General features: G+C 38.1%; 2 protein-coding genes and 1 long non-coding RNA gene across 10 annotated transcripts; 1 reads left to right on the top strand and 2 right to left on the bottom strand.

Annotated features, from left to right (window-relative positions):
- Window positions 1–14,832: 14,832 nt before the first annotated feature.
- LOC131048035 (uncharacterized) lies at window positions 14,833–312,995 on the bottom strand. Of its 6 annotated transcripts, none has more exons than XM_057981864.2 (18): window positions 312,524–312,993; window positions 312,016–312,052; window positions 281,562–281,855; window positions 253,181–253,258; window positions 208,971–209,191; window positions 206,164–206,256; window positions 122,876–122,959; window positions 122,604–122,720; window positions 105,406–105,511; window positions 105,218–105,289; window positions 104,735–104,788; window positions 104,473–104,530; window positions 104,212–104,288; window positions 92,646–92,716; window positions 88,597–88,657; window positions 50,674–50,733; window positions 15,272–15,334; window positions 14,833–15,102 (listed from the first exon to the last, which is right to left on the bottom strand). In XM_057981864.2, the coding sequence occupies exons 2-18, from the start codon at window positions 312,034–312,036 to the stop codon at window positions 14,980–14,982; spliced, it is 1,653 nt and encodes a 550-aa protein (XP_057837847.2). In that variant the 5' UTR covers window positions 312,037–312,052; window positions 312,524–312,993; the 3' UTR covers window positions 14,833–14,979. The 6 variants fall into 6 exon arrangements, with proteins under 6 accessions (XP_057837847.2, XP_057837848.2, XP_059063077.1 ...); XM_057981865.2 differs by having other exon boundaries at window positions 281,562–281,872; XM_059207094.1 differs by lacking the exon at window positions 312,016–312,052 and having other exon boundaries at window positions 281,562–281,851; window positions 312,524–312,995.
- A 173,219-nt stretch (window positions 312,996–486,214) lies between these two features.
- LOC131048065 (uncharacterized) lies at window positions 486,215–531,300 on the top strand. 3 transcript variants are annotated; one of them, XR_009358137.1, is made up of 4 exons: window positions 486,215–486,534; window positions 517,367–517,499; window positions 517,590–517,707; window positions 530,644–531,300. It is a non-coding gene; the product is annotated as an uncharacterized LOC131048065 (long non-coding RNA). The 3 variants fall into 3 exon arrangements; XR_009106351.2 differs by having other exon boundaries at window positions 517,590–517,715; window positions 530,644–531,299; XR_009358138.1 differs by having other exon boundaries at window positions 517,367–517,474; window positions 517,590–517,715; window positions 530,644–531,299.
- LOC131048064 (protein PALE CRESS, chloroplastic-like) lies at window positions 526,845–569,398 on the bottom strand. The gene is made up of 5 exons (XM_057981914.2): window positions 569,049–569,398; window positions 568,864–568,958; window positions 566,467–566,661; window positions 531,715–531,801; window positions 526,845–527,242 (listed from the first exon to the last, which is right to left on the bottom strand). The coding sequence occupies exons 1-5, from the start codon at window positions 569,116–569,118 to the stop codon at window positions 527,204–527,206; spliced, it is 486 nt and encodes a 161-aa protein (XP_057837897.1). The 5' UTR covers window positions 569,119–569,398; the 3' UTR covers window positions 526,845–527,203.
- Window positions 569,399–576,716: the final 7,318 nt, after the last annotated feature.

The following is a 576,716-nucleotide window of genomic DNA, read 5'->3' on the forward strand; positions in this document are numbered from 1 at the left end:
TTGTTCTTATTTCACCTTCAAATTTCATGTGGATCTCACCTACAAGTGGAAAGAAAGTTGTTGAAAGATGAAATTCGCAGCGTAAGGTTACTCGAAAATGTGATTGATTCCCCCTTTCATTGAAGAAACTCATCCAATTTATAGACAAATTGGAGAGAGGACAAGATTAGCATGAAGAGATTTGAAAGGAATTTCAAATCAAGAATGGCAAAATTATGACAAATGTATGACAATTTCTATGCAAGGTGTATGACAAATTATGACAAATTATGACAAGATTGAAATGCCATTCCCATGACAAAAGGGAAGAGAGAAAATAGCCTCCATGATTGCAACAAATGGAAGCATAAACATAGGAGAAAATGAGGGAATGAAATTAGGGGAAATATTAGAAAAAAATTAAAGAAAATAGGAGAAATAGAAATTAGGAATTAGGAGAAATTAGCAAATTAGAAAATTGAGGAAAAAGATGAAATATAAATTAGGTGAATTATTTAATAGGTTTTCATCCATTAATTAATTCATGAAAGAGACCTAGGACTAAATAAATAGATTTATTTAACCCACAAAGAAGAAGAAAAGGATTAAATGACTAAATCATAAAACCCTAGAAATAAGAGGACAAGGAATTAGGTCAAGACAACAAGAAATTAATGTAGGTTCGATCATGATTATGATTGACAAAGGACCAATGTCGATAAATGATTGAGATTGGTTGACAAAAATCAATGACAAATTGACCAAGATTGTCAAGGAGATCAAATTGATAGACGCCAATTGATGAGGAACAATGACTAATCGATCCAAATTGACATGATTGAAAAGGACAAGGATCGATGACAAATCGATCGCAAAATGACAAGATTGACAAGTTGATAATCACAAATGATTACTAACAAGTTAAAGATGATTGAAAGATTGACAAGAGGATAAAACCCTAATTCTATCATCGATTAGGATTGACGATGTCCAAAATGATGATAAATGAGCACGCACCATGATGCGACAAGATAAGATCAACCAAAATCATGACTGAAGATTGCTATCGACAAGACCTAATTCGAAAGCGAGAAAAATGAGGAATGCAGAAGAAGGACTCGATGCTCGCAAATGATAAAGACCAGGTGCGCAACATAGAAGAAATGTTAATGCGATGCAAGAACCCTAAAATAAGGCAATGCACAAATGTTAAAGTATGACTCCACAAGCGTTGACCATTTTTAGATGTCTACATTTTGCCCCTCTTTGAGACAATGCAATTCTAAGCGTTGTTTCAAAGAACAATAATGAAAATGCCCCAGACAATAACAATGACATATGCATGCCCCCTCAAGGAATTGGCCAGAAAAAAATCCAGAAAAGAGGCCAAGTGATTGATAAGAATGACAAAAGACGATAGGTTCGAACGGATCAAAAATCAAAGGTCGGATGCACAAAGGACAAGCAGTGGAAGGCGCAAAAGACCACGACCATCATAAGATGGAGAGCATGCACATCCATCTAGGTACTGACAAAGATCTATATAGGAGACAAGGAGAAGGAAAAGAGTTCATTTGCACTGGCCAAAGTGGAGGAGTTGCTGCTCAGGAAAAAGGACCCTTGCAGAGAGATGGTGAACATTCCAATGGCAAATCACCTTTGAGAACGTGTACACACCTACAGATGACCGAATGATGCGGGAACAGTGGTATGTAGCTCAAAAACCCATATGTTCAATTTCATGAATTTTGCTTGATTGCGGGACATTGTGGGGCCCACAGGGGAGGGAAAAATGCAGATCTGCACCTATGTGGGCGCATTCTGCACCTGTGTAGAGATGTTCTGCGCCTGTGTAAGGTACACAAGCACAACTTGATGTTGCACAAGCGCAAGACAATGTGCACAAGCGCAATTGTGCACTTATGACCGAACTAGACTGAACGGACTGCCAAGACTGATGGAAGAAATGTTAGTAAGAATAAATTAGACAGAGGACAGTTAGAGATGAAGGAAAATTTGCTTTCACAAATGCACATAAGTAGGTGAGAACCTTTATTTATTGTAGCAAAGTGGATGCAAAGCATCATGGCATTGAAGGCCAGAGCTGGAATGCAACCCCTTTTGCAAAAGACAAACACATTGCACACAAGGAATGAGTGAAGCATCCTAGGGTGCGTACATAAAGGGTCGAGGTATGTGCGGCATTCACAAAGCGAATGTACTTATCACAGACACCCAATGATATAGTTCCCCTAGTTTGTGACAAACATTCCACAAACAGCAAACACAACAAAAAAAAGGAAAAGGACCATGAACCATCCCGATCACTCTAAATCACTCAGTGACATCATCGAGCAACATAAGAACATGATCAATGCCAAAGATAAATTAGTAAAAAGATAAGACGCACAAATTCAACCAAGTCAAACAAACAGTCTGATCATCATTGTCAAAAGTGGAAAACAAGAATGATCATGCTGTCTGGTTTCAGGGAATACGATAACCTGTCGAAGACAGGACACAGTCTGGTTTCGAGTATACCACACCCTGTATAAGACCCATGATAATGTTGACAAGCACCAATGGTAATGTTGATGCTATTTTGATTGATGTGACAATTGTGATCAGGTTGAATGCTTGCTTGGTCAAACAGTTTATCTGTTAATGCGTGATTTCATTAAAGCACAATGTTTGATTGATTGTCATTGGATGTATGCTCAGTGATCTGTCTATGCACAAAGGGGACCATTTATTGACAAAATGCAAAATGCCAAAGAAATTGTTTTTGGATTTTGATGTTTTTCACTTTGTAGGAATTTCGAGTTTTTTTACAATTATTTTTGTTCGTTTTTCAAGACTTTATTTGACTTTTTATGGATTTTTTCAGGACATTTTTTGAATGTTTTTTTTTATATTATTTTAGGACATTTTTCAATGTTTTTGGATTATTTCAGGACATTTTTCAATTTTTTTAGGATTTTTTTTTTTTTGTTAGGACTTTATTTGATTTTTATGATTTTGCCCCCAGTGTCTAGCAAGGCAAGGAATATGACAGGTGAATAAATAGGCTTTCTGAAATGTTGGTGGATAGAGGGAAGACAAAGGCCTTTTATCATGGAGACAATACGGATGCAATTTTCAAGGGCTATTGTGTGATGGGACAAGAGACTGGATATGACAATGTAAAGCAGTGACATGGCATGAGGGACATGTCAAGAGGTTTTTGAAACCATGTTTAAATTTTGCTTCCTTATGTCAAATCAAGATCAAGGAATGAAAAAGAGTGTATGGATAGTGATAAGATATGGATAGGATAAGCAAGACCAAGAATGGATAAGGGACATGGACTGAAGGTCAGGATTGGCTAAGGGATAGTGGCAGAAAGTTGCAATAAGCCAGGGAATATGGATGAAAGGTTGTAATAATCAAATGGATAAATACCAAAAGCTATGATAGACTAAAAGCTGCAAACAAGATGCATGACGCTCATGACGATCCTCAGCCTTGTCAAGATCAAAGGTGGAAAGGGAAACTGGACATGAGGGACAATAGGATATGAAGGGTAATGACAGGGGTTCGATAGGATAATGGAACAATGAAGGACAAAAGGATATGATAGGATAAAACCTGTCCCCAAGTACGGTATGCAAGAAGTTCATAGATTACGCATGACGCCTGTTTGCCAGGTTTTCATCACAGTACTTGCCCAAGGCACCTGTTTGCTAGGTTTTTACCAGTGGACGAATTATTTTTGCTTTACTTTTTTCTTGTCTTTTTTTTTTTTCTCACTTTTTTTTTTTGTATTTAGACTTTTTCAATAGAAGATGGACACACGATAGGGGATGGAAGAAGGACTCAAGCGTCTTTTTGTTTGGATAGTAGCCTTGAAAAAAAATGGACCATGACCTTTAAAAGTATGCTCAAAGACGTTGGTAGGATAAGGACATGGAAAATAAGATGAAACTAAGGCGAGGATTCATGCAAAGGATTGGACCAGAGGGATGGAAGGATGGAAAATATGCATTGGATAATGGATAGGGTATGGGAAGAATTGGGCTTCACTGGATGGAAATGAAGGCAAGATCAACATTGGAACAACCTTGATGAGTGGTGGATTGATGGAGGAAAAATGGATCTCAGATTGTGAGATTTGGATGGAGGAATAGCTTGGGATTTTGGGACATAAGGGCCCAAAATGGATGAAGAAGGTGATGGAGGAACAAATTTGAGAGGGTTGGATGGAGGAATAACAACTTTGGATGCCAAGTTGGATGTTTCTTTAGGCTTTTGTGCTTCAAGGAGCCGCTTAGGGATCCACATGGTTTTTGATTTTTCATGCTTTTGTGGTTCCTTGGAGTGCATTGCCAACACAAGGGATTTAGGAACCCATATAGATTTTAACTTTTGTTTTTGAGCAATGGGCCTTTGTGACCTTTTGGATTTTTCCTTTGCTTTATAGATCAAATTTTTTTTTGTTTTGACATGTTGATTATATTGGACATGTTGATCCTTGAATACATGTGGATTTCTAGACTTATGACTTTTATACTTGGCATCCAAATTGCTTGGAGGGGGAAAGGAATGCATGGATGGATAGGAATGAAGTGGAGGTCTTTTGCATGGATGAAAGTTACTCAAATATGTGTTCCTTTGTTGACCTTGCATACAGGATGCAGGGATATTATAAGGACCTAAGATGGATGGAAGGGGTAAAGGGGAAGGGATATGTTTGGATTTTGAAGGGATGTTGGATTTAGTAGGGGTACCCACATCTTGAGGAATTTCACTGAGGCCATGACCCTTAATATTTTCTTTAACATGAAGGGATTCTTTCTTATGGAGATCTACTCCTTTGCCTTTATGAATATCTTGACTTGTAGGATACTCTTTTCTTTGGGAAGAAGACGCGAGTCCATTATGAGGTGGATATGATATGAGAGAAATAATGAGATCTTGAAGTGGATCGGATTGCACCAAAGTGGAAGAACCCATTATGCATGTCGAGGGTTCATGAACATCTTGCACTGACACGTTAGAATCATGAGGGGGATTAGGATCATGAGGGGGACTAGGATTGTGTAGTGGACATGGTTCAATGATAGGCTCTTCAAGAGATGGAATGGGAGAAATAATGGGATCATCAAAAGAAATGCGATCTTGGAGTGTATATGGAGCATTAAGACAAGGAGATGGAGGAACAAAAGGATCTTTTGGAGGATTTAAAGGAATAATTTGATCTTGACAAGGAGGAAGATCATTGGAATCCTCTTTAAAGGTGCTTTGCTCTTGACTTTTAATGGGATCATCGGAAAGGATGGAAGGGATATCTTGATCTTTCTTAGGAAGTGGAATGTCCATGGGATTTGAAAGGACATTGTGTTCTTGGATAGAATTGACAAGAATAAGTGAATCATTGCGAGTGTCTGGGGAAATGGGATCTTGGTCAACAATTGGATGGGATAATAAGGTTTCAAGATCTTGATCTTGATCTATTTCAAGACACATTTCTTCATGCTCTAAATTATCCTCTTGACATGGGGTTGGACTTTGGATATGCATGGGGGATTTTGGCAAGGGATTAATGCTTTGGCATGAAGGGGATGGAATTTGAATGGGACTCTCTAAAAGAGAAGCATTTGATGGCATTAAATCTTGCATTTCCAAATAGTACAAGGGATTTGTATAAATGAATTGATTAGCATATATTTCTGTGGCAAACAATCCTTGGGAGGATGCATTATTTGATGCATCATTTGGAGGCGATGGTGTAAATTGCTCTTGTGAAACTTCAAAATATGATGGAATGGGAGGGGAAGTGGAGGCAAATTGAGGGTCAAATTCTTGATGGATGGATGAGCCATTGCTAGACATTGGTGTATGATTTTGATCATCCTCAGGAAAATCACTTAGGACTCTCTTTAAGATTTGTCTAATAAGGCCACCTTTCTTTGGAGACGCATTTGAATCCTTGCGAGGTTTTGACATGATTGGATTTATATTTTTAACTTTCTTGGCAAGAATTTGGTCTTGGTTTGATGTCATGTTTTGATATTGGACTTGGTTCAATTGTTCTGACATGTTTGAAACTTGGGTTGGTGTGTGTTGCAACCTTTGTTTTTGAATGTTTGGTTGTAGTTGTTGACATTGATATTCCACCATTGGTTGAACCATTTGTTGACATTGTATAGTTGGTTGGACATATTGTTGAAATTGGACCATTGGTTGTATATGTTGGACCATTGGTTGTGTCTGTTGGAAATGTTCGAACTGTTGAACAATTGGTTGTGATGGTTCAAAATGTGATTGATAGTAAACACCTTCTTGTTCTTGTTGTGGAGGCACATAATGTTGTTGTCTCTTTTCTTGAAATTGTTTCATCGTCTCTATTTGTGTGAGGAGAGATGGTATGTTTGATTGGTCAATAAGAGATCTTACATCAATTGGCTCAAAGTTTGGGTTTGGACCTTGAAATTTTTTAAATGTTTTGGACATTTGGGATCTAATCTTCTCACTGTTTTTCACCTTTTGTTCAATGATCTTTGTTTCTTGAGCTAGTTTCTCCTCTAGTTTTTGTATTTGGAGACTTGTTTCATCATAAAAAGTTTGAGTTTGAATTTCATGCTGCAGGTTCAGTTGATTCCAGTCAAAAGGTGCATTTTCCCTTGGCGTTGGTGGAACACTCCCATATCCCGGTTTCATGGGTACAAACACTGGCTCATATAATGGAGGTGGTCCAAGTTGAACCATTCCATATTGTGGTAATGATGTGTTTGACGAACCTTCAATTTGTAATGTTTGACTAGGTTGAAACTGTGAGTTTGATACAATGTCAATGGGTTGATATGTTGGTTCACCCATCTTCTTAGATTTTGACCTTGTTTCAACAGGTATGTCACTATGCAAATGCAATATTTTTGGGATTTTTTTTTTTGATTTTAAAAGGATGATGTATGATATGCAACTAAATGCAACCTAAATAGATGAAAATGCAATCTATGGTAAGAATGCAACCTATGTTTTTGTTGTTTTTCAAGGTTTGGACAAACTTTTTGGAATGCAAACCTAAAGACTCATCCTTGGGAAGTTGAAATGAAGCCAAGACCTTAAAGGACAAAGAACCAAATGACAATAGGACAAATTGATAATGTCTCACCTATATGCTTGGATACTAAGCTAGGTTTGACAAAAATGATATTAATGAAAGGACAAACTTTAGACAAGGTCAAGACTCCCTAACAACAACTTAGGGTATCATCCAAAGTTTTGATTTTTCAAGTTTGACAAACCAAATTTTTGAGACTAAATGCAAGAAGGCAATGATTATGACAATGACTTAGGATATGACATGAAAATGATCTAAGGATATGATATGACAAGATGAAGCCAAGACAAGATGACAATACAATGATAAGGATATGCGAAGACCAATGACTTGGAATATGCAAAATGCAACCTAGGCAAGACCTAATTTTAGCATGACAAGGATAATGCACAGATGTCACCTAAATGGAAATCTAGCTTGGATATGACAATGAAATGCAAACTTAGGGAAATGATTTTGAACCTAAGTGCAAAATGAGGACGCTTGCAATGAAAAGGACTAAAATGAAGGGAGATGACAATATGCCCTAGGACCTAAGTTGGACTATGCAAAACCTAGCCTAAAGTGACATGAATTTTGAAACAAAGATATTCAATGTTTTGACAAGCCATGTTCAAATGTTGGATGAATACTTGGATAAATTTGGACTTTTGTTTGGATTTTGTTTTGAATTGAAGGTTGTTGATTTTGAAAACCCAAGTTGATTATGAACACTTTTGAAAGTTTGTTTTTGATTTAACTTTTGACAATCACGGAAGACAAAATGTTTGTTTGACTTTGACTCAAGACAATCAAGCACATTCACAACAAATCCTATGGATGGCAAGGGCAATATCTGTTGAATCCTCTAACCATAAAATACAACACTCAGTCGGATAGCTAGACGCTTGGTAGCACTGGCTTCCCCTTACAGTGCACTCACTTCTCGGGCATACCAAGCTTCGAGTTCAAGGGGCATCACTTCCCAAGAACTTGCTATCTCTAACTGAGGAGTACATGAGAGGTGTCTTCGGCATGCGTGTATCACAACGCCTGAGCCAACAGATAGAAGGATTTTGGCATCTAAAAACAAGAGATTCTAGTAAGGGCATCTGTTCGGGTGGGTATTGATCCGACAAATAAATCGTCGCAATACCATTCCAGCACCTGTTGTCTACAACTTTCATTGCATCCATAGTTATTTAGAGTGGTTCGGAAGAGCTTGGCTTTAGCCCGTCACCACTTTGGGTCGTTCCCTCTCACCAATGCCTGTGTGAAGTGCCAGGCAAATTGGGAGGCAGGCCCAGTTCTAAGGGTTAAAACATGCAATCAAATTAAAAATAGACAAAGCATGCATGGTGTTCATTGACCTTTAAGAAATGAAATGTGCAACTACTTTAAAAATCGCAAGCAAGCTGTTTTAATGATAGCCTTTGACCGTGTCCTGCATAAGATTCGTTAGTAGTTACATTTTTAGTCTTCGTCACACGTAACGCCAAGATGCTGCACAGAGAATTAGTACCAAAGAAAAACCAGAATGCAAGAAACAGAATGAAAACAAACAAATTTGCAAGGAAAAACAACTGATTTCACCTCTGTTTCTGGCCTTGCACAGGCACAGAATGCCTCAACACAGGCGCGGAACCAATCAACACAGGCGCAGAAAACTCAAACACAGGCGCAAAAAACTCAAACACAGGCACAGAAAAACTCAAACACAGGTGCAAAAAACATCAACACAGGTGCAGAAGTGTCCAGAAAGCTCTGAGTCACCCTGTTTCTTGAGTTTTTCACCTGCAAACAACTCAAAAGCACTCAAAACATGGTTAAGGGGTTAGTTCACGTCAGGTTGACCAGAAATGTAGACCAGGAAAATGAAAATTATCAAAACAATAGCAATTGGGACAACCACAAAACCTAAAGCTGCTATGAAAGCAATCCTAAATCCAATCAATGAAGACATAAAGACAAGATATTCAAATCAAATGAAATCGAACCAAACCGACGCAGATATCTCCTTCATGTGACTCCATTGTTCTTCTTTCACCTTCAAATTTGATGTGGATCTCATCTATAAGTGCAAAATGCAAGTGGAAAGCAAGTTGTTGAGAGATGAAATTCGCAGCGTAAGGTTACTCGAAAATGTGATTGATTCCCCCTTTCATTGAAGAAACTCATCCAATTTATAGACAAATTGGAGAGAGGACAAGATTAGCATGAAGAGATTTGAAAGGAATTTCAAATCAAGAATGGCAAAATTATGACAAATGTATGACAATTTCTATGCAAGGTGTATGACAAATTATGACAAATTATGACAAGATTGAAATGCCATTCCCATGACAAAAGGGAAGAGAGAAAATAGCCTCCATGATTGCAACAAATGGAAGCATAAACATAGGAGAAAATGAGGGAATGAAATTAGGGGAAATATTAGAAAAAAATTAAAGAAAATAGGAGAAATAGAAATTAGGAATTAGGATAAATTAGCAAATTAGAAAATTGAGGAAAAAGATGAAATAGAAATTAGGTGAATTAATTAATAGGTTTTCATCCATTAATTAATTCATGAAAGAGACCTAGGACTAAATAAATAGATTTATTTAACCCACAAAGAAGAAGAAAAGGATTAAATGACTAAATCATAAAACCCTAGAAATAAGAGGACAAGGAATTAGGTCAAGACAACAAGAAATTAATGTAGGTTCGATCATGATTATGATTGACAAAGGACCAATGTCGATAAATGATTGAGATTGGTTGACAAAAATCAATGACAAATTGACCAAGATTGTCAAGGAGATCAAATTGATAGACGCCAATTGATGAGGAACAATGACTAATCGATCCAAATTGACATGATTGAAAAGGACAAGGATCGATGACAAATCGATCGCAAAATGACAAGATTGACAAGTTGATAATCACAAATGATTACTAACAAGTTAAAGATGATTGAAAGATTGACAAGAGGATAAAACCCTAATTCTATCATCGATTAGGATTGACGATGTCCAAAATGATGATAAATGAGCACGCACCATGATGCGACAAGATAAGATCAACCAAAATCATGACTGAAGATTGCTATCGACAAGACCTAATTCGAAAGCGAGAAAAATGAGGAATGCAGAAGAAGGACTCGATGCTCGCAAATGATAAAGACCAAGTGCGCAACATAGAAGAAATGTTAATGTGACGCAAGAACCCTAAAATAAGGCAATGCGCAAATGTTAAAGTATGACTCCACAAGCGTTGACCATTTTTAGATGTCTACACCAATAACTTTCACAACTAATATAGAAAGGTAAGGGAAGATTGGATCACCTTGTCCTAAAACCTTTTGACTACTAAAACATCCCATTGGAATACGATTAACCAAGATAGAGAACTTTGGCATAAAGAAACATTCTTTGATTGAATGGAGAATTCTTCCCTTGAATCCAAACTTATGAAGGAAAGCATACATAAAAGACCATGAAACTCTATCATGGGCTTTCAATATATTTCATTTAAGGGCCATACCAGACTTCATGTTCTTGTCCATAGAAAGGATAATCTCATTAGTGGCAAAGCCAACATCTAAGATTTACCTCCTCAAAATAAAACCTTTTTGGTGTTGGGAGATAAGGAGATGTAAGAAAGGTTAATCCTAAAGATGACAAGCTTAGAGAAAATCTTATATGCTAATTCGTAGACATATTTGTCTAAAAACATAAAAAGCTAACATATCTAGTTGTCATATGAAGAAAATTAAAATTGTGCCATGAAGATTTTGGGATATGGATTTGAGATCATATATAGGAAAGGAAAGAAGAATGTTCTAGCTAATGCTTTACTTAAGAGGGATGAATCCACATACCACTACTAAATGACATTTTCATATTGTAGGTAGATTGGGTAAATATGTCTCGAGAAGAGTGAGACAAGGATATGGATACTTAAACACTCATTAAGAAAATCCAACAATATTCAAGTATGTCAAAAAAGTTTACATGGAAAGGAAATACTTTATGGCACAAGGATATGTTGTACCTGTGTAAGAAATAAAACCTTAGGTTTAAGATTTTGGAAAAACTATATTCTTCTCAAATAGGTGGGAACTTCAGATTCTTTAAGAGTTTCATATACTCAAACAAGATTTCTTTTGGGATGAGATCACAAGGTATGTTAAAAAAATGTAACAAAGTGTAAGATATACCAACAAAACGAATGAGAGACAATTATGACTCTAGAGCTTTAATAGCCATCATCTATTCCAAGGTATAGGTAGAATGATACATCCATTAATTCAATCACTAAATTTCTCGATTCAAAAGGAAAAATAACTTCATGGTTGTTAACCGACTCACTAATTATGCACATTTTTGTGCTTTGTTACACTAATTCATAGCAACAACTTTAATGGATACTATTAAAAAACTACATGACTCCAAAATTCATTATAAGTGATTCTGATCCTATATTTAGAAATATATTTAGATTGAATTATTGTCATATTTGGGAACCTCAAATTGCTCATAAATTATCATATCTTAAGTTAGACAAATTGAGGTGGTCAACAAATAGTTCATGGGTTATCTTTGATGTTTTGTTTCAAAGAAATAAGAGATAGGTGCAATGAATACCACTAGAATAGTGGTAAAACAACACTTCTTTTCATATGTATCTAAACTCTCCATTTTTTGCACTATATGGGTACTATTCACCATCAATCACCTCTTCGTTATAGGTACACCAAAATGTCTAAATAGTTCAATAACACTCCAACATCAACAAAAGGTATTTTCTTATCTTAGGGAGAACTCGACAATGCCACAAAATAGAATGAAGCAACAAACAAATAAAAATTACAATGAAAATGAATTTAAAGGAGATTCGGTCTTTGTGTGATTACAACCATATAATCACGTCACTAATATTAAAAAAAAGAAGGATGACAAGCTTGCACTAAAGCATTATAGGCCTTATAAGGTTTTGCAAAGTATTGGTAGCGTAACATACAAATTAGAGTTACCTATGTCAACACAAATACATCCAATCTTTCATGTTTCATACTTGAAGAAGGTTATCAAACAAAGAATTGCAATCCAAACTAAGTTACTAGAGCTTGATGAGGCATCAAAATGATTTTGGAACTAGAGGGAATCCTTAAAAGATGCATTGAGAGGTTGTAGATGTGGGAATTATAGAGTAATTAATCAAATAGAAAAATTCTCCAATCAACATTGCTCCATGGAGAAATAAAGATTTTGTGCAAAAGCATCAATAATTGATCTCAACCTAGTAATTGTATTGGGATATGTGTAGTTAACTTGTAGCTAACATAACCCTTAATTAAGTTATACAATCTTTTTTATATATTACAAATTGTAGTAGATTGTCACTTATTATTGCAACATCTCAACATGTGAATACTATTGGAACGTGTTTGTCATTGTGCCAAAAGATCGATTTGTTAACATCTGATACAAATGCCTAAGATAAACGAATCCATGAGAGGCGATTAGTCCATGTCTCAAATCCATAGGGGGACTCTAGTGATTAGCAAGGTACTTTTTTTGTGTTGGGTAAACTTTTTAACATGATTGGTGACGTTGGCACAACACACCCTCCAATACCACATGAAATGCTTTTGATCCAAAGCTGAGTTGGTGAGGTCACACACAAGGGACCTCATCCCCATTTAACAGGGTCGAGGCTCAAACCTATGAGCTCATTGGATCAATTAAGGCACAAGCCTGTGATTACAATGGCCCAATGGGAGTTTGAACCTTGTTGGACACAACAACACTACCACCACCTAACCAATACACTATGGGAAGAACCCTAACCATAACAAGGTACTTATTAGTGCTTCAAAGAATTGATTTTCTTCTTTCCACAACTTTGAGTTTTCTATAAAGTTTTCTATTATTGTAAATAAGATTACACAACCTAAAGTAAACTTTGATATAATATTAGAAATCCATAATTATAAGTTTTCATCAAGATAATTATTAAACATACTATGGACCTCATCCCATTTAACAAGGTTGAGGTTCAAACCTGTGAGCACATTGGATCAGTGAAGGCACAAGACTGTGATCACAATGGACCAACAAGAGTTTGAACCTTGATGGACACAACGACACCACCACTTAACCAACATACTATGGGAAGAACCCCAACCATAACAAGGTACTTATTAGTGCTTCAAAAAACTGATTTTCTTCTTTCCATAGCTTTGAATTTTCTATAAAGTTTTATATTCTTGTAAATAAGATTACACAACCTAAAGTAAACTTTGATATGATATTAGAAATCTATAATTATAAGTTTTCATCAAGATAATTATTAAACATACTATATAGAAGAAATGAAATATGCAAAAATAAATAAACTATTACATAATACATAAGAAATATATGAAGAAAACCATAGAATCAAGAACATAAAAAACAATTTTTTTTTGTTGTTGAGAAAAATCATATTATTTGATATACAAACTACATGTAATTTAACTCTCCCATCTCTCCTCCCCTCCTTCCGAATACAATGCCTCAATACCTCTGGTAAATGATAGTATTAAATTCCAATAATATATTTTCTACAAATGAGATTTCTTTAAATATACTTAGATGGATGCAATGATCCATTGTAATTTGGTGCAATCTTTTCATTAAGATACATGATCTTTAATAATATTTATTAATCTTATTAAGACAATTTATAAATAAATATGATCCAATATCATGTCTTAACATAAAATTATAATTATAATTAAAATATTTTTTATATATAAATAATTTAAATAAAATATAAGTCAATAAATAAGTGAAAAGAAATCATGCCCTCAAGAATCTTGTTAAATTTAAAAATATTAAAAATAACATATTAAATTGTAATTAATTACTATTGTGTTTGGGCGGGTTACTTTATTCATGGCGGAGAATTTGTGTTTTTGAAAAAAAAGGTCACAAGTTCAAATCCCATAGGAGGGTTAGGTATGAATGCCTCATTTGTAGCACAGTCAGTTGTTTCCTGCAAGGAGTACAAGGTAGTCTCATATTGCTATAAGCCATCTCTAGACCCATATATAGATTGCCCGACATCGTGGACTATAAAAGAATCTTTCTATCTTTCTTTCTTTCTATGGAGATTTGTTGGGAAGAAATAAATAGTACCAACTCTCACCATCGTTCGGAAGTCGGTTGAAAATAACTTCTCATTTGGTTTATTACCATGCTTAACTTGATAGAAGGGATTTACTCTTTTCCTTTAACATGGTGCCCCACATTTACAATCCAGTGGATAATTACTATATGCATTCTTCACTGTATTTATGACAATGCAATTTTATTTTTTCGTAAATGTTGATTTTTTTAAATTTTCAAATGAGTTCAGTTGTTGGTCAATTTCTACAAAATCTTTCAAAATTAGTGTCCCACTTACATTTCATGTTAATTTCTTATAGAGAGCCAAGATTCTTATTGTCACTCATCAACTACAACTTGAAATGAAACATGAGAAGAAAGAGTGTATATTATAGTAAAATCAGAAAAACACTTTAAATCCCACCAGGTCATCAATTATATTACTCTCAAAAAATTAAACTTGATGCAACACTATAATCTCTTGAACACCAACTTTGAATAATTTTCATCCATATCTTGTTACTTTATTGTGGTTATATGATGATGTATAGTGACAATGAATATGATTGATCTTCACATATTTATACATTAACGACAGCCCAACATGAACAGAACAATTAATACTAACCAATTGGCTAAATTGAAAGACATTGAACTTGAGAATGAATCGCTGGAACCTTTCATCGTTTTGAATCAGATTGGGAAAAGTATTTAAAAAGTTTTAATAAGAGATAGAATTAATGCAAATGGTATTGGTGTTTTGAATCCTTTGTCATGTCATTTTCAAAATCCCAAAACATCAAACTCATGGGGCATAAAATCTTCACTTGTTCGATAGCATCTATCGGGAGAATAATAGGCCAAATTTGACACCTGGCTTGTGTAAAGACACGCGAACCTTTCAACCTGAAAATGGAATCATTTAAAGAATAAACAATTAACAAGTTTGCTACTTCTACACTGTGCCTCTGGGTTTGTGCGATTCAGATGTAAGAATCATTTTAATTGTACAACTGTTCATCAAAAAAATTGGTTTATAAAAGAATTGAGTAAAATGCAGTTTTCCACATTATACCTGATGTGCGAAACGAGAGTTCTGGTAGCCAGTCTTCATAAGTTGACCCCATATTTTATGGAACTGTAAAATGTTGGATAAATATTAGTTGATAGGAAAGGGAAATGAAAATAATCTGTTTTAAATTTAGAAGGAAGAAAATAAACATCATTCTAAACATTTTCCACATCAGGTGCAGACACTGGAAAACAAATATAAAAACTAGATAGTTAATAGGCATAGAATAATTTTCTTGCTCTGCTATATAAAAACTAGATAGTTAATAGGCTAGAATAATTTTCTTGCTCTGCTGAATTGGAAGTCAGCTATATGTTAGATTAAGTCGTAAAACATAAAGTACGTATGTGTCCTTCACTTCGAGTTTGTTGGCAGCAGTAGTCAAGTTGTTTTTAATCTCTTTAGTTATCTGTCTTTCATCTACAGTTTGTTGTCAATCTTCAGCAGTTACTTGTCAGTCTGTTTAGCACAAACTCTTAAGTTATATGTATTTCATCTACAGTTTGATGTCAATCTTCAGCAGTTAGTTGTCAGACTGTTTAGCAGATTTGCAAGGACGTAGTTTGTATTCACTGATGTATAAATATGTATCATTTGATCAATAAGATATGGCATTGAGTTCTTATTCTCTGTGTTTATATTTTTGCTGTTCAATTTTTCGGTAGTATGATCTCTCTCTATTAATATCATGTTGCCAAGTGAATAAAACGCATGTCATTAATAAGGCTTGAAATTGTTTTTCTGGTTATCAAAAAGAGGCACACAGGGGGCGGTGAATCAGTTTATTAAATAATTTTTAACAATTCACTTTATTTCAAAATTTTATTCAACAACATATGCAAGTAACACAAAGAACACCAATTTTCTTGTGGAAACCCAAAATGGAAGAAAAACCAAAGTAGATGAATACTAATAGATTTCTTTTACAATGTTTGTAAAGACACCAACCCCTAGATTGATTTCTGAGCACCAACCCACAGGAAGCACCAACTCCCTTACTGATTTGTGAACACCAACCCACAAGAAGCACCAACTCCCTTACTTCGTAAACACCAACTTACAAGAGGCACCAACCCCTTCAATTGAAGCACCAACTCCACTGGATGAAGGACCGACTTCCTAAAAATGAGGCACCAACCTTAATACAAACTTCTGATTTAAAATCAGTCACCAAACTGGTTAAAATTTTTACTTCGGAATGAGCAATAATACTGCCCTTAAACTGATATAGTAATCACAGCATGTTGCCACACATATGCCTCATAAACTTTTCTAGATTCTTCCTAGCATATATGTTCCGTCTTCACAAATTCTGCCTTGTATTTCATACAAGTATTTTCCTTGATCTCTGCAAGACCTTATCTTCTATATCAGCATAATTTCTCTTTCCAACATCTGCACAGTCTATCTGAAAATAATTTCAGAATTATTACACATCACACATCATACACTTTTCTTAATCTGAATATATATCCTTTCTTTACACGAAGAGTTATATATTTTCACCTTACCCATACCTGAAAGGTTGTGTCTAATAGTTATCAAGTTTATGAATATGTTACCATTAACTATGCTTCACCAACCGATTCATAACTATCGATTATGTTTATGGATTAAAAGTCCATAAAAAAAACGACTTTCAACACGTATTTAGTAAATGATCTTTTGATACGTATTAACATTGAATGCGTGGACTCCACATTAGTATTTGCTATCTATTAAAAATGATTAGTAGACTGTCTCATGTTTGTCTTATATGTGGCAGCCACCTTTGGGAATCTCTGACTTCTTTAAATTTTTATTGCCTTATTACTAGCCTTGCTGTCATTGATTTGTATGGTACAACAATACCTTAATACTTTTAATAATCATATGCCTTACAATTGCTGGCAATATTTAATTTTTGTCTTATTCACTTTCTGGGTCCCACGTTTTGTCTTATTCTCTGACCTTTTGTCTTTATCTGCATTTTAAAGAGACGCTGCCTTTTGTTAACGCAATCACTTACCTATATCCTACGTATGAGTTTATGATGTGCTGTGTAATATATACGATTTCTAATTGCCCAGATTACTATATCTTCAATGCGTACCATTTATTCTTAAGATTACTGTATATTCATAGTATATCTGATCACTGTATCTTCAATATATCTGATTATTGTATCTTCATGATATATCTGATCACTGTACCTTCAATATATCTGATTGCTGTATAATCAGACTGACTTTATCACTGCATTTATTTGTGCAGTATACACAGTATACTGAGTTTATAGCTTCATAAATATATTCTCTGCTAACTCTTTTAAACTCAAGGTTACCGGGTTCGCCTCTGGGCCCCCCTGGTACGGGTCCTGGTCCGATCAGGTCTGTGGTACGGGTCCGGTTCGAACTGGGTTCGACCAGGGTTCGAAAAACCCAGAGTGGGTTCAACCCCATCGCAGTCGAACTCGGGCGGTTGGGCGGCCCGTAAAGTCAAAAAATAATGCAAATTTAATTTTTTTTCAAATCCGCCTTGTAAAAAGTGAAAGTTATAACCTAAAATTGACTTCTAAAACATTTTATTGACTCATTTCACCTCATTTGTGTTGCAAACAAAAGTTTTATGAGAGCAGGTTGAAGAAAGGGTGAACAAAAGTTGGCTTCCAAGATCAAAGAGGAGTTGAAGACTGATTTTTGAAGCTTCAACAAGTGTTGTAGCATCATTTCCATACATTTTCAAGCTTCCATTGGAAGCAAGAGGTAAGTTTTTAAACATTTTCTTCCAACTATTTTTGTTTCACAAATTGTCAAACATGAAACTTGAATTTTTTTTCATTATTTAGTTTTTGTTTTTGAATATGTTTATATTATTTCTTGCCATAGGAACTAGAATGGCATCTACATCTTCCTCCATTGGCAATGAACAAATAATTGCAAAACAAAGAAATGATCCAAATTCTCCCTTATGGAAATATGTGGTCATATAAAACAACTTCTAGGAGGTGGGGGATTCCGTTGGAAATCCCATGGATGTGATATTGAATGTAATAGTTCATATTATCGGGTGGTAGGCCATTTGTGTGGAATAAAAGGAAGAGGCATCAAAAAATGCCCTGGAAAAAATGGTAAACCTATATCAGATGAGACAATGATGAAATATATTAAGGAGCATGAGGCGGCAGAAGAGAGGGAAGCCCGTAAATTGAACCAAACCGCATCAAAGAAAACAAAGGGAATGCAAGGCCCTTCTAATCCCAGTATTGTAGTAGAAGACCACCCCTTCTTTGCCACAAATGAACCTCAAAGTGAACCACCCTTGACATGTAAAAGAACAAAGGGGCCTTTAGAAACCGCATTCCAAAATGAGAGTAGAGACAATGCTGACGAAGATATAGTAAGGTGCATTTATGCAAATGGGTTGTCATTCAATGTTGTTCGCTCCCCATATTGGAAGCAAATGATAAAAAGTGTTAATGAGACTCCAAGAGGGTATAAGGGTCCCGGTTATGAGAAGGTACGTGGAACATTATTGGAGAAAGAGGTGAAGAGGGTTGAAGATGCATTGAAACCCATAAGGGATTCATGGGTTGAGACAGGTGTAACAATTGTTTCAGATGGGTGGAAAGATGCTAAAAACCGTCCCTTGATCAATGTCATAGCGGTGTCCCCTAAAGGGGCAATGTTTTTGAGAGCTATGGATTGTGAGGGCCAAATAAAAGATGGCCAATTTATTGCAGAAATTCTCATCTCTGCCATTGAGTCTGTGGGACCTCGCAATGTTGTCCAAGTCATAACGGACAATGCAAAAAATTGTAGAGCTGCTAGTTTGTTGGTTGGGCAACGCTATGATCACATCTTTTGGACACCTTGTGCGGTACATTCACTCAATCTTATGCTACAAAGGATTGGGCAAAAAATAAAATGGATCAGAGATGTGTATGCAGAGGCTGAGGACATCCAGATGTTCATCACAAACCACCACATGTCTCAAGGGTAAGTGAAATAGTAGTTTAATTTTACATTTTCTGATTTTTTTGAATTTTCAATGTTCATAATATCATTGTGTAAGCTATATTGTGTATTCTTCTTTAAAGTTTGGCTTTATTTTTCAACCATTTGGCATTAATTTGTGTTATAAGTTGCTGAGACCCGTTTTGCACCAAACACAATCGTCTTAAGACGACTTGTGAAAGTTAAGAGTGGCACTATGCAATATGGTGATCAATGCCAATTGGACTGTATGGAAGCAAAGTAGCACTGAGAGGGCAGAAAAAATTAGGGATAGAATATTGAATGAGAAATGGTGGGATCTTGTTACATATCTCCTAAGTATCACTGAGCCCATCATGAGCATGATTCGCTATACAGACATGGATAGGCCTTGCATAGGTGAGATTTATGATGGCATTGACTCAATGCTTGAAAAAATAAAGGCCACTATAAATGAAAAAGAGAATGATCCTCAGGAGAAATTCTTCAAAACACTGGAAGTAATTATTGTAGAGAGGTAGAATAAGATGACCACTCATTTGCACCTTCTTGCCTATGCCTTGACACCTAAGTACTATAGCAATCAGTTTCTTGATAAACTAGGAATAATTCCACCATGGAGAGATCTAGAAGTATCTGATGGGTACAAGGCAGCATTTCTTAGACTATATCCCGATGATGATTTGCGAGATGTTGTTACAAATGAGTTCATAGAATTCGCAAATGGGAATGGTCTAAGTGTTGATGCACTTCATCATAGATCCAAGAAGGATACTCATAGCTGGTGGTACTTCCATGGCACATGCTTCCAACACTTACAACCTCTTGCTATAAAAGTTTTATCACAAGTAAGTTTAATTAATTAAAATTTTAAATTTACAAGTTTTAGTTTATTTATAGTTTACTGTCTTCATAGGTTGCTAGTTCATCTGCTTCAGAAAAAAATTGGAGCACATACTCTTTCATCCACTCAGTAAAGCGCAATAGGCTGCTATCAAAAAGAGCGGAGAATTTAGTATATGTGCATTCCAACCTACGTCTTCTTTCACACAAACAACATGACTACACACAAGGGGAAACAAAGATGTGGGATATAGAGCCAGAGCATACTGATTTAGATGCTTCTGCTTCTCAGCTTCTTGCATTGACACTTGATGACTCGAAAATTGAGCCAACTTATAGTGCAAGTGCAAGTGGCATTGGCTCATCTAATGTCAATGTCAATGAGGAGGAGGAGGAGGAGGAGGATGAATTAGATGATCCATTTGATGATTAAACTTTAAGTTTATATTGTTGAAAGTTGAAACAATGATACTTGAATATTTTGTCATTTTGATATTAAACTTGATGTATATGATGCTATTATGGTATGATCATGATGCTATGATTACAAGTTTATGTTTGTTTTGTTGTTTATATGATGCTATGTGACATGCAAATTTTATATATATATATATATATATAAAATTTACATGTTTTTGTACTAACGAACCCAAACCCCTTTTCAAAATTTTGCCGTACTGGCGTATCGGGTTCTTCGAACCCGAGCCCGAACCGGTAACTTAAGGTAAATATACACAATGATTGTTGCATTGTGAAGATCTACTGTAACTGTATGATCATTGCACTATAAAATATCTATCAGATTTAGGACAATATGATCATCTACTATTTGTTCATCAATCTTCATTAACAAATTCCTTTTTCATCAATGACAATTTTTCCATGAGGGGGAGAGATAGAATACAAAGGCCAACCTAGACGTGGTGGGAAGCCAAAAACTAAGATCTAATTCTGGCTTGTACTGTTTGTTGTGCCTTGAACACTCTCCCCATCGTCGACAGGGACCCTCTTTTTGTTGTTCACCTCGTCGAGACCCTGAGTAGGAATTTTGTTAGGCTGGCAGAGTAGGACGCTGGAGGAAGAGAGAGTATGACCCTAGGGTGCCACAAGATAGGAGAAACGATGTTCGGGCTATGATTTCATGATTTCACAAGGTCCAAGACAAGGGAAGCAACCAATGCTTGTGAAGAAACCAGAGGACCATTGAAGTGAGTTTGGACCATTTTAGGACAAAATAGTGCAAAATTGAAACTACTGGAATGTGTAAGCAAAAAAACAAACAAAATCTCCATTCACCAAATTTCCAAACACCAACGAAGGAGGAGTCCGTTTTGTTTCAAAAATTTGAAAGGCTTAGGCGGGAAGAGTCATCGTTTTAAAAGTCTTTGCCAATTCGCCAAACTTTCTTCTTCATTTAGCGAAAAGTAAACATCAAAACTTTAAAAAAAGGAGTGTTTCTTTTTGCACTTTAGCCCGAATCTACCGAAATTTTTCCTTAAAATGGCGAGATGTTAAATTAAATGTGAAATGGAAGAGGGGGGTTTGATAGGTTTGTGAGCTTCAAAAAGGAAAAGCGGTTTTTTACAAATTCGCTTTGAATCACCGAACTTTTCCCTTAGTGGCCAAATGATCAGTTAAGTGAATGAAAAAGGGGGGAGAGGGGGAGGGGGTTAATAAAATTCACATGTTTCGATCATAAAATTAGGCGTGAGAAAAACATTTTACATTTCAACCTCAAAAGGCCAAAAAAGGGCCTGAAGTTATGCCCAACAAATCAAGTAAACAATAAACTTCAGCAGTTCAATCATAAAGTGTTTTTTTTAATTTTATTTTCCTTCCAAATCGCCTTTTTTGCAAATTTGCCTTCTTTCGCCGAATTTATCCCTTAAACGACTATGCCTTTTTAACATAAAGCAATGAAGCGTTTTTTCGCATATTGCCTTGGAATCACCAAAAATTTTCTTTAAAATTGCTAAGCGCTTAGATAAAGATGGTGGGGGTTTGAAAAGTTCGCACCATAACAAAGGATGCGTTTTTTTAATACTTTTTCTCTCTATTTGCCGAAATTTTTCCTTTGTTTGGCTAGGCATTAAGTGACACAAGAAAGGGGGGTTCGATCAAAGATTGTTTACTTCAAAATATAGAATGCCTTTTGCAAATTTCGCCTTCAAATCGCCTAAGTTTTCCCTTAGGAAGATGAAGAGAAACTATAAAGGACTCCTTGGGCATTTCATATTGAAATCACCGAATTTGCACCAAGAAAATAGAGCCCCCGAAACAATTTAAAGAAAAAGAGTGATCACATTAAAGTCGCACTTTTCGATTTTCCCCCAATCGCCAAAAAAATGCATGTGAAAGGAGGCAACGTCAAAAGCAAAATCAGAAGTGAAGTTGCAACACTTGGAGAGGGAAGTGAAATTTTATCCCACCGCCTAATCCCTGATTTTTGTCCCCTTAGAGGCTAAGCAAAGTTCGCGCATTTCAAAAGGAAAGGGGAAGCGTTTTCATTCTTGCATTCATTTCTTCATTTGCCAAGACTCCCAAACCCTAGAACATGAGCAAAATATGTTTGAGGATTTTTTTTTTATTTCACTGAAGAATGCATTAGGGAAGAAAATCACGGATTGCATCTTGTTGTGCGAAATAAACCCTCTAGTCGCCGGATTTAGACCGAGTAAGTTCACAAGGCCACAAGGGCACTAGCTAGGAGGAGACATACTCAAATCGTCAAGCAATTTTGGACAAAGCATCTGCAGCAAGCAAGTCATTTCAATTGTTCTCAGGTATGCATTTATTACCAAATTCTTTGCAAATGAAAAGTATTAGATTTTGGAATAGTATTAAACTGCCGCATCCAAAATGCTAGGGATAACTGAAGTCTCATTTGAAAAACAACCCAGGATCAAAACGCTAGGCTGCGCAAACATAACCAAAACCCATAATCAAACTTTGAAAACCCTGCCTGGGAAACTATCGGGATTTACAGCCGAGATTGAAAATTTAAAGCATCACTCAAAGAGACCCTAAAAATGCAGAGAAACCTCCCCACGTTTTGGTAAACGAGCCTGAAATACAGAGTGCATTAAGATTAACAAATTCAAAATTGCAAAATACACCAAGGCCAATGAAGTTCAAACTTAAAATTGTGCCAAAACTAAGATTCTCAACCATGCAACAAATCTAAAAATTGGAACAGCAAGTTACAACTTCTTAAAAAATTTCGCCATTATGTTGTTATATCATTGTTATGCTGATAATTTTATTGCTAACGCTATTGCTGGGCACCGCTAACCTCATTTTCGCGTTAAAGACCGCCTCGTAATTCGCATCCTGGTGTGCAGGGTAGATACCTCCCAAGGTGGTTGAATCCTCTAAGGCACCTAAAGTACCAAGGTCATCCCAAATGTCTAAGACCGAGAACCCCTACAAGTTGGAGAAAATGAAATATGAATATTAGGGGTTGACGCAGGATTCTAAGATCCAGAGCCAATGGGAGAATGTGGGTGATACGGATTTTGGTCATATTGATATCTACCAATTCAAAGAGAGTATATGCCGCAAACACCCACTGGAGAGCAAAGAATATGGTGGAGAGTGGAATTGCACAGGTCACTGGAATCCCACAAGCCATCCATAATTATGAGCTCGTGGTAGAAAGCTCGAAACACTACAAGCTTGATAGTAGGGTGGTGTTGGTGAATGGGGTAGTGATGGCGGATATTAATCCTGAGGCCATTGGAGAAGCTTTTGACATCCCAGTCCATGAGGAGGCAATTGTGGTAACAATGGAAGAGGCTCAAGCCGTGTACGATCAGAATCCTAATAAATGCAAAGGAAAAATGAATGATGGTTGGTTTAAAGAAAAGAGACCCCTTAGCACCAGGATCCTTAAGAAAGTCTACCGGAGTGAGTTCAATGAGGAATACGGAGACGTGGTTACTCTACTAAGCCGGGTCATGGGGCTCCCCCACTCCAATATGTTTGAGGAGTGGATGTTTTACTACCCAAAAGAGGTCTTTGTAGTGAAAGTCAAGTTCGTTTGGGCTCAAATCATCAGTGACAACATCCATACACAGCTAACTCAACTTGCAGAGAAGAGGTACTTCACCATGTCCTCTTATATGGTGTATATGTTCACACAACATCCTAGATTGTCGGGATTAATTCGCTTGGGTGACATTGGAAATGGGCCTAATCAGATAAAAATATATGACTGCTACCCTCAGCTACATTTCTACAACATAAGTCAGAGGGAGAAAAACAACATAGCCTATGCAATGGGCCAGTATGAGAGCATGAACGACGCCTTCACCATGCGCATGGTTAGTACAATGCAAGAAGGACTGCAACAAAGGTTATCCAAATATGCCATTGCACTAAAATGGAAGTATGTGACATGGTTTATTCAATTTCCCCGATTCTCTTACTTGAGAATCTCAGGCTTTGAAGACACTCCCTACTGACTCCCCGAGTACCCCAGTGATAAGATGGTGCTCCTAGAAGTTGCCAAGCAGGCGCATGCAGCTGGGCAAGTCCTTAGAGACAAGAAAATGTCCGAAGTCACATTCCCAAAGACAATAGGGGACAATGACGTATACTTCAAAACCCCTGCACAGGTTGAGCAATCTATTGAAGAGCTGACATCTTATTGCCTACAAGAGCATTCCTCCAAAAAGAACTTTGATCCTACATTAGGACGTAAAGCTTATGGTCGCCACTATAAGCATAAAATGAACATAGAGGATTATTGGGTTAGCTGCGCAGATAATTTTAAGGTTCGTAGGAGAGAGTACTCTAGGCTCAATTTGCATCAAATTAGGACCTTTGAGTATGCTCGAGTCCTAGATCAACTAGTTGATTATGGGGATTGCTTACACCATCAAGCCTATGAAGCCATAAAAGATCGTCCACCTTCAATCAACTGGTCTTAGGATCCGGTCACCGACTTGGGAATCATAATGGAAGGTCCCAAGAGACATATTGATGCCTGGCTACATCAGTGTATTCAAGAGCTAACTCGTAATGGCATACAGTTCACCTATAACCTAATGGGAGGCCTTGAATCTCCCTCATCAAGGGAGGACTAAGCATCAAGTGCTGCACAAGTGGAAAAAGGAGAAAGGAAGCCTGAAAAGAAAAGGAAAAAGGCAAAGACCAATAAGGGGTCAAGGGCATCAAAAAGGTTTGAAAAGAGCAAAAGCCAGTCGCCTGAAGCTCACGCTCGAAAGAAATTAATAGTAAGGAGACCATTTGCTGTCACTTCACTAGAAGATATCAATACATCAGAGGACGTGGCTGAGGTAGAGCGCCAATCCACCCCTCTCATGCAGCAAATTGATTCGACTATCGCTGAAACAGCGGATCAACAAGGGCCTCATGTACAAGAGTTGGGGATGCAGATAATTGATCTAGATGGGCCCGAGAATTAGATTGAAGAAGGAGAAATCTGTCCCAAAGAAGAAGATAACGAGGATGTTGAACATGAAGAGCAAGAGAAAGAAGGTGATAGAGAGAATGAGAAAGCTGCTGAAAAGAATGAGGGTAAGGATAAAGATAAAAAGGAGGACGAGGACGAAGACCTCCCTAGAAATGAAATAGAATAGGAGCTTGAGATCCCTCAACAGTCGCTGAGTGAAGTTGGAGAGAACTCAGTTGTAAGGAAAGAACAGGATGCAGAGGGAAGTCAGCCCTTATCCTTGACTGATCAACCAAGGATAGAAAGTTAATCAGCTACAACTTCAGGAGAGTAGATTAGGGAGTTAGTTGTCACTTTAGGACAATCCATCCCTCCTACATGGTTACAAGCCTGATCCTAAAAGAAAGCCACAGTGAGGCCACCTATAAGCCTGGAAGACCTAATCTCTTGAATAGGAGAGCCTCAGGTTAAAGGGAAAAAGAAACCAAGGACATATTCCAAGGTGACTAAAGATGCTCAAAGGAATCGAACAATGCACATTGTTGCTCCACCCAAAGGCAAATCACCCGAGATCACACTTGCTGATTACAATGTTATGTCAATCCCAATGGGAAAGGCCACCAAGAAGTAGGAGGTGGAAGAATTCAGAGAGTCGGTGGAGACAATGTTGAGCTAGTTGGAAAGGATGACCGCAAAGAGGGCTATGTATAAGGCTTGGGCTAAGCAAGCCGAGAACTATATGGATCATCTACTAAAACCACTGCAACACACTAATGAGGCATATGTTCCCCTATGGCATTAGCACAAAGGACAACTGCACAATTTGAAAGTGTGAGAGACACTGCCAAAGCAACAAGGGAATGGATCGAGAACGTAACGAAGATAGGAAACCAGGTAATTAATGATTTGGTTTACTATGGGCAGGATGCAAGGAGAACCTTCAAAATGGTCAAGGCCCTCAAGAGCAACATTGAGGCGGTACGAAAATCAATTAATATGCTACTTCCCATCATGAAGACACTATTCTAGACTCACTCCTTGATCCCAATAGAATAGTAGATCTTTGAGCCTCATGATTTCGGCGCCTTTGAGGGCTGGTTTCGGGCTCTAATATTGAAAAGTGAATCATGGGCCTCATTGATGACGGATGGGAGGATAGTGAAGCAATCTTGCTTCGTGTTGGGAGTAATTGCGCATATCTCTTGAAGAAGTCAGTTGGTGAATGGAGACCAGCTATAGAATGTAACGAATTCAAAATGCACTAGAAAAGCCAATTGAAGAAGGATGGAGCTCCATATAATTTTAATTCATGGCCTTTCTTGTTTATTTGCAATATTTATGTTTATATACATCTGGAGTTATTATTTTTATATTTTGATTGATGTATCTCTTATTCTCTCATAATGGTTTTATTTAATAGTTTTGAAGTATTTAATGGTTTCTTTTATTAATTATCTCTATTTTGCCTTCTTTAACTTTTCTTCTTAGATTTCTTAGTAGTGAGTTAGCATATAGGTATTATTTTATTATCTATTGGTGTTTATTGTATTTTTGTTTTTTATTATTTTCATTTATCATCTTTGTTCTTCTTGCTTTCTCCTTTGTCTCTCCTTCCATTCTTTCATCTCTCTTTTTGTTAAGTCCCATGTTTGCAACTTACTATCTTACATCTTCTTAGAACTCTCTTTCATCTTGATGATAGATCACGGAGTGTGATTCAAAACATTGATGCTAAAAAAATTATACACAATCTAATTCAAAAAAAAAATGAATATTCGCATGGATTGTGGAAATCTGATAGCATTAAGCTTCATAGATGTTGTCTGCACTACCAAATTCATTTATAATAGCATTACAAAAAGATATTTTTGGATGCAAAGTCTGTAATTGACAGAGAGACTCTAAAACTTCTAAAGCTTCTAAAGCTTTATCATTCAAAATTTCAAACAATCTGAAGTCACAACCATTTAAGTAAGAGAATTGTACATGCATCTATTAGGAAAAATCTCTAGACTCTCCATTCTCTCAAACAACTTCAGAGCCTTGTCTTGAACTTTTGAAATTCCATAGGCCTTGATCATGACATTAATCTCCAGCATACTCATTGTCCTCCCTCTCTCTTGACTGCAATTAAAATCCTTTTCAGCTTCTAACCAACATCCTGGTTCTGTAATGTCCTCATTTTTCCAGTGATCACTCAAGAGTCCTAGTTTCACTTGCTAGCCATCTACGCAGGTGAAATCAGTGGATGGGAGATGATATTACCACCAAGGAGGGATATACTTAGTCATTTTTGTGACTTGGGTGGTTTTATATCTTAGGCACTTTATAATAATTCATTATAGAGTTACATTTTCTATAATTAGAAAATCTTATTAACTAACTTTATAAAAGTGCATTATATAAGTTATAAACTTGTAAGTTACTTTATGCCAAAATAGTAACTTTCATAAAAGTAACTTTATAAAGTTAACTTATTTTTCCCCCCTTGGCTCGATTTCCTAGGCAAGATAAATTATTAAAAGTGGCCATGTTATGTTTATGAGCTTCCCCAAGTTTGTACGTCCAAATTGAAGGAAAAAAGATTCCATTGGAATCTTAAAAGATGCCAACAAAAGTTTGATTTAGGGCTAAGAGGAATAAAAGAGCCTTGTACGTACAATTTGGGTATTGGAGTTTATTATTTTTTAGAAGCATTTTGCAATTGCAAGTCTGCAATGTCTATTGTAGGTGTCTGAACTGAATTTGGAGACGTAAACCTTCAAATTTGGGTGAGGACGAAATCCCCCTCATATTTAAGCTATCGATTTGCTAAGAATGTTCATATTTTGCCAATAAGGGCCAAAATTCAGAGTTGGTTAGCAGCTACAGCAGGGTTATAGTATGATTTTCAGATCTGAGCAATTGTTGAAGCTTTTTCAGAGATTTTATTGCAAATGGAAGTAGCCATTCATTCCCTAGCTGAATCGTACCACCTAGGACAGCCTGGGGTTTCAATAAAATAAATTAAGGGGTTTTGCATCAGGGTTTATATACAAATTTCATTGTTATCAGCAAATAAGAAGATTCCCCATAGTTATTTGGTGAAAACAATTCATACTGTAGCTACAGTAGCAAATCAATGGGTAGAAGACACCTAATTGGAGTTTCTCCTGGGGGAAATTCAGGAAATGCATTGGAATGGGGATTTCTTCACTAAATTGTTTTTGATAATTATCCAGTAGGTGAATAAAGCTCTTAGGAGTCATTGTTTGCAGCTGGAGGTGGTTCATTTAGTCATTTCACTTGTTTAGGCCAATAAGTCACCCTCTATTCCCAGCACTGGACTCCTGGTAGGCCATTATTGGCTTGGGTTGTTGAAAATAATCATTTATATTCATTTGTTCTTTGCTGATAAATAAAATCAGAGGTCTGAAATTCATTTCCAGTCTATTACTTTATGTGTTGTTATTGTTATTCATTTCTGCATTGTCAAATCCCAAGGCATAAACTTTAAAAAACTCAAAAACACATAAAATTCCTTCAAAACCTAAAGGCATTAATACGCTGGTCAAAGATTAATATTGAAACAAACAAATCAGAATTGAGCCATCTCCTAGTCAGCATCTTTCAGGTTCTCCATATGCATCCATGTAGGTGGCATAGCCAGTCTACTTTTGGATTTCAGCCTTTGGATCTAGAATTTCTTTCCTGTAACATCCCAGTTATTTTGTTTTTGTTTTTTAGGCCAACAATAGTCATCAACAAACAGATAACCTGTTAAGGTTAGAAAGCATAAACTGAAACATGCTGGAAAAGTAACCCTTCCACTTTCTGATAACCAAGTGCCCAATGTGGGAAGGTGAGAGCATATGGTGTTGAGGGGATCGTTAGCTTCAAATAACTGGAAACAATATAATGCTTGGGCGGCAAGCCAGCCCCTTCCGCTTATCCAGCGGGAATGCAAGAAACTTGGCGGTGAACCAGCCAAGAGAAACACACAAAGGCACGAATCACTCAACCGCAATAATTCAGCGGGAGGACTGAAATTACATAACAATCTCAACTCAACCGCTTATGCAGCGGGAGGACCATTACACTCAGACATCACTCGACCACTTATGCAGTGGGAGGACTGAATTACAATTACTTGAAAATAGGCGGCAAGCCAACCTCTTCCACTTTTCAGCGGGGTGAGAATTACAAATCAGAATCGGTTAGTAGTACTACTACTTAACCTTACAATAATAAAGATGATGTGAGAAGAGAGTAATGCTGAATATCCAAATAAGCACATGAAATTCTGCTAACATCAAATCTGCAGGCTGGAATTGCAAAACTAGCAGCCTAAGGAATCACCAAAATGCTTACAACTCTCTCAATACTTATCCAAAACAGCCAAAATCAGTCCCAAACCCACACTAGACTAGCTACGATGACAACCAACCAAAGACAAGCTATCATAACTCCCTTATTAATTTGGCACACATCCCAATGCACTTCAAAATCCCACGCCTAGCTAAGGAATTTCGATTTTGTCTAATAAATTCAAATCTCAACCAAAGATGCCACAAACTTACAGTGTAAATCGCCAATGCTAGGAAGGATGAATGAGCCAATACCCATAACGATCAGTCACTCCAGCAGAGAGGTATGATCAAAATTGCACTTCACCCACAAGCAAACCAGCAAATTCCAAAATCGCTCCAAACACCAAAAAGGACTAAGATACACACTGAGAATATGGTAGATTACAGCACACAGCTAGGTACTATGTTTCAAGTACGAAACCGGGAAGCACTAGGGAGCCGCACTCCGAAGCCTCAAAGTTCTGACGCCAATCCGGTAGCATAACAATGCAAGTTTTCAAGATCCAAGAATGGGAGCCCAAGGCTTTTATTTATAACCTCGCATCACCAAATTCAAATGCAAATGCTTCAAATTCATCTTTCCCCATTTGCATTTCATTACATCTCACGTGGACCCCAAGGATGGAGCCATTCCTCAAGTCAAACCTCACGCCAAATAGCAAGGACCACGATTTTCACTTAGCAAACACTTGAGATGAAATAAAATAATATCTCCATTAATTTGACGTCCCCTTCTAGAAATAAAATTTGCCTAGCACTTGGAGATATTATGCACTATTTCCAAAGCCAATAAATCAGTCGTAAACAAATCAAATTAATTAAATATTAAACCTTAGGATAAGGAAATAATATTCAATAATGTCACTTATGACTCCAATACTGATTATTGTCAAAACCAGGATGAAGCTGAGCCAGGAAGACCACTGAACTGTTGCAGGATCAGGACCCTATCCACTGCCAAAAATAGAAATATGTCATACTACCACTTACTAAAAATAGTAAGTCATGAACTACTGCTCTGAAAAGCATGATCTTCGCGCCCAGTGGCAGAGCATGGAGAGCTCAGTAGGACAGTATCACCAAAATGGCCAACCCCCGACTTACTAAAAATAGTAAGTTCTCGCCTCATCAATGCTTGACCCTCATTTTTTCATTCCACCTAGCCTACGGGTCTCAGGAATAGGCTAATGGACCACTGGAAGGACATCAACGAGAAGGGGACATTACATTTCCCCTCATCATTTTTCTACTCAATCTTCATGCCCAATGTTGTCGGGTAATTATGTCATATTGTAATTAGAATGTTACGTGTGTTAAGGGTCGGTGGTTACGTGACAGTTGTCGGCAGTTGGCACCGGACAACCTGTACCGACACCTATATATATGTACTATGTTTTGAATGTACTGGTATTGTGGAATCAATGAATACTGACATATGAGTTCTTCTCACTTGCATCCTTGTGTACTGCTACCTTTTCTATATTCCTGTATTGTTATGCATTGAATGCACACACACCCCTCAGGGGTAAAACATCTGGCGCCGTTGCCGAATTAAACCTAGAATGACGGGAGCGTACTACATGGCATGACGATAATGGGACAACCAGTGAACGCGGGGACAAGTAGCAATCCCGAGAAAGAGCCGAAGGAGTTGTTCGAAGGAGAGAGGGTACTGACAAAGGACTTCACCTGCAAACAAGCATCAATTGAAACTTACGTAAGAAGGGAACCCACCGCGGAGGACGTTCCTGAGAGCACCATGTGGAGTGCCCTTGGCATAAGTCCAGCGGTGAACTGGTTGATTAATAACTTGCCTAGCCTGTTGGCACAAGCATTTCTTGCCCTACAAACTCGTCGAGAGGAAACCTACCGTGAGAACCGTCGACAATAGATTTTACAACAATTCCAAGAAAGGAGTCGACGAGAGGAGGACCCTGATGTAGGCTGCCGAAGAACCTTTCAGTCCACGGAACGTAGGAATTGATGCCCGTAACATTGAACAAAGATTGAAATCGTGTACCGAAGGAACAAGAGGAAGACGGACAGGAAGCAACAACGAGGGCACTAAGATTGGAACAACAAGCCGAACGTCGGCGACGATTGAAGAAACTTGCTGAAGAAGGAAGCGAAAATGGCAATGATGGCTCGGGTGGTGAGGGCCAAGTTTCTGTGCTAATAGAAACCACTAGAAAGCGGTTGGGGGACCTTTCCCTCACGTTGGAAGAGATTGGTGACGGGAGTACGGTAGAGCTGTACACGCCATTCAGAGGTACCGAGACCAGGAGAGAAGATGGGACCGAGACTGAGAACAGAGGGGTGGGAGATACTGGTGCAACCGAAGGGGTCGGGAGGACACAAGGGCACGATACTAGAAGCAATCTGTTCGTTTCAGACTCATCACATCCTGGTGGTCACAATAACCTGGTGGGACCCAACCTACCAAATCTGAGCGGAGCACCGTCTGGAGGATCAGTTCCTGGAGGTTCAGTGTCTAGAGGATCAGTTCCAGGAGGGTCAAGTTTCGGAGGGTAGATTGGGTCGCAACCAAGGAGCGTGATGGCGAGCAGGCAAAAGTTGCCTAAGTTCAATGGAGACGAGAAAGAAGACCCTATATGACATTGTCGTATGTGTGAAACAATTTGGTCGGCCAATGGAGTGACCGACAAGGCTGAATGGGTGGTGTAGTTCCCCGCCACCCTACACGAGGTAGCCATCGACTGGTACTCCGATACAGACAAGATGAAGGTAGGAACTTGGGATGAGTTGTAGAAAGCCTTCGAGACGAAGTTTCAACTCCTTCGGGACGACAATGAAATCATCACCGAAATCTCGTGCACAAAGCACGGGAAGAACGAGACAGTACGAGCATACAACCGGAGACTCAAAGAATTGCTCGGAAAGATGGATAATCAACCTGTTGATGGATTGAAAAAGCGTTGGTTTGTGGAAGGATTGAGATCCTCTCTCAGAAAGAAGATGAAGATTGTCCCTCCTACCTTGTACGAGGACGCATATAACCGAGCCATGGACCTTGAGAGTGAAGGCAAGACCTCGAAGAAGAAGAAGGAATAATCATCGGGTGACGATGGTTCTTCTGAGAGCAATAGTGACGAGTAATTGAGCAAGAAAGTTCACGCTCTACAAAAGGACATGCATAGGATGATGAAAGAATTCAAAGCAATGAAGGGAAGCTGCAGTAAGAATGAAGGGAACTTATGGTGCGTAGATTGCAAAGAGGAAGGCCACACTAAGGGTGCGTGTTCGAAGAAAGCTTTCTATGACATTTGTCAAGTACTGGGACACTCCACCAAGGAGTGCCCGTACAATATGAAAACAAGAAGTGCCCAAGTGCTTCTGACCCAGGAGCAACCTTCCACAGCAGTAGCTGCTAACCCACAGGAATCGGCCAATACCACAACATCTTCTAGTGGGGACAAAAACAATAGACGAGGAGGAAAGAATAACAACAATAGCATCCGCAGAGTGCAGTATGATGCAAAAGGTCGTCCGATGATCCAGTATCTAGCCTATAATGAATGGGGACACTATGCCTGTGATTGTCCCAAAGGAGACACCTCTCAGCATATGTGTCAGTGGTGCGGGCCAGGAGATCACGACGACGGGAGTTACCCGAAGTCTAGAGTAAATTTGTTAGCCATTGAAAAGTCCAATGAAAGGGAGACGCTCGCCATCACTAGAGCACAAACAAAGAAGGCTACTTATCCTAACCCCTGTACTAAGAAGGAACGAGTACAGGCAACCAAGGTTGATATTGAGTGGGAAATGAGGAAGGAGCCCCAAGAAACCCCGACAAGTATATCGGTTGAATCCGAACAAAACATCCTCCGACAAGTGTTGCAGACTGAGGTACCCGTCAAACTCCAAGACCTCCTCAACACCATGTTGAGATTAAGAGAAGCCATCACTAATGTCGTAGAAGTGTCGATCTGTACAACAACACTTCACACAGAGGTGTCGGTCAACCCCTCGACTGACCCCATGTTGGCGGTGACCAGCGGGAGACACCCAGCAGTGGTAGAAATGGGGATATTGGGTACGATCCTCACGGACACCATCATAGACGAAGGGTCCGGGGTGAATGTACTCCCCGAGGAGACGTGGCGGAAATTGGGCAAGCCGACACTATGGCCGCCGACTTTCAACCTGGTGGGTGCCAACTAGCACGGTATCAAACCCATCGGGACACTCATGGCTCAATAGGTGACGATTGACACTCAGCCCTTCGTTCTAGACTTTGTGGTGATTCTCTTGAAGAAAAGAGGCTATGACGCAATCTTAGGAAGAGGCTGGGTGATTAAAGCCAGAGTAAATCACAACTGGAAGCGGAACATGCTGTCCATGGAGAAGGGGGGTCGAAATTTCATCATCAACCTCGGAACACAGTTGGTGAGTGAAGAAATGGCATCTTCTTCAGATTCTGACTCCAATGGGGATTCCGGGGTAGATGAGAACAAAAGGAAGCTTAACGACAAAGGCATTTTGGAATTAGAAGACTGCTCTGAGGATGAGGGAGGCTCGTTGAATGGGCTATTCCACTGGCAAATGGAAGATTATGAAGTATTCCATCCTGCATGCCACATGCTGTAAATTGAAGAAAAGCCAAGCAAGAAGGATGAGTTCTCACCATAATACAGGGAGTATAAGGAGGGAGACGCCAGAGTAAATGATGTTCCAGCGTACGAGTTCTCAAAGGACAAACCAATGCAGTATGAAGACCACACCGTGAAGGAGACGAACTTAGGAGATGCTGCCACCCCTCGAAATATGTGGTTGGGAGACTATTGGAGCCCGATGCTGAAGGCTGCAGCATTCAAAATTTTCATGGAATACAAGGATGTGTTCGCTTGGTCCTACAAAGATCTAAAAGGAGTCCCGCCCGAACTATGTGTCCATCGAATACCATTGGTCCCTGGAGCCCAACCGGTACGAAAGAGGCCGTACCGCACAAATAAAAACTATGCGGCCAAGGTTAACGAAGAAATTGAGCAGATGCTAGAGGCCAACATCATATTTCGGGTGGAGACAAGTGAGTGGGTCTCGCCGATTGTGATCTCGCTGGATAAGGAGGCCAACCAGATCCGCATCTATGTGGATTTTCGGTGCCTCAACGCAGTCACCATCAAGGATCCGTTCCCTATACCTTTCACAGACAGCATCCTGGAGGAGGTGGCTAGCCATGAAATGTACTCATTTCTAGACGACTTCTCTGGATACAATCAAATTTCGAGAGCTGAGGAGGACAAGTTAAAGATCACATTTGTGGTGAAGGATGGAGTATATGCGTACAACCGAATGCCATTCGGTTTGTGCAATGCTTTGGCAACATTTCAGAGGATAGTCCTACACATCTTTGACAAAATGTCTGTGGGAAACCTTAAGGCCTTCTTGGATGACTGGTCTATTTTTAGTAGCGAAGACACTCACTTGGTAGCACTGTGGGAATGTATAGAGAGATGCCAGAGGGCCAGGCTTGCCTTGAATCCGAAGAAATGTAGATTTACGGTGCCACAAGGGAAGTTGTTGGGCCACATTGTTTGTAAAGATGGATTAAAAACTGACCCGAATAAGGTACGAGTAATTGTGGAGATGGAGTCGCCCATTGATGTGACAGGAGTCAAGCCTTCCGGGATGGGTACTACCAACTCAGGCGTACCCAACATAGTGCCTCTGCAGTAGAGATAGAGCGGGTGGCGGCCATCACAGCTCAGGAGGAGTTAGTCACTTGCCTACATACGATGGAGATGGAGTTGGCACAACAGAGGGCCCGAGCGACCAGCCTAGAGTTGGGTCATGCCAAGACAAAATTGGCCCAAGAGACGGCGGGGCGTGCACAGGAGGTGGCAGAATGGGCAGCCCTTGAGACCCGTCTCACATCTGCCTTAGAGGAGTTGGACGAGAAGCAGAAGGAGCTTATGGAAGTAGTTTTTATGGTGAAGAGATTCAGGGAGGGGCAATTGGTAGCTGAGCGAGATCTCCAACATCGGACACAACAGATTCACCAGCTGAGGGAGCAGTTGGCAGCACCACCACCACCGGCCCCTTCTTCATCAGGGACGCCCTCTGTACCCCCTCAGCTTAGTTCAACACTATTATAATTACACTTAGTTCAAGGGCTTGTAGCTTTTGTGCATATGTTTTGCCTCGAGACACTCACAAGGTTATGTCCCTAGTTCAACAAAGGTATATATATCAAAGTTCCAAAACTTGGACTTGGCAAGCTGATTTTGGACTTGGACTCGGACTTGACACAAACTCAACAAATTGAAAAACCCAAGAAAATTTAGAGATTTTGAGGATTTAAACTTGTTTCATGCACCCTTTAATAAATAAACATTAAGAAATAATAACCTCATCAAATAGCCCCCAAGGTGTAGACCGGTCGGTCGAGTTGGTGGGTAGCCAGGCGACGGACGCAGGTTTGAGCCTCGTCCCGTACCCAAGCGGGTTTACCTAGCCACGCACATGGTGGGGCCCATGTTGGTCATCACACGACCTAGAGGATTAGTCTCGCCTTACCTGGACTGACTTGGTAACAAGGTCGTAGGCTAAGTAGCGGGGACACCTCTGAGTTACCAAAAAAAAAAAAAACCTCATCAAATAGAAGCTATTTTGATCACATATACAAGTATACATCAATAAAATAACCATAAATGCAAATTTTAGCTGAAGGAAATAACACATATAGATATACAAATATTTTAGCTTTTTTATTTATTTTCAATGCTTTTGAAGAATTTTAAACAAAAGTATAGAAGTATGGCAGGCTAGAAATGGCATAAAACTGAAATGACAAGAAAGTAAAGAGCACTGCAATTATATTATGAATCAGGTAACTACTACAAAGGAATCTGTTACTAATTTCATACCTGGGGGTCCTCAGCTTATTTAACTTAAGAAAACCTGGAGTTTGCTAACCAAAACTGTGAAACTGACAAAACAAGGCGTACAAGTCCAGAATGAAATTTCTTCAAGCCAGAATAGAGATGGAATGGCCCGAGGATGCTAGGCATCCAAAGTGAAGATGTTAGAAGGCAAAAAGGAGAGGCGTTTCAGCACTCCTATTCACATGCACCTTTCCAGGTCCACACGTGCCAAGATGAAAGTTTATGGCCAGCCAAGGAGAATGCACGGTCTGCCTCCCAGATGTCTGTAACTACTGAATGAAGGCGTTTCACCCAAATGCAACCTTCTTTATTTGGAAATCTGCAAATAACTGAATAAATAAAGCTCTAATGAAGCACAATAAGACTCCAGAATGAAGCCCTCACAGTTGCAATGATTCAGCTAGTCTTCCACAGCCTCAAGGTCGCAGATCCACAAAGAATTCTCGTTCTTCAATGGTGTAAACCTCTAAAACCCTTGTCTCAGATAAAACCACAAAGAAGCCAAAAGCAATGTCAAATAATCAATAATACCATGAGATCGACTTGCTTTTGCCTCATATACCCAAAAAGCACGACTTTTGCCCTTTTAAATATATTTAAATGTATTTAAAATACTTTCAATAATTTTAATTCAAATTGGGCGTACTTTTTGACTTGAGTGATTTAAAAAATCACTTTATAATATTTTAAGTGGCTTTTAATTTTAATAAAGTCACTTTATGACTTTATAATATTCATATAAGTTAATTAAATATCTTAACTACTAAAATATTAATATCTCCCTCAATATTCAGTCTTTTGACGTGTCATTTGAAGCTAGGGTCAACACTATATAACCCCCATGTGTCCAAGTGCCCTGACCAAAAATAGCACCACTGCTAGATTGACTTACTATAAATAGTAAGTCCCTCAACTGAGCCCACACATTGACTGCAAAGACCTAGAATTGAACCCAAGACTGAACTGAAGCAGTGGAACTACCACTGAGACTCTCTATCCAAACACTAAGTTACTAGATTCTTCTGTGCAACTATTGGGTCTTGGTTTGGTTCGCCCAAAATTCTAGTTCGTTGGAAATTTGCCAAAAATTTGCCTAGGGTTCGTATTTTGCCCTGTAGATTCTATCAGCAGGACCCAGGGAAAATTTTGACGCTTTTCCAGATAATTTTGACCCCAACAGTAAAACCCAAGGAGAATTTGGGCAATTTGACCCATTTTTTAATTTTTTTTTTTCTTTTTGATTCTTTTGTCTTGCAAATTCAAAAGTGTATATTTTTCAAAGGGAAAAGAATAGTGATATCACTCACCCTATACAAGGTGCATGGATAACAAATTTGATTTAGATTTTGAACTGTTTATAATTTAAATCTATTATAGTTGTGTTTCATGTGTGTTTAATTCATTACAAACAGCTATTCACTGTCATGTCATTTTCTCTTCAAACTAGGTGTCTGGCTATGTAAGCTCTAATGGGTTAGGGGAATTAAAAGAAAGCCTAGGGTTATTACATTGCTATTAGAGACAACAAACCTGCCAGCCTTTTGAGTGTGTGTTGTGTATGCAGCTAAGCAAGGGCCTTGGAAAGAAGCTAGAAGATGAGTCATGATAGTTAGGGTCTGGAATTGAATGTAGGGCTAAGAAGATGTTGGATTGGGATGAGGATTGGAGAGCCTTCATACAAACTTTTTTGTCATAGAGCAAGAGATTCTTGGACATATGCAAGAAAGCTTGGTTGAACAAGGAATAAAAGTTTTAATGAGATATCCATTAGAAATTACAATATCACATGTTATAAATGCAACAAATTTGGTCATAGGGCAAGAGATTGTAAAACTCATGCAAGAAACTATGGATGGATCAAGAATAGAAGTACTTATGGGTTTTTAAGAAGAAACTACAATTCCTTTACTCCTTTTGTGGATTATAATGTCATATGCCAAATGTAATAACTATGGACATATAACACCACATTGTCGCTAAGTTACCAGATTTTTCTGTGCAACTGCTGGGTCCTGGTTCAGTTTGTCCAAAATTTTGGTTTGTTGGAAATTTGCCCAAAATTCACCCAAGGTTCATATTTTCCCTTGTGGGTTCGATCAACAAGACCCAAGGAGAATTTTGACGCTTTTCCAGAGAATTTTGACCCCAACAGCAGAACTCGAGGAGAATTTGGGCGATTTGACCCATTTTTAAATTTTTTTTAAAGTTTTCTTTTTGATTCTTCTGTCTTGCAAATTCAAGAGTGTATTTTTCAAAGGGAAAAGAATAGCGATATCACTCACCCTATACTAGGTGCTGGATAACAAATTTTATTCAGATTTTGAACTGTTTATAATTTAAATCTATTATAGTTGTATTTCATGTGTGTTTAATTCATTACAAACAGCTATTCACTGTGATGTCATTTTCTCTTCAAACTGGGTGTGTGGCTATGTAAGCTCTAATGGGTTAGGGCAATTAAAAGAAAGCCTAGGGTTATTACATTTCGACTAGAGACAACAAACCTGCCAGCCTTTTGAGTGTGTTGTGTATACAACTAAGCATGGGCCTTCCCCCCACCCACCCAACTATTGCCTCCCACCCGAAAGAAGCTAGAAGATGAGTCACGATAGTTAGGGTCTAGAATTGAAGGTAGGGATAAGATGTTGGATTGGTGTAATGTCCCCATTTTTTCTAGCCTCTTATGAAGTTTTAGCCTTTTGGCTAAGTGGAGAAATAAGGAGAAATTAATTAATTAATTTCTTATAAAGTCATGAAATAAATTAAAAATTAAAAGGGTGACTTTATATTTAATTAATTAGTGACTTAAAATTAAATAATTAATTGATTAAAATGAAATAATATTATTTCTAGAATCCTCTAGAAGTTTATGAGACGTATGGAGAAAAAAGATAAATAGAGGTTGAGCCTCATTGTATGATCATTGGAGATTTGGATTATGGATTCGATGAACTGACTGATGCTTTGCATTAGTTGAATCTCTGAGGATGCAAACCTTCAGCAGATTGATAGAAGGGCTGGACGAAACCCTAGTTCTTCATCTTGGGAGTGGATTCGTGATGGAATCTACATCAGCGCTTAATTTGTGAAGTCTTCTTTCGAAGACAAATTTGCAGGCTGAGAGGAAGATATTCCAGTCTTCCTATTTGATCTTAATTTGTGGCCAAGGGCCAACTTTGTTTAGGTTCGATTTTTGAGAAGGGGTTGAAGATTGTGTAAATGTTTGAGGATTTCATTGATCGTTTCAAGAAGCTGTTAGCACCTGCTCATATCTGAGATTTAATTGCAGGCATCTTCAGACTGCCATCAATTAGGAAAAAATCACAATCTTGGAAAATACATCAACTATTGGTTATTTTGACATCCAAGTGTGCATCGATTGTTAAAGGAAGCAAGGCGAACTCTCTAGGAGCATATTGAAGGGGATATAATCAGAGTTCGGCATTCTTTCAGATCTGAGACAAATTGGGTTTCTCCATCAAAACCCACGATTCCATATTTATTCCATCATTGGAGCATCAATCACACAAAGGAGGGCAGCACTAATGTTGGCAATAAAGGGTGATTCCCTTGGGGGTATTTTGAAGGGGGTTTAAGGAAGGAATCAGATCCAAATTCAATTCTGAAGATAAATTGATCAGACTGCTGGGACACATGAAATTGCTCCTAGGCGTCCATATTGGTATCGAATTTGGCTCTTGTCACTAGCATCTTGATTTCATAGAGTGAGCGATTATTCTTGGTGAGAAGGGGAAGAATTAGAAGCTGTCAAATTGTTAATTTTGAGACCTCCACTGCAGCAGCAGGGGCTATTTTGGTAAAGGCTTCATTTTGGCACAAAGGAGGCACAAAGACCATCGATATTGCTTGTTTTTTCATCTACACAGCAGGGCACTACATTCAGGTTCTCTTTGGCCTTTGTTACAATGAGTTTTTACTAATATATATGTGAATTCTTGCTGCTATTAATACTCAGAAAATTCTGAGTCATGTTCGTTTGTAAACCAATGTTGGCTATGGTTTTGACATTGTAAGCAGTCTATTGTAAGGAGGAATAAGGTCTGAAATTAAGTTTGAAACATATTGTAATAGACCTGGTTATTAAATTGCAAGTCTGAAGTATGTATGGAATATGTTAGACGAAATGTCAATGATCTAGCAAAGTCTGATTTGAATTATTTTCCTTGTGTATTTTGATGATTGAATTTATCTTGTTCATTTGCTTTAAGGAATTGTGCATTTCAGCGTGTTTGCCAACTGTTTGACAATATCCCTTGAGCCCAAAATCCATTATTTACCATCAGCAAGGGATATTACAATTGGGATGATGATTGGAGAGTGTAATGGGCACCCCCTGTTCGGCACTAAATTTATGTCCTTTTTACTTAGTGTAATTTTGTCAAACAGTTGGCTTGCAAGCTAACTACTGGATTTTTTGGTTCTTGATTTGCAATAGGATAAATTGGATAAACTGATATTTATTGTAAAGCTTTCAAAGTTTATTCAATATAAAAACAACCAGACATATCAAATACCAAAACAAGAAGATTAATGCTGATGGTATTTATTTAATTCCAACTCCAAGCATACAAATCAGTTCTGAAGAATATTACAGACCATATGATAATAAAAAAATTCAAACCTGAACTCCACAAGTATAGAACCTGCTGAAAACACTGTTCACACACTGTAGCTGCACTATTCACGACACTGTTCACATTACTGTTCACGACACTGTTCACGGCACTGTTCATGGCACTGTTCACAGCAACTCATATATCTTCACCTTCAAACTGCTCCAAAATCTTCTTAAATCTGCCCTGTGAAAATCTAATGAACCCAGTGTGTTTCCTAGATGAAAACACCATTAATCCTCCTGACTGTGTCTTTCAACAGCGAAGAGAATGCTAGCAAAGAGGGATTTCGTCCTCCAAGCCCAATAATCAGATCTCTACGAAATCCAACAGCATAACATTAATCTCATCCAAGCATACCCCAAAAGAGAGCTCGCAACCTCAATTTATATCTTCTTCCTGGATGCAAACACTTCATTTCCTCAATGTGGGATAATACATTTTAGAATAAAATATTATTTCCCACAATGTACACATTAAAGGGAACTTTTAATATTTTAAACATTACTTTATATTCCCAACCTTATAATATAACGATAAAGTTAAATATTTAATTTAACTTTACACTTTATCGTTAAATATTAAAATATTGTTGATAATCCCTTTAAATCATTGTCGCCTTCAAATATTTTTTACTGATAATTATGCCAACCAGGGAAACACTAAAAATTTCAAGTCACTGCTTGGAGACTAACTTACTATAAATAGTAAGTGTTTAGAAACCCTGTCAGAGCAGCACCGATTGGCCTGAAACTGAAAACACCTAGGCCAAAACACCTCAGGATCCCACCAATGTCCTTGTTAGCCTTCGGGACCGTGTCAGAATAGGCTAACGACACCCCATATCATGTTGCGCTAAAAAGGGGACATTACAGTCCGCCCCCCTGAAATTGCTTGTCCTCAAGCAAATTCGGTCCTGAATGTTGCAATACCTGCTCATTCTCCCATGTAGCATCCTCATCTGGCAGGTCTCTCCATTTCACCAACTATTCCTTAACGATTCTGTTCCTGAGTGTCCTTTCCCTGACATCCAGAATAGCCGCAGGGATCAACACTAGTCTCCCTTCCTCGTCTAACGGAGGTAAATCTGCTGAAGGCACCACACCCTGACCAATGGTTTTCTTAAGCCTCGACACATGGAACACATTGTGCACACGGCTACCCTCTGGAAGCTCTATCTCGTAGGCAACCTCACCTACCCTGCGAATGACTCTATAGGGGCCATAAAACCGGGGTCTCACCTTCTTTGCTCCGCTCTTCTTGAGCGATGACTGTCTATATGGCTGTAACCTCAAATACACCATGTCACCAACCTCAAAACTGCACACCACCCTGTGTTGATCAGCATACAACTTTTGCTGATTTTGTGCCTGCTGTATATTCTCCTTGAGCGCCCTCAGGATGTCCTGACTATCCTGCAATGAATCTCGGGCTTTGGGTACTCTGCTATCCCCCAAGACTATGTCAACAAAGCTCGGCGCCTTGTAGCCATAAAGTGCCATGAAGGGTGTCATCCTGATAGACATATGATATGTTGTGTTGTAACAATATTCCCCCATGTGTAACCATCTCACCCAGGCCCTCTATTGTGCAGTCACATAATTTCGCAGATAACCCTCAACCCACTTATTCACAATCTCTGTCTGACCATCGGTCTGTGGATGATAGCTAGTGTTGGGTGTGAGCTCCGTACCACACAACCGAAAGAGCTCCTGCCAAAAAACACTCAAAAATCTGCTATCCCGATCACTCACTATAAACTTGGGCAACCCATGCAATCTGAATATCTCCTTGTAAAAGAGGTCTACCACCTGCGCTGTTGTGTAAGTAGATGGTATAGCGAAGAAATGGGCAAACTTTGTCAAGCGGTCTACCACAACATATATACAATCTCGCCCTTGCACTCTAGGTAGTTCGGTGATGAAGTCCATGGATATGCTTTCCCACTTCCTATCTGGAATGGGCAAAGGCTGAAGCAACCCTGCAGGGAAAGTGTGCTCTCCCTTATTCTGTTGACATACTGCACACTCCTTCACATATCTCTGCACATCATCCTTAAGTCCCCTCCAAGTAAACCTTTCACGGATCTGCCTATAAGTTTTGAAGATCCCAGGATGTCCAGCTGTAGGCGCATCATGGAATGCCCTTAAAATTTCCCCCTTGAACAGTGATGTAGGAATCAAATAAATCCTATCCTGAAATCTGATCAACCCATCCAACACCATATACCTATCATCCTGTATGGTACCTGCAACTATCCCAGAAGCCCAAGTATCCCCTGCATACTCTGCTATAATCCGATCTCTCCAATCCCCTGAAATCTCAACTAGAGCGCAAACATGCGGTCTCCTGGATAAAGCATCGGCCACCACATTCTTCTTCCCTTTGACAAACTCTATGTCAAAATCATAAGCCTGCAATTTAGTGATCCATTTTTGTTGCCTGTCATTAAGATCACGCTGGCTCATGAAATATTTTATGCTATTGTGATCAGTTTTGATCACAAACCGTCCACCTACTAAGTATGATCGGAATTTGGCCAATGCATGCATTATGGCCAACATCTCCCGGTCATAGACAGAATAACTCCTCTCAACTCCCTGGAGCTTCCTACTCTCGAATGCAATGGAATGCTTCTCCTGCATCAATACTGCTCCAATCCCATCACCCGATGCATCACAATGAAGCTCAAAAGGCTTCGTGAAATATGGTAGAGCTAGAACTGGACATGAAGACATTACTTGCTTGAAATGCTCAAAACACCTCTGTGTTGCCCCTGTCCACACGAAGGCCCCCTTCTTGGTGAGATCTGTCAAAGGCACCGCCGTCTGTGAAAAACCCTTAACAAACCTTATGTAAAATCCACAAAGACCAAAGAATCCCTTAAGCTGTGTGAGGTTCGTAGGAGTAGGCCAATCAACTATAGCTCTAATCTTTTCAGGGTCTACTCGAACTCCATCCGCACTAATAATATGCCCAAGGTATAGTAATTCTGTCATACCAAACTCACACTTAGACTCCTTGGCATACAAAGACTCTCTCTCTAGGATAGATAATACCTCCTCCAAATGCTGTGAATGTTCCTCCCAGGTCTTACTGAAGACCAAGATGTCATCAAAGAAGATCAAGACAAATCTCCTCAACTGCTCCCTGAATACCTGGTTCATACAACTCTGAAATGTAGCGGGTGCATTGGTTAGTCCAAATGGCATAACCATAAACTCGAAGTGGCCATAGTGACATCGGAAGGCTGTTTTCTCAATGTCCTCTGCTCTCATCCTGATCTGATGGTATCCAGATCGCAAATCAATTTTGGTGAAGAAGCATGCCCCATGCAACTCATCAATCAGCTCATCAATCCTAGGAATGGGATACCTGTTTTTAATTGTTTTCTTATTCAGTGCCCTGTAATCGATGCACATGCGCATCGTCCCATCCTTCTTCTTCACCAGTACTACTGCTGAAGCAAATGGGCTTTTGCTAGGCCTAATGTGCCCCATCTCCAACAACTCCTTAATTGCCTTCTCTATCTCATCCTTGTGTTTCTTAGGATGACGATAAGGAGTGATCATCACTGGTTTGGCTCCCTCCTCGAGCTCAATAACATGCTCTGCACCCCTGTCAGGAGGAACCCCATGAGGAATATCACTAAATACTTTGGCATGTCTGTCAAGAATCTCCTGTATATCTGGTGGATGACTCTTCACCCGAGGCTCCGGTGAAGTTGGCATAACTAAGCACTCTGTTGCCCACTCTATGTCATTATGTCGAAAAAGTCTCTCCATTCTCCTCAAAGAGACTACCCTGCAACTCCCATCTGAAAGTCCCCTGAGAACAACAGTCCTACTCTCATGCTGAAACCTCATTTCCAACTTCGCTAGGTTGAAAGTGAACTCAACCAGTGATGCCATCCATGTCATACCGAGGATGACGTCGTAATCTCCCATGTCCACAACATAGAAATCATCCTCCAACTCATAGCCATCTCCAAATCTAATGTGAAGATTTGAAACCTTCTGAGTACATAATAGCTTTTGGCCATTAGCCACCATGACCCTGAAACCATCATGCTCCTTTGTTTGTAAACCTCTCCTGGCTACCAATTGTGTATCTATAAAGTTATGTGTAGCCCCAGTGTCAATGAGAGATATCACTTTCTGCCCCTGAATAGTACCCCTGACCTTAAATGTGATTGCCTTTTGGGCCCCTGTCAAGCGTGCCAACGATCTATCATCCTTAGGAATGCTACTCTCCTCTATCGTGGTACCCTCATCTGAGTCGGAGTGCTGATCCTCCCCCTCTGACTCTGACTCCTCTACTGAAAAATACTCCATTTGATTTGCCTTAGCCTTGAGAGGGCATTTATGAGATAAGTCCCAAGGCTCTCTACACTGGAAGCACAGTTTCTTCTTTCAAAGTTCATTCAAGGTTTCACTGTCTAGTCCTTTTGATCCTTCTTTGGGTTTGTTATACTCTTTCTGAAATGGTTTTTTGTCTTTGTCCTTGCGGTAGGAAGAATCTGTTGAATGGTATTTTCCTTTGTATACCGAAGGGGCTAAATCTCGTGCCTTTTTAGTTGCTTCTGCTAAGGTGAGTGGATCATGTCCCTTCACCCAACCACGTAATGGATCAGCAAGCCCATCACAAAATAACACCACCAATCTCCTAGGAGAGATATCAGTAACAAGTACAGACAAACGCTGAAACTCGGCGATGTAAGCATCCACAGAACCTGACTGTTTTAACTGTGCTAGCTCCTTGAAATGTAACTCAGGATCCCTAGTGTCAAATCTCTCAATCAATATTTCTGTGAATTCCTCATAGGAGGTAATTTGATTATGCCCCAGAGTCACCATGCCATGATGCCACCATTCATGCGCAACACCGTCCAAATGCATAGCCGCATACTTGATAGCCTCCTCCTCAAGCATAGGATTAAGCTGCAAGTATGTATCTACCTTCTGCACCCAAGCTCGTGCGGTCATCTTCCCTGAAGCATCATAATAAGGCAAGGAAAGTTTTCCAACTTTCTTTCTCAGCTCAAAATTCTGATTCCTCCCTCCTGCTCTAGGCATATGTCTCATCCTCAAGTCCATATAATCTCTGAGGGAAATATCTGCCTGAAACTCGGGTCCACTGGCCTCCCAGTCCCTCCTGAACTGACCCTGTAACTCAGTAATCTGCGGTTCGTTCACTGGTTGAACCGGATCCCTAGGTGGGAAGGTGGGTAGAAGAGGTTTCAAGCTCGCTGTTCGAGCTGGGCGTGCAACATGTCTAAAGTTATCCGCCTCATTCCCATTGTTGCCATGTCCATTATTACCATTAATGTTATTCTCAGGGCCATTGTTGTTGCCTCGGCCTCCATTATTATCATCGCCCCTATTGTTATCGTTTCCCCCATTGTTATTGTTTCCATTGTTGGCATCACCTAAATTAATATTGACGCCCATCTGTCTAGCCATAAGCTGCAACATCATGTCCATTCGCCTATTCTGCTCCTGCTGCATACGCTGCCCTTGCTCTAATGTACCCAGTAACTGTCTGAACATTACCTCTCCGTGATCTGGACCGGTATTCCTATCATCTCGGTCACCCATACTGCTGTCCTGATCAAAGAATATCTCCTCTATGTCTGTATGACTGGATTCTATGTCCACCTGCACGGATGAACTAGACTGCTCGCTCTGTGAGTTCAAATTTCTATTTTGTCTTGCTTTGGTATGGCGGAAGTTATAAGGCCCCTGTTGCATGCTTAAACATACATGCTTAGCATGTTTTTAATTCATTAATTTCTGATTTTAGTGTTTTGATATTTTGTCAAATACTTTTCCCTCTATCCAGCTGTTCCAAAGTCTCTGTAAGACCTCCACAGGATGGCAGGACTTATAGCTCTGATACCACTGTAATGGGCACCCCTTGTTCGGCACTGAATTTATGTCCTTTTTACTTAGTGTAATTTTGTCAAACAGTTGGCTTGCAAGCTGACTACTGGATTTTTTGGTTCTTGATTTGCAATAGGATAAATTGGATAAACTGATATTTATTGTAAAGCCTTCAAAGTTTATTCAATATAAAAACAACCAGACATATCAAATACCAAAACAAGAAGATTAATGCTGATGGTATTTATTTAATTCCAACTCCAAGCATACAAATCAGTTCTGAAGAATATTACAGACCATATGATAATAAACAAATTCAAACCTCAACTCCACAAGTATAGAACCTGCTGAAAACACTGTTCACACACTGTAGCTGCACTATTCACGACACTGTTCACATTACTGTTCACGACACTGTTCACGTCACTGTTCACGCACTGTTCACCTCACTGTTCACGTTACTATTCACGGCACTGTTCACCGCACTGTTCACAGCAACTCATATATCTTCACTATCACCTTCAAACTGCTCCAAAATCTTCTTAAATCTGCCCTGTGAAAATCTAATGAACCCGGTGTGTTTCCTAGATGAAAACACCATTAATCCTCCTGACTGTGTCTTTCAACAGCGAAGAGAATGCTAGCAAAGAGGGATTCCGTCCTCCAAGCCCAATAATCAGATCTCTACGAAATCCAATAGCATAACATTAATCTCATCCAAGCATACCCCAAAAGAGAGCTCGCAACCTCAATTTATATCTTCTTCCTGGATGCAAACACTTCATTTCCTCAATGTGGGATAATACATTTTAGAATAAAATATTATTTCCCACAATGTACACATTAAAGGGAACTTTTAATATTTTAAACATTACTTTATATTCCCAACCTTATAATATAACGATAAAGTTAAATATTTAATTTAACTTTACACTTTATCGTTAAATATTAAAATATTGTTGATAATCCCTTTAAATCATTGTCGCCTTCAAATATTTTTTACTGATAATTATGCCAACCAGGGAAACACTAAAAATTAAAAGTCACTGCTTGGAGACTAACTTACTATAAATAGTAAGTGTCTAGAAACCCTGTCAGAGCAGCACCGATTGGCCTGAAACTGAAAACACCTAGGCCAAAACACCTCAGGATTCCACCAATGTCCTTGTTAGCCTTCGGGACCGTGTCAGAATAGGCTAACGACACCCCATATCATGTTGCGCTAAAAAGGGGACATTACAGAGAGCCTTCATACAAATACAACAATTAGCACATAGCTAGGAACAAATGGCAAAACAACAAGAGCAAACAACATAAATACTTCTTCAAATGTTGTAAAACATGAACAATTCTAACAATTCCAACAAATCTATACAAAATAATGGAGTAGAAGGTAGTAACTCAAATAAAATTGTGGACCTACATAGCCAATATTCTTTCCTAGAGTTGAGTTGATACAAGAAGACGAAGAGTTGAACCCAATAGAAAATGATTTCAATGCTTGCATAGATTTATATTCAAAATTTGATCTAGATTTAGATGTCAAATCCCATTTGTATATATTTGCTGCTACATATATGTATATATTTTTTTTTTAATTATTTTTATATGTTTTTGTACGAACGAACCCAAAGCGAACCCGAACCCACCCCCCCCAAAAAATGAGCGAATTTGTGAACCGGAATCTCGAACCAGAATCCGATTCCAAACCGGGACCGGCAACTTAGTCCAAACATATTAGCCTACGAGAGTCCAAGAAATAGGCTAACCCATCAGCAACTAATACTGACTAGAGTGGGGACATTACAAATATTGTCAAATATATACAAAACTCATGGACTATAAAATCCATGGCATCAAAACAAATATCAAAACTAAAACTATGAGTTTATGACTTAGAGGAAGTTGCATTACTCATCCCAACATCACAACAAGTCATACTGGCGTCTAAGATTGGTCCTCGATGATGATGTAGCCATGATATGCAAGTGAGGAATTTATTATTATTATTTTTGAAGACTTCATGATTGCATGTTTTGTTGACAAGCTCATTAACAAAGAGGAGTGGTTAAATGAAAAATAAATGGTTATGTTCTATTTTGACTTTAGCTAGGATACTAATAGATGGGATTCTTCTATGAGTTGTCTATGCAAGGCATGATTGATACATTTTGCATTATGAAAATGGCATTTCTTGCCAACTATGACTTAACTTGCATTCAATAGTACAAGGAATGTAGCATGCCAACTTTTCCTATGGTGGTTCTTGTAGACTAAACAAGTTGTCTAATGTATGAAACAAGATAATCCTTAATTGTGGCTTTGACTGTGAATATGCAAAAATTTGCAGCAAGCGGTATGTATTTTGTAGACTTTTATGACCATGATTCATCATTGGCCTTTTACTTGCTTAGACTTATAGTTATAGTTTGATGGGAGTTTGGGGGCAACACCAAAACAAAGTTTAGGGGTAGCATCCCTTGCATGGGTCTGGGTGCAATGCACCTACTAGGGTCGAGAGGCAGTGCCCCTTGCAAGGGCCAAGGAAAGTGCCCCTAGCACGCTCCCTATTGCTTCACCAAGCCCAAATGAAGACCTTAAACCCATAGATCTTCATGGTGCACACCATTTTCATATTTTTAAAAATCTTATATGGGCATTTTATAAATCAAACAAGCATTGAAATTTTGTAAGTTCTTTAAAAATATAAGTTAAAATGGCTGCATCTTAGGCTTGGGATTCACCAAAATTTGGTGAGTCTGAAGAGTCTAGCAGACTTGACAATTGAGTCTACCAAACTCGGCGAGGGTGCCTCACCTCAAACTCGTGGAGTCTAGGCGAGTTTTGTTTCTCCAATATATATGAGCAACCTAGCATGCTTAATCAATGTGAAGTAACAAGGGGCATATAAAACCTACAAAGGTCTGATATATTTCAAGTGACATCCAATCTTCCACGAAATTATCTCCTTTGGTGTTAAACAATTCCTTGAACATATTAATGTACTCAGGCAACATGAAATAAAGTAGCACATTGATAACAAAACAATGCCCAATTTCAAATAATGTTTCTATTGTAATGTCTTCAAGTGGCATTTTTAATCTAGTGCTTATATGGCAACACATATTTATAAACTATGCAATAAGCATATCTTAAAGAACTTTCACTCAAATTCTGGAAGAAAATGTAATGCTACTTAAAACATTCTATGCAGAATTTGCATAGGTTTTTGGTATTATATCAAGAATTAAAATAGAAAATATAAAACTAGACTTTTAGGATCCTCATTAATCGAAGAATAATGCATGAGTTGCTGGCACTATGCCACATACTCCTCTCAACAATTACCCCTAACAAGCACAGAACTTAACAAATATAGCTTGAAATTTGGTTAGAGAATACCTTTTGGTGACATTCTCTTTGTGCATGTCTATGATGTTCACGAACTTTCTCCATGGCCAACTGTAAAGAGACAAATACAAATGATATCACACAGGACTTCAATATAAAAAAGGATGCCGTTTGATGTCTTTTAGGCCAAAATGGTTTGTTGGACCTATCAAAGTATGGTTAGGTTGTTTTGAATTTTTAATGAAATACACCAATATACATCAGATCTTTGTGCAGATTGTTACTTAATTTTTCTGGATACACCAATATACATCAGATCTTTATGCAGATTCTTACTTAATTTTTCTGGATAACAAAGTTCCATGTAATCTGAATTTTAAATAAAATAAAATAATCTTGAATTTCAATATGACAAATTGATTTACAATGGTAAAGATAATAACATATTCCTTTGATTTCTAAAATGATTTATAGAATGCTAGACATGAAAATACAAATAAGCCTCAATGCCCATAATTTGACAAAACTAGCACTATAGAAAAGATTGTGTACTTTTATGAGAGTCAAAGATTCAAAATTATTGAACTGTAGTTTAGTTAAGTGATTCAATGTTGGTGACTCTTTACTCCCAAGGGCCTCCAAGGCCAATTAAAGGCCTCTCCTCAGTTGTAGTGAGACAATTATGCAAGATTAATTCATTACTACCAAGCACAGCTGTTTTCCTGCTCTTATTAAGGTGCAAGTGTTCCTATTGCATGAGGATACTCCTATCTCTAATTCTAAAAATGGTGCAAAAGCATTTTTTAGTTGGTGGTAACAGGTAATATTACAAATAAATAAAGAATCAAAAGAACACCTAATTACAATAGAAATGAGCTAGGGTAAAAATAACCCTAAACGCAGAAAACATAACTAAAAAACATAATTACAGGTTATAAATCCTAGCTGCACAAAAGAAGATACCATGAATCTTGCTACTCATCTCCTATCTCAAAGAAATACATATATGGGCAAATCGAGAGACTTTAGATGACCCTAAAATATTAAATGTCAATATGTTCAAATAAATTACATTGGTTTTGTATTGTAGTTATTTGTCCATCTAGTTTGTAGCTTTTTATGCATCTTAGCTATTTTTAAATTTATTTTTTGAATCCTATGTTGTCTATGCATAGAGTAGTTATTTCTTTAAAATATTATGTGCACTAACTTATCGGTTTCTTCTTTTCGCCAATACGAAGGTACTATTGTTGTGTTTAGAATCAACTACTTTTGTTCTTAGCTTAAAATCTATAATCTATAACATATCACTGTAATATCCCTTGGCTAATCTGACCCTGTTTCGCTTATTTGAACCCCAAGGAATATTGTCAAACACTTGGCATACAATGTTTGAAGCCGCTGTAGTGAATTCTTTATTTGTCTTCTTTGGGTTTGTAAGCTGCAAATGAAGTTATGGAAAGCTTCTAACAATGCAAAGTTGTTATAGAAATGATATACTAGCTGTTTTAGACCTTTACACACACATGTAATGACTGAAATTAACTAGTACAGCTAGTTGACATTAAGACAAACACTTGTCATGCATCCCAATGTATACCTACAGCCATTAGGCATTTAAGCAAACAATTGGCATGAAAGCTAAGTGGCTGATCAATGTTGAATGTTACCATGAATGTGGAATATGAAAATTATATCTCCATTAAACATATGCAACCTCCAAGTATTTCATGATATAATCATAATAGAAAATGATGCAATGAAGTAATGATTTTCTAATACAATGACCATAGATAGAAAACCTGGAATTTCAATGGCTGCCTTGATATATTGGTTTGATTCTCCTCATATGCAAATCCCTTGTCAAATATATATAGCTGTTCAACCTTTCTAAATCCCCTTCTTTAGAACTCAAACTACTGTAGCGCACTGTTCACGGCACTGTAGCGCACTGTTCATGGCATTGTTCATGCGCACTGTTCACGGCACTGTAGCACAAAGTTCATGCGCACTATTCGCGGCACTGTAGCGCACTGTAGTCTCTTTCAATCTGCAAACAAACTCTGAAATAAACCCTCCAATCAGCTCAATATTGACTTCTGAATGAAGCCAACTCTCACAAGCATAATCAGATGATATTGCACACACTTTATATGCTGTTACAATGAAGAAGCCACGCTCTCCAATGCCGACAAGCCTTGAATCCTGCAAAAACCCTTGGTATTCTACACTTCAATGCTCCAGAGAAACTTCAATCAAAAACTCCAATCACATAATGAAGTTCGATTCCTTTTGCACACTTATATTTCCTCAAGAAGTTCAAACTTCTTACAAATGCTCTTAGTTAACATTAAAATGTTCTTAGTTAACATTAAAATGTTATAATATTTCATTGGCATCAATAATGTAATTAAACCTTGGGTTTATGTGCTCATAAATTATTAATAAACTTGGCCCCCTTATCATGATAAATAGACCCTCATTTAAGTGCTTTAGAATATAAAGTCATTTTATAACTTAATAATATAATCTCCAAATAATTAATGTTTAATTGAGCCAATTAAACATTAATATCTCCATGAATACTTTGTATTTTCAAACGTCGTCTGAACTGGGAGCTAACATGAGGAGACTGCATATGACCATACCCCCTTTACTAAAAATAGCAGGGGTCCATCTCTAACATCCCAAGACTTACTAAAAATAGGAAGTAGAGCAAATGATGCCAAACGAAGACCAAACTAAAGCACTCTGAACACTGGAGATGATACCAATCCTCAAAAGACCCTCTATCCAACACATTAGCCTACGAGGGTCAGGATAATAGGCTAATCTCACAAAATCCAAGTCTGCTAAAATGGGGACATTACAGTCCGCCCCTCCTGAAATTGCTTGTCCCCAAGCGATATCGACTGCAAAGAAACTCCTCCACCTGGATCCCAAATGAAGACCTGTGTACTGTCCTTGGTATTACCAACCAACTCCTGCAATGCCCACACCAAGGGCACAACTAACAAGACTTGCCAAACTAAATCAACCTCAACAGCAGGTGTCACAAGAACATGAACATCAAGTGGAAGCATCTCTGAAAACTGACAATGTTTGCTTCCCAAAACTGCGCAAGATAAGTTGCCAAACATATCATCTAACACATGCACAATTGAACTATGCATCTGAGACAAATCATGTAAATGAGAACCTAAAATGAGACTACCAACATGTTGTGCGAATCGCACACCCATCCCCGTCTTGGACAGGGACCCCCAGTTTGTGCCTTTCTGTCCTGATCCTGAAATTTGGCTAAGTCTGGAATTCCCTGATCCTGAAATTTGGCTAACTCTGAAAACTGAGGAAACCTCCAAAAACTAGAATTTGCAATATAACTCCTGGAGGGCCGAAACCACTCTCAAACATCCTGAAAGTATATATGGAATATAACTTAAAGTATAAGAAACTTATACTTAAATGTTATATTCCATTAAATGATCCTCCGGGGAGATCTGGGCAAACTTGCCCAAGTGCCCAAGCTCGCACTTCTTGAGGAAACGTTTAAAATCGCCCAAAATGCCCAATTTCGGACCCTGGGGCCAAAATGTGAAAAAGTTCAAAAGTTGCGAAAATGCCCCAGAGGTCCGAAAATTACTTAAGTTGTCCAATTTCGGACCCTGGGCCAAAAAGTGAAAAAGTTGATAAAACAGGCAGGAGGTCCGAAAAAGTGAAATGTTGCAAACGTGCCTTCAGGTCCGAATTTCACTTAAAGCACCAATTTCGGACCCTAGGGCCGAAATTCGAAGTTTCTTCTAAATTTCCAAACGCGTTTTTAGGTTCGAAAAGTGAAAACGCGATTTTGCGAAATATGTTACAAGGTCCGAAAACCACTTAAGCGCCCTCATTTTCGGACCCTTGGAGGTAAATGGAAAGTGCGTCGAGTTTAGGAAACACAAAAAAAAAAACGCGTTTTAGATCCGAAATTTACCAAAAGTGCTTCAAGCCCCGAAAATCGTTTAAAGTGTCCATTTTCGGACCATGGGGCGAAATCGAAAAAAAGGTATAAAGGTGCGAAATCCTACAAAGCTCCTCCAGATCCGAAGTTTGCCTTGGACACCCATTTTCGGACCCCAGCCCCGAAATTTTAAAACTCAGAAATTTGTAAAACGCCTTCAAACTCCAATTTTGTAAACATGTTTAGGTCCGAAGTTCACTTATTTTGCAAAAGGTGGTTTAGCTCCGAAAATGAGAGTTCACCAAAAACGTGAAGTCCCATTTTCGGACCCTAGGGGCGAAATGTTTGGAAATCGCGATTTGCGAAATATATGTAAGCTCCGAAATTTGCAAGAGGATGGCAAGGTCCGAAATTCGCCTTAAGTCCTCAGACTTCGGACCCATGAGCCAAAAGTGAAAGGTTTTGAAAATTCAAAAGTTCAAATGCTCCAAATTTGCAAAAACGCCAAAGGGTCCGAAATTTTTTGCAAATTTCAAAAGGTGCCCTCCGTTCTCCGAAATTTACCAGAAAAGCATGAGAGTTAGAGTTTTAAAATTTGCAGAAGTTCTCCAAACCTCCAGAATCGCGCCATAAACCCATTTAAAACGTCCAAGACTCCAAAGGTAAAATACGCAGAAATAAAAAACCAAGGATCAGATTTCACAATCGAAGAGAAAGAGAAGTATTTTCAAGATACATCCCGCAAAGAGCTTCTCAAGCCAGATGTCGTAACTAAATTTAATGTTTGTTAAAATTAAATTATTTAATTTTTTCAAATTAATTTAATGAAATGAAGTTGGTTGATCGCAGGACGTCATCGAAGAACCAAGAGAAAGACCTGAAAATGCAAATCAAAGAAGGATCGCAATTCAAGGCCAGGCGTTGAAGATTGAAAAAGAAAGATACAGGAGCGCAAGAGCAACCGAGCATTGGGACCCGTGCCGTTGAACATAGATGAAGTCCACTGGCAAAATTGGAGGCAAAAAGCAAAAGAACACTCTGAATGCTGCAAGTTTATGCATTCTCAAAGAAGCACACAGCTGGATTTAAGTCCAGAAATTCAGTTTTAAGGCTGAAATTGCTTTATTGTAAAACTGCCTATGGGTCCCGTGCAAGATATTTTTGTGGATAACTATTCCCAACCACCAAGAAGATTGGATAGACCTGAATTAAAGCCAAATAGTGGCAGGTAGTTGAAATAGTTGCTGGTTGGATAATTGAGAATTAATTAGGCATGGGTCAAGGCTGCCAGCTTCTGGAAGACAGATCAGGGCCCTTGGATGCAGTCCATCCTGGCCTCTGATTCAAAATTGTAATATCTATAAAAGGCAGAGGCCTTTCTTCTGTAAAGGGTTAGATTGTTAGATGGTTAGATTGTTAGAGATTGAGAGATTGTTAGAAAGGGTTAGAAATTGCTAGATAGTTAGATTTTAGAGTTAGAATAGGTTAGATCTTAGCAGTAGCATAGAGATGCTGCAGAAATTGTTGTAATAGGCAGTTGAGATCAATATATGAACATTGATTTGGTGTTTATTGTCTTGTTTTCATCCTGTTTGCATGGTTTCCTTCAGCATTTTAGATAGATCTTTATGTTTTGGGTGTGCAGGTATTTGATAGATTCGGGCTCATACCACTGAGGATATGCTGATTGTGTATCCTTTTGTGTGGTTAACTTGAGCCTTCGATTGTGCTTAGTTCAATTGCAGGTGTCCGTCCGAGCTGTGCCAGAATTGGGTGCTTAGCCGTGCGTCTCCAATCTGAAAATCTTCCAAGTTCCTTTGAAGATTGCACCGTTCCTGCAAGGTTGTGAGCCATTCTGGCCAAGCAGGAATTGGTTATGTTGAATCCGTCTACCCGCATACCCGTGTTGTTAGTTTTAGATCTCCTAACCCTTTCCTTTTGCTCTTTATTGCATAATTCGAGAATCACAGCAGACTAGCTTGTTGCCAGTTAAACGTAAGTCCCCCTTGTGTTTCTAGCATAAACACATCAAGCCACTGAGAGATCCCGCAGTCAAGACCTGACAAAAGAAACCTTGAGGTAGTCTCCTTTGATCAAACTTAGAAAACAGCATTAGAGACTTCCTTATCTCAAGAGAGAGTAGGATAATCAGTCGGCTATTCTATTCTGCGTTGGCCGTATGAAGTTTGCAGCAATGCGATTTCAGACACGTCAACACAACGATGCACACCATGTACATGCAATGAAACCTACTAGGGAACATTAACCGGAACGCGGATGCACACAAAGGATCCCTCAACATACTCGCTAGTGTCCCACATAGTATACCTGGATTCCAAATCCAGGGTAGAAATCTGCCATGTAAACCTCCCTCAGACTTTCGCTGCTCAACACTGATCGCCACTTCACCATGCGAGATGTGGTGAAGGCAACCCATGAGACCTATCCAAACTGCAACACTAACTCTGTCATCACCTGGATCCCAATGCAATCTATACACACATCCATCTGTACTGTGAAGATAGGAGTACCTGGAAACATCTACTATGCAACATCTCTCCACAACCTCTGCTAAACCCTCATGGATGTGATATCCAACTAAACCATCATGCCCATTGTCACCATAGTCTCTCTGAAGCCATGTATCCAAAGATAGCCTCTGTGTCATAGGAGTAACAATCTCCACCGGATACACATCAACATGATGGGAAACTGAACACTGCTCGAGCAAGTAGCCACCAACAATCAACTGAGTCGGGTACTTGCAACTGCTAGTTCCATCTACTGAAAATGGTAACTCTCCATCCCACAATGGATGGTATAATCCTGAAGCCAATCCACATCGATGCATCATCAAGTCCTCCACATGTGGATCAAAAGAAAAGTGATGAGCACTTCTCACTGTGTAGTTGCGATCGGTCAAGGGCTCATCTCTAACAATACTGGAATCATGAGATGGCTCCAATCTTTGACCCCGAACAGTTGATTGGGTAGGGGCTCTGCTAACCCTCTCTGCAAACCCAATCATAAAATCTCTATTAGGAAGCATTGTAGTCAGAGTATCAATAATTACTCCCACACCACGCCTGATGGCGAGAGAACCTCGGATGAGAGTATCCTTGGTAGCTCCAAACGGACCCTCTCAAAACTCAGGACTCTCAAGAAGGTACTCAATAAATGAATCTGTGCAATAAAAACAATATAAGGCTAAGTCAACCTTATCCTCTAAGACCTGCAGTTGATCACTCTGACTCTGAGAAACAACAAGCTGGCATCCAAAATCAGCTGCATGGGATGAAGTAACAGATTTGCTTCCAGGAGAGGAAAACAAATCTACATGAGAGCCATACTCCCAACCAGATGACACTATGCGAGTTCCATGTGAAGTGGATGGAGTAACGTCGTGTACTAACACACAACTCTCTGGAGAGTCCACCATTGCCACACAAGAGCTATCAACAATCTGACCTATATCATCTGTCATAGCACTAACCTCAGGAGAACCTGATGCAACAAGTGGTTCTCTGCTGCTCTCAACCCAAATACTTATCCCAGCTAAGTCACTTGTACCTGCATCAGTGACGGATGTAACCACATCCTCAACACACCCATCACTACAATCCGTGGGTGTAAACTCATCACCAAGTGATGCTATAGGAAACTCAAGTGTATCCACAGATGGTGAAGATTGTGCTAAACTCAATGCCACGGTAAGTTCCTCAACCTGTGACTGTGACTCACGAAGGGCTGATTGAGTGCTCTCCAACGAGTCCATAGTCACCACAAGCTCATGGGTGAGCTCATCAACCTCCTCCTCCTTTCCCTTCAGTGCATCGTAGCAAGTGCAATCCCACTCGAGAAGATAATCCCTATCAGCAAGTAACTGCAAGTAATTCTGTTTCATTATCCCAATAGCTGCTCGGAGTGCATGGAACTCTGCTAGGGAAAGGCTACTATCACCGTGCTCATATGTCTCAGGAGTACTCCAACCAAAGGTCGCCAACATTTGTCGAGCGACATCAAAATGCTCCAAAGCTGTAGCAATCATATCATCATTAACCTTCAACTACCCAGCCAGATGATGATACCCCTGTTACTCATTCTTTCCACCCAAATCTGCACTATGGTATGAAACTGAATCAACATCACTCACCTCGTGATCAACAACATCATGCGTGCAATCAATTGTGCACACATCAATATCTAAAGTATTATTGCTATGTACCTCGTAGGATGGCTCAACTGGCAAGGTAGAAGAAGTTGTTATGACAATATCTTCACACACTTCCACTTCCAATGTAAATACATGGCCATCCAACTTATGATTCTGGGATCCTATGCCAAAGCATGAATCTTCAAACTTGTTTTCTAAGGTCTGATCTGAAAAATCAGACTCTAAATGACATGAATCCACATCACACATTACCCCATTAGTACCCAAATCTCGAGTACCTTCATGCGGCAACTTAATAGAGGCATCTTGCACATGTGTAGTCACTGCTCTCTCATGCTGATGCAAAATTTCATCACTGCTGTCATGTAGATCAGAACTCTTGTGAGCCAAAATTCCCATGCAATCCTCATTCTTGACACTAGTATCACGAGTGCCAATACTCAAGGTCACTCCCACAACACTTTCTGAACTTTCCATGACTTTCAAATCATCATTACGCTCAAGTGCAAGGCTGCTATCATGAAAATCAGACTTGTTATCATGACTGTTAACAACTTCTTGAGTGCCAATAATCACCAAATTCTCTTCAAGTTTCACCTTTTTATCCTTAAAAATAGATGTCATATACCGAACAATTCTATCAAGTTTTGCAGGGTGTGAAATCAATTCATCCAGCTTCTTCTGGTTTTGTTTTAACTTTTCCAGTGAGGAATACACTTGCTTCATATTCTGATCCCACTGATTCTGGGTACTTGAAGTAACCATGATTAACTAGCTGAATCAATCTACCCAACAGGTTGGTAGGAAACCGCTCTGATACCACTGTAATATCCCTTGGCTAATCTGACCCTGTTTCGCTTATTTGAACCCCAAGAAATATTGTCAAACACTTGGCATACAATGTTTGAAGCCGCTGTAGTGAATTCTTTATTTGTCTTATTTGGGTTTGTAGGCTGCAAATGAAGTCATGGAAAGCTTCTAACAATGAAAAGTTGTTATAGAAATGATATACTAGCTGTTTTAAACCTTTACACACACATGTAATGACTGAAATTAACTAGTACAGCTAGTTGACATTAAGACAAACACTTGTCATGCATCCCAATGTATACCTACAGCCATTAGGCATTTAAGCAAACAATTGGCATGAAAGCTAAGTGGCTGATCAATGTTGAATGTTACCATGAATGTGGAATATGCAAATTATATCTCCATTAAACATATGCAACCTCCAAGTATTTCATGATATAATCATAATAGAAAATGATGCAATGAAGTAATGATTTTCTAATACAATGACCATAGATAGAAAACCTGGAATTTCAATGGCTGCCTTGATATAATGGTTTGATTCTCCTCATATGCAAATCCCTTGTCAAATATATATAGCTGTTCAACCTTTCTAAATCCCCTTCTATAGAACTCAAACTACTGTAGCGCACTGTAGTCTCTTTCAATCTGCAAACAAACTCTGAAATAAACCCTCCAATCAGCTCAATATTGACTTCTGAATGAAGCCAACTCTCACAAGCATAATCAAATGATATTGCACACCCTCTATATGCTGTTACAATGAAAAAGCCACGCTCTCCAATGCCGACAAGCCTTGAATCCTGCAGAAACCCTTGGTATTCTACACTTCAATGCTCCAGAGAAACTTCAATCAAAAACTCCAATCACATAATGAAGTTCGATTCCTTTTGCACACTTATATTTCCTCAAGAAGTTCAAACTTCTTCAAAAAGCTCTTAATTAACATTAAAATGTTATAATATTTCATTGGCATCAATAATGTAATTAAACCTTGGGTTATGTGCTCATAAATTATTAATAAACTTGGCCCCCTTATCATGATAAATAGACCCTCATTTAAGTGCTTTATAATATAAAGTCATTTTATAACTTAATAATATAATCTCCAAATAATTAATGTTTAATTGAGCCAATTAAACATTAATATCTCCATGAATACTTTGTATTTTCAAACGTCGTCTGAACTGGGAGCTAACATGAGGAGACTGCATATGACCATACCCCCTTTACTAAAAATAGTAGGGGTCCATCTCTAACATCCCAAGACTTACTAAAAATAGGAAGTAGAGCAAATGATGTCCGAATGATGCCAAACGAAGACCAAACTGAAGCACTCTGAACACTGGAGATGATACCAATCCTCAAAAGACCCTCTATCCAACACATTAGCCTACGAGGGTCAGGATAATAGGCTAATCTCACAAAATCCAAGTCTGCTAAAATGGGGACATTACAATCACCTATGATAAAAGTGCTTTCCTAGTCTTATGGTCATACCTAAGGTCAAGAAGGAGGGCAAAAATTTATTCAATTTATTTCATTTTGCAAGGACTTCAAAAAGATATCGTGCATTGTGTTAGTAATTGTATATTTTGTCAATATTCTAGCAACTGGAATTAGTTTAATTTCCAAGGAGACTCCCATTATAATTTGAAAAGAGTTTTTACTCACATATTCTTCCAGTTTGAGTTGTATTGCAAAAGACAAACGAAACACTAACAAAGGGTAATAAGTTGTTCCACATTCAAAAATATGGAAAATCACTCCCTTAAAATGTAGTATAGAGTTTGGCAATTGGAAATAACATTGGAATGAAGCGTGCAATTACAAGTAAAGAGTATATAACAACAATAAGAATGAAGAATAGCCACAATATGACCTATGTTGGTGCAAATTTATTTTCTTGCATTTAGTTTATTTATTTTATTGCATATTTTCTTATAAGATATGATAAATTTGCTTCGGTGGGTATCTTGTAGGGTGGGTTTCACATGTGAATTGTACTTCCTTGGTAGAGATGTTGTGCACATATGTGGCTACATCTTCCTTGTCCCCACATTAGTTGCACATTAACATCTTTGGCTGGTGTATCCTACATATATCTATCTATTCTTCTCAGTTTTGTACACATTAATTATGCTTTATGCATTCTATTGACCTATTGATCTATTTATGCTTGTCTTTAATCTCTTGTCTTGGGTGGATTTCATGGCCAAATCTTACATGGTACCAAAACATGACGGTTTCTATAAGCTTGTCTTCTTCTCCATACTAAGTAATCTCTTCTCTTGCATCCTTGGATAATCTGGATAATTAGAAAAGTTAAGAAGAAAGATCAAATCTAGGGGGTTCCATTTGTGGCTTTATATTGCAAGTTGCTTTGGTTGATTCTTGGAGTAAATGTGATAAGAACCACACATATGATAATGGAAATAATATATTGCATAAGATAGATCTCACACAACACAAGAGATGTATGTGGGCCAATATGCCCTTATATCCAATATATGCAAAAATAGTAAACCCTTAAGGTACGGTAACACCATACAATATTCCTTAAGGAAGAAGCCACTCCATGCTATATCTCTAGGAGATCCAAAATACAATATCCTACTTCACACATTTCTCCTACAATGCTAATCACCATTCTTTATATATACCTCTTCCTAATAACACTATAGAAGAGTAAATCCTAATGAAGGCCTACTCAACTCTTGATATAATTAATTGCGTAAACTATTCACATGACCCAATATAACTAACTAAGGGATGTGTGCCACATGTAGACATCTTGATGCAAGGGCATTCGGGCAAATCAGCAATCAACATCACCCAAAAACATTTTCAGGTTTGGTTTTCAGTTTTGGTGTGTTTAGGGTTTTGGTTGGCATCTCTCTTTCAGCTTTGTAGAGTAGCTCTATGACATCAATGCCTAAACCACTTAAATTTCTATGATCTTAGTACTTGGATCAAAGGAAGACATTGATTCTTGGGGTCATGAGATATGCACAAAATGATTGTCAAGGTTGAAATGTTGTCTCATGAACTGCAATGACAGGAAATCTTTTAGGCAAATGCAATTGGCTGATGTAAAGCCAGTCTCTGCAACCATTACCAACATCCTCATGGCCTCTAACAGGGTACGGATATCCATTGAATCATAATGAAAAACGGCCCCTCATGTAGTAGTTGTTAGTGCCTTGGTAGTCATGTGGAAGCAAACAATAGGCACATGGATGCAGTTTCATAACCGCAACAAACATAATGCAAATTTTATGTTTAAAACATCAAACCTATTGATTTTCCAACATGAAGCAAAGTAAAGGGCAACAATTGAATGGAACAAAGTTTTCTGTTTTAATTAAAGCTTGCTCTCAGAACCTTTCGCATTCTCAAAGGCCATTGTTCAACACCCATTATGCAATAAAGACCTCGAGGAGATGAAATGAAACACCACATGAAAAATCGAATGGACATCCGATCCTATTGCAAGAAGGGAATTGGTAAAGGCATCAAGAATGTGAATAAATGGAGCAATGACAAATTGTGAAATGTGATAAAGGGAAGAAAAAAGGCAGTGTCGTGGGTAGTGGCCAAGAAGAAAAGAGGCATTGATGGGGGAAGCATTGGCCCAATATGGAAAGTGGGTTCGGCTAGAAAAGAGAGGAGAAAGTGGGTGTACATGCGCGAAAAAAATGAGCCAGCGTGGTCAAAGAGAGTGAAATGAGGCTGTGTAAGGTTTGGAAAGAGGAAAAACAGAAGCATGTTGCGTGAGCAAATAAAGAAGAGACCTTGCGTGGGAATGTTGAAGTGAATGTGCATAGAGAGAAAAGAGATGTGTGTGGGATTAAGTTTCAGAGTTAACGTGTAGAGAGCGTGGAGGGACAGGTGATTTTGTGCTGAAAATAATGAAATGTTATGCAGAGTGAGAGACCATTGAGAAGCCAAAAATGCAAATTTTGTGTTTGCAGATTTGATGAGAATAAACTTATATTTCATTGTTGCAATATAAGTATCAGTTTGGAAGCAGAGAGTCTTTGCATTTGTTTAATGTTTTGTGTGTTGAAGTTGAAGGCAAGAGGGAGTACCTCTTGCATCACATCTCCATCCACCTAAATACCTTAAAATATCATATCCCTAGTTACATAGAAAAATGTAGGCTCACCATTGAGTGTATGGTGTTTGAGAAAGCTAGTTTTACTTTTGTTGCATCCAAATTGGACATTGAAGGCTAGATCTACAAAAGTTTGTATTTGGGAGGAGCATGCTAGATCTAGTGGATAGTTGTACAATGGGAGCTTTTTGAGTCAAATCTGACTATGTCATTTCATTCAAAAGGCCCAAGAGCTTATAGATCAATTGTCATTTCACTTAAATAAAATCACTTTTCTTGGGGCCATCGAAAATAATTTCCTCCTCGATTATACAAATCATTTGACAGAGAATATTGCTTGCAAATTCAGTATATTTTGTAGAATCTTCGCATATTCCTTACATTGCTCGTATGATATGTTGTTCTCATTTTTGAATTTTCAAAAATGGGACAACCCCTACAAATTTTTGCTTAAAATGTGTGTTTTTGTCTCCAAGGCACGTTTTACGAGATGCAAAACTCACATTTGTTAGTATCAAATTATCAGGGGGTGTCTTTGCCATCGTTGTTCAGGTTTTGGTGAGTTTTGGCCTTCATTTTTCTAACTTTCTATGCAATTTCGAGTTTCAGAGCAGTAACTACAAATTGGAGATTTTACTCTAAGGCAAGATTCTTGCTTCTTTCTGAACTGGACTAATCTTCGGTTCATCCTTGATCCATGTTTCAAATTTAATCCCATTCTGAATTCGTTTGTTTGGTCTTTCCTCTAGAATTGGGTTTTGATCTTTGAAATGCAAGTGGGAAATTTTCCTTCTTTTGCAAGTAAAAGAGACTTTTGCTTTCAAAGTAATAGGAACTTTTTCAAACAGTTACAAGTGAAATCTTTTAAAGATGTGTAACTTGTAACTTCTTGTTTCTTTTCCATTCCTATTATTTGTCTTTTAAGTTACTTTGTAGGGACTTTTTTATCATATTACAAGTGAATTTAAAATTACAAGTTTATAAGAACTTGTAATTACCCTTTAAAGTTCCTACTCTTTCCTTTATTTTTCTTTGTTTTGTAAGTTTTAAAACTTGTAAACCCGATTACAAGTCTTTTGGTGAGTTTTATTTATTTTTCTTAAAAGTAACTTATAAAGTGATTTTAAAAGCCCTACTACAAGTTATTTGTAAAAAGTAACTTGTAATGAGTCATGAAAAACCTGATTTGCTTCAAGTAAACAATTACAAGTCATTTTAAACTTGTAAAGAGTCTTTCCAAACCCGAAATCAGTTTTGCAACTGATTTTTACTTGCTCTTGCTCATATGAACCCCGATTGGAGAGATTTTTGGCATGAAGAACACTTGGCAAATCTGCAACTTCAATGAATCCTTGTTTCTCGCCCTATTCACGCCACGTTTTGGCAGATTTTTAGTTGGTTTTCTCCTCTTCTTTCATGGCCACATGTGTATAGGAGGCGCTTTGGTTTGCGTTTTTATCTTCTCTTCATGTTTTAAGGAAGAGCTGAGTCTTTGTTGCTAAGTTACAGGGGCAGATTTTCTAAAGACATGGTACAGATTTTTGTTACTGTTTATTGATGCATTTCTTTCTTTGCCCAAACGCTTAGGGTTTGCTGAAAACGTTTTCTATCCATAAGTAAAAGCACGTAAAATGATTTTCCAAAGAAACTTTTGTATCTTCCCTCCATGGTTGGATCTCCAAAAGGCGGCTGCAAGTTTCTTTTATTCCAAAGTCAAAGTTCTTCATCTCCATTGTTTCACTCCCATGAATGATTTGCAAAGTTTTTTCCATTGCATTACAAGTAAAATTTGCCTCTCATATGAATCATGGCCATGACTATCAGAGATGTCTATGTGCATTCCCAATAAGACAAACTTGTGTTCTTCCCTTCAAGTAAATTTGCATTTTACTTGTAACCGGGATTTTGAAACCCGATTGCAAGTAGTGAAATTTGACAAGTCTATGCTTTTCCCATCAAGAAAATGCTTGCTTTCGGGTTTGTATGGCCTTTCACCATGTCAAAGTTAGCCTCATATGAATAATTGCATTTGCAATCAGCCTTCCAAAACCCAAAATTGGTCCAAAATGCACTAAAAAACACTTGAAAATGAATCTCTAGGATCCAATTACAAGTGCAAACTTGTATTTTCCCATTACACATATGAAGTTGCATGTGCGTTCTCCACAATTGCAAGTCAATGCTCTTGTTTTTCTACACATGTAATGCAGTCTTCAAAACCCGAAATTGAGCTTTGGCCCCACTTTTGCAGTCCCTTTGTCTCACCCATGTCAGTCTTGTTTGCACACACAGCCTACCAAATCAATAAATTAAGGCATGGGCCTTATTCTGCAAGCAAACTCCAAGATTGGAGGATGATACAAAGAAAGAACAACAACATGACAGAGCCACACAAGGAGATGGATAAGTGATATGAATGATTGAGAGCATAGAATGCTTTCAAGACAAAGATAGGCTTCTTACTTCAGCTTTGCAAAGAACTTCCCTCCTGAAAAGCCAATACTACTCAAGCAAGAAGATAAGATTGAAGTTCGTTGGCCAAGGATAACAAAGATCATTAAGGATGCAAATTCCCGTTCCGGTTCGAGATGTCTTCACCAATGTTGAATACTTCAAGTTCGAGCATCCTGAAGCAGCATGAAGACCTTTTGGACAGAGGATGATGTAGTTAGAGTTGTGTCTTCGGACACATGGAATAGTTTGAATTGTGTTTTTGCAATTTTGTTTTGACAAGTTACATGTAAAAACAAGTTTTGTAATTGCAAGTGTCACTTTCACTTGCATCTTTGTAAAATGTAATTACATGTAAAGCAACTACAAGTTGAGTTAAATTAAGACTGTAGTTGGAATAAGTCATGGTGGTTGAGAGAATTTCTCAAGTTAGTTGGGATCCTCCCACCTTTTTCTCTAGCCTCCTCTCCTATAAATACTAGAGAGGGTCTATTGTAATATTTATCTTTTCATAATGCAACAAGACTCTGTCAGTTTGTATGTACACTCTAAGACTTTGAGCTTAGTTGTAAATTAGATTGCAATCAATTAAAAGAGGCAAATTGCAAACTTTGTGTTGATTCAAGGTGTTATGTGACGACATTTTCTAGAGATTGATTGTGAGTTTTAGGTGTTATACAAGAGGGATTCAAGTTCAATCTTGCAGACTTTGAGCTACTTATTGCATTTGGAATTTTAGATTGGTTTTTAGATTTGACACTGCAGACTTTGAGCTTGCTTGTCACGTTTGAAACTATTGTAGGATGCCCAAGCAAAGGGGGTAACTTGCAGACTTTGTGCTGCTTTTATTTTTTATGTTTGTGCATTAGAGGTGCATCATGTAGCTAGACTTTGAGCCACTACATACTGTGCTTGGTTACCAAAAAATCATCTAAAAAGGTTGATAGGAGAGTAGATAGTTGAAGACTTTGAGCTTTCTTGGACTTTGTGCCTTTATGGAAACTTTGCTTCTTTATTTAGTTTACTTCATTAATCATTTGTGCTTTCAGTTGTGATTCTTTTCTTAAACAAGAGAAAAGAATAAGTGTCTTTTCTGAAAAAAGAGAACAAGACAGAGTTTCACCCAGATTTAGGATAGATTTAGAGTTAGAGTTAATTTTTTTATTGTTGAAGTAGAAAGCAAAGGGGGAGCCTTCCCTAAATTAGGAGAGTTTTATACTCACACTCTGTGGCTGAAACCACAATTTTGCACATCTTCCCAGGTGTACAAAATTTTCAACCAACATGATATACTATAGCAAATATTAAGTTTTTTTTTAACTATGCAAAATATTATGTTTTCTTAAGTAATTTAGGGTGCCCATAGGCCACCAATGGTGTGCCACATGACTCAAGTCCCTACCATTGGCCCATGACCACTAGGTGATACCCACAATGCTTGTAAATTGCCCAAGAATGATTTAGCTACCATTGACAAGCTCACACCACCAATTGACAACAAACTACTACAAAACACTATTTAAACACCCACTAAACCACCTTATCACCTAGTAAGTTGTTTCCCATTTATAGATAGGCAGTTTTGACTTTTAGAAAGTTGTTTTTCTTGTATTGGCAATTTCAAAGAAATAGATGGCAATTTTAAGATCTAAAAATAATATTTTGACAACTCGAGGAAGATTCTATCACCAAAAATTGCCAGCATCATCACTTTGGTGTCTAAAGTCTAAGTTACCAGGTTCACCCTCCTGGCCCCCTAGTCCCGATCCGGTCTGGTCCTGGTTCGAGGTATTGGTTAGGTCCGTCTGTGGTCTAGAAAGGGTCTGTGTTCCATAGGAGTGGTTCGTGTCAGGACGGACCCTGGCGGGCCCAGGTCAAACCCGAGCGAACCCAAGTCGAACTCGGGCGACCGACGACCAAAAAACGATTTAATTTTTTTTCAACATCCACCACTTATAAAATGAAAATAAAACCCTCAAAGTGAGTTTTATAACATAAATTTGGCTCATTTCTCCTCATTTGTGTTGCAAACAAAAGTTTTTTGCTAGCAGGTTGAAGAAAGGGTGAACAAAGTTTGGTTTCCAAAATCAAATAGGAGTTGAAGACTGATTTTTGAAGCTTCAACAAGTGTTGCAGCATCATTTCCACACATTTGCAACCTCCCATTGGCAGAAAGAGGTAGGTTTTTAAACATTTTTTCAACTATTTTTGTTTCAATAATTGTCAAACATGAAACATTAATTGTTTTTCATTATTTGGTTTTTGTTTTGAATTTGTTCATATTATTTCTTGCCATAGGAACTAGAATGGCATCTACCTCTTCCTCCATTGGCACAAATGAACAATCAAAAGAAAGAAATGATCCAAATTCTCCCCTATGGAAGTATGTTGACATTATAAGACCACTTCCAAGAGGTGGGGGATTCCATTGGAGATGCCAAGGATGTGGTAAATAACGTAATAGTTCATATTTTCAGGTGGTAGGCCATTTGTGTGGAATACTAAGAAGAGGCTTCAAAAAATGCCCTGGAAAAGAGATTAAACCTATACCGAATGAGACGGTGATGAAATTTATTAGAGAGTATGAGGCAGCAGAAGAGAGGGAAGCCCACAGATTGAATCAAACCGCACAAAAAACAAACAAAGGGAATGCATCCCCCATCTAACCCCAATGTTGTAGTAGAAAACCACCCCTTCTTTTCCACAACTGAACCTCAAAGTGAAGCACCCTTGACACGCAAAAGAATAAAGGGGCCTTTAGAAACCGCATTTCAAAATGAGAGTCGAGACATTGCCGGCCAAGATGTAGCAAGGTGCATATATGCAAATGGGTTGGCTTTCAATGTTGTTCGCTCCCCATATTGGAAGCAAATTTTGAGAAGTCTTAATGAAGCTCCAAGAAGGTATAAAGGCCCAGGTTATGAGAAGGTACGTGGAACCTTATTGGAAAAAGAGGTGAAGGGGGTTGAAGATGCATTGAAACCCATAAGGGATTCATGGGCTGAGACAGGTGTATCAATTGTTTTAGATGGGTGGAAAGATTCTGAAAATCGTCCCTTGATCAATGTCATAGCGGTGTCCCCTAAAGGGGCAATGTTTTTGAAAATTGCGGATTGTGAGGGCCAAGTAAAAGATGGCCAATTTATTGCAGATATTCTAATCTCCGCCATTGAGTCAATGGGACCCCACATTGTTGTCCAAGTCATAATGGACAATGCAAAAAATTATAGAACTGCTGGTTTGTTGGTTGAGGAACATGATGATCACATCTTTTGGACACCTTGTGCGGTCCATTCACTCAATCTTATGCTACAAAACATTGGGAATAAAATTAAATGAATCAAAGATGTGTCTGTAGAGGCTGAGGGCATCCAGATGTTCGTCACAAATCACCACATGTCTCAAGGGATTTTTAGATCCTTTTCGAATTTGGAGCTATTCAAGGTAAGTGAAATAGTAATTTAATTTTACATTTTCTGATTTTTTAAATTTTCAATGTTCATAATATCATTGTGTAAGCTACATTGTGTATTCTTCTTTAAAGTTTGGTTTTATTTTTTAATCATTTTGGCATTAGTTTGTGTTATAGGTTGCTGAGACCCGTTTTGCATCAAACACAATCGTCTTGAGACAACTTCTGAAAGTTAAAGCAGCACTTTGCAATATGGTGATCGACACAAATTGGACTATATGTAAGTAGAGTAGCAGTGAGGGCAGCAAAAATTAGGGAACGGATATTGAATGAGTCATGGTGGGATCTTGTGACATATCTCCTTAGTTTCACCGAGCCTGTTATGAGCATGATTCGCTATACTGACATGGATAGGCCTTGCATTGGTGATATTTATGATGGCATTGACTCAATGCTTGAAAAAATGAAGTGCATCATAAATGCAAGAGAGAATGACCTCGAGGAGAAATTCTTCAAAGAAGTGGAAGCAATTGTTGTAGAAAGGTGGAATAAGATGACCACTCCTTTGCATCTTCTTGCCTATGCCTTGACACCAAAGTACTATAGCAATCAATTTCTCGATAAATTAGGAAGGATTCCACCATGGAGAGATCTAGAAGTATCTGATGGGTACAAAGCAGCATTCCTTAGACTCTATCCTGATGATGATTTGCGAGATATTGTTACAAACGAGTTCATACAATTTGCAAATGGAAATGGTCTAAGTGTTGATGCTCTTCGTCATAGATCCAAGAAGGATGCTCATAGTTGGTAGTACTTCCATGGCACATGCTTCCAAAACTTACAACCTCTTGCTGTCAAAGTTTTATCACAACTTTATTTATAATTTGCTTTGTCTTCATAGGTTGCTAGTTCATCTGCTTCAGAAAGAAATTGGAGCACATACTCTTTCATCCACTCAGTAAAGCGCAATAGGTTGCTATCAAAAAGAGCGGAGAATTTTGTATATGTGCATTCCAACCTACATCTTCTTTCACACAAGCAACATGACTACAACCAAGGGGAAGCAAAGATGTGGGATATAGAGCCAGAACATACTGATTTGGATGCTTCCGCTTCTCAGCTTGTTGCATTTGATGACTCGGATAGTGAGAAAACTTATAGTGCGAGTGCAAGTGCAAGTGGCATGGCATTGGTTCATCTAATGTCAATGTCAATGATGAGGAGAATTAGGATGATAAATTAGAGTATTCATTTGATGATTAAACTTTAAATTGTTGAAAGTTGAAACAATGATGTGTTCTACTTCTTATCGATTGGCACCGATAGTTGCTTGTTTTTCGTGGAAGATCTTATTTTTGGTTTCCAAGCTGGTTCATGTGCTTAATCCCAGATTTTCAATTGATTTGGGTTCTTTCCGATCAGTTATCGCTTTTAGCTGATTGTTTCTGGGTTCTGGGACAGTTCTTGTGCTTACCGGTTGGTTTTCCTTCCTTACCGGCGCTATTCTTGGCGTGTTGATCTATTTTGGGTCTTGTCCGATGTTCTTTGGCGTGTGACCGACCTTCCTGCTGAACCGCACTTTGTGGTTGTTATTTTCTAGAAAGATTTCTTTAATTCTTAAAGCCGACCTAGTTACACGTTTCATTTTCCTGCATTGGTAAATGTAATCTTATGAGGCCAACCCGGATATGTTCCAGTGGGTATAAATATGATATTATGCAATCATTTGTAGGGGGCAGAGAAAGTAGAATTGAGAATAAGGATGGAGATTCTCATTTTGTGATCCGGTTGATTCTCAGAGTCCCGGTTGGATTGTATCTGGCTGATAGCCTGCATGTAACCGATTAACTACCGGATGTTCTTTGATGATTATATGATGATAACCAGATGGTTGTCGGAAGTTCTAAAGCAATAATATGATCTGTTTATGTGATCTTATTATGTATTCTTGTTGCTTTTGTTGTGTTACTCTTGCTGCATAAGCCAGTTGATTCTCTTTGTGGGTTTTACCGTTTATTGCTACATCGCGTGGTATCAGAGCTAGTTATGGATTGGCGGGTGGAAGAATTGTTTGTGAACATTGAGGCATTCCTTTGGGTGGACAGATCGCCGATTGGATGCAGGTTGCGCATGTGTTCAACAGATCGCCGAGGAGAGGCAATTGAAACTGGTAGTCAGATCGTCGAGTTGAGGCAATTCACCGAGTGGAAGAGGAGATGCCACCTAAAAGGACAAACCCCCGGAGCGTAGAGCAGATGATGGAAGACTTCAAGAATGAAGTGAGGAACGAAATCCAAAACGCTTTGGCTGGTTTGCGGAGAAACCCTGAATTTGAGGATGAATATGAAGAAACCGGAGAAAAGCTTGAAGAAGCTGAAGGACTGGAAGATGAAAGAGAGAAAAGATTCCTAAGAGTAGTGGTGCAAGCGAGCAAAGTTCATAAAGTTGAACTTTCCAACTTTTCCGGAACATTGAACCCGAAGGATTTGATCGATTGGATCGGAGAGTTGGAGGATTACTTTGAGTTTCAGGATGTCAAGAACCCGCAGAGACTCTGGTTGGCACAGACTAAGTTGAAAGGTGTTGTGCAAATCGCACACCCATCACCGTCTTGGATAGGGACCCCCCAGTTTGTGCCTTTCTGTCCTTGCAGAAGAGGAAGGGGATATGAAGGGTCAAGTGTCGCTAAAACCAAATTCGGCCTCTAGGGCCATATTGCGAACTTAAAACTCCCCAATTCTCGTAAAATCGTCTAAATGTGAAGAAAGAGTTAAGGCCTGCAATGACGTTGAAATGCCGATTTTCGCCAAGGGATACAAAGGAGATAAAGAATGCAAAGTGCCAAGGTTGACAAACTCGCCCAAGTGCCAAAACTCGCACTTTTTGGAAAAAAAATCAAAAGTTGGCAAAAAATGCCCCAAATGGCCAAATTTGGACCTTTTAGCCAAAATATTAAAAAGTGAAAGTTGGCAAAACTGCCCAAAGGGCCGAATTTGGACCTTTAAGTGAAAATCTGAAAAGTGAAAAGTTGGCAAAAATGCCCCAAATGGCCAAATTCGGACCTTTTAGACAAAATGTTAAAAAGTGAAAGTCGGCAAAAGTGCCCAAAGGGCCGAATTTGGACCTTTAAGTGAATCCGAAAAGTGAAAAGTTGGCAAAAATGCCCCAAATGGCCAAATTCGGACCTTTTAGCCAAAATGTTAAAAAGTGAAAGTTGGCAAAAGTGCCCAAAAGGCCGAATTTGGACCTTTAAGTGAAAATCTGAAAAATGAAAAGTTGGCAAAAATGCCCCAAATGGCCAAATTCGGATCTTTTAAACAAAATGTTAAAAAGTGAAAGTTGGCAAAACTGCCCAAAGGGCCGAATTTCGACCTTTAAGTGAAAATCTGAAAAGTGAAAAGTTGGCAAAAATGCCCCAAATGGCCAAATTCAGACCTTTTAGCCAAAAGGTTAAAAAGTGAAAGTTGGCAAAAGTGCCCAAAGGGCTGAATTTGGACCTTTAAGTGAAAACCTGAAAAGTGAAAAGTCGGCAAAAATGCCCCAAATGGCCAAATTCGGACCTTCTAGCCAAAATGTTAAAAAGTGAAAGTTGGCAAAACACTCCAAAATCCCAAAGTTTGCAAAAGTGCCCAAAATCCCGAAATTCACCATTAAGGGGTGAAAATGTCAAAGTTTTTAAACCTTGGGAAATTTTCAAATGACCCTTCGGGCGTTAAATTTAAATATTTGTTAAATTAAATTAATTAATTTTTCAAATTGATTTATTGAAATGAAATTGATCGTTCGCAGGTCGGAGGACGTCATTAGAGAACCAGGAGAAAGACCTAAAACGCAAATCGAAGAAGGATCGCAATCAAGGCTATGCGTTGAAGACTGGAAAAGAAAAAAGATGTGGGAATGCGCTGCAATAGCGCAAGAGCAACCAAACATTGGGAACCGTGCCACTAAACAAAGATGAAGTCCACCACCGGGACCAAAGACCAAAGAACACTCTGAATGCTACAAGTTTATGCCTTCTCAAGAAAAAGCACACAGCTAGATTTAATTCCAGGAATTCAATTTCTAAAAAGCTGAAATTGTTTTATTGTAAAACTGCTTGTAGGTCCCACTCAGATATTTTGAAAGAAAGGGGAAACAAGTCAGTTGTGGACAGTTATGTCCAACTACCGGATAGACTCAAATTGAAGCCAAATAGTGGTAGGTAGTTGAAATTGTGGTTGAATGGATGAGTGAGAATTTAATGGGCATGGGTTAAGGCTGCTAGTTTCTGGAAGGCAGATCAGGACCCTTGGATGCAGTCCATCCTGGCCTCTAATTCAAAATTGTAAAACTATAAAAGGCAGAGGCCTTTCTTTTGTAAAGGGTTAGATAGTTAGAGATTTTTGTTAAATAGTTAGACTCTGGTGAGAGAGTTAGATTTTAGAGTTAGAATAGGTTAGATTTTAAGCAGTAGCATAGAGATGCTGTAGAAATTGTTGTAATAGGCAGCTGAAATCAATATATAAACATTGATTTGGTGTTTATTGTATTGTTTTCATCCTGTTTGCATGATTTCTCTCAGCATTTTAGATAGATCTTTCTGTTTTGGGTGTGCAGGTATTTGATAGATTCAAGCTCATACCATTGAGGATATACTGATTGTGTATCCTTTTGTATGGTTAACCTGAGCCTTTAATTGTGCTTAGTTCAGTTGCAGGTGTCCGTCTGAGCTGCGCCAGAATTGGGTGCTTAGCCGTGCGTCTCCAGTCTGAAAATCTTCCAAGTCCCTTTGAAGATTGCACCATTCCTGCAAGGTTGTGAGCTATTCTGGCCAAGCAGGAATTGGTTATGTTGAATCCGTCTACCCGCATACCCGTGTTGTTAGTTTTAGATCTCCTAACCCTTTCCTTTTGCTCTTTATTACGTAATTCGAGAATCACAGCAGACCAGCTTGTTGCAAGTCCTAAGTCCCTTTGTGTTTCCAACGAAACACATCAAGCCACTGAGTAATCCCGCAGTCAAGACCTGACAAACGAAACCTTGAGGTTGTCCCCTTTGATCAAACAAAAAAACAACATTAGGGATTTCCTTAGGATAGGATACTCAGCGAGTTTATTCTATTCTGCGTTGGCCGGATGAAGTCGCAAGTTCAACGATTTTAGACACGTCAACAAAATTGGCGCTAGAAGGAGGGCCGGTATGATGAAATGTGTAGACAGCTAATTCAAGATCATATCAATCCATATTTGTGAGGAGTAACCTTATAGCTTTTTTACCCTCCTCTGCGCGCAACAGAATTGGCACTAGGGGGGCGTTTGTCAGGATCCAGGCAGCAAGTTGAGTCTAATCGACCTTTTAAATGCTATATTCGGGATATGCAAGATCCCTATTAAACCAGAAAAGCCTAAAAATCAGAAAACCTGAAAATACCAAAAATATTTTTGAGTCAGTATGTTGAGTCAGTCGTTTCATAAAGACTGTCTGCAGTCCGAAATTTTTCAAATCCAGCAAGAGCTAAGTTTGCAGTTCTATACAAGGCAGTTGTCCGAATTTGCATCTTCAGCTCACTGTAGAATTCACGACACCACAACGCACTTGAACTGAATTGCTTGATATTCTTTTGGGATGTCCCCAAACCAGAGGCGATCGTACAGCCGAATATCCGTAGTCCTCCATCCAGCAGCGAGGAGTTTACATGATTTAAGAATTTGATTGAGAACCAACTTGGTCTCGGAGAGGAATTACGCTTGGAGAGCGTGTTGTCACCTTGGTGGTGCAGAATTCACCACACCCCACATTCAAAGTTCACCTGCTCGCTATGCATGGAGGCAGTCAGTCAAGTCAAAGCCCAGTTTGGACTGTCGGAAGATCTTGGGGAGAGCATCACCAGCAAAGTGTGGAGTGCCTACCTTGCTATAGATGAGTATAGACGAACGCAAAATCAATGCAGCGCCGCACTCCCCGATGATGAAAGGATGGAGTTGCCAATTGGTAAACAAGATGAACCGGTCAATCAGACCAAGGCAGCAAATGAATTTATTATCCCTGCAACTGATGAGGATAGTGTTCAGAAGGACGATCAAGTGAGCTTTGTGGATCAGCCACAAGTTGAAGAACAGTTTGCAGTAGCCTCACCAATGGACGATGCAGTCCAAGAGTCCATCGAGGATGTTTTTGAGGGCCAATCAATCAAAGAGTCCCTGCTATTTGAGGACATACTGATACAAGTGCATAAGGCGGCATTGTTCATACAGCCCAAGGATTCACTGACAGATGATGCGCCTCTCTTTCCTGAGTTCGAGTTCGGTTTCAAGACTAATTTTCAGCCTACGCAACCTAATGTGGAATGTGATGCTGATTTGCATACACCAAACGCTATCGAGATGCTGCACCAGCAATGGCGACCTCCTGATACAGCTGCTGAAGCCTTCCCGCCGCACAACCCACCGTGCAAAACTCTGCATGACTCAGAAACCTGCCAGGTTGTTTCTTTCCCTCATGCTATTAATTCTGAAAATTTTCCGTTTAATTTTGAATATTCTGGAAAAACAACCTGTAAATGGATTAACCACGAACCTAATGAACTCCCTCAATTAATAATTCTACCCGACGTCTTAGTTAAACCTGAGAGTGGCCAACTGAAAATTTTCTTTTCAGAATACAAAGACAAACCAGCCAAACTGAGAACTATTCCCACTGCCCTGTTACTGCTGCATATACTGAAAAATCACCCCGGGTCGGGAACGCATGCATATAGTCCACCTTTTGTACAATCGGTCTCTTCTTGTACATAGTTAGTTTAGGTTTTTGTTCATTTTCTGTTTTTTTAGCTTAGATTTCTTGTTTTCTGCTTTAGTTTAGTTTGCTTTCCGTAGTGTAGGTGTCCTTTCGGAAGGGGTTGTCTCCCTGTTAGTTTTTGAAGGGGTTTGTTTGCTTTTCCCAGCTCTTGTGTACGAAGTTGGAAAAAAATTTCCGGCTCATTTCTTGGATGCCGACTTTGGTAGAGCACCTAATTGACGGTTGCCCCCGTAGTCAGTCCATTTTGGTTTAAGGCTTAGTCAGTCTAAAAATTTAGTTGCTTACTGCGTCTTGTCGCCAACGTTGTGATCACTGCACTTTTAAACGCTTAAAAACGCTTAAGTCTGTTGTTTTATCAAAGGGAGGTCACTGCAAGTGAAAAAAATTCTGAAGCTATGCTTCATCGACCACTGTAACGCTCAATCCCACGTAGGCTTCACTGCTTACCAGCCAAGGTGAAAAAGTGAAAATAAAAGAGAAAAATCAAAAGAAAAGAAATTTAAAAGCAAAGAAATATCAAGTTGCTTGGCTTGGGGAATGCAGACACCTCTGCCGATTTTCAACAAGAAAATTTATCGAAAACAAAGCAATCTCTGTGAGCTTACAGGTGATAAATCCGTCACGGCTATAGATGCTTGCTGGCAGCGGGGCTCTATCTAGGTTGCTTTTGGAGTTAAAGTCGCTCTACCTAACTTGCATTAACTAAACAATGATATCTCAACCTTCTTTAGGCTTGAATGAACTTCACTGCACACACTCGATTTCTCAAGGCTGGTGACTTGATTCAGTTTGCAACCTCATTTTTACTTTGAATCTGTCTTCTGTCATTTGGGTTGTTTTGTGGGGTATATACCAGAGATTCTCGGGTTCGATCCGGATAGTCATCCTTGAAATGTTCAGGAACATTTCCCAGCCGAGTCGCCATTTGTTGTGCGAATTGCACACCCATCCCCGTCTTGGAAAGGGACCCCCCAGTTTGTGCCTTTCTGTCCTTGCGAAAGAGGAAGGGGATATGAAGGGTCAAGTGCCGCTAAAACCAAATTCAGCCTCTAGGGCCATATTGCGAACTTAAAACTCCCCAATTCTCGCAAAATCGCCTAAATGTGAAGAAAGAGTTAAGGCTTGCAATGACGTTGAAATGCCGATTTTCGCCAAGGGATATAAAGGAGATAAAGAATGCAAAGTGCCAAGGTTGACAAACTCGCCCAAGTGCCAAAACTCGCACTTTTTGGAAAAAAAATCAAAAGTTGGCAAAAATGCCCCAAATGGCCAAATTCGGACCTTTTAGCCAAAATGGTAAAAAGTGAAAGTTGGCAAAAGTGCCCAAAGGGCCGAATTTGGACCTTTAAGTGAAAATCTGAAAAAGTGAAAAGTTGGCAAAAATGCCTCAAATGGCCAAATTCGGACCTTTTAGCCAAAATGTTAAAAAGTGAAAGTTGGCAAAAGTGCCCAAAGGGCCGAATTTGGACCTTTAAGTGAAAATCTGAAAAGTGAAAAGTTGGCAAAAATGCCCCAAATGGCCAAATTCCGAACTTTTAGCCAAAATGTTAAAAAGTGAAAGTTGGCAAAAGTGCCCAAAGGGTCGAATTTGGACCTTTAAGTGAAAACCTGAAAAAGTGAAAAGTTGGCAAAAATACCCCAAATGGCCAAATTCGGACCTTTTAGCCAAAATGTTAAAAAGTGAAAGTTGGCAAAACACTCCAAAATCCCAAAGTTTGCAAAAGTGCCCAAAATCCCGAAATTCACCATTAAGGGGTGAAAATGTCAAAGTTTTTAAAACTTTCCGAATGCCCCTCTTGCTCGAAATTGACAGGAACAACTAAATTCGTGGGAGTAAAAGCGTTAAAACTTGGGAAATTTTCAAATGACCCTCCAGGCGTTAAATTTAAATATTTGTTAAATTAAATTAATTAATTTTTCAAATTATTTATTGAAATGAAATTGATCGTTCGCAAGTCGAAAGACGTCATTAGAGAACTAGGAGAAAGACCTGAAACGCAAATCGAAGAAGGATCGCAATCAAGGCCAGGCGCTGAAGACTGGAAAAGAAAAAAGATGTGGGAACGCGCTGCAAGAGCGTGATAGCAACCAAACATTGGGAACCGTACCACTGAACAAAGATGAAGTCCAACACCGGGACCAAAGACCAAAGAACACTCTGAATGCTGCAAGTTTATGCCTTCTCGAAAAAAAGCACACAGCTGGATTTAATTCCAGGAATTCAATTTCTAAAAGCTGAAATTTTTTTATTATAAAATTGCTTGTAGGTTCCACTCAAATATTTTGAAAGAAAGGGGAAACAAGTCAGTTGTGGACAGTTATGTCCAACTACCGGATAGACTCAAACTGAAGCCAAATAGTGGCAGGTAGTTGAAATTGTGGTTGAATGGATGAGTGAGAATTTAATGGGCATGGGTTAAGGCTGCTAGTTTCTGGAAGGCAGATCAGGACCCTTGGATGCAGTCCATCCTAGCCTCTGATTCAAAATTGTAAAACTATAAAAGGTAGAGGCCTTTCTTTTGTAAAGGGTTAGATAGTTAGAGATTTTTGTTAAATAGTTAGACTTTGGTGAGAGAGTTAGATTTTAGAGTTAGAATAGGTTAGATTTTAAGCAGTAGCATAGAGATGCTGCAGAAATTGTTGTAATAGGCAGCTGAAATCAATATATAAACATTGATTTGGTGTTTATTGTCTTGTTTTCATCCTGTTTGCATGATTTCTCTCAGCATTTTAGATAGATCTTTCTGTTTTGGGTGTGCAGGTATTTGATAGATTCAGGCTCATACCATTGAGGATATACTGATTGTGTATCCTTTTGTATGGTTAACCTGAGCCTTTAATTGTGCTTAGTTCAGTTGCAGGTGTCCGTCTGAGCTGCGCCAGAATTGGGTGCTTAGCCGTGTGTCTCCAGTCTGAAAATCTTCCAAGTCCCTTTGAAGATTGCACCATTCCTGCAAGGTTGTGAGCTATTCTGGCCAAGCAGGAATTGGTTATGTTGAATCCGTCTACCCGCATACCTGTGTTGTTAGTTTTAGATCTCCTAACCCTTTCCTTTTGCTCTTTATTACGTAATTCGAGAATCACAGCAGACCAGCTTGTTGCAAGTCCTAAGTCCCTTTGTGTTTCCAACGAAACACATCAAACCACTGAGTAATCCCGCAGTCAAGACCTGACAAACGAAACCTTGAGGTTGTCCCCTTTGATCAAACAAAAAAATAGCATTAGGGATTTCCTTATCTCAAGAGAGGATAGGATACTCAGCGAGTTTATTCTATTCTGCATTGGTCGGATGAAGTCGCAAGTTCAGCGATTTTAGACACATCAACAAAAGGGCATACTGCCTTATGGTGGAAAGAATTGCCGAAAGACGGAGTGGAGAATGGTGAATTGAAGATCACCTGGTGGAGACAGATGGTTGCAAGATTGAAGGCCAAGTTCATACCAGGAGACTATGAATTGGAGTTGTTTAAGAAGTTGCAAAACCTGAAACAAAGAAACATGACTGTGAAGGAATATACTGAGGAATTCTAAAAGGTGGTGATTAGATCTGGACATAGAGACATGGACAGAAAAGGTGGCGAGGTACATAAATGGACTTGCTTTTAACATTCAGGATGAAATGAGTATGTTGAGGGTTTCCATAGTTGAGGAAGCTTACCAGCATGCTTTGAAGGCTGAGGAGAAGATGAGAAGAAGACAACCAAATAGAGGGAAGGAGAAATTCAAAGGTCAGATGAGTGACAGTATGAAGAAACCGGTTGAGGAAAATGAATCAAAACCTAAGTGGAGTAAAGAATCGGAACAAAAAACATAGAGGAAAGGTAGTAGCAGTACCAATAGAGAATTTCCTAGCAAATGTTACAAGTGTGGAGAAAACGAACATAGATTCTATGAATGTAAGTAGGGAATGGCAAGAAGCTGTGTGGCAAATGAGGAACCAAAGGGAGAAGATACCGGATCTAACTGTGCACCAGAGCAAGGAGAATCCCTTATGTTCAGAAGAAAGGATACCAAATCTATTCAGAGGAAGAGTCTTTTCCAAACTGTGTGTAAATCAGGTGGTAAGTGTTGCAAGGTTATTGTAGATAGTGGAAGTACTGACAATTTGGTATCTGAGGAGATGGTTGTGAAGCTTGGATTGAAGAGGCTTGAGCATCCTTGTCCTTATGAGGTGATTTGGTTACAAGATGATCAAAAGATAGAGATAAAGGAGCAGTGTTTGGTGAATTTCAATATTGGGCCTTTCAGGGATGAGGTTTTGTGTGATGTTGTATCTATGAGTGCTTGTCATGTCTTGTTGGGAAAACCTTGGCAATTTGATATAGGAGCTATTTATGACTGTAGAAGAAACCTAGTCACTATTGAGAAGGATGGGCAGAAGTTCACATTGATTTCTTTGAAGGAGAAAGAGGAGGTGAAGAATCTGAGTCCTGAGAAAAGTTGCAGTACTGAGAAACCGGTGGCAAAGGTTATACCAGAAGGTTTGAAGAAAGATTTGATAGAATCGGTTGCAGAGGTTATACTGAAGGTTGACATGAGTTTGCAAAAGGATTTGATAGATGAGCCTGATGGATAGATAGAACCGGATGAAGCCTTGGGGCAGAAACAAATCAGAATTGCAGAAGAAAGAGAGTAGTAAACAGAGACAATGTGCAGATCTAAAGCAAAGGAAGAGAAACAAAGAGGGTCAAAGGTTAGAGAAGTCGGTTGAGGCACCAGAGGAGCTAAAGCAAAGGTTGGCAGATAAGGAAGATGTTTGGATCAAAAATGAGCATGGGGTTTTTAATCCGAACCCTTTTAGATGTTCATGAGTTGCCTCTCATGGAATATCTTTTTCTACCTGGGTTGTTGTTGGCCCACTTGTGGTCCGCCCAATTGAAAATTTTTAAGTCGGGCCCCTCTAGTTGTGTATCATGTCTCCATAGACTTTTTCCCTTTAAAGTTCTGTGTTAAATTCCAGTTAAGTGAAAAAGAATGTCTTTAAAACTTTCTGAACCATTTAACCCCCTTGAACCAGTTCAATTGGGTTCATTCAGTTCAATCAGGTTCATTTAGTTCAATCAGGTTCATAATGGTTCAAAGTAGTTCACCAGGTTCAAACAGTTCACCAGGTTCAATGAGGTTCACCAAGTTCAAACAGTTCAGTCAGGTACGAAGATGCAAGTTCAACAGTCCAGTTCAAAAATGTGGCAGTGCATTTTAGATTTTGCATCAAAAATTTCAACCAAATTAAAAAAGGTTCAAAATGGTTCAAGAAGGTTCAACTATTTTTTAGAACTTCAACAAATTTTAATGATCAATGTTTTGAAGGCACAGGTTCAATCTCAGAGGTTCAAAGTTGTAAACTCAGGCTCTCAGTTCACAGGCTTTCAAAGAAATCAAAAGATTGGGCCTGACTTGAAATTCTCAAACTCCAAACATCAGTGACTCCTTGCATTCACAAGATATATTGAGAATGAAATCATTTGTAGTATCCAAGTAACTTGTTCTCTGATTAGATTTGGTTGGTGACTTACTGTTTACTACCATTGGTTGTGTGCTGCCTGTGAGAGAAGTTACCGTCGAGCTCATGAAGGATAAGATTGTTGAGTTTTCCAAATCTGCATGGAAATAGTTGCTTCCCTGTATGTCAACCCATATGAATGGATTCAACAATATCCATTAGACGTTCATATCCACATGATTGAATATGAGCCCATTGTTAAAGAAAGTTATGGTGCAGAGTGTTTGAGAGCAAAAGATGTGAAAGTCACTGAGAACATTATTTTGGCAAGTCTAATTTTATGACAGGCATATAGACCCTCACACAGTAGCAAATATCTTTTGACTTAGACATCATTTTTGAAATCGCTCCGGTCAAGAATGCAGCAAACTAGGTTTCGGCCAACATATTCAAAATTGAGAAAGATCCAACGGTGGAAAAAAAGGTTACGGTCCCCGCACCGAGACATACTTTGACTGTCATAAACTTTTTTTAGTTCGCCCAACATAAAGAGTTTTTCATTTTGGGTTGATACAGAGTGTTATGACAAAGTGCCACATGTCTAGATATTGTTACACATGTCATTTATTTTCTAATCTACATCATTGTAAACTTTTAAATCAAAGTTTATAAAGATTGGAAATGAAAAAAAAAAAAAGAAAAAAAAAGCATTGGGAATGAATGAAGAATTAAAAATATTTTCAAGAATCAGTTATCTTCAAAACTGAAAAGTTATGCTAACCGAAAGCAGCGGGGCACAAAACATTATTTATGGGAAGATTTTCAAAGGAAAAGGGTTCCAATCTTTGTTGGGAAGTCTGTGTGCTGCTAACAGAGAAGAGGTTATTTCTGAGTTTTTAATTGTAGCAGGGAGCATGTTTTCTTTTCATACAATTGTAATGTACAGAACTTGAATCTTTAAACTCATTTTGATATTGAAGGAATGGAGAAGGCATTCAAGAGTCTTTGAATTCTTTATTGCTGTCTTCAGATTTTATTGAGCTTTGTTTCATTAATATTATTTTTCGGTACCATTCTTGTCATGACAAGATGTAGATGTGATTAAGTCTGGAATTTTGTTTTCAAATTGAGTTACCTCTTGGGAAGGATATGTGCTCCTACCTCTTTAGTTATTTTCTATGGATGTTGGCAATATGAATTGTGTTTTCTTTTTTCTGCATTCACTTTATTTAGTATTCAGTCCTCTTCACATTTCCTTCATGGTTATGAGTAGGTGTTAATGCCTTTAGTTGCTTTCCAGTTAAAAGCAAATGTGTGGTTTAAAACCAATTAATTTATTGAACATATGACCAGGGAGCTGTACCCTGTAAAATTCAGAGGAAGATTATCAATCCCATGATAATCGATCCAATTGTTAGTGCTTTTTGTTTTTCATTCTGGGCATTGGGAGTTAATTTGCATATTCATTTTTGAAGGACAAATCTGTTCACTAACAGTTGTCTAATGCAAGAGCATCCCCAATCGATGAGCAATCTTGCATCAACCAAAAATATTTCCTTTCAGTTTTGTTCTTGTCTAGTTCTTTGTGCAGTTTTTTGTGTTCTTACCGGTTGACACCGGTAGTTGCTTGTTTTTCGTGGAAGATCTTATTTTCGGTTTCCAGGCTGGTTCGTGTGCTTAATTCCAGATTTTCAGTTCATTTGGGTTCTTTTCCGATCAGTTATCACTTCCAACTGACTGTTTCTAGGTTCCGAGACAATTCTTGTGCTTATCAGTTGGTTTTCCTTCATTACCGGCGCGATTCTTGGCGTGTGGATCTATTTTGGGTCTTGTTCAATGTTCTTTGGCGTGTGGCCGACCTTCCTGCTGAACCGCACTTCGTGGTTGTTATTTTCCGGAAAGATTTCTTTAATTCTTAGGACCGACCTAGTTACACGTTTCATTTTACTGCATTGGTAAATGTAAATCTTATGAGGCCGACCCGGATATGTTTTGTTGGGTATAAATATGATATTATGTAATCATTTGTAGGGGGCAGAGAAAGTAGAATTGAGAATAAGGATGGAGATTCGCATTTTGTGATCCGATTGATTCTCAGAGTCCTAGTTGGATTGTATCTGGCTGATAGCCTACATGTAACCAGTTAACTACCGAATGTTCTTTGATGATTATATGATGATAACCGGATAGTTTCCGGAAGTTCTAAAGCAATAATATGATCCGTTTATGTGATCTTGTTATGTTTTCTTGCTGCTTTCGTTGTGTTAGTCTTGTTGCATAAGCCGGTTGATTCTCTTTGAGGGTTTTACCGGTTATGGCTGCATCATTATCCTATCCATAGCAAGGCACAAAAGAACAAAAGGATTCAAATAGCAAAGATAAGAAACAAAAAAATAGAGACAAGGATAATGAACAAAGAAAAGAACAAAAGACTGCATCATTCTATGAGAGCTCCTCTTTGAAAGGTGATAATGTCATGTCCCCTTTTTTACAAATAATGCCATGGAGAAGACCTTTATCCTATTCTCATTTCTCATAGGCTAAAGGGTAAAGCAAGGGAAACAAATTTTAATATTATTTTAAGTTGGGAAAAGTAATTTTTAATTAAGGGGCAACTTAATTAATATTATTGATATACAACTTAATTAAATCTTAATTGGAGGGAAATTTAATCTAAGGCCCAAAGTGGAGAAGTATAAAAAGAGGGTGCCTAGTCTCATTTGGCATTTTTCATTGTGAGCTTTGGCATTTGAGTTTTGGCATCCAAAGATGAAAACCCTCGGTATGTTTGGGGTTTGAGAGGATAAAAACCTTTCTGAATTCCACATTTGGGATCAAGGATGAAAACCCTTTTGGGTGATTCCACCTAGGGATCATAATTGTGTTGATTCGTCGAGGATTTGAAGACATTTTTCAGCTTATAACAGTGTCGCTAGAATGTTTGTTGCTGATGTCATACAAGATTCCATCAATAGGGCAATTTGGTTTCCAAACAAATGTTGCTATTTTGTTGACACATCATTTTGGGAGGTTTCCACAACAATTGCAGATTTTTTATGAGCAGATTTGCTTGATTATTTATTGGATCTAAGGAGTTTATATGACAAACCCCGGCTGTTGGTTCATCAATCTTTGGAGGTTTTGGATCAGATTTGACATTGTAGGTTTCCAGCCCTGGCCACAAAGAATTTGTAGCTGTGCCAACATCATAAGCCTAATTTTCAGTCATACAACTTGAGCGCCACCTTTGGGAGAGAAATCTATCATTTCCAATCTTCTGATTGTCATATCAGCCAATGATTTGCATCATTCCAGCCCTTCTACACCATCAACAAGCTAAACATCATTATCAACCTTGTTTCAAGCCGTACCTCATTACTTGCAGGTTGAACTAGTCATATTTGCTGATCCTGGAAGCTGAAGAGGTCTGCAACAGTCAATAAGGGAGTTGTGCTATCATTTTGGGATTGCAATTTGCATTTCTTTATCCATATTTGAGGTCCCAGGTTTGGAGAAGATCCTCCAGAATTTTATTTGGCTGTTTGAAGGTCTATAGCATCTGCAAAAACTTCAATTTGCTGCTCTACCGAGCTATACAGGTCTAAAATTTGTATTATATCATCTATACCACCTAGCCATACCATTCAAGAGAATCTCTACTTAAAATTGTCATTTTCAAATCTATAATTTGTCTCAAAACATGTTCCCAGCCTTGTTATAATTTCCAGCAGTTGCATATTAATATAATTAGATTTTTGAGGGTTTCTATATTCATACATGGTACAAATTTGAGTATTTTGTGTGAACTAGGATTTTTACCAACAGTCAACATTGATAAATAATTAGTTCAGATTTGATATATGACATTTTGAGGGTTTGTGTTCAAGTGTTTTCAATTATTTTTCTTCAAGTTTATTTTGCTGTTCTAGGTTATTTTTATTTCCAGATCACAAAAAATGAAAAAAATCACAAAAATAATAAAAAGAGGACAATTACAGATAAGACTAAAAAAGAAAGGATCAAATCTGCCTTTTGCAAAAGGCTTGGGCATGATGACCACAAGCATATGAAGAAACAAGTTGATCACTTGTCACCTCTTCTTGAGGAATTGCATCAAGGTTCCTGATTCAGCCAAGCTAGGTTTATCAACAAAGGGGTCTTCTAAGGCACATGATTACAGCCAAGGAAAAGGAAGGGAAATCCCAAACTATCGTAGCAATTGTATCTCCACCGTCCACATGGATACTTGATTCAAATGCTTTGCACCATATGGCTTCTTCTCAAAATGATTTCACTTCCTTGGAGCCATGTTCTACATCAATTATATTGACAAGTGATGACACTCATCTTGAGGTTTGTGGCAGAAGGTTTATTAATGTGAGTGATGGGACATTCCAAAATGTTCTTTGCTTACCATCATTATCAACTAATCTCCTATTAGTTTACCAAATCACTCTCATTAAAATTTGTGGTTTTAAAATTTTTTGGCCCTGCTGAGTTAGGCAAGATTTAAATTTAAACCTGAAAATCAGAATAGCAGCTAAACTCCATAATAAGTAAATTTTTTTATTTTTAAAATAAGCAGCCATTGCCTGCTTGACTGGGATCTGGGTCCGGTTCACACCCTATCCATTACATCTGCAACTCCCAATAGGATGATTGTGTTCACCACCCAGTTTGTCCGGGAAGAACTTGTGCAAACCCAGGATGAGGTTCACACCCTATCCATTACATCTGCAACTCCCAATAGGATGATTGTGTTCACCACCCAGTTTGTCCGGGAAGAACTTGTGCAAACCCAGGATGAACCCAGCCGAACCAACTTGAACCCAATGCAAATCCAGATGCCCAGCAATGGTTTTTTAAAATCTTTTTTTGCATTTTTTAATATTTTTTGTGACTTTGACTAGCCCTCCTCAACCCTAAAAATGACCTCTAAAACACTTAAAACACCAAAACAACTCCATTTTTTTTTATTTCTTTTGCAAACAGCAAATATCATTCGAAGAGGCTGAGCATAGATTTTTTCTTGTTGGATCAATATAGGGCATTGAAGATTGATCCTATATTTACATATTTGTTTATATACCATTTTTGTATGGTTTGTTTATGGCACGTCATTATAAAGAGAATATATACTTAGATAGATATTTTCTGTGATGTTCTTACCAATGGAAACAATATAGTTTTCTGTAATAGGAAATGTAACAGTCAAAAATATGATCAATATACAGTTTTGTAAAGGGAATGGTTCTGAGGACACCTTAAGACTCAGATTTCTACATCCTCTCTTTCTGCTATAAAAATATTCCACTTTGGGAAGACTACAGATTTCCTGTATTTTGTATTTTTTAGCATCTGTACAATGGAACCATCTCTCTTTATTCATATAATCTTCAAAATATATTTAAAGATAAATTTACTTTGAAAATTTATAAATAAAATTTGAAAGGTTGTGACTCTTGAAGAATACCCTACAACTCTAATGAATAATCTTTAAATATCAATCCAGTACAATCGGTAAGAATCATTTTCTCTAGTACCCCCTTCTATCTTTCATTAAGTCCTTGACTGTTGAAATTCCATATTTTATCTCTGTCAAGCATGCAGACATGTAAAGTTCCACAGATATTTTGTTTACTACGTGGTTATAGCATGTCCAACTTCAAATTTGTAGTCATAATCACAAGGGTAAACGGACTTACACTTTTTGCCACATAAGAAAAATTAACTGGGCCATTCTTGTGGACCAAGTTGTGGGAAGTCCTTGAAGTGCGAAAAGGCATGTCTTTTAAAACTTAAGGTTATTACTTTATTCCATTGATGGAGTTACTAAAAGTATTTTATGCCTTGTATAGAAAAAATTAGCTAAGATGCAAAATCAGGGTCACTAGAGACACCTTTGCAGGCTATCATCCCCAAAACAGGGAAATGCTGGTATGGTGTGGAAATCGTGTTCACTGTAACTTACCTAGAACTTAAACTATTAAAACATTCCTTTTATTGCTATCCCAAAGAAAAGTAAAGGGGGATTTGACCCTACAACATTAATTTGTATTAACATAATCACTTAATTTCAACCCGTTAATAGAAAATAGCTTTAGCAGAGTAGCTTATAATTGTCAATATTGTTCCAAATGAACAGTTTCATTTTAATGTTTATATTCTTCATTTTATTAAGAATATTGGAACAAGGATTCTAATTGCCATCCCCAGTACCATTGAAAATGAGGGTAAATGAAGATAGAAATCATTGGACCATATCACTTTACCAACAATTTTCTACAATAACTTAAATAAAATATAATATACATTACAGAGTAAAAAATTCTGAATAAATAAAAAGGACATTCTTTTCCAAGTTGTGAATATAATGGGATACATTCAGGCCTCATGGATACCACTTACATTGAGCTCGTCTCTGTGAGTACTAACTGACTGGTCATTTGTTTTACCATTTCAATTTAATCTATGACAGGAACTGCATGGAATTTCCTGTAATATAGGAGAAGTGCCTGAACTTTGAAGAACCAATGTTTATTTCAAAATCATCAACTATGACTTATGACTCCGCCTAAGCAAGAGTCAATTGAAATTAGATATTGGGATCAAGACATAACTGGTAATGAAACAAAGGCTACACTGTAAACATGGAAATTTTCTATCAACCAAAGGATATTTTCTTCAGGGTTTCATGAAACATAAGATGCATACTTAACACACTTGATAGAAATAAGGACATAGTACTACAGGATTTTTGACTTCAGAGAAGATTTTCGTTCGCATATTCATATGATAAAATTCGTTTATTTAAGATATTGATAATGAACATGTATATAACAACCTGTAGCTCCTTGATTTTACAAGAACTTTGATACTGTCTTTCTTCACTATTCTCCTCAAATCTGCAATGGAAGAATACATATATATTATTCAACTAATATCTAGCATCAATACTAAAATAAGATATCCTACAGAATCTTCCATTTTCATCACTATAAGTCACAATTGAAAAGCCACAAATAGCCTTTCAAGGATTCACACAAAAAATTGTTTACTTCTTCCTAGATAAATGAAATGTTCAAACCTTGGCCTGCAGATTAGATTAGCACGGGACACTTTGGATAGACATATCTTCTAATACTATATCACTGGCATTTTTTATTTTTACATCAACAGATGACAAGAAATGGCAACTAATGAATAAAGAAAACGGAAAAAGTGAGGTAAGAATGAGCAGGAACTGTGATATCTCGAGAGAAATAACAATTCTAGGTGTAATGCCCCGCCGTTATTAAGATAATCAGCTTATTGGATTAATTGTGTGAGTTAAGTGAATTGTGAAATTTAAGTAATCTCGTTGGGAAACTCTTTAGTTGTTAGTTGATGTCTTCCGCTATGTAATCTGAATCTTTGATATCTTGTTGTATCTTAATGTTGTGTTACTTTAAAAAAAAATAAAAATTATTGCACTCCATTTGTATGTTTTAGCTTTATCCCTTCGGGGTTTCCTGGCGGGGCATTACACTAGGTAGAAAAATAACAAAACAAAATGATGTATTCCAGACACAGGATTCAATGGGACTTATGAATTCAGATTATTTGAGGTCAGCTAAATTTTTTAGTCTTCTCTTGTCCCGCTTCTGCGAGGATTTACTACTTCTAGATAACCCTTATTATGTGGTCATTTTAAACTATAGCTACAAGGAGAGAACTAGGACTGGGACTGGGACTAGTACAAAAGATCAGGACAGGTACTGGTATGCCATTTTTTCAGAAAACGGGAAAGGGATACTTACAGTGTAATAGCCTCAACCAATTTTTAAAACCAATTTTTTGCAAATTTCTCAAGTTTTAATGCATAGGCATTTCACCAAGCAGTTTGCAATAGGCTGGTCTGAATTTGTTTGAGACTTGTTTTGAATGTTTTATGAATTAGCATCATCATTATCATCTTCCCAAGCTCCTACTAATATTCATAACAAGAAACTTCATGGCAGAAAATGTCCATAAAGAAGTTATATAAATTCTTTTGCTTGCTGTTACAGAATTATATTCACAGGTTTTAAAAATGCTAACCCTTGACCCCACTAGGGGCACTACCCCCAAAACCCTTCTCCAGTTTTAAAAATCGTTTTGGGCCATGTTGGAGGGAAAAGCAACATTATTTTATTCTTTTAAATTTTTCCCAATTAAACCCAAAGTAATCGAATTAATTTATACTCCTAGTTTTCTAAGTCAATCCCTACCCTAAGTAATGCTCCCATGGTTGTAGCAACACTTGAAGACTTGTTTGAGGTATATGTGCGTGACTCCACAAAGAGCCACCAATGTGGAGCTAAGCAATACAAGCTCCTTTCTACCATAGTTCATAACTCCGTATTCTGAGTTTTGTATTTTGATCCCATGGATATCATAATCCATGAGTTTTGCACACCTAAAACACTTGACAATATTTATATATTTAAAATTGTTATTTCCTTTAGCAAAAATCTACTTTTATACATGTGATCAATGTATACATATGGATGTGACCAAAATAACTTCTATTTGATTAATTTATTGTGTCTTTAAATTTTATTTATTTAAAGGCTGCATTGATTAAAGCTTTATATTCTTAAAAATCTATATATTTCATAGTTTTTTCAATTTTCTAAGTCTTGGCCTAGTCTAAGTCTAGGTCAAAAATCAGATTCCCAAGGGCGAGTCAAGTTTGAGTCTTGTAACTATGGTTTATAACTTTATAGCATTTGCATATAAGAGGTCAATCATTATTGATCAAAGAAGCAAACATCGGGAAAAAATCGTGATCAGTCGGGATTAATTGGCAATCGGGAAGGTTCCCGATTTTTTCCCCCAAAAAATCGCAAAAAATTGGTTAACGTTTTTTTTCAGGTTTTTCAACGTTTTTTTCCCAATAAGTCGCAAAAAATTCACAGGAATAATCCGGAAAAAATCGCAAATAAGGAAAACCGGCCGCGAAACCCTAAAAAGTGATAAAAGGATGTGATAATGTGTAAAAAAATTCCGGCAACATGGGGTTGCAGGTCAACATTTTTATCCGGTGTCTAAGGGTCTATAGAATTTGTCAATCGCTCAATCCATCACGTTAGTCGCTCAAAAAAATCTACTCAGGAATGCACAGGGAAGTAAGGAAGGCATACGACAAAAAAAAATTCAATTTATTTACAATGAAAATTATAGTTTCCATAAAAGTCCAGTTTAGATTTTAATTAAATTCATGAAAATTATAGTTTAGATTTATAAACGATATCGGTGAGAATTATAGTTTCCGTTATTATCTAATCCCAACTTTTTTTTAGTGATATTAATTAATTTTTTAGTTAATATTTATAATTTTATTATGTAATATACCTACCAAGATTTTAATATTAAAATGAATATAAATTACAATATTTTTAAAATAGTTAAATAAAATTATTCAAATTAAAAATTAAAATAAAAAAATATAATATAGTTAACTATTAATGATAAATAATAGTTAAATATTTTCTATATTTAAGTTTGACTTACAAAATTAAAATAAAATATATTATAATTTAGCGTGATTTTATAATTGAATTGAATATAAATTTCAATATTTTTAAGATAGTTAAATAAAGTCATCCATACATTTAAATTTAAAATTAAAAGAAATAAAATATAATATAATTAACATTTAACAATAAATAATAGTTAAATATTTCAATATTTAAATCTGAATATAATATTAAAATAAATATATTAAATATGATTAAAAAATATTCATATATATAAATTATAACTCTTAACTATTAATCATTGCTAATATATTTTTTAATTATATTTTATATATTAACAACAATTAATAGTTAAGAATATATATTAAATATAATTAAAAAATAACAATAAATAATAATTAAATATTTTAATATTTAAATATAAATATAAAATTAAAATATAATATATTAAATACAATTGAAAAAAAATGCATATACATAAAAATATAACTCTTAACTATTAATCATTGCTAGTATGTATATATATATAAGTCTTACAAAATAGCCTATACCTGTATCCATTTTCATCCAACTTTGCAATTCATGTGTTGAAGTTTATTTTTTTGTTTGTTTACAATATCTCTATGCTATGGAAATGTCCTTAAATATTAAATAAAGCAGTTTTTATTGTTTTTTTTTCAATTTTTTACATTTTTTTGTAAATCCGATTTTTTCTCGACTTTTTCTGATGTTTTCAAAAAATCTTATTCTTTTGATTTGCCGATTAATTCCCCAAACGATTAATGCTTCTTTGATTGATACACTTATTTGACAATGCCTAAATTTTTAATTAGAAAGCAATATCTTTTGTTGGAGTCATGGAAGAACTTACAAGTGCAACAATCTAACTAGCAAGACCAAAAACCTTCCACAAGAGAAACTCAATAGAATGATGACAATAGAATAAGATAAGTTTTCTATATAGGCAAGGATAAAATACTAGTTGTAAACCCTATGAAAAACTAGAATCATCACAAGTGTCTTAATCCTATGAAATGAGACACAAAAAGTAAATGACCTAAGTAAGATTAACTAGTTGTGAATAGGTTCTAAAGTGGAAACTAGCTAGATAATATACCCTATTCACCCCAAAAAGAACAGTAATCATAAGGTTATTTAGCTAGATGTTAGCAAAAAAATGTCACTTTGGAGGAAATATGGGTACCATTTTATAATCATGGAATTTTCCAATCTAACAAATTCAATACAAGCACAAAATCGTTTATCATAATAAACATGATACAAGATACCAAACAAAGCACAAAATCAAAAGGTTCCTAATTTTAGATAAATAAAAGGAACTTGTATAAAAAAAATTGGCATAAATTTATACAATAAAATAAAATAAGCATACTTTAGAGTCCACTTGAGGTGCTGTATTTCATCTTCAATACGATCCCGTTCTTGGCGTAGCAACCGAAATTCCTGCATAAGTAACTTCTATTTCATTATTATAATAAGAAATAAATAACCATTTTCATAGAAGTCTACCATTATCATAAGCAATAAATGCCCATATGATCATAGTAGTCCAACAATTTTTTTTTTGATAAATCTATAATGAATGGCCAGTTAATTCATATTTCTTGTTGAAGAAAAACATTTCAATCAAACACTTGTATTTATAAGTATACAGAAAAACAGTATGCATCTAAAAAGAACGCCTACAACAACATTCCCAAACCTTCAACACAAACAGAGATTTTCACCAAATTTTAAGGGAAAATATTATCCAAAAAGAAATATCGAAAGATATTGAAAAATAAAATCAATCAATTCTAGGCCATCAAATAGATTTGTTAGTATTATTATTGGTATCCCTATGAAATTTCGTCTACTGTCAAAAATATTGACAGTAACAATGCCTTTTTTTGTCATATTTCCAATGTCAAGTGAGTTAGCTTTCTTGTCAAATAACCAATACATTAGGTATTGGTCTATTTTTACCAAACGTCAATGTTTGCAGATTGCCCATGGATGAATATTTCCAAATGTACAAAATCAAGTTTTCAATATTAAGGTCAATAGAGGTCTGATTCTAGATAAAGGCAAAGGTGGCAAAACTCATATGAAACTTCACCCAAGAAGAAATTATGACTGAGGGAAGAGGAACAAATTTTGGTGGCCAAGCCAAGTTGATAGGGTACCAAGGGTAACAAAAAATATACCAAATTATGCCAAGGAAGAAATTCGATTGAGTAAAACCATAGTTACTAGACTCACTAGGAATCGCCTAAACTCGACAAGCCAAAACTGGGAATTGTTTTTTGATGATTTTTGGACAAATCTTGATTTTCAAATTTTATTGATAGCACACCTAGGGCTTCTGGGCAATTTTCAAAATTGATCATACTAAGTTTGCTCCCATTCTTGGCAATTTTTTAACAAAATCATCGATACCTAGGGATTTTTTACCTAGGATTTTTGTTGTGACAGCAAGGTTTTATTTTTTTGTGATCTCGTATTGTGGGAGGGATGGTTTCATTACCTGATGTGCGTATAGCACACACGCCCCGTCATTGATAGGGACCGGTTGACGTGTATTTTGTACACAATCATACACAGAATAAAATACCCAAAGGCATCTTATCCTCTCTTGAATAAAGTCGCTAACTGCTGAAGATTCGCAAAAGGATCAGTTAGGATGACTCCAATGTTCTTTTTGGTAGGGTCTCTACGTGTGGATAAGCTCCAGTGGTATGATGTGATTTGCTGGAATCACAAGGGGACTTACATTTGATGATTGAACTTCTGATCTGCTTTGCTGGAACACAGGCTCTTACTAGCTTAGATTTGAAAAAATGGAAAAAGGATAAGGACGAAGAGAGGATCTAATCCTAATACTAAGAATGTAGGAGCAATGATTGATCTTTGATGAAACTCTAACTAGGTCTTGTTTTGACATCGCAGGACCATCTCCACAAGGCTAATGCGATCTTCGAAGGGAAGCTTTATGATGTTCAAATCATCACTGCAGGCATAAACACCATCAGGTTGATGCATATCAATGAAGAAGCGACAATTGAAGTTAAGCTTAAGCTGAATAATTCCAGTTGACTACGCAAGGCAAGTCTGCAATCAACAAACTGCTAGTAGTATGGATGTACGAATTCCACCATCAATCAAGCACATTTCTTCCACTCATCTAATAACATGAAATCAAATACGAGAAGTATAAAGACCATGCAAATTGTCGAATCGACCCATAAATTTCACCATTTCTTCAATGAAGTTACAAGTCTTTTACAACAACCTCTTGGCAACAATCTTTGCCTTCTCTCTCTACTCTACTCTAATTGCTATTCTATCAACTATATTCTAACTCTTCCAACTATCTTCTAACTCTCTAGCTATTGCTAATTAGCCTTTACAAATGAAATGTCAGGGCTTATATAGTGCCCTCAATACAATTCGATGGCTTAGATCAATTCGAGATCAATGGCCAAGATTCAACAATGAAAACCCTAATTAGGGTTTGTTACAACCATTACATAACATTTAATGCTTGACCAATGATAAAATTGTATTGCTTGGACACATGTCCTCTTTAGAAAATTCCACCAATGGATAGCTGGGGTAGGTACATCGGAGTTTGTGCCACCTTCCATGAGTTAGGTACATTGAATCTGGACGTGCTGAGGTGGACCACAATGACTGGAGGAGTGATGACTGGGATGCCACCTCATCTGACACTTGTAGCTTGCTAGATATTCAATTTGATGTCGTTGAGAGGCTATCTTTAATTAACTCTTGTTCTAACTCCTTTTGTCCTTGATGTGCAGGACGATTGATGTACCTTGCCTTGGAATACTGGATTGGAGAAGTCGCCCTTGATGACGTCAGTCCAAAGAAGGTCGTCCTTGTCGATGCTAGGCTGGAGAAGGTCGCCCTTGTCCTTGCTAGGCTGGATCGAAGAAGGTCGTCCTTGTCCTTGCTTGATCGTCCTTGATCCGGCTTGATTTTCCTTAAGGAGAGTCTTCCGACTTGTAGATCTTTCGAGCTTGGGAGTCGCCATCTTGGTACCTACACAACATTTCACAATTAATAATATATCTTGCAATCTAAAAATTAAACTTTAAAAAAAAGATTCAAGATTTTAATTAGGAAACTTCATGATAAATCTTGAGTTATCATTTCCTAATTAACCATGTAATACTTAGATTTTTCCCAAAAATGCTTAAAAAAATCAAACCTTGAATAAGGGTGTCAAGATGATTTTGCCATACCTCTTCTTGAGAAATAACTCTAAAAAATAGATGAATTTTGGCTAGGCAAAGTGTAGATCAAAGCTCTCCCTTGGATAAAATTGCGCCTCCATTAGCTAGCTTCTTCAAGATCTGGAAATTCGCCTTCAAATGTAGCAAGAAATTCGCCTCTCCCATAGCCTTCAATATGAATTTCGCCCTTCTTAGTCTCCACTCCTGGTAGAAATTGGCTCCTTCAAATTGCTCTTCCAATCGCACTTGAAATGATGAGTGAATGATGATTTGAAAATGAAATAACTCACCCCTCCTTTATAGGCGCTCACCCTCTCATTTACCTCTAGGCCGACTTTGTAAAAATAAGGCAATTAAAACAAATTTCAAATAAAAATCAAGGCCGACTTTTATAAAATATAATCCAAGCGCACCAATTTTATTAAAATTAATAATTAATTAAAATGCCTTCGTGATTAATTTTTTTGAAAAAGGCAAAATTTAATTAATAAATGTTTCATGCGCTATTTTTAAATACCAATTTAATTAAATCATTCACATTTTTATCGAATTTGGCATTTTAATGTAATTCGAAAATATTGGCGCCTAAGCATGGGAGGAATAAGGGACACTAACCATATCGCTCTGGTCCCTGGGAGAGGGACAGGAGCGATTTTGCATTTTGCTCTTGATTTTCTCACCTTTTACATTCAAAATCACTTCCTCTACGTTGAAACTGGCATCTTCATTGGGAATCTCGAGCTTGATCGATTCAATGTTGTAGATGGATGCCTCTTAAGACCATTATCGCCCTGGTCCCTTGGTGAGGGACAGGAGCGAACTTGCTTTTTCTTCCTTGGTCTTTCGCCTCTTTAATCACCAATTTATATCACAAGGCAAGTAATGACTTTGTTCTTTCATTCCACGCATACTTACTTGTCTTTTACAAGGCAAATTTGATATTTGAATGTTCATCGCCCTGGTCCCTTGGTGAGGGACAGGAGCGAACTTTGAATCCTAGCTCAAATTTGTCATTTTTTAACCTCAACTCCTTGTTCATCACCTTTCTAATGACGTTTTCAATCTTGTGTAACTTTGATTTGATGTAGTTTTTGAAAGAAATGACCAGTCTAATGAATATCGCCCTGGTCCTTGACTGAAGGACAGGAGCGAACTTTGGTTTATGGTGCAAATCTTCCATCATATTGATATCAAATTGTCTTCAAGGCGTAAAATGATGTCCTTTGTTCCTTCTTGAACGTATGAAATGGGAGTGACATTCAACATTTAAGCACATTTAGACATTTTGCTCTGGTCCTCGACTGGAGGACAGGAGTGAACTTCCATTTATAAGCCCATTCGTGCTTTGCCAATCTTCAAACTTGTCTTCAACGGACTTGTCATGCTCCCTTTCACTTATCTTTGACATGAAATTCGTTTCGACTTGGCGAGAAATTTGTCTAAGGAAGAAATCGCTCTGGTCCCCTGGAGAGGGACAGGAGCGCCTAGGACAATATGGCCTTCACTTGGCGTCTTGCAATCTTCAAATTATCTTCAATGGATTCATTATGCCCCTTTTGCTTGCCCCAAACTTAAAACTTACTTGATCTTCGCCCAAAACCTGTCTTATAAGGAAAATCGCTCTGGTCCCTGAGAGAGGGACGGGAGCTATCACTTAAATTCGCCCTAGTCCCTTGGTGAGGGACAGGAGCGATTTTGCTTCTAGGGTCAATTTTCCTCATGATTGCGCTTTCAAGTTATATTCAACTGATAAAATGTATCTCCTTTGATCTTCTCAATTCGCGAAATCGTTCAAATCTTTCAAGGACAAGGCAATTTTGGATTTCAAGCTCCGGTCCTTCAGTGAGGGACAGGAGCGATTTTTGTCCTCCAGGCCCAAATGCTTCACTTTTCACCATGAAATGTCTTTGCTAGGGAAGATATCATCCTGCTTCATGCTATGAATAAAAGTTAATGTCCAAAAAAAGGTCTAAAATTGTATATATAAAGAAAAGCGCTTTGGTCCTTCAGTGAGGGACAGGAGCGAATTTGACCTTCTAGGCAAAAACTTCATCATTTCATTGTTTTTGATCAAGTCTGGATGCTCTATCATGCTCATTTCGTCCTCCATCATGCTTTTGATGTCTCAATTTGTCCAAACAAGGTCAGGAATGACTCCACTAAGCCTTTTCGCTCTGGACCCTTGGTGAGGGACAGGAGCGCTTCGCCTTGGTCCTCCTGAGAGGGACAGGAGCGAAATTCGCTCTGGATCCTCAGTGAAGGACAGGAGCGAAATTTGACTTTTCGAACTCTCTATCAGGACAATTTTAATGGAATATAACATTTAAGTATAAGTGACATTTCCTTCTATGTTTCTTCTTTCTTATACTTTAAGTTATACTCCATATATACTTTCAGGATGTTTGAGAGTGGTTTCAGGCCTCCAGGAGTTATATTGCAAAATCTAGTTTTTGGAGGTTTTTCAGTTTCCAGACTTAGTCAAATTCAAGATCAGGACATTCCGGACTTAGCCAAATTTGCTATCTTATTGATCTCCCCGACAACACTCAAAATGCAAAGGCTAACTAACAAAACCCTAAAAGACCAAAAAACAAACCCTAAAAAGCAAAAAAGCAAGGGTCCCCATTTGCAATGGGGCGATGTGTGAAAACGTCACAACAGGACCCCCCGTGTTGTGTCTGTATGCTCGATAGGAGAGAAGAAGGCCTATGGTGATGCAAGGTTCGACCAAACCAGTTCTTCTATAATGTCTTCAAAATCGCCCTCACAAGCCGAAAGGAAAGGAAATCGCAAAAGTTCACCAAATCCCCAATCTGCCCGAACACTCACAAAATATCCTTTCAGGCCGAAAAATGAGGCTAAGTGTAAATCACGTCAAAGTTTGCACAAGGGCCCTCTAGCCCGAAAATCGCATAACTCACGAAAAGGCTTTTATGTCAGTTGTGGACAGTTATGTCCAACTACTGGATAGACTCAAATTGAATCTAATTAGTTGCAAGTAGTTGAGATAGTGGTTGGATAGATGACTGGGAGTTTAATAGGCGTGGGTTAAAGCTGCCAGCTTCTGGAAGGCAAATCAGGACCCTTGGATGTAGTCCATCCTAGCCTCTGATCCATATTGTAAAATCTATAAAAGGCAGGATGCCTCTCATTGTAAAGGGTTAGATGGTTAGAATTTTCTAGTTAGATTTTAGAAGTTAGAAGGTTAAATTTTAGGAATAGCATAGAGATGTTGCAGAAATTGTTGTAACAGGCAGCTGAAATCAATATATAGACATTGATTCGGTGTTTATCATGTTGTTTTCATTCTGTTTGCATGGTTTCTTTCAGCTAGTTAAGTTTAGAGTGCAGGGATTTTAATGGTGAAGTGTGGAGGGGTATTTGATGCATTTCTGGTTCATACCATTGGGGGTCTGTTGATTGTAGGTCACCGTGTGGGCTAGTCTGAACCCGAACTGTGCTTAGTTCAATTGCAGGTGTTCGTCTTAGGCTGCGCCAAAATTGGGTGCCTAAAACGAGTATATCCAGCCTGAAAATCCTTCATCCCTTGGAGCTTGCACCGTTTTTGTCTAGTTGTGAGGGTATCTCTGGCGAAACAAGAATTGGTTTATCGAAATCTGTCTACCTGCTACATCAGTTGTTATCATCCTTGTCCTTAGGCTTCCTGAACCCTTCCCTTTTCATTTTATTTTGCAGCTCGAAAATCGCAGCAGACCAGCTTGTTGCAAAATATAAGTCCCCTTGTGCTCCCAGCAAATCACATCAAACACTGAGTAATCCTGCAGTCAAGACCTGACAACCGGAACCTTGAGGTCATCCCCCATTGATCAATTTAAAACAACATTAGGGATTTCCTTATCTCAAGAGAGGATAGGATACTAAGCATTCTATTCTGCGTTGGCCAGATGGAGTCGTAGTTCCGCGATTTTAGCCACGTCAACATTACCCAACATACCCAACATGTTGAAAAGCACATAATACTTCACTAGAAAAAAATATGACACATGGAAACAACACATGCTCACAATCTTCGAGTACAATTGCCTTGATAAGATCGCCTTTGGTACTAAAACTTGACCAACAATTGCAAGTAAAGACTAGGACAAGTTTGATTTTGATGAGTGTAATCATGAAGTTGTCATGCTAATCAAGTTATCAGTAATAGATGAATTTTTTTGAGATTCCATCAAGCAAAACCTCAAGGGAGATTTGGAAGCACTTGCGATATGTGCACAAGATGTCAAATAAAGGTAAGGTTTTCTTTCTTAGGAATATGCTTTTCTCCATCATTATGGATGAGAACATGTTCTAGCATGAACATTTGATGAAGATTAAGGACATTCATGATCACTTGGCAGTTATTGGTCATGATATGGAAGAAGAAGAGATATTGGTAATTACACTCAAGAGCTTGCCACAGACATATGAGCATTTCATAGAAACACTCAATCTCTCATCTACCAATGTTGACCTAAAGTTGAATGATTTATGCAACACCCTCTTGCAACAAGACAAGTGGAATAGGCCTTTGCAACCAAAGACAAAGGCAAAGGCAAGTAGCCTCAATAGAAAAGTCAAGGGAATTGTGATGATACTTTAAAGAATATGAAAAATATTACATGTCACTATTGTTTGATAAATGTCAATGAGTGAAGTACAAAAACTTGGTAGAATTTGTAAGGTACTTTACAATGCATTAGCCAATTTTTTGCTATATAAATAGCAATCTACTCTCACCTCAACTAGTTCAATGAGAGTAATGTGACTATTCTCAAAATTCTCTTGCAATTGTCTCTTATTTCTCTATTTACGATTCTCTCTTTGTTCCACTATTTTGATCTTTGATCGTTTGTTGATTGGAGATGTATTTGATCTACACCCAACACCAGATCTTGGTTTGGTTTTGTTGACGTGGCTAAAGTCGTATCGCTACAACTCTATCCGGCCAACGCATAATAGAATTTACTCGCTGAGTATCCTATCCTCTCTCGAAATAAAGAAATCCCTAATGCTGTTTAGTTGATCAAAGGGGACAACCTCAAGGTTCCAAATGTCAGGTCATGATTCAAGGATAGCTCAACAATTGATGTGTTTTGTTGGGAGCACAAGGGGCCTTACATTTTGCAACAAGTTGGTCTACTGCGATTCTGAGACTACAAAATAAAAGCAAAAGAGAAGGGATAGGAGACCTAAAATTAACTAGATTGATATGTGGGTAGACGGAGTCGACATAACCAATTCCTACTTGGCCAGAATAACTCACAACCTCACAAGAACAGTGCAATCTTCAAGGCGACTTAGAAGATTTTCAGACTGCAGGTGCATGCCTAAGCACCCAATTCTGGTGTAGCTCAAACGAACACCTGCAATTGAACTAAACACAATTTTAAAGGCTCTGACTAACCATACACAAGGATACACAATCAGTAGATCCCCAATGGTGTGAACCCTAATCCATGAAATACCTGCACACCAAAAGGATCTATCTAATCTGCTGAATGTAATGTCCCTAATTTTAATAAAGTGACTTAATTAAGTTAAAATGCCCCCCCTAAGTTAAAATGCCCCCCTTATAGCAATTTCAGGCGAATGTAATGTCCCTAATTTTAATAAAGTGACTTAATTAAGTTAATTAATTAAGTGGTCCTAAATTTTAAATAATATCATAAGGACTTATTTAATTAATTAATTAAATTATTAAATAAAGGGGCCCAAATTAATAAAATAATAAACTATTGTCGGTTTGCTTGTAACCCTTCAGGAAACTTCCCGAAGCTCTTTATAAGGCCGAGTTTGCCATAGTTGTAAAAATGGTATGGTGAATTTGATGTTTTCTTTGTATTTGCGAATTCCAATTGGAGTTCCGTTCTATTGCAATTTCGGAGGTGCAAGAACCTCCCTGTTCTGTAATTGCAATTTCAGTGGTTAGCAGCCACCCTAGTCTGCCGTTGGAGATATCATTTCTGATATTTCACTTTGTACTTCATTGTCGGATCTATCTCTACCGTGTGGAAATATAATTACATATATTTAGTTCTTGGCCATTGCATGTTGTTGGTGTATACTCTGTGTTGATAATTCATTCTCGTACCTACAATAATCTTATCAACGGAGGTGATATCTACGATTGGTAATCCTGCCGAGAGTGAAACCCACCAAAGGTGTAGTACGACGAGAGTGTAATCCTGCCAAGAGTGAAACCCGCCAAAGGTTAGTACGCTGAGAGTGTAATCCTAGTGAGAGTGAAACCCACCGAAGTTATAGTACGCCGAGAGTGTAATCCTGCCGAGAGTGAAACCCACCGAAGGTGTAGTACGCCGAGAGTGTAATTCTACAGAGAGTGAAACCCGCCAAAGGTGTAGTACGCCGAGAGTGTAATCTTGCCCAAGAGTGAAACCCGCCAAAGGTGTAGTACGCCAAGAGTACAATCCTACCGAGAGTGAAACCCGCCGTAGGTGTACTACGCCGAATGTGTAATCATGCTGAGAGTGAAAACCTGCCAAAGGTGAAATTCAGGTACCATGCAGTTGGGTACATTACAGCGAATTAGTGATTTTGAGAGATTTTAATTCAAAACATCTCCCTTTTGCAATTTCGGCCATTCAAGCCCTTTTGCGAGATTTTGCTTAAGTCAAAAAGGGACATTTTAAAATTTCGGCCTTTTGGGCCAAAATGCAAGACTCTTGCCCTTTGCGAGAAACTCGGGAATTTCAGAGAAAATGATTCCAGCTAAATGGAAACCCTTCCACGATTTGTTTTGAATGATTTCGGCTCAAATGAAGACCTTGGCGCAAATTTGACTGTTTCACCCTATGCGAGATTTTGAACTTCCATTGTTTTTCGGTTTGCAAGATATTAGTCTTTGAATGACTTTCGGCAATTAAAGGACTTTGTGCAATTTGGCTTCTATTTCTTACCCTTTTCGGCCTCTAAGTAAATTTTGAGAGCCTTGTCTTACATTTCGGCCTTAGAGGCCGATTTGAAAGTCTTTTAAGTTGCCAACCTCTAAAGTTTAAAATGTGAACTTGATGTCTTTCCCCTTTTTCGGCTTATGAGACCATTTCAGTGCGATTTAGTCATTTTAAGTTTTCCGCCTATTTGAGTCGAAATGGGCGACTTATTTTTTATGATTTTCGGTTCATTGGGCCGAATTTAAGCGACTTTAACTCTTTATTATTTTTGGCCCAAAAGACCCCTTTTGCACAATTAAAAAGTTGTTGAAGCTTTTCGGCTAGATGACTTATCATGCGAATTTAGTCTTTTGTTTAGTTTCGGCTTACGAGGTCAAAATGCGACTTTAGTCCCTCTCTATCCGCTTTTCCATTATCGGCTCAAGAGGTGATATTGCAAACTTTGGTTCTTCTTCTTTACATTTTCGGCCCTATAGCTTCAGAACTGCGTGGGCATTCTAAGGGTTTGTCGGCCTTTTGAGAGATTCTTATTAGCCTAGTTTTTCGCTAAAAATGTGCGACTCCGCACGACTTTGCCCCTTTCGGCTTCTTTGGTCATTTTGTGCGCTTTGGCCTTTGTTTCATCCTTTCGTCTTATATGGGTCAAGATGGCGCGATTTTGGTTTTAGTTCACTGTCTAAGTTTTCAACCTATTGAGCCCTTTTGCGCAACTTTTTGTTTTGAATATTTTCAGCTCAAAGTTCATCAAAATGTCAAACTTCGCTTTTAACGTTAGAATTGCGTGTTTATGGAATTCGGCCATTTTGATAGAAATGTGCGAACTAGGGTATATTCGCCCTTCCTGTAAGTGAAATCGGGATTAGAAGCAAAATAGTGCGATGTTTCCATCTCAACTTGGCTCGGCTTCAGGTCGACATTTGCAAAGGGAATTACGAAGGCGACTAGGAGGAATTGTGGAGATGTTGACTCATTTAGCCGAATTTCACCCATCTGACTCAACCTTACATTATTCATTGTGCTTCCCAGCCATATAAGATGCGAATTTTGGGATATTTTGGTACTTGGCAAGTGCGAGGTGAGAATGAAACAAATGAATTTCACTTGTCTTGAATATGTCGGGTTTGAGGCTCAAATAGCACGCGACACTCACTAAACCTTACTCTAATAGACTTCGGCTTTGATAGGCATTTTGAACGCAAAACCCATTACTCCTCTCTCTCTCTCTCTAGCAGAAAGTCAACAAAAAAACAATGGGGTCCCCTGAAGCAAAGCAGGGTGTGCATAACGCACAACAGGTTCTTGCTTCTCACAAAATCTAACATGTTCAACAAAAAATCAACGACCACCTTAGATGTTAGATCACTTCAACTCACTTGGTGAAGTAATTACTTGACCTCTCCATAATTTGACCTATAAAATCAATGACCCATTGCTAGAAGGATCTTCAACTAACATTGACACAAAGGGAAAGGCACCTACAAATATTAATTTACTTAAGAATATTTGGTAGGGATCACAATTCCCTAATTTCATACTATTAGAATAGGTCCCAACATAGCATATATGCTTCAATAATACCTTGTTATTGGAATATTTAGACAGAGATGGATTGCTGGAAGGAGATTTGAATGATGAAAATATGAAAGAAGAATGAAAGCACAAGGAGTATGCATGAAACCAATTCTATAATATAATATTCCTATTAATTATAAGTTTGCAAATTCTGGCAAGATAGAACTCCCAAAAAGTAAATATATATTTTGCATTGAAGAAAATATGACGACCATTGCACCTTACGAATACCCTTTGTCTCAAAGAGCAGCTCCAATTCTCTTTCAAGCTCTGGCACTACAAGCATTGTTCTCCAACCTGTTTCAAAAAAACTTATTTTAATAAAACTCAATTCTTCATGTAGCTCGAAATATTTTTTGTCAAACAGTGAAATGGATGCACACTATGAAAGCGAAATTCTTTACCTCAAGTCTAAGTATCTTGAATGCAGCACATTCCTCAATTTAAAAGCATCAAATGGAGAGGCATAAAGAATGCATACCAAGCTGCTTCTTGCTGCGCAGTATGTCTCCATAAATGTGGTCTCCAACATATAAAACCTGAAGCATTTGGATATGCATTTACAGCAATATATTCAATGAGTATGATACATCAAAGCAAAAATAATGCCTTGAGAAGGCGTTAATTCATGTTTGATCTCAAAGAAATAAACCTACCATTTCGGTTTTCATCCTAGATATGGAGTTATCTTAAAATTGAGAGACAAAAATCTAGGAATGTGAAGAGGCAACAGCTAGACACACCTGAGAACTGGCTTCAATTGAAAGAAGTTGATGAAGATGACCAACATTACCTCCCTAAAGACATCCCTTTAATAAATTAGTACATATAAGTTACTAAAATTCTCAGAATTAACATGTAGGGAGCTCATGTCTTGAACTAACATATACTATAGCCAGCAATAGTTTCCAATTGATTATTATTTTTCTGTTCTTTTACATAAGAGTAACAAGAGCATTTTTAAACAAATGGTGCTATTATAGAATAAGTTGTTAATATGCACATCAGTTGGGTCCATCAATAACTGATTCACAAAAAATTCAGATACAGTCGATCCAAAATCAACAAAACCCCCATGCATAATATCTTAACATGTGCCTTTGCAGCTCAAATTCACTCTCTAAGAACCTATGTGTAGTGCAGACATCTGCATCTCTTATCTCTCTCTGCACTCTCATGTATTCTATATTTGCCAATACATGTGTTTGCAATACCAAAAGAATTACCTGAAATACCCTGCATCCCTGCTTTACCCCCTTTTCAGACAGTGATCTTCGGCTTAACCCAGTTCCTCCAATCTTAAGAAGACAGAAACAATAATCTGAGAAAACATAAATAAAACAGGATATGTTCTAATACAAGTATAAAATTACAAATAACACTAACAAATGAAAAATGACTGCAATCATCAAACCTGTGGAAGAGGAGTGCCATTATCTGTGTTCTGTAGCATTCCTGTTCGGATATCCACTTCAAACAGTGGAGAATTATTCCCATCCATAAAGAAGCTAGGCTTTGCACTGCAACAAAGAGAAAAATGCATGCTTCAGCAACTAAACTAGAGAATGAGTAGCCTAGCAAATTGTGATCACTAAAACCTCAGAAAACTTAAGCCTTCAAGAAAATCTCTGATCTAAATGAAAAAATAGGATCAAGAGAATCTCCAAAGAATACTTGGATGAGAATGGTTACAGTTTTTGCTGCATTTTCAGTTTTCTAGACCACTGAAGAAAAAAAGAGTTCAAAAGTTCCAGCTTGTATTCACCAATATGTTCTCATGCTCTCACTAGATAATTATGTTTTTTAGTTGCTAAAATTCCTAATTGCTGTGTTAAGAAGTGTGCTACATCATGTCATGAATCCCAGACTAAAAAAAATTCTTCTAATTGGCTATACAGCTGCAACCATATAGAATACACAATCCCACGTGAAATCTGTGTCCAAACCCTGCAGCCGACTACTGATAGAAAATTTTGCATGTTACAAAATTGTTTCTTCCATTTTTGAAACTCAATTGAGGCAGTATACATTATTTGAGATCAAGTAGACTAGTTTCTCTCATATTTCATTTTTGCATGACCCATTCCTATTGTTGAAGGGCATATGCTCTGGTAAAACCATGCAAATTCAGCTGGAGGGACACTGAAACTCTAAATCAGAGGTTGTCTGATATCCAAAGAAATAATAATTGCTGCGCCAGAGAGTCACATGGATGAACTTGAACAGTTAATCAGACAGGTGAATATAGCAGAGCCCCGAGTATAAAACCTTTAAAGACATGTTAATGTGTTTTTGAGTGACTTTTATAGTGTGGTGCTTCATGTCAATCTTATAGAATCATCATTCTTGTATTTAACTTTATTTCATGCCTCTCTATAGGAGCCATCATCAAGGTAAAGAAAGAAACCTATGCTTGAGCAAAAGAGAAGAGTAAATCTGTAATTATGCTCATGGCAACGACTAAGGTAGGACATTGGCCCATGTCCAAGGATATTTGGGTTGATATTCCTTGGTAGGAAAGGTGGAGGATGAAGAGCATTTTATTTTTAGATGTCTCATTTACTATGAGATCTGTGTTAGGTTTTCTTGTTTACATAGAGATTCAATAGTTTCCTTGTCCACCTTATGTTATGTTGACACGAGGTGCTTTTTGGAGGTTATTACTTTCTATATAGGACATTATAGGGGACCTCTAGGTTACTGGGACGATTATATTCATCTTTTATCCTATCCCAAACATTTGTTGTGTTAACTTACTGTCCTTTGAATGCAGCTTATCCACAACTAAGCAGTGATACTTATCTCAGAATTTTAGCCCTGTGTTGCTATAGGGTTTCCCAGTCCTTCCCTCACATATCAAGGATTGTGGATCTATTTTTACTAGGGGTTGTGGACCTTCCAGTTCTTCTATCCAACAAGGTGGGCCATGATGTCAAGCACGAATTACTGTTTTCCTCTCCAGTCAGAGGGACTTGCAATCATTGGTAGTTAGGGGGCATTCCAAGGAAGTCTGTTATTTATTTTAGCATATCAACTTGTCTCTTCTGAGACAACACAATATGAAACTGTATGTGAGGATTGTTGATATGTGTTTTGTGACACTCACCAACACATAATAATGTACCAAGTATTCTATCCTCTCTTGAACAAGGAAACTGTTGTCATTTTATGACACCCTTGGTCCATCTGTGAGAACCGATCAGAGATATGTTCCATGGACCAGTGCGGCCCCAGTTGATCAAGGAGAGAAGAATCATAAGGTGTGAAGTGTTGCCTTGTCTGGAGGAAGTTCCTCCCTTGGCCCTCTCTTTCTCCTTTTCTTGGAACTCCAGAACCCCGAGGTTCCGAAGTTCTTTGCCCTTGTCTTCTTCCTTCTTCCTGCTCCGGAACTTCGGAACCCTGAGGTTCCAAAGTTCTTTGCCTTAGCCGCTTTCTTTCCTTTTGCCCGGAACTCCGAAACCCCGAGGTTCCGAGGTTCCTTGTCCCTTTCCTCCTTCCCTCTTCGGAACTCCGGAACCCTGAGGTTCTGAAGTTCCTAGCCTTCCTTTCCTTTGCCTCTTCTCTTAAGTTTCTCCTTTGCCCAGAACTCCGGAACCCCGAGGTTCCGAAGTTCCTCTCCTTTTTACCCTTTCTTCTATCCTTGCCCGGAACTTCGGAACCCCAAGGTTCTGAAGTTCCTCTCCTCTTTGCCCTTTCTTCTATCCTTGCCCGGAACTCTGGAACCCCGAGGTTACGAAGTTCCCTTTGTGTAGTTCCCCGGAACTCCGAAACCCCGAGGTTTCGAAGTTCCCTTCCCTTGCCTTGCCTGGAACTCTAGAACCCCGAGGTTCCGAAGTTCCCTCCTAGCCCTTCTTTCTTCTTCCCGAAACTTCAGAACCCCAAGGTTCCGAAGTTCTTTCCCCTTTTGCTTCTCTCTCTAGTCCCTCCGGAACTCCGGAACCCCGAGGTTCCAAAAGCCTTTCATTTTCTTCTTTTGTCTATCCCGGAATTCCGAAACCCGAGGTTCCGAAGTTCTTCTCTTGTCTTCCTCACTTTGGGAGTCCGAACTTCCGAAGTCTCCGGGCTTCCTTCTGACAGGCGACACTTCCGGATGGCGTGATCGACACTTAAGGCTTTAAATGCTCCGACAGTTTTGGTGACTTATGCACTTTTTTTTGTGGAGCCACAGGGGTGCATTTAATGTTTTTGGCAAGATTTCCATCAAGAGAGGTACGGGGCCATGCTTGGTGACTTGTGTCATGACTGCATACTCTGACTTTGGAAGGTCAGTCAATCCACCTTCTCAAGGATTGCCCTTTGTGGATATGACTAGGTTGCTTGCATGTACAAGTCAAGTGCATGCACTTCCCTGCACTTCCAGACTGACATGCAGGGATCATGATCACCATTGTAACCCATTTTTCTATATAAGGCTGTTAAGCCTCATTGTAAAGGGTTCTCTTGCTGCTGCCTGGAGTTTTCTTATGCTCTCCTCTTCTCTTGAAGACTTGTAATCTTTGCATTTCTGCAACTGTAAGATTGGTGTTTGGCCTTATGACTAATTGAAGAACACTATTCTTGTCTTCTTTCAACCTATGTATGTTGTGTATGCTTTCTTACCTTCATCATAGGCGCCATGTTGTGGCTCTTTCTCTTCATATATGTTGTGTTAACTGGTTTTCTGAGTGTGACTTGTGGGAATCCTTCTCCCCTCTTCGCATTCAGTGGATTCTCACCTTCATCTATGCATTGGGGTTACTCATATAATTGAAAGTTGTGCATCTTTAGGGTGTTTCAATTAATTACTTTGTCATTTAGGTAGGGAGAGGAACTATCTCTTCTTGGTGCATCACCTTCCTTGTTTCAAGCAATTTCTCTCTTCTCTTTTCCTCTACAAGTTGTTAGGGTAGGCTCAGGAGTTAGCTTTGAAGTGTTGAGTTGGTTCAACACCTGCACCTAGATAGAGAAGGAAGTCGGCCTTCTCTGGAGATTCAACCCCTTGCGCAAGGTCCCACACTTCGGGGTTGTTTCCATGTTTCACAAGGTTGCTGAGTTGATAGCTCAGCAAGGGTGCAATTTTGTGATAACAAAAACCTCAAACGCTAAACAATGTGATCAAATAAGGCAACCCCAAGGTTTAAAAATGTGAACGATGCGACTTTATGATGGATAGACTCAGTGAAAATATGTAATTTGTTGATATCACAAAGGGACTTACACAATTGTTTAGGGACTTATCGATTCTTTTCCTTTGAAAACGTATGATTTTGCAAAAGAGTTCTCCAATTAATTCTATGAAAGATCTTTTGAAACAAAATGCAAAAAGGATGAGGGTTTAGGAATCTAATCTACTTCTAACAATGCAAGAAACTATTGATGACTTAGTGAAACGAAACCAAGATTTGCTTCACCATGAGTAAACAACTACACAAAGATGATGCAATCTTCAAGGGGTATGCAAATGATTTTCAAATCACTTATACACATCAACACCATAGGCATGCAAATCAATGAGCATAAAGCAATTGAAGTTCAGACTAACCATGCACTGCAACTTGCAAACAACAAATTACAAATGGTATGAACATATAGGTTTCACCATGAATCAACAACAATATCTTCCATTCAACTACGCAACTTGATGTAAATAAATCTTAAACCAATTGAGAAGTAGGAAACCATGCTAACATCCCAAAACAACACAAGTTCTCACCAAGCTTCAATGAGTTTGCATTTATTCTAGCAGTATTTCGACAGCAATTTCACAAAAGTTTCTTGCTACAAATTAAATGAGCAAGCCTTATATAGGGCTTTTAATTACAAATGAAGGACCCAAACTGATTCTAAATCAATGGCCAAGATAAATCAAAGAAACCCTAAGGTGAGGTAGTTACAACTACCACCTAATCTACTAACTTTTATTAAATATAGACCAATGAAAAATAAAGTATCGTCCTTGGCACAAATTGTGAGCAAGAGAAAATAGGAAAATTCAATGCCACCTAGGACTATAACAAACTATCTTCTAGGAATGTGTACCCCTTATCTCTTTCATTGATAGCAAATTCAACGAATCTAGACATAATGATGTCAAGCTCATCCATTGGTAGACTTGGTGTGGCCTCCACCTTCTACTCTATGATCGACAAGTCAATTGTACATGTGGCAAATAATTTCTCCCATTCCGATCGTTGGTCTTGAACACTATTCATGAAAGTCATGAATGAAGAAGCATCCTCCAAATGATCCTCTAAAATGGAACTTGTGGCCTTGGAGAACACAACTTTCATTTGATCTTTCAATTAACCCACATACATGTCTAGATCATCATTCACTTCTTTTCCAAGCATTACCTCCGCAACAAGAAATGGTGATAGGCTAGAGGTGTTTCCATCACTCTAATTCTATAAAGTGAACATGACACAATGTACAACTTTAAATAATGTTTTAAGAATTGTTTTCAGCCAATTGCACTTTGCTATCATTGCCGACATTTTTGCCCTTTTGGAGTGACATCGCCATTGAGAAAGCATGACTTGACTTGACTATTTTAAATTGCACTTTATAACCATCATTAACAGCTAAATTGCACCTTTAGTGTGGCCATGCCAAAAGTGCAATTTGCACTTGGATGCTTTTCCTATTTTCCTTTGTCACACTTTTCATCCATCATTGTCATTTGAGTCACTCTTTTGGAATGGATAATCCATTAGAAAGATGTGACATCTCTACCATTACTATTAGAATGCTTTCCTTATTAGAGTCATCACTCACATTTTCTTGTTTGGATAGAGTGTTCAAAAGACTTCAAAAACCATTACACCCCATTGTCCTTTCCTTTTGGCCTTGCTTGATAAATTCATAGTTTGTCATTTCTCGTCCATGAATGATTTGTGAATGCAATTAGTAGACAACCTAGGCCAAAACCTAATAATTTTTTTGATAGGGAGGATAACTTAGCTAACATTGACAATGTTACCAAGAATGACATGAAAAATGAATCTCATAGGGGTACCAATTTTGGTAGTAATAGTAGCTCTTTTTGGGCATCATGGACATACTTAGGCCAAAGGAGAACTTCAAAATCTCTAAAGAAATCAGTACTATACAAAATCTTGATCCATTCGCCAAAAACTCCCATCAATTGGAGGTCCGAATTCCTTTTTCTTTTGATTTTTTCTTCTCTTTAGAATGCATGTATTATGTATTATTGACCTCTTTAGCAAACGTCATAAAAGTTTCTTGACGCATATCTCATTAAGAATACTAGCTCTTGGATTTTCACATTTCTCAACAATGAATTAAGACTTGAGAGTTGGATCAAGCTATATCTTCTTTCCCTTCTCTAGAATCATTGTCGAAGAAAAATCAAGTTAAATCTACCCACCCAAGTATTTGAAAAAACCCTCTAAAGCATTCCATGGATAGATAGAATATCAAATACTAATATTGTCATCATGAATCTCTTTCTTAGATAACCTACTAAGGCCACTTGTGTCTCTCTCAATTGGCCTACCAATGATTCTAACTTGGATTCCAATGAGTAATATTTTCCTACAATTTTTGTAAATGAGAAACCCAAAGCATCCATGACATTTGAGGGATCCTTAAGTGCTCCTCATCACCTTATAGGGAAAGAGGTGCTCAATCGTTCCATCAAAGAGTACATTTACTAATGGTACATTCAAGTTACTTGAATCTCCCTTCTAAATTCCCTTAGCCCCAAACTGACTTTATATGCTGACCATTTCTTAGAAACTCTTGATGGGACCACTGTTCAGCCCATCTATCTTCAATGTCATTGGTCTCATGGTTTGAGGATTCCTTTTGATCAATTTTGGGTGCATTTCCATCCACTTCATGTTGTGATGGATAACCATACTTTACAGAGCAAAATATTTTGCCATTTTTGTTCTCTTTTGAGGATTCCTCTTGGTCAACTTTTGGGTGTATTTCCATCCAGTTCATGTTGTGATAGATCGCCATATTTTACAAAGCTAAACATTTTGCCACATTTGTTCTGTTTGGGAGGCAGTGCTTCAGGATATTTTATTTTCCAATTCTGGTCTACTATGATATTGTCATGTCCCCTTTCTAGAGTGGACGTCAGAGACGGAGGAGTTGGCCTATCATTGGAGTCTTGTACGCTGACAGTGGTGGATAGAGACTCAGTGAGGATATTCAGTGTTTGGGATTTGGTGTTCTGGTAGTAGTAGACCAGTTTGGAGCATTTCCTTAATTTTAGGAGGCAGTTCCTACATTTGTGGAGGCTATTCCTACTATTTAGGAGGTTATGACAGTATCCAGGGTTGGGTTTCCATGAGACTATTCCTTGGTTTCAGTTTCAGAAGATTTGGGTATGTTTCCTAGTTTCTAGGAGCATCCCTAGATTTTAGGGATAAGATTGCCAGTGGATCCATGATTTCCGACTTCAGTCACAGACAAGTGGCAGGTTCTGTTTTAGGCTTTTGGAGTCATTTGAGCCTTTTGCAACAATTTGGGTTATATTTTTAATATATTTAAATATTTCCTAAGTTAGCGTTTAATTAATTAAATAAGGCTATGTTTATAGCCATTTTGGAGTAATAAGGGGTTTTTGGCTTCATCTGGATGCATATGCCCATGTGTTATAGCTCGTTGGAAAGGTCTTGAGCTTTTCTAAATGTTTCCCATTTGTCAGGGACCCTTTTGATGAACAAAATTCTTTTATATTAAAAAAGTGGCGTTTTCTCTATACTTGGCGACTAAAAATGAGAAATAAGACTCTATAAGCCTAAGCGCACTTTTCATACACTTTTAGGGTTCGAGCTAGAGGGGAGGAGTTATAAGGAGATGGTAACCTAATTATCATCTATCTTTTACACATTTTCATCTTTGATTTGGAGAATTTACTCTGGAGAGCGATTCAGCATCTGGGACGAAAACCCCAGGGTCTTGCCTGTCTGGGACGTAGCCCCCAGCACAGTGGTTATTGGTTCTAGCATTCAATTTCAGTGCCTTGGAGTTGGTACGACATCTTTCTGGAGGATTCAATGGATAGAGTTAGGGTTAAGCGTGGAGGTTGGGATTTCCAGCTTGGCATCACCTAACAGATGTACGGTTGTACCTTGCAGCCATTTCTCTTCCCACGTGGAGCTATGTAAGAGCGTTGGACATTTGCAACAACTTCATTCTTGATTGCAATATTCACTCTTTATCCAGGTTGGAATCATTGTTATTGTAATCTTCCTAGAATTGTTTGGAATCACTATCTGGATAATTATTTGATTTAAATAATCAGAAATCTGCTTGATACGATTCTGATTTGGCTGTGTATGAACATTTATTTCCAGTACTCTTTTCATGTACTTGTTCCTCAATTATTATTTGCTGAAAAACTATCAAAACACAAAAATAAACAAACCTTCTGCAACTTCTGTCTATTCTCTAAAACCATTAAAGGAAACACAGGAAAATATAGTTTATTAATTTAAAAACTACAGCAGATCAGCAAAGGGATCCATCAGGGATCTTTCAGATATCCATGGGAGTTACTATCGTTTATACAAAAATTCTAGTGGTTCTCTATCCACTTTCTTCCACTATCTTGATCCAAGGTTCTTGGTCTTTGCCTTTGTGAGGTCACCAAGTTTAGGCATACATCTCCGTGTCATGAATCAGTGATACCCCAGATCTACCAAATTGAATATTTCCTTCTTTCAAACTGTTACAGATGTTGGTGGCATTAAGCACCCTTTAGATACTCTTGATTCAAATATGGATGGAGCAAATAAAGAGGCATTGGTCATCCTTGTAATTTGCTAAGGCTGTAATTTCCCAAACTAAATTTTCAATGTGCATGCAAGGATTCTAGCACTTTCTCATCGCTGAGATCCCAAAATGGGTAGGATGTGAGTATATGGTAGCTAGAATGCTAATCAAATAAATTACATTCACTGGTGGCAAGCCACATAGTTACAATACATGTAATGACAGATTATGAAAGATTGTCAAATGGGTTTGGCAGCTATGCCAGTCAAACTCACTGATCTTAACAAAATGTGTAATGTTCCGGACTTGTACGGTGCAGATCAACCGTACGGTGGAAGGGGACACCCGTGCGGTGACTGGGTGGATGTACGGTGGGAGAGGAAGACCATACTGTAGGGGATGGAGAGCACGACGTACGATGTAAATGTCGTACGATGGAGTGACGGGAGGCATACAGTATAATAGTCGTACGGTGATGTCAAGCGGCCGTACGGTGGTGAGGAGGGTGTACGGAGTGGCCACATGAGGTTGTACGGTGGTGAGGGAGGTGTACGGTGGGGCCAAAGAAGGTTGTATGGTGGTGAGAAGGGGAGGGGTGGTAGTACGGTGTGTGGCTGTGAAGACGCAGAGGTACGGTGAGCTTTAGCGGTTGTGTGGTGACCTTCCGGAGTAATGGATTCTGAATATTAGGAGTCCTCCTTATGCATGTAAACCAGATTAACAGAGACACAGAGAACGTAAACAATGATAAAATTCAAGATTTACCAGATCCGAAACGAGTACAATGACAGAATAGCGTGAGAGGTGAACCTCATCGAAACTGTAAATACCAAATAGGGACGGTCTTTCACCTCCGAAATGGTGGATAACAGAACTCCAACAGGTATTCGCACAATAGAGAAAAGATACCAAAAATTCGCATACCTACAACAATGAATAACATGGCCATATATATGGGCTCCGGGAAACTTCCTGAAGGGTTACAAATGGGCCGACACGACCAACCAAAACTTGTCTAATCTAATTAAATAAAAGGGCCCGAAAGATTTGTTATTAAATTTGGGGCCTTACAACAAAATAACTAGATTTATTATTTAATTATATCGGGGACATCACAGTCCTCCCGGGCCAAAAAATACTTGCCCTCAAGCAATTGCAAACTTGGATGTTCAAGAATTTGCTCGCCTTCCCAGGTGGCATCCTCAATGGGTAGATTCTTCTAGCATATAAGGAACTCTCTGACTGTGCATGTTCTCAACCTCTTTTCTCTAACATTGACGATCTTCGCCGACTCCAGAATTAGTTTCCCTTCTTCGTCGATGGGTGGCAGATCCCTGGACACTGTGACGCGCTGCCCGATGGCCTTCTTCAAACATGATACGTGAAAACATTGTGAATCCGACTCCCCTCCGGAAGCTCCAATTTGTAGGCAACTTCACCCTGTAAGAACCCACACTTGGTGGACTCTAACCAACAACAATTTTCTGCCTTTGTTTGATTTTTCAATGTTTTCAATGTTTGGATTTTGCTTGAGTTTTCAATGATGTTTCACCAAGGAATAAAGAAAGTGCAAATAACATATGCTGCAAACTAGAGTATGGAAATGAGAGCTACAGCCATAAGCATTTTATCGAACATTTGCCATGCAATTCCTATTATGAAATGTTGACTTTCAGCTAGGGACATTAAGACAAACAGTTATCTTGCAAACTGAAATAAATACTACAAATATATCATATGCAACTCCTTTTTATTGATGTCCCAATTACCACAGATATGAAAGGGCCAAGACTCTTGGCTGACAGCTAAATATGATATGAAACAAAATACCCAGGTTTGAGTACAATGGCAGCATACAACCAACTTCGAATGTCTATTAAATACTGAAATTAAATGCAAGAGAACCTGATCCAATGAAGCGCCTACATTGTGGGTAATGTAGCAACTCAAATACCATGTAAATTGTGAAGCAACATGTGTGGCTGCTGCTGCTATAGTAAGGCCTCCAACAATTATAAATTCTGCCCAAATTCCAATGTCATGGCAGCAGCAACTAATCTGGAAATGAGCAGCAATTAAAACCCTTGAAGAACCCTTGAGTAGACTCAACTAAGATGCAATATACTGTAGCGATTTTACTATTCACGTATCACTGTAGCGTTTCACTATTCACGAGTTACTGTTCATGCGCACTGTTCACGGCACTGTTCACCGCACTGTAGCGGTGGATGAAATAACTTGCAATCTGCTCTTAAAACCTTGAATAACTTGTTGATAATCTCTCCCAACAAGAATGATATAACTCCATGTGCCAAAGAAGGATGATTCACAACCAACTATAAATGTTCTTCAACAATAAACTTCAAACCCTTGTAGAAAACTTCACCAATTTGCACAAATGAAAGAACTGAAGTATTCTTTCCCACAACTGCAATAATTCAGATGTTATTTCACACCTTCAAAATTGCTATCAATAGGAAGTTTTCGTTTCCTATGATCAAAGAAGAAAATTGCGAAAGCCCTAGGCTCCACAATAAAAATCAATCAAAATACTATTCATCAACTGGATGCCGAGAATGAACTCTTGCCTTTCCTTTTATTCTTTCCTTAAGAGAGCTCAAACACCTTCCTGGCCAATGTGGGATAAAAGATTTATTCCCACATTAAATTATTCACTTAACGCACTTTATTATATTAAAGTGACTTTATTATTATAAAGTTACTTTAGAACTTTATAATAATATTAAAATATTAAATAAATCACTTAAGTCACTTAAACTTTAATATCTCTTGATGTACTTGTCTGATTGCTAAACCGTCTGAACCAGGAGTTGACTCTCCCTGTTCTCCATGTGATTGGATGCCTGTCTAAAAATAGAAACCCTGAATAGTGACTTACTATAAATAGTAAGTATGTGGAACTGAGTCTAGAAATAGCTGCAAAGGCCCAATCAAGGTTGACACTGCCAATAAGCTCTGCTCAGGTGTCTTTCTATTAATAGGAACCTTGACTCTCCCAAAATAGTAACTTACTATAAATAGTAAGTGTGCCAATCTGAGTCCAAAAAAACCTGTGCAAAGGCCAAAACCTGAATCCAGCTGAAGAGTAATGTCTCTAATCACCAAGTAACTGCCACACGAGGCCCTCTATCAATAATTATTAGCCTACGAGGGTCAAATGATAGGATAATTCTTACAAACTCTGATGCTCGCAAAATGGGGACATTACACACCCACTCTCCGAACCACCCTGTAGGGTCCATAGAAATGTGGCTTCAGCTTCTCCTTACCACTTGTCTTCAAGGAGGATTGTCTATATGGTTGAAGTCGGAGGTAAACCAGATCACCAACCTCAAAATTCCACTCAATCCGATGTCGGTTCGTATACATCTTTTGCTGGTTCTAAGCCCTCTGTAGGTTGTCTTTGAGAGACGTCAGGATGTCTAAACTCTCCTTAATCCAATCTTTGGCCATCGGTGCACGACTGTCTCCCAATGCCAAGTCAACAAATGAAGACGGTTCATAACCGTACAGTGCTTTGAAAGGTGGCATGCCTATCGACATGTGATAAGTGGTATTGTAGCAATGTTCACCCAAATGTAACCAGCGAACCCAAGCCTTTTATTGTGCTCAGACATAGTTCCTGAGATAACCCTCCAACCTTTTGTTCACAATCTCGGTCTGTCCGTCTATCTGCGGATGGGAGCTCGTGTTGGGCGACAGCTCGGTTCTGGCCAACCAAAATAACTCCATCCAAAAGGTACTCAAAAAATGGCTATCCCTGTCACTGACTATGTTTCGCGGTAAACCATGTAGGCGGAACACCTCAAGGAAGAACAACTCGGCTACATGGACTGCTCGATCTCCTGTGGGGATGGCAAAAAAATGTGCATACTTGGTCAATCGGTCAACTATGACAAAAATGCAATCCTTTCCTTGCATTCTGGGGAGTCCCGTAATGAAATCCATCGAGATGCTATCCCATTTCTGATTGAGAATTGGCAGTGGTTGCAGCAGTCCGGCGGGTAGGTTATGCTCAGATTTGTTCTGCTGACAGGTGAAGCATTCCCGTACATACTGCAGGACGTCGTCCTTAAGCCCCTTCTAGGAAAACCTTTCACGGATCTGTCTATAGGTTTTCAAGTATCCCAAGTGTCCAGCCAAGGGAGAGTCGTGCAATTCCTTCAGAACCTTTTCCTTCATCTCGGATTCGGGTACCAAATAAATTTTGTCCTTGTAATAAATGATGACCCCAATATAATTAAATAATAAATCTAGTTATTTTGTTGTAAGGCCCCAAACTTAATAACAAATCTTTCGGGCCCTTTTATTTAATTAGATTAGACAAGTTTTGGTTGGTCGTGTCAGCTCGTTTGTAACCCTTCGGGAAGTTTCCCGGAGCCCATATATATGGCCGTGTTAGTCATTGTTGTAGGTATTTGGTATCTTTTCTCTATTGTGCGAATTCCTGTTGGATTTCTCTTATCCGCCATTTCGGAGGTGAAAGACCCTCCCTATTTGGTATTTACAATTTCGGTGAGGTTCACCTCTCACCCTATTCTGTCATTGTACTCGTTCCGGACCTGGCAAATCTTGAATTTTATCATTGTTTACTTTCTCTGCGTCTCTGTTAATCTGGTTTACATGCATAAGGAGTACTAATATTCAGAATCCATTACTCCGGAAGGTCACCATACAACCGCTGAAGCTCACCGTACCTCTGCATCTTCACAGCCACACACCGTACTACCACCCCTCCCCTTCTCACCACCGTACAACCTTCTTTGGCCCCACCATACACCTCCCTCACCACCGTATGGCCTCCTGTGGCCACACCGTACACCCTCCTCACCACCGTATGACCCTTTGGGCTCCACCGTACGGCCGCTTGACATCACCATAGGGCTATTACACCGTATGTCTCCCCTCACTCCACCGTACGACATTTACACCGTACACCGTTCTCTCCATCCCCTACCATGCGGTCTTCCTCTCCCACCGTACGTCCACCCAGTCACCGCACGGGTGTCCCCTTCCACCGTACAGTTGATCTGCACCGTACAGGTCCGGAACATTACAAAATGCTGATGCCTTGTGCCGTTATCACTCAGAAACGGAAACACACAACAATGAGAAAATATATCATTCAATAACAAGCAATTGGAAGCCTAAATTCAAGGCACCTAAGAGACATAACAGTTGCAGAGTGGAACAGTAGACAATTTTGCTGATTTAGGACTAACATGAAAGTGGTATGACCTAGGTAAACAAGTTGAATCAGCAGTCCAAATGATTGCAATAATCAGAAATAAGCTCCAACAATATTATTTGCACATGTAGTGACCAGGAATGAGGATTTATCCACTCAAATGCAGGTAGAAACTCAATAAATAACCCAAGATCGATACTACTTGGACAGGTTTGGCAGACTTCAAACCTTTCAAAATTACCTGCAATCTCAAACACTTTTCAAAGGAATGATAACCTTGTGGTAGCTATACGTCCTCCAATAATGGTAGGTACAACAGCGATACGCAAATACTGCATAATGATTCCTGCAGCAGCTGCAATTAGCTTCAACTATGCTACATCCATTAAGGAATGGTGCAGCAGTTCTAAAATCACCCAGCTAGTTGATATGGTTGGAAAAACTTGGAATAGCAATGACGATGTTGTGAAGAATAATATGCTTGAAACCAATAATGATAATCAATGTTAGAGACACAGAAATATGGAAGAATAGCACCACTTTATCTGATACTTCCAATATGTCAAAATACAAGATTTAATTTACAAACCTTCCTCTAACAAATACAAAATCTGAAAATCCCACAAACCAACAGAAATATGCAAAACTGTAGCGCAGCACTGTACCAATATAGATCAACATAGTAGTCGTACAAATCAACATAGCAACCATACAAATCACTGTAGCAAACTTGTCAATCTAAAAATCTTCAATAATACTCATGAAACTTGAACTTCTTCAAAAGCTTCAGCACAATAGCAATCCCTGCATACAATTGTTCAAATGGATGAAAGGATTTTTGTCAGCAAATCCAAAGAAAACTCTAATGGTTTTTATCCTCCAAATTTCAATGCAAAAAGGGTTTTTATCCTTAGGAAAAAGTGACAAAACGATGAAAATGGAAGTTCAATCTCAGATGGGGGTTTGATCACAATACCATGAATCCTTCTTCTCTCCCAAACCTCTCTTTTTATACGCTCTTTGTGGAAATATAATATAATTTTCTTTTCCCTTTTCACTCCACAACTTAATTTTCAAATGCCTAGAAAAACATGTTAAATAAACATTACTTTTGGCCCTCAGCCCTAACAACACTTTAACTTTTTAATAATAAAATAAATTGCATTTTATGAAAATAGCACAAAGTTACTTTTTCAAAAACTTAAATTATGAAATTATTTTCCTTGCAACACCCCAATAGCCTATGGAAAATTAAAATAGTAACCTAAGAGTCTTCTAATGACCTATGCTTGGAAGAGGGATGACAAAGGCAAAGGATATTTAGCATACCAATGATTACAACATATGCTAATGACTCTGGCTCTATCTGTTCTCGACATCAAGGAGCCTCTCACTCCCCTCTTCCACATTACGAATCTCAGGGTTAAACTGACTACCATTTGTTTCTTACTACCAACATTTCTTTGGCTTTGAATGTAAGGAGAGGTTCTATGTGAAATCAACTCTCATAAGATTGTCCAATTTGTCCCTCTTATCCCTGTACTTTTCCCATCAAACATTCTCAAACTTTGCATTGGTACTTCTACAACAATCGATAATTATATTGTTAGCTCATTCCATGCATCCTTGAACGGTAATACCTAAGGATTTTGGTTCCCCTCCTTGGTGATCTTCATTTATTCCTAATGCTTTTCAAGGGTTCCCCCTATTATAATTGTGTACTAGTTTGGGGGTTACTCGTTTTAGATCAACATCATGTGTATATCTTCTCTTTTTAACAAATAAGTCCTATTTAAATTTTTATTAAACTGAAAAGATGATAGTACATAATTCATAAAAAAGACAAGTGGTATAAAGGCACACCCTCATATTCTAGGCACGACAAAGTCCAAAACAAATAACACTAAGCAACTAAAGAAATCCCAATAGAGGTAAGATCTTTATCATTAGACTTTCCCCAAACATCTCTAGGGACAGAGTCATCAATAGGCTCTAGACCAATGAGAACTCCCTCCTCTTTAGGAGTGTATTCCAAAGCAAGTTGAGTACATATTGGGGAGATAGCCAAATCCAAGTGTGGAACCTTGCCTAAATCAGGTCATCCAATTGTGTACCACACCCATGTGAGGAAGCAAAGGGTAGTTGAGAAGGTTGAGACTGTCCTCTACAAGAAACATTTTTCTAGTACCTAGAAGCTAAGAATTGTAGGATGGAGAGCCTCTCTCACATCCAAGAAATTGGTTGTGACCATGTCTACACTCTCAAGGGAAGGGAGGTGAAAAAGTACTCTAGCAATAGTGTTGAGAGTATTTCCCTAGAGGTCAAAAAACTCCTAGAGATGAGCAACTTCAAGTGCAACATTATGAGCTTGCACTTTAATCTACATAAGAACACTAGAACAAATCATAGTTAAGTATAAATAGAAAAATGCTTGTCTATAAAACAACCTGAAAAAAGAGTTGCATTTCTATCTTTCCAAATTCTTTAGAGAATTTCCACCCTGAAAGTCTGCCAGATTTGGGTATACTTGGAAGGGAGACAAGGTCAATCTTCCAATAGAACCGTATGCCAAAAAAACAAAGTGGGCCTTAAAGGCATGAAAAAATTATGGATCCAAAGCCACACTTCTTGAGCTCTAGGAAAAAACCAGAAAAGGTGTTTGATATTTTCAAGTTGCCTCCAAAGGGACGAGGACTGAAAATCCTGAAAGGGGCCAAGCAAGCACCAAAAGGAAGACCTTGATAGAGAATACATCAGGCAAAGTGAGCCAGCTTAGGCTCAAGTATAATTGACCAAACACACTGGAAACAACACTTCCATGAACCAATAAAGGACTGGAAAGGGTATCCACATACATCTTTTTTGGTTTTTCTCACTTTTTTGTTTTTACTTCATGTCTACAATTCCTTTTCTCCTAGCCCTTTGCTATTGTACGTCTACATTCCAATCCACTTAATCTATCTTCGGTCATTCATGGATATTAATATAATATCTTTCTAATGTTTGATTTCCCTACACAGAAATAGGCTTCTCAAATGCCAATTGTGGGGGTGTGCAAGTTTAAAGACCATCTAAAACTCATCAAAACTGTCATGTCAATGAACCATCGTCTAATCTTCTCTACATCCTTAGAAGGCTTTGTCTTTGTCCCCTAAATCACTTTCCATTGTCCCTTACTTGGAAGTCATAGAAGCCTTCCATGACAAATAGCTGTGAGGCACAATGAATGCATGGAGAGAATAGTAAAATGCTTATAAAGAACAAAAACTAAAACAGTGAAAGAAATCAAATTGTAACACAGATGTTGCAAGAGAAAGAGAATGGAACAAAAATATGTTCCTTACCGCCCACAAATATTATTGAACACTTCAAAGTCAATATCAAATCCCCCATAAGATATCGTTACACAAAGTACAATTAACCCTTTAAGGACAAAACCAGTACACAGTACTCCTAATTTTATTGTGTAGACAGAAAGAGAACAGACAATTAATCAGATTGAGAAAACAGCAGCCTCTAACTACTCCGGATGAAGTTGTGGCAACATTAATTCTAATGTTTTCCTTATTTCTAAAAACACTAAATGAACTCCTTATCACTGTCACTTACTATCTTCTCACATATATAGACTCAAATAGAATGCCTTGTACTTGGCAAACATGGAAAGAGAGAACCTGCCAGTAATGACTACATCAAAATAGTCTAGCCACTCATCATCACGAGGTGTAGTTCCATTCACTCCACACTTTCCACAAAGATAATTCATAACCACATGTGTATAATCCCACAGGCTGCAAAACAGAGAAAGTAACCAAAAGCATGAAAATAGGAAGAAATAGCAAAACTAAAGCAGATTGAAACTATATAATAAATTGATAGAATTAAATGTTTATCAATATTGAGCATTAGTTATATAGATATTTATTAAGAAGCAATATTATGTTACCTGTTTGTAACTAGGAAGGTCATACATCCAGAATTTCGAAGCATTTTTAACATTGGTAATATCATGCGGTCTTCATAAATAAACCTAAGAGTTAAGAAAATTCTTAAATCAGTAAAGCAATACTGCACAGGAATAAGTGCACACCTCATATATAAAAAGACATTATGATAGATGTAAAAATTATTTTCCTTTAGTAGTGATAGATATTAACAAAACTATTTACTTAGTTAGAAACTTAGAATTTATGTGGATACTCTTAATGTCTGAATCAATTCCCATAAAAAAACAAGCTTTATTAAATTGAGGATGTTATACGAAGAAATCAATGAATGCAATAAATACTCTTCATCCTCAACATCAATCATGTTCTTTTTTAATTAGCAATTTAGCAAAGATAAACATATTATTGTCCTAAAAAGGGTACTTACAAATAATATGTTTCCTTTGTAATGAACAAGTCTATTATTTATTTACAAAAACAATTAATCATAGACCTTGATTTTGTCAATGTAATATTTACTTCACCTTGGATATGTCTCTATCCTAAGTGTGATATTGTACCTATTTAATAAGTTTAGTTAGAATATTGAGAACATTTGACTATTCTCACCTAGGTAGCTAATAATAACATATATGCCTTGATTTGAGGTACACAAGTGCCATCTCAACCTTATCAATCCTTGAAAGATGTTAGTCAAATGCCACCTCTATTTACTCAAAACTACCTGTGTCTCAGTTAGACTAAGTTAACTCATTTCCTAATTATAAGTAATTGAGAATCAAACTCATACCTCTTTAAAATATCATCTCTATGATTCATGGATCCAAGAGCTCTATATATTTGAATGTCACTCTTTGCAATTATCGTCCTTCATATTGAATATAAAAATTCTTTAATTCATTTCCTAGTTTTGTGATTAGCTTATAGTCATGTGTATATGACAAATTTGAACATGGTATTTAAAGCCATGATGTTAATGTTGATCAGTTTGTCATTGATGTCATTGGCCTGTTGTTGTGATTGTAAGTTTTTCTTGAAGTTTTGGTTGAGCTGGGTGTATGTGTACTTCAGCTGCTTACCGAGCTTGTGCTGCTAGTCTGATTGAGCAGTCTGTTTGCCTGTCTACATCAGATGCCAAGTCAACTGTTTTGCCAAATCAGAGTTACTTCCATGTCATCATTTATTTTCAAGATTGTCTTCTTTCTTTATACATTATTTGGGAGATTTATCTGGCTTTCTCTTGTTGATGAATAGCTTCGGTCGATATCCTTCAGGGCCAACAATATAACTAATTCGCCTAATTGGCCTATCGGCCTTATACCAATTAAATGGTATCGTTCGATATTAAAATTAAGTAAGAAAAACACGATTTATATATATCAAAATGTAATCATTCCTTGTGTGCCGATTTATATAAATCCCGCCAACCTTTAAGAGACGTGATTAATGTAACTGATGCTTAACCAATATAACCGATGCATAATTATAACGTGTTGGTTGGAAGCCAACCCTTCGAGGAGTTGCGTTGGTTAAAGTCACATCCAATCGGGTATATATATGAAGCTTTGTATCCCTCTCAAAGCATATCGAAGAACACACTCACATATTAGTCCGTGGACATTCTGCAGACATTCGTTTTCTTCAGCAGTTCGTTGTTGTACAGCAGATACAAGACTATCTACAGCAGGTTGAGCATCAACAAAGGAATTCCGATTCCTCATTGCAGATCGTATATTTTCTATAAGAGATCGTATATTCTCTATATTGAATTATTGACATATATATATATATATGTAAATGATGTTCAATTTACATTCAATATGCAATTTATATTCTATTATCTAATTTGGTATTATTACTTTCTTATTGTATATATCTAACTATCTTCTTGCTTGCGGCAGATGAGAGGAACATTTAATATTTTCTATGTCCCATCTCAAGAATGCCACTTACTATAAGTATAAGACAAATGAGGCACGGTCAAGCAATGCCTTGATCGGTCATGACCGATCAAGACATTACTTGATCGTGCCTTTTTGTTTATACTAACAAACAGCATGTTACGTAAATGCCAATCGGTGTGGAGTATTGTTGACGTGTATTTTATACACCATCATACACAGAATAAAATACCAATAGGCATCTTATCCTCTCTTGAGAAAATAGTCTCTAACTGCTGAAGATTCGCGTAAAGGATCAGTTAGGAAGACTCCAAGGTTCTGTTAGTAGGGTCTCTACGTGTGGACAAGCTTCCAGCAGTATGATGTGATTTGCTGTTTCCTTCAAGGGGTCTTACGCATTCCGAAAGTTCAAAGATTTTACTAAAACTAAAGAAACTTTTCAAAAATAACAAAAGAGTAGGGTTTTCAAGAAGTCTAATCTAATTTAACCCTAACAATGACTTCGTATGGACAAGACTTGGTAAGGTTCAACCAACTTCAATTTAGCCATAAGATAACAACTCAATTGAAATTGATGCGATCTTCTAAGGTAACAAAATGATATTCAATGCATCAAAGATCAAAGATACTACCACGAAGGTACATATCCAAGATACAATAATGATTGAAGATTAAGGGATTCAAGGTATTCTCCAGTCGACCACGCAAGGCGTTCCTACAATCAGCAAGAAGCTAGTGGTTTGGATTACGAATCCTACCAAAGATCAAGTCTCACACTATGTCCTTCAAATTAACACACTACTTTGATTGAGTATGATTCAAGTAAATTAAACAACCATGAAGATAACCAAGAAAGTTGCAACAAAACACCATAACTTCAATATTTCATTGATTTCCAAATCATCATGTACAACAATTGCTTCAATTTCTCTCTTCAAACTCAATCTTGCTACAAAAATAAAATTGCTTCTAACTTCTAATCTCTTAGCTATCTCTCTTCTCTATTACATCAACTATTGACTATTAACTATTACCAAATGAAATGAAAAATGGGGGTATAAATAGCATCCCCAATTACAATGAAAGGTCTAGATCGAAAGTAGATCAACGGTCAAGATCATGACACCTAAACCCTAATTAGGGTTTGTTACAAATGGCCTCCTTTTTACTGAACAATATTAAATACATAGCCAAATATTGAATTTGGCACAAAAATCTAGGAGACATAAACCAATGACAAATAAGATGCCATGTCATCTATAACAACCTTTCATCTAGAATCTTATTCCCTTTCCAATGTTCTTTTTTGGCATATGCAATGAATCTTGTCACGATTCCTTCGATTTCTGCAATTGGAATCTCGGGAAGATTCTTCATACTCTCTTCCAAGTGGATGACCTGATCGACTGCATCTAGAAGAGCTGCGTCCCAAGTAGATTCAAGTTCCTTTGTTCTTTCAATCAAGAGCATGGTGGCAAACATCTGATCATATTGCTCATCTGTAACATTTGCGTCCTTGCAAAAGATGGCCTTGATTCTATCCTCTAGTTCTTGCATATCCACATCTGTCTCGACCTCGATCCTTCTGCCAAGAATGGTACGAAGCACCTCAAATACTCTGTCCTGGATCAGATTAATCACCTCCTCAACTTGGCCACATCTAACACTGATGTCCTCGAAGAAAACACTCTTCATATGGAGTAAGGTTGACCACTGAAACAAACTGTGAGATTCCCCATCCAAGATCTTCTCTTGCGCTAAAACTTTCCTTGATGTGTGTCTAATTACCTTCAAGACAAGAATGATGACATCTTTGGTATGGGCAAATGCAGCTACTATTATCATCAAATTGTGGATTATCTCAAGAACTTGGATAGCTTGATGAATAATCTTCATCATCCTTGTTACAAATTCTATGGCCACTGTATGAGATTTATCCATCCAATTACTTGTACGTTGGACCATGTTCCTGAATCTTTCTGCCTCATTGATGGATTGAAGTGGAAGTGCTTGCACTGGTGATCTAGCTGGATCCTGACGTCCCAAAGGTTCATTGATGTGACTGAAATATGCCCTCCATGCACCGACCTCTCTCTCAAGCTTTCTATTCTTCTCCATTTCTTCTCTAAGCTTGTCCTTCAATGCCTCAAATGAGTCGGTAGCATCGTCTAAAGTCTGCTCTGCTGTGGATGGTCCTAGCTCAAACGTCTGTATATCATATTCCTCTGCTAGGATCTCGCCTTCATATTTGTCTGCTGCCGGTGTAGCTATCTGCAGTTTTCTGGATCCAGTCTCATCTCGAATCATCTTGGACATCTTGGTAGCCTTTCTCTTCTCTGTTACTTCGTGTGAACGTCCAACAAGGCTCTCTAAATCAATTGCACTGTCCTCGTCCTCTACTACGATCACCTTAGTTAATCTTTCCTTCAACCAATCTGGGATAATCGATCTTGTTTCTTGAACTTGAATCTCTTTATGCACTATTTCTTCTTGTCTGGGAGGAGATGATATTTCATTGTCTTCTTTATCTTCATCTAAATCATAATCTTGGAGAGATCCATTTGGTGAACCATGCTGTGCCTGTCCTTCTTCCTGCCTGTCATTCTGTACCATAGACTCCATGGATTCTTCCACTTGAATTGTTCTCTTCTCAAGTCTAGAAGAAGTACCGGATGATCGATCCCTGTTGGCCTCTTGTTTCTTCTTGGAAGATTCTCTCTTTCCAGGTCTCTCTTTCCTTTTCGAACCTCTTGAATGGAGATTGCCCTCACTGGCACATCGAAGGTTACCTTCACCTGAATGTCTAGGATTAGGATTGCCTTCACTCACACTAGCTCCATCTTCGACTGGTTTCTCTTCCAACGTGAAAGTCATAGCTATGCCTTGTTCTCTCAACTTTTGATGTTGTATGTCAACCCATCTGCGAGTACAAGACAAGATTGGTGCCATCAAAGTATCTAAATCCACGACCTCGGGCTCATTCCAATCTAACCTTATTGTTTTGCTTTCTCGATCATAGGAAGACTGGATATGTCTGCCACTGTCCTGAGCTTGATCGGCCACTCTATAAATCCTGCATTTCCTGATGAAATCCAAAGGCAATCTAGAATGCATTTTCCGTTTCACTTCAAGATCATCTAAGAGATTCATCATAAAATCTTCTATTTGGTACTCATGCCTAAACTTTTTGCCGACTGTCTCCTCTAAATGTCCATGTGGATCAAAGCTTTCTCTCAAAGCAAAAGATGAAAAAGAATACAAGGCTAACTCCTTCTCTGCGTCATCCATGGCTAAAGCATTAGGACATACCTCAACTGAATTGCCCAAAATGATAGGTACTGGAACTCCATTCTGATGTCTGTGTCTGAATGCCTTCGCATATGCTGCCAACTGTCTTGTTACTTCAAGGAACACAATTCTGTCTGTCGGATATCTCGGCAACATGTATGGTGGTAAAGGACATCCATGCACCCTAATATAAGTGAACTTGGGAAACTGAATGAACCAAGCACCCTACCTCTTTATGAATTCCTGTGCATCCTGAGATAATCTGTTGTGAATCCCACCTTGCAACGCCCTTGTGATGTTCATCGTGAAGGCAACTGTCTTGTTACTTCAAGGAACACAATTCTGTCTGTCGGATATCTCGGCAACATGTATGGTGGTAAAGGACATCCATGCACCCTAATATAAGTGAACTTGGGAAACTGAATGAACCAAGCACCCTACCTCTTTATGAATTCCTGTGCATCCTGAGATAATCTGTTGTGAATCCCACCTTGCAACGCCCTTGTGATGTTCATCGTGAAGGTATCATTAACTAACTTGTAGTTACTTCCTGGCGGATGATGCAAGTAGGCATAGGAATCACAAGCTCTGACCTCGCCGAGTCCTCTTCCAATCACTCCTCTGTGAGGTAGTCCTGCGTACTCAACACTCCTAATCAAGGCATAGATGACATATGAACTCATGTAGAAAGACTTAGTAGCCTTGAGTCTTCTCGACTGTACGTCCAAGCAATGGCTAATCATCCTAGCCCAATGTATGGTACCTTTCCCTTGAACAATCACCTGGATGAAGTAAAACATCCACTTCTCAAAATAGAAGGCGTGAGGGGCTCCTGTAACTCGGTTGAGCATGGTAATCAAATCTCTATACTCCTCCTGGAAATCAATCCTGTGTGGTGTGTTCGGGACCTTGCTCAGACGGGGACGACTCTTGAGTAACCAGTTCTTATTGATTATGCTTAGACAAGCATCTGGATCATCTTCGTACATTGACCTGGCTCCTTCTATGCTCTTGTATATCATGTCCCTGTGCTCTGGAAGATGGAAAGCTTCACTTATAGCTTCCTCTGAAAGGTACGCCAAAGTGTTTCCCTCATTGGACACGATCGTTCTGGACTGTGGATCATAGTGACGAGCACACTCGATCATCAACTCATGGCACTGAACAGCTGGAGGAAAGCCGGCCGCCTTAATGATGCCACTCTCTATTATTCTCCGAGCGACAGGTGATGGCTTGCCAATGTAAGGGACATCTCGAAACTTTTTCGTGCTGAAGTTACCCAAGTTAGTATCTCCAATGTTGCTCCACTTCGACACGATCTTGGTCTCCACTTCTTCGGTCTTCTGATCTTCTTTCATGAGAGCTAAACGACTGGTGGATGCTCCCGCCTTCGGGATTGCCATACCTACACAACATTTCATAATGAGAAGCTAGATTTTGCAATAAATAACATAGATTAGAGAATAAATTTTAGGAAACTTCATGATAAGTCTTTGAGTTATCATTTCCTAAAATAAAACGATTGAGCTAGGAATTCAAAATTCAAAATTCAAAATCTAGGCTATGACGATCAACTAATAAAACAATAAAATCAAATCGCCATACCTCAGTAGAGAGCTAACTCTAGAATGCAAAAAGAACAAAATCGCCTAGGCAAAATTGACGTATAGATATTCTTCAACGTGATCTCTACTTCGAAATATCAACTTCGCCACCTTTTGAGTTGTCTTTGACGTGATCTTCAAGCCTTGGCAAATTCACTCAAATGAAAACTTTAAGTTCACACCACCTTGCTTTGAAACAAAATTCGCTCCACCTTAGATATCAATTCGCACTTCTTCCTTTGATCGCATATGAGATGAAAATGATAATGTGAAAATAATGATTTTCACCTCTCCCTTTATAGGCGCTCACCTCTTACCACCATATAGGCCGACTTTGGTAAAATAAAGCAATTTTTAAACGATTTTTTAATAAGTAATAAAGGCCGACCTCCATATCTTAGCGCTCTTTTGATTTTTTAATTAATAATTAATTAAATGCCTTTGTTTTTAAATTATCAAATTCGATTTTTTAAAGGCAAAATAATTAATAAATGTTAAGCGCAACATTTAAATGCTAATTTATTGAATTTCAAAAATTATCGATTTAGCATTTAAAATAAATTCAAAAATATTTGCTTGAGCGCCAAAATTTGAAAATGAAATAAACATACCTCATCGCCCTGGTCCCTGACTGAGGGACAGGAGCGATCCATCAATTTGGTCTTGATCTTTGCATTTTTGACGTCCAAAGTCTTCATTTCCACGTTCAAATTGACATTTTAGCTGGGTCCTTCGAGTTTGATTGACTCGTTTGTGCGAAGGAATGTCTTTAAATGTGATATCGCCCTGGTCCCTTGGAGAGGGACAGGAGCGATCCTTATAATTTCTCCTTAATCTTTGTGACTTCGAACTTTAATCTTTGTTGTGATGGACAAACAATGCTATTCTTTCGTTCCCCTTTCGTTCCACTTGAATTCTACAAGGCGTTTAGACATAGAAAGGATCATCGCCCTTGTCCCTTGGAGAGGGACAGGAGCGATAAGGAAGCTCTAGCCAAAATGTGTGATCTTTCAACCTTGATTCTTCGTTCATTGCCTTTTGAAGGACGTCCTTGATCTCACGTGCACTTGCCTTGACATGCATTTAAAGGATCATGAGCGTTTTAATGAAATCGCCTTGGTCCTTGTCCAAAGGACAGGAGCGATATGAGTTCCTTGCACAAATTGGTAACACTTTGACGTTCAAAACTCTTGCATATCATCTTCAAAAGACACCTTATACCTTGTGTGACCCCGAAAAACCCTGACTTGGCATGAACTTGAAGGAAAATGAAGGATCCCATACAAATCGCCCTGGTCCCTTGGAGAGGGACAGGAGCGATATAGCTTCTGTGTTCAATTTGAGGATCTTTTAACGTTTGAAGTCTTTGTATATCACCTTCTAATCATGCCTTGGACCTCATACGACCTTGCAAAACCTTGACCTTACGTGATTTTTGAGAGATTTGGCCAATATAATAGACAACGCTCTGGTCCCTTCCTGAGGGACAGGAGCGAACTTCAAGGTTTTGGACTTGTCTTTGCTTTCTTCAACTTGCAATTGTCTTCATCGGGTAAAACGTGATCCCTTGATCTTCCTTAATCACTTGACACTTGCTTAACTTTTGAAATCTATGCCTTTATGGAAATATCGCTCTGGTCCCTTCCTGAGGGACAAGAGCGAATTAGATGTCTTGGTGAGGTTCCTTCAATATTGGCAACTTTGGATACTTCGTGCTTGATTGAAATGTCTTGAAATGTCCTTGCCACCTTGTTCTCCATCTTGGAATGTCTTGAACTTGAATAAGAAGCAATATACTCATTACATCGCCCTGGTCCCTTGGAGAGGGACAGGAGCGATCTTGCTCTTGTAGGCTTCACTTTACTTCATATCCTTCAAAAATTATATTCAACGGATTCGCAATGTTCCATTCCATTCATCTATGCCTTGGGATCCATCCAAACTGGGCAAGAAAATCATCTAAAACAAAAATCGCTCTGGTCCCTTCCTGAGGGACAGGAGCGAACTTAGGACATTTGGGACCCTTGTTGACGTTTCAAAATCTTCAATTTGTCTTCAACGGGTTCAACTCATCGTCTTTCTTGCCTTCAAACTTATAACTTGCTTGATCTTCGCTTAGTACATGTCCTATGAAGAATATCGCTCTGGTCCCTGGGAGAGGGACGGGAGCTACAATGTACTTCGCCTTGGTCCCTGACTGAGGGACAGGAGCGATTTTGGCATTCTGGACCATTTTTCTTCATGTTTGCACTTCAAGTTATATTCATTTGATAAAACATATCTCCTTGGACCTTTTCGAATCATCAAGTCATCAAAATCCTGCAAGGACAAAGCAATATTCGATTTGTAGCTCCGGTCCTTCACTGAGGGACAGGAGCGATTTTGCTCCTATAGGCCAAAATAACATGATTTTACACATTTTATCACTTCACAAGGCGAAAACAAATCATTTACAATGCCCGGGATCAAAAATCAAAAAACTCAAAATTTGGTCACAATTGGTCAATTGGTCAAAATTCACATTCCATCATCAACACTTAGACAAATTTAAGCTCTGCATTCAACATTCCAATTGAAAATAGACCATTCTGGCGAATTCATTTCATTCAAAATTGCATCCTACGAAAGGAAGCTCAAAAAGCTCTCAAAACCGACTGGATTCTGGTCTGAAAAGACGGTAACTAAAACCCTAAGGCTTGACCCTAAATCCAGACAACTGACTGACTAACAAAACCCTAAAAGGCAAAGCGAAAGGCGAGCGAAAAACGAGCAAAAAGAGGGGGTCCCCATTTCAAATGGGGCGATGTGTGAAATGGTCACAACAAGTATGACCGAAGATTATCGGTGTTTACCAAGCGCTAACACCCGATAGTATATCGGTGACTGTCAATGCTAACAGCCGATAGTTATCGATGTGTAAACCTTGACAACCGATAACTATCGGTGTAGACTAACACACCGATATCTATCGGTGACTAACATAATACCACCCAATATGCATTCCGATATACATTACATGCACCCCGATATAATATGCAATCCGATAATATATTAATCGGTGTCATCATTAATTATGTTTAATCGATATTCATCTAAATAGAAGATTCATTAGATAGATGAACATGAGGAAGATACATAGTATGATTAATCAATAGTTTGTCCATATGCAAATATAGAATGGCTATCAAGGATGAATTAATTGCTTGATGGTTTTATCATAGTTATCGATATGATAAATGATTGAATGAGAGACTTCATTTATCTCTCATTCAATCATTTATCTTCCGAAGCTATTATGCATTAACAATATATAACTTCAAGAGTGAAGCAAATTCTTTGTAAGGTCTCTTGACATAATTAAGATAATAAAGTCATATTTCATTGCTGGGTTTTTCACCTTCAAGAGGAAGGTTTTCCCAAGGTAATATCCGTGCATTTGTGTGAATTATTGTGTTACCTAATCTGATCTAAAAAACTTAACAAGGTATTAGAGCCACGATGAAAGAAGATCGTGATCAGATTCTATACAACATCTAAGTATTCTCTCCTCTCTCTCCATCGAGCAATATCTCTAAGTCTCGAAAATGGTGAATGGTCTTAAAGTCGAAGATAGGCTTGAAGGCGCATCTAACTTCACCTCATGGAAGTTTAGAGTGCTCATTGCACTTGAAGAAAATGATCTTCTTCAATTCATAGAGGAGAAGGATCTATCCGAACCTGAAGATCAAGAGGTGAAACTGCAATTCAAGAAGAATGCAATCAAGGCAAAGAACATATTAATCGACTCCGTGAGGGATCACTTGGTGCCTCTCATCTCTAAGATGACAACTGCAAGAGATATGTTCAAAACCTTGGAGGGTTTATATGAGATTAACAACGTAAGTAGGGCTCTTGCCTTCACACAGTGTTGACGTGTCTGAAATCGCATTGCTACAAACTCTATACGGCCAACGCAGAATAGAATGAACTCGCTAAGTATCCTATCCTCTCTTGAGATAAGGAAATCCCTAATGCTATTTCTTACGTTTGATCAAAGGGGACAACCTCAAGGTTTCGTTTGTCAGGTCTTGACTACAAGATTACTCAGTGGTTTGATTTGTTTTTGCTAGAAACACAAGGGGACTTACGGTGAAATAGGCAATTGCTGAATGAGTTCCCTAGAACTTTAATAGTCTTGCTTATCAAACGGTTTAAGTTGGGTTGATACTGTTCTCAACAGGACTGCGGATTCTCTTGGTAAAAAAAGGGAAAAAAGAGGGATAGAGAGAGAGAGAGAGAGAGAGATACAGAAAATATAAATTTTAACTAAGATAGCAGATTCAATAAACAGACAAACACCTCCAAATAACTAGATTAAGCATTACCAGCCATTTAAGCACAATACTTGCATCAATCTAGTGCGATCTTCAAGAGAAAATTGAATTTTCATGCTATTAAACACAACATCAGAACTTTGACATTCATTCAGTGAGCATTCAATAACCGAACTAAGCATATGAAAGGTTCAGATTAACCATGCAGAAGGAAAGACAATCAGCCATTCCCTAATGGTATGAACAGCGAGGATTCTATCAGATGTTCACTTAGAAAATGCTATATAAAGGAAAGAAACATAACTGAAAATTCTAGATTAATGAAAAAGGAGACCATGCACTCACAAGGAAACTTGAAACAGTCTTAACTTTGCATTAAATCCTGTAAATTTTGCCAGAGCTTCAACAACAATCCAAGAACTTACAAAATGAGGGAAAACCAGTCTCTTAAATAGGCTTCAAAAATGGATGAATGGCCAAGATTTAATCTAAACAAATGGCCCAGATTCATCCTTACAAAAGAGTACCCATACTCATAAATGGAGGGTAAATATCAGCAACAACCCCAAAAAGAGCAATAACTACCCAAAAAAGGATAATTATAACTTATCCAAAATAATCCAAAAAGGTGCATACACAAAGTTTTACATTTAGTTGACTTGGAAGTCAAACATGACCCTTTGGCCAAAAAGTGCACTTTTCAAGATTTAAAAGGAAAAGAGCACTTTTAAGAAAGCAATTTTTCTTTCCCAGTTTCATATCCTTTTACCAAGAATTGATCCTCTCCATGCAAATATTCTTGCCAAAGGTCTCGACTTGCTGCACGTTCCTTGCGAACATACCTCTAGAACCTGATACATAATTGGAACAGCAAACCGAACTGAGGCATAGGGGGATGATGAATTTTATACTGCATGCTCTCCAAATAATGATCTATGTGTTTCAAACCATCCTGCGAGCTGGACCAATCAGCCTCAAAACTCAAGATATCAGAGTGTAATTTACTAGAAAAATCTAGGTCCTCTGTAAAGTAGGCGACCTTGTCTATTTTTAATCTATCCTCCCAGTCTAGATGGATTACGGGATCGGACAGACTATTTTGCCAACCCAAAACAATGGATCGGAGGATTACTCCACCGAGGTCCCTTGTGTTCCTCAGAATTTCATCGCATGTCTCTAGCTCTTTGTTAATGGTGGCCTTTGTGTCATTCTTCATGCTGGTAGTCCAGTACCATTCTTTAAAAATGTTGACGTCGTGGGCGTCCAAGATGTCAGACAATGTAGAAATTTGCAGATGGGTCCAGAAGAGAGCCGTCATGAGAGGGAGAGTTGTAGTAACGGCTTCATGAATTATGAGGCATTCCCGCTTCATCTCATACAATTTGACCAAAACGGTTTCTCGGTGGTGGGCCATTTTCTTTACATCCTTAATGATTAGCTCTCCCTTCTCCTTGAAACTTCAAATCCATTCCCTGACGGCCTTTGCAGTATCCCGCACTCCTTCAAATTTTGTCGTGGTTCTCTGTGCCAAGGCTGCCGAGGGAATGTGGGATTTGGAAGCATTGTGTAATGGTCTCAGGAGTTGATCGATGTATCCCTCGGCTTGCTCAGCACGAGCTCGATACATATCCTTCTCAGTTGTTATTTCTTCAAGTTGCCTGAGTATGTTATGCACTGAATCCTTGAATTCCTCCTTTTCTTGTTCCTTAGTGGCTCGTCCGATGGGGACAGTCGTGATGCTATAATCTGCCAATGTAATCTGATCTACTGGCTTGTCTACAGGCGGGGTGGCGATGTGAAGAGTACAGTTCCTTTGCTCATCTTTGGTCATCCTAGAATATGCCTTGGGCTTTTTCTTCCCCTTGGCTTTAGCTTGATCTATACGTGAGAAATGTCTTCCAAGTCTATGGGTGGCTTTGTGGCGGCCTTGCGCTGAGCTCGGGTAATTAACCATTCTTGAGGTACAGCCTAGGATGATGCTATGATTAAGTTTTCACTCTGTTCTTTGATGTTTTCAGCCGCCTCATCACAAATTTGCAGCTGCTCGGTTACGGGAGGAGTGGAGGAGGTGTCCAGTTCCTTGCTTGCAGTAGAGTTTTCTCCCACTTCACTGAACAATTGTCTGGTGCCTTCGCGTGATGGTTTCTCTTCAGTCTTTCCGAGCTCGCGGGTCTCCTCTGTTCTTTGCTCTCCTTCAACAGTAGAGTCATCTTTGGTAGTATCATCGAGCGGCAATTCATGGCGGCTCTGTTGGGTGGGTTCATGCACTTCAATCCCCTGGATGTATGGAATTTCTCCTTCCTCAATTTGGTTACCCGGCTCGGCTGATTCAATAGCTCTTAGCTCGACGTCTAGCATGTCGGCTGCGGGAGGGTCATCAACTCCAAATGCATCAATGTCACTCTGGGAAGGCAGAGCAAGTATATAATCTAGTTCTACTACATCGTCGGACGAACTAGGGTCCTTTGATGATGAAGTGACCTCTGGTCTCCTAATGGGAATCTTCTCCCTTCTTGTTCTCTTGGATGTCCGAGTTCCTCTGCTGGCTTTAGCCTTCTTCCTTTTCTCGGGCTTTTCAATTTCTTCCCTAGGTGCAATAGAAGTTCCCTCATCTTCGGAGGATTGAGAATCAAGGCTACCCATTAAGTGGTAAGTGAACTGGACTCCTTCATCAATTAGTCGCTCAATCTGCTGATGCAACCATTGGTCTGTATATCTTCCTGGGGCTGCCATGACTGCTTCAAAATCAGTGATTGGGTCTTGCGACCAATCAACGCCTAGTAAAAGATGCCTTACTGCCTCAAATTCCCGGACCTGCAAACAATTTCCTGAATCTGTGAGTTGATCTGGGACCCGACGCTATTCATAGAGTCGCATTTGCTGCACACTCAACCTTGAATATTCACGCCTCCGGACCTCATAGTCATCAGAGCAGTTTTTCCAATAATCTTCAACTGATTCCTTTGCTCTATACCGCCTGCCCTAGGCTCTCTTTGCCAGATTGTCGTGATCGAAGCATTTCCTTGGAAAATGCTCCTGTAGGCCATAGGAGGCCAAACTCTGCTAAGGATTCCTCCGCTTGGGATGGGTTCTTTAGATGGACATCTTGGTTGCCTATAATCATGGGGAATGCGAATCCAGCCTGCTTGCTGTCTCTGAGTAAGCGGCCGACCGGACGTGACTGCCTTGCAACCTCCATAAGAACTATCTTGTCAGTTGGGTACCATGGAAGCCGAAGAGGAGCACCATCAAAGCCAGCTATCCGGATATAGGAGAACCTTGGGAACTAGATGAACCAGGCTCCGTACCTTTGTACTAGAATGGTAGCTTGCTTTGAGAGCCTTATGTGTAATCCTCCCTGCATAAGCCTGACCAAGCGCATTCTGAAGGCGTCGTTGACGCGCTCATACTGGCCAACTGCATAAGACAGGCAGTTCTTTTCCCTCTGAGCTACATCCTGATAGTGAAGTTGTGGGTAACAATCATATACTTTTACTTGATCAGGTCCATTCCGAATTTCACCTTTCATTATTAAACCTGGTAGTGGCTAGTTCCTGGCGAACATATAGACCAAATAGGAGGTCATAGTAAGTACTTCTTTGTCTCGAGTTCAATTAGCTGAGTGTGGATGTTGTCGCTTATAATCTGGGCCCAGTCAAACTTGGACTTCCCAGCGAAGACTTGCTCTGTGAAATAAAACATCCACTCTTCAAAGTAGTTGGATTTGGGACGTCCCATAACCCTGCTGAGCAATGTGACCATGTCCCCATGCTCATTGTGAAAGTCACTTCTTGGGGTCTTTTTCCCAATTCTGACGCTTGGAGGTCTTCTCTCCTTGTACCACTCTTCATTGATCAGTGTTCTGCATCTGGCAGGATTCATATCATACGCCCCCTACGCTTCATCTATAGTCGTGGCCGTGGGATTGTTTGGGAAGGGAATGTCGAATGCGTCGCCAATGGCTTCAGGAGTGAAATTAGCGAGGACCATGTCCTCGAGGAGCACCAATCTAGAATCTAGTTGGTAATGTCGGGCAACCTCCACTACTAACTCATAGTTTTGCACTACTGGGGGAAATTCCGCTGCTCGGGAGATGCCACTTTCCATCATCTGTCTAGGCCTGCCGTAGGCATTAGGGAAGAAGACTCGGCTCCTGAAATCTTGGATATCGATATGGCCTAGGTCAGTATCACCGACGTTGTCCCAGACAATCTGAACTTTTGACTCCCTCAATCCCCCTCTTTGATACTGGTACTTCATCCTTTCGACTCGGTGAGGGATATCTGATTTGGATGCTCATGATGTCTCGGCTGTAGCAAGCGTCTTTGATGATTCTACCGCTGATTTAGGCATTTATCCTGCACAACCGGATGCAGATTACGAGGCGATAAAAGGAAGTAAAGCAGGTTAGACACAAGACATACCAGCATACCAGGATTAATTCAAAAATTGAATTGAAAGAACAACATGATATTGGTAGCTAAAAGCTTGATTGATTTAAACATAAGTATTCATGAAGCTTTCGACTGCAGATTTATACTTAGGCATTTTCAGGATCAATTTTCAAAAAATAGACAAAGCTTGAGAAATTTTCCTAAGTTTGAAAATGCAATTCCTGGTTAAATCTTAGGAGTAAATTTTGATTTCGATTGCTTTGCATGACGCCTTATAAACGGAAAGATGCGATTCTCAAGATTTAAGCATTTTAATCAATTTTCCTGCACACACATCTATCCAATTTACAAATACTTCAAACGATTGAGAGAGGTAAAGCACACTTACTTGGTGAAAATGAATGGCGAGAAATTGCACGATTTGCCTTGCAAGAACGGATGGGAGAGTTCTGCAATTTTTTGAATTTCAACGGTCAACTTTTCTAATTCAAATTTTCGCGCCTATAGTTTTAAAAGAATTTGCAATCTTTTATACAGACTTAGCAATTTACCTTGGGCGATTTTAGTGATTTTGACCTGGGTAACCTAGTTGAAACGTGATTCTGAAAAGGGGCTGCGGATGGCAAACTTTGGTGAATTAAAGAGTTTGAAAACCATTTAAAACTTTAAACCTTCTTTTGTATTTACCCTAAACCGCGATTTTCGGCATTCTAAGGCGTTTTGTCCATTTTCCTTTCACGCACTTTCACCCTACAATGTGATTTTCGTCGATTTTGACCAGTTTGCCAATTTTTAAAACTTTGACAATTTTCGCCCTTTTGGCAAATTTCGAGGTTTGGAGAGGTTTCTCAAACTTTATACTTAAACACCCTTTGCCAAATTTCGGCATTGTAGAGCATTTCGCAAGGTTTTTAGCTTTTCGCACTTTCTTGGTTTATCGCCTAAGTTCGGCATATATTGTGGTTTTGCAAGCCCCTTTTTTTGAAAAAAACTTTGCGATTTTCCTCCAAATTGCGAACTTTGGGGTTTGGAGGGGATTTTAAACTTAAAACATTTCGCATTTTATCTCTAAATCGCAAACTTCGGGCCTTCCAAGGAGTTTGCAAACTGAAAAGAAAACTTTCAACTTACCCCAAAGCTCCGAATTTCGGCAATTGGGGACACTTTGTCAACTTCCCAATCTTTCGCATTTTTACTCCTTACGCGATTTTCGGTGCTTTGGGATTTTTTGCTAAGTTCGGACTTTTTACGCCCTTTGTCAATTTTGGCAATTTCAAGTGCTTTGAAAATTTCGCAATTTTAATTGTTATTGGAGAACTTCGAACCTTTTTAGTTATTTGCAAACTTCCTTCATTTTGGCATTTCGGCCTAAAGGTCTGAATTTCGGCCCTTTGTGCCATTTCGCAAATGTTTCTAACTTTCTTTCATTTCGGCCTTAAGGTCCGAATTTCAGCCCTTTTGGCCATTTTGCAAAGTTTTCACCTTTTTGATATTTCGCCTGAAAGTCCGAAATTTCGGCCCTTTTGGCCATTTCGTCAACTTTTTCACTTTTCCTCTCATTTAGGCCTTAAGGTTCGAATTTCAGCCCTTCTGGCCATTTTGTCAACTTTTCACTTTGAGGCACTTTAAAGATTTCGCCCTTCTTTTACCTTTCAGCTGGCGAAAATCGCCATTCATACAAATCCCATGAATTTGTAAAAACAAACATCATGTAATCTCTCCCATCATTCTTATGCAAAAAAAAATCAGCAACTTTGGGTCCTCATCCGACCTTCAAACACGCTGTCCTTTTACTTGGCGGACTTCGCCAGTGTCCATCATCCCACGCCTATTCAAGGCGATTTCACAAGATTGAACAATCTCTTGGAATTCGTGCCCGAGGGTTCGACTGACCATACAGATCACCGACTCCTTTGCTCAATATTATTATCTCACGGACCGATCACGCGCTCGCTCAAAAGGACGCGAGAGGCTCTGCACGGAACTCAACAAGGCGAAGACGGAAAGGCCCAAAAAAGGAAGGGGGACCCTGTCAGCGATAGGGAGCGTGTGCAACGCACAACAGACAACAACTCCACCAAGTGAAGATGGCAAAAGGAGATTCAGTCATCACCTACTTCATGAAAATTTCAGAATTGAGAGATCAACTATGCACAATTGGGGATCAAGTGATAGATAAGGACCTTGTTATGCTAGCCTTGAATGGTCTGCCTCATTCATGGGAGCCATTTATCCAAAGCATAAGTGGAAGGTCAAAATTACCTAAGTTTGATTGACTCCGTGCAGATTGTATTCAAGAAGAATCAAGATTGACTGCCAGAGGAATCGTCAAGAGTTCTCAAAATGAAGATACACATGTTCTTGCCACTCAATCTACCAAGAAACAAAAGTATTGGAAGAAGGGCAACTTCAAAAAGAATAGAGATTTCAAATCAGACTCTGCACTTGATTCTAGGAAGAGGAAGAAAGATCTCTCTCGCATCCAGTGCTTTAGGTGTGACAAGTTTGGTCACTTTGCAAAGGATTGTTTGACAAGACCTAATCATCAAGGAGCAAACGTCAATGAAGTCTCATCTCAGAAGGAGAATGAAGATAACTCCAATGGTTTTCTTTTCATATCAGCATTATCAAGCAATGTTCCTACAAACAGTGATACATGGTTAATTGACAGTGGAGCCTCTCGACATATCACCGGTCATCGGGAACACCTTTTTGATCTAGTGGAGAAAGAGTCACATCTTCAAGTCATTATTGGGGATGATGCTCACTATGCTGTAAGAGGAGTTGGTACTACATCTCTAAAACTTGAATCTGGAGTTTCTCTACACCTAAGTGATGTATTGTTCGTACCAGGGATCACGAGGAACCTGGTGTCTATTTCAGCCTCGAAGGATAAGGGATATCAAATTAAATTTTCTGAAGGAAGAGTTCTTGCTTGGCCTAAGAACTCCAACATCAAGATTGCTCGTGTGATCGAGAATCGACATGAGAGTTTATACAAACTCTCGACTCCCAATTCAAGCTCTTATTCATGATTCTTCCAGTTCCAGCGAACTCTGGCACATAAGACTTGGACATCTTCACTTCAAGGCTCTTCCATCTTTGGAGAAGATGGTAAAAGGTATTCCTAAACTTATTCATGTAAATGACGGTACTTGTAAAGGTTGTGCTATGGGTAAAAATATTAAAAGTCCTTTTCATAGCAGTGAAAGTAGGTCTAAAGAAATACTAGATCTTGTACATTCAGATTTATGTGGTCCAATGTCAATTCCATCCCTAAGTGGATGTTTGTATTATGTAAATTTTATAAATGACTACTCTAGGAAGACTTGGATTTATTTTTTAAGGTCTAAAGAGTCTGATGAAGTCCTAGGTAGGTTTAAAGAGTTTAAAGCTCTTGTAGAAAACATCTTTGGAAAGAAAATCAAAATTCTAAGGTCTGATAATGGAGGTGAATACACCTCGGGTAGCTTTTGCGATTTTTGTATTGAGGCAGGGATCAAGAGGGAGTTTTGTGTTCCTTACAATCCTCAACAAAATGGGGTTGCTGAAAGGAAGAACAAATCTATAGTTGAAGCTACAAAATCTATGATTCATGATCAAGACCTTCAGATTTTCCTATGGGAAGAAGCCTCTAGAACAACAGTGTATGTTCAGAATAGATGTCCCCATCGGATATTACAAAATATGACTCCTGAAGAAGCCTTCTCAGGTATCAAGCTTGATGTCAGCCACCTGAGAATATTTGGTTGTCCTATGTATGTTCATATTCCCAAGGGCAAAAGAACCAAGTTGGAGTCTTCTGGCAAGAGAGGAATATTTGTAGGCTACAGTGAAACCTCCAAAGCCTACCGTATTTACATTCCTGGACAGAAGCAAATAGAGGTTAGCAGGGACGTCACATTTGAGGAAGATGTTGCATTCAGGAAATCAAAGGGCTCATGCATGGAGATAGATGATGAGACTCCTCAAGACATGGATGTTGATCATGCTCCTGAGATTCAGAGGGAGACTACAGAACCTGATGTAAGTAATGATCCAATTGAACCCTTGGATCCCACTGATGGGCCCAAAGATATTGTTGTCTCGAAAAAGAGACCTCTTTGGGCACGAAACACTATGCCGAAAGCAGAACAATTTGCCGCTCCTAGAGGAACATTCAGAGAAAGCAAAAGACCACAAAGATTTTCTGGTTATGTTGCATTAATGTGTAATCTTATTGAGTCTGAACCTTCTAGTGTAGAGGAAGCAACAAAACAACAAGTTTGGAAAGATGCAATGGATGAGGAGTATCAATCCATTCTCAAGAATGATGTGCGGGATATTGTGCCTAGACCAAAAGGGAAGTTTGTTATATCTTCCAAGTGGTTGTACAAGATAAAACATGCAGTTGATGGCAGCATTGAAAAGTACAAGGCTAGATTTGTGGCTTGTGGCTTCTCTCAACAAGAGGGAATAGACTACGAAGAAACATTTGCCTCTGTTGCTCGCTATACTTCCATTAGAACCATCATTGTCATTGCAGCAGCTAAGGGATGGAAGTTGCATCAGATGGATGTGAAGACTGCCTTTCTCAATGGTGTGATTGAAGAAGAAGTCTACATCGAGCAACCTGAGGGGTTCGTGATTCATGGGAAAGAGTCTCATGTGTGTAAATTGACGAATGCCCTATATGGTCTTACACAGGCTCCTCGAGTTGGTATGAAAGAATTGACAGATACTTAGTGGGTTTGGGTTTCTGCAAAAATGATGCTGATCCAAACCTTTACTTCAAGGTATTCAATGGTGATATGTTGATCTTGGTACTTTATGTTGATGACCTATTTGTTACCGGAGAAGATCATCTCTTTGATAGATGTAAGGAGTTGACTTCAGAATTTGAGATGAAGGACTTAGGACTTATGCACTTCTTTCTAGGGTTGGAGGTGTGGCAGAGGCCCAATGGGATTATCCTAAGTCAAGGTAAATACGCCATTGATATCTTCAAGAGATTTGGAATGACAGATTGTAAATCCATGTTCACACCTATGGAAACTAACTTGAAGAAATTAATGGAAGTTGCAACTAGTTCAGATCTTGTGGACCCTACTATGTACAAGCAATTGTTTGGGTCCCTGATGTATCTAGTTAATACTAGACCAAATATTTGTTATGCAGTAAGTGCACTTAGTCAGTTCATGAGTGAACCAAGACAGATACATCTAGTTGCAGCCAAGCATATCTTGAGATACTTGCATGGCACAATTGGATATGGCTTGAAATACTCTTCCAATATGGATCTAACCCTTGAAGGATATTCTAATTCTGATTGGGCAAGGAGTGTTATTGATCAGAAGAGCACTTCTGGTTGTTGCTTCAGCTTGGGATCTGCTATGATTTCCTGGTGTAGCAGGAAGCAGTCTTCAGTAGCTCTGAGCACTGCAGAGGCAGAATACATTGCAACATGTGTAGCAACCCGCGAAGCAGTGTGGCTTCATAAGCTCCTTGCAGGATTGTTTGGCCAATCATCGGAGCCTACCATCATACATTGTGATAACCAAAGTTATGTGAAGCTTTCAGTCAATCCAGTATTTCATGACAAAACGAAGCATGTAGAGATTCAGTATCACTATATCAGAGATATGGTGCAAAGGAATGGTGTTCAGTTGAGATACATTTGTACTAAGGAATAGACGGTTGACATTTTCACCGAGCCTCTTGCGAAAGTGAAATTTGTGCATTTTCGACACAAGCTTGGAATTGTGGAAAATGAAGTTCTTGCTGAGAGGGAGTCTCAGCATCAGTAATTACCTGATATGTATTATAATGCATTCTTCTCTGAGAGAGAAGTTTGAGGTGCAAGCCCTTGTTATGCATTCTTCTTTGTGAGAGAAGTTTGAGGTATCAGCCCTTGTTATGCATTCTTCTCTGTGAGAGAAGTTTGAGCTATCAACCCTTGTTGTGCATTCTTCTCTGTGAGAAAAGTTTGAGGTTCCAACCTGTTGACGTATCTAAAGTTGCAGAATAGAATGATCTCGCTGACTATCCTATCCTCTCTTGTATAAGGAAGCCCTAAAGTTGCTTTAGTTGATCAATGGGGACGACCTCAAGGTTCCAAATGTCAATTCTTGACTGCGGGATAGCTCAACGGTTGATGTGTTTTACTGGGAGCACAAGGGGACTTACGTTTTGCAACAAGCTGGTCTGATGCGATTCTCGAACTGGGAAATAAAAGCAAAAGAGAAGGGTTCAGGAAGCCTAAGGACAAGGATGATAAGAGTTGATGCAGCGGGTAGACAAATTTCGATAAACCAGTTCTTGTTTTGCCAGAGACACCCTCACAACTACACAAAAACGGTGCAAGCTCCAAGGGATGAAGGATTTTCAGACCGGAGACACTCGTTTTAGGCACCCAATTCTAGCGCAGCCTAAGACAAACCCCTGCAGTTGAACTAAGCACAGTTTGGGTTCAGACTAACCATGCACGGTGACCTACAATCAGCAGACCCCCAATGGTATGAACCAGAAATGCATCAAATACCCCTCTACACTTCACTATTAAAATCCCTGCACTCTAAAATTAACTAGCTGAAAGAAACCATGCAAACAAAATGAAAACAAAGACAATAAACACCATATTCAATGTTCATATATTTGCTTCAGCTGCCATTACAACAATTTTTGCATCATCTCTATGCTATTCCTAAAATCTAACCTATTCCATCTCTAAAATCCCACTACAAAACTCTAACACTTTACAATAAGAGGCATCTTGCCTTTTATAGATTTTACATGTCGAATCGGTTACCAGGATTGACTGCATCCAAGGGTCCTGATTTATCCCACAAAATAAGGCTGCCCATACCCACTTAATTCTTAGTTATCCTCTCAACCACTATCTCAACTGCCTACCACTATTTGGCTTTAATTTAGGTCTATCTAGTAGTTGAAAATAGATGACCACAACTGACCTGTTCCCCACTTTGTTTCAAAATATCTTGAGCAGGACCCACAATAAGTTTTACATTAAACAATTTGAGTTTCCAAAACTGAACTTCTGGAATTAAATCCAGCTGTGTATTTCTTGAGAATGCATACTTGTTGCATTTTGTGTTCTTTGTCTTTGATCTCAGTGGTGGACTTCAACTTGTGGTTCAGCGACACGCTTCCCAATGCCTGGTTCCGATCTCGCGCTCTGCATCTTCTTCTCCATCTTCCAGCCCTTGGCTTTGATCTTGTGTTGTATCTTCGCTTCCTGGCTTTGTTCGCGATCAAGGCTCCTTGACGTTTCAGGTTGACGCCTTAGCCTTTCTCAACGTCGTCGATCGTGATCCTACAAGCAATCAATTTTACCTTTAATCAATCAATTTGAAAAATTAATTAAATTAATTTGACAAATATTAAATTTTATGCGATGTCAGGCTACGTCTCGGTGAAGTTTGGGCTTGAGAATCTCTTTGTGAGATGTGTCTTTTAAATGCTTGTCGTGAAATTCAGGCCTTGACGAAGAATGCAAGACTTACATTTCTCTTTAAAATTTTAAATGAAACCTGACAATTTTAGTAAAAATGAATGATTTTGGTTTATATGAAGATTTTGTGCGAATTAGTTTCATTCACTCTTAAAAAACTTTAGATTCATTTGCTTCAAAAACGCCGAACTTGCTTCCTAAACACCAAAAAGTCATAGCACCACAACTTGGATATGTATGAAGTATACATGATCATGTCTATTTTGGTATTTTCGGCCTATCACAAGAAAAAGTGCAATTTTAACTCATATTGAATGCCCTTTGCAAGAATTTCGGGCGAGAGGATTAAAATGCAAATTTTGACCTCCTTGGTGTTTTTCAGCCAAATGAGCCCTTTGGTGATCTTGCGAACCTTGCACTTCGGCACTTTAAGCCAATTTGTGAACTGTCTCATCTTTCGGCCTTTCAGGCCAATTTTAGAGATTGAACTTCTTAGGCAAATAAGAAGACTGCATGTTTTAAATTCTACAAGCCCCTTTCGGGTAATTGATTTACTTTGTGAGTTTGTGGGAATTTTTGGCCTAAATGTCAATTTCGCAAGTTTTACTCACTCTCAGCCCATAGGGGTTTAATCACGTGATTTTCTCCTTTCTGTGTTTAAACTTTAAAAGCCGAACTATGCACTTCGGGTTTCATGAATAAATGGCGTGATTTACTATTTTGCCAAGTTAAACTTCTAACTTAACAAGTTCGGCCAAATGAGGTGATTTGTGCGATTTATTCATTTTGTCAAACTCTAGCATCCTCCATGAAATCACGCGATTTGGTCCTGTTATCAATCAAGCCTGCACCCTCTGCTAAAGCTGTGAACTTCAGCTGCCTATTGAAACATGGGAATACTTCGAGGTTGTGGGTAACCTAAAGACTGAAGTGGACCTCAAGAGTAAGCTGGTTCTTTTCAAAATCTTCACCTAAACTAACAATTTATTCAATGAAAAGAGTGAGGAGGACATATGAAACTAAAATCTAACCCTAAGGTGATGCACCAAAGTGATATGATGAAAAAACTTAAAAGTAAGAAAGAGTGATACACAATATGACAGTAATAAAACTCTCTTTCACAACCTAGAAAAAGATAACCTTTGCATCAGTAATTTATAAGGAGGCTAGATAACCACAGTTCTAGGAGGAAAGAAAAACTTTCACAATCCAAAACTAATAACTACTAACAAATAGCTTATAACATGCAAATGATTATTCCCCTGCATAAAGGCATCAAAATGAAAAGATACAGCTCCAAGGACAAGAAAACTCACAAGAAAACTCACAAGAAAACTGCACTAAACAATAAGGACCCACAAGAACAGAAGAAAATGGGAAGAAAAGAACTAATTATTGCTGCAAAAGGTACCACCAATCTGTACTATTCCTGAAAATGTGTTACAAAATCATTCATTTTTTGCAGAGAAAACTCTTAAAAATTACAGTCTGCCCAGAAAAATGAACAAGAACCCTTACAATGAAGAAGGAAGGAAGTATATATGCTTTCCAAAAAGCAGATAATGAATAATATAGTCCACCTCCTCTTGGGCGAGCAGAAACAAAAAACCACCTTTAAAAGACCTGAAACAAGTCTGAAAGGGAGAAAACTGGGCCAAAAGTCAGGCCAACCCATGCTGCAACCATAAAAGCTCTTTAAAAGCAACATAAATGGCCCCAAAATATCACTGACAAGCCTGCAAGCCTTCATTAATGTGAAAAATATCTTGACTTTACCAATAAATGAAAAAAAAAGATTTGATAAAGTGATTTATAAAACACCACTTAATAAATACCTTTTTAATCATTTTTACAATTTCAAGTCAAAAATAACTTCTCACAAAAAACATTTAATAAAGTGATAAGCTACTTACAGTTTAATAAACACAAAAATTTAATAAATATAAATAAGAAAAATATTTATTAAAATGCTTTAATAAATCTACACCTTAATAAATATTTTTATTATTTAATTTTATTAAAAATTCCCACATTATCTTTAAAGAGGAAAAAATTTAATAAAGCAAATAATAATTTCACTTTATTAAATATTCTTCTATTTCATTTTTTTAATACCCTCTAGCCATGCTTCAAAGATAAAAAATAGATTTAATACTTATTAAGTGATTATATATTATCACTTGATAAATATTTTACATGACTTATTAAGTGACAATATATAATCACTTAATAAGTATTAAAATCTTTATGCATTTTGAGGGATAGAAAATATCAACCTCATAGCAATTCCACCGTAGATATTTTGAGAAAATAAATAAAAATGAAAATGAAGGCAACATGCCTTAAGCTATTTCGATGATACTTCGAGGGAAAGGCAACCCTAAATTTTCATTTTTCCTCTCATTCGATATCTTTCTCTCCTTATGCGATACTCCTCCTCCTTTGTTGCTTGGCGTGAAGCTAGGGTTTGATGGAAAAAGGACATTCTGGTTTTATTGTTGGCCGCCATGGGTTTTTTGCTGCAAGTTCGAGCTGCTGGAAAAGATTTTTGCGAGCTGGGAACTGAAACATACGAACCTCTTTATATTCCTTTGGCATTCGATGTCTTCATTTCTTGCTATAGCGTGATTTTTGGACGCTGGGCGCCATGGGGTTGTCGTGGCCTGATTTATGCATACTCCTTACTGAAATAATAAGTTGGGCATGATTTTGTTCTATTTCTGGACGATTTTCTGAGTGTTGGGCGGATTTCTGGGGATATTTCACATATTTACCTCTAAATTCGGCTACTTCAGGTTTGCTACTTCACTATATTACAAACAAAATTCGATTTTCTGCATTTTACTGGAAAATGACTGTTGGAAACTTCCTGCTTAAGGCTATAAATGCATTTTCATGGATGCATCCTTGTCGTTGTATATCTCCTGCAAGTCGTGGGTTTTATTCTTCTGCATATCTCTATCTGATAGTATAAACTGGGCATTTTACTTGGAAAATGACTGCTGTGTTGGGTGTTGCCATGAGAGCTATGCCACATTCTGAGGTTTTTTTTTTTTAATTCCGGACAATTTACAGATTTCCAGGTGCTTATTTCCCCTTAATTTTGAAAGTCGATTCTCTTCCTTTAACTCTGTAAAAAATAAAAATAAAAAGACGACTTTCTGGGCATAGCTCCTTTTTAAAAAAAAAAATGATCTTCTGACAGGGTTTTCCATAAAAAGTTGATTTTCCTCCACTTCACCATTAAATCTGCTCTTTAATGGCTTGGACTGCGTAAAGTTGCATATCTTGATTTGAATGTTGTTGCAAATTAATCTGGGTTTGTAACTGAAAATTGGTTGATTTCTGAAAGTTGATTCTTAGAAAAAAATATCCTTCGCGACTGAAAGATATTTCAATTTTCTGCATGCCATAATTCTGAAGTAATATTCTGGAAAATTTGATACGAGTTTAAAGTTGAAACCTTGCACCTTCTTTTTTTCCCTTTGTTGAAGAAACCATCATGGCTTTGCATTTTAGACAAAATTTTACATTACTATTTTGAATCAGCCTGCTGTGCATTTCTTTTTCCAAGTTTTAACCAGAGAAGGGTTCATTATAACTCATATTTGATGCTTGCTAACTGGGCCCTCTCATCTCATGCCATTAAATAAATTTGCCAATCTAATGGATAAAATCTCAAGATTCTTACAATCCCTCCTACTCCAGAAAGCATATTTGATGCTTCACCAACCCGCTGTTCCAGAAGTACATATACCAGTTCAAAAGAGGCAAGAAACCCTCTGGTTGTCTCTTCCAAGGACCAAATCCAAAGTCAGAAACAACTTGACCAGTTGACCTCCACTATGTGTTCACTATAAGCATAGGCCTCTTTTCAGAATCCTTAGCAAGTGATTTAATCCATTTCAGTGAATCCGATATGGGAAACACTAAAGCAGCCATTGAACTAATTGTAGGATACAAAACAGCCATGGGATCCATCTCATTTTCAAATCCTCTAAAGGGTCCTGGTAGTATTATGGCACTTCCTTCTGTCACTTGTAAACCTTGAAGAATTGATGTCACAACTCTGAAGCAAGCATTGAGTTCCTCTCTTATACCACATGGATAATCTCCTGGTTCAGTGTCAAGAAAGTTGAGTTATCGTTGATTTGCTGTGAATGCCTGGTTTTATTTGCATCTGCCCATTTGGTCTTAACTGCTCAAATAATTTACCTCATTGCCTTTACCCTTTGGTCTATAAGCTGAGTGAAGGGCTGCAATCTCTTAGCTCTTATGTTGTGCTGCAACCTGATCATCGTTTTCAAAAAAAAAAAATAATGCCTTAGGACTGCACTCCATATGCTACCTGGACCAGGACTCCACCTCATGACTCTTGCTAGTGCATGACCGTCTCAACTTAATTGGACTGTTACACTCATTTTAGTGTCTTATTTTATACTGGAACTCCTTTGTTTCTGCTGCCTTTAACTTCATTCATGCATAGGGCTGCTATATACGAGAATGACAGAGTATTTACAATGATTAGAGCTTAATGCAAAAACAACATCCTCAGGGCTTAGATCTCTAAGGCATCTTTTTTGTTTTGATGTTTGAAGAGTTCGTCTTACATAGGAGTTATTACCATCATAAAACTCCCCTTACTGCTGTCAACTGCCATAATGCTTCTAGCCTTTTAAAATACAAAACCACTCATATTGCTGTTCATACCTGTTTTGATTCTTGTTTGCATCATCTTCTGAGAGATGACTGCGTGCCTTTATTGAATTTATATGAGCTGGGCTCAACCCTTGTGGGAGTCTCATTTACCCCCACTCATTTGTGAAGTTTATGACCAGCAAGCTGTCCTTTTCCTAATCCTGCACATGAAGCAAACATGTTAGCAATAATATGCATATGTATAGTGATCTTCTTTCGATCTGATATTTGTTCTTCCTGAGATCTTCTACGATGTTGACTATATGCACCTGATGCATGTAGGGACTATATATACATGCATGCGTTAGTACACATGTTAGAAAAGTAATCAGCCATTGCTTAGAACAAATTGTTCTAACCCATTGCATATTTAACTCCTTTGCAGATACCGGAAGGAAGGCAGATGCAGACAAGGACGAAGTAGCAAGACGAAGGCAACATCAAGGCTACTCCAACCGTTCCAATCATTCAGGTAATGACTGGTTCCATTCTCAACATGCTCTCTTTATTTTTGTACTCATGTATACATGTCTATGTATTTCCTTCCTGCACCTGATGTATGTAGCTAGTCTCACGACTCTTTGTGTGGGACGCATGTTTGAATATCAATAAAATACTTCCCTTTTTTTTGATGAGATGACTCTCTCTCTTTTGCTGTTACAAACTAGAAGTATTTAAAATATAATCTTTAGTTCATTTTTTCTAGTGCAGTTGGAATGCAATATAGCAGAAGTAATACATACTTGTTTCATTTTGTAAAAACAAGCATATCTCAAAATATTTTTCAACTAGAAGTGAAAAATAGGTAACAGGTCCCTTTGAAGTTTTCAGGCAAATGAGCCCGTTTTGCGTGAACTTGGTTGCCCTTCCTCTATCTTTCAGCTTTAAAACCGACTTTGTGAACTTGCACGATTTTGGTCTATTTTTCAATTTCGGCTAAGAAACCGGTTTTGGAAGCTTAAGTCATTTTCGCCCTACAAGGCCTTTTTGCGCGAATTTGGCTTCCTCCCATTTTCGGCCCATGAAGTCTTTTTGGGCGATTTTCCCTAATGGCCTGGTTTTCGGCCTAAAGGCCTCTTTTGCAAACTTTAAACGTTTTACTCCTTTGTACCAAAATCCAATAAAGGGCCGAGTTTGGTCTTAACCCATCTTTTGAGACGAAAATCGCGATTCTACCCTTGAGGCCTTTTTTGGCCTATGAATTTATTTGGTGCGATTTAGGAGTTTAAAGTTTGGGCCTAGAAGGTGAATTTGAGAGCCTTTTATCACTTTCGGCTCAGGAGGAGATTTTGGCAAACTTAGACCCCTTTGGTTTTCATTTTCGGGCAACTGAGTTGAAATGCGAACTTGCCCCTTGGTGTTTCGTCGGGCAAAAGAGACTTTTGCACAATTGTAAATTGTTTATCGTTTTTGGCTAAATGGGGAGGGGGGGGGGGGGTCATATTGCGAGATTTAGACTTGCTTCTTTATTTTCGGCATGTTAGGCCGATCTTTAGTTTTAGCCTTGCATTATGGGTCTAAAGGCCGAAATTGAGAGTTTTGTTTGATATTCCCAGCTTTTAGGCCAATTTTGGGGCCTATGAAACTCGGGATTGATGGGGCTTCTGAACATTTTGCTTTGGTCTCTTGAGTCGAACATTGGGAAGACCCTGGAGGCACCGAAAGGATTGGATTTGCCTCGGGCTTCCTCTACTGCGAAGATCTCAGAGATGGGGCTCCCCCGTTTGAATAAAACGGGGTGTGTGTGAGCACAACACAGCCCTTGTCCCACTATCTGCGAGTAGGCATGGTGGATCCACCCTCTGCGAGTAGGTATGGTGGATGTCAAGACTTTGCACTTATGCATATTTACTCTCTAAGAGTAGCCATGATGAATGTCACTATGTGACTTAATTATCAAGAAGGATTCCTCCCTAGCTAGGAGGGAGTGTTGATGAATAGCTTCAGTCGATATCCTTCAAGGCCGAGGATATAACTAATTCGCCTAATTGGCCTATCGGCCTTAGACCAATTAAATGGTATCGTTCAATATTAAAATCAAGTAGGCAAAACACGATTTATATATATCAAAATGTAATTATTCCTTATGTGTCAATTTATATAAATCCCGCCAACCTTTAAGAGACATGATTAATGTAACCGATGCTTAATCAATATAACCGATTCATAATTATAACGTGTTGGTTGGAAGCCGACCCTTGGAGGAGTTGTGTTGGTTAAAGTCACATCCAATTGGGTATATATATGAAGCTTTGTATCCCTCTCAAAGAATATCGAAGAACACACTCACATAACAGTCCGTGGACATTTTGCAGACATTCGTTTTCTTCAGCAGTTCGTTGTTGTTGTACAACAGATACAAGACTATCTACAGCAGGTTGAGCATCAACAAAAGAATTTCGATCCCTCATTACAGATCGTATGTTTTCTATAAGAGATCGTATATTCTCTATATTGAATTATTGACATATATATATATATAGCTTCAAGAGTGAAGCAAATTCTTTGTAAAGTCTCTTGACATAATTAAGATAATAAAGTCATATTTTATTGCTGGGTTTTTCACCTTCAAGAGGAAGGTTTTCCCAGTGTAATATCTGTGCATCTGTGTGAATTATTGTGTTACCTAATCTGATCTTAAACTTAACATCTCTTCTATGTTTTTATTAGGCTCTTTATTTTTTCTGGAAAGATTGATTTTGTCAGATGAATTTAAGTTGTTTTTTGCCAAAGGGTTAAATCGTGGTGGTGTTCTTTTTGTGACAGCTACCTATCTTCATCGGGCTTATTTTTTATGAATACGTTTTTTTTATATTCGTAATCTTCTTGTGCTCGTTTTTTTGTGTTGCTGCCTTCTGTGTGAACGTTTGGAAGTATTGGTGTCGCTTTTTAAAAGACTGTCATAGCATCCCCCAAAAAAAAAATCGAAAAAAGGGGGTGTTACATTTGAGATGTGAAGTTTTTCGCAGCGACTAAGTGTTGCATATCAGTTTTGAAAGTTTTTTTTTTTTGAGAGATGTTTGTATTATAAAGTGATGATGTTCAAGTGTGTAAGCTGTCTATGAGTGTGTTAGCCCAAAAAAACGAATAACTCAGTTTGAATATATTTTCTTGAAGCTTCTTTGAATTAGCGTGCTGCTTTAGCATTTGGAACAATGTTTGAGTGTTAAAAGATTTTGGTATGAAAAGCTGTCAAAATATTGATGGTATACATTGAAGATAAAAGAGATTTTTGAGCAGTGTTATTGATAGATAGTGATTATGAATGAATGCACGGAGTTGAATCGAATTTCTATTTTATTGCACTGGTTTTTAATTTCATTATGAAGTTTATAAAGGAACATAAGCTGTTTTTCACTATGGTGGAAGATTGAGTATTAGATATTCTAGTGTGTTGCTTCCAGGTTGTGAAGAAAGTTTTTATAGTCAGATAACATGTGCAGAAGTGTAAAAAGTCTATTTTGATCTTTAAAAATCAGAAAGGTTGGAGCCTTTGGGTTTCTTTATGAGTTGGTGCTCATTTAAGGTTGGTGCCTTTCTTTTTGAGTTGGTTCTCATAACGTGAGTTGTAGCTCACTTTTGTAAAAAGGTTGGTGCCCAATTTCATTTATGATAGTTAGTCTGTGTCATGGTTTATTACCCAAATGGGTTTTCCATGTGATAAATATTGTGTCATCTTTGTGATTTGTGTTCAGCTCTCTCATTTGGTAAACTTAGTTTAAATTTATCAAGATACTGATTCACCGGTTGCCTGGACCTATTTTGGTGATCTACGGGAACCCCTTCCGTAGCTTGCGGAGCCTTGGGCGTTGATTTTGATGTTCCTTGGCGTGAGGCCGACCTTTTCCCGCGATCTACACTTCATCTTTTGGATTTTCCAGAGGAATCTCTTGGCGGAGGCCGACCTTGTTGATTTTACACGTTAGGTCTTGTTTTTCGGGTTTTGATCCCTTTTTGGGCCGACTGGATCCCCTTGAATCGTATATATAATTGTAATTGTGCATCAGAATGTAACAATCGAACAATCAAGTAGCCAGACTGAGCGTAGAAGATAGGTCTTAGGATTGAAGGTCCCAGTTGTGACCTATTATGTACTTTGAGCATGTTTTAGCAGGCCTATGAGCCGGTGATGCTGTAACCCGGTTGTTCCGGTTGGTTGTAATCAATTTTCATGTTATAATAGAATCTGTTCTGCATTGCCTCCATCATATCTTTGTGTTTCCGTTGTGTTTGCTCTTGCTGACTGGTCTGGATTGATCTCTTTAAGGTCCCTCCTAACCTGTGACTGCTTCAAGGGTTGTGACCTATTCTGTACTTTGAGCATCTTTTAGCAGGCCTGTGAGTCGGTGATGCTGTAACCCGGTTGTTACCGGTTGGCTGTAATCAATTTTCATGTTATAATACAATCGATTCTGCATTGCCTCCAACATATCTTTGTGTTTCCGTTGTGTTTCCGTTGTGTTTACTCTTGCTGACCGGTCCGGATTGATCTCTTTGAGGTCCCCCCTAACCGGTGACTGCTTCAAGTGGTATCAGAGCGAACTTTTTGTTCTAGAGGTTGCATGTCCTGAGATTTTTTGTTGTAGGGTGGTGGATTGTGGATCCGACCTACAGTTGCAGAGGACTGGCGTAAACGATGGCACGATGAGGAACTAGAAATGGTGGACCGCATGGGAATGCCGACCCTATTGTGATGGAAATGTTGCAAGGGATAGCAGCCCAGTTGGAAGTCGTGGAGATAACCCAAAGAAGAGGCTGACATATTGAAGATGTAAGTGAAGATGAAGGAGAAGAAACCCGGCAGAACAAGTAAACCCACCGGCGGTTGATCCGGATGAGGAAAGGTTTTTGTGGGTTTTGAGTAGGGTGAATACTAAACCTCATTTTACCCCACCGGAGTATGAAGGAAAGTCGGATTCAAATGAATTGATGGATTGGATCTCGGAGATGGAGAAATACTTTGATTTTGAAAACACTGCAGAACAAAGGAAGGCTATATATGCCCGTACCCGGTTGAAAGGTCAGCATCTCTTTGGTGGGAACATTTGCAAGTTGATAGACAAAGAAGAGGTAAAGAGAAAATCAAGACATGGGATCAAATGATTGCTAAGTTGAAATCAAAATTTATGCCAGCTGAATATCAAGTGAATCTGTTCCGGAAATTACAGAATTTGAGACAGAAGGAATCTAGTGTGAAGGAATACACCGAAGCATTTTACAAGTTGAACATCAGATTCGGACATGTTGATGATGAAGTTGAACAAGTTGCAAGATATTTGAATGGATTGCGGGTGTCTATACAAGATGAACTCAGTTTGATGAAATTAGAGAGTGTTGAAGAGGCTTACCAGTATGCCCTAAAGGCAGAAGAGAAGCTAAACAAAAGACATGACCAAAGGCAGAGAGGCAGAGGTGGAAGGTTTAGCGGAGGAAGACTTCAAGGACGAAGAGAATATACCGAAGGTAGAGGAACCTGTATAGATTAGAACAAGGACAAGGAAGTGAACAAAGAAGGTAATTCATACCAGAAAGGTGATAGAAATTTCTACCGGAGGAGAGAACCGGATGGCTACCGGAATGAGAATTTTGGAAGACAAGACAAGAGAACATTTAGAGGAACTTACTATAAGTGTGGAGGAGAAGGACATCGTTCTTTCGAGTATAAGAAGATAGAGATATTTGGCCAACGCAGAATAGAATGATCTCACCGAGCATCGTATCCTCTCTTGAGATAAGGAAATCCCTAATGCTGTTTTTTGATTGATCAAAGAGGATAACCTCAAGGTTTTGATTGTCAGGTCTTGACTGCGGGATTACTCAGTGGTTTGAGGTGTTTTGCTGGAAACACAAAGGGGACTTACGGTGAGATGGACAATTTTCGGACGAGTTCCCTAAAATTCTAACAGTCTTGTTATCAATTGATTTCAGTTGGATTGATACTAATTCAGCAGGACTGTGGGGTTTCTTGGTTTAAAAAAAGGGGAAAAAGAGGGATGTGGAGAAGAGATACAAAAAATCTAATTACTTAACTAAGATAGCATTTTCAAGAAAAACAGACAGACACCTCCAATTAACCAGATTTAACACTTATCAACTATTTAAGCACAATGTTTGTAAGAATCTAGTGCAATCTTCAAGGGAAAATAAGTTTTCATGCTATTAAACATAAATTCAGAATTTTATCATTCATTCATTAACTGTCTAATAACAAAACTAAGCATATGAGAGGGTTCAGATTAACCATGCAAAGGGAATGACAGTCAGTCAGTCCTTAATGGTATTGTTAGTGAACAGATTGTCCTCTTACTTAATTTCTCTTAATTTACTCTATGCCCAATGTTACGAAGAGAACAGAATCTTTCACTACAGTTGAGAAAGTATTAGTTTCATTTTAACTTCCTCTCTGAATTCTTCTAAAGGTACAGCTCCCTTATCTGATTTACAATGAATTCTTTTTTTTTTTTATACGATTACACTTTTTCCTGAAAGTGCGTAAGGTTCTCTCAACTACTCCTAGGTAGTGAGGTAATTACAAAATACAGATCACAGATAGAAAAATTCACATATATATAATCAACAAAATCTATTTCAAAGAATGGATTTTCTGCTAGATTTTCCACATATATCAAGACAGGAAATAGATGAACTTACAATTAACCAACAGCAATAAGGAAATTTCAAATCGCTGAATTATCTCCACAAAGTGATAATAATTCAACACTAAGAACGCAAAGTTTCAAAGCATAACTCAAAATCTTTCATATATGTATATCCAACTTCAATGCACAAAGTCTTTGGAAACTAAAACATGCATATACTATCCTTTATCACTGTTCTTCGAAAAATCTATATATAAAAAAAAAAACTATATTTAACTTCCTATTCTTTCCTATTCTATATGCCCTCCAAAAAATTCCCCCGCAACAGTTTAATGCCCCAGCATTTATAGTTATTTTTGAAATCCCGAAGGGCCTCCCGTAAAACTCAGCCCTATCGGGTTAATACAAGAAACCGTTATAAAACTTAAAAGCAGTTATCAAAAAGATAGAACGCCAGCAGGTGACGATTCAATTTCCGCTATATTCGCCGGTTTCTTCTTCATTTCCAACGGTCTGACGTACCAGCTTCCAGCTCTGGAAAGAAGACATGAATTCTTGCGTGGCCTGTGAGTGCGGATTCTTTAAACTCATCAGCCGGGCTCTACATGCATCCTTCTGCCACCTGTATTCCTTCATTTTTAGGCTCTGACATGGCATCAGCTTCTCATTGAGGCGCAGCATGGATTCTATACCTGCCAATGAAGTGAAATCATCGACCTTGGGCGTTTCTTTGTCCCTAATCCGCTCGACTGCTTCGGTGAAACTTTTAGTTAACACTTCAATGTCCATGTTGCCTTCATCCAATTGTAGGATGCCTGTGGGGTTGACAGTCTTCATATCCTTAACCAGTTCTTTATGTATGTCTGTGATTTGATTCTTGATGCCCTGGACTTCTTTGATGGCTTCTTGGTAGATGGACTCCTTCCAGCTCATATTACTTTTCAGGATAAATAAGGTGCACGGGTCCACGGCCTTCATGGAGTTTTCACCTAAGAATTTGAGAACTCCAAACTTTTCAACCTCAATTACCCGGGAAACTATGGTTTGACACCGTGACAATTCTGTCTCCCATACTGGTATCAAAGTTTGAATCTCTTCGAGCAATGCTTCACCCTCGGAATAGATACTAGTAATTTCTGAAATAAACTTATTCCCTTGCTCTAATATGTTATTTACCCAACTAACCACAGCGTCAGACAGTAATTTTCCCCTCTGCGTCTGTTTCATCAATTGCTGGCTTTCGGCAGAATTTGGGTCGAATGGCTGAGGCAGCTGGATTATTGAGTTAGGCCCTAAATTAGTCAGCGAATTGATGTATGTGGCCATCGTCACCACCATTGCTTTCAGTTCTTTCTTCTCCTTAGAATCTTTTTCTGATTGAGTGAGCATGTGGTCAGCAGAAAACTTAAAGAAATTATTGCCAGTATTCCTGTTAAGGGTACCTAGTTCAATAGAAGTGACTTTGAATCCTTCCTCATCAATTTCCCCTGACTCCCTTTTCTGCTTATAAGTAGCCACTTCCGCTATGATTTTCCCCGTCACCGGATCCTTAGTGAGACAAGCATCCGTTTTCATTTTCTTTGCTTTAGACCCTCTAGCCGCGTACCTAGTGACAATGTCCTTTACTGGCGAGGCCACTGGTTGTAAACTCCGTTTCTTATTGATTGAATTTGACAACCATAAAGGAACAGTGGGAGTGGTTGATACCATCTGAGTATCTTTAGTCGAAGTCAAGAACTTGGGTTGATCTACCTTTGGTGTTTCAATGAATTGTACTTCATCGTCTGCTTCATCTCGAAAAGGAGACTTGTCACTTGAATCCCGCTCTGGTGATGTCATTTTCTGCTTCTGGGAACTAGGCTGCTTCAAAGCTTTGTTCCTGGAATGGGATCTCGTTCTAGGAGCCGTGACTTGGGAAGGGAACTTTATTTTCTTATCTGAGGCCAATGTATCACCTGCAACATGAGAAAGTGGAATGTCAGATTGAAGCGGTTCCGAGAGAGAAATCACCTTAGTAGAAGACTCAGTGATGTTTCCAGTCTTTTTCCTCTGCAGCCAATCATCCGTATAAGTTAATATGGATCTGGCTCTCCAATTAATATCATCATCTTCCTCCTTGCTCCAATCAACTGTCAAGAATTTTGTTTCATTTGATTCTTCCCATTCGGGTTCAACTAGACATGAACCATCCTCAACGATCCCTTGTGTTTTAAACTTCAAATTGAAAGAATTAATTTGCTGCAGGGTGAGTCTAGAATGGTCCTTTTTCAGGACTTCTTCTTCATTTTCACAATCTTCCCATAAATCTTCTAGCTGTGGAGCAACTGTTGAGTTGATTTCAAGGCCGAGGGTTAGAGCTGCATATCCTTTACTGTCGAAGTTTCTCCTGCTGCGGTAGAAACCAAAATTGAATCCCAGCAAATTGCTTCCGATGATGGAAGCGTCATTCATGTTATTACACACCAGAGAGTGCAGCTTGATAGGGAAGACCGTTTCCCATTTATCCTGAGGGAGGTTATCCTTAATAACAGCAGAAAGTTGCCTGCACAATTCGGCTAAAATGAAACAATCAAGGGCATATCGAGGTAACCTCACAGGTTCTTCCTCAAACCCTCCGATTCTCAAATATGTGAACCTGGGGAACTGAATAAAAGAACTCCCATAATGTTGAACCAGCTTTAGCGATTCAGAAGAGAGTCGTGGCATCTGAACACCTTCTAGAGCCAAATAAATGTTTTCAAACAATATATCATGCACTTTACGGAAATCCTCCAGGACTCTGTCTTTTTGCAACAACGGGCAATATTGGAAAATGGTCATTTCTTCATTCCATACCTCATGTGGAAGAGCGGCGAGATCACAGGTGCAGGCAATACAATAAGTCAAATATGAGGCCATACGGAAATCTTCTCTAGATTCTTTGGCGCGTTTGAGCTGGCTTCTCAGGGAAGTGGCAATAATCTCCGCCCAATCTATCCATTGTTCACCTTTTAAGATAATTTCAATGTACCTATACATCCATTCTTCGAACAAACATACATCAGCTGAACCTTTCACCCTGTGTAATAATACCACCAGGTCGTGTATGTGGGGTTTCATGTGGCTTCTAGTAATGACCTTGGGAAGTCTAGACCCACCTCCATAGTTAACCTTGGTCCATTTCCTGGCAAGAGTGTTTCGGTACACACTAGGGTTTTCCCGATACTCAGCTTCAGCTTGAATGGGTGAGAAAGCGGCAAAGGTACTTGTTGTTAATTTCAAAACAAAAGAAATGGTTTCTCTGGAGACAGAAAGTATGACATTACCATTTTTGCTTACTATGCTCTTGCTTCTTACATCATAATGGTCAATGCAGAGTTGTAAGAGTTCAGGGTGTACGAAGGCAGGGGGAAACGCAGCGGCTTCAATTAACCCGCTCGTTAATATTTCCATACATCCCTTAACCTCTTCCGTATTCGCAAGAAAACTTGCTTGAAGATTTTCCACATTTACCCCTTCTAAATTGATATCACAAATCACTGGTCTTTTACATTCAAGGCTAGAAACATTACCGAGAAAATGCATAACCGACTTCATTCTTAACTTAAACAAGCAAGACTTCTTTCAGACAAACCTTTGAAAATAACAGTTTTGCAGAACAGAACAAAGGTTACCAAACTCTCACCTGTTTTCCAATGAAAAGCAAATAATCTCCTCTAGCTTCCCTAACAGCTCCTTTTCTCCGAAATCAGACCCCCTCTCCTTTATCCTTTTTCTTTGTTTTCGGATAACTTACCAGGCAACTGAATGAAAATTTATCACAGGGGAATTTTATACATGAGAAGATCAGATAATGATGGTTTATCGGCTCACATCAGGATTGACATGCTCGAGGCGTTGATGCATAAATGCCTCGATTAATGATTTACCCTTCCGCATGAGTTAATAATAATTTATTTCGTGCGATATCCAGTCTTGCATGAAACGAAGGTTTACTCACACTCATTACAATGATGCCCTTTTCCTTGAAAAAGAAATAAAATCTTTTGATTTGACATGCCGACGGGACCATTGATTGCTCTGAGAGAAAGGCGGCGCAACGTACTCCAAAAATAAACTCCTGACGTCGGTACTTGCCAAAAACTGCTTTGAATAGGTTTGAACCAAGCTTCAAAACGGTTCAAAGTGTTTCAAAAAGGACCACCGCGATAAAGATACTTCCTGCCAAAGAAAGAGTGTTAGTATGAAAAATTTGGTCGAATTACTTTGAACTACTTCGAACCGAGGTTCGAAATGATTCGAAGCGATTCAAAGGGAGGGGAGCAATGACCGTGGAAACTTGCGACCTTGACCAACTTTATTCAAAAGACGATAGATACTTAGATGGTAAAGAAGAGACCTCGAATAAGATAGGTGGAATTTTTAAAGGGGGGACCTTTGAAATAATATGGCGACTCTAAACACAACTAACAGGTATGAACAACGAGGATTCTATCAGATGTTTATCCTAAAATGCTATTGAAAAATAAATGACATGACAAAATAATTTAAATGGTGAAGAAGGAGACCATGCACTCACAAATGAAATGAAAACAACATTAATTTTCCATTAATCCTGTGTAAATTTCGCCAAAGCTTCAACAACAATCCTTGAACTTCTTACAAAAATGAGGGAAAACCAGTCCCTGTAAATAGATTTCCCAAAATAGATGAATGGCCAAGATCTAAACTAAACAAGTGGCCCAGATTCATCTGTACAAAAAGGTACTCATACCCATAAATGGAAGGTAAATATCAGCAACCACCCAAAGGGGAGCAATAACTACCTAAAAATGGTAATTTAAAAACCTATCCATAACAATTCAAAAAGTGCACATGCAAAAAATTTAAAGTTTACAGTTGACTTGGCAGTCAAATATGAACTTTGGCCAAAAAGTGTTTTTTTCAAATTTGAAAGAAAAAAGGCACTTACAAAAGCATTTTTTCCTTTACTAAAAATTCATCTTCGCCATGCAAATACTCTTTCGAAAGGTCCCGACCTACTACACGTTCTTCACGGGCATACTCTTGGAACCTAATGCACAATTGGAACAGCACCGTGAACTGAGGCATAGGGGGATGACGTATTTTATACTGCATGCCTTCCAGATGACAATCTACATGTTTTAAACCATCCTGCCAGTTGGACCGATTAACCTCAAAGCGCAAAATGTTTGAATGTAATTTACCGGCAAAATTCAGGTCCTCAGTGGAGTAGGCAATCTTATTTGTTCTCAATCTTTCCTCCCAGTCCGGTTGCACTACGTCATCAGACAGATCATTCTTCCAACCGAAAACCATTGATCGAAGGATTATCTTGCCGAGTTCCTCTATGTTCCTCAAAATTTGGTCGCATTCCGCCTGTTCTTTGTCAATGGTTTCTCTTGTCTCCCTCTTCATAGTAATGGTCTAGTACCATTCTTTAAAAATGTTGATGTCGTGGGGATCCAGGATGGCAGGCAATGTAGGAATCTGTGCTTGGGTCCAGAAAAGGGCTCTTACGAGAGGAAAAGTTGTAGCGACTACCTCATGAACTTTGAGGCACTCCCACTTTACCTCGAGGAGCTTGACTAAAATGGTCTCTCAGTAGTGGGCCATTTCCTTTACCTCTCCAATGATTTGTTCTCCCCTCTCTTTAATGCTTCGCATCCATTCCTTGACGGCCTTGGCGGTATCTCGTACTCCCTCAAATTCTATGGTGGTCCTTTGCACCAATGTTGTAGGGGGAATATGGGACTCGGGGGCATTATGCAATGGTCTTAGTAGTTGATCAATGTACCCCTCTGCCTGCTCAGCACGAACCCGATACATGTCCTTCTTAGCAGTTATTTCTTCGAGTTGTCTAAGCATGTTTTGCACAGAGTCCTTGAACTCTTCCCTTTCCTGTTCCTTGGTGGCTCGTTCGATTGGGACGGTTGTGATACTATAATCAGCTAGTGTAACTTGATCTGTTTGCTTATCGGCAAGCGGGGTGGCGATATGGAGGGTACAGTTCCTTTGTTCATCTTTGGTTATCTGGGAATATGCTTTAGGCTTTTCTTCCCCTTGGACTTGGCTTCGTCTATGCGCGAGAAAATGTCCTCCAAGTCGATGGGTGGCTTGGTGGCTGCCTTTCACTGAGCTCGAGCAACTAACCAATCTTGAGGTATGGTTTGGGCTGATGCTATGGTTAAATTTGCACTTTGCTCTTTCATGTTTTCAGCTGGCTCATCGCATATTTGTAGCTGCTCTGTTACAAGAGGAGTGGAGGAAGTGTCAAGTCCCTTGCTTGCACCTGAATTCTCTCCTACTTCGTTGAACAACTGTCTGGTGTTTTCATGTGATGGTTGTTCTTCAGTCCTTTCAGGCTCGCGGGTCTCATCTGTCCTTTGCTCTCCTTCAACAATGGAGTCAGCCTTGGTAGTACTATGCAGTTGTAATTCATGGCGACTCCCCTGGGTGGGTTCATGCACCTCAACCCCCTGAGTAGACGGAATCTCTCCTTCCTCTACCCGATTCTTAGGTTCGGCAGCCTCAATGGGCCTCACCTCTGTATTTAGCATGTCAGGTGCAGGAGGATCATTAGTTCCAAATGCGTCAACATCGCTTTGGGAAGGGGGAGCGGGTATATAATCTAGTTCTATTACATCATCAGATGAACTAGGGTCTTTTGATGATGAAGTGACCTCCGGTCTCCTAATAGGGATCTTCTCCCTTCTTGTTCTTTTAGATGTCCGAGTCCCTTGCTGGCTTTAGCCTTCTTCCTTTTTTCAGGCTTTTCAACCTCTTCCTTTGGTGCACTCGAGGTTCCCTCATCTTCGGAGGACTGAGAATCAAGACTACCCATCATTTGGTAGGTGAATTGGACTCCCTCATGAATCAACCGCTCAATTCGTTGGTGTAACCACTGATCAGTGTACCTTCCTGGGGCTACCATGACTGCCTCAAAATCAGTGTGCCTCAAAATCAGTGATTGGATCTTGTGACCAATCGATGCCTGGCAAGACATGTCTTACTGCCTCAAATTCTCGAACGTGTAAGCGATTTCTTGAATCTGTTAACTGATCTGGGACCCGACGGTATTCATAGAGTCACATTTGCTGCACACTCAGCCTTGAATATTCGCGCCGTCGGACCTCGTAGTCATCAGAGCAGTTCTTCCAGTAATCTTCAACTGACTCCTTTGCTCTATATCGCCTACCGTAGGCTCTCTTTGCCAGATTGTCGTGATCAAAGCATTTCCTTGGGAAATGTTCCTGTAGGCCGTAAGAGGCTATCTCTGCAAGGGATTCTTCTGCATGGGCTGGATTCTTCAGATGGACATCAAGGTTACCTATAATCATAGGGAAGACAAATCCAGATTGCCTCTTGTCTCTGAGTAAATTGTTCGCCGAACGTGCCTGCCTTGCAACTTCCAAAAGAACTATTTTGTCGGTTGGGTATCGCGGAAGTCGGAAAGGAGCGCCTTCAAAGCCAGCTATTCGGATGTAGGAGAATCTTGGGAACTAGATGAACCAGGCGTCGTACCTCTATATCAGATTGGTAGCCTGCTCTGAAAGCCTTATGTGTAGTCCTCCTTGCATCAGCCTGACCAAGCGCACTGTGAAGGCATCATTGACACGCATATACTGGCCAACTGCATAGGCAGGGCTATTCTTTTCCCTTTGAGCTGTATCCTTATAATGTAATTGTGGGTAGCAATCATATACCTTCACCTAATTGGGCTCATTCCCAATTTCACCTTTCATGATTAAACCTGGGAGAGGCTGGTTTCTGGTGAACATATAGATTAGATAGGACGTCATGGTAAAGTACTTTTTCGCCTCAAGTTCGATCAACTGGGTATGGATGTTGTCACTTAAGATCTGGGCCCAGTCGAACTTGGATTTCCCAGCGAAGACCTGTTCTGTGAAGTAAAACATCCAGTCTTCAAAGTAGTTAGATTGGGGGAGTCCCATAACCCTGCTGAGAAATGTGACCATATCTCTATGCTCATTTGATCAGTGATGGTCAATTGTAAATGTTGACATTAATATTTTTGAACTGAAACATTGATATGGTGATGTATTTAGGCATTTTTCTATGTTATTTGCCATTTGGACTAAAACATTAATATATATGGTGATGTATTTTGCTATGTTACTTTACTATTAGTCTATTAGCATAGTTGACACTTGACAATGGTGTATAATGAACTTATTTGCTGCTGCATATATCTATATATTTTTTATTTTTTATTTTTATATGTTTTTGTACGGACAAACCCAAAGCGAACGCGAACCCACCCCAAAAAATTTTTGAAAGAATTTGCGAACCAGAATCCAAATCCGAACCGGGACCAGCAACTTAGATTTTTATTTTGTCTGAATCAGGCAACCTAAAGTTGCCAATTAGAGGAAAGGTTTGCCTTATGGTTTGCAAGAATCTTTTGTAGGAAGTGAGCTTCTCACAAAAAACCATGCCTTGCATTCAAAAGGGCCAGAAACCTACAAATTGACATTAAAATTGTCAAATTTGGAGCAATCAAAAAATATGAAAAGAATTAGCCCAAGTAACCATACAGCCTACCTACACAAGTCTGACACAAGGACTTTTTTAATTTTAAAGAAAAAAAAATATTTCCCACAATTGGCTTTTTTGATATTTTAAGTGTTATTTTAAAAAGGAAAAATTTTGTGTACAATGTAGGTTACTCCATACCATATCATACAACTCTATCATTGGCAAGGCTATCAAGGGTGAGCTCCAACCCATAAACTCCCACTAGATTTCGAACTCCCCAACTAGCAGCAACCTAAGAACTCATTGGCAGTTTTAAATGATTTCAGCAGCCCATAGTGCCATCCACAGCATGCCATAGGGCCGCTTCAATCCCAATCTTACACCCCAATGCCAACTCCAGCTCTACTTCTCTATCGTTGAAAACCACCACTCCATCGTTCAAGAAGCACCACCAGTGCACCATTCACCAGCCAACCACTAATGGCACCATCCGAATCTAGTGCCCTATTGCCACCTCTATTAGTGGCACCACCACGGTAGAGATACCCCTCTCAATGAGTTTTTCAATATTCAAGAACAACTTCACAAGGCCATATCTTTGTCATACAAAGATTTTTTTTTGTCCATTATTTTTTGAAATGGACCAGAATTTCATGAACTTTACAATAGTATTATTCATTTCGACTCATGACTCCTAGATTTTTAAAAATGTCAGTTTTCTCTCAGAATTTGTTGGGCAATAACAATTTTGGAACTTCTAGGCCTTGTAACTTTCACAAATAGACTCAGATTTGAATCATTTTTTAATGGATATTTTTTCACACACTAAACATTGGTGCAAGCTATTTATTTTTGTGCTTATATTTGATTGCACTGTTAGCTTTTTGGTTCACATTGGACAATGTAAAACTTTGGAAATCAACTTCAACTTTGTAAATGCACTAATTTATAATGTATTAAATGTGGAAACTTGCTAAGAGCTGGATATATTGTTGCCATTGATGTCAAAGGTAGTTGACATTAATGTTAACAAAATAAGTTCTAAGTGCATATGTCTTTGCTTGATATTCACTTAGGAGAAATTATAATGTGATGATGTTGAATCACTATGGATATTCATGTATATGCAACTTTGTGCATATAAGGCTACACTTCAAGAAATCTGAAGATAAGATAATAGTTGTTGAGATGCAGCATTGTAATCAGAAATGAAAGTTTCTGCAATTGTGAAATCTAATGGGAGTCAACACCTCAGATAGTAACCTCTCACAATGTGAAATATCTATGACAAATCATTGCTGGGTGAGCAGATATGTAGGACTAGATTTAGTCATTGGCATTTTTGTAAAGGCAGTGAAACATATAGAGGAATGGAAAAGTACATAATATAAAGAAGGATTCAAGATGTAGCGTGTAGACCAAATAATGCACAGCAATGAAATACAATTGTAATATATTTTAACAAGCAGTGGTTAGAAGTCTAAAGGGCAACAATAGCAGTGATCAATTATCACAGGATGGTTAACTATTACAAGATATATACACAGGAGCAATCAAAAAGGGACGATGTAGTTCAATCTAATATGAACAACAAAGGTGGCATAAAAGACAAAATTTCCTTTGTCTTATTCAAAGAAAACACAAAACCTTATTTTGTCTTATTCAAAGACAAAGGCAACGATTCATTTTAAGGCTTATGATTATTAATACTAACAAAAGGAAATGATTATTAGAGAGCAGCGATTAGTTAGAAGAATAAAGATTATTTTAAACTAAAAGGTATGTCTTCTTGAATAAAGACATCACTTTACAAAGGGATATCTCCCTCCATAGAAATATGAAGATATAAATAGAGAACGAAAATGAAGGAGAAGTGAGTGGCGTAAAAAAACAATAGAGTGAGCGAAATATTAAAGATATATAATTCTGATTTATAAATATGAAGAATATTGCACACTGATGAAGGGTCACCTCTCTTGGTGAAGAGGTATGCTCGAGATGTTGGAGTAGTATAAAGGGAGATAAGTGAGAGAGTTGTGATTGAACAAAAGCAAATAGATCAAGCATACACACCAGATCTAAAGAGAGCAATATATGAGAAGATTATTTCAGATTTGATGAGAAGAATATGAGTTTATTGCAGATTTTGCGAAGGACACTGTGATAATTATGAGCAGATTTATGAAGACTTTACAAGCAGATTTATGTAGACTCTATGAACATAATTGTGAAGACTTTATAAGGTAGATTGAGCAGAATTATGAGCAAAATTATAACAGACTTATGTAGAATGTTGGAGCAGATTTGTGATGATATTTAGAGCAGATTTATAACAGAATCTAAAGCAATGTTGTGAAGGGAATATGCAGATTTGAAGCGAAGTATAAGGAAATTACGCAATAATACTCGAGAGAGTTGAGTATAATTAAGCAGGATATTTGAAAGAAGATATTGAGAGGAAGGAATATATTGTGCATCACTCAAGAAAAGATCTTTGAGAGGAAAGATATGTGCAATAGATTTGATGAGGACTTTGTCATCCATTAGAGAGAACATTCACAAGAAGATAATGGAATAAGTAGAATCTATATGAATATCATTTAAATAGATGTGGAGCAATAAGCATGTTATAAAATTGTCCATCATCAGTTAAAGAAGCGCCATTCAATGTGAAACCTAGTTCTGATTTAGAAGTTGGTGCTTCCCAAAGGAGAGATTAGTGTCTCTCACTAAGTTGGTGCTTGGCTGTGGGGGTTGGTGCCTACAAACTAAGTGTATTGGTGTCTCCTATGGGTTGGTGCCTAAAAGTTGTAACAATATTTTATATATGAGCAATATATTAGCATAATATCTTAATTATTTGTTATTAATGGTCAATTATGTAATTTACTGTAAGTATTACTTAGTTTCTATTTCACGATTGTTTCTTTTTAGAAACATCGGTTTTGTAATTCTTTAAATGATCTATCAATCATTTTGTAATTCTTTAAATGATCTATCAATCATTCATTTAATTCATTCAATATTTTACCAATTACTTGCGTAATATCATATCAAAGCAGGAAACAAAATTATTTTGTTTATCAAAAAAATTAGAAAGGAAATTTTAAAGAAATTTGAAAAACAATTGTTTTGTTACAAAATTTTCTTCTGTCTTTGCTTTTGGGCCGAATTTTTGCAGGGTCATATTTTTCAAACCCACATTTTTTTTTCGCGATCTTTTTGTGTGGCCTGTGATTCTATGTCGCGTTCTTCTTCCAACGGCAACTTTCCCAATCGACAGGACTCTTTTCTGCCATCTCCGCGCGAAGGTTGTTTAAATCCACGATGGATCTTTTGCTATGGCCTGCAAATCGCGACTGGTGGCGGCACGTTTATTCTACAACTCACGATTTTTTTCTGGCATCAAATTTTTTTGTCAGCAACTTGCGATTTTTTGCAATTTCATTTCCAGCGGCCCTTTTCTTCTTCCACGACACGATTTCGCATTTTGCCTCCTCAACGACCTGCGCGACAAGGGTTTTCAGACATTCACAGGATTATTTCTTGGTGGGATTATTTTTTCCTCGATCGTAGACTTATGTTTTGCCTACAAATTTCAGCTTCTATGCATTTTGTGGCACCTGGTTTTTTGCTTCTTTCAATCTGAGATGAATTTCACTCGACCTAGGGTTCTATTTATTCTACCAACAAGGTTTTTGCAAAAAAACACTCAGATTTTTGCCGGAATTAATTTTCAACAGCAAATTCCTTGTGGGTTTTTCCCATATTTTTCTGTGTCTTCATTGAAATTTTTTGGGTCAGTCGAAATTTTTTACCTCGGGATTCATGCCAACCATACTCCTCAAAGTTAGTACCTGAATCTGCCTCTGTTCCTGCATTGGGATCCATACCTCAAATTCCGTAATCACTTTTTGCCTTTTCAGAATCTCTCGTTTTTCATGCCTCAAAAAGTGTGCAAAAAGGCGTCATTGACCAACATCATGTTGGATGGCAGTCAGCGATTCAATGACAAAAAATATAACACATGAAAGCAGTGGATAATGACCATCTTCAAATATCGATGCCTTGATGATCTCGTTTTGGGTAAAGAGACTTGTCCGACTACAGTTGGACAAGATCAAGATAAGTTTGACGAGCGCAACCGGGAAGCGTTCATGCTTATCAAGCTTTCAGTTACTGATCATCAGCTGCCGCAAGTGCCATTCAATAAGACAGTTGTAGAGATCTGGACCATTTTGAAGGATCTCCATGAGACATCAGATAAGAGTCTTGCGTTCTTCCTGAAGAACCAATTATTTTCTATCATGATGGATGAGTGTATGTCCTTACAAGAGCATCTAACAAAGATTAAGGACATTCGAGATTAGCTGGAAGCAATCGGTCAAAAAATGGAAGAAGCCGATATGGTAGTAATCACCCTAAAGAGTCTGCCTAAATCATATGAGCACTTCATAGAAACTCTCAACATTACTTCAACGAATGTTGATTTGAAATTTCCAAAGTTGTGCACCAAACTTCTGCTGCAGGACTTTTGGGAACAATAGTTTGGTAGCAGTGCCACTTCGTCCTCCACCGAGCAAGCTTTCGCAGCCAAATCCTTTCACAAGGATAAAGGCAAGTCTCAGTCATCTCAACCAAAAGGCCCTAGTCAGTCTCAAGATAGATCAAAGAAGAAGAAAGTGCAGTGTAACTATTGTCACAAATATGGCCACTTAATAAAAGATTGTTGGAATCGGATAGTTTCCGAACAACGGAAGTAGGGAGGGTCTCAGCATAAAGCCAATGTCGCAGAGCACTCCAAGCAGAAAGAATCTGCATTCTATGCTTTCATGGAAAAGCATCCTACAAATCATGTGAAATCTTCTTGGTACATAGACTCTAGTGCCTCTAGACATTTCACTCATCAGCGTCATTGGTTTACAAACTTCTCTCCTTTCATTGATTTAGTCATTTTTGAGGAGGTGAAGAGTATACTATTGTCGGCAAGGGCAATGTTCAGATATAGTCTAGAGGGAGGAATCTCATATTCCTCAATGTATACTACGTTCCTGGCATGGAACTGAACCTTCTCTCAATGAGCCAGATTATGTGGCACTCTCCTCAGCTTGATGTGATATTCGGTTCCCAAAAGTGTTTGATTGTTGACCGTGCGACTCACACTACTGTGGCTATTGGCATCGAGGATCATGGTATATACAGACTTGTGGATACGGGTGATTCTCTTGAGCATGCCTTTGCAGCTAAATCATCTTCTATTAGCAGTCACTAGCATCAGTGGTATGGTCACTTGAACATTCATTACCTTGCTCAACTTGTTCAGGAGGACCTTGTCCTTGGCTTACCTAAAATTCCGACTCAGATTCACCGAGTTTGGGGAGCTTGTCAGGCTAGGAAGCAGCAGAGGACACCATTCAAGGATGGTGACTCATGGCGAACCTCAAAGGTATTGCAATTGGTTCACACTGATGTATGTGGTCCAATGAATACACCTTTTGTTATTGGTTCAAGGTATTTCTTGCTTTTTGTCGATGATTTCAAACGTAAAATGTGGGTGTACTTTCTTAGACAGAAATCAGACGCGTTCCTGTATTTCAAAAGTTTAAAGCCTCAGTAGAAAAAGAGTCAGGCTGTCCCATAGTCACTCTTAGGTCTAGAAAATGGGGAGGAGTTTTGTCCTACTTCTTTCTCCAACTTCTGTGATACACACGACATCAAACACCAGTTAACCACACCTTACACTCCTCAACAGAACGACATTGTAGAACGTCGCAACCACACTATCATTGAATTGGCTAGGGCAATGCTAGAATATAGGAACGTTCCTAAAAATATTGGGCAAAAGCAGTATACACTGTAGTCTGTCTCCTTAATCGATCTCCCACACAAGTTGTTAAGGGGAAGACTTCTACGGAAGCCTGGACTAATCGCAAACCCGAGATCAGTCATCTAAAAGTCTTTGGCTCTTTGGCATATGTATGATTTCCAGATGCCAGGCGCTCTGTTGACGTGTTTTTTAGGACTATGTCTAACACAGAATAAAGTTTACCAATGGTCACTCTATTCTCTCTTGATCAAAGTTATATCATGTGCTAAGATTGCGAAAAATTTCAAACGGCTAACTCTAAGGTTCCTTTAAGCTTGGACGTGACTCAGTCAATTGATGAGTTTGCTGATAACCCAACGGGCCTTACGCATTCACTTGAAGAGGATAACGAATTTGTGCAAGTTCAAGGATTTGATACAAATGATTTAGCTTTGAACACAATGTTTTTGCGGGACTTTTTGATTTGGAAAATACTGAAAGTAAGGTGAGGGTTTAAGAAACTACACTAAGACTAACTTAATCCTAAGAACAAGGAGACTGGATTACTCATGCAAAATCAAAGCACACTTCGGTTCGCCAGCAAAGCACAACTACGCGAAAGTGGTGCAATCTTCAGAGGATGTGTAGAGGTTTTTCAAATCACCAATGGAGACCATCAATTCAAACAATCTTCATTGATTTAGCTTTGAACACAATGTTTTTGCGGGACTTTTTGATTTGGAAAATACTGAAAGTAAGTAAGGTGAGGGTTTAAGAAACTACACTAAGACTAACTTAATCCTAAGAACAAGGAGACTGGATTACTCATGCAAAATCAAAGCACACTTCGGTTCGCCAGCAAAGCACAACTACGCGAAAGTGGTGCAATCTTCAGAGGATGTGTAGAGGTTTTTCAAATCACCAATGGAGACCATCAATTCAAACAATCTTCATTGATAAGCGAAGTTAAGCATACACATATAATGGAGGCTCGGGCTAACTTTGCAAAGTATGCAACAATCAACTGCACACAAAAAGTATGAGCTCAGACTCTGCGACAAGTAATCCTATCAGATCCAGTTCTTCTAACAACATAAAGCAAATCTACTTTAAATGAAGAGAGCGAGAGCATGCAAGCTTTGAAACAACACAGGAACACACGAACAATCGAACAATGTATTAAGTGTTTGCTTCAAAACTCTAAGCAACAATCTCTGAAAAACAATCTCTCCTCCCTTACAAATAAGGGGGGTCACCCCTTTATATAGGCCTTGAGCCATGAGAACATGCAAACCCTAATTAGGATTTCAACCTAGAAGATTCTCCACTCAAGATGTAATAAGGTGGGAATCAACAATTCATGCCCACTAAGCCCATATACAATAAATTCAAACAATCCCAAAATGGCATCCATTTGTGCATTAAATGCACCCCATTACATCAAATTTGCCCAAAATACCATGAATATTCCTCATGCAAACATAAATGCCCATCATTCTCCATGCGACGGCTACATGCAGCAAGAATCTGTCATAAAATCATTAATGTGACAACTACATGCAAAAAGATTCTTCATGCATTCAACATGCAATGATCACGCCGCCACTAAGTCAAAATATTCCAGCAATAAATGCGCCACCACGACTCAGTCAAAAGATTCTTGTCCAAGAATGGACGGCCATTATCCCGCTCATTAATTGCATACGTGATGAACTTAGTGATGACGGCTTCCAGCTCTCCTACGGAAACACTTGGCATGCTTTCAATGTTGAACACCATCAAGGTGATTTCTTCCTCGCTCTTGGAAAAGAAGTTTTCCCACTCCACCATCATCTCCTATGTTTTCTTCATTGTGTTGGAGAATGAAGAAACATTTGCAAAATGTTCCTTGGAAAATGAACCTACGAAGAAGAATTCATGCAGTTGGGATTTCAGGGAGTTCAGTGTCACTCCATCTTCACTCAGCTTCTTTGTGAACAATGCTTCAATCCCACTGATAATTTCTTCTTGCACCCTTCTAATTGAGTCTTTTAAAGTTAAACACTCCATGCTAAACTTTTCAAAGGTATTCCTTCTGGAGCAAACAGCACAAAACCATTGGCAAAAGTTACAAATCTCATTCTCCTGAATTACTTTCCCATCAATCAGTGTTTGCTTTGGAATCTTCATTAGAGCCCTGAGTCGCGGAATGGTTAAGTCCCGATAGATGTGAACGTCCTACCATAGACCTTCCACTACCTCAAATCTATTTAGAAGGGCAATAAATATGGAATGAAGACAAGCTAAGTCTTCAATGAACTTTCCAGCTGCATTAAAGACGTCTTCCACCCATTCCCTGGAACTTTGGGTCGTTTCTCTGATTACTTTTGTGTCATCAATGACTTCCTTCGGGAGAGGAGGAGGAATGAAAGAGGGATTTGCTTCTCTATGCAGCTACATGAGACTTCTAATGTATTCGCATGAGGCCCTATTTTCTTCCTTAGGCCTTTTACATTTTGCCTTTGCTTTCTGCATCTTTTATTTCATGACCAAAGAAGACCCCTTGAAGTCTTCTATTACCTACTCAGTAGAAACATTACCTAGATCAACTTGTCTGATTACATAATCTTCCGGCCTAATCTCATTCCTCTCTTTATCTACTGCAGGCTCAACTATATGCAAGGTTCGGGATCCAGATTCCTCCCTCACAACCTTGGAGAATTTCCGAGGAGCCTTCTTCTCTGCAGATTGATCCATTCTTTTTAACAACTCTTCTAACTCCCATGTTGGATCAATTTATTTTTCCAGCTCCCTTCTTAATCTATCCATCAACCAATCAGGAGTGGGAATGGAGTGACTATGAATTTCCATCTGCTCATGCTCCTGTGATATTTCATCCATCTCCCTAAGGATGGCTTCTATGAACTATCCTAGCGGGTTTCCTCTTGATGAGGAGGAATTTCCTGTCTCTGATCTCCTGGCTGATTGGGTCTATGTGAAGCATTGATGCTAAGAATATCCTACGCTGGACCACTGTCAAGAAGATTGCCTTGAGGTAGATTTACTGGATTCTCCTATGTAATTATTTCTACCTCCTATAAACTAGAAGAGTTGGTTGGTGATTGCATCCTTTCCACCCTTGCTCTTTTTTGTGGTGGTTCATCTTGTTGAACTTCTTACTGAACTTCCTGATGGACCTCTTGATGGACCTCTTGCTGGATTTCCCGCTGAACATCCTTCTTCCTTGTCGTCCTTTTTCTCTTTCGAGCATCTTTCCCTTTGTTGAACTAAACTCTGTCCTGTCGAACTTCTTCTTCAGTCCAGGCTTATGAAGATCCTTCAGTAGCCTTGCTATGGGAATCCAGATTTCCCATTAATTGAAAACTAAGGCAAGCATTTCCTTCCGTCAACCTTCTTATATGCCGATCAACCAAATGTTTAGTAAATTTCATAACTGGTCTGGCCAAAATATCCAGATCATCAATTTCAAGCTATTACCAATCTGGAAGCTGAATGGGTTGATCCTTCACTTTTTCGAATTCAGGTTGCACCAAGTCCAAATCTTCCTTCACTTGATCTAGCACCTCCATTACTTCACCTATTTTGATTGTTTGCAAAGGCAGCTTGGAAAACATCTTCCTTCTGACATCAAAATCGTCCCTTGCATCTTCCCAGTAGTCTTCTAGGTGAAACTTATGTAAAATTTTACTCCAGCAACCTTTCTAATCTTATGATATGGATCATAGTGAGATCTGGTGGTGTAATATGCCAAGCGGTAAAATGCCAATTCTTTAGTTGCCTTCTCAGCTGCTGCCAAGTTCGGGCACACTTCCATATAGTCCTTGAGGACGATTGGGAATTCAATAGACAACTTCTTTTTCTTCTTCTCAATTTGATCATAAGTTGTCAACTGCCTCATAAGTTCTAACAATATCAGTTTGTCAAATGGATATCGTGGCAGTTTATATGGCTGGAAAGCGAAACCCTATGTCCTGATATATGTGAATTTTGAAAATTGCAGAAACATGGCCCCAAATTGTTGTACTAAAGCCCTGGCTTGTGGCGACACTCTCGTGTGGAGCTCATTCTGCATGAATCTGGTCAGGTACATAGTGAAAGCGTCATTCGCCAGCTTGAAAGATTAGTATTGTAGAGGTGCAACTGAGGATAATTCTCACGAACTTTTAGCAGTGCCGGCCCGCAGCCCATAACTCCCTTTCCAGGCAGACCATCAAAGCCTCCCATCCTCGCAAGCATGTAAATTACATAGGAGCTCATGTAGAAGGACTGGGACTTCTTTTCTTTCAAATCCTTCAGCTGTTCATGGACATAGTGGTTGATTAACCTAGCCCAGTCAACTAACCCATTGGAATTCATAACCTCATCAATGTAGAAAAACATCCATGGCTCAAAGTTAATGGTATGTGGACACCCCATTATCCTGCTTAGCATCATTATCAGGTCCACATATTCCTGTTTGAATTTGAAGATAGTGAGTGTCTTTGGCATTTTGGAGATGTGTGGTCTAGGCCTCAACAACCAATGCTTGTTGATAGTCTCCGCACATCAATCGGGACCTACATCATATATTGTCTTGGCTCCATTCATGGTCTGGTAAGTCATCGAATAGTGTGAAGGAATTCCAAATGCTTCACCAATTGATTTCGGAGTCAAAGTGGCTAACAACTTGCCACTTGATGTTGAAATTGTTCTTTCCGGATTGTAGTGTTTTGCACATTCTAGAGTCAAGTTTGGACATTGAATAGAAGGAGGAAATCCTGTTGCAGCAACAATTCCACTTCTGACCATCTTGGCAGCTGTGGGAGATGGACTATGCCTTGCTGTTCCGAACATCCTGATCCTGAAAGCAGCCAAGTTAAATGTTCTTAAATTCGTATCACTTATCTCCTTCCATCTGGACACCATCTTGGATTCCTGAAGGAATCCCTTCAGTTTTGCTTTTATCTATACTTGCCTGGTGATAGTAGCCGCCTTGCTTGATTCGACCATCCTAGAAAAGCTCCTTGAAAATTATGAAAAATTCTCTAAGTATAACTTTCTTCACCTCTTCTCCAACTCTTCTTTCTTGAAACTCGCACGTGAGAAATGAAATGTATCTTCATGCTTATATAGAGTTTCTCTTACATGCTGCTAAGTTAGGAGGAATTAAATTTGGCAATTGCATTTATTATGTGTCATACTTTCCCATTCACCACATCATGCAAATGGAATTTCCCTTGTAGTTGAGTTCAAATTTGGAAATTTCTCTTAATGCATGAAGTCATGCATCATACTTAGAATATTCCTTGCCAACTCACCAACTTCCATTTTTTCAAATTTTGAAGGGATTTTGGAAGATTCTTCAAGATTAACCTAACCCATCCACTTGGCTCGACTTTTCTTGCTCTAGAGGGAATTTTGAATTCTAACAAGATTTGGTGCATAAAAATGGAAATTTTTAAATATTTTCCTGAGGGGATTTCTTTCTTTTCCTTTCCATTCCTAACCCTCATTTTCCCTTTTGCCTTGGAGAGTTCTATCCTTGGGCGTAGAATTCATTTTTGATGGAGGAATTTCAAATTTCAATCATTTTCCATGGGCATGTGGATTTGGCGCCCTAATCTCTCCATGGGTGCAATTTGCATGGAAGGAAGGAATTTGATTAATTTTGAATTTTTCCATGCACTCACCATTCTAGCGCCCCTCTAGGCCTTTGGGCGCTAAATCCACTCAAAGAAGGCTTTTTCATTGTTTTCATTTTTTATGGCGCTATTCTCTACTAGGCGTGGAAGTTTGAACTTTCTCCATTCTCCTTGACGACCTTAATTTGGCGCCTTTCCAACTCCTAGGGCGGAATTTTGTGCTTGTCAAGGATTTTGAATATCTTCAATTTTTCCATGCTACCCCCTATTTGGTGCCCTGTAACTTTCTTGGGTGGGATTTTACCTAAGGCATGGATTTTCATATTTCGGAGTTTTCCTGGACTTACTTCATTTAGCGCCCTTCCAAGACTTTGTGCGGATTTTAACATATGCTAATGATTTCAGTAATTTTTCATTCTTTCATGGGATAAGCATTTTAGCGCCCACCTGACTACCTTGGGCGGATTTTTGACTTGGTTGAGGATTCATTGTATTTCTTGATTTCCATAAGCACCTCAATCTAGCGCCCTAAGACTTTCTTGGGGGGATTTTTGACTTATGATTGAAATTTGATGCATTTTAGGTTTTCCATGATGATTGTCATTTGGCGTCCTCTTGGTCACAAGGGCGCTAATTTCACTTTGGCAAGGATTTTCAACTATTTCAATTCTTCCTTAGCTTCCTCCATTTAGCGCCCAACTGCACACTTAGGCGCTAACACCACATGGTGAAGGATTTTCATTGCTTCTCAGACTTAGCCAACTTTGATCTTCTTTGGACTCAAGTGCTATTTCAGGAATAGAGGTGAATTTCTAGACTTAGATGATTCCTTGAGCTTTCCATTCCTGGATTGATTTCCATATTTAGCCATTTTGATCCAGCTTGTCTTCTTTTAACTTTCCAGATTTGTACAAATCTTCAAGAATGCTTAGTCTTCAGCGTCTGCCTAAATGGTCCTGTTAAAAATGAACTTTCCAAGAATAGAAACGACCCCAGACATATTTTGAAGTATCCATTAGTGGGAAACGGCTATAGAAGCTAAACACCATAGTCTTCTGAAGAATAACACTTGGGTCCTCTCTGATGTTCCACCAAGGAAGAAGCCCATTAGCTAAAAATGGTTGTATAAAGTTAAGTACAAAGCTGACGGAACCCTTAACAAGTACAAACCTCATCTTGTTGCTAGGGGGTTCTCACAAAAGGAAGGCATTGATTATGAGGAGACTTTTGCTCCTTCGGCCAAGATGAGTACCATTCGGCTTGTCCTTGCCTTAGCAGCTCAGTTTGGTTGGAAAGTCCACCAGATGGATGTTAAGAGTGCATTCCTCAACGATGAGTTGCAGGAAGAGGTCTACATGATGCAACCTCCAGGGTTTAAGGTTGTTGGAAAATAACATCAGGTTTGTAGATTGGTGAAAGCAATCTATGGCCCGAAACACGCTCCTCGGGCTTGGTACATAAAGATTGATAAGTACCTCACAGATAATGGCTTTCAAAGGACTCCATCTGATTCTAATCTGTATGTCAAAAACACTAATGACCTGATTATCACTCGTAGTTTGGCAACTTTGATCGATCGGATCAAACAGAGTTTGTGCCAGTCCTTTGAAATGACACGCTTGGAACTTTTGCACTATTGCTTAGGTGTTGAAGTTTGGCAGACTGAAGGTAGTATCTTCATCTCTCAGTCAAAGTATGCCTGCAGTCTGTTGGACAAGTTTCGGATGCAAGATTGCTAACCTGCATCCACACCTATGGAGAAACAGCTAAAGTTGACAGCCAAATCAAACTCGCTTGTGCTGAACAAATCAGCAGTCAAGCAACTGGTAGGCAGTCTCATCTACCTTACTACTACTACTCCTGATCTCAATTTTGCAATGAGCTACATTTCACACTTCATGACAGCCCCCAAGGTTGATCATTGGGTAGCAGCGAAGCGTGTGCTGCGTTATGTTAAGGACACTTTTGATTTTGGTCTTCTGTACAGCAGAAGTCACGATTCTAGGATCATTGTTTTTACAAACTCGGATTGGGCAAGTTTCGTTGATGATAGAAAATCAACTTTTGGGTATCTTTTCAGTTTGGGACCTGGTGCAATCACATGGACTAGCAAGAAGCAGCAGGCAGTGGTTCTTTCCTCGACAAAAGATGAGTATTGAGGAACAGTTAAGGCAGCTTGTGAGGCAGTTTGGCTTTGAAGGATGCTTTCAGACATTCAAATGTCTCAAGCAGATCCTACTCCTCTCTACTGTGACAATCAAGGGGTGCTCAAACTGACAAAGAATCCGGTCTTCCACGAGAGAACCAAGCATGTTGAACTTACTTCATTCGGAAGCTGGTTGAAGAGGACCCAGTTCAATTGTTGTATGTTCCGATGGCGGATTAGACAGCAGATATCATTACCAAGTCTCTGAGCCCGAACAAGTTTGTAAAATTTAGGGGGCAACTTGGTGTAGTTTTGATAGATTGACCATTAAGGGAGGGTATTAGCATAATATCTTAATTATTTGTTATTAATGTCATTTACGTAATTTATCGTAAATATTAGTTGGTTTCTATTTCACAAATGTTTCTTTATAGAAACATCGGTTTTGTAATTCTTTAAATGATCTTTCGATCATTCATTTAATTCATTCAATATTTTACCAATTACTTGTGTAATACAATATTGTATCGTGGTTATCTCCAGTAAGGGTTCCATGTAAATATCATGTGTCATTGTCTTCTTCTCATGTGCATAATTATTGAAGTTGAGCAAATGATGTTATTGTGATTGATAAAGTGTAAAATCGGTAAAAGCTTGCAATATTTTGATTCATCTCCCCCCCTCCCCCTCTTAGTATATTTGTGTGCTCTTCAATTAGTATCAAAGCAGGTTCCTTCAGAGATAACCTAACCGCTAAAAGGTAGAATTTGGAAGCACGCATGGGAAAAAGAAAAGGGATTAAGGGAAAAGGAAATACCAAGCAGAATGTTGATGACAAAGAACCAAATGCAAGTGATAACAAAAAGGAATGAAATAGAGATGACATGACAAATGGAATGCACATGCCAATAGAATCAAAAGATGATATCCTTGAAAAAGAAGAAGACTCTAAGTAAAACAGAAGAAGAAAATAATGAAGATGAAGGAGAAATAAATCTTAAGGAAAAAAATAGTAGATCTAGAGGAAGAACTTGTTGCCCTCGATGAAACCAAAAGACTCAAAAAGCAAAATTCAAAACTAAAAATTCAAATTCAAGAAAATGACATATCAAAGACAAAGTTACATGAAGAATCAAAAAAGATGATAGTGGATATAAAGATTCAACTTGAAGAAGCTAAAAGAATTGAAGAGGAGGTAAGAATACAATTGAAGGAAAAAGAAGAAGATTGTGAGAGGCGTGAGTCAAAGAATGTTTCCTTGAGAAAGGAACTAGAAAATTGTTGTGCATTGCACACGCCCCCTGTCGCCGACAGGGTCCCCCTTTCCAGTTTTGAGTTTTTTGATCGTCATCCCGAGAATCGAATCAAAGTTTCTCGTGTCTCCTCGAGCGAGTTCGTGATCAGTCCGTAAGCTGATCAACGTTGGAGTAATGAACCAATGAGCCCTTTTGACTGATCTGGCTTTCGGGCGTAAATACCGAGAGTTTGTTCCAAAATTTCAAAACTTAACGCAATGCGAGCATCTTTTCGGACTCCAGGTCCGAACTTGGCGAAAGTCAAGATGAGCCGTTAAGTTTAAAACGTTGTGCGCTCCCCCCCCTTTTGGATGTAAGCGTCCGAAGGTGAAAATTCAAAATTTGAAAGCATAAGGTGGCAATCGCATTCCGGACCCTAGGTCCGAAATTTCCAAAAAATTAAAGTTTCAAAACATAACACTGCCCAACAACGTTTTCGGACCTTAGGTCCGAATTTTAGTGAAGGTTAAGTTTAAAACACAGTGCAATAGCATACTTCGGACCCCCGCGTCCGAATATCGACCAAGGGCGAGGTAAGTTTTAAAAAACAAAAACGCACATCATACATACTTCGGACCCTAAGCTCCGAAAAGGGCGAAGTAAGTTTTAAAAAAACAAAAACGCACATCATACATACTTCGGACCCTAAGCTCCGAAAAGGGCGAAGTAAGTTTTGAAAAACAAAAACGCACATCATACATACTTCGGACCCTAAGCTCCGAAAAGGGCGAAGTAAGTTTTGAAAAACAAAAACGCACATCATACATACTTCGGACCCTAAGCTCCGAAAAGGGCGAAGTAAGTTTTAAAAAACAAAAACGCACATCATACATACTTCGGACCCTAAGCTCCGAAAAGGGCGAAGTAAGTTTTAAAAAACAAAAACGCACATCATACATACTTCGGACCCTAAGCTCCGAAAAGGGCGAAGTAAGTTTTAAAAAACAAAAACGCACATCATACATACTTCGGACCCTAAGCTCCGAAAAGGGCAAAGTAAGTTTTAAAAAACAAAAACGCACATCATACATACTTCGGACCCTAAGCTCCGAAAAGGGCGAAGTAAGTTTTAAAAAAAAAAAAAAAACATATCAAATAACATACTTCGGACCCTAGGCTCCGAAAAGGGACAAAGTTAAAGTTTTTTTTTAAAGCAACATAAGCAGCGTTTTCGGACCCCCGCGTCCGAATGAAAAGGGCGAAGTGTAAGTTTTAAAACACATCAAATAACACACTTCGGACCCTAAGCTCCGAAAAGGAAAGTGTGGTGTTTCAAAAACAACATCGAGACGCACTTCGAACCCCCGTGTCCGAATGACCAAGGGCGAAGTAAGTTTTTAAAGGCATTTCTCCAGCATCGAAATGCATACTTCGGGCCCTAAGCTCCGAATGAAAAGGGCGAACTGAGGTTTTAAAAACGCAGCGCATGGCACACTTCGGACCCCCGCGTCCGAATGAAAAAGGCGAAGTGTAAGTTTTAAAACATATCAAATAACATTCTTCGGACCCTAAGCTCCGAAAGGAAAAGTGTGGTGTTTCAAAAGCAACATCGAGACGCACTTCGGACCCCTGCGTCCGAATAACAAAGACAGTATAAGCTTCTAAAACAACATCGAGACGCACTTCGGCCCCCCGCGTTCGAGCTTCAACATCATCGGGCAAACAGCGTTTTCGGACCCTAAGCGTCCGAAATTCCAAGGTGAAAGTTTAAAAACGAAGTCCAAAAGCAAGCAAAACATTAAACGCAGAAGGCACAGTGTGTAACGGGGAGGTCAGGACGAGCACACCCGCGAAGGTTAGATTCGAAAACCTCTAATTCAAAATTCGAAAGGAACTCTTAAATCCGAAAGCAAGGAGGTAAGACACTGCATCATCCTCCCATCGACCATTTAAAATTCAGGTTGCTAGACACAGAACCATGTGAAATTAATAAATCCTCTTTCATCTTCCAAACTGCGAAAATTTAAACAGGAAGGATAACCGTTGGGATTCAAATTTTGCAGGGTCATCCGCTCGCCCCCCCCCCCCCCCCCCCCGCAAGGTCGAGCAATCACCCATCATTCGCTCCGATCAGGTAAGTACGCCTTATCGCGTACGGTCATTTAAAATGTGTGGATCAAATACGCAAATACGCAAAATTTGAAATGCTTAGAGTCTGCATCTCCATCATTCGAGCATCCAAAATTTAGGACTTATTCCCGGAGTTTGGCCGAAAACTGCATCTCTTTTCAAAATTCTCATGTTTTGCCTTTGTTAAAATTAATCCAAAAAAATTCGAGAGTAAGAATGCTTAGTCATAAATCTTCAGGAATATGATGCTGTAGAAGTTAATCAGATTGTTAGCCCAGAGTGATATTTAAACTAATCTCGGTCTGTTGAAACACTTCTGTTATTATCCAACCCGCATCGTCATTCTCGTGTCACCTTGTAATCCGTGTCTGGCTGTGCAGGATAAATGCCTAAATCAGCGGCAGAATCATCAAAAACACCCGCTGCAACAGAAACCTCACGAGCATCCAAATCAGACATCCCACGGAAAGTTGAAAGAATGAAGTATCAGTATCAGAGGGGAGGGCTAAGAGAGTCAAAGGTCCAGAGTATCTGGGACAACATTGGTGACACCGACCTTGGCCACATTGATATTCAGGATTTCAGGGATCGGGTCTTCTCATCCAATGCATATGGCAGACCTAGGCAAATGCTGGAAAGTGGCATCGCCCAAGCAGCAGGTTTTCCTCCAGCAATCCAGAACTATGAATTAGTAGTGGAAGCTGCTCGGCATTACGAGCCAAAGTCCAGATTAGTGCTTCTGGAAGATATCACTATTGCCGACTTCTCCCCTGAGGCTATCGGCGATGCATTTGATATCCCCTTTCCAAATAATCCCATAGCTACAACAATGGACGAGGCACAGGGGGCATATGATATGAACCCAGCTCGATGCAGGGCACTAATTAACGAAGAATGGTTCAAAGAAAAAAGGCCTTCAAGCACCAGGATTGTGAAAAAGACCCCCAGAAGTGACTTTCATAATGAACATGGCGATATGGTCACCTTACTTAGCCGAGTCATGGGACTCCCTAAGTCCAACTACTTTGAAGAATGGATGTTCTATTTTACAGAACAGGTCTTTGCCGGAAAGTCTAAGTTTGACTGGGCTCAGATCATAAGTGATAACATCCACGCTCAGCTGATTGAGCTAGAGACAAAGAAGTATTTCACCATGACCTCCTATTTGGTCTATATGTTCGCAAAGAACCAGCCACTGCCAGGATTAATAATGAAAGGTGAGATCGGGAATGGGCCTGGTCAGGTAAAGGTTTATGATTGCTACCCGCAGCTGCACTACCAGGATATAGCTCAAAGGGAAAAGAGCAGCCCGGCTTACGCGGTTGGACAGTACGAACGTGTCAACGACGCCTTCACAATGCGTCTAGTCAGGCTAATGCAGGGAGGGTTACACATAAGGCTCTCGGAGCAAGCTACCATTTCAGTGCAGAGGTATGGGGCCTGGTTTATTCAGTTCCCAAGATTCTCCTACATCCGAATTGCTGGCTTTGAAGGTGCCCCCCTTCGACTTCCGCGGTACCCAACCGATAAAGTAGTCCTCATGGAAGTGGCAAGGCAATCACGCCCTGCCGGCATATTATTACGAGAAAGCAAGCAGGCTGGATTCGCATTTCCAATGATAATAGGCAACCATGATGTCCAATTGAGAACTCCCACCCTAGCAGAAGAGTCCCTTGCAGAGCTAGCCTCTTATGGCCTACAGGAACATTTCCCAAGAAAATGTTTTGATCATGACAATTTGGCAAAGAGAGCTTACGGTAGGCGCTACAGAGCAAAGGAGTCAATTGAAGATTACTGGAAAAATTGCTCCGATGACTACGAAGTCAGGCGACGGGAATATTCTAGATTGAGTGTGCAGCAAATGCGACTCTTTGAGTACCGTCGGGTCCCGGATCAGCTCACAGACTCGGGGAACTGTCTCCAAGTCCGGGAATTCGAAGCAGTGAGGCATCTCTTGCCAGGCGTTGATTGGTCTCAAGACCCAATCACGGATTTCGAAGCAGTCATGGCAGCCCCGGCAAGATACACAGATCAATGGTTACAACACCAGATCGAGAGGCTAGTCCATGAAGGGGTCCAGTTTACTTACCATCTGATGGGCAATTTCGACTCTCAGTCTTCCGAAGATGAAAGGACATCAGCTGAAAAACCAGAGAAAAGGAAGAAAACTAAGGCTTGCAGAGGGACTCGGACGTCCAAGAGAACAAGGAGGGAGAAGATTCCCATAAGAAGGCCAGAGACCACTTCATCTTCAGACCCCAGTTCGCCCGATGATGCCATAGATTTGGATTGCATACCTGCTCCGCCTTCCCAGAGCGACATAGAGGCATTCCAAGCCAATGATCCTCCTGCTCCAGATATGCCGGACACCGAGCAAAAGGGCCCCAATCCGACTAAGCCGGGTGACCAGATAGAGGAAGGAGAAATCCCATCCACCCAGGGGATCGTAGTGCATGAACCTACCCAGCAGAGCCGCCATGAATTACTACTCCTCCATGCAGTCAAGGACGACTCAACTGTCGAAGGGGAACAAAGAACAGACGAGATCCATGAGCTCGAGGGAACCAAGGAGCCACCATCACAGGAAGATGTCAAACAATTATTCAGTGAGATAGGGGAGAACTCAGATGCAAACAAAGAGCTTCCTCCTTCTTCCACCCCTCCGATGGCAGGACAGCTGTTAATTTGTGATCAGCCAGTTGGAAGTATGGGAGCACAAGGTGCTAACTTAACCCTATCCTCAACCCAGACGGTGCCTCAAGAGTGGCTGATCGCCAGAGCTCAGCGCAGGGCCGCCACCAAGGCGCCCATCGACCTTGAAGACATCTTCTCACGAATGGATCAAACAAAAGCAAAAGGGAAGAAGAAACCGAGAACATACTCTAAGATAACCAAGGATGGGCAAAGGAACCGCACTCTTCATATTGCTACCCCGCCCGTAAACAAGCTAGCAGATCAAATAACCCTGGCAGATTATAGCATTACGACTGTCCCCATCGGACGAGCTACAAAAGAGCAAGAAAAGGAGGAATTTAAGGACTCGGTGCAAAACATACTCAGACAGCTCGAGGAAATCACGGCTGAAAAGGACATGTATCGGGCTCGTGCTGAACAAGCCGAGGGATACATCGATAAGCTCCTACGGCCACTACACAACCCCTCTGAATCCCATATTCCCCCAATGGCATTGGCGCAAAGGACCACAACTGAATTTGAAGGAATCCGGGATACCGCAAAGGCCGTTAAGGAATGGGTGCAAGACATCAAGAAAAAGGGAGAACAGATCCTCAAAGAAGTAAAGGAAATGGCTCTCCATCGAGAGCTCACTCTCGTCAGGTTGTTGGAAGTAAAGAGAGAATCCCTTCACATGCATGAAGTAGCGGCCTCTACCCTTCCACTCCTAAGAGCTCTTTTCTGGACACATACACAAATTCCCACACTGCCTGACATCTTGAATCCCCATAGCATCAGTGTTCTCAAGGAATGGTATTGGACCGTCACCATGAAGAACGACGCCCAGGAAATTATTGACAAAGAAAATGACGCGTGTGAGGCGATTCTGGGGAACATGCAAGAACTAGGCAAGACCATCCTCCGATCAATGGTTTCGGGGTGGATAAATGACCTGTCCGACAGTGTAATCCGGCCGGATTGGGAGGGAAGATTGGGAGCAGATAAGGCTTCTTATTCCATTGAAGACTTGAGTTTTGCTGGTCAGTTCCATTCAGACATATTATGCTTCGAGCGTAATCGCTCCAGCTGGAAGGACGGTTTAAGGCACGTGGACCAGTATCTCGAAGGCATGCAATACAAAATTCGCCACCCTCCCATGCCACCTTTTAATCCCCTCTTCCAATTATGCATCAAGTTTCAGGAATATGTCCGCGAGGAACGAGCAGCAGGTCGTGATTTATGGCGAGAATACCTGCATGGCGAAGACCAATTTCTGCAAAAGGAATGTGAAACCAGGATAGAGAAAGTAGTTTCTCAAAAATGCTTTTTTCCCTCCAAGTCTTAAAAGTGCACTTTTGTCCCAAAAGGGTGACAGTTGACTTTTGGTCAACATATTGTAAAGTTTTTTTTGTGCACCTCCCCTTTTTGGATTATTTCAAAGTTGTAATTATCCTTTGGTAGTTATTGCTCCTTTTGGAGTAGTTGTAGATATTTATCTCCCTATTTATGAGTGTGGGTCCCTCTTTTGTAAGGATGAATCTGGGCCACTTGTTTAGATTAGATCTTGGCCATTCATCCATTTTTGGAAACCTATTTAAGGGGACTGGTTTTCCCTCATTTGGGAGGAAGTTCTTGAATTGTTGCGAAAGCTCTGAAGAAATTTTGCAGGAATTAATACAATGGATTGAAATTACCTTCAAATTTCCTTGTGAGTGCATGGTCTCCTTCTTCATTTAAATTAGAAAGCTTTTAATTATGTCTGTTCATTTTGCACAGCAGTTCTTACCAAGCATCTGATAGAATCTCCACAGTCCATACCATTAGAGGATAGCTGATTGCTTTTTTTCCTTTCTGCATGGTTAATCTGGGCTATTTTATGATTCAGTTCGATTATCAAAAGTACACATATCATGAATATAGAAGTTCTAATATTGTATTTGGTAATATGAAAATCTGGTTTCTCCTTTGAAGATTGCACTAAGTTTATGCAAACATTGTGTCTGAATGACTGATGATGCTTAACCTGGTTTCCTGGAGGTGTCTGTCTGCTTGGGTAAATCTGTTGTCCTAGTTAATATTTACTGTTCTCTCTCTCTACCCTTCCTTTCTTTCCTCCCAATTTTATCCCTTTTTTTTAGAAATCTAGTCTTGCTAAATCAGCTTCAAATAAATCAACATCACCTGAAAGAAAACCAAAAGAGGTCCCTGGGAATTCGCATATGAAATTACTAATCAAACGTAAGCCCCCTTGTGTTTCCAGCATAAACACATAAAGCCACTGAGAGATCCCGCAGTCAAGACCTGACAAAAGAAACCTTGAGGTAGTCTCCTTTGATCAAACTTAGAAAACAGCATTAGAGACTTCCTTATCTCAAGAGAGAGTAGGATAATCAGTCGGCTATTCTATTCTGCGTTGGCCGTATGGAGTTTGCAGCAATGCGATTTCAGCCACGTCAACAGAATTGGCGCTAGAAGGAGGGCCTTCCGAGCAGTCTAGCTCAAAGATCATATTAGACTACTCTCAGAAAGGAAGACGCAGAATCAGCTTTTATCCCTTCTTGCGTGCAACAGATACTAGGAAGGCAGCTCAAGATGCAGCATGGTGTTGCCCTGTGAACACTCACGCAACCTTCCCCTTGAACAGCCAGATCAGTGGCTGAATCAGTCATACATTGTGGATTAAGTTACACTCCCTGGCTTGGAAGTCAGAGGAAGATCCTACCCTCCTCAGCGAGAGAAGGATCCGCACCACATCCACCAGATCAACTCCCAAGACAACTCACGCTGGAACGAATTGGGTCTTTTTCTCCTAAAAGGTTCGAAAGAGTCCAAAAATCAAGCCCAGAACGGGAGAGATTTACTGGTTTTCAGTTCTATAGACGCAAGGGTTATCGCCAACCTTCAGACCCCAGTGAGTCCAGCTCGGCGAATCAGCAGTCCGCCGTTCCAGGGAGTTCAGTTTTTATGGTTCCAGTGGTTACAAATCTAGTTCCTACTACAACACAGATAACTCAGCCACAGATGGCGCACAATCCACCTGCTCCAAATGGTGCCACATGGTTGGTAGACAACCCGTCACCGCTGATTTTCCCGGCTTACCATGATATGCCCAAGAGCCCAGACAGATTCTGTTCCGTTTTTCATCCAAATGACCCAAACAGGACAGCGGAAGAGCATATCAAAATATTTGAGGATGCGTTGCGCAATAGGCGAATTGAATACGCGGATGTTGCATGCAGGCTTTTTCCTTATTCATTGGGGGAAGACGCATTTTACTGGTTCATACATTTACCGGTATCCTCTATCGACTCTTGGGAAAAGTTGAAGGCAGCCTTTACAGGAAAATATGGCATCCCTATAACCCCCACGGAGCTGTACAGGCAATTTGTGGAAGTCAAGAGACAGGAACACGAGCCTATAAGTTCTTTCAACAATAGGTTCCATAAGGCCTTCACCCGATTACAGGATCCGTATGTGGTGAGTGACGCTTCGGCAAGGGAAATCTACTATTCAGCGCTGGATTATTTAACAGCCATGTTCGTCCGACAATCACACCCTGCGCCAACTACACTGACTGAGGCCTATGCTAAGGCCATGGAAATTAGTAAGGGGCTAGGCCAAAATATCGCCGGGCCCTTGATGCAATTAGGACCCCCTGCTGCATCCAGCCAACTCCAGGGAATTACTCAAGCTTTCACCCACCAAACGCCCATTTTAAACCCAATCCCACAACCGGCATATCAACCTCAGCAGCCCACCAGCCAACTGGTACTTCATCCAGGACCACCTATAGCCCAAATCCTCCCTAAGCAGCCTATCTATCTGCAAAATACCACTGTGTCATCAAGAACCCAAGAGGAGAAGGATGAGATGCGGGAACTGACTGACCAAATGAAAAGGCTGTCCTCTGAAGTTACTCATCTGCGAAATCAGAATAATCAGTTGCAAAGTAATCAGAGGAACCAACACCAGGGCCAATATCAGAATCAAGGATATCAAAGACCTGCAAGGGCATGGAACACCCGTCCCAACAACGGAGGAGTGCCTACTCCGCTTGACAATCCGCCAGCATCGGAAAACAGGCCAACGGATACGGTATTTTTGGCAGAGGCAGCGCTTTCTAACTGGTGCAGGTTACACAACACTAATCAGCACTCAGAGTTACAATGTGACGAATTTCAGGTTGCTGCCAGCATATTCCAACGAGAGGTGGAAAACACAATGCCTCAACCAGTGCTCCCTCCCTCTGGATTTGAAATAGTGCCGTCACCAAGGTATGACACTGCACTTGTTCTAGAAACCTACATTCCCCCATTTTTCTTCCCCAATCAGGATGAAAATGAGGTGGCCGACCCGAATCAGCCCGTCGATGTGAATGCATTTCAGCAGTACCAGCGCGCAAATCGGGGGTATTACAACAATAACAACCAGAACAGCAACAGCAGCCCCTACACCACTTCCACACCTCCCAAAGATATCCAGGTCCCTCCAGATCAGAATGCTAGTAATAACCCAAGTTATCCAAAGGCATCGCAACAGTACGCGAGCCAAGGGCAGCCCCAGAAGACCCCCCCCAGCCAAGAATGCTCGTCCCGCAGAACCAGCCAATTACTGTCACAAATCCAGGCTCCAGTGATAGGTCGTCCAGCAATATAGAGATTGCTAAGCTAGGCCAATTGGTGGCAGACGAATTCAAAAGGATGAAAGTCAACTTACCCTTTTTTGAACTAATGAAAGTCTCCGAAGTTAGGGACATGGTCTTGAATAGTCTTAAGGAACCCACACCGACTCAGTCCAAAGGGATGGACGATCACTCCGGACAAAGGATAGTACAAGGACAACCCCAGAAGATCAGTGGTGAGGTGAGAGGACCAACAACTCTCAGGGGTGCAACAGTGAATTATGCTGCACCACCTGAGTTCCAAAATGATCAACCTATGGAGGCTGGCTTTGGGGCACGTGCACGGGAAAGGACTCGGGATATCTCAATCATGAACAATGATACCATACCATCAGAGCCTACAATAAGCTTGTTCACCGAAAAGCTAGAACCCCCCCCTTTTTTATTAACTCTCCGAATCTTTGGTAAGAACTTGCACAATTGCCTCATTGACTCGGGAGCTTCAGCAAATGTTATGCCCTTGTCAGTATGCAGTGCTTTAGGCTTGACCCCCACCAAGACTAACCGAAAGGTTACCCAGTTGGACAAATCTGAAGTAACTGTAGTGGGCGAGCTAAACAACATACACATGCAACTAACAGCTGATCCACGTATTCAGATGTACATCGACATTCAAGTGGTGGACATCCCAGGGGCCTATGGCATGTTACTCAGCCGAGATTGGACCCGCGTCCTCAACGGCTGGCTGCATTCTAGTTTCACCCACATGTGGCTACCATGGAGAGGGGTAGCAAATCAGATCCGGATCGAGTCCGAACCTCGGCTCAAGCTGATGATTACGGAATATAATCAGGCTAATGAAACCCTATTCTTGGAATCAGACTTGGGCACATATAGGGCAGACGTCGGGTCAATGAACGAAGTCCTATTGGTACAATGCTCAAACCCAGTCCAAAATTTCGGACAGATTGCAGAGAGTTATGATAAGGAGGCCCCATCGCCAGAAGAAGGTGAGTTATTTGGCAGCCTCAGGGAATTCTTCTGCAAATGTGAAAGACCAGCGTCCCAGCTCAACTATCAAGATTCTATTGCAGATCTACTCCTAACCAGTTGGTGCAGAGTTCACAATGCTGCCCATTCAGAAACAACTTGTTCACTATGCAGGGCAGCGTTGAGTCAGGCATGCAAGAGACATTCCGAGGTGCTACAAACTCATACTCTCAGACCAGAGGCCACCACACCCCCTGAGCGGCAAAAGTATGGAATTACAGGTTCGGCAACCGCAACCAGCAAGGTTACCAGCCCAAATCAGACTTGGACCTTAAGGTTCGATGGCTCTAAATCCAAGAGAGGGGCTGGAGCAGGGGTAGAACTGATAAGCCCCACTGGTGAAACCTATTTAGCTTCCTACAGACTACAGTTTCACTGCACCAACAATATAGCAGAATACGAGTCTTTAATTCACGGTTTGCTATTAGCCACTAAAAAGGGAGCCCAGATCCTGCATTGTTTCGGAGATTCCGAAGTAGTAGTCAGGCAAGTTCGAAGACAATACACTTGCCACGACAAGAGACTCAGCCTTTACCGTAATCGCGTGTGGGACATAATGGAAAGCTTCGATGCTTTTAACATCAAGACCATATTCAGGTCACAAAACCAGGTCGCTGATTCGTTGGCCCAGGCCGCAAGCACGCTTGAGCCACTATCAATGCAAAGTTTGAAGAAATTTACAGTAGAGTTAGCCTCAGTTCCATCAGTCCCAGACAACATTACCAATTTTCAGGTGTTCAATGATGACAAACACATCATCGACTTCATTACAAGCTCAGATGTGTTTGCAACTCAGATCATAGATGAGGAAGAACCCCAAGAAGCCGAGATTGACATAGAGGGGGTCTTGAATCTCAGAACAAATACGATTCCCAAAGGTATGGTGCAGTTAGAACGAATTTTCGACTGGGACCAGCTTAAGTCTCGCAAAGAAGGCACTGCAGAAGGAGGCGCCTGTGATAAAATCAATATCGGCACGCAAGAAAATCAAAAGAATGTGCTGATTGGCAAAGTGTGTACGCCCCAAGAAAGAGACGGAATCCTCAAAAATATGAGGGAATTCCCAGATATCATCGCTTGGGGGTATGAGGATCTCAAAACCTATGATACATCTGTAATAACTCATACCATACCCCTCAAGCCAGATTCAAAACCCTTCAGGCAGAAACAGCGTCCAGTGAATGCCCTCCTCGAACCATTAATATATCAAGAGGTAAAGAAGTTGCTGGCTGCTCGCATCGTCTTTCCAGTACGACATTCTACCTGGGTCGCTAATCTAGTCCCAGTAAGAAAGAAGAGCGGGGAAATCAGACTGTGTGTCGATTTCCGTAATCTAAACAGAGCATCAGAAAAGGATAACTACCCGCTGCCCTCCCTTGATGAAGTCCTGCAAACAGTCAACGGATCCCAGATGATGTCCTTCTTGGACGGTTACTCCGGGTACAACCAAGTAATGGTCGAATACGAGGAACGACTTAAGACTGCGTTTACCACTAAGTGGGGGATATTTGCTTATCGGAGAATGCCCTTTGGTTTGATCAACGCAGGGGCTACATTTCAACGCGCCATGGACATTGCATTCAAAGACCTTGTAGGTCGCTGCATCATTGTCTATATGGACGACTTGACCGTTTTCTCCAAGCAAAGGGCAGATCATGTGAATGATTTGCGAAAGGTTTTCCAACGCTGTCGTCGATTCGGGATATCCTTAAACCCAAGGAAATGTATGTTCGGAGTGACCGAAGGTAAGCTCCTCGGCCATGTTATCTCAGAAAAGGGCATAGCAATTGACCCTGATAGGATCAAGGCCATACTGCAAATCAACCTCCCTGCAAGTAAAAAGGAACTTAAGTCATATTTCGGAAAGATAAATTTTGTTCGGAAATTCATAACTGGGTTTGCTGAAATAGTTCGCCCTCTCAACGATATGTTGAAAAAGGACGCCAAGATAGAATGGACCCCAATAACCAAAAGGGCGTTCGAAGAGATCAAGCAAGCAATCGTCCAAGCGCCGGTTCTGGTAAGCCCTGACTACCTAAGGCCCTTTTACATTTATTCCTTCGCCTCCGAGCACACCTGTGCAGCAATCTTAACTCAGCGAAGGGAGGAAAAGGGTGAGCACCCGATAGCATTCATGAGTACTCCGTTGAAGGAGGCTGAACTAAGATACCCAAACATTGAAAAGCAGGCCTATGCGCTAGTCAAAGCCATCAGGAAGTTCCGGCATTATATACTTAGGAGTAAGATATATGCCATAGTACCAGATGTCGCAGTGAAGACATTATTGACGCAAAATGAGCTAGGCGAAAGGAGAGGCAAATGGGTGACCATCATCCAGGAATATGACGTTGAAATCCAGCCTATGAAGCTAGTGCGAGGTCAGGCCTTGACACAAACCCTCGCGTCTGAATGCTCAGGAATCGTACATCAACAGTATTTGATTGAACAGGTCTCCCCAGACAGGTGGTACGATGACATAATTTTCTACCTTCTTAATCAGAAATGCCCATCACACCTCAACCCAGTGCAGAAAAGGGCACTAAGGATGAAGAGTAGCCGTTTCATGCTGCAAGGTGCCGTCTTATACCGCAGGAATCATGAGGGCATTTACCTGAGGTGCGTAAATGAGGATGAAGCACGCCAGATTATAGAGCAGTTCCATACCAAGTTCGGAACCGGCCACGGATCAGGCCTAGCAACGGCTCACCAAATCCTCAGGGCAGGCTATTATTGGCCTTCCTTATTTCGAGACACCCACGAACATGTAAAGAAATGTCATGTGTGCCAAGTATCCGCAGCAAGGGAGCGCACCCCAGCTATGCCACTCCAACCAGTCATAGAGGTAAGACCATTTGGCCAATGGGCGCTCGACTTCATAGGTACAATCAACCCACCCTCCTCTGCGCAACACAGGTACATTCTAACCGCTTCTGATTATTGTACAAGGTGGTCTGAAGCTCAATCGTTGAAACAATGCAATACTGATGCCGTTATTAAATTTTTAGAGGAGAATATTATTACACGTTTTGGCTGTCCTCATGCTCTAGTCTGTGATAATGGTTCTGCTTTCACGTCATTAAAATTTTCAAATTGGGCCTTCAATTACGGGATCACTTTAAAATTTTCATCTAATTACTATCCCCAAGGTAATGGTTTAGCGGAATCCACAAACAAAAACCTCCTGAGTGTGATTAAGAGACTCCTAGACAAGAACCCGAGAGATTGGCATACCCAACTCCGATTTGCCCTTTGGGCAGACCGTACCCGATGCAAGGCCGCCATTGGAACTTCTCCATACCACTTAGTATATGGTCTTGACCCCATCTTCCCGATACAATTGAGAATACCAACTTTGCAGTTCATGAGCGAATACCTAGGAATCGATAACGCTGCGGAAGCCAGGTTGTCCCAGCTGTTATACTTAGATGAAAAAAGAGACGACGCTATAAATAATTTTGCCAAACACCAAGAAGTAGTCAAGCGTTGGTTCGACAGACGTGCAAAAGTAAAGGCCTTTCGCATTTCCGATCTTGTTCTTTGTTGGGACAAAGCTCATGAAAGAAAGGGAGAGCACGACAAATTTGATAATCTGTGGCTCGGTCCTTTTCAAATTTCAGAAATTTTGGGAGAGAATGCATTCCGACTCAGGACCCTAACAGGCGAGGACGTTCCCTTGCCCGTGAATGGTCAATTCCTCAAGCATTATTTCCAGCCATAGGCTTCCCCAAGCCTTTCTCATTGTGAATAGCGGCTCCGTTTTCCTTCCTTGTCTTAGCTTAGTTTCCTGTTTTCCTGCTCCGTTTTAGGACCCCTGTCATTTTCTCGAAGGGGGCCTTCGCCATGTACAAACGCTGGTGCGACGCCAAATTACTGTTACCATCTGTTTTTGGAATCCAAGCTCGGGGAGACTTTTGATTAATGGAGCACCCCATGATCCGTCCGGTTAGATCTAGACGACCTTTCTCTACAAAATCTTGTCCTAGTCAAAACCTATCCACAATATCGCGATTACTGAACAGATACACATAAAAAATTGCATACAATCAGTTGCTAATCAAAGGGACGCTATATCGATGAAAGGTCCGTGGCTACACTTCAGCGACCACTGTTATGCTCAATCCCGTGTAGGCTTCATTGCCTACTATTCCAAAAAAAAAAAAAAGAAAAAGAGACAAGAAAAGAAAACTGATCAAGCGCTCTGAAATCAAGCGTTAAGCGTAAAATTGGCAAAAGGGAATGCAGGCATCTCTGCCGGTATAAAACGAAAAAGGGGTAAAACATTCTTGCCGGAAACAGAGCAATCTCTGTGAGCTAACAGGCGATAACTCCGCCGGGGCTATGGACGCTTGCTGGCAGCGGGGCTCTATCCAGGTTGCTTTTGGAGTATTAGCCCGTTGGACATCTCGACGCAGTGAAACATTGATGCCACAACTTTTTCTAGGCTGGAAATGAACCCCATTTGCACACACTAGTTGATCCGACCTGCGTGTGATTTGATTTGACTATTCACATTATCTTATTTTGAAAGATTCTTCTCCTTCTCTCCTCTCAGTCGTGGTGGTTAACCAGAGATTCTAGGTTCGATCCGAACTTGCGTTCCCGAAATGACTGGGAGCATTTCTCCAGCAGAGTCGCCATTTGTTGTGCGTTGCACACGCCCCCTGTCGCCGACAGGGTCCCCCTTTCCAGTTTTGAGTTTTTTGATCGTCATCCCGAGAATCGAATCAGAGTTTCTCGTGTCTCCTCGAGCGAGTTCGTGATCAGTCCGTAAGCTGATCAACGTTGGAGTAATGAACCAATGAGCCCTTTTGACTGATCTAGCTTTCGGGCGTAAATACCGTGAGTTTGTTCCAAAATTTCAAAACTTAACGCAATGCGAGCATCTTTTCGGACTCCAGGTCCGAACTTGGCGAAAGTCAAGATGAGCCGTTAAGTTTAAAACGTTGTGCGCTCCCCCCCCTTTTGGATGTAAGCGTCCGAAGGTGAAAATTCAAAATTTGAAAGCATAAGGTGGCAATCGCATTCCGGACCCTAGGTCCGAAATTTCCAAAAAATTAAAGTTTCAAAACATAACACTGCCCAACAACGTTTTCGGACCTTAGGTCCGAATTTTAGTGAAGGTTAAGTTTAAAACACAGTGCAATAGCATACTTCGGACCCCCGCGTCCGAATATCGACCAAGGGCGAGGTAAGTTTTAAAAAACAAAAACGCACATCATACATACTTCGGACCCTAAGCTCCGAAAAGGGCGAAGTAAGTTTTAAAAAAACAAAAACGCACATCATACATACTTCGGACCCTAAGCTCCGAAAAGGGCGAAGTAAGTTTTGAAAAACAAAAACGCACATCATACATACTTCGGACCCTAAGCTCCGAAAAGGGCGAAGTAAGTTTTGAAAAACAAAAACGCACATCATACATACTTCGGACCCTAAGCTCCGAAAAGGGCGAAGTAAGTTTTAAAAAACAAAAACGCACATCATACATACTTCGGACCCTAAGCTCCGAAAAGGGCGAAGTAAGTTTTAAAAAACAAAAACGCACATCATACATACTTCGGACCCTAAGCTCCGAAAAGGGCGAAGTAAGTTTTAAAAAACAAAAACGCACATCATACATACTTCGGACCCTAAGCTCCGAAAAGGGCGAAGTAAGTTTTAAAAAACAAAAACGCACATCATACATACTTCGGACCCTAAGCTCCGAAAAGGGCGAAGTAAGTTTTAAAAAACAAAAACGCACATCATACATACTTCGGACCCTAAGCTCCGAAAAGGGCGAAGTAAGTTTTAACAAAAAAAAAAAAACATCATACATACTTCGGACCCTAAGCTCCGAAAAGGGCGAAGTAAGTTTTAAAAAAAAAAAAAAAACATATCAAATAACATACTTCGGACCCTAGGCTCCGAAAAGGGACAAAGTTAAAGTTTTTTTTTAAAGCAACATAAACAGCGTTTTCGGACCCCCGCGTCCGAATGAAAAGGGCGAAGTGTAAGTTTTAAAACACATCAAATAACACACTTCGGACCCTAAGCTCCGAAAAGGAAAGTGTGGTGTTTCAAAAACAACATCGAGACGCACTTCGGACCCCCGCGTCCGAATGACCAAGGGCGAAGTAAGTTTTTAAAGGCATTTCTCCAGCATCGAAATGCATACTTCGGGCCCTAAGCTCCGAATGAAAAGGGCGAACTGAGGTTTTAAAAACGCAGCGCATGGCACACTTCGGACCCCCGCGTCCGAATGAAAAAGCGAAGTGTAAGTTTTAAAACATATCAAATAACATTCTTCGGACCCTAAGCTCCGAAAGGAAAAGTGTGGTGTTTCAAAAGCAACATCGAGACGCACTTCGGACCCCCGCGTCCGAATAACAAAGACAGTATAAGCTTCTAAAACAACATCGAGACGCACTTCGGCCCCCCGCGTTCGAGCTTCAACATCATCGGGCAAACAGCGTTTTCGGACCCTAAGCGTCCGAAATTCCAAGGTGAAAGTTTAAAAACGAAGTCCAAAAGCAAGCAAAACATTAAACGCAGAAGGCACAGTGTGTAACGGGGAGGTCAGGACGAGCACACCCGCGAAGGTTAGATTCGAAAACCTCTAATTCAAAATTCGAAAGGAACTCTTAAATCCGAAAGCAAGGAGGTAAGACACTGCATCATCCTCCCATCGACCATTTAAAATTCAGGTTGCTAGACACAGAACCATGTGAAATTAATAAATCCTCTTTCATCTTCCAAACTGCGAAAATTTAAACAGGAAGGATAACCGTTGGGATTCAAATTTTGCAGGGTCATCCGCTCGCCTCCCCCCCCCCCCCGCAAGGTCGAGCAATCACCCATCATTCGCTCCGATCAGGTAAGTACGCCTTATCGCGTACGGTCATTTAAAATGTGTGGATCAAATACGCAAATACGCAAAATTTGAAATGCTTAGAGTCTGCATCTCCATCATTCGAGCATCCAAAATTTAGGACTTATTCCCGGAGTTTGGCCGAAAACTACATCTCTTTTCAAAATTCTCATGTTTTGCCTTTGTTAAAATTAATCCAAAAAAATTCGAGAGTAAGAATGCTTAGTCATAAATCTTCAGGAATATGATGCTGTAGAAGTTAATCAGATTGTTAGCCCAGAGTGATATTTAAACTAATCTCGGTCTGTTGAAACACTTCTGTTATTATCCAACCCGCATCGTCATTCTCGTGTCACCTTGTAATCCGTGTCTGGCTGTGCAGGATAAATGCCTAAATCAGCGGCAGAATCATCAAAAACACCCGCTGCAACAGAAACCTCACGAGCATCCAAATCAGACATCCCACGGAAAGTTGAAAGAATGAAGTATCAGTATCAGAGGGGAGGGCTAAGAGAGTCAAAGGTCCAGAGTATCTGGGACAACATTGGTGACACCGACCTTGGCCACATTGATATTCAGGATTTCAGGGATCGGGTCTTCTCACCCAATGCATATGGCAGACCTAGGCAAATGCTGGAAAGTGGCATCGCCCAAGCAGCAGGTTTTCCTCCAGCAATCCAGAACTATGAATTAGTAGTGGAAGCTGCTCGGCATTACGAGCCAAAGTCCAGATTAGTGCTTCTGGAAGATATCACTATTGCCGACTTCTCCCCTGAGGCTATCGGCGATGCATTTGATATCCCCTTTCCAAATAATCCCATAGCTACAACAATGGACGAGGCACAGGGGGCGTATGATATGAACCCAGCTCGATGCAGGGCACTAATTAACGAAGAATGGTACAAAGAAAAAAGGCCTTCAAGCACCAGGATTGTGAAAAAGACCCCCAGAAGTGACTTTCATAATGAACATGGCGATATGGTCACCTTACTTAGCCGAGTCATGGGACTCCCTAAGTCCAACTACTTTGAAGAATGGATGTTCTATTTTACAGAACAGGTCTTTGCCGGAAAGTCTAAGTTTGACTGGGCTCAGATCATAAGTGATAACATCCACGCTCAGCTGATTGAGCTAGAGACAAAGAAGTATTTCACCATGACCTCCTATTTGGTCTATATGTTCGCAAAGAACCAGCCACTGCCAGGATTAATAATGAAAGGTGAGATCGGGAATGGGCCTGGTCAGGTAAAGGTTTATGATTGCTACCCGCAGCTGCACTACCAGGATATAGCTCAAAGGGAAAAGAGCAGCCCGGCTTACGCGGTTGGACAGTACGAACGTGTCAACGACGCCTTCACAATGCGTCTAGTCAGGCTAATGCAGGGAGGGTTACACATAAGGCTCTCGGAGCAAGCTACCATTTCAGTGCAGAGGTATGGGGCCTGGTTTATTCAGTTCCCAAGATTCTCCTACATCCGAATTGCTGGCTTTGAAGGTGCCCCCCTTCGACTTCCGCGGTACCCAACCGATAAAGTAGTCCTCATGGAAGTGGCAAGGCAATCACGCCCTGCCGGCATATTATTACGAGAAAGCAAGCAGGCTGGATTCGCATTTCCAATGATCATAGGCAACCATGATGTCCAATTGAGAACTCCCACCCTAGCAGAAGAGTCCCTTGCAGAGCTAGCCTCTTATGGCCTACAGGAACATTTCCCAAGAAAATGTTTTGATCATGACAATTTGGCAAAGAGAGCTTACGGTAGGCGCTACAGAGCAAAGGAGTCAATTGAAGATTACTGGAAAAATTGCTCCGATGACTACGAAGTCAGGCGACGGGAATATTCTAGATTGAGTGTGCAGCAAATGCGACTCTTTGAGTACCGTCGGGTCCCGGATCAGCTCACAGACTCGGGGAACTGTCTCCAAGTCCGGGAATTCGAAGCAGTGAGGCATCTCTTGCCAGGCGTTGATTGGTCTCAAGACCCAATCACGGATTTCGAAGCAGTCATGGCAGCCCCGGCAAGATACACAGATCAATGGTTACAACACCAGATCGAGAGGCTAGTCCATGAAGGGGTCCAGTTTACTTACCATCTGATGGGCAATTTCGACTCTCAGTCTTCCGAAGATGAAAGGACATCAGCTGAAAAACCAGAGAAAAGGAAGAAAACTAAGGCTTGCAGAGGGACTCGGACGTCCAAGAGAACAAGGAGGGAGAAGATTCCCATAAGAAGGCCAGAGACCACTTCATCTTCAGACCCCAGTTCGCCCGATGATGCCATAGATTTGGATTGCATACCTGCTCCGCCTTCCCAGAGCGACATAGAGGCATTCCAAGCCAATGATCCTCCTGCTCCAGATATGCCGGACACCGAGCAAAAGGGCCCCAATCCGACTAAGCCGGGTGACCAGATAGAGGAAGGAGAAATCCCATCCACCCAGGGGATCGTAGTGCATGAACCTACCCAGCAGAGTTGCCATGAATTACTACTCCTCCATGCAGTCAAGGATGACTCAACTGTCGAAGGGGAACAAAGAACAGACGAGATCCATGAGCTCGAGGGAACCAAGGAGCCACCATCACAGGAAGATGTCAAACAATTATTCAGTGAGATAGGGGAGAACTCAGATGCAAACAAAGAGCTTCCTCCTTCTTCCACCCCTCCGATGGCAGGACAGCTGTTAATTTGTGATCAGCCAGTTGGAAGTATGGGAGCACAAGGTGCTAACTTAACCCTATCCTCAACCCAGACGGTGCCTCAAGAGTGGCTGATCGCCAGAGCTCAGCGCAGGGCCGCCACCAAGGCGCCCATCGACCTTGAAGACATCTTCTCACGAATGGATCAAACAAAAGCAAAAGGGAAGAAGAAACCGAGAACATACTCTAAGATAACCAAGGATGGGCAAAGGAACCGCACTCTTCATATTGCTACCCCGCCCGTAAACAAGCTAGCAGATCAAATAACCCTGGCAGATTATAGCATTACGACTGTCCCCATCGGACGAGCTACAAAAGAGCAAGAAAAGGAGGAATTTAAGGACTCGGTGCAAAACATACTCAGACAGCTCGAGGAAATCACGGCTGAAAAGGACATGTATCGGGCTCGTGCTGAACAAGCCGAGGGATACATCGATAAGCTCCTACGGCCACTACACAACCCCTCTGAATCCCATATTCCCCCAATGGCATTGGCGCAAAGGACCACAACTGAATTTGAAGGAATCCGGGATACCGCAAAGGCCGTTAAGGAATGGGTGCAAGACATCAAGAAAAAGGGAGAACAGATCCTCAAAGAAGTAAAGGAAATGGCTCTCCATCGAGAGCTCACTCTCGTCAGGTTGTTGGAAGTAAAGAGAGAATCCCTTCACATGCATGAAGTAGCGGCCTCTACCCTTCCACTCCTAAGAGCTCTTTTCTGGACACATACACAAATTCCCACACTGCCTGACATCTTGAATCCCCATAGCATCAGTGTTCTCAAGGAATGGTATTGGACCGTCACCATGAAGAACGACGCCCAGGAAATTATTGACAAAGAAAATGACGCGTGTGAGGCGATTCTGGGGAACATGCAAGAACTAGGCAAGACCATCCTCCGATCAATGGTTTCGGGGTGGATAAATGACCTGTCCGACAGTGTAATCCGGCCGGATTGGGAGGGAAGATTGGGAGCAGATAAGGCTTCTTATTCCATTGAAGACTTGAGTTTTGCTGGTCAGTTCCATTCAGACATATTATGCTTCGAGCGTAATCGCTCCAGCTGGAAGGACGGTTTAAGGCACGTGGACCAGTATCTCGAAGGCATGCAATACAAAATTCGCCACCCTCCCATGCCACCTTTTAATCCCCTCTTCCAATTATGCATCAAGTTTCAGGAATATGTCCGCGAGGAACGAGCAGCAGGTCGTGATTTATGGCGAGAATACCTGCATGGCGAAGACCAATTTCTGCAAAAGGAATGTGAAACCAGGATAGAGAAAGTAGTTTCTCAAAAATGCTTTTTTCCCTCCAAGTCTTAAAAGTGCACTTTTGTCCCAAAAGGGTGACAGTTGACTTTTGGTCAACATATTGTAAAGTTTTTTTTGTGCACCTCCCCTTTTTGGATTATTTCAAAGTTGTAATTATCCTTTGGTAGTTATTGCTCCTTTTGGAGTAGTTGTAGATATTTATCTCCCTATTTATGAGTGTGGGTCCCTCTTTTGTAAGGATGAATCTGGGCCACTTGTTTAGATTAGATCTTGGCCATTCATCCATTTTTGGAAACCTATTTAAGGGGACTGGTTTTCCCTCATTTGGGAGGAAGTTCTTGAATTGTTGCGAAAGCTCTGAAGAAATTTTGCAGGAATTAATACAATGGATTGAAATTACCTTCAAATTTCCTTGTGAGTGCATGGTCTCCTTCTTCATTTAAATTAGAAAGCTTTTAATTATGTCTGTTCATTTTGCACAGCAGTTCTTACCAAGCATCTGATAGAATCTCCACAGTCCATACCATTAGAGGATAGCTGATTGCTTTTTTTCCTTTCTGCATGGTTAATCTGGGCTATTTTATGATTCAGTTCGATTATCAAAAGTACACATATCATGAATATAGAAGTTCTAATATTGTATTTGGTAATATGAAAATCTGGTTTCTCCTTTGAAGATTGCACTAAGTTTATGCAAACATTGTGTCTGAATGACTGATGATGCTTAACCTGGTTTCCTGGAGGTGTCTGTCTGCTTGGGTAAATCTGTTGTCCTAGTTAATATTTACTGTTCTCTCTCTCTACCCTTCCTTTCTTTCCTCCCAATTTTATCCCTTTTTTTTAGAAATCTAGTCTTGCTAAATCAGCTTCAAATAAATCAACATCACCTGAAAGAAAACCAAAAGAGGTCCCTGGGAATTCGCATATGAAATTACTAATCAAACGTAAGCCCCCTTGTGTTTCCAGCATAAACACATAAAGCCACTGAGAGATCCCGCAGTCAAGACCTGACAAAAGAAACCTTGAGGTAGTCTCCTTTGATCAAACTTAGAAAACAGCATTAGAGACTTCCTTATCTCAAGAGAGAGTAGGATAATCAGTCGGCTATTCTATTCTGCGTTGGCCGTATGGAGTTTGCAGCAATGCGATTTCAGCCACGTCAACAAAAATACATCCTCAAAATTGAATAAAAGTTTCAAGTTTGACAAAAGTACCGAAATCTTAGAAGATATCATCAATGGGCAGAGGTTACCATCCATAAAGATAGGTCTCGGTTATGAAAAAAAGACAGATCAAATAACCAATAAAGAAGAATCCAAAAAGGCACAAAAGAAATTAAATGAAAAACCATTGAATTTTGCTAATGTGTTAAAAAGTTCCATCAAAGGAGAAAGTAGCGAAGCAAAGGAGAATCATCTCCACCAAAGTCAAGCACATCTCTAAAGGATTAAGAAAATCCTTCCCTCCAAGGAAAGCACGTACATCTAGGTTCCAACATTCCTTCTATCATTATTGCTATTAATGTAAACTTTTTTGTCATAGAGCAAGAGATTGTTGGACATATGCAAGAAAGCTTGGTTGAACAAGGAATAGAAGTTCTCATGAGATATCCATTAGAAATTACAATATCACATGTTATAAATGCAACAAATTTGGTCATAGGGCAAGAGATTGTAAAACTCATGCAATAAACTATGGATGGATCAAGAATAGAAGTACTTATGGGTTTTTAAGAAGAAACTACAATTTCTTTACTCCTTTTGTGGATTATAATGTCATATGTTACAAATGTAATAACTGTGGATTATAATATCATATGCTACAAATGTAATAACTATGGACATATAGCACCACATTGTAGCTAAGTTACCAAATTCTTTTGTGCAACTGTTGGGTCCTGGTTTGGTTCGTCCAAAATTTTGATTTGTTGGAAATTCGCCCAAAATTCACCCAGGGTTCATATTTTGCCCTGTGGGTTCGATCAGCAGGACCCAGGGAGAATTTTGACGCTTTTCTAGAGAATTTTGACCCCATCAGCAGAACCCGAGGAGAATTTGGGCGATTTGACCCATTTTTTATTTTTTTTTAAGTTTTCTTTTTGATTCTTATGTCTTGCAAATTCAAAAGAGTGTATTTTTCAAAGGGAAAAGAATAGCGATATCACTCATCCTATACTAGGTGCATGGATAACAAATTTGATTCAGATTTTGAACTGTTTATAATTTAAATCTATTATAGTTGTGTTTCATGTGTGTTTAATTCATTACAAACAGCTATTCATTGTCATGTCATTTTCTCTTCAAACTGGGTGTGTGGCTATGTAAGCTCTAATGGGTTAGGGCAATTAAAAGAAAGCCTAGGGTTATTACATTGCTATTAGAGACAACAAACCTGCCAGCCTTTTGAGTGTGTTGTGTATGCAGCTAAGCAAGGGCCTTGGAAAGAAGCTAGAAGATGAGTCACGATAGTTAGGGTCTGGAATTGAAGGTAGGGGTAAGAAGATGTTGGATTAGGATGAGGATTGGAGAGCCTTCATGCAAATACAACAAATAGCACATAGCGAGGAACAAATGGCAAAACAACAAGAGCAAACAACACAAATACTTTTTCAAATGTTGTAAAACATGAATGATTCTAACAATTCCACCAAATCTACACAAAATAATGGAGTAGAAGGTAGTAAATCGAATAAAATTGTGGACCTACATAGCCTATATTCTTTCCTAGAGTTGAGTTATCCAATAGAAAATGATTTCTATGCTTGCATAGATTTTTATTCAAAACTTGGTCTAGATTAGATGTCAAATCCCATTTGTATATATTTGCTGCTGCATATATGTATATATTTTTATTTTTTTATTTTTATATGTTTTTGTACGGACGAACCCGAACCCACCCCACCCCCCCCCCCCTGCCCCAAAAAAAATAAAAAATGAACAAATTTGCGAACCTGAATCTTGAACCAAAATCCGATTCCGAACCGGGACCGGTAACTTAGCATTGTAGAAGTGGTTTTGTGAAATCACCTATACAACACGAGATGAAGGATAGCACGACATTGTAGAAGTGGTTTTGGACCTTGATCTTGGATTGCAGTTTAACAATATAAAATATCACAATTTGAAAGCCTTTTTGTAACAATGTGTAAATTTAGTATATCTTAAAATAAATGCCTTTGCAAAGGACTTATAAATAACACAGTTATTGGTCTTGGTTAAGCATACTAAAATGTAAAAACTTGTGCTCCTCAAACCGGGTTTACAGTTTAATGTACTTTTTTAATCCATTAATATAAGACTATTTTCTGACAATCGAAAAAAAAAGAAACAATACTGGAATCTCTTATATCATCCACCCATGAAGTTGTTTATAAATACAACTACTCCATAAAGATGAAAAAGGATGCGTGAACTTTGTGCCTACTGGGGAAAAGCATGATTAAGTGACCAAAAGAGATTAACCAATTGATAGCGTTGATTTATTCATAAACCTGGCATAATAATAAAGGAACCAATCAATCAAGAATTAATGCGATAGTTTCTAAACCATAAAACACAATAGTTGAAGCTATTGCCGATGACTAACTATTATTTATTATTGCAACAAATACTACAGTAGGACAGTTCTAAAGTGAAAAATATACTATTATAATCACAATAACTAGCATTAAGATTTATAACCCAGACAATTTGAAAAAATCTCTGAGCTCAATTTAGATACATGCTAGAAACATCAAATTCAATTACAATCTCCATAATTGCTGTCATATCATTGAATAATAAACAACGAGAATGACATATCTTTCATATACTGTTGTAAATACATAATTGCTCTGTACTTGTAATTTCGTTTACCTCTGTAACTGGTAGAGTTAGGCAGTAAACATCCTTACTCCTTTGCATCAGACAAATTTTGATGTTAGCTATTTGAATAGAAAACCTCTATACTATTGTGAATGAATACGAGAATAAATAAACTTAGATTTCCATCCTACACATCAGGTCTAAGGAATTCGCTTTGTTTTGGACAAAAAAACCAAGTTTTTTAGGAACAAGTTAGTACTTTTTAATTCACAAAGAATTGGCAATGTTCTATTTGTCAAGCCATTATACACTGCAACGATAGGTTTCTAGAGTGTCCCATTTGTTTTTGCCAAGTACAGGTAAGAAATTTCTAGACTATCTCAATTGCAATGGTCAAATACACTCCAACAAGTTTCTACACTATCTCAATAGTAATTGTTAACAATGTTGTAACTTGAAATCACAAATGCTTCTGGATATTACTATGTTAAAACTTTTATGCATAATGTTTTGGATCATACTCCATTATCCATAATGTCATAACTTATTATTGCAATAGTTTTCTTCTTGCAAAATTTTATGCAATCTTCATGTACAGGGTTTCTTAATTATTGTGTAAGCACAATAATATACATACTTGGAGGGATCACATGCAACTGCTTGCTTTATAGTTCCATCTCGATGACACAAATCAACAGCTGCCCGAACAGCTTTATACATTTGGACATAACTGCAAAATACACATTCTCATGCTGTTAGTTCACCAAGCTTCTAAAAGTTATAGTATTATACCACAAGATGACAGGAAAAGAAGCTATAAATGTTTACAGATTACGCTGCATGTGTTGCTTAGTTTTTCATTCAATAACTAACGATACTGCTCTGATAGTTTCCCCATGTAGGCATTTAAAAATTTGACAAACCATTCCTCCAAACATTTGTATTCAGCGTAGCAATCTCTCTCATGTGTATTTTTTCTGTAACTGCTTTCATCTATTTTCTTTATTGACTAACTCTGTTTTCCTTTCATATTCCAATTTTTAAACAAGTTGAAAAAACTGGAATAGCAACCAAAGAAACCACTAATATCAGGCTATAAGTGCCCATAGACCATACGAATGAAGTGAATGAACTAAGGGCATCTGCACACAAAGAACATTATTATGTTATGTGCTACATTAGAAATGATCAGTTGACTTGAACTAACTTGAATTTTCTATATTGACTAACTTTGTTTACGTTCAATGTTCTAATTTTAGCAGTAGCACCATATAAGCTAGTTGAAAAAACTGAAATAGCAACCAAAGAAACGGCTAATATAAGGCTATAAGTGCCAATAGACCATACAAATGAAGTGAATGAACCAAGGGCATCTACACACAAAGAACATTATTGTGTTATGTGCTACATTAGAAGTGATTAGTTAACTTGAATTAACTATAGTTAGGAGCATGGGCACCTGGAGATTCAATATACAGATACAAGGACCAGAAGATCATGTTGAAATATTGTACAGGAATATATGAATAATGGTGCAGACAACAGTAATATTACATGTAAATATTTTCACCAGGAGATGTGTGTTCCTTTTTTCTTATGTGTGGAGCTTACATTCACTTGCACCACTTTTCCTTCAGGGCAGAACTATTGATCACTTACAATACTTTTCTAGTCTTAGGAAGAGATCTTTACTGGTTTAGCCACTCCAAAAACATGCCCAGCTCATTTATGCCAACCTTTTCATGCTAGGTAGAGATATATGCAAATGTCACCAACTTTTTTGGAAGCCAAATTTTGTGATAAGTTAACCATGGTGGAATTTTATAATGGCTTTGCCATCACTGAAGGGTGCCAATTGGCTTTTATTCACTTTGGATGTCTTAGTGGAAATTCCAGATGGCACAGCTACTGTAAAAGTGTGCCTGGGCAGAGAATTTGAATGGCTAAGCCAAGGAGAATATGTGTCTGGTCTCTGGGCGGAATTGTGAATGTGTCATGCCATGGTGGAGTTGTCTTTGTTGTACCCTGATAAAACTGTGTCCTCTTTTCCTAGTGGAACTTATTTAATGACCTTTGGCATTTCTCTATAACAGGGCAGAGATTTCAGAGTGTCATGTGAATCTTCAACAATCATAATTGCTTAAGGATCAGGCCCTCTTTTCACTTCTTTCTGTCTATGCAGTTGATGACCTCATTTTTGCACTTGTGTTCTGCTGATCACTGCCTGTTTCTGCTCCATGAAAATCTGTTATATTTGCCTCTGCCCTTGCTGTCACTCATCGAATGAATGAGGGAAATATTGTCAATATAAAACAATGTATATGACAAATTCTGCTAGAAAGACAACAGAAGGAGACCAGAATTAATGGTAGAAGCCAGGTTGGCCCAAATCATGAATATTTTGTTTTTTCACATGGAATTTGCAGGGATTTAACAGAATTGTACTAAGAGATTTTCTTTTTATGATTTCTGCCTATGTGATTCAAATGTTTTTAGGTTAAAAACAATAATGAACATTTTGAGCAAATTCTGCATGCTCTCTATTCATCCTGATGATAGATCACAGAGTGTGATCCGGAACATTGATGCAAAAAACTCATACACAATCTAATCCGGAAGCACTCTAGATTAATATCTTATAGATTGTGGAAACTTGATGTCTGTTATTTTGAGCAAGCTTAACAACCCAAATCTCTAGAATATCAGATCAATGTTCTAGTGTGTTTAAACCGCTAAAATTGAAGCAGTAAGCTTAATGTTGATGATGTGATAAGTATTTGCTTAAAGTAGCAATGGAAAAATAATACCACTAACTATTACAGAACTAGAGAGCTAACACTAAAGAGAATTAGACACCTAAGAAATAGAAGAAAAATATATTAATATTCTGCATGAATTGGTTTCAATGACTTAAATTTATGAAACATGCATCCTAAGGTTTGTTGAAGGACTTGCATTCATGAAAGTTGACTTACACTTATGAGGAACAAATTAATCAAGAACTGGCATTCAGAAGGATTCATACCTTTTAAAATAATAATTTAGCTAAAATGATAACAGAATACCAATACCATCTTGAACATTTAAACTGAAACAAGATCAATAGCCAAAACTGCATGAAAGTTTTTTGAATGGGGTATAATAAGGCAAGTCTTTTGCCTGGGCACAAGAAATGCTTTTAAACCTCAACCTTAAAACCTGGCATATCATATATAACATTGTGCAATTTTTAACTTTTTAAAAATGGAATTTTTGTTAAATATTGAAAGTACAGAACCAGAGATCCAGATATAAAAGAAGTATCAATCTAAACAAAAAAAAGAGGACAGGATAATTATTCCTCATGAAAACTAATTTCAGTAACTACAAGTTACTATTTTATTTTTTGACCCATAAAAGATGGAAAACTATTCATGATGAGACAGGGATCACTGTAACTCGTACTTGGTGCCTGGAGGAAGTTTCTCTGGGTATGCATCCTTCAACTCAACAAGTTGAGCAAATAAATATGCTTCACCAAGAGAAAAGAGTGTATCAATAAGAGCATAATCAGGTTCATCAAAGGGCTCCCGCAATAAGGTGTTGCCATAGGTTGCCATTCGATCTTCCCTTGACATCTCATTTAGGCCATGGTATGCTATTTTCACGTATTTGTGACGGTCCATCTGTAAACAAGTAATTAGTATGCATAGAAAATGTCCAAACAAAACAAAAGCAAATATAGCAAAAACTTCGAAACTGCAAAACATTAAAAACTACTATATAGATCAATGCAGCTAGCTGATCCTTTCTTATTCCAAAAATGGCGAATCACATGATGCCAATAACAAATAAAGCATGCAAGTTATTTGCACATCCCTATCTTTGAACAATGAAACGAGGTAGAAACCTGCTAGTATACAAAGTTGTAACAATATGTGGGAAAAGTTAAAGTATCCCCGTCCATGTTAATAAAACATATCCTACTAAGCATATTTGCTAGGCATCGACCTAAAATTTCATTACCTTTAACTTTTACCTAAATCTTTAGATCAAGACACTTGATCTTCGCACATCCAAGAAGGATTTGCAGTTCATTGTGAACTACACTTGCAATTGATAATGCATTATTATAACCTCACAGTTGATGTTATAATCCCAATTAGTTAGTATAGAGTCTATAGACTACCTTTGAGGGGATGCATCCTTGTTTTCATATCACATCTCTTGTATATAATGATCTTCAATTACAAATTTAGAAAGAGGAAAGGAATATTGTAGCATACAAACAACTAACTGAACTAGTGTTACAAGACTTGGACTTGGCCCAGATTGGGAAAACTGATTTTTGACTCAGACTCGGACTTGGCACCTAGACTCGGCGCAGAATCAGTAAAGATTTGGGAAATTGAAAAAACCCAAGAAATTCAAAGATTTTTAAGGATTTAAAACTTGTTTCATGCACCCTTTAATAAATACACCTTAAGGACACAATAACCTCATCAAATAGAAGCTACTTTGATCAATAGATTGATCACGTAAGTATAAATGCAAATTTTAACTAAAGGAAATACACATTTAAATATATAAATATTGCAAATTTTAACTGAAGGAAATAACACATGTAGATATATAAATATTGTCAAACGTATACAAAACTCATGGAATATGAAATCCCTAGCATCAAAACAAATAAGAGAACTAAAAATATGTCTATGGCTATGAGGAGCCCACATTACTCATCCTGACATCACAGCAAGTCATGGACTAGCGTCCAAGATAGGTCTTGGATGGTGATGTAGCCATGCTATTTTCTTGTGTCTCAGTGACTAGTGTGTATATTCAAGTGAGGAATTTACTATTAAACTTTTCTTCAAGCCTTCAAGATTTCATGTTTTGTTGTCAAGCTCATTAACAGAGAGGAACAATTAAGTAAAAAGATAAATGGTTATGTTCTAGTTTGACCTTAGCTATGATACTAATATCTGGGATTGTTCTATGATTTTTGCATTATGAAAATGGCATTTCTTACCAACAATGACTTAACTTGTATCCAGCAATACAATGACTATAGGATGCCAACTTTGCCTATGGCAGTCCTTGTATACTAAACATGTTGTCCAATGTATGAAACAAGATTATCCTTGATTTTGGCTTTGACTATGTGTAATGTCCCCTTTTTGGGATGAGATGGTTTATGATTGGATTAGCCTATTATTGGCCCTCGTAGGCTAACACAGACGGTTAGAGGGTCCCAGTTGCCAGTGCAGGAGGCTTATTCCCATTCCGAAGGTCAAAAGTGTTCAGTTTGGCCTTCGTTTGGTTCAGTTTGGCCTTCGTTTGACTCTGTTTCACACACTTACTATTTATAGTAAGTTAGTAATTGATCAAGAGGGACCCTTACTATTTTTAGTAAGGCAGTTGGATGAATAGTGGACGCAGTGGGCTACCCCATGGTGTTTGCAGAATTGAGAAATAATGGTTATTATTGGAGTTATGATATTTTAATTATTATTAAAGTTATACTTTAATTAATTAATTATAAGTGCATAATAATGATTAAAATTTGGACTTTATAATATAAGAGACATTTAATGAAATAAAGTCAAATATTAATACATAAGTTATATCTTAATGTTATATTTGCACTTTATAACTCAAGGGTCCATTTATCATTAAAAGGGGGCCATTTAATTAACTATGTAAACGCCTAGGCCAAGGAGATTATATTAAAATATTAAAGTGCAAGCTCACAATTTAATGAGCTTTTTGGAGAAATTCGACTTCATGAAAGATTTATAAGGCTGCCAAGAGGAAAATCGATTATTATTGAGCATTGTTAATTCTTCATTCATGAACTGTGGAAGAAGACAAGGGTTTTCTGCCATATCCAGCATTGGAGAGCGTAGCCTCTTCAGTGTTTAGCAATCTTGAGGCTGTGAGATATCAAATGAATCATTACTTGATCATGGACTTCATCCAGAGGTTCAATTTGTGCATTAAAGAGGAGTTTAATTCAGTGTTTGGGCAGATCATCGCAGGGCTTTTAATTTGCAGACCCGAGGATAATATTGGAGCTTAAATTTTGTGACTACTGGCACGTAACAGACTCTTGTGAAGGCTTCATTCCTCCTGGTTGGGCACTCCTATGTATAGGGCGATTTTGACCTTAGGAGCTAAGAAGAATTCCAACAAATATTTTGGAGGGTTCTCTTGCATTTTAGAAGATTTTCATTGCATTTTGGAGTGAAGACAGTCAGCCCATGTGGAGAATTGAATTATTTGGTACTGCTGCTATCAATTTCCAGGTTCCTTATATTGCACATGTTCTGCATTAGGAGTCATAATACTTACTAGCAGTTGTAATCAGAAGTATGTATGCATATATCTCAGGTGTTTAAATGACAACATTGTCTCTCATAGCAGCTTCCTAGTTTGTATGCCAAGTGTCTGTGTTAATGACTATTTGTTGTAGATGCACATTAGTTTACATGCCAAGTGTTTGTAAAAATGCTACTTCGCTGTAGGTATGCATTTTACCTCAGGAACTCATGTATTTGCATTTGAAATGAGTAAAAACAACTGCATTTCATTCTCAGCTTGTTGGATCCTTTGACATTCACTTCAAAGCATTTGCAACATTTCTACTTGATTTTAAGAGCATACACAGCAAACTGAAATTCATATCAGCAAGGTACAACTTCGCATACAAAGTTGACAAAATTACAATGGCAGCAAGTGAATGGTTTTGAGTCAAATTTGGTTAGGCTCACTACACTATGAAGATGTAGAGATTTCCAACAGGGAATATTGTTGTGCATCACACCACACCCCGTCCTTGACGGAGACCCCATGTCTGCCCGTATATGAGAGAGACGCTTGTGTTTGAATCGCACTAATTAGTAACCTAATGCAAAATCCCGAAATCTGTAATGTCCCCACTTCTCTAGTTGCTATTCAGTTGCATCGATTTGCCTGTTAGCCATCTCCGCAAGCAAATTCACGGAGTAGGGGATGATTAGTTAGCCAAAGCGAACCCATACTTAGTCAATTCTTCGCTTTGGTTAGCTTTTATATTGAGACTTTATAGTATAATGTTATAAAATCACTTTTTATAAAAATAGAAAAAGTTAATTAATTAAGACTTTATAAAATATCACCTTGCACTCTTCCCTAGGTGATAAAGTCTTTTTAAAAGGTGGGCCATTTTTAATGAAGAGCTAACCCTCAAGCAAAATCGAACTCATGAAGGGGAAAAGATTCCACTGGAATCTTCTAATAATGCCACAAAGGGGATCAATTAGGGCAAAAAGCATAAAAGAAGGCTTTGGGGTTCATTTTGGAGCATTATGATTGAGGATTTTTTTGAGAAGAAATACGTTCTTGCAGGTCTGCAACGTATTTTGCAGGACATGAGAATCAAATCTGAGCAGATAGAGGACACAATTGGTGAAATTATTGCAGTTTATGGCCAGCCATACTTCTCACAACCGAGCCGTACACTCTTAGCTTACCTGGGAGAAAATAAATTAGAGGGTTTTGCAGCTGGTGTGGGTTTTGCAGCTGGTCTTTTGTATAAAATTCATTGTTAGCATTAGGAATAAAGAAATAAATCATTCTTTCAGGCTTATCTCAACTTTAGAGAGAAATATGAGCAAAACAGTGGGAAATTTGATCAATTTTAGTGAAGTCTCCTAGGGACTTGGAGGAATCAGCATCAGCTTCATCTATTTCAGCAATAATTGTTTTAGATAATTATTGTTAGAGCAAATAAACCTCATTAGAGGCTTGGACCTATTTAGAACATCAATATTTGGCACAATATCAATAAAAGCCTTCATTCCAAGCTAGGCATGGGACCTCCTGGTATGCTGACTGTCTTCCTTGGCATAGAATCTTCAAGATTTTTTTGTAATACCTTGTTGTTATTCAACTCATAATTCTGAAATTATATTTCAGTTCATTCGTTTTATATATTTTCCGCATTCAAAACTCATTCGAAGTCAGAAAAGCTCAAAACCAAAAAATATATTGCTAGTCAAGGATTATTATTCAAACAAAACAAATCAGACTTAACTCATTTCCTAGCCGGCATCTTTCAATGGTATTAGAGCAATGATCCTGCCAACCTGAGGGCCATCGGTGCAATTCTATGCAGCGAGGCAAATATGGTACCTACAGATTTTACACACGCAGGAGACCTCGGGTGGATTTGAACTTTGTCACTGAACCAACAGTAGAGACTATTATGGGTGATATTCCAGAGGGTCACAAGGGCCCTCCCAAGCAGGAAAGGCAAAATCCACTCAATCTTGATGAGGTCATGAGGAGCTTGGCTGGTGCACAAACGAGAATTGTCCAGGCTATTAACAGGTTACAGGACACACTGGATAGGATGGATTTGGAAAATCATAGGGGTAGGCGCACAAATCATAGCAGATCAGTTTCAACTGCAGGGAGTCGTGCCAGCTGTAGGACTCCATCTTCCCTGGGAAGTGCATCTATTTCACCACGGAGAGACAGGACTCATACGAGGACAGCAGATAGGCCTATGCTTCCTCGGTTCACTCCTAGAGGTGAACCACCAATTGCTGATCCACAAAATGGAATGACTTTTCAAGATACAAGTATGGTTGTCAGCGATGAGTGGGCTCAGCACACGTCAAAGATGCTTTTCCTTTGCATCAATATTGTATGCAGCGCAGAGATTCTATGAGGGGATAGAACAACAGATGGCCCAGACAGCAATGGAACAATGATTTGAAGAAAGCTAGATAAGCTTACTTTATCCACATTTGATGGCAGTGGCTCCATTAGTGCACGAGCATGGGTCCATAAGTTGGACATATATTTATCCTTGAAACCTATGGCTGAAGATGAAGCCATTCAGTTTGTTGTCCTACACTTAGAGGGAGTTGCATACGATTGGTGGCACCATGGATTAGTCACTTAGAAACATGCTCTCATTCACTCACACCCAGAGTTCACAGAGATACTAATTGCTAGGTTTGACAGGAAGGATGTGGAACTATATTACAAGGACTTAGCTCTTTTGAAGCAAACTGGACATGTAGAGGTTAACATTAATGAGTTCCAACACATAGCAATGATGGTTCCAAAGATGCCCGATAGAAGGGTGGCGATGCTTTTTATTGAGGGCCTTCATGAGAGACTCAGGGGATTGGTTAAGGCTTTAAAACCTAAGACTTTACAAGAGGCCATACAACTTACATTGGACCTAGATACCTCACCTTCTCCCTCCACATTTCAGCAAAATAGAAACTTTCCCAGGAATTCCAAACCCTTCCAAAAGTTTTTTAATCCGCAAAAGGGAAACACATCTCCTAAGATTGATTAGGAATCTAGAAATGAATTGAGAAGGAAAAAGTTGTGTTTTATTTGTAAGGAACCTTGGCAACCGGGTCACAGATGCCTTGGCAAAGGCAAAGCCCATCTCATTGAGGTGATCTCAGACGTGGAGGATGAACACATACAAGACACTGATGATGAAGAGGTACATAATGAGCCACCACATATAGAGCTTGATTCTACTGATGCACAGGCTACGACCAATGTCACCATGGTCACTCTTTCGAGCTATCCTAAGTTCCATACTTTCAAACTAAAGGGGACTATTCAGGGGCAGCGGGTAGTGTGTTTAGTAGATACTGGAGCAACCCATAACTTTATTGATCAGCACCTGGTAGAGAAACATGGATTGCAGACAAAGGAATTTTCAAGATTTGGAGTGAAGGTTGCAGATGGTGTAGTGTTGGGATGTACCAAGAGGATTCCTCAACTCAGTATTCAGATGGGAAACTACACATTGACAAATGATTTTTATGTTCTGCCATTAGAGGATTGCTCTTTTGACAGCTGTTTGTAAAGTAAGGGGGTTTAAGGATTTAACCCACCCTTTGAGGGAATCAGACAATCCATCTATAAATATCACAATTTTGTGTCTTTCAGAAATTTCAGTGACTAAGACTGCCAAATTTTCAAATTCAGAGATATATTGTTCAACAGTTCCAGTTTGCTTAAGTTGAGTCAGATCCTTAAGGTGTAATTCAGGATCCTTAGAATCAAACCTATCAATAAGTTGCTCAGTAAACTCAACATAAGTGCCTATAAAATTATGGCCCAAAGTTATTTGTCCATGATGCCACCATTCATGTGCTATACAGTCAAGGTGTAATGCAGCATATTTAATTGCTTCTTCTTCCATCATAGGGTTTAATTGGAAGTATGTATCTAATTTTTGCACCCAAGCCCGAGCAGTTGTCTTACCTGAACCATCAAAATAAGGAATGGACATCTTTCCAATTTTTCTTTGTAATTCACTGTTGTTTCCTCGCTGTCCTCTTGGCCTATGTTTCATTCTGACATCTAAATATTCTCTAAATGTCATTGATGATCTAAATTCTTCACCAGAACCTAACTAGTCTTGATGTATTTCTTCCTGAATTTCTCTTATTGTAGGTTCATTTTTAGGTGGCTGATTTCTCGCAGTAAATGTGGGCATGAATGGTCTTCTTGTTCCTGTTCTTTCTGGCTGATTATTAACTGACTATTCATCTCTACCCCCATTGTTTCCCCCATTATTTTGATGTTGATTATTTTGTCTTCCATTATTTTGATGCTGATTAATATTATTAGCCATAAACTGGGTCATCAAGTTGGTCATTCTATTAACATTATCCTGCATATCTTGCTGACTTCAGATCAATGCAGCCAATAAATCCCTATTGTTATCCAGGTCTCCCATGTTGGTTTCAAAAATAAATTCCTCATCTATTTCTGTGTGGCTATCCTCAATTTCAAATGGAATTGATGAACTATCCTGTGCTAAAGGAGAGTTTGAAAACCTGTTTTGACGGGCCCTAGTACTTCGGAAATATAATTTCCTTGGTGCATAATCAACTATGTATTAAGTTTTCATGAAATCTCATTATCCTACAGGCTGGCAGGAAACAAAGAGCTCTGATACCACTGTAAAATTCCTTACTCGAAACTAGCAATATATAAATGTGTATTTCCAGATTATACCGCAGAGTATTGATAATTTAACCAGCTAATCACTATTGTAAAATTCCTTACTAGAAACTAGCAATATATAAATGTATATTTCCAGATTATACAGTAGAGTATTGATAATTTAACCAGATAATCATTGTAATGCCTATGAATTTCAATATTACAACCCGTGCTAACCCAAATTAACCTTCATAGCATTGATTAAACATACATCATACACATTCTACAATATTGGATTATATGTTTCATCGTGCACCTGTGTGTTCGCAGAGTTATCGGTAGCACCTTACTATTATACTCCTCCAGAAATGTCTTCGTATGCTCTCTAGGTAGCGTGAAAGAATCCTGCCACGTGATGATTCTCGTATGCTATTTACAATCCTCCTACGAACGGTTTTGTATCTGCTATGGCCCCCGTAACCACGGTGATAGAATCACTTCCTTTGTGTTAAAATATTACTCCCATCACAGCATAGGTTATGTATTGTGTGTTGGACATTCACCCCGTCATAGCACAAAATCTGTATAATGTGATGGACGACACTCCCGACACGACGTAGAATATATTTTGTGCAATGAACAACACCTCCGACACAACATGAATTAAGTTTGGTCTGGCACACGCAGTGAGGTAGCACCTCCTAGTCTGTACTAACTCGATTCCATTATACGACTTACACAGCCTAACCCGATACTTGCAAAACGTCAACACACTTACACTTATGGTGTGATGATGTTCGTGTTCTGCAAGAGCCCGAACAAGAATGTAAACGATGCTTCCTATCAACCAATATCTACTTCCAATGCTGACACTAATACGTTTCACCTTGATTCACCATTTTTTATTCCAATAGGCCAGTATGGCTAGCGAAAGGAATGATTCACAAATATTGATATCACGAAGATATCCAACCTTCGCTCCCAGGTCTTCTGTTCTTTTATTTAAAAACTCATATCCCTCTTCGGGTGTCACCCCTCCTTTTATTGTCATCAATTAGTTGAAAATCCCGTAATAGTTAGAATTAATTACGGTTGTAAGCAAATACATGAAAATATTAATGATATAAATGAAATGGGGGAATTTATATAAAATAATTAATATATTCTATACTTTCATTATTCATATATTAGGGGGACATGACACATTGGACCTAGATACCTCACCTCCTCCCTCCACATTTCAGCAAAACAGAAACTTTCCCAGGAATTCCAAACCCTTCCAAAAGTCTTTTAATCCGCAAAAGGGGAACACATCTCCTAAGATTGATCAGGAATCTAGAAATGAATTGAGAAGGAAAGAGTTGTGTTTTACTTGTAAGGAACCTTGGCAACCGGGTCACAGATGCCTTGGCAAAGGCAAAGCCCATCTCATTGAGGTGATCTCAGACGTGGAGGATGAACACATACAGGACACTGATGATGAGGAGGTACATAATGAGCCACCACATATAGAGCTTGATTCTACTGATGCACAAGCTACGACCAATGTCACCATGGTCACTCTTTCGAGCTATCCTAAGTTCCATACTTTCAAACTGAAGGGGACTATTCAGGGGCAGCGGGTAGTGTGTTTAGTAGATACTGGAGCAACCCATAACTTTATTGATCCGCACCTGGTAGAGAAACATGGATTGCAGACAGAGGAATTTTCAAGATTTGGAGTGAAGGTTGCAGATGGTGTAGTGTTGGGATGTATCAAGAGGATTCCTCAACTCAGTATTCAGATGGGAAACTACACATTGACAAATGATTTTTATGTTCTGCCATTAGAGGATTATGATGTAGTTATTGGTATGCAGTGGTTACAGGGGATTGGTAGATATGTCATAGATCACCGCAGGATGCAGTTGGAATTTCTAGCTGATGGTAAGAAGAGAGTATTGAGGGCATTGTCATATGGAGGCCCCAAGGAGGTTTCTTCACGCAGGATGGAGACTATTATCAGACACCAAGACATCCTTTGGGCTACACAGTCCTTTATCTCATCTAAGGCACCTTCATCATAGGATGGCAAAACTTATCATATAGATATTCAACAGATTTTAGATAAACATGGGGTGGTGTTTGGTGATATAACACCTAGTGTATCGGTTGATAGAGGCTTTGAGCATGTGATAGAGCTAGAAGAGGGAGCAAATCCGGTTATGACCATTCCATACCGCCATCCTAAGGCCTATAGAGACGAGATAGAGAAGGCCATCAGAGAACTTCTGGACATGGGATTCATTAGACCGAGTTCTAGTCCCCTTGCTTCTTCAGTAGTGCTGGTGAACAAGAAGGATGGGACCTTACATATGTGTATTGACTACCGTGCCCTCAATCAGAAAAGCATTAAGAACCAGTATCCCATTACACGCATTGATGAGCTATTAGATAACCTTCATGGCGTAGTTTATTTTTCGAAGATTGATCTTCAATCGGGGTATCATCAGATTAAGGTGCGAGAGACATACATTCACAAAACAGCTTTCAGGTGCCATTACGGTCACTATGAGTTCTTAGTGATGCCTTTTGGTCTCACTAATGCCCCAGCTACATTTCAGTCATGCATGAACCACATATTCAATAAGCATCTGCGTAAATTTGTTTTAGTATTCTTTTATGATATCTTGACTTATAGCAGATCATGGGAGGAACATTTGAGACACTTAGATGAGGTGTCGAGCATTATGGAATCACAGTCTTTGTATGCTAAATGTCCAAATGTGAATTTGGGCTCACAGAGATTTTATACTTGGGTCATGTGATAGCTGTAGATGGAGTCAAAGTTCATCAAGAAAAGATCCAAGCCATTCTTGACTGGCCACCTCTCAGAAACATTTCAGAGTTGCATGGTTTTCATGGGCTATGTGCTTATTACAGGAGGTTTGTTAGAGGTTATTCTCAGCTTGCAGCAACTTTGACAGATCTTACTAGGAAGGGGGCTTTCAAATGGACTCAAGAAGCACAGGGGGTGTTTGATAGGCTTAAGCAAGTGATGAGCACTTGTCCTGTGCCGGCACTTCCTAATTTCACCCAACCTTTTGTGCTTGAACGTGATGCTTCAGGAGAAGGTGTGGGTAAAGTACTCATGCAAAATCATCATCCTATTGCATATGAGAGTAGGAAATTGAAAGATAATGAAAGATTATACTCTACATATGACAAAGAAATGTTAGCTATCATGCATGCACTCACAAAATTCAGACAGTATTTGGTTGGAAGGAAATTTATTGTTAAAACTGATCATAACAGCCTTAAATACTTTTTAGAACAAAAGGATCTCAATGAGAGGCAGCAAAAGTGGGTCAGTAAGATCCAAGCATATGATTTTGACATTGAATATGTCAAGGGGAAAAATAATGTAGCTGCTGATACATTATCTAGAAAGCCATCTACTGCTGCCCTTTGTTCATTAAGTGTAGCGTTGTCTATCTTGTTGGATTTGGATGCCAAATCAGAGAGAGATGAGCAAGATCGATAATCTTAGAAGCTAACTGGTTCAATGCTGATCAGATTGGCTTATCACTGGTTTGTCCACCAAATCTCCCTCCAAATGTCGTTAATAAGGATCGCCTTACACCTTCAAATATATCGCTGGCCTCTATAATGGAATTCGATGCTTAAATGCTGAATAATGGGTGAAATCGTGGGTTTCTACTGATTTCATTCAGACCTGAAAAGGATGCCGAACTTTGATTATTTCTCCTTCAATCACCACTACAAGGGATCGGCTTATGCTTCCAAAGATGAATAACCCCTCTATTTGATCCTTGTATGCTCCATTGAAGATGTTATGAGCAAATCGATGGTAGACAAGATGAAGTCAAATTTGATATCAGATCTGCCAACTCGATATCGAACTTCGATTGCAACGAAGTCATCCAGTGGAACCGGAACATTAATAGGCTCTGTGACGATACCCCCCCACCCCACCCGCAGCAAAAGCAAGTCCAGGAGCAGGAACATACCTTCCAGGAGTCGATCTTCACACAAATCTACCTTTAATCAATTGCTAATGAAATCGCCTCCTTATTTCAATGAAAGTCAATGCGAGAATGGGCACTCGATCGGAATTTCTGAAGATACCAAGAATACCCTATCCACCATGAAAGATACAACAAACTCATTAAGCACAATTAGGAAGACTGAGATGTCTCCCTCTCACAATAGCAACCCCTTGGAAGATCTCTCACCTCCTCAGTTATGCCAACCATCGAGAGTTTCCGTTCCCAAATGATTATCTACAGAAAACCTTCTGGCTCCACAAGTCTACACAAGAAGAGATACTCAACAACTAATGATCAACAACGAATCACCTCCCTTTATTTATTTCTTTCTTATCCAATCATATGATTCCTTCTAGAAGATCCCTTCTGATCCGGTAGGTACACTATTATTTTTTGATTACACATTAATTTAATTGCACTTCATAAAATATTATTATATTATAATTAAAGTGCATACGTCTCGCAATACATCTAATCTCCTTATTTTGCCATAAAACCACATAGACATGAAATGTGAAGCCGTGAATCACTGCAAACCGATCCCCTAATCAATCCTCTTGGCCTACGAGGGTCAAATGATAGGCCAATCTCGTGAATATCTAAGGACTAATGAGAAGGGGACATTACAACAGGTTAACTAAATATGCTCATTTCTTTCCCATAGTAGAAAATTATACCGCTTCACAGGTTGCTGATGTATTTTTCAGAGAGATATTCCGGCTCCATGGTCTTCCAAAGACCATTGTCAGTGACCGTGACATCAGGTTCATAAGTTCTTTTTGGCAGGAACCCCTTCTCAGTAGGAAGTAACCAGTGGTCCATTAGCCTATTCCGGAAACCTGTAGGCTGACTTGAATGAAGAATTAGGGTTTCCTATTTTTGTGGAGTTCTGCAAGAGCAAATTGATGATGATCTGGTAGGGATTCTTCGATTCTAATAGTGGATTCCTTCTGGGTTTTTTGAGAACTTCATAGAGGTATAACATGCATCTTGTTTTGAAGTGAATTCTAAACTTACTATTTTTAGTAAGTTGGTGGCAGGCTGGTAGCTGACAGGATTTTGAGGTTTTTTGAGTTTTTGGAGCTCATTCTCAGGGTTCGACGAGCATGTTTTTCGGAGTTGTTTTCATGACTTACTATTTTTAGTAAGTGTCAATTCAGGCAGTGCTATTTTTGGCAGTCTTGAGCAAAGCTCCAATCCAGTTCAGATTAGTGTTTTCTGCACTTCAGTTCACATTGTCAATTTGGCAACGATTAGTGGTTGATTTATAATTGATTAATTAAATATTATTACTTTATCCTAAAGTTTGATATTTAATTATTTTACTGATCAATTTTGGAGGAATGACTTAGGAAGGAAAAATAATATCATTTATCCTAAATCATAATTTATTTCCTAAGTCAGGTGGGCGCCCAAAAAATGAAGCCATTTCATATTTTATAATGTTTTCCATGATTCGAACTTGTGTACCTTGCCTAAGTTCGACTAAGAGGCCTGGAGGGTGGACGCCAAGTATGGAAGGGGTCATCAAATGAATTGCGAGGGAATTTGGCGCCATTTGCATTTGAATTTCAGATTCAAATTCAAAAATCAATAAATACAAGGTTGGGCGCCTCATTTTGATCATCTTGGAGAAATCATATCGTTATGTTGTCGGAATGGTGATTGAACTTGAGCTTCGAAGTTGTGGCTTCCTAGCTTGTTCAGTTTCGTACTTGAAATACAATACCTAGCTGATTTCAGTGTATTGTTGGAGTCATTTGAGAGTGTGCTTTCAGTTTTCAGTATGTTGTGTGTTTTTTTTAGAGTTGCTGGTTTGGTGTGGCTGAAGCGAAGATTTGTTCATATCTCCTTGCTTGTGCGATCGATCATTTTGGGTAGTAGCTCATTGGAAGCATATTGGTAGGGCGAATATTCCTCTGTGTGGGCATGGTTTTTGGTGTGAATTCTGATTTTTAGCAGCAAGTTGAACTTCCTTGCTGGTCGTCCCCCTTTTTGGAGGTGTCACGGATTGCGTGCCGCTCCTTGTTGGCATTTTTGGTGTGGTCTTGTGCTCCTATCTTGGTCGCCTTGGTCATATCTCTCGTTTGGCTATGTTCGCGTGCGATTCGGAGTTGTTTGGAAGAGTTGGTGAGCTTTTCAGTATTGTTGGACTCTTGCTGGAGTGGTGGTATTTTTATATCAGATTTGTCTAATTGTGTTTAGCTTGTAATTCTCTTAGTTTTCAATGTTTCGTTCATTGATACTTCATTGTACTCATCATTGTAATTGTTGGTTAGTAGTACTAACCTCTATCGTTTCTAAAGAATTTCAATGTAATTCCCACTGCATAAGTGGAAGAGGTTGCCTTGGCTGCCTTCAATGTGTGCAATTAGTTTGTAGTTTAGTCCTCCTGCTGCATAAGTGGTCAAGTGATCTCTTTTTGCAATTGTCCTCCCGCTGCACAAGCGGTTGAGTGATTTATGTTTGTAATTTGTCATCCCGCTGCATAAGCGGTTGAGTTGAGTTTGTTTAGTAATAAGTCCTCCCGCTGAAATATCGCGGTAGAGTGATTTGTGCTTGTGTGTGCTCTTGTTTACTTGGCTGGTTTAATGCTAAGTTTCCTTGTTTTACCTACTGGAAAGTGGAAGAGGTTAGCTTGTCGCCTAGTATTGTAATCAGCATTTCAGATTTTGCATCTAAAGATCCCCTATCACTATATGCTCTCACCCTCCCAACTTGGGCCCTTGGTGATCAAAAGGTGTAAAGGTTCCTTTCAATTGGTTTGGATTGCATTTTTTCTAACCCTAACCGGTGATTGGTTTGTTGTAAAACTGTTTAAAAAACAAAAAAAATTGTAGGGGATATTACAGAATTGTTTAGAATCACTGGCACAGAGTTGACTCCTAGCACTAGCTACCATCCCCAAACTGATGGTCAGATTGAGGTCATGAATAAATGGATAGAGGGGTACTTACGCAACTATGTGTCTGGGCAATAGTGTGCATGGGTTCGTTGGTTGTATTTGGGAGAGTTTTATTACAATATGACACATCATATGTCTATTGATATGTCTCCTTTCCGTACTCTATATGGTTATGATGCTATGTCATTTATGGATTTGGCACTTAGGGATAGTAGAGCACCATTGGCACAGGATTGGCTTCAGGAGAGCCAAGACATTCTTAAGGCACTTAAGGAGAACATTCAGCGAGCCCAGAATCAACAGAAACTGTATGCTGATCGCCATAGGATTGAGAGGTCATTTGAGATTGGAGATATGGTATTCCTACATCTCCAACCATATAGGCAGAGTACTCTGAAGATGATTGGGGCAGAGAAGCTCAAACCCCAATTTTATGGACCATACCGTGTATTGAGGAGAGTTGGAGAAGTGGCATATGAGATTGAGCTACCGCCAAAGACCAAAATTCATAATGTCTTCCATGTATCTTGCCTTAAAAGGCAATTGGACAGGGTACAGTGACTTCATTAGTGTTACCACCTTTGGATGAGGAGGGCAAGTTGATTATGGTACCAGTTGAGGTTCGGGATAAGCGTGAAAGGAATTTACGAAATAGAGTAATCAGGGAATACTTGATTAGATGGAAGAATTTAGCCATAGAGGATGCCACTTGGGAGGGAGAAACTATTTTGCAGCATCCGGCTCTTCAGTTGCTTAAGGACAAGCAATCCCGAGAAGGGAGGACTGTAATGTCCCCACTTCTCTAGTTACTATTCACTTGCATTGATTTGCCTGTTACCCATCTCCGCAGGCAAATTCACGGAGTAGGGGATGATTGGTTAGCCAAAGGGGACCCATACTTAGTCAATTCTTTGCTTTGGTTAGCTTTTATATTGAGACTTTATAGTATAATGTTATAAAGTCACATTTTCTAAAAATAGAAAAAGTTAATTAATTAAGACTTTATAAAATATCACCTTGCACTCTTCCCACAATAGGAATCATACTAGTTGCAAAGGGTGACGATATATTTTATAGGAGGCCTATAAGCCTTAAACTAATTTTCTGCAGCCTTATTTTGGCTCTCCTAAAGCCAACACAACATTATCACTAAGGGACACAGCTTGTTGAAAGGGTACTGTACACATATTGGAGTCTAAAGGAGTGATATGGCACTTAAGACGAGGTAAACCTGGTCAAACATTTTGCTGTCTAGAAGGAAGGAGTATGTGATGCCTTGGGAAGTAGCTTTGCCTAATTGCTGCCTCCAAAAGTGAGTCGCTACACTTATTTGAGCTGTCATAAAACTCAGAGGGGAGCCGTACTATAGGAAGAGAAGTCATACAACCACAAAGCAAACAAAGAGTATTTCAATTTGATATTATTGATCAATCCATTCTTCACGTCAGCCAAGATATTGTGTATGTCAAAAATCCTTAATTGTCACAATTTGATTTGTAATTTCTGAGTTAAATGTTTTGTATTTGCAACTCAAAGAATCATAGAAAAAAATTATCAGTTGTCTATATTATGCAAAAAAATGGTGTGTAAATGAAGTCAGGACAAATTTAAACATTGTGAAGTACTGCTATGATGAGTATCTGTCATATTTTATCAAACAAATTGCAATTACATAACCAGTCCAGCAGCATACAAACTGTTTGACTAAACTCTACAAAAATTACATTAAAAGATGCAACATTCCATAAGGTTGTCAACCTTAGCTTTACCAAATTCATAAATTTATTAGGAAAAGCAAAAATTAGAAAAAAAAAAACAAAAATGGGATATTTAAATTAATACTGTCTAAGAACAAGAAAAACTACCAAGAATGAATAAAGGGTTTTAAATATTACAACAGTGACACCCATGATGATCATGAATGTTATGCAAACGAAACTTTCCTTGCTCGATTCATGTAGCTTAGTGCCGAGGTTGAGAAGACCATTGACTTTAATGTTCCAACTACCTCAAACAATAATGCCAAGCCAGCAATCATCAATGTTGAAGAATAAGGATTACCAAGCTTTGGGTCAAAGGACAAAGTCTCCATGTTATCGTTGACAATTTGACATAGAATTATTCACCCATTTATAATTTAGAATTAAAGACACACATCCACCATATGAGCTTATTCTCGTTTGTATGGTTCAAGGTCCTTTAAAAGTGTATCCATTAATAAGGCCCTAGATTAGTCTTTTGGTGTGAACTCCAATTCACTAGTATTTAGTTTTGATTTCCTACCTTTTCTATATCATTTTTGTCTTATCTGAAATGAGAGAAATATTACAAACAAAATCATGAAATTAAAAAAGAAAACGGAAAAAAAAATCAAGACTTTCCTCTCCCTTGTTATAAGACTAAAGATAAGAACTAGAAATGCCATATCATCCAAGTTTGCCCAAAAAATTTTAAAACTTGGGACTTGCCAAAAACTCAGGGAACAACTTGGCAATTTATCAAACATTTGAAAAAATATAAAGTTTCTAGAATAGTCTTCAAAAAGATACATATTATTAGACTTGTAGAACATAAGACCAATTTCCATCATATATAAATCAAAATTAAATACCATTTACATATATATTAGTGCTAATGATAAGTATAATCCTTAAAGATATTAATATATAACAATTATTTTCATTTTTTTCAAACTTATTTTCATTTTTTCAAACTTATAAAATATTATAAAAGATATTCAAATTACTTTATGCCTTTCAAGAGTATATATTAAAATATACATTAAAATATATTAAAATACACTCTTTATTAGAGGATATACTCTTATCTAGCCCTCTAATAAAGTTAATGATAAATTAAATATATATACACAATGAAACATATAGTGGAATTCTCGCCAATCATGAAACATATATCACGTCTCTTATTAACTTATGAAACAAACTATGGAACTCATTAAACCTAGATAATTTAATAAAGTATGAAACAAAATTAAACCTGTCTCTTTTTCAAATCATCTCCCTTAATCTTGTCATTTGCCCTAAAAGGTTGTCGCGTGCCCTACACAGTTGTTGCATGCGAAGCAAAGGTCAATCGAAACAAGCAAAACAAATGGCATTTTCACAGGTTTTCCATTTTATCTTTCGGTTGACCGATTTATGGCAAGTATTGATGAATTTATCAAGAAAAACCATGGCGAGTTTATGCAAAAAATCGGCTGCGAATTAAACCGCATGTGACTCACGGCCATGAATTGGCACGAGAACTCATGATTCTTGCAAATTTGCTGTGAATTTTTCAACTATGTATTGACCAATTACACACTAATTTGTCCTTCACATTAAAATGCATCCTACCTTTGTTTTTTATGAAAAATTTGAATCTGAAATCAGAGAAATCTTGCAAACGAAACAATAAATTTTTCAAAAAAACATTAGCAGCAATATATTTAAGATAATCCTTTTCCTTAATACAAATTCAAGGAGAGAGCAAGAGAATACCAATTGTAAGTGTCAAGAAAGATGAACGTGAAAAAAAATTGTATGTCAAATATAAGGGTGCCTTAGTATTCAAGCACCTTCAACTTATATTTTCAATCTGGAAAAAATAAGGGCAACCAAATTTGATAGAGCGAAATTTATAGATTCAAAGAAAAATGAATATGGCCACAAGATTGTATAAGGCCTCCCTCAGCTTGCTTTGTCATCTTAAAGGATGGAATCACAACAATCCCAAAGTCAAGCATCAACGGACTCAATTTTGGAAAAAAGAAAGAAAAAATTCAAGTCAATCTTCATTGACCAATATTTAATGAGTAGTGATTCACAAGAAGTGGAACCAATCTCGCATGACCATGCATGATCCACATGTTGTGCGTTCTGTGCACACACCCCAACCTTGACGAGGACCCCCAATTTTTGTCTGCCCGCATGAGAGGTAAAGGGGGCAAAATCGCACAAAATATAAGGAATGAGCAAATTTCATACCAAATACAAACGGGGGCATTTAGCAAAATCTCACGTTTCAATCGGAATTCTCGAGTTTTGAAAGGGTATGCAAAACAAAGACCAAAATCGTGCATTCAATGTAAAATGGCTAAAATTTTGGTAAACCCTAAATCGTGCAAATCCTCCATAAAGCCCGAAATCCATTTTTAGTAGAAAAGGAAAGCAAGAACCCGAGGTCACCTGCAAAACCCTAAGTCGTGCATTTCAGGACAGGAGACCGAATTTGTAAGATCTAAAAATTGCATCTTTGGGGCAAAAATCCCGAATTTCATTCAAAGCCACTTTAACTTAAAGGCTCAAAAGCTCAATTCACACAAAACCATCATTTAGGCTGAAAATGGAGTAAGAGTCTAAATTCGTGCAAAAAGCCCCCATTTAGCCGAAAATAAGACCAAGTTCGCAAAGTTACCTCACTGAGCCGAAAACCAAAAGATGTTAAGTTCGCCAAATGACCCAAATGACCGAAAATGATCAAGAGTGAGATTCGCGCAATTAGATTTCTTGAGCCCAAAGCAAGACTAAAAATCACAAAGTCACTTCATAGGCCGAAAATGAAGTAGAAGGCCAAGGTTTGCACAAATTGAACCAATGAGCCGAAAAGGAAAAGCTTCAACAAGAACCTAAGTTCGCTCATCTAAGGTCAAAATGTCGAGTTCTTTTTAGCTAAAGGCATAAGGCGTATACACAAAATCGCACATTTTCTGCAACAGGCCCGAATTTCACTTAAGGGGGCACTTTAAGTCAAAAAGAAAATCGCACGTTTCATGCAAAATGCCCAAAAATGTTACAAAGTGAAGTCAAAAATAAAATTGCACATAATGACCCTAAAGGCCGAATTTTATGGCTAAATGAGAGGTGCGTTTTAAAAGGTAAGTTTGGGGTTTTAAAGCATAACCAAAAATCGCACTTGCCTAGCAAAATACCCAAGTTTTCAAAACGAGAGATGTGTTAGGCGTCTTGAGCCAAAGGTAGGGTTCGCCCATTCTAAGCTAAATAGCTGAATTCCAACAAGGCAAAAGGGTCGATCTATTATCATTTCACCTAAAAGACACGATTTTGGCATTCACAGGCATTTAAAATTCTTGAATTTAGCTTAAAATGCCGAGTTTTTTTAAGGGCGTTTGTATTTTCACCTCATAGCCCGAGTTTGCTAGTTGAAGAAAGGGGGGGGAGCGTTTATAGGAAATCTCACATTATTTTCGCCCCAAGGTCGAAGTTTTGCCCTGGCATGATAGAACATTGAGTTAAAGAAGTCAAACCATTGTCTCTCTGAAGCCTAGTTTTCTTCAACAACGAACATTTAAAGTTAAATTGAATATTTGTTAAATTAATTTATTTAAATTTTCAAAGGTGATTAATTCAAATCAAAATTTATTGTTTGCAGATCGACGACTACGGGAAGGGGCTAAGGTGGTGTCAACCTGAAACGCAAATTAAGGACTTGATCATGATAATCCCAAATCAATGTCGGTGAAGAGCGTGTCGCAGAGCACAAGACGAAGCCCGGGGATGTGGGCCACCATTGAATCAAAGTTGAAGTCCACCAGCCAAACCGAAGACAAAAAACACTCAGAATGCTACAAGTCTATGCAATCTCAAAAATACACAGCTGGATTTAATTCCAAAAAGTCAGTTGCAAAACTGAACTATTTAAATGTAAAAGAACTACATGTGGGCTCCGTCTAATGAATTCAAAATGAGAGGACACGGGTCATTTATTTCCAACTACCTGATTAACCAAATTGAAGCCAAAAAGTTGTAGGTAGTTGAGAAAGTGGTTGGGAGGATAGTTGAGGATTAAATGGAAATGGGTTAAAGATGCCAAGTTCTAGAAGGCAGATCAGGACTATTGGATGCAGTCAATCCTGGCCTCTGGTTCAATTTGTAAAATCTATAAAAGGCAAGATGCCTCTCATTGTAAAGGGTTAGATCATGTTAGAGTTTTTATAGAGGGTTAGATTCTAGTTAGAGTTTTTATAGAAGGTTGGATTTTAGTAGTTAGATTATTAGGAATAGAGTGGAACTGCTATAGAAACTGTTGTAATGACAACCAAAATTAATATATGAACATTAAAGTATGGTGTCTGTCGTCTTGGTTTTCTTTTGTTTGCAAGGTTTCCTTCAGCAGGTTTACATAGATCCTTACTGGTAGTTCATACCATTGGGGATATGTTGATTGTGTATCTCTGTGTATGGTTAGTCTAAGCCTTTAAAATCGTGCTTAGTTCAATTGCAGGTGTCCGTCTGGGTTGCGCCTGAATTGGGTGCTTAGGCATGCACCTGCAAGTCTGAAAATCTTCTAAGTCTCCCTTGAAGATTGCACCATTCTTGTGAGGTTGTGAGTTATTCTGGCCAAGCAGGGATTGGTTATGTTGAATCAGTCTACTCGCACACTAGTCTTGTTAATTTTAGGTCTCTTAACCCTATCCTTCTGCATTTATTTTTCCTCAAGCATCTTAGGATGCAAACTAGCTTGTTGTAAACGTAAGGCCCCTTGTGCTCCCAGCAAAACACATCAAACCACTGAGTTATCCCGCAGTCATGAACTGACAGTTGGAACCTTGAGGTCATCCCCATTGATCAATTAAAAACAGCATTAGGGGTTCCTTATACAAGAGAAGATAGGATACTCAACGAGAACATTCTATTTTGTGTTGGCTGGAGAGAGTTGTAGCAATACGATTTTAGCCACATCAACACCACTTAGTCCCCATTGCATCTAGGTGATGCTCGAGGGCGAAGCAAGAATACTTGCCACTAGGGATGTAATGTCCCTATTCAATATTTTAGGAATGCTACAATTTTTTGAGATTCCCATCTATGCAATACTTGAATATATATGGAATTTCGAACAGCATCAACTAAACACCAACATTTATTATTGAAACCCTTGGCACATTAACATCATTACTATTGCAGCAAACTAAGTATAAAATATTGATATACAATAAAGTTACAACTAAACCCTCATGCATGCATTGTTTAAATTGACATAGATAAATGGAAGCAATAGCAAAGACCCAACTCACAAATTTACCACAACAATGAACTGAACAAGGGTAAGTGATGCAGCCATAACCGGTAAAACCCTCAAAGAGAATCAATCGGCTTATGCAGCAAGAGTAACACAACGAAAGCAACAAGAAAACATAACAAGATTACATAAACAAATCATATTATTGCTTTAGAACTTCCGGGAACCATCCGGTTATCATCATATAATCATCAAAGAACATCCAGTAGTTATCCGGTTACATGCAGGCCTCAAGCCAAATACAATCCAACCGAGACTCTAAGAATCAACCAGATCACAAAATGCGAATCTCAATCCTTATTCTCAATTCTACTTCCTCTATCCCTACAAATGATTACATCACATCATATTTATACCCACCGGAACATATCTGGGTCGGCCTCATAAAATTACATTTACCAATGCAGGAAAATGAAACATGTAATTAGGTCGGCCCTAAGAATTAAAGAAATCTTTCCAGAAAATAACAACCACGAAGTGCGGTTCAGCAAGAAGGTCGGCCACACGCCAAAGAACATCGGACAAGACCCAAGATAGATCCGCACGCCAAGAATCGCGCCGGTAATGAAGGAAAACCAACCGGTACGCACAAGAACTATCTCGGAACCCAGAAACAGTCAACTGGAAGCGATAACTGACCGGAAAAGAACCCAAATGAACTGAAAATCTGGAATCAAGCACATGAACCAGCCTCGAAACCAAAAATAGGATCTACCACGAAAAGCAAGCAACTAACGGTACCAACCGGTAAGAACACCAAAAACTGCATAAAGAACTAGACAAGAACAAAACTAAAAGGAAATATTTTTGGTTGATGCAAGATTGCTTATCGACCGGAGATGCTCCTGCATCAATAAGACTACCAAGATATGACAGATACAAGCAATGGCACATACATAATAATGGTTGCAGCTGCAACCAACACCAAAATTGTATTACAAACTACTCTTATAAATATAATAATGTAATGTCCCCTTTTTAGCGCAACATGATATGGGGTGTCGTTAGCCTATTCTGACATGGTCCCGAAGGCTAACAAGGACATTGATGGGATCCCGAGGTGTTTTGGCCTAGGTGTTTTCGATTTCAGGCCAATCGGTGCTGCTTTGACAGGGTTTCTAGACACTTACTATTTATAGTAAGTTAGTCTCCAAGCAGTGACTTGAAATTTTTAGTGTTTCCCTGGTTGGCATAACTATCAGTAAAAATATTTGAAGGCGACAATGATTTAAAGGGATTATCAACAATGTTTTAATATTTAACGATAAAGTGTAAAGTTAAATTAAATATTTAACTTTATTGTTATTTTATAAGGTTGGGAATATAAAGTAATGTTTAAAATATTAAAAGTTCCCTTTAATGGTACATTGTGGGAAATAATATTTTATTCTAATTGTATTATCCCACATTTAGGAAATGAAGTGTTTGCATCCAGGGAGAAGATATAAATGGAGGTTGAGAGCTCTCTTTTGGGATATGCTGGGATGAATTAATGTTATGCTGTTGGATTTCGTAGAAATCTGATTATTGGGCTTGGAGGACGGAATCCCTCTTTGCTATGATTATTGGGCTTGGAGGACGGAATCCCTCTTTGCTATCATTCTCTTCGCTGTTGAAAGACACAGTCAGGAGGATTAATGGTGTTTTCATTCAGGAAACACATTGGGCTTCATTTGGTGCTCTCGCATGATGTTTTACAGGAGTTTGAAAGTGCAGATTTGAAAATAGTGTTTTGCTACAGTACCGCGTGAATAGTGTTTTTGCTACAGTACCGCGTGAACAGTGTTTTTGCTACAGTACCGCGTGAACAGTGTTTTGCTACAGTGCTGCGTGAATAGTAAAAATGCTACAGTGCCGTGAATAGTGCAGCTACAGTGCATGAACAGTGTTTTCAGCAGGTTCTATACTTGTGGAGTCCAGGTTTGAATTTGTTTATTATCATATGGTCTGTAATATTCTTCAAATCTGATTTGTATGCTTGGAGTTGGAATTAAATAAATACCATCAGCATTAATCCTCTTGTTTTTGGTATTTGATATGTCTGGTTATTTTTATATTGAATAAACTTTGAAAGTTTTACAATAAATATCAGTTTACCAAATTTATCCTATAGCAAATCAAGAACCAAAAAATCCAGTAGTCAGCTTGCACGCCAACTGTTTGACAAAATTACACTAAGTAAAAAGGACATAAATTTAGTACCGAACGGGGGGTGCCCATTACAGTGGTATCAGAGCAGAAGATTCTGCCATCTTGTGGGAAACTTTCACCAAAACATATTGCAGAAATAAAACAGGTCCAGAATGTATGATTGAGCATGCAACAGGGGCATTATAATTTTCGCAATACCAGGGCCAGACAAAATAGAAATCCGGATAGTCAGAGTGAGCAGTCTAGTTCATCTGTGCAGGTGGACATAGAATCCAGTCATACAGACATAGAGGAAATATTCTTCGAGCAGGACAGCAGTATGGGTGACCGAGATGAGAGGAATATCGTTCCAGATCAGGGGGAGGTAATGTTCAGACAGTTGCTGGGTACGTTAGAGCAAGGGCAGCGTATGCAGCAGGAGCAGAATAGGCGAATGGACATGATGTTGCAGCTTATGGCTAGACAGATGGGCGTTAATATTAATCCAGGTGATGCCAACAATGGAAACAATAACAATAGGGGAAACGATAACAATAGGGGCAATGATAATAATGGAGGCCGAGGCAACAACAATGGCCCTGAGAATAATATTAATGGTAATAATGGACATGGCAACAATGGGAATGAGGCGGATAACTTTAGACACATTGCACGCCCAGCTCGAACAACGAGCTCGAGACCTCTTCTACCCACCTTTCCACCTAGGGATCCGGTTCAACCAGTGAACGAACCGCAGATTACTGAGTTACAGGGTCAGTTCAGGAGGGACTGGGAGGCCAGTGGACCCGAGTTTCAGGCAGATATTTCCCTCAGAGATTATATGGACTTGAGGATGAGACATATGCCTAGAGCAGGAGGGAGGAATCAGAATTTTGAGCTGAGGAAGAAAGTTGGAAAACTTTCCTTGCCTTATTATGATGCTTCAGGGAAGATGACTGCACGAGCTTGGGTGCAGAAGATAGATACATACTTGCAGCTAAATCCTATGCCTGAGGATGAGGCTATCAAGTATGCGGCTATGCATTTGGACGGCGTTGCGCATGAATGGTGGCATCATGGCATGGTGACTCTGGGGCATAATCAGATTACATCCTATGAGGAATTCACAGAAAGATTGATTGAGAGATTTGACACTAGGGATCCCGAGTTACATTTCAAGGAGCTAGCACAGTTAAAACAGTCAGGTTCAGTGGATGCTTACATCGCCGAGTTTCAGCGTTTGTCTGTACTTGTTACTGATATCTCTCCTAGGAGATTGGTGGTGTTATTTTGTGATGGGCTTGCTGATCCATTACGTGGTTGGGTGAAGGGACATGATCCACTCACCTTAGCAGAAGCAACTAAAAAGGCACGAGATTTAGCCCCTTCGGTATACAAAGGAAAATACCATTCAACAGATTCTTCCTACCGCAAGGACAAAGACAAAAAACCATTTCAGAAAGAGTATAACAAACCCAAAGAAGGATCCAAAGGACTAGACAGTGAAACCTTGAATGAACTTCGAAAGAAGAAATTGTGCTTCCAGTGTAGAGAGCCTTGGGACTTATCTCATAAATGCCCTCTCAAGGCTAAGGCAAATCAAATGGAGTATTTTTCAGCAGAGGAGTCAGAGTCAGAGGGGGAGGATCAGCACTCCGATTCAGATGAGGGTAACACGATAGAGGAGAGCAGCATTCCTAAGGATGATAGATCGTTGGCACGCTTGACAGGGGCCCAAAAGGCAATCACATTTAAGGTCAGGGGCACTATCCAGGGGCAGAAAGTGATATCTCTCATTGACACTGGGGCTACACATAACTTTATAGATACACAGTTGGTAGCCAGGAGAGGTTTACAGATAGAGGAGCATGATGGTTTTAGAGTCATGGTGGCTAATGGCCAAAAGCTGTTATGTACTCAGAAGGTTTCAAATCTTCACATTAGATTTGGAGATGGTTATGAGTTGAAAGATGATTTCTATGTTGTGGACATGGGAGATTACGACGTCATCCTCGGTATGACATGGATGGCATCGCTGGTTGAGTTCACTTTCAACCTAGCGAAGTTGGAAATGAGGTTTCAGCATGAGGGTAGGACTGTTGTACTCAGGGGACTTTCAGATGGGAGTTGCAGGGTAGTCTCTTTGAGGAGAATGGAGAAACTTTTTCGACATAATGACATAGAGTGGGCGACAGAGTGCTTAGTTATGCCAACTTCACCGGAGCCTCGGGTGAAGAGTTATCCACCAGATATACAGGAGATTCTTGACAGGCATGCCAAGGTATTCAGTGATATTCCTCACGGGGTTCCTCCTAACAGGGGTGCGGAGCATGTTATTGAGCTCGAGGAGGGAGCCAAACCAGTGATGATCACTCCTTATCGTCATCCTAAGAAACATAAAGATGAGATAGAGAAGGCAATTAAGGAGTTGTTGGAAATGGGGCACATTAGGCCTAGCAAAAGCCCCTTTGCTTCAGCTGTAGTTTTGGTAAAGAAGAAGGATGGGACGATGCGCATGTGCATCGATTACAGGGCATTGAATAAGAAAACAATTAAAAACAGGTATCCCATTCCTAGGATTGATGAGCTGATTGATGAGTTGCATGGGGCATGCTTCTTCACTAAAATTGATTTGCGATCTGGATACCATCAGATCAAGATGAGAGCAGAGGACATTGAGAAAACAGCCTTCCGATGTCACTATGGCCACTTTGAGTTTATGGTTATGCCATTTGGACTAACCAATGCACCCGCTACATTTCAGAGTTGTATGAACCAGGTATTCAGGGAGCAGTTGAGGAGATTTGTCTTGATCTTCTTTGATGACATCTTGGTCTTCAGTAAGACCTGGGAGGAACATTCACAGCATTTGGAGGAGGTATTATCTATCCTAGAGAGAGAGTCTTTGTATGCCAAGGAGTCTAAGTGTGAGTTTGGTATGACAGAATTACTATACCTTGGGCATATTATTAGTGCGGATGGTGTTCGGGTTGATCCCGAAAAGATTAGAGCTATAGTAGATTGGCCTACTCCCACAAACCTCACACAGCTTAAGGGGTTCTTTGGTTTATGCGGGTTTTACAGGAGGTTTGTTAAGGGGTTTTCACAGACTGCAGCACCTTTGACAGACCTCACTAAAAAGGGAGCCTTTGTATGGACAGAAGCAGCGCAACGATGTTTTGACCACTTCAAACAAGTGATGTCATCTTGTCCGGTTTTAGCTCTACCAGATTTCACGAAGCCTTTTGAACTTCAGTGTGATGCTTCAGGTGATGGGATAGGGGCAGTATTGATGCAGGAGAAACATCCCATTGCATTCGAGAGGAGGAAGCTTCGAGGTGTTGAGAGGAGCTATTCTATCTATGACAGGGAGATGTTGGCCATAATGCATGCATTGGCCAAATTCCGATCATACTTAGTAGGTGGACGGTTTGTGATCAAAACTGATCACAATAGCATAAAATATTTTATGAGCCAGCGTGATCTTAATGACCGGCAACAGAAATGGGTTACTAAATTGCAGGCTTATGACTTTGACATAGAGTTTGTCAAAGGTAAGAAAAACGTGGTGGCTGATGCCTTATCTCGGAGACCTCACTTATGTGCTCTGGCAGAGATTTCAGGAGATTGGAGAGATCAGATTATAGCAGAGTATGTCGGAGATGCTTGGGCTTCCGGATTGATTTCAGGTACTATACAGGATGATCGCTATGAGGTGATAGATGGATTGATCAGAGTTCAAGACAGGGTTTATTTGATTCCGTCATCACATTTGAGAGAGGTGATACTTAAGGCATTTCATGATGCACCCACAGCTGGGCATCCGGGGATCTTCAAGACCTACAGGCAGATCCGAGAGCGGTTCACATGGAGAAGGCTCAAGGATGATGTTCAGAGGTATGTCAGGGAGTGTGTGGTTTGTCAACAGAATAAGGGAGAGCACACATTTCCTGCAGGTTTATTACAGCCCTTGCCCATTCCAGATAGGAAATGGGAAAGTATTTCGATGGACTTCATCACTGGTTTACCACGAGTGCAGGGAAGGGATTGCATCTATGTGGTGGTGGACCGCTTGACGAAGTTCGCTCACTTCTTTGCTATTCCGTCCATTTACACAGCAGCACAGGTGGCAGGTCTTTTCTTTAGAGAGATATTCAGGTTACATGGGTTGCCCAGATTCATTGTCAGTGATCGGGATAGTAAGTTTATGAGTGTTTTTTGGCAGGAGTTGTTTAGGTTGTGTGGTACAGATCTTACACCTAGCACTAGTTATCATCCGCAGACAGATGGGCAAACAGAGATTGTGAATAAATGGGTGGAGGGATATTTGAGGAACTATGTAACTGCACAACAAAAAGCTTGGGTCAGATGGTTGCATATGGGAGAGTATTGTTATAACACCACTTATCATATGTCCATCAGGATGACTCCTTTCATGGCACTCTATGGTTATGATGCACCTAGCTTCATGGATTTAGTTTTGGGGGACAGCAGAGTGCCCAAAGCCAAAAACTTATTGCGGGATAGTCAGGACATCCTGAAAGTGCTCAAGGAGAATATACAGCAGGCCCAGAATCAACAGAAATTGTACGCTGATCAGCACCGAATAGAGCGCAGTTTCGAGGTAGGGGATATGGTCTACTTGAGGCTACAACCATATAGACAGTCATCACTCAAGAAGAGCGGAGCTGAAAAGTTGAAGCCTAGATTTTATGGTCCCTACAGGGTGATTCGCAGAGTGGGCGAAGTCGCCTATGAGCTTGAGCTTCCAGAGGGCAGTCGGGTGCACAATGTGTTTCATGTGTCTAGGCTTAAGAAAGCCATTGGTCAGAGTGTAGTGCCTTCTGCAGATTTACCCCCTTTGGATGAGGAGGGAAAGCTTGTGTTAGTACCCGAAGCTATTCTGGATATCAGGGAAAGGACACTCAGGAACAGAATCGTTAAGGAATACTTGGTGAAATGGAGAGACCTGCCAGATGAGGATGCTACATGGGAGAATGAGCAGGTATTGCAACATTCAGGACCGAATTTGCTTGAGGACAAGCAATTTCAAGGGGGGCGGACTGTAATGTCCCCTTTTTAGCGCAACATGATATGGGGTGTCGTTAGCCTATTCTGACATGGTCCCGAAGGCTAACAAGGACATTGATGGGATCCCGAGGTGTTTTGGCCTAGGTGTTTTCGATTTCAGGCCAATCGGTGCTGCTTTGACAGGGTTTCTAGACACTTACTATTTATAGTAAGTTAGTCTCCAAGCAGTGACTTGAAATTTTTAGTGTTTCCCTGGTTGGCATAACTATCAGTAAAAATATTTGAAGGCGACAATGATTTAAAGGGATTATCAACAATGTTTTAATATTTAACGATAAAGTGTAAAGTTAAATTAAATATTTAACTTTATTGTTATTTTATAAGGTTGGGAATATAAAGTAATGTTTAAAATATTAAAAGTTCCCTTTAATGGTACATTGTGGGAAATAATATTTTATTCTAATTGTATTATCCCACATTTAGGAAATGAAGTGTTTGCATCCAGGGAGAAGATATAAATGGAGGTTGAGAGCTCTCTTTTGGGATATGCTGGGATGAATTAATGTTATGCTGTTGGATTTCGTAGAAATCTGATTATTGGGCTTGGAGGACGGAATCCCTCTTTGCTATGATTATTGGGCTTGGAGGACGGAATCCCTCTTTGCTATCATTCTCTTCGCTGTTGAAAGACACAGTCAGGAGGATTAATGGTGTTTTCATTCAGGAAACACATTGGGCTTCATTTGGTGCTCTCGCATGATGTTTTACAGGAGTTTGAAAGTGCAGATTTGAAAATAGTGTTTTGCTACAGTACCGCGTGAATAGTGTTTTTGCTACAGTACCGCGTGAACAGTGATTTGCTACAGTACCGCGTGAACAGTGTTTTGCTACAGTACCGCGTGAACAGTGTTTTGCTACAGTGCTGCGTGAATAGTAAAAATGCTACAGTGCCGTGAATAGTGCAGCTACAGTGCATGAACAGTGTTTTCAGCAGGTTCTATACTTGTGGAGTCCAGGTTTGAATTTGTTTATTATCATATGGTCTGTAATATTCTTCAAATCTGATTTGTATGCTTGGAGTTGGAATTAAATAAATACCATCAGCATTAATCCTCTTGTTTTTGGTATTTGATATGTCTGGTTATTTTTATATTGAATAAACTTTGAAAGTTTTACAATAAATATCAGTTTACCAAATTTATCCTATAGCAAATCAAGAACCAAAAAATCCAGTAGTCAGCTTGCACGCCAACTGTTTGACAAAATTACACTAAGTAAAAAGGACATAAATTTAGTACCGAACGGGGGGTGCCCATTACAAATAACTGCTGATACAAATTATTGTTATAAATACTTATTGTAATGGGCAAATTACGCCGAGTTGTTTTTGAATAAATGTTGGTTAGCTGATGGTAGTAAATATGTAATAGTCATTCAGCTATGTTATGTAATTTTGGTTATTGTCCCCAATGAGTACTTGATACTTGGCAGTACTTGACGGTTGGTAATCTTAAGATTCTTAACCAATTACGGACTATTTATGTACTCATTTTGGATGTCTCGGGGACTTGTTATCATTTTTGTACACTGTTATCTCTCAAAGTTACCAAGTTGCAAAACTTGGTACTTTAGAGGAACATGGAAACACTCCTAGGTTGTGGGTCACCTAAAACTTGGAGTGAATCTCCAGATAAGGTTGGTTCCTAGTTGGTTATCACCTAAGTTTAACTATTCTAATGACTTTGTTGAGTAAAGGGTAAGGAAGACTGCATTAACTTCAACTATAATCTAAAGGGTGATGCACCAAAATGTTCTTCCCAAATCTGTAAAATCAGATTTAACAATTACACAATTTCAACTAAGCAATAAGCTAACTTACACAAACTCCAATTGTATACCTTGCATAGACACTCTACAAAAAGGTTATTACTGCACCTAATTCAAGAAGGAAGAAATAAGCTTCACAACCCTAACAGCTACAACACAACACAACTTGTAAAAATCTACAAACAAAGCATAATCTTTCTGCAGAACATAATAATAAAACAAAAACTACAAGGAAGTGATAAACTTCACAAAATAGTAGTGTTAAATCACCTAAGTGCATACAATATGACAGATATAAGAGAAGACAAACACTTATATATTAATCTCAAAAGGTAGCCTGATATACAAATCTAGAAAAATGAGTTACAAATCTCTCTAAGGAGCAAAGAACTCTGAAAATGAGTTACAATAATCCAGTGAATGAAAAAGAACTGCTTTACAAATGAAGACTGAAGGTATATATGCCTTTTCCAACAGTTGTACCCCATCAAGTAAACCCTAACCATCTTGGTCGAATTCACCCCAAAAGCCTATTTTTTAGGGGCCAAAACAAGTCTAGAAGGGGATGGGCTTGAGAAAAAAGTCAAGCCACCCCATCTCCTGCCATAAAAGCTCTTAATTGCCCAATTAATGACCCCTAAATATCTATGAACAGGCCTACAACCCCCCATAAATGCAAAAATATCATTGACTTCCTAATAAATGTAAATAAAATAAATATCTAATAAAGTGATTTATAAACCATCACTTTAGTAAATACCTTTCTTATTTCATTTACACATTTTAAGTCAAGACATTTAATAAATAAGAAAGATATTTATTAAAGTGATAATTTAATAATCACTTTATTAAATATTTTTATTATTTAATTTAAACATTTTTTTTTTCTTTTTTTTATACGCTATTACTCCATATATAATATTTATTAAGTGATTTATCAATTATCACTTAATAAATATTATTTTTTATTACATTGGCATAAATTATTTAAGTGAAAATTGTTAAACCACTTAATAATAAGTAATAGCATATAAAAAAAATGCAAAAAAGAACTGCTTGATTTTCCCCTAAGGCTTTCACGGGGAATAATAGCAAGAAAGAGAAAAAATAAAAATGAAGGCAAAATAAAATATGCCTAAGGCTATCAATGATAAAGGGAATGAAACCCTAAATCGTTTCATTTTTCTCCTCATTTGTCATTCGATATTTTACTAGAAACCTCTGCCTGGGCGCCGCCATGGGGTTTGGAAGTGATTCGAATCTGCAGATTTGTTGCTTGAGAGCCGCCATGGTTGGGTTTTCTGGAAAATTCAAAAGCAATCACAGCAAGGTGAAGGGTGGATTTTGACGTTTTCCCACGTGTTGAGTGCCGCCATGAGGAATTTCGTTCCATTGAAGCTTGAATGGAGGTTTCTGGAAGTCTTGTTAGCAGGCCTTATACACACAGAATTTGTCATTCGTAAGCTTTATTTCCACGAAACATAACATTGTTTGAAATGGCATGATATTATTCCTCTGTGCATTTGGCATTCGATGCTCTTTGATTTTCTTCCACGAATGTTACCGAATAATGAGATTTTCAGCAGACCTGTGATGGCTCTTGCTCTTAATAGTGATATACTTATGATTACATCCTTTGGCCTCTATGTATATGAATACTATCACTTTATCGATGGGTTTGACTGTAATCTTAATGCTGCAATATTGTAAAATGATTGCCATTACATGCACTGTATTTTCTCATTATAATGCATACAAATCCTTGTCTTCAAACCTGCAATAAGACTTTATGAGGGCTCTTGTGCTTTGGACTGAGTTTGCATCTTTAATGGTTGTAGCTGCAATAATACCTTTGATATCTAAGACCTGAAAATTGCTGCTCACTGTGTGTTTTCTGCTTCTCGGAATTATGAGTTTTTGACTGATTTCACTGGGTCAACAAAAGGTTGTGACTGTCTTTGTCGTTGGTATGTATTATAGCAGTCCCTTTCTTGATAACAGTCTCAAGGTATTCAAAAGCATTTGACTGCTAATTATGATAGAGACTCTGTAATAAGGGCTGTGAACTGTGTATATAAAGACTCACAAGGTCATCATGCTCTTTGATGGCTATCTCTCTCTTCCATGATGACTGTATTTGCATGCTCTGATCAAGCCGATCATTATCCCAGACTTAAGGCTCTTCATTGTAGCAGCCACAAAGTTCCCTTTTTGCTCCTCTAACAGGTTTGAAAGTCTGATTTTAACAGTGATTTTCTGAAAGGTTAAGACTGCTCCAGCACTCCTCATATTCATGACTAGATCTCCTTGCTTCATTCCTGTTGACTGATTCATAACAATAATATATTGTTCAATGAATCTTTTCGTCATTACTATGACTTTGACACTAAGATGACTAGGTCACCGTCTCTTTTGACTACAACTAAACCTTGGTATTAATAATGTTCTCTTAATGATCTTGTCAACTTCAATGACATTACACTATCATGCCTCTTAGAAAGCTCTGTCATCTGTGTTTGTCTTTAGATCACTATGAGATGACTGTCCCTTGACCTTAGATTATTATGCTTATATGATAGTGCTTCTTATGCTTTTGTTATTGTCCTCTAAGGCACTCATACCTTCTTGGTGACAACTATGTATCTTTTCTTGCCCATTTTGTATGATGATCCCCGTAAATGAGCATTTCTTACTCCTGACAATAGGTTGGTAATGATAGTTAAGATTCACATATTGCTATCAGCCTACTGCCATGAGCAAACACACATTCATTTATTGTGATTACCATGGGAAAGGGGTAAAGGATTGCTGCATGATTGCCACCAAGAAGCCCGCACTTAATGTGATGTCAAAACTATCATTGTTCCTACTTCTTAATGCATGCTAGGCTCAACCTTTGTGGGAGCCACATTTCACCCCACATGCTGAATCTGATTAATAAAAAGAACATGATTTTTCACTTGTAGCTACACATGAAGCAAAAATATGTTAGAAAAATATGATGAAGCTTAAAGGTTTCCATTGAGGATCCTATGGCACTCTCATGACATCGCTCTAGCTTTTTTCTTTTCTGATTTTTGTATAACTTGTTCAATGCTCTATCAGGATGGATTATAAATTTGTTGATGTATAAGATGTGTATAGTGATCGTGAGCTCTAACATCTCTTTCCTATTCACTTGCAAGGCTGCAAGTACTTAGGGACAGCGGAGCATCACACAGGAGAATTCGTCCAAATTCGAAAAGCGACCTTCGGGGTTTTTGAAACTCGCAGAGTACTCGGCGAGTTTCAAAAACTCGCCGAGTTTTTGAGTTCTGCGAGTTTTTCTGACTTTAACTCGCAGAAAAAACTCGGCAAGCTTCTTTTAAAAACTCGGCTAGACTAAAAAAAGAGGCCCAAACATTTGAAAAAATTTGGTCTCCCCGTCAAGATTCATATATGGAATATAACATTTAAGTATAAGTGCTTATACTTTAAGTTATATTCCATATATACTGTCAGGATGTTTGAGAGTGGTTTCGGACCTCCAAGAGTTATAATGCAAAATCTAGTTTTTGGAGGATTCTTCAATTTTCCAGACCTAGTCAAATTTCAGGATCCTTCGGTGATGCCCCTTGACCCCAACTTGGAGGCACTGCCCCCAAACCCCCGTCGAAAAATATAGGGGGAAACTACGCTGATGGAAGTAGGGAAAATTTAACCTCCAAGTCTAATTAGGCTCCATATAACAACATAATTAGCATTGAAGAAATCCTGGTATTATACATTTTAGAGTTGAAAGTTTGTAACTATGAGTATGAATGATGAAATTTCAAATATGATGATAGTTTGAAACTAGTTTTAGCTAGAGCTGGGAAGAGGAAGTTGTATTTACTTTTGGTTTTACAAAAACTATTTACTATTTTGCTTCCAGCCATTAGCGTTTCTCATGAGGATGCGATTTTGTAGACACTTTGCATTTAAATATATCTAGAATCAGCTTGTTTCTTTTGTGTTATCATTTATTGACTCATTGGATGCATCTTCTCATTAAATTTTGCAAAAAAATGCATTTTTTATTAAAATTAAGCGTGTTTTTACGTTGCCGAGTTTTTCGCCGAGTTTTTCCGAGTTTTTCCCGAGTTTTCGCCAAGTTTTTTTCTCAGGGGCTTGGCGAGTCGAGCCGAGTCGCGAGTAGTTCAACTATGCTATTTTCATATAGCATAGAATAAGTTATAGTGTATACCCACGGCTTGTGGGGGAAGCTATACACTTTTAATTGCTTTGATCAATTTCAATATATATGCAAAGTTTCTATGAAATTTGTTCTATTTTACACACTTGCACAACAATCTGTAATCAATCTGATAAATGCATGCATGAGAACGAACCAATGCCAAAATCAAATGTGTACCTCTTTTTCTTTTCCTAGTAATAACTACTCAACTCTTCCTGATTGAGATGGAAGTAAAATCGAGTAACATACACATTGCATATTGAAATGAATGATCTATCTTTCTGAAACTGTATTGTATTTGCAATTGTCATATTCTGATATTCTATGTTTGTAAGCAATAATTCCATTTACTCTGTATGTTAAATAATATTACCCTACGGGAGTAAACCCTTATTACAATGAAAGGATATTGTAAGTTTGTGACAATACTGTAGCAGCACTATAGTAACAGTATGTAACAGCAATACAGAAAAGAACAATAGTGGCACTGTAGCAATAATTCTATAGCAGCACGATTGCTATTCTTAAGTGAAACTGCTTCAAAGAACAAAGGGTTTTCATCCTCTTCTCTTGCCTAGAAACCAAGAGGGTTTCCATCCTCCAAATCTCCACACTCCAAGAGTTTTGCTCCTTAGAAGAAACAAATGAATGCAAGTTCTCAAGCTATCAAATCAAAAGGAAGATTTGACTTCATGAATTCAATGATCTCCTTTAAGTGAATGCCTCTCTTTTGTAGACTCCAATTTGGCAACTAAATTTTGGATTCCCTTTTCCCTCGAGAATGTTTTGGTTTACCTACAAAAGTGTTCACTTAAAAACATATTATTAAAATCTAAGTTGCTAGTTCTGGTATAGGGCCACATACGAGTATGGGTATGGGGTTTTGGTACACCGATATGTTAAAAAAATTCTCTTGGGTACGGTACATTTGAGTACGGCAATATTATACATACATATGTTGTTTTGTGATCATTAGAGCTTTGTTGCAATTGCATACTTGAACCACGGTGGTCCTATGGTTGGCCCATACAAATATGATTCATGTAGGATTTTGGACAAATCTTTTTTATCATTCTATGCAATTGTGAGCATTCAAAATATAAATAAGGAAATAATAAAATTTATTGTATACAATAAAATTCATTATATAGGAAATTGTAACAACTTTTAAAACAAACCATAACATTAGACTGGAGGGAGGGAGGGGATTCATGATAAAGGCCACTTCAATCCTAGATGTTTAAACATCTATCAAAACAATACTAATCTAAGAAAATCGCATATTGATATGTCTAGATAAAGGAATTAGCTTCTCTATAAACTCCTCAAATTATTAAATACTATAGCATTGGGTTTTTATGACCCCATAACACAAGTAAAAATATAGAAACCTCTTTTCTAAGTGCAAGTCAACAAGAACCAAAGATTGGATGGTTTACTAAATAATATGCCTTATATGTCTAAGCAATATAAGCCCATTTCATTTTGAGATCATTTTAAATGACCATAACTAAAATGATTAATCATGGAGTGCAACCTACCCTTATAATGTATCCAATCTGTCCGAGTAGGATTTCTTTTGTCTCCCTTTTTTTAAGCGAATAAGGGGGATGTCTAGCTGTTCTTGGGGCAATTGAGGAGCATTTCCTACCCACAAGGTCCATTTCAAAGACATTTCCTATTGAAATCCGGTTATAGATATCTCAATTGCTACTTCGCTCTGTTAAAGAATATCAAAGGGCAAATACAATAGTCACTAGCGAGTCAAATTAATCAACTTACTTTAAATTTCTAGTGAAAATAGCAAACTGTCAAGTCAAATCAGCAGGAATTCTAGTAAACAAGAAAGACTGCAGCCACAAAAATAGTCAACAGAGCATACTTTTGGTCAAACAACAATCCTTACTCAAAATACTAATAAATAGGATCAAGTGAGCACTTGGGATCTTTTGGGAGTGCCTTGGGAATCTTAAAGCCACCCTGTGTTCCCTGTGGGTATGTTGAAGGCAAGCCCACAAAGAACCCAAGGTGGTTGGGATGCTCCTAGGGTGTGTTGTGTGTTGCACACGCTCCCTGTCGCCGACAGGGTCCCCCTCCCTTCCTTTTTTTGGGCCTTTCCGTCTTCACCCTGTTGAGTTTCACACAGAGCCTCTCGCGTCCTTTCGAGCGAGCCCGCGTTCAGTCCATAAGATGATGATGATTGAGGAAAAGGGGCCGATGATTCCATTAGGCTAGTCGAGCCCTCGGGCACGAATTCCAAAGATTGTTCAAACTTGTGAAATTGCCTTGAATATGCATAGGATGTTAGAGACTGGCGAATTCCGCCAAGTAAAGGACAACGCGCATGAAGGTCACATGAAGGTCCCAAAGTCGCCAGTTTTCGTGTAAAACAATGAGAGAGATTGCATACTGCTTGTTTTTACCAAATTCATGAGATTTGAATGAATGGCGATTTTCACCAACTGAAAGACAAAGGAAGAGCGAAATTTTCTCAAAGGGCCGAATTTCGGACCCCTTAAGAGAAATGTCAAAAATGCTAAAAGTTGGCAAAAGTACCCAAAGGGCCGAATTTCGGACCCCTTAAGAGAAATGTCAATAATGCTAAAGAGTTGACAAAAGTGCCTTAAGGTCCAAAAATGCTAAAAAGTTGACAAAAGTGCCTTAAGGTCCGAAAATGCTAAAAAACTGACAAAAGTGCCTAATGGTCCGAAAAAGTTTAAAGTTGAAAAAAAGGCCAAATGGTCCGAAAAGTTAAAAGGTTGCCAAAACGATCACAAAGTCCGAAATTTGCAAAAAGGATAAAAGTGTCGAAGTTCGCACTTGGGGTGAAGACAAAGTTAAAGTTTTTAAAGGGCCTCCATATCCCCGAAAATCGCGCGTTGGGGGAAGTGCGCGAGGAAACTAAAGGTGGAAATTGGCGAAGTCACCAAATGGTGCGAAACTGGAAAATGACCATAAAGTTCGCATTGCTCGCAAACTCCTCATAAGGTCCGAAATTCGCCATCTAGGGAAAAGTCGCAACGCGTAAGGCAAATATAAGGAATTCGAAATTGGCAAAATCCCCCATTCCTCCAAAGATCACAGCGCAGAGAGTGCAGTAGGGGATAAAACGTGAAAGCATCCGAAGTTCGCGATTTGGGGGATGAAGATGTGAAGTTTAAAAGTCTACCAAAACCCTCATACCGCCAAAGTTCGCGATTTGGAGGATGAAACTGCTAAGTGTCTAAAGTTTTAAAGTTCCCTCATTCCGCTGAAGTTAGGGTAAAATCGCGTGAGAGAGGATCGCGTAAGGTTTGAAAGGTGGAGCCAGAAAGCACAATTTCCTAAGGTAAAAACGTTGACATAAACCCTTTCAAACATTCAAGTTCAATTACCATTTCATCCAAGGTGAAGAATCGCTAAGTCTAAAACTCAAAATTACAAATTCTTTTCAAACCACAGTCGCAAAAATTTGAATTAGAAAGTTAACCGTTGGAATTCAAAATCGCAGACCCTCCCATTCAAAATTTGCAGAACTATCCATCCGTTCTTGCACGGCAAATCGGGCAATTTCTCGCCGTCCATTTTCACTAGGTAAGTACGCTTTACCTCTCTCGATCGCCCGAAACATTTACAAATTGCATAGATGTGTGTGCAGAAAATTAATTAAAAAGAGAAATCTTGAGAATCGCATCTATTTCAGTTTATAAGGCGTCGTGCAAACCAATCGAAATCAGAACTTACTCCTAAGAATCAGCCAGAAATTGCATTTTCAGACTTAGGAAAATTTCTCAAGCTTTGTCCCTTTTGAAAATTGATCCTGAAAATGCTTAAATATAAACCTGCAGTCGAAAGCTTCATAACTATTTATGTTTAAATCAATCAAGCTAGTAGCTAACAAAATCATGCTGGTTCCAATTCAATTTTTGAATTAATCCTTGAATGCTGGCATATTCTTTATCTAACCCGCTTTGCTTCCCTTTTATCGCCTCGTAATCCGCGTCCGACTGTGCAAGATAAATGCCTAAATCAGCGGTAGAATCATCAAAGACGCCTGCTACAGCCGAGACATCACGAGCATCCAAATCAAATATCCCTCGCCAAGTCGAAAGGATGAAGTACCAGTATCAAAGAGGGGGATTGAGGGAGTCAAAAGTTCAGAGTGTCTGGGACAATGTCGGTGATACTGACCTAGGCCATATCGATATCCAAGATTTCAGGAGCCAAGTCTTCTCCCCTAATGCCTACGGCAGGCCTAGGGAGATGATGGAAAGTGGCATCGCCCAAGCGGTGGGATTTCCTCCAGCAGTGCAAAACTATGAGTTAGTGGTAGAGGTTGCCCGGCATTACCAACCAGGTTCCAGATTGGTGCTCCTCGAGAACATGACCCTCACTAACTTCACTCCTGAGGCCATTGGCGATGCATTCAATATTCCCTTCCCAAACAATCCCACGGCCACAACTATAAACGAAGCAAAGGGGGCGTATGATATGAATCCTGCCAGATGCAAAACACTAATCAACGAAGAGTGGTACAAGGAGAGAAGACCTCCAAGCGTCAGAATTGGGAAAAAGACCCCAAGAAGTGACTTTCACAATGAGCATGGGGATATGGTCACATTGCTCAGCAAGGTTATGGGACTTCCTAAATCCAACTACTTTGAAGAGTGGATGTTTTATTTCACAGAGCAAGTCTTCGCTGGGAAGTCCAAGTTTGTCTGGGCCCAGATTATAAGCGACAACATCCACACTCAGCTAATTGAACTCGAGACGAAGAAGTACTTCACTATGACCTCCTATTTGGTCTACATGTTTGCCAAGAACCAGCCACTGCCAGGTTCGATAATGAAAGGTGAAATTGGGAATGGACCCAATCAAGTAAAGGTATACGATTGTTACCCATAGCTTCACTATTAGGATATAGCTCAGAGAGAAAAGAACAGCCCGGCTTATGCAGTTGGCCAGTATGAGCGCGTCAATGACGCCTTCACAATGCACCTGGTCAGGCTAATGTAGGGAGGATTACACATAAGTCTCTCAGAGCAAGCTACTATTCTAGTACAAAGATACGGGGCCTGGTTCATCAGTTCCCAAGGTTCTCCTATATCCGGATAGCTGGCTTTGATGGTGCCCCTCTCCGACTTCCACGGTACCCAACCGACAAGATAGTTCTTATGGAGGTCGCAAGGCAGTCACGTCCGGCCGGCATCTTACTCAGAGACAGCAAGCAAGCTGGATTCGCATTCCCCATGATTATAGGCAACCAGGATGTCCATCTAAAGACCCCCAAACAAGCAGAAGAATCCTTCGCAGAGCTGGCCTCCTATGGCCTACAGGAGCATTTTCCAAGGAAATGCTTCGATCATGACAATCTGGCAAAGAGGGCCTATGGCAGGCGGTATTGAGCAAAGGAGTCAGTTGAGGATTATTGGAAGAACTGCTCCGATGACTATGAGGTCTGGAGGCGTGAATATTCTAAGCTAAGTGTGCAGCAAATGTGACTCTTTGAATACCGTCGGGTCCCAGATCAACTCAGATTCAGAGAATTGTCTGCAAGTCCGAGAATTTGAGGCAGTAAGGCATCTTTTGCCAGGCGTTGATTGGTCGCAAGACCCGATCACTGATTTTGAGGCAGTCATGGCAGTCCCAGCAAGATATACAGACCAATGGTTGCATCAGCAGATTGAGCGACTAATTCATGAAGGAGTCCAGTTCACCTACCACTTAATGGGTAGCCTCGATTCTCAGTCCTCCGAAGATGAGGGAACTTCCAGTCCACCCAGGGAAGAAATTGAAAAGCCCGAGAAGAGAAAGAAGGCTAAGGCTTGCAGAGGGACTCGGACATCCAAGAGAACAAGAAGGGAAAAGATTCCCATTAGGAGACCAGAGGTCACTTCATCGTCAAAGGACCCCAGTTCGTCCGACGATATAGTAGAACTAGACTATATACCCGCTCCGCCTTCCCAAAGTGACATTGATGCATTTGGAGTTGATGATCCTCTCGCACCCGACAAGCTAGACGCCGAGCTGAGAGTTATTGAATCAGCCAAGCCAGGTAACCAAATTGAGGAAGGAGAGATTCCATCTATTCAGGGGATCGAAGTGCCTGAACCTACCCAACAAAGCCGCCATGAATTGCTGCTCTATAATACTACCAAAGATGACTCTACCGTTGAAGGAGAGCAAAGGACAGATGAGACCCATGAGCTTGAAAGGACTAAAAAGAAACCATCACGCGAAGGCACCAGACAATTATTCAGTGAAGTGGGAGAAAATTCGGCTGCAAGCAAGGAACTTGACACCTCCTCCACCCCTCCGGTAACAGAACAGCTGCGAATTTGTGATGAGTCGGCTGAAAACATCAAAAAACAGAATGCAAATTTAACCGTATCATCAGCCCAGGCTGTACCTCAAGAATGGTTAATTGCCAGAGCCCAGCGCAAGGCCGCCACCAAACCACCCATCGATTTGGAGGACATCTTCTCAAGTATAGATCAAGCTAAAGCTAAGGGGAAGAAAAAGCCCACGGCATATTCTAGAATGACTAAAGATGAGCAAAGGAACCGTACTCTTCACATTGCCACACCGCCTGTAGACAAGCCAGCAGATCAGATTACAGTGGCAGATTATAGCATCACGACTGTCCCCATCGGACGAGCCACTAAGGAACAAGAAAAGGAGGAATTCAAAGATTCAGTGCAGAACATATTCAAGCAACTTGAAGAGATAACAGCTGAGAAGGATATGTATCGAGCTCATGCTGAACAGGCCAAAGGGTACATCGATCAACTCCTGAGACCATTACACAATGCTTCTGAATCCCATATTCCCCCGACAGCATTAGCACAAAGAACCACAACAGAATTTGAAGGAGTACGGGACACCGCAAGGGCCGTCAAGGAATGGATACAGGGCATCAAAGGAAGGGGAGAACAAATCCTTGAGGAAGTAAAAGAGATGGCCCACCATCGAGAGATCACTCCGGTCAAGCTATTAGAGGTAAAAAGGGAATCCCTCAGAATGCATGAAGTGGCTGCCACAACTCTCCCCCTCGTGAGGGCTCTTTTCTGGACCCAGTCACAGATTCCTAGATTGTCCACCACCCTCGATCCATATAACATCAGCACTCTTAAAGAATGATACTGGACTATCACCATGAAAAATGACACGAGGAATCATTGATAAAGAAAATGACGCATGCGAGGCAATTTTGAGAGGCATGCAAGAGCTCGGTAAGACAATCCTCCGATCAATGGTTTCAAGATGGAAAAATGACTTGTCCGATGATGTAATACGGCCAGACTGGGAGGAAAGATTGGGAACGGATAGGATTACCTATTCCGCTAGGGACTTGAGTTTTACTGGTCAGTTCCATTCAGACATGTGCTTCGAGCGTGACCATTCCAGCTGGAAGGATGGTTTGAAGCACGTGGACCAGTACCTCGAAGGCATGCAATATAAAATTCGTCATCCTCCTATGCCTCCATTCAGTCTGCTATTCCAATTATGCATCAGGTTCCAGGAGTATATTCGTGAGGAACGTGCGGTAGGTCGTGATCTTTGGCAGGAGTATTTGCATGGTAAAGATGAGTTCTTGGAAAAGGAATCTACAAATGGAAAAGAGAAAGTGCTTTCCTAGAAAGTGCTTTTTCCTTTTAAATCTTGAAAGTGCACTTTTGGCCAAAGGGTCATGTTTGACTTCCAAGTCAACTAAATGTAAAACTTTATGTGTATGCACCTTTTGGATTATTTTGGATAAGTTCTAATTACCTTTTTGGGTAGTTATTACTCCCTTTGGGGTGGTTGTTGATATTTGCCTCCCATTTATGGGTATGGGCAGCCATGTTTTATGGATGAATCTGGGCCACTTGTTTAGATTAAATCTTGGCCATTCATCCATTTTTGAAGCCTATTTAAAGGACTCGTTTTCCCTCATTTTGTAAGAAGTTTTTGGATTGTTGTTGAAGCTATGGCGAAATTTACAGGATTTAATGCAAAGTTAAGACTGTTTCAAATTTCCTTATGAGTGCATGGTCTCCTTCTTCATTAATTTAGAATTTTTCAGTTATGCTTCTTTCTTTTATATAGCATTTTCTAAGTAAACATCTGATAGAATCCTCGCTGTTCATACCATTAGGGAATGGCTGATTGTCTTTTCTTCTGCATGGTTAATCTGAACCTTTCACATGCTTAGTTCGGTTGTTGAATGCTCACTGAATGAATGTCAAAATTCTGATGTTGTATTTAATAGCATGAAAATCCAATTTTCCCTTGAAGATCACACTAGATTGATGCAAGTGTTGTGCTTAAATGGCTGGTAATGCTTAATTTAGTTATTTGGAGGTGTCCGTCTGTTTACTAAATCTGCTATCTTAGTTAAAATTTATATTTTTTGTCTCTATCCCTCTTTTTTCCCCTTTTTTATCAAGAGAATCCGCAGTCCTATTGAAAGCAGTATCAACCCAACTTAAACCATTTGATAAGCAAGACCATTAAAGTTTTGGGGAACTCATCCAACAATTGCCTATTTCACCGTAAGTCCCCCTTGTGTTTCCAGCAAAACACATCAAACCACTGAGTAATCCCGTAGTCAAGCCCTGACAAACGAAACCTTGAGGTTGTCCCTTTTGATCAAACGTAGAAAATAGCACTAGGGATTTCCTTATCTCAAGAGAGGATAGGATACTCAGCAAGTTTATTCTATTCTGCGTTGGCCATATGGAGTTTGCAGCAATGCGACTTTAGACACGTCAACAGGGTGCTACCATTACTACTCCCGCTCCTAGAGGGTTTCGGAGTGGGCACAGGACCAGTTTTTGAACAAATATTAAATAAGGGCTTATTATGTCCCATTTAGACAACACACTTTATTAAACTAATAATAAAAACTAAGTTGTCCTTTTACAATGTCTTAAAATAACATTACTAGGACTAACTTAAAACATTATTATTGAACTATTTCCCTAACTTTATCCCTTAGCCTACAAGAAATAAAGAAATAGGTTACAAATCTCCCAAATATTTTATTTTTGAGAAAGGGACATGACAAGGAAAATTTCCACCAATTCGCCCTAGTGAGCATCACCTATTATTTTTGAGAAGGGGACATGACAAGGAAAATTTCCACCAATTCGCCCTAGTGAGCATCACCTACAATGTAATGAGAACTAAAAGGACCATTCATGGTCATGAAAGATGGGTTATTGTGAACCACTTCTCATGAAGTATGGGTTAATGGAGATTGACTTGAAACTATGTAGTAGAGTACTAATAAATCATCACATAATTTGGTAGACTACCAAAACACCAGCTATATGAAATCAAGTCCATTTCCAAATGAAAAAACTCGATCTTCAAGATCAAGATTTAGGTACCACAACTTAAAGGAAAAAGAAAAGTACATTTTCCATCACAAACCCAACCCTTACGTAAGTTATTAAAATGCTTTATTGAAAAAAACTGTAAAATTCTCCAATATTCACACATGTTTAAGAAGCAACAATTAACAAACATGAATACTCACCTTTAGGATGTTACCTCGTTTCTTATCCAGGACCAAACCCCTGACCATGTAATTCCAGTCGAATTTCCACTGCAACAACTGCATAAGATAGAATTCCAATTTATTAAGTATAGCAGCCTGCAATATGAAACTTTGTAGTTTACAACAATGCACATGCAAAGTACTACAAATCAAAGTGCATTGAAAGCAACATTTTAAAACAGAAATAATTAAACTGACTCCTCCTTTGTCAATAACATACCCCATTACCCTCATTAATAAAGAAAAATACGTTTAGTGCCAAGTTTACATTTCCAAGAAATATCAATACTATGCTGATCCTTCAGAAAACAATCCACTCTGTTATTTGCTAAAAAGCATTGCCAAACAGAAATTCTATAATCCTACGAATTGCAATAAGGAATACTTTATTTAGTGTACATTTGGAATTGTAAGATTGCAAGTAAACCATCAGTTTATAATATTTGTATTTAGTGAACAAGAACCCCACCTTTAGTTTTCCACCTCCAAACATCCTGCAAAAGCAAGTAATTGCTCATTTGCAAAATAAAAAGTGCAAGCTAGCAGAAACAATTAACAATTAAAATATCCATTCACAGCAGCCCATTCATTTATGATAGGAACAGACATAAACAATTGTGCGTAAATTATCTGTTTCACAACATGGAAACCAACCACATATAGTGCTATGTCACACTCACATTAGCTACCTTCTAGATATGGTTTCAAATGTGCTTGATAATCACAAGCTAAACTCTGCAAGCTAATAATTTATAAGTTTCTCTTAGTGAATGAAGTTATATGACTAATGTTGTAAATATACAGCCCTCCCTAAAGTTGTAAATATACAGCCCTCATTGGACTCGATTTTCTATTTACTTCCAAATTAGATGCATGATATTTGCTTTCAACTAAAAATATATCACATGTTCTCTCTTCCTTCTACAGAAAATTTTCATAACAATATTACCTTGTTAGATGCAAGGAAGTTCATGTGCTAAGTAGATGAAACTAGATTCCATGCAATTTTTGCAGAAAGATCATCCATTCTAAAGAGATATTCACCTTAGATGCAGGAAGATGAAAAAAAAACATGGCAATTTAATATCAATATTGTATGGTTGGCTAAGGCAGCATATGTTGAAAGAATTTTACTTTCGAAATTGGTCCATTACTATAAATATTCAGAAAGCTACTACAAGAAGTGGAGAATTGTTTTTGTAAGTAGGCTTCACCTATTCTAGCTAGAAAATCAAGCCATTATTCTAGGAGAATAAGAAGAAGAAATCTCAAACTTTACTTTTGAGCCTTAACCAACAGACTAAACCAAGGTTCTTCAACAAGGTGCCAGCTACAATTTGTTCTTTTCATTAAAGATTCATTGACATGTAGAATAAGGCTCACGCTCTATCCCCACCTCAAGATCGTACGATTGTACCTCAAGATCCAAAATATGTATTGAATCTGAAGATTTGCAAGCAAACTAACTAGATAACATAACATAAACTATAGAACATTGCATAATGACTCACAAGAAAAATTAATAAACCAAAAAACAACTTCAACAATGTTAGCATTTTAATTCACACCTTTTAATGTGACACAAAATGGAACAGCACGTATAGTAAACTGTTATTTGAATTAGTAAGGGAAGCTCTCTATGACTTGGCATTTAGAAGACTCTTCAAATAAACCCAATTTAAAAACCTATCTTTTGTTTTCTCAATCTAGAGCACAAATCATTTTTAGCATTCCTAGTCTAGACAAAAAGTTGTGTGTATATGAACCTATCTATTGTAGAAAATAAATAAATTATAATTAAGGTCATTTACGATTTCTAATTAAATTCAGAGGTCAAAAGTAAAACCCTCCTTATAACCCTCCTTTTATAGAGTCATTTATAATCCAATAAGGAGTTGCAATTTTCTTGATGGTTTATCAGCTTTATGGGGATCGATCAGCTTTTTATAAGTCCAATATTTTACTGTTTATTTCTTCCAAAAACCATAATCTGCTATTAATAAATACTCAGGAAATTATGGGTGTTTGGGATTTCACTGACATAGTAATTATTTGTGATCAGCTATCCATGACATTAAGTTCCATTTTTTAGAAGCTGCAAATTAAAGGGGCCTACAGCATTAATTGCATATCTCCAAAGTTATTCATTGGAGGAATTTGTGTGGTTCTCCACCGGACAAGCTTTAGAATTTATGTCGTAAATTTGGAAGGCCAGATAATATTTGCGTTAATTTTGTAAATGAATACTGGGAGGTTTGCCACCAAATACCGTATTATATCTGCACTGACATTGTAACAGAGATTGGATAGCATAGCCACCAAGATCTGCATTTCCTTATTTCAATTTGATAGAAACTGTGCAGATTGCCACCAATAAGTGAAATATATTACTGTTCACATCTCAACTACCGTATGCTCTCACCTAGTTCCCATTGGATCTTAGTGATCAAAAAATGCAAGAGTTTGTGTTTGATTTTGAAAATGTGGTGAATCAAGCTAATATCCCAATTAGGGACATTACAAAATCTAAGTGGGAAAGCACTTATTTATACTATTTACAAAAACTACATGAAATGAATAAAAGAATTTACCTGCTACTCCTATCCTAGGAATAGCTTTGCATGAATGCAATCATTATTATGAATTGATCGTAGCCACCAAAATCAAACTAAAACATACACCATATCAGCTAAACTGATAGTTGAGTGTAATATGTAATGAAATTAAACATTATCAAAATTTTAAAGTGCATGAAAGGAAATTTAAAAATAGGTTTGCCTCAAAAATATGAATCCCTCCAAATATATCTCACTCAAATAACCAACCTAGATAAAAAATAGAGATAGCTAAACAAGCTACCCAACAATTCCATTGGATATTCCTAGTGTTAAAAACTTTTGTAGATCTTCAAGGAATAGATCTATTTTGACTTCTTCTAGCACCAATATTGAATCTAGGTGCACAATCGAGGCCTGAAGAAACAATTTTGCTTTGGAAATCGATTTCTTGAAGTTGTTGGCGGCAATATTGTACATGAAAATAAAACTAGTTAATTAAGTTGTAATTGTCTTGGTTAGTTGGCAACCGCGGGGTGGTAGTTGCAGTGCGACTGTTGGCGCTCGCACCCCCTCGGTACCTTTAAATACTTCTGAATGTAACTTGTGAGGGAACAATGAGGAAGGGAATAACATCACTTATACTTTATCTGATATCTATGGCATTATTATTCTGCATTACGTGTTTTATCTGTGTACTTTAAGTTATTCACCCAAGAGGGTAAACATTTGGCGCCACTGCCTAGACGTACTCGGGAACGGAAGACGCAGATGGCGTACGGACACGATGGGCCTACCCGTCGGTGAGATTAACCCAGAGGCCGACGATGCGCAAACAGAACAATCGTCGTGGGACGGAGAGCGTGATGGCAAGAGGCGAAGGGGAAATTGAACCCCGTAATAATCCCGCCACAATTTTGAGATAAATTGTGGCCGAAAGGAAAAATAATAAAGGTTTTCTTTTTTTTTTTGTGTGCATCGCGTGTGCTTGCTATGTACGGAAGTGGTTAATGCCCAACCTATTGAATAAAGATAGAAATTAAAAAGCAGAAAAAGCCGAGTGGGAGGCTGTGCAGAGGGCCTTGATTCTGGAGCAGCAAGTAGAACGTAGATGGAGGCTGAGGCAACTTGCCGAAGGACGACTTGCTGAAGGGTGGCCCGAGGGGAACCAAGGAGGTGTCACGGAGGGTGCAGAAGCCGAGGGAAATTTCTACGCGTCGCCAGAACATCGTAGGGTGCGGAGCCACGAAGAGTTTCTGGAGGAAACAAGGTTACAGCGGAATCTAGTCGAGGAGACTCGGGATCAGTTTAGAAACTTATCCCTTACACCACGAAGTGAGGATCACCAAAGGGAGCCAGGAGTGGGCACGGGTGAGAACGAAGGGGACGACAACCGTACGGCTGTAGGTGCGACACATGACAGGCAAAACACTATACCCCCAGTCCGCTGGACACACCACCAGCGCCAGAGGGAGCGGCGCAAGGGCTCAGACACAGCCATAGCCACCTTAGGGGAGACGACCCCCATTAATGGCGAGTAAACAGAAACTACCGAAGTTCAACGGCAACGGGAAGGAAGATCCCGTCTACCATTGTCAAACGTGTGAAACCATATGGTCAGCAAACGGTGTTACTGTTGTGCATTGCACACGCTCCTTGTCGCCGACAGGGTCCCCCCTTCTTATTTTGAGCCTTTCGTCTTTGCCCTGTTGAGTTTCGCGCAGAGTGTCTCGCGTCTTTTCGAGCAAGTCTGCGACTGGGCCAAATTTCGGACCCAGAGGCCCAAAGGGTTGAAATTTCACTAAGTTAAAAGTTGCTAAAATCGCCCAGGGGGTCGAATTTCGGACCCTAGGGCGAAAATTTCAAAATTTGATGTTTCCCATTTGGTCCGAAAATAATGAAAAATGCTTTTAAACGTTGCAAAAGGTAGCTCCAAGTCCGAAAATCACTAAAAAATGCCCAAATTCGGACCCTGGGGCGAAAACTGGAGTGTAAAAACACGAAATATTCCCAAAAGACCCTCAAGGTCCAAAAAACGCCCTGAAGCCCCAAATTCGGACTTTAGCTCCGAAATTTAAAAAAATGGCAAATCGCAAAAGAGGCGTTGAGGCTCCGAAATGTGTAAAAGGACCCTCTAGGTCTGAAACTCGCCATGAGCCTCCATTTTCAGACCCTGGGGGGGTAAGTGAAAGTGTATCGAATTTGTAAAAAGAGCGCTTAGGTCCGAAATCACTTAAGGCGTCCAAATTCGAACCTTAGGATAAAAGTGTAAAACGCGAAATATTCCCAAAAGACACTGAGGTCCGAAAAACACTCAAAACCTCAATTTCGGACCCCAGCTCTGAAATTTCGAAATAATGGTAAAATCGCAAAAATGCTTTAAGCTCCGAAATCACTTGAAGTCCTCATTTTCGGACCCTAGGGCGATTTTGGAAAGTGTGAAAAGCATCGAAAAGTTAAAAAAGGGCGTTTTGGTCCGAAGTTCGCTTTATAACCCCCCAAATTCGAACCCTTGCTCCGAAATGCCAAAGAGCGTCGATTCTACATAATGCGTCTTTTGGTCCGAAATTCACATTGATCCTCAAAATTGGACCATGGAGCCGAAAGTGAAAGGCGATGAAATTGGCGGAAACGTCCAATAGCTCCGAAATAAGCAAAATCATTCCCTAGGTCCTATTGTGACGTTTTCACACATCGCCCCATTGCAAATGGGGACCCCTGCTTTTTTGCTTTTTAGGGCTTGTTTTTAGGTCTTTTAGGGTTTTGTCTTTTAGCCTTTGCGTTTTGAGTATCGCCAAGGGGATCACATGGATAGCAAGTCCGGCTTGAGTGATTAACTGATCCTGAAATTTGGCTAAGTCTGAAAGTCCTGATCTTGAAATTTGACTAAGTCTGGAAACTGAAAAACCTCAAAAAACTAGATTTTGCAATATAACTCCTGGAGGTCTGAAACCACTCTCAAACATCCTGAAAGTATATATGGAATATAACTTAAAGTATAAGAAAGAAGAAACATAGAAGGAAATGTCAAAAAGAGCTCCTGTCCTTCACTGAGGATCCAGAGCGCATTTCGCTGCTGTCCCTCTCCAAGGGACCAAGGCGAAGCGCTCCTGTCCCTCACCAAGGGTCCAAGGCGAAAAGACTTATTTGAGCCATTCCTGGCCTTGTTTGGTCAAATTGAAACATCAAAGGCATGGTGAAGGACAAAATGAACGTGATAGAGCATCCCGACTTGATCAAAGACAATGAAATGATGGAGTTTTTGCCTAGAAGGTCAAAAGTGCTCCTGTCCCTCACCGAAGGACCAGAGCGCTTTTCTTTATATGCACAATTTTAGACCTCTTTTGGACATTAACTTTTATTCATAGCGTGAAGTAAGATGAAATCTTCCCTAGCAAAGGAATTTCGAGATGAAAAGTGAGACAATTTGGCTTGCAAAGCAAAAAGTGCTCCTGTCCCTCACTGAAGGACCGGAGCTTGAATTTCAAATTTGCACTGCCTTTGCAAGATTAAAGTGATTTTATGGTTTGAAGAGGTTAAGGGAAGCATGTTTTGTCCATTGAATATAATTTAAGCGGTTCACAAAGGAGTAAATCAACCCAAATGACAAAAAGTGCTCCTGTCCCTCACTGAAGGACTATGGCACTTTTTCAAGTTTCTCCTCTTTGTTTGATATTTTATGGCAAAACTTGACTTGGATGGGAAGGACGAATGATGTTTTATGCCTTGGACACGATTGAAGGTTTAAAAGACAAACAAATACACCAAGATGCAAAAAGTGCTCCTGTCCCTCTCCAAGGGGCCAGAGCGATTTTCCAAAAAGTGCTCCAGTCCCTCTCCAAGGGTCCAGAGCGATTTTCCAAGAAAGTGTAAATTTCTTGCAAAGACAAGGCAAGTTTGTGATTGAAATGAATGGAAGAGGACATGATTAGCCCATTGAAGATAATTTGGGAAGCTAGCAAAGGACGGATAAGCTTGAAGTTGCAAAAGTGCTCCCGTCCCTCACCAAGGGACCAGGGCGAAAAACATGTTATCTAGCCTTTCTCACCAATTTTGGACAAATTGAGGCCAAGGCGCAAGTTTGAAAAAGTGTTTAAAATGCCTTGAAGTGGAATTGAGATGCGAGAGTTGCAAATTTTGACGACAACTGGCAAAAGTGGTCCCGTCCCTCACCAAGGGACCAGGGCGAAATCTCCAAATATGCCCATTTACCTTACATTTTGAAATGCTATTTTTGTTTCCAGGACTCAAGAAGGAGTGGGGAATGATGTTCTACGCCTTGAGGGTAATTTGAAGTTGATGTGATCAAGAATTTGTGCAATGGACTCAAAAGTGCTCCTGTCCCTCACTGAAGGACCAGAGCGCTTTTTATGAAAACAACAAATTCCCTCCAAGATTATGCTAAGGCAAAGTTGTGTGAGATGGTAAGGATCCTCTAAAGCATGGTGAACAAAGGTTTGACTTCAAAAAATTGAGAATCCTAGCCCAAAAATGAAAAAGTGCTCCTGTCCCTCTCCCAAGGACCAGAGCGAAGTTATTGACATTCTTTGTTTTTGCCATATCCCAACGTTGATGTCCTCCAAATCGCATGAAATGCCAAAATCGCCAATTTCAAAATAGTTGGAAAAAATTAAATTAAATTGGCATTTAATAAAGGCGCATGGCATTTAATAAATTAATTTTTAGCCTCAAAAAAATTGATTTTTTATTATTAAGGCATTTAAAATTAATTTTTGTGAAATTAAAATTGAAAAAGGAGCACTTGAGGTATTATTTTTATCTATTTTATTAGGTCAGCCTCTTGTTTTTGCAAATTTATTTATTTTTTGGCCTATTTTGCCAAGTCGGCCTATGGGGAGATGAAATGGTGAGCGCCCTATATAATAAGGGTGTTTTCAGCAATTTTAATCATCATTCATTCATTACTTCAAGTGCGATTTGAGGAGCAAAGAAAGAGGTGCGAAAGCTAGTCTATTTGAAGGTGAATTTCCAGATTTTGGAGAAACTAGTGGAAGGTGAAGTTCTTTTTCAAGCCAGAGGAGGCGTAATTCATCCAAGGGAGGACTATAATCTAAGCTTGTCCATCAAAATCCGGTTTTCTTTCATCTTTTGCCAAGGTTTTGTGGTTAAGCAATCAAGGGAAGGTATGAAGAATTACTTTTTTGAAGATCTCATTCAAGACTTATTGTGATCCCATTGCAATTTTGTAAAATCTAAGTCTTGAAAATCCGATTTCCATTCATTATTAATTTGAAAATGTGTAGTTCTTGATTTATCATGACTTTTTTCAAATTAATATCTTAAGTTTTACCTTTGAAAGGTCTTAAATTTCATACTTTAAGGTTTGATGCTCAAAAGACTAACTTTAATATTTTGTGTAGGCATCAAATGGAGATCCCAGAGTTGTAAAATCAAGCCGGATCAAGGACGACCTCCTCCAGCCTAGCATCGACAAGGACGGCCTTCTTCGATCAAACATCATCAGGAATAACCTCTTCCAATCCAGGATTTCAAGGCGAGGTACACCAACATCCTGCACATCAAAGACAAAAGGAGTCAGAGCAAAGGGTTCGTTGAAGAAGCAGTCAGTGTGGTCCACCTCAGCATGTCCAGATTCAATGTACCTAACTCATGGGAGATGGCACAAACTTCAATGTACCTACCCCAGCTATCCATTGGTCGAATTTTCCAGAGAGGACATGTGTCCAAGCAATACAATTATTTCATTGGTCAAGCATTAAATGTTATGTAATGGTTGTAACAAACCCTAATTAGGGTTTTCAGTATTGAATCTTGGCCATTGATCTCAAATTGATCTTAGCCATCGAATTGTATTGTGGGCACTATATAAGCCCTGGCTCTTCATTTTATAGAGGCATTAGATAGAAAGCAGTTAGAAAGGACTTAGTAGATAGAGAGTAGTTAGAAGGTGATTAGCTAGTTGATAGAATAGCAATTAGATTAGAGTAGAGAGAGAAGGCAAAGATTGTTGCCAAGATGTTGTTGTAAAAGACTTGTAACTTCATTGAAGAAATGGTGAAATTTATGGGTCGATTCAACAATTTGCATGGTCTCTATACTTCTCATATTTGATTTCGTGTTATTAGATGAGTGGAAGAAATGTGCTTGATTGATGGTGGAATTCGTATATCCATACTACTAGCAGTTTGTTGATTGCAGACTTGCCTTGTGTAGTCAACTGGAATCATTCAGCTTAAGCTTAACTTCAATTGTTGCTTCTTCATTGATATACATCAACCTGATGGTGTCTATGCCTGCAGTGATGATTTGAACATCATAAAGCTTTCCTTCGAAGATCGCACTAACCTTGTGGAGATGTTCCTGTGATGTCAAAACAAGACTTAGTTAGAATTCCATCAAAGATCATTCATTGCTCTTACATTCTTAGTGTTAGGATTAGATTCTTTCCTCGCCCTCATCTTTTTTCCCTTTTTTTTTTTTTTTTTTTTTTTTTCAATTCAAAGCTAGTAAAATCCTATGTTCTAGCAAATCAGAAGTTCAGTCATCAAGTGTAAGGCCCCTTGTGATTCCAACAAATCACATCATACCACAGAGAGCTTATCCACACGTAGAGACCCTACATACAAGAACCTTGAAGTCATCCCGATTGAACCTTTTCGCGACATCTTCAGCATTCGGAGGCTTTATTCAAGAGAGGATAAGGTACCCTTGGGTATTTTATTCTGTGTTTGATAGTGTACAAAATACACGTCAACAGGTCCGAAATTGCGATGAATACAAAACGTTGAGAACTCCGAAGTTTGTCTCCAAGTCGCGAAATACACTTTGAACGCCCAAAGCTCCAATAGGTTAAAATCGCGAACTTTCCAAAACTCTCCAAGCTCCGAAGTTTTCTCCAAGGCGGTGAGCTCCGAAATCCCCCAGAAATTGCCAAAATCGCGAAAGATGCCATGACTCCAAGGTTTTGCGGAGCTTGCAAATAACGTTAAATTGCCTGAGGTAGGTCTGAAGTTTTCTTGCAAATAGTGTGATTCCTCCGAAAACTTCAGTTCGCCAAAACACAAGTGCTCCGAAATTCGTCAGAAGCCTGCAAATCGTGAAATGTGAAACACGAAATTTGCGAAAGCGAAAGAAGAAAACGTTATTGATCCGAAGTTTGCCCTTGGGATTGAATAGAAGGCAAAATTTAAATTTCAAAGGGCCTCCAAAACTCTCCAAGGTCCGAAGTTGAAAGGTGAAATCATTCGAAATTTTAAAGTCCTCCACTTCTCCAAAATCGCTTCGTGCAGGCCCAGATTGGGAGATTCAAAATTTGATAACCCTCCCTCAACGCTGCTGCATTTCGTGCAAGGAAAGATCACGTCAGATTTGAAAGGGGAAATAGAGCCAATTTCGTGTAAATCGTATTCAAGGTAAAACGTTGTGTAAACTTTTCCAAAGCATTCAAATTTAGATTGCCAATTACCCAGGGTAAAAACCATTTAAAATGATAAATTCTCTTTCGTCCAACAACCGCGAAAAATTTAAACCAAAGAGATAACCGTTGGAATTCAAAACTTTGCAAAATCGTTCGTTCATTTCACGCGGCAAGGTCGGGCAATCTCTCGCCATCCGCTCTCATCAGGTAAGTACGCTTTGTCTCGTATGATCATCTGAAAATGCTTAAATCGAATAGACAAATGCGTGAAATTTGATCAAAACGCTTGAATTTTTGAAATCTGCATCTCTTTCGCTTATAAAACGTTGTTCAAAGCACTCGAAATCTAGAATTCACTCCTAAGGCTTCACCAGAAATTGCATCTTTTTTTTCAAACTTAGGAGAACTTTTCATGCTTTGTCTCTGTTGAAAACTAATCCAAAATCCAGAAAATGATAAGTATAAATTCGCAATGAAAAAAAAAGAATCTTCAGGAATGTTGTGGTTAAAATTGATTAAGCCCTTTTAGCTAGAAATGTCGCTCCATGTCCAATCTAAATTTTGAATTAACCTTTGAATGTTGGAGTATTTTCTATCTAACCCGCCTTACTTCTTTTGTATCACCTCGTAATCTGTGTCCGTCTGTGCAAGATTAATGCCTAAATCGGCAATAGAATCATCAAAGACGCCCGCTGCAGCCGAGACCTCGCGAGCATCCAAATCAGATATCCCGCGTAAGGTTGAAAGGATGAAGTATAAATATCAGAGGGGAGGATTGAGGGAGTCGAAGGTTCAAAGCGTCTAGGATAATATCGGTGATACCGACCTTGGCCATATTGATATTCAAGACTTCAGGAATCGGGTCTTCTCACCCGACGCATATGGCAGGCCTAGGCAGATGGTGGAAAGTGGCATCGCCGAAGCGGCGGAATTTCCTCCAACGATACAGAACTATGAATTAGTAGTAGAGGCTGCCCGGCATTATGAGCCAAATTCCAGACTAGTGCTCCTCGAGAATATGACTATCGCCGACTTCTCTCCTGAGGCCATTGGTGATGCATTTGACATCCCCTTTCCAAACAATCCCACAGCTACAACCATAGATGAAGCACAAGGGGCATATGATATGAATCCGGCCCGATGCAAAGCACTGATCAACGAAGAATGGTACAAAGAAAAGAGGCTTTCAAGTGCCAGAATTGTGAAAAAGACCCCCAGGAGTGATTTTCATAATGAACATGGGGATATGGTCACATTTCTGAGCCGAGTCATGGGACTTCCTAAGTCCAACTACTTTGAAGAGTGGATGTTCTATTTTACAAAGCAGGTCTTCGTCGGGAAGTCTAAGTTTGACTGGGCCCAGATCATAAGCGATAACATCCACACTCAGCTGATTGAGCTCGAAACGAAGAAGTACTTCACCATGACCTCTTATTTGGTCTATATGTTCGCCAAGAACCAGCCACTGCCAGGATTGATAATGAAAGGTGAAATCGGGAATGGGCCCGGTCAAGTAAAGGTCTATGATTGTTACCCCCAACTGCACTACCAAGATATAGCTCAGAGGGAAAAGAGCAGCCCAGCTTATGCAGTAAGTCAGTATGAACGCATCAATGACGCCTTCACAATGCACCTAGTCAGGCTAATGCAGGGAGGATTACACATAAGGCTCTCAGAGAAAGCTACTACTCTAGTACAGAGGTATGGAGCCTAGTTCATTCAGTTCCCAAGGTTCTCTTACATCCGAATAGCTGGTTTCGATGGTTCCCCCCTCCGACTTCCACAGTACCCAACCGACAAAGTAATTCTTATGGAGGTTGCAAGGCAGTCACACCTGGCCGGCATCTTACTCCGAGAAAGCAAGCAGGCTGGATTCACATTCCCTATGATCATAGGCAACCATGATATCCACTTGAAGACCCCTACCCTAGCAGAAGAGTCCCTTGCAGAGTTGGCCTCTTATGGCCTATAGGACCATTTTCCAAGAAAATATTTTGATCATGATAATTTGGCGAAAAGAGCCTATGGTAGGCAGTACAAAGCAAAGGAATCAATTGAAGACTATTGGAAGAATTGCTCTGATGACTACAAGGTCAGGAGACGGGAATATTCTAGACTGAGTGTGCAGCAAATGCGACTCTTTGAATACCGCCGGGTCCTAGATCAGCTCACAGATTCAGGGAATTGCCTCCAGGTCCAAGAATTTGAAGCAATAAGGCATCTCTTGCCAAGCGTTGATTGGTCCCAGGACCCAATCACTGATTTCGAGGCAGTCATGGCAGCCCCAGCAAGGTACACAGATCAATGGTTACATTAGCAGATCGAAAGGCTAATCCATGAGGGAGTCCAGTTCACTTACCACTTAATGGGCAGCCTCGATTCTCAGTCTTCAGAAGATGAAGGAATGTCTAGTGCACCCCGGGAGGGAACTAAGAAACCAAAGAAAAGGAAGAAGGCTAAGGCTTGCAGAGGGACTCGGACGTCCAAAAGAACAAGAAGGGAAAAGATTCCTATAAAGAGGCCAAAGGTCACTTCATCTTCAAAAGACCCCAGTTCGTCCGACGATGCAGTAGAATTGGATTGTATACCTGCTCCACCTTCCTAGAGCGACATCGATGCATTTGAAGCCAATGATCCTCCTGCGTCCGATGTGCTAGACACTGAGCTAAGAGCCCTCGAATTGACCGAACTAGGTAACCAAATAGAAGGAGAGATTCCATCCACCCAGGGGGTCAAAGTGCATGAACCTACTCAACAGAGCCGTCACGAGTTGCTGCTCCACAATGCAGCCAAACATGACTCCACCGTCGAAGAAGAACAAAGGATAGATGAGACTCATGAGCTCGAAAGAGCTGAAGAATGACCATCACATGAAGATGTCAGGCAGTTGTTCAACGAAATAGGGGAGAATTCAACTGCAAGCAAAGGGCTTCGCACCTCTTTCACTCCTCTGGTGGCAGGGCAGCTGCGAATCTGTGATGAGTCGGCTGAGAACGTCAAAGAACAAAATGCAGACTTAACCTTATCATCAACCCAGACAGTGCCTCAAGAGTGGTTGATTGCCAGAGCCCAACGCAAGGCCGCCACCAGACCACCTATTGATCTAGAGGATATCTTCTCGCGCATAGACCAAGCAAAAGCTAAGGGGAAGAAAAAACCCAGGGCATATTCTAGAGTGACCAAAGACGAGTAAAGGAACCGCACTCTTCACATTGCCACCCCGCTTGTAGACAAGCCAGCAGATCAGAATACGCTGGCAGATTATAGCATCACAACTGTCCCCATCGGACGAGCCACTAAAGAGCAAGAAAAAGAAGAATTTAAGGATTCAGTGCAAAATATACTCAAGCAGCTCGAAGAAATCACAGCTGAAAAGGACATGTATCGGGCTCGTGTTGAGCAAGCCGAAGGATACATCGATCAACTCCTAAGGCCATTGCACAATGCCTCTGAATCCCATATTCCCCCGACAGCATTGGCGCAAAGGACCACAACAAAATTTGAAGGAGTACGGGACACCGCAAAGGCCATCAGGGAATGGATGCAAGACATCAAGAAAAAGGGAGAGCAGATCCTTAAGGAAGTAAAAGAAATGGCCCTCCATCGAGAGCTCACTCTAGTCAAGTTATTAGAGGTAAAGAGGGAATCCCTTCACATGCACGAAGTGGCAGCCACTACCCTTCCCCTCATGAGAGCTCTTTTCTGGACACGCGCAAATTCCTACATTGTCCGCCATCCTAGATCCTCATAGCATCAATGTTCTTAAGGAGTGGTACTGGACTATCACCATGAAGAACGACACCAAAGAAATTATTGACAAGGAGAGTGACGCATGTGAAGTGATTCTGGGAAACATGCAAGAACTAGGTAAGACCATCCTCCGATCAATGGTTTCGGGATGGATAAACGACTTGTCCGATAATGCAATCCAGCCGGGCTGGGAAGAAAGATTGGGAACGGATAGGATTACCTATTCCACTAAGGACTTGAGTTTTGCTGGTCAGTTCCATTCAGACATATTATGCTTTGAGCGTAATCGCTCCAGCTGGAAGGACGGTTTAAAACACGTGGACCAGTATCTCGAGGGCATGCAATACAAAATTCGCCATCCTCCCATGCCTCCATTCAGTCTGCTCTTCCAGTTATGTATCAGGTTCCAGGAATCGAAGAACGGGCAGCAAGTCGTGATTTATGGTGGGAATACTTGCATGGCGAGGATCAATTTCTAGAAAAGGAGTGTGAGACTGAAATAGAGAAAGTAATTTCTCAAAAGTGCTTTTTTCCCTCTAAATCTTAAAAGTGCACTTTTGCACCAAAAAGTGACTTTTGGTCAACAAATGTAAAACTTTATTGATGCACCTTTTTGGGATTATTTCAAATTGCTGTAATTATCCCTTTTTGGGTAGTTATTGCCCATTTTGGGGTGGTTGTTGATATTTGCATCCCATTTATGGGTATGGGCAGCCATGCTTTATGGATGAATCTGGGCCACTTGTTTAGATTAAATCTAAGCCATTCATCCTTTTTGAAGCCTATTTAAGGGACTGGTTTTCCCTCTTTTTTGTAAGAAGTTCTTGGATTGTTGTGAAAGCTCTGGAGAAATTTACAGGAATTAATGCAAAGAATTAAGACTGTTTTCAAGTTTCCTTGTGAGTGCATGGTCTCCTTCTTCACTTAATTTAGAAATCTTTCAGTTATGTTTATTTCCTTTACATAGCGTTTTTCAATCAAGCATCTGATAGAATCCTTGCAGTCCACACCATTAGGGAATGGCTGATTGCCTTTCTTTCTACATGGTTAATCTGCACCTTTCATGCTTAGTTCGGTTATCAAACACATACTATGAATGTAAAAGTTCTAATACTGTACTTGATAACATGAAAATCTTGTTTCTCCTTTGAAGATTGCACTGGATTTATGCAAACATTGTGCTTGAGCAGCTGGTGATGTTTAATCTAGTTTCCTGGAGGTGTCTGTCTGCTTGACTGAATTTGCTATCTTAGTTAAAATTTACATTTCATGTCTCTCTCTCTCTCTCTATCCTTCCCTCCTTTTTTCCCTTTTTTATCCAAAAAATCTGCAGTCTCATTAAAACAGTATCAAATTAACCGAAATCATCTGATAGAAAGATTAAAAAAGTTCCAGGGAACTTATCTATAAATTACCATTCAACGTAAGTCCCCCTTGTGTTTCCAGCATAAACACATCAAGCCACTAAAAAATCCCGTAGTCAAGACCTGACAAAAGAAACCTTGAGGTTGTCTCCTTTGATTAAACTTAGAAAACAGCATTAGAGACTTCCTTATCTCAAGAGAGAGTAGGATAATCAGTTGGCTATTCTATTCTGCGTTGGAAGTATGGAGTTTGCAGCAATGCGATTTCAGACACGTCAACAGAATTGGTGCTAGAAGGAGGGCCCATTAATGTTTAAACTACTAAATCAAGATCACATCAGCCTGCATTTGTAGAGAGTAACAGAATTAGCTTTTACCCTATTCCGCGTGCAGCAGAAATGATACTAGGAGGGCAGCTCATGATGTAGTATGGTATTGCTGCATGAATTCCCGCTTAACCTTCCCCTTGAACAGCCAGATCAGGGACTGAACCAATCGTATATTGCAGATCAGTTACGAACCCTGACTTGGAAGTCAGAAGCAGATCATCCTCTTTTCAGGCAAGTGAGTCGCACCATCAATCAAGAAGAAGAAAAGGGTTCGCAAATAGAGGTTGTGATCAGGGAAAATCTAGAAAGACAACGGATTGCTACCCTTCGCAAGCAAGTTCTTAAGGAAATCTGACAGTTCTCTTTCGGGACCACTAATATGGTGAATAATGGGTCTACCCGTTAATCCTCCTCAGCCAGAAAGAGACCCTCAACCAGTGATACAGCCAGATTTGAATTTCAGCGACGAGCAAGAAAGCCTCATTACAGAATTATATAGCTTGGCTTGGTCAGTAAAAAAGAATTATCCAGATTGGTCCCAAATGTCTATGATCCTTGAAGAGGAACAGAACATTGCCGATCGTATCGACGCGCAGAATCAAAGAGATCAAGAGGAGGCTAATCTAGCTCCCACACCGCACCAACAAATTTGACATTAAAACAACTCACACTGGAACAAATTGGATCCTTCTCTCCAGAGAGATTCGAAAGAGTCCTAAGGTCAAGCCCAGAGCGGGAAAGATTTACCGGATTTCAGTTCTACAGATGCAAGAGTTATCGCCAGACTGCAGATCCAAGTGAGTCTAGCTCTGCAAATCAGCAGTTTGCTGTTCCAGCAAGTTCAGTTTTTGCAGTTCCAGCAGTTACAACCCCGGTTCCTAATCAAACTCAAGCAAAACAGCCACAAAATCCCAAATGAGATATTATCTATTATCTGAGTCAAATTTAATTATTTAAACAAAATTGTAACTCATTTGATTGCAATCCTTGATTACCATACTAGATTTTACATAAAAACAGAAATTATTTGTTAACCTTTTAGACCTACAAATTGTAATATTCTACACATAGATATATGACTAATATATCCATTATCAGTTCCTATTGGCAGTGACCAAACAAAATTATCAGTATTGCCATAGAATGTCGGATAATATTAAATAATTAAATTAATGAATTCCCGTTTTGCTGACTATAGCCTACGAGAATTAAATACGCTAATAAGTCCCACTAGATCACTCTGCGGAAAGGGACATTACACAAGATAGCAGTGCTGGCTAAAAAGCATGACATCATGTTATGTCAACTAAAAGCAAATTCAGCGCCTACGTCAAGTGAAATGGGAAAAAAATCATGAAAAAAGGTGGTAACATCTTATCCAATTAACCTACAAAAAGGAGAAGGCAGATTTAAAGCAGAAAAGGGGTTTATTTCAGACAACTTTGAAGGTTTTCATTTTGTTTCCTCTTTGTAAGAGGATGAGATTGAATTGCTTTACAGGAATTATTCTAACATTATTTAATCCTAGAAGCTGTGGCTGAGAGTTATAAATATGTGTGATGAACACATAATATAGGAAGGTTGAGAGAAAACTTATGTTGCAGAATCATCACTCAAAGGACTGAAGTCAAATCTGTATGTTTTTTGTATTGAAGGATGTATGTAAATTGATGTAAAGCCTATGTTGCAAAAGCTTATATGGAGATCATTCATCCTGCAGTTTTAATTTCATCAGGTAAATTGAATTGAGTAACTTGGTCAAACTTTGTGTTGATAGTCGTCGTTCATTAAGGTAATAGCTTAGTGTATTGCTTTAGCAATTTATCTCACGGAATTGCATGATGTTTGTTCATTTAATCATTTCCTATGTTGATGCTAATTCATTGGTCTCTGATAGGTCTCTAGTTTAGCTAGTAATCAACATCCATCGATAATATTCAATCAAATATCCATCTGTGGCTAAATACAGCTTTCTACTTTAACAGTATAGAATTGTGTTTGCTGATGTTTGAATTGTTAGTCCTTAAACCTAAAAAATCTTGCTGCAGTCTTGGTTGTCGATAGTTTGCACAGTATTCAAAGCAAAAACATTATCAATTAAATATTTATATTTAATGCAGAACCTCAATGAATAATTTGTATAATATACATATTTTGTAAATTCTATTATTATTAGATTTAATTATGTCTCCAAAAGCTTTCCCTCATAATTTGAAAAACGGTTATACCATACACACCATTCCATTTTGTGTTGTCAAAAACGTGAAAAATTAAAACATTAACACTACTACAATGTATGAAAGTTGTTAAGGTTATTTTTAAGTTTTTGGTCTGGAATTACTTTTCCATGGAACCATTGGGATCAACCTTCAGACCGAGTCACCTAAACAAAATGGAACAAGATCTACACTTAGTACTTGTTGTCATTTTATGACACCCTCACTTAGTACTTGTCATTTTATGACACCCTTGGTCCATCAGTGAGAACCGATCAGAGACATGTTCCATGGACAAGCACTGCCCCAGTTGATCAAGGACAAAACCAATGGAATGATGATTGTTAAGTGTTCTCTTGTCGGGAGCCAGGTTCCAAGGTTTTCCCTTCTTAATCCCGGAACCCCCAGGTTCCAAGCCTTTCCCTTCATGACCCTGAAATCCAGAAAAGTTCCAAGCTTTTTCCTTCTTGAGCCCGAAATCCTGGAACCCCTAGGTTCCGAGCCTTTCCCTTCTTGACCCCGGAATCTCGGAACCCCCAAGTTCCAAACCTTTCTCTTCCTTGAACTCGGAATACCGGAATTCCAAGTTCTCAAGCCTTTTCCTTCTTGACCCTGGAATCCCAAAACCCCCAGGTTCCAAGCCTTTTCCTTCATGACCCAAAATCCCGGAACCTCCAGGTTCCAAGCCTTTTCCTTCATGATCACGAAATCCCAGAACCCTCAAGTTTCAAGCCCTTTCCCCTTCCTTGAACCCGGAATCCCGAAATTCCCAGTTCTCAAGCCCTTTTCCCTTCCTTAAACCCGGAATCCCAAAATTCCAAGTTCTCAAGATCTTTTCCCTTCCATGAACCCAAAATCCCAAAAATTCCCAGTTCTCAATCCCTTTTCCCTTCCTTGAACCCAGAATCCCGAAATTCCAAGCCCTTTTCCTTGAACCCAGAGTCTTGAAATTCCCAATTCTCAAGCCCTTTTCCCTTCCTTGAACCCAAAATCCCGGAATCTCGAAATTCCTAGTTCTCAAGCCCTTTTTTCTTCCTTGAACCCAAAATCCCAAAATTCCCAATTCTCAAGCCTTTCTCTTCCTTGAACCTAGAATCCTAGAGTCTTGGAATTCCCAGTTCCAAGCCTTTTCCTCATGACACCAGAATCCCGGAACCCCTAGGTTCCACTTTTTTCCCTTCTTGCCCCTAGAATCCCAGAACCTCCAAGTTCCTGACTCATCTCCCCTTGTGGCAAGAACCGACGTCCAACTTCGAATGACTTGCGATACTTCTAGATGACGTCATCAACACTCAAGGCTCTTAATGCTCTACCAACCTGTTGTGACGTTTTCACACATCGCCCCATTGCAAATGGGGACCCCTACTTTTTTTTGCTTTTTAGGGTTTGTTTTTAGTTTTTTTAGGGTTTTGTCAGTTAGCCTTTGCATTTTGAGTGTCGCGAAGGGGATCACATGGATAGCAAGTCTGGCTTGAGTGAAGTCCTAATCCTGAAATTTGGCTAAGTCTGAAAGTCCTGATCCTAAAATTTGACTAAGTCTGGAAACTGAAAAACCTAAAAAAACTAGATTTTGCAATATAACTCCTGGAGGTCTGAAACCACTCTCAAACATCCTGATTGATCCTTTTTCGCGACATCTTCAGCAGCCAGAGGCTTTATTCAAGAGAGGATAAGGTACCCTTGGGTATTTTACTCTGTGTTTGATAGAGTACAAAATACACGTCAACAGAATTGGCGCTAGAAGGAGGGCGATTGTGATATTTGTTTGAACTACTGATCCTACCAATTCGCAAGGAGTTATCCAGGACTTTTTTTACCCTCCTCCACGCTCGACAGAATTGAATTAGGAGTGCCTGACAGCGAACACGAACTCTTGAATCCAAGGAAGATCAGTGGAAAGCTTTTTCTCAAACACTCGACGGAAGTGATACAAATAAGGAAGGTGATCGTTGGATCGTCAGTTGGACTTACGCAAGAAGGAATCAAGCTGGAACCAGTTGAACGTTCAAGTTGAATCCGAGATATTCAAGATCTCTCTTATTCCAGAAAATCCAAAAAAAAGTGAAAAATAGAAAATCCAAAAAAAAAGTGAAAAATAGAAAATCAAAAAAAATCAAAAAATCAAAAAATCAAAAAGCAAAGATTTCTCAATGGAGCGGCAACAGTTTCACGAGGAGCAACAAGTTGATTTTCCTGAACTTTGGTGGAGATTAGATACACAACTTTATCCACGCAGATTGTCCGAGTTTGCAAGACCAGGGCAGTGTCAAATCCACGAGACAGAAGAACATGATGAAATGTATTGCTTGAAGTACTTATCAAGGATGGAATCGGCAGCGCAGGGAAAAATCTTCTTTTGGGATGTCCCAAGGCCAGAAACAGAAGAAAGCAATTTCAGTGTCCCAGAGAGCAAGGATCCTCTTCTAAGCTTCATGTGGATGATCGAGAGTCAGCTCATTTTGAATGGTGAAATGCGTTTGGAAAACATATTGCTACCATTGTGGTGTAGAATTCACAACTCACCTCACTCTGAATTTACTTGCTCAGTATGTGAAATGGTTATCAATCAAGTCAGAAACTAGTTTGGAATGCCAACTTTGTCCGAAGAAGAGTGTATTATGAACAAATCTTGGGGTGCACATCTCGCAGCCAAATTTAGGAGAACCTATGAACAGGGCATTGCTCCAACATCTGATTATGAGAAGGATCACTTGTACGTTGATGATACAGATGCACCTGAGGAACAATGTATTACAATGGATAGCTCGCCATGCCTTGCACCTGAAAAGGAATACCATGAAACAAAAGTTGAAGAAACAGTTGAAAATACTCAAACAATAATAAAGGAAGATCCAGGAGTTGAACAAGCAATAAAAGAAGAAGATGACTCATTCCTTGAAGAATTCTCGTTTATGCTACAAAAGGAGATCCTTGAGATTGAATTGCAGGAGTTTTCAAATGGCCTCATTGAAGAAGACAATCAAGTTGAGATATTGAATCAAGAGTTACAGATCATCATAAGTGAGCCCAGGTATGAAGAACAATTCAAAGGGGCGCTTAAATATTTCATCACTCTCGTAATATTTGAGGAAGCATTGAAAGAACTTGTAGAGGAAACACAAATGGAATCACTGCCAAATTTTTTTCTAGATAAGCAAGTTACTGTGAGTGATATGATCCATCATCAGCTCCGACCTCCCGAGACTATACTTGAAGACGAGACATCACCTGAGATTTCTTTGATCCACTAGAGGAGATGTTTGAAGCTCAATCCATCAAGGAGACTCTCATTTTTGAAGATATGCTAACAAAATTTCATGAAGATGCCTGGTTTATGCAAGATATCTCAGTGAAAACAGAGAATCTTGAGCTATTCGAAGGGGCGCTGAGCTTGTTTCAAGAGGACTTTCCAAATCTAGATCAACATACTACAGATGCTCGTGGAATGATTCATCATCAATGGCGACCTCCTGAAGCAGCTGGTGACTTCGCTTCCGACAATACAGTTCTGTCTGAGCCTGAAATACGCCAGGTTGTCTCTTTCCTTAATCCTAGCCTTGAAAGTTATTATGATTTTGATTATGGGGATTTTGGGAAAACAACTTGCATCTGGATTGATCATGGTCCTAACGAATTACCCCAGTTGATCATTTTGAGTGAAAATTTGCCTGAGTATGAGATATGCATGGTGAGGGTTTGCCTTTCTGTGTTTAAGGATGAATTTGCCCGACTGAGAACCATCACGTTTGCCATGCTCCTGTTGCACAACCTGAGAAATCATGTAAAGTCATGTACATATTTTGCTTCTTTGAGTCGTGTTGAGTCGAGGAGTCTTGTATATAGGTCTAGAGTAGGTTTTCTTTTCGTGTTTTTAGGTTAGAGGTTTTTTGAGACTTGTTCTTGATTTGCCTTGAGTCATTTGACTCATGATCTAGTGTGGCTCAGGTAGTTTAGTTGTTTGCCTTCTTTCTTTAGTTTGCTTTTGGTGTGCGCTTTAGCTTAGTTTGCTTTGGGTCAGTCCATCGGTCGTTTGCTTTAGTTTAGGTGTCTTGAGTGGGAGCCTCCATCTTGTGAGAAAGGCGTTTGTGTTGTTGCTCACACATTGGCTACATCCTGGATCTTATGTTAGACTCATTTCTTAGATATCCATTCATGAAGTGCTCAGAATCCAAGGTTGTTCCTCTCTAGCTTTATCATCTGTTCAGGACCTGTATTTGACTTGGAAGGGAATCATTTTCTATATCTTGATGCCGACATCTGTTGATTACTATATCTTCACACATTAATAGATTCCGAGTCATTATGGTTTTCAGGCAAAGCTGTGATTGGTGAAAAATCCAAAATCTAACTTCAGTGCCACCACAATCCTCAAACCCTAGTAAGCTTCACTGCTTACAAGCCAAAGGAATTGACGGAGTGAAAAAGCAATATCAAAAGAGAAAAAAAAGAAAAAAATGAGAAAATGAAAGAGAAAAAAAAAATGAAAATGATGAAATGAAATGAAATATCAAAATTGGCTAAGGGGAATATGCGGATAACTCCATCGGGGCTCTAGACGTCTGGCTGGCAATGGAGCAATGTTCGTGAGTTTGCGGCGATAACCTCGTCGGGACTATGGACGTCTGACTGGCAGCGAGGCTCTATCCAGGATGCTTTTGAAGTTCAGATAAACTACGTAGCTAATCACAGGGGAACCTGAAGGTCATAATTGTCTTGTCGAGAGGAATGAATACACTTGCACACACCTGGGTAATCAAAGACCAAGTGTCTAGATCCGGTTAAATATTTTCCTTCCACTTTGAGTACATTTTCTAGTCTCTTGACGAGCTAGGTTGAATTTTCGGGAGGTTCTAGGTGTTGATTGAGTCTTTATCTCTGAAATGTTTCAAGAACATTTATTCAAGGTGGTGCTAGATGTTGTGACTTTTTCACACATCGCCCAATTGCAAATGGGGACCCCTACTTTTTTTTGCTTTTTAGGGTTTGTTTTTAGTTTTTTTAGGGTTTTGTCAATTAGCCTTTGCATTTTGAGTGTCGCCAAGGGGATCACATGGATAGCAAGTCTGGCTTGAGTGAAGTCCTGATCCTGAAATTTGGCTAAGTCTGAAAGTCCTGATCCTGAAATTTGACGAGTCTGGAAACTATAAAACCTCAAAAAACTAGATTTTGCAATATAACTCCTAGAGGTCTGAAACCACTCTCAAACATCCTGATTGATCCTTTTTCGCGACATCTTCAGCAATTAGAGGCTTTATTCAAGACAAGATAAGGTACCCTTGGGTATTTTATTCTGTGTTTGATAGTGTACAAAATACACGTCAACACAACCCCTACGACTTGTCTACTTTCATTCATGGAGCTACAAGGGTGCATTTAATGTTTTTGCAAGGTTGTCATCAAGTGGAGTCGAGGGCCATGCTTATTTATGGTTACTTGATGGCCTTTGTGTCAGAACTGTATGCTCTAACTTTGGAATGCCAGGCAATCCACCTTCTAGAAGTACTTTTCTTCTTGGGATTGCCTTGTCAGGGTATGGCCAGGTTGCTTGCATGCAAACCATATCAAGTCTGTGCACCTCCCTGCTATCCCTGACTAACTTTCCTCTGTGCACGTTGGGGTCAAGGCTTCCTCTCCTTGACAATTGGTCTCTCCTCTGTGCACGCTAGGGTCAATATATAGGTTGTTAAGCCTCATTGCAAAGGGTTCTCTCCCTATTGGCTTGAGCTACTCTCTTCTCTTTCACTTCCCTTTAAGATTTGTATATTTTCTTGCATTTCTACAATTGTAAGTTTGGCCATTGGCCTGAGAATGAATTGAAATTATCATTCTTGCCTCCCTTCAACTTATGCATGTTGTGTATGTTTTCTTACCTTCATTATAAGTGTATGTTTTGTGGCTTTCTTTCACGTATATGTTGTGTTAACTTGTATCTGGGTGTGACTTGTGGGAAACCTTCTCCCCTTTTGGCATTCAATAAATTCTAACCTCCATGCATGCGTTTGGGGTCATTCATGCAACTGAAGTTTGTGCATCTCCCGGGTATTTCAATTGGTTCTTTGTGTCATTTCTAGGTGGGGAGAGAAACATCTCTTATCTTGGTACATCACCTCCTTTCATTTTAGCATTTCCTTCTTCCCTTTTCCTCTACAAGTTGTTAGGATAGGTTTAGAAGTAAAATTTGGAGTGTTGAGTTGGTTCAACACCTGCACTTGGATTGAGAAGGAAATCAGCCTTCTCCAGAGATTCAACCACCTTGCGCAAGGTCCCACATTTCGAGGTTGTTTCCATGTTTCACAAGGTTGTTGAGTTGATAGCTCAGCAAGGGTGCAAACTTTTATGACAATAGTTTTTGGCACGCCCGGTGAGACCCATCCTTCATCAGCAGAAGATTTGATGTGTTCTTCAATGTATTTAGCCTTGGAGGGGCATCTTTCAAGCACCTGGCCACTCTACTATCAATTTGGAAAATTTGTTGGTATGTTATTAGTCTTTAGTTGAGCAGATCGATTTGCTCTTTTAAGAATTTCATTAAACAAGTTCTACTTCTTCCAAATGCTTTAAAATGAATACATATCATGGGAATACCTTCTTTTCCCATCTATCCCATGAGCCTACTGGTTATTTTCCTTCTCATCAACAATATCAAACTAGAAATGCTCCTAGTTTCATCTCGAACAACATTGTTGCCACAAGGTGTCAACAAACCATTCTTACCAACAACCCCAAGAGGCCTATTTTGATTCCTCCCAGCATGCCCATCAAAATGTGAAGAGCCTGGAGGATGTCAGCATCAAGGATATAATGTTGAACTTCCAAGAGCAGTTAGAAGTTATTGAGCGGGAGCACGCATATAGTCTACAAAAAGTCAGCTTGCTTATCACGCTCAGCTTCAGCAACAACAGATGGAAGCCCAAAGACAACAACATGAGGACTTCCTTGCAAGGCAGCTTGCTTCTGCTAGGAAGGAGGAAATTAAGTAGCTAGCAGCCAGTGAGATGCAACTCATACAGGAGGAGGGTTATGCCCCTAAAGTTCCCAAATTTGAAATCCCAAGCTTCAAGCAAGGCAAAACTTCTAAGCCTTCAAATAAACCTCCTAGGTTTAAAATCCCAAGTTTCAAAGGAGCTCAGGCTGTTGTTTTATAAGAGCCTTCCCCTCTACAACCTCCCTTGCAACATCCTCTACCAGATCAATCTCCTTTTCTTGACACTATTTCACTCTTCAAAGGTGGACATGTTGTCTGGAAGGCGGATTGGCTTGACCATCAAGGAGGAGGGGAGGTGTTGTTTGCTAGTTGTGAGCTCCCTTATGCTCAACAAGATCAAATCTTGGACCTGCTGCAAAGGAAATTTGAAGATCATCTACAACAACAGGGTATTGAGCAAGAATGTGACAACAACATGGAGGAGCTGGTTAGATCAGCCCATGCGGTTGATCATTCAAAACATAAGTCAGTCTAAGATGAGAATGGTGAAGAAGAAAATATTTTTGATGTCTTACCTACTTTTGTTCCATTTTTCAGGGGATAGGATGGAGATTGATGCTCCTTTATGTTCAAGGGATGCGGTTGTTGCTACACATGTTGAGGGGGCCACAAAAAATGATGTTATTGCTACAGGCAATATGGGGAAAGGAAAGGATCATGCCATGAGTATAAGATTATTGCAGTTGGTTGCCAAGAGGAAGAAACAAAAACGGAGAGGCAATCTAAAGATTTTAGATCTTCCTATGAAGTGCCTCATAAATCTGAGGTCGGTGCTGATGAACTAAGTCTTCATTCAAGGCAAAGATGTTTCTTTTCGCGTTGGGGACAATGTGCCTAAGCTTGAATGTTTCACTAGGGACCAGCATATCGTGGATGGTGATCTTGAGCAGCAACATACATGTCAAAAGAGTAATTCTCTTGTTGCTCAAATTGATAGTATACTCAAGCTTCAAAGTTTTCTATTTGGTGCGCACGAGGAGCCCCCTTGTGCAAGTCAGGAAATAAGTATGGTATACTTTTTTTTCAACACCATGTGATTTTGAGACCTTTTCTTTTGATTTCAACTCATGTCTAGAGGAGGTTGGCTATTGTGGGCACAATGATGCCCCCTTGTATGAAGAGGGTGCCTTCTCTTTTGCAAGGGGTAGTTCTTTTGAGACTAACCTACTCCTAAAATACCCCCCCCTTGCAACTGTGTGTATGCTTGATGCTTCCCCGGATGTCTCAAATGCCTACATTTTGTAGCTTCCTTATGGTGGCAAGGTGAATGGTGAAGTGTTCTTTCACCATATAAGTAGTATGTATGGTTTGATGCATTTATACAAGAGACTTCAATTGTTGCAATTGGCTGGTGATTGCAACTATGGTATAAAGGAGATCAGCTCCTTCAAAAGATTCATCTTTGACAGAGGTAAATGCTTCAGTTGCCTCTTGTTGTAAATCAATGTAAATATTCAATTAGAGGTTGTTTTGCTTTCATAAGTGCTTTTTCACCTACAGCATTCCCCTTAAGAGAATGTATGCTCTTTTTTCCAGATTCCCTCTAGGTTCACAAGCACATGTTTTGGGTCCTTTCAGTGACTCAGTGCCCAATGGAAGCTCAAGGCTTCTAGATTTCACGCTTAGCAGGGAAGCATCCCACAATGGTCACCAAAATATTGTCATTTTATGATACCCTTGGTCCATGAGTGAGAACCAATCAAAGATACATTCCATGGACAAGCGCTGCCCCAGTTGATCAAGGACAAAACTAATGGAATCATGAGTGTTAATTTTTGTCTTGTCGGTAGCCAGGTTCCAAGGTTTTCCCTTCTTTATCCCAGAACCACTAGCTTCCAAGCTTTTTCCTTCATGACCCCAAAATCCCGAAACCCCCAAATTCCAAGCCTTTTCCTTCTTCCTTCTTGACCTTGAAATCCTGGAATCCCTAAGTTCCAAGCCTTTTCCTTCTTGACCCCAAAATCCCGGAACCCCCAGGTTCCAAGTCTTTCTCTTCCTTGAACCCGGAATTCCCAATTCTCAAGCCTTTTTCTTCTTGACCCCAAAATCCCAAAACCCCCAAGTTCCAAGCCTTTTCCTTAAAAAACCCGAAATCTCAGAACCCCCAAGTTAAAAGCCTTTTCCTTCATGATCTCGAAATCCCGGAACCCCCAGGTTCCAAGCCCTTTTCCCTTCCTTGAACCTGGAATTCCAAAATCCCAAAATTCCCAATTCTCAAGCCCTTTTCCCTTCCTTGAACCCGCAATCCCGGAATCCCGAAATTCCAAGTTCTCAAGCCCTTTTCCCTTCCTTAAACCTGGAATCCCGAAATTTCCAATTCTCAAGCCCTTTTCCCTTTCCTTGAACTCGGAATCTCGAAATCCCGAAATTCCCGATTCTCAAGCCCTTTTGCCTTCCTTGAACCCGAAATCTCTGAATTCCTAATTCTCAAACCCTTTTCCCTTCCTTGAACCCGAAATCCCAAAATTCCTAGTTCTCAAGCCCTTTTCTCTTCCTTGAACCCGAAATCCCAAAATCCCCAAATTCCCAATTCTCAAGCCTTTCTCTTCCTTGAACCCAGAATCTCAAAATCTTGGAATTTCTAGTTCCAAGCCTTTTCCTCATGACCCAGGAATCCTGGAACCCCCAGGTTCCAAGTTTTTCCCTTCTTGCCCCCGGAATCCTGGAACCCCCAAGTTCCCGACTCGTCTCCCCTTGCACTAGGACCCAACGTATAACTTTCGATGACTTGCAACACTTCTAGATGACATGATCAACACTCAAGGCTCTTAATGCTCTACCAACCCCCGCGACTTGTAAGTGTATGTTTTCTTACCTTCATTGTAAGTGTATGTTTTATGCTTTCTTTCACGTATATGTTGTGTTAACTTGTTCTTGGGTGTGACTTGTGGGAAACCTTCTCCCCTTTTGACATTCAACAAATTCTAACCTCCATACATGCGTTTGGGGTCATTCATGCAACTGAAGTTTGTGCATCTCCTAGGTATTTCGATTGGTTCTTGTGTCATTTCTGGGTGGGGAGAGAAGCATCTCTTATCTTGGTGCATCACCTTCTTTCATTTTAGCATTTCCTTCTTCCCTTTTCCTCTACAAGTTATTAGGATAGGTTTAGAAGTAGAATTTGGAGTGTTGAGTTGGTTCAACACCTACACTTGGATTGAGGAAGAAGACGGCCTTCTCCGAAGCTTCAACCCCCTTGCACAAGGTCTCACACTAAGGGGTTGTTTCCATGTTTCACAAGGTTGTTGAGTTGATAGCTCAACAAGAGTGCAAACTTTTGTGACAACAGTACTCATCGACATATCATTATGTGGAGAGTTCAGATTAATAAACTAAAGAAAGTAAATCATGAGCATTATAATGACACTTATTTTTCTACATTGTGTCCCTCTCTATTAAGATGATATTTATTTTTTAATATCCTATATATATGTATTTCCACTATCATTAGATTCATGATGTTTCATGTTGTTAAGTATTTTTAGTTTCTTGGCCCACATCTAACCACATTAAATTTATCTTAGTAAAGATTAAATCAACAAAGACTACTTACATAAATTGCTTTAGAATACATTATCTTTTCCCAAAAAAGCATAGTTTATCTTTCAAAAGATATCATTGCAACCAAAGCAGGATTTATTTTGAATAATGTGGCAAACTTAAGAAGCTTCATTTGGAATAAAAGAACCAAATGTTTCAAAATGAAGAAGTGAATTTCATTTATGCAACCTAAGTAAGAGCTGAAGGAAATGAATAACAAACCTCTTCAGGATATCCCAAGTCATAGACAAGCTTCTTAACTGTGCCATTATACGTCAATGTTTCAAATGTTTCAGGCTTATATTGTGCAAGTGTATAGTCCATGTCAAAACCAATTGCTACAATGCTCTTCATGTTAAGAGATCGGTTACAAAATATTCGTTTTCTCATATCAATATTATGACCAGATTCTTGTGATGTCCAAATAGGAAACTTCTGACCAAAATGATTTGCCACTTGTTGGTGCTCAAATAATGCATCACTGCTTTGGACAGTACCCTCCATTTTATCGACTACCTGATTCAACATATAACCTAAGAGATAAATATAATATAACATTAGCATAACAAAGAATATCCAAACAAATGGCAAGAACAAATCAACAAATGTGTTAAAGTTTGGCCAAACACAAATGTGACATATATTATTAGAACCTCAAGGCATTAAAGAGGGTATTCCACAAGCAGTTTAATCCCAAAAGAAATTAATTTCAATAACATCAAAAAGAAGACATAGAAATAACTATGCATGCTGTAGGCAGGGTGAAGTGTATTTATAAATAAGATAGGTAGGACACAATATATTACACTAGAAAAAGTAAAATGAGAATAGATTATAAAAACAAATCAGGAGCCTTGTTTCAATTTATCAACCATGCACATTAACCTTTTGATATTCCAAACAACGAGCTCCAAAACAAGTGTAGATGCCACTCTTATGGCCTCTAATTTAGACAAAAATTCTTGAACATTGGCAATTAGAATACAAATCCTTTTGGAAAGAGAAAATGTTGCCTTGTGATTCTTGAACATTGGCAATTAGAATACAAATCCTTTTGGAAAAAGAAAATGTTGCCTTATAAAACAGACATCGGACAAATTCACAATTTCTTGTAGCTTTCAAAGTGGATTAGTGCACAAGAAGAGAAAATGTGCATTTTTTTGACTTTGGGATAAGCTGATCATGGTAGACTTTGTGGTTTTAAACTGAATAAAAAAAAAATATTGGTTACACTTAAAACTAATCAGGTGCAGGCATCACCATGCAAGAACATATAATCATTAAAAGAAATGGATGTAGAGTCATAGAATAGGATAAAATCATGTCAAAAAATAAATGATTAAGACAAAAACAATGTATTAGATTTCATTAAATCATGAAATCATCTCAAAAGACACAATGATGAAGAGACTGCATAAGTCACAATTTGCAATGCAGTTATGGATATCGCCTTATGAGTTAGATCCCTGTAGAATTATATATGTCAAAAGATTTCATTCATCATTTTTCAACAAAATGATTCCAAAGAGAGGTGATCTGCATTAGCATGCACTCAATTCTTTTTAGTATCATTCTAAAGGACAGTGTCAAGGGAAATACCTATGACCCTAGTCTCTGAGTAGTTTCATACACAGACTTTTTCCAAACTATCAGTAAAAGATTATAAAAAATTCCTAGGAAGAATTATTACAAAATAACAAAATGCCTTTGCATTTCACAAAATATCCTAGTTGGTATCAAGTGGTCATGATTTTCAGCTTGCAGTTGTACCATGGACAATAGCCCTGATTTTTTGAACTAAATTAATATGAGTAGTTACTTCAGCACTAAATGCTCAAGCATTTCTTTCCTTCTATATATACCAAATAATGTAGGCCAGTTTGATTTGTTATATGTGATGGAGAATGGAAATTTCTGTCAAGATGCTGCTCCATCATTTAAAATCATGATCGATAGAGTTTGCCTTCTTCCCTTCAATTCCAAGTAATACATCAAATTCCTTCCACAGTTTTGTAGCCAGAGGGAAGTGTAGAAATAAGTGCAGAACAGATTCTGAGTTTCTTTTATACTTCAGAACTTCTGACAAATTGAAGGTCCAAATATACCTCTTTTTTGCAGATTCTCTAATGTTAAAATTTTTTATCTACAAACCATTGAAAAGGATTTTATTTTTGGCCTTGTGTGGCTGTCCCAATTTGATTCCATTGTCTACCAGTATGTTTAGATCTGTTATTGAATTTTTGATAAGCCAAATCAACTATCATTTTCCCTTTTACAAGCAATGATGTTCAGGAGCACCTTAGGCAATTATTTTATGTCCCGTAGGCTAGCGGGATGTTATAAGGGAAATAATTAAATATTAAACATAAGTTGCCAAAAGAAACTTTATGTTATATTATAAATAGGCAACTTATGTTAATCATCTAAAAAGTGTTCTTAAAAAAGAGGATCAAAAGGTGTCACTAGTAATGGGATCCAAAAGATATATTATATTAAAATACAATTCTAGTAATTTTACGTTTTTGAAGGAAAAAGAAAAAGAATATAAAATCTAATTGCAATCCCTCAAGGCCTATATAAGGAGGGGTTTGTGCTTCGAAAATCTACTTCTTACTAATTTTATCAATTTCTACTTTCTAGAGGATGAACATGAATTCTTTTGGCGAGGGGCAAAAATCCTTTCGCAAGATGGCTTCAATGACAAAACTCTACAAGCTATTTAAATAATTCCACAGTAGGATTACTCAATGCTAAACCATTTCGCAGATTGTCAATTTTGGTTGTGGGTTTCAGTTTGTTTGTGTGGTGTGGAATATTCAAAAAAAATATATATATATATTTTGGGTTTCTACTTCAACTTATAATATGAAGATATTGAAGAGTATTTATTTTTTAAGTTTGCTATAATTATCCATACCACTACTAGGGCTAGGGCCTGGCTCAATTGGCGAGAGTTTCCTATGGTAGGCACAAGGTCACAAGGTCTAGTCTTCCCCCCAACCCACATGGTACTGAAGGGCGTGTTGCACTAATATCACAAGTCACATTAAAAAGTTTACCGGGGCACTACAATTTATAGGGGGGGCTACCCTATTCCTACAATCTAAAAATGAATATTATACATACCATTACTAGAGCAATCTATAACATTGCTACAATAATCTATACAACTACTACAATGATTTGTTGTAATGTCCACTTCTCAAATGTAATATTGTTGTAATGTCCACTTCTCAAATGTAAGCTGCTACTGACCCTTAGCCTATTTTCCTAAGTTTTCTCATAGGCTATCAAGTTTTGATAAAGGGGAATAAGTTAAATAATTAAATTAAGTTGTCAAAAAGAGTACCTTTGATTAATATTTTAATTGAAATCTTACACATAATTATTTAAAAAGGAGTTTTAAATGTGCAGAATAAGTGTCACTAGGCTCATGGTGCTGAAAAGTGGTCATAAGGACACTTTATGATATTTTATTAATATATAAATAAATTGAAAAGAAAAAAGAAAAAAATGATTGTAATGTCCCCAAATCGGATTTGGTCTAATTTAACCATAATCAATCTATTTTCAAAATACTAATGACTTAAACTAACTTGATTAAGAATCAAGTCTATCTTACACGAGTCAAATCTGTGATATTTGATCTTTCTTTAATCTATCAAGTACTTGCTCACTTACCATATTAAATAACCAATCTTATTCTGATTCATATAAATCCTTTACGCATTTATTAATTATTATTTGTATAAATTATTGCATGATATTACAAAGTAACTTCTAAAGTATTATGTAACCTTAACTATTTTATTAATATCTATTATTATTAATACCTATATTTACACATCGTTATATTACTCTTATTCTGATTTGAGTATATATATATGAACTAAATAGTATTATCAATTATTTATGGATTACTAGTATCCTTTTATATTATTACTATACAACTAAATAGTATTACCAATCATTTATGGATTTACTAGTATCCTTTTATATTATTACTGTATACTTTTATATTATAGTAATGTGTTTAGGGGCTGATATTGGCAGACAGATCTGACGCATGTCAGATCTGGTCTGCCACTGGCTTGATATCCTTATTAAATATATTGCACTCTATGTTAATATTTTCATTAATATTAACTTCTGCATGGAAACATTATTTCATATGTATATATATTTATAGATTCATATACTTTCATCTATTTTCAGATATTATTAATATTTGTATTATGGCCTGTAACCGCAGAGCTTAATATATATATTACTGCTTGTAACTGTATGTATTACCACTAAGGACGAGGATATTACTAGCTGTAACTTAATCATAGTTCGGATCTGATTATCATAGATTTTAGTATGCTTAAATCTCCCTTCCTATTTGATGATGCTCAAACACTTATTTATCTCTTGACTAGCTTACATTAGATAGAATACCTATTTTTTTTCTGATAGAGACTTTATATATCAAAGTTCCCAGACTCGGACTCGGCTCGGACTCAGCAAGGCCGACTCGACTCGTGACTCGGCTATGACTCGGCAACGACTCGGCAAAATAAAAAAACCCTTGAAATCAAGAGATTTTTAGCAATTTAAAACTTGTTTCATGCACCCATTATTGAATAAAGCCCAATTATAATGTGTGCTAGCTTGTTATGCCATGAAAGGCATGTTGGTAGAGTATCTACTTGTTTGGGGCTTCTGTTTAGTATTTTCTTTGGCCAAATTGAAATTTTGGGAGCACCAACATGAGACATCATGAACATCTTCACTTGGAAACTGTAAGGAGTGCTTGTGTATGCTAGCATTAAATAGTGTGCTTGTTGAACTTAGGTTTTACCTTGGGACTATAGTTGACCTTGGTCTTTCTTAGACCTCTTAGTTTTTAGGCTATATATATGTTGGATGGAAGGGAGAATTGTGAGGTCAAAAGGGTTTGAAAATATGCTCCTCAGAGACATGTCCCTTGCCAAAAATAACCTTGTGCCCCATGGGGGGATTTTTGGGATGTGGGGACAAGTAGGAAATGTCCCCAACTCACCCGCTTTTTTCAAAATTTTAAGAAACATCCCTATTGTGAGGTACTCACACATTGCCCCATTGCAAATGAAGACCCCCACTTTTTCCTTTCTAGGGTTAGCTCTTTTAGTTTTGTTGTTGGTCGTTTTAGTGTATTAGCCTTTGCATTGAAGGGATTGAGTTTCTCAAAGGTCATCAAATCAGGTGGATCTCCTCAAGGTGGAGTGAAGGAGGTTAGGTCAGTTGAGTGATTAGGGATTATTTAGATCATTCCTAGGGTTTTTGTGTACTATTTGGTCACGCTTCAAGTTGCTAAATCAAACCTTGGTTGAATGCATAGTGTCCTCCTAGGTCTCGTCCCTTACATCAAGGTCAGAGTGAACTTGCCTTAAAAGTCCGGAATGTCATCCTGATCCTGAAATGGCCTGAAATTTGACTAAGTCTGGAAATTTGAAGGATCCTCCAAAAACTAGATTTTGCATTATAACTCATGGAGGTCCGAAACCACTCTCAAACATCCTGACAATATATATGGAATATAACTTAAAGTATAAGTTTCTTATACTTAAATGTTATATTCCATATATGAATCCTGGCGGAGAAACTGACTTGTCAAACAAGTGAAAACATTGACCTGTCGTGGCCGAGTCTTGGAGCCTGGACTCGCCGAGTTTTGCCATAACTCACCTGACTCGCGAGTCAGGCGAGTTTTGGTCAAAACTCGCCGAGTCCGAGTCCCGAGTCAACAAAACTCGCCGAGCTTGGCTCGACTCGCCAACTCGGCGAACTCGCCTGAATCGCGGCGAGTTTGGGAACTCTGTTATATATATATATATATATATATATATATATAGTCTTTCACTTATATTTCGTATATTATTATAAATCTTATTGATATTATCTCAGTCTATATATACAGGTATACATCTGTAGGAATAGCTTATTAGTGCATGCCATGTTTTGGTCTATTACTCCTAACAGTATTCATTGTGCAATATCATAAATAAACATTAATTCTAGGGGTAGGATACAGCATATCAATCTGCTGCTACCAATAATGTTGATATAAAGTAAGGACTGCCAATAAATCAATCCAACTGTTCTTATTATGATCGATCTATACTGCAGTTGATATCATTACCAAACCGCTGTCTTCTCCTTGATCGATGCCTTTACTTTTCCCGTCCTAACCTATTTTATAGTCTCAGATTGATAGAAAAGTTGTGTCTCTTCTAACCACACAACCCCCTAAAAGGTGACGTCTCTTGATAATTACAATTTTATTTGTGAATCGCTGCCATAGGGATACCTTTTCATGACCGTTGCTAATTTGTGATTAGTATAACAATCGCCGCCCCTTCATATAATTGTCTTTGTTAAATATAACCATCGTAGCAATTGGTCTTCATTATTAATACTATCTAGATTGCTGCCTTGTAATAAGACCGCTGCTCTCTTTTAATGCATGTATTAATAATTAATGGTTGCAAAGGCAGACAGATCTGACGATCTGACACTAACTATGTGTTTGCTAATGGCTTAATCAATAGGATGTAGCCAATAGGAATTACCTTCAGGTATGATAAGTATTCATTGTTATGCCAATAAGGTTTTGCCTACGAGACCTTCATGAGTACTTGTGTGACATCAGTATTATGGTCACCGATTCAGTATGTTCTCCAGTTTTTATTCCTTGCTCATGGGAATGGGTGGATATCAATTCCTTGTCTTCACCACTTTATCTTAGTCTCTATGTTTCATAGTTATCTTTACTCGTATGCACTCATCGGATATTTATTTTTATTATTATTTATTTATATTACTTATATTATTATTATTTGATAAATATGAATTTAATATTAAGCAATATAAAATTTATGTTAAATCTTATTTGTTATTAATAAATAATGATCATATATAACATAAATAATAATCATAACAAATAATAATAAACATTAATACTTATATATTAGAGGAAAATCGTGAAGTCTCATAAATGAGATGATTTTCCAATATTATTAAATGTTTTAATTATCGTATTTATTTAATCACAATAATCCAAAAGAGGGGTTATGACAATGATATTGCTAAAAATAACAAAAAAAAGGGAAAAAAGAACACTTTTTTCCAAAAATAGCTCTGAAAAGATTATAAAAGAAGGTTTGGTCTTCAGAAGAAGGCTTATTGTTGAATTTTCATTGTTTTCTTAAAAATGAATCTATTCTTGTAACTAGCTAAGGATGAAAACCCTTCTAGTTGGATGTGTGGTTTCACTCTAGAATCACCATTGTGTTGAAAGTTGTAGATTGAGTTTCAGATTTAGTGGGTATTTTGGAACTGTGGTTTGTGGTTTTAACTTGGGCTTGCAAATAGTTTTGGGGTTTTATGTGGATTCAATGTTTTATGTGATTTATATATTCTAGAAAATAAATAAATAATACTGTGGTGCGAATTTGATTGTGTAGTGGTTTGTGTTGTGTGAAATGCAAAAATATATGTATATGTATATGTATATGTAATGCATTTGCAAAGAAAATCTATCACTGAATTTTTGAAGTGGCTAAGTGCCCTTGTAGGAGCCATACTTCTAGTGGGAAGTGTTGTACTTATCTCGGAAGGAACATTTGATGATTTATTATTATTTCAAGTGTTGCAACTTGCAACAATCTGAAAATGCAGCAATACAATCTACTCGACAACTATAGGTTCAATGGCAGTTTAAAAGTGGTGGTCTCAAAGGATAAAGGTTACAAATTTCTAATTTTTAATGTGAAAAACCAAATTGTAGAAAAATTAAAAAATCATCGATTTGGGTTGGAATTAATAGTGATGTATCAGTTGATTGATTCAGCTACAAAACTTGTTCATCTCTCCAACTTCTTTTTGGGTAATTATTTTATGATTTTCAGTTTCATGTCAACTATTTTACGAAAAGCTCATTTTTAGAATAATAAAGAAAAGTATCTAAACTGATTCAAATATGATTGTAAATGAAATTCATTTCTCATTGTGATAATCTAGAAAGTATACCGCCAGATTCTTTCTTTTTTGAATATTTTCATTGTATTAAATCCTTGGACAATAGTACTGCCGGATCCCATTTAAATTTCTATCATTCTCCACCTTGCATGGTGTGAACCGGAATCAGGTGAGTTGATTAACTTCATTCACACTCACTATCAGCTAATTTGTCTAGAGCAATTCTATGATTATTTTAAATTGTAAGTTGATCGACTTGCTGCCAACACTTTTCAAATAATTTTCATTGTATTAAATCCTTGGACAATAGTACTGCTGGATCCCATTTAACTTTCTATCATTCTCCGCCTTGCATGGTGTGAACCGGAATCAAGTGAGTTGATTAACTTCATTCACACTCACTGTCAGCTAGTTTGTCTAGAGCAATTCTACAATTATTTTAAATTGTAAATTGATCAACTTGCTGCCAACACTTCTCAAATAATTTTCCTGTCCTTGTTCTTACTTCATATGCTCTCACCTTGAGCCCATTTTGGGAACTAAGTGATCAAAAAGAGTAAAATTGAGTTCATTTCATAAAAATATTGGGATTTGAGCTAACACAACACAGGGTTATTGTACTGTATGACTGCCACAATACCATGTTATAGTTGCATATTTCGTTAGTTTGTTGTGTTTTCCAAGCTTGTGCGATTCCTTTGGATTTCCAATATTTAATATAGTTAGTATGAAGATTTTTCAAGTTTGTTGTTGTTGGTTATTGTGTGAAGTTTTAATTTTGAGGGATATATTGATTTGTATTTGCTAAGTCAAACTTATCAGTGTTATTTCTGCTTGTCAGCTGGTTGTAGCACCTTTTGATGGCTGTATATATCCAGGATTTCATTATAAAAATGCTTGTTGAAAGCTTATCAAAGGAACGTTATTGCTGGTCTAAGATTCCCTGTATTAGTTAATACATCATTAGCCACCCAATATCAAGGTTATTATTTACTACTTTAACCTAGGTACGTAGCTTATTTTGAGGTTTAAATGGGCTTTTAACCCTTGCAACTTCATCATCAGCACATTCATACACTTGGTAATTGGGATCATGCCATTTTGGGACTGCTACACCCCTCAAAACTTACAACAGCAATCTGAACAGCTGTATATTGAACTATATATTGGAGAATATTTGCAAGGTTCTAACTTATTTGTTTCTTAGTTGATTATAGGGAGATTTTGGTATTTTGTTGCTGCTAAATATCTCAAGAATTTAGCTCTAACTGGTCAATGATTTTTGCTAACACATTCAAAGATTTACCATTGACAATACAATTTTCAAGTATAAAAACTCCATTATAAACACTGGATGGTTTACCACTAGTAGTGTTGAAATCATTGTATAATTTTGAACATGTTACCATCAAATAGTAATTGCATTTGATATTGCAAGTAGATCCTAGATGGTTTGCCCCTAGATCCATTTTAAATTTGCATATCAGCATTTGCCAATTTGGCATTGATCTAGGTCCACTTATCTGCCAATTTGGCATTGGTCGAACATGTAGTTTGTAAACAAGCAATTTAGCTTTGACTATTTGCATATCACTATTTGCAAATTTGGCATTGATTGTAAACTGGATGGCTTGCTGCCAGTGAAATTGAAATTGATTGCTTATTGTCCACATCTCAGTTTTCATATGCTCTCACCTTGCCCACATTGGGATCTTGCTGATCGAAAAAGAACCTAGGGTTTGTGTTGATTGTAAAAATTTGAAGCAACAGCATGGTGTTATCTCCAATGCCTTTTTCTGGATATCATTGCACGTAGAGGCAATAGTTGAAACTGAAAGACATATATGAAGCACAGTACATTAAAGAGTCATTTGATTAGCTATTTGATCAAGATTGAAAGAATTTAATCAGCTTTAATGAGACCCACTAGTGTGAGTGAGTGAGTGGATGGGAACCAATCCTTTTCACGGGAGAATCAATATATCAGTGTTAGCTAATATACACTAGTACCATCTTCCCCTGAAATATAGAAAATGCCCTTGCAGTCTTGTATTGCAGTCACCAAACATCAGTTAAAACTTTCTAAGGGAAAGAAAAACACACTAAACAGCTATGTTTATCTTGCCTCCAGTTGAGGCTTTTAGGTACTCGGCCAATCTTAAATAACTGCTAATAGAGAATTTTCAGTCCTTGAATGCCTGTTCTTAGCCTCTACATTGCTCACATGTTTTATTGCAAAGAAGTTTCAGTTTTACAATTGTTGTACCCTTGTCATGTTGCTGGTCTTGAAATATTAGGCCTGGAACTACTGTTATCAGTCATGAAGCTGTAAGTTTGCACATTTTAAAAGAGTTTCATCACTAGATGATGTTGAAGAAAATTTCAGCTGAGGAGAATAACCATTTCAGCCACATTTGTTCTGATTTTAGTTAAATTCCAGGAGGTTTGTGGCTGTTGTAACTTGTTTCCAGGCCATACACAGTCTGATTTGCATCATATTTTGGAAGATGCAACAAGCAACACCATTGAAGAGTCCACTGGAACTCAAAGATTTTGTTATGAAGCTCTATTAAGTGTTCTGGGATCTTAATCACATAGAAGGAACTGAGTGGTGCAACAAAAACAAGGTGGTGAGTACATGTGGCAGCCTTTGGTCTTGTGACAGTTTATGGATATTTTCATGCATCAACAAATCGAAGGGGATCATCTTAAGGGTGAGCTGCACTCCTTGTCTAATACTATCTGGGATTGGAAGGAAACTCTTTGAGATCTCATCACAGAATTTTCAAAGCTTTGTGTTATGGATCATGCACACTTGTTGGCCAAATTGTTTCCCAACTTGTAAGAGTTGCATACAATCATTGTGGGTAATGGAGTTGGGGAATGTTGTACTTGTTGGCCCAAGTTGTTTCACATGACAGGCATGGGATCCAAACTCTATTGTGTGCTATATCATGATCCATAGCTTGGGCACGATCTTGCTTGATTATCTCAATCCACAATCACTTGAGGGCAAACAATTTCAAGAAGGGAGGACTGTCATGTCCCCTTTTCAAAAATACCACCATAGAGAATTCCTCTAGCCTATCCCCATTTCCCATGGCCTAAAAAGTAAAGCAAGGGATATTATTTAAGTTGAGCCCGTTAGTTTTATATTTAAATGGAAATTTATTATAACATTATTTTATTTAATTAATAGTGTTTTTTAACACTTAATTATAAAGAAGTATTTTTATATACTTTGGAACTAAATTATTAATCAAGGGTCCAATTTGGAAAGGTTTAAAAGAAGGGTTCCTAGCTTCATTTGGCATCTAGCATTCACTTTGGCATTTCATTCAATTTCCAAATTGAGCATTGCATTCATTCTACTCATCCAAGGATGAAAACCCTTGGCTTATTTCAGAAATACTTAAGGACAAAAATCCTCTTGGATTTCCATTTTGGAGGTGAGGATGAAAACACTCATTTTCAATCATTGGCAATTCCAAATGGGAGTTGCATAATATGTTTTTTGGTAGATTGTGTGGATTTATACGTTTTCACAAAAGGGCATTTGCAAGCAAATCATAAATCGCTATTTTCAAGTTTATTTGATTCATCCACCTTAAGTGCCACACTTTAGGAGGTCATTATATTTATCTATTGGCAAATTTCAGGGTTTGTTACTGTTTGAAAACATTATTTACATGATTTCAGTCTATCATGCCTTTCCTAGAGAGGTGAACCAATATTTTTGACAACAACCAGCATTGACTGTTGGCGCATTATTAGCGGCGAGAGACTTAATTGTCTATGATTGTCGACTTAATTTATAGGCCGACTTAAGTAAGTCGGCACTCTTCAAATTGAAGAGTCACCCTCCTTGTAAAGGAGGACGACTCATGTGAAGGGTTACGATACACAAATAAGTGTTGAGGATGTCTTCATTCTTGAAACAGTATCGAATACACTCTCACATATCGCTCTCCTTCACTCAGCATTATTACTTCAGCAGGTCGATACTTACATCAAGGTGTGATTGGATATATGCTGCTCTTGACATGCGATACCTGTGAAAATACAACATGGTATCAGATCTAGACTGGGTGTAATTCCCTCACCGGAATACCCAGGAAGGAATAGTTTAATGATATATCGCTGAAATGTGAACTTTGAAGTTCATAGTCACGGCGTAAGGAATTTATAATGCTTGGAATTCTCTCATTCCAACGGAGTCTTATCAACAGTAATATTCGAAGAAAGACATTTTTGCTGGCTTCCTTAGCTAAGAAAGTTATCGACCGAAGTTTATAAATCGTGTGGACATAATCTTTCCGGCACCTTCCAGTCTATGCGGATGGAGAGTATAAGACCTGTGTTTGTTTCCGTTCATGATAATATTCTCTTTTAGATTTTGGTATGATATTATTTGGCTTGAGCAGGATTATTCCAGAAGTAGTGCAATATCCTGTTCGGTGTGTCAATTTCTGTAGAGGTGCACAGTTATTCCTTGTCGCGACTCTCTTGTTGAATATCCCTAAGCAGTTGCACATATTCGTTACGGGTTTATTTGATGGACTTTAAACTATATGAATGTGATATTATATTTAATGTTAGGCATTTGATGTTATCACACTTTTAGATAATACATTTGATGTTTGGCATAATATTATTATTATTATTATCAGCTGAGGGAATAAATTATTGAACATTGCAAAGGTCAAGTGGTGTATTAAACTGTGGAGGCCGAATCTATCTTCATCACCCGATGTTATTAGTAGCAGACAGTTACATCGGTTTGCAATATTTGTCTTCTCCATTTGGGCTTATTCAGAAAGGCCGTTAGTATGAGGATAGTATGATTTGCAATGAGACTATTCTGTTTGATGTGGTGTTCTTGCTGGTCGGAAAGAAGCTGGAACGCCCCCTCTAAAATTTGATTAAATACCAGGTTTTGAAGTATTTTTAAGGGACATTTCATGATTCAACATTGGGAGTTTTGAACTGCAAATAGATACTAACGAAAGAGAGATACCAGAATTATATTAATTCCTAGCATATGAATTAACCATGGGCTTCAAGTTCATTGCAAATACTGAAGTCGGAAGTATTTAATATTGTTAAGAATATTCAAAGGCTCTTTCCTTGGTTTTGCTGTAATATTATTCTGTGAAGAAGAAACTTACTGGAGACTGTGTGTGCAATAGAGAACTTATCACCTTCATATTTACATTCGGAGATTCCAGTAGGTGGATGTACGGAGCAATAATAGAGTCTTCAGGCACTCATTATACTATGGATAGTGTTGCAAATGTCTTCATCGGGCTCCTTGGGAGTTGCACATGGAGTATAGTTTGAGACTATTTTTGGTGATTATGACTGTATACGTGTGTTATTACCTAATGGAATGCCTCGATGCTTCATCTGATAGCTTGGAAATGATCTATGGAACCCTTATCTTAGGATCTTCTCCAACAGTGAAGGATGTACGATGCGTTGCAAAGTTCTCCATGAGTGGTTGTGCTGATAGTCCCTCACAATATTGAGTGAAATGGTGCTTCCCATACATTGCGGATCTTCATCTTTTCAGGAAGTTTACTTCCAGATCTCCAATCATCAAGCAGGTGAGGGAGAATTTCACTTGTGGTCAATACTATATCCATTTGCACAAATGGAGGAGTGTGAAGGCACATACAATAAAGGATCAACAGCAGTTCAAAGCATAGTTGAAAATCTCGAACTCGCCATGGACTCGACAAACCAAAAATTTGGACTCGGACTCAGACTCGTGAAAGACTCGCGAAAGACTCGGCAAGGACTCTACAAAAACAAAACCGTAGTTTTACAAAAAAACATAAAGAAATTAATGCATTTAGAGAACATAAGAGCCATAATTGAAACATTACACGTCATATGATCAACAAACGTGCAATATTTGAAATTTCATCATTCATACTCATAGTTTCAAACTTTCAACTCTAAAATGTATAATACCAAGATTTCTTCAATGCTAATTATGTTGTTATATGGAGCCTAATCAGGCTCAGAGGTTAAATTTTCCCTACTTCCATCAACGCAATTTCCCCCTATATTTTTTGATGGGGGTTTGGGGGCGGCGCCCCCAAGTTGGGGTCAAGGGGCAGCGCCCCTTGCGCGCACCCTCTCGCGATTTAGGGCGGGGTCGAGGGGCAGCGCCCCACAAGGCCAAAAATACTTTTATTATTTTATAAAGGCGTCGGGTGTTTTTTTTCTATTGGCCCACGTCCAATTAGGGTTACCTCTTAGCCCCCAAAAAAGTCAAAAAGGGGGGGAGTTATGCCAAATGAAGGCAAAAAAAAGGAAAAAAAAACTCATTTTTAAAGCTTGCCTGATGGTTTTTCTGGGTCGCACGAGTCCATCTAAAAGACTCGCGAGTCCGTACAAAAGACTCGCGCGAGTCCTTGCAAAAGACTCGCGAGTCTTTCAAATGGACTCGCCAAGACTCGCCGCGCGAGTCCTTGGCGAGTCGCACGAGTCCTAGCGAGTTGACTCGTGGCTCCCACGGACTCGCGGCGAGTCCACGAGTTTTAAAACTATGGTTCAGAGACATATCCCTTGGCCCACCAAACCGTGATCTATTTTGTTATTGGCCAATTAGAGGTCGATGGGACCATCATTTTCGCAGCCTCAGTATATCCTCCTTGATCAACATTTAAATTGTTTGGATGAAGTCACTCTATTTCTTGCTATTTCGAATTTAGAAATTGGCCACATGATTTTGATGAGATCTGGGAGGGTTTGATGTAGGGCAATACATTAATGTATCTCAGTTTGTAAATATATTGGTGATCTGTATTGCAGAGGTTGTGAAGAATTATAGTCATTGCTCATTTTGATAGATTCATTCATGATTGTGGTGATCAGATTGCTCTTCATTAACGATTGACCTTATTCCACTGTGCATCATCCAGTTCTTATTGCATCAAGTTGAAAGTGTATTACTCTTGTAGAGAGTGGCGAATGGTCTAAAGAGAAATGGTTGTTGTGCCTTCTAGGAAATGTCGTCCAGAGCCTAACAAGGCTCGGCCTGATTGTTGTATAATCGCCTTCTCTCAGTGACTGAGTATATCGATCTGGATTTGAATACTCTGTCAAAAAAATTATGTGGCAAAGGGTTATCTAGCAATCCGTGTTGTCTGTGTGGATGAGAAGATGAGACTCAGCTACAAGACTAACTCCATGGGTACCAGCAATAAAGAGATAAGTCAGATTAAAGATCAGAAGGATGATGAGAGATCACATTCAAGATATATCCTGTGAGAAAGATTCGCAGGCTGAAGAATAGAGACGCAGCTTGCTGGCATAAAGCTGAGTTGGTGATATATAACTGGAAGCATCCCTCGAAGAGGAAGAACCTATTCAAGTTGTCATTACAATCAATTTCTTCGAAGAGGAGGAATTAACATTCAGAGGGAGTTTGACAAACCTACAGAAGCAACCTTGGACGAGAAGGTCAGGAGGTTGAGGTTAGTACTTCAAGCTTCAGAGGGAGCAGCTAGAGGACTTGCTTTATTTGATTTTCAAAGATCTTGGTCATATTGATTCAAAGGGAGTGGACCACGTCAAGAGGGTTTCTCTAATGATCAACAGTCAGAGGACTATGATTCATGGGATGGAGTCCCATGTATGTAGGCTGGAAGGCCTTTATGTTGACTCCTAGTTCATGATATTCCTGGATAGATGGATACTTAGTGAGCTTGGAATACATCAAGAGTGATGCAAACTCCAACCTTGTATTTCATGAAAGGTCAAAGCATGTGGAGATCAAGTATCACTGTGTTAGAGACATGGTGGAAAGGTATGCTATTCACTGATGTATTCTTCTTTTCAAAAGATGTTTTAAAGTGTAAACTCTTGTGATTGCATTTCTCTTTGAGAGAGTCTTAAGGAGAAAGCCCTTATCTACACCCTCTGATATGGTTCATGGTGCATGTCATGTGTGTGACTCCATGACAATTTTGGTTCAGTGCTTGATGAGCCCCTGTGAACATTATTGTGAGGTGACGATCTCTCAATAGTGAACACTTGTACATCTGATCATTATCATAAGGTGACAATCTTACGATATTGATTAATCATACCATTATGATGGATATCATGGGATGTGATATCTATGGATATGTCATAATGGTTTATATCTCTAGTAGTAATATCTATGGATATGCCATAATGGTGGATATCATGAGACGTGATATCCATGGATAAGCCATAATGGTGGATATAACATTATATTCATGGTGGATTTCATGTGAAGTGAAATCCGTGGACATGCCATGTAGTAATATCTTTAGATATACCTTAATGGTGGATATCATGTGAAGTGATATCTATGGATAAGCCATAATGGTAGATATTACATGAGGAGATATCTATGATACCCGTGGATAAGCCATAATGGTAGATATTACATGAGGAGATATCTATGATATCCGTGGATAAGCCATAATGGTAGATATCACATGCAGTGATGTCTATGGACAAGCCATGTTGTTTGTTATCACGGTGAGGTGATACCTATTCATTCACCATCCATGGGAGTAGCCATGGTAGTTGTGTTCACTTCCATTCCCACTCTGGGAGTAGCCATGGTGAATGTCACTATGTGACTCAAATCTTGAGAAAAATATCTCCCTAGCTAAAGAGGGAGTGTTGGCGCATTATTAGGGGCGAGAGACTTAATTGTCTATGATCGTCGACTTAATTTATAGGCCAACTTAAGTAAGTCAGAACTCTTCAAATTGAAGAGTCGCCCTCAAAGGAGGACGACTCATGTGAAGGGTCACGATACACATATAAGTGCTGAAGGTGTCTTCATTCTTGGAACGGTATCGAATACACACTCACAGATCACTCTCCTTCACTCAGCATTATTACTTCAGCAGATCGATACTTACATCAAGGTGTGATCGGATATATGTTGCTCTTGACATGCGATACCTGTGAAAATACAACATTGACAACATTATTGGCTCTTTTGGGAAATGATTTGCATGGTTTTGAAGAGCAAATCATGTTGGAGGGTAATAATCAGTATTTCGTATCATTTCCAACCTCTTATTGTGGGTGTTCTTCCCTTTAGACCAAGGATGAAAAAATCACCATTAAATCGTCTAACTCGCGACTTATCGGGAGTCAAAAATGGCAACGATTAAATCGCTAAAAACTCGTCGCCAATTTTTGAGAAAAAATCACGAAAAATCGCTGTTAAAAAAAATTATTTCGTTTTTAAGTGAAACCCTAAAGTTTAGTTGCGATATGCATTTCTTTAGACCCCCGAAAGAAACTGGTTTTACACGTGCAGGAGACAAGGCACCCAAATGACGACGGGAGGGAGAAAGGGCACGTGAATGCTAGAGAAAAGAAAAGAAAAACTTTCGTTGTGCCTAATATATCAGTGAATATAGATAAGTAAACGAAATATAAATGAGTAAAATCTGTGAAGATATACTGTTAGAAGTTTTGGCAAAACTCTATTCAAAAAATATTGAAGCCTCCCTGCACGGCTGTAGACAATCTTTTATTGTGGGGTCCATTAGTTTAATAAAGCACCAGAATTAACTTTGCAAATGGACTAAGAAGTTTGACATTCCCACAAAAGTTATTATAGTAAATTTATTCAATGCGTACCTCCCTGTCTTCTGCTTTTCCACTTATTTTTACTTCATATTTATTTTTATTTTTACTTTTTTCACTTGTTTTTTGGCATATGATATGTATTTGACTCAAATTATGATTTATATATGATGGAAATATGTAATATGTTATTATGTTCTATAAATTTAGTGTATATGTTTTTTTTTTTAAATATTTTAAGAAATTATATATTTTCAAATGTTCGATAAATTTGCCAATTTTTTGCCGAGTCCCGATTTTTTAAAGATCTTGGGCCAAAAGATTTATTGCCGATTAAGAGTTTTTCATCTTTACTTTAGGCAACCTTTTGGAGGTGAATCTACAATTCGTAAGACTATGTAGACTAGCACAACACTTCCAAACCTTTTCCTAGCCACCAACATTCATTTCTAGCCTTGCCGCAGTCATTTAGGGTGTTATAGCAGTATTTTGGAGGATAACAACAATTATATAAGGTGTTTACCAGTCATTCGAGGTTATATCAGACATTATAGTGTTTTACCTGACTTTCATGGTGTTGGAAAATTATTTGCAGTGCCCTACCAACAGCCATTGTGCATAAATCTCATCATTTGATCACTTGTGACTTGATATAGTAAAGTTATAATTTTGAAACTTGTTTTTGGCTTGTATATCAATCTTGTAAACAATTTTCTATGCTGAAATTAAATAAAATCAGTGTTGTTGTTATTGTAATAATGATTGCAAATCATATAAGTGTAATTTAGGGTTATTTGAGCATTTTTGTGAAGTTTCCAGCTTAGTAGTTGTAATCAGCATTTATATTACAAGTTCAGTTGCTGCTTCAATTGTGTTTGTTTTAGAAAAATTAAAAAATAGCAAAAATTATAATTTGGGGGCATTGGATAAAAAAAAGCAAACAATTTTTAATATTATTTTAAGTTGAGCCCAGTAATTTTTAATTTAAGGGACAACTTAAATAATATTATTATCAAAATAAAAAGTATTTTTTAACACTAACAAAATAAAATGTATTTTTAAATAATTTAAAATAAATAAATAAATTGAATACTTAAGGAAATTCATCCCAAAGGCCCAATTTGAGTGCTACAAAAGGAGGGAGCTTGGTTTCATTTGGATCAAGTTTTGTCATTATTTTTCCATTCAAATTTCAAATTTGAGCTTTGTTGTTCAAGTTCAGTTCCGAAGTCAAAAACCCTTAGTTGATTTGAGAATCTTGGAAGATGAAACTCTAAGATTTTCACTATTAGGTTTGGGAACAAAAACCCTCATCTCCAACATTGGCAATTCCAACCGAGAGTTGCAAATGTGCTAATTGGATTACTTTCAATTTGAGGGTTCGTGACTTGGAAGGTTTCAATGTAGATATCAAATTTTTGAGGATTCTGGACACATTTGATTGTTGCTACATTGTCACTACAGTGAAATCAGCATTTTTGGCCAAGTTTAGTGTTCACATGTCATTGCCATGGTGTTGCTACAATGAAATTAGCATTTTCAAGGAATATGTCTTCATCATTAGTGCAGCAACCAGCAAATACAGCCATCAAATTGAGTATACTAGCAATGAAGAGGTGAATCGATCATCATATGTTGCACATTTCATGGATCTAGTGATATCATCACTTTGGAGGGTTTCAAGGGAGAGTTTTTCATCATATGTTTCAATACCATTTCCAATGACTTTCCTTGGTAACGTAATTGCTTGGGAGGGTAGAATTTCCTAACTATTGTTGTTTTTATCAATTTCCAAGCCATCTTTATGTGTTTGAGCATTGGAGAAGATTACAACACTTTTGGCAAGCATCATCAGCATTTTTTGTTGTTTGCAGACATTTTATCAACTGTTATGAAGGGCATGGGACTGCTATGCAACATCTAATTGACTATTCCCAGCTACCACGTGACCTCCGTAGGTCATTTGTCTCATGATTGTTGTTGCTTTAGCACTTCTACAGTCAAATTCAGCCACCAAACTTTCTTAATATTCAACATGTAGGGCTCCTATGGCTATGTATTCCTCATTTATGGTCACATTAAATTATTACAAGCTGAAAATTGAACATATCAATCATTGTAAGTTGCTCCAATATTTTGCAAATGTAATAAAAGCATTTTAAAGGTGATAAATTAGTGTTTAATTCAAATCCATGCAAATTTAATACCCTAGGGTTCCATTTTTTAATGTTTGTTGACATGTGCAAGTTGATTCGTTTATTTTGAGTCATATCAGCACTTGCTTTGAAGTTTGTCATATCCAAGCCTAATTGCATATCAAAGGGTGTTAAGTCGGTTGTCCATCTCTTATTAGACATTAACCAGCACTTTTATTTGGGCTATTTACTATAAGTGAATTATGCTACTTTGGGGTGAAACTGAAGTTGTTTGCCCGCCATAGGAGGTTTGACAACAAGTTTCTAACAATTGGTTTCATTTTGATTTTGCTGTTCCAATTTGTGTTTTGCATCAGAAATCAGAAAATTAGAAAAAATAAATTAAAAGTTATTCCACTCAATTGCTTTTTAGTAACAACATGTTGGTCTCTTTAGTCTCTTTCTTTTGTTGAGTGTTGGAACATTTGGAAGAAGTATGGAGACTAGTAGTGAGGGAGTATGCAGGAGTTTTTGTTACATATGTGGATCATGGCAACTGTTCTTTGTACAAAATGGTTCTAATTATTCTAATTATTAGGCACACCTTCATATGAGTGGTAATTAGTACAATTGGTATGCTTTGACCTATTTTCAGATTTGACACTACCCATACAATGGGAGTTCTTTGATATGTAAGTTCTTCGTTGACAAATTTTAAACAAAGAGCTTGTAATTGGTTTATGGGTTTGGGTATGTTGTTGGCATGAGTTTTATTAATGTTTTTGATACCTTTTGGGGTATGGATGATTGGATGTATTAGCATTTGTTGTGGTTGCTATTTCCAATCGTGTGGGATTTTTCCTTGGTAGCTACTTCGAGCCTTCCTTATTGCATAGATTTGATGCTTGTGTTCTTTGGATTGGTGCATCTTCACTTGGGTTTGCTCAATTTCTTCCATAGCTGGCATGTTGGAGGATGAGAGGAGTTCATACTTGAGATGGTGGTCACTTTGATGTTATTCTAAGTATCTTGATGGAGCACCAAAGTATGCTAAAGATTCATGCAGTTTCATGAATGGCTATAATGTATTTCATAAATTGACCCTTATGCAATGTATACAACAAGTGGGAAAATGTTAGAAAAAGTGTATTATACACTTTGCACAAGAAAATAAATATTTTAATTATGTAAAATAATTATTTATTTGTGCTACATCTTAAGATGTGTATAGCCACATTAATTTTTTTGGAGGTCCACTTGTAAAGTTGTATTGTAACAATGGTTAAATATATTGTGTGGGTTGCACATTGAAAAAAAAATCATTTTGGGAAAACCTAGTACCAAAAAATAAATGTTGTTGGTCAATGGTTTTGTGTTCTCATGGTTTTGAGACACGGTTTCATCAACACCACAGCTGTATTTGTGTGAGTTTGATTCTACAAAAGCAAGCACATGTTTAGTGGTTGGGCTGAGTGTCATTTGTATTGAACTCTACTGTAGAGTGCATGTGTGAAGCATGATGTGAGATGTGTGGTTGCATGATTAGCCATTATGTGTAGACACATGGAGGATGTGTTGGACAAGATTGATGTTTTAAAATTATTCATGGAGACTCTAAAATTGTATTATAAAGTTTCATTGCTAAATAATGCATTGAATGTGGATGTTTCTAGAAGGTGGATTTTTCTCTCGTGAAGGGTTTTCCCAACATATTTCTGGTGTCATCTTGATGGTATGTTTGTTGTAATGTCCCCTACCTGATTAACATAGTTAATCTATTTCAATATATTAAAATTGATTGAGAGACTAATCATGAAGCTAGTCATTGTTATTCTTCAATTTATTAGTTATTAACAAATGTTTATTCATCTTCCTCATTAGATGATTTATGTCATTATTCATAGTTCTTAATATAGATATCAGACCCTGCTACTACTTCAGTTTTAAGGGAGAAGGGTCTATGTATGTTACCCAAGCGCTTAGAGACCAAATACAATAGGTTCCCTCAAAGTTTACAAATCCAAGCCCTTAACTATCTTGGGTCTATACCCTCAAGGCTTATGGGTCACTGATCCCCACCCTATCTTGGGACTTAACCTATTGCTTGGATTTAGACTGCCCCTCCTTGGAACATCTCATTCCCATCTTCTTAAGTATTGACAATAATAACATGATTTAGACTATAAGTATACTAATTTCTTATGTATTATGAATATATATATGAAATTAAGTATGACTATCATACATATTGCAGTCCATATTATTATTACTATTAATTCTGCATAAGAACATTATCGGGCTTCAAATATTAAGCATAATTATTAAACACATCCCCATGCATACCATGAAGAACAAGGGTGTTACTGCCTGTAACAAAATAACAATTCTGATCTAATCTGATCGATGGTGATGACACTAGATGTTGTAATGTCCCCTTCTTAGCAGTAATAAGCTCAGTTGACCGTTAGCCTATTCCGGAGACCCGTAGGCTAGTCGGAAGCAGAAATTAGGGTTTCCTACCTTTGGGAGGATGTTTCAACATTTTTTAAGGCTTGCATGTTGGAGTTTGTCAGTTTGGGTTCCGGATTCCTTCTAGGTTTTCGGAAAGCTTCGCGATGATGGTACATGCATAGAAAGCAACGAAGTTTGGCAAACTTTCTATTTTTAGTAAGTGGAGGTGAAGGCAACTTATTTCTCTGGGTTTTTCTAGGTTTTCTAAGAGCTTCAAGATGGTATAACATGCAAATCAATCCGAAAACCTTTTCTAGACTTACTATTTTTAGTTAGTACGATAGCTACTCAGATTAGGGTTAAAATCACTTTGGAAACACTTACTAGTTTTAGCAATATGCTATTTATAGTAAGTACAATTTTTAGCAGTGCTATTTTGGCGAGAACCTGTGTTCAAACTCAAATGACTAGTTTTTGCAATGCTGTTCAATACCTTGGCCTCAGCTCATTTTGGCAGTATTCAGTATTTGGAAGCAAAAATATTTTTTAATACTTTATTATTCTCCATGGCCTAGGCGTAATTTGTGTTATGACTTCAAGGGGTTGACATGATGTTTATAATTAAATTATAACTTAAGGCAAGGTGGACGATTTTCTAAGTAAGATTGCCTAAGTTATATTATTATTTAGAAGTCATTGTTGAGCGCCCACTTTACACATTATTTTATAAGTCTTCTATTTATCAAAAGTGGCGATTAAGGGTGGATGTGAGTTGGGCAAACTATGTTAAGGAGGTGGAATGAAGTGCTAATTGAATTTGGGCACCATGTGAGTGGAATTTGAATTTGAATTTGGCCTGCAAAGAGGTTATAAATAAAGGCCTTGGGCTCTCATTTGGATCATCCATGAAAATTATAACGAAGTGTTGTCGAAATGTTGTTGGAATGCTTCGAGGGATGCTTACCTCCTGGACTGTATGCTTAGCTTCTCGCTTGAAAGATACCGACTAGTTGAGATTTGGGACTATTCTTCACTCAGAAGAATAGATGGAATTTATTGAAAAGTTTGTGTTCGAAGTTTTCTGATTTTTGGAATGATGTGTGTGAGTTCCAGGTTGCTGATTTTCAATGTGGCTGTAAGTGTGTTTTGCTCATAAGTCTCTACGTGGTCATCTACCAGTTCTGGGTATTTGCTCGTACTTTTCCTATGCTCAAGGCGATTCTTCATGTAAGTTTTCAGTGCTTGATTTGGAGTCATTTTAATATTGCAAATCATACTTCTGCCCTAGCCGTACCATGCTAGAGTTATCTTGGAATGCATGCAAGTTGTGTTTGGGAAAGTTTGTTGCAGTTTGTTGGTCTTAGCATGATCGCCTACCTCATAGCTTTTGTTTGCAATCAATTTTGAGTCAATCCGTTGAGTATTAGTGGAGTTGTGAGCATTTTGTTGTGGTTTGAAGTCGCTGATCTGATCTGAGTTTCCAGCTTGGTGTTATTGTATTTCAGATTCTGAAAATTGTAGTGTGGTGTGTGTTCTTGGTGTGGTTAGTCTATGTTGGTTTTGGGGGTGCTTATGTTATCATTTGCAGCGATGGACAGTGATGTACTAATCTAAAATCTCATGCTCTTTATTGTAAAGCTGATTAGTAGTACTAATAGCTACTTCTTTTTGGATTGTAACATCAGACCTACTGTATAAGTGGAAGAGGTCGGCTTTGCTGCCTTCTTTGTTATTGTAATGTTGTCCTCCCACTGAGCAGTCGAGTAGATTGTAATTTCTTTTTTTTTCCTCCCACTAAATAAGCAGTTGAGTAGATTGTAATTCATTTTTTTGTCCTCCCGCTGAATAAGTGGTCAAGTGATTGTTGCTTATTTCAGTTTCTTGGATTTTTAATTGGTTGGTCATACCGCCATACTGCTGTTGAAATCTCTATCACCCGTTGGGTAAGCGGAAGGGGTCGGCTTGCCGCCCAGCATTGTAATTTCCAATTGATTATTTAAGCTAACAATCCCCTTATCACCATATGCTCTCACCTTCCCACATTGGGCTCTTGGTGATCAGAAACTGGAAGGGTTACCTTTTAGCTGTATTTTGATTATCATTTCCTAACCCTAACGGGTGTTTGTGTTGATTGTAATTGGGAAAAATCCAAAAAAATCAAGGGGGTCATTTCAATGGTATCAGAGCTAATTTTCCTGTCAACCTGTCTGTTCAAAGTGATCAGAGTTCTCTATGAGTGACACAGACATCCGATACTACAACAGAGAACAAAGAAAACAGCAATATCAGATTCCACCCATTCCAGTTGAAGAGACTTTTTCAGAAGTTTTGAGAAACAGAGAGACAACAGTTGATTCAATTGATTCAATGGGAGAGAAAACATCAGATCCGAATGGGGCTGCAAAGAGAGCAGAAAGAAAATTTGACACTATGATGGGCATGATGTCCCAGTTGTTGGCAAAACTTAATTAGAATATTGGTGGGACCCCGAATCAGCCTGCTAATGTCCCTGAGGCCAGCACCTCTAACAACCCTAGAGGAAATGGAAATGGAAGCAACCAGGGGAATAACAATGGAGGACCACCTATTGGGCTAGGAGATCCAGAATATTCTCACCCTAGACCAATTCATGAATCAAAAAAAGAAGAGAGGTGGGAGATATGACAACCGTTCCTTTGCTTCGAGACACTATCAACAAGCTCTTGGAAAGGTGACTCTAGAACATTTTGATGGGAGTGATAAGTGTTCCGCTAGAGCATGGGTGCAAAAGTTGGACAGTTTTTTGTCCTTGAGACCAATGTCAGAGGAAGATGCAATCAAGTTTGCCACCTTGCACTTGGATGGGGCTGCTCACGAATGGTGGTACCATGGCTTGGTTACTCTTGGACATGGTCTTATTGTGACCTACAACGAGTTCACTAATAAGCTCATTGAGAGATTTGATACCAAAGACCCCCTGAGGTGAAATTTTGAGAACTTGCACAGTTGAGGCAGCAAGGATCCTTAGACACCTACGTAGCTGATTTCCAAAGGTTAGTTGTGATGGTGCCAAACATTACAGAGAAGAGACTAGTGGTCCTCTTTACTGAAAGATTGGAAGAGCCATTGAAGGGTTGGGTGAAAGTATTTGATCCTCCAATGCTGAATGAAGCTATCAAAAAGTCAAGGAGTATGGAGTTGGATGCTCCTAAGTCTAAATTTCAGACCAAGCCTTTCTCCTATCGAAAGGATAGAAAGAAGTTTTCAAATCAGACCAAGAAGTTCCCTTCTCGGATGGATGAAGAGCTCCAACAAGAGTTCCGGAGAAAAAATTTGTGTCACTCTTGCAAGGAACCTTGGGCCCCGGGTCATAGGTGTCATGGAAAGGGCAATGCACGTCAAATGGAATCCTATTCTGCTGATGGATCAGATTCTGAAAATTCAGAACAGCAGACTGAACAAGGGAAAGTGAGTATGAGGAGGTTCCAAAAGAGATTGATGACGGCCATGAAGATAGGGGTGTAGTTGCACAATTGTCTAGCCTTCACAAAAATGAGTCATTCAGAGTTTGGGGAGTGCTTGGAGAGCACCGAGTTATTGCTCTTATTGATACCGGAGCAACTCACAATGTCATTGATGAAAGGATTGTTGCAAAGAGAAGCTTGATAACTGATGAGGTTGAAGGATTCAAAGTCATGGTAGTTGATGGTTCAACTATCTCTTGCAACCGAATGGTCTCCAATATGTCTTTGAAGTTGGGAAATTATGAAGTCAAGGATGACTTCTTCGTGGTTAGCATTGGAGGAACTGATGATGCAGTACTTGGCATACAGTGGCTGCGATCTGTTGGTGAGATCACTCTCAATCTGCAAACAATGGAGTTGAAGTTCATGTCCGAAGGGAAGAAAGTGGTGTTAAGAGGGATGTCTAATGGAGGCCCTCTAATTGTGTCACTAAAGAGGATGAAGAGGCTGATTTGTCACGATCAAGTGGAACGGGCAGCGGAATGCATGATCATGTCATCCAATCCAATAGAAGAAAAGAGACACTATCCTCCCTATATCCAAGAGTTGATCACCAAGAGGAGTAAGGTCTTTGAAAGCCCACCCCCTAGGAGACCCCTTGAGAGAGGGACTGAGCACATAATTGAACTTCAAGAGGGAGCGAAGCCGGTTATCACTACTCCATACCGGTATCCCAAGAAGCAGAAAGATGAGATAGAGAAAGCTATTAAGGAGCTTTTGGACATGGGATACATCCAACCAAGTAAGAGTCCCTTTGCTTCAACAATGGTGTTAGTGAAGAAGGATGGAAGCATGCGCATGTGCGTGGATTACCAAGCTCTCAATCAGAAAACCATCAAGAATCGATACCCTATTCCTAGGATTGATGAGCTACATTGATCCGGCTATCATCAGATTAGAATGAGGGAATCTACTATTGAGAAGACAGCCTTCAGATGCCACTTTGGGTATTTTGAGTTTCTAGTCATGCCCTTTGGCTTGACTAATGCTCCTGCTACCTTCCAATCTTGTATGAACAGGATCTTTCAGAAGCAATTGACAAAGCTCGTGCTTATCTTCTTTGATGACATCCTCATTTTTCGTAAGTCATGGAAGGAGCATCTGCAGCACTTGGATGAAGTACTTAGCATTCTGGAGTCCGAGTCTTTGTTTGCTAAAGAGTCTAAGTGTGAATTTGGGATGAGGGAGTTGCTTTACCTTGGCCATATCATCAATGCAGATGGAGTTAAGGTTGATCCTGAGAAGATCAAGGCGATAGTTGATTAGCCTCTACCTAAGAACTTAATATAGTTGATTGGCCTCTACCTGAGAACTTAACACATCTGAAGGGGTTCTTGGTGTTAATGTTGATAGTAGCAGGAGACATCATTATTCCTGAGATGGTTGTGAAACCGTATTGCTGATGTTTTTCATTTATCGTGTATGAGCTCTTCTCAGTTCGTTCTATTCTTTGATAATATTGAATTTTGCTAGGCTGGAAGTGTAACAAGCTTTGATATCTGTCACCGTCCTTGTGTATTGACTATGACTCATGGGAGCTTCATGCTTAATGATTGCATCTTCCTCTATCGTTTTTCTTCCGTCGAGAGGTGTGACAGTGTCTATAGCTGTGCGACTCTTCTTGGTAACGGTTTTTGAAGCGAGATGAATGGTAATTGTCGGCATGGGCTTTTCGTATTCCACCGCCTTAAATATTCTTCAAGCTTTGTCATGTCCATATAGACGTGTTGCGATTTAATTTTGTGGTGCATGAAGTTCTTCAGTGAGATCATATTGACCATATGCATCTGCGATCATTGATATGATGAGTTTCTTGTCAAGCTCTTATTCAACCCTTCAGTATCTTCTTCAGTAATTTTGTATCTTTTCAGCTCTTTGTATTCTATTGGTGAATGATTATCCCTGTTGCAGGAAGTTTATATGTTATTTGTCTTGTGGAAGCTTCAGTCATTCTTGAACAGTTTTCAAATTCTACTGTGGATTGTTAAATGCTAACAATCGTGTTTAGTTCTTTGCTTACTTAATCTTGTGAGCATTGTATCAAATTTGTGACAATAATAAAAGGTTCATTTTTCGTGTGGCTGGGTTTTTCACCATCAAGTGGAGGGTTTTCTCAGGATAAAATTGTGTCTATCTTGTTCTTATGAGTTTTCTAAGTTTCAGATTTTTGAGTTTTTTGTCTTTCTGGTTCTAACTTTAACACTTGGGTCTATGTGGCTTCTACGGGAGGTTTTTGAAAGGCTACTCTCAAATGGCTGCCCCCCTCATAGCTCACTAAGAAAGGAGCTTTTGTATGGTCAAAGAAGGCATAAGTAGTGTTTGACAAGTTCAAGGAGATTATGAGCTCGTGCCCTATTTTGGCTTTACCAGATTTCACCAAGCCCTTTGAACTACAATGTGATGCATCAGAAGAAGGTATTGGTGTTGTTTTGATGCAAGAGAAGCATCTAATTGTGTTTGAGAGTAGAAAATTAAGAGGAGTTGAAAGAACTTATTCTATCTATGACAAGGAGATGCTTGCAATCATGCATACATTAGCCAAGTTCAGGCAATACTTGGTGGGAAGCAAATTTGTTGTCAAGACGGATCATAATAGTCTCAAACACTTCACAACATCAAAAAGATTTGAATGAAAGGCAGCAAAAGTGGGTAAGTAAGCTACAGGCTTACGATTTTGACATTGAGTATGTCAAAGGCAAGAACAACATTGTAGCTGATGCACTTTCAAGAAGGCCCCATTTAATTGTGTGAACTTACTGCTGATTGGAGAGACTTGTTGCTTGCTGATTATGCCAAAAATCAATTTGCAACCAGCATTATTGAGGGTACTTTTCATGATGAAAGGTACAAGGTGGTTGATGAGTTGATACCAAAGAAACGAGACTCGAACTCGGCTCGAACTCAGAAAGGCCGAATCGGACTCGGACTTGGGACTCAGAGTCAAACTCGGCTGGACTCGAGAAAGTGAAAAACTCAAGAAATTTAGAGATTTTTAAAGATTTAAAACTTGTTTCATGCACCCTTTATTGAATACACCTTAAAGACACAATAACATCATCAAACTCGGCTCATTTGATTACATTCACAAGTATACATCAATCACATTAACATAAACGCAAATTGTAGCTGAAGGAAATAACAAACATAAATATATAAATATTGTCAAATGTATACAATATTACAAAACTCATGGAATAAAAAATCCATGTCATCACATGATCATCATCAAATGTTCCACACAAATACCAAAGGTAAATACAAATATGAGCCTATGGCTCAAAGGAGCGTGCACCCTCTCACCCTGGCCCCTTGCGAAGGCGTTTAATGTAGGTCCTGGATGATTCGGCAGCCATAGTCGCTCCCCGTGACACCATGCCATGCTCACCAACCAACATCAGGAACATCTGTGTCACTATCAGTATCTCTTGTCTCTACTCGTGCTCTCTGCTCCTCCTCTGCCATGGCTACAACCTCAGCCTCTATATCTACCTGGTCGATCCAATCAGTGTCAGACTTGGAGGTTAAATTTTCCCTACTTCTATCGACGCAGTTTCCCCCCATATTTTTCAACGGGGGTTTGGGGGCAGCGCCCCCAAAGTGGGGTCAAGGGGCATTGCCCCTTGCGGGGTCAAGGGGATCCTTGTAATCTCTGGTTGATACTCTTCAAGGGTAAAATCTTTTTGTTACCTGAATCTCAGCTCAAAAAGAAGATTCTACAAACTTTCCATGCCATTCCTCTTGTTGGTCATCAAGGATATTTGAAGACTTATAAGCAAATTCGTGAGAGGTTCTCTTGGAAGGGCATGAAAAATGAAGTGTTGAGCTACATCAAGGAGTGTCACACTTGCCAGATGAACAAAAATGAGCAGACTTTCCCAGCTGGTTTGTTACAACCTCTACCTATTCCCAATCAGAAATGGGAAAGTATCTTGATGGATTTCATCAATGGGTTGCCGAAAGCTAATGGCAAGGATTGTATCTATGTGGTGGTGGATAGATTGACTAAGTTTGCTCGTTTCTTTGCCATTACCAACTCATTTACAGCAGTTCAGATTGCTGATGTGTTTTTTCATGAGGTGTTTAGATTGCATGGGATGCCCAAGAACATTGTAAGTGATAGGGACAGCAAGTTCCTAAGCACTTTTTGGCAAAAGGTTTTCAGATTGTGTGGCACAATGCTTACTCCAAGCACGAGTTATCACCTACAAACTGATGGGCAAACAGAGATTGTGAACAAATGATTGGAAGGCTATCTCAGAAACTACGTCTCGGAACAGCAGAAAGCTTGGGTGAGATGGCTACATTTAGGGAATACTACTACAATTCTTCCTACCACATGTCCATCAAAATGTCACAAAAAAAAACTATATAAAAGCCTGAATTTGCTACAATTATCAGAAATTGAAACAGCTCAGGTAGAAATTAAATGCAACAGGCCACTGCAACAAATAAGGCATGAGATTAAAAACCCGGCAGGCATTGAGCCTTTTTGTGTGTTGAATTCAAAAGTTTGACCTGACAAAGTAGAAAAGGAAACTAGGACAATGTTATTTAGAAAACAAAGAGGCCTGAATTTGTTACTGTAGTCAAAAATTGGAATATTTCTATTAGAAAGACATCAAATGCAAATTTCAAAATTTTCAAGCAGAGATTGAATTCAGGCTTTCATTTCTTTCAAGAAAATTTTGGTGATTATACTGCTAGAAATTGAATGCATGATTTCATTTCTTCCAAAACAAATTTGGAAAATAAGGCAACAAGAAACTAATAAATACGTGTGAAATAAGAAAAGAAAGAATGGGCATATATAAAAAAAAATTATTATCAGAAATTTGCCGAAAGTGCAAATCATCGCAATAAGGAAATGCGTCTGAAATAAGTAGAATCTTTTAACTAAACTTGCAATTATCATCAGAAAATTGCAGAAATTGGAAAATTAAGGAAAATTAAGGTAACAAGGAAATACGTGTGCAATAAGGAAAGAAGATATACCACTGTATTTGAAGATATCATCCGAAATTTGCAGAAACTGGAAAAAATAGGAAACAATGAGGCAATAAAAAAAAATACATGTGAAATAAGAAAAGAATTTACAAGAAATTTGAAATAACACCAGATAATTACCGAAATTGGAAATTAAGGCAAACCGAAAGCAATAATAAACTACATGTGAAATTAGGAAAGAAAATATTAAAAAAAAAATGCAACTATTGTCACAAATCTGTTGAAACCGGAAATTAAGGCCAAGAGAAAGAAATATATGTGAAATAAGGAAAGAAAACTAAAATAAATTTGCAATTATCATTAGAAATTAAAAGATTATGGAAAATTGGCTTTTAAGGAAATAAATTTGTAACAAGGAAAGAAATATTACACCAAATTTGTAATTATCATCTGAAATTTGCAGAAATTGAGACCAATCTTTGAAATTATTTGCAGATTTTCCCGACATTCAATTTTAATTTATTTTTTCAAAAAGAAACAAAGAAAGAAAATGCACCTTTGTGTCTGCGTGAATTAGCGGAATGACGAGCGGCAGCTGAGGAGTGCATCGTTCTTCTTGATAAATGAAATGGTCGAATTCGAATATTCTTCTTCAAATGTGCTGAGAATAAAGTGGAACAGAAAGAGGAACAGAAAAGTGGCATTGGCATAATAAGTGTTCTGGAATAAAGCGGTACAATGGCTACTGCCGATCTCATGGTAGATAACACACAACACATTTACGGAAACAGGAATTTGAACTTTTTTCTTTGTCCTTGTTTGAGAATGTTTACGACCAAAGAAGCTTTCAATGTCATATCATATTCTTGATCTTATTCTGCTTCTTTAAATTTCATTCTTATCGTTTAAGAATGCAATGCCATGCTCCAATTGGGCTCCATGTCTCAGAGGGTTTTTGTAAGCTTTTTTTGAACCAGCCTGAGGACATGTGCGTATTTATCTGCCCAAAAAAGTGACGTAACGGGGAATTCGTTCTCTTATTATGCGCCCTTCTTACTGCTTTTGCCTTAGTTGTCCGTTGGGATGTGAACAATTCTCCCTAACCTCTTAATTTCATGTGGCTTAGAATATAATGGAATAAAAGAATTTCATGTCTATCATGTCAAAGCTACCTAGTTTATGAAATAGTAGATTTCATTTTAGCTTTTAGAAATGAAATGATTATTAAAAAGTTTTTGATGATGAGTTCTTTTATTTTTTTAATTTTATATCTTAGGACAGGTCCATTAATGGGTTTTCTCATGTGGATTCGAAAAAGTAGTTGGGAAAAGGGGAAATAAGGATAGGAGTGATATGGTAGAAGGTAGAAAAAGGTTGGGTGAAGGTAACTTTGATGAGGCGTCAAAGGGTAATCTAGGGTCTTTGGGGGTTGAATTTGTTGTTCAGAATTGGAATGGGGACATCTTGGCCATTGGGGTTAAGAGATTGGTGGATGGTATGAATAACAAAGCAGAGATGTAGGCAGCGTTGTGGGGGGTGAGGATGGTGGAACGACTTTCAATTTCTTGTTTACATGTAGAGGATGACTCACAAATAATTGAAAATGTGATTATGAAAGGCGAGGTGGCTTCATGGAAAATCAAGAAACCCATTGAGCTAATTAAAAAGGAATTGGAGACCTTTAATTCTTTTCAAATCTCTCACATATTGAGAGAAGGCAATGAGTTGGATGATGTACTGTTCAAATCAGCCACATCATTGCATGAGGTAGGCAGGGAAGGTGTGTGGGCGGATATTCAAGGTGTGGAGATGACCGATGGGTGAGTCGTACGTCGCTAAGTGAGTAACATTTAATGATTTTTAATTGTGGATTTGACTAGGAGTGAGGTGGTGCATTTTAAATGCAAGGATGGGCAGTCGTTTTGCATTTCCCAAGTAGAGGTGTGCAAAGGAAGCATTTGAGATTACGACAGGAGGATGATTGGGAGAGTAACAACTAATGAGCATGGAGGCAGATTTTTTGCTCCATTCCATTAAACAACAACTCGCCTTTTATGGAAAGATCTCTAAGAAAAGGCTTGGGGGCATATTCAAGTTTGATGATCCCACCTTTTTGTAGATTATGGAAGTCCTTCTTGGTGAGGAGTATCTACAATCGAAGTTTCACTATAGAACAAATGCTGACATTATCTCCATGATAGTTGCGTGGGGGTTGGTTTTTGGTTCAAAGGAGGAGGTGGTGTGGGTGGCGTGAGCGTGAGCGTGTGTTCCTGATTATTCATTGTGTGGGATGACCTCTATCATGGTGAGGGCAAAGGTGGGTAAAGGATTGTGGAGGTAATTTGTAGAAGGAATATTGTAGGACAGTGTCGACACGAAGTTTAGGCCCTTTATCCTCTAGAACAACGAAGTTGACCACAAGCCTCGGACGGAGGAGGTGCGTGTAGAGTGGGAGGCCCTAAAGGATTACGTATGTAAGAAGGAGGTGAAGTTGTGTTTGGCACGATAGGCAAAGAATAAGAGCGTAGAGTAGAAAGCCAAATTTGCTCCTAAGGATTTTTGGATCAATAGCCCAGGTAAAAAAAGAAAAAAACTATAATTTTGTTTTAGTTTCTATTTCAAAATTCGATGGATGATAATTGGGTCTGTTTTTTGGTTGATTTTTGATACAATGTGAGTGTGGTAGTAAGCCACATTTTGGAGGTGGGTGGTTAATAGTTGTATGTGAGAAGGGTATCATTTTGGTTGTTGTATGGTCAATGGTAGGGTTTCTTGGGGGGGTCGGGTGGTGTAGAAGTTAGTTTTTTTAATGCTCAAAGACTGATACTCTGATTTTGATATTATATATACTTTAAATTACTCTTATATTAATAAAATATACTCAAAAATTACCAATCAAAAAAAAAAATTATATCTTAGAATAAATTTTGTATTGAAGTAGTTATTTGAAGTGTTTGTATATTTGGATTGAATACCATAATAAGTTTCACAATCTAGAATTTTGCCACTATCATGCGAAAAATACAAATGCTTTCCTCTTATTCTTCTTTAGGCTTTTCCCATCCACCTATTTTATATCAAAGATGGTGAGACCTAGTCTTCAATTGAGCTATAACAAAATTTGCTCTCCAAGGTATATTTTCCTCAATGTAAACATTTTGTTGATGCTCATAAGTGGGATTAAATTCGATGAGATAATGTTTCTTTTTCCCTACAGGTTTTTCCTACGTAGACTTGTAAAAAAAATCTATAATAAAGGCCTTTATTTGTTTGTTATTATTTCGATGCATATTTAGGTGAGTGTCCTATTTACTCATCTACCTAACACTTTATTTCATCTAAGACTTCTTTCTCTCACTCAAGACATCTTTGATGACAACCTTGGTCATTTATGTGTCAAAATTTATTCCTTTTTTAAGACAACTTATTAGATGTGTCATAGTGATGGCCTTAATAAGGAAGCTACATGCTTCAACAAGAAGAATCTCATAAGAGATCAAAATTTGAGTTTGAATCTTATTATAGTCATGTATTTTTTAATCCTCTCTATTTGATTCTATTTTAGCATTAAAGTGTTGCTCACATCCATAAAGAATCACTAGAATAATTGAAAGCCCAAAAAGTATCTACATAGTTTTTCGATCCCATAACTCCACTTTCCTGCTTCTATTTTGCAAAGCATATAGTGCTCTCCACCCTCCCAAAGTTCTCTTCAAATAAAAGTTGAGTTGTTTTTTCTTTCTTTCTATTATAGAAGATCATGATCTTTATTTTACTAGTGTTGACTTTTGTAACAACCTCCTTGTAGAATTTCTCTAGTGTATCTAAATGCTCTTGCAAACCTTGCATATTTAATGATCAAGATGAGATCATTAACATGTATAAGAAAAGTCTCACAACATGCTCTCCCAAAATAACACCAACCTCGCTTTGCATATTTAGCCATTATTCTAGTTTGTTAATATAAAAACCAAAAGTCATAGGAGAAATGGGGCACCCTTGTTTGACACTTATTTTACTTATAATTTTTTTTTTAAAATGCTTGCCTTCAAACTCATATTTTTACTCAAACTTTCTCATAAAACCTATGAAGAACACCTTTGAAAATTGCTTTGGGATACCAAGATCCTTCATTCTACTCCATAACATTCTCCTAGGAACTATATCAAAAGATTTCTTGAATTTTACAAAATAGCAATAGGATTCTTCTTTACCATCCTAAACATTTTCAGTGATGCTTCTTAAGGTGATATCATGTTTTATAGTTGGGTTCTTTGGTCTAAAACCTATTGGCCCTTTTTCTCTCTTACCTTTTACTTCTACCTTGATTTGTTGATCTTGTGCTCAACCATGCTTCAAAATGATTTTGTGAACAAATAATTGATCATGATGATATGATAATTGGAGAGATTGTGTATACCACATCTTAAAGAGAAGTATTGTTGGACTAGTTGTCCAATCTCATAGAAACCCAAGATTGATGATGTTAAAAATATTTCTGATATGAGGAGTGAGAAAGTCATTTCCCCATTTTAAGAACTCTACTTATAACTCAACTATGTCACAAGCCTTGCTTGTACTCAACTTTTTAGTAACTTCTTTAACCTCTTGAAAAGTAAATAGATACATTTTCATGTTGATTGTGAGGAGATGCCTTTGTCTATGGTTTGTGCTCAAACGATTGTCTTGTATAAGCAAGTTAGTGATCAACTAAGATGTTATTCTCTGTGTTTTATTTCCTTTATTGAAACTCCCTTCAAAAAAGTCTTGGGTTATTCTTCCCTAAATAAATTAGTTCCTCTCTCCTTCTAATCATGTACTCTCTTTTTGTCTCTCTTACAATATGCTAGTACAATTTTTGTTTGTCCCTTCTTCTTTTTTTATATCTTTGAGAGCTTTCTTTGTGGCCTTACATTCCTCATTAAACTAAACGTTTATCAAAAAACAACTTTCTTTCTTTTTTGTATTTTTTCACTCATACATATTTAAAAAGTCTCTTGTATTATGTTTTTTAATTCATGTCTTATGAACCCTTGCTTACCCATTTCCTTCTTTTGCATTATTTATTTCAAATCTTCTATGAATTTAAAGTGGATTTCTTGGGTTATTAGATTTTTTTCCTTTTATCATGTGTTGATGACTATGTTGCTCTACTACCATAGACTAGTTGTTTTTTGTCCAAAGCAACATTATACAAATTGGGCTATGATCTAAGATACCTCAATTATTATACCTATCAATATTTGCAGTCAAATGAAATAATCAACCACACTTGCACCATTATAATTTTTACATTTGTGCTTCCCAAAGTTCATCCACCTACCCATACCATATACACAAGAAAGCCATATGTAACACATAAGGTTAGTAATTATTTGAAACCGTGATTTTTGCCCCCACTGTCTTATATATATCCTACTGATGGTTTTCTTCTTCTTCCCACCTCAAAGGATTGATATTCTCTTTGGTGCTCATAAGTTTCGTTTGTTCATTTGAAATCCTAGCATTGAAGTCTCCCATAGTAATAACTTCACCATGCTAAGATTAATTTTATATATCTTTTTTTTAAGGTTGTAAAAGTATCCTTTCCATCCATCCCATTGTTTTTTTAGTTCTTAGAAGCTTGTGGAGCAAAATAGCAAGCTACAATTTTGACATACCTTTCATAAATTCTTTTATTCTAACCCAAATGTATTGCTTATTTGTGTCTTTTTTTCCAAATAGACATTATTCCCCAAATTTCCATAATTTACACCATTGTACCTCCATAACCTTTTGCATTTCCCACTTCTTCATTCTAAGTGGTCATTTTCATATAACCTTCAAATAAAAGTATCTTGGAACCATCGTGTTCTTGAGTTTGTATGATATATTATGTTGTTATTGTGAGGATCCGGTTATTACTGAGAGGGGGGGTGAATCAGTAATAAGGATAAACTGAAACTTTTCACCAATCTGCAAAATACTTCACAAAATAGATCATAACTAGTATCGGTAGCTGATCAAACAATCACTTAATGCAGATTCACCAAAACATTACCGGTAGCAATTTAAGTGTTCATCATTAAGAAAATATAATAAAGACATCAAATGAACAACTTAACAATCCATCCACAACATGAACACAAGGATTTTTCACATGGAAACCCAAATGGGAAAAACCACGGTGGGAATTGGTACGCACAAAATATGCACTCTTTTGAAATGTGCCCTCTTAGGAGCCTAGCCCTATTAGGAGCTTTACAACAATGCCCGGTTAAGAGCAGACCATGTTAGGAGTCACCCGATCAAGGGATTTTACAACTTAGCTATGTTAGGAGCTTTACCCTGTTAGGAGTAACCTCACCAGAGGATTTAAACCCCAATTAACGAGCCACCCGGTGAAGGGATTTATAAGATCAGGCATGTTAGGACCTATCCGATTAAGGGATTTTAATGTTGTTGCAACTATTAGGAAATAATAGATAAATGATCTAGACCCGGCACTTCATAGCTTGCTATTACAGATCCTTGTCAGCTCCAATCTTCTTCTCTTATGCAGACATCTCAGTCTGGTTCGGCACACACTCACTTCTCTGATCACTGACACGCTTAACCTTCTTAAACTCGACCTAAATACATTTTACAATTAGGTCGGTTACAAAACTCTAACTTACAGTGAATCTACATCATAGATCATATCAAATCATTACACATCATTACAGATCATTACAACAAATTACAAGACAATTACAGTCGTTGAATGATCATAACTCATCACCGCACATCGATCTGATAAGTTGTCAAACCCTTAACACATTTTGCTAAGCACTTCATTGCTTCCCAAGAAATTGTATCCTTCTACGCGCAAAAATAGTATCTTATCTCTTCACACAGATCTGACATGTCGTCATCAACTTATGAACATAAAAAGAATCACCGCCAAACCATAAAACATCACCGATCAAATATCTTGTTACTAATTCTCAAACCCTAGCTGATTATACAATAGTCAATTACAAACATGACTTTCGGTTCTCCAAACATGATGCAGTTCATGTCGTAAACTCATTATGATGTCATAAGCACACATTTTAAACCACAATACCTGACTCAACATGGATCACTACCGCAACCATCTCCTTCTCTGCTCTTGCTTACCAGTTCACTATCACTTGAAAGTTTTTTCTTTCCAACTCAATCCATTTCAAACCATTACCGGTTAGACTTAACTGATAGACTTAAAAACATAAAAACACATGGACAAATATGGTTGCCATCAATGACAACACAAATAACTGATCATCAAGCATCATAAAATAATTATATCATCACCAACAATCCAACAATATATCATCACCAACAGTCCTTTATCGATACACCATCATCTCCATCAGTTATGCCAACATGCAAACATATGTCTCTTCCCTCCGCAACAAGCCCTCATACAGGTGCCCCCTGCAATTCCAACACACTAAATCTATAAGTTCTCTTAGGTAAGATCTAATTTCTATTTACCTCAAGGTTGATAACCCTATGATAGTACCCTCAATTTTTAAGTTATGCTTGCTTTTATTCCATCTCTTGTTTGCCACAATTTTTCTACTCTATCTTTGTTTCCTTCATATTGTGTTATGGTGATTCAAGATGTTCAGGCTAAAGTTGAACTCCAAAGAAATGCCCTGAAACTTGTTAGTCCATCATAAGATATAAAAGAAAGCTATAGGAAAAAATTAGCTTCAACCAATGAAACAACATGAAATAAAAATAAATAAAAGAGATTATACCTTCATGATTTATGTCTCATTGTGTCCTAACTCCATTGTTCTTGGTTGCAAATAATTTTTCTCTTAGACAAGCACAGGTAGCTTCCAAGATGGCATATGAAGAATGGACTGCTAGTTAACTGATACTATGATATACAAATGATATTAAGCTAACATGCTATGAAAATGATTTATGCTAGAAACTCTAAAAATGTTATTTGCTTCAAACTCAAATTCACATATGCAAAATAAAGACCCCTAGTAGACTATTAGATTAGCTATTAGTTTCAAAATGGCTTAGGAGACCTCTTTTTATAGATTTTTTATTGCATGAGCTTAGGTGGCAGAGATAAATAGTCGTGATTGAATTTTGCAAATTGGATGGCTATGAGCAAGAGGTTGAAGGTTGAGAGAAAGGGGGAAGGAGAAGACAAGTGTCACTCATCTCACCTTGACTGAGTTGAAGACTTGAGAGGATATAAGATAGTTAGAGAAGATGTAGGAATGAGAGGACAAGTGGACTCAAGTCCTCCTAAGATACAGGGATGTTGGAGAGAATATAAAAGAAGACTAGGAAATATGTGTACATACACGATATTTCATTTATTTTGGAAGTTAAAGATAAGTGACTAATAAATGATTTTACTTTTATTTAATTTTATTGAATTAATTTAGCCACATGATGGATGAGTTGGTAAAGGGGTTAAATAATTAAGAAACTATTTAATTAATAAGACTATAGGGTAGTAGATAGAGGAATAATTAAATATTTAGATATTTAATTAATTGATTAGATGAAAAGGATATAATGAATTAATTAATAAGAATGTTTCAATTAAATTAATTAATAGAAGGACATGAAATGAATTAAATAAATTAATATTTTCAAATTAACTATTTAATCAAAGAATAATAATTAAATAAATATAGATTTAATTGCTCATAGCCATTTTTATGTGTATACATTTTGCTCCTCTTTGAAATGATATTGAGACAATATTGTTTCAAAGATTAAATCAAGTCTTAGTAATGTGCCTGATGAAGATAAAAATACTAATTGTATGCCCCCTTGGGATATTGATTGTTAAATTATTGAAAAATTTGGATGAGCGATTAATCTCACGATAACTGATTGAAATTTTTGCAACTTTAGTTGATGAAAATGTCCACTCTTTGATTACTTTGATATTATGCTTGATTTGATAATTGATAGAGTTTGATTGACCTCATGATTGATGAGGGTCAATGATATAAACTCGAAGCTTTGATGATATGATAAGATAGAGTTTGATTGACTTCTTGATTGATGAGTGTCAATGATGTAAACTCAAGATTGGATAGACTAGATGCGTAACCTCATGATGAATGAGCGTCACTAATATGTGATCAAAGAGATTGATAGAAATCTTAAGTGAGCGGATAGGATAGCTAATTGATTGATCAAAGCAATTGATTGGATCAAGAACTGACATTTTGTTGATATCATGTTGCAAGAGGATCTAGATGTATTGATTCATCTAGGGGGGAGCAGAAGGATCAACAAAGCCTACAACATCTGAATAGAGTGGTGCTCTTTGTCCTAGTTGACATATTGATATGAGACATTGATTTTTATCATGGGACAATGTATTTTATTGATTATTTCTTTGATATCATTGTATACTTGAACTTTTTATTGTTTTATGATGATATGCAGGCATGGACTCTATATGATGGTTATGATTCATGATTTATTATGCATGCTACTCTATATGATGATAACTTATATACATTGATTACATAGATTATATGTGCAGTGATTAGATGGATGATGTTATGATGGTCGTCTCTTTCTTTCATTTTCATGATGATGATGTTCTATATGATGCAATGATGATGAGTTTGAAAATGCATTTAATTTTTTTATTTTAATGATCATGGATGCAATTTAATGGTTATGGATGTAAATGAAAATGATACTATAATGCTTTACTTAAATGATGTGCTTGATTAAACTCATGTGATGAATGCCTATATGATAATGCATATGCTTATATAAATGAGATAATATTGTGATGCTTAAAATGATATGATAAATGAATCTAAGTGCAAAGATGCAATTAAATGACCTTAATGGATAAAATGAACTACAATTATAATGATCCTAATGCAAATAAAAATGATATACTACACATGATCAATGAAATGCACTTAATGGAATGTAAACTAATGCAAATAATTGAATGCAACTAAGTGAAATGAATGATAATAATTTAAATGATTCTAAAGATAAATGAACCTACAATGATCAAATGCAAATTGTTTTTGTTTGTCCAAGTATACTCAATCTTTATTTATGATCGTTGATCTCTTAATGGAATGAAATGCTTATAATGCAACTGACAATGAATGCTTATAATGCATATGAATAATGAGCTAATCTAAAATAATCTAACTAAAATGATACTTCCATTCTTCATATGTTGTCTTATAACAGTGCTTGATTTCATCATTGAGCTTTTTAAATGTTGTAAGAAAATACAAACAACTTGACATAATAATTCAAGTTGACCTGAGTATTTCTTACATGGATTTTGATATAGAAAGTTAATACAAACAAATTGATATGATGAATCAAGATGACCTGAGTATTTCTTGCAGAAGAGACAATGATTATCCCTTTACATGCATGACTCAGAACGTCCTTCTTGATCTTTTGCCGATCATATCCTTAGACAAGTACATACCTTAATAAGAGATAAACCACATACAACAAACAAACAAAATAAGCATGCCCCATCATAGCTACTCTAGTCATGGACATCCTTGAGTCACATAGAGTACATGATTAGCAAAAACTCAAGATATAAATACTGAATTTTGTATGTCATACATATTCTCATGGTCATTAACTGATATAATCAACTTGATGAATAAGTATTGATAATCCTTCGTTACTTTTTGGTTGAATCTTCGTATTCTAAGTTTCATGATTCAGTTCATACAAATGCCTTGATCTTCATTGCATTGTTGCTCGTTATCTATTTCAAACCCCTAGGTGTTTTTGTTTTTCTAAGTTTTCCAAATGTTTTGGATTTTCAAAGCTTTAAAAGATCACTTTAGCAAAATGATTTTAGGATTTTTCCCCCATTGGAAACAAACTTTATTATGGATGTACGAAAAATGATCAAAATTCAAACCATGGTGGGATAAATGCAGATATGATTGATAAAATCCAAGACAATGACTACACTAAGTGTATACGATGAAAATGGAAACAACAATGATGAAAGACTAAATGAATTCAACCATAAAACCCTAGCCTAACAACAACAAAGATCCACTATAACATATGAAGATTACCTAAGACAATGCAAATCAAATGAAATCACAAAGATTATACCATCACATGTCCAATAGGGTTTGAATCTCCATTCTTCCTATCTCCATTGATCTTGCTTGATATATTTGCTCTCAGATTTTATGTGCACAAGAGCTCAATAAAGAACGGAAATGTGGTTGCAAGTAGGATCGCATATGAAAGTGAAAAAGGTGTAGTATAGTCAATTGATAAAGTAGTCAGTTAGGGTTGATAATGAAGGAAGTATCCTCTTATATAGAAGACACTATATGAAATGGAGGGATAAGATTGAGAGGTGTAAAAGATAAATGGTCGGCTATGATTAGAGAGTAGGTAAAAGAAATAATAAAATAATAAGAGGGTAGGTAGTGTAGGAATTAAGAGATGGATGACATGTGTCATAGGTAGAAAAGGTCAGTGAATTAATTAAATAAATAAAAATTTATTTAATTAATAGAAGAAGTGGGATCAATTAAATAAATAAGATATTTATTTAATTTAGGAAAAGGATAATTTAAATAAATAAAGGTATTTATTTAAATGAGAAATAAGGCTAGAAGAGGATAAATGAATTAATTAAATAAATAAAGATTTATTTAATTAATAGAAGAACTAGGCTTAGATAATTAAATAAATAAAAATATTTATTTAATTAGACATGACAATTTTAGGTGTCTACATTTTGCCCCTCTTTGAGACAATGCAGCTTGTCGCGTTGTTTCAAAGAAGATAAGATGAACTGATACAATTTTGCCCCAAGATGGGAATGATATGCCCCCTCGAGAGATTGGATGAAAATGTCTGGAAAGATCGCAGACAATCTCTCGATAATAAAGAAAGGCTAGAATGGACTAACCGGATAAAGTGACAGAGTCACGAGATAAAGAAGACTGACCCGGGAGACTAGGGCTAGGGCTAGGGCTAGGCCTAGGGTAGTCTATAAGATAGACCACGAGGGGAAAACATCCTCATTGTCATCCACACATCCAAGAGATTAGAGTGCAGAGAGAGATTAGAGCAGCAGCAGTCAGCAGCGATGGCATTGGTTCACAGATTCGATCGAGTTCATCGATTTCAGAGGCCAGCAAATGCAGGAGAGCTGGTAAGTATCGCAAAACCTCCTTGTACTTTGTCACATTAATTATTGTCATAAATGCATGTTAGGTAGCGCATTTAATGCACTTTAGGATAATGTCAAAAAATGTCAAAAATGTGTAGGTGCATCTGCGTTGGTGTCAGGTGCGTCTATGTTGGCTAGGCGTGTATGTGTTGGTGCCAGGCGCGTCTATGCTGGGAAAAGCGTATGTGCCAGATGCGAGCGCATTTGCATTGTGCAGGCACGTTGTGAAATGTGGGCACATTTATGCAGGACAGGCACGTCTATGCAAAGCAGAGGCACGTTTGTGTATTTTAGGCGCGTCTGTGCAGAGCAAGCACATTTGTGCAGTCTATAAGCTCATTTATTTCATGAAGGCGCGTTTGTGTCAAAAATGTGCATTTATGTCTTATAGGGAAAATCGGCAGTTGTGTGATGAACATACACTATCGATTGGATAAGCTATTGAGAGGATACACTCAAGCAGGTCCTCTAGGGAAGACTATGATAGCAGATAGGGCTAGGATTGACAATTCTGTGATAGAACATATGTTGCCAATTAGGAAACTACTCAAGAGGATACACTCAAGTAGAGGCCCTAGGATAGAATAGATCAAGGCACTTTGTGATGAACAATGAGTACCAAGACATAGTACTTTGTGATGAATAGGGAGTACCAATAGGAGCAGCACTTTATGATGAACAGGGAGTGCAAATATGAGCAGCACTTTGTGATGAACAGTGAGTGCAAAACACGTAGTACTTTGTGATGAACAGGGAGTACCACTAGGATAGATAGCAACACTTTGTGATGAATAGTGAGTGTACTAGGATAGATAGCAACACTTTGTGATAAACAGTGAGTGTCACTAGGATAGATAGCAACACTTTGTGATGAACAGTGAGTGTCACTAAGATAGAAGCAGCACTTTGTGATGAACAATGAGTGTCACTTTGACTGACATGATTGCTTTGCTTGACTGCAGGAGTACTTGCCTATGTTGGAGTCATGAGAGAAATTCCCGTTGACGCAAAGATTACGACTAGAGCTGACATTCGAGGACTGAGTTGTTATTGAGGTTATGGGTCTGAGATACATTTTGTATGTGCCTAAGTTTCGAGTGAACATGGGTTTGCTGACTGCACTGGCTAAGAGATGGCACTCAGAGACTTGTACTTTCCATTTGCCGATGGGTGAGATGACAGTCACCTTGGAGGATGTTTACAGGATATTGAGGATACCGATCAACGGGGAGCTGATACCCTATGATCGAGATGGAGACAAGGAGGCCCTAAGACGAGTGTTCCAGGATCCGGGACTGGAGATGAGGGTTGGACACGTGGCATGGGACATGATGACCACGACAAGACTGGCACTACCAGCAGTGCTAGGAGGAGTGATCAATGGGTTCTTGTGTCCAGACAAGGCGACACGAGGGTTGGTTGCAGGCTAGGGGAGCACCTTGGAGACACTGGTTACACAGCATACCAGATATGCCTGGGGATTGTGCATGCTGGCACACTTATACTATGAGATTCATCAGTTTGTTTATCATGGATCCGTAAGATTGGGCTGCAGAGTTACATTATTGCAGGTGTGGGCATATGAGCATCTGTCGGTTACTCGACCAATACATTTCAAGGGCAGGGGTCATGGATGCAACTTTGTTCATTTGTACGATATGATTACATCACAGCCACGGATTGGCAGGTTGGAGCATTGGCGTTGAGTCTTGGGTGAGATCGAAACTATGATATGGAGGTTGTACCATGAGTGCAAGCAGTGGGAGGATGATGTTGTGGATCTACCTTATACCTTTTGGAGCAGATATCTGATTGGGCGGATGCCCTATGTATTGGAGAGACAGCTGGTGGACAAGGTATGCAGGCAGTTTGGCAGGATTTAGCGGATGCCACAGGGTTCTAGGATGTATGCTCGGTCAATCAGGGATCAGGCACACTTTCGATTGTTGTTGTCGTATGATCAGGCCGTGATGCAGCTGGTAGAGATGGTGCCTATGCCATGGGATATATGGCCAGAGATTGAGGATGCAGGTATGGATGTAGAGTATACTGCATATTGGGCTGAGCATCCATTTCCACGCCTGACAGACCCAGGGGAGCCGATAGATGGAGATGGTGGTGGGAATGGGGATGATGATGGGGATGGTGGGGGGAGAGGCCGACGGAGGAGGCAGAGTGTTGTTGGAGAGAGAAGAGTGGCTCCATGGAGAGAGGGTGGGGAGGAGAGACAGGCTCCTAAACAGGTGCAGGGACATGGACAGAGGTAGGTACAGGTACAGGTGCAGCCACTAGTACAGGGGGAGCCACAGGCAGAGGCACAGGGGGCCGAGGAGGAGGAGGATGAGCTATTTGAGCTGAAGGAGATTTGTCGGGGATAGGCAAATGAGATCGAGGACTTGGAGAGAGAGACAACTAGGCTCAGGAGACAACTGAGGGACATAGAGCGAGAGCAGGATCAGGCCATCCAACATTATACTGAGGCTGAGACAACACTGAGGCCTGGGAGATAGGCAGCAGAGGACATAGGGGCTGGATATGCCTATGTTCTGTGGGTAGGGGAGGAGATAGGTTATTGGTGAAACTTATACTATGGGGCAATGCCACCAGAGCAGCGGGCGAGGAGCTTCGGTAGACCATCGCGGACAACGACGACCATAGGAGGGAGTCAGAGGAGACAGGCATCCAGTGGTGGGGTTATGGGTCCTCCACCACCACTAGATAGAGGGGGCAGGAGAGATGATCCTGGGGCGGGTCCTTCTAGGGCTCAGACTCTGTCGAGGCCAGGTGGCTCCAAGGGAAGGAGTTCATCATAGCCATAGAGGGCTCCCTATGTATCAATGTTGTACCATTTTGTATTATGATGTAGACACCTTCAGGTGATTTTGTAGCCATATGTATTTTGACATCATTGTATCATGACACTTTTGAGATATATATATATATATATATATATATATATATATATATATGAGATGATTCAGTTTTGCAGCAGCTATATGTATGTGTACCTATGTGATGAGATGTTATGGATGCAAATATGTATATGATGCAATGCAATATTTTTGTTCTTTTATGTTTGATATGTTATGCAAATGTAAATGTGAATGTAGATGAATATGATAATGCAAATAACTATTTACATGATGAAAATGTAAAATGTGCTAACATGTGTTGTGTGCGAGATGCAATGCGATTGTGATATCTATATGTATGTATGTATTTATGTATGAAATGCTTATATGTGGTAATGCAGGTGCAACTGCATGAAATGCAAGTGTTTTTGGCGTGTCATTATACTCAGTCATGTGATAGCAGGCTACACGGACTCAAGAAGGACGATGGAGGTCAATCAAGAAAGGGGGATGGAAGATAGAAGATATGAAAGTGAAAAGAGCTTTTTGTGCGTTATCATCATTGTGCTTTATTATGGCAAGTAGGTTATGACAATCGAGGCATATGTTCAACCCAGAAAGTCATTGTACCTGTTTGCATGGAGATAAGATAGTCACAAACAAGGAATGCCCCAGTTCACACTAGACTCACAGTGTCCTCATATCCTTGGACAAGTCATAGCATTACTAAGAGACAATCCATAGACAACAAAGAAAATAGGTGACAATACCCCATCCTCACCTTTCTATTCAAAGACATCCTGGAGATAGAATCTCTAGTCAGAGACATCCCGGAAAAGATAAAAGACATGTCACCAGAAAGATAAAATCAAAAGAAAACCAAGACTCGACACCAACATCCACTGTAGTCCTCAAGTTTAGCGTCTCTTGTCACTTGTATAAGTCTATTTGATTGTGGTCACAATGTTTACTTTCACAAAAAGGATAGATAGCACTGAACCATAATGTTGTCTGAGTCTGTCGAAAGATTTGATTTATTGAAGTCCATTTTTGCTGCTATGTCTCATCTGAAACTGACTGAATCCTTGCAACTGATACCATATTGCGGAGAAGACGAAACTTTATTGCAGATTGGCGATGCAAATGTTGCTTTATTGCAGATTGTGCGCATATAGACTGAAGAAAACTGGAAGAAACTGTACTCCTCAAAACATGTGATGCTCTTAGTTCCACACCCATCACTAGACGTAGGATTTGCCTTAGCCACAGATAAGAGCCGATTTATTATGGATGGAAAGGGGTGAAAAGGAAGGATTATTATGAATGGCTAACCAATCTTGGGTAGATCAATAACAAGCCATGATGGAAACGGGTAAGTTTATTATGAATGGATAAGTTGTGAGTGTGTGCAAAGTGAAAGGATGAAAGAGAATCTTGAAGGAGGGAGAAGCAATGTCTCTACGCATGGCGCCGGTGACCCGATTTTCACCATGGTACTTGCCCAGGGCGCCACCGAAGTGGTTTTCACCATTGGACGAAATGTTTTTCTGTTTTTCAATTTAATTTTTTTTTGTGTCACAAGGCGCCTGTTTGCCAGGTTTTCACCAAGTAACGATTTTTTTATGTTTTATGATTTTTTTTTTTATTTTTGAATTTTTTTGATTTTTTTGATATTTTTGAATTGGGATACTCTGAAGAGCTATGTGTAAAACCTGTGAAGATGCATGTTGTTGATAGGATCCTCCAAAGGTTCACCCTCTATAGTTGAGAGTTGATATGCACCAGATCCATATGCTGCTGTGATGATGTAAGGACCAAGCCAGTTTGGTTCGAACTTGCCCTTCTTCTCTCTGTCTTGTTGATTTTTAGGATTTTCTCAGAGGACCAAGTCACCTACCTCAAATGTGCGAGGCTTGAATTTATGATTGTAGTTGTGACTCATTTGTTGTTGATAAGCCTTGAGATGATTAAAAGCAGTTTGTCTTCGTTCATCCAATAGTTCAAGTTCTTGTAAGCGAGAGACCCTGTAGGCTTCATCACTGATAATGTTTTGCAAAGAGACTCGTAAAGAGGGTAACTCGACCTCAATAGGCAAGATAGCTTCGGTGTCGTAAACAAGTGAATAGGGTGTAGCTCATGTAGGTGTGCGGGCATTTGTGCAGTAAGCCCAAAGTGTGGGATTAAGTTAGATATGCCAATTACGGCCAGCGTCATCAACTGCCTTTTTCAAGATTTTAAGGATTGTTTTATTAGACGCCTTTAGCTTGACCATTACCTTGGGGATAATAGGGTGTGGAAAAATGATGGGTAATATGGAAGCGGTCGCAGAGTTCATGAACATCTTGATTTTTGAAGGGACGCCTGTTATTAGTGATGATGGAAACAGGAATACCGTATCGACAAATGATATAGTTGAGAATGAATGTAGCAATTTGTTTTCCAGTGACTTGTGTGAGAGGCATGGCTTCGATCCATTTTGTGAAATACTCTGTGGTAATGATGATGAATTTATGACTATTAGAAGATGGAGGGTGAATCTTGCCTATGAGATCGAGTCCCCGCTGACAGAAGGGCCAAGGAGTCGCAATTGGTTGAATTTCTTGTGCTGGCGCATGGATGAGGTCTCCATGAAGTTGACACTGCTTACATTTCTTGACAAACTAGTATGAAGCTTTTTCCATATTGGGCCAGTAATATCCAGTCCTGATGAGTTTCTTGGCTAAGGTAGGACCACTAGAATGTGGACCACATATCCCTTCATGTACTTCATGTAACGCAATCTGAGCTTCATCGCTTTCTAAACATCTAAGAAGAGTGCCATCTAGACCTCGACGGTATAGGATATCGGCTAAAATGGCATATCGAGAAGATTGGCGAATGAAAGTGCGACGTTGGTTATTGGATAGATCAGGAGGTAGGGTATTGTCACGAAGGTATGCGAAAATCGAACCGTATAACTGGGACTCAGGACCAACAACACATATCATCTCAGTAGGAGTGATTTCATATGAGGGAACCAAAAGGTTATCCACCAAGAACTCATGGTGGGTCTCATTCAGTGGTAGATCAATTAGTGAAGCAATTGTAGCCATGACATCCGCGACTCTATTCTACTCTCTGGGTATCTGCTCAAAGTCTATCTTCATGAACTGTTGTTTCAAGTCATCCACCATTCTTTTATAGGGCATTAATTTCTCATCTTTTGTTTGGTAGTCATTAGTTGCTTGATGAATTACAAGTTGAGAGTCCCCAAAAACACGAAGTTCTTGGATCTTCCACTGAACTGCAATCCGTAATCCAGTTGTTAATGCCTCATATTCCGCTATGTTATTAGTGCAGGGAAATGATAATCGATATGATTTTGGTATAGAATCCTCTTGAGGGGTTATGAAGAGGATGCCAACTCCTTACCCATGCTATGTGTATGAGCTGTCAAAGTATAGTTGCCAAGGCTTTGCATGCGACACTGTTAAAATGGATTCATCAGAGGAACATCATCTAACATGGGAGCATCTGCTAACTGATCTATGATAGCTTGTCCTTTTATTGCTTTTCTGTCCACATACTCGATGTCAAATTCACTCAGGAGCATCACCCATTTGGCTAGTCGCCCAATAAGTGTTGCTTTATTGAGAAGGTATTTCAATGGATCGATCCTTACAACCAGCTTAGTCTTATGAGTTAGCATGTAATGTCGTAATTTTTGCGAAGCAAAGATCACAGCGAGACATGCACGCTCAATTGGTGTGTAGTTTAGCTCATATCCCACCAATGTGCGACTGATATAGTATGCTGCCTTTTCTTTGCCCTCAACAACTTGTTGTGCTAAGAGTGCCTCCAGTGCTGTTGAAGTAGCTGATATGTATAATAATAGAGGTTGGTCCAGGACTGGTGGCATCAAAACTGGTGGATTCAGAAGATAATCTTTAAGTGTTTGGAAAGCTTGTTGACAATTATCATCCCATTTGAATTTGATGTTTTTATGTAGCAAGTGCTGAAAAGGATTACACTTATCTGCAAGTTGTGCTATGAATCTTCATATGGACTAGAGTCTCCCTTGCAAAGATTGAAGTTGACTGATATTTCTTGGTGGTTGCATCTCCAGGATGGCCTTGACTTTTGCTAGATCGGCTTTGATTCCTCTTTTTGATACAATGAATCCTAGGAGCTTCCCGGAGGTTACTCCAAAGACACATTTCTTGGGGTTTAATCTTACTTTATACTTTTCCAACTGATCAAAGACAACTAAAAGTATGTCCAAATGTGTATCTCTGTCTATTGATTTACCCAAGAGGTCATCAACATAATCTTCCACAGTTACATGCATGAGATCATGAAAGATAGTAGTCATGGCCCTTTGATATGTAGCACCTGCATTTTTTAGCCCAAAGGGCATAACATTCCAGCAGAAAGTTCCCCAAGGACAAGTGAATGTTGTTTTGTGCTGGTCTTCGGACGCGATTTTTATTTGATTGTAACCAGTAAATCCATCCATCAAAGATAACATCGCATGAGCTGCTATGAGATCAATAATCAAGTCAATATTTGGTAGTGGAAAATCATCCTTAGGACAAGCTTTGATGATGTCTCTGAAATCTATACAGATTCTGATACTACGATCTGGTTTACTGACAGGCACTAAGTTGGAGATCCATTCGGGATAATCAATTGGGCGTATGAATCCGACATCCAATAATTTCTTAAGCTCTGCTTTGACTAATAATGCCACTTGTGGATGCATCTTCCTTAATTTCTGTTTCACTAGTTTTGCCCCCGGTTTAACTGTCAAATGATGCATTACCAAATCCGGATCCAGTCCAAGCATATCAACGTATGACCATGCAAAGTTGATTTGTCGTTCTGTGAAGAAACTTATGAATTTTGACCTTTCTGACTCTCTCAAAGATTGAGCCATGAATATGTTGTGTGGAACTTCTTATGTGCCAATGTTTGTTTTGATAGTCTCCTCTACTAACATGGATGACTTTTCCTCATATGATGTTGGGAGAATGTCGAGCCTTCCATCTTCGGGTGCCTCAGAGAGGTTTTCGCCCTCAGATACGTCCTTTCTTTTTACTTTTTTGCGGTCAAACAACACCACAATGTGGTTTTCACCATAAGACCCTTGGTTTGTTTTTATTTTTATATTTTTGCGACTAGAAGGCCCCACACCCTCACCAAAATATGCCACACTATTGAGTTCTATAGTGTATCCCACTTTATGGTCCCCGGGGGGAAGATCATCTCGTATGCCTAGATAATCAATGAAGGCTTCATCATTTTGGAATGTATCGAACTATGCAGGTCCTTCATGGTCCCAGTCAATGAGTTGGTGGTGAACAAGGGGAAGGCCTTTGATGTCTTCGAAGTTAGCAGGGCTAAGAGTGAAGATGTAGTTATATTCAGGTATGTCGAGGTAGTTATCAAGGTCATCGTTGGCACTCTCCTCATCAGTCTCGATTGTGACCGACTCCAAATTGTCATCACTAGTAGCGCATTATGGGACAGGTGTTCTCGTTCTATGTGATTTCAACCTAGGACCTAGAGGCAAGGACTGTATGGGATCCTCTGGGGTTATTTCTTGACCAACTTTGAATTTTTCATAAAATTCCTCTTCTTCTATGGGTTCATCTGGCTCTCTGAATGCCTCAATGAGCTCGTAGTCACTGGCGGATTTGTCTAAACCCCACTCCCATTCATTGGAGTCTATGGAATAGCAATTCTCTTGTTGAATTTTGGTAGCTTTGATTTGTAATGCTTCTTCTATCCTTTGAGTGTGGAACTTGGAAGTCATGAAACCAAGTCCCTTCAAGCGTTCCTTTTTGAATGTCAATTCAAGTTGTAAAGGTTCAATGATGCCTTCCTTTCTTAAGCCAAAAGGGCTTTTGCCATCATACCCAAATTTTTGTAGAATCTTGAACCCTTTGCCATACTTTTCGCATGGTATGCTAATGTGATCTTGTGTATCATTTTGAAGGTCTTTGTAAAGCATTTTGTATAAGTCTTCCTCTTCCAGTTCACCCCATCTTTGAAAGATAGTAGGGTCCCATTTGAGTATAATGATAGATACCTGCTTATTAGGATGTGGTCTTCCATATTCTTTTGGTGAACTCGTGACTTGTTGTAAGTACATGGTTTGATTCAAAGTGTATTCACCCATGCCCTTGTCCTGGAATTTGCCTTTAAGCTCACCTTGTTTTGAGGTCGAAGGTTTTAATGATTCAGGATCAATGTATGCAGAAGAAGGAACAACTTCCCTATTACTTGGAATGATCATTTCAGTTTTCAATCTCAAGTTATTGCAGTATATGAATGGATTAGGATCTCCATTAACTGTTATTTCAACTCCATTGTGAGGAAACTTAATGCATTGGTGATATGTAGATGGGACTGCCCTCATTTCATGAATCCAAGGACGTCCTAGTAATATATTGTATGTGAGATCTAGGTCTAAGACTTGACAAACCACATCCTTTGTAACTAGCCCAACTCTGAGAGGTAAGGTGACTGTGCCCTTGGATGAACACTCCTCGTCATCATATGCCTTGATGGTAATTTTGTTTGTAGAATTCACAACTTTATCAGAATATCCCAATTGTTTAATAGTGAATGGATTAGGATCTCCATTAAAACTGTTATTTCAACTCCATTGTGAGGAATCTTGATGCGATATGTAGATGGGACTGCCCTCATTTCATGAATCCAAGGATGTCCTAGTAATATATTGTATGTGAGATGTAGGTCTAGGACTTGACAAACCACATCCTTTGTAATTGGCCCAACTTTGAGAGGTAAGGTGATTGTGCCCTTGGATGAATGCTCCTTGTCATCATATGCCTTGATGGTAATTTTGTTTGTAGAATTCACAAATTTATCAGAATATCCCAATTGTTTAATAGTGCTCAATGTGCAAATGTTTAGACCTGCTCCTCCATCTATCAGGACTCATTTTATTCGATATTTCTGTATGAAGGCTTCAATGTGTAAAGGTGCATTATGTGGCTAACTTACGGAGGCGTCATCGGCTTCTGTGAATGTAAGGGAGTGTGGAATGGAAAGGTATCCCACCATGGCTTGAAATTGGTCCACATTCATATCAGTAGGGACAAAAGTGTCTCTTAAGATTTTGTCAAGAATGGCTTTATGTGCGGGGGATATGCGTAAGAGCTCAAGGATGGAGATGAGCGCGGGTGTTTTCCCTAACTGTTCTACAAGGTCATACTCAGGCTTGGTTGATGAGGAAGCAGTGTTTTTAGCTGGAGCACCTTGCAAAGTGAATTTACCTCGATGAGTTGTAACATTACATTCAGAGGTAGGTTCAGAAGAAGATCCAATGTCTTTCAAGACAATCTTGGGTCTTTGGGTAGAATTCTCAGGCGTTTTGTCCTTGATGATAATGGTAGAGACATAATTGTCCATTGAAATGTGATTGATAGTTGAATCATAGTTATACGATGCTCTTGTATAGTTGGTTTGGTCATTTGTGGCTGTAGCTTTTCCCTTGTCATGTTTTGGGAATGGTTCCTTACACATCTCATGTTCTTGATTGGATGAGTGTCCCTCAATCTCAATGTCACCTCTATCAATAAGATCTTGTATAATATTCTTCAGTTGATGACAATTTCCTGTCTTATGATCCTTACTCTTGTGAAATTCGCAATATTCATCATCATTCCACCAATGTGGTTTGACCTTTGGTTCATATGGAGGAAAATCTGGAATTGTGATTACTTTGTTTGCCACTAGCTTCTTGAAAACTGACTCAAGTGGTTCTCCCAATGGGGTGTACTTTCTTCATGATCTGGAAGTTGTTTGAGTATTCACTTGATTGTTTGTAGAGCTTGATCCTGAAAAAATGATTTTGGGTCGCACTGTATTGGCATCAACAACACCATCATTGACTGTGTTCTTGTTTTTGTTCCAAAATATTGGCTTATCTTTTCCTTTAAAGTCATCTTTGTTTTCCTTGAATATCTTAATGACTCCTTGCTCAATTAGGACCTTCTCTGTTGCTAAGCCTTTTTCAATAACGTCCTTGAAGGTGGACAAACAAGCTTTTCTTAGGTCATAACCAATGTCTTTGTTAACATTCTGAGTGAACATTTCTACCATTTGTTTTTGTGGAACTTCACAAGAGCATCTGCTGGCTAGATTTCTCCATCTTTGTAAAAATGATGAAAAAGATTCTCCATCCTTTTGCTTGGTGTTGCACAAAGTGGTGACTGATATGTCTATCTCTATGTTGTATGATAAATGTTGAATAAATGCCTCTGCTAAGTCACCCCATGACTTAATTCCAGGTGGGAGTTGGGAGAACCATTCCATAGCTTGATCACCTAAGCTCTGTGGGAATAATCTCATCAAATATGTCTCTTCTGCTGCTACCTCAATGCAAGTTGTGAAAAACTATCTTATGTGTGCCTTAGGATCCCCTTTTCCTCTATACTTATCAAACTTCGGTGTCACAAAGTGTGTAGGAAAAGGATGCATTGGAATGATCTTGTCAAATGGATAGGGACATATGTCTCTCATTGTGTAAGTTGGGTTCGATGTATTTATGTCCTCCATTTTCTTTTGTAAGTCCTTGATTTGTTGTTCCAAATTGCTCTTAGGTGGAGGCCGACTTCTTGGGCCAAACCCCATGCTTGAGGCACCAATTGGAGGAGGAGCATGTTGCATATATGGATGATATTGATCGTATGCATGTTCATGTGGAGGAGGTCTATAATGATGCGGCATATATGGACCACTTGGTATAGAGTCATGTTGAGGAATGAAATATCTGCTTTGTCCCTGTATACCATACTCTATGGGTATGTCATGAGTTTGTTCTAATGTGTTGCCCCCAAATTTGACGCGGGGTTTCCTTGTGTCCAAATTTTGAGCATGCCTTTGAATATCCAATTGCTTTGGTGGTTGATCCTTAGCATTGGTATGTGATTGAGCATATTTTTCTGCATAAGACTTCCATATTGGTCTGCGAAGGTGAGTATCATATGCTTGACCATGTGTGTATGGGACCTCTAGTTTTTGAAACAAAGATGATGGTGATTTAGGCACCATATGTGGTCCTCTATTGCCTCCACTATTAGGCCTCATTTGATCCATGTTGAGGTGAGGTTGTTGCAAAGGTCGATTTTCCATTATTTGAGACATGTCAAAATCATGAGGTATCTTGGCTCCACTTTATGCCATCACTTGTAGAAAATATTGTCTATCTCTTCTCATTATTTCCTCAACCAATCGATTGAAATGGGGATTCATAATGGTATCTTCCACTTTTGCTGAATGTATGAAAAAGTTGTCCATATTGTCATTGTGTGTATCATTGTTGTTTGTAGTGTCCATGTTCTCAACATTTGGAATGTTTCTATGGGCATCCATGTCAGGTAACGTAGTATGATCAGAATTGAAAAAGATATCATTGTCATATTCATAGGAACTCATGTTTGCGTACTCTTGAGCCTCTTTAGTTTCTCTCCTAGATTTTTGGGAACGGGTTTCAACCATGAACTAGGTATTGACCAAGATGTGTGAGACTAGATGAAAACATAAAGAGTATGGAAGACCAAGAGTTTGGATGGAATGTAAATGAATCTGAGGTGTACTTGCAATGTCCAAAGTGTAAGACCAAGTATGTATGTAGTAGAGTAGGTGTGACTTCCAAAGAGATGATAGTTTCTCTTGATGAGGTAAGTTGACCTTGACTCTAAGTAAGACCAAATGAGACTCAAAGGTGATAGACCTTGATGAGGGACCACTTAGCAAAATGTTGTTGTATGTAGTATGTTGACAAAGTGAGATGAGGACAAGCAAGTGACCTTTTGACTCAAGTTTAGGCAAATGTGAATGTAATGTAAGGTGTAAAGCAATGATGGACTTTGTGAGACCCAAAAACAAGTTGAATGCTATATGAAAACCCCAGAGAGATAACCTAGGAAGCTCAATAAGTCTGAAACTGACTGTTCTTGTTTGCTGAATTATGAAAGTTTTCAATCCTGAACATAGAAGTGCCTGTATACTTCACAGATGCGCTTAAAGGACACAGACGCTATTCTATTAGACAAAGATGTGTTTAAATGACACAGACGTGGTTCTGTCAGACACAAACGCGTTTCTGAGATGTTGCAATGTTGCTCGAAAGACACAGACGTGTTTCTGCCCTTCACAGACGCGCTTAGATGACACAGACGCGGGTTTGTCAGATACAAACGCGTTTCTACAAACCTTGTGCAATCTTTCCAATCTTTGAGGTTGCTTGTTGTGACCAAATCTGAATGTTTGACTGTTTCTCATGACAAGAGGACACAGTGTTGATGAGGACTCAATGTTTGCAAGTGTTTAGACTCCAAAATGACTCAAAGACAAGTGTGTTGTTTGATGTAAAATTGTTTTGCATACACTTGAAGACACAATGTTTTGATGTTTGGTCTTGAATTTTTGATTGTTCAAAATAAGTCAAGCACAATTCGTATGGCTAGCCAAAACAATGGTTGTTGATCCCACATGGAGTTTCCCCCGAGGCTACGCTATTCAAAGTGGATACTTAGATGCTTGACCCCACTGGCTCCACCCTCGACACTCACTTCTCAAGGCAGCCAAGCATCAGTCCCCATGAAAACTCCTCGTGGTGAACTTTGTATCTCTACTAAGAACCGTATGTGTATGGGCCGCTACAAGAGGTCCGACCTCTTGCCCCAACAACTAGAAGGATTTTGGCTTCTAAAACAAAAAGGTGCTAGTAAGGGCATCCGCTCCTGTGGCCATACATGTGGCACTTCAAGCTCTGTAAATACAGAAGGCTCCCAGTCGGTAGGGGTTACGCCCTACAATTGATCAAATAAATTTGATCAAATGGGTTTATTGGGAGACATAGTGTCGGTATGAACTAATCAACACACATTATCCATAGTTTTCACCATGGATATAGTTATTTATAGTGGTTTGGAAGAAGATGGCTTTTCTTTTGCTACCACTTGGGTCATTCTCTCCTCACTAGTAGTCCTAATGACCACATGGGGAGACAGGCCCTCTAAGAATTAAACAAAAAGAGCCTATTGCTCAAGACACAAAAGACAATGGTTCAATTTTAGTGCACCAATTGAAGTGTTTGCTAATATATGAAAATAAGGCACACAATAAATATCAAAAACCCTTGCCAAGGTCCTGCAACAAAGATCTATTTGTAGTTTGGATTGCTTGAAATAATCACCCCTTCCTGCAAGAACACAAGTTAGGTAAATTTTTAAATCCAAAAGACTTTGTGAAATAGGGGCCTTCAACAAAATGATTTTGCTTTCAAGCAAGACAAGTTGCACCAAGTTCGTTAGCTAGATCTGAAAATGTTAGCCCAAAATAAACCAAATCTGAAATCCGAATGATGAAAAACTGAATCAATGAAACCAAAAATGTAACAACCGAACACAAATGCAGTTGTCACATACACAGACGCTGCTAAAACACACAGACGCGCCTGAAGACTTCACAGACGCGACTATGGAATACAAACACGTTTCCCAAAATCTGCAAAAAATAAAAATAAAATATTGTCAAAGACGCAGACACGATTCCGGATTTCACAGACGCGGTAGAAAATCAAAAACGCAATCCGAAAGTGCGCAGACACGAAATATCAAAATGTTGTCGGAAATGTCAGATCTGCAACTTCAAAACAAAAATCCGCAACAAAAGATGTTAAATGCAAAAGGGATAAGAGTCCCACCGGGCGTGCCAAAATGTATACGGTGAAAATGGAAACAACAATGATGAAAGACTAAATGAATTCAACCACAAAACCCTCTTCTAACAACAACAAAGATCCACCATAACATATGAAAATTACCTAAGACAATGCAAATCAAATGAAATCACAAAGATTATACCATCACATGTCCAATAGGGTTTGAATCTCCATTCTTCCTATCTCCATTGATCTTGCTTGATATATTTGCTCTCAGATTTTATGTGCACAAGAGCTCAACAAAGAACGGAAATGTGGTTGCAAGTAGGATCGCATATGAAAGTGCAAAAGGTGTAGTATAGTCAGTTGATCAAGTAGTCAGTTAGGGTTGATAATGAAGGAAGTATCCTCTTATATAGAAGACACTATATGAAATGGAGGGATAAGATTGAGAGGTGTAAAAGATAAATGGTCGGCTATGATTAGAGGTTGGGTAAAAGAAATAATAAAATAATAAGAGGGAAGGTAGTGTAGGAATTAAGAGATGGATGACATGTGTCATAGGTAGAAAAGGTTAGTGAATTAATTAAATAAATAAAGATTTATTTAATTAATAGAAGAAGTGGGATCAATTAAATAAATAAGATATTTATTTAATTTAGGAAAAGGATAATTTAAATAAATAAAGGTATTTATTTAAATGAGAAATAAGGCTAGAAGAGGATAAATGAATTAATTAAATAAATAAAGATTTATTTTATTAATAGAAGAATTAGGCTTAGATAATTAAATAAATAAAAATATTTATTTAATTAGACATGACAATTTTAGGTGTCTACAGTAAGTATATTAAAGATTGATAATTATTGGTAAGCTGCATATTTCCTGCTAAATGGTTTAGAGCAATGAATGCGAAAGGTGAAATGGATAAGCTAGGATAGATGGAAATGATAGATGCAAATAGGTTGAAAAGGAGAGGTGCGCGAAGCAGTCTCATAGATGGAAGAACTCACTTTTAGATAGCGCATATTTACCAAGTTTTCACTATCTAAATTTATTGCATTTTTTTATTGTTATGATTTTTTTGTATTTTTTTTTAGAGAGATGAAACATGTCCTGCCATTAATTAATAAAGACAAGACTAACTAGGACAAAATCCAGCAGTCACAATGATCTATGTCATTGTTTTGATTGTTCGATGATTGATAAGAATGTCTGGTTCCAAAGAGTGAGTAGCCCATATAAGATCGATCTGTCTGGTTTCGAGCGTACCTTTCCATGTATAAGACATGTTGATGTTGATAGATGGATTGATAAACTAGACATGTGATTAGTTTGATTGTCGACTTTGATATTTTTCCTGTTGTTGATCTGACTTGATGGATGGTCCATGTTGTCATGCTTTGATTTTTTATTTTTTATTTGATTTCGTCAATTTTTTTAATTTTTAGTTTTTGGACATTTTGTGATTTTTTAGAATTTTTAGAATTAGAAGCAAGATGTATTTGTTTGTCCCAATGTCTAGCAAGACAAGGAATATTATGAATGGATGAATGAACTTTGAGGTGAAGATGAATGGGTGAAAGATGGAGGTAGTTTATTATGGAACATGAAGGGGCACATTAAGAGCTTTTCAAAATCGAGTTTTGTCCTAGTTTTGATCAAGATCAAGGATGTAAAAGAGGATATGCATAGAGATATGATATGGATAGAAGAAACAAGATCATAGATAGTGAGGGATGATGGAAGCAATGGATAGATAGGATAGATGGTATGGACTAGATGGTATGGATAAGGTGAAGAAAAATCATAGATAATGATGAATTTAGATAGGGTAATGGATATTAGAGGAAGGATAAGAGGATATATGGTATGAAGAATAGAGTGGATGAACTTTTGCCCCCAATCATAGAGGTCTTCATTTGCAAAAAGGCAATATGTAAGATTGTCACGACATCTAGAACCACTTGAATAAGTGTCCCTAAACTTTTTAAAGATAGAGACCCAACCCACACTTAGAACCTCCAAAAAACTCAACCGAATATATCTAGCGACTAGGAAGAAGACTCAAAAGGGAAGAAAAATCCCAAACTAGATCAAGGTACTTAGTCTTTGATTACCCATGTGTGTGCAAGTGAGTTCATTCTAGTTCATATGATCATTATAATCTTCAGAATCCAACATGGATAGCTACATGATTTACCCTGACTTCAAAAGCATCTTGGATAGAGCATCATTGCCAGCAAGTGTCCATAGCTCTGATAAGGTTATCATTGTAATATTACGAATATTGCTTCATTGCTAGTCAGGCGCCCCGATGGAGTTACTCACATGTTCCCATAGCCAAGCATTTTTATATTGTATTTCATTGCATTTTTTGTTTCTTGATATTTCTTTTCATGCTCATGTTTTTGATATTTTGATATTGCCTTTTTCTCTTCTTATTTTGCTTGAATTGGTTTGTAAGTGATGAAACTTACATGGGTTTGATAATTGCAGTGGCATTGAAGCAAGATTTTAGATTTTTCACTAGCTATGTCTCCAACTAAAATATCACAATGATTAAGAGCAATTGATTAAGTGTATGAGATATAGTAATAAAAAAGATGTCAGTACCAAGATACGATAAGTGGTTCCATTCTAGATTTAGTGTGCATCCTAACCAAAAGATGATGTTAAAGAGAAACAACATCAGGTTCTGAAGCGTTTCATGAATAAATATCTAGGAAATGGACTGAACAAAAAATTGAGCGTAGGTGAGCATATGACAAAATGACACAAATGCCTATTTCATAGATAACAGATTTATGCAAAGGATTGAATGAAAGGGATGGAAGAATGGAAAAGAGGTGTTAGATAATAAATATGATGTTTGAAGATTTGTCTTCAAAATGAGCATTGGTACACAACTTGAGAGGTGATGAAGTGATGGAGGAAAATTGAATTTTGGGACATAAGGACCCAAAATAGATAGAGGAAATGATGGAAGAATAGATTTGGAAAGTGGGAGATGTTTAGATAGATGGTTGAAGGAAGCTTTTGGAACAACAAGTCTAGATGCCAATTTTGATTGTTCTTTGGATTGTAATGCTTTTATGGGCCTCCCCATTGATTTTGATTTTTCTTCTTTCTTAAAGGGTTTTTGTAGACTTTTGGATATTGCTTTTTGCTTTTGGATCAGATTTTTCTTTGATTTGACATGTCTTTTAGATTGAACATGTAGATCTTTGGATGTATCTGGATATTTAGACTTATGGATTTTATTCTTGACATCCAAATTTCTTCCAAAAGTAATGGAAATCATGGATGGATAGGAATGATATGGAGGTATTTTGGATGGGTGGATGTAAGGTCCTAAGATGGATAGAATGAAGGAAGGCTTTGACTTTGGAATGAAAGGACCTAAAATGGATTTGGAGGATGGAGGGATACCTTGATCTTGACTTGGAATAGGATCATTTGATATTTTTTCTTGATTTTGAATTAGATCCTTGGTGGAGATGGAAGGGATATTGATGGGGTTTACCTAGCCTACTCAACACATCACCTAGCTGGTGTTGCTCAATTCCACCAACTCACCAGGCCTAGTTGCACTCTAGACCTCCAAGTCCTTCTCAATCTCTTCTAGGTCTTTATTCCCTACCTTTCTAAGGTGTATGCTTTAGGTGTTTTGGTTAGGAACCCTACCAATTCCCAGTGCTTCTCAGGTGCTCAATTATGGCTTCTTGTCTTCAACTTGTCAACCCGACCTCCTGCTATTGTGAGATGATGCAGAGGTGTGGAGGTGTCTACTAACATGTTTTTTCTGAATTTGGGGTCCATTAGTGGCTTTCAATCATTAGGTTTCTTACCGACTTCAAAATCTTGCCTAGAAAAGGGTTATAAGGAATGAGCCCCAATTAGGCCTCCAAATCTGGTTTTCTTGGGCTTGAAGGAAAACGATTCAAAGAACCCCAAAATAAGTTTGGATTTTATTCAAAGATACACCTATCCCTAAAGGATTTTTATGGTTTTGGCCCCTGGTTTCACCGTACAATGTATGAACCCCAAAATGAGGGTTTTGAAGGGTTTACTAGGCCTTTAACCGACATTGAATGAACAAGTTGGGGTTTTGGTGTCAAAAGGCTTTTTCAAAACTTATCCTTGCATGGAAAACTATGCCCTAACTCCATGGACCCCTCAAAACTTTGAAATGGTGATTTGGCACACACCCCTGCACTTAGCACTTCATTTTCACCTTATTTCCTCTAGCTGGGTTGCTCTTGGACTCACCTAGAATAAGGTGACAGTCATACTTAAACTCCTCTCCATCACTTGAACCTGAATATGTACAATTTATAGGTGGTTTCCTACCATGTCCCAACTAGCCGTGATGGCAGCACGTGTGGAACTTGTGGGGCAACCATATTTACAAGAAAACTACTATATACAAGCCAAAACTAGCTGTTTGCAAACTTGAACAAATAAACACCAATGAAAAGTATTTACAAGACTCTAAATTGAACCAAAAACACAATAACACATATGAGTAACTCAATCCATTTCTGGATCAATGGATTCAATCCACATTCAATTGCAAAATGAGTAAAATCAAGCCAAAATGCTGCCAACAAGACTGAAAATGAATAGTTTCAGTTGTTGAACTTACATCACACACTTCTCTAGCCTTGGTAAATGTGAAAGATAGGGTATATATAGGTTTACCACATGTGGAGTCCTCCTAGGGTGTTGGACAATCCCTAACTCCACCACTAACCAATTCAGGACAAAAGTTGTCATGACAACTTTTTACAACTTTGTGATTTTTGCACTTTTGGTTTCTCCAACCTATAAGACCTATTCCAAGTCATCACATATGACTTTTCAAACATTTCTAAGACCTAATTAAACCTCCCTAATTCTTATACCAAGTTTTGACACTTTTGACCTTCAAGAAGGTCAACTACCTACTCAAACCCACTATTTACACAAAAATGCAAACCTAAGAAGAATGAACTCAACCTCGGCCTACTTTGACGCAAAATACTAACTCTTGGACCATCCTAGAGTCCTTATCCACTACTGACTTGGCTAGGGTTAGTACAAGCCAAAATTGTGAAAGCTAATTTGCTTAAGTCCTAGGTGCTCTTGCACCAGATATCATGCTCTTGCTTAGGAGATGGATGTTGAATGGGACTTTGCTCTTTAGATGAAAGGGGATCATTGTGGATGGAATACCAAAATCTTAGGGGATCATCATAAGATTCTTGACAGGTGGGATCTTGATAAAAAATCGGATTAGATTGGATAGTCATGATATCTTGATCTTGATTTCTGCTAGGACTCATTTCCTTTGATTAAGCTTCTTCTTTTCAATCGACAAGGTATGGTCATGCGAGTGATCAAAGTTGATGTTTTTTATTTAGGTTGATTTGATAATAAATACCTTGTTTTGACACCCAAGCTTACTAATCGAATAGGGGGTTTGTTATTCCCCTATTGATGTGACTAAGTACGTCGAATGATATGATAAAGTTCCCCGATATTGGAAACTGGATGGATTTGACTAACTTGGATAGCTAGACTAAGTATCTGATGTTGATATTGGTTGAAAGTGTGAAACTTAGATCACTGGATGATATTCCTCTGATTTGTTAGAATAAACCCTGTTTGCTTGACTAGCCATGAAGTTTGTGACACTTAAAATGAGATCTTCTTGAAAAAGGGTATCTAGAAATGATATTGAATTTTTGGTTTGATATGCGGAAATGCTCATTGTTATAGATGTGGGAAAAATGTTTGCGCTAACCTATTGATTAAAAGCACTAACCTATGTGACAAATGTGTTATTTTGTGGGATAAAAGTGTTGCTTTGTATCATAAATGCACTAAACTATGGTGCAAAAGTGTCATTTCAAGTTTAAAAGTGTTGTTTTAAAGAGAAAATATGTGATTCTAGAGCTTAAAAGCATTGTACTGTTGATCAAAAGCATTGTTATGCACAACAAATGTGTTATTATGTGTAAAAAATGTGTGATTTTGTCTGTGTTAAAAAGATTTTTCAATTTTCCAGCAAGTTGTCGAATTTTTGACTCATTTCAGAATGATGATTTTTTAATTTTTTTACCATTTTGAGAACGTTTTGCAGACACCGAAGACACAATGTTTGGAAAGAAAAGTGCACAAGCAAGCACAAAACTTATGGTAGGTTGAGACAATAATTATTGAATCTCACATGGGGTTTCCCCCGAGGCTATGCTATTCAGAGCGGATATTTAGGTGCTTGACCCCACTAGCTCCACCCTCGATACTCACTTATCTAAGGCAGCCAAGCACTAATTTCCATGAAAAGTCCCCATGGAAAACTTCATATCTCTACTAAGAATCGTATGTGTGTGAGCCGCTTCAGAGGTCCGACCTCTTGTGCCAATAATTAGAAGAATTTTGGCAGCTAATACAAATGGTTTTTAGTAAGGGTTTCCGGTCATGTGGCCATACATGTGGCACTTTACACTCTATAAATATAGAAGGTTCCAAGCCTATGGAGGTTACGCTCCATAGGGTTTATCGAGAAACATAGTGTCGGTATGAACTAATCAGGACATGTTGTTCATGACTTTCGTTATAGACATGATTTATTTAGAGTGGATTGGAAGGACTTGGTATTAACTCATTTCCACTTGGGTTATTCCCCTCTCACTGGCCCCCTCAAGGCAAATCGAGAAGGCACGCCCTCTAAAGGTTACACATAAAGGAAGTAGGTCTAGTTTTCTGATCATCGTATGAGGGTGAGAGCATACTTTCCTACTACTTCAACAAGCACATAAGACAAAGGCTTATTTTAAGCCTTCTAAAATCTATGTGCAACTACTTTAAAGAAGACACTCAAATGCAAGTTGCATGTTGTTGATTATCCTTCTACTTAGACTAGATGAACTAGATATGGTATTTTAATCTCCAAAATAAACCCCTAATTAACTATGTGAGTAAATGCATGAATTTTACTTCAAAATAACCCTACACATAGATATGTTTGTAGTTTTCAAATTCTCAGTTCTTGAACATTCAAACTTGCAAAAAATTTTGTTAGCGTATTGAAAGTTTAAAAAATAATTGCCTGGAAATTGAACAGAAGCGCTAATCTAACAAAAGTGCTATCTTTCAATTCAAAAGCACTAACCTATAGCACAAAAGTGTTGTCCTGAGTGACAAAATGCATGAATCCTTGATCAAAAGCTCTAACCTAACTACCAAAAGCATTAACCTGTTGAATATAAGCATTCTCCGAGTTACTAAATCAGTGAATCCTCGACCAAAAGTGCTAACCTAACTGCCAAAAGAGTTAACCTAATGAATAGAAGCGCTAACCTATAGCACAAAAACATGAATCTAACTGCCAAAAGCGTTGTCCTTTTCCACACAGGCATGAAATAGGATACAAATGTGTTAATCAAGAAAAAGACAGGATATTACAAGTTGTATGAGACCTGAGCCCCACGGTGGGCTCCAAAAATGTTGAGGCTAAAGTTGAACTCCAAAGAAATATCTTGAAACTTGTTATTCCATCATGAGATATAAAAGAAAGCTACAGGAAAAACTTAGCTTCAACCAATGAAACAACATGAAATAAAAATAAATAAAAGAGATTATACCTTCATGATTTATGTCTCATTGTGTCCTAACTCCATTGTTCTTGGTTGCAGATAATTTTGCTCTTAGACAAGGATAGGTAGCTTCCAAGATGGCATATGAAGAATGGACTACTAGGTAACTGACACTATAATATGTAAATGATATTAAGCTAACATGCTATGAAAATGATTTATGCTCAAAACTCTAAAAATACTATTTACTTCAAACTCAAACTCACTGATGCAAAATAAAGACTCCTATTAGACTATTAGATTAGCTATTAGGCTATTCTCAAAGCTCTTGTCTTGGGCCCCAAATTAATTCAGTTTGTCCAAATGTTATTTGAGGATGCCTCGGCTTGTATCACCATTAATGGTCGTCAGTCTGAGGATTTTGTCCATTTTAGATCCATTCGCCAGGGATGTCCTTTGGCTCCTTCTTTATATGTTCTTGAGACATATGGTTTTGGGTACTTACTTGCTAATGCTATCTCTGTTGGGCATGTATGTGGTATCGGTTAGGATTCTCGAAGATACTAAGAGGGGGGGGGTGAATTGGTATCTAACTGGTATATAAATTTACTTGACTTAAAACATGAAAAGCATATTAAAACTACGTGTTGGTAAACCAGAAATAATGCAGTAACTAAGAACAGTAACAACAACATGAGAAGCACACCATAACATAGTATTTTAACGAGGAAACGCGGTGTGGTAAAAACCTCGGTGGGATTTTTGACCCACAATATTCGCTTACTGGCCAATAAGGGAATATTACTTTTACAATAGGGCCTGCACATGCAGGAAGGCCAAGTGCCTAGAGCTCACTGCTTAATTACAAAAGAAGTCACACTGACTTACAAAAATGGATTATACTAATCCAATGTCTTGTACTGCTTCAGATCAACATCTGCTATGCCAAATTCAGTACCGGTTTAAGCTCTGCTACATACATAAACCCTTAACCAATAATTCGCATATTAGGTCTGCATAATTTTGCCTCCTATCTCATCTCTTCTCTCTACAAAATGATCTATAATGATCTCATACATATATGAGTCATATTACAATCCGCCATGTCGGCTTACAAAATAGTTTACAATTAATTACAAAATATAAATACACAAAATTCTTGTCGGCCAGGGGTGTCGGTGTTCTTCCTTTTTGCTGTCGATGTTCTGTGTGCCGGTGTAGAGTTTGTCGGTGCTAGTGCCTGCCAATATCATATGATTGCAAGGTTGCCATCAATGAAAAAACCTTCAATCACCTGCAATTTCTCATTGGAGTGTGCATTTGCCAACAATCTCCCCCTTTGGCATTGATGGCAACACTCATGAGTAAAATTTCAAGAATGTATCCAAAATTGAAGTCCAAAAATCTTTCCAAAACTGTGCCAAAAATTTTACCAGATGTGTGCTCCCCCTGAGCAGATGATCTCTACTTCTAGATTTTTCTCATCACTCTACTCCCCTTTTGACATCAATGACAAAGGTTGTCATTCGCTATCAATGGAGTCCTGCCTGGATTCCTGTAACCGATGGGTTACAATTTGAAAGATATCTGTCAAAATCAAATTTATACCATTACTGAATGTTTAATTGTCTTTTATTGCCTCTTGTGATCTTTGCACTGTATCGGTGAGTATGTGCATTTTCTCTTCCGGTGTCTTCAGTCTGGGAACCAGAGACTCAGATATTTCTTTTCTCAAAGAAATAAGGTATTCTAGTCTTGGACTAAATCTGCATTTCAAGTCCTTTGCTTTATCCTTTATTCCATGTTTGTCATTCTCTAGTTTCTTGATTTTCTCTTCTTGCTCTGCAATCTTCTTCTCTATCTCCAAAAATGAATCCGATGCACCTATCAGATTATCAGCAATATTGTTTATCTTCTCTTGTGCTTTGTTGATTTCCTTGTCAAGGTCTTCTATTAAGACATTTATTTTACAAGTGTCCCTGTACAGTTTCTTGAAGTCATAAATTATTTCTCCAAGTTTCAGTAATAGGGTATCCATTTCTTCCTTGTTCTTCTTCACAATATCCTCAAGGAATTTCTCTTTTTATTTTATCATTCTTTCCTTAAATGTATCCTCATTTATTTGATCAATAGTCAATAGGTTGTCGGTGATGAACTTAGACAATGTGTCTAGTTGACCTAAAGAATCCTTATTATCAACAATGCACTTGGTGCTATCAATTTAAGAATTGGTATTGTATCATCAATAGCCTTATAGGCTTGTGCATTGCATTCTGTGATCTTCTTTATTGAATCTAACAGGACCTCTGTCACATTTGTAGGTCTGAATTTTGCCATAGAAGTACCAGATGTTTGTCCAGCAGTCCTTACAATAGCCATGCTACCAGTTGTGGTAATTACCTTGCTTGATTCGACCTCTGGTAGGTCAGTCTATGTTTGCATTTCTATAAGTAGGGGTTTGGGCTTTTCAGTTTGTGTCGGTGGCACTGTTTCTGTCTGAACTTGAGCCTCAACCTGTATCTATTCTGTTTTCTCCATTTTGTCTCAGAAGGTTTCTCTAAGCTTTCAACTTTTGGTTTCTTAGATGTAATCTCAGTTTGTACCTCTGAACTTCCCTTTATCGGTTCTTCAGATAGTTTTCTGTTGTATCTACCGGTTTCTCAGTGGTATTCTCAGTCGGTTGCTCTGCCTGTGTAGGTTTTTCTATGTTTATCTCAACCTCTACAGTCGGTGACTCAGTAGTCACATTTTTCTCCTTATCCTCAGTGGTTTCTCTATCAACCACAATATTAACTTCCTATGTGTCTACATTTATTGTATACAAAATTTTAGATTCGGGATTTGTATCCTCTACTGGAGTCTCCATACTCTTTGTGGCCGGTTGATTATTAGTAGTGTCTACCGGTGGAGTATTTGAAAGAGGTGGGGGCACATTGTCAATTATTTTCAGGCTTGGTGGTCCACCTACCTTACCTTTCCCCTTATCTTTGCCCTTTTGATATACTTTGATAGTCTTTGGCCTAAGTAATTCTTCATGTTTTTCTTTTTCCAGAAAGAATATATCCCATGCATCTGTTGTTTCCTCAGAGACTTCCTTTGCTCTACCTGCCATCAATGCTACATGCCGGTGAGTAGTGGAAAATACTGTCCGGTTTGCTTCACTAATTAGTTTGTCTATTGGGGCAATATCTTGTTTTATCTTCTTCTTCTTAGGAGTCATTTTCTTTGCCGGAGGCCTTACTGCCTGTTGTTTTTGTCTTGATCTTTTTGGTGTAGGAGAGGGTGCCGATGTGGGTTTTCTTTTCCTTTCAACCCTTTTAAATACAGCCGGTATATCACTCTTAGAAGAAGTTCCAACCAGTGAAAGATGAGTTTCCGGTTGAAGTGCTTCCAACTCACTTTCAGTTATACCAGTTTGTTTTAACACATCTTCCTTAATTGCCTTTTCCTATTGGGATCCTTTTCTTACCTTTGCTTCAACTCTCTTAACCCTTTTACTTGATTGAATTCCACTTTCTATTGTTTCAACTTTTCCAAAAACTTCCTCAGTAGGTTCCTTGGGTGCTTCAAGGAGGGTTTTTGCATAAGTTTCAATGATATTGTCATCTGTTTCATAGCCCATTTCAGTTACCCAAATAGTTCTAGGGAAAACTACCTCCATCTAGATTTCATCTTTCTTGATAACAAAACAAATTTCGTTCTGATATTTATCCACAATAGCTTGTGATAGTCTTACTCTAGTTTTCATTTGCACCTTTAATTCTTGAAAATGTTCGTTTAGGTTTTTCTCCCGGTTCTCTCCCATATTGTTCAATAGATCTAACAGTTGTTTTCCTACCGGTATGTCAAAGCCAAAATCTCTAGCACCAATATCGGGTACTTGTTTGGTTATGCACATCATCAAACAAACAAGTAAGTTTCCAAATCTGAATGTTCATTTCTTATCTCTTTTAATATTTCCCAGGTTGTCTATCAACTCATCTTTAAGCTATTCACATATATCTATTCTTGCAATATCATTGACCATATCATAGGCACTCTTGATACATAGGCTAGAAACTGAGTTTAACCTATTTGCATGTGTAGCCTTGTAACCTAAGATCATATTGATAAATCTGACATTTATATCTTTTACATCGTTTACCCTTAGAGATCTTTTATCAAATGTTGCACTGGTTAGGTTTATCACTATGTCATTTGAGCCCTTCTTTGTTTTGTCAGGTCTGTTACCGGTGGAGGGTAACCCTGTTACAACTTTTACCGCTTCTTTTGTGATTTTATGAATTGAATCCAACCAGAAAAATTCACCATGTACTCTGCTTAACACAATCCTTATGATATCCTTGGGAAAATTCGGGACACTAAGGATTTCAGTAAAACCTAGGGTTTCTATTTCTACTATCTTATGTTCAGGTTTGACATTTCCAGATTCATCACAAATCACAGTCTTATACATATTCTTAATCTCATCATCACCTAGTTCCTCAATATGACAATGTATATACATCCTAGGGTCTTCAACATATACTACTCCTTTAGGGATTTGAGAAAATGCACCTATGCTATCATCTTTCTTTGCAATTTCGAGGACAAGCTGGAATACGGGTCTAGGGCGCTTAACAACCTCAACAACAGTAGGGTTTGCAATAAATTCAGGAGTGGATGAAGATGCCATAGCTATAAATACCTCAATCTGCCTTAAGGATGAATGATTTGATGGATTGCTTCACTTCTTCGCTTGGAATGCCTTCGCTCAGGAATTTTTGCGCTCTCAAAGATTTAAATGCTCAGTGAATGAAAAAGGAGCCAAAACACTTGCTTTATAAAGTTATTTTCTCCAACTGCCACATTTAATGCTTGCCGATTAAGTCACAACTTAACTCATCTGTCGGTATAGAAGTAATTTCAACTTCTCACCATCAACCAAGGGAATAATAGCATGTTTTTCATTTTGTTACTAAACCCCCAAAAGAATTTTCTTCAGTTAAATGAAGAGACTCCTGTCGGTGGAGTGTTACTCTGTTCTGCCGGTGGAGGAGTATTCCCATCAATATTTTGATCTGACTTTTTGATCCATTGTTTTGATAATTCTTGCTTTACCTCTTCAACCTTTTCTTTACCTTTCAAACTGGGACCTTTGTTATTTGTCGGTGACGCCTTACTTCTACAAAATTTAGCAATATGTTCAATCTTCTTACAGGCATAACAAGTCACATTGTTCTTCTGAATAGCTTTCCCATATCCTATGCCGGTATGTGTTCTGCATTGATTAGATAAGTGTCCAAATCTTCCACAAACATAACATCTTACATTCATTCTGCAATTTTCTGAATTATGACCAACTTTGTTGCATTTAGAACATTGACCGATGGGTGTATTAGTGTTCTGATAATTCCTAGATCTACACTAATTTTCTCTATGACCATACTTGTTACAATTAAAGCATTTGCCATTAAATTTGTAAGTAGTAGGTTGCCTTACCGGTTTGCTATGATCAAGATTGTTTGCAGTACCAGAGCTTTCACCAATTTCAAATCCAAGGCCATTTGTATCACCATTTGGTTTCTGAATTTTTAGCATGTCATCAAGTTCCTCCGAACTTTTCTTCAATTTCTCTTTGTGTTGATTTGCAGTAGCCAATTCATTTTCCAAGAAGTCCTTCTGTCTCATGAGTTCTATTTTATCATGCTCTAAGTGAATTAGATCTGTCTTTAGCATATCATTCTCATGACTGAGTCTGAGATTTTCATTAGCAACATCATTCAGTCTTCTGGTCAAGTCATCTTCATTTTTCTTTCTATCTTCAATTTCTTTACAAAATCTCATAGTCATATCCTGCATCTCATTCTTTGTTGTACTGCTTTCTTGTCTTAGCTTGTTTACCAGATCATTAAGAGTTTCCTTTTCATTATTCTTATTCTGCATCTTTTCACAAAGTTCTCTTCTCTTGTTCCTTGCAATAGTAAGATTTTCTTGAAGTGCTTGAATAATATCCTGAGCAACCTTTAGATCATCTTCAAGTTTGATATTCTTCACCTTTTCTGCATCATAGTGTGAAAGAGTTGTTTCCAATTGCTTTCTCAAGTTTTCAATTTCTACCGGTGACAAGATCTTCCTCAAGCTGTTAGGCTTTTGAAAATAGAGGACCAGGCTCTGATACCAATTGTTAGGATTCCCGAAGATACTGAGAGGGGGGGGGGGGTGAATTAGTATCTAACCAGTATATAAATTTACTTTACTTAAAACATGAAAAGCATATTAAAATTATGTACCGGTAAACCAGAAATAATGCAGTAACTAAGAACAATAACAACAACATGAGAAGCACACCATAACACAGTATTTTAACGAGGAAACCCGGTGTGGGAAAAACCTCGGTGGGATTTGTGACCCACAATATTCGCTTACTAACCAATAAGGGAATATTACTTTTACAATAGGGGCCTGCACATGCAGGAAGGCCAAGTGCCTAGAGCTCACTGCTCAATTACAAAAGAAGTCACACTGACTTACAAAAATGGATTATACTAATCCAATGTCTTGTACTACTTCAAATCAGCATCTGCTATGCCAGATTCAGTACTAGTTTAAGCTCTGCTACATACATAAACCCTTAACCAATAATTTGCATATTAGGTTTGCATAATTTTGCATCCTATCTCATCTCTTCTCTCTGCAAAATGATCTACAATGATCTCATACCTATATGAGTCATATTAAAATCTGCCATGTTGGCTTACTTACAATTAATTACAAAATATAAATACACAAAATTCATGTCGGCCAGGGTGCTAGTGTTCTTCCCTTTTGCTGTCGGTGTTCTGTGTGCCGGTGTAGAGTCTGTTGGTGTCAGTGCTTGTTGGTATCATATGATTTCAAGGTTGCCATCAATGACAAAACCTTCAATCACCTACAATTTCTCATTAGAGTGTGCATTTGCCAACAGTATCTTCCTGCATGACTCACCTTCTCAACTTGGCAATGGCCTTTTTGCAGATGATTCCTTCTTCACTCTCATTGAGGAAGAAAATAATGTTCAGGCTGCTCTTCAATGTCTAGACACCTTTTGCTTGGCTTCTGGCTCGGTCATTCAATGGTACAAGACACAATGTTATAGGTAGTCTTTTCTTCTCGCCCCACCTTGGATTCTTCATATGCCTAGAAATGGATTCATCATGGCAAAAAAATTTCGCTTTCTAAGCATTCCTTTTGCCTTTCAAGCTTCGCATGTTGATCTTTGGAATGTTGTTTTAGCCAGGATTGAGAAAAAGTTGGCCTATTGGATTACCAAGCCTCTCTCTCTGGCTGGTAAATTTCAAATTTGTTCGAAGGTTTTGGCTACCACCCATGGCTATTACTCTTCATGTTGGGCTCCTTCTTAGGCCTCTTACATGAAGTAAAGACTTATGCGGGCTTTTCTTTGGGCCTCTGGTTCCGACCATCAAGGTTTTCACAGAGTTGCTTGGGAGTATTGTTGTCTTCCCAAGGAGTCTGGAGGGCTCGACCTTATTTCTACCTAGAAACAAGGGCTTGCCTTATGTGCTAAATGGATAATCAAAGCCTTATATGGTGACAAGGCTTAGAAAATCCTTTTTCGCATTGCATTTCTTCAGGATTTCCTACCAATAGGCTGGCTTGGAAGGGGATTGGTTTTCAAAGCCTGCTCATTATGAAAGACCCTATTCAGATCCAGGGTAAGCCTTAGATTGAATGGGCAGGTGATTGTTTTTGCGATGGGATTTCCATGAATCAACACAACCTTTGGTGGTCACCTCTTTTTTAGGTGCAAGGGTTATTGCTGGCCAAAATCCAAGATGTTGGTGCTCAGCGTTTTCACAAATGCAACATTCGAACACCTAAGGATCTATTTTCTAGAGCTTCTATGAGTCTTCGGTCATGGGATGACCTCCAGGTCCAGTTTCATCTGTCTCGACCTGATCGACATAATTATGACCTCTTGTGAAAGGAAATAAAAGAGCAAGGAAAGGAAAATTAATCCAAGAAAGTTTATGATGAAGTAATTGTTACCATGAGAAAAGCAAAGACCTTGGAGCATCACCCAAATGTGAAGAAGGAGGCACAAGAACTTTTGAAAGGGGAAAAGCAAAGAAAAACCCCTTGTGATATTATGAATGAGGCAATGCCTAAAAATGAGAGAGAGAGAGAGAGAGAGAGCAAGAAGCTCTTTACAATATTGTCATTAAGAAGAAATGAGAGAGGAGGCATCTCTTAAATAGAGATGAGGAGAGGAGTTACAAAGTAACTCCCAAATCTATGAATGCCACCATTCATAAAATGTGTGTGCCATGTGTCCACATCCTCTTATGGAGGAAATCTAATATTCCTTAATAAAGGAAAATAAAAGAAATGACTTGTCCTCACACATGTACTAGAGGACAAATTACATGTAGGAATTCCAAAGGAATATCCTAAACTAAATAAAAATAAACCTAAGCTAAGTAAAGATTAAATATTCTAACACCCCCCCTTAAGGTTTACTTGGGGAGCTTACATCAAACCCTTCTATGGGTTGTAATCCAAGATTTTTACAATGAAATTGGAACTTTTCTTTACAAAGTGGCTTGGTCAAAATATCTGCAACTTGGTCTTCCCCCTTGCAATAGAGGAGTGAAACTTGCTTGTCTTCAATTTGTTCTCTAATAAAGTGGTGTTGGAGAGCAATGTGTTTTGTCCTTGCATGGAAAACTGGATTTTTAGCCAAGGCAATGGCACTTTGGTTGTCACAATACAATGGAGTTGGTTCATGTTGAGGTAGACCCAAATCTTCAAGTAGTCTTCTAAGCCACAAGACTTCTTTGGAAGCATTAGTGCATCCTTTGTACTCAGCTTCAGTGGATCCAAGAGAGGTAGATTGTTGCTTTTTACTATTCCAAGAAATTGCTCCTGAACCACAAAAAAACAATAACCACAAGTAGATTTCCCATCATTGGGAACTCCACCTAGATCGGAATCAGTAAAACCTTTTAAAGTAAAATCAGAATTTGCATCATAAAACAAACCAACATTCATTGTTCCTTTAATATATCTTAAAATTCTTTTAGCAACTTTAAAGTGTGTTTGTTGAGGTTTAGACATGAATCTTGAAACCAAACCAACACTATAAGCAATATCTGGCCTAGTAAGAGTTAAAAAATTTAAACTTCCAACTAATTGTCTATACAAAGTAGGATCAACAAGAGGAGTTTGCATATCAAGCATTAACTTAGTGCCTAATTCAATAGGAATTGAAACATGATGAGCATCATTCATTTTAAACTTATCTATGAGATCTTGAGCATATTTACTTTGAGATAAGAAAATTCCTTTAGAGGTTTGCCAAATTTGCATTCCTAAGAAATAATGTAAAGGACCTAAATCAGTCATTTGAAATTTTTGATTAAGTTGAAACTTAATATCAGAAATCAAAGTATTGGAACTTGAAGTAAGAATCAAATCATCCACATACAAGATAATAATTATAATATCATCTTCACTATGTTTAATATACAAGTTAGGATCATTTTTACTTCTAATAAAGCCTTGAGAAAGAAAGAATTCATTAATCTTTGAATACCACTCCCTAGGAGATTGCTTTAATCCATAAATTGATTTCTTTAATTTACAAACTAAGTGTGCATTACCTTCTTTAATAAAACCAGGAGGTTGAGACATATAAATTTCTTCATGTAAATCACCATTAAGAAAAGCACTTTTAACATCCATTTGGTGAATAGGCCAATTCATTCTAGAAGCTAAAGCAAGCACAAGTTTAATTGTAGGCATTTTAGCAACAGGAGCAAAAGTTTCATTATAATCTAAGCCTTCAATTTGAGAAAAACCTCTAGCAACTAATCTAGCTTTAAATTTACTAACTTGATTATTAGCATTCAATTTAGTTTTATAAAGCCACTTGCAAGAAACAAGATTTTTACCATGAGGCAAGGGAACTAAATCCCAAGTTTGGTTAGAAATTAGAGTATCATATTCTTCCTTCATTGCTTTTTGCCAATGTGGTTGATTTTTAGCTTGATCAAATGTTTTAGGATCATTAGAATTCATAATAGTAGTCATTAAAGCATAATTACAATAATTAACTCTCCTAGCTTGAAGTTTATCCATTCTAGCTAAGTATTCATCACTATCTTGAATTAAAGATTTAAACCATTTAGGTCTTCTTTTAGAAGTAATGGATTCATCACTAGAAGAAGAGTCATGAGGAGTAGAGTTATTATTATCATCATCACTATCACTAGAAGGAATAGAAAGAGATGCATTAGGAGTAGGGTTAAGAGAAGGAGGTTGGTCCTCCACAAGCACAACTTTGGTTTGACCAAGGTCATCATCCTTCACTTTAGAACAATCATGAATGCCTTTTTCTGCAATACAAACATCTCTTGCAACTTTTACCTTGTTAGTAATAGGATTGTAAACTCTATAACCTTTAGTATTTTCATCATAACCAACAAAAATAAAAGGAGAAGATTTAGCATCTAATTTTTTTCTTTTCTCCTTAGGTTTGTGAACATAAGCTATGGAACCAAAAATTCTTAAATTCTGCAAATTAGGCTTTCTACCAGACCAAGCTTCTTCAGGAGTTTTATCCTTTAAGGCTTTGGTAGGTGTTCTATTAATTAAATATGTTGCACAAGCCATAGCTTCAGCCCAAAACTTGTAATCCATATTTTTAGCATACAATAAACATCTAGCCATTTCAACAATTGTCCTATGCTTCCGTTCTGCCACACCATTTTGTTGTGGTGTATAAGGAACGGTAAGCTCATGTTTAATTCCAAAAGATTTCAAATAAGCATTAAATGCATTATTGACATATTCTCGTCCATTGTCAGTACGAAGAATCTTAATTTTAGAACCAGATTGCCTTTCTACAAACATATGAAATTCAGTAAAAACATCAAGCACTTGATCCTTACTATGAAGGAAATATATCCATGTTCTTCTGGAAAAATCATCAACAAAGGTAAGTGCATACCTTGAACCTTGGATGGAGGGATTCTCCATGGGACCCAAGAGATCACTATGAACGAGGTGCAATTTAGTGTATGCCCTCCAAGATTGACCATGAGGAAAGGGTTCCCTATGCATCTTACCACTCATGCAACCATTGCAAACAATTTGAGAAGGAACAATAGTAGGCAATCCATCAACCATATTTGCTTTTTGCATTAGTGAAATATAATCAGAATTGAGATGGCCAAGTCTTTCATGCCATATAGTAAAATCAACAGTAGTAAGCAAAGAATACTTTGGAGGAGCAAATTCATAGAACTTGAATAAGTTATCACTATCCATTTTAGCAGTAGCAATAACATGATTAGTGTTTGGATCAATGATATAACATATGCCCCTATAAAAGTTAATCTTATAATCTTGACAAAGTTTAGGAACTGAAATCAAATTTGATTTTAATTCAGGAACATAAAGAACATCATGTAATTTCCCATTAGGAACATTCACATCACCAATAGCTTCAACTTTACAACTATGATTATTAGCTAATTGAACAGGAATATTAGAAGTATCGGGATGCAAAGATTCAAAACATTCTTTATGAGAAGTAACATGTTGAGATGCACCAGAATCAATAATCCACTCAAGTGGTTGAGAAACATTATAAGTACATGTAAATGCATGACGTGATGAATTACCATTGTTATTACCTTTCTTATAATGAGGTTTATGTTGATTATTTTGATTATTTTGATTCATGGGCTTTTTACCATTTTGTTTCTTAAAACAATTATTAGTAATATGTCCATCTTTCCCACAATATGTGCAATGGGGTCTTGTTTGAGAATTATTCCTTTGATTATTGTACGTATTATTATGATTATTATTATGAGAATTGTTATGATAGGATTTAGAATGAGATTGATAATTAGAAGATTTGTGATTATTATTATGATTATGATTATGTTTATTATTATTGGATTTAAAGTTATTATTATGATTTTGATTTTTAGACATAAAAGCATATTCGCTACTTTTAAGAGTACCAAATTGAATTAATTTAGCTTCCTCTTGACGCAATAAATTACAAAAAATATCATATGTTAATTGAGTAGCTAAGCTAGGAATAGCAAGTTGAGCATGAATATTCGTAATAAATTGTTGAAATTGGCGAGGAAGACATTTTTTAAGAATAAGATGAATTAAACGTAAATCAGCAAGAGTAACTCCTAAACCAGTTAATTGACTATTAACAGAATCAAACTTTAATAAGAATTCATCCATAGTTTTAAAATCTGTATACCTTAGATCTTCAAGTTGATCTTGAAGTTGAATTTTTCGAGATTCATTTGAGCTATCATAAGTTGTTTTTAAAATTTCCCAAGCTTCATGCGCTTTTGTACAATTTCCAATTAAAACATACAAATCAGGAACCATTGAAATACCAATTAAACCAAGTGCTTCCTCATTTTGAGCCTTCCATCTATCTAGGTCGGCTTGAGGAGCAGATGTAGCGGGTTCAAATGTTTTATCAGTCGCAACATCCAAAAGGTGTTTGAAACGAAAAATAAATGAGATATGTGTTTTCCATGAATGATAATTGGAACTATTTAATTTAATTTCTGGAATTAATGTAGACATGATAGAAAAAATAATGATCAAAATTATGGTTAATATTGAAAAAAAGATCCCCTCTTGGATTAAAATGAAAAAAAAATTTTAACCTCTTTGACTAAAATTCAATAATAACGTTTTTTTTTTTTTAAAATAACAATTTAAAAAAAACTATTTAACAAAAAAATATTATTTTCAAATCCTAAAAACTTTATATTAAAAACTTTAAATATTAATAATAAAACAATTTATATTAAAAACTTTTTATAAAAAAAATATATATTAACATTTAAACAAAATATAAACTTTTATATATTTTTATATATATTAAAACTTTATTTTAAACTTTATAAAGAAACGTTTAACAGAGAAAGCAGATTAAAAAAACAAAGAAGGCAGTTGGAAAACAAAGAAGAAATAAGAACGTAGCAGAAGACAAACAAAACGTGGCTGAAGAATGATAAAAAATGACTGTGTTGAGCTGGCCGAGTTGCAGAGACGTTAAAACAAAAAAAACAAAGTTGCAGGGAATACAGCAACGTTACAAACATGCAGTGCACAGGGAATATGACGTTACAGAAAGATAGTTTGCTGAGGAGCTCGGTAAAACAGGTGGAGAGACTGCAGCAACGCTGGTGGAGTTGGATATCATGCAAACTGCCCTCTGAACTTTGGCAAGATCGCCTCCAGGAACCACAGTTGGGGGCTGATAATTGAGTTGTGTATGGGCAATGGTTCGAACTCAGTCTCAACAAGGCTTCAAAGCCACAAGTCAATGTCTTTGATAGTTGCCACAAAAACAAGGATAACAAATAACACGAGTGAAGGAAAGGAGAGGATATTGCTGCGCTGGAGAAGGACTGGGTACTAGAGAGTCCTTGTGGTTGAACTAAGATTATAATTTTTTATACTTCACTACATGGGATGCCTTGTGCCAGGCCTTGTTCCAGGCGTATTATCGTCCAAGTTCTTTGTCTAACCTAACGTTTAGGTGGTTGCACTGTTGATGGCAAGGACCCAAAGGACTTGCAAGCGGAGATCGATGAAATGACTAAACCAAAAACCAAAGAACAGAAAAAAATGTGCGGTAAATATTGAGACTACTAGCTATTAATAATGTTGAACGATATCCAGGAATAGATCAAAGAATCTGAGCCTCTTTTAAATAAGCAATGTTGTGTTTAATTTAACTGTTATCTGCAGTGATAAAATCAAATTTCTTATGATATGCAAGGTTTCAATTTATATGTGTGAATGTGTTATATTGCTCAGGTTCATGAGCACAGAAAACATTTTGTTCATAGTGAGGTTTTTTTTTTACATTAATTGACTGTTCATGAACCTATATGCCCTTAAAAAAAATTGTATCGAATTAAGGTAACTAACTTAAAAAAAATTCCTTTCAGAATACAAAACTTTGACAAATAGAACAAGGACTGTTTTTTTTTTTTATAATAACTTTGCAGACAAGCATTCGAGTTGTCACAATAAATACATGCAAAAACAGAACTTGTGCAGGGGTAAACAAATTTTGGTGTTGATTATCAATACGCTGCAAATTCCAGCTAAGTAAATTTTGGCTTATATTAAAAAAGAGTTAGTATTCTGTGAATGAGGTTAGAAAATGAGAAAATTTGATAATAAAATCCTGCAAGGAAGCTTAAATTTCTTTTTTTTAATAAAAAAAAAAGGCTTGCAAGTAAACAAAATGTGAGAACCTGCAATATGAATCAGAGAAACAACTTTATGATGAAACTGTTTTGGCGGCAAGCCTTCCAAAACAAATGAATATGAAATCTAAAGTATGCAGGAAAAGAAGTTAGCACCGGAGTTTTGGCGGCAAGCCTTCCAAAACTTTAAAAATAATTAAATTTAAACTAGAAAGAAGGAACTTTGGCGGCAAGCCTTCCAAAGCCCTTTTTTTTTAATAAAAACTAACTAGAATAGGAGATTAAACCTGCAGGCAAACTTGTTAACAAGTTTGGAAAAAAAAAATTAAAATCTGAAACTAAAACCTGCAGAATAGAAAATATTAGAAAAGAACTTCTTCTCCTCTCAAGAATGCCTCCAACAAGGTGAACTCCACAGAATGGTAACCTTCATCAATGTTAACTTAAAACAAGGATTAGAAACCTGCTCTGATACCATGAAAGGAAATAAAAGAGCAAGTAAAAGGAAAATTAATCCAAGAAAGTTTATGATGAAGTAATTGTTACCATGAGAAAAGCAAAGACCTTGGAGCATCACCCAAATGTGAAGAAGGAGGCACAAGAACTTTTGAAAGGGGAAAAGCAAAGAAAAACCCCTTGTGATATTATGAATGAGGCAATGCCTAAAAATGAGAGAGAGAGAGAGAGAGAGCAAGAAGCTCTTTACAATATTGTCATTAAGAAGAAATGAGAGAGGAGGCATCTCTTAAATAGAGATGAGGAGAGGAGTTACAAAGTAACTCCCAAATCTATGAATGCCACCATTCATAAAATGTGTGTGCCATGTGTCCACATCCTCTTATGGAGGAAATCTAATATTCCTTAATAAAGGAAAATAAAAGAAATGACTTGTCCTCACACATGTACTAGAGGACAAATTACATGTAGGAATTCCAAAGGAATATCCTAAACTAAATAAAAATAAACCTAAGCTAAGTAAAGATTAAATATTCTAACATCTTGGTTTCGGCCTTACCCTCAAATTTGTTACATAAGCTTGGCATTCAGTCTGTCAGACCTTGGTGGAAAGATTGGAAGTGGTATCCTTGGACTCCCTTCACCAGCTACAAACCCAAAATGGGTTCTCTTTGGTTGGTTCCCCATTTGCTTATGGTCCATATTCTCAACTAGCGGTGGCACTTGCAGTCTTCTCAGAATTCCTGGAGACTCAGGTTTCTTGTTGTCTGGTCCACCACCACTAAACCCAAGATTGGACACTTTGCTTGGTGTGTTCTTTTTCAAGGGTTGCCTTTGGGTTCCAGACTTAAGCATTTGGGGGTTCCTGATTCCTAGTGCCCTTTTTGTGGTCATCCAGAAACTTTTATGCACATTTTTTGGTTCTGTAGAAGAGCTCAATAGTACTGGAGCTAGATCCATGATTTCTTTCGGCCTGAACCCTTTTCTTGGCATATGGCTCTTCTGAGCGATTCGCCTAGAATCCCCTTCAAGTTTTCCTAGATATGGCATGCTTTTAGAATGGAGATCCTATTTACTCTTTGGAAAGATAGAAGTGCAGTTCTTTTTACTCATAGCTCTTTGGATATTAATGTCTCGCTTTAGGCTAAAGCTTGCATTTGTAATAATATATTAATGCAGTTTCAGGTACAAGCTAACAAAGTGGCTCTTAAGGTGGGCCTTACAAGAGCTCCTTCAGCACTAGGGCAATGCCCCTTGTGCGGTTGCCAGAGTGCTGACAAATTCTATCTCTACCGACCGCACTCCGCCCTGTGGCCGTCCTCATGGCTACAGTTCCTCCCCCCGACGCTCTCAGACCCCGCAGTCCCAAGCTCCTCGCCGCATCTCGGGTGGGAGATACGATGCGTGGAGGTGTCGCTTGGCTTCTCCTCCACATCGTGGCTCTGCCTCGGGGTGGCCTTCTGCTCCTCTTGTGACTTTGGCTCCTGTTGTTGGTGATGGCTCTGGATGGCCTACTTCCACCACCTCCAAGTTTCTTCACTTGGCTATGGCGATTTCGCCTCCCAGGCGGGAGGAAGGAGAAGAAGACATACACCCTGAAGATGGGTGGTTTGTGTTGAACTCAACTCTTGACCTTGCTGATGTATGGGGCAAGAAATATGATCCAGATCCTCCTCCCTCGGCTTTCTCTGCTTTGGCTGTTTGAGGAATTTTTTTGATGAATAGCTTTGTTTTTTTACTCTGGCCTCTTACCGTGTGACTCTCGCAGGGTGATCTTGTATCCCCCTGCCTTTTTTGTGAATATGTACTTTAATATTTATACTTAATAGAGAAGGCCTATTCATCAAAAAAGGCTTAAGAGACCTCTTTTTATAGATTTTTGAGTGCATGAGCTTAGGTGCCAGAGATCAATGGTCATGATTAAATTTTGCAAATGGGATGGCTATGCGCAATAGGTTGAAGGCTGAGAGAAAAGGGGAAGGAGAAGACAAGTGTCACTCATCTCACCTTGACTGAGTTGAAGACTTGAGAGGATATAGGATAGTTGGAGAAGATGTAGAAATGAGAGGACAAGTGGACTCCAGTCCTCCTAAGATATAGGGATGTTGGAGAGAATATAGAAGAATGCTAGGAAATATGTGTACGTACACAATATTTCATTTATTTTGGAAGTTGGAGATAAGTGGCTAACAAATAATTTTATTTTATTTTATTTTGTTGAATTAATTAAGCCACATGATGTATGAGTTGGAAAATGGATTATAATTAAGAAGTTATTTAATTAATAAGACTATAGGATAGTAAATAGAGGAATAATTAAATATTTAGATATTTAATTAATTGATTAGAAGAAAAGGATAAATGAATTAATTAATAAAATATTTCAATTAAATTAATTAATAGAAGGGCATGAAATGAATTAAATAAATTAATCTTTTCCAATTAACTATTTAATAGAAAAATATTTATTTAATTGCTCATAGCCATTTTTATGTGTATACACAAGGTATGAAATTGGATGGTGGATTCATCATTTTATAATATATATAAAAAATTGTGCCATTAGAATATTGTAATGGTGAAATGTGAATTTGTCTTTTTGTTTTATATTTATAGTGATTAATTTGTTTGTGTTTGTTGATTAGTATATGAGTTGTTGTATTTATATATCAAAGTTCACAAATTATCTATAATTTACATCATTTATCACCTTGGTTCAAATTTGTAGGTGCAAGATTGAAATAGATCATTTTTCTCGAATAGATTTAAACTCTAATATTAAAATATTTTTTTTTCTACATAGACACATGTTCCCTTTTTCACTAATCAATATGAGCTAAATAAGTGTGAATTGTTCCAAATTATATTTAGGATAATGTATTTAAGGATGTTCCTTAATTCATAATTATCCAAAACCATTCATGGTAGATTCATAAAGATCATAACTAGAGCATCAACATTGCATTATATCGTTGCATCATGATTCACATGCACATTGCATGCTTACATGTTTTATTTAATCTTTATTCATTGTCATTAGAAAACACAACTAACCTATAAGAGTTATGTTATAGTTAGAAATTTTAAATATATCTTGGTTGTGTTTTCTTTTTTATGCACATGGCAATGGTATAAGAATAATTAATGCTATTGTATAATGCATAATGGTGTTAATGATATTTTTGTGAAGTGTTTGTTTCCTTACATAGATTGGTGAATTTGACATTCTCATGTAGCCTATCGTTTATTTTAGCATAATCATGTAAGACATTGTAACTATTATGGGTACAACATCCTTTGTGCTTTTCTTTTCAAATGTTGTTCCAATGTATATGTTTTCTTGCAATCAAATTTACTATCACATGACACTAGGTTCTACATCGTCACACACCACCATGCATGACATTGTGACATGTTCAACACATGTGTATACTTGAGTAAGTATAATCATGTGCAAGACACCTAGTAACTTCAATAACACTAATTGAAGACACATTTCAACCATGTGATAGAATGTTAGCTGAGAGTGAGTGCAATTGAAAAGACAACTAGAGGTGGATAGTTTAAAACGATCTTTACATCATCCCATTCTTATTTTATAACTAAATTGCATTCTATTGTATTTCACACACCTCACATTGAGAGAGCTAATATTGGAGAACATTGTGCAATCATAATAAAGACCAATTAGATATTTTCCTCCTTTTTGTTTACAAAAAATATCATTCCTAGCTAAAATCTATGTAAATAGTCATGTTGTATTCACTTACATTTGTGAACACTGGTAGCATATTTTGTAATGTTATTTATTTTGATTGTATGAATTGGTGTACTGTGTTTTATTTCTAGCATAATCTATAAACCCCATCCTTCACAAGAGGGATTTGTCCTTTGTGAAGTTCCTAGGCTCAACATGGATCATTGGTATTACAACTATTTTCACATGTCAATATAAATGTATACACAACAACAAAATTACGGTTGTTTGGTTACTTCAATTTCTAAGTTATAGACACACATTTCAAGGGTAAAAATAGTGGATGCAAAGAAATCATCAAGTGTCAATCAACATTCATCAGATGATTAATTAAGGTTTGGAAGCATAACCCCAATAATTTTTTTAGAAATAGGATTTCATGACAACTTGAATCATCACCACACACACCAAGCTACTTGTTGGTGTGAATAGGGGTATTACCTAACTAGTTTTAATATTATTTTTTTTTCACATCTTATTACTTAAGTTTACATAGGGTACGAATATGTTATTTATCACTTTACATCTCATATCATAATATTAAGACACTTGACATAATCTTATAATATTACAAATGCATAGAAGATGTAGAAGATGCATAGAAGATGTAGAAGTTTGCTAATTGAAAGGAGATTTTCAATCATATAATGATAATTTCTACATAATCCAAAAAATAAGCTTATGGAAATAAGTATTCAAAATCCATATGCCAAACAATAGACAACATACCATTAAAGATGACACAAGATATACCCTAGGAAAACCCTCATAGAAGGAAAAAAAAAACTAGCCTCCAAAAGCATCCACACTTAATGTATTATTCAACAACAAACATCACGATACATCTTTAATCTTCCATGAATACCTTTTGTGTACAATGAAAAAATGAATTCAAATATTGTAAAACCAAACAAAGATCCAACCACATAAAAACTCTTGTTCTACAATAAAATCCACCATACACCAATGAAGAACCTAAAACGTGCAAAATATGAAGATTATACCATTCACATTCTTAGTAGGGTTTGATCTCCATTGTTTCCTATCTCCATTGATCTTCATTGGTGTAAATTATGTCTCATAATTACATTTTACTTAAGTTGACTAAGGGTAATGTGTTTTATAGCAGTTTGGATATGAGACACTTAGGTAAGTGTGCACATAGGGATAATGTATATAGGATAAATTCCACATTTCGTGGTCTTATCTTGTTGTTACATTCCACCTTCGGTGGGTGATCCACCTCTTGTGAAATATTTTATTATTTCTCCTACCTACTCCTGCCTACCCTCACTTACCCTTGTTTCTCATTGAGCCACATGTCATGATTGTGTTCTCACATATCCATATGGCCTTACCTTTATAAGCAGGCTCATCTATATTGTATGTAATTTTGATGATCCAATTGATCAATATTTTGCATCTTGATTAGAATACAATTTATTCTTATCAAATCTATTATCTCTCCTATTGTGATATTCATTGTGCTCTAGATCTTGGCTATATTTGACAAATTCTTACAAGGTATCAAAGCCATTGGGGCTTCATAGATTAGTCTATTCGAAGACATTTTGGGGCATTCATTTTTCAAATCTGAAGAGTAGGGGTTTTGGAAGGCATTTTATGGTGATTTTGACCTCACCATTGCGTCTGAGAGGTCGTTTCCATGAATTTTAAGTATAAATTTGCGTACATTTGGTGAAAATCAAATTTGGGGCCTTGGAGAAAAAATTTACCCAATTTGGGTAGTACAGTACGGATTTTGTAAAACAAAAAATTAAAAATTTATGCAGATTCATTTTAATTTCCATTTTTTTAATTTGCAGAAAATTTAATATGTGTTGAAAAGTTCTTTTTGAAAATTTATTGTTTAAAAAAAAAAAAATTGGTTTTCGTGGGGGGTTTGTCCCCCCCATCATACTCTACCCTATTAATTGTTATGTAGGGCCCATAATTGTTCTTGTTTTCAAGTGGAACCTATCCTGACAAATTCTCCTGGCCACCGTTGCACACACCTCTGACATTGTACTGCATTCTAAATTTTTATGCAGGCTTTTTATCTATGGGCCCAACCGTGTTTGGTCCTTTCCTAGCAACCACCATTGTTCCTGTCGCTAGTTTTCCGGCCACCACCAACACCTTGCCTCCACTGCAGCCATTGTTCCTGCCTCTTGCTTCCAACCACTTCTCCAATAAGTTTTCTATCTCGCATTGGCCACCTTCCCATCCGCCAGCCACATCCCCTTGATTCGTCGGCCGCCAGCGACCTTGTCTCTCTGACCTGCTTACTCGCCACCCCTTCCACTTGCACTATCCTTAGGTGGTCACACATCCGCCACCTAGCAAGCGACCGCTGGCCTGTGGACAATATATTGTGGCATGCGAAATTTTAGTATTTGCTAGCGGTGATACGTGTCAAACGTTTATTAGCCCATGTGGAAGGTTTGTATGACCACGACAACATTGTACCCTGCCACATCACCAAACACATCATATGCTCGTACAATTCGTATGCCACATGCAACTTTCCGATTATGCCACATCACCTTTTCATATTGTACACACTGTTTACGCAGGCATAGAGGTGAAGTTCTTTTGACAGCCAGGCGGGCATTAAATTTAAGCTCATCATTTGCTGACATCAGCACTATGTCAGTCCATTTTTTGAAAATTTCCAGCCCCTCTTCAATAAGCTTTTTGGTTTTGCAGCCCAACTTTGGAGGCTCATAACTTGCTCATTTTTTAGTTCTTTTTTTTTTGGTGGGGGGGGGGGGGGTCCTAATTTGTCATGCTCTTCATAGTGGTGGTGTGGGCTTTTTTGATTTTGGTGGACATATTTTTCACAATTTTTAGTTTTTCACAACTGTACCTATCCAATCCTCAATTTTGCAACTTCAAAGGCTTCGTTTGAGCTCATACGACCTCCTTTTTAGGTGTCTTTTTTTTTAAGTGCATAGTTTTTCGTCTACTTTCACATGGTGCTATCAAATTTTTACCATTTTGAGTAGAAATTGTACTTTCAATATTTGGCCATTCTTTGCATATTCAGTACTTGTATTTTGCTTGGATCTTATTTTAGATCTCTTGTCATATTTGTTGGAGTCTCTTATTTCCTATTTAAGGTAGTTGTAAAGTTGAAATCAGAAGTCCACTTTACCTTTTTTTGCAAGTGGCCAATTGTAATCACACTAAGTATAAAGTGCCAAATCATCATTTTTTTTTTTTAAATTTTTTTTTGGGGGGGGTTCCTTGATTGAGTGATTTGGGGGGGTGTCTTTTGTGATTGTGTCTCTCTCTATCTTATGTTTTTTTCATTTTTGTGCTATGGGTTCTCCTAAATTTCTACTTTTAACTCATTATGCATCATGGAAAATTAAAGCTTTGAGTAAGTTAATGGAAAAATGACTCATTCATTATGTAAATGAAACAATAACAACACCACCTGATCCTAAGGTTGATCCTAATGCTCAAGTTGAATGACTCACTAAAAAATTTATGGCACTTGGAACTTCGAGAAACTATGCATAAGATGACCTCGTTTTTCAAATTTAGAAATGTACTACAGTTAAAGAGGCTGGGGATATTTATACAAAATTGTATGGTCAAGTTGATGAGATTAAGGGCTACAAGCTTGACACTGAACTCACAATATTGGATCCTAAGGATTTTGATACAATCCAAGATTATGTCATGAAAGAAAATGAGCTAAGAGAAAAGGTCAAGGATTGTGACATTGACAAGAAGGATGCTCAATTGGTTTACAATTTGTTGGACAAGCTTCCATCAGAGTATGCAACCTTTGTTTCTAGCTTTCACACCCATCGGTTGGCTCAAGGTGCTTCCTACACTCCTCACGGAGATGTTGATACTTGAGAAATCTAAGTTGATCAAGATGGGGATTCTCAAGTCTTCAAAGTCTCAAGTTTTGGTGTCTAATAAAGGGAATCAAAGCAATCAAGGAAAAGGCAAGTTTTAAAAGCAGTCTAAGTCAAAACCACAACGAGATGGAGCCTAATCATCCTCTCCACAACAAGGTGATTCTACATCCTCACCTAAGAGGATAACATATAAGGACAATCTTTTTTGTGCATATTGCAAGAATTTAGGACACGATGAACACCATTGTTACAAGAAGGATATTGATGAATTGAAACATCTTCTTGAGAAGAATAAAACCAGTTTGCCTTCTAGGATGTCTATTTTGGATTCTTCTTCCAAAGAAAAGGATAATGGGAAGGATCATTCTTTTGGGACAAGTAAAGGACAAGCTCTTTGTGCTACTACAAGTCATGATTAAGGGAAATGGCTTCTTGATTCAGGAGCTTCTTATCATATGGCATCTTCATAGTTTCTCTTCATTTGAGCCTTGCAACATGCCACATATTTTCATGGGCAATCATACCTATATGAATGTAATTGGGAAAGGATCTATTTCCATTGGGGATAACTCCAATGATGTGCTGTGTATACCCCACTTGACAAACAATCTTCTTTCCATCTATCAAATCACACATGGGGCAACCAGGAAAACTATGGAGTTCATACCTAATTCAGTTATCATTAGAGACTTGGAGAGTAGAGCTATCATTGCAACTAGGATGGTTGATCATGCATCTCAGCTGTACTCCTTTTCACATTTTGGTCCTATTGATGGGGTTGATTCTTCATATGTTGATCACACTTCTTGTGATGATTCAGATATCAAGGAGAACTTTGGGTACTTGAACTTGGGTATTCTCACATGTAAACCCATTCTTGAGCCTTGCATTTCATCTCCTCCTATTGATATGACATCACCCAGTGCACTTGATGATGCAAATGTTTTTCTTCTTGTGATTCAGTGTAGCAGGATATTGCATGTCTTTCAATTCTAGTTCCTTGGGATGACTACTTGACAAACGCTGCAGGTTTGTTTGTGGAGTCATACATTGCAAATTTGGGAGACATCATTAATGATATTCATCTTCTGTTTGACGAAGATGATCCTTCTTTGATTGTTGTGAGGGAACACTTTGACCCTCTTGTCCATTCTCTACATGATGATTCTTTTGAGGTTTACATGATTGTGGATTCTTATGTACAATACTTGGAGAAGGTCTCTTTATCCTTAGAGGAGACATGCGAGTCTTTGGATCTTGTTATACATTCATCTCCACTAGATCTTGGAGTGCCTTTTTCAACAGTGTGGATTAGTACACCTGATTTAGAGGGGGCAACTTTCAGCATCAACATGGGGACACTTGAGAGCAGTTTTCATAGACTCCATACATCTTGAGTTTTTTTCCTACATATTCCCTTCATGATTAGGGAGACTTCATGGATGCATCTTTGGTTCAGTTTCTTCCTAAGGGGAGGAACTTTGCTCGACGATCGTGGAGTAGTTTCTTCATTCAGTTTCAACCTTCTACCATTGAGGGCAAGCTACTTGGTCTCTCTTCTTCTCTCTTATGGGGGGGACTTTTTCCTCACGTGGGTTTTTTTCCTTGTCATGTACTTCTTTGGGATTTCTTTTGTATAGTTTTCATCTCTCTTTTGGGGGGGAGTTTTTTCCCATTGGATTTTTCTCTCTTTCTTCCTTTTTGAGAGATTGCATTGTTGTGAGTGCATTATCATTTGTACATGGGTACCTAACATGACCTCGTAGTCAGGACCCATCTTGCATGGTTAACTTAAGTCTACATTCCCCTAAATTCCACTTAAGGGGGGTGTTGGAGTAAATTATATCTTGTTTGAGTAAATTAATATTTAATCATTTGCTTAAGTCCAACTTTGGGCTAGTTGGCATTTTTCATTTCTTAAGTATTAGGTCAACTTTATTATTTTATTATTTACCTACATGGTTTTTTGTGTCAGGTAGTTGTACCTACCCTTGCACCTCATTGGTGCTTGCACACTTGCTCTTACCTATATACAGAGAGCTTATTTTACGTTTTTATCATCTCAATCTCAATATAATTCATCTATCGGCTATTATATTCTCTAGTGTGAAGGTTTATTGTTGTTTGCAAGTCTTGGAGAATTGATAAATTCTACATGGTATCAAAGTTGTCTTTCAGCAACTCCTTCCATACCTAAGAAGCTTTCACTAGTCAACTTGAGGTCCCGAGTTTAATTGGCGATATACGCAAGATTTTATTTGGTCCATTGTCAGTTTAAAATAATTCTCAGTGATATTTAAATCAGTTGTGTTGGTAGACCCATTGTTTAGTCACCCTTGATTGTCATTTGGCCAGTCTAGGTCAGATCATTTCCAAAGACTAGCATATTACTTAGCGATTTATTCATTGGCTAGTGATAGTTCTTTCTGTCACTTTATTCATTGAGTGATTTCTCTGGCAATCTGAGTATCACTGTGATGCATTTTTTTTGTGAGTGTTTGTTTCTTGGCACATCGCACAACAATTAGTTGTTGGAAGTGAAGTCCAACGGACTCCTTCCTCTTGCCGCCAAAACTCTTGGCTCTTCAACTTCTCCTTGCAAGCTCTTTAAGAGCTGATTGTAATTCATTTGTAGAGGTTAATTCTAGAGCTGCTTGCAACCATGTAGGTGTAAACCAGATTGGTTATTAATCGATTGATTCCCCTGCTTCAAGTATGGACGTAGGCAATTTCCAAACCACGATAAATTTGTGTGTCTCACTTGTCTGTGTTGTGTGTTTAATTTTATGTTTTAATTTGTTGTTTAAATTCGTTTCTTCAACCTAACAATTGGTATCAAAGCGAGGTTAGATCGTTGTAAGATTTTGGTGGTTGAAATTCCAGAATCATAGAAGAAGTGAAGATAGAGAAGTTCTTCAGTCAGAGCTTCGGGTTATGGAAGGTGCAGATGGAGTCTTTGCTGATAAAGCAAGACCTTTCACTCGCACTTGAAGGGAAAGAAAAGAAGCCAACTGGGATGGCTGATGAAGAATTGAAAAAATTATACAAGAAGGCAAGAGTGACAATTTTTCTCTCGCTATCCAACAATGTCACAGGTGATGCAACAACAAAAGATGTATGGGATAGACTCACAACCATGTATGAAATGACATCGAATGCAAATAAATTATTTATCATGAAGCACTTGTACAAACTGAAAATGAAGGAAGGTTGTGCTATGGCAAACCACATCAATAAATTTAATACATTGATTAGTCAAGCGACCTCAGTGGGGATGACACAAGATAATGCAAGCAAGGTTGTTCTTTTATTATGTTCTTTACCAAGTAGCTGGGATGGCGTTGTAACAACAGTTAGCACATCTATATCCGGTAAAAATAAGTTGGTTTTTAATGATGTAGCAGCTACTCTTCTCAGCGAGGATTTGAGAAGAAATAATGATGAACCTTCATCCTGTGAAGCCTTAATGGTGGTTAGCACCGAAAATAGGGGTAGAAGTCATAATAGAGGCATAAATAATTACCATAGACGTTTGAAATCAGCAAGGAGCTCAAAGTCTAGAAACAGAATTTGTGAATGTTAGTTTTGTGGCAAAGTTGGTCATGTGAAGAAGGATTGTAGAAACCTCAAAAGGGCACAAGAGAGGGTGTAGGACAGCGAAGAAAATACAGTCTATGATAAAGATGATAGTGTACTAATCCTTTCAACAACCGACACTACTCCGGATTAATGGGTGCTTGATTCCAGTGCTTCCCATCATGCTACCTTATGTCTTGAAGCATTCATTAACTACCATGAAGGTCATTTTGACAATGTTTTCTTAGGAGATAATAAAGCTTGTGAAATTATAGGCAAAGAGGATGTATTGCTTCCATTAGAAGGTGGTAAAACATGGCTGCTCAAAGATGTTCACCATATCCTAGGACTGAAGTGGAATTTGATATCCGTTGGACAACTCTTTGATCAAGGTCTTAATGTAAATTTTCTCCCGGATACATGGAAGGTAACTCATGGTACCATGCTGATTGCAAATGGTAATAAAGTGGGTAGTCTATACATATTTAAGACTCATGGTGAAGTGGGAGCTGCAATGGTGATTGAGGACAGCAAAGCGGATCTTTGACATCAAAGACTTGGGCACATTAGCAAGAAAGGTCTCCATGTTATGCATACAAGAAATTAGTTTTCGGGCCTCAAACTTGTTGACTTAGCCTTTTGTGAACATTGCCTTTATGGCAAACAAAAGAGAGTCAATTTTTTGAAAGGTGGGCGTGACACAAAGACAACACCGCTGGATTGTATACTCGGATGTTTTTGGGCCTACCGAGGTAACCTCCATTGGAGGAGCTAACTATTTTGTAACCTTTCTTGATGTTTGTACAAGAAAAGTATGGATTTATATGCTTTCTAGGAAATCTGAAGTCTTTTCAAAATTTAAAATTTTCAAGGCTTTAGTTGACAATCAGATTGGGTATAAGATTAAATGTTTACAAACTGATAATGGTGGGGAATTTTGTTCACATGAATTTGATGATTTTTGTGCTGATAATGGGATTAGACGAATAAAGGTTGTTCTTTTCACTCCTCAAGAAAATGGTGCAGCCGAGAGGATAAATAGAACAATTCTTGAAAAGGAATGATGTATGCTGTCAAATGCAGGTTTAGGCAAGGAATTTTGGGCAGAAGCGTGTAACACAAGAATGTATTTAATCAACCAAAGTCCATCATCTAAATTGGATTTTGGTATTCTGGAAGAGGAATGGAAAGGGAAGAGGATTTCATACTCACATCTTCATGTATTTGGATGTGAAGCCTTCTCGCATATACCCAAGGAGAAGCGAACCAAATTGGATCCAAAGTCGCTGAAATGTATTTTTGTGGGGTATGGCGAAGAGCAATTTGGTTTCAGATTGTGGGATCCAGTTCACAAAAAGATTGTTCGCAGCAGGGATGTAATTTTCCATGAAACCTCCTTTCCCGCACTACAAGATTCAAATAAATCAGAAAAAGAATATGTCCCTATGTCTTTGTTTCAGAATTCGACTACCAGTGCTCTGCCTCCGATCTCTCATTCAGTGGGAGCCCCTATGACATCTACCTCAGTTGAATACAATTCTTAGACTGAGAATGATGAAGAAGAAAGTATTTTTTATGACAGCCCATTGCCATTTGAAATAGCATATCGTAAAGAATTGGAGACCAATTCAAAATCGTCAAAGGTTTGCAGGGAACACCATTTTGTGCCATGACTTGCATCGTAGTCAAATTTGGTTGGACGACATACTCCATACGCCTTACGGTGCCCTACATCACCAACTCCACACCCTGCAACTTCCTCACCTCCCCCGCAGGCTCTTGCAGTCTCCCCCGTGAGCTTCACGTAGGCCCTCACTCCACCGGCTCTCCACCCCACCTTCCCTTGCGCTCACCAGCCTTCACGGGCTCACAGCCACCACCGTGCGCCTTCCCTGCCAATGGTGATGTGGCAGCCCCCTCCCGTAGACCCAGCTCCCTGCCCATACGTCCAACGCAGGTAGAGCAAGATGCCTCTACAGGCCCACTCTCCTGCAACTTGTCTACACCCAATGTGAACAAAATTCCACAGGTCCTTGATTGCCTTGCAGATAGGAAAATTAATAGTAAAACTACCAAGCCAATTAAAAATGGGAGAGATATCAATTTGCATAAACAGGGATCACAAAAATTGAATGACTCTACTATTGAAACAAAGAGTCAATTGAGGAAATCTTCTAGATAGAGGCGACCTCCTGTAAAGTTCTCCGATTATGACTTATTGTTTTGTGAAGAAGCTAAACCTACTTTACTCATCTCTGATCAAACGAAGCCTGCAACATACAAAGAAGCTTGTAAAATTGTAGATTGTGATAACTGGCACGCTGCAATGTGCAAAGAAATGGATGCACTATTGCGAAATCAGACATGGGATTTGGTGCCACTTCCACCTAACAGAAAGGCATTAAGAAATAAGTGGGTGTATAAACTAAAAGATGAAGCCGATGGTCACAAAATATTTCGAGCAAGACTAGTTGTAAAGGGATATGCCCAGCAACAAGACCTCGACTTCAAAGAATTTTTCTTGTCAGTAGTCAAAATGACTACCATCCGAGCAGTATGGGGCTTAATTGCAGCCTGGGATCTTGAACTTGAACAGCTGGATGTGAAGACGACGTTTCTCCATGGCGATTTTGATGTGGAACTATTTATGCATCAACCGGAAGGGTTTATTAAAAAGGGGCAGGAACACCTGTATTGTAGATTGAAACATGGTTTGTATGGGCTTAAGCAAGCCCCCCATCAATGGTATCTTAAATTTGACAAATTCATGATTGATCACAAGTTTACTCGTAGCGAGTCTGATCCTTGTATCTATTTCAAGAAGCTTCCTAATGGCAAATTTGTCATTCTTCTCCTTTATGTGGATGATATGCTGGTAGCCAACACAAGCATGAAGATTGTGAGTGAACATAAAACTCACTTAGCAAAGAAATTTGCCATGAAAGATTTAGGGGCAGCAAAGAAGATTCTAGGAATGACTATTTTTCGGGATAGGAAAAAGAGAGAACTCAAACTATCTCAGCAAGACTACATTAAAAAACTTTTGGATAGATTTGGTATGGCGGATGCTAAGTCTATTTATGTACCCTTAGCCTCTCATTTTCAGTTGTCTTCTAAATTGTGTCCAAAAACACAAGAAGATAAGGAGTTTATGGATAAAATTTCATACAAATCTGCAGTTGAAAGTCTCATGTATGCTATGGTGTCTACTTGACCGGACATTGCTCATGTTGTGGGATTGGTGAGCAGATTTATGGCTAATCCAGGAAAATCATATTGGGAGGTGGTCAATTATATCTTGCGGTATCTCAAGGGTACTTCTGATATTTGTTTATGGTTTGGAAAGGACAAGGCAGTTTTTCAAGCGTTCATCGATTCTGATTTTGCCGGTGATTTAGACAAAAGAAAGTCTACTTCAGGTTATGCTTTCACATTTGTCGGGGCAGCGATTAGTTGGGCTTCAAAATTGCAACATACAGTTGCTCGATCGACTGTGGAGGCTGAATACATAGCTCTTTCTGAAGGAGCAAAAGAGATGGTATGGTTGCAACTCTTGTTCAGCGAGTTGGGGTTGAAGCAATCAAATTTTGTTTTCTTTTGTGATAACAACAGTGTCATTTTTATGACTAAACATTAGACATCTCAGCCGCGGTCAAAACATGTTGATGTTCGCAGTCATTATGTTCGCCATATGGTCGAAGAAAGCAAGTTTCATGTAGATAAAATTCGTATCGACATGAATCCAGCTGATGTGCTCACTAAAGTAGTTAAGTGGGAGAAGTTTGATTTCTGTTGAGCTTCTCTCGGCCTTTCCAATAACTGATAGCAGGATTGAGTGGGGGAATCGACTTGTTGCAGCAGTCCGTTGGTATTCAGTGGGAGATTGTTGGAAGTGAAGTCCAACAGACTCCTTCCTCTTTCCGCCAAAACTCTTGGCTCTTCAACTTCTCCTTGCAAGCTCTTTAAGAGCTGATTGTAATTCATTTGTAGAGGTTAATTCTAGAGCTGTTTGTAGCTATGTATGTGTAAACCAGATTGGTTATTAATCGTTTGATTCCCCTGCTTCAAGTGTGGGCGTAGGCAATTGTCGAACCACGATAAATCTGTTTATAATTCTGTTTTAATTTGTTGTTTAAATTCGTTTCTTCATCCTAACAATAGTCGCCCCGTCTGATCTCAACTCATCAGATCTTCTATATTCTATTATTTGCATTGTCTTCGGCAAGGGTCATTGTGACTTATGGTGGCTATAATATTTCCATTAACTCAAACAAATATTTTTGATTTGGTTCGTGCCATTCATTATTTGTTGTGGCTCCTCATCGATTTAATCGATCTTTGCACCAACAATTTGGGCATATCTGCGAAGCCTGTTTATTATGTGTTTTGCAGTCTTGAGTTCCTTTGCTTCAGTCGGTGGCCTATTCTCATTGTCACCTCAATTACTTTGCCTCTATTCGTTGATCAGATCCTCTACTATTTTGGTGGTTTCAGTTGACTGGGATAAGCGATTTATAATTGACTGCCATCTTCATTGATTTGGAGAATCAATTTATTATTGGTCCTATTTCATTTTGATTGAGTTGATTTGTTACCCGAGATCAAGATCGCATAGTAGTTTATGTGATTCACATATTCAAGGAGGCTTATTAATCATATTAGCAGCATCGGCTATTTGGATTGGTGGGTCTTATATTGAGTTGGCTCTATTGGTCAACCTGATCTCATCTTTGTTGGTCATGACAATGACTTGTATCATGGGCCAACATGCTTATTTGGAGGGCTCGTAGTTGGTGGAGAGTTCATTACTTTGATCCACATTTCCTTCCACAGTTTGGAAGATTGTTAACAGTTTGCAACCATGAATTTCATTGGTGAAAGTAAGTGTGTTGGATTGGTGGTGTATCTATTTAAGGTGATTTGATCATCTTCGCATGCCTTGAGAAGGCAGCATTTGTGTTGCGTATGATTTCTCTCGATCGACATATTGAAACCTGCAAGCCCGTCCTTGGCGCTCTATTTGCATTGCCTAGTGTGCGAAGAATTGAATGGCGTTTACCAGTCCAACGCTCCTTTATTTCCCAGATCAGGCCCTAGGTCGTGTAGTCTGTCGATTCTTAGTGAATTGTTTGGGCACAGTGTGTTGCAGATCGATATCTTGCTCTGGCGTGGTGGCTTGTGATCTCCTTATCACGTGGTTCACTATATCAAGCACTCTATATTGTTGTTGGTGTTCACGAGGTTTCAATCAGTGATTTGTGGATTTGAATGGTCTTCATCCCTGGATGGTTGCTGTTCAGGTCGGTCCAGTGCATTTCAGGGTCTAAATCCCTCCTTGGCGATCTAATTCTTTGAAGTTTATGTGGCATGGGAACCCACCACCCTATCATAATTTTTTTTTAAACTTGCACAACTTCCACATACAAAGTCCTTTTGGCACATCGTTTGCTTTCATCACCTACACACTGGCTGAGATATTTTTCTCACATTTTTGTTGTTTGGTGGTAATATTACTTCATTGAAGTTGCATGTTAGTTTGCTCTATTTCTCGTGTACAAAGGAGTTTAGTTGCTTGTATTGTGGGGTAACTAATTGTTCTATTGTACTTTTTCATTATGGATTTGTCAAAAGTGACACTCCTAACTCCATATAATTATCATGAGTGGAAAAATCAAATGGAGTTATTGTTGTTAACAAAGAAGTTGCATAGGATCATTTTTGGCAATGATTCAGAAACCGCAGGTGCTACAGAAAAGAGGAAATGGTTTGATAGAAGAGATGATGCTCTTGGTACTCTTCATTTGTTCATTTCTACTGATTTGAGATATCATGTTGCATCTTGTAAAACTCCTAATACTATTTGGACTACCTTAGAGAGTCTCTTTGGTAAGCCAGATAAGATGAGGAAATTCAAGTTGGAGAATGAACTAATGAATCTAAATCCTTGTGATTTTGACAATATCCAAGACTTTTTCTCTAAGTTCAATTCTCTTAGATTGGAGTTATCTAATTTTGGGATAACTAAAGAGGATGAACAATTGATTCTTTGTATTCTTTCTAAGCTTGGACCTGATTATTTAGTTTTTGTTTCTACATTCTATGCTACTATGGATGCTCTTGATAGTGCACACAAAATTCCTTCTCTTGATGAATTTGCAGCTCAACTCACAAGGGAACGAGCAAAGTTGGCACACATGGGTACATTGAAGCCTTAAAAGCATCAATCACTTCTTATTGTGTGCTAGAAAGTGTGGGATATGCAAGAGAGAATCAAACAACATCAAACACACACATGAAACATTATGTTAGAGTTAGAAATCAAAATAGAAACTAAACTAAGTAAGCTTCAAAATCAAGAACCCCAAGCACGTCTTATGTTCCTCTATCTCCAAGGATCTTCAAGATTCAAGGTGGATCTCACTTGGAAGAGCACTTGATCTTTTAGATGTCAACCTAAAGAATGAGATTTGAAATGCCAAGATCAAAATGAAAGCAAATAAGATCCTAGCTAGATGATCAAATGATATGAAAAGATGAAATGCAAGATGGAATGCAAGATATATGAGACTAAGATTGATTCCAAATTGAAAGCTTGGGTGTGCTAATTAAACTGGCATGGAGATTGCTATGAAATTGATATACAATGGCTATGAATTAAGCTAGCATGAAAATGGGATTAACATGATACTATCAACTTGATGAAAGCTAAACTAACAAGAAACTAAGATGATCTAAGGGCTTGAAGATGACAAATTGAGCTCTTTGATAACCTACAAAATGACTATGAGTTTGATGCACAAGACAATGGATCCTAAGATTGAAGAAATGGGCTCTATTTATAGAGAAAATAGAGAAATGGACGGTTGAGATTGAGCAATCTCAACAAGGGCTAGGATGGAAAGTTATCAATCCATGAGGGGAACTCAATCCAATCCTAAGTTGACAAATGCCACCTTGAGATGGTTTGAGAGGATGTTGAGCAAGCATTAGATGCTAAGTAAGCATTAGGGATGACATCATTGGATTATGTTATCATCCAAGGGAGCATGCTATTGTCCAAGAGGTAAACTCTTGTGCAAAGTTGAAAGATGGTCAAAGGGACAACCATCATGGGCTAGGATGATGTCTTGTAAGAGGCATTAAATTCTCTTTGAAGACTTTGGAGGTTAACTTGTTGAAAGTTAGATGACCTTCAAGGCTTTTGTAAGAGCCTTATAAGTTTGGAAGACTCAACAAGTTAACTTGTTGAAAAAGGCAAGGTCTTAAATGCATTTAGAAGAATTTCTTCCAAATTTGGAGAAGTGACTTCCCCAAATTTAGGGATGTGACATGATTAGAAGAATTGGGCTAATTAATGAGGAATTAGAGGGGTTCTAGAAGAATATTATCATGCTAATGGAAAATGTAGGAGAATTCGAGTGGAGGGAAATAGGCATTTTTAGATAAAATAAATGATTTATTTTAGCCAAAAGGGGTGCAACTTGCATTTGTAGGATTTTGCAAGTGGGGGGGACTATTCACAAATAAATAATGATTTATTTAAATACAAAGGGATTTTAATCAAATGTAAATTCAATTAAAAGGGAACAATGGGGTTTTAATTAAATAAATAAGATTTATTCAATTAAATGGCTAAAGGGTACTTAATCAATCCTCAGTTTAACTAATAGGTTAGGGTAGAAGAAATTATTTTAATCAAATCTTTAATTTGATTAATAGGTTGATTGGAAGAATAGGGATATTAATTAAACCTTAGTCTAATTAATAGGCGAATAAATGATGATTAAATGAATAGAATTCATTTAATTAGTTGTGCAAGTTTTAGGTGTCTACACTTACAAAAGACTCCACTTCAAAGGCTTCAAGTGGAAAAGGAAAGAAGAAACATAAGGATCCTAAGTCTAATGAGGAAGATAAGGATTCTCCTTCCAAGCATACTCCTAAGTCCAAGACCTCTTCTAAAAAGGAATCATCAAATAAGAAAAATATGAAATGTGCTTATTGCAAAAGACAAGGACATGATGAGCATGAGTGTTATACTAATAAGATTGATGAGCTTACCCATGTCCTTCAAAAGAACAACATCAATATTCCCTCATCAGTGTCTCCTTCTTCTTCAATGACAAGTTCTACATCTACACAATCAGGAACCGCAAGACTTTCACATAACATTGATAAGATGAAAGGTAATGTTCTCATGGCTACTACACATCCTGAAAATGGGAAATGGCTTCTTGATTCAAATGCCTCTCATCATATAGCATCTTCTATGGATATGTTCTCTTATTTTCATCCTTGTAATTCTCCTAACATATTGATGGGTAACAACACATACATGAAGGTTTGTGGGAAAGGTACTATTGATATGGGAGAGGGGACATTTAATGATGTTCTTTGTATACCATCTTTTACCACTAACCTCCTTTCAGTTTATCAAATTACTCATGGGGAACAAGGAAGGATAGTGGAGTTCACTCCTAATTATGTCTATATTAGGGACATGGAGACTAGAGATGTCATAACAACAGGAGTTATGGATCATGCTTCTAGATTGTATATTTTTCACATTTTGCTCATGATGATGATGATGTTCCTCATATGCACACCCATCCATCAACGGTGAATCATGTTTGTGAGGAGAAGTTTGGACACTTAAATCATGGTGTTCTTGAGACGAGTGTTGAGCTTCCTACTCCTCCATATCCTACTTTTTTGGACTTGAGTTATATTATTCAACAAGATGATCATAGCATTTCAAATCTTTTAGTATGGGATGAGTACTTGGATGGCATTTCAGATATGTTTGTTTAGTCTCATATTGTGAATTTGGGAGACATACTTGAAGGGGTTTCTCTTCTCTTTGATAACAATTTTTTCCTAGTTGGAGATTCCTCTTTGTTTGCCCTCTCGGGTGAATAACTTAAAGCACACAGATAAAGCACGTAATGCAGAATAATAATGCCATAGATATCAGATGCAATATATCAGATGTTATTCCACTCCTAATTGTTGTTTTTCCACAAGTTACATTCGGAAGTATATAAATATGCCAAGGGGATGCGAGCACCAACCGTCGCACTGCAACTGCCACCCCTCAGTTGCCAACTAACCAACACAATTACAACTTAATTAACTAGTTTTATTTCCGTGTACAATATTGCCGCCAACATCATCCCCCCCAAAAGAAAAGAAGTCATCTCCGGACGACTTAATACAAAATAGAAATGACATTAAACAGAACTGCTGATGCCAGTCGAGCCCGGAACCTATACACTGGCTGCGTCCTCACCTGAAAACCCTTTTCTGCTACCATTTGATGCTCAAGTGCCTCTTTGACATCACAGTTCTCCTGTGCCTAAACCAAACTTGTCTGCAAAACACGCTTTTCAGTCTCAGCCTCCACCAACTGCTACTCAAATGATACTGTCTCCCTAGCCAATTTGTCCTCGATAGCCACCCGCGTTGCCCTCTCGACATCCAACTCCTGGGTATGCTGAGCTAAGTCTCATGCTAGTACTGCCTCCAACCTGGTGGTCAGCTCCTCCCGAGCCCTCTCTGCATCCACCAAGACAACCTCACGTCCAGTCGAGACATACTCCAAGTTCCTCAAACATACCATTCCTACCTGGAGGTGGCCACAACCCGCTGGCACAAAGGCTAGGAGACACCTCAAATCCTCCATCACACTCCCCAAAGGCTGCTAATTGAACTGAATAACTCTATGTTGTCATACAATTGTGCGGTCCTGCAATGCCTTCCCTCAAACTCTGTTTGTTCGCAACCTCCAAATCCGTCTCCCTCTACGGCTTATGGCTTCCCCACCAATGCTTAGCTGCAGACTTCTTTCTCACAGTACGGACAACCACAACACTTACCATGACATCTCCAATGCCCTCTGTCCAACTCCAACAAGTGTACTATAGCTCAAAAATAAACTGGGGTCTGGGACAGCGCCCCAACGAGGTCGAGGGGCAGTGCCCCCGCGGGGTCTGGGGTAGCGCCCCAGCGAGGTCGAGGGGCAGTGCCCCTGCCGCCAACACTAATTTACAACCTTCAGAACCATACGAAAGTCCATGACGCGCATCATTTCTGTGATATTTTATGATGTCAAAACCCTTCTTCTACACTCCAATATTTTCAGTGTCCAGGCTCTAGATGTCATTGAATAATGTATCATTCTGGTCGTCGTCATTTTAATTTTTTTTATTTAAGTTTCCTCTGTTCCCGATGGCACCCCGTCCATATAACCTCCTCGTACGGCCACCTTCCCATGCGGTCAACACCCCTCCACCGTTCGGCTGTGTTTGTTTGTGTGTTGCTATGCTCGTCTCTCCTTTTTTCTTTTTTCTTTTTTTTCTCTTCATCGGTTTTTTGTTTGGCGTGGTGCGGGGTTTCCTTCTCCTTCTTTTTCCTTGTGTGGGCTACATGGTGTAGGGGTTTGTTTTAAGTGCGGTGTGCGGGTGTCCACTGCATGGTGGCATCCACCACCGGTTGCCCCACCGTCGGTGTGACCACCTCATGGTGGTTCCACCGTTGGTGGCCCCACCATCGGTGTGACCCCTGCACGGTGGTTCCACCTTCAGTGGCCCCACCGTCGGTGTGACCACCTTCGGTGGTTCCACCGCCGGTGGTCCCACGACACAGTGGTTCCACCGCTGGTGTGGTCACCGTATGGTGGTGGCCCCACAACTTCTTTCTCTTTTTTTTTCTTTTTTTTTTCCAATGTCATACGGTCACCTGGCAGCCATACAATCAACTGCCATACAGAGTTGACCATACGGACCCGTACGACCATTTTTTTTTTTTTAATATATAATCTAATTGTCGAGAGTCTTCGGCTCGGGTCGCATGCCGCTAGGATCGCCCTTTGTCCTTCTTAGTTTTCCTCACCCGAGAGTCTCCTGCTGTGGTCCTGTGCCTCTTGAGTCGCCTGCCCGGCCTCTCGAGTCCCCTTCCATCCTCACGGGTCCCCCTCCGGGCTCTCGGGTGTCCGTCCGACCTCTCAGGTCCCCTGTGCGCTTCGCGTGGTAGGGTTTCAATTTGGGCCGTTGGTGGCCAATCTATTTTCAATGTCCATCTGAAGACCTGGAACCACAAATTCTACAGGGACCACGGTCTCATTCCCGTACATAAGAAGAAGAATAATAATAAAGATTTTGAAGGTTGCAGCCTTCCACACAGGGTTCCAATTGTTGTCGACACAATTGTTCTTTGGATTATCTATGTCACCAAGGTTTGGGGCGTCTCCCTTCCAATATTCTATGTATTCTAGTAGGTACACCTCCTTTGTTACTTGCTTTGGTTCCTCTACTTCGAGCCTGTAGCTTTGGAACATTTCATAATCCTCCATCTGCCAATGGAAGAGCCCGTTCAATGACCCTGTCTCATCCTCGGAGCACTCTCCTAGTTCGAGAATCCCTTCGTTGTTGGGCTCCCTGCAGCCCTGTCCTTCGGCCCTCGGGTCGCCTTTTTCTTCATCCTCCAATTTCAAAGATGATGCCAGTTCCTCGTCAACAACTTGGGTCCTCAGATCAATGGTGTACTTCCACCCCCATTTCTCCATAAAAAGGGTGTTCTTTTTCCAGTCGTGGTTCACCTTTGCTGTAACAAGCCACCCTCTGCCTAAGATGGCGTCGTACCCCTTCTTCTTGAGTGGGATTACCACAAAATCTAGTATGAAGGGTTGCGTCCTGATGGTAACTTGTTGGCCCATCAGTGTCTCGATGGGTTTGATTCCATGATGATCTGCTTCGAGCAGATTGAATGTAGATGGCCACAACGTCGGCTTCCCCAGCTTCCACCAGGTTTCTTCTGGAAGAACATTCACTCCTGATCCACCATCGACAATAGTGTCTATCAAGGTAGTCCCCAGTATGCCCATTTCTACCACCGTCGGTTGGCATCCACTCTTGACTACCAACAACATGGGATCGACCATGGGGCTTAGGACCTCCCTTAACGCAACGTCAGCTGTGGGGCTCACGACCTCCCTTGTTTTCACCTGTGAGGGTACGAAGTTTAAGATAGTCATTTTTAGCTGCGACATGGTCTCCAGGAGGTCTTGTATTCTCACGGGTACCTCCATCTGCAATATTTGCCCAATGATGTTATTTTTCGCTTCCGTATGAGATGATGTACTCGCCACCTCGTTGTCCCATCGTTCGACTGTCATCTCATGTTCAATATTGGCCTTTGCCTCCCGTAATCTCTCCTTCTCCGTACGAGGGTCAAAATAAGTGGTTTTTTTCATCTAGGCGCGGGTGATCGCCAGTACTTATTTCTCACTAGTCTTCTCAGCCTTCTCAATGTTGAGGAGATTAACCCCTACCTGTGGGCAATTTGCGTCCTCATGGTCGTCTAGCCCACACCATCGGCAGAGGTGCTGAGGGGTGGCTTCCTTCATGCAATCACGGGCGAAGTGCCCCCACTGATTATAGGCCCTACATTGGATAATTGGCCGGCCCTTGGCGTCATATTGGATACGGCTTCCGTTATTGTTATTGTTGCTATTCCTTTCGCCGCCACGTCTGTTGTCCCGGTAACCTCCAGATGATGCCGTTGTGTTGGTTTGCAAAGTTCTGATGGCCAGCTGCTCTTGTGTGAAGAGAACTTGTTGGCTCCTAGTTTTCATATTGTAGGGACATTCCTTTGTCAAATGTCCCGCAATCTGACAAATGTCGTAGAAAGCCTTCTTGGGACAGGACCCCTTGGTGTGTCTGTCACTCCTACAGTTGGTACACCACACGTCATTTTCTTCAGTCTTACCTATACTCCCCTTCATGGCTTTGAATTCTTTCAACATTCGTTCCATGTCTTTTTGGAGAGCGTGCACCTTTTTACTCGATTCGCCACTGCTGCTGCTTTCCCCGTTAGAGTCTTCATCATCGTCAGATGAATATTTATTACTTTTCTTCTTCTTTGACGTTTTGTATTTGCTCTCTAGGTCCATCGCCCTATTATAGGCGTCGTCATATGATGTAGGTGGAACGATTTTCATCTTCCTTCGGAGGGAATCCTTTAGTCCCTCCACGACCATCACTTTTTCAACCCATCTACTGGTTGACTCTCCATTTTTCCCAGCAATTCCTTCAGCCTCCTGCTGTATGCCCGTACTGTCTCCTTGGTACCTGGTTTGGTATTGTATATCTCCGTTACAATTTCATTGTCATCATGGAGCAATCAAAACTCCTCCGTCAATTCCTTCTGTAGATTGGCCCACGTGGCCACTTTTTGCTTGTCCACATCGGAGTACCAATCTATGGCAACTCCACGTAACGTGGCCGGGAACTACTATACCCAGTCATCTTGGTTTGTCACTCTGTTGGTGGACCAAATGGTTTCACATGTACGGCAGTGTCGTAAGGGGTCTTCCTTGCCGTCCCCTGTGAACTTTGGCAATTTTTGTTTACTCGCCATCCCGGGTCGTCTTCCTGGGGGCGGCTGTGCCTGTGTCTGTGACCCTGCGCTACTTCCTCCAGTGGCGCCAGTGGTGTGTCCTACGTGGGCGAATGGAGGTATAGTGTTTTGCCTATCATGTGTGGCACCTACACCCATACGGTTTCCCTCCCCTTTTCTCCCACCCGCACCCACTCCTGGTTCCCATTGGTGATCTTCACTCTGTGGTGTAAGGGATAAGTTTCTAAACTGATCCCGAGTCTCTTCGACTAGATCTCTCCTTAACCTTGTTTCCACCAGAAACTCTTCGTGGCTCCACGCCCTATGGTGTTCTAGCAACGCGTAGAAACTTCCCTCGGCTTCTGCACCCTCCGTGACACCTCTGTGGTTCCCTTCAGGCCACCCTTCGGCAGGTCGTCCTTCGGCAAGTTGCCTCAGCCTCCGTCTCTGCTCTACTTGCTACTCCAGACTCAAGGCCCTCTACGCGGCCTCCCACTCGTCCATTTTTGCTTTCTTATTTCTGTCTTTATTTAATATATTTGGCATAAATCACCTCCGTACATAGCAAGCACACACCATGTACACAATTCTTTTATTTTTAATTTTTCCCTTTCGACCACAATTTATATCAACATTGTGTCGGGATTATTACAGGGTTCAATTTCTCCTTCACCTCTTGTTCCGTGTGCGCATCGTCGGTTTGTGGGTTCATCTCACCGACAGGTAGGCCCATCGCGTCCATGCGCCATCCACGTCTTCCGTTCCTGAGTATGTCTAGGCAACGATGCCAAATGTTTGCCCTCTCGGGTGAATAACTTAAAGCACACAAATAAAGCATGTAATGCAGAATAATAATGCCATAGATATCAGATGCAATATATCAGATGTTATTCCACTCTTAATCGTTGTTTTTCCACAAGTTACATTCGAAAGTATATAAAGATGCTGAGGGGGTGTGAGTGCCAACCGTCGCACCGCAACTGCCACCCCTCGATTGCCAACTAACCAACACAATTACAACTTAATTAACTAGTTTTGTTTCCATGTACAATATTGCAACCAACACTCTTCACCTTCTGTGGAGATTGACATTCATGACTCTCCTCCTTCACTTGGTTTGCCACATTTCATGGTTCAGTTTCATCATGCTTGTGTGATGTATTCTTTGAGCTTGGAGGCTCATATTTAGTTTTCAGTGATTCACATTTGGAGACTCCCTTTCTCCTTTCAGTTAGACATGACATGTTGGAGATGGCATTAAGCCCTTCTTCATCATTTGATGGACTTGTTTCTTCCTAAGGGAAGTGTGTTGCTTGTAGACATTGGGTCATCTTTTGTTTCCAAGCATACTTCATCGACATTGGAGTTTCTTCATTATGGGGGGGGGGATATTATGTCTCTCTTCTTCCTTCCTATGGGGGGATACTTGATTGTATATACATGATGTATGTAGTTTTGGGGGGGTCTTGAGTCCTTCATGCATCATGATTTGCTTGTTTGTTTTCTCTCTTTTGGAGAGGAGTTTTTCCCATGTGGTTTTCTCCTTTTCTCCGCTTTATGAGAGATTTCTTGCATTGCATTCGCATTGTTCATGGGTACCTAACATGGCCTAGTAGTCGGGACCCATCTTGCATTTTGCATCTTTCTCATATTGCATAATAATCTTCTCCCTAAGCACTTAAAGGGGGAGGGTGTTGGAGCAAATTAATATTTACTCATTTTCTTAAGTCCAACTTTGGGATAGTTGGCATTTTTCATTTATTAAGTATTAGGTAAAGCTTATTATTTTATTGTTTACCTGTAACATGGTTTTTTGTGTTGGGTAGTTGTACCTATGGCATTGTAGAATTCATTAATTCTCCATGACCTGCAAACAACGATAAACCTTCACACTAGAGAATATAATATTTCACCAATAGATTAATGATATTGAGATATAGATGATAAAAAAGTAAAACAATCTCTCCTTATATAGGTAAGAGAAAGGATGCAAGCACTAATGAGGTGCAAGGATAGGTACAACTACCCAACACAAAAAACCATGTAGGTAAACAATAAAATAATAAAGTTTACCTAATACGTAAGAAATGAAAAATGCCAACTATCCCAAAGTTGGACTTAAGAAAATGAGTAAATATTAATTTACTCTAACATGTCTCATAATTACACTTTACTTAAGTTGACTTACAGTAATGCATTTCATAGCAGTTTGGATATGAGACACTTAGGGAAGTGTGCACATAGGGATGATGTATGTAGGAGAAATTCCACCTTTGGTGGTCTTATCTTGTTGTTACATTCCACCTTCATTGGGTGATCCACCTCTTATGGAATATTTTATTATTTCTCCTACCCAGTCCTACCTACCCTCACCTACCCTTGTTTCTCATCGAACCACATGTCATGATTGTGTGCTCACATATCCATATGGTCTTGCCTTTATAAGCAAGCTCATCTACATTGTATGTAATTTTGATGGTCTGCTTGATCAACATTTTGCATCTTGATTAGAATACGATTTATTCTTATCAAATATATTGTCTCTCCTATTGTAATATTAATTTTTCTCTAGATCTTGGCTATATTTGACAAATTCTTAAAATCTTGCTTGATATTGTTGCTCTCAGATTTTATGTGTTCACAATAGCTCAACAAAGAATGGATTGTAGTTGTGTAGATGCTTGAGTAATCACTATAAAAGGTTGCATGAACATTGATTGAGTGATTAGGCTTATGATCACATTAGCATTAGGATTGGCGATTGATAAGGATGAAAGGATCCTCTTATATAGAGAGTACCCTAGAAATGGAGGAATAAATTAAGAGGTGGAGGGATAAATGGTTGGATAGGATTAAAGGTTGGGTATAGAAAATAGGAAACTATTAGAGAGGTGGTTAAAGGTAAATTAAGAGATGAGTGACAAGTGTTATGGAGGGAAAAAGCTAATGAATCAATTAAATAAATATTTATTTAATTAATAGAAGAAGTGACACTAGTTAAATAAATAAAATATTTATTTACTTTAGGGAAAGAATAATTTAAATAAATAAAAATATTTATTTAAATAGGGGAGAGATAGAAGAGGATAAATGAATTGATTAAATAAATAAAGATCTATTTAATTAATAGAAGGCTTGGGATAAATAATTAAATAAATAAAAATATTTATTCAATTAGGTTAGGACAATTTTAGGTGTCTACACCTTTAAAACACCAAGCCTCTCCAATGCATCCTCCATGTGCCCAAGCATGATTCCACACATCCCATGCCATGCTTCACACATGCACTCTTTAGAAAAAGACTCAAAACCCCAACTAGCTAACCTCGAACAACTACCCTTGTCTTTTTTCTATAGAAACAAGATCACACAAAACCACCAAGTAGTGTTACATTAAACCATGTTACTAATACCATGAGATTACAAAACCATTAACCCCTCATTTACTATTGGGTACTAAGTTTTCACTTTATTAATATTTCCCCAATATTTAGTTAAATACATTTTCCCCATGTGAGACCCTACATTAAATACGTTTCCCAGTGTTACATACAATACATAAAGTGGTCCCAAGAATGTTAATTCCTAGTGACGCATGTAATTTTAGGTCTGCCTATGCACAACACACACACACAGTAATTAACTAAACATTATAAATATTATGCAAGGTGTACAACATTTAATTCCTAACATTCTCCCACTTGTTGTAGACATTTCATAATGGGACACAAGTAGCCTCAAACATGAACAAGGGAACCATCCCTATAGCTACATATATCATCAAGGATTTAAAGTGCTCCATGTACTTCATCAAGATATATGTAATAAGAAACAAGGTGACAATCATCCTAAGCATGAATGCTCTCATCCTCTATCATGCCAATGCACAAAGATAAGAAGCCATTCAAAGAGAAGGCATACTTTTTGTCAAAAAGAAGCATAGGTCCTATCTTAACCAATATCCCAACTCAAACACTCAATCTAGAGGTATTAATATGTATTAGTAGCTACCGAGAAACAACATCCATAGCTAATATACCGCCCACAACAAGTGCTAACCCATCCAAATCTCAATGTCCCAAAGGTATACAAATTGTAGTAAACTCATGCCATCAACATATATCCCATAAACTACAATCACAAGCTCCGTGTGCAAACATGTCAGAGAATAACATACACATCTGAGAACTCCCACTACATGGGTAATGCAAATTTGAAATCAAGATGTATCAAGTCTACCAAAATCATCACGTAAAAGGCGTAACATCATCATGTAGTACCAAGGAACATCTACAATGATATTGAAAACCTATAAAATCTGCAAGTACAACTCTCACCACAAGTCTCCATATCTCTCCTAAGTTCTTCACACTCAACAATGGAAATAGATAAATGAACATTCATGTCATCACCCAAAGTACAAGTGGCATCAAGAGAACACAAACTATTGATTACCATAGCTCCAAGCAAATCTCAAATCCAATGTCACATGAAACTAAACATACAAGAAGATAACCAAGACTAAAGAGAGAATCTTCAAATCAAGCTTGTACCATGTCCTGCTACATATACCTCTAAATGCAAACTATCGCAAGTATGATCTCCTTCATAAAACCCCAAAGAGAATAGAATCAACAACACCCATCCATACAATCCCATAGATCAAATAAAACCATATCATGTAAGCTACATGGAAGTAAGCCTAGATCAAACCAAATACATTCCCAATCCAAGGGAATAATCCCAATACCAACATCAATTAATGCCATCACAAATAAACTAGAATGCATAAGGAGATAAAAATGTCATACACTACTCAAATAAACCATCTAGAACTATATAATTGTAGCTCAAGAAACATATGCAACAAAAGAAAAAGCATAAATCATAATGCACCTAAAAGAAACAATAGGCAATACCTCTCAGGTAATAAATTGTCCAGTAGTCCAAGAGTAGGGAATGTGAATGCTTCTCCAAGATATCCAATTCATCATGACTCAACGAAGAACAATCTCCTCATAGGTCCATGTTGAACTCGCATCCAACCAAGGTGAAGGATCCTCAAACTTTCCACTAAAATCTCATCAAGGGTATCCATCTCAACACATTTCTCTAATTGCAAGAGAAATCCAAGCCTCACCTTAGTCTCTAAGTATCCATAATCACCTATAATCGATCAATCCATGCTAAACTAAAAAATCCAACATAACACCATCATGAAGAGAATCAAACAAGATCAATGTTAAAATTCTAACAATTGAATTAGGAACATAAATATGAAATCTCGATCCCATGTCTCCTAAAAAGAAGATCATATTCTCTAGTGAACATATCAAGCACGTGTATCATGCCAAAACTCTAAACTAGCAATCAAGACTATACCATGATATAATACAAACCATCATCTAAACCATATAACACCCACCAAAATCAACAAGTCTTGTCACCTCAACAAAATTCTAAAATTACTCCATGGCAATACCAATATGTCAACATCTATAATCAATGTGAAGATAACCATTTCCAAATAGTGAGATTGAAAATGTGAAATAACTCTTCTACAGTAATAGGATCTAAGAGCTCCTCCAAACATCTATAAATACAAAAGAAGATCATCTACCATCAAATGGTGAAACCCCATCACTACCAAAAAATCTCGTCAAATTGTGATACAAAGTAACACATTGCATTGTGATAACCATCTCCTAAATAAATATCATCAAGGTCCACACACATAATTGACATGTCTATAACATCAATTTAAACCAAGATCTCCAATTCAAGAAGATAGAATCACTAACAAACCATTATGAATCTATCATACAACATCAATCCATTACTATCAAAAGCTCTGATTGAAATGTTTAAGCAAGATATCATGACACAATGATAAACCATAATGCTACAAGTCCCAAAATTGACTATCTAGGTGCTACAAACAATACCCCTTATCTCATTTCAATGCACACATACCAATGACAACACAAACCAAAAACAAGGTCAACAAACAAAATTTGCATCAACATTGAGAAGACTCGTGGATATACACAACCCACAACTAAGTCATCCCACTAGAAGATAATGGTATCTAATCCACAACTTTCTTAATTTAAAGGTCCAAAACCAATGAAGCATACAGACTCAACAGATCGATAAACTATAAACCGAGATATCAAAGAAGATAATCTAGTAGACCACATGACTCCAATACCAAATCAACCTTAGATTTAATTTTCCAAACATGTCCATATACAATTACCTCCCCATTCTTAAATATTTTGTAAGTGGAAAAAATATTTGATCTTTTCCTCTAGAGAAAACTCTTACATTTTGTCTAACATTATGTTGTCCGTGGCATTGCTAGTTATGTACATGCGTTGATTGTATTATTGGTTTTGTAGCTATTCATTTGGAATATGTTGGAAATATTCTAACCTTGATTTACCAACTAAGAAATGTTTTGATTTTAGCAGAGTTGTCAAGGGTTACAAGAAAGTTGGGCTTCAATAGTTACATTTTTAGCTAGTAGGTCATAATGTATTTGCATTATTTTGTGAAGTAGATATATTTCTTGATCAATTGTTATTTTCCCATATTTATTTTTTACAAAGTGGTTGTCTTATCATTATGAAAAGTATGATCTTGTACTTATTTGGTTCTATGCGAGGACATAGTAGAATTATAGTGCAAACCTTCTCAAAAATTCTCACATAAAGAGGTGGTGGTAGATTTATATTTTTAATATTCAACTCATGGGATATGACCTTCTGTCTTGTACCTATATATATTTCATTTCTAGGCATACTATAATTCATGTATAAGCTTTCTCCTACCAATTCTAATAATTTTATCACAAGAGTGTTGTGATGTAATTGGATATTGGTCCTTCGAATAAAAAAATATACTATCTCGACCAAACGTTCTAACATCATCCTTTTGAGGATTTAATTCAATAGACATACTTGTAGATTTAGACTTCCAATAAATATGTTATCTTCTTTCTTAGGATCTATCATATTCTCATGTCCTTGAATGTCTTTTAGATGGTATTTATCGGACTTATTTGATTCTTTATCTAAAAGTTATATATAGATTTGATCTTCAACAGATTCACCTATACCTAATTAGGAGATATCAATTTTATTTAGTAATAGATATATTTAAGTTATCATTCACGAACATCTATCTTCCTAGCTATGCCAAAATGTTATTTCAACTTCATATTAAATCACTTATATCTTTGGAATGTGAACTAAATTATTATCTCCTTAGCAATGATACAAAGATGTTTGGTTCATAGAGTTATAAATTCTAAAGGTAAGCTTCTTCTAAACACAAGGGGGAATCAAATTAAGGGAGGAAGATGTCACACTTTTATTCAATAAACATAACTTTAGAACAATTTACTAAGGTTGGTATTCACTTCTTTGACCATTTTCTTTGTTAGGCTAAGGGGGTCTTCTTTGAGGTACTATTTAGATACAATTGGGGGTGATGAAAATATAACTTGGAACAAGCCATACCCAACACATAGTATACTCCTATTTAGGTTATCACTCCATATTTGTATGATAGTTTGAGAATGTAAGGTCTTGCACCTCTTCCAAGTGGAAAATATTCTATATTAACTATCTAAGAATGCAATTTATTATTGCTCTTAATGGTATGATACACATATAGACATGGTTATGAGAAATATTAACTGTGACACATTATAAAATGATGTTGATTTTGACTTATTTTGTGTGTTTGTGATGTGAGGTTGACCAATAGGCAAGTAAGTGCCTATATCTAGTTAGAAAACATAGTCTAAAAGTTTTAAACACAAAGGACATGTAATAAATAGAATCCACCCACAACATCTTAATTAAGATACTAGTGAAGACTACACCTTCAAAACCTATGCATGTAGATGAGAAGATGAATGAAATGGAGTAGATTATTAAAATAATTTAACATACTAATCTATGAACAATCACATACACTTCTTATGATATTCTAAAAAGATAGCTCACCAAATATTTGAAAGGATTTTAAAATTGTCTAGTTAACCAACCAACAAAAGATAACACCAAGAAATATACATAGTACACATAGATACATTTAAATAATCTCAGATTTACACAATTGATACACTATCCTAGGATTACAATTTTTCATTACAATTTTTGAAACCCATATCATTCCAACATAAATTGTTTTAAAAACCTTCATTAAAGACAAGCCCTAATAGGGCATATAAGTTTCTTTTCTTCTTTTTCACTTTGTAACCTAATTTAATTTCCTTCAAATAATAAAAATATAATTATATATATCATTCTATCACCAAACTAACATTTTGGGAGAATATTATAAACTAGTTGCAACTAGAGAGGTCACCTATGTCATGGCAACACCTACCATATTCTCTAATACCAAAATTTCTATTTCATGAGATTTTAAAGTACTTGGAGGAATGTTGAAGCCATCCTTGTTGAATTAAACATTCTTAGGTCATGATGGTGTTCATGAATGTGTATGTAGGTAAAAAAAAAAAAAAGCTTTCTTGTAAAAATTTGATGGTGAACATGATATTACCATTAATGAGTGATTTGTGAGGTTAAACCTATGAAATATACATCAATTTAGATATTCTTGAGAGCCGAGATCATGTACCTCACTAATGTGAAATGGATGCCTTCATCCTCCATCACTGAAAGTACATTTGAATCCACACTCTTGAGGTTAAATGTTGGTTTTTGTATGAGAAAATACATTATGGTATTTGCAAGGTTGAATTTGACCTCAATGTCTTAATGCAATTTTGGAACAATTGAAGTGAATAAGAATCATGCTAGAAGGATTCACAAAAAATTGATGCTGAACCAAAATATGGGAACAAGATGTAGGATGTGGATGGAGGCAAGATCTATAAGTCATGTTGACCTTTCAAATAGGAGATTAAAAAAAGATAAGGTAATTCCTTGTGGGAAAAAATCTAGAAGTGAATGCTAGAGAAAGATATTTGGATGGAGGTCCAAATGTTAAAAGGCAAGTAATAATTTTTCAAGGAGGAAGTTGGTTGAACAAGATGAAGGGATTGGATGTTAGAATGAAATAAGTGTAGATTCATTAGGGAAATTTTTAAACTGGAAAAGGGGAGAGGGGTAGTAATTTACATGGAAATCTTGTGGGATAAGATATGGTCTAATGTAGATGTGAATCAAATATCCACATACACCTTGAGAGTTAGCAATGAGGGAAGAGAGCGGGAAATTAAGGACTCATGGGAACAAGGAAAAAAAAATATAGGATAATGGGAAGAGGAAAGGATAAGTAAATATCATGAAGGACTTCAAAATCTATGAAAGATGATACCAAAATCTTACAAAGAAATAAGGTAAAAGTGAAGGCTAGGATTGGATGTGGGAAATATTTAGATCCACTTCAAACTACTACAAACAATGGAAGTAATTGAAATGAAGAAAATATGGTGAAAGAGCATAGGACCAAAGGATGTAGGAATCTCTACATATGGTTAAAAAATTTACAAGCAATGAAAATGAAGAAAGGTAAAATCCCAAAGGACTTTTTGGAATGTTTAGTACAGCAAGAAAATATTTTAACATTTCATAAAAGTCTAAAGCACGAAAAAATGATCAAGAACACCCCATACTTAGGTTTTTTTTAGATTTCAACAACTTCCATGACATAACATTAATTAGGGAAATGGTGAGGAACGAAACTTTTGAATCAAGTGAGACCGCTATAGAATTTATCTAACTGGTTATCAATAATGGGATAGATAAATCAAGATGCATGAAAGGGAGTTTGAATTAGGTGAATTTGGACATAGTAAACTAGGGAATTATCATCATGCATGAATATGCTTAGTTATGATGATGCAATCTAGAATCCTAATAAACCTTAACGTATTTAACCACATAACCTCAATTTGTCTTGTAGGAAGGATCCAAAATCCAATAATATGTCATCCATAATATATCTAGATTTAAGTAACTTTGGATCAATTTACAAAAAAATACCATCATTGAGAGTTCACAATACAAAAAAGTTAGTGCCACTCACTTTAATAAGTGAAGTGAGTAAAACCTTTCATACCTTGTTGCATTAAAATCAACATGTCATGAGGTTATATAAGGCCAAGGGAACCTCCAATTGGAACTACATCAAATTTTAGTAACTCTTGGAACTTCATCATCAAATTTAGGCTAACCTACACATTTCATTTAAAACATCAAGTTTTGGCACACCTTGTTCCTAATGTAGATCATTACCGAAGCTTGGAGATGATATATATAAGAATATTTAACATTCACTAAGAAGGAGTTGATGAATAGTTTGTAGTTGGACATAGTCCTTCAAGTTGAAAGTGAGAAAATTATTAGTTCGTTCATTAGTTAGAGAAGTTCATTATTGAACATATCATGTAAGCTTGTAATAACCATGTGACAACCTATGATCCAATCCAGAATCTACACATAGTAAGACAATGAGCATGTCGTGATTATCATGTTATATTCAATCAACAAAAAGTAATTTTTATTATGTTAGCTATATCGTGCAATTGGACAATCCTCTCTCTTGACCCTCCATCTATGACTACATCACATGAGCATGAATATATGATGAACATAAAACTATTTCATGCATGATGGTGCATGATGATGTAATGATAGTGTCATGTGAAACCAACAAATGATTTCAAGAAGATTTGTGTGTTGGCACACAAGTTGAAAATAAGAGAAGAAAGCATGTTGTTGTATATATATAAAAATGGATATGAGCAATTAAATAAATATTTTATATTTATTTAATAATTATTCTTCTACTAAATAGTTAATTTGAAAAGATTAATTTATTTAATTCATTTCATGTCCTTCTATTAATTAATTTAATTGAAACGTTTTATTAATTAATTCATTATATCCTTTTCTTCTAATCAATTAATTAAATATCTAAATATTTAATTATTCCTCTATCTACTATCCTATAGTCTTATTAATTAAATATTTTTTTAATTATTTAATCCTTTTTCCAACTCATCTTTCCATCTCTTCATCTCCACTTTGCCAACTCATCCATCATGTGGCTAAATTAATTCAACAAAATAAAATCAATTATTAGCCACTTATCTCCAACTTCCAAAATAAATGAAATATTGTTTATGTACACATATTTCCTAACCTTCTATATTCTCTCTAACATCCCTATATCTTAGGAGGACTTGAATCCACTTGTCCTCTCATTCCTACATCTTCTCCAACTATACTATATCCTCTCAAGTCTTCAACTCAGTCAAGGTGAGATGAGTGACACTTGTCTTCTCCTTTTCCCTTTCTCTCTGTTGTGCCTGTGAAGTGTATACCTACAGCTGTAACACAAAACACTCAATAGATCATTATAAGCATGGTTAGCAAATTTAAAACAAAGAAAGATAAAACCATGGCTAATCGATCTATTGCCTCCTAATAAATGCGAGTGTAGATTTGCTCTCAGATCTAGATAAGCAAATTCCAGTGACTTGACTACATCTAGATGAAGGATTTAAGCTAGAAAAGAGCATGATTAAGCTACATGACTCAACAATTATGCTAGAAAATAATCTAGATCTAAGATGTAATTGCCTATAATAACAATGCTCAAATGATATGCTAAGATCAATATGCCTATAGTAACAATGCCTGAAATGCAAATGAGATGGGATGATTATTGCTCCAAAATGGGGTCTATTTATAGGATTTCCAAGGCCAAGGGTGAGGTTGCAAGAATCAAGGGTCAAGATTGAGTTTGAAGATATCAATGGTGAAATTGGAGGAGGTTGGAAAAGAGGTTGGATGAGCATTTGCCATCTCTATGGTGACAAGTGTCAAGAAGCTTCTAGAAAGGTTGGATGAAAGGGAACATTTGCCATCTCTATGGTGACAAGTGTCAAGAAGCTTCTAGAAAGGTTGGATAAAAGGGAACATTTGCCCTCTCTATGGTGACAAGTGTCAAGAAGCTTTTCTCGTGAGAGAGCAAGTGTCTAAGGAAAGGGGACATGTGGCCTAAGAATGCCATGTGTCTCAAGGGAAGAGTAAGTTTAATTGAACCCAAGGTTAGATGGAAGGGGTTAGGTTAGGTGGTTAAAAGTTAGGAGGCATGTGGGGGTAAATTTGAATTTAAAATTCAAATAAGACTAATTAATTCTCAACAACTCATAAATTGATTTGTTTTAATTAATTAGAAGATTAGAAGATTAGAAGAATTAATTGAAGCTGGGGGGGGGGGGGGAGAATTAATTAATTTGAATTAATTAATCAAAGGGGATTATGAACTGAACTTATTAAATAAATCCTTAGATTTATTAATAAGTAGATGAAAGTGGGAATTTAATCAAATTGCTTAGTGAATTTAATTAAATTGGGAAAGGGGATTAATTAAATAATTGCTTATTTAATTAATTATCTTCAGACCATTTTTAGGTGTATACATTTTGCCCCTCTTTGAAGCGAGGTGTAATGACGCGTTGATTCAAAGAATAATCTCATTTTGATGATGATATTGGTTTGATAGGATGCCCCAACTCTTGATCGGTAAATTGCAATACGATGATGCCTCGTCAGGAGATCAATTGAGATAATTGATCTTTGGAGTTTTTGGATTTTTTTTTGGTGAAATTGATATCCCGATTAGAAAAGATTTGATTTCTGCAACTGTGGTTGATAAAAGTGCGAGTTCTAAAATCACGGTGATGTGGTTATTGATGATTGATAAAGCTTGATTGATTAGATTGATAAGATCGAGATTCAATCTAGTTTCAGGAATGAAACCTCATGTATAAGACAAAGATGATCAAAGCATCTGGTTTCAGGAACGATATATCCTGTATAAGACATGATCAGAACGTCTGGTTTCAGGAAAGGTACATCCTGTATAAGACATGAGAGAATCAATTTAGATGTGATTGATTGATAGAATTGATAAGATTGATTGGATAAAGAACTGACAGTTTGTTGATATCAAGTTGCAAGAAGATTTAGATATGTTGATGTTGGTTCTGTTGAGAGGGTAGCATAAGGTTTTCGCTGGGTCAACAATATTTGGAGAGATATGAGTCATCAGTTTGATTGCATATACACTTGTGATGATACCTTGATGACTTGCGATAGTTTAACCTTGGATAACAGGAGCATGTGGGATCCCATGCAATAATGAAATGCAAAGCTACGATCGGACCAGTCACTGGATTATTACGTTTTGTCATCATTGAGATTTTTTTTTAATGTGGGAAGTGAGTGCAAACATCGATGGCATAATTAACCATGATGACCTGAGCACTGCTTTCCTAAATTTTAATATGGCAAGTTAGCACAAGCATCGAGGTATAATTGAATTGAGATGACCTGAGTGTTGCTTGCGTAAAATAGGCAATATTAACCATTTCAATACGCAAATCAGAAATGTCTTCATTGATACTCTGATGATCATGTCCTAAGATAAATTTGAACATATTAATGATTGATTTTCAGACAGCAGACAAGAAAAAAATATAATGTTCCTTCCTTGTTCCTCTAGTCAAAGACATCCTGGAGTCACTCAGAAATCATGATAGCGAAAATCAATATAGAAAAGTTGAACAATCATGTTAAATTCATTATCTAAAAGATATCATCCATTGAAAAGTGTGTGATGTGCTTAGACTGACTTTGTGATAGTTTGATGGTTGATAATTTGATCTTGTGTTCAAATGTTGGATATATCTCAGTTTTTGCTTGATAAGAGTTGTCTAACCATTTGTTCTACCTATTTGGTTAAGCTCAAAATGATCAAGATCTTTGCCCCCAGCTAAGTGCAGGATTTTGCCCCAAACCTAGAAACAAATCCGTTATGATATATCCAATGATCCAAACCACAACGAGAAGCCACTCGGGATGTCTGCGTATGGACAAAGGCTTTATTATGCATATGAACAACGCTGACGGAAAAGAATGCAAGCGGGAGGATGCATAAACTAATAGATGGAAGAGCCACCCGACAGATAACGCATGTTTGCCAGGTTTTCACCATCTATTTTTATTGCACTTTTTTTTCTCATATTTGATTTTTTTGGATTTTCTGCTTTTTCACTGTTTTTTGATTTTTTTGCTTTTTCACTATTTTTGATTTTTCTGCTTTTTCACTGTTTTTTTTTTTTTTTTTTTTCTGCTTTTTCACTATTTTTTAATATTTCTGCTTTTTCAGACATAAAACTTCTCCAAATGCATGCTATTGATGGGTGCCTCGAGCTGATCTTTGTCCTATGTTGATAGCTGATATGCTCCTGATCCGAATACTACTGTGATCACAAATGGACCTAACTAGTTTGGATCAAACTTTCCTTTCTTTTCTCAATCTTCCTGGTTGTGTGGATTTTCTTTTAGTACTAGTTCCCTTACTTGAAAGATTCATGGTTTGACCCTGTGATTATAACTCCGACACATTCTTTGTTGATATACCTTTAAATGATCAAAGGCATTTTGTCTTCATTCATGGATTAATTCTAACTCTTGCATTTTAGATACTCATTGTTCTTCATCTAGGATGAAACCTTTTAATGATACTCATAAAGAAGGTATCTCTATTTGTATTGGCAATATTGCTTCTGATCCATAAATAAGAGAGAAAGGTATGACACCTGTTGATGTGTGAATACTGGTACGATAGGCTCATAGAGCAGTTTTTAATTGAATATGAAAATCTTTTCCAGCATCATTCACTGTCTTTTTGAGAATTTTCAGAATAGTTTTGTTTGATGCTTCTGCTTGCCCATTCCCTTGTGGATAGTAGGGTGTGGAGAATTTGTGTTGGATCTCGATTTTCTCACATAGCTCATGTACATCTTGATTCTTGAATGGTCGCCCATTATCAATGATAATGGTTATTGGTATTCCATAGCGACAGATGATGTAATTCAAGATAAATGTAGCAATTTGTTTTCCTGTGATATTTATGAGAGGTATTGCCTCATCCATTTTGTGAAATATTTTGTAGCTACAAGGATGAATTTGTGAGCATTAGATGAAGAAAGATTTATCTTTCCTACTAGATCAAGACCCCATTGACAAAAATGCCAAGATGTTGCCAAAGCATGAAGTTCTTGTGCTGGTGCATGAATCAAATTCCCATGGATCTGACATTGTTTGCATGTTCTAGCTATCTCAAAAGAATCTCATTCCATAGTCGGCCAATAATAGCCCAAGCGTATGAGTTTTTTTGAAAGGGTAAGACCACTTGAATGAGTGCCACAAATGTCATTATGGAATTCATGTAAGGCTTTCTCAAATTCTTCTTGTTCAAGACATCTTAAAAGAGTACTGTCTAGACCTCATTTAAACAGGGTATCCGCAACAAGAGTAAAATGGGAGGATTGGCGAATAAAGTTTCTTTTTTTATTTTTCGATAAGTCAGGAGGTAGGATGTTATCTTTCAGGTATGTGTAAGTTTCTTCGTAACGTGAGGAATCATGTCCAACAAGGTGACAGATAGTTTGGGAATCGGGACAATTATGAGTAGGGTGAAACAACTCTTCTACCAAGATTTCATAACGTTGTTTATTTTCCCGTGTCTGAAGTAGAGAAGCAAGTGTAGCCATGGCATCTTCTGCTTTGTTGTCATTTCTTGGAATTTGCTGAAAATTTATTTCTATAAAGTATTTCTTGATATCATCAACCATCTTTTTATAAGGCAATATTTTTTTCTCCTTTGTTTGATAGTCATCATTAATTTGATTGATGACAAGCTAAGAGTCTCGAAAGACTTGAAGTTGTGTAATGTTCCATTCTATAGCCATTTTGATACATGTAACCAAATTTTCATGCTCTGCTCTGCTATTGGTGCATGGAAAGCTTAATTTGTATGCTTTTGGGATTGTATGACCTTGTGGTGTGATGAATAGAATACCTGCTCTTGATCCATGTTGTGTATATGAACCATCAAAGTATAATTGTTATGTTTTTGTTGTGACTGTTAGGATATCAGCATCAAGAAATTCAATATGTAAAGGATGACCATCTTGAAGTGGTGCCTCTGCTAGTTGGTCTGCAATGACTTGTCCTTTTATAGCTTTTCTGTCAACATACTCAATAACAAACTCACTCTGAATCATGATCCATTTTGCTAGTCATCCTGTTAATGTTGCTTTGCTGAGTAAATATTTCAGAGGATCAATTTTAGCTATTAGCTTGACGGAGTGAGATAGTAAATAGTGTCATAATTTTTGAGAAGCAAAAGCTATTGCCAAGCATACTTTTTTTGTTGGTGAATAATTGATCTCGTATCCTACTAGTGTTCTGCTGATGTAGTAGATGGCTCGTTCTTTTTCTTCATTATCCCACTGTGCAAGCAAAACTCCTAATGATGCTTCAGTGGTTGATACATAGAGTAATAACGACTTTCCTGGAATTGGTGACATTAGTACAGGTGGCTGCATGAGATATGCCTTGATCTTATTGAATGCATCTTCACATTTATGGTCCCACTTGAAATGAACATTTTTGTGCAATAGATGAGTAAATGGTTGACATTTATCTGCTAGTTGAGCAACAAATCTTTTGATTGACTGGAGTCTTCCTTGGAGTGATTTGAGTTGACTTATATTCTTGGGAGATGCCATTTCCATGATTGCTTTTACCTTAGCTGGATCTACTTCGATACCTCTAGCTGAAACAATGTATTCCAATAGATTGTCTGAAGTAACACCAAAGGCAGATTTCTTAGGATTTAGCCTTAGCTTGTATTGTTCTAATCTGTCAAAGATCTTTTCCAGTATCTCTATATGTTCTTCTTTGTTGTATGATTTAGCCAAGATGTCATCCACATAGTGTTCCATGAATGTATGCATCATGTCATGAAATATAGTTGTCATAGCTCTTTGATATGTAGCACTTGAGTTCTTTAATCCAAAAGGCATGACGTTCTAGCAGAAAGTACCCCATGGACATGTGAAAGCTGTCTTTTAAAGAAACCATCCATTAAAGAAAACATGGAGTGTCCAACCGTTATATCTACAATGATGTCAATGTTAGGCAAAGGAAAGTCATCCTTTGGACATGCGTTATTAAGATCTCTGAAGTCTGTGCATATTCTGATGCATTTATCTGGTTTTGAAATAGGAACGATGTAGGATACCCATTGAGGATATGCTACGGGTCTGATGAATCCTACATCCAATAATTTCTTTAGTTCTTCTTTGATTAGGAGAGTGATATGCGGATGCATTTTCCTTAACTTTTGTTTGACTAGTTTGGCTCTTGGACTAACATTTAAGTGATGCATAATAAGCTCTGGATCTAACCTTGGCATGTCTGCATATGAACAGAAAAAATTGATTTGCCGACGTTTGAATAATTCTATATATTGTTGCATCTCTTCTTCTGATAGAGAAGTCGTTGGATGAAGAATCTTTGGTTGCTCTGTTGTGCCAATGTTAACTGCCTCTGTTGGTTCGATCAAAATGGATGACCTTTCTTGATAGTGCTTAGGTAAAGTGTCAAATCTCCCATCTTTCGGCACCTCAAGGAGTTTTTCACTGTTAGATGCATCCTTTCTTTTTACTTTTTTCTGATCTAATGTTGCCAAGAAATGGTTTTCAGCATTAGACTTGATATTCTTTTCTTTATTTTCACTTTTGCGACTAGGAGATTTGGTACCTACTTGACTGGAAGATACGTTGCTGACATTCCTGATGAGAGTTGTTATGGGTTCGATTGCATTAAGATATACATATATGGCATGGTCATTCGGAAAGGTATCAATGGCGGTATGTCCTTCATTTTCCCAATCAATAAGCTCGGGGTGGATTGGAGGTAGGGGATCTTTAGGTTGGAATGTTTTGAGGGAATAAAGAGTCATTATAGATGTATCAAAGTTTTCAATATTTATTTTGATGTCTAGAATGGTACTCTCATCAGAATGACCACGCATAAGAAATTCCTGATCTTCCTCGGTTAAGTCCAAGTCACTCGAATGTGATTCTAATTCAAGTGAACTATTTCCTGCATACATGTGAACTACATCGACTCCTACATCTCCTTCAAAGAAATTTTCTTCAGCTGATTCTTCAGAGTGATAGGAATCGCATTCCCATTCATTAGAATCTGTATCACTTGCAGCTTGCAATCTACAAATTTGTTCATATAGTATTTCTTCTGCTTTTCTTGTTATATCTTTTCTTCTTTCATATTAAACTTCTTCAAGACTGAGATTGAGTTTTGTCAACTTTTCTATGAGCTTTCCTTGATTTATATTAGCTTCTTTCTTGTTTTGATTGAGATTTAATACTACTTGAGAGGTGCTTTTAGTTTGTTTCTCTTGTTGATTTGAAGCTTTCTTCTTTTCCCATTTCATGTGTGCTAGTGTTTGTTGCTTAGTAGATGGTTCTTCTCTTTCAATTGCCAGTTTTTCTTATCTATTTTCATATTCCTCTTGTTGTTGACTAAGAGATGTGTCTTCTGGTAGAGTGACTTGTCCATACCCTAAGCCTGTTTTGTTTGTAGTCTGCTGAGTGTAAGGTTGAATAGGTTCTGAGATACCTTCTTCTTTTTTTCCTAAAGGACCTGTTCCAATGTATCACATTCTTCTGAGAATGTTAAATCCTTTTCCATACTTTTTTGTAGGTATGCGGATATTGTTGATCTTTTGTTGAAATTCTTCGTCCTTGTATAGCCACTATAGCACATCTTTGTCTTTTGTTTCCTCTGATAAGGTTCCAACACTAACAAATGCTCCATCAAATATCGAAAGATGTTTCACAATTGTTTGTTGTTTAGAGTTTGATGGTTTTCCAAAGGATTTAGGAGAAAGTGGTAATTGTGACAATGAATATTCTCCATTCCCTCGATCTCTTAGCTGCATTCATTTTTCCATACTTGATAAAATAGAGGCAAATGATTGTTCATTGGATTGTGTGCTCAAAGATGATGCCTCCCTATTATGAGGAACAATAACTTCTTGAATTGGTTTAAGATTACTACAATACTAAAATGGATTTGAATCTGCTGAGATCATGATTTCCTTCCCACTATAGGGAAACTTTAAGCATTGATGGTATGTTGATGGAACAACTTGTATGTCATGTATCCAGGGTCTTCCCAAGAGTATGTTGTATGATAAATCTAAGTCTATAACTTGACATGTTGTGTCTTTCTGCAAAGGTCCCACTCTAATGGGTAACATCACAATTTCCTTAGAGGAACGTTCTTCTTCATCATACACTTTAATGGTGATCTTTTTCCAGAGATCCACTACATCTTTTGAATAACCTAGAGCACGAACAAGACTCAAAGAGAAGATGTTTAAGCTAGCTCCCCCATCTATTAGGACACATTTAACTCGCATCTTATGAATGATGACTTCAATATGCAAGGGAGCGTTATGGGGATGTTGTAGGGAAATGTCATCTTCTTAGTGAATGATAAGCAGTGAGGGGTTGTGAGGTATCCCACCATTGTTCGGAATTGATCGATATCAAGATCTTTGGAAACTGTTGTATATACTAATGCTCGTTCAAGAATTTCTTTGTGTGCAGGTGAAAGCTTTAACAATTCTAAGATGGATATTTGTGCGGGTGTTTTCTGCAATTGATCCACTAAGTTATATTTTTTGGCAGTGGATGGTGTGTTTGTCATAGGACCTGGCAAAACAAATTTGGCTCTACTTCGTGTGATAGCTTGAGCATGTTCTTGATTTTGTTTTTCTTTAACTACAATTGCGTTTACCACATTATGATATGTATGACCATAGTTTACCTTCACTTTACCCTTACCATTGTTTGTTGTTGATGATTCACCTTTCTCATAGTTTGGAAGCAAAGTTTTAAAAGTTGTATGAGATTCGTTTGTTGTATGTCCATCCATAGTTATTACTCCATTATCTATCAAATCTTGGATGACATGTTTCAACCGCTAACAACTATCTGTGTGATGTCCCTTGTTTCAATGGAAGTCGCAATAATGGTTATCATTCCACCAAGGTGGTTTTATTTGAGGTTCGTAGTTCCTTTCTTCTGGTAAAGTGATCAATTTGTTTGCGAGAAGCGTCTTTAGTGCTGACCCAATGGGTTCATCAATGTTTGTAAATTGCATTTGAAAGAAATTTTTGATAGTTGCTTTTTCGTGATGGTTGTTTTGCTGAGCCATTGCTAAGTGAGTGGATAAATTAAAAATTGGTTTCTTTTGTTTCACATTGTTGTTATCCACTATTCTATCATTAATGACATTTCGATTTCTATTCCAAAACTTTGGCTTATCATTGTGATTGTTGTTATTGGTGTTGTTAGGAGGATGGATTTTGTCTTTGTATATTTTCAATTCACCTTTCTTTATCATGGCTTCCTCCAATTTGATTCCATTATCAATCATTTTTCCAAAACTTTGATTTCCTTGCATTTTTAAGTAATAACTCATTTGATTATTTAAGTTGTCAATGAATATGTCCATTTTTTCATACTCTGGCACTGTACGAGGATACCGCAAAGCTAACCGTCTCCATCGTTGTAAAAATGTCATGAAAGGTTCTCCACTTTTTTGTTTGGCATTACATAGGTCTAGCATTGTTACTTCATGTTGTATGTTGTATGTTGTAAGAGTATTGTGAAACAAACTTATCCACCAATTCTGTGAATGATCTGATTCCAGGTGGAAGTTTGGAGAACCATTCCATAGCTAGTCCAATTAAGCTTTTCGGAAATAATCTCATTAAGTAGGTATCCTCATGTGCAAACTCCATACTCATTGTACAAAATTCTCGTATATGATCTTGAGGGTCAGTGCTTCCATCATATTTTTCGTGTCTGGGAGTTTCAAAACCTATAGGAAATGGTATCATGTTTAGGTTTCTGTCGAATGGATAAGGACATATTTCTTGAAGTGAGTATCTTCTAACATTTCCTCTTTGCATATCTTGAATTTGTGTTTGCATTGTTTGTAGTTGTTGTGTGAGAGTTGTGATAGGATTATCAACATGATTTGTTCTTGCATGACCATGATTTTGCATTCTAGGAGGATCTGGATCTCATCTTGTTCCATCTCTAGTTCTTCTTGTATCTTCATTGGATTGAATGTTATTCAAAATTTCCACTTCATCTCTTTTGGGTATGTAAGTTTCTTCATTGGTTCTAGTGTTATTGGGAATTGATGTGTCATTCATGTGGATACCAAAAATATCTTCATATTGTTCGTTATTAGGGGGAGGGTCACTTTTATTTTGTGTCAATTTGTTCACATCAAAATCTTGGGGAAGTGTAGCACCAGATTTTGCTAACATTAGGAAATATTTTTCTTTTGCTCCCTCCAATAATTTTTGCTTAAATTTATCGAATTGAGGATCCTTTTTGATGTCTCTAATATTTTGTTCTGTTATTTCTCCTTGAACTTGTATTTCATCTTCATGTTCCATGGTTATATGCTCTTCAGTTGTTTCCAATGTTTCGATTTCCGTCTTCATGATTCTTCGTCTTTGAGCTCTAGTTAGAACGGGCATACACGTGTGTTATTTTGCAAGTTTAAAGGTTTGCAAGTTTTTCGATCTTCGGTTTTGGAGTGCAATGATGATGATTTGATAAAAACCAAGTCCAGTGGGGATGAGATTATCCTGACCAAACATTTCAGTTTTGTGATAAAGGATGATAGATCCTGATGAGAAACTATGTTTGAGCGATTAGTTTATCAAATAGGTTGATAATGCACTTTGATATGTTTAGATCTTGAACTTGTTGAGGGTGAGCACTTGAAAATCTTGAGGTGTTTATGTTCTAGAGTTTGATTTCGACGGATGATAACTTGACCAAGTGAACTAGGAAGACAATCCAACCACAGAATGACAGAGAACGGGCATTTATGATTACTGCAAATTGATCAAGCAGAAATGACAAATCTGAAAAAGGCATGTAGGACACAGCTTTGGACTGGAAGAAATAGAGACTCATATGACAAACTACACAGCCCCAAACGACAAAAGATACAAGGCAATACGACAAAATAGGATTTTCATGTGCAAAAGAATAGGCTCATATGACAAATTTTTTTGAACCATACGATAAAATAGATTACTTGTACAACAAATAATACAAAGAAATACAACAATTCTCCAGTTTGTACGACAAATTTTTTTGAACCATACGACAAAATAAATGCCTCGTACGATAGAGAACATGACAGAGAAAAATGTGTTTGTTTTGTCGAATTTTGATCACTGAAGTCTGATGTTTGTCTTATGTTTTCCAGTTTTAGATGTCCAATTTTTTCAATTTAGGGATGAATACACAACAAACACGTGATATGATAAGTGACCACAAGCATGTTGACCCTAAGGAAGTTGGCTAAGGAGAGAAAACCTTTGCTTGCAAGCTTAGGTACACACCCAATAGCTAATCAAAATACAACCGCTAAGTCTCACACAATGGATTCTCAACGTTGTATTATCCGACTCGAAACACTAATGGGGGCACAATATGGCAAGTATCTTGGGAGAGTTACTATCTCTCTTGCACAAAGATTATCACCCTTTCAGAGGTGAATCGGGTAGCTTCTAATTTAACCGGTACTAGTAAGGGATCCATTCGGTGCGTCAGGGTATAATACTCAATTAAGAGGTCTCCCAGCCTTGAAAACCAAGGTTTTCTATACCCAAAGGTACGAAGGAGAGCTATTCTCGAGCACTGTCGTTGATGTGATTTTCATCAAATCACATTTATTTTATAGTGGGTTGGATTACTTGGTGTTAGTCATTCCCACTTAGGTCATTCCCCTCTCATCGACCTTAATGGCTAAGGGTTATTAGCTCCTTGGGAGGGTAGGCCCGCTAAAGATATGCACTAATGAAACTAAAATATGAGTCTAGCTTTTTGATCACCTAAGAAAGGTGAGAGCATATTCGCCTATCATCAAAAACACAAAATACATGATTGTTCATTCCTTTAACAAAAGATAAGTGTGCCTAGAAAGATTTAAGAAATACACAAAGTTTTGTTGAATTCTTCTTAGGCAACTTGCAAAATAGATCCATTAGTAGTCATTATGTGTTTGGTTGAAATATGTCTTTGGCTAGCGTATCTTCGATAATTGTCCTGCAAAACTAGTTAGGCTACCAAAAAATCTCACAAATAGACCAAGGTTAGCATTAGTAATGATAAGATTAAAATCTGAAACCCTGAAAATGCAGTTTATTTAAAAACACAGAGGTAGAGTGTCGTACGATATAATTTACCAGCTCGTACGATAATATTTTTGATATCGTGCGAGTACAGAAATAGGCTCATACGATAGAGAAATGAGCTCATATGACAGAGAAATGATTTTTGTCCTAGATCACAAAGTAGTTCATACGAGCCAAAAAAGGAGCTCGTACGACATTCTGAGCGAGATCTTGGCAGAGATGAACGTTGATGAAGCTTAAGAGGCTAAACATAATAATTTCGGCCCCACGGTGGGCACCAAAATGTCATGCCTGTGAAGTGTATACCTGCAGCTACAACACAAAACACTCAATAGATCATTACAAGCATGGTTAGCAAATTTAAAACAAAGAAAGATAAAACCATGGCTAATTGATCTATTGCCTCCTAATAAATGCGAGTGTAGATTTGCTCTCAAATCTAGATAAGCAAATTCCAGTGACTTGACTACATCTAGATGAAGGAATTAAGATGATAATGATGCATTTAAGCTATAAAAAAGCATGATTAAGCTACATGATTCAACAATTATGCTAGATCTAAGATGTAATTTCCTATAATAACAATGCTCAAATGATATGCTAAGATCAATATGCCTATAGTAACAATGCCTGAAATGCAAATGAGATGGGATGATTATTGCTCCAAAATGGGGTCTATTTATAGGATTTCCAAGGCCAAGGGTGAGATGGCAGGAATCAATGGTCAAGATCGAGTCTAAAGATATCAATAGTGAAATTGGAGGAGGTTGGAAAAGAGGTTGGATGAAAGGGAACATTTGCCATCTCTATGGTGACAAGTGTCAAGAAGCTTCTAGAAAGGTTGGATGAAAGGGAACATTTGCCATCTCTATGGTGGCAAGTGTCAAGAAGCTTTTCTCATGAGAGAGCAAGTGTCTAAGGAAAGGGGACATGTGGCCCAAGAATGCCATGTGTCTCAAGGGAAGAGTAGGTTTAATTAAACAAAGGGTTAGATGGAAGGGATTAGATTTAGAAGGGGTTAGGTTAGGTGGTTAAAAGATAGGAGGTATGTGGGGGTAAATTTGAATTTAAAAATTCAAATAAGACTAATTAATTCTCAACAACTCATATATTGATTTGTTTTAATTAATTAGAAGATTAGAAGAATTAATTGAAGATGGGGGGAGAATTAATTAATTTGAATTAATTAATCAAAGGGGATTATGAAATGAACTTATTGAATAAATCCTTATATTTATTAATAAGTAGATGAAACTGGGAATTTAATCAAATTGCTTAATGAATTTAATTAAATTGGGATAAGGGATTAATTAAATAATTGCTTTTTAATTAATTATCTTCAGACCATTTTTAGGTGTATACACTCTCAACCTTCAACCTCTTGCTCATAGCCATCCAATTTCCAAGATTCAATCATGACTATTGATCTCTGCCACCTAATCTCATACACTCAAAATCTATAAAAAGAGGTCTCCTAAGCTATTTTGAAACTAATAGCTAATCTTATAGTCATTCTAGGAGTTTTTATTTTACATCCGTGAGTTTGAGTTTGAAGCAAATAGCAATTTTAGAATTTTTCTCATAGCTTAATATCATGTTAGCTTAAATTATTTGCATATGCATATCATAGTATTAGTTAGCTATCAATTCATTCTTCATATGCCATCTTGGAAGCTACCAATGCTTGTCTGAGAGAAAATCATCTACAACCAAGAATAGTGGAGTTAGGACACTATGAGACATAAATCATGAAGGTATAATCTCTTTTATTTACTTTTATTTCATGTTGTTTCATTGGTTGAAGCTAAATATTTCCCGTAGCTTTCTTTTATATTATATGATGGATTAACAAGTTTCAGGTCAATTCTCTAGAGTTCAACTTTAGCCCCAACATTTTTGGTGCCCACCGTGGGGCTCAAACCTCGTACAACTTCTAATATCTTGTCTTTTTCTTTCTTAACGCGTTTGTAACATGTTTCTCACTTGTGTGGAAAAGGACATCGCTTTTGGTAGTTAGATTCACGCTTTTGTGCTATAGGTTAGCATTTTTTGTGTTGTAGGTTAGTGCTTATATTCAGTAGGTTAACATTTTTGCCAGTTAGGTTAGCACTTTTGGTCAAGGATTCACACAATTAGTCACTCAGATCAGTGCTTATATTCAATAGGTTAACGCTTTTGACAGTCAGGTTAGCACTTTTTATCGAGGATTCATTCATTTTGTCACTCAGGACAATGCTTTTGTGTCTCAGATTAGCACTTTTGTGTCTCAGATTAGCGCTTTTGTGTTGTAGGTTAGCGCTTTTGAGTTAAAAGATAACGCTTTCATTAGATTAGCGCTTCTGTTCAATTCCCTGGCAAAATTTTAAAACTTTCAATATTCTAACAAACTTTTTATAGGTTTGAAGGATCAAGAACTGAGAATTTGAAAACTACTAACATATATGTGTGTAGGGTTATTTTGAAGTAAAATTCATGCATTTCCTCACATAGTTAATTAGGAGTTTATTTTGGAGAGTAATATATCATATCTTGTTCATCTAGTCTAACTAGGAGGATAATCAACATCATGCAATTTGCATTTGAGTGTCTTCTTTAAAGTAGTTGCACATAGATTTCAGAAGGCTTAAAATAAACCTTTGTCTTCTGTGCTTGTTGAAGTAGTAGGCGAGTATGCTCTCACCCTCATATGGTGATAAAAAAAACCAGACCTATTTCCTTCATGTATAACCCTTAGAGGGTCTTCCTTTCCAAGATTCCTTCAGGGGGCCAGTGAGAGGGGAATGACCCAAGTGGAAACTGGTTAATACCAAGTCCTTCTAATCCACTCTAAATAAATCATGTATGTGATGAAAGTCATATACAACATGTGTTGATTATTTCATAGCAATACTATGTTTCCCCATAAACCCTATGGACCGTAACCTCTATAAGCTAGGAAATTTTTGTATTTATAAAGTTTAAAGTGTCGCATGTATGGCCACATGACTGGAAGCCCTTACTAAAAATCTTTTGTAAAGTTGCCAAAATATTTCTAATTGTTGGCGCAGGAGGTCGGACCTCTGAAGCGGCTCACACACATACGGTTCTTAGTAGAGATATGAAGTTTGGCATGGGGAGTTTTAATGAAAACTAGTGCTTGGCTGCCCCAAAGAAGTGAGTGTCAAAGGTGGAGCCAATGGGCTCAAGCACCTAAATATCCATTTTGAATAGTGTAGCCTCAGGGGAAACCCCATGTGAGATTCAACAATTATTGTCTCGGCCTGCCATAGGATTTGTGCTTGCTTGTGCTCTTTGATTTCCAAAACATTGTGTCTTTTGTGCTTACAAAAACGTTCTAAAAAATGGTCAAAAACTTGGAAAATCATCAGTCCAAATTGAGAAAAAAGCTATCACAAGTCTTTAAACTAGTCAGATAATCAAGTTACCAATCAAACGGGCTATTTCCAAAAGTTTTCATAACCATAAAACATCCAACAAGTTAGTGATTAAACCATCTCAAGTGCAAATCAATATCATTATCAGTTTCTTATTAGGATATATCAAATCCTTTATCACGAAACTTGATCATATCAATCTTTGTTCATTATCTTGGATATATTGTTCCTCTTTGAACCTAGGTTATATCAAAATAAAGATTGCACTCACATTGAAATCAATGAAACTTGTAAACTGTCATATGCTTATATGACTTTTAAATATCACCTTAAGAAAAGAAAACCCAATTATAAGGCTACTCTAAATAGGACAAGATTCTTGTATATCAATAACAAAATCTTGTTAAAACATAGGACATTCCTACACCGTTTTCATCAATATTGACGTGGTTACGAAACAAAATTTGACGGAGAACTTTTGCAAGCATGCCTTTCAACAACAAGACGCTTTATCACAACACACTAATAATAGTGGTAAAATCAACAAAGCTTATCTTCCGAAACCAATAATCACTTATTGAGTTGTATTTAGAAGGTCATAACTTGGGAATTTTTCAAATCAATCACATACTAGTTTGGACTAGACCTCAACACGAGCAGTTCAGAAGACAACAAAAACAAATGGAAGAAGAAAATTAAATGTTTCAAACTTTTGGATACACAGATGTTGATGAAGATGCAGTCAATAACACCATTAGAGACCTTGAACAAGATTATAAATTTGACAACCTAATGGAAAAGTTTTTGGAGAAATAAAAGGAAAAATACCTTCTAATATTGGCAAAATCAGGAACTAAATTGTCAAAAGACTTTAACATAGAAAGTTTGAAACAAGATGCAGAGATGAGTAACCATCAAAACACTGATGATCCCAATAACGAGGATGTAAATCAAGTAAATCATGAGGAAACAAGAGGAGATAAAACAAGAAAAGACTGATGATACAAGAAGAGAGTGTGGTGATAGAATATATTATGAGGATACAAGGAGAACTCATATTGATAATCCTTTGTTAACTCTCGCTCAACAAATGCAAACCTTACAACAATAAATACATGATATGCAAAATGGAATGAGTTCCAAGAAATATTCATTGGAGGACATCTGTCCATATCCTTTTGACAAAAGTTTAAACATGATACCATTCCCACAACATTGTGAAATCCCTAAATATGATAAATATGATGGGAAATTTGATCCTCAAGATCACATTAGGGAATTTTGCACCATGAGTATGGAATTTGCACATGATGAAACTTACCTGATGCGTTTATTCCCAGAATCTTAAGTGGACAATCAATAGAATGGTTCTCAAGACTACCATTTGGAATTAAATATTTTGAATAACTTGTGAACAGATTTATCTTGCAATACTCCTACAATGTAAGAAATGAGATAACAATGCTAGATTTATGTAACGTCAAGCAAAAGAATGGTGAACCTTTCATGGTCTTTTTGCAATGATGGAAATGAATTTTCAATAGATATCCAAGAGATGTACCCTATCAAGAGAAAATGGACATATTCATTGACAACCTGATCAGTGAAATGAGTTACTGTCTTAAAATGCAATGTCCTCCTTCTTTTGCTAAAATGATTGAAAATGGTCTAAATATAGAAGATGCAATGGTAAATAAAGGAGAGTTAAAATATTACAACAATTCCTACAATAACAACAATCACAACAACAACAATAGTTCAATAATAATAACAATGACAAACCTAAATTTTGGTCAAAGAATAGGAATGTTACCAATGGAGGAAATGATGATAGCAATGCTATCAAACAACAACCAATATTCAACTTTTGAATTCAACCACCAAACAAAAAAAATCAAGAGCATAGTAAATCCAAGTCTTTCTTCTCCAATCCTCGCGGAAAATTCACTAACATTGGGGAACTCTTGGAATCAACTCTGAAAACTCTTCTTGCAAATAAATTGATTATTTTACCAGAAGCAAGAAATTATGAACCTTAAGTTAAACCTAATTGGTGGAATGACAATCATTTTTTCTATTATCATTGAAACAAAGGACACCAAACCAATGATTGTCAAAGATTGAAGCACCTTATTCAAGATTTAATCGATAATGGAACTATCACACTGGATGGTCATAAGATGAATGAATCACATCTAGCATTCAAAAATCCACTTCCAAACTATGAAAAAGGTGAACAATCCAAACCAAAATATGATAAAGGCAAAGTTAAGGTAAACTACACTTACACATATGATGATGTGGTAAATGTCATCATCATTAAAGACAACACATCTTCAGAACCAATCAACGTAATTACAAGAAGTAAAGTGAAAGTTACATTTCTGGGTATAACAAATGAATCAACATCCACTTCAAGACAATACAACTTAGTGGAACAATTGCAAAAGATACCCACTCAAATATCAATTTTGGAGCTCCTAAAAGTTTCAGCTATGCATAAGGAAATATTGGAGAAAGCTCTAACAGAAACAATAGTCTCAAAATACTTGGATGTGGATCAATTCCAAAATATGGTGGGACACCTCATAACCCTACATTGCTTATCCTTTTCTGAAAATGATGATGCATCCTTGCAACACCCTCACAATGCTCCCTTACATGTTGAAGTCACCATTCATAAAACCCTTGTAAAAAGTGTACTCATAGATGGTGGAGCTGGCTTAAACATTTGTGCATTAAGTTTAATTAAGGATTTGGGATATTCAAAAAATACAGTGGATCCAAAGAAAAAAATAACTATCAAGGCATATGATGAGGAAGAACATTCTTCTAAAGGGACTGTCGTGTTACCAATCAAAATAGGACCTGTGGAAAGAGATACATTGTGCCAAGTTCTAGACTTGAATTTATCTTATAATATTCTTCTGAGAAAACCATGGATTCATGATATACAAGCAGTTCCTTCTACATAATACCAGTGTGTTAAGTTTCATCATAACGGACAAGAAGTCACTATAGTCATAGACTGTAGCCAATATTGCAATAATCCGAAACCAACACAAGATGCAAGAGTTACACATAACAGAGAATTAGTCTATCCCTCCAAAGAAATTCAAGAAAAATTATGGGAAACCTTTGAGAAAAAAATTAAATTAAATGATGAAGGAATGGGAAAGTATTATTTGCATAACTTTCCACTTTCACCTAAATAATATGGAAAGCCTACAAATGTTCACACACGTATCTCAGAGAAATCAGTTGAAATGTTTGATGGAGAATTTGTTAGAGACGGAACACTTGCAGAAGAAACTGGAGATAAAGACATTCTTAGTTGGTTGTACAAAGATGAAAATGAAACTATAGCAACAGTTGCAGAAGTTAATATTCCCACAGGACAATATGGCAATGGTTATAAGATCATGCAAAAGATGGGATATGAAGGAAAAGGACCAATTGGTAAGTGACACGAAGGTATTTCACAACCTATTTGTCCTCCCACACAATCTAAAGAAGATAAATGAGGACTTGGATATCCTAAATCAAAGCAAAAACAACATAATTATCAACATTAAAGGTGGAGAAATAAAGCAGTCCCTAAAGAAGAACCATGGCAAGAAAGGCTACACCAAGTAGCATAAATAGTAGCTAACAAATGGAAACAAGACGAATATGAGAAACAACATGAATAACTTGCAATCAAAAGAGGAGAAGAATCTTGCAAACAAGTTCAAGGAATACAAACAAGTGTGGAACCCAATCAAGATATTCCAAAAACAGTGAAACAACATATGACCAAAATCATAGAACTCTTCTCACCATATAACATTCCTGTTAGATATAGTGGTGTGATTCTAGAAAATGGTTTAGAAATAGATTCAAACGAATATGAATGGGGTCCAGATCCATCATCTAATTTATCAAGTGAAGAAAAGAATGAATAACAAGCAGCTATTACAAATGAAGACTCATCTTTCACAAAACAAAGAATAGAGTTCGAAAGAAGACAAGAAGAGATCAGAATTCAAAGGAAAGAGGTATATGAAAAACAACAAAGGAAAGAGGATGAAAAAGAACAAGAAGTGACACCACAGGTTGCACAAACAATTATTAATCAATCATCAGAAGATCAACAAAATATCAGATCTACATCAAAGGTTGAGCCAACAATATTAAGGTATGGAAGAACCATAGAAGAATTAATAGAAAGTCAAGCAAGATTGACTATTAGTCCAAAAGAAGCTGAGTTTGAGAGAAGACAAAAGATAGAAAGAGAATCCTCTATGTCATGTGCACAATGCCAACTTCAAGGTACAAATGAATCTATTGAAATTGATCTAGAGGGAACCTGTAGTATCAAAGATGTATGTGTTGATATAATCCATTCATTTAAGGGACAAACGTCAGATGATGAGTCACTTGATAGCGAATCACAAAATACCAATCTTGATTTCATTAGAGTTGAATGGAGAGCACTTGGGAGAGACTATCTTTAAGAGAGTTCTGTCTATGACATTACCTAATCTACACCAAACTATGACTATTATGTCATGAACCTTAAAACACCCAACAATGATGATGACTATGACTTACCCCTACTTCATCCAGAACTAATTGATTGGGATAACCTAGAAAACCCTGAATTGGATGTCTTTTCCAATGATCATGATTTAGGCGTCTATCTTAATGTTGTAGAACTAATAACACCTAAGATATCTTCCACCATGGAATCAAGTAACGCTTCTTGCACTCAAGAGAGTGCCAAACTTTCTAGTCACAAAATTGAAATAAAAGAAGGAAAAAGACCTAGTGCTGAAAACCATTTCATGGCAACACTAGATCGATCAAGAGGAAAAATAAAGGACATATTTGATGGTGAAAACCTCCTTAAGGTTCTAGAAGATGGAAAGTTTGACACCCTCCCTGCATATTTTCAGGAGAGATCTGTTATTTTAATAGAGCCAACAGAAGCAATAAATATTGGTACCTCAAAGGACCCCAAAGTCCTTCATCCTACTGCATCATTATCAGATGAAGAGAGGAAAGACTACATGGAATTCTTCAAACAAGGACAGATAAATTTTTCTTGGTCCTATGCAGACATGCCAATATTTGATCTAGATCTTATTATGCATCATCTCAATGTAGATCCAAAAGCGAAACTGGTTAAACAAAAGCTAAGGAAGATGCATCCACACATTGCTCTCCTTGTAAAAGCAAAGCTAAAGAAACTATTGGATATGGGTTTCATAAGACCTATTGCCTATCTAGAATGGGTTTCAAGAATTGTGCCAGTGTCAAAGCCAGATAAAAGCATAAGAGTCTACACCAATTTCAGAGATTTGAATAAGGCATGTCCTAAAGATGATCTCCCATTGCCCAACATTGATATAATTGTAGACTTATCAGTGGGACATGAGATGTGTTCATTAATGGATGGGTTCTTGGGGTACAATCAAATAAAAATTGCCCCTGAAGACCAAGAAAAGACAACATTTACCTGTGCATGGGGTACTTACTACTAGAATGTTATGCCATTTGGGCTTAAAAATGCAAGAGCAACTTATCAGAGAGCCATGAAAATAATTTTCCATGATATGATGCATACATTTATGGAGGATTATGTAGATGACATACTTGTAAAATCTCATACAAGGAAACAACATTTGAACATCTTGGGCAAGATCCTTGGCAGGCTTTAACAATATCAATTAAGATTGAATCCAAAGAAATGTGCATTTGGAGTAACCTCTAGAAAAATTATTCGGTACATTATATCAGCTCATGAAATTGAAATAGATTCAGAAAAGGTCAAAGCTATCATGGAAATGGAGTCACCAAGGAACATAAGCCAATTGCGTTCTCTACAAGGGAGATTGCAATCAATCAAAAGATTTGTCTCTCAATTAGAAGATATATGTCATCCATTCACTCATGCTACACAAGAATTTTCCATTTGAATGGGATCAGATGTGTGGAGAAGATTTTATGCAAATCAAAGAATATTTGATGAATCCTCCAGTACTTGTATCACTAATCAAAGGGAAACCATTGTTGCTTTACATCTCAGCAACAAATGTATCACTGGGATCTCTCTTAGAACAACATGATGAAGAAGGGAAATAAAGAGAAGTGTATTGCATCAACATAACACTTGTAGGCTATGAATTGAACTATATATCAGTTGAGAAGACGTGCCTATCAATTGTATTCACAACTCAGAAATTGTGACATTATATGCTGACTCATTATGTGAAACGTATAGAAAAAATATATCCACTAAAGTATTTGTTGAGAAAGTGAACTTTGACAGGAAGACTAGAAAAATAGGTAATGGTACTAAGTGAGTTTGATATAGAATATATTGATCGAAAAGCTATCAAAGGATGGGTCATTGTTGATCAATTGGTTGAAGCACCCTTACAAGATGACACATTGTTGCACATCGAATTTCCTTATGCAGACATTATGACAATAAGCAAAAAATTTTGGGAGTTGTACTTTGATGGCTCCTATACACAATATGGATCAGGTGTTGGAATTTTGTTCATCAGACCTCAGGGACACACAATTCCAAAATCATATAGACTGTGGTTTTCATGCACAAACAATGCTACGGAATATAAAGCATTGGGTATTGGGCTCAAAATGGTTATTGAATGGAACATCAAGGAATTGTATGTTTATGGTGATTCACAACTTATAATCAACCAAATAAATGATGATTATCAAACTAAGGAAGAGATTCTCATGCCCTACAAATAGCCGGTTCAAGATTTTAAAGAGCACTTTGAAGAAATAACATTTACTCAGATCCCAAGAAATGAGAACAAAGCAACAGATGCAATAGCTACAATAGCATCTCTTTCATAGAATCAAAAAAATCAATAACATTACGAATTCCTGGTGGAAGATATCTTGAATCCTACCATTGAATCCCAAAATACCCACATGATTTTCCATATATCTGGAACCGGTCAATACTTATACAACCAAAATTATCGACATCTAAAGGAGAATATCCTTCCTCCTTACCTATCCCACAATCAGAAAAGAAATTTTATTCGTCAGTCATCCCACTATACTATCATTGCTAATATCTTATATAGACGAGGTCTAGATAGCACTCTACTGAGATGTCTTGAACAGGAAGAATCTGATTAAGTTATTAACAAAGTCCACGTAGGAATTTGTGGCATGCACTCAAGTGGTTTAACACTAGCTAAGAAAATTATTCTCTTGGGTTACTATTGGCCCACTATGGAGAGAGATTCATTTACATATGCCAAAAATGCAAACAATCCTAGATCCATGGGAATCTCATCCACACACTAGCACAAGAACTACATACTATGGCAGGTTCATAGCCATTCTCCCAATGGGGTCTTGACTTGGTAGGTAAGATAAATCCTTTATCTTCTAATGGACATAAGTTCATTTTGACTGCTATTGAGTATTTCACTGAATGGATTGAAGCAGTGCCTTTGACAAAAGTGATAGGAAAGAAAATATCATCACTCATCCTAAATTATATAATATGTCGCTATGGAGTCCCTATGACCATTATCATTGATAATGGAAGACCATTTAAGAATCAAGATGTGAAGGAGCTATGTGAGCAATTTCCTATCCAGCATAGGTTTTCTATCCCATATTATCCATAGGGAAATGGTCAAGTTGAGGCATCAAACAAAACAATCTTGAAAATCTTAAAGAAAACATTCAATGAAGCTGGAAAAGACTGACATATATATTCAGTTAAATCCTGCTCTTTGGGCACACCAAACCAACATTCGCACACCAATGGGGGCAACCCCATATTGCTTAGTATATGGATCAGAATCCATATTACTAATAGAAAAAGAGATACCTTCTCTACGAGTGTCCTTGGAAGGTCTTATACCAGAAGAAGAACAGCGAGTCTCTAGACTTCAAGAACTTGAGTTGATTCACGAACGTCTAGAAAATGCTACAGATCAATTGAAACCATATCAATAGATAATGGCGAGAAGTTACAATCACAAATTTAAGCCACACATTTTTCAGATTGGAGATCTAGTTCTAAGGGAGAATCCAAGAAATAGGCAAGACCGAGAAAAGAAGGGAAAGTTTGAACCGAACTAGTTAGGTCATTTTGTAATAGTAGCAGCATATGGCTCAGGAGCATACAAGTTATCTACACTTGAAGGTGATTGGTTTGATGAGCCCATCAATTCTATCCATCTCAAGACATTATATGCTTGAGATATAAAGTCCTGAAAAAAAGAAAAAAAAATCAGTAAAAATCATATAAATTCTCGAAGAAATCAGTATAAATCAGAAAAGAAAAAAATCAGTAAAAAGCATAAAACAATGAAAACAAAAGAAAAAATCAAATATGAAAAAAATGCAATACATTTAGATAGTGAAAACCTGGTAAACGGGCGCTATCTAAAAGTGAGTTCTTCGATCTATGAGATCACTTCGTGCACCTATCCACTCTATCCTATCGCATCTATCCTAGCCTATCCATTTATCTTTTGCATCCATTGCTCTCAACTATTAGCAGGAAATATGCAGCTTATCAACAGTTATCAATCTTTGACATACTTAGCGTAGTCACTGTCATGGATTTTATTAATCATATTTGCATTATGTCCCACCATGATCTGGATCATCTTTTTGTACATCCATAATAAAGTTTTGTTTCCGCTGGGGGAAAAATCCTAATTTTCTTTTGCTAAAGTGATCTTTTAAAGCTTTGAAAATCCAAAACATTTGGAAAACTTAGAAAAACCAAAACACCTAGGGTTTTGAAACAGATAACGAGCAACAAGGCAATGAAGATCAAGGCATTTGTAATGAACTGAATTTTGAAACTCAGAATATGAAGATTCAACCAACAAGTAATGAAGTATTATCAATATTTATTCATCATGTTGATTATATCAGTTAATGACCATGAGAACATATTTAAGACATACGAAATTCAGTATTTATATCTTGATTTTTTTTGCTAATCATGTACTCTATACGACTCAAGGAAGTCCATGACTAGAGTAGCTATGATGGGGCATGGTTATTTTCTTTGTTTGTTTTCTATGGTTTATCTCTTAGTAAGGTGTGTACTTGTCTAAGGATATGATCGACAAAAGATCAAGGAGGACGTTCTGAGTCATGCATGAAAAGGGATAATCCTTGTCTGTTCTGCAAGAAATACTCAGGTCAACTTGATTCATCATATCAAGTTGCTTATATTAACTTGCAATATCAAAATCCATGTAAGATATACTCAGGCTAGCTTGAATTATTATGTCAAGTTGTTTGTATTTTCTTACAAAATTTAAAAATCTCAATGATGAAATCAAGCACTATTATAAGACAACATTTGAAGAATGGAAGTATCATTTTAGTTAGGTTATTTTAGATTAGCTCATTATCCATCTAGATTATAAGCATTCATTGTCAGTTGCATTATAAGCATTCATTATCAGTTGCATTATAAGCATTTCATTCCATTCAGAGATCAACCATCATAAATAAAGATTGAGTATACTTGGACAAACAAAAACAATTTGCATTTGATCATTGTAGGTTCATTTATCTTTAGAATCATTTAAATTATTATCATTCATTTCATTTAGTTGCATTCAATCATTTTCATTATTTTGCATTTCATTAAGTGCATTTCATTGATCATGTGTAGTATATCATTTTTATTTGCATTAGGTTCATTATCGTTTTAGTTCATTTTTATTCGTTAAGGTCATTTAATTGCATCTTTGCACTTAGATTCATTTATCATATGATTTTAAGCATTTCAGAATATCATCTTATATAAGAATATGCATCATCATATAGGCATTCATCACATGAGTTTAATCAAGCATATAATTTAAGTTAGTAACATTTTCATTTACATCCATAACCATTAAATTGCATCCATGATCATTAAAATAAAAAATCAAATGCATTATCATTTCATAAATCATCACATCATATAGATCATCATCATTATCATCAAGGCATATAGATCATCATGAAAATGAAAGAAAGAGTGGATCATCATAACATCGTCCATCTAAAACCCTGCATATATAATCTATGTAATCAATTCATATAGATCATCATCATCATCATCAAAGTAGCATGCATAATAAATTATATAATCAACATCATATAGAGTCCATGTCTCTAGATCATCATAAAATAATAAAAAGTCCAAGTATACAATAATATCATCATAATCAATAAAGTACAAATGTTTCAATGATATACAATGAAATCAAGTCTAAGATCAAGGTTGTCCTATACCACTACCACCTGACTTTGTCCGTCTTTGTGGTTGTGGGTGAGATGATCCACCAGATAGCCCTGCTCCTCAATCTCTATCTCTCTGAGGAGGTCCCATGACTCCATCGCTGCTGGTAGCCATCCTCACTGTAGTCGCATAACTACCTACTCTCTAGCTCTCTAAGACTAAATCCTCATATCATTGTTGCTAGTGTGTTGTCTCCTTCCCAACCCGGACCAATGCCTTGACAGTATCAGCACAGAGAGTGCCAGATCCAACCTGCTGAACATGATCAAGTAGGGTCTGAGTATCCTGTTGTCTCCTAATAGACCTATCTTGCTCAATCATGAGTGTCTGTATCTATGCCCTAAGCTGATCTATATGTGCTCTAAGATCATCTATGGTCTCCTCCTATGGCACATCCTACTGAGGAACATCATGTATGCCCACAAACCCACCCATCTCTCCACCCACTAGAGTCTCAACTATAGTAGCTCTCCTAATCCATTATCTGATGAGAGGTATGTGATCCTCTGGGTCCTCCTCTCCCTCATCCCAACCACCCTGAGCTACGATAATCCCTGGATCTGGATGAATCTGACCAAAATCAATGCCTCTACCTCAACCCCTATCCAATCTTGTGCTCCTACCTAATCCTGGAGAGGGTAATCCTCTCGCTGCCCTCATCCTTCCTTTGTCGATGTAGTGTCATAAAATTGCGACCTTAGCAATTTACGATTGCATTAGGGTCCTCACGCATGCAAACTTGAATCCTCTAGCTTGATGGGAGACCAAAGAGTGCTCGGCTTGTGAAAAATGCTTCTTCCTTGGCCTCTGCATCACTCTGTCCACACTCTTCCCTAGAGACAGGGGTAGGACAGGAGCGTGGAATCCCTGTCCCCCCTTGGACAGGGGCGTGGCGCCCCTATCCTTTCCCTATTTTTGGGCAGGACCTTTCTAGTGCAAGCATTGAGGGTTGTGCAGTGAATGGGAAATATCCCCGATGTTGGGCCATGATGAAATTTAAATCCTTCAAACATGTATTTAAGGGGGCATTCGCTCTCTCATTTGCATAAGTGTATAAGGTGGAATTTCGATAAGGTCATGTTGCATAAGCATTCAAGCATTCTTTTCTAGCATTGAGCATTCTCAAGTCTTCCTTCAAGGCTAGGTGTTGCATTCAAGTCAAGGATTCAACCATTGAAGAGGAGATTGATTTCAACATTCAATTCCACACAACATTTCTATCAACATTGCTACCACAACCTTCCTTGAGGTGATTTATAATTCAGTCTTTCATTTACATCTACTTGCAAGTACTTTCTTTCATTACTTAGTTAATTCCAAAACTGGGGTTTGACCTAAAGGCAAACCCCCAATCCCAACACATTTCCCTCTCTTTTCTGTGTGTAGGTTGCAGGAGTGCGGCTATACTTTCGGATTCGGGTTTCATTTGTAGAGGTAGAAAAACCCTTTTAGTTTCATGGAGTTCTCGAAGGACTGTGTACATTCTTGCTACGGTCCATGCAACTTTTCATCAAATTTGCAAGGTGACTCCGTCTCAACATTTTACTGCCAAATCCAGGTGCACAACTTCATCCCATATTCATATCTCAAGTTATAATCAATTCTTTGTCACTTTCGCACTACATAATTCAATCAATTTCCATTTCAAATCAAACAAAAGGGAATAAGGGGATCATCATTAAACATTCCCTAATTCATTCAGAATTCAATCTATCAACTTGGTGTGGAGATTGGATCTAGTGAATTACCCCTTATCTCCCTAATGTAATGGTGAAAAGTGTTTGAAGGGGAATCAATAGTGAAACTCTCATCTCTCTTTGAGGGAAAGGGTTAGTTTTCTCTTGATCTATCACTCATCATTTACTCACCATCACATTTTCGCGAACCCGACCTCTTTCATGCTATCCTTTGAACAACATCGCATATTTTTCATTTACAAGTTTCAAATTTCCGCAAACTTATTGGTTAATTCATTAAAAACCCTAGTTTTTAAATTTAAAATTGAACTTGTGATTTGTAAAAAAAATGCTTGTGTTTGTCTTAGATCTAAAAATTGTTGTGTTTGTCAAATTCAATTTCCTCATTATCTTGTTCAATTTGCAATTAAAATTTACAAAATTAAGAGATTACTTGTTAAAACCCTAATTTTTAAAAATCATATTAAACTTGTGCAAAAATTGGATTTCAACTTAATTTTCAGATTTCATATTATTCTCAGATTTGTCTTCAATCTCACAATTCAAAATTTTCAATTTCCCCCCTTTTTTCCAAAATTCAAATTTCAAAATTAAGTGTTTAGGTCATCAAACCCTAATTTTTAAAATTAATTGGATTTTGTGTGAATTTTAAACCAATTATAGTTACATTCAGATTCTTAAACATTTTCTAAGGTGTCCCTATCCATTAGGTTTGACCATTTTCAAAATTGCACTTCAACTCCTCTTTTTCTTCAAAACCCTAATAGGGTCCTATTTTCACCTTTGTGCCTTCATTTCACCCATCTAGAGATCGTAAAATTTGCCAATTTTGGGGGGTTAGCTTTAAAATCATCATAATTTCCATCCTTGAAAATTTTGAAAAAAAGTTGGTCAGACCATGTGCGTTCCCGTCACAGTCCTCGACTTTTTTCCTGAAATTTTGAGAGACTGTTATAACTGTATTTATTAGCCTAAATCTAAGAGATTGGCTGATTTTATCAATTTTTGAACCCTCTAGAATCGCAAATACCTTCAAAATTCACCATTTCAACTTTGAAGAAATTTTTTAAAATTAAGAGGTTAATAGTTGTCTGCCCTGATTTTAAAAATTCTAATTTTAAAATTAAGTGGTATTTACTTGGCCCTAATTTTAAATTTCCAATTTCCTTTAATCTTTGGAAATTGTGTCATTCCCTTCCTCCAACAAAGTTCAAATTGTGTAATCATTATTTTCTTAAATTTTGCATTGCTCAATTTTGCAAGCTTTGTTCCAAATTCAAAATTCAAATTTCCCTCTAGTGCATGAGTTTTACCACTATTAGTCCTACCTATCCTATCCCCGTTAGACGAATCATTAGAATTAAGGCTTCCCAAGGTTTAATTACCGAGGAGATGGAGCCTAATTTGGGTGACTTCTTTAATGAGGATCATGCTAATTCTACTCATCCTAATCATGTGCCTATTTACTCCATTGATGGATCTCATGATGATGAAGAAGCTTTAACTAGGTTTTTTAGATCAACTTTCTACATTGGATAATCAATTTGATAGCTTTTAATAATGGATGTCCCAAGAATACCCTAATAGTGAAGCTCTTCCATTAATTGAAGGTCTTAAGTGCGTGCTTCAAAGTGATAAGAATGAAATTGATATATTGTGTGGCATTGCACATATTGTGGATTCTAATGTCATGCCTATCAAGAGTTGTCTGAAACCCTAGGTTACTCACAACCTCCAACACAAGTCAATTCCTCTATTCCTTTAACCAATCCTATGACTAGTATTCCCACTTTCACATCAAACATCATGGCTACTTCAACTCAAAATGTCATTCCTACAACCATAGGTCATGGAGGCAATCCATCTTCTTCATTTAATCCTCCATCGTTACCTATGTCTTCCATGAGTATTCCTACTATTCATCAACCAATCAATGTGACACAAGGGGGCCATTCTTTCAACAACTTTATTCCTCCTTCAAGTGTCCCTTTTCCTAACCAATCATCACCTATGCCTACTTATCATAGTGTCCCACCACCTTATTCTCAGTCCACGCCTTCTTTCAACAACATCACACCACCTTCTCAATCACCTATGTGTAACATGAATTCTTCCACTGAAATGACAATCAATAATCTTGCCCAAACTGTGTCTTCCTTACAACTACAAATTGCTTCCATGAGTCAATCCAAGTTTAGTGTGCCCAACTTTTATGTTGCAAGCCCACTTTCTCTTGATATTGTTAAAGTCGTGCTACCTAAACATGTTGAGATCCCTCAATTGGAGCTCTATAATGGAAAAGGTGATCCTCTTACGCATGTCAAAACATTTCAAAGCTTGTGTATTGATTTTGCTTATGATCAACGATTGATTGCAAAATTGTTTACAAGAACACTAAGAGATAAGGCCTTATAATGGTATTACTCTCTGCCTTCTTATTCTATCACTTCCTTTCAACAACTAGCAAATGCTTTCATCCAACAATTTAAAAACAACATTGGTCCTAAAATCACTTTGATTGATTTAATGCATTGTAAACAAGGTGTTAAAGAGAAAGTGATTGATTTCATTGGTAGATATAAGCATTTGCGTGCTCAAATTTCTTTTCATGTGCGTGATAATGATATTCAAATAATTTTCATTTCTAATTTATAAAAAGATATCAAGGAAAAGATTCTTTTGTTTGAGTTTACTTCCTTTCCGCAGTTGTGCGCAACACTCCACAATTATCAACTGGCTGTGAGTCAAATGGAGCAATCCACTCCTATGGCTCCAAGTGATAATGGGGAGAGTGTTCAACAATCGTTTGCGAAGTTCAAACCAACAAAAAGATTCATCAACTTCAATGATCCAATCAACAACAACCATGTGAATGCTACAACAGGTGTGCTTCCTATTTCTAATTTTTTTCAAAGAGAAAGACAATTTACTCTTTTGAATGAGTCTTTGCATAGTATTATGTTTCAGTTATTGCATAGAAATGTTATCAAACTTCCTCCTATAAAATAAGTTGATCCTTCCAAACTTGCATCTCCTCATTTTGATAACAATTCCTTTTGCCAATTTCATCGTCAACCTAGTCATGATACTGAGAAATGTTTTGCATTGAAACATAAGGTTCAAGACTTGATTAATAATAATACTATATCTGTGGTAGGTGTGAATGATAAAGGGAATAAATTAGATCCTCCTCCTAATCAAAATCTTAAGATTTTCACTGATCCCTTTCCATCTCATACCTCTAATGTTATTGAGATTGCGCCTAGTTCTCTCTCTTCTGAAACACTTAACTGTATAGCTCCAAATTTGGTTAATATGGTAGAAACACAAGATTCACCTAAGGATGCCTAAGTTACATTTGACCCTAGTGAGACCATTATAGCACCCGATGGCCCTCTATACATAGTTATAAAGGTTAAGGATATCCCTTGCTGTGGTTCCCTGATTGATCCTTCTTGCATGGTTAATGTCATAACTGAAGAGTATCTTTTTACTTTATGATTGCATAAACCATTATATGATGCTTCTAATGTAGTTGTGAAGTTATTTGATGGCTTCTCCTATCCTACCATTGGTTCTATTACCCTTGTTGTCGAAGTCCATACTAAATCCGTGGATGTTGACTTTGTTATCATACCTTCTTTTGAGCAATTTCATGTGAAGTTGGGCTATCCTTGGCTATCTTCCATGAAGGCTATTACTTCTCCAATCTACAAGTGTCTTAAATTTCCTCACAATGGAGAAATCATCACCATGAACCATATCTTATTTTGTCCATCCGAAAGAAGCCCTGGTGTTCCTATTGATCTCTTTTGGCCTAAACAATTTCAATCTCTTCCATCAAGGAGCAATGCTCTTTTTCAATCTTATAAAAAATGGAAGAATGATATGATCTTATCCTTAAGTCAACCTAGATCACCAACACTTGACATTCCTATTATTCTTCAAGATGAGGTTCTTCCCCTCTCGGATAGAACTAATCTCCCTCCTAAGGAAAATTGTCCACCTAATCCTATGGATGTTAATTTACCTTCTCTTAAGGAGAACCACAATATTATTCCTAAGGTTAGACCTATACCTCCTCCTCATGATGGACTTGGTCTCCTTCCTACACCTAATATCCCTCCTTTCTATGGCGTAGATCCACCTCCTTCCTCTTATCGAGAGAAGAGGCCTGCCTCTCCTATTGTTCAACCAAAAATACCTCAACCTAAACCTTCCACTATTAAGGAGAAAGCCATTCCTCCTTCTTCAAATGTTCCTCCTCCTTCTTAGCCTTCCACTAAGACTCGATGCAATCATTGTGCGAAAGAATTCCAATGAAGATGTCATGTTCAAGCTCGTGAAGTTATCCCTCAAAATACTTAATCTCCTCAGACTCCAACAGTTGACATGATTCCCTTTTATCCTAAGCAAGATATTCAACCAACATCTCCAAATCATAAGTTACAAAAAACATGTGATGGTTTTACTCCTATTCATGTTCTTTCTCCTCTTGGTTTAAAATTTGATGCATAAATGAGTGAAAATTTTATTACAACTCCTAATGCTTCTGACAATGAGTATGAATATATTGATGTGCACAAACGTTTACCAGATGAATTTTCACAAACCCTAATCCTAGCTCCGAGAATAGAACAAAGTGACTTACCACATGAGCATATTCCTTGTTTGGATCTTGTGATAGCTCCATCTGCTATGCTCGATATCGCTCCTCTGGCATGTTGCTCGCCTTCCCGAAATAGTGATCAACAAGATTGGGAGGCGGATATCGTGCTAGATTGGCGATACTAGCACTGTAGATCTTTATCTCTCTTTTCTTTCTCTTTTGTGACCATTCTTCTATATGTATCCTTGTTCTTCTATTGTTCCCTTATTGTCTACTTGGGGACGATGCAAAGCATTGAGATCTTCTCGTGGTCTCTTTCATGTTGACTCAAAAGACATCCTCTCTTCCCTTTCTTCTAAAGTTAGTGTCCTTCTTTGGGGAATGAAGATTATTATATGCGTATACATACACGATATACATGAGTTATCATACAACATACTGACCTCGAGGAAAGTGACACTACCTCATGTTTTGTGTTCATTATCCTTGGGTTTATACCTTGATTGGGGGCTAAATCCTTGTGATAACGTGCTCCCTCTCTTTCTTTTCTCTTGGGTGTATCTTGCCTTAAAGCAATCACTCCTGATAAGGCGCGTGTGATCGCTTTAACGTGGGGGCATACACTCCACTCATACTTTCCTTCTTGTGATACTTAGAATTACTTAGTGAACTTTGTTTTGCTTTGTAATATTTTGTATTCTTGTTTTCATGACTCATAGTGAAGGGAACTTTGCTACTTGTAGACATGGTTCTCCCCTTCTCTATCTTCCCTTTTACTTCGTAAATCAAAGTCGTAAGATCTTAAGTCTACTGGGGGCTTGGCGCATCTTGCCTCCTTGACGTAGTGAAAGTCTTTCAATCTTGTTTCCTTGTACTTTACAGACAGTATCGACATACGCTCATACTCCTGATAAAGTGGGGGCTAAATGTAGTGTCATAAAATTATGACCCTAGCAATTTACGACTGCATTAGGGTCCTCACGCATGCGAACTTGAATCCTCTAGCTTGATCAGAGACCAGAGAGTGCTTGGCTTGTGAAAATTGCTTCTTCCTTGGCCTTCGCATCACTCTGTCCACACTCTACCCTGGAGATAGGGGTAGGAAAAGGGTGTGGCACCCCTGTCCCCCCTTGGATAGGGGCGTGGTGCCCTTGTCCTCCCAGGACAGGGACATGGCACTCCTATCCATGCCCTATTTTTGGGCAAGACCTTTCTAAGAATTGAGAGTTGTGCACTGAGCGGGAAATCTCCCCCATGTCGGCCCGTGATGAAATTTAAATCTTTCAAACATGTCTTTAAGGGGGCATTCACTCTCTCATTTGCATATAGTGGAATTTCGATAAGGTCATGTTGCATAAGAATTCAAGAATTATTTTCCAGCATTGAGCATTCTCAAGTCTGCCTTCAAGGCTAGGCGTTGCATTCAAGTCAAGGATTCAACCATTGAAGAGGAGATTGATTTCGACATGCAATTCCACACAACATTTCTATCAACGTTGCTACCACAACCTCCCTTGAGGTGATTTACAATTCAGTCTTTCATTTACATATACTTGCAAGTACTTTCTTTCATTACTTGGTTAATTCCAAAACTGGGGTTTGACCTAAAGGCAAAAACCCAATCCCAACACATTTCCCTCTCTTTTCTGTGTGTAGGTTGTAGGTGTGTGGTTGTACTTTTGGATTCGAGCTTCATTTGCAGAGGCGGAAAAACCTTTTTCATTTTGCGGATTTCTCGGAGGATCGTGTACATTACCACCACAGTCTGAGCAACTTTTCGTCAAATTTGCAGGGTGACTTCGTCTCAACATTTTACTACCAAATTCAGGTGCACAGCTTCATCCCATATTTAGATCTCAAGTTATAATTAATTCTTTGTCACTTTTGCACTACATATTTCAATCAATTTCCATTTCAAATCAAACAAAAGGGAATAAGGGGATCATCATTAAACATTCCTTAATTCATTCAGAATTCAATCTATCATCTTGGTGTGGAGATTGGATCTAGTGAATTACCTCTTATCTCCCTAATGTAATGGTGAAAAGTGTTTGACGGGGAATCGATAGTGAAACTCTCATCTCTCTTTAAGGGAAAGGGTTAGTTTTCTCTTGATCTATCACTCATCATTTTCCCACCATCACAGTCGGTATCCTGACCAATTTGCCCTGCATGTTGGAGGTGGTACTCCTCCTACCCTCCCCAACCTTGCCTTCATCTCTCCCTACCATGGGAAGTGGTCTCCCAATCCTTCCAACTGGTCCAAAAGGTCCTCCTTAGACTCTCAATCGACCTCCCCTCCACCCAGGTCTCCTCCCTCATCCCCTCCAGCCTCTCAAGCAACTTTAAGCTCTCACCTCCATCTTCATCTCTTAACAATGGGATCATCCAAATCATCCTCTTCATCTCCTGAGATGGGAGGAGGGTCTGTTAGATCAGTGATGTGAAGAAAAGGATGTACGAGCATGTATTGAGCGTAATCTGTCGTAATCCCAACATCCAAAATATGTGGTCTCAAATCATAAACAACTCTTAGAGAAGCCAAAAACTTTGCACGTGCTATCTCAAAAGATAAGGTAGGGCCCCAATCTTGCCTATCCTTATATCGTCATGCATACATGGTGATACCAGAAGGTATGTGCTATGTAATCCTGAACTATCTCAAAATGCAACCAAATTGTTGCTCAATAATATATGGGGTGCAGCCAATCAAGTATCGACTCTACAAAATCAGTCATAAAATTTGTGTGTCCTCCATCCAAGGCTCACACTCAACGTATGGTCTCCAAATGACGGTATCCATCGAATCTAGAACCAATTGCCAATACTCCATCTTACCCAGCTTCAGCTGAGTAAGTATACCTGCGTATGAATATACAAAAGGTTGTCCATCACCGTGAACTCTATGATGAATAGGTCAGGTTATAGCAATGTGCTCCCAGCACCAGACCTATAACAGGGTGCATCTAGTAGATAGACTAGCATTGTCATCATAAACAACCCGATGCAGATCATGATATAAATGGGCGAGCATACAAACACACCAAACATAGTGAGTCTGATGCTGCATCTTGCTCTGTAGGATCCCACCCCAACCAACAACAAAACCATAAGATCTTCTATTTGGACAGATAAATCCGCCAATTAACCCTGTAAGAATCACTGGGAGAGTCTCGTAATATATTATCATATCCTCCCACTGAATCTCTCCTCTATCAATGCTCTCATCACCAAACATTTCTTTGAAAGCCTTTGTCCCTCCAAGATCCTGATAGTCATACTAGACTAGCTCACTAGTAACGATGATGTGAAAGATCCTGTAGACATCCTCAAGCGCCACACTAATCTCACCAGTGGGAAGGTGAAAAGTGTTGTGCTTGCTATGCCAACTCTCAGCTAATGCAGTCAAGAGAGCCCTATTATGCGTGATATCAAGCATATACAGGAGATGACGTAATCCACATTCATCCATGTGTCTAATCTCAGCCTGTGTCAACTCTAGAACTAGATGGCACATGGTCGAGAATTTCTCTCGACAGTAGAGAACATCAAGTTTCTACTATTTAACAAGAGAATTTGGTCTTTATCAATCATCTATCTATCAAATCTGAGAGATCACTAATCTATCAATCAAGCAAGCAAGCAATCAATCACATCAACAATTGATCAAATCTTTTCTACCTAGAAAATTAGGCTACCAAAACAAACCTAAAACCATCAATCATGGTTTTCTATCAATCAATGAGTTCAATCAACTCTATCACGCTCTTCATCAGAGACTAAATCAGCCTCTTAGAGCTATCAAATCAATCCATCAATCTATCAATCAATCAATTATCCCATTGATCAAAATTTTCAAATTCTCTATCAATCAGACATCAATTGAATACTTATCTATCAAATCGGTACATCAAAATGTCCAATCAGATTTGTCAGCTTAAATTTAACATTGCAAAATCATAAAAATTCAACTTTCAACAAATGCGCTATTAAAAAAAAAAGAAAAAGCAATTACTTATTTAGCACGAGCATTAAAACACACAAAATTGCTAACTAAACTAACAAATGTGCAAACTCATTCAACAAAAGCGAGAAATCACACGAATGCGCTAACCTTTCTAACATATGCGTGAACACATGAAGCAAAAACAATAATCTACCATATGCAGGAACATTCCTATCAAAAGCGAGAACATACACAGTAGAAGTCTAATCTAACAAAAGCGAGAACATACGATGCATATGCGCTAAACAAAATGCCGAAAAATCAAAAAATTTAAAAATAGACCTAACACTTGCCGAAAATCATGAAAATTCGTATGAAAAAATAAATACAAGCTCGAGATAAGTTACTCACCGATGGGCTATACTCAAGAGGTCTTTGAAAATGTTGAACATGCTCCAAATGATGATTCTCGAATGGGATAACCGTTTTTCCAGCTCAGCACATCAATTTCTGTTCACTCCAGAAGTTGACAAGAATGCAAATGAGGATAAAATTAACTTAGGTTAATTTTGTATTTACCTTTTGAAGGGGTAATTAATGTTTTTAAGTGGGGCAGTTTTATTTATTTATTCTAAAAAATGAATTTAATTGAGGGATATTTTCAATCAATTATCGTGACATTAATTGCTTATCCAAAAAAATTTAACAATTTCACGATCAATCTCCCGAGGGGGCACACAATCAAGTTTTTTATGTTTATCAGACACATTATCGAGACTTGATTTAATCTTTGAAACAATGTTGTCTCAACATCATTTCAAAGAGGGGCAAAATGTATACATATAAAAATGGTTATGAGCAATTAAATAAATATTTTATATTTATTTAATAATTATTCTTCTATTAAATAGTTAATTTGAAAAGATTAATTTATTTAATTCATTTCATGTCCTTCTATTAATTAATTTAATTGAAACATTTTATTAACTAATTCATTATATCCTTTTCTTCTAATCAATTAATTAAATATCTAATATTTAATTATTTCTCTATCTACTATCCTATAGTCTTATTAATTAAATAATTTCTTAATAATTTAAACCCTTTTCCAATTCATCTTTCCATCTCCACTTCATCTCCACTTTTCCAACTCATCCATCATGTGGCTAAATTAATTCAACAAAATCAAATAAAATAAAATCATTTATTAGCCACTTATCTCCAACTTCCAAAATAAATGAAATATTATGTACGTACACATATTTCCTAACCTTCTTCTATATTCTCTCCAACATCACTATATCTTAGGAGGACTTGAGTCCACTGGTCCTCTCATTCCTACATCTTCTCCAACTATCCTATATCCTGTCAAGTCTTCAACTCAGTCAAGGTGAGATGAGTGACACTTGTCTTCTCCTTCCCCCTTTCTCTCAACCTTCAACCTCTTTCTCATAGCCATCCAATTCGCAAGATTCAATCATGACTGTTGATCTCTGCCACCTAAGCTTGTGCACTCAAAATCTATACAAAGAGATCTCGTAAGCCATTTTGAAACTAATAGCTAATCTTATAGTCATTCTAGGAGTTTTTATCTTGCATCCATTAGTTTGAGTTTGAAGCAAATAGCAATTTCAGAATTTTTATCATAGCTTAATATCATGTTAGCTTAAATCATTTCAATATGCATATCATAGTATGAGTTAACTATCAGTCCATTCTTCATATGCCATCTTGGAAGCTACTAGTGCTTGTCTGAGAGCAAATCATCTGCAACTAAAAACAACAGAGTTAGGACACAATGAGACATAAATCTAGAAGGTATAATCTCTTTTATTTACTTTGATTTCATGTTGTTTCAGTGGTTGAAGCTAAATATTTCTTGTAGCTTTCTTTTATATTATACGATGGATTAACAAGTTTCGGGTCAATTCTCTGGAGTTCAACTTTAGCCTCAACAGTTGCATCAATAATAGTTTCAATATTTTGCATGGCGATAATAAAATAAAAAACCATAGGCATGGGACCAACCCACAATAATGGTTCCCACTTTTTGGCCAAATCAACACAGTGAAATCAACATTATTTACTAGATCTTGACTTTATAACACTTACAACAGCTAAACCATTAAGAATTTGAAGATGAAGCAAACTAATGATTTGTGAAATTTTTTATTTAGATTCTAAATATTTTTTATAAATTAGAAATAAATTGTAAATATTTTTATGTAACATTTGATAACTTATTTTTATAGTAATCAATATTAGTATGTTCATAAGTGATGTTTATGTCATTATGTATAACATTTTTAATAGAAACGATAAAATTATAATTTATTAAAATATAGATTTGTCACACCAATATCTAGTGCATGGATATTTTTTCATGTGGCTAGTTGTATAAAATAGGAAGCTCACCAAAGAGAACCTGTGAAAGAGAGGTTTCTAGGGTCCTTTTATGTGTGTTTTGTGTAATAACAGTGAACAATGTTCCTCACATATTTTCTTTCAATGTCCCTTCTCTAGGGAAATTTGACACTTCTGGTGGGGAATTTGAATAAGGCTTGTGTTCATGCCTCCTCATTGGTCAAGCTTTGAGGTCTTCTAGGGAATTCCCTAGCTAAAACTTCATTCATACTACTTGGAACATTGGCCCTACTTTTGATCTTTGACAAATTTGGCTGGAAAGAAACTAAAGGATTCTCCATAATATAAAAACTTTAAATCATCAAATTTGGATAAGAATCATTAGTGCTTTTTAGGAGACCTTACCAGCTAAATGTGACATATCTACTCTCGTGGATCCAAGGGATGTGGCTATTATTCAAAAGTTTGGATTGGCTATTTGTCGCACAAGGTTTCCCTTTACTGAAGTGGGTAGGCATGCCAAAAGTAAGGTCCATTGAAATAGCTTTTGGTTGCCCCCTCCACATGATGTATTAAAGATTAATATTGATGATTCTTCTAGAGGAAATCCTAGGCATGTGGAATTAGTGGAGTTGGTAGAGATAATTTGGAGGTTGTTCATTTCTTATTTTCTTTGTATATAAAGGGCAACATACTAACAACATTATGGAGGCTCTTTCTATTCTTTTTTCTCTAGAAAGTGGTGGTGCCCTTGGTTGGAGAAAGATCATTTGTGAATTTGATTCATAGAGAGTGGTTGATATGTTGAATAAGTGGTGGGTGGAAGGAATGAATTGGCATTTGGCCTTGATAGTCAATCAAATTGTTAGAATTTGTAATTCTTTGGATTTTTTTTATCTTTGTCACATTTCTCAGGAGTGAAACAGGGTAATAGATTGCTTGGTGAAATGGGCCTCTGAGTAGATGGGGATGTGGCATTTTGGGGACTGGGGACAATTGTCCATAGATAATTCATGGACATTAAAAGAATTAGTTATGAAGGACATGAGAGATTATTTGGTGGTTCTGAGAGAGCCTTGATTGGATGGGCATATTATTTCTTGGTTTGTGGTTTGTTGTTGGCTTTGTTGGCTACTTTTGTTTCGTATTGATGTTTATTGATTATTAAATTCTTACCCCTCTTCTTTTATATCTACTGCATGGATATTTTTTCATAATTTTTACCTGCATATATATTTTTTAGTTAATTTTTGAAGTTAGAGTAGTTATAATTTGCTTAAAGTGTATGTTGTCATGCATATATTTTTTTGTATGCATTTGAATTAACTTCTTTTTCTTTTTTTGTTGAAATGATGATATATATTTTTTAGAATATTTTTTCCCTATTTTCCTATTTTTCCACATGTATAAAATAAAGACCATAATGTTCAATGAAAACCTACATTCATAAGAAATTAAAAAATAAATGTATTAATGGAATAATATATATTTAAACTTATATTTTTTTGAAAAGATTATAATAAGGGTTACATACAAAAAATAACTTCTAAATGAATAAATTGGACCCCCCAAAAGGTAAAGAAAAATTGAGTTTTATCAACATTTTGATAGGTGCAAATGATACTCCGTTGTAGGTATGATTTAAGACTAGAGGGATTTGATCTAACCCTCTTCATTTAAAAACCTTCAAATGAAACCTCTCAAGGCTTAAATAATTATATTTTCTAAAAAACATGTGATTTCAAGCAAAATTCGGTATGTCCCAAGTTTGTAATGCATCATTATGGGATTACCCCATGTAGGAATGTCATATTCACCCATTTATGTAAGAAAAAATAATACTTCACACAAATGTCATGGATAAAACAATTAAATACTAATTATTAAATAATCATAGAGTTTATACTTATGATTAATAATTGATCTTATAACAAATATTTAGTATAGAGTATATAAATGAAACATGTGTACTTAGCTCTAGTTTGATGTAGAATTTGACTATGTTGAGTGTCACATCTTGATTTGCCAATATAAAAAAAAATTAGGGCTAATTGGACAACTATTGTAAAATTAAAATATTAACTATGCAACTATTTGGTTCACGTGTGTGAGTGTGAAAATAATTTATGCGAGTGTAAAATTAAACCCGAGGTCACGTATATTTGAACTTTTATAATATGGGACTCAATAAATTTGTCACCTTGTGTCCATGATTTGCAAAATTAACTAGTAATGTTTATAAATACTATTGGGAAATTTACTGGATATGGTGATTCTCCCTTGGTCAAAGCCTTGGGTGGGTTGGTTCATTGACAATGAACGAATCTTGAATTAAAGATGTAATTATATATTATGCTTACAAATCATGATGTAAATAGAAGTTGTAGTGTCCATGTTCTAGTTAGCTCTCCATGAATGTTTCATGAATGTTCTTGGATCTAGATCGATCATTATAAAATAAGGTATGTCCTTAATACATCACTCTAGCATTGTTACTAGATTTTCACCTATAGGCTCAATCAGGTAGAGCCACTAAGTTTTCAAACAAATGGTACATTTTACTTGACCTTCTATGTTACATTCAATCATACAAATGAAGTAATTTACAAGATAACATGATATAAAATCATTGCATTCATACATGTGAATGAAACATCAAAGATTTCACAATCTTTTGAAAAAATGTAATTTTCATTGAATGTAATAAAATGTAGGTATCTCACACAACAAGTCATGAGACTGACTATGCTCAGTTGATACAAATAAGAACCGACACATATATGTATGAGCAAATGTGAAAAGAAAGGAAAAAGAAACGTGTAGAGGAGGTAATTGTTGGCAATATGAAGGAATTGATTATGTGTTGCATTGATGTTTTGTCATTGATGTCAAAACTAGTTGCTATGATTGGTTACCAGTAGACAGATTTTGGTTACCGGTAGAAGAACTAGTGTTACCGGCAGAAGGGACTATCAGTTGGATACTATCGACATGTTTGGATCAATGGAATATGTTTGGTTTGATGTTTATGGAGTATGTTTTGGTCAATTGGTATTGACTTGATGATTGGATGCTATCATACACTCTAGTAAGCCTATACCGGTAAGGGTTTAAGGTTTTACCGGCAGAGCTTTTACTGAGAATCTTTGACAGGATGCATAAGTGGTGTTGGTGCGGCTTCTAGATGGAATTCAAGATGCAGAAGGGGATCCTTGATCATGCCTCGACTGATTGGAGACATCGCTTTGGCATAGCGGACCCAAATTAGGTCTGGTACCTATCTAGGTTATGGACCGATATCATGTAACGTGTTCTCTACACGTTACCAAGATGATTTATGGATTGGTTAATGTTGTTTTGGTCTAAAGATGACATGGCATATCATTGTAGTATGGATGTATGTAATGATCTTATTGTAATATCTTTTAGGTGGCCGACCTAATTAGTTTAGGCCTTAGGGTTTGTATAAATTGATGTAAGATCTCATTGTTGATCATGGTCGTGGTCATGGAATGAAAAATTATATGCGAATGAGATTTGGTCGATCATAGGTGATCAAATTGGCTTTATGTAAGAGGTCAAAGGCCTCCGGTATTAAGCTTAACCAGGACTGTAATTAGGCATAGTAGATGCTATCACTGGTAGTTCATTCTTCTGTATTGTTGTCCAATTATATTGAGGTGGTTATAACCTCTCTGTAGTTAGTGAGACTCCTTTGTAATGAGCAGTACGCTCTAGGCAGTGTGCCTTCCTGCATGTGTAGGCCCCTTATTGTATCACATACTTTCTACAGAAGTATTATCTGATTGTGGGTAGGCTTCCCACTGTGGTTTTTCCCTTTACCGAGTTTTCCACATACAAATCATGGTTTTATGTGGTATGGTTGCATCATGTTAATTCTCTGTTTCATTCTTAAGTTTTATTGCTTACCGGTATCGGTTTCTGCTATTCCGGTATTCAATGTTTGTGTGCTCCGGTTAAAGGTTATAAACTGGTTTGATTAATATAATCTGTTGACAACTGATTCACCCCCCCCCCCCTCCTCTCAGTTGTCCACCAATTATTCTAACAGTAACCAATCATTGCCTGAATGATTGGTACTATTGGTTGGATCTGCTCGTGATTGTCTTGCCTCACTTTGATAACTCCCTGGTCCTTAGAGCCTTTGTGTCCTGCAAGAAGTGAAAACAATGATTTAGAACAAAATTTCTAAGCAATGAAAGGCTGCATCCTATACATGCACTTTTACTCATGCATACATATGCTAATCCCTATGTATATCAGATGTAGTGCCTGTTTCAAGTATCCAAAATCATCCAGAAGAAATCATCAAATGCTTGTTTTGTCTAACTTGTTTGCTTCACATGCAGAGACAGGAAAGTAACATGGTTGTTCATCAATTTCACATGAGTGGTGTAAAATGTGGCTCCCACAAGGGTTGAGCCCAGCTCATTAAATGTTCAGATTAGTAGTGCAGCACAATAATTAAAGGCAGCATAATGGACAGTGAAGGAAGCTTCAACAGTGAAAAGAAGCTTGAATAGCTTGTAATACTTCATGGAGACATGTCATGGAATCACAATGATTAATCTCAGTCCTCATGACAGTCTAAGCATAATCAGAAGCATAGGAAATACAACAAGGATTTAGCATCATGAAGTATTTGTATTATGAGTCTATTACTATAAGCAGGCCAAGAATACATGTACAGTCCAGTGCTTTGAGTCATTGAAAACAAGCACTAAGGTAATAGAAATGACAAAAGCCTTGAAAGCAAAAACAACATTGCATATAATAGTTATATTGCCAAGATGTCAGTGAATAAACTCACTGTGACTGTTGCAAACTAGTAGATGGCTTATTCTGAGTCAAGCACACTAGACAGAGATGCTTCAAAGCACTAAAGAGCAGCAAAAGAACATTTCAGTCAGAGAGAACATTAGCACAGTATACAAAGGGCAGGTTGATGTTATGACAGAGAGTCCAGTAAATACAGTTCCTTAGCATGTCTCGGTTTTATCAAGCAAATGAGCAAGTCTTACCAGTGTGCACACTAAATATAAAGGACATCATTTTGATAGAGATAAACTCAGAAAGTTTCAGCTTAAGTTGGCAGTTAACATTCAACTTGGAAAGGACAAGCTTCGAACATCTCAGTAGCCTAAGTCAAAAGATTAATTAAAGGTAATGATGTAGTCTTGAGAAGAGTAATCAAAGATCCATGATAGATGACTGTAATAAGGCTACATTCCCCAGCCAAACAGAATGATGGTGATTATGATTTCAATCTTGATAACACATTCCCAAGTTAAATCAGAAGTAGCAACCATTGATACTGATGGTGTATCAAGACCAAAGAGCATAAGACTTTATCTAGTTAGGTATTTGCAATCATATGGGATATCAATGTAAGGAACAACCTCATCAATAGTAAGTATTAACACTCATGAAGATTGAAGGATTTACGGTGCCTTGGATAAAAGAACAGTGATATATTTTCAAATAAAGGAAGAAATAGCATACACCTTGTCACAATATTAAGAATCAATGAGTTAGGGCATCTTCAAGCCCCAAAGACAGTGATAGAGATCATAGTTAAAAACATCAAAGAGGTTATATTCAGTGAGCAAAATCATTGAAACATGCAACAGTGAAAAGAAACATTTGTAGCCTAAGACACAGTATAGCAAATGTCAAAGTTATCACAGTCAATGATTCCAACGTACAGTCAATACACAAAGCATTCATCTTTGCAGTCAAGTGTTTTGACAGAAAGTGGAGGTTCCCAGTCATAATCATCAGGATCAACATTCATGACAAATCCAAAGGGTTGTCCCAGTCAAGATGAGGTGATTGGGTTTCAAGAAATCTACTGCCCATCATGCATGACAGTAAAAATAAAAAATCATGGTGAGAACAGTTTATCAATTGAAAGTTTCCAGAGCAAGGATCTCCACAGATTTTGTTGCAATCAAACAACTTCATGAGCAGCTTGGGTCAAAGAGTTCAAAGAATAGTGCATACAAAGTAGAGGATATTGACAGATATTGTCAAAAAGCTTAAAGATAGTGATCAGATATATCACTGTGAAAAGGATTCAAGACAAAGGTCAAGGAATTGAAGACCGATCAGCCAAATAGGGCTCTCAGTCATAACAGGTCACAGAGAACACTTCAATGATAATAGAAATCATAGAACATATAGAGCTACTAAGAGATACAAGATACTGATAAAGACTTGTTTGAATTATAATTAATAAGAGCAGCACTCTTCAATAAACAATGTGTTCAAAGCAATACACAATGTGCAAATTAATGCTTCAATATCATAATAAGAAATAGCAATTACAGTGCAAGTGTAAACTCTCATTATTTTTGCTTCAAACTAGAAATGGTGAAATCACTGGATCAAGTTGAAGATCACAATCCTTGAATGGTGTAATAACAATGAATCACTGTCAAGTCACAGTCAATATACAACTCTAAACTGTCAAGAAGATTTATGCACAATAATCACATCAAGCAGCCCATATAATCCAGAAAGAGCAATGGTTACAAAGAAACAGTCATTTTTCAAAGATTGCTTTACAGTGATAAGGAGATCAATTCAACTACAGTTCTCTCTCAAGGAAAAATCAGTAAAAGTGCAGTCCGTGATATAGGTCAAGCATGATATTCAAGGATTCATTCAAAAGACTGATCTTAAGATAAATTTTGACAGAGGCATTCAAGGATCAATCATGAATAAAGCAAGTCAAAAAGTCATGATTGAAAGAAATTTATGAAGCAGTAGGTTAGTCTCAGAGAGGAAGAATATTGAAATCTTTTAAAGATTGTTTGAACAATGGTCATGAAAATTTAAAGATAGTGGTCTCAACACTATGAGGGCCATTATTCATTTTCAGAAAGGCCTCAAAGGGTTGCATTAGAAAACACTCATGCATAGATAAAGCAGTCGCATAAGCTTCAGATCTTGGTCATAAGAAAACCCCATTACCCACAAATAGTCATGAGTCACACAGATAGAGAAGCTAAGCCATTCCCAAAGTTTACAAAATACAGTGAGAGAACAGACAGTAGATAAAGGAGAATATAGTCAAAATGCGTGATTAAGGTGCAAACTGTCTCAGAAGAAGTAAAAGAAGCTAATGAGTGATGCACATAGTGATGGAACTGTAGTGTCCTAAATTGTACCTGGTGCATTTATGACACTTGTGCATGACGCCTAAAGCACTTATGACGACCCTATGATCGAAATTGTAACATTTTTCCATCATAGGACCTTCATTCCAAGGATCATTATTTAGCCCTGTTAGTCCTTTGGCACCTATTTCCGATGGACGACAACACAACGCGGGGACGTCCGCGTGCCGCGGTCACATCCCGGAAAACTGTCGGATTTTAAAAGTGTTGGTGACTTAGATGCATGCCAACGCATGTCCTTTTGCCTGCTTCATGCTTAATGGCTCTCCGCGCTTGTTTCAAATTAAAAACCCTTTCCAACTCATTTGGAGGGGTTCCCACTTTGGGTTCTAGGCTCTTGATCTTTGTGCTCTCTAAAGCTCTCTTTGGAAAGCTCTTGACTCATGCAACATCAACATCAAAAAGCAAGCTATCAATACCAATATCAAGCTTCCCGACCTCATGGTGGCTTCTTACCGATTCGTCTATCAAGTGGGCTTTATCACGTTGTGCCAAATATCAAGGAGGGTTTGATTTCCAAACTTACTCTCTCTATTTCACTTTCATGCAATGAATCCTTTGCATTAATAAGTGTATTTACCAATATTCCAATATTTATTTGCATGCAATAGGAATTAGATTTATTTTTGCACCTATTTACCAATTTGTTTCAAGTTATCTATTTTCCAATCTATACCAATCTGGTTGTCTATGGCGGTGGAAACACCTAAGCGGGGGTCTGACTGAGGTAGGCCTCTATACAACACCAACATTTTCCCCCTTTTCTGTGTGTGCAGGTACAGGTCTGACCTAGCATTCAGACTCTGGAACTTATTGCTTTTTAGACGTACAGACGACAGCGCAACACTCTGGCATCCTAAACCCAAGAGCCTCCCAGGTTTTCCATTTGTTCTCTCCTTTCTGCTTCATTTTTCTGTTTAAGCAGTTCACAGATTATTTCACCCATATTCTGTACATTCTATACTTATTCATTTGTGTTTGGTTAGCTCATTAGATAGTTAGTAGTTTTAGTTGTTTTTGTTTATGTTTTGTGTTCAGTTTGTAAGAACCAGGCATCTTTGTCCAGCTCTATGTTTTGTCCACCTAGGACACTAGCGCACTGCACTGTAGTTCTCAATCCACACCGCAATCTTGGATTTGTGTTATCGCCTTAGTTACAGAACCTTGTAGAGTTTGCTAGAGGTTCGTCTCGGTTCTCTGATAGACCCAGAGCATTCCTTTTCCTCCTGGCTCAGCGTTGCGCCTATTCGAAGAGGTAATCAGACAGATAATTTATCCTTAGGGATTCATCTTTCCTAAGGTGGCAAATTCCATCCATTACAGGAACTTACCAGATCCGGCTTCCATCTATTCAAAACTTGCAGATAATCAATGTGAAACTCTTCTAGAAACCCTCCTCTTTAGTATTTGCAGCCACAGAAGAACAGAAAGCAAAAATGAAAATGATAATTCAAAGGAAATAGTCATGGGTCTGTATTTAGGGTTTTGTTTAACCTAATAAGAGTATTTCGGGCTCAAAGGACATTTTTGCCTAAAGTTTTAACTTTTGCAATTAAAACTAGTACCTTTGCATTATTGTATCTATTTCTTAGTTCTTGGTAGCTTAGAAGTTACCTTTTTAATGTAAAACATTTGGTTAGTGATAATTATGAATCACTTGGACAAGTATTACATATTGATGCAAAGCTAGGGAGGAGTTTGCTTTCAGTTTGATAAAGTCAAAGGAAACACCAGTTTAAACATAATTTAGCGTGTGCCAAGTGAGGAGATGTACAGGAGGTGAAATTGTTGTCAATCATAAGGAGAGTATCTAGGGGGGTATTTTTGATCCAGTTTGAGAGGATTTAGTGCATTTTTGAAGGACCATCATGATGGACTAAGTCAAAATTGACATTTTCAACACTTTGGAGCACTTTTTTAGTAGATCTTCTTGTTAGATTTTTGGCATTTTAAGTGCATCCAACCCCAATCAATTGGAGGTTCCTTTTTTGGTGGGTTTTGGAGGGAGTTAGCAGTAGAGGATATATTCATGTTTATAACTCATTTTTGAGTTAGTTCTTGATTATGCAGATTTGGGTCTTAGTGACTTTTGACAGTCCTTTGTCCAATTTTTGTCATATTTTTGTAACTCATATATTTGATACATGCAAAAACTACCCAGTTTCATTACCTTCTTATTATTTTCAAAGTTGTGTACTTTTGTGTGATTGATCGAATTATTAGTGAAGTGTTTCATCTTCCTTATTATTCTATCTAATTTTTCATACCTTCTTTGTGAGAAATGCATTATGCAGGTTGTAGATTGTATTTAGATAAATGCTATGAGTTCTCTATTGTGAAGTTTTTCCTCCCATTATTGAACAAGTATATTCAAATATTTATGTGAAATGTTTATGTATATGCATATTAGAATGAGTTGTGTAAGTTCATTTATGTCATCATAATATTTAAGTGTTTGGTTTTCTAAGTATCATAACTCGAAGTTTGGTGTATCACTTAGTCTTTTTTGTTTAGTTTGCAGTAGTAGGCTTTACTTTTTCAATTTATCTTCTTTCCCTCTTCTCAGAAATCGGTAGTTTTAGAGTGATGACCAACTAGGAGCCGACCTTATCCGGAGGTTCAGTCCAGTTATAGGTGACCCACAACCTTAGAGTGATCCCATGTTTCTTTAGCTTGCTGAGTTACTGCAACTTAGCTAGGGTGGAAAGTTTAGAGATAACAAGCATATGGCATGGAATAACTCTTAGTTTAGTCAAATCATAGTGATCAGTGAGAAAGGGTAATATGGACCTAATTTGAAATCTGCATTTTATTGTTAAGATTCAAATTTACATGCATAGAATTGATCCATGTCAATTTTATATCCACAAATTTGAACCAAAGTGACAAATAGCAGAGATTATAGATCAAGTCCAAACTCTTAGAATTTGTGATACAAAAATAAACTAGGTTAAAATTATCAGCTAACTTCCACATAAAATACATTGATTTACACACTAATCAATAAGCAAAAACAAATTAATCACTATAAATATAAAATATAAAAATAAATCATATAAATATATTATTTTCATCAAGTGGTTGAGTAGATGGGAAATTGGCTTGCATGAATGTCCAAATGTGAACGTTGAAATCAAGAAATATGTGAGAGAGAAAGTTAAAGTGACATTATGGTCAAAGCAACTTGAAAGAAAAAGATAATACTACATCAAATATTTTAATCTCACATGTGAACATTAGCAAAAGCACTACATAGAGGCGGATATAAAATGGAAAGCAAAAATGCTAATTGCCTGGTTAAGATCTAGCTCACACCATCTTAGGTGTGAAATAGGGAGTTGGGAAACACCCAAAGAGGAATGGGATAACATGGTTTGTCTTCATTGTATGTATGGATCAGTGGAAATGGAATGGCATTACATCATGGATTGTGCAACTTTTGATGACATTCAAAGCAAATATACAGTTATTCTAAAAGTTGAGTCTCTAAGAGTGAATTTTTTCAGATGGTAGATTACTAAGTTAAAATTCAAAACAGAAGAACCTGATTATCAAGGGGTTGCTAGGTTGTTTCTTAGTAAGGGGTTGGTCAGTTGGTTCTTTAGAGATCATTATGTTTTGTTATTATTAGTTCGGTCCCATATACTGCTTTGTCTCGTGGACATCATTAAAAATCTTCATTCATTCATTGTTACAATATTCTAATCACACTCTTTTTAAAAGTTTTTAATTATGCCAAAGGCATATCTTATATGAAATGGATGACCTGCTAGTGCATATCTATGATTGTTCCGATCTCCATACCGATGCAAGAGGATTGAACGGATTTTAACCGTTCATCTCTTTTTGCCTTTTTTCCCACTTGCCTATTTTTGCCCGTTGCTTTTTCCTTTGTCATTTTTTTTCATACCAATACCACTGCTCGAAATGTTCACTTTTTAAGTCTGGAAATCATGCAGCTATTATTTTCCTCTATGGCTATTAATTAATTTATTTTTTTGATCGATAACATTATGTATTATATTGCTTGGAATAGAAAAGTATTGCATCCAAAGAGCAGATAGACTATCTGCAACACAAAGGGTTCACGCCCCTACTACAAAAAGGAACCCAAAAAGCACCATCCCACCATGACCCACAGCCACAAAAAGGGTCGCATACATTTACAAAAAACCACACATTAGACCCCGACCAACCCAAACCTAGCTACAAAACCACCCCAATGCCTCTTCTCTTGAGAAATTGGGGATACCCCTACTGGGTCTAGCCTCCTACGTCACGCTCCCTCTACCTGGCACCGTTCCTGGCCTGCTTCCACACAGCAACCCACACTCCACCACCTTCGCCAATTTTATTGGAAGCCGATGCCGAACCAAAGGCCTCCCATCCTCGTCCAGAGGGGCCTCGGACCAAATGGGAGTCACCTTCCCGCGGATCTTAACACATTCAGTCGGCCCCAATTGGGGAACAAAGTTCACAATCTCAACCCAGCCATTTCTTGCATCCTCCTCCTGCAAAGCAACCGACCGAGAAGCCGACCAGATGACAAAAGGTTGCAGCTCCCCAACGACCACTCCAATCCTCCTGCTCGAGCCTGCCGCCATCTTCAGCCCCTCGCCAACGACAGCTCGGGCCACCACTTCCTGCAAACCTCTTGCCCATTTGGGTCTTAACACCAGGGAAGTAATCTGTTGCACTTCCTCTACCGACTTCCCCACCTGCAAGGCCAAAGCAGTAAAAAGCGACGAAATGTCAAGATTTGTTCTCAGCTGCCAATCCTGAGTCAGGAATTCCTCTCCAAATAGCAACCTAACTGCCCTCCAGAAATCATCTCCATCCACTTTGAATACGTTCGTTAACCTAATCCTCGAGACCAGCCCACAAAGCGCAGGCAATTGTCCATCCAATTCCAATGAAAAATTTGCTTCCATCCTTACGCGCTGCTACAAAAAATGAAACCATGAACACTCTGCCTACCACCAAGCAGTCACCACAAAATGCCAGGAATCAAAGCACAAAGGCCTTTAAAGCCACCTCTATCACATGTCATGAGTACTACACACACTTTGCTGAAATCTAAACATCATCACTAGTCACTCACACCGCTCGCCTCCATCATCATCCATCACCGCAAGGCCACTTGCAGTAAAATTGTAGAACACACACCACGAGGAACATAAATTCCCATAGGACCATGGCTATGATTGGTCATTTCAAATTGAGCATGGGTTCACTTTTCTAAAATAAGCCATCTACTCAAAATCATAGTCAAGGGGACTACAATTTCTAAAGTCCTCAAACAAACTAAAAATATTTTCCAAGGAGCCATTCGCTCCCATATTGGAAAGTTTGTCAGCTTCCAAGTTTGCTTCCCAAGGACATGAGTCACCTTAAAATCTTCAAAATCATTCAGCAGAAGTTGCATTATACTCACCTGTCTGTCTAAAAGCCACTCTTCCATTCGTCCTCTAGCTATCCCATTCACCACAACCTGAGAGTCACCTTCCAAATGAAGTTTCTTGACCCCCAATTTCCCAGCCATTAGGATAGCTTCTAACGTTGCATAACATTCAACAATGTTGTTCGTTCCATCCACCAATCTCTTAGCACCAATGGCCAGAGTGTTGCCCCGATCATCGCGAGCAATCATCCCAACACTCGAAGCCTCTGGGTTGCCCCTCGATGCGCCATCAAAATCAATCTTAATCCACCCCTTCTCAAGCGGAGTCCACTCTGGGATTGATAGGCCCTTACTCTAAAGATTAGCCCTTAGCAGCCCATTAACAGGCCATGGCTATTAATTTATTATATCTCTATTTTTAGCTCCACTTTGGTGGATGCCATTTCTATATTTTATTTGTTTGTGATTGAAAAGTAGAATATCAAGTGAAGCATATGATATGGTATAGACTTTTATTTGTGTAATGTGTAGACACCTAAAATTGTCCTATCTAATTAAATAAATATTTTTATTTATTTAATTATTTAAGCCTAATCTTCTATTAATTAAATAAATCTTTATTTATTTAATTAATTCATGTATCCTCTTCTAGCCTTTTTCTTCATTTAAATAAATACATTTATTTATTTAAAATGTCCTTTTCCTAAATTAAATAAATATTTTATTTATTTACTTGATCCCACTTCTTCTATTAATTAAATAAATCTTTATTTATTTAATTAATTCATTAGCTTTTTCTACGCATGACACATGTCATTCATCTCTTAATTCCTACACTACCTACCCTCTCATTATTTTCTTATTTCCTCCACCTACCCTCTAATTATTTTCTTATTTCCTCTGCCGGCCATCTATTTTTGCACCTCTTAATCTTATCACTCCATTTCTTACAGTGTCTTCTATATAAGAAGATGCTTCTTTCATTATCAAGCCTAATCTCCTACGCATTCAAACTTTCATATGCAATCAAGCCTACTTGCAATCACATTTCCGTTCTTTGTTGAGCTCTTATGCACACATAAAATATGAGAGTAAATATATCAAGCAAAATCAATGGAGATTCAAACCCTAGTGTACATGTGATGGTATAATCTTTGTGATTTTGTTGATTTGCATTATCTTAGGTAATCTTCATATGTTATGGTGGATCTTTGTTGTTGTTAGGCTAGGGTTTTGTGGTTGAATCTATTTTAGTCTTTCAATATTGTTGTTTCCATTATCCATTTTCACCGTAAACATTTTGGCACGCCTGATGGGACTCTTGTCCCTTTTGCATTTAACATCCTTTGTTGAAGATTTTGTGTTTTTAAAGTTGCAGATCTTACATTTTCTGACAATATTTTGACTTTTCGCATCTGCAGCTTTTGGAATCGCGTTTTTTTTTTGTCGCATTTGTGCACCCTTGAATCGCGTCTTTGTCCCCAACAATATTTGCATTTTCCAGATTGCAGGTTTTCATTATAGGTGCGTTTGTGGGTGATTTAATCGCATCTGTGAGATAGAATCGCATCTTTGATCTTCAGAATCGTGTCTATGTTGCAGAATCGCGTCTGTAGGATCTAGAACCGCATCTGTGTGGAACATAATTGCGTCTGTGTTCGGTTTTGTAGTTTTCAATTTTTGTTTCATCATTTAGGGTTTCATTGCATCTTTTTTATTTCAGATCTGGTTTATTCAAGCTAATATCTTGTGATCTAGCTAACCAATTGGTGCAACATGTCTTTGAAACGAACCGCATTGTTGAAGGCCCCTATTTAACAAAAGTCTTTTTGATCTAAAATTTACCTAACTTGTTTGCTTGTAGGAAGGGGTAATCATTTGAAACAACCCAAACTACTCACAAATCTTTGTTGCAGGATCTTGGCAAGGGTTTTCTTTTGATTTTCATTGTGTGCCTTGTTTTCATAGATTATCAAACACTTCAATTGGTGCACTAAAATTCAACTAGTGTCTTTTGTGTCTTGAGCAATAGGCTCTTTGTGTTTAATCTTTAGAGGGCCTGCCTCCCTGTGTGGTCACTAGGACTACTAGTGAGGAGGGAACGACCCAAGTGGTAGCGAGGAAAACTCACCTCTTCTGAACCACTATAAATAACTATATCCATGGTGAAAACTATGGGTAACGTGTGTTGATTAGTTCATACCGACACTATATCTCCCCATAAACCCGTTCGATCAAATTTATTTGATCAATAGTAGGGTGTAACCCCTACTAGCTAGAAGCCTTCTGTATTTACAAAGTTGAAAGTGCCGCATGTATGGCCACACGAACGGATGCCCTTACTAGCACCTTTTTATTTTAGAAAGCCAAAATCCTTCTAGTTGTTGGGGCAGGAGGTCGGACCTCTGGAGCGCCCCACACACATATGATTCTTAGTAGAAATACAAAGTTCACCACGGGAAGTTTTCATGCGGACTGGTGCTTGGCTGCCCCGGAGAAGTGAGTGCCGAGGGTGGAGCCGGTGGTGTCAAGCATCTAAGTATCCGCTTTGAATAGCATAGCCTCAGGAGAAACCCCATGTGGGATCAATAACTATTGTCCTGGCCAACCATAATAATTATGCTTGTCTTCTTTTAAACATTCAAACATTCAAGATCAAACATCAAAACATTGTGTCCTTTGTGTCTTTAAGTGTATGCAAAACATTTGTACATCAAACAACACACTTTTTTTTGAGTCACTTTGAGTCCAAACACCTGCAAACATAGAGTCCTCATCAATATTGTGTCCTCTTGTCACAAAAAAAGGGACAAAAATTCAGATTTACTCACAACAACAACTTTACAAATTGGAAAAATTGCACTCAGATTTTTGAAACGCGTCTGTGTCTAGCAGAAACATGTCTATGTCCTATAACCATGTTTGTGTAGGACAGAAACACGTCTGTGTTATCATAGAAAATTGCATTCACAAAATTCTTAGAAACGCGCCTATGCAATGTCTAATCACATCTATGTTGGGTAACCACATCTGTGAAGTATACAAGCACGTCTATGTTCAGTATTGCAAAAAATCTACAGTCCAGCAAACAAGAGCAATCAGTTTCAGAATTCTTGAGCTTCCTAGGTTATTTCTCTGGATTTTCATCTAGCATTCAGCCTATTTTTGGGTCTCACAAAGTTCATCATTGCTTTACACCTTGCATTACATTCACATTTATCTAAACTTGAGTCAAAAGGTCACTTGCTTCTCCCCATCTTGCTTTGTCAACACAATACATACAACAACATTTTTCTTAAGTGGTCCCTCATCAAGGTCTATCACCTTTGGGTCTCATTTGGTCCTACTTAGAGTCAAGGTCAACTTACCTCATCAAGAGATCTATCATCTCTTTGGAAGTCACACCTACTCTACTACATACATACTTGGTCTTACACTTTGGGAATTTCAAGTACACCTCAGATTCATTTACATTCCATCCAACTCTTGGTCTTCCATACTCTTTCCATTTTCATCTAGTCTCACACATCTTGGTCAAGACCTAGTTCATGGTTGAAACCTGTTCCCAAAAATCGAGGAGGGAAGCTAAAGAGGCTCAAGAGTCTGCAAACATGAGTGGCTATGAGTATGACAATGATATCTTTTTCAATTTTGATCATACCACATTACCTGATATGAACATCTATAGAAACATTCAAAATGTTGAGAACATGGATGTTACAAACAACAATGATGCACAAAATGACAATGTTGACAATATTTCAGTACATTCAGCAAAGGTGGAAGACTCTATCATGGATCCCCATTTTAATAGATTGGTTGAAGAGATCATGAGAAGAGATAGACAATATTTCCTACAAGTGATGGCACAAAGTGGAGCTAAGATACCTCATGATTTTGACATGTCCCAAATAGTGGAAAATCGGCCTATTCAAGAAAGTCAACTCAACATGGATCAAAGGAGACCTAATAGTGGAGGTACTAGGGGACCACGTTTCATGCCTGAGTCACCATCATCCTTGTTTCAAAAAATGAGATCCCCAATACACATGATCAAGCTTATGATACTCACGAAAGAACATCTCATGAACAACTTTGTCTATACAGACCTTTATAGAAATCTTATGCAGATAAATACACTCAATCGCATACCAGTGCTAAGGACCAACCTCAAAAGAAATTGGATATTCAGAGGCATGCTCAAAATTTGGATGCAACAAAACCCCATGTCAAATTTGGGGGCAATACACGAGAGCAAACTCATGACATGCCCTATAACCCTATATCAAGTGGTCCTTACACGCATTATCATTATAGACCTCCTCCATATGAACATGTTTACGATCAATACCATCCATGTATGTAGTATCCTCCTCCACCACCTGGTGGCTTAGTGATGGGATATGGTCCAAGAAGTCGATCTCCACCCAAAAACAATTTGGAACAGAAGATAAAGAACTTACAAAAGAAGATGGAGGACATCAATACACCAAAACTAGCTTACACAATGAGAGATATATGTCCCTATCCATTTGATAAAAGTATTCCAATACCTCCATTTCCTACACGTTTCGTAACACTAAATTTTGATAAGTACAGAGGAAAAGGAGACCCTAAGGCACACATAAGACAGTTTTTCACAACTTGCATTGAGGTAGCAGCAGAAGAAACATACTTGATGAGATTGTTTCCACAAAGCTTAGGCGAACAAGCTATGGAATGCTTCTCCCAATTTCCACCTAGAATTAAGTCATGGGTGACTTAGAAAAAGATTTTATACAAAATTTCTCATATAACATAGAGACAGATATATCAGTTGCCGCTTTGTGCAATACCAAACAGAAAGATGGGGAGTCATTTTCATCATTTTTACAAAGATGGAGGAATTTAGCCAGCAGATGCTCTTGTGAAATTCCACAAAAACAAATGGTAGATATGTTTACACAGAATTTCAACAGATAAATTGGTTATGACTTGAGGAAATCTTGTTTGTCCACTTTCAAGGATGTCATTGAGAAAGGCTTAGCAACAGAGAAGGTCTTAATTGAGCAAGGAATCATGAAGATATTCAAAGAAAATAAAGAGGATTTTAAAGGAAAGGACAAGCCATGATTTTGGAACGAGAACAAGAACACAGTAAATGATGGCGTTGTTGATGCTAACACAGTGAGACCAAAAATCATTCTTTCAGGATCAAGTTCTTCTATAAGCAACCAAGTAAATACTCAAGCAACTTCAAAACCACAAAGGAAATACACCCCATTGGGAGAACCACTTGAGTCAGCTTTTAGGAAGCTAGTGGCAAACAAGATAATAACAATTCCAGATAATCCTCCATATGAGCCAAAATTCAAACCAAATTGGTGGAATGACAATGAATATTACAAGTATCACAAGAGCAAGGGACATAAAACAGGAAAATGCCATCGCTTGAAGAACATTATACAGGATCTTATTGATAGAGGTAATATTGAGATTGAGGGACATACATCTAATCAAGAACATGAGATGTTTAAGGAACCATTCCCTAAACATGACAAGGGAAAAGCCAAAGCCACAGATGAGCAAACTAACTATACCAAGGTGTCCTATGATTCTGATTAACCGTTAATCACATTTCTATGGACAACTATGTTTCTACTATTATCATAAAGAACAAAACGCCTGAAAGTTATACTCAAAGAGCCAAGGTTGTCCTAAAAGGCATTGGACCTTCTTCTAAATCCACCTTCGAATGTAATGTCACAACTCATCAAGGTAAGGTTACCCTCCAAGGTGCTCTAGCTAAAACCACCGCTTCCTCATTGGCCAAACCTCTGTATGACCTAGTAGAACAATTAGGGAAGACGCTCGCGCTTATCTCAATCCTATAATTGTTGCGTATCTCTCCTTCTCATAAAGCCATACTTGACAAATTCCTAAGAGAGACCTTTGTACCCACTGATCTGAACGTGGACCAATTTCAAGCCATGGTGGGATACCTTTCTGTTCTACATTCCCTTACATTCACTGAAGCTGACGATGCCTCTGTAAGCCAACCGCACAATGCACCTTTACATATTGAAGCCTTCATACACAAAAACTGAATAAAATGAGTCCTGATAGATGGAGGAGTCGGTCTCAATATATGTACTTTGAACACAATAATACAATTGGGATATTCAAATAAAGCTTTGAATGCTACAAACAAAATTACCATCAAGGCATATTATGACGAAGAGAATTCATCCAAGGGCACAATCACCTTACCTCTCAGAGTAGGGTCGGTTACAAAGGATGTGTTTTGTCAAGTCCTAGACCTCGATCTTACATGCAACATATTGCTAGGATGTCCATGGATGATAGCAGTCCCATCTACGTACCATCAATGCATTAAGTTTCCTCATAATGGAGTTGAAGTAACAGTTAATGGTGATCCTAATCCATTTATATACTGCAATAATTTGAGGCCAAAATTTGAGACAATAATTCCAATTAATAGAGAGGCTATCCCATCATCTGCATATATTGACCCTGAGTCATTAAAACCTTCAACATCAAAGCAAGGTGAGCTTAAAGGAAAATATCAAGATAAAGGCATGGGTGAATAGACTCTAAATCAAACCATGTGCTTGCGGCAAGTTATGAATTCAAAAAAAGAATATGGATGACCACATCCTCCTAAACGGGTATCTATCATTACGCTAAAATGGGATCCTACTATATTCCAAAAGGGGTGAAATGGAAGAAGAAGACTTATACAAAATGCTTTACAAAGACCTTGAAGATGATACAAAAGATCGCATCAAGATACCATGTGAAAAATATTGCAAAGGATTCAAGATCCTACAAAAGTTTAGGTACGATGGTAAAAGTCCTCTTGGCTTAAGAAAAGAAGGTATCACCCAACCTTTACAACCAGAATTGACATTTAAAAATCAGCACTCCAAAGGGCTTGGTTTCATACCTTCTAGGGTAAACACTCGAAAATCAGAAGAAGCATTGCAAATAAAAAATTCCAATGATCAACAACAGAGTCACTATTCCACCGACTCCAATGGATGGGAATGGGGTTCGGACAAATCATCCAATGATTATGAACTCATCGAGGCATTCAGAGAACCAGGTGAACCCACAAAAGAAGAGGAATTTTATAGAAAATTTAGAGTTGGTCAAGAAACAACCCCTAAGGATTCCACACAGTCTTTGTTTTTAGGTTCTAGGTCGAAATCACGAAGAATGAGAACACCCATTCTTGAATGCGCTTTTAGTGATGGCAATTTGGACTCGTTCATGATCGAGACAGATCGGGAGAGTTCCAATGATGACCTCAAAAACTATCTTGATATACCTGAATATAATTGTATCTTCACCCTTACTCCTGCTGACTTTGAAAACATTGATGGCCTTCCCCTTGTCCACCACCAACTTATTGATTGGGACCATGAAGGACCTGTACAATTTGACACATTCCAAAATGATGAGGCCTTCATCGACTATTTAGGCATACGAGATGATTTGTTGCTTGGGGACCATAAGGCGGGATACACTATAGAACTCAACAATGTGGCATATTTTGGTGAGGGTGTTGGGCCTTCCTGTTGCAAAAATGTAAAAATAAAAACAAATCATGGGTTTTACGATGAAAACCGCATTGTGGCACTGTCTGACCCCAAAAAAGTAAAAAGAAAGGACGTATCTAAGGGTGAAAACCTCTCTGAGGCACCCAAAGATGGAAGGCTCGACATTCTCCCAGCATCATATAAAGAAAAATCATCCATGTTAGTAGAGGAGACTATCAAAATGAACATTGGTACAGAAGAGATTCCACATAACATATTCCTGGCACAATCTTTGACAGAGAGAGAAAGACTGAAATTCATAAGTTTCTTCACAGAACGACAAATCAATTTTGTATTGTCATATGCCGATATGCTTGGACTGGATCCTGATCTAGTAATGCATCATTTGACAATTAAGCCAGGAGAAAAACTAGTAAAATAGAAATTAAGAAAGATGCATCCACAAGTGGCATTATTAGTAAACGTGGAGCTTGAAAAATTGTTGGATGTCGGATTCATATGACCAATTGATTATCCTGAATGGATCTCCAACTTAGTACCAGTCAGTAAGCCAGATCGCAACATAAGAATATATACAGATTTCAAAGACACCACCAAAGCTTGTCATAAGGATGACTTTCCATTGCCAAACATAGACCTGATAGTAGATCTCACAGCAAGTCATGCGATGTTATCTTTGACGGACATAGTTTTTGGCTATAACCAAAAAAAATTGCATTTGAGGATCAACACAAAAGAACGTTTACTTGTCCTTGGGGTACTTTCTGCTGGAATGTCATGCCCTTCGGGCTAAAGAATGCAGGCGCTACATACCAAAGAGCTATGACTACTATTTTTCATGATCTTATGCATGTAAATGTAGAAGATTATGTTGATGACCTCTTGGGAAAATCATTAGACAGAGACACACATTTGGACATATCCTTTCAGTGGTCTTTGATCGGTTGGAAAAGTACAAAGTGAGACTAAATCCCAAGAAGTGTGTCTTTGGAGTAACCTTCGAGAAGCTCCTTGGATACATTGTTTTAGAAAGAGGAATTGAAGCCTATCTAGCAAAATTAGAGCTATATTAGAAATGCCACCACCAAGGAATATTAGTCAACTTCGATCTTTACAAGGAAGACTCCAGTGCATACGAAGATTCATAGCACAACTTGCGGATAAATGTCATCCTTTTCAGCACTTGCTACACAAAAACATCAAATTCAAATGGGATGATAACTGTCAATAGGATTTTTAGATACTCAAATATTATCTTCTGAATCCACTAGTCTTGATGCCACCGGTTCCAGAAGAACCCTTGTTACTCTACATATCAACTACACAAATAGAAATAGGGGAACTCTTGGTGCAACAAGATGCTGAAGGCAAAGAAAAGGTAGTCTATTACATCAGTCGTACTTTGGTTGGTTATGAGCTTAACTACACATCAATTGAGCGTGCGTGTCTTGCTGTGGTTTTTGCTTCACAGAAATTATGACATTACATGCTAACTCATAAAACTAAGCTGGTCACAAGGATAGATCCATTGAAGTATCTTCTCAATAAGGCAACACTTACTGGAAGACTAGCCAAATGGGTGATGATCTTGAGTGAATTCGACATTGAATATGTGGACAGAAAAGCAATAAAGGGGCAAGCTATCGCAGATCAGTTGGCAGATGCACCCATGATAGATGATGCTCCTCTAGCTTCAGAGTTTCCAGATGAATCCATCTTGATGGTATCACACATGAATCCTTGGCAACTGTACTTTGACGGCTCATACACGCAGCATGGTGCACGAGTTGACGTCCTCTTTATCACACCTCAAGGGGATTCCATTCCAAAATCATATCGATTGTCATTTCCTTGCACTAATAATATAGCAGAATATGAGGCATTAACAAATGGATTACAAATTGCAGCTCAGTGGAAGATCCAGGAACTTCATGTTTTTGGGGACTCTCAACTTGTAATTCTTCAAGCAACCGATGACTACCAAACAAAAGATGAAAAATTAATGCCTTACAATAAAATGGTAGATGACTTCAAGCAATATTTCATAAAGATAACCTTTGAGCAGATACTAAGAGAACAAAATCGAGTTGTAGATGCCATGGCTACTATTGCCTCGCTGATTGATCTACCATAGAATGAAACCCGCTATGAGTTCTTGGTGAATAACCTTTTGGTTCCCTCATATGAGATCACTCCTACTAAGATGATATGTGTCGTGGGTCCTGATTCCCATTTATATGGTTCCATTTTCACATACCTTAGTAACAATATCCTTCCTCTTGACTTATCCAACAACCAACGTCGTACTTTCATTAGCCAATCTTCCCGATATGTCATTTTAGTTGATATCCTATACCATTGAGGTCTATATGGCACTCTTCTTATATGTTTAGAAGGGGAGGAAGCTCAGATTGGGTTACACAAAGTTCATGAAGGTATATGTGGTTCACTTTGTAGTGGTCCTACCTTAGCCAAGAAACTCATCAGGACTAGATATTACTGGCCCAATATGGAAAAAGATTCATATCAGTTTTTCAAGAAATGTAAGCAATGTCAAATTCATGGAGACCTTATTCATGCGCCAGCACAAGAACTTCAACCAATTGCGACTCCTTGGCCCTTTTGTCAGTGGGGACTCGATCTCATAGGCAATATTCACCCTCCTTCTTCTAATGGCCATAAATTCATTATCACTGCCACAAAATATTTCACAAAATGGATTGAAGTCATACCTCTTACATAGGTCACTGGAAAATAGATTGCTACATTCATTCTTAAATATAACATTTGTCAGTACAATATTCCTCTTTCTGTCATCACTGATAACGGACGTCCCTTCAAGAACCGGGATGTTCATGAACTTTGTGATCACTTCCATGTTAACCATCATTTCTCCACTCCATACTAACCCCAAGGTAATGGTCAAGCTGAGGCGTCTAATAAAACCATTCTTAAAATCCTCAAAAAGATAGTCGATGATGTTGGCCGAAATTGGCATATCCAACTTAATCCCGCACTTTGGGCTTATCGCACAAGTGTTCACACACCTACAGGAGCCACACCTTATTCACTTGTCTATGGCATCGAAGCTATCTTGCCTATTGAGGTTGAGTTACCATCTTTGCGAGTCTCTTTGCACAACATTATCAGTGATGAAGACTACAGGGTTTCTTGCTTACAAGAATTAGAACTATTGGATGAACGAAGACAAACTGCTTTTAATCACCTCAAAGCTTATCAACAAAGAATGAGTCATAGTTACAATCATAAGGTTAAGCCTCATCTATTTGAGGTAGGTGACTTGGTTCTCAAGGAAAATCCTAAAAATCAGCAAGATAGAGAGAAGAAGGGCAAGTTCGAACCGAGTTGGCTTGGTCCTTACATCATCACAATAGTCTATGGATTTGGTGCATATCAGATTTCAACACCATAGGGAGAACCTTTGGAAGATCGAATCAACAACATGCACCTTCGCAGGTTTTACATATAGCTCTTCAGAATATCCTAATTCAAAAAATCAAAAAATACAAAAAAATCATAAAAATAAAAAAATTGTTACTTGGTGAAAACCTGGCAAACAGGCACCTTATGACACAAAAAATAAATTAAAAAAAAAAAAAAAAAAGTAAAGAGAAATAAATTTCGTCCAACAATGAAAACCACTTCGGTGGCGCCCTGGGCAAGTACCATGGTGAAAATCGGGTTACCAGCACCATATGTAGAGACAATGCTCCTCCCTCCTTCGGGATTTAATCTCATCCCTTCACTTTGCACACACTCACAACCAATCCATCCATAATAAACTTACCCATTCCCATCATGGCTTGTTATTGATCTACCTAACATTAGTTATTCATTCATAATAAACCTCCCTTTTCACCCCTTTCCATGCATAATAAATCAGTTCCTATCTGTGGTTAAGGCAAATCCTAAGTCTTGTGATGGGTGTGGAACAAAGAGCATCAGACATTTTGAGGAGTACATTTTCTTCCAGTTTTCTTCAATCTATCTGTGTGCAATCCACAATAAAGCAACACTTGCATCACAGATCCACAATTAAGTTTCGTCTTCTCCACAATAAAGTATCAGTTTCATGGATTTAGTCAGTTTCAGATAAAATACAAACAACAATGGGCTTCAACAAATCAAATCTTTCAACAGACTCAGACAACATTATGGTTTAGTGCTATCTATCCTTTTGTGAACGAAAAAATTGTGACCACAATCAACTAGACTTATACAAGTGACAAGAGACATTAAACTTGAGGACTACAGTGGATGTTGGTGTTGAGTCTTGGTTTTCTTTTGATTTTATCTTTTGGTGACATGTCTTTTGGCTTTTCCGCGATGTCTCTGACTAGAGATTTTATCTCCAAGATGTCTTTGACTGAAAGGCGAGGATGGGATATGATTCACCTCCTATTGTTTTTCTGTTTGTGGATTGTCTCTTAGTAATGCTATGACTTGTCCAAGGATATGAGGACATTGTGAGTCTAGTGTGAACTGGGCATTCCTTGTTTACAACTGTCTGATCTCCATGCAAACGGGTACAATGGATTTCTGGGTCGAACCTATATCTGGATTTTCATAACCTATTTGCCATAATAAAGCTCAATGATGATAATAGCACAAGAAGCTCTTTCATTTCCATATCTTCTATCTTCCATCCCCCTTTCTTAATTGACCTCCATCGTCCTTCTTGAGTCCGTGTAGCCCGATATCACATGACTGAGTATAATGACACGCCAAAACTATTTGCATTTCATGTAGTTTGCACCTGCATTACCACATATTAGTGTTTCATACATACATATAGATATCAAAATTGCACCATATCCTGCACACAACACATGTTAGCACATTTTGCATTCTCATCATGTAAATAGTTATTTGCATTATCATCTTCATTTGCATTTCATACATTCACATTTGCATTTGCATAACATATAAAAAACATAAAAGAACAAAAATATTGCATTTCATTATGTACATATTTGCATCTGTATCATATGCATCATAAAACATAGAAGCAACATCACATGGGTATAAATGCATATAGTTGCCGCAAGGATGAATCATCTCATATATATATATATCAAAATCATAAATGTTATGATACAATGATGTCAAAATACATATGGCTACACAATCACCCGAAGGTGTCTACATCATCATACAAAAATGGTACAAAAACGGATACATAGGGAGCCCTTAAAGGCTATGATGAACTCCCTCCCTCAGAGCCAATCAGCCTCGACAGACTCTGAGCCCTGGAAGTCCCCACCCTAGGATTATCTCCCTTGCCCCCTCTATCTGGTGGTGGTGGAGGACCCATGACCCTATCACTAGAAGTATGTCTCCTGTCTCTCCCTCCAGTGGTCGTCGTAGTTCGCGATGATCTTTAGAAGCTCCTAGCCCATTTATCAGGTGGCACCACTCCATAATACAGGTTTCTCAAGAAGGCTATATCCTCCCTTGGTTGTAGAACATAGGTGTATTCGGCCCCTATGTCCTTTGTTGCCTTCCTGCCTGCCCTCAGTGCTGCCTCAGCCTCTGTATAGCATTGAATAGCCTGATCTCTCTCCCACTCAGTGTACCTCAACTGTCTCCTAAGCCTAGCCCCATCTCACTCTAGATCCTGGATCTCATCTTCCTGTCCCTGACAGATCTCTCTCAAGGATAGTAGCTCATCCTCCTCCTCTCCTCCCTCCTCCCCCTGTCCTTATGGTTGCGCCTATGGCTATCCCTGTCCTTGTCCTTGTACCTATCTAGGAACCTGTGTTGTTGGCATCTGTAAAGGCAATCCACATCTACCTCTAACTACGTGAGCCTACCTCTCATCTCCCCCATCTCTCCTCTGAGCTACCCTCCTCTCTACTACTGCACCTGGCCTCTGTCGTCTGCCTTTGCCTCCACCATCCCCACTATCATCTCCACCATCTCCACCATCACCCTCTATCAGCTCCCTTGGATCCATCAACCGTGGAAACAGATGCTCTACCCAATATGCATTGTACTCCGCATCCATCCCTGCGTCCATATCTGCCCAAATATCCCAAGGCATGGGAACCATCTCCAACATCTATATCACTATCTAATCATAAGAGGTAAATAGACCTAAATGAGCCTGATCTCTCACTGTCCGCTCATACATCCCTGAACCCCGTGGCATCCGTTATATCCTGCCAAATTGCTTGCATACTCTATCTATCAACTGTCGCTCAATAACATATGGTGTCCTCCCTATCAGATACCTACTCTTGAACACATATGGCAGCTCGACTGCGTCGTCCTCCCACTCCTCACAATCTAGATAAGGCCTCCATATCACACTGTCTATCTCATCCATCACTCGGTGCCAATACTCTAACCTCCCAATCTGTGGCTGAGAAGTAATCATACCATACAGATGCATATAACTGCACCCATGTCCCCTCCCTCTAAAGTGTATCGGTTGTGTAATCGGAAGATGCTCATATGCCCATACCTATCGTAATGTCACTCTGCATCCTAATCCCGTTGATCCATGATACATAAACTGATGCAACTCATAATACAAGTGTGCCAGCAGACACAACCCCCATGCAAACCTAGTGTGCTCCATCACCAATGTCTCCAGAGTCCTCCCCCATCCCACAACCAACCCTCGTGTCACCCTATCCGAACAGAGGAACCCATTGATAACTCCTGCCAGCACCGTCGGTAGTGCCAATCCTGTACCTATCATGGTGTCCTAGGCCACATGTCCTACCCTCATCTCCAGTCCTGGATCTTGGAACACTCATCTTAGTGCATCTCGATCTCCCTCTTGATCATACGGAACCAACTCCCCATCGATCGGTATCCTCAGTATCATGTACACATCCTCTAAGGTGATTGTCATCTCACCCATCGGAAAATAAAAAGTGCAAGTCTTTGAATGCCATCTCTCAGCTAATGCAGTCAACAATCCCATGTTCGCTTGAGAATCAAGCATATACATAATGTATCACAAGTTCATGGCCTCCACTACTGCTCTATCCTCAAATGTTAGCTCTACTCGTAATCCCTGAGTCGAAGGGTATCTCTCCTGTGAATCCAACATAGGTAGGTCCTCCTGCAGACAAGCAAATCAACCATGTCAATCCTAGTAGTACTCCCTGTTCATCACAAAGTGCTACTCTTTTATCTTGGTGCTTATATCTATCATATGACACTCTATCCTAGTAGTTCTCCCTATTCATCACAAAGTGTTGCTATTTTTATCCTAGTGCTTATATCTATCATATGACACTCTATCCTAGTAGTACTCCTTGTTCATCACAAAGTGTTTCTTTTATATTATCTTTTAGGGCACCTACTTGAGTGTATCCTCTTGAGTAGCTTATCCAATTGACAACGTATGGTCCATCACAAAATTGTCAATTTCAACCTAATCCAATTGACAACATATGTTCTATCATATAATTGTCAATTTCTATGGTACTCATTGTTCATCACAAAGTGCCTCGCTCTATCCTATCCTAGGGCCTCTTCTTGAGTGTATCCTCTTGAGTAGTTTCTTGATTGGCAACGTATGTTCTATCATAGAATTGTCAATCCTAACCCTATCTATTATCCTAGTCTTCCCTAAAGGACCTGCTTGAGTGTATCCTCTCAACAGCTTATCCAATCGACAATGTATGTTTGTCACAGAACTGCCGATTCAACCTTGAAGACATAAACGCGCATTCATGACACAAACGCGCTTACATACTTCACAGACGTTTCTGCATTTCACATATGCGCCTGAAACACACAGACGTGCCTCTGTTCTACATAGACGTGCCTACATTTCGCAAACGCGCTCGCATTTGACATAGACGCTTTTAGAACCATAGACATGGTTACACTCGACGCAGACGCGCCTAACCTATCCAAACGCTCTTGGCACCAACGCAAATGCGCCTTCCTGTCTTTTTCCCTGCTTGACACATTTCTACGACATACCTAATACACATTTATTGCCCTACCTTACATGCATTTATGACAAGGTACAAGGAGTTTTTGTGGTACTCACTGGCTCTCCTGCATCTGCTGGCCTCTGATATTGACAAACGTGATTGAATCTATGCACCAATGCCATCGTTGCTGACTGTTGACTACTCGCTGCTCTCTCCACACTTTGATCTCTTAGGTGTGTGGATGACAATGATGATGGTTTCCCTCGTAGTTTATCTTATAGACTACCCTAGTCCTAGTCTCCCGAGTCAGTCTTCTTTATCCCGTGACTCTGTCACTCTATCCTATCTTGTTAGTCCTTTCTAGCCTTTCTTTCTTATCGAGAGATTGTCTTTGATCTTTTCATACATTTTCATCCAATCTCTCGAGTGCGCATATCATTCCTGTCTTGGGGCAACTTTGTATCAGTTTATCTTATCTTCTTTGAAACAACGCGACAAGCTGCATTGTCTCAAAGAGGGGCCAAATGTAGACACCTAAAATTATCCTGTCTAATTAAATAAATATATATTTTTATTTAATTATTTAAGCCTAATTTTGTTATTGATTAAATAAATCTTTATTTATTTAATTAATTCATTTATCCTCTTCTAGCCTTTTTCCTCATTTAAATAAATACATTTATTTATTTAAATTGTCCTTTTCCTAAATTAAATAAATATTTTATTTATTTAATTGATCCCACTTCTTCTATTAATTAAATAAATATCTATTTATTTAATTAATTCATTAGCTTTTTCTACCCATGACACGTGTCATTCATCTCTTAATTCCTACTCTACCTACCCTCTCATTATTTTCTTATTTCCTCTACCTACCCTCTAATCCTAGCCGACCATCTATCTTTTGCACCTCTTAATCTTATCCCTCCATTTCTTATAGTGTCTTCTATATAAGAGGATGCTTCTTTCATTATCAACCCTAATCTCCTACGCATTCAAACTTTCATATGCAATCAAGCCTACTTGCAACCACATTTCCGTCCTTTGTTGAGCTCTTGTGCACACATAAAATCTGAGAGCAAATATATCAAGCAAGATCAATGGAGATAGGAAGAATGGAGATTCAAACCCTAGTGGACATGTGATGGTATAATCTTTGTGATTTTGTTGATTTGCATTGTCTTAGGTAATCTTCATATGTTATGGTGGATCTTTGTTGTTGTTAGGCTAGGGTTTTGTGGTTGAATCTATTTTAGTCTTTCAATATTGTTGTTTCCATTATCCATTTCACCGTAAACACTATGTTAATCCATTGTTCCATGTTTCTTTATAAAATTTTGCTAGACATTTGTAATTGAGTTGAATTTATTTACAATAATTTTGTATTTAGAATTTATTTGATTATTTATAGAAATTTTTTATATCTATTTTATATTATATTATTTATTATATTTATATTTATATTATGTTATATTATAAATGTATAAATAATATTATATAATACACATTATTTTATTTATTATTCATATTTATATAGTATAATATATAATATAATATTACACAATATAATATTATATTTAACTTGCTATTTGATACTAAATATTATTTAATACATGAAATAATTTATTATTATTATATAATGTATTATATGTTTATTATTCAATGATAAAAGTTAGAGAGTGTTGGATTGACTAGCCTTTTAGGAACAAGGTAAAAGGTAGAGAATGCTTATGAGGTTAGAGGCATAAGTGTAAAAGGAGAGTAAAACTACCATACAGAGAGACTTTATATTCATGTCACCAAATTATTCATCTATATTCTTAATGAGTTCTGTTCAAAGTATAAAAAAGAAACTAAGAATGGTTACCATTTCTTGCAATTCCTACTTTAATCGACACAAGGGACGAATAAAGGAAGACAAAATATTATTCATAGAATAGTGATCAATATTACATTACTATACTAGAGAATTTAGCATCCTAGTTAGGAAGAAGGATATTGTTGTAGAGATTATGAAGGAAAAACTATGTATAACTATGTAACTTACTCAATTATATTCAATATATCTTGTTTTATATTCTATCTAAGTCGTTTATATCTCTCTTTGGGTTTTTATATCAATTAATAATAATATAACATTAATAATAAACCTAATAATATATATAGCAATTATCTCACTATATCTCTCCCTCACTATAAAAGATAGTAATAGTAAATATGGTATACCTAAGTATATATGGAGAGAGATCACATTATATTAAATTTCATTGAAGATAGGTAATAATAAATGTTCATTAAATGGACATCTCTCCATATATGAGTCACCTCTAGATATTGCTTCTTATATATATTTATATTTCTCTCTCCATCTCCCTTGTCTCTCCATCTCCCTTGTCTCTCCATCTCCCTTGTTTCTCCCTCACACCTTCCTCTCTCTTTTCATCTCTCCCACTCTATAAATTTATCTCTCTATTTCACCCCCTCTATCTTTCCCAGCTTATATCGATCTATCTAACTCTCATTTCTATCTCAATCTCTACCTCAAATCAAGATTTTAAAAATAAATTTAATCTTCTCCTTAATTGATTTAATATTTTTAACTCAGTTAATAATACAAGGATTCCACGAGTAATTTCTTGGGGTGCCATCACAAACTACCTGTTAATTTAACCTAGTGAAAAACCTATCGACCAATTGATCTCTATATATTTATCTCTTTCATCTCTACCTATCCCTCTCTCCTTCTCATCTCCACATCCCTTTCTCCTCCTCCTTCTCCTTCTCCTTCTCCTCCTTCTTTCTCTCTACCTCTATCCCCTACTTATATCTCCTTAACCCTCTCTCTCTCTCTCACTCCTCCCTCCCTCTCTCCTCCTTTATATCCCTATCACTCCCCTTCTCTTCCTCTCTCCCTATTACAAACACAACATGAGCATGTTAGTAATGGAGCCTAATTATATTTTGATTGAGAAATTTTATTTCAATCATGTTTGGATCCATGTAAGTGGCTGCATAGTTGATTTGGAGCTATCACTTCTATATTAAGAGCTTTGTGTAAAACAACATTATGTTATATTATCTACCAATTGACCTCATGTACTACACAAATTTCAACAAAAAATAAATCAAAATTGACCTTTCATACCTCTTTAAGACATACCCATTAAACACCAAGATGCCATTGCTAGTTTATAAGTCAATGAAAAGGATAGGAAAGCTCCCCATGTCCCAAGGAACAATAAAAAGGCAAAAATAAAGAAGCAAAATAAGATAAGAATAGGAATAGGAATAGGATACGACATAAAAAGCTTTTGTGGATATGAATTTCCTCAAACAAGGGAAAAGGAAAAAGCTTTAAATTCTTCTTTCCGTAAATGAGATCAGCAGTAGTCCTTTCCTATAGCTTTATTCCAAAACATTCATTATGCTAATGCGGCATTTTTTTTTCGCTCTTTCTATTCTCGGCACATTTGAAGAAAGGTGTATGCACAAACAAAGGTGCATTTTTTGTACTTAAATTTTTTTAATGTCTCAAAAATCTACATTTAATTTCAAAGATTCGTATCGTTTTCTCTAATTTTCAATTTATGATGATAGTTTAATTGTTTTCTTACATATTTAGTCAATATTTTATAAAATTGAAAAACCAACACTTATCAATCATTTTTTTAGTTTGTAATTAATTTTTTGAAAATGTCATATATTTATTTTAATATTTGAAAATATTATCGGTTTTTTTTATATTGATCTATATTTGGAACATTCATGGTATAAATCTTTTTTATTCAATTGAATATTTTTATTATTATCAATTTCAGTTTTATGAATGTTTTGTTGTTGACATTGAACATTCTTATGTACATCATAATATTCTTTTTGTATTGTGAAGTAATAAGGTAAATTATTATGCAAATGAATTTTAGCTTCAATAGATTCCTCTTCTATTAAAATACATTGCTGACTTTAAAATTATTTAAATAACATTACATATAGCAATACAATATATATATTTAGATATGACACGAATAAAATTTAATATTCATTTTTTCATGAAAGAACGTACAATATTTTATGGAAAAACTTGGGAAAAATATGGACGAAAACCTTTTTAATAAACTTTGAGTAGCTAAATAAAGTGTTTGTCTTTCTATGGAATTGAATAGTCAAAGGAGGTTGTGGTCACTAATGGTGTTAAATAATTAAAAACATGAAGAAATGACATTGGTCAACAACTAAGGGCAAAACATAGTAGTCAAACATGTGAGAGTATGCAATATATGATTAACTTATAAAAAGGGTATCACTTTCATTTCAAACCTCTTTGTTATTCTGTTGAGCTACTAAAAATGTTTTCAATTTGTTAATACATATTTACATTACATACATGCACATGGAAAATTTAAAATCGTTGTGCTTGAAATGAGATTTATTTTTGTATGATTTCTAGACATAAATAGGCATCTCATATGAAAAAATCCCCCATATCATATGAAGACACCTAAAATTGTCTTTTAATTATTATTTATTTAATCCTTCCACCTCTCTCCTAAATAAATATTTTTATTAATTATTTTACCTTTTTCTTCTTTTCCACATGAAAACACGTCTCCCTAAATTATCTTCTCTTTAATATTAGCCCTTCATTTCAATTTGTCCTCTTAATATTATTCATTCTTTGACCTCTAAATTATCTACTCTTTAATCTTATCCCTTCATTTCAATTTGTACAACCTGAGTTGGCCTAGTGGTGGAGAACTTGTGCTCTCGAAAGAGAGGTCACAAGTTCAAATCCCACGAGAGGGTTAGGTATGTATGCCTCGTTTGTAGTGCAGTTAGGTACCTCCTGCAAGGAGTACAAGGTAGTCCCATACTGCTCTAACCCATCTATAGACCCATACATAGATGTCGTGGACTTTAAAAGATGTTATTATTATTATTATTATTATATCCTTCCCACCTCTCAATCTCTTTCCTCCATCTTTACCTACCCTTCAATCCAATTGAGTTTGTTTCATCTACGTGATTGTGGTTATTCATCTTTGAACCTCTTAATTTAAGTTGTCGATTCTCTTTGAGATCTCTACAAAAGAGGTTTCCTCCTTCCATTTTGTCATCCATAATCAAGAAATCATACCTACATTATGTCAAAATCACTCTAGCATACATCATCACAACCACATTCATTCTTCCTTGAGCTCTTGTGCAAGTGCAACACAAATCTTAGAGCAACATCATCAATGCAAGATCATGGACGATAGGAGAATGATGGAGACATGCCTATCATGGATGTAAAGGTATAATCTTTATTTGTTTTATGTTTTATTTGCATTACATGGTAGTTCTCTATTGAGTTTTATTGAAGTAGTTTGTAGATCTAGGGTTAATGGTTGTATCTTTATTAGGGTTTACAAATAGGTTCAAATTCAACATAAACATTATCCATTACTAATAGAACCCTTGTTTTAATAAATGTAAAGCATGATTTGTGCATATTGCTTCTAGGGAAAGAAAAGGCACTATGTGGAGGATTAAATAACCAAAACATAGTTCAAAATTGTCATTCTTGTTAGGATATTTTATGAGAAAAAAGATTAGAATAAGAAATCTCACTTGTAATAATATAACGTCGAAAATATAAATCAACTCATGGGAAGGCACAAGATACAAATAAAAGTCAACTTGTGGGTAAAACTAATTGACAATATCATTTATTTTGAGCTTTCTTAAAAGTTGATCATTTTAACACTTAAATCTTTTTTTTTGCTAGGTAAAAGGCCATAGCCAAAAAAATTTATTAATAAAAAAGAAAAATATTTACAACCTGATTCGGTGTGGGCACCGGTAGGAAAGAATTGGGCAAAGAAAACCTCTGGTCTTGCCCAAGGAACTTTAATTCCTATAATACATCTAATGCACCAATGTGCTTACAATGTTGGCATAATTCTAATGCCTCTAATGATTTATATATTAAATCAATCATCTGATTACAAATTCCACATTACCCACTCCTAGGGTTCTAAATCCTTGATTCATTTTCTTATTGCAGCAGTAAAATCAAATTCTTCCTTTAGAGATGCTTCTCTCTGTCTAACTGATAATCAATAATTTGGCCTCTTACCTTCAAATTGAACACTCATGTCTCAAAGCATCGTTAGCTTGTTAATACCAATACCATAAAAACTTACCACCATCTTCCCAAATTAAATGTATTGATGCTAGTTGTTTATTATAGAGAACCATTGACCCCTTTTACTGCTATGGACCCAATACATATATAGCTATACATATCTCTCATTGCAAATTACGTCTGATTACATCTAGGCAGATACCTCCAATATGTCCATACATAGTCAAATATAATCTTGTAATGTGTATGTATATCTCTATACATATCAGGTTCATAAGTTGGGGCTTAGAAATTAGATTTAAAACCATAGAAGAACATGCAATGTTGTTAATCAAATAGCGAAAAACCAAGAAAATATAATTCTTACCATAATGCAATAGTTGAATACCATAATGAACGATATCTATATAACTATGGACGATTGATCCATAACTATCCATACCTATAATGATATCAATCTATGCTCAACTGCAATCTACCTCCATAAAATATTTCTTATTTCTTAAACATAATGAAATTAAAATTCTAACTCACCACAAACCTTCACTTATACCTTAATTAGCTTTATATATTAGATTATATAGTCTGAAATTAACTATTAATCATAATAGAATCAGAGATATTTCACTATCCTTGTTATTGAATTAGTCCCAAGCCTTCCAACTCTAATAAAATGATTGAGTCCTTATGATATGCATCTAAAAATACTATGTTAAGTAAATCTTTATCTAGCTATTTTAGATATCAGAAAACCAAAAACATATAGTCCAGAAACTGATTTCATTCTTACATTACTGTCAGGTCAATGATATTGTCCTTATTTGTCTAGACTGGGTTCTCCATCTTAGGCTCCATGCTTGAATTGCTACCGGACGCCCCATCCTCCGCCTTATGTTTTCCTTTAACCCATGATGCTCTAATGATCACATGCGGCACTATAATACGTGTGTCATCTCACTGTTATCCATAAACCTACATACTATTCTCTGTAATCATGTTGTGATGGTGACTATACTTCATAATGTTATGCGACCCCCTCCAAGTTAGTTAGTTATTGTGATCTTAATAAAAGTGCCCGAAGTTTAGCTTTGAATCTTAGATTTGTATATTTTAATGTATCTAAGATTGGCCCTAGCTGATCTTGCTTTATTAATTAATTGGTCTCTAGATTCTTAATCCAATATACCAAATCCTCTATTCTTTCAATGTTATGTCCATTCGCTCCTAAATTAGCCAACCTATTAGCCTCTCAATTACCCTCTTGATAGATATGTTTGATTGTTGTGTATTTGAAGAGATTAATAAGATTGTTTGCTCTTTCTAGTAAAGAGTTGAGTTTCTAGTTAGGTGAATTTTTCATTCTGATAGCGTTAATGATAATGAGTGAATCCCCTTCAATGGCCAATTTTTTAATACCTAATGCTCTACTGAGAAGGAGGCCCACTACTAGGGCCTCCATTTCTGCTAAGTTATTGGTAGTCTTACCAATAGGTTTGGCCAATGTAGCACATGTGGATCCACCCCAATGACGGATTATGCATCCAACCCCTGTTGTTCCAGATTGCCTTTGGATGCTTTGTCAAAATTGTTTAAACCATCCAAACCCTGGTTTTGACCATTTACATTGATCTCCCAGTATTTGAGTTGTTGTACCCCCCACACCATAATGTGGTGGGGTGATTAGACCGAACCAATTCTTTCTTATCTCGCTATCCCATACTGAAAATGAGCAATCCTTTAGATTGCCCTTTCTAAGTCTATTGTTAGTGGTCTCAACTATCACTGCTTCTATTTTATTGCATAGCTATTTCGGCTCCATTCTCTTTCCTTGGAAGATTCTTCGATTCCTTTCATTCCATATCTCCCAAACTATTGCTGATGGAGATATCTTCCATAAGTCCTTATAGAGACTTCTCTTATGCAGTAATGGCCAACTCTTCATATAAGATAGTAGATAGTTGGAGGGAGAAAAAGTCTATTGTAATTTATTTCTCAACCATTCCCAACATTCTAATGCATACTGACAGCCCAACAATAAGTGATTTACTGTTTTCTCACTAGATTCACACAATGCACACACAATGCACATCTTGAGTGACCAGCATAACCTATCTTTCAGAACCATTCTGCTATCAAAATTCTATTTTGCACAGCTACCCAGAGGAACATGCCAACTTTTGGAAGATAGACTTTATCCCAACAGAGATGAATGTGTAGGTCAGTAAGATTCCAGTTTGATGTTTTAATTATCTCTTCATACCCCTCCTTGGTCTTGTATGAACCAGTATTTGACCCTGCCCAAACAACCATATCTTATCCTCCCTTAATGTTAATATGTCTTTCTAACAGTGCTTCTTTAAATTCTCTTTTCTCACTTTCTGAAAGAAGAGTATCGTTACCATTCTTCCATTCCCAACCAAAGATTGGATCACCATTTGGGATCTTTATGTAGTCCTTTAAATATATACCCCAAGCCCTTGCCAAGACTTCTTTAATTCTAGGACTAATATTAGTTTTATCTAGGGCAAGATAACCCCCCCATGAATCACTCCAGAATTTCACTTTACTGACATCTGCAACATCCCATGTGATTTTGTCTAGAATAAGTTGCATGTAGTCTAGCATGAATTTCCAGACCCTCGATCCTTTAGGTGGCCTTTGAGTCCTAAAGATGTAGCTTGGATCTATATTAGTTAAATATTTTATTTGCAGGATTTTTACCCACTTCATATTTGGTTCCATGTACATACGCCAAATTAGTTTTGCCCCTAATACTAAACTCTACCAACCTAGGTGCTTGATTCCAACCCCTCCTCTATCTTTGGGCCTACATATTTTATCCCAACTAATAATGACCAACTTCTTATCATCTGTGGGGCCTTGCCAAAAGAATCTTTTGAGTATTCTTTCCAATTTTGCTTTTGCTCCTTGGGCCAGAGGAATGCATGACAATTGGTAAATAGGGATAGCCGATAAGACTGATTTAATCATGGTAGCCTTGCCTACATTAGAAAGCCACCGCCCATTCTAGGAATCAATTCTTTGTTCTATTTTAGATTTGATAGAATCCCATAATTTACTTACCCTAGTACCTTTATCGAGAGGGAGCCCCAAATATTTACATGGGAATGACCCTTTCTTGTATGCTAAGATTCTACAGATTCTCTCTTCATCTTGTGTTTTAGTATTAATAAAGAACATTTCTAACTTGTTCGCATTAACTACATGTTTGGAGGCTTTAGAGTAGCCCAGTAGCAAGGTCTTGAAGGCTTTGGCCTCCTCATTGGTGCTAACCCCAAAGAGAATCATGTCATCAACAAATTGCTGATATGTGATGTTCTCCACTCCTTCAATCACTTTTATACCTATAAGGCCAGCCCTAGATTGTAAAGAATTTATTGATCTGCCAAAAGCTTCTGCCATTATTATGAATAAGAAAGGAGATAAGGGGTCTCCTTGCCTCAAGCCTCTGGATATATCAAAATATCCTTCTTGGGTGTCATTAACTGACAAGGAAATTATGGGGCTAGAAACACAACTAAAGATAAGATTTATGTATAGTTTGGCAAAGCCAAATGCCTCCATACACTTACACAAGAATCTCCAGTCAACCTTGTCATAGGCTTTTTTAATATCTAGTTTAATCAACATGCTAGGTTCTTTATTCTTTTAAATTGAATGTATTACTTCGTGAGCAATAACTACTCCATCGATAATGGATAGCCCAGGAATGAACCCTGTTTGTTCTTCAGAAATGATATAGGGTAAGATGTTTTTAAGTCTATTGGCTAGGGCTTTAGACATAATTTTGTATATTGTATTACATAGAGATATGGGCCTGAAATCATCCATATCCTCAGCATTCTCTTTTTTGGAATTAATGCTATAAATGTGTTATTAATCTCATATAATATTCTACTTGTCCCACATATTTTCCACTGCTTCCCAAATATCCAACCCCATGAAGGACCAACAATGTTGAAAGAAACCATCCGGACTAGGAGATTTCTAAGGGTGAAGTTGAAATATGGCAGTTTTGATTTCCTCTATAAGGAATTTTCTTGTTAACATTCTATTATCCTCTCCTGTAGGGAACCCATCTCCTGTAGGGAACCCATCCGGACTAGGAGATTTCTAAGGGTGAAGTTGAAATATTGCAGTTTTGATTTCCTCTATAAGGAATTTTCTTGTTAACATTCTATTATCCTCTTCTTTTATAATGTTAGGGATGCTAGACAACATTTGCCTTTGAGCATCTAGGTTTGATGATTCACTTTCATTCGGGGGTGGAAGATCCGGGCCTCAAATTCCTCCTGCACATCCATTTGTAGAATGAACTCTATAAGTTTCTTTTTTTCCACTGCCATCTCCTCTGACTCCTCATCCTGATCAGATAATTGGTTAAATCCTATTAGATTATAAGTCTCTTCGAGATCACATAGGATCTGCTCCTTCTCTGATACATTAAACTCCCCTTCCTCTAGGGCACACTGATCATCCAATTGAATATCCTTCGGCCCATCCTGCTCCAAAATTGGAGAAGATGAAGGAAAGGTATTGGGCTGAGGCATAATCAGGCTCTTTGTGATCTCTTCCGCTAGAGGCTTCACCAGATTGCTATTATCTATAATTTCAGTGATGACAAGCTCAACATACTCTAAATAAAATCCCCCTAACCCCTGTCTGAAAGAGAAATTGATGTTTTTCTCCTGGCTAGGCGAATTAATCTAAGGGAGATTATTAATTGGATTGTGTGTCATAACATTCATAGGCACTGGCCCCTCATAGAAGTTTGCCCTATTATTATAGGCCTCTATAGAGGTTTGATATTTGCCATCAACACCAATAAACGTGTCGAATGCATTGCCAATTTCAGATAGAGAGTTAAAATGTAAATATTCTACTGGCAGAGATGAAATATTGATCCATCTAGGGTTACTCATGCATTTAGAAGCAAAGGGATCAAATTTTCTTTGCCAATCTAGAAACCAAAAATTAAAACCATTAAAAATGATCTGAGACCCAAATAATAAATCCTTCTTTAACATTTCGTTATTACAGAGAATAAAAAGAAAATCATTCGGAAGGATAGTGATACTTAACTGTTTGGCATATGTTCGTTCCCACCAATTTTCTATGTCTCGATTGTACTTACCTTTACCAAGCCATCTGGCAAAAACCCCAAATTTTTTACATTGATTCTAGTGGGGTTGCATAACTTTGTCATATAATATGAAGGCCATGTTATTTCCATCAATTTTTTGGTTGCTATCAGGCATGCTAGTCTTATCATTGGTATTATTTTGATTAGATGGCCTCGGTCTTGTTTGAGGCGCTTGATTTCTTTTACGGTTTGCCTGATTTGGAGGCCTCAGTCTTGCTTGAGGAGCCTGATAATTAATAGGGTTTTTCTTAACGCTTCCATTCTCTGCTTGAATGGGTCTTTTCCTCCTCATATTATTTTGCGATTGCTCATGCCTGGGAACACCGTTTGGCCTCGCATTCGAGCCACCTGGAGGTTTGGTAGCTCGTGAGAAGCCCTTAGGTCCGAAATTTGGAGCCGATTGTTGGTATTGCCTCTGCAATTTCCTGACCCTTTTAGAAATAACTTGCTTCCATTCAAATTGAGGCTGCTTAGGCATGGTGTTGTTAGCATTTTGCTGCCTGAAACCCTCTTGAAAATTGGCACACATATCAAGCCAATATCCATTATGAAATACCCATTGGAGCCTATGAGCTTTGACCCTCGAGTTAGGGCGTGCTGTGTTTCTGTCTATTAGAATCCGATTCAGACCTGTTGCAATGGGAGGGGGAGCAATATTGTTATAGTACCCCATTTTCCTTGCTTGAGCAAGCGGATTTTGCCGAGCCAAACCATTCGCCTTGTTGTTAGGGTTTATAAAATTACGATTTCTTCGAACCTTCCTCATGTTGCATACTTAAGCAAAGCATAAATAAAATTATTTTAATCGTGTAATTAACACTTAATTCTTACTCATAGAAAAATATGAGGAATATAATTTGATAGTCTTAAATAATAATAAAGAAAATAGTAAATATGTTAATTTAAAAGAAAAATAGGAACCTTGGGGATCTAGGTTAGAATTTGTTGCAGGTAATTCATATTTCATCTTCATGTGTCTTTTATATGTGTGTGTGTGTGTGTTTTTCTCACATTTGTTCATGTATATGTACATATATATACATATATACACACACACATATATGTATACATACATATATTGTATGTATACATGTATATACATACATATGCATACATACATATATCTATATGTATATATGTATACATACGCACATGCACGTGCACACACACACACACACACATCTATACATGTACATACATATGTATATATGTATATATATATGTGTATCCACACACACACACACACACACACACACACACACACTATATATATATATATATATATATATATGTGTGTGTGTGTGTGTGTGTGTGTGTGTGTTTACATGTATATATATCTATACATATATATGTATATATACATACATACATACATACACACACATATATACATACATACAAATGTGTGTATATATGTACACATATATGTATGTATACATATATACACACATACATATGGGTATGTATGTGTGTGTGTGTGTACATATATACATATGTATATATATATGTACACACACATACATATGTGTATATATGTGTGTGTGTGTGTGTACATATATACATATGTATATATATATGTACACACACACACACACATATATAGAGAGAGAGAGAGAAAGAGAGATGAATACATGTATATTTATATGTATACACACACACAAATAAATAAATAAATATATATATATATATATACGCACACACATATATGTATACATACATATATTGTATACACATATATGTGTGTGTGTGTACACACACACACACACATATATATAGAGAGAGAGAGATACGTATATGTATATTTGTATATATATACATATATATAAATATATATACATATATATTATATATATGTATATATGTATATGTATGTATACATACATATATATATGCATGTATGTATACAGACAAAGACATATATGTGTGTGTGTGTGTGTGTGTGTGTGTGTGTGTACACACACACATACATATAGATACATATGTGTGTATATATATATGTATATGTATAAATATACATATACACACGCGTACACACATATATATAAGACAAAGATGTTTTACATCCATTTCAAAATCAAAAGTTGGATCCTATGGCTTGGAGAGATGGCCAAGGTGACAATAAAGGAATGATAATGCTTATTTCGGGCTTTCAAAGTAATTGTTAAAGTGACCAAAGCAACCTCTTTACATATATAAATGTATCGCCTCGGTCACCTTCCACAATATAACAAGTGTTTGTAACGTCGGCGATGAAATATTTCGGTCTCTTACTTAGTTGTTGTCACTTAAGTAACTGAGGATTAAATGGGGTCATAACGTTGCTCGGCAAGTTGTGGTGTGTAGCAAAGTCACCGAAATTTTTTTGATAAAATTTCAAAACAACTTTGATATGTTGATGGGTATAGTTGCCAATCACTAGAGGAAGGCACTTATTATAACTACCCGATGGCTCAAAGAAACTAGTTATTATAACTACCTATTCTACAAACTAGATGTCATGATCACAGGCAAAATGAACTTGGCGAAAATGCTTTAGAAACTTTCATGCAAAACCATTTGACAGGATCAAAACCGAATTCCACAAGTTTTGCTAGCATTCAATAAGAAGCTTCGAACAGGTTGCAAACATCGATCAAATCATTTTGATCGGGAGATTTTTGGCAGATAATATGGTTGGAAAAGCTCTTGAACGGGAGAATACTCAGACCTAGGCAATATAGGCGAAAACCCTATGATACAAAATGATATGGGCAGATTTGTTTCAGTAACGCAGGCGCTTTCCATATTTTAAACAGAGAATTAAGGTTTTCTGACTTCTCCATAAGTTGCATTATGCACGATATGATGGCCATGATGAAGAGTGGGTTGAGCTTAGAGATGATAAATTCAAGCTTCATTTGCTCACAGGTGAGGCTAATGGATGGGTCAAATTGTTGGGAAAGTTGAAGGATCGGTTAAAGAGAGTATTCAATCGCAGTGACACTTGAGCATTTGGGGGAGTGTGTTGCTAAACTCAATTCTATCTCCAAAGTGTAAATAAATAGTTGATAATGAAATGGTTCAAGGACAAATGAAGCGAAGATGATGGATAAGTACCTTACCTCAACATGATTCTAACGTGAAGGTTTCAAATTATCCTTTTGTGAAAGTGACTTATGTCACCCATTCTAACTAAAGTTAGATTTTGAGGTTGGTTTTTTTTTTTAAGTTTGGTTAATCCTAACTTACTTCAAAAAGGTAGTTATCTTAAGTGGCTAAATTAGTTAGTTATCCTAAGAGGTTAATTTAGGTAGTTTTCCTAAGTGGTTGTGCAAAGTAGTTATAGATTAGTTATTTTGTGAGGCTTATAAAAGGAAGGCTCTTGTCATTGTAAAAAGGGAGACTCTTTCAGAGGGGATACTATGGAGAATTTTCAAAGTTATTATCGCTAATTTATCATATGTTAAATTGGTGATCTCTTTATGCATATGTGCAAACTATTGATAATTTGTGCCATCGTGCATCTAAACATATGTGCTTATAACCCATTTGTAAATCTTATCAGTTATCGAATCCTATTTGGTCCTCGTATGTCTTCTAGTAGAGTTTTTGTTATTAATCTTCCTTTAGTTTTGTTTTGTCTTCTTTTTGTACTTTTAGGTTAAAAGTACACAAAAATCCTAAATACCTCTATCATATGAGGGAGTTGTCCCTCTCAAACGCAATGACAAATTTTTTTACCAACATATATATAGATATATGTATATATACATAGACATATACATATACATATATGTGTGTGTATACACATACACATACACATACACACACACACACATATACATACATACATACATACACACACACGCATATATATACATAGATACATACACACATATATACATAGATACATACACACATACATACATATATATGTATGTATGCATGTGTGCATATATATATGTGTGTGTGTATATATATATGCATATGTGTGTGTATACATATACGTGTGTGTATGTATGTATACGTGTGTGTGCGTGTGTGTACATACATATGTATATGTATATGTAAGTATATATGTATATACATGTATATACATACATATGTATATGTATATGTATATGTATACCTATATGTATGTATGTATGTATGCATAGCTCCCAAAAATCACTTGCAACGAAAAACGCCTATCACATTTGAAGAGAGAAACCCATTATTGATGCTATACAACCTTGAGAGATGGATTGATCCAAGAGAATATCTTATAATTAGATTAACATAAATAACCTATATAAATTACAATGAATATAATAAATAATAATGAAAGCATAAAGATGAAACCCTATATGGAAACCTTAGCAGATGATTAAATTAGAGCATGACAAGTATCTTAATCATATATAAATTAAGATAAATTGACCTATAATTAGCTCAATCTAAATATAGAGATGCACTTTTAAGTTTAGCTTAAGTGTAATAAAGTAATAAATGACCTAATTAGATATTTAATTGGGTTGTAGTTATCCTAATTACTCTAACACACCCCTTAAGATTAACTTAGGAAGAAGCTAAAAATCTAACGATAATGCAAAGATGAATGCATGCATAGATAGATGGATGGGTTCCAGTGTAATGTCCCCTACTCGGATTTGGTCTAATTTAACCATAATCAATCTATTTTCAAAGTACTAATGACTTAAGCTAACTTACTATCTAAACACATTTATATCTAATGGATTTCTTTTCCTTAGGTTGCTTAACTAGATCCCATATGTCAAATTTATCCAAATCCTTTATTTCATCTTTCTTGACCTCTAAGTAGTAGTTATGCTCATCTAAATATAGAGCTTCCTTCTCATGTCTAGGTTCATTGGTAGTACATGAAAAGGCAAATACATGATTATAATAAGAAGGGATATATATTTTAATTGGATCATGCTATCTAGTGGACCTTTTGAGAGTTGTGATAAGAGGCTCGTATTGTTCCTCATTGAATCTAAAATATGAGCCTTCCCATTATATCCATCTTGTTGTTGATCTATATATGCATCTTTTTTTACTTATCTCTTAATATCAAATACATTATTTTTGCAAACTTTTCATGAGATTATTTATTATATTATTATTTTTCAATCTCTCAATAAATACCATCCTTAGAATATATATTTTTAATGTCATAGGATCCTAAAGGTTATAACCCTTAATGTTCTTGCCACGACCCATAAAAATGTGCTTGCTAGCCTTGAAATCAAGCTTAAAATACATCTCCTTAACAACATCAAAACACGTCTAATTGTTAAAAAATATGAAACGAGAAATTCACGGTATTTTATCCATTCATACCCCGTACATTGTTTTTTCAACTAGAGTGGAAGTGGGAGACCTCATGGCCAAGTAAAATGTAGTGTGAAACTCACTTCAACTTAGCAATGTTGTTCAAACTTAGCACTAGTTAACATGCTTCTAACTCTATCCATAGAAAACTCATCATCATGATTCATTCTTCAAATATCTACTTTAATATTTATCCACGTAAGGGAGTTAAGGTAGAGGAATGCAACTTCCTACACTAACCTTGAGAGGAAGATTATGCTAAAAAAATTAGATCTTTACAACAATTACAAAAACTTAATAGAAATAAGCATAAATAGCATGCATTCCACAACACAATGATTTATGTGGGGAAAACCCTTTCAAGAGAAAAATCCCACACTCCAAAATCTGCCCAACATATTATTAAGAAATCAACAATAGATTGCTAATTTCAGTTGATTATGCTCATGTAGGATTGTCCAATTATTTTCATGTTTATGATGTTTAACTCCATTTGGGTAAATTGTATGTGTTTTGGCTATTATACATATGCATAGGTACTCTTGATGTTTGCTGAGTGGTTACACGTATTAGGAACTTTTCCATTTGGTCGAATAGGTCCAAGTTATTCCTCAATGGTGGTTATGAGGAGATATCATACTGGTCAATTCCCACTATTCCTTACCTATCATACTTAGTCGAGTATGATTGCCCATGTTATAACTAGTGTTACACCTTGGATACCGTGATTGGTAATGTTTTGAAAACCCTAACCCTTAAGAGTTCAACTAGTGAAGAGTGTTTGACGTTTGTGTTAATTTACATTTTTTCCATAAAATTTTATGCAAAGATGAGTTTTGTGGTGTTAAATGACAATTTTATATTTGAAAATCAATATGTGGCTTATGTATAAATTCATTTTAAAATTATTTGCATAATTAGGGTAAAATATATGAATTTTGAAATTAAAAAGTTATTTAATTGTTATTTTCAAAATGGGAAAAGTGAATTGGGTTTTATAAGGGGAAATTAGCTCTCATTTTACACAATCATTTTTTGGAGAATTAGTTAATGAAAAACCCTCTTTGTGCATGAAATTTGGATTTTGGATTGAGAATCCATTGGTGAAGGGATTAGAATTAAAATTGTTGCAATGGAAGAGCAATTGGGAAGGGATTGCGTTGCTTAGTGGATTTGTTCTCTTCTCTAGTGTGGTGGGAGAATTTGAAGTTTGAAATTTGAACCAAATTTGAGGTAGGAACCTCATTTCTTTTCCTCTTCTCTTTCTTTTTATTTCTATTTGATTGAAAATGATTTAATTCATCAAAAAAATTCTATTACCATGCCCAATTTTATCTAGAATAGATGCATTGGTGTTTTTATGATATAAATGGGGTGTTGGGAACCTAAGAACCAAAAGAGTATTCTTTAATTTGTTGGAAATATTAAGAGCCATCATGAAGCTACAATCTTCAAGGGATTTACCAAGAAACAAGCCAACCATAAGAGAATGTTGCAACAAGAGAAATAATTAACAATGGAGAGCATAATGCAATGATTGAGGTGAATTGTTAGGATACAATGTACAAATAAGCCTTGCTTACAAAGACAAGGTGATGAGGTAAAAATGTAACTACTTGGTTACAAAATTAAATAATGAGCTACGACTCATATCTATCTAGAATGACACCCAAGATTATACTAACGTGAACAATATTAAATAATATTTACATGTTACATCTAAGCCATCCTGAGTAAACTTAACAATGTGAATAGGTGCTAACTATGAACTAGTTAGGATATGACCCTTATTCACACTAACACCCTCCAAGTGCAACTCAGGAAGAAGAATAATTATGTAAATGATGTAAGATGATTATTATGTGTCCCGACAACTAGGCCATTTTAGATACCCATGTACAAAGAAAATTATCTCTCACAAACGAAGTAAAGGAGAAAACCCCAGGGAACAAAAATCCTCTCTAAAAAAGAGATAGTGCAAATGAGATCAAGTGATAGAATGAGTAATGTATGAAGATGTCAACATCAATACCCCCCAAGAACTACATACATCATGATGAATCTAATCGATGGCCCTCCTTCGCCCCATAGGAAGGAAATAGGGAGACTATGTAGCCCCCCATAAGGAATGATCTCCTGCAAGAATACAATAAAATCACCCCTCCTATGAACAATATTAAATAAAAGTTACATGTGACATATAAGCTATCATAAGTAAACTTAATAATGTGAATAGGTGTTAACTATGAACTAGTTATTATATGACCTTATTCACACTAACATGATTTTCAATTTTTAAATTTTATTTTTTAATGAATTTTTGAGTTATTTTAAAGGAGGTTGAGCCTTTTTACTAGTTTTTGTTGAAAATGAGAAAATGATAAAAAGGGGAATTCTTATCAAATTTTGATGGATTATAACGTGGAATGATAGGTATATCGGTAATTTATAATTTTGGATCAATTTGGATCCCGTTGCATATGATTATTGAAATTAAGAAAATTGTGCTTATGTTGTCAAAAAGTGTGAAAAATGAGAGAATTGTATTGTTTTATTTTGATTTTGTGTTCATGGAGAACATGATGAGACTAGGTTCTAGCTATTAGAGTTGGTTATGGGAGTGGCTCCCAATGAGGGTTGGGGAATAAAGTGGTCGCCAAGATAACTTATTGGGGAGTTATGATTAATTAGTAAAAATTAAAGAAGACATGGGTAATAAAACTAACTAAGATAATGGATTCCCCTCTCATGCCTTGAGTGCTAGTATAGAATTAGGATAAGTTGGGAAGACTTGGCCATTCGTGGGGTGTTGATTTGGTTTGATCAAGTCTCGTTGTCTTGTTGAGAGGACCACTTGGTTCCACGTGAGCCATCCCTTTGTGCTACATGATGACACTCCCCTTTTGTGATCTCTAATATCTAGCCCCTATGTAGATTGAGTAGCGCCCAAGAGATATAGAATTCCCTTACATTTTGGTGTTTACTCCATGTTATTGTATGATGTGTATACTTTGTGATTGGTGTGAGTGTGAGCCTTTCTTACCATGTGTATTATGTGATTGTTGTGTTTGGGTCATGTGATTATCTCCATAACATAGTGCTTGGTGGACTTACAATTCCACATGGTTGGGTGACAAGTAAACCATCATCGGAGACCAAAGGTTTTGACATAAAATTTGACATTGGACTCTCCCTACTCATCTTCTTGTCATGCTTTCTAGTTATCTCTATTCATGCAAATGTATAATTCTAGGACCTTATGCCCTTTGTAATGTAAAATTATAATATTGTTTATTGGACCTTATTTAAGAAGGATTTGTAATCTAATGTAAATGAAAATGGTTAGTGTAGCTTTTTGATCTAAGCGTTGGTGCCAAGTACAAGAAATGTGTACCTTTCTTTCCATCTTGAATGTTGCAAAATGGTTAAAATGAGCATAGGAATCCTCTTTTGGGTTTAAAATGAAATATTATGTGTTAAAGTAATCTTCGAGGGTGTTGTAGACCCCTCATGTCACCATCCTAACTTTTAGTGTTGAACTATACCGTGTTATGTATTTTCTTGATCCGTTTGAGGCCTTTTGCAATGTCTTCTAAAAGCTTGTGAATGTGAAAAAGAGTCATCATTTCATATTCTTCCATATCATTTCTTAGGGAAGGAATTTAGGATGATGGTGAGATCATTACACATCTCCTCATACTCTCCTTTTGTGTGCTAGATGCATCTAGTGTCCGAGGGAACTATTTTCCTTCCTTCTTCCCCCAAGTCTTCTGTTGGTGTTTTCATATTTTTGAGGCTTCATTGGAACCTCTAGCTTATTTCATTCTATTTGTGGTGTCTAAGAGGTCAATCCTTGCCTTTGGATTGCTCAATGGCCTGAACATTTGTGTGTCAGAGGGACACCAACATGGGAGATTATCAACAAGATCTATCAAGACATTAACATGGTGCATTAGTGTCCTTTTGAGACACTAGTGTCCCAGGTGGGCACTTAGTCCACTTGGGGTGCTAGTTTCTCGATACTTACGACGATGAGCATTTCCGAGCCTCAAATGGGAAAACCTTGTACACAGAAGTTACTTATTGGGTCCTAGTAAGTCTAGTAAAACTTTAAGGTGGTCCATTTGTACATTTAGTAAAAATTTATGGTGTTATTTGCGCTAGTTTGTGTGCCTTCATTCGTAGATGGTTGACCGTCACACCTAGGACCAAGGAGATGGTCAAGATTGTCTTACGATGTCTTGTAAAGTCTTGTGAAGTTTTGCAAGGGTCGAAACCCCTTGATGATAATCCCTAAGGTGTTCCAAGCCTTCCTCCATGGTTGGATGGTGTTTTGGAACCAAAGTTTTCTTTTTATGCATCGTCGAGTTGCAACAAGACGTGTTGTGTGTTTATAGTTTGAGCCAGTAAAATTTTGAGAGTTGTTAATGTTTATCTTAAATATTTTAAAAAAAATATTCCATGTTTTTTTGGCTAATGTCCCTGAGGATTCCTTGGTAGGGCATTACATAATCTATTGATCTCTTTCTTCAAAGAAATCCTCCATCTTTAGCTTTCAAAGCTCAAAATTAATGCCATTGAGCTTTTTGATCTCCAACTGAAATGAGCTATCTCTTTCACATAGAAATTGAAATTATAAGAAACCACAAAACATTCATACTACAATAAAAAAACCCAATCACACACTCTAAAAAAGGCACCCCTTTCTCAAATCAAGCTATCTGTGCCTCTAGTGCCAAATTTAGAAATGGGGCACAACTTCATAATGAGATACAGTGAACTTTAATGCTACAAAATCCCTAGCAATGATATAATATATTAAAAATAGAAACAACCATAAAGACAATGCAAACCATAAACAATTATAATTACATGAATAAACCCTTTTAGAAAAACTCCACATCCCAAGAGACCCAGGCTTGTATTAATTCTTCAAAAGTGAGTCACATGAATATAAACTATCCATTTAATTTTACTAACACTTCATTATACATACAACTTGCAAAACAACCTATGCAACCTCTAACTCCAAGCACAAATCTATAGAGAAGTACAAATTGGAAACCATCACATGGTTTTGGAAAACTATCAACAAGACTAAGTGAGGTATAAGTGCACAAATGGTCAAGTCAAAAAATCCAATGGTTTCTTAATCTTTGGTCTCCTAGACTATCTTTAGTATATTCCTTACATGTTGTCATATGTCATAAACAAAAATGTTTTACCACCAAAACTTGGACACCCCAATATATCTTCATTCTCTCATACATTAGATGCTTCATGACAAGTGTCCGACTTTGTCATAAAATTGGTTAAGACTCCAATGTAATCTCCCTCTTACATGCTCTTATGTGTCATAACAATATTTTACATATAAGCCATGAAGACTAATCAAGATGCTCTTATACATCTTTCAAGATGTCCATATGGAAAAAATATGCCAATTCAATGTGAGATTCCTAATCATGATGTGAGGAAAAAAAAATCTCTAAAAAATGAAATTAATGCTGCCTCCAAATGTGATACCAACTTTCATAAGAAAATATAAAAGTGACAAAACTGATATAAGAATACATTTAAAATATTAAATATGAACATTAGGATTGCAAGGCCGTGACACCTCATCCTAACATTACTTGGATATCATGGCTATAATATCTTTTGACATGTAAATTTCATCAAAAAAGATTGGCTTTGTGAAATAAACTATTGTAAATAAATAAAAAAATGGGCCTGAAAAGTAAAGCAATGGAACAAGAGCCATGCATTACATTTACAAGACCATCGAGTTGCATAAAGCCCCAAAGATATTCTTAATAGACATATAAGATGCTCCACATGTTGGAGTTCCCCAAAAAAGAAGAAGTTTCATTTGAGTGCTCCTTGCATTGTGGCAAGAGTTCCTTTGAGTTTACCTCTAGTGTATACACTTGTTCTTCATTGAGAGGCTTAAGAATAAGGAACTACATATGACAACTTACCATGATATTCTAGGAGTACTACTAGGAGAGCTTTGTGTCTCTAAGTGGGTCATCCTTCTATGTATCTTTCAATGGTGCAATACAATTGAGGATCTCTTCTTAATTAGAACAAGAAGTTTCCTTACCTTGAACTAGCTATTTCATCTTATTATGAAATTATGTATACTCAAAAAATTCAAGACCAACAACCTATGAAAAACAATATTATTAATAATTGAAATATACTATCAAATGCTAACTATTTAATTTTTAATATTATAATATGATTGCATCCACTTAAACTTATTGGTGTTTTATTTGTTCCTAAGCATCTTTTTGTCCAGTGAGAGTATACCACCATTAAAAAAAAGGGTCATAAAATAGACCCTATTTCATTATATATAAATTAAAAAATAATTTGAAATTCAGCTTGTGATGTTCATTTTATAATTAATCCGGCTAGAGCTTTCAATCCGACGATTATTTCATTTAAACGAAGGTAGACGCCAAAGAACAGGCCGCGCCCTTATCTGAATGCCCATATCAGAAAGAAATGAAATCCAAAGAAAAAAAAAGTGTCACCTATCAAAACCTTGAGAGATGGAAAGTTTATCAGCCATGCCGCGTTTCTTTTACCCTCCTACAACCAAATCACGTCATTCAAAAGGTGGGTCAGTGAGTTTGCCTTCCATTTCAACTAATGTTAAAGGGGCCTCTTCTCAGTAGCAGACACGAAGACTCCTGATGTTAACATTGCTGGGTGGTCTCACTTTTTCTACGGTGGATTGTAAACCTGCGCAAGCTTTTTCATTTGGCATTTGTAAGTAGAATATCACCTCCAACTTGTTTTGCACGTATTTGTAGCATTCCTTTTTTCAACCAACTAAACTACACAATGAATTGGGCAGCGTCGGTTAACAATAACAGATATTAGTTCTCAACATTTCCTTTGGAAAGCATAAAGTGATCATAAGCTTCATTTGATTAGAATTGGGTCACCTCCAATCCGTATCTTAGAAGGAAGAAGATCAACTTGATTAATATTAGGCATGAATTGAATCCACCTATAGTTAGATACATAATGAGAGAGGGCTATGATTAAATATCGTCATGATAAGTGGCAATAATTTATGCAAATCCTTTTTCTTTTCTACCCTTTTATGTTCTATCGACACACATTTCAACTAATGAAATGTTTATGGTTCATAATTTTGGTCCAAATTAGTGTGCATGATCTACCTGTTTATAATTGTTTTTTAAATGCCCTTTGTGCGGTAGCCTTGGGCTGAAATGTCATGATGGAGGGTATCTCTTACATCAAGTTCATCCGCACTTGCAGCTAGCCTACTTCATAAGTGTACAACACCCCCAGTGAGTTGGATGAACATTTAATCCATTTTTGACATTCTATAATCTCACGAGATTAGAAATTGGGGCGTCGCAGGGAAACCCGATACTTTGACGACTTAAGTTCATCCCCTTCAAAATATTTATCTGTTTGCATTAATCCTGTGAATCTCTAATTTTAAAATAATCTCTTCCAAGCCAAATTTTGTTTGTTTTTCTTGCTTTCAGGTTTACTATAGGATTTTGCCACTATGTGTTTCTCCTTTACCTCATTTAAACTACACCTCTTACAGGTGTTTACTTGGTTAATTGGCAACATGTACATCCACATATCAGCCTCACATTGCCCACTCTGCCGTTTCACTGGACCTAGGGCTTTATGTTGATGCAAAGTGCAGTTAAATAAACAATTATAAACTCATAATTAAAAGATGCAAGATAGAACAAATGATAAACATAAACATTGGATATACGTGGTTCACAATATGCTATTAGAGCTTGTTGAAGAAGCTGAGTCAGAAATTGTGAAATTTTTTGGGAAGATGGAGGAGGCAGATAAGTGGAGAATTGAAAAATTCTTGGGGCAAAGTTTTGGTATGTGGAAGACACAAATGGAGGCGTTGTTGATTTAGAGAGACCTCTCTATTGCACTAGAAGGCAAAGCTAAGAAGAAGCCTACTACAATGGTTGATTAGGAGTGGGAGAAATTGGATAAGAAAGAAAGAGCAACTATCATCCTCTCTTTATCCAATAATGTATTATTTAATGTTGCAATGAAGAAGACATCGGAAGGATTGTGGGATAAATTGTTTGATATGTATGAGATGGTTTATGCTTGAAACAAGGTTTTTCTCATAAAGAAATTATACAATTTAAAGATGAAGGAAGGAGGTAACATGTCAAACTATCTTAGATGAATTTGATATATTACTCAGACAATTGATTTTCGTGAATATAAATCTAGATGATAAAATCAAGGCCATCTTATTATTGTGCTCTCTACTGGATGGTTGGGAAGGAGTAGCGATGACAATCAGCAATTTGGTATCCAGTAAACCAAGAAGTATACTGAAATTTGATGATGTTGTCGGAATCTCCTTAGTGAAGATATGAAAATGAAACATCAAGGAAACTCTTCAGGTGATGCTTTGATTTTTGGCAATAAAGGGAGACCTCAAGAAAGAGACATAAATTATAATAGGAGAAGATCAAAATCTATCAAAAGATCCAAGTCCAGAGGTAGACATGAAGGTTACTGGTTTTGTGGCAAAGAAGGATACACAAAGAAGAATTGTTGATCATATAAGAAAGTGCAAAATCAGTCAAATGAAAATGGAGTTAACACCACATGTGAAGAGGATGAAGGTACATTAGTCTCGTCGACAAGTGAAACTACAACTAATGTGTGGATGATGGACTCTAGTGCTTCCTTTCATGCAACCTCATGCCGGGAAGTTTGCAAAAATTATCAAGAACACAAACTTGATAAGGTCTACCTTGGTGACAATTAACCATGTGACATTATTGGTAAAGGTGATGTATTGTTGAGATTAAAAAATAGAAATAAGTGGTTGATGAGAAATGTGAGACATGTTTTAAGCTCAAGAGAAATCTATTTTTTGCAGGACAACTTGATGTTCAAGGATGTAGAATCACTTTTTTTTCAAATAATTGGAAGGTGACCAAAAGAGTCTTAGTAATTGCAAGATGCAACAAATGGACACTTTGTATGTGCTAGAAAGTTACGTTGAAGTGCAAGCTATGATGGTGGTTGCGGACAGCTGGATAGAGCTTTAGTTTAAGAGGCTTAGGCATATGAGCAAGAAGGGACTTGAAATTTTGCTCAGAAGGGATCAACTTTTAGGTTTGAAATTTGTTGATTTAGAGTTGTGTGAGTATTATATTTATGGCAAACAAAGGTAGATCAACTTTTGTAAAACTAGACATGATAAGAAGACAAGGCCTTTGGAGCTCATGCACTCAGATGTATTTGGTCCCATAGAAGTAATCTTTATTGGAGGGTCTAATTACTTTGTTACTTTTCTCGATGATTGCACTTGCAAGGTTTGGGTCTATATGCTAAATGGGAAGTTTGAATTATTTATAACAAATTTAAAGTTTTCAAAGCAATTGTTGAAATCAAACCAACAAATAAATCAAGTGTTTGAAAATGGATAATGGTGGAGAGTTTTTCTCTTTGTAGTTTGATAACTTTTGTGCAAATAATGACATACAATGCATCAAAATTATCTTCGTCAATGTGTTGTATGTCATTATTTGCACAAAAGTTATCAAACTCCAAAGAGGAAAACTCTCCACCATTATCCGTTTTCAAGTACTTGATTTTATTGTTGGTTTAATATTCAACAATTGCTTTGAAAACTTTAAATTTGCTAAATACTTCAGATTTTTTATTTAGCATATAGATCCAAACCTTGTGAGTGCAATCATCAAGAAAAGTAACAAAGTAATTTGACCCTCCAATAGAGGTTACCTCCGTGGGACCAAATATGTTTGAGTGCACGAGCTCCAAAGGTCTTGTCTTCTTGTCATGTTCAGTTTTAGAGAAGTTGATCCGCTTTTGTTTGCCATAGATACAATGCTCACACAACTCTAAATCAATAGATCTCAAACCTGGAAGTTGATCTCTTTTGAAAGAAATCTCAAGTCCCTTCTTGCTCATATGCTCGAACCTCTTATGTCAAAGCTTTGTACTGCTATCCACAACTGCCATTGCAGTTTGCACTTCAGTGTGACTTTCTAGCACATACAAAGTCCCCAATGTGCAGCCTCTTGTAATTACTAAGGCTCCTTTGATCGACTTCCAAGTATTTGCAGAAAAAGTGATGCTATATCCTTGAGCATCAAGTTGTCCCACAAAAATCAGACTTCCCTTTAGCTTAGGAACATGCATCACATCCCACAACAACCACTCATTTCTATTATTAAATTTCTACAATACATCACCTTTACCAATAATGTCTCATGATTCATTGTCACTAAGGATAGACCTTAATAAGTTTGTCTTCTTGATAATTTTTGGAAACTTTTTGGTGTGAGGTTGCATGAAAGGAAGCGCTAGAATCCAACATCCACATATTAGCTATAGTTTCACTTGTTGACAAGACTAATGTACCTTTATCCTCTTCATATGTGGTGTTAACTTCATTTTCCTTTGACTGATTTTGCACCTTCTTAAATGACCAACAATTCTTCTTTGTGCGTCATTCTTTGCCACAAACCAACAACCTACATTTCTACCTCTGGACTTAGATCTTTTGGTAGATTTTGATCTTCTCCTATTATTATTTGTGCCTCTTTCTTGGGGTCTCCCTTTATTGCCAAAAAACGAAGTATCACCCTAGGAGTTTCCTTGATTTTTCCTCCTCATATCTCAACTAAGGAGAGTCCTAACTGTTAGAATTCATGATTGATGAATTCCACAATGCCCAGTAATCACCTGCATGCAAATACCTACTATGCACAAGAGAAAAACCTACAAACAAGAGAGTGCAAGAATAATTGGAGACAATTGCAAGAAGGGATCATAATTGAATTAATTTGCTAGAATGAATAATTACAATGCGATCAATCCTTTAATAAAGAAGATCAAAACCTTAAAGCAAACCCTAAGGGATGAATGCATGAAATAAAATAATTATTAAATGCCTAAAAAAGCTTCCTAAATTTAGCTTAAGTGAAAAAAGAAAAGGTGACTTAATTAATTAATCAATATGATTAAATTAATTAAGTAAATAAAACCTTTTACTCTAACACCCCCCGCTTAAGATGAATTTAGGGAGTAGCCAAAAAGCTAAGTGCATGAAAGCAGCTACATGCAAAAAATGCAACTACATGCAACAATGCAAATTTGGGTCCCGACAACAAGGCCCAATGAAGTATCCAATCACAACATGCAAATCTCTGTAAAGTGGAGAAAAGGAGAAAACCTAGTGGGAAAAAACTCCTCTTCAAAAAGAGATGGGAAAAAGAAAGTACACATGCAAGTGCATGTCTCAAGAGACTCTCTTAAGAACATGTGTACAACCAACCCTTGCAAAATGGACTTTGTATATCGGATTTCAGTGAAACGAAAGGCGATCCTGACTTTCTCGAGCCTTCTGGAACTAATTGTGCGATCCAAAGTAACCCAAGATGAACAATTTGCTGTGCATTCAAATAATCTCCAAAAAAACAAACAAGAATCTTCAGATCTGGGGCTCTGATACCATGTTAGAATTCATGATTGATGAATTCCACAATGCCTAGTAATCACGTGCATGCAAATACTTGCCATGTATAAGAGAAAAACCTACAAACAAGAGAGTGCAAGAATAATTGGAGACAATTGCAAGAAGGGATCAGAATTGAATTAACTTGCTAGAAAGAATAATTACAATGAGATCAATCCTTTAATAAAGGAGATCAAAACCCTAAAGCAAATCCTAAGGGATGAATGCATGAAATAAAATAATTATTAAATGCCTAAAAAAGCTCCCTAAATTTAGCTTAAGTGAAAAAAGAAAAGGTGACTTAATTAATTAATCAATATGATTAAATTAATTAAGTAAATAAAACCTTTTACTCTAACACTAACAACATGATCAAATTTTAGTATACTTACTTGTTTACCAGACACTGAATTGTTGATTGCTATCACTACTCCTTCCCAGCTATCCAGTAAAAAGCACAATATTAAGATGACCTTGATTTCATCATCCCTATTTATATTCACGAAAATCAATTGGTTGATTAATGTATTGAATTCATTTAGAAGTTTTTACATGTTACCTCCTTCCTTCATCTTTAAATTGTATTTATTTTTCATGGAAATTTTTTTAACAATTTATCCCACAATCCTTTTGTTGTCTTCTCTATTGTAATATTCAATAATACGTTATTGGAGAAAGAGAGGATGATAGTTGCTCTTGCTTTCTTATCCAATTTATCCTACTCATCAACTATTGTAGTTGGCTTCTTGGATTTACCTTCCAGCGTAGTAGAGAATTCTCTTTGCATCAACAATGCCTCCATGTCCATCTTCCACATACCAAAATTCTGTCTCGAGAATTTTTCGATTCTCTTTTTATCCACCTCTTCCATCTTCGCGAGAATTCTTCACAATTTTTGACTCAGCTTCTTTAACAAGCTCTCGTACCAATTGTTGATGCAAAGTGCAGATAAATAAACAATTACAATCTCAGAATTAAAAGATGCAAGATTGAACAAATGATAAACACAAACACCAGATTTACGTGGTTCAACAATTTGATTACATCTATGGAAAATGCAGGGGAAATCTCTCTGTTATTATCTCTATTCTGGTTTCACATAAAGCGGCTCATTATTCATCAGCAATACATCAATAATGATACATTATCCACAATGTTTTGTTTTGTATTTGGAAGTCTTGACAAGAAATGCCAAAAGGCTACAAATGGAGGGAAAACAAATAAAGAAGTCCAGTAGGCTGCACCCGCTGGACTTCACCATCCAACACTTTTCTCTGCTTTACCTTTAGACCAGGACTACGGAATACTTTTATTTTGGTTTATTGATTCTCCAAATTGTAAAAATGCACTAGAATATTATCGAAATCTTAATGTAAGATTAGCCTGACTTAAGTTGACTATATATTTGCTAAAATATTCTACTAGTAACTTCTAGAATTTGTTTGTTAAATGTTTGTATATGATATTCATATCTTTTATATTATGAAAAGGAAACATGGTTCAATATGCCTAAAAATGTTTCATCTTCTTCTTCTATGTGATGAGTAGGGGAGTATAGAAGATTTTCTCCCTTAAAATATCAGGAATCAGGTCACATGGAACATTATACAAGTACTCAAAACCAAATTTGCACAGGGAAATCTCACTACAGGGACAATCCAACATAGTAGATGCCTTTAAAATATGATGTCTTAAAGTTGAAAATATATTATAACCTATCTATAAGTTTTTGACAAGTGTATTAAAGAGTACAACTGCATGAAGTGCCCATCTTCACCAACAAGCACGTAGAAGATGGGCAAATACAACTCTCTTCACCTGGCAATCTTGAAACTGCCAAGATATTAGACCTAGAGAAAACACAAACACAATAAAATAAATTTTCTTTCTTTGCCAATGAAATTGTCATGTAACTAGCATGATGATCATATTCTCTCTGGTAGAGCATGCAATGTTTCTCCAAAATTTTCAGAAATCTTGGTATGTCATTGGTTAGGTTACGCCTATAGAGTTGTCAATTGCTTGTTATATCTTTATTGTCTGTGGTAGGCTATCTCTTTCAACTAACTCAATTTTTTTTACTAGACAAGAAGCTTGAAATTTGGAAGTTTGTTATTAGGGCCACAAAAGCAACTATGTTTCCTTCACTTGGGCCATAATTTAGTTTCAACGTACGGTAGAATCATGGACCTGTAGTTTAGTTTATAAGGATGGTGTTGATGTGTTTTTATGCACTATGCAACACAAAATAAAATATTAAGTATTCTATCCTCTCTTGAACAAAATCCTCCCAAATGTTAAACTGTGTGATCAAATGGGACGACTCCAAGGTTCCAAATGTTCTCTTGGATAGACTCAGTGTGTATGATGTGATATTGCTGGAATCACAAGGGGGACTTACGTTGAACTTGAAGGTTGTTGGAATGTAGGAATTTACTTGACTTGAAAAAATAGCAAAAGAATAAAGGGTTGAGAAAGTTAATCTAATCCTAAGAATGTAAGAAACCATGAATGACTTAGTGAAATTCAACTAGACTTTGCTTTGCCATGCAAAGCAACAAATTCACAAAGTTTAGTGTGATCTCCTAAGGTAAGCGTATGATGTTCAAATCACTACCAAAGACATAGACACATCAAGACGATGCATATCAATGAAGAAGTAGCAATTAAAATTAAGCTTGGCTAAATGAGTTCAATTGACTACACAAGATACTTCACAATCAATGAAATACTAGTATATGAACATAAGAATTCCACCATTAGCCATCCATCATAGCTTCCATGCATCTAATCAACATGAAAATAAATGAGAAGTAGAGACCATGCAAAATGTTGAATCAACACATGAAGTTCACCATATCTTCAATGAAAACATTCTTCTTCCAACAAAGTCCTGACAACAATCTCCCTTCTCTCCTACTCTACTCTAGCTGCTATCTAACTATTGACTATTGTCTACTACTGAACTATTAACCTTTACAAATGAGAAGGTTGAGCCTTATATAGATAGCTTTTTACAATGAGTGGCTCAAATTGATTCACAATCAATGGCCAAGATTACAAGATAGAAACCCTAATTAGGGTTTGTTACACCCATTATTTAGCATTTAATGTTTGACCAATGATAAAATTACAATAAATAGGACACATGTCCTTCATAGAATGATTGATCAATATATGATGAGGGTAGGTGCATCAAATTTTGTGCCCACATGTGGTGGTTATCCTCCTTGATGGATGAGTTAGGTGCATTGAATTTAGATGCATTATCTTGGAATGATGTGATTGGATAGGTGATGACTAGGTGCCACTTCAGCCACTTTCTCCTTGTAACTCATCACATGTGTTTGTGATTCGGGCAATACCTCTTGATACTCAACCTTTCCAAGCGCCTGTAGTAATGATGGAGGAAATGAGATGATGAATTGCATCATCTTGCCTGATTTGATCATCTTCTCCAATTCTCCGTCATGCATCGGGAAATCTCTTGATGTATTGGCAATGATTCTTGGATTTCTGGAGAAAATTCAAGATAGTTGTAAAATTCCTTCCTTTAGCACTTCATCTCTTATGCCTGCTCATTGATGATGTTGACCTTCACCTTGCGATGATGAGTCCTCCATTGCATCATTGTGAAATCCTCTTCATGCCATCCTTGAGGGTCTTCGCCTTAGTAGAGTCCTTTGCACTCGATTCCTTGTCTTGCACATGCTAAATTCCTTGACGTCTCTCTGAATGTTCATCTTTATCAGCCTCCTTTCCTTGCATCAATACCCGAAAGGAGACACAATGAATCAAAAATCATGATGATAAAGGAACCTTTCATACCCCTAGTGTATCACTAATCATTAGTTCAAATCTGGAAGTGGTAATCTGCTGATAAAATTTGCTTGCAATCAGGTCTGATTAAGGTCTGATTTCCATTGGTTTCAGGTCTGAGATCTGCTATTACTCACTAGCTTTCTAAGCCATGGATTGGAAGTAACTTCTAGATGGGCAGACTTTCATGTGTCACTGGAAATGCTTATAAGTCAATTGGAGTTTTCAAGTAGCACTGGCAGTGGTCTTCAAGAAGTTCGGACTTTTGATGGGGCATAGGAAGTTCGGGCTTTTGGACACCCACTGACAGTGATCGGACTTTTAGATGAGCATTGACAGTGGTCGGACTTTTGGTTGCTAAGTGGAAGTGATAACTTCCTTCTTGATCACCTTCATTTCTTCGTTTCTTCATCAACCTTAGTCATTTGTTTGATCAGACATTCAAATCATCCTTTCCTTTCTTCATGAAAGCAACCTCATCTTTATTGCTCAAGCATTGATACTATAGTATAATCATCATTTCGTAGCCTTGGGCCAGACCCTTTTGATGTCAAGTGGAAATGACCTAGAGCTGGTCAGAATTATAGACACCCACCGATAGTGCTTGCAATAATATGTTCAGACTTTTGGGGATGCACAGATAATCATCATAAGGATGTCAGGCATTTGGATACCCATTGACAGCGGTCGGGGATTTGATCCCTCACTGACAGTGGCTCCAAAATGTCATCTTTACTTGCTCAATCTGCTTGTTTAAGACATTTCCATTCACTGCTAGAAGATTCCACCAATCTGATTACTTGTTTTGCTTGGACATTGAAATCATTCCCTTTTTAACAGCATAAACATCTTCAAGTCCTTGGGCGGGTTTTTGAGGTGTCACTAGCAATGACTTTTAAGGGGTCACTGACAGTGACTCAAGTTGGTCGTGGATTTTAGCACCAACTAGAAATACTAGCAAGCAGGTTGGGGATTTGGAGGGGCACTGACATTGAATGAGGATATCAATACAACCCACTCAATGAACTCTTCAATGAATTTCTATTCCCACCTAGCAAACTTTGTCAACCTCAAATAGCATTATCCCTCAATGCATTAAGTATTTGCCTCAATCAAAGTTCATTTTGCAAAGTATAGAAATTATCCATCTTGATCGAGCTTTTGATGGGTCACAGGAAGTGACCTCAAGGCGGTCGGGCTTTTGGAGGATCATTGACAGTGAGTGAAGGCAGGACGGGGTTTTGAGGGGTCACAGGAAGTGACCTCTCTTTTTCAATTTCATGGGTTGTGGCACTTAACTTACTCATTTCAAGGGTCCTTCATCATCACCCAAGCCTCCTCATGCTTGTCTAAGCCTTTACTCTGATTGGCATTCATCAAACGTCTCAATTCTTGTGACTGACCTCCATACTTGCACTCAACATATCATCTGTGATTGATGATCAAATGAAATGATCATCATAAATCGTTCATCACCAAGGCATTAAGAGTAAAAACTGACCTCACTCCAACTCAAAGAGAGAGACACGACTTGATCACCTCTTGACAGCCTGAGGCCCTGCACCTCCTACAAGCAAAAGGTCAATAGCTAGAGACACTACTAGACGACCAAACCAAGACAACTAACCTATAAAGCGGGAAAAACTAGGGGTCCCCATTTGCAATGGGGTGATGTACGAAAATGTCACAATAGATGGAATACCAGCATTGATGTGGGGAGGGTTCAAATGGATATCTAATGTCATTTGGTTGAGTTTTAATTGTTATTGAAGTTTAGATTCATGGTCTTGAGTTTTGTCAATTCGCTATTGTGAATGATGAAAAATGTGAATCACTGTAAAATAAGAACAATGCAATGAAATAATCAAATTCGCATCTGTTGGTGGCAATATTGTACATGAAAATAAAACTAGTTAATTAAGTTGTAATTGTCTTGGTTAGTTGGCAACTGCGGGATGGTAGTTGCGGTGCGACGGTTGGCGCTCGCACCCCCTCGGTATCTTTATATACTTCCGAATGTAACTTGTGAGGAGAAACGACTAGGAATGGAATAACATCTCTTATATTGCATCTGATATCTATGGCATTATTATTCTACATTACGTGCTTTATTTGTGTACCTTAAGTTATTCGCCCGAGAGGGCAAACATTTGGCGTCGTTGCCTAGACGTACTCGGGAACGGAAAACGCGGATGGTGCACGAATACGATGGGCCTACCCGTTGGTGAGATAAACCCAGAGGCCGACGACGCGCGAACAAAACTTTACACAGGAGAAGACACCGCAATGAGAGAATTTTCAATTCTGCTCCGGTAGCCATCCAGACCTACGTCTGACGAGGGGCGACGGAGGCGGAAATCCCACCAAGTGCCGCGTGGACAGCGTTGGAGGTGCGGGATGGCACCAGACCAAGAAGGAATTGAACCTTGAATTTTCTATATTCAAATAAAAGTGTCATTGACACGAGTTGTATCTAAGGAAATGAATTAATAAAGACGTGTTTTGGTTTGTGTATTGCGAATTATGGAAATGTACGGCAATTAATGCCCAACCTATTGAATAAAGATAGAAATAAAAAAACAGAAACGAACGAGTGGGAGGCCGCGCAGAGGGCCTTGATTCTGGAGCAGCAAGTAGAACGTAGACGGAGGCTGAGGCAACTTGCCGAAGGACGACCTGCCGAAGGGTGGCCTGAGGGGAACCAAGGAGGTGTCACGAAGGGTGCAGAAGCCAACGGAAATTTCTATGCGTCGCCAGAACAACGTAGGGTGTGGAGCCACGAAGAGTTTCTGGAGGAAACAAGGTTAAGGAGAGATCTAGTCGAAGAGACGCGGGATCGGTTCAGAAACTTATCCCTTACACCACAAAGTGAGGATCACCAAAGGGAGTCAGGAGTGGGCGCGGGTGACAACGAAGGGAAGGATAACCGTACGGTAGGTGCCACACTCGACAGGCAACACACCATACCTCTAGTCACCCACACAGGACACACCACCAGCACCGGAGGGAGCGGCGCAGGGGCCTAGACACAGCCACGGCCACCTCCAGGAAGACGACCCCCATCGATGGGGAGTAAATAGAAACTGCCGAAGTTCAATGGTGATGGGAAGGAAGATCCCGTCCGCCATTGTCGAACGTGCGAAACCATATGGTCAGTGAACGGTGTTACCAACCAAGACGAATGGGTAACACAATTCCCAACAACCTTGAGAGGAGTGGCCATAGAGTGGTACTCAGATATGGACAAGGCCAAAGTCAGCACATGGCCCGACCTGAAGAAGCAGTTTGGGATAGAGTTCCGCCTCCTGAGAGATGACAATGAAATAGTCGCCGAGATCTATGGAACGAAGCAAAACAAGAACGAGACTGTCCGAACCTATAGTGGGCGGCTGAAGGAACTATTGGGAAAAATGGAGAGTCAACCAGCAGATGGGTTGAAAAAGCGATGGTTCGTGGAGGGACTAAAGCATTCCCTCCGAAGGAAGATGAAAATCGTTCCACCTACATCGTACGAAGATGCATACAATAGAGCGATGGATCTCGAGAGCGAGACCAAGACATCGAAGAAAAAAAAGGATAGCTCGTTCGAGGGGGATGACTCATCACAGGAAAGCAGCAGCGACAGCGAGGCTGGCAAACGGGTGCAAGCGCTCTAGAAAGACATGGAGCGAATGAGGAGGGAATTCAAAACAAGGAGAAGCATCGGTCGGATCGAAGGGGACATATGGTGCACTGAGTGCAAAGAGGAGAGGCACACAAAGGGTACTTGCTCGAAGAAGGCATTCTGTGAGATTTGCCAAGTGATGGGACACTCCACCAAGGAGTGCCCATACAACATGAAAACCCGGAATACGCAAATGAACCTGGTGCTGTTCACGCAGCAGGCCACAACCTCTGCACCAGTGGGTACGGGCCAACAAGCGAACAACAATGCAACCTCGGGAGGCTACCAAGATAACCAGTGGGGAGGACGAAACAACAATAACAACACAAGGAGCCAAATCCAATACGACTCCAAAGGTCGACCGATGGTACAATGCAGAGCGTGCAACCAGTGGGGGCACTTCGCTTGAGACTGCCTGAAGGGAGAGGCCACACAATATTTGTGCAAATGGTGCGGACCAGGAGACCACGAAGACGCCACCTGCGTGAAGTCCGGCATCAACTTGCTCAATGTCGAGGAAACCAAAGAAGAGGAAGTGTTGGTCGTAACCCGCACCCAAGCCAGACACGCAATGTGCCCAGACCCGGAGATGGAGAAGCGAATGGCACGGGAAGCACAGGAAGAAATTGAGAAAGAGATACGAGAAAGGGCGAAGGCGAAGGGTACGACGAGTACTTTCAGCCAACCAGAGGCGGAGGATGCTATACTAAATCAAATTTTAAAATTAAAACTGGAGGTGCTTGTGAAGGTACACGACCTCCTCCAGACGATGCCTCAATTATGAACGCGTTGCTGAATAATCTCTCCCAACCACGCACCAATACGAACCACCGCACAGATGTTCCTGGGGGTTTTGCAATAGACCCCATGGTGCTGGCAGTTAACACCGGAAGGAACCCGGCCATTGTGGAGATGGGTATCCTTCGCACCACTGTAACCGATACCATCATCGATGGTGGATTAGGAGTGAATGTTCTTCTAGAAGAAACCTGGCGGAAGCTGGGGAAGCCGACGCTGTGGCCATCTACATTCAATCTGCTTGGAGCAGATCAGCATGGAATCAAACCCATCGGGACATTGATGGGCCAACAAGTTACCATCGGGATGCAACCCTTCATACTGGACTTCGTGGTAATCCCACTAAAGAAAAAAGGGTATGATGCGATCTTAGGGAGAGGGTGGCTAGTGGCAGCCAAGGCCACCCACAACTAGAAGAAGAACACTCTGTCTATGGAGAATGGAGGAAGGAAGTTTATCATAGACCTTGGGATACAGTTGGCTAGTGAGGAACTGGCCTCATCTTCGGAATCGGAGGGTGAAGGAGAAGGCAACCTGAGGAACGAAGGACGAGGTTGCAGGGAGCCCAACGACGAAGGGATTCTCAAACTAGGAGAGTGCTCCGAGGATGAGACGGGGTCATTGAACGAGCTCTTCCACTGGCAGATGGAGGATTACAAAATGTTCCAGAGCTACAGGCTCGAAGTAGAGGAACCAGTGCAAGTAACAGAGGAGGTGTACCGGCCTGAATACATAGAATATTGGAAGGGAGACGCCCCAAACCTCGGTGACGTAGATAATCCCAAGATCAATTGTGTCGGCAATGATTGGAACCCTGTGTGGAAGGCCGCAACTTTCAAAATCTTTATTATTCTTCTTCTTCTTATGTATGGGAAGGAGACCATGGTCCCTATAGAATTTGTGGTTCCAGGTCTTCAGATGGCCATTGAAAATAGACTTGCCACCAACAGATCCAAATTGAAACCCTACCACAAGAAGCGCGCAGGGGACCCGAGAGGCCGGACTCGAGAGTCCGAAGGGGAACCCGATAGGATGGAAGGGGACTCGAGAGGCCGGGCAGACGACTTGAGAGGCACGAGACCAACGCGAGAGATTCTTGGGCGAGGAAAACCGAGAAGGATGAAGGGCGATCCCGGAGACAGGGGACTTGAGCCGAAGACTCTCTAGACAACTAAATTAGGAAATTTAAAAAATAAAATAAAAAAATTAAAAAAACGTACGGCTGTACGGGTTTGTACGACTGTAAAGAAAAAAAATTTAAAAAAAAATTATGGTCGTATGGGTCCGTACGATAGTTGATCGTACGGCTGCAAAAAAATAAAATTAAAAAAAAAAAAAAGAGAAGAAAGCCACGGTGGAACCACCATACGGTAGCACCATTGTGCGATGACAACACCGACGGTGGAACCACCGTGCGGTGGCAACACCGTATGGTGGACCACCGTGCGGTGGAAACCACCGTTGCCGCAAGGAATAAAGGCACGGAGCGCGGAGACATAAAACGCAAACATAAACGCAGCACCGCACAAACAAACGCAGCGGTACAGTGGAGGGGTGTTGACCGCACGAGAAGGTGGTCGTACGATTGGAGGTGCCAATGCTGTTGTTGACCGTACGGGGAGGTTGCATGGCCGAGGTGCCATCAAGGACATTAAAAAAAAAAAAAGACGACGACCAGATTGAAAAATTATTCGATGACATCGAGAACCAGGACATTGAAAATATTAGAGTGGAGAAGAAGGGTTTTGACATCATAAAATATCACAGAAATGATGCGCGCCATGGACTTCCATGTGGTTCTGAAGGTTGTAAATTGGTCTTGGCAGTGGGAGCGCTACCCCTCGACCCCACCCTGTACTGCGACAGGGAGCACACCTGGGGCGCTGCCCTCGGACCCCACGAGGGGCGGTGCCTCTCGATCCCGCTGGGGCGCTGCCCCTCCACCCCATTGGGGGCACTACCCCCAGGCCCCCAGTTTATTTTTGAGCTACAATACACTTTTTGAGTTGGGCGAAGGGCATCAAAGAAGGCACGGTAAGTGTTGGGTTGTTCCATACTGTGAGAAAGAAGCCTGCAGCTAAGCATTGGCGTGGAAGCCATAAGCCGTAGAGGGAGATGGATTTGGAGGTTGCGAACAAATAGAATTTGAGGGAAGGCATTGCAAGAACGCGAAGTCATACGACACCAGAGAGTTATTCAGTTCAGTTATTCGCCTTTGGGGAGTGCGATGGAGGATTTGAAGCGTCTCCTAGCCTTTGTGCCAGCGGGTTGTGGCCACCTCCAGGCAGGAATGGTACGCTTTGAGGAACTTGGAGTAGGTATCGGCTGGACGTGAGGTTGCCTTGGTGGATGCAGAGAGGGCTCAGGAGGAGCTAACCACCAGGTTGGAGGCAGTACTAGCGTGAGACTTAGCTCAATACCCAGGAGTTGGATGCCGAGAGGGCAACGCCGGTGGCTATCGAGGACAAATTGGCTAGGGAGACAGTATCATTTGAGTAGCAGTTGGTGGAGGCTGAGACTGACAAGCATGTTTTGCAGACAAGTTTGGTTTAGGCACAGGAGGATTGTGATGTCAAAGGAAGCACTAATGGTGACATCCGCACTTGAGCATCAGATGGTAGCAGAAAAGGGTTTTCAGGCGAGGACGCAGCAGGTGTATAAGTTCCGGGCTCGACTGGCGGCAGCAGTTCTATTAATGTCATTTCTATTTTGTATTAAGTCGTCCGGAGATGACTTCTTTTCTTTTGGGGGGGATGATGTTGGCGGCAATATTGTACATGAAAATAAAACTAGTTAATTAAGTTGTAATTGTCTTGGTTAGTTGGCAACCGTAGGGTGGTAGTTGCGGTGCGACGGTTGGCGCTCGCACCCCCTCGGTATCTTTATATACTTCCGAATGTAACTTGTGAGGAGAAACAACTAGGAATGGAATAACATCTCTTATATTGCATCTGATATCTATGGCATTATTATTCTACATTACGTGCTTTATCTGTGTACCTTAAGTTATTCACCCGAGAGGTCAAACAACATCCACATTTGTTCGATACAGCTTAAGATCTATATATGAAATCAAATAATAAATAGGTATACCATTGCAAAGACCTTAGTTTGTTTTATTTTTTCTTTGATATTTGCTTGAATACTTGATATGTGAAATTGCTCTTCAAAATAACATAATCATGATAGCACAATTATAGTATGATAGCATGATATTGCGAGGATAATATTATATGCTTCCAGATAAGATATGCGAAGATAGCTTGTTTAGTAGTCATCCTTGTAGATAATAGAGCTCAAGATAATAGAGAGACATATTGGTTAGAGATATGCTAGGGGATAATGTGTGTATGCTTCATTGGATATATGATCAATGGTGAATATTAATTAGAAGAATCAACGGATGCAAAAAATTTAGTGGATTGGATTGATGAGATGGATTAGTTGAAAGAGTTAAAATGCATAGTTGGAGAAATAAACAAAATTGATATTTTTTTTGGGAGAGAAAAACTAATTAAATAAATTATTTTTATTTATTTAATTTTGGGATAAATGTTAGTTAATTAAAGAATTTTAAAATTTATATAATTACGGTGGACCAAAAGAAATAGTGAGTGAATTAATTAAATAATTGAAATTATTTAGTTAATAATGGGGAAAATGATAAATTAATTACTGATTTAATTAATATAGATATAAAGAAAAAATGAAATAATTAAATAATAATTTTATTTTAATTATTATAAATGAAAATTAAGCTGCATTTGATACTTTAAAGGACAAGCTGGCAATCACACTGCCTAGTGACCTTGGTAGGCTGGTACTACAATTTTCTATTTAGATTCAGATAGTATATTGTAATGTTCCGTGTTTGAAATGGGATTTAATAATAGACAACATTAAATTAAAAAATTGAAAGATAAAAATGTAGTATGATATAATTAAAATTTAATTAAGTTCAATGAATGGTTAAAAGGCATGAAATAAAAGGTTGTGACTCCTTCAAAAATAAGATATAAAATGAAGATCATTTCCTTAGGAGGAGAGATAGAAGGAATATAATAAATCACAAATTGAAAAGGAAGAAAAAAACAATGGAGCATGTGAATCAAGGAAGGTTTAATAGTAAGGAATGGGAAGAAAATAAGGGAATGACTATTTGAAAGGGCAGAAATTATGAAAGGTTATACTCTTTCAAAGGGAGCTACTTGTGAAAGGTTGTGACATTTGCAAAGGGCAGATATGATGAAGGGTTGTGACTTCTCCATCACATTGGAAGATATAAAGTGAAGAAGGTTTCATTTGAGGAGTACATGCAAGAGAGATCAATTTGGAAAATAAATTATTATTCTTGAAAGGCAGCAATGGAGGGTGGCGACTCAATCTTATGAAAGGTAGTGACCCTTTCACCAATAAAGTACAAAGGAGAAATCATTCCAAGCATTCAAGGATCACTTATCAATCATCACTCTCCAATACATGAAATCAGCACTCACTCAATCCTCACTCACCAATACATCAAATCAGCATTTACTCAATCATCACTCATTAATCCATCAAAAGTAATTATCAAGTATCAAATCAAGAAAACAATCAATCAACAAATCATCATGATGAATTATCAATTCATTCAATCAATCAAACATACAAACATCCATTATTCCAAAATTAACTATTCAAGCATCAACCATTCTAGCATCAAATCATTCAAATATCAATCACTAAGACATCAATCATTCAAACATCAATTCCTTCAAGCATCATTTAAGCATCTACTCATCAATCCTTCAAGAAATGACAATTTAGAGAAATCAAGCAATCAACAATACTGTAGATAATCCCTTGAGCAATCAGTCTTGGATTTGAGAAAGTGTCTTACAAGTAGGAAGGATGGCCTCCCTTCTAAGTCTGTGAGAGATGAGAGGATGGCTCCCCTCTCATGCTCTTATCAAGTACACCACCCAAAGATGAATGCACGACCAGCCTTCCATGCTCATGGGCCAGGAGGTGGAATGGATGACCATCCTTCCGTGCTCTTGGGCTTGATCAAGGAGGATGACCCCCCTCCAAGGTGGACAGGGATTTGTAAGTATATGCTCTTGGCAATATTGAGGATGACCCAACTTAATATTGGTATTTGCAAGTATTTCTAAGAAATTTACAATATGATCTGCTGAGGAATATGCTATGATGTATTGATCCTAATATTAATGATGCCATGATTTATCGATTTGAGTGTTATTGGTCTTCAACAAGACAGTTTGGAGGAGAGAACAAAATCAAGTTCTATCTTTTGAATTATTCTTAGAATTATAGTTGAATATTATAATGACTTGTCTTCAAGTTTGATGAAATTATATTTATAAATTTATTGCAATTCTCATCCTAAGTTGGAATTGTTGTTTTAGGGCTAAAATCAAGAATATCCCAAGGAGGGACATTGCATATATTTAGATTCGTAAACTATCACGATCAATGCCATAAACACCCTAGAGAAGGCAATATTGATCACCCAATTTGTTTTACCAGCAAGAAGTTGGTTCATGTTGAGAAAAATCATATAACTAAAAAGTGTGAGGCCTTAGGCATGGTGTAAGCCCTATAACTATTAATGGTCAGTTATATGAGATGGGTTTGAATGAGGTGTTGTGTGTGTGTGCCATGATGAACATGAAGGATTACTATGTGAGTGCCATGAGAGAATAGCAAGTGGAATTATGTGGGTTAAAGCTATGGTGGTGGAGGTGTTACAAGCCTGACTTTTGTAGCACTACATAGGAATTCCCATTAAGTTTTCATATGCATTTAATGTTTGTTAGTGCATTGGTAAGCATAGTTGGTATGATGAGATGCCTCTTGACCTAGTGCAATTTCAAGAGTTGTTTGAGAAGTGGGCCATTGTTTTTTCAGGTTCAATCAAATAGTCAACAGTTAGAACTGGTGGATAGTATTTTATGACAACAGATTATCTCACAAGGTGTACTTGTTTACCCGCTCGGGTGAATAACTTAAAACACAAAGCACGTAATGTAGAAATACGCCCTAGATATCAGACAAGTATAAGAGATGTTATTCCATTCATAATCAGTGTGTTGCAAGTTACATTCTGAAGTATATAAAGATACTGAGGGGGTGCGAGCGCCAACCGTCGCACCGCAACTGCCACCCCTTGGTTGCCAACTAACCAAAACAATTACACATAATTAACTAGTCGTATAATGCCGCCAACATCATCCCCCCCAAAAGAAAAGTCATCTCCAGGCGACTGACAACAAAATGGAGATCATGCAACCTATACTATATACATATCAGAAAAACTAGGGAGGGGGCTGAGGAAGCGTCCCTGAAGGAGAAGGCCGAGATGCTGGTGTCTGGGCCGCCAAGCGGGCGCGGAGCTCATACACCTGCTGAGTGCATACAGCCACATCCCGCTTCGCCACCACTACTTTCTCCAAAGCAATCTTCACCATGTGTGCGGCTTCCAGCAACTCCTCTTTTGTATCCGCTGCCTCCGTCGCGCATACCAACTGAGTCTACAACAAACTCCTCTCGGTACTGACGACATCCAACTCCTACTGCACGTGGCTCCTCACACTCTGCTCAGCTGCCAGACGAATCTCTACCTCGGCCTTCTCTGCCCGGGTCTCAGCCATCTCTGCGGGGGCCACCTCAAGTTGTGCCAACAATTGCGCCCTCTCGGCTGCCCAGGAGGTCTGTTGACTGGCCACCTCCTTCTCCAACGCTACTCGTGCAGCCTCGCGGACCGCAGACTCCTGCTGTGTACGCCTCAATGTATAATAGGCATCTCGGTAGACCTGCTCGATCTCGCGGACAACTGTCGTCACCCGACTCTCCACAACGGGCTGACGCAGCCTCCAAGCCTAGAGCATCTCCTCTGTCTCAGTAGTCGGCCAACCCTGAGACTCAAAGCAGCTAGCAAAGGCTGCCGGGCAGCCCACCCGCATAAACTACAAGACCTGCTCTAGCTCCACCACCACCTGCTGCAATGCTTGCGTCTGGGTAGCGGCCACCACCCACCTACCCCTCGTCACCATGGCAGCCATGTCAGCTAGATAGGTCTCAATATCTTCCCCCGTCTATGCCGAAGGCTGTGAAGTCTCTGGTGGAACGGACACAATGGCATCTTGCTGTGAGGGTACCTCTTCCGCCACCGAAGGTGTACCATCCCCTAGCGCCTGCCCAACAGAGGCGACCTCCCTTGCCTCGTTCCCAACTACGAGTCCATGTGCCTCGCCCGATGAGTCGTCCAAGTCGACTACCTTCGTTCTAGTCTCTCGACACGGGGAGAATACAACAGCTCCCTCCGGTTGTGCCAATGTCATCTGAAACCGCTATGAGCTAGCTCTGCATAGCCACGACCGACGGGTCGACACACATCTCTATGACCGAGGGATGGTTCGCTGTCGTCGGCTCCTCCAACAAAGACGCGACACAGTCACCACGGTGTCACTCCCCACAACGTCCACCACACCTAAGGCTCTGTATCCACTACCTCCCTCAGCCCCTGCTCGGCGACTACTACTCAATGCAGTGACTCCTCCGTCCCTGACTCTGCCATGTCCTCCGTAGGTGCCGCCATGGTTGGGCTCGGTGGTGCTACCCGTTGTTGAAGGGGGCCAAGTGTAACTGGCGTGCAGCTCTGTCCGAAGGCCGGAATAAAGGTGCGGCCTATTCCAGATGATGGCAACGGCGTGCCCATCGGTAGCAGGGGTGGGGCAAACAGAACCCGCTCCTCCGTTGCCCTGCTGCTATCATCCTCCTCTTCCGCTTCTAATTCCTCTGTGCTACTGGAATCCCTCCCGTTGTCAAGCTCCCCTAAAGCCGACGCCGTATCTACCGCCCTTTTCCGCTTCGCGGAAGAGTGCCCAATGTCCAAGTGCCTCCAATACATTATTGGAGGCTCACCTGCTGCCAACGGTCCCTGTGGCCGTACCTCTAACTCCTCCTTGGGCACTGCTTCCTGCATGGCCTCCAGGAACAACCCTATAGCGTAGTGTGGCATATAAAATGTGCGATGCTGCAACATCAAAAACTCATACATGCGCTCTGCGAGTAACGCGGCCCAATCGTACATGATGCCATTCATCAACCCATTCATAAGCATAATCTGAGGGAGGGCGATGTCCGACGCCCTACCCGACCCTGTCAATCTGCTCTTGATGACATCCATAATGCATCGCCAGTGGCCCTCTGCAACAAAAGTTTTACAGACTCCTCGACCTTTAGTGGCATTAGCCACGCTGTCCAACTCTGTTGTCGTCAAGTTCCTGAAGATTAATTTAATCCACCGCTCCTCCTCTTCCCGCTTCATCTTTTTAGCCTTCAATTCTATTTTCTTACCCTGTCTGCCTGGAATGTCGAATACCCTCGTGAAGTCCCCTGCTTTGAAGGATATGGTAACATCCCTCCCCGAGGTATTCGAAAGTGTTGGTGCATGTGTGCCTGTCGAAGGTGTTTACCATGAACCGTAGGGCACCCTCATACTCGCGGATAGGAAACACGGGCATCCGAATAGCCCACTCCACTTCCACCTTACGGAGGTTTTGCTTCACCAGATCATCGCCGGGAGTGTCCTGCCACCATTTCCGACATTTCGACCCATTTAGACCTTCAAAGGTGATGTTCTGGGGTGTTAATGTATTTTTCGCACTTATGGCAACCTGTGGTGCTTTCTGCTTTTGCTTTTGTCGAGCGCTGGCATCCATGGTGCTGCCTGCAACACGTACGCCTGATGACAAAACCTTGATAATTGCTATCCCTCGGGCTGCTACTGGAGGAAGCCTGCAATTGTTTTTTCCAACTTCATTTCCCTACTGAATCCATTAATCTCTGGTATAATTGAATTCCAGTTAAAAAATTGTACGGTCGTTGCACACCTTCGTAACAACCTTCTCCTTCTTTTCTTTGCATGGGCTGCGTGGTCTGCTTGTGTGCGTGGCGGTCTTTTTTTTCCTCGCGTGGCTGTGTGGTCTGCTTGTGTGTGTGGTGGTCTTTTCTTTTTTTCCCTTTCGTGGCTGTGTGGTTTGCGCGGGTGTATGCGAGCTTCGTCTTTCTTTTCATTTATTTCTTTTGCGTTGCGCGGGGGGGGTTTTATTTGTGTGGGTGACCACCTTCGGTGGTTCCACCGCCGGTGTGGTCACCGTATGGTGGCCCCACGTCCCCTTTTTTTTTTCTACCCATACGATACGGTCATCGTACGGACCGTACTCTTTTTTTTTTAATTTTATTTTATCTTTTTTTTTTTTCCCTAATTTTTAGTAGACTGACAAACATCCTGACTAGAGGGTCCAAGTTCCCTTTGTTCGTGATAAACCTTCAATTTCGATCCAATGACGGCGTCTGGTATCTCCTCCCCGTCCAGCATCCACAACTTAATCACCCCATTGGCATTGACCTCACGTACCTTGAAGGGCCCTAGCCATTGCACTTTGAATTTCCCAAGTTTGATTTCGTTCCTTCCATTGAACTTCAACACCAACTACCCAGGAGTAAACTTCATTCGTCGAAGATGCTTGTCGTGCCAAACCTTCTGTCTTTGCTGCGCTATTTCTGTCGCCCACTGAGCCATCATCTTTCGTTCATCCAATTTGTTCAAAGCGTATAGTCTCTCTCTCAAGCTTTCCATGTCGCCAAGTCGATTATCAATGGCAATTCAGAGACTCGGCACCATGAATTCAACTGGCACCATGACTTCTTGTCCATACATTAGTTGGAAGGGAGTCTGTCCAGTAGTTACCTTGTAAGTTGTTCGGTATGCCCAAAGTATTGACGGTAGGCGCTCCTCCCAGTCATCCTTCTCCACTCCGCAAGACTTATAAATCACCGACACGATTATTTTACTGGTTGCCTCTGCCTGCCCGTTCGCCCGCGGATAGTAGGGGCTTGATAAGGAGTGGAAGATTTTGAACTCCGTTGTTAGCAATCGGATTATATGATTTACAAAATGTCCTCTATCACTTGTCAGTTGGATTGGAATCCCATACCGTGTAATGATGTGTTCATAGATGAATTTTGTTGTATTGACTGCCGAGTTGTTCGGCAAGGCCCGTGCCTCAACCCACTTGGTCAAGTATTCTGTTGCAACTACAATGTATTTGCACCGTTGGGCTCTACTTGGTTTTAATGGTCCCATGAAATCCAATCCCCATCTCTCAAACAGTTCCTGGGCATTCGATGGGTTGAGGGGCATAAAATCCCTCTTCAATGGTCGTTCGACCCGTTGGCATGTCACAGCTCGTCACCCACTCTCTAGCGTCATTATGTAGTGTGGGCCACCACAGTCCTGCCAATAGAACTTTCCTGGTCGTGGTGTCGGGGCCCATGTGTCCACCTGCGAGCCCTTCATGTGCTTCCCTTAGGACGCCCTGAATTTCCTCTTCTAGGACGCATCGCCGTAGGATCTAGTCAGGTCCCATTTTGTACAAGAGGTCATTAATGAGTTGGAATGTCCTGTTCCTCAATACCAGTTTCCTTCTTTCTCCTGGTGGCATCTCCCTTGGAAATCGTGATGTCGACAAGTATTCCCCCACGCTCGTGTACTAGGCGGGGAGGACCGCGATGCGAAATAAGTGAGCGTCTGGAAAATCTTCATTCACTCCTTCGGCTGGTTCTCCTGACTGGATTATCGATAGCTAGTCAGCTATCACATGGCTCTTCCCGAGTCTTATGATAACGTTGAATGTAAATTCCTGCAGCAATAGCAACCATCGGCTGATTCGTCCTTGGATAATTGGCTTGTTTACCAGGTACATTAACGCCTGGTGGTCCACATAAAATGTGAACGGGGTGGCCAACAAGTAATGTTGAAATTTTTGGACGGAGTACACCATCCCTAGGGCTTCCCTTTCTGTGGTGCTATAATTTTTGTCTGCCTTCGACAGGGGTCTACTTGCAAAGTAGACTGGGTGATCTAGCCCGTGATCGCCAACCTGCGCCAGTGTGGCCCCTATGGCAAAATTGGATGCGTCAACGTGTACGTGGAACTCTTTGTCCCAGTCAGGATATGTTAGGATTGGCACACCTACCAACCGTGACTTCAGTTCTTGGAAAGCCTCTTCCTGAGCCGTCCCCCATGTGTACCGTTCACCCTTCCTTGTCAGCTTGTCCAGAGGGCAGGATACTCGAGCAAAATTTTTGATAAATCGCCTGTAATACCCTATGTGTCCTAGAAAGGATTTGACTCCCGTGACATCTGTCGGTGCCTCCATTTCCACCATCACCCGAAGCTTGTTTGGGTCAGTCTTGAGTCTAGCCCTACGCACTATGTGTCCTAACAGCTTCCCTTGAGGCACCATAAATCTGCATTTTTTGTGATTGAGTGCTAGGCGGGCTCGCCTGCATCTCTCCATGCATTCACCAAGTGCGGCCAGATGTGCATCTTGGTTACTGTAGATGGACCAGTTGTCAAGGAACACCCTAAAGTTCCCTATTGACATCTTTTCAAATATGTGAAGGATTATCCGTTGAAATGTCGCTGGCGCGTTGCATAATCCGAAGGGCATTCGATTATACGCATGCACGCCATCCTCCACTATGAAGGTGGTTTTTAATTTGTCCTCTTCGGCAATGGATATCTGGTTATACCCAGAAAATCCATCCATAAATGAATAATTTTCATTAGCAGCCACATCCTCCAAGATGCTATCCGTAAATGGTATTGGAAACAGGTCTTTTATGGTGACCGCGTTAAGGCATCTAAAATCCACGCAGATTCGAATCTGGTTTGCCTCCTTTTTAAGGGATATCACTATGGGCGACACCCACTCGCTGGTCTGCACTTTAAAAATAATCCCGGCTTCGAGCATACGTTCAATTTCATCATTTACTCTCACCGCATAGTTTTTATTCATTCTGTATGGCCTCTTCCATACAGGCACGACCCCAGGTACGAGTGAAATTTGGTGTACGCACAGTTCTGGCGGCACCCCTTTGAGGTCCTTATACGTCCAAGCGAATACATCCTTGTATTCCATGAATATTTTAAACGCAGCGGCTTTTTGGACTGGATTCCAGTCATCGCCAACCAAGATGTTCCTTGGCTCTGCTTCGATGCCGAGGTTTGTAGCTTTTACGGACTCTTCGTACCGGATTGGTTTCATCATGTCAAACCTGTGCGCTGGTACTTCGTTGATAGGGGCATCCCCTTCGGTGTATTCCCCATACGCTGGCGGAAATGCGTTCTCGTCCGGCTCCTTGTCAACCTGCAACATGTTGCACCCATACAACAGCTCGTAGTCCTCCATTTGCCAGTGGAAGAGCCCATTAAGGGAATCAGTCTCGTCCTCGGAACATCCTTGGATTCCCAGTATGCCTTCCTCGTTCGGTTCCCTTCCGTACCTTCCTCCGTCAACTCTGCCCTCGCCGTCTGATTTCGATTCTGACGCGAGTTCTTCAATCACAAGTTGTGTTTTCAAGTCGATAATAAATTTTCACCTGGCTTTCTCCATTGACATCGTCTTACGCTTCCAGTTGTGATTCACTCTGGCTGCCACCAACCACCCTCTGCCCAGAATGGCATCGTATCCTTTCTTGGCGAGCAGAATCACCACGAAGTCGAGGACAAATGGTTGTGTCCCGATGGTCACTCGTTGCGCCATGAACGTTCCAAGGGGTTTGATACCATGTTGATCCGCTCCCAGTAAGTTGAAGGTGGACGGCCATAGTGTCGGCTTGCCAAGCTGCTTCCAGGTTTCTTCCGAGAGCACATTCACTCTCGACGCGCTGTCGACAATAGTGTCAGTCAAAATGGTGCCAAGTATTCCCATTTCTACCACCGTCGAGTGTCGGCCACTGTATAGTGTTAGAACCAATGGGTCTGTAGGTGTTCCGCCGGAAACATCTGTATTCCGGGTCGCCTGATTGTGCGGAGTTACTTGCACCGTACGTAGGAGTGTCATACGTAATTGCGGCATCGTTTCTGGAGGTCCTTCATCTTCACGGGTACTTCAATCTGCAGCATTTGCTTCAGGATATTTTCCTCGGCCTCAGAGCGGGAAGTACTTGCCGCTTCCTGGGTGTTCCCTTGTGCCAATATTTCCTTCGCCTCCAGCACCCGCTGCTTCTCCGTGCTGGGGTCCGGGTATGTGGCCTTCTTTGCCTGTGACCGCGTGATTGCCAATACCCGTTCCTCCGTCCTATCAATGTTGAGCAGGTTCACTCCAGATTTTGGGCAAGTTCCATCATCATGGTCTCCAGGCCCACACCATTTGCATAGTTTTTGTGGAGTTTCTTCTAAGGTGCATTCCCTGGCAAAGTGGCCCCATTGATTGCAGGCTCGACACTGGATCATTGACCGTCCCTTTGCATCATACTGGATCCGGCTCCTATTATTATTATTGGTCTTCCTCCCTCGCCGGTTGTTCCGGTATCCGCTCGATGATGCACTATTGTTGGCGGTTTGCGAAGTTCCCACGGTCGGCTGCTCTTGCATGAGGAGAACTTGTTGGCTCCTGGTTTTCATATTGTAGGGACATTCCTTTGTCAAATGTCCCGCAATCTGACAAATGTTGCAGAAAGCCTTCTTGGGGCAGGACCCCTTGGTGTGTCCATCACTCCTACAGTTAGTACACCACACGTCGTTTTCTTCAGTCTTACTTGTACTCCCCTTCATGGCTTTGAATTCTTTCAGCATTCGTTCCGTGTCCTTTTGGAGAGCGTGCACCTTTTTACTCGATTTGCCACTGCTGCTGCTTTCCCCGTCAGAGTCTTCATCATCATCAGATGAATATTTATTACTTTTCTTCTTCTTTGATGTTTTGCATTCGCTCTCTAGGTCCATCGCCCTATTATAGGCGTCGTCATATGACGTCGGGGGTACAATTTTCATCTTTTTTCGTAGGGAGGATTTCAATCCTTCAACGAACCATCGTTTCTTCAATCCTTCTGCTGGTTGGCTTTCCATTTTACTGAGCAATTCCTTCAGCCTCATGTTGTATGTCCGTACTATCTCCTTGGTACCTTGTTTGGTATTGTATATCTCCGTTACAATTTCATTGTCATCACGGAGCAACCGAAATTCCTCCGTGAATTCCTTCTATAGATTGGCCCACGTGGCCACTTTTTGCTTGTCCACATCGGAGTACCAATCTATGGCAACTCCACGTAATGTGGCTGGGAACTGTTGTACCCAGTCATCTTGGTCTGTCACTCCGTTGGCAGACCAAATGGTTTCACATGTACGACAGTGCCGTAAGGGATCTTCCTTGCCGTCCCCTGTGAACTTTGGCAATTTTTGTTTACTCGCCATCCCAGGTCGTCTTCCTGGTGGTGGTTGTGCTTGTGTCTATGGCCCTGCGCTGCTTCCTCCGGCGTCGGTGGTGTGTCTTGCGTGGGCGACTGGAGGTATGGTGTTTTGCTTGTCGTGTGTGGCACCTACACCCGTACGGTTGCCCTCCCCTTCGCTCTCACCCGCGCCCACTCTTGGTTCCCGTTGGTGGTCCTCACTTTGTGGTGTAAGGGATAAGTTTGTGAACCGATCCCGGGTCTCTTCAACTAGATTTCGCCGCAACCTTGTTTCTTCCAGAAACTCTTTGTGGCTCCGCGCCCTACGGTATTCTGGTGACGCGTAGAAACTTCCCTCGGCTTCTGCACCCTCCGTGACACCTCCGTGGTTCCCTTCAGGCCACCCTTCGGCAAGTTGCCTCAGCCTCCGTCTCCGTTCTACTCGCTGCTCCAGAATCAAGGCCCTCTGCATGGCCTCCCACTCATCCGTTTCCGCTTTTTTATTTCCATCTTTATTCAGTAGGTTGGGCATTAATTGTCACACATTTCCCTAACTCACAATGTATAAACCAAACACATCTTTATTAATTCATTTCGTGAGATACAACTCGTGTCAATGACACTTTTATTTGAATATAGAAAGTTTCAAGGTTCAATTCCCTCCTGGCCTGGAGCCATCCCGTTCCGCTTCCCGTCGGCTATTTTCTTCGTACTGCTGAAGAATTTGTTGGCGTCGCTCTTCCTGGGCAATCTCCTCCAAGCGAGCTTGTTGTGCCAATGATGCCTGTGCAAGCAACCGGGGAAGATGGTTCATCAACCGATTTACTGTCGGGCTCACCTCCAACACTGTCCACACGGCACTTGGTGGGATTTCCCCTTCCGTTGCCTCGCGTCTGATGTAGGTCTGGATGGCCACCTGGAGCAGAATTGAAAATTCTCTCGTTGCGGTGTCTTCTCCTGTGTAAATTTTTGTCCACGCGTCGTCGGCCTCAGGGTTCACCTCACCAACGGGTAGGCCCATCGTGTCCGTGCGCCATCCTCGTCTTCCATTCCCGAGTATGTCTAGGCAACGACGCCAAATGTTTACCCTCTCGGGTGAATAACTTAAAACACAAAGCACGTAATGCAGAAATACACCATAGATATCAGACAAGTATAAGAGATGTTATTCCATTCATAATCAGTGTGTTGCAAGTTACATTCTGAAGTATATAAAGATACCGAGGGGGTGCGAGCGCCAACCGTCGCACCGCAACTGCCACCCCTCGGTTGCCAACTAACCAAAACAATTACACATAATTAACTAGTCGTATAATGTCGCCAACAGTAAACACAAAGCACGTAATGCAGAAATACGCCATAGATATCAGACAAGTATAAGAGATGTTATTCCATTCATAATCAATGTGTTGCAAGTTACATTCTGAAGTATATAAAGATACCGAGGGGTTGCGAGCGCCAACCGTCGCACCGCAACTACCACCCCTCGGTTGCCAACTAACCAAAACAATTACACATAATTAACTAGTCGTATAATGCTGCCAATAGTACTAAAGGTGTGGCTACACAAGATTTGTATGGCAATAACAATACAGTTTATTTTGAGAAATCATTAATTTGGCTGCCCACTCAATGTCACTAGTGATCAAGGAAAGCAATTATCTTGCAGAAACAATGTAGGTTTTGCAGTGCATTTTCATGGCATGGCATCATAAGAGCTCACCACAAGCAAATGGTACTGCTGTGTCTTTTAATGAAATCCCAGAGTACATATTGATTAATGTTTGTGATGTTGGCTGCTCGGATTGGGATGAACACTTTTCAGAGTTTACCTGGCATAGAGAAGTACATGTAAGAACTTTACAACACAAACTCCATTCCAACTTGTTCGTGGCAAAGTAGTGATGCCTATAGAGTTCCTAGTTCCTGTGCATTGTAATGGATGTGTGTCTGGATTGGGGCCAATCATTGAGGGCATGTGCTTTTGAATTCATTCGTTTAGATGAGAAGCATTTTTGGCACAATTGAGTCAAGGTATCAAGGTGGAGAAAGGATTGACATGACAAAAATATTAAGCATTAAACATAAGGAGTTGTTATTTGAGTTTGATGCATGACTCCTGCTATAAAAAATCCAGGAAAGTGACAGAGCAATCTCTTCCTACTGGTGCAGTCAAGGTAGTTTAATTGGATGGGAGAGGCATACCTGGATGTGTGAATGGAATTTGGCTGAAGCTGTACTTCTACAACTGTTTTTTTCAAGAGATAGTGAACAAAGTTTGTGCAACCAAGTTAGAATAGGGGTTGCTGTAATTTGCATTTGTTGAAGATTTGAATAGGGCACAGTAGCATTTTGTTTTATAAGGATTTATTCAACTTTCATAAGTGACTAGAACATCTTGCAACTTTGTTTCACACAACCTCTGCTTGTCTGTCTGTCTGTCTGTTTGTCTGTCTATATATATATACATATACACACACGGAGGCATCATGATAGCACCTGTACAAGGGGATGAGCAATTAAGAAAGCATAAATTGCACTTGGCATCTGGAATTAGTCATTAAGGGATATGTAGATGGACAGCTGTGTTTGGTCCAGAATTTTGAGAGGAAGGAGGTGGCCAAATGAAGTTTGAACATCAGGGGAAATGGCAGTAGGATGAAGAGTTGAAATAGAAAAAAGAAAATGATAGAGGCCAAAATAATCTAAAAAAGTTCTGAAGAGAAGAGATTGAATTGTAAATATTAACATCAACTTTGTGCATGTGTAGAGTATATAATATACAACTTGCTGTAGAATGGTGTGTTGTTTTGTGCTTCAGATGATCACAAGGGAAATATATAAATTAAAACACTGTAGGTGCCAATGAATATGTGCATACTCATTGCACTCAAATCTGAGATGTGCGCTAACTCCTTGTACAGGAGAGTGGAAAACGATGCCAAGTTCCACATGGATGTTTATGTTCAGGAGAAATGACTATGGAATTGGTTGACTTTATGATTTGGGGAAAACTAACTATGGAGAAATTCTCTTTCCTCCTCTTCCATACTTGGCCATAAGAGATCTATATTTGAAGAATCTCATAAGAGAAGATAAACAGAACCATAAGAGAGGATGAACAAATTTGTCTAGGAACCTGAAGGTTTTAAGATCTTAAGAATGTTTTTTGTATTTTCCATGGACATCTAGCTTTCTTGTTATGGCTAACTTCTTATGATTCAAGTTATAATGTTCTAACATTTGACTTTTAACCTTGGAGAAACTTTTCCTAGCACATTATGTCTATGGAAGCTTTTCCATCAACATGTACTCTGATCTTAATCTACAAATATTTAGTTGTCTTTGCACGCAGCCATTTTATGGAGACACTTAGAAGGCTAGACTGGCAGCTGTATCATATGCATCTAGTTTAGACTTCTCTTCTGATTCTTTTTTACTAAATTTTTCCTTGCAGTGGTCAACCATACTTCTTGATGTGACATGATTGTATTGATTTTCTAGTACGTGATACATCTATTCTGGAAATTGATCTTCTCATGCATTGGCAGCAGGACCTAAGGAATGGTTGAAAGCACAGAAAAGGAGGACAGCAGAATTTTTTATGGCACCTATTGTTGCATCACGTGACAGACTCAGTAGCGCTTATAATTTTCTAAGTACCTCCTCCTCAATGAATTTATGGTGTGGTACTAGAGCTCCACTATAAGAAAAATAAGAACATGTTGCTTCTTTGTTATTGAATCTTTTTGCTTGACATTTGCAATATTGCAGAGACGGGAGATTACATCAAATAAAGACTATGAAGAAGCTGAAAGGCTTGTCAAAGTTGCTGCGCGAGATTGCATTCCACCAGAAGAAGGTTCATTTGTTGCCTTTCAAGCTAGATCAGGTGTTGAGGTTTATACTTTATCCTTGTGTTGCTATTTGCATTATATTCTTGTTGCACTATATAGATGGTATTCTTGTTTACATTTTAACTGTCACAAATTGATAAAATTCATTGATGAGATGCTAGTTCTTGAAAGTCACATGTTCTAACCTTTGAGATAAAAACAGATAGGTCAAGTTTGCTAATTCATTTTATCCTTATGCAAAACTCCATAAAACAAATTGTATAGTGTTCATATTAGCAAGCTTGTTTTTGTTTTAGATTTTAGAGCAGATTAAATTAGAGAGCTTCCTCAATGAGTCTGAAGAAAGGATTTCTTCATCCACTTTTCTATTGTGTTCTCATGAAAGTGGCAAATTAAAATGTCAGAATTTTTTGATTCCCATCGTGGGGCTTACGTTGAAGTTCTCAAATCTCACATTCATGATTGTAAAACCCTTCAAGCTCTAGTTTTGCAGCCTAACTTAAATTGGATCAAATAGGATTAAGAAGATATTTTGAACAACGTAAAGCATTTTGCATTTGATTAAAAGAAGAATCCTAGACATTTAAGAGCCACTCCTGCCATAATGCACAAAGAAGAACAAAAGGATGACCTTGCAGTAGGAAGACCCATCTTACTTCCTCCTACATGGAATTGATCAGTCTTAGCATTTAATGTTTACACAAGTAAAGCAAATATTATTACGATTACCTTCCCAACTTTTCAAGAAACAACATCAAGCAGAAGATCTTATCACTTCCATCTTTGCTGATAAAGTATACACCACATCACGGTGGAGGACAAGGATTCATGATTCAGTCTTTCAAATATCTCCTCAAGCACATTCAAATAAAGATTTGCCTTCATCGATGGTTAGGAACTCAAAAATATTTTTGCAAGAAATTTACAGCCATCAAATCCAAATAAAGATAAGGAACCATTTCAAGCATTGATTAATGATGTTCACAATAACTAAGATTTTCCTTCATTTTCATTGCCATGGGAAGCCATTGTTGGACCTTTGGCACTTGTAGTTTACCATGATTTTCTACTAGGCTCAAGAACGAATTTTCTAAAATTTCATGGTGATAGAACGTAGCATTCCAATGAGCATGTTTCATCATTTTCTACTGTTTGTAGCATATTGGGGGTTTCTCAGGAAGATGTAATCAATTTTTTTGTTGAAAGTTTTGTTGGAGCAGCAACAAATTGGTTCCATCACCTCTCTCCAAGTTGCATCACTAACTAGGAAACTATGCATGCTAAATTTCTCTCATGCTTCTAACTGGCTGAAGATGGTATGTTCTTTTTGTTTAGCTCTCAATTGTAGGAAAAGATCACAATGAACTTTTGAGGGAGTTTGTAGGATAATATGATTGAGTTCTTGGAAAAATCAGCAATTCTTTAAGGCCTTCTCCACAAATTCTCCCGAGTTGCTTCATAATTTTTTTTTTCTCAAAATTGATAAAGTAGACAAGTTAGAAATGACATGACCACCATGGGAGAAATAAAACAAGATACCACTAGGGTCATGTTAGTTTTACTTTCAGATTAACAGTAAACTCAGAAAATAGATTTAGTAACTGGAATTAGATTATTTTCTGTTAGGGTTTTCAACTTAGTGAACGACAGAAAGCAAACAAAATAGATGAAAATGAGACAAGACAACATTACCCTGGGAAAACCTCCTAGCAGGAAAAACCCAGCAAGAAGATATCCTCAGATCTGATTATGAATTATACACAATATTCTGATTACAACACTTATCTCTTTAGGAGGTCTGATATGGCCACACTTAGGGCTGATGTAGATGGCTAATCAGTATCACGTCTGCACCTCAGATCTGCACTTTTGTCTTCATCAACCAGCAACCTGGTCTGCACTTTTGACGCCTTATTCTTGACAGCAGTTTGCACCTTTCAATGGAGATATCAACACCTAATGTTTACACCTTGGCAGCAGATGTAGTTCACATTCATGCACAGCAGATAACTGACTAAATTCGCATTCAATCTCCAGAGCTAATTCGCATTTGTGAAGGAAGATGTGTGTGTTTAATGAGGTCAAGATGTTCTTTATTTGTATGTGGCAAGGGACCTATTTGAGGTCGGCTTGGACTAATATTGGCGCCAATTCTTTTAATTATTTTTATCCCTTTTGAGATATAACCCTTGGGTTATAGGGTCAGCCCTATTAGAGGGAACATGTTTCCCTTAGAGTGGCGTGTGAGAGGGGAGAGAAGGGCCCAGCCCTTGGCGGATTCCAATGTTGCCTTAAGGCAATTGGAATCCGTATCCTACCTAGTTACAATCAACAATCCCTCTTAACTAGGGAGGAAATAATTAGATAATTAGAATATCATAATCTTCCATCTTGCATAGAAGCAAAGAATGAATTACATAATCAGAATGTTGTAGTCTTCCATCTTGCACATAAGCATAGATTGGAATTACATAACATAATCTTCCATCTTGCACACAAGCATAGAATGGATCCACTTTACATTGCCCGCAGAGGGTGGAGAGGATCTTTTCTACCATCTTACATTGCCTGTAGAGGATGGTTACATTTGCTCTTCTCCCTGAGAAGAATACCACCTTGCATTGCCCGTAGAGGGTGGTTGATACAACACAATGTATCACTTAGGTTGACACTCCTTCTCAACCAATGTTTGATTTTCCACAACACCAAGGCTGTCTCTGAAGTACACAAACTTCACTCTCGACAGGGGCTTGGTAAGGATATCTGCAATCTAATCATTAGTACTGACATACTTCAGCTGAATGGCGCCTCTTTGCACCATATCTCAAATGAAGTGATAATGAGTCTCCACATGTTTTGACCTGTCATGAAACACCGGATTGACAAACATCTTTATACAACTTTGATTATCACAATGAATAATTGTAGGTTCCCAAGCTTGTCCAAACAACCCAGCAAGGAGCTTACGAAGCCACACCGCTTCTCTAGAAGCAACACTTGCCGCAATGTACTCAGCTTCAGTTGTACTTAGTGCTACTGATGACTGTTTTCTGCAAGCCCAAGAGATCACTACGGATCCTAAGCTGAAACAAATGCCAGAAGTGCTTTTCCTGTCCTTGACACTTCCTGCCCAATCTGCATCTGAGTAACCTTCCAGGGCTATTGGAGTGTTAAGTGGATACTTCAACCCATAACCAACTGTGCCTCGCAAGTATCTTAGGATGTGCTTCGCTGCAACAAGATGAACATGTTTAGGCATGCTCATGAACTGACTGAGAGCATTCACTGCATAGCATATATCTGGTCTAGTGTTAACTAGATACATTAGGGATCCAATCAATTGTCTGTACTTAGATGGATCTGCAAAATTGGAGTTAGCTGCAGAAACACTCAACTTCTTTAAGTTAGATTCCATAGGAGTAGACATGGGTTTACAATCCATCATTTTAAATCTTTTCAAAATATCAATAGAATACTTTCCTTGACTTAGAAAATTTCGTTAGATCTTTGCCATACTTCTAGTCCTGGAAAATAATGCATTAGACCTAAATCTTTCATTTCAAATTCTGAAGCTAATTCTTTCTTACATCTAATGATAAGCTCATCTTTACCAGTAAGAAATAAATCAACCACATATAAAACCAAAATTAGCATTTCATCATTGGATATTTTGAAGTAAATGTTAGAATCAACATCATTCTTACAAAATCCTAAACTTAACCAGTATTTATCAATTCTTTCATACCAAGCACGAGGGGCCTATTTGAGGCCATATAGAGCTTTCTTCAATCTGCACACATGAGTATCTCTTTCATGAATCTCATAACCCTCAGGTTGTTCAATATAGACTTCTTCCTCAATGACACCATTAAGGAAAACGGTCTTAACGTCCATTTGATGTAGCTTCCAACCTCTAGTTGCATCAATAGCTATTATAGTTCTAATAGAGGTGTATCTAGCAATAGGAGCAAATGTTTCTTTCTAATCTATACCTTCCTTTTGAGAAAAAACACGAGCTACAAATCTAGCTTTATATTTTTCAATACTACCATCAACATTATGTTTAATTTTAAATAACCATTCAGAGGAAACAACAGATTTACCTTTGGGTCTAGGCACTATGTCCCAAACATCATTCTTGATGATTGATTGATATTCTTCATCCATAGCTAGCTTTCAGGCATGATGGTTCAAGGCTTCTTCAACATTGCATGGCTCAGACTCAATGAGATTGCTCATCAATGCAACATAGTTGGAGAATATTTGAGGTCTCTTACTTTCTCTGAAGATGCCAATGGGAGCTGCAAATCTTTCAGCTTCTTGAATGGTGTTTCTCACCCAAAGTGGCCTCTTTTTGCTAACAACAATGTCACTAGGTATATCAGTGTGATTCATGGGCTTAGGTGAATCATTATGCTCTTCTTGAGGTGGAGGCTCAACAAACTCCCTCTGAATCTCAAGGTTAGTATCAATATTCATATCTTGATTATTATTAACCTCATCAACAACAAGTGAACCTTTTGATTTCTTAAAAGCAATATCTTCTTCAAACGTAACATCCCTACTTACCTCAACATACCTTTGACCTGGAATGTAGATCCTGAAGGCTTTAGAGGATTCATTGTATCCAACTAGCATCCCCTTCTTTCCGGAAGGCTCCAACTTAGTTCGCTTTTCTTTAGGCACATGAACATATACAAGACTTCCAAAAATTCTCAAGTGGCTGTTGTCAGGTTTGGATTCTGTGAAGGCTTCTTCAGAAGTCATATTCTTTAGAACACGGTGGAGACATTTGTTCTGAATATATACTGCTGTTCTAGAAGCCTCAGCCCAAAAAAAAGTCTGCAAGTCTTGATCATGGATCATTGCCTTTGCAACCTAAACAATAGTCGTATTCTTTCTTTCAACACCTCCATTTTGCTGAGGATTGTAGGGAACATAGAACTCCCTCTTAATTCCTGACTCAACACAGAAATAATTATGGAATTCTACATCCTTGCTAGGAGGCCCCATATCAATGTGAGTGAATCTTAAATCAATCGCAGTGGCTTGGTTTGGGTCTTTCTAAGATGTAGGGTGGGCAATCTCTAGGAAAAGGTGATCAAAATTTTTATCCTTAATCAAGTGAAAGGTAGTTTTGAGCTTCTTACTTCTAGGGATAAGGTGGACTGTAATATCTTTGAAACAATATCCCTAGGTGGTTGTGTAATGGCTTTGATTTTCTTCTTATTAGACAATGAGACTTCAAGCTATGTGAGGGAAGACAAGGTCTTGATGGCACTCTGCATCGTGTTAGGGCTGAGGAAGGGGGTTCTCTTAACCAAAGGGGTCTTATCTATGTTTTGCAAAGTTAAAGGAAATGGGGATTTAGGCTTACCACTAATAGCGTTATATTGTGTTGCATCTTGAGTTGGTTCCTCCTCTTTTCCCTGGTTCTTCTTAGGATGTTATGATTCTTTCCATTCTCCTTCTTTGCCCTTCTCCCCTTGTTCTTTATCTGGCTCCCCTATTCTAGTATCTGGTGCAGAACCGTCTCCACAAGCTTTCTTGGGATCCTAATTCCAATCTAGTGGCTCTCCATCTCCACTACCTCCCAGATTGACTATGGGTATTGTTGTGTGAGCAGGACTGTAGGAGAAGGATTTACATCTCCAGTGCTACTTTTTCTTGATGATTCTTTTGCCTTCATTAGGGTATTCTTGGAGACGTCACCCTTCTTTTTTGGCAACCCAAACCTAAGGCCTTAAGACGAAAGTAGTCCTTTTATCCAATTCATCCTCTTTGAGTAGAGCCCAATCAATAGAATGCACCTGTACATGAGAAACATAGGTGGGGTTGATCATATCAGACCTATCATTAACAAAAACATTAACATCCAACTCAAGTTTGTAATTAATTATTTTCTCTAAGGTCATTCTTGAGCAATCCCTTCTCCTCACTTCAAGGTCATCTACATAGTCTTCCCAATATTCTTCTAATTAGGGCACATAATGGAATGAAGGTCCTCAATGCAAATTATTTTTGACAAAATCTTTGTTATCAAAGTTTAGCCTCAAGACATCGTAAGCATCCATAACATATTTATCTACTACCTTCACAATGTTTAAGACATTTGATCACATTTTGCAACAATACATCCCTCGAGTGATGGGGAACTGGATATCGATTTTCCCTCTCTTAGTACATCTCCTATTTACTTCACAAATTTTGTCTACAATGCTCAAACAAAATAAATGTACCATCTACATACCTGGTTAGTTTTTAAGGGAAGCCATCAAAACCCCCTGCCCTCATGTAGGTGAATGTAGGGAACTATAAGAAATAGTTGGCATATACTTTAATCAAGGTAGTTGCTTTAGGTTAAAATCTCCATTTTGGATGTCACTATAGTTCTCTCACCAATCTCATTGTGAATACATCATTCTCTCTTTTAAAATTTGTGTAGCTCCTTTGCAATTGCAAATTAGGGTAAAAATCACAAATTTAAATAATTTCATCAAATTCCTCCACAAAGTCTAAGACAAACCAATGTTGAGTGTAGATTAAAGCATAGAATAAGTATGAATTCATGTAGAAGAATCTGTTCAATCTGAAAGAAGTTATCATGGATTGTAATCAATCATTGATCAAACCTACCCAATCTAAATATGCTTCCCTGGCATTAATAACCTGGACAAAGGAAAACATCCATTCGTCCATATTGAAGGCATCTCATCTCCTTGGAGCCTACGTAACAAAACAGCCATATCTACAATCTCCCCTTTCAACAGAGGATTGTGAATGGTTTTGGGCAACTTTGACTGCCCTTTTCTAGGATTTACAAACTAGTCTTTGGCAAACACATTTCTATAGTAACCCTTCTTGGCACTGAATTCACTTTAGGACAAATTGAAGTCTCGGTGAGCATATTCAGCTCTATTCAAAAGCTGAAATAAGTTTTGAATGGTTGCTTTGTCTAGGGTTACGAGGACCTTGTTATCTTGCGTCTTAATTTCCTTTGTATTGGGGGCATACCTATTCATACATTCCAACACAAAATCTAAAACATTGCACAAAGACATGGAAGGCAATGGCTTCAAGCAACCCACTCTCTACTAAATTTTGTGTGATTGGATTCCAATTAGGGCTTTGTATTTTCTGCCAGAATTTTTCCAGTTTAATATACCTCAATTTTGTGTCCCTTGGTTGTCCGTACTGTGAGAAAGAAGCCTGCAGCTAAGCATTGGCGGGGAAGCCACAAGCCGTAGAGGGAGACGGATTTGGAGGTTGGGAACAAACAGAGTTTGAGGGAAGGCATTGCAGGTCCGCGCAGTTGTATGACACCAGGGAGTTATTCAGTTCAGTTTTTAGCCTTTGGGGAGTGTGATGGAGGATTTGAGGTGTCTCCTAGCATTTGTGCCAGCGGATTGTGGCCACCTCCAGGCATGACTGGTACGCTTTGAGGAACTCGGAGTATGTCTCGGTTGGACGTGAGGTTGCCTTCGTGGATGCACAGAGGGCTCGGGAGGAGCTGACCACCAGGTTGGAGGCAATAGTCTCGTGAGACTTAGTTCAGCGTACCCAGGAGTTGGATGCTGGGAGAGCAGCACGAGTGGCTATCGAGGACAAATTGGCTAGGGAGATAGTATCAATTGAGTAGCAGTTGGTGGAAGCTGAGACTGAAAAACATGTTTTGCAGACAAGTTTGGGTTAGGCACAGGAGGACTGTGATGGCAAAGGAAGCAATATTGGTGAAATCTGCACTTGAGCATCGGATGGTAGCAGAAAAGGGTTTTCAGGCGAGGACACAGCAAGTGTATAAGATCCGGGCCCGACTGGCGTCAGTAGTTCCTGCCGTTCATCTCTATTTTGTATTAAGTCGTCGGAGTCGACTTCTTTTCTTGGGGGGGATGATGTTGACGGGAATAATCATTATGTTATGTTGTTATATTATGTTTATGTTGTCGTCGGTAATAATGAGTTACGGCGGTTAGTTAGTTGGCCGATGGGTAGGTAGTTGGAGTCGCGACGGTTGTGTCGCACCCCTTCGGCTGTCATATATTGTACCACCTCCGAGTGTTGGGACAGGTAATGTTGACGACGGATATAATATGAACATCCTTTGACATTAATGGAAAGCTTATTCTGGTACATCTTTTATATTTGCATTGTACATTGCTGTTCGATTTCTGCATTCTTCCTGTTTACCCAGTGAGGTAAACATCCCTTATCTCTGCTAGAGAACGCTCAAGCCCATTCAAATGCTCATGCGCTAGATATTTTTGTTTCATTTTTTCTCCATTTCAAAGTAGAAATTTTAATGAAATATGGTTAGAAAAACGCCCTTTTTAACTTCAATAAGTTATGAACTCCAAATGCAAAATTCTAACTCAAAGCGATTCATAGTATGGTAGTTCCAAAAAGCCTACCTCTCTGCAACAATGATAGTGATTGGAAAGACTTGTTGTGCTTTAACCTTTCTCTTGCTCCTTTTGATATAATGAATCTTCTGGCCGAAGACTTTGGGTAGATAAGTAAAGGATTTTGAAATTCAGTCCTAGTGCATTCAATGCTCCACCTACTACTGCACTATGTAATTAATGCTTAATGCTTCCCACCATTCGTGCCATCTTGTCACTTTCCTATCAGTTCAAAAAGATCCTTCAGATCCCATCTTTAGTTTTGGTATTCCTTTTTTATTCCACCCAACACGATCTCTTATTTTGATCTCTCAATATTTTAAAAATGAGCAGTGACTTTCATAACAATTCATGACACTATGTCGGGAGGCAATTCAGTTCTTGAACTCTTCTTTGGGCCTGAAACATGCTATAAATCACCTTTAAATTGTCATCGGATTCCAACCACAACTTTGGAACTTGGCCTTTACAGTCCTAAGGTTTTCCTTTTCCTCTATGTGTTTCGGTGCCAACTAAGCAATTGGGCTCCAACATGGTTCAAGAACCGTTGTCGAAGTCTGGTGCCTAACTTTGAGAAATTAAACGAACTAGGGAACTCCTAAGAATTCACCAACTGATTGCATAAGGATTAAATGAGTTTTATGCTACTTGAAAAATTCCACCTACTTAATATACACATTTTGTTGTTAAATCCAATATTTCAATACGTTCTTGGTAAGAATTTCCTCCCATAATTAAATAATGAGACACTGTAAGGGATTGAAACATAAAAAAAACATTAAAATGAGACATCACATAGATATTTATGGCCATCTTCCCAGGCAAGATGAAAAAGTTCACAGTTCAATTCACATTTTTCTGTAAACATTCAGAAAAGCTGTCTAGTTTTTTGGTATGTTTTTATCCAAAATCTTTGCTGGTGTGATTCTAACAAGATTCCCTTGCTTTCCAGGAACAGCCCCTTTTATCATTAATGCCTGAAGATCCATGTCTATTTTGACTATTGGCAGCTTACGAATCTTAGTCTTTTTACCACCCATCCTACCTGGCATCTTTTTGCCTTTGTAAACACGTCCTGGAGTTGTACCAGCACCAATTGATCCCAACTCTCTATGACTTTTAGAACCATGAGTCATTGGTCCTCTTTTAAAATGGTGTCTCTTGATTCCACCTGTAACAAGATGACATAGTTTAGCACTGTTGTCATTATACAAAAAAATATTAATTAATCACCATCATGCATAAACCAAGACTTGAGGAGAAATGTGCATGATCCTAAAATGATATAGCATAAAAAAGAATAAATGTCTGGGTGAAAATTACATTATTTCAACATTATGGAAACTAACCTTGAAATTACCAGGTGGTGCCAATCCTGAAGAGAGCATTAATCGGCTTAAAACTACCAATTTAATCCTCATGTTAGATAGTGCAATAACTACTTTTTTGAAATTTTTAATCTTTCCAAAAAAGAGATCCACGGTGAGCTACATGCCCCTATATGCATCATAGTAAAAGTGGCCTCGAAAAAGGATGGGCAGGAGGTTTAGCAGATTCCCTTGTCACTGAAGATGGGACATATCTAGGTAGAGCGTCATCTACCAGCCATTCACTAATTTCTAAAAGAGACATCAGGAATCTTTTCAACTTCAATAATTTTTAGCACGCCACTAGGATGATCCAAAATCTCTCATCCATTTCTTGTTCCATATTTTCCATTTTGTTATGAGAATTTCTGCATATTACTCGTAGGTTGAGACCTAAATTTGTAGCCATCAGTGTGTGACTAAAATACCAAATTGACAATTTTTCAGTAGTAATGTGTCTTACAGTGATTCATTGCTGTCTATCATTTTCAATTTTTAATTTTTGCCAATGGTCCATTTGTAGGATGAACTTTCTTGTCAACTCTCAATAATTCCGTGCCAGCGCCTCTTCTCAGTTTTTCGTTTTTCATGCATTGGGAAACGTGCAAGATGGCGTCATTGACCAACTTGATGTTGGAAGGCAGTCAAGTTTTGTGCACTTAGCATCTTCTCAGTACCTCGTTTTTCGTGCCTCAAAAAGCGTGAAGATGGCTTATGGACATCGATGTTTGTTTCGGTTTTTAATATTTTTTTACCTAAAAAAAATTCTGATGGGTTTTAATATTTTTTTTCCCTTGAAAAAAATTGTGGGTTTTAATAATTTTGTCCTAAAAAATTATCTGTGGGTTTTTAAATATTTTTTGTCCCTGTAAAAAAAATCATGGGAGGTTTATGATTTTTTCCTCAAAAATTGTACTTTGCTGCAGTCTATTTTTAGTCGCACCTGGAGTTGTTGTGCGAACATCTGCACTAGTCTCTTATTTGCAGTCTATTTTCGAGCATCTTGCTCATCTGCAATAGTTTGGAGGGTTTGCCGATTTTTTCCTCAAAATCGTGACAGTGGTTCTTGGTGTGTCTCTGGTTACAGGGAGGGACATTCTCCAACATCAAGTTGGACGGTTGGTGTTGTTTTGGGTATCTCCAGAAGTTCTGCAGTTTCTGGGAGGGTTGGTGGCAGACTCATCTCAAGTGGCAAAGTTAGTGGCAGGCTCTTGTCTTCCGTTGCAGCGTGTTCTGAGAAGAAGGGGGCAACCTTCTCTGTTATTTCTCTTGGTAGTTAGAACGATGACCATTAAGGGAGGGTATTAAAATAATATCTTTCTCTTTGTGTTATTAATGGTCATTTAAGTTGTTTCTAATTTCACCTCTAGTTAACGATTGTTTCTTTTAGAAACATCGTCTTTGTAACTCTATTTAAAGGAGCTTTGTCTCCTTGATTAATTGAACAACATCGATTCTTTGAAATCCATATGCTTTTGCATCTGTATTATAGAAACCCTTAAGGTTTTGAGGATTGTTTGTCTCACTCTTCAGGAGGACAAAAACCCTCTTGAAGAAGATCGCCTATGGTAGTGAAAGATCCACCCTGGTTGATGCAATGAGATTCAAACATCTCACCTTATGTGAAAAAGGTATTATTAGCAAAATTTAAATTTGAACGGTTTGGAAATTTGTTCAATTTGTCAGGTTGCAAGTACAGGTTTGTGGAAGTTTCTTTTTGAGGTGAGTTAGAGTATATTGTAAGTGAAGGATATTGAGGGTTTAAGTATAAGATGTTGGGTTTATCACAGTAGAGACAATTTCATAAAAGACAATCAGATATAGACAAAAAAGCATGGTGCATAAAATTGAAAGGTAGTCTTGGCTTTTTGTGAGTTTATGTGGTAAGGAATCCGAACTTAATCTAACTTTGTCGTGCCTCCTTGCAAGGAGAATAAGTGCACTAAAAGGAATAAAGAAAAAGGGATATAATCACTGCCCATAAAGAAGACGTAACAGAAGAGGAATTTGCAGGTTTGGAAGGATTTGAAAGACACGTGGAAGGTTAGAGACGGGGGAAAAAAATCAGGTTAGCCGTGGATTTGATAAATCTGGACAATCAAATAGAGACAAAAGGAAAGAGGACATTGACCCTTCTGCCCACACTGCTTGCAAATTACATTGAGGGAGTCGCGCCAAACTTAAGAGGCTGATGTAGGGACATGGTGAGCAGCTGGTTTATCATGGTGAGCAAGTCTGAATGGGCAGAGAGAGAGTAATCTGATTGAAGGCATCTGCACTCACAGCACGTGGAGTCTGATGGAGGTAAAATTTGATTATTTTATTTGCTGCTTGTGGTACTCATTGTGGTCAGGAAAATTCCTCCTAATTCTCTACAAACTAAAGCATATTGCAGCAGACTGCTCATTTTCAATATACTCTCAATATTCAATTATGGAGGTGCAAATTGCTTAAGGCTCAGGCTAGTCATAATGTTTAAAGATGAATTATCATTTTCTCATCGTGGTAATGATAGAAATGGTGGACAACTATTATTGAACTGAGTTTGTATGATTTGCAGCTTTGAATGAAAGGTATCTAGTTATGCAATATTTCTGTTACATCTTATGTTAAAGAATTTGCTCCACATAATATAAATGACTTTGTGCAAATTATGTGCCTGAATATGTAATTATTGTCTAGTTGAAAGATTAAAACTAGACTCTCATGATTATGAATGATGAAACACTGGCTATATGTACTTCAATAATTTGCAGACAGAAACTACAGCATGACAACCATAGTTCTTCTTGCAAGCAAACTGTTTGTCATAATACCTTTGTACTGAATTAAGGAGAAAGGTGCAAAAATAATGGTCTAAAATAGGGGTAGAGCACTATATGATGTTATTGTGATCACAAGTTAGCTTCCTTTCTTAAATTTTTATTTCTCCAACGCAGTTTTTGGTGTGTATAGATTGTATGTGTGCCTTGTAATTAAAGTGATCACCCATCAACATGTATATGAAAGTCGTCTGTAAAGAACCTGGTTAGACCCTGAGTCGGCCAGGTCATCCTTTTGCATTTTTATTAAATAAATAAACATTAAATAAAATTATGAATAAGTGCAACAGTTAAATAAATTTATTTTAAGGCCGACTTTGCACAAATGATATTAAATATTTTGTATCGGTTATATCTTAGCTGACTTTATATCTTTTTGGCAGTTATTTCATTAGGCTGACCTTGCCTAAGTTTGGCAGTGTGGAGTAGTATAAATTTATGCTGTTGGGAGGTATCACATGTTTTTGAAATCCAAACGCACTGTCTGCTTCTAAGATGAAAAGTTGGTTTTGAGTGGGACGTCACCCATGCTCATAATTTCTTCAAACACCACAGACCTGATCCATGCATCAGGGCATGAACTATAGCAAAAGCAGACGACAAAGGAAATTGCATTTAGCTGGGCAAGCCTTGCCATTCATATCCAGGTCACTAGTCTTCACTTAGGGTGTATCAACACTGAAGCGTATCACTCAGGAAGGACCATTATCGCTGGGAACTGAGTGTCTTCATTAAGTGCATTGCATCGCCTATCCCTGTGTCAGACAACAGATTCAGTGGCTGCTTATTGTGCCACTTTCCAAGGCACTATTTATCATTGATATCAGCACCAGGGGGACACAGCGATTTCACAAGTCGGGTCTGATTAATGGGTATGAATTCTTGGCTGCCAATTAGTTAGATTTGTATATCTGAATTTATTGATTATAAACTGGGACAAGAGTATTCTGGTAATTTGTATTTTGTAGATCTTCTGAGTGATTATCTCTATTAATGAAGTATAATAGCTGTTATTCATTGTGAATTGATCCCTGCATCTATGAATAGTTCATTGTTTAGTTTTGCAAAGTATTTCTGTTTGGGTGTATTTAAGTGTCACATCAGATACTTACATTTCCTAAACAATATCTATCTCTCTTTATTATTTTTTCTTTACAAGACAGATGATATAATAAAAGTGAAAATGGACGTTTCTCCCAAGCTTCTGAAATAACAAAGAAAATATCACAAATGCTAACAATTAGTTTTACAAAGTATTTCTGTTTGGGTGTATTTCAGCGTCACATCAGATACTTACATTTCCTATCTGTCTCTCTTTATTATCTTTTCTTTACAAGACAGATGATATAATAAAAGTGAAAATGGAAATTTCTCCCAAGCTTCTGAAATAACAAAGAAAATATCACAAATGCTAACAACATAAGAATATCTACTCTGATATAAAAATGACTTACATCTCGATGAGCAAGATCTAGTCGATTCCATATGACAAACAAAACTAAATCTGTTAGTTCTCCATTGTCAGCAGCTTCCACTATCATCTGAATGCCAATAAATAAAATTAACGCTTTTGAGATTACAAACAAGATCAACTAAAATGGAAAATCTCTACAAATCACTATAAATAAGTACAAAAGAAAATTGAGCAGTGATCCATATTATAAAACAAAAACATATGGATACAATGGCTTGCTGTTTCACAAGAGTTCTGATATACATGTTTTAGTACTAAAATTGGTACCCCACAAATTGTTGCATTGTAGGTCTGATTTACAGTCAGTATCAATGATATGATAGTCAATGTTCGTCAAAGTAATCCAATTTATAAATTTATCGGGTTGTGGTGTAAGTTGCTACCAAGCATGTTCACAGATCATTAAGGGATGAGGTATGGCAAAATACAATGATTCAACTTTCAAGATTTCAAAAGTTGAAGTCTCTAGGATGAAATCTACGACAATATCACAAAAGGTTAGAAAGCAAAGGCAATGCGAAGCTGAAAGTGATATTTGAGTGGTCAAGACAGAAACTCTGATAGGAAGGACAGAACTTCAGGCAGCTAAATGGAAGCTTCACCTTTCACTTAGCCGGAAAAAAATGGCAATGATGGCATAAATGAGCAACCAGCATAAAACAGTCCAAGTGCAAAGAAAGTTTCACACATTTTATGTGGCTCAACCAAGGAAAAGCACAACAAGGATGGCTAAGTGGTAATCTACAAGTGCAGAGGGAAATAAAGACTAAGTGAATTTCACAGCTTCTCCATGGTAATGCCATTTAAAAATGGCAAAATTGCTAGTGATGGTGGATAAAAAATGCAACCAGCTGATAAAAGTAAGAACACAATGTAATTTTATATTTTCCTTAGTGGTAACACCACTTAAAATTGATCACTCAACTACCAAAAATCCACCAAACTGCGACTAGGCATAAAAGAGTCAAGTGATTAGTTTTTTCATACCTTTCATGTGGCAGTGCCACTTAAAAGGTGTGACCCAACTGGTTATGAAGACAAGAAAATGCAACAAGCAAACATCAAATGAAAATATAAGTTCAAGTTGCATCTCTGAGGTGGTATTACCTTCCTGAAAGTGCAACCAATGTGGAGACATTGGATGGAAAGTGCAACCATCAAGACAAACATTTAAAGCTTACAATTGTCTTCACACTTTCCTTAAAAAAGGCAACCAATCAATTCATTGAGGCATGCCAAGTGATAAAGGAGATAAAACTTGAGATATTTTTGTACTTTTCCGGTGTCACTACCAATGAAAAGTGGCAATCATTAAAAAAAATGAACCTGCAAAACCACATTTAAGGCAATCAAAAATATAAGATTAGTAATGTTTTTCACATGGCCATGCTACTCTAAAGGGGCAACTAAGATGGCAGTGATGGTTAAAAAGTACAACTAGTTGACTAAGTCACCTAAAGGATACATCAACGTACAAAATGAAAACGACTAGTCGTGAAAGGCCTTTGACATAGGCAACTTATATTGAAGTAATATTTTTATATTTAGCTTATAATGATCATTTAAGTCATTTAAGAAGTTAAGTTAGTAACTTTCTATTTTGTATGTCAATTAGTCAGTTATAGTAACTTCCGTTTATGTCTTTAGTTCTCAATCATTTCCATTATGGAAAGATCTTCTGTAATTACTTATAAAACCAATATTCCTCTACTTTGTTAATATCAAACAGTCAATTATTATTTCATGGTATCAAAGCATAGGTTTTTTTTTGGGCGATTTTATAATAATAAAAAAATTCATGGTCCATTTACCTAGATATTTTGAGGAAACTTCTAGACGTTTTTTTATCAGTTTTATTAAAACAAAAATCGTGGCATTTTTTTGGCATATTTTTAATCGAATAAAATTTGTGGTCTTCTCCATTGGAGACCGAGGGTTTTTACCAACAAAGCTTTTGAACAATTGTTTTGATAAAAAATGTGGTTTTTTGGCATGTCTAGAAGAGGTCTTTCTACAACTAGCAAAGGTTTTTTGGGTTTTTCTCTACAACAATCTACTCAACTAGGGTTCTGCTCCTGATATGGTGTTTATGCTTGGGACTGAGTTTTTTGCACGATTTTTTAATCAAAATTGTGGGTATCATTTTTTTGCAGCATTTTGAGGTCGTGCCTTGGGTTTCTAGGGTGAACAACCTTCCTACAAAGGTACAAAGTTTTTGTGCGATTCTTTTTACAAAATTGTGGGTTTTTGCATGATTTTTTTCCAAAAAAATCGTGGAGGGTTTCTTTCATGATTTTTCCTGAAAATCGAGGCGGGTTTTTTCATGATTGTTTCCTAAAAATCGTGTTCTTTTTCTGTTTTTTGACATTTTTTTGTAAATTGTGGGTTTTTACCATGTTTTCACAAAACGAAGGTTTTTTACCACTTTTTCCACAAAACAAAGGTTTTTGCTGATTTTTTCACAAAATCATGTGATTTCAGCATCGCATTGAGGGTTTGACGATTTTTCCACAAAATCGTGATGCTATCTTATAGCAAGTCTTTTTCAAAATTTTTGGACATTCATAGGTTTCAATTTTTTTTGGTCAATTTTTTATTAACAAAAATCAAAGCTTTTTGAGAAGTTGATCTATGTTTACGTGTCTCTAGATACAAAAGGAATGGCTTTGTTACCCAACATCATGTTGGAAGGCACTCAAAGGTTCAATGGCAAGAACTACAATGCCTAGAAGCAAACAATGCTCACTATTTTTGAGTACTGGTGCCTAGACTAGATTGTTCTTGGATAATTCTACTCATCCCACAATAGCAAGCAAAAACCAAGACAAGACAAGTTTGATGAGCGTAATTGTGAAGCGATTATGTTGTTAAAGTTGTCAATCACCAATAACATGCTTCTAGAAGTGTCGTCTGGCAAGACTGTTGCACAATGTCAAATAAAGGCAGAGCTTTCTTCCTTAAGAATATGTTGTTCTCAATTGTGATGAATGACAAGATGTCTTTGCAGGATCATCTCATGAAGATCAAAGACATTTCGCGATGAACTAGACGCCATTGGTCGCAAGATGCAAGAAGAGGATACGGTGGTTATCACACTAAAAAATTTACCACGATCCTATGAGCACTGCATCGAAACTCTCAACATTAAATCCACTAATATTGACCTGAAGTTTAATGAGATGTGAAATAAGCTCTTGCAACAAGCCAAGTGGAAATAGCAGTTTGGTAGCAACAGTGACACAACCAGTGTGGAACAAGTGTTTAACGCCAAGGACAAAGGCAAGTCCACTAAGTAGAAAGGACAAAGCAAACCTAATGATTCTTTTATGAATCTAAAATCTATCACGTGTCATTATTGTGGTAAACTTGGTCATGTACATAAGTCTTGCAAAAAGCAATTGGTTGATCAGAAGTCCAACCAAGGAGGGTCTCAACAACAAACTCATGTCACAAATAATTTTGAAGAGTCAACCTTCCATGCATTTGTGGCCAAATAACCTATAGATTATGTCAAATATTTTGTAGGGTAGTTTAGTAGAATGACCATAAAGGGAGGGTATTAAAGTAATATTATAATATTTAGCTTATAACGGTCATTTCAATCATTTAAATAGTTTAGTTAGTAACTTTCTATTTTCTATGTCAGTTAGTCAGTTTTAGTAACTTTCATTTATGTGTTTAGTTCTCGATTGTTTCCGTTATGGAAAGATCTTCTACAATTGCTTATGAAAGGAGTATTTCTCTCCTTTGTTAACATTGAACAATCACTTTCTATTCTATATGTCAGTCAGTCAATTTTAGTAACTTCCGTTTATGTCTTTAGTTATCGATTGTTTTTGTTATGGAAAGATCTTCTGTAATTGCTTATAATAGGAGTATTCCTCTCCTTTGTTAATATCAGATAATCAATTATTTTTCCAACTTAATCAAGGCAAAGGGCAGATTTTAAAGCAATAAAACAACATCTCAGTCACTCACTGATTTGAATGCCCAAATTGAAGAAAAAAACAAAAGAAAGACTTTAACAAGCTATTTTCAACATCAATTGCCTTCTTTCAAAAGGATAGGCTTATGGTTTCTTTAAAAGCATTATTTATTATTATTTTTCCTTATAACCTTCTTTTAGAGATCTTATAAATAAGTGCAATGAGCACATTAAATGTAAGGAGAGTTTGTGTTAAGCTTATGCTACTGAAACTTTCATTCAAATTTCAAAATTAGAATTTTGTGTTTGTAATTTTGCAACTTTAGCAAGTCAAGTAATAAAGAAAGTTATTATTTAATTTGTGTAGCATTTATCTTCTACCTTGCAAAGTAGCTTTGTATGTTTCAGAGTTATTGCTTGTTTCAATCTTGTACTTTATTAGGAGTATTGTGTTTTTGTTCAAATCAATCCAATTATTGATGTATATCCATTTATCTCTATTTTTATCATTAGAAAGCAACAGTGTTCACAATCATGTTTTTATTCAACTGCAAAAAGCTAAAGGCTCATGGTAAATACTTTCAATCATGTGCCCCTACCTCCAAGATCAAACGATTGGTCTAGATTGTTTTACGAGAATTTTGTTTACATGCAAAACCCCTAAAATATTATTTGTACAATATGCATAATCCACAATCTAATTTACTTGTTTTAGATTTTAGGAATAGATTAAATCAAGAAGCCTCCCTTGCTAATTCAAAGAGAGGATTTCATCACACACTATTTTGTTTTGTGTTGTCACAAAAGTAACAAATTGAAATGCTAATTGTTTTTGGCAGCTGCTATGAGGCAATGATTTAATAAAGGTTCTATCTCAAGATTGTTTAAACCCTTAAAGCTCTTGTTTTGTAGATTAATTAATTTGGACAGAAGCCAAGAATATCAAAAGAGTTGTTTAACAAGGAAATATATAATTATGACAACAATGAAAAAGTTCTAACTTTTCTTCTACCTTGGAAACAATATTGTCCCTCTCACATTCCGAGTTCAGCATCCTTTTCCTTAAGGTTCCAGAAAGAATTTTCCGAGTTCCATGGAGATGTCTTCTAGCACCCATACAAACACATCTCAACCTTCACCACAGCTCAGAACATAATGGTGTCTCTCGTGAAAATGTAATTGTTCATCTTTTTGTTGGAACATAATGGGTGTTTTGCCTTCCAAGTTCAGCGTCCTTTGCCTTTTGGTTCCAGAAAGAATTCTCCAAAGTTCCATGGAGATGGCTCCTGGCACCCATACAAACATATCTCAATCTTCACCACAGCTTGAAACATAATGGGTGTTTCCCATGAAGATATAGTTGTTCATCTTTTTGTCCAAACTCTAGTTGCAGGGGTACTAGAATGGGTTCACCATTCTTCTCCTACTCATACACCAGTTGGGCCCTCATGACTAAAAAAATCATAACTCACTTCAAGTCGGTCGTGGATGAACACTTCTTGTTTGTACAATTTGTCAAATTTGAAGAAAGATCACAGTGAACCTATGCAAGAATTTCTTGCACGCTTCAACCACTTCCTTAAGAGAATCAACACAACAAAAAGGCCTTTTTAACAAATTCATTTAATTTGTTTGATCAGCACAATGTCCTAAAATTGCTTTTTCAATCAAAACTTGTGATATTGATGAATCGAAAAGGCTCAAACTCAAGTGATCAAACTTTTAGACAACATGCTGACCATAGGAGAAAACAAGAGTCAATCCATCCCTTCATCCAAAATATAACAGATCCATTACATCAAAAAATTCCAAGCATCATATCTCCTATGAAATGCTAACCCTCAGAAAATGTTTTAGCCCAACCATATCAAGGTATTGCACACACAAGTTTTACCATAGGAGAAATCAGGAGAGATTCAATCTGTCCTTTACTCCAAAATACAGCCGATCCACTACTTCAAAAAGTTCCAAGCATGCTATCTCTTATGAAATGCCAACCTCCACGAAATGTTTCAGCCTAACCAAATCAAGATATTGCACACACAAGTTTTTTTCCTAACAAAGTAAACAAGCCCAGACTGTCTTCTTTACCTTATCAACTTGTATCAGAGGCTCCTTCTGGCAAGAAATCATAACTAACTACAGCTCTTTTAATGATACCAATAATCATGATGCCAATAGATGCCTGGAAACACATCAAGCATTGCAATTGATCTCTTGGTCTAAATTAAATGATCAAGGTTTATCAAGAAACTTGAATCTTTCCACAAAAGAATCTAATGGCAACTCTACAACAAGCTTTATTTGAATGGAATCTTCATTTAATAAGAAACAAACTAATTTTGTGATCATTCTCTTGTTTTCACTCAAACTCAAAATCAAAAAGAAAAAGAAAAAGAATGATAAAAGGAAGGAGAAGTCGAAGGGAAAGAGAAAATTCTTTAAGATTTAAAATGATCTTCATCTCAAATGAATGCAACTTAGGCTGAAGAAACTATGTCAAAGTTTGATATCCTAGATTATATGAATAAGATTACCCCATTTTTGAACTAGACTGAAAACATTTTCAAAACAACATACACAAGAGCCTATTACTGAGTCAATTAGACTAGTGTCCATCCTAAACATTTCCAGGTTGTTGTTCACAAGCATTACCCTAAGTCAAAGTTAAAACCAACTTAATGCGATGTATGATGATATCAAAGTCTTATGGCCATGATGAATTATAAGGCTGTTCTCTAATCCTAAAAATGATGCAGCATATTGACAAAAAGTGCAAAAACAATTCAATTTAAAATCTATGACTCAATTTTTGAACCAGTTTATGAGACTGATCTTGATGCCATTCCAAGTAATGTGCCCAGTTTTGTGTTGACCCCATTCATGGATTGTGAGATTTTAAAGCTTCTATTTTTCGTGACCTAATCCCGAAAATCATTAAAACCGAGATTTGGTCAACTCAAGAGGTGCTCATTTTTCTGGGTTCTATTCATCGTAGTGTTCTAGTCATCCTGGCAAAATTTTGAGGCAGAAGGTTGAACGGGTCAAAAGTTATCAGTGTTTTTCTCCTGCAAGCTCTTGGGATTTTAGTCACAAAATGTGAAAGCACAGACAAATCATCTCTCCCTATGCATGATAGCATAAACAAGACATGTGAGCAGTATGAAAAGCATTTCTCAAAGATATGTCATCTCATAGAAAGCAATAACTGTTATCTGCCACCATAGTGAAAAGTTAGCAATTACAATTGGTTCATTAAAGATACCTCTAATAACAAGTGTGAGAGTTTTTAACCTTCAAGTGCAATCTGAATTCTATAGTGGATCTTGCTCCATCTCCAACGTTGTGACCAAAGGAATTGTTCTCAGAAATGTGAACCATTAATATCATTTTATACATGGGCTATGTTCTTATGGAGGTTATGAGTGATGCTACATACAATTAGAGCCTTGCCTTAATGTGCACTATATCAGTGAAGGGACATTTCCATCAAAGGTTGTGTTTACAAGTATTTTGATAGATAAAAAATTACAGATAAAGTAGTGGAATTCATAGTTCACAAACTCAGACTCAAAGATTGCTTGGCAAGCTCAAAATTTTTTACTTGGCAAAAACTCAACAACTTAGAAAGTACTAAAACTTAAAACTTCTTAAAAAAACATTTTTTTTGCAAAATTCAATAACAAAATGTATTTAATTAAAAATTTACATCTCAAAAAAAAATGCACAGTTTTATAGCAAAAACAATATGTGAAAAACACATTTTAACCAGTATTTTACCCGCACGGGCGATTTACCCATGTTTTTCTTGTGTCTAAAAAAATTGCAAGTTGAACTTGTTAAAACTTGCAGAGCAAAAAAAAATAGAGAGTACTCGCAGAGTTTGCAAACTATGGTGGAATTGATTGACAAAATATCTTGAAGATATGTCATCTCATGGGACACAATGAGAGAAGGCATATGGAGGAGAAAATAAAAGTGAGTTACTTAGCTTGGGAATTACTCTCGTTTATTTCCACATATTGCAAGGCATAGTTGGACTACTCGCCGAAAACTCGGTGAGTAGTTAAAAACTCGTGAGTTTTTCTTCATGGCGAGTAATTACGACTTTAACTCACCATAAAAACTCATCAAGTTTTTGGCAAAAACTCGCCGAGTTTTTGTCAATAACTCACCGAAAACCATGTTAACAACTCGGCCGCCTGTGCATGAAGCAAAAAAACGGCACAATTGAGTTTTATTTCATCATTTTGTGTCTTGTATTTTGCTGAGAAGGGGGAAAACACACTCCTACACACTTACAAACTGATTTCCATCAATTCTTGCCAATTCCAAGTGGATTTCAAGCGGATTTGAGGTGGTTTTTGAAGAAAAATCAGATTCCCAGGTAGGTTTTCTGATTTTTTTTATAAGTTTTTGTAAAACATTTTATTTATTTATTGTTGCATCTAGATGAATAAAATATCATTCCTAAATAGTCAAAAATGATTTAGAGTCATTGGAACAAGATTTAACACTATTTTTGACAAGTTTTGTTGAATTTTTCACTATTTTTTTTAAGAATCTCTAGGTTTTCAAAAAAAATCAAACCCTAATATTTTTTTATTTTTTTTCAACTTTGAATGATATCTAAAATTATTTAAACTAATTTAGATAGTTTGCTAAATTGTTTAACTAAAATATTAACTTTGTCTTTTCACTTTGTATGTGTAGGTTAACAGTTAACCATTAATTCAGTATGGCAAATTCAAGGTATGATTGGCCACTAGAACCATGCCCATCTGGATATATAGGCACCCATCATCCTAAAGGTGCTAGAGATAGGGCTTGGAGGTATGCCTATGAAGGATTGGACCTTGGATTGGTGATTTGCATTAAATGTGAAAAAGTATTTCATGGAGGCATAAACCGCCTCAAATACCACCTTGCAGGCATCGAGAAGCATGATGCTAGGGTATGTCTTGGGGCCACCAAAGAAATAAAAAGAGACATTAATGGCATAATTTCAGTTGGGGAAGAGAAAAAATTGCAAAAGGAGATGGCAAAACTAGCCATGAGAGCAGCCATAGCTGAATCTCAAGGTGCTTCAGTTGACATTGAAGAAGAAGAAGCACTTCAGTGCAGAGTGGGCTCTTGCCGTGGCCCATGTATCCACAAACCCAGCACCACCTCAGCCACCACTTCTCCTTCTTCTAGTAGAGTACCTATTGCATCACCATCAGGAACACAGTCTATAAGTAGTTATTTTGTGCTAGGAACACACCTAGAGCACAAGAATCATTAGAGGCCACTGGATGGAATAGGGAGGTGTTGGTGTACATTTTATCATTCACTGAACATTAGAATAAAATGTCAAGGACACTCTACCCTCTCTTGAACAAAATCACTACATGTGCCAAGATTGCAAAGAAAGGCAACACGGCAACTCCAAGGTTTATATGTGCGAACGAGCAACTTTATGTTGGATAGCTTCCTTAGTTATGTATGCTAAAATACAAGGGGGACTTAGGATTGGGTTGTTCAATTCACAATGAAGGTCTAGACAATGAAGCTCTATCATTTGGATCTCGGAAAGAAAACTGAAAAGGAGATAAGGGTTTAGAAGTTCTAATCTATCCCTAAGAATTCAAGAGACGCTATTGACTAGGTGAAACCAATAACCACGCTTTGCTTCGTCACGCTAGGACAACTACACAAAGTGGGTGAAATCTTCAAGGGGTGTGCTTATGATTTTCACGTCATGAATAACTACCATCGAATCGAACAATATTCATCCAGACATAAGTTAAGCACCCACAAAGTAAGCTCAAACTAACTTTACACAATGAACAAAAATCATTTGTTCATCCAAAATATGAGAGGAAGATTCACCATAAATCAAAACTTATCAGATCTTGCATTTGTCTAACATACATGAAATAAAATCTAAACTATGATGAGGGATAAGAACAATGCAAACACCAAATAAGTGAAGTAATCACCATCAATTTAACAATGCATTACTTATTACTTTAGTAGTCGTAAACAACAATTTACTTATCTCAACATGTTTTGCAACATGCTCCCATGTTTTACAAATGAGGGGCGAGCTCAATTTATAGGCTCCTGAATTACAATTCAATGGCCAGGATTGTTTTCAAATCAACGGCCGAGATTACTAAATAAAACCCTAATGAGGGTTTGTTAAAACTAACTCCCTCTTGACCAATGAGAAAATTACATTTTGGGACATTTGTCCTTCTACTAAATATAAACCAATAATAAAATAGAAAGTTGTTGCATTGTGAAGTGTGCCTTCTAGAAGCCTCTGTGGATAAGTCAGGTTCATTGAACCTGGACATGTTGACTTGGAACAATCTGATTGATTGGAAGATGACGAGGCGCCACCTCAATGTGTTGGATGTCCTCCTTGGTCACTTTGTTCTTTTTCCATGTACTTGCCTTAGAATATCTTTCCTTGCCAGCGACTTTGTCCTTTGTGCTTGCTTCCTCCTAGCTTTGATATTGGATTCATGTTATTCCTCTGAATTCTCCAATTCGTGTCAAGAAATTGTCTAAGTATGGATATCTGTTTGGAATACTCTTTTTGTCACCATCTGATTCTGGTTGGGAGCTTGTCTTTAATTCTTCTAGAGATGAAATCCTTCAAGAAGATGCCCTGATTGCCTCAATGAAATCCTCCAAGAAGTCTAAAATCTCTTTCTACATTTTCGCCAAGTTTGAAGACTTTTCTTTCTTGATGCCTTGAAATTCTTACAAGTGCCCTGAATTTGGAGAAGAATTCTTTTGTGCCTTCGCTGCAATGGAGGAATTTGGAATTTTCTCTGTGAAGTATTTCCCATACTTAGCCAAATTTTGGCTTTCAATTTCATTTTGTGACACCTTCATGAGAACCCTCCAACACCTAGCTAAGATTTTGGCCATCTTTGTGCTCGAATAAACTTTGCTTGTGGATTTGTCTTCAATTCTGAATTTGGCTTGTTTTAAGTAGGGCAGACTCCATCCTTGGACAAGGATTTTACTTTTCCTCTTTATTCCTCTTCATTCTTCCTGTTTCCTTTCCAACACCTAGTCAAAATTTGACTCTTTTGTTGTGGAAAATTCCACACAGTCATTTTTTTATTTTTTTTTTCTCTTGGCAAATTCCAACACTTGGGTCGGACTTTGGAAATTCCTTTCCTTGGGTAGGTGAATTTGTTGGCAAAGATTCTTTAGAAATTCATGTAAGTTCAAAAATTTTCAAGTGTTGAATAAATCTTTGAAAAATATTGAAAAATAATTCTAAGTGTTGGATGAATTTTTGAAATTCTCTCCAAGCATTGGATAAACTTTTCCAACTTTCCAAACTTGACCAAAACTTCACTTATGGCGGACTTTGTCATGTGTTATGCCATTTTTCTCAAGTGTCAAGGCGGACATGGTCACGTGATAGGCCAAATTGTGCTTTTCTTGAGTGGACTTTACCTTCTCCTTGGCAGACTTGATGATGTGCTAGGATATTTCATTTTAGCCTTGGCGGAGTTCATAGTTTTCAAGGCAACTTACTTCCCTTTCTTACTTCTCCTTGGCACATGCCATTTTTAACCCTCTCGTGTGTTGGGCAGACTTTACACTTGGCCAACCAAACTTGGGCGGACTACATGCTTGTCAATACATTTCAACCAGGTGTTGGGTGGACTTTAGCATCAGCAGGCCATGCTTGGGCGAAGTTTAGCAACTTCATGCCACTTCCTTTACTAGCTAGGCGGACTTCATGTATTGTTAGACATTTTCAATTTAGCTTTGGGCAGAGTTGGCCTTTGTTTGGCCATGTTTTGACCTTTGTTGCTAGGCAAAACTAACAGCTGCTTGAACAATGTGCATGGCGGACTTTGAGATGCTTGTGCTATTTCCCTTGATTCTTTCCCTAGCGGACTTTATCATTGCTTTGCCAAGTGTGGGGTGGACTTTGTAGATTCTTGCCACTTTCTTACATAGCTGGGCGGACTTTGTTAACCCCATGCCATTCCCTACCTTGGGCGAACTTTGAGCTTAGCATGCCATAGCGGATTTCAACTTTCTTGTGCCATCTTCATGCCATGCTTGCCTTGATTTCTTCTTGGCGGACTTCATAATTGTCAAGTCATTGTGCATGTGCTAGGGCGGAGTTTCCTTTTGCATGCCAAAGAATAGCGAACTATGCATATCCCTTGCCATCTCTCCATTCCTTCCAAGGCAGACTTGATGCTTGGATAGCCATCTTGACTTCATGGCATGGCAGACTTGATGATAGGTTGGATATCTCCCGGACCTTGCCAGATCCAATGGTGGCACAATTTGAACCAACCTGAGACATGAATACTTGGATGAATTTATGTTTGTCTGGAACCTCTGGAACAATACCTTGCTTGGAGATTTTCCCTTGCTTTTTGTACTTGAAGACACAAATTTTTTATTCTGAAAATAGGAACGATGTTGCCATGACTCGAGGGACCCATTCCTAGGTCAACTTTCGAAAAAGATGAAAAAAGCAAAAAGCGGGCCAAAAAAGCTACCTCCTGGATTGGTCCCAAAATGCCAAAAAAAAAAAAAAAGCAAAAAGCAAAAATGCAAAAATGCAAGATCCCTAAAAAATAGGAAGGTGTCAGAATTGACCTTGAGCAATTGCGATCTTCGTCCTTCGGGCCTTCTAAGCACTTATGTGACGTCCAGACACAATTCTCAACATGATTTCTCCATTTGACCTAGATGACCTCTCAAAAATTTAACTCTAAACTCTTGAAAATAAAAGCATGAAATTCCAAAGCTAAGACAAAACCCTAAAAAGCAAACAATTGGACGTCCCCATTTGCAATGGGGCAATGTGTGAAATAGGTCACAACAGGAGGCACATGAGAAAACAGACATTGCATGTGCTGATTTTTGGTACTTCAACAACATCCCATTCAATGTAGCAAACAGTCCTTATTGGCTAAATTTGGTTACCGCAATGATAGTTGCAGGAAAAAGGTACAAGGCCCCTTCTTGCAAGGATTTGGGTGGGAGGTCAGTAAATAGTCCAATTGATTTCATTTTTAATTGTTTTTCTTGTTTATTAAATCAAAATTGTGTACTAAGACCTAATTTCACTTTGTTTTTGTAGGTTGCTCACAAATGCAATTGATAGGGCAAAAGAAGTGGTGGACCAAAGAAAAGAAGACGGAAAATATGGCTGCACCATTCTTTCCAATGGGTGGAGAGATGGCAAAAACCACACCATTATTGATTTTTTGGTTGCTTGCAAGGGCAATGTGGTGTTCTTGAAATCGGTTGATGCCTCCAATAAGGTCAAAATGCAGAAACATTGGCTGGAATGTTGGAGCACATTGTCATGGAGGTGGGAGTAGAGAATGTGGTGTAAATAATCATAGATAATGCACAAACATATGTGGCAGCAGATAGAATCCTCCAAAATAGGCACCCCACTCTTTTTTGGATACCTTGTGCAATACATGTCCTTGACCTTCTTTTGGAAGACATAGGAAAACCTGATTGAGTGACTCCAATTGTGGAAGATGCAAGGAGGATCACAAAATATATTTAGAATCACCCCTGGGTTCTACATTTGATGAGAGAGCACACTCAACGAAGAGATTTGGTGAGATCCGATGTTACAAGGTTTGCAACGATTTTTTTGACATTGCAAAGCATTCTTGGTGCATTGACTTCTTTGAAACAAATGTTTGTGAGTCAAGCATGGCTAGACTTACCTTATTCAAAGAACCCTGAAGGAGAGGGTGTTGCATGCATAGTCTTCGACAACCATTTTGCACAAAAAACTGCAGAGATTGTGAAGGTAACTTCAAAACTTGAATTTTTAATTATTATTGATTCAAGTCTCTCATTATTAATTTGTAACTTCATTAATTAATGTTTTTGTAATTTGTATTTTTCAATTGTAGGTGACCGAGCCCTTGGTTAGAGTTCTACGCTTAGTAAATGGGGATCAAACCCCAATAGGGTATATTTATGAGGCCATGGATAGGGACAAGGAGTCTATAAAAAATTAGTACAAGGGATAGACTCAAATTTGATCCTATCTAAAAAATTATTGATAAGAGGTGGAACAATCAACTACACCAACCCATTCATGCAACACGGTACTTCCTCAACCCCCGTTTTAAGTTTGTGGATTCTTACTCAAATCCTAATGGAGAGGTCATGGAGGGCCTCACTACATGCATTCAGAGGATGATACTTGAGATTGAGGTGAGAGACCTCATTGTGGCCGAACTCCAAAATTATGAGGAAGCAAGGGGTAAGCTATTCTCTTCGGAGTTGGCAAGGAGAGGAAGAACAACTCAAACCCCAAGTATAACATTTGTCATTTGGATTTTAGGGTCTAATGAAATATCCCTTTTTTTAAAAAAAAAAACACAAGGATTTGCACCCATTAACGTTAGCATAAGAAAATCCAGCGAACTCAACCACTTGTTTAGTGGGAGTATTAGAGAGCAACTTGGAAAAACATACTGAAAATGAAAGGGAATACAACTTGGCGGTGTAACCAACCACTTCCACTTTTCAGCAGGCAATACAAAAGACTAAACTCGACCACTTATTCAGCGGGAGTGCTAATATCAAATGCTAGAAAGTAATGAAATAAGAAATTGGCGGTGAACCAGCCACTTCCACTTGTTCAATGGGTAACAAGATTAGCTTCAAAATCTGAAAATTAAGAAACACTGTTTAATACTACTAAATCAGCGAATTACAATATGGGTAACACTGAAGCATCATGAGAAAACACTGCTACTATGATTCAAGAAGCTAGAGAAACCAAACCAAACGCAATGCTAATAAATTATGATGAAAAACGGGAGTTACAACAACGATACCCAATCTAATATGCAACAATTGCAAACTGATTTTTTAACCAGCAACCCAAGAAAGCTTCAAATGATCATATCTCCCTCGATTCTCCTTTGAAATAGCTCAAACTGAAAGCAAAGACACCATAAAGGTTAGGCATCCAACCTTTATGTAATGTCCCCTTTTTGGGACATTAAAAAATCAATTAAATAATTAAGTTTTAAGTTGTCAAAACATAATAACTTAAAAGACAACTTAATTTAATTATTTATTAAAGCAGATTTAAGTGACTTTTATGTCAACATCAAATTATAAAATAAAGTCACTTTATTATTAAAGGGGAATTCCAAGAGACAGGTAGAGGATATGTGAAGAGTCACAAGGATGTGTTATTTAAGTACATGGAGAGGCTCATTTTGGCATGCTTGGTTTTATGTTTGCCAATTGATTCTCTTGGAGATTTTCTGGGAAGTTCTAGTTTTCAGAAGGTTTGAGGACACAAACCCTCGAGCTTAGAGGCAATGGACGAAAACCCATTGTCAATTGGAGTTATCACGCAGGTGACTCACATGTGCTTCAAATGCATGTTTGTTGGTTGTCCAATCCAACTGTAAATGCTATGGTTGGGATTGGTAATTTCTGTTGTTGTTCTTCTGAGGATTTTAATGCAATGTTTATTTCTAATTTCAGAACTATTATTTCAATGTGAAAATTTATGATATCAGTTAATTTGATGGTGTATTAAAATCAATTGCATGCGAAATTGTTGTTAAGATTACTGTGAATTATTGGGTGAAAATCTGGAGTTAATATCTGTAGGGAAATATTATAGTGGTATCAGAACTGGTTTTCCTACCAGCCTGTGAGGTCTCATGTGTATCAGATGAGTACAACATTGGTTGCCTAGAAAATATATTGGTTCAATGCTAATTTATTAAATAGATGTACATTTATATTTGATAAGGAGTATGATCACACTTTCTTGAGTTGCCGCCACTTGTATTTTTGAAGATTTAAGAAAGACGAATTTCTATGGTTGCATAAAGTTCTGAATTTCGAAGAAGTCGTTACAAGAAGAATCAAATTATCGGGGCATTTGATAATTTCCGTTTTTTTTAGGACTCAATTGAGCCATACAATTACTATTTTGCTATCTGGGAGTCAGAATAAACTCCTTGCAATCTATGATTGACCTTGCGGTCACGGCTACCTAGTGCTAGTTCATGGAGGAGATTGTTTTGGCCGTGAATGTAATTGGTGCAAGTTTTCATTGTGTGATCATTTGTCGTTAAGAGGTGAAAAGCGTTTTGAAGTAGAGAATACCAGCAGAATATTTGTTGAATTAATATTGTCGTGCACTGGTCCAATCTAGGTTGGGCATTAGTGTGCAGAAGTAATTGTTGGTGGAAGTATCGATTCATCTCCCCATGGCGACACCCTAACAGTAACTTGGTAGAGCATAGTAGATAAGCAGCATGAAGACAAGAATGGCATCGAGTTGGGTTAAGATTGTTGATCATTATTCCCTGTGATCGCGTTTTTGCCTAAGTGGCGTTTGAGTGGGGAAAGGAATTGTCATTGCAAGAATTTATTCAGATGTTCACGGGCATCATCAACAATCGAAATATTCAATGATAATTATTGGAGCTCTCCAATGGGAGACCAAAAGACATTTTGAGAAGCGCTTAAGAGGTGAAGTGGGATTATTATATCATTCTTCCTTGGCCAGAAGAAGACAGAATTCTATGTCTCATTTTGGCAGCACCTGGGAACATCGATTATGTTCTTGGTTGGAAAAGATAGCAGCTATGCCTTCTCTTGTGATTGTGTGCATTTGAAATATACCTGAACTTGAGGTCTATTAGAGTGTTAATTTGTCATGAAACTATAGACGAGAGTTCTTCAATAATTTTTCAGAGTGAATTATTTGCATCCATGACGTGAGCAAATGGTTGGTAGTCGGTAAGTGGTACAGAATCCGTAAGCATCTAAGGTAACAGAATTAAAGACTTCCAGCATTTGATGAAACCCGACTCTATTTTTCCATAGCGTGAGAGTAATTGGTTGGACAGTTCTAAGCCAACCATTATCAATTCTTAACAACCGTTCATCTTCCTTAATAACCGAAAACTTGAAGGATTCACGACACAACTAGGGAATGTGGTGAGACAGTTCATCAGGCATAGCATAGTATTCACGGGACAAACCATGTGTGAGGTGGCGATCCCAAACCGGAAGGAGAGAACAAAGTATACAGACATATGAATTATCTGTCACAACGGTGGAAGGAGAATACAAGAACACATAAAGTAATTGTCACGCAAGCGGTAGGAAAATACAAAGAACACATTCCTTTATGATTGGGCAACACTTGGGCTGACACAAGTGAGGATTCAGAATCCATACTGAACCAATTCATTATTGGATAGGTGTAACTGATAATCATACATGATTATTGTCGGAGTTGAGGACAAAATTATATTATCGGGTTGTATTAGCGGCAATTCATACCTGATATCAAGTGGATCAGACATGGCTGTGAAGATTCAGATATTCATTCCCTAATATTCTATTATTCTACTAGGCTAGCCAAGCTTTCTCCACGTGCAATATTAATCTTTGATTTATTATCGATCTCTATTTGGATCATTTATGTTCCTGTACGTAGTTAACAAATTTTAAGAATGAATAAGATTAACACAAACTCTGCCAAAACCATAATGATCAAAAAAACTGAAAACATTAGCATCAAACTAAATCCAAATCAACAGTATAGGAGAGCGAAATTGTTTGGTGGAATTTCTGACTTCTGGAGTTCAATTTGGGGAAAACAAAATGAAGACAATGGCAGATCAGAAAAGTAATTATTTCTCAAAAGAATTTAATGAAACATTTAATAGTGAACAACTAAGGGACTTGCAGAAAGAAAAGGAAATAGGGAATTGGCTCTAAGTTATTGGTCTACAATTAGGTGTCGTTAAAATTCCTGATGATGTTCTCTCCAATTTGGAGGAATTGGACTCATATTTATCTAAAGTAGACCAGTCAGATTGGAGGCTTCTTAATTGGGCTCTGCAGCTCGCAATGTTTGCTTTGGTTCAACACAAGTTCATTGAACATCGTTATGAAGAGGTGAGACTTGCAATTGCTTCCTGTCACAGTGAGATCATAAAAATAACAACACCTGTAGCACCCTATAATGATGACATGTTGAAGAAGGTTCTCCAACTGATTGTGGAGAGCCTACATGGGTTACATGATGTCAAAGCCACTACTTTTGGTAAGAGGGCTAAGATTTTAGAAAATATAGCAAGAACGAGATCATTCATCCTTATGTTGAATCTCCAATGTGATAAGTTGATTCTTCAAATATTTCATTGTTTCATTGCTATAATCAGGAAACGTCATCCAGACAAGGTGAAGTCAGATATGTTCGACATCTTATCCATGATCCTAGAAGGGAATGATGAAGTTTGTAAGCAGTTGCGATATGATTTTTTAGGCATTTGGAGAAGAGAGCTGCATGTTTCAACTGCAGCCTACAATCTTACCAGAAGTTTGGTTGAACAAAAAATTGAGAAATTCAATGAAGTATTGACTAAAGAAGAACTAAGATCATTAGGTTTTCAGAATTCAGGATCTCCTAAAAAGAGTAGGAACCAAATGAGGAAAGAGCAGATTTGTTTCAGCTGTCAGAAGGCTTGGACACTTGATCATATTTGTGGAATTAATAAGGAAGAAGATGCATTGCAGTCAAGTGGTAATGAGGGCAAAATTACAGATGAGAATGATTCCATGACTCATGGGGAGTGAGCTAAAATTACAGCTTTGAATACATCTCTTGTTGTGCATGATGAAAGTAAAAGGGATAATGATTTCCAATCAGCTAAGGTTAATATTATGGAGGAAGAGTCGAACTCTACAAGTGAGGGTTATTCAAAACTCTTCATTGGTGATTTGCAAGTCATTATTGATAAAGTAGGAGAAGATAAAAACATCTTTGATAAATCCACTCATGATCACAAAGCTATTCCAGTAGAGCTTTATGAAGAGTGCTTGCCATCATCTAGTGAGACAGTTGAGTTTGATAATGTTTCTACAGTTGAAAACCAATCGGACAATTTAATGTGTGACAGTTCATGTACCTTAGATGAATTTGAACTAACCCCTTGAGCATTGCAAGATTCGAAGGACAAATTATTGGTCTCAAAGGAGAGAGTTATGCAAGTATTAACAAGGGTAGATGAATCTCACAAATACATTGAGGATCTTACTTGGAAAACTCAAATTGAGGAGAGACACAAGGGTGTTGCAAGTGGAGTCACTAGCACTCAGTTGGGCACAATCAAACAAGCTTTTGAAAGGATGAAGTCAAATTACTTGCAGCTGCTAATGGACAGGGATCTGGCTATCAAGTTTGCAGAAGACAAAGAAAGAGAGGTGGATGAGCTTTGCCAACAGCTGAGCATGACTCATTACTCATTAAATAAGGCTGGAATCAGACTTTTGTTGCAGCCATTCACAATGAAGATGGTTTTAACTCTAAAACCAAAGAGATCATACAAATTGTTGAAGGAATCAATACCCTTTGTAAGATTGAAAGTAAGCATAATGCTTCCACTATTCTCTATTCAGATAAGGCACATTATGTTAACAAAGATCCAAAGGACCAGCAAGAAGATAAATTCATGAATTTTGGTGACCAATTTTTCTATGATGCTCCAAATTGCCACAGTGAATTAGCTATTATAACAGATTCTAGGGGCAGATTTCAGAGTGGTCTATGTCATGGGACAAAAATGATTAATGATCTTCCAATGTTAGAAGAAGTTGAGCATGAGGAGTTTCTCAAACAAGACAAAGATAACGAGGACTATGTAAGTTCAAACAGCAGTATGCTGATTGGTTTTGATAAACACAAGGTGATTGATATGCTCTATGCAGCAAATTATAGTAGGAAGCATCACTTGTTTCAAGAATTCATGGCTATGTATAAAGCTGTAAGTATGAATCCAATTCCCTCAATAGTTTTTTCAGTTAGGTTGGGAGCTGATGGCTTGATGGTGAGTGGTAAATTTAGTCACTTTCAAATTTGGGAAGTGAATGTTAACAAGTTCTTACCATTAGATGACAGCCAATGCATTCCTAAAGAGGACATTAATCAGATTTTCAGTTGTAATAATGCTGATACCATTTGTTGCAGCAGGTTTGCAAACTTGATTTTATGTGATAACAGGTTTCCAGATTGTAATTTTTACAAGGTAGAGCAGCGTAAGCATGATGAGTATGTGACCAGTGGATGTGAACATCAGTCTCTACAAAAATAAGGGAGTACTTATCAGTTTGATTGCATTGTGAGGCTATATATCATTTCTCTTTTAGGCCGCAAGTTGATGAGTTATACATGTTTTGGATGTCAAATGGGAAAAGATTGAGTGAGTGGTATAAAGAGAATCATATTTCGTCATGGTATGAGATGTCCACTTCTTTGGAGGGAGGATACACAACTTGCAGGATTGTCAGTTTCTATCTTTCAGATGGTTGTTATGCTAAGTTACTGAGAGGAGGAATAAAGGACAAGTTGACTTCTCCAGATAATGAGGGCAATAGATTTCAGATTTGGCCATGGGATCCAGGAAACATATGCAGTTTCGTTTGCTCTTTGTAGATTGTTCAGCGGTTAGCAGAATTGGACAAGGATACCGAGTTTAGTTGTATCATGCAGATACGTCACACGAATGTTGAAACATTTTTCAGATTTGTGTGGGATCTTCTTTTCCGGACATTAAAAAATCAATTAAGTTTTAAGTTGTCAAAACATAATAACTTAAAAGACAAATTAATTTAATTATTTATTAAAGTAGATTTAAGTGACTTTTATGTCAACATCAAATTATAAAATAAAGTCCCTTTATTAATAAAGGGGAATTCCAAGAGACAAGCAAAGGATATGTGAAGAGTCATAGGGATGTGCTATTTAAGTACATGGAGAAGCTCATTTTGGCATGCTTGATTTTATGTTTGGAAATTGATTCTCTTGGAGAGTTTCTAGGAAGCTCTAGTTTTCAACAGGTTTGAGGAGGCAAACCCTCGAGCTTGGAGGCAGTGGACGGAAACCCATTGTCAATTGGAGTTATCACGCAGGTGACTCACATGTGCTTCAAATGCATGTTTGCTGGTTGTCCAGTCCAACTATAAATGTTGTGGCTGAGATTGGTAATTTTTATTGTTGTTCTTATAAGGATTTTAATGCAATGTTTATTTCTAATTTTAGAACCATTATTTCTGTGTGAAAATTTATGAATATCAGTTAATTTGATAGTTTATTGAAATCAATTGCATGCGAAATTGTTGTTAAGATTACTGTGAATTATTGGGTGAAAATCTGAAATTAATATCTGCAGGGGGATATTATACTCCATCCAATCCCAAGTTCCAACCAGCAACTAGGGAGATGGCATGAATCCCAATGCAGCCTAGGCAAGGTGGTACAGTTTGCTAAAAGGTACAACCAACAGCAAAAATCAATGTCCTCATCAAAAATCATAAACCTTGGGCAAAGGAGCGCCCAAATCTCTGGAAAAGAATGAGCCAGTACCCACAAAATCGGACTAAACCTCCAGACGGTACGAGTATAAACTTGAATCAACAACTAGGGTTTTTACACTCCAAAAACAAACACCACTCACACACCAACTAGAAAACATCAAATCCACTCAAAAACAGAAATCTCAATTGGAATACCCTAGCAACCTATGGATGAAGCTGCACCACACTCACCTAGGAGTTATCTTTCAAACTCGAAACTAGAAGAAGCTAGGAGGCACACAACCCCGAAGCAAGAGTCTCTAAAAATATTTCAGCAATTCTTCGTTATCAAACTAATAGCATGTCCAAATAATCCTCTCAAACTTGCTTTTATAGCTTTCCACAAAGAATCGACCCTCTTCTCCAAGCAATGTGGGATTAAAACTTTTACTTTATTTTATTTCCCTTTTCATGTGCACTAGTAACTTAATAAAAAAATTTAATAATTCCCAACAAGGAGGACCACATGAGAACATCTTTTAAAAGCAACTTAAAGTCATTGAACCTAGGCATGGGGGTCAAAAAGCAACTTGGAATTATAAAATCACTTCAGATATTACCTTCCAAAAATGGACTCCAAGAGAACCGAATGAGCCACTCCTCAAACCTAACTACCAAAAATAGAAACCAAGTGTTGTATTGCACTGCTAAAAATAGTACTTACTAAAAATAGCATACTGCTAAAATTAGTAAGCGACTCCAAACACCTTTTAAGCACAATCCGAGTAGCCTTCAAAATTTACTAAAAATAGAAAGTTCAGAAATCTCCTCTGATTGAAATGCATGTCATACCACTCTGAAGCTCTCGAGAAACCTAGAAAAACCCAAGAGGCAAACTTACAAACTCCTGCAAACACCTTTCTGAAATCCACCCGGAAGATGGAAACCCTAATTTAGTCTCTTATTAGCCTACAAGTTTCCTAAAAAAGGCTAAAGATCCATCTAACAGTCTAGAGCTGAGAAGGAGACATTATATCTAAAGTAATTGATAAATTGATAAAATATATTTTTGCTTTTCTCTTTGCTTTCTAACTTTTCAATATTTTATTTTGCAGATGCTTGGTGGCAAAGTTGGGGTGGAAATACCCGAAATCTCAAAAAATTTGCCCTCAGAATCTTATGTCAGCCTTGTAGTTCATCCAATTGTGAGCGCAATTGGAGCTTGTTTGAGGCCATCCACACAAAGAAGAGGAGCAAGTTAGCTCAAAAACACCTCAATGACCTTTTCTTTGTGCAATATAATCTTCGGTTGCACACAAGGAAGGTAGAGGAAGCAGCAGCTGGTCCAATTGATTTGGATGATATAAATCCTTACAGTGATTGGACATCATAGGAGCAGCCTCCATTGTTTACAAAGGATGACGTCAATGATTTGGAGAGGCAGGCTATGGAGGAGGAGTGGGGTGGATTTGGTTTCACACTACATGACATTGAGGATGAGGAGGATGAGGAGTCATTGCCAATGTCAGGAGAAGCTAGAGGTAGAGCTACATCCAGGATGGAGGACGAGCCACAGCCTGAGTCAAACATACCGAGCGAAGAGGCACAGTCACATCCAATGCGGATTCTAGGACTAAACCCTCTAGTTCTACCTCTCCCTTAGTTTTTACTAGAACTCGGAAGAGGAAGATGTAATTGTAATGATGTATTTACTTTTAGTTTTACAAATACTATTTACCATTTTGCTTCTAGCCATTTAAATTCCTCATGAGAATGCGATTTTGTACCCACTTTGCGTTTAAATATATCTAGACTCGGCTTGTTTCTTTTGTGTTCTCATTTATTGACTCATTGGATGCATCTTCTCATTGTTTTTTGTAAAAAAAAAGCATTTCTAATTAAATTTAAGCAATTTTTTAAGTTTCCGAGTCTTTTGTCGAGTACTGGCCAAGTTTTTCTCAAGTTTTTTTTCAGGCATTGGCGAGTTTTTGGTTTTGCCGAGTAGTTCAACTATGGTATACCAAATAATTTTTTTTGTATTACTCTTGGCATTTAATAAATAAATCTCGCACAAATACAAAGCATGGAAGCTTTTGGTGATAAAGCATAGTCGGTAAGTTGGGCATAATGCTAAGTTGCTGATCTGATTAGATTCTCCAAACAATATCAATGATTAAAGTATTATTGGTAAGTTTGTGTGTTTTAAGAATTTGCCTAACTTTAAGGAGTTGTTAGCTTTATTTTTAATTGCCATTCAAATGTAATCGACAAGTAGTGAAGGATCCAAAACAATAACATTCAAGAAAAGTAAGTTATTACAACTGACTCAGAAACGTTATAAAATTTCAATTGGATATGCACGTAATGGATTTGTTGAAACACTTTACTAACTTTAAACAAATGCAATTTGCAGGTTTAAAGCCCAACTCTACAACTTTTGTCATCATCCTCCCTACCTATGCAAAATGGAAGCTTTGAACACAGTTATGGACATGAATCAAAGCATATCAATAGGAAAAGTTTATCAGATATTTTAGTTGGATTTAGACACGTGCAAAAATGTGGAATCATAGACGATGCGCCTGAATTGTCTAACACAATGCCTCGGAGAGATGTCATCACAAGAAATAAAATGCCATGATTGCAGAATACATACATGATAGATTTGATGAAAAGGCTTTAAAAAATTCAAGAAAATGCAATCAACGGGCATAAAGCTAAATTCCAACAAGCTGAAGCACAACACTGGCATTCGAACTAATCCGCACAAATACCTCATCTCATGGCATGCCATGACTCCAAGATGTGCACATTTATTAGAATGTGAAAGGTACAGAAATATGTGATGTCCCCTTCTAGTTGACATCTGTCAACTAGGTAGATTAGCCTATTACTGACCCTCGTAGGCTAATGAGGTTGGGTAGAGGGTCCTCCAGAGTTTGATTGATCGTTTTCAGAGCAAGCACTCCAGATCTGGCTTTCGTTTGAAGTCTCCGGGTCGCCGTTGAGATACTTTCTATTTTTAGCAGTCCTGCTATTTTTAGCCAGTGGGTTGGGCAAGGACAGATTATGGTTTGGCAGTCTCCAGTTCAGACGGCAGGCGTTTCTGATGGGTATTTAGAGAGATATTAATATTTGATTATTTATAATTAAATATTAAATGGCGAACTTTAATGTTTAATATTAAAAATGTCACTTTAAGTCATAACTTAAGTGAGGGTCTATCTATCATTAGATGGGGCCAGTTTTGTATTAAGTGAAGATCAATTATTTTTATTTTGACTTTAGAAAGTGTCAAAATAAAATAATTAAAGTTAAAAACCTTTTTGCAAGCCAAATCGCACTTCTTGGGAATCACGCCAACCCTAAAGGACAGGTTTTAAGAAGATTTTAGGTCTTCTTTCCTTTATGCTGAGTTTTGATAATATTTTTTGGGAGCTCTGAGAGGAGTTTTGGCCAAGGGTTTCAGCTGAAGAATCTTCAACAGTAATCAGAGGTATCGGTACAGGAAAACGTAGGATTCTTGTGCAGCAGCATCAGAGGCTGTGAAATACCAGTTGATCTTGCTCCCCAGTTGGTTTCATTCAGAAACCAAGGTTGTGTGTATTAGACAGAGAGGCATAGCATTCACCAGAGTGTTATTTCAGCAGCAGACGGAGAAAACCCAAGGCGCTCACAGGAAGGACTCTTTGTGGCTGTACGGCTGCCTGGGAAATGGCGCTAATGGTCTAAGGCTGCGATTTTTGCATATGGAACCATCTAAAATCGATAGGAAGGAATAAGGAGGTATTTATTTTATTTGTTAGTTATGTATTCAGGAAAAATGGTTGTTGAACAGATGTAACCAGGATTTTGATCAGTAATTTCAGAATAAGAAGTCATTTCCAGCGCTTTCCTATGTTTGCTTTTTGATATTTAAATGGTTCGAATATATTTGCTGCTTTGAGAAAATGCATAGAACAAACCAAAAACGCAACAGGTTCAACTAAACTACAGTGTTTAAGCAGAGGCCCTTTCGAGGTTTCTACAAAATCTATTACATTGGTTGTGGCTACAACTAGCATAAAAGGCATGTTTGCACAATGTTGAAGAATAAACTTAGTACGAGATATTTTTGACAAAATGCCTTAAGTGAATGCTGGCACATCATAAAGGAAGATTGAGGATATGCACAAAATGTTTTTAATGAGAAGGTTTTAGAGACTTTCGAGTGAATATAACTCGCAGATGTAAGAAAAAACTCCATAATCTTACCAACTTCCTTCTTTCCCATGCCATGTATGAGAACTTTGCAACAATGATGGACATCCAACAAAGCAATGTTGTAGTCACAAATTGCATGTAAAATACATAAGCATTGGCATGATGCGAGCCGTTTGGCCAAAATTCCTTAAAGAGATATAATATGGAAATTAGTGATTATAGTATATTATTCGCAAATGGATTGTTAAGAAAGTTTGGGGAAGATTTTTGTAGTTGGTATGCAAACACTCAATTTCACGACCTCAGCAAGTAATAGAATTTTTTTTTTATGGCTCCAAAAATATTCAAGGAAATATATTGGACCTGGGCAAAATGAACTTGTTGAAAAGGTTTTAGAAACTTTCAAGCAAATGTAATTGGCACACGTAAAGCAACACTTCACGACCTCTACCAGCATCCTTGTCTGCACCCATGTGGGAGATTTCAACAACATGTGGACCTTCATCGAAGCATGAAAGAGAGAGAAGGAAGTTATTTGTTATATGTCATAGTTACAAAATGCTCTAGTCCACATGCAAACAAAATGTGAAAACATATAATGCATGAGCTATTTGTAAGAATGCCTCGAAGAGATGTCATCTCATACAATGTAATTATTGCAAAAAGTGCACTAAATCAATATAGCTAGCTTAGGGAACAAACAATATTGGCACCTTAGAATGGCACCATCAACTCCTATGCGATGCCTCTCAGATCAAGGCTACACAACTCCAGGTACCTCCATGACTAACAGCTACTTCTGTATAATGCAAATACAAAACTGAATATTAATGCTCCTCTTGTGGCTTTCTTGCTGAATCAACTTAGAGATGAGAAACTCGGGTCTGCATCCAAGCTCCTCTCCTATATTCTCCAAATGGCAAGATTTTTGCCCACCACCATACACCTCTTAGGTTTTCATCTGAAGAAGCGGTTGCATTCGTGTAATGCACAAGATAATAAAACTCACCCCCATTCTATCACCTTCACTGCATATATATTGATCATAAAAATGAGACTCGGACTCAAGACTTAGGACTCAGCAAAAAAACTCGACGCAAGCTCAGCAAAGACTCGACAAGTGAAAAACTCAAGAAATTTAGAGATTTTTAAGGATTTAAAACTTGTCTCATGCACCCTTTATTAAATAAACCTTAAAGGCACAATAACATCAATTAGAAGCTAATTTGATCACATACACAAGCATACATCGATCACATAATCATAAACGCAAATTATAGTTGAAGGAAATAGCACACTTAGATATTTAAATACTGTCAAATGTATACAAAACTCATGGACTATGAAATTCATGACATCAAATGTTCCAAACAAATATCAAAATAATAACAAGAAGTCTATGGCTTAAAGAAGCCTACATCCCTCCTATGAAGGCATCTAAGGTAGGTCCCACTAACTAGTGGAGGTTTGGGAGTGGAGACACTATTGGGTTTGAGGTTAGCAATGATAAGCGACACAAGGTGTTAGATGTGAGAAGAAACCAATGAAAGAAGGGTTGTGGGGAAACGGAATCCCTGTGGGCTGGAAATGGGGGTTCAGGGGTTATACTACAAAAAAAAAAGATTTAGAGAAAAAAAGAGAAGAGAGAGTGAAGAGAACAAAATGATATTTGTATTGCACGAAATGATGCTTGATAGACCAACACTAGGGTAAGGAATAAACTAGTTTCAGCTTGGTCTAAATATCAATCCAAGAATCGTAAGCTTGTGAAAGGTGTTAGGGCTATATGCCACAAAGGGGTGAAAGTTGTGAGATGAGTGGTTATGAATGCAGCTATGAAAAATAAACCTATTGCAAATCAAAATGATTTTGGCGACAGGTACTGTCACTTCCTGGCAAGAGAAACTGCACAAACCTTAAATTCTTAAACAAACAATTTATTAGCAATTGACGAACCTTCTCATCAAATCAATAATACTGAAATCAAACTTTAATGAACTATTACATACCAAACTCAAATCACAAAATATTTTATCAAACTAAACTTTAATTTAAATATCGAAATTTATATCACACAACTATTAAAGTTTAAAAACTAAAAAAGAAATAACACAAACAACAAAAAAAACGTCACCGAGCTTCCCCGAGGAGTGGGCCCTTGCTCCTAGTTCGCGCGATGGAGAAAATGGAAGCTTTCTTATGTCAGTATTATCAAAAGAAATGTTGCTTTATTTACCAGACAAAAATGATACAAAGTCTGCTCTGTCTACCCCGAGTCTCCTTTCTGATATTGCCTTTATATGATGAAAGGCATATAACAAATTCTAACCTATATTCTATTTACGTTGCATTATTGTTTTCAATATTATTCATATGTTGGAGGCAACAAAACGACAGATGGCATTGGGTTAACTCAAACATCCCGGCCATGTTTGTAGCCATGTTGCTCTATATAGGGGTCAGCAAGCCACGAGTGAAAAAGATCCACTCAAATGGTTTTCAAGCACTGCTTTCTGGGGGAAATTGATGCAGTTTTGGATAATGTTGATGAGAATTTGCGCACCCCTCTTCCACAAAATTACTACATGTCCGTTGGCACTGGTGTTGAGGTGAAGATGTTTGTAGTTGTTCAAACCCTGGAGCAGCAAAACCTGGTTGCAGAGTGGGAAGGCAAGGACCGCAACATCTCTTTCCTATTGCGTGTCACTAGGATTCTTCTTAGCTTTGGCAAAGCTTGGAAGAGGCAGTATGTGTTAGTGGAAGGTCTGGACGGGCGACAGGACATTGGAATTCTAGAGAATGGAGAAGAGGATCCTGACAATGTGTGGGGCCTGGGTCGTGGTGAGGATTGGAATGCAAAGGATTATATGCTCCCAAAGGAGATGGCGGATTCAGAGGCACATGCTGACCGTGGAATGGAATGTCTGGTGGTTCTGAGAGCGGTGCTGGCCCCCAAGGCAATGGAGCAGGAGCAGGACTCTGAGGGGTAGGAAGATGGTGATCCAGAAGCCCTGGCGTCGGAGGATGCTGACATTGGGGTGGTTTGAAATCTTTTTTTGTTTTTAAATTTGAAGTATTGGCAGTTGGCCATTTTGTATCTTGGCCTTTTTGTGTTCGATTCTGTGATTAGCAGTATATGGTATAGGTTGGGTATGTGATATGTTATGGGTCGTTTATGGCAGAATTTGAAGATCCTGCCTTCTAGTTGTTTATGCGTATAGCCCATTTTTGTTTTTGTAAGGGCTGGATAGATGTGGGGATAGGATTGATAGATACGTGGTTAGGATGGCAGGATATAGCAATATCAGCAGATAGCAGAAAACTCCATAATGTAATCTTTTTAATATTAATATAAATGGGTGCTGCCCCCTTGCAACTATTTACTTCGCAAAAAAAAATATATATTATTCATATGTTTTTCTCCTCCACCTATTATATTTTTTTCAGCCCTATTTTGTGGCATTCGCTCCTATTTTGTTTCCACATCTTTTGGCATTTTATGGCTTGAGGGGTGGAATAAAATCAGCAACAAATATAGGAATTTGTTGTGTCATAAAAATAGGAGTTTGTTGTGCTATGAAAATAGCTATTTTTTTGGCCTGCGTACATCACAACTTTATTAGTTGCAACAACAAATGATTCATACTATTTCATGTCATATGAGTATGAAAATGAATTATTTGTTGTTATAACAAAATAGCTAATATTTAGCACAAAAAATAATTACATAAAAAAAGATTAATAGATGAAATTATTTGTTGCCAAAAGTATTCACGGGCTGTAGGAGTTTTGTTCTCTTCTCCTCCAATAGCATGCTACAAACTATATGAAGCAAATATTAGTAAATACAATCAATCTAATATTCATTATTCATATATTTCATCTAAAAACTAAATTAAATATTACTTATATATATTAAATTATATTCAACATAAAATGGTAAAATGGTATAATATGGAACGGAAATGGAACGTGGGAATGTGTATGAAGGTGCATGAAATAGGCTAAAATATGGCATAAAATGGAACATAATTGGCTCTCATCAATGCTTTTAAAAACATTTTAGGGTTTTCAGACATGATTTTTTTTTTTAAATGTCAAAAAATGTTTATATTTGTTATTTTTTGAGATTTAAAAAAAAAAAAATTGATTATGTCTGAGTCTAGACATCGAGACTCGTTGGGTCTAAGCCAAGTCCGCGAGTATCGAGTCTCACTCTAAACTTAGATGAGTCCCAGTTTGGGCCCCTGGGACTCGCCCAAGTTCACCCAACTCAGGACTCATTGAGTTCAAGCGAGTCCTGGCAAGTCCTAGAACTATGATATTGATTGCTCTTTTAAGTCTGCCAAGAAAGGAAACCAACTCATAAATGGTTTGCACTAGTCTACCCAAGCTTATTTGAATTTATTTAATAATAATCTTTCTATAGGTCAGCCCAGGAGCAATTATAAATTTATTTAATAATTTTATTTATTTATTATTTAATATTTTATTTATCATTGGGCTGGCCAACCCAAGCAAAAATTAAAGACATTTCAATCCTTCCATCCTAGAGATTGCTTGTCCTCGAGCAATTTGCAACTGCACATCAAAATTGAATGCCAAGATAACATATTAACCTCAGAGTCTAGATATTTCTCCATTCAAGTGCGCTCCATTTAGTATCCTATTGATATATGTAATGCGGGATCTAGAGCCGATTACATTGGCCCAAACGCATATCAATATAGGTAGCTCAGGGAACAAACGATATTGGCACCTTAGAATAGCGCCATCAACTCCTATGCGATGCCTCTTAGATCAGGGCAACAAAGCTCCAGGAACCTCCATGACTAACAACTACTTCTATAGAATGCAAATACAAAATTGAATATTAATGCTCCTCCTATAGCTCTCTTGGTGAATCAACCTAGAGATGAGAGACTAGGGTCTACATCTGAGCTCCTCTACTATATTCTCCAAACGGTAGGGTTTTCGTCCCACCTCCTTACACCTCTCGGATTTCCATCTAATGAAATGGTTGCATTCATGTAATGCACAAGGTGATAAAACTTCCCCTCCTTCTATCACCTCATTGCATATATATTGATTTCTCTTTTAAGTCGTCCAAGAAAGGAAACAGACTCATTAATGGTTTGCACTGGTCGGCCCAAGCTTATTTGAATTTATTTAATAATACTTTCTATAGGTTGGCACAAGAGGAATTATAAATTTATTTAATAATTTCATTTACTTATAAACTTAATTTATTTATTATTTAATATTTTATTTAAAATTGGACTGGCCGACCCAAGCGAAAATTGGGGACATTACACACATCTTCCTAGAGAAATCATCTCTCACAATGATCTACATTAATTAGATCCTAAAGCCCCTTAGCATATCAAACACCTTCTAAAGGAAATGGCTTCCTCATCTACTTTTCAATGCAAACACCTACAACAAATTATATTTTTATTGTCTATGGTCAGCTCTTAAACCATATCAGTTATGTTGAGTTGGACCAAATATTGAAGATTTAAAAGACCATATCTTTTAATCCAAAGTATATTGGCATTATCTTTGATAGCTGAGGCATGCAAGTTAATCCTAGTGGGATCAATATGCTTATAGAAGCCCCCTTGCTCAATTTCCAAGGCAACAATTATATCATGTTCCACATCAAACACAATGCATTTCTTTCCACAAAACTTAACCTGGATATTAGGGTTTTCAATACAATAATAAATAATAGATTTGTATTCATGGCATAATATATATTTAACATTGTGCACTAAAAACTTGAGAGAATCATTTAGTACAAAACTAACATCACATATCCCTTCAATCATATGTGATCTACCATCACCAAGTAAAAGTGTATCCATATGACTAGTATCAACAATGAACCTGATATACCAATCTTTTTGACATGTGAAATGTTTTGATGGCCCTGAGTCAAAGAACTAGTAATTGTTGTCAATGTTGTCTAAAAGAGATACCATGAGAGCAAACTCACCATTTGAATCATGCCCTTCCTCAATAGCAACCATATCATCTTCACCATGTTTCTTGAGGGGTAGATTGCAGTATTCTCTTACCTTTTTACTTAACATGTCCAGATTTGTAATAATAAAAAACATTTCACCTTTTACTTTGGTTGAGTAGCATGTGTTAGCAACCCATTTTTATGTGTCTCATCTTGCTGCAAAGGTTGTGCAATATATTACAAAGAGGCAACAAAAAACTGAAATGTGTGAAATAGGCTCTTTTATTGCTTTAACTATGTTTTCTCCTTAACAAAAAAACAGTGAAAATGCATGAAATAGGCTCCTTTATTGCTTTAACTCAGCTTTCTCCTTATTCAAATCGCTTTTTCCATCCTAATCCTTCAGTTTGGATGATGTCATATCATTTTAGTCACTTTAGTCATCTGGTTGCATATTTCTTTCATCTCACCTGCTTGGTCACCCTTTATAAGTGCCACTGCTATAATGAAAGGATAATATTGTTTAATATCATGCTTTTTGACCTTTATAACCAACTTTGAAAGGCCTGAAATAACTAAAAGTTGAGGTCTGTGCTGAGAGTTGCATATTTCAGCCATGACTACCAATTGAATCACTATTTTAAGGTGGCAAAGCCACTAGAAAAATGCTATCTTAGCATTACAACCAATTGTGTTTCCACTTTTGAGTGATTTTGCCATCTTAAAAAGGTGACATGCTCCTATGTTTTTACTTTGTCCAACATTTTGACCACCCTTGCCACCCTAGTTGCAGTTTTTCAGTAGCAATGCCACTTTACTGGTGCAAAATTTGACTTAGTTTTATTTCTCCCTTCCTTTTTCACACTTCTCAGCCAGTGGAGCCACCTTGGTCACTGTAAAGTCCCCATTTTTATGCCTTCCAATTCTGATAGGGTTGCACTGTTCCTAGAGGTTTCCAGTTTCTCAAAGAATGTTTTGGAGTTGTCTAACACATTCTAGGGTGATTTTGGGCAACTGGTCTGAGAATTACTATTTTTAGTAAGTGTCAATTTCGACACTGTTTGGTTAGTTGGGAATCTGTGATGATTTACTATTTTTTTAGCAGTTACCATTTATAGTAACTGCTATTTCCAACAACTTGTCATAGTTCAGTCTCCTCCCAGCTTCAACAGGCAACAACTTTGGTCAGCAAGTTTTGTCTGTACCTTCCAGAGCTCTTTTTGGTCACTTTTGGTCATACTTACTATTTATAGTAAGTCACAGGATGATCAGTGATTATCATGGCTATTTCTGGATAGTCAGTTATTGCAGAAGTTGATAGTGTCATAGAGACTAGAGTTTTATAGATATTATATTAAATAATGTTTGAATAATAATTAATAAAGTTAAATTAAGTATTTAACTTTATGTTATTTAATATGATAAAATGATTTTATAAAGTAGTGTAATAAAGTGACAATATAAATAATAAAATTTATTTTATAAAGTGACTTTTAATTTAAAATATGCAAACCCTAATTAGGGTATTAGGATGAAAGCACTATAAAAAGACACTTGGGAGCTCATTTGAGATATACTTGGTTAATTTATTTTCTTTCTTGAGAAGTTGGAAGCTCTAGCTTCATTTGTAGGAAATCTGAGGACGGAAACCCTTGGAGTTTCTCAGTGGTTTTGGATGGAAACCCGAATCCATCTTTGGTGTGGATTCATCCAAGATTCACCATTGTGCTTCACTTTTAGACTGTTGGAGGTTTCAACGGAAAATCTCTGCCGAGGATTTGGCAGGTAAGTTCTTTTGAAATTTGTGAAGTTTGTTTGTTCAATTTGATGGGTTTGAGAGATTCAGTTTTGAGGAGCTGGGAATTATTCGTGGATGATTGAAGAGTGCTGGGAACTGTGCATTTTAATTTCCTGAAGCTGGTTACTAAAGTTTATAACTAGAAAAGTCAAACAGTTGCTGCCTTTGTGTCTACTGGTTGCTTCTTCATTCTTTGCTGTAGCTGCAAAATAATTGGTGAAGAGCTGCAAAGACATTGCAGATTGAGAATTTGTATTAGAGCTGCTGTGTTGTTTCTGAGTGCAACGATAGTGATTTTAAGACTGTTTAATGTACTTTGACACCAGCATATTGAAAGCTTTGGGTGCTCAGATCTATATCACAATTATGCTCAGACACCTTTCTTGCATTGCAGCCCCTCAAGAGTATTAATAAGGTCAGACTTGGTTTGTTTCAAAATGTGTTTGGAATTCATTCTCAGAATTTACATGGTGTTTCCTTCTAGAGAAGGCATACTATCTATGTTTCATTTCTTATACGAATACCATCATCATTATGCAATGAAATGTTCACAAATCTGAAACTTAAACCTGCAAACTATTTGACATAATGTTCATGAGAAGAGTACAAAAAAATTGGCTCAAATAGGGGGGGTCATTACAGTCATACATTTTTCTTGGCATAGCCATTTAAATAGTGTGAAAAATTAATTCTTTGGAACTTTGATATTGGTCACACTTGTTAGCCACTATGGGCAATATATCTTGTTATCACCAGCCAAAAGATGTGCCTTTTCTTCACACTCAAAGTCATCCCTGCCTTGTCATATTTTCTTTTACCATCATAACTGTTTAAGAAAAGGATGCAAGCCTTCCTTGATTCAACAGCAACCACTGAAAATGTGTAATAATAAATGGGACTTGATGATTTCTTTCATGGTGTGGTTTGCTTGGATTCTTGTCTTTTTGGATTTGGTGATCAAACCTATTGCTTTCCTCTCACATTGACTTTGGCTAATACATCACTTAAATGAAGTGCTTGAAGAATTCCCTTTGATGCTTGCTAATCTTTCATTCGGGTTCAAATCTTTTGACATTTCCTCCATTCTACTTTAATGCTAGCAATTCAAGAGTTTGATCATCTTTATCCATTATGTCTCTCCTCTGTCAAGCAATCTGAAACATTGTTGAATTTGACTAAAGTATACCAACATTTTGACAACTTGATCATTTGCTCAAAACGATACTTAACTAGATTGATAACATAACCAGAATGACATAATTACTAACTACAATTTGACCACTGAAATTTTTTCGGAATACTGGTTTTGGTGTTATAGTGCTCCACTAAGAAAATTTACAAAACAATGGAGGAAATACGAACAAGTAAATGTTTATTCAGATATGTGGACTCTACATGATTCAAACCCCTTCTCTTGTCACCAAGAGCCACTTCAACTGCTTTCTATCGAATAAGAAACACTCTACTCAGAGAAGCATACCTCTTCAACATCTTCACCTGACTTTATGAAATTTGAAACCAGGTGTTTGGCCCTCCTGATTTCTTTTTCTGGGTAGCCACTAAAACGAGAAGCAATTTCTCGCATCTCTTCCACTTTTTTCTCCTCCTCAGCTTCCTCTTGTTTCCTCCTCCTCTGCAATTCCTTTGTTTTTTTACGTTGCTTTGCCTGCCACTCCTGTACAAACCACTCCAAAATGTCAAAACAATATGATAACCTTTGTAACTCTTTAGAAACAACTGATCAAATATAGAATATCTAACAAGCCAGTTATAGTTTCAAAGCTCAAGGAATTATAAGGTTACAAAAGTGCTGTTTTTGTAATTTGAAATTAAACAACATCCATATATTTTATGTGGAACATCATCTGGTTGCAAATTTTTAACATATTTCTTTCAGTTCAATTACAACTGAAACATTGTGAATGAAAGATAAACTAGACAGAATGCAGAAATGGTGATGAACAAGAAACTTGTAAAAAAGACATCCTAAGGGCATGGAAAGCAGTAAGTTAAAAAGAAAGGAAATGCAACATAAAGACAACTGAAGCTAGGCTATCTTGGAGAACAGATAGTAACCAAGACAGAAATGATGACCATAAAAATATTCTAAGGGAGGAGAAGAATACAGAACCAAAATCTTAAAGAAGCTTTGCATAGTCCCAACCTGCCATAGATAGGTTAATGCAAATGTCCAGACCGAGAATCTGCCTTCATGTCTAGAGGGTTTCATGCTTCACAAGTCATCCCTTGAGGCTGGTAAGAGAAATTAGAGTGTCCGATTAACAGAAAACTAGTAAGTCTTTCAATAAATTTATCTATCATGTGTTATCCCTTTCATGGTCATTGATGAGCATGCTTGCTCTTCTTTTGTAGACTCATGCAGATTGCAATGTTATTCTCCTTCTCTTGATTCTATCAGTATTTTTTTCAACACGGGTTGTTTTGATAGGATACTTTTATAAAATTGTTTTGTATTGTTTGCCATTGGAGATACTTGTCCAAGACTTACTTGGTTGGGTTTATCTCTCCCTTATCAAAGGGGGAAATTAAGAATAAAGGGCATAAGGAGAAGATAAAAAAGCCAGCGCTAATAAGATACAAATTGACTGTGGAATGCAAAGAGACACTCTTAGCCATTCCCAAATCTAGTGAGAGTACACTTGACTGTAGCTGGTAATGGAAACAAGATTTTTAAGGAAGAATGGGTATTTGGAGAAGTATGGGGAGTAAATAAGGGCAACGATTGTGGGATGTTATGGTGCCAAAAGGCCAAAGAGGTAGATGAGTTAGCGGGTTCCAAACTAATAGGGTGAGGATGATGCCAAGAGTCTAGGAGGTGTGAAGGATAGTATGTGAAAGTTCAGGGACTAAGTATGCATGGATACATGTGTAATGAACACAGCTAAGCTAAATTAACTGTAAGGTAAAACCATACAATGGATGAACCTATTTGCCCAAGACAGCTAGTTATATCCTATTTGAAAAAGCAATGTCAGTGTATCTTTTTGTTCGAATGATTGATCCATTGAGACCACATCGTTTTCCAGTATTTGCAGATAAGGGTTCTCAGATCTTATTAATGTTATATAGTTCGTCTAACAACTATTAACATTATATCACTTTAAAAAGTTCTTAGGGTATAATGTTGATATCAATCTCATCTTCAGTTTGTGCGTTTCAAACTTGACTGAACACAAACTCGTGGCATATTAAAAACTTCTTAAGCAGTAGGTTTGTAATATAGACACAAAAATGCTAAGACGTTAGACGACATCTAATACTTCGTAGCATTACGGTAATAAACTTCTCGTCACAACAACGTATTCAGTTTTTGAATCAATGATTTAATTCACACCAAGATGATAAAGGGTGGGAAAGAATATAATTGTGTTCTCACATTTTTTAAACTTCCAGAACAGTATTAACAGGCATGAGCATGTCCTCTATTCCTCATCCTCATGTCGGTCTCTCCATTCTTTGTGAATATAAATGTGCTCTCACATTTTCTAAACTTCCAGAACGTATTAGCAGGCATGTGGGTGTTTATAATCGCATAATCCTAATGAATTTATAAATGGTTAGTTTGAACAAACTTCAAAGTATAACGTGCATGAAAAAACTGAATGTACATAAGCAACCATTGCGTGTGTTGCCATATCAAAATAAACCTAGGTGCACCAACAGTGTAGTAAAAAGGTTACACGTGATAAGTTGCAATTCACAAACGGGTAATAAACTTAAAAAACAAAATATGTACAGTTTTTCCCCAGAAGCTCTTCCTTACAATTTGATGCGCAGTTAAAGCCTTCTCTGTATTAAACTAAGTTTATCTATGATTTTGCTATAACTTTCATTAGAAGTGTTGAACAGCGCGTACGTCATCGTAGTAGCGCTGGGGTAAAGCGTCGTCCACAACTCTGGCTCTAACTCTACCTCCAAGCTTGTGCATTTTACCCCATACCCTCCTCACACCTGACAAATGTCCAATGCCAAATTAGATAGTCTTGAAACCCCTGGCATGAAAGTAAGCAAGCATTGCAATTGCAAAAGAAGAGAACACACCTGTGAAGCTGAGAGTGGGTGCAGGACTGGAACATACTAAGGTAAACCCAACCACTCTGCCATAACTCATATCGCACAACAAGATGACTTTCAACAACAGCAGCTCCTTGGAGATGCTGCTATGTTTTTGAATCTATAGACAAATCATCAATAACCAGCTTTTTTATTACCCTCGCCACAAACACCCTTTCCCTTTCCCCTGGTGCAACCAAATCATTTATCTTACTGGAAAGGAGATTAAGGCTGAACTCCCATGCAGGAGGCTTCGAAGAAAAAAAATGGAAGTTCTTAAATTTAAGTTGGTGATCTTAAGAAATTTGTAACAGTTAAAAATAATTAAATAATTTTTAAGGATGAATGTGATAGTCCTAAAAAATGACTCCACAAAAATTTTTGTGCTCGAGTCAAAATATTGGTCATCCAAAAGGTTCAAGGTTTAGGTTTTAGGGTTTATGAATTTTTTATTAAATCTTGTAAAAGAAAAACTCTAAGTCTAAATGTCATTATCTTTTTCCACTTAAAGTCAAGGGTTGACTACCATTGGCGGGGTCATTTTTTTTTCCTAAGCATTAAGTTGTGTTCGATTGCTCTCTTTATGGTTTTTCCTAAGTTGCACACAAAATTACCCTAGGCGGTTCCCTTTTAGTATTTTCTGCTAGCGCCTAAATTTTCCTAAAGTCTAAAGTCTTATGTATTTCGTCGGTAATCGTATGTTAAATCGTGAATAGATCCTACGGTTCGCGCAGCCCCACCGATGAAAACGCAAAGAAGTTTATGAACCGTGGCATCGCGAGATGATGCCACGTGTCGTCGACGGAGAAGGGTGAGTCGGTGGTTTGACTGTTCAAAATCCTCATATTACCAGTTCTCAAGAGGTAAAGACCGGACTACTAATGGCCCCATCAATTTGCACGTGTTTCAATGGACGGTGATGTTATAATCTGGGCGAAAGATGTTCGACTTTTAATTTGCAAAGGTTGGTGGGCACTATGGTCACAAAGTAAAGTGCGAACATATCTAACGGCCCTCATAACCCCGGGAAGGAAGATGTAAGAAGTTTATGTCCCGGGCTGACCAAGAAGACCGGCGATGGGGCCGTTGACAGTGTTAGGCTAGGAGATGATATGGCATTGCTACGTTACATATTTAATGGGTCCACAAGCCACGATGGAAGGTCAATGCCAGATTGACCATTAGTGATCATTTGATTTGTCAAGCTGGGCAAGATCTACGACAAAGTTTCAAACTGATTTTTAAAAGGGTATTATTTGTCACCCACGTGGGAAAGTTAGAACAAACAGAATGCAGGCTTGTCGACATGGAATAGGATAGCGACAAGTTGGGACATTTGGATGCCGACTCATTCCTGAGGGACTAGTTTGAAGGTTTCTACTGAGTTGAGATTGATTAGACAAGCAAGGACGACGTTTCAGAGGCATGAAAGGATTGGATAGTTTCTGAGTTAGAGATGGGAGATCACGGATTTCTCTGAGAAATCAGAGATTGCTTGTTGTCAGGGATTCTAAAGCAGAATGTGTACATCAAGGAGGAACAAGATCAGAATAAAATCGTACGCATAAGATGAACCTTAGCAGGATGCAATGGATTTGATAGGCATGATTTCTAGAATCCATAGTTGGCAGGTTGAGTTGAAAGCACCAAAATGATGATTTCATGTGAATGAATATCACCAGATGAAGTTTTTTTGTTATAAATATAATAAGGTGGTGACTAAATTGGTAGAAGAGCAAAGAAGCCTTTTCATTTTCTGAGAGCAGTTCTTTCCTCTGCAAGGAAGATGATCTTTGAGCAGGATCGTGCATAGAGTTGTGTGCTTTGTGATACTGGATGGGTGTTTTTCTCCTGTGTGAGTGTGTTTATTGTTAGAGGGGTTGTGAAAGTGAGAAGGGTTGCCAAAGGGGGCGTGAAAGCCTTTTCTTATAAAGAAAGGTCACGCATGGCACATCCTCTACTTCTACTCTGCCACTGGATGGCAGGGGGTTCGAAAAAGGAGCCCGCAGAGGAATGAAAGAAGGATTTGTTTGGGTGGGGAGTGGCAGTCAGTCATCTCTGTGACTACATGGAAGTTGTGACCCCTCCCCAACATATTATGTTTCCCCTTAGGTTTCCCCTTCCACTTTCTCTGATCCTGGGCATTAAGGCTCGAGCTCCTCTTTTAGTTTACAGGTGACTTTTCTTCTTGTTGGGACCTAGTATCCCTTCCGAGAAGGGAAATGCTTTGTTGGACAAAACGTAACATCTCACACTCCATCCGAAGGCATCAGGGTGATAATGGCACATCTCAAGCAGTTTTGCTTCTACCAATTTTCAGTTGAAAATTTTGATTCATGGGTGTCAGCGCATGGATATAGAATATTTTTGTAACAGAATCGCATATGGCCTTTTTGCTGAGAGTAAATCTGTTGTTGACAAGTGTCTCTTGGCCTGAAGCTTGTTGCTCCCTTTTCTTCTATAAAAAGGGAAATCAAGGCCATTGGACAGGTTCCGATTTGGGGAGTCTCTTGAGGGTTCAAAATTTCCAATTCCTTTGGGTTTCCTTGTCTGGTTCCAGTAGTGAGTCTAGGTGAAGTGAGCAAACTGTAAAGTCATTTACAAAGCAAATGAAAAGCATTCAGTGTCAAGCTTTGTGCAGGTTCTTGAAGGAGTTATATGTAAATTTATTATGTGATAGAAGTAGTAATTTTATTCAATAGAAATAAAATTCTAGTCTATTTCTCTCCAATGTATAATTTTGTCATATTTCAAATGAATAGAATCAAGGGTTTTTTCATTTGTTGCATTGTTATGATGTATGTAATTTTTCATTTCGTGCTTTGACCTAAGGGGTCAATTAAATGCTTGAGTGGGATTACAGAGTGATAGGGCTTATGCAAGGATTTAGATAAGTAGTTTAGGTTGGGATTGCAAATGAGATATATTGTGAGGCAATATTATCTTAGATCTTATACCATTATATAAAATTTTGTCGCGTTTTCAGTTTACATCATGTATCTTCAGGTACCCAATGGAGTAAGGCACTGATCACAGCTTGTAATTGTCTCTAAATATCAATTTTGTGTTCAAATTCACTGACGAATTGCTATAATTTGTTGATTATTAGAATACCTCTCATTTCATGTTTGTTATTGTTTATCTTACCCATCTCATGCTCCAGTTAGGTTGAGGATCACTGAAGGATTTGCCATCCTTGAGCATTCTCCCTGTTGTTGAGCCTTCTTATGAGATCATCTGCTTTGTTTTAGTGAATCTTTGAGTGTGGTGCAGAGATATTACCCTCTCGGGTTTTGCAGAGCCCAAAGCGTAGAAGGATTTGCAGAATCCTTGTCAATTGGTCCAATCCTTGTGATAATTTCCACAATTGAAGTTGGTTGGTTCATAGAAATTGGATTGAGTGTATTGGTGGCTTTTAAAAGCATAAAACCCAATTTGGGAACCAATAGAATTAATGAATGTTTTTTAATGACATTTATTATGGGACCCACGGATAACCGACAAATCGAATAAGCACAAAGGGATCACAAAGAAGAGGCCAGCAATCCCTATCTACTTGATTTATTTTTCTTTTTGTATCTTAGATTTTCTACTATGTGTCTTGATCAAGTGGTCAACAACTTTTGTTATCCTTTCTTCCTTGAACAAGTTAGAGCCAAGGTGTTCACGTTTAGTGTCTCGATGTAATTGCCCTGAATATCCTCCATAATGTAGTGTCACTCTGTTTCCACCACGTTTTCAGTGCAATAACAACATTTTCTATATGTCCATTCTTCTTTAGGCATCATCCATCTTTCAGTTTCGCACTTGAGTTGGTGCGAACTAGTTCTCAATTGATCCATCATTTTTGCTTTCCATTTTATTTCCACTCCTATGTAGTTATTTTGAGTATGGTTGAATGTGGGATTAAAATGTTTGACATGGTATGCTCATTTTCTCCCAAGTTATCTTGTCCATATGTTTTTTGTTTTTCTTTCCTTGACAATACTTTTTTATTTCCCCTTTGTTATCAATGCACTCTTTGATGTTAATACCTCACTTGTTTATCCACTCGTTGTTTTGTTTCATCCATGCGCTCTTCCTTCTATCTAATTCATTTGTCGTTGCCATCTTGGGCCATCGATGCAGCTCCATGTTCTATAATCTTCTTAAGTAGGTTAACAACCAGATCATAATTGATGCCTCAATCGGAAAGGCCCCCAGCTTTCGCCAAGACGATCTCATAAGGCACAAAGGACTTTATCTTGAGACTTTTTGTAATTAATTATTTGGCGATCTCATGAAATTTGTAGTGCAAAAATAATTAAATAAATTCTAGTTTCATTTTCTCTCTAAATTGAGGGGATTCTTCATTTCTTGGTTGGAATCAAACTAAGATGATTGACAAGTGGCAAACAATATTCTTAAGCTAGTGGGGCAATTATCTTCAAGGAAGTTGTGATCTCGTGAAATTTGTAGTGCAATTCAAGTTATGAACAATTAAAAATAATTAAATAAATTTCATTTTCATTTTCTCTCTAAATTGGGAGGATTCATCTTTTCTTGGTTGGAATCAAACTAAGATGATTGACAAGTGGAAAACTATATTGCTAAGTTGGTGGGGCAATTTCTAGCAAGATTTCAAATATTCTTGTAGCCCAAAAAATATAAAATATTATGGAACCCGTTGAGGTGGCTTTTAACACACCTAACATGCAAGCTTTGTGGAACAAAGCTTCTCTTGAAAAAGGGTAAGGGATTGGGAACTCATTATCTTCCAAGGTTTCTTTGGTTGGGTCACAACAGTGCAAGGATAACCTAGTGTTCACATGACTTGTTTCATCAAGGTGGTATACTGGTGAAAAATGAAATTCTCAAAATGGATCTTTGTAAAGAAAATGCAAAAGACGGGGTTGCAAGAAGGAAAGAAACAAGATTTAACTAGCAAGTTCTATATTTCATGAAAGAAACACTTTACATGACTTAACATATCAATGACATACTAAATAGCATCAAAATGAGACCATCAATCCACATGTAAGATCTACGATTTCACCGAGTTTAGGAAATCATTTTTTTTGTAACACCATTTAATCCTCATGTACCATTTTGATGCATATCATGATTCATAAAACATTGTTACTTAGAACAATCACACTATTTAGAATGAAAGAAGATATTAGATCAATGGAAAAGTACCAATTTCAAATGATACAACTCATTAAACGGGCGATCCATGAAACACTTGCATTAATATGAAAAAGAGTATTCAACATGCACTAATACTAGGAATGTTCAATTGGAAACAAAAGATTGAAACTTGAACAACTACAAAAGAAATATTCTAACTAATGGCCTCCAATCTTCAATTTTCAAACACTTTAAATAACTTAGCTTATTACATTTATAGGCCTTCCAGCCTGCAAATCTGAAATAACTTAAGCTTAAGGACCAGTTACAAAACAAAGGAGGATGCAGTTTAACTTGCAAGTCATTGCTTCTAAACCTCAGTTAACTACTTTTGACTAGTCTTCACAGCAAGTCTTCACTAGCTTGAATAGAAGTCGTATTCCTCCTTGGAGTGTGATTTCCTCCTATTGAGATGTGATGAGGCCATGCATTTTGAACATGTTGTTCCCTAAGTGCACCATTAAAAATACAGATTACTTGGTAAAGGCAACAATTATGCCATGGTTGCATTTCCAAATGAAGGTAACTAGAGTTTCTTATGTAGACTGCTTCTTACCCTTCTTGTAACTGTGATAATTTTCCATATATCATTCAATAGAGGCTTGAGAGGGATCTCGAACATGTTGAACCCAAAACTTGGAGACCCTAATGTTTTCTATTAGTGCATCCATTCTATCCACCAAGTTATTGATTACTTGTGTTGCCTGATAAGATTGCAATACGAAGTACATGTACCTTTCCATCATACTAGTCTCAAACTCAACCTCTAGAGAGAAATTTTCAAGAACATACACTTCCCACAGTCTGAGCACCTCTTCTTTATGAATTCACCCTCACTAAATAACCATGGGCACATGTTTACCCAACACCTTGACTACATATTTCTCATATTCTTTTAGCAACTCCAAGAGAGATGGGTGCCCTTTCAGTTACTTAGTTCTATACTAATCAAGAATATCCCTTTTTAATTCTATCAAATCAATGCAAGACTATAAACCACTAAAGTCTTCTCCTCCTAACAAGTATTCTGTTTTAACAAAATCCTCTCTCAAATTCTTGACTTTTCTCAATATAAAGGGGAAAATTTAATTTGCCAATTTACAACATAGAAGGGAGAAATCACCAAATCAATTTTGCTTCAAACCCATTACATTGAAAATGAAGGTAAAACTGAGAAAACAATGAGCTACAGATGCGGGATCGAACTGAGCACCTGGAATTGAGCAATACAAGATGAATCGAATCTGATCCTCGAAAAAGCTCCTAAAAATTCAAGACTAGGACACGGCACCATAGTCCTCCGAACTTTCCGTGTGTTGAAATGGGTTGATTCAGCTCTGTGATTGAAGCTTATTTTGATAAGTACAACTTTGTACCTATTTTCTACACACAGAAAGAGAGGTAAATAGGTTGGGAATAGGGGTTTGCCTTAATTCAAACCCTGGTTTTGGAATTAACCATGAAATTGAAACGACTATAAAGAAAGGTTTTCCTTTTGAGGGATATGTTGAATTATGACTGAAAATTGAATGATTATACCTCCTTGTGAAGTTTTTCTTGTCTCCACATGGAATTAGGGTTTCATAAAATAGGATGTAGATCTCCACTTCAATGCTTTAATGTTGACTTTATTGCTGCTCCAAGGCTTGAAGGAAGACCGAAAATGCTCAATTGCTCTCGAATGCTTGATTGCTTGATCTCATGTATGTTTGTCAGATGTTTGATAGATGTCTTAGATGATCGATTGATGCCTTAGATGTTCAAATGGGAGGGGAAATCCTCTTTATATACTTGCCCATTGATAAAACTGATTAATTTTTAGACATGAGCCAATAGGGAGAGGGAATTCCCACTCGAATTTGAAATGTGAAAAAGGGTTTAAAGGGGCCCAAAGATGAGGGGGACCATGGTGCGACGCCATGGTCCTATTGAGGACCAGGGCGCCACGCCCTAGTCTTGCCCTATCTTGGGGTAAGGATCAAGTGTCAAATGCATAGGAAATGTCAAAAAATGATGCAATATGAAAGGGGCATGAGCATAATTAGGTCCAAGTAGGCCAAAGAGCACAAACACTAAGGTAAAGACCCAATGCGGTCAAAATTGCAAAGGGGTGCAATTTTAGGATGCTACATTTAGTCCCCACTTTAGCAGGAGTATGAAGTCAATCATACTCTTGGTAAAGTACAAAGGGTTCACATTTTAAAACTTTCATCAAGTCATCAAGGAGACAAGATACACCAAGCCCCCAATGGTCTTTAGGATCTTACAACTTCAATGATAAGGTAAAAGGGAAGACATGAGAGAGAGAAGGAGAGAACCATGACTACAAACTAGTAAGGTTCTCTTACCATGAGTCATGAAAAGAAAAATACCAAAAATTTACAAAGAAAAAGACAAAGTTTGTTAAGTAACTTTCATTATTAAGATATGCAAGAGAGAGAATCATTGAGTGGAGTGTATGCCCCCACGTTAAAGCGATTGTGTACA

This window comes from Cryptomeria japonica, chromosome 6 (assembly GCF_030272615.1).
Source record: "Cryptomeria japonica chromosome 6, Sugi_1.0, whole genome shotgun sequence".
Taxonomy (NCBI): Eukaryota; Viridiplantae; Streptophyta; class Pinopsida; order Cupressales; family Cupressaceae; genus Cryptomeria; species Cryptomeria japonica.

Bases quoted from the DNA above. Each gene is read 5' to 3' on its own strand.
- LOC131048035 (XM_057981863.2), bottom strand. From the start codon at position 312,746: ATGTGTTGTGTGTTATCTACCATGAGATCGGCAGTAGCCATTGTACCG. The intron at 122,721-122,875 runs GTAACATAATAT...TCTGTTTTGCAG, and splicing joins ACCTTCCTAGTTACAAACAG to CCTGTGGGATTATACACATG. The intron at 50,734-88,596 runs GTTGTTATATAC...GTCTCTTTACAG, and splicing joins GTAAAATCAAGGAGCTACAG to TTGGCCATGGAGAAAGTTCG.
- LOC131048064 (XM_057981914.2), bottom strand. From the start codon at position 569,118: ATGAGTTATGGCAGAGTGGTTGGGTTTACCTTAGTATGTTCCAGTCCT. The intron at 568,959-569,048 runs GTGTGTTCTCTT...GACATTTGTCAG, and splicing joins ACCCACTCTCAGCTTCACAG to GTGTGAGGAGGGTATGGGGT. The intron at 531,802-566,466 runs GTATGCTTCTCT...ATTGGCATTCAG, and splicing joins CAGGTGAAGATGTTGAAGAG to ATGATAGTGGAAGCTGCTGA.